The 527,814-nt window shown below is 46.2% G+C and overlaps 17 protein-coding genes across 26 annotated transcripts in view; 5 read left to right on the forward strand and 12 right to left on the reverse strand.

The window, feature by feature from the left end:
• The window catches only part of UBAP2 (ubiquitin associated protein 2), a 117,572-nt gene extending 47,999 nt beyond the window's left edge, over positions 1 to 69,573 (reverse strand). For all 3 annotated transcript variants that reach the window (XM_084305177.1, XM_084305178.1, XM_084305176.1), the window contains exons 1-19: positions 69,521 to 69,573; positions 47,559 to 47,698; positions 43,723 to 43,800; positions 42,004 to 42,114; positions 38,291 to 38,444; positions 36,580 to 36,657; positions 28,424 to 28,478; positions 27,145 to 27,248; positions 20,701 to 20,753; positions 15,593 to 15,660; positions 13,678 to 13,867; positions 12,752 to 12,965; positions 11,075 to 11,349; positions 10,391 to 10,563; positions 9,117 to 9,327; positions 7,900 to 7,939; positions 5,105 to 5,288; positions 2,361 to 2,427; positions 887 to 1,082 (exon numbers count right to left, since the gene is read on the reverse strand). In XM_084305177.1, the coding sequence (XP_084161303.1) occupies positions 887 to 1,082; positions 2,361 to 2,427; positions 5,105 to 5,288; positions 7,900 to 7,939; positions 9,117 to 9,327; positions 10,391 to 10,563; positions 11,075 to 11,349; positions 12,752 to 12,965; positions 13,678 to 13,867; positions 15,593 to 15,660; positions 20,701 to 20,753; positions 27,145 to 27,248; positions 28,424 to 28,478; positions 36,580 to 36,657; positions 38,291 to 38,444; positions 42,004 to 42,114; positions 43,723 to 43,800; positions 47,559 to 47,657 (2,350 nt within the window). In that variant the 5' untranslated portion in view covers positions 47,658 to 47,698; positions 69,521 to 69,573. The remainder of the gene's footprint in view (positions 1 to 886; positions 1,083 to 2,360; positions 2,428 to 5,104; positions 5,289 to 7,899; positions 7,940 to 9,116; positions 9,328 to 10,390; positions 10,564 to 11,074; positions 11,350 to 12,751; positions 12,966 to 13,677; positions 13,868 to 15,592; positions 15,661 to 20,700; positions 20,754 to 27,144; positions 27,249 to 28,423; positions 28,479 to 36,579; positions 36,658 to 38,290; positions 38,445 to 42,003; positions 42,115 to 43,722; positions 43,801 to 47,558; positions 47,699 to 69,520) is intronic.
• Positions 69,574 to 77,750: 8,177 nt separating this feature from the next.
• DCAF12 (DDB1 and CUL4 associated factor 12) lies at positions 77,751 to 109,730 on the reverse strand. 2 transcript variants are annotated; one of them, XM_084304893.1, is made up of 9 exons: positions 109,528 to 109,730; positions 108,594 to 108,848; positions 99,565 to 99,771; positions 98,241 to 98,301; positions 92,822 to 93,015; positions 91,667 to 91,732; positions 90,842 to 91,004; positions 86,992 to 87,176; positions 77,751 to 78,458 (listed from the first exon to the last, which is right to left on the reverse strand). In XM_084304893.1, exons 1-9 carry the CDS (start codon positions 109,609 to 109,611, stop codon positions 78,192 to 78,194), a joined length of 1,482 nt encoding a protein of 493 aa, XP_084161019.1. In that variant the 5' UTR covers positions 109,612 to 109,730; the 3' UTR covers positions 77,751 to 78,191. The 2 variants fall into 2 exon arrangements, with proteins under 2 accessions (XP_084161019.1, XP_084161020.1); XM_084304894.1 differs by lacking the exon at positions 77,751 to 78,458 and adding an exon at positions 85,323 to 86,286.
• A 2,905-nt stretch (positions 109,731 to 112,635) lies between these two features.
• UBAP1 (ubiquitin associated protein 1) lies at positions 112,636 to 148,179 on the forward strand. Of its 4 annotated transcripts, XM_084305508.1 has the most exons (9): positions 119,313 to 119,421; positions 120,098 to 120,430; positions 131,160 to 131,200; positions 134,269 to 134,393; positions 136,774 to 137,703; positions 142,196 to 142,231; positions 142,702 to 142,899; positions 144,202 to 144,303; positions 146,037 to 148,179. In XM_084305508.1, the coding sequence occupies exons 3-9, from the start codon at positions 131,167 to 131,169 to the stop codon at positions 146,175 to 146,177; spliced, it is 1,566 nt and encodes a 521-aa protein (XP_084161634.1). In that variant the 5' UTR covers positions 119,313 to 119,421; positions 120,098 to 120,430; positions 131,160 to 131,166; the 3' UTR covers positions 146,178 to 148,179. The 4 variants fall into 4 exon arrangements, with proteins under 4 accessions (XP_084161633.1, XP_084161636.1, XP_084161635.1 ...); XM_084305507.1 differs by lacking the exons at positions 119,313 to 119,421; positions 120,098 to 120,430 and adding an exon at positions 112,636 to 112,762; XM_084305509.1 differs by lacking the exons at positions 119,313 to 119,421; positions 120,098 to 120,430 and adding an exon at positions 112,663 to 112,755.
• A 3,259-nt stretch (positions 148,180 to 151,438) lies between these two features.
• KIF24 (kinesin family member 24) lies at positions 151,439 to 182,854 on the reverse strand. Its single transcript, XM_084305432.1, has 14 exons — positions 182,790 to 182,854; positions 181,429 to 181,522; positions 176,207 to 176,837; positions 172,558 to 172,747; positions 170,494 to 170,591; positions 168,158 to 168,373; positions 166,605 to 166,692; positions 164,566 to 164,687; positions 162,776 to 162,881; positions 160,060 to 160,131; positions 159,010 to 159,119; positions 155,690 to 158,113; positions 153,898 to 153,991; positions 151,439 to 151,622 (listed from the first exon to the last, which is right to left on the reverse strand). The coding sequence occupies exons 3-14, from the start codon at positions 176,821 to 176,823 to the stop codon at positions 151,482 to 151,484; spliced, it is 4,278 nt and encodes a 1,425-aa protein (XP_084161558.1). The 5' UTR covers positions 176,824 to 176,837; positions 181,429 to 181,522; positions 182,790 to 182,854; the 3' UTR covers positions 151,439 to 151,481.
• Positions 182,855 to 184,263: 1,409 nt separating this feature from the next.
• Positions 184,264 to 188,572, forward strand: NUDT2 (nudix hydrolase 2). The gene is made up of 2 exons (XM_084304993.1): positions 184,264 to 184,400; positions 187,663 to 188,572. The coding sequence occupies exons 1-2, from the start codon at positions 184,268 to 184,270 to the stop codon at positions 187,974 to 187,976; spliced, it is 447 nt and encodes a 148-aa protein (XP_084161119.1). The 5' UTR covers positions 184,264 to 184,267; the 3' UTR covers positions 187,977 to 188,572.
• A 4,206-nt stretch (positions 188,573 to 192,778) lies between these two features.
• LOC311221097 (uncharacterized protein) lies at positions 192,779 to 198,288 on the reverse strand. The gene is made up of 5 exons (XM_084304856.1): positions 198,173 to 198,288; positions 194,977 to 195,117; positions 194,520 to 194,588; positions 193,873 to 193,963; positions 192,779 to 193,520 (listed from the first exon to the last, which is right to left on the reverse strand). The coding sequence occupies exons 1-5, from the start codon at positions 198,210 to 198,212 to the stop codon at positions 193,313 to 193,315; spliced, it is 549 nt and encodes a 182-aa protein (XP_084160982.1). The 5' UTR covers positions 198,213 to 198,288; the 3' UTR covers positions 192,779 to 193,312.
• Positions 198,289 to 214,127: 15,839 nt separating this feature from the next.
• Positions 214,128 to 216,218, forward strand: LOC311221208 (myogenesis-regulating glycosidase-like; the record flags this gene model as incomplete). Its single annotated transcript, XM_084305049.1, has 1 exon — positions 214,128 to 216,218. The coding sequence occupies one exon, from the start codon at positions 214,128 to 214,130 to the stop codon at positions 216,216 to 216,218; it is 2,091 nt and encodes a 696-aa protein (XP_084161175.1).
• A 3,683-nt stretch (positions 216,219 to 219,901) lies between these two features.
• On the reverse strand, positions 219,902 to 231,469 carry LOC311221307 (myogenesis-regulating glycosidase-like). Its single transcript, XM_084305190.1, has 2 exons — positions 231,405 to 231,469; positions 219,902 to 225,196 (listed from the first exon to the last, which is right to left on the reverse strand). Exon 2 carries the CDS (start codon positions 225,065 to 225,067, stop codon positions 223,031 to 223,033), a length of 2,037 nt encoding a protein of 678 aa, XP_084161316.1. The 5' UTR covers positions 225,068 to 225,196; positions 231,405 to 231,469; the 3' UTR covers positions 219,902 to 223,030.
• A 506-nt stretch (positions 231,470 to 231,975) lies between these two features.
• SPMIP6 (sperm microtubule inner protein 6) lies at positions 231,976 to 235,257 on the reverse strand (the record flags this gene model as incomplete). The annotated part of the gene is made up of 7 exons (XM_084305111.1): positions 231,976 to 232,078; positions 233,034 to 233,123; positions 233,246 to 233,459; positions 233,572 to 233,647; positions 233,763 to 233,875; positions 234,320 to 234,467; positions 235,120 to 235,257. The coding sequence occupies 7 exons, from the start codon at positions 235,255 to 235,257 to the stop codon at positions 231,976 to 231,978; spliced, it is 882 nt and encodes a 293-aa protein (XP_084161237.1).
• Positions 235,258 to 236,769: 1,512 nt separating this feature from the next.
• On the reverse strand, positions 236,770 to 335,883 carry FAM219A (family with sequence similarity 219 member A). 4 transcript variants are annotated; one of them, XM_084305251.1, is made up of 6 exons: positions 335,707 to 335,883; positions 283,568 to 283,667; positions 251,793 to 251,895; positions 247,386 to 247,466; positions 246,968 to 247,022; positions 236,770 to 245,916 (listed from the first exon to the last, which is right to left on the reverse strand). In XM_084305251.1, the coding sequence occupies exons 1-6, from the start codon at positions 335,731 to 335,733 to the stop codon at positions 245,761 to 245,763; spliced, it is 522 nt and encodes a 173-aa protein (XP_084161377.1). In that variant the 5' UTR covers positions 335,734 to 335,883; the 3' UTR covers positions 236,770 to 245,760. The 4 variants fall into 4 exon arrangements, with proteins under 4 accessions (XP_084161377.1, XP_084161376.1, XP_084161375.1 ...); XM_084305250.1 differs by having other exon boundaries at positions 236,770 to 245,919; XM_084305249.1 differs by having other exon boundaries at positions 335,674 to 335,883.
• A 5,164-nt stretch (positions 335,884 to 341,047) lies between these two features.
• Positions 341,048 to 474,347, forward strand: DNAI1 (dynein axonemal intermediate chain 1; the record flags this gene model as incomplete). Its single annotated transcript, XM_084305112.1, has 20 exons — positions 341,048 to 341,086; positions 345,551 to 345,619; positions 348,049 to 348,147; positions 349,086 to 349,166; positions 350,725 to 350,848; positions 351,578 to 351,657; positions 352,739 to 352,897; positions 354,702 to 354,761; positions 357,137 to 357,271; positions 365,582 to 365,666; positions 366,550 to 366,667; positions 369,132 to 369,175; positions 399,652 to 399,899; positions 419,598 to 419,687; positions 423,927 to 424,014; positions 426,496 to 426,575; positions 432,924 to 433,072; positions 433,903 to 434,002; positions 448,465 to 448,650; positions 474,243 to 474,347. The coding sequence occupies 20 exons, from the start codon at positions 341,048 to 341,050 to the stop codon at positions 474,345 to 474,347; spliced, it is 2,139 nt and encodes a 712-aa protein (XP_084161238.1).
• Positions 474,348 to 476,063: 1,716 nt separating this feature from the next.
• ENHO (energy homeostasis associated) lies at positions 476,064 to 476,589 on the reverse strand (the record flags this gene model as incomplete). Its single annotated transcript, XM_084305253.1, has 1 exon — positions 476,064 to 476,589. One exon carries the CDS (start codon positions 476,587 to 476,589, stop codon positions 476,404 to 476,406), a length of 186 nt encoding a protein of 61 aa, XP_084161379.1. The 3' UTR covers positions 476,064 to 476,403.
• A 1,045-nt stretch (positions 476,590 to 477,634) lies between these two features.
• RPP25L (ribonuclease P/MRP subunit p25 like) lies at positions 477,635 to 479,145 on the reverse strand. The gene is made up of 2 exons (XM_084305749.1): positions 479,113 to 479,145; positions 477,635 to 478,738 (listed from the first exon to the last, which is right to left on the reverse strand). The coding sequence occupies exon 2, from the start codon at positions 478,727 to 478,729 to the stop codon at positions 478,172 to 478,174; it is 558 nt and encodes a 185-aa protein (XP_084161875.1). The 5' UTR covers positions 478,730 to 478,738; positions 479,113 to 479,145; the 3' UTR covers positions 477,635 to 478,171.
• Positions 479,146 to 498,251: 19,106 nt separating this feature from the next.
• Positions 498,252 to 502,158, reverse strand: DCTN3 (dynactin subunit 3). The gene is made up of 7 exons (XM_084305223.1): positions 502,041 to 502,158; positions 501,840 to 501,924; positions 500,852 to 500,938; positions 500,113 to 500,196; positions 499,886 to 499,944; positions 499,111 to 499,170; positions 498,252 to 498,670 (listed from the first exon to the last, which is right to left on the reverse strand). The coding sequence occupies exons 1-7, from the start codon at positions 502,131 to 502,133 to the stop codon at positions 498,581 to 498,583; spliced, it is 558 nt and encodes a 185-aa protein (XP_084161349.1). The 5' UTR covers positions 502,134 to 502,158; the 3' UTR covers positions 498,252 to 498,580.
• Positions 502,159 to 504,954: 2,796 nt separating this feature from the next.
• Positions 504,955 to 517,649, reverse strand: ARID3C (AT-rich interaction domain 3C; the record flags this gene model as incomplete). Its single annotated transcript, XM_084305660.1, has 7 exons — positions 517,305 to 517,649; positions 509,442 to 509,514; positions 506,730 to 506,913; positions 506,341 to 506,585; positions 505,827 to 506,087; positions 505,599 to 505,688; positions 504,955 to 505,097 (listed from the first exon to the last, which is right to left on the reverse strand). Exons 1-7 carry the CDS (start codon positions 517,596 to 517,598, stop codon positions 504,955 to 504,957), a joined length of 1,290 nt encoding a protein of 429 aa, XP_084161786.1. The 5' UTR covers positions 517,599 to 517,649.
• Positions 517,650 to 522,346: 4,697 nt separating this feature from the next.
• On the reverse strand, positions 522,347 to 526,245 carry SIGMAR1 (sigma non-opioid intracellular receptor 1). The gene is made up of 4 exons (XM_084304798.1): positions 526,068 to 526,245; positions 525,592 to 525,792; positions 523,730 to 523,822; positions 522,347 to 523,500 (listed from the first exon to the last, which is right to left on the reverse strand). Exons 1-4 carry the CDS (start codon positions 526,213 to 526,215, stop codon positions 523,274 to 523,276), a joined length of 669 nt encoding a protein of 222 aa, XP_084160924.1. The 5' UTR covers positions 526,216 to 526,245; the 3' UTR covers positions 522,347 to 523,273.
• A 126-nt stretch (positions 526,246 to 526,371) lies between these two features.
• On the forward strand, positions 526,372 to 527,624 carry GALT (galactose-1-phosphate uridylyltransferase; the record flags this gene model as incomplete). Its single annotated transcript, XM_084305113.1, has 5 exons — positions 526,372 to 526,431; positions 526,840 to 527,009; positions 527,095 to 527,170; positions 527,253 to 527,301; positions 527,483 to 527,624. Exons 1-5 carry the CDS (start codon positions 526,392 to 526,394, stop codon positions 527,622 to 527,624), a joined length of 477 nt encoding a protein of 158 aa, XP_084161239.1. The 5' UTR covers positions 526,372 to 526,391.
• Between the last annotated feature and the right edge of the window lie 190 nt (positions 527,625 to 527,814).

Genomic DNA, 527,814 nt, shown 5'->3' on the forward strand with positions numbered 1-527,814 from the left:
TTCTGCCCTGTCAACACATTTCCCCCTTGCTGTCAGCAACAGACCAGAAAGCACTAAATATTGCCAGTATACTTTTTGTGGGTTACTTATTGCATTTGGGAAAATAAAGAAAATGGAGACAGTCTCAGGTGCCTCTATGAAGCAGAGCTAGGAAGCAGAAGGGTAAAAAGGCACTTTGGCCAGTCATATGCTTCATTTACAAAGAGTGAGAATAGGAAATGAGAAATTCTCGTGCATTTTAGTTTGATCTTAATATTTATATCATTCACTTCCCTCCACAGAATTTCCTTTTAGCAGATTACATTGATTAGAAAAGCAACAGAGAAATAGAGCATTGCTTCCACTTCAGTGGAAGAAGCCTCCCCACCTTCTCTGTCAGTGTTTGCTTTGGAAGAAGTGATTATTGCTGTGGAATAACCCACATATCAGACAGCTTTTTTCCTCTCTGCAGATGTGGCAGCAGGGACGTGACACATGATAATGAGGACACTGCAGTATACTTTGATACTGCCAAATGAATTCCAGTCACAGAGAAGACTGAAAGGAAAGCTAATGTGAACTGACAGCCAAGAGCAGATGATAACCTGGAATACAAACTGGACAAGTCTTCTAGTCCAAAACTTGAAGCAAGAACTGCTCTGGTGTCTATTTATAAAGCTCTTTGGACATAGAATGTGCTATATAAATGCCACATCACACCCTAACAAATACTTCAAATACACAAAAGCAGGCAACTTTATTTTAAAAGCCAGCGAGTAAAGCATGCTGAAAATGCTAGTCAGGAGTGTGGATTTCTTAGCGTAGTTATTGCTGGTGAGATGCTCAACTGACAGCCCTGCAGACTGAAGTCCTCTGTCTATCCATGTGATCTGTTAATATTGCGAACCTGAAGACACTAAGGGAGCTGCCCGTGTGGTAGCAGCTGGTATAGACACACTGGTAACGCTCAGGCCAAGGCTGTTTGTAGTGTTCATACTGCTTGCCATGCTGACAACCGAAGAGGTGGTGCTAGTGGCTGAGGTTGAAGCTGTTGAAAAGGTTGTTGAGGGCTGGAGCGAAGTTGTGTTCTCAACACTAGTGTGCTAGAAAGGAGACAAAAAGAATGAGGATCACAGAGCATATAAACCACAGTGGAAGATGCTGTGGAAAAAAAATCTTTTAAGTAACAGCAGCTCATGCAAGAGAATGTTTGATAGTATATGCATTATTTATGTACCAAGCAAGCAACTAAGTCGCATGCTTGTCATTTTTAAGTATTCAAAGAAAATTACATGAAAGTTTAAAATAAGCAGCTATATCATCACAGAATTGTATTGCAAAAACTCAAATGTCCTTCCATTGCATTATTTTTTGCCCTTTGACTGTTTACTCATTTAAGCTAGTTCTTATTATATAAACTAAACTATATTCTCCCAGAAGACAATGTTTTCCAGAGTACAAGATTCTGCTATTGTCATTTCCTGAATGCACTTTGTGGAATTTAAAATATTACAACTGCAATGCCCCACAACAAATTCAACGTGGTAATCCACCCCAGATCAGATACATTACAGGAACACATGAGCATAAAGGAGTTCCTGGTTTTAATCCAGCACAATACAGTGCCTTTACTGTACAAGCTGATCACACTTGCAAAAGTGTCATCAATACACAGAAGCTAAAACAGCTCCCACAACAGGTAAGAAGGACATTTGCCTAAATGTGAATTTTCAAGTTACGAATTCAGTCAGGATGAAGCACTACAAACTAAAAATACACGGATAAAGAGCAGAAGCCTATTGGCACACTCTAACTGGGACTGTACAGAAGTACACTGCCACAGAATAAAGCAGTGTCTGGCTTCCATTTGTGTAACCTCACCTACAGCACTGTATTTGATACCATTTGCCTCACTCAAATTACTCACATGACAACAATGTCACATCGTAACCTCCAGTATAATCTGTCATGAAGCATTTGTCATGATATATATTGTTCCATCACCCCACAATTTGCCTGCTAACCTCTCCATTGTAGATTGCTAACACTCCACCTTTTGAAGATGTTTCAGACAGCCAATTCTATTTTTAACACACTTGCTGCAAGAAATTCTCTTTACTCCATCTCCTCTTCCTGGCACAAAAATGTTCTCTGCAGCTGTACAACTGGCCAGTCTCAAATATTAAATTCTTGATCTAGTACAAATCACAAGTAGTAACGACTGTCTTTTTACCACTAGAGGGCTAGCACTCCTTCTCTCCTGAGATAAACCTCTGACTTCTTGGTGTACTGGGACACAATGAACTTTAAGAGAGGGTCTTAATCATCAGATTAACACTGACTATATGCCAAACATCTGTTGAAATACAAACAGGACTTACTGCATGTGATGTGCTTGAAGACAACACTGAGGCAGGGGAGAGGCTGCTCTGATGGTTGGAAAGGGAGCTAGAAAGAAATTGCGAAGAATTAACACAATTTATCCTAGAACAAACCACATACACACTGTATGTGCACACACACACCCCTACAGGCAATTTTTCTTTAAATATCTGACTACTTGCTTTTTAATAAAAATTAGAAAAAATATTAATAACAAGAAACATGATAAACACCAATCATTTCTAATTATCAGTTTACTACATTTTTAGAAAAAAGTTTCAGCAATTATACAATGCTTCCAAGTCATGTAAATTCCAAAACCAGAATACACCAGAGAGTTCCACATAACTCATGGATTGTTTCTTATTCTTTCCCTGAGCAACTGCTGATGGGTTTCAGAGGGGACAGGTGCTACGTGAGGTAGTGCTTTCATTTGATTCACCGCTTTTCATGTTTTAACCTGCATTTCATTAGTCCTGCTAACTGTAACTGTAAGGTACATGCTCTGTAACTCTGCCAACAGTCTCCATACTCTCTACAAAAGGCAAGGCTCAAAAAAATAACAATAAACAAATACCATCTATGAAAGCAGGAAAATTAGACATACTACTACAGAAAATCTAGTACTTTAATCATATCACCACTACAACACCTAAAAACCTTTTCCTTATTCAGAAGATGAATCAGAACAATCAGTTCAGTTTTACACATACTGTAAAATTTGAGAATAAGGAATACACTGATGAAAAACATCTGCAGATAACTTGATTTCAGGAAGCAGCTCTGCATTAGCATCACTTCTTTCCCTAGCTGACCAGGCCTGTGAATTTGAGGCAGTAACAGCAGCACCAACATTTATTTGTAATTCAGTGCTCTTTAAATGTCTCCTTGAAAAGTCATGAACTGGTTCTCAAACTTTTACGCTTACAAGTTCTACCTTACATTCAAGGTCAAAAACACATGCAAGTACAATAGGAATAAGCAAAATAACCAAATGAACACTGAACAAAGCCAAACAAAGCAGGTATGGTTTGGTGTTCAAATAGCTCATGATGTGAATCAGAAGCAAGAAAGATCCTAGTAACAACATGTACTTTAATATTCTCCATGGAAATAGCCACAAGAAAACAGAGCAGTGTTTTTAACAAAACTCTGGACTAAATCATATGCCCTAATTTAAGGGCAAAGACTTCTGTCACAAGCTCTTCAAGGTGCTGGGCCACAATAAATCTTGGCAGTTTCAACAGATTAATTTTTCTTCAAGCCTTTAAAACTATTCCCCATCTGGAGAAAATAGGATGACACCACTTCAGGCAGCAAGAAATGATTGAGTCCAGCATACAGTTTTAAATCATCTCCTTGCCCACCCTTCCCTTGTAAGAAGCCTTCATTTATTCATTATCTGACCTATGGCAGGGACTCAGACAACAGCTGCCAGCACAACGAAGTCAGACATGCCTGGAGTTCAGGCAACATCTTGTCATGACACTCAGTATCTGTCCAACAGTTAACAATCCTCCAACTAAAGTTTCTACCAACATGCACAGATTTTCAACAAATGTGAAGAGAATTTTTCTAATATGAATGGAATAATTCTGGTTAGCTGCTGCATTTACCATTATATTCAACAGAAAATGCTAGTACGAAAGAATCAACTGTACCCCAGCTGGAAAACAGAAATAAAACTGTGATATCCCATCAAATTAGTTTCTAGTATTAACAAATACCATACAAAGGTGAGCATTAGAAAGCTAACAAGTCAGTACAACCCCAGAATGTCACCTACTGGAGGACAAAGCTCAAGTAACAGGGACAGAAATATTAAAGAGTAAATGAGCTGAACTGTGCTGAAGGAACTTCCAGGAACCAGACGTTTCAATGTGTCTGATGGAAATGTCTTAGAAAGTAGAGACACACACTGTCCTTACAGATATTTTTTTAATTTTGAGAAAAAACAAGTGTAAAAAAAAGAAGTGAGCTGGGCTTGTTCAGCCTGGAGAAGAGGAGGCTCAGGGGCGACCTTATCGCTCTCTATGGGTACCTCAAGGGAGGCTGTAGCGAGGTGGGGGTTGGCCTGTTCTCCCACGTGCCTGGTGACAGGACGAGGGGGAATGGGCTTAAGTTGCGCCAGGGGAGTTTTAGGTTAGATGTTAGGAAGAACTTCTTTACTGAAAGGGTTGTGAGGCACTGGAACAGGCTGCCCAGGGAAGTGGTGGAGTCACCATCCCTGGAAGTCTTTAAAAGACGTTTAGATGTAGAGCTTAGGGATATGGTTTAGTGGGGACTGTTAGTGTTAGGTCAGAGGTTGGACTCGATGATCTTGAGGTCTCTTCCAACCTAGAAATTCTGTGATTCTGTGAAATGAAACTACAGTACTTCAAAATCGGGGAGAAAGTGAACTCTTAAAGCAATGACTTCAAATGTAAAGCAGTGTGTTTGTCCAGATACTGCACAAAGTAGGGAAAGCAAAATGGGGGAAATAGAACTAGCTAATTTAGCTGGTATGATTGAAGCAATAGCCCCTTGAAAAACAGAGGTGTTTATATGCCATAAAAATTTGAGGGCAGCACTGCCCCAACATTACTTTGCAAACAGAAACATCCTCTTCTGGATCTTTCAGAATTCCAGGTACTGCCAAAAAAGGGGACCGTGACAGCTGATAGCCCCAGTGCCAGCCACCCTTATATTTGCCCTTTCCCCAGAACATTACTCCCTTCACAGGTCACCCCAACTCCTACCGTACCTGCTTAACTGGGAAAGTGAGCTGCTGGCCAAGTCACTGGACTGAGGCAAGCTGGGCAACGTTGCCACGTGCTGCGATGCTGAAGGCAGAAGCGAAGCAGTGGTGGACACCACACTAGGCATAGAACCAGCAGAAGGTAGTGAGGGAGAAGGCTCTGTCTTAGACACTGGAACTGATGAAGTAGCTGCAATGAGTTGAAAAGATGCATTCAGAGACAAATTCCAGCATACCTGACTCCCAAGCTGGATTCAGGAATGCTACATATTCTACCCTTGGTTTACAAAAATCTGGTTGTTAAGAACAAGAAACAGTGTTAAGAATCTGGCTATTAAGGAAGTCAGATGGCACCAGAACTATGAATTTCTCTTTAAGCTCTTCACTTACAAAATTATAATATTTACTGCTACACATGTAGTAAACTAGTCTTCTATGCTTTACCTCCCAGTATCTGATTATTAGCTTTTGCTCTTAAGTCCATCCTCATTTCAAAATTCTTTGCATTTGACTTCAATCCCTTTCTGCAAACTGAATGTGTTTGCACTCTTCAAAGCACTGCAAAGTTTACCTACAACTCCAATTCTCCACTCCAACCTACACTGCACCACTGACAGCTGAGATTTGTATCGCTGGGGTACAAAGGGCACATAAAACCAATCCATTTGCAGTACTGACTCAAACGTATAATGCATTAAAATAAAATGCTGCAATTGAGCGCAGCATTAAGCACGTTCAATGAGTTGACAAATATAGCCTTAGTTTATTTGATCTAGATAACAAAGGCTGGTTAACATTATTACTACCTTTTAGCTTTGTAATAGAATTTGTTTACCACCAATTCACCTTTCCAAAGGAACACTGTACTGAAACAAGACACAGAACAATTCCTCCATTTGTTTCTATACACTGCTATCTCTTGCCCTCTGAGGGAGGATAATGCACAGAATTAGACAAACATGCACACCAATAAATCTCAGAAAAAGTTGAGCCCTGCCTTACGCTGGGCCATGCTTTAATACAACACTGAAGATCACCACCCGGTGGATCACTGCTATCTTGGAATGTGTGTGAAGTCAGACAGTCAGAATGCTCACCAAACAAGAGTCTGCTTAGAAGTTAAGCATCACTGTTCACATTAATTGTTTTCTCCCTAAATGAGAGAAGCCAGGTTGCTGGATCAGCTGCTATGCAAACAGAAATTATGAGGTCTTGACCTTGGCCATAAGCATATGTGTAACTGACAAAGGAAATTCAAGTGGCAAAAACGTAGCTATGAAGAACAAATCTGTTATCACCTGATACATCCTGGAAATATTCATATAAAAATAAGTAAACACCACTTATAACTCTCAATACAATTAGGTCAGGATTCACTCCTTGAAATCAAAGTAGATAACCCCAGCATAAAGGTCTTCATTTTAACAATGCCTGAACATGATGTGCCAGACAAAAAGAAAACCACAAGACAAATAGGACGGTAGAACTATAATCCAAGCATCTTCTGAACAGCCACATGTTTAGGAAGGATAAAGCCTGGACATTAAAGAGCAGCAGTAGGAAAGATGAAAGATGACCAACTAAGGATATTAGTGGCATATACAGAAGGAAAACAGCCAGTGCTTTCATATGTTTACAAAAACAGAACTTCAAAATAGTTTGGACACATGAAATAGATACACAGTAGAAGACTGATTCTGGTTTATGGGCCTGAGATAGAGGAAAAAACAAAAATGTTGTCAAAGGGAACCAGCATAGAAAAAGGGACTAATAAAAACGTTGAACAATAATTTAAAAATATTAGAAATTCTCAGATGTTTGTTTTTCATAGAAAAAAGACCAATCCCATAGTGAATTTCCAAAATTATGAATTCTATACGTAAGAGTAAATAAATTTTCTATTTGAAAAGCTGTTCTATACATTACAATCTTTAATAAGTAACTCTTTAGGCATATACCCTTCCTCATGCTCACTTAAACAGAACTTGGCATTAACAAAACAGTTCGTAGGTCTGAATACTCAGGTTCTTGGTACTCAGAAATATATTAAAAAAAAAAGCTGTCCTGCTGCTGACATACCTCAGAGGTTTAAAAGATAGATAGAGTTAAAACTGAAGTGTTGGAATTCCAAAAGCTTTTAATTCAAGCTGCTGGAAACTTCCATAAACCAGAATATAAGTCAAGAAGAGTGAAAACTAGATTTAAATTATTTTGACTCTGGGAAGAGAGCTACTGGGGTGCTACAAGTAAAGTACCACACACAAAAAAAAATGGCCAAGATGAAGAGAATAGTAACAGAGCCAACAATGTATTATTGTTACTCTACTGTAAGACAGCAAGCAACCCAGCAGAGGGAGCATGTTAGTCACCCTTATTCCCTTCACCAGCAAGAGGTGCTTTCGAAGAATGTGACTGTTTCATTATCACTAAATTCTAATTACGACTTTCCAAACAAGAGCTGGAAGAATGTATAAGGAATTGTATGTTAAATAATTTGCAGTAGAGAAATCCAGAAAGGAAAAAAAGCAGCAGCAAAGCAGCTTTTCTAATGTTTAAGACTGCTCAGCGTTACACACACTGGGTCTAGATTCGGTAGAGCTGCTTCCCTATTTCAGTTTTCTCCAATAAGCAAGCAGTACATCCTGTGCAAGTACAAAATGAACTCTCATTGATCAGCCAACAATTAGTCAGAGAACTATACAAAACCTCAAACCAGATGTCTTTGCTACAATCATGCGCATACCAAGTTATAATGAAAGATTAGAAAGAGTCCTGTACACATCCAAGCTTTGTAAACTTACTGTCAAGAGCTGTCTGTGTTCTAACACCACTGTGCCCATTCTGTAAACAAATGAGAAATGAATAAATCATCTCAGAGGGATATTGTATTTTCCAAATGAATCACACATTTAACATGCTTCATGCAAAATTCTATATTTGTTCTAAATTGAAAAAGAAAAAAGGCAGAAAATTAGCTTTTTAGTGCCTTTAACAAAACCACATAATAAAATTCTCAAGTGCAAGGTGTCCTGAACATACAGAATCCCATACACTGCCCATACTACACCCATCATCAGGAGACCTTCCCATGTACTGTATATAACAAACTTCAGGTTCACACCAATATGAAAGAAAGGATTGCATTAACATATAGGAAATGGTTGTGCTTTTGATCTAATGCAACTCACAATTTTAACTATCCAAGTTACACAGACGCCAATTTTTTTCCATTGAAAGATAAGACTTGAGAAGCACCAGTTGTTTTTTGGATAACGCTGGAGTACAGAAGTGGATAGTCTACGCTTGATCCTCACCAGTACATACGAGCTAGTGCAGAAGACAAGTGTGACTGAGCCATTACATAACAAAGGCCAGAAGTAAATAAACTTACAAACTCTCACAAGTTCCTTAAACATTCAATAAATTCTCTTTAAACAAACCTAAGTTCCACGTACAAAGAGTAGGTGCTTTTAAGTATCTCCCAAGAGATCACCTATCCTAGATCAGATCTCACCCTATCCTTTTAAAATAAAACAACACTAATTCCTATTGGTGTTTAAATCCAACAAAATAATAATGCTGGAGGGGCCAAAAAGCATTTGAGATCTATTTGATAGATTCCTTATAAATTTAAGGAATTATATGCCTTTGGATAGAAACTGTCAAGTTATGGCAAAATACCATGACTAATATTTATATAGAGAGTGAGTTCCTTTTTTAAAAGCTAAGCTTCTGGGAAGGAAACTCAACTGAAATATTAAAGTGTTACTAAGAAAAAAGGTCAGACAGCCATTTAAGATGTCAAGACCCATAAAATCAGAGGCTCTTTCATCCCAAATACAGGATAGCCCAAAATGGCTACACAATAGGAAAGGAAAGCATAAATAACAGGGTGGGCTTGGGAATTGAAGAAACCACTTGGCTTGGTTGAAAGCATAGACATAGCAGGGTTATACGAGCCTAAAGCAGGTAAGATCATTTTACCTTTTTCTAGGTCTTATTGCTGAAGTTCACTCACCGTAACTGCAACAGGGGGTGGTTCAGATGAAGCCATGGAGCTTTGGTACGCTATCCTACTATGCACAGAAGTCTGTTCATAGGAAGAAGTTGTTGTTACCGGGCTAGTGCTCTGGGATGAGCAGGTCAGGCTGGAAGAGGTGATGGCAGAGGTTGTGTAGGTGGACTCCTGTACTGTATTGGATATTGGCAAAGAGGTATTCAAAGGATCACTGGAAAAAGTAAAAGTTATTTACCACAATGGTAAATGAGATATCAAACACCTTTGTGAAAATATCAGCTCCTACACAGTTATCTAAAACTTACTAAGCTAAAACAGTCAAATTTACACTATTTATATTAGAAAAAATCATGACTAAATACAATTTTGCTTTGGTCCCCAGTAATCACTTCAAAACCACCATCTGCTTTAAGCACCGTTCACCTTCCTCCTGTAAGCCCAACCAATTCAATACTTTATACACATTTGTCAGTCAACTTATTTCCATCCTCTCAAAGGATAAATTAATGATCATAACCTCTTTGTTAATCAACTAGATCCATGAAGGCCAGAGTATGATAAACATCTAGTCTTCTTAGAATAGAAATCTAACATGAGAGTAGCAGTCTAACACAATATGCAAAGAGTAAAAAAAAAAAAATAAAACATGCAAAGGGTTTAGTTTATAAACAGCATTTATGAAACTAGAAATGACTGTAAAAGTTCATTTTTACTAGTGTTTCTGAATAAACTTCAGGAAGCTTTCTACTGAAAGCTAAAAGTAGAAAGCTAACAGTAAGGAAGAGAAAGGGTTATTGACACATTTGTCTTTATCATCGCCTGCTTTAGCATTTCAGTAAAAGCTTCTGCAGACTGAAAAGCTTGGCTTCTTTTCTCATTCTATAGGAGCATCAGATCTGCAGTCTGGTGCCAATCTGCTAACACACAGCTATGGCACAAGGTTCATCTCTACTGGAACAAAAGCAGAAAAACTGAAGTCGTAAGGAACAAACCCTCTGGCAAATTTAAAAATCATGACAAACATGAGGAAGCAATTCTATAAAAGGTAGCTTGCTTTAAGGTTCTTTCCATTTGTGTCATCTGCAGCTTCAAATCAACCCGTCCAGAAGGTTTTGATTGTCATTAGAAGAGAGACTTCTTTTAACATGCCATCCACAGAAAACACAGCCTTACAATCCACCCTATTTCCCCCTCCCATTACACAGTAACTATTTTGCACAAACTTGATCCCTAGAGAGGACATTTCAGAAGGCAGAAGGGGAACTCACACGTACTTTACAGATTTTGAGTACAAGCTATTGTTGGTCGCCTGGCTGGTATTCTCACTGCTTGAAGTTGATCCAAACTCTGGGAGTGCAGGCTCTGATCCAAACTCAAGAGCTCCAAACTGAACATTTAACCCTGTCACATCAGCTGATCCAGGCATCTCCACTGCAGAAGCAGGAATCTTAAAGGGGAAAAAAGACAATTCCTTTCTGTGTACTATTTGTATTAGATGTACCAGTGACTGACACTCACCTCCCATAACTACATGTTTCTTCAGTTACTGCCTAAATCTTTCCTCTTAACTACATCTGTCAAAAGCCCCAGTGTACATCACATAAATTAATTCAATTCTTGTAATCTGAAATTCATTTATTGATTCTGTGCTCTGATCTGGGGCTGAAAGTGTTATCCATTGTATTTTGCAATACACAGCCATCACCCATGCCCACCCCCCTTCACCCAGCATTCAACTTGCAGCCACTTAAGTCAATCCAAAATCACTCAGCAGTCATTTTCCACACAGAACAATCAGATGTGTGCTTGGAAAAGACATCATTGTATTTTGGACTGTAGAACTATCCAGCTTAGATTTCCCTACTCTACAAACAGAAAACATATGATGGTCTTTGCCCCTCTTCTCCCTAGAAACTTATATGTAATGATTAAGTACTTGGCACCACCAAATTACCCACCTTGGATGCTGGAGTTATCCTTCGTTTTGGTGGTTTTATCTGTTTCTGCTGGGTCTGATGGGCAGTCACTGCCTGGTTCTCCATAGATATACTGGGCAGCTGTAACATTTTGCTGACAGCTGTAGAGGTGTCTACCGGGGATTGCTCTCGGAGTTTCACCTGGGAGGAGAAGGACTCAAGCCCAGGAGGAGGAACAGGGACTGCCTGTGTTTGTTGCTGCTGTCGCTGGGTCAGCTGGCTCAGAACTGGGGATGGTTCAGGCTGGGATTTGAAGTCTGGTCAGCAGTTGGAAAAACAAAAATCAAATTAAATCATTAAACTCTGCTCTACATGGAAGAATCTGAGTGAACTGACACACTTGACAGCTATTATTTTCTAGTGCGTGCACCACACAAGTTCCATGTAGAACATTACCACTGCAATAACAATGCCAATATTTGATACTCCCTATCTTAAATGAACACTTTTCATCAAGCATTATTTAGCTTTCTTTAAAAATAATAGCCACATAATATTACACATTAGGGATCAAAAAGCTTGTGGATTATTTTAGTCAAACATGGCAAGCTTCATTGTCACTGCAATTAACTGTGCTAATAAACTGTGATAACTTTCGAGGTATTTGGAGTTGCAATTTAGATATGTTATGAGTTATGATTTCCTGCCCCACAAAGGTGAAGACTTTCAACACCAGGAAGAATTCATCTACCATCTCCATCTTTCAGAAAGTCAGGACACACTGGACATAAGCAGTTTTTTCCCCATTTCCTTCTCTTTCACAATTTTCAGATGTGAAAGCCGAACAACAGCTTGGAGCACTGGCCATCAACCGTAAGAGATCCACAACACCCACAGTCTGAAGATTTTGGTTTTTTTCCTCACTTGCCAAAGAACATTAGAAAGCAGCTTGAAATGCATATAAACGTTTTTTTCAGGATTACTGCATGTAAAAGATTACAACTGCTATCAAATTGGCTACTTACCTATTTGGAAACGCACACATACATGAGATAGATACAAGAGCTATCATTCTTTCTAGTGAGAACACTGCTACAAACTGAACTGCAAAGAACAACCTCCTATCATGTTCACCACTGTTCCTGCCAACTGTACTTAATTAAATGAAATTAAATGAAAAATCCACCTAATTACAAAAAGACAAAATGAGTAATCTGCATCATTCTGAGCACATGCAGACTTCACACACGGAGATATGATGCACATTATGAAGCAATTATGTAGTACTCATTCAAAACTCATGTAAGAGTTTTAACAGGAAAAAAAATGGAAAAAGACAAAGTATATGTTACATTACACATGTATTCAGCTAGAAGCAGCACAGGCACAAAGACTAAAATATTTATCTTCCAGGATTTGCTGAGAATGAAGTTACATCGAAGTTTCACTTAAATAGACAGGCGCACCAAACCAAAGATGTCAGTACGTGAAGGCTGTACAGCTTCTGAAGACTCTACAGATAGGCTTAAGTCCATCAAAATTTAGTTTGTGATATATTTGTAACATCTACTACTAGCAGATAAACTTAACTTCGACCTTGTAACCAATTTTATTATTAGAATTGCATTTTTTAAAAGCTTTTCATCAAGGCCATTTTAAACTGTCATTGGCATTAAGAAATTTTACAGACTAATAGAGAGATTATGTGAAAGCACTTACCAAACTGGCTAAGGACTGAGGACTGAGTAATAGGTGGTTTTAGATCCCAAGACGATGTGGTAGTTGTGGTAGTGGTGGTAGAGCTACTATTGTTTTGTTGAGAGGTAAATTGACCCAAACCCGGAGATTTCAATTGGTCCAAGATTTGGGATCCAGTAGAATTTGCCAATTTAGAGGATCCAAGTTCTCCAAAGCCAGAACAAAGAACTGCAGACTATCAAAAGAGAAGGAAAAAAAAAGTAGACTTAAAGAATACATAACTTGAAAATAATAATAAGGTCAGTGCCTACAGCTGCTATTTGGCAACAACTGAAACCTCTTCAGCCCTAGATTACTAATAAATGACAAATGAAAAATTCAAATGTAACACATGGCCAGATCTTGTTATCACTAATAAACTTTCAAAACTGATTGCAACAATATTGATTTTCTTGGAGTTCACACATCCCAAAAACATTTAATTACTAATAGCTGAACAGATTGTCAAAGAATACAATTGCCCAATTTTAACTCTCATAATCATTAAACAAGGGAAGCCTTTTTCATAACTCTAGAAAACTCAGAAATAGTCATGTTTCCACAAAAAGCAATCAGATATGTGCTTGGAAATGTCACATCACAGTTCTCTGGCATAGAACTCTCTACTACAAACCAAGGACTCAATCCTAAATCAGCATACAGTAAACATGCCTGTTCCCCACAAAGAAAAAAATAATAGAAGTACTTCATGTAAACCAAGAAACAACTGCCTGGCAAAAACAAAAAAACCTTGTATGTGTGAGAGAGGCTATTAATCCCATTGCTTTAGCATTTGGGACAGAATTTTACTAATACTGAAACATTTCATGAAGTGACCAGTACTGGAAAAGCTGCTTAACCTGAAGTATTTCCTCATGAAGTGCACTCAAAGAATAAGATAATTTTACCAGGCTCTGAGGAGAATAGGAGTTTACAGCACTGGAATTGCCAGTTCCTGATGCCATCTGGTTGCTGTGCTGAGAATTTGTGAAGACTAGGGCTTGGCCAAAGGTCTGCTGCTGGGGAGCCTCAAATGAGTTGCTTTCTGTCTCTTGAGTGGCTGTCACAGGCTTTTGAAGCAATGTTACCAAATCAATGCTGTAAGAGAAGTAAAGTTTGGCTAGATTAAACATGATGATATGGCTGTGCTGAAACTGAAGAAAGCAGTAACAATATTAGATAGAAGTTGCTACACCAGCAATAGAACTAATACTGATCAATAGCTTTTAAAAATATTGCTTTCCTGCCATACAAACAGGAAGAACAGAGGCTGTCACTGGGAAGAAAAATCCTGCTAGCTGACACCTAGTTATAATGTACAGTTACAGTCGAAATTACCTTTGCACTCTTTCTGAGAAGATCATCAACTTTTGTAGCATCACATATCACATAGATAACCTGTATGATCAGTATAATCAAGTAACTGGAGACAAGTTATAAAAGATACATCATGTTCGAGTGGATCCCACCTGCCAGCCTATTATATATACCCACACTGTATATCACACTATCCCTCTAAAAACAGACAGGGATCAAAGTTCTACCCTCTGTATATGATGGGTTTAAGGATAGTAAAGAATCAAGTCACACATACAGCAACTAAGTGAACATGGTGACATGGAAGTCCTAAGAGCAACAGAAATAAAAGTTTCTCAGACAGCAGGCACATACCCAAAGTTATGCTACCACAAATACCTAATCAGGATGAGAAATGTGCTTTCTTACACTTAACGTGGCTTGTTAGCATCTAGTACGGCTTTATTCAAGGATGTAATGTGTTCATACAATATAGGATATCAGAAATTTTAGAGTTGTTTTCCTAAACACACTGCAGGCTTGGCCTGAAGAGTTCCTCCCAGTACTTTCACCACTAGCTTCAACGCTCAAACATTTCTGGCAAGTAAAAAATTACCTGAACTTAACATGATGAATTAAAGTATTTTCTAACATAATTTGGGGGACATCCACTGGAAGAATATTTACATGAGAGCAACAATTGAACTAGCATATCACGTTTAAGAAGCACAGGAATGTAAGTTGCAGAAGAACTTGACACCATGCCTCCTCCAGATTATAACCACGTTACATGGATTATAACTGTGTTACGTGACCAGTTTCAATGCAGGATAGAGTTCAGCAGTACAGCCATAGCAGAACATTTGGGGCTGTTAGGCCATCTTGTGGTATCCGACTGCTGACATGCTCTGACATGACCTGAAGAAATGTTAACTAATGCAGGCGACTGATCTGTACCACCACCTGCCAGGCACTCAGTGAAGATGAAGGCAACCACAGCAAGGCTGCTACTGCCGTATTTTTCACATGCTGATCTCCAAATCATGAGTAATCACAATGTTTATCAGGAATTTCAGCTTCTTGCTAATGCAAACTTTTCTGTTAACCTATTTGTCAAAATGCTGCGTGTATTCTGAGTGCTTTTCGACACCTTGGGGGCTGGATTTCTGTTCCCTGGACAAAGCCAGTGCCTCCTTTTCAACAGCACAAAACTTTACTTCCCAGCTGTCTTCATTCTTGCCTATAACTAGTCTTTGTGCAGAAGACAGTCTTCTCAGTTTTATCTTCACAGATTTGATATGTTTGGCTATACATCTGTAGTCCAAAACCAGGATTATAAGTAATACAGGAACCCACAGAACCAACTATTTACAAGCAAGGCTTTTTGCAATTTTGCAGTCAGCTTAACCAATCTCTGACCAGGGCCATTCTCACGTTTCATCTAACATCTGCTTTAATATGTTCAAGATAACATTGCTTCACCAACAGAAGCTTTTAAGAATATAGGGAAAATGGGGGAGAGCTTACCTTTGCCCAGGAGTCACATGATTCTCAGCTGGAACAGAGGAAGCAGTAAAGACTTTTGTTTCAGAAAGCTGAAAAAGATTTAAAAAAATAGTAGTTATACACATGTTCTCAGACCTCACTGCTGCAACATCTGAAGAAGCTTCAGCCTGGTCATGTACTGCCAGATAAAAATAAATGCCAGACTACTTTTACAACCGGTTATGCTGCAGCTGTGCTTACCAAGACAAAAACCAGTTAAACTTCAAAAGTCTAACACCAAATCAAGTACCAATTTAATTAGTATTAGGATATTTAATCAACTGAACACACAGAATGATACAGTACAGTACCTATGCTAGTTTGAGCAATAATAACTGAAAAACATTCCAGTGGAAACTAATTAATGTGACAGTATATTATCAGCATAAAGATACCTTGTGTGGACACAACTTAGGATGCCATAGAGCAGCTCCAACAAATCCCCCTGCAGAAGTCTAAGGCACTGCACTGTTCCCCTTTACTCACTTCACCTATCCCTTTGTTTTACATGTCAGCTCACCATGTCAGCTGAGCTGTCAGCTCAGCAAACCTGCAGAGGCAGGTTTGCACCCAGGTGTACACCAGGAACTAGCATTCAAGGTTCCTTCTTGGCATTTTTGCTAGGGACAGCAATAACATCTTAAGCTCTTTGCTCTGCAAGCATGAGTTTGAAAACAATAATAAAGGAAGAGTCATGCAGATGTTTGCACTAGAGCAACCAGTCAGTCCATCCACAGCAGGCATCTGTCATGTTTACACCATTCTGTTACAATACATACTTGCACATACAAGAGGGAAACGGGGGGGGGAGGTGTGAATGGTTGTTTTGGGGGGTAAGGAGGGTAAAGGGGGTGATTAATTTTAATAGCTTTCCTTTCAAAAAAAATAGCTACACAGCTACAACTTTGTAGGGCTAATTCACTTCTGTTGACAGGAATACTTACTCTCAAAATATGTTTTAAGCCAACACGGGTTCGGCTCAACAAGATAAAAAATACACGTATAATGGTCACATATTAAATTAAGGGTGATTTTCTGCAAATTTAACTACTGTGGTGTAACTTGGCATTCTGAATTGCTTGGTTATTCTTTATGCGAACAGTTACAAAGGATCCCTTTAGAATGGGACATCTGACTACAGCTCTTGCAGGAAGTTAGACCTTTTTAATTGCATATGCTGCTAGCAGCCCAGTTGAAAAGCACATCACAGATACCAGCCAATTTCAGCTGCCATCCCATGGGCAGCTCCGCTGAACACACAAATCCATCCATGCCTGTGTTCAGCTGATTGGGCTTCTCCTGTGAACCGTTGCTGATTTAAGTTGTCTGGGGCTGTCTGGGAGCTATCACTTCTCACTCAGAGGCAAAGTTCATCTGTTTCTCACACACTGCTACAACTCCCTTACTTACACCACAGTGGATCATGAAAAATTGAAACTCACCACAGTTCCTCCCTCCATTTCCCTCCCTTCCATCACAGCCAAGACAACGTACTTTAATCCCCCACCTTTCTGGAACACTTCTCAGCTCTGTCCTGTGCATCATGGTGCAAGCCTTCAACTCGATGGACCGATCAAAGCTAACAAGGAATCAGCTCATTGTGCTATTAAGAAAGCCTCTTCCTTTATTGTTCAGCCCTTTCTCAACTGCATATGCTATTTTAGAAAACCTTGTACTGTATTTTTTTTGTAGCATTATGAGATTCCTGCATTATACAGCATAAGGAGATCAACTAATAGCAGAGCGGCAGCTCTGATCTGCAATCCCTTGGTTAAATATTAAGCTCTCGAATGTCAATGGTTCCTTCTGCCCACACAACACAGGTGAAGACCAAATGTGGCAAAACCACTGATGAATCCTGAAAACAAAGCGAATCGAGGAGCCTGAGGATGTTTGTGACAGCCTAAAAGTATGGGAGAAGAAATGGTCTCCTCAAGTAAGCCAGCATGCAAAGTAACTTCCAAGTCTTCAGCTACCAGCTCTGCTGCATTTTAATTTACACTTGCACCCTGTCCCTGTAGCAGATTGCCACAAACTTACATCAAGCAACTAATTTTGAAGTCTGGGGAATAATAGCATTTATCAAAACACATACTTTGTGCAGCAGCTAACAAGTTTATTTGGTTACACAGACGTATTTAGTATTTCTTAGAGGTAGTATTGCCATCTTCTGACAAAGTCATTTATGTTCACAATACACCATGCTTGCTAATCTTTCACTGAGGCACTGGCAATTTCCCAGAACCAAATGAACAGTCAAACCATTTGCATGTGGCAGCTTCACAAGGGTATTTCCTCCATCTGCAGTGAAATGCCTGTGCTTTTCAGCCCTGGTTTCTATTATAAAATCGTTATCTGCTTGGTGATAGGTAAACACATTTAACAACTAGCTAGCTTCTCCTATGGCCAGTTGATATGCAATGGAACAGGAGCATTTATAGTACCTCAAAATTTGTCTGGTCCTTCACTGTCTATGTTCTGAATGTCCCTTCAAAAAAAATACAACTCCCTAATTTCACTGCAAGTAGTTTCCACCCTGTTAAACATCACACTGACACCCTACTGTACTCATTACTTTAACAAAGGTAAGTACCAGACAGGACTATCAGATCACAAAAATCTAATCCTACTCAGATCAAGCAACATAAAATTTCACTCACTCACCTGTTCAAATACTGACCTTGCAACTTGTACCTGACTAGAGAACCAAAATTTAAACAAAAATATGCTTCAGAAAAGCACCTAGTCTATCAGCAGACAGCAAATACATCAGCTTCCTTGATCATTTCAATCATTACTCACATTGCTAGACTTGCTTAATTGCACATTTAAATGCGTGGCTCCATTTTCCAGACACAGGTTCATATTATGCCTTTCTGCTAGATTAAGAACTGAACACATATGCTAATCAAGCAACCCTTTTCATATTCAGTAAACTATGCCAAAGAAATTGAAAATCCCACTCTAGCACCTCTTTTATCAGTTAATATTTCTCAGCTATTTTCCACAGGCAAAAAGTTACTTGCCGACAGGCAAAAAAAGACTATAGTAGCTTTTTTTTTTTTTTGCCACAGCATCAGCCCATGCTGAGTTGCTCTTTTTGCACCATCCACTAAAACCCTAAAATATTTTCAGTTGCTGCTTTCCAGAAAACAGTCCCTTGTTCTGGAGGTATGCCTTGCATTCTTTATTTTTGTTTCAAGGAAAAAAAAAAAAGCTGAGGGGTAGCAGTTGGCTATATTAAAACATTTTTCATTTGAACAAGTCGCATCTAGCAGCGATCAAGATTCCTCTGCATGACCGGTTTACTTTTATTACCCAATAATTTTTCAATTTCCCAAACATTTTATTCAGCAGTGATTTTATTTTTTTACTTCCACAGCATTGATAAAGACACTAGATTGCATCTGGCCTAGGAATAGATTGCCTTGTAGCCCTCACAGAAGTACCCACATTCAGTAAGGATTCTCCTGCAAAAGGTTATTTGCCAAAATTTACAAGACAGATCACAATCTACTTAGTGTGGTTTTGGTACCATTAAATTATTTTAAAAAACAACAAAAGATATAAAATGGAATCTCTTACAGGGTCATACTTTATCTTCACACTTAAACATAATCTTGGTCTTTAAGTAAATTAGAAGTTATTTGGGCTTTATTTTCAATAAAGCAACATTGAATTGCACAAACTGTATCTGTACATCCTTTTTTCCTTTTCTTGACTCAGATTAATCAATTTTCCTTTTATTCTTCTCTAGCCATGCTCTGGGCTAATTTGCCTGCAGCTTTCCATTTCATTCATTCTTTTTGAGCATCAACACATGAATAACTTTCTCCTAGGTTACAGGGATTCTTCCAGATTTCCATAATTAATGAAAGTTAACATCAGGCTAGAGATTTCATCTGCTGCTCTTTCAAGATTCACGTGCAAAGTACTGAGGTTTAATAATAATAAAAAAACCTACCCCTAGTAAGCACTGCTCAACATTCCTCCCATACTATATACACGCTGTATCATACCAGTGCTAAACAGAGTGGAGAAACAAGGCCAGACATTTCTGCTATCCTTAGCCTCTCACTAGTATATACTGCAGAAACAGAGGACAGTTTCATAAAAACAAACGAAACCCAGCATTTGATGGCAGTAGCTGATACAGAGAACCTACGACTAGGTCATATTTTAGAGTTTTTAATTTTCTCAAAAGATAGAGCCTCCTTACTAGGTAAGGACAGTTTTTTATATCTGGTATGTGACCTATTCACACATCCCTGGAGATAACACCGGTATGCCACCCTACAGAAAGGAAAAGGGACAACTTCTGAAACAAGCTTACTCTTCAAAAAAATAATGTTGAAATGATGTTTCTATAAAAATGAAAAACTTAAACAATAAGATTTTCTCCCCCTATTTATCTTGTTTTCTCAACTGCTTAAGCTTTATTATGATACTGAAAACTTAAAATCACAAATATTTAAACAATAAATCCATCAAATATTTTGCAGACATGAAGACATGTCTCCTGCCTAGTAAAGAAAAAGATTGTTCCAGTACTTTAGACGACACATCATGATGCTGCAACAGGAATGAAGCAACTAAGTGCCATCTTCAGCACACTACTAGCTCCTCTTTTAATATTCTGAACATGAAGAGGACTGACTGGAATAATTATGCACATTTCAAGCAAAAAGCATCAATGATGAGTCTAAACTTGATAGTAAGCTTCAGCACTTCAAACATAAAATCTTGTGATAATATGGCTTGACATGACTACATACTATTAGGGTGTAGTATGCAGATACCACCCATCATCATTAAGCAGTAAAGAACTATAATTCACTAATACTTAATTTGGGACAGAACTTAACATTTTATTATCCTTGTGAAAGCCATCCAGAAAAATTAAAATATTTCTTAATTCAATTCAATATTAAGCTTTTCTAAATATATACTCTTAAAGGGGAATTATAGCAAGAAACATCAATGCAGAAATATAAGAAAGAATTAGTTAGAGCATTGAGATTTTGAAAACAATGCAGAGACTCTGAAAAAGGTAAATAACGAATGCAGTCTATCTAGGAAGGGACACTTACATCTTCGTTCCAGTCTTCCGCTGTCCATTCTTCTATTGAATTTTTCCAGGCTCCTATTACAATTTGGGGAAGGAAAGAAAACAGTTACCAGCTAAAAATACAACATCGTATTTCAACCCTTCTGCATTAAAAGCAGTTCTGTTTTGATTATTAATAAAACAACTTGAGAAGATGGTGGCTGGAAACATGGGAAGCCCTACGAAATTGGCCTGCAGATTCAAGCTTTCCGGAGGTGTTGTTTTTTTGTTGTGCTTTTTTGTTGTTGTTGTTGTTGTTTTTTTAAGCTTTGGTCTATGGTTTCAGGTATTTCTTAGCCACTGTGGCACCAGACATAATTTGCATAAACGCATGTCTGCAACCAATGATTAACATTAAACATTATCAAGAAGTTCCTCCTATACCCACCCCCATGACAGGAAGGGGTTGCTCTGCCCCTCCACAGAATCTCCCAGCTTCATAACAAATTCATACAATCAAAACACCTGCTCTGACATCCATAATCCTACTTTCAACACACAAACTCAAGACCCAAGCTATTACTTCTGGAGGCTCCTTTCCAACCTGTTAACCCTCTCCTCCAGGCAGGGCAACCCGAATCCCTTCTCCTTCCAGAAAGATCTTAAAACATATATAATTGATATCATGGCAGCAGAAGAGTCAATAAGCTTCCACTGTAGCTGTAAAACACTTCTTCCCATCACTTGTGGCACAACGCAGCAAACACCAGAGCACAACACCCAGTCCACAGCATGCAACAGAAGTGAAGCTCCAGGAAACGACCCTACAGATTTAAAAATCTGGTTCCTTTCCCTAGGAAACAGCAGACCCAGACATGCAAGAGCAATGAACGGACTGCAGGCCTTGCCCACCAACATAAGCACAGGGAAGGGGTAACCCAGCAACAACCTGAGCTGCCATCTGAACTACAAAACCACAAGCCAAGGAAACACCAGCATTTGAAGTTCCTGGTACCATCACCTTTGATCGAGCACAAAAGCAAAAGAACTACGACTTGAATCCCATCCTCTTGCTGAACCAGGAACCCCCTTGAGACACATCAGAAACAAAAGCCCCTGAAGATAGCACCAAATCCCACTTGTACTGACAGGATCACTAGATTAGTGCAGCCTTCTGTACCCTTTTAAAAAGCAGCAGCCAAGCCAGAGCAGGGCTGAACAGCACTAATCTAGTGATCTAGGCCAACCACAGAGAGATACCACACAGGGTGAGAAGGAATGGATTGTATACCTCGGAATCCAAAATTATTTGGCAGGTCTTGAGCAAGGTAACATCCACTCTGGGTTGGCTCTGTGGAGCAATATAACATTGCCTGAAACATCTTGCTCTTGTTTTACCACAGCCCCTAACTAGGGGTAATCTTTCTTATTGTGATATAACAGGGCACTTGAAAAATAACTAAAAATCGTATGAAAGCACGCCAAAATTACAATACCTCGAACTTCTAGGCTAACCCACACATTTCCACAGAAATTCTGGACATCTAGAAAGGAGGCAAAGCCTCATGAACAGGACTCTTTAGAGAGAGTTTTTCTTCCCCCTCTCCTGGCCAGCACATGACTCCTTCCTCTGATATTTCTTCTTTACAAAAATTCATCCCCTCTTTGCCCTGCTTGGATTTATTTCACGTTACGCAGAGCAAGGACCATCTCTGCAGCAGACACACCTTGCGATTGGTGTCAGAGCTGCCCAAGGGAGCTCAGAACCTGGTAAAACAAAGAAATAAAAGCCTTGGCAAAGCACGCCTGAGCCCCTTGTGTTCCTCACCACACCTTTTGGAGACTGGAGCTGTTTGGAATAACACTGGGACATTTTCCTAACGCTCCATGTGAACTTTTATCCATTGCTTCTACTCACAACTACACTTCTGTGCATTCACTCCTTTCCAACACTGAACACAACCCTTCACTCTTTTATTAGCTGACCCAGGCTAAGTTCATTATTGTCACTTATTAACACATTGCCTTACAAAAATCAATCCTTCCAACGTCAGGTGTTTTATTGCTCTTCTCTGACTTAAATCCCCATTGCTAACAGCTTCCTGCTATTGACAGGCTTCTAAGTCTGATCTTGCCACAAGTCTAACAATTTCCTTTTTGTCCATAATCCACCCTGGTGTTATTGTAGCTCCATAAATTCTCTTCCCAACCTTTACCCCCATGCTTTGTGAAGTATTACTGTTTAACGGTTCTGTTTTCCACTGAAATTATGCTTTGTGTTTTCAAGAATCCTTGTCTAACAGTTTCAACATACACTCCCATGTCTGACTGTTTTGTGTTTTCTTCTGCAAAAAAGATCAATTTCAGAAAGTCATAAAGCCAATAAGTATAAAATATGGTTTTGGTACAGCTTCAAATATTTTCCTCCAATTCCTCACTTCCTGCCACTTCTCCCTCCCCCCCCTTTTTTATTCAGCCCTATGTATTTGCCCCAAAATTATTTTATTTTGGTCTATCTCAAATATTAATAAAGTATTAACAAATATATGAGTATTAATAAATATACTAATCCTTTTCTTCTGGGTTACATCCACATCTTCAAATGATCTGAGTGATTCCTTTAAGTGTTCCTTCTGACTCCTACAGCAGTCCTAAGAAAACAGCTTCCATGAAACTTCCAAGCTACCCATTTCCCTTCCTGCCCCTGGACAGATACACTAGAATTTAGTTTATTTCTTTCTTGGTTGTCATTCTTCACTTTCAGAGTCATTGTAAGCTGCTTATAACCAAGGTGGTATGAATAAAGTTTTTCTGTGAAATTTATGAAACACTATCAAAGCTAAGGTAACAGTAAATTACCAGAATAAAATATCCATTGTTTATAGTCTACTTTGAAAAGTGAGCACCTCCACCCTAATTTATTTTTCAAGAACTGGTGCAATTTGTTGTTCAAGATCTCCCATTGACTTGAACAAACAGAAAAAAAAAAGGTAAGAAAATGAAAACCCAGCATGCCTCATGCCTCTAAGAAAGCATCAATTGAATTGTTCAAGTATCCCTTTTGGATAAAACTTGGTCATTTTGTTTCCCTCCACCTGTCCCTTCCCTTTGCTTTTCTGTAGAGTATTACTTCTATAAGAACTAGGATGCTGAATTATTTGGAATACAGTCCCTTCCCTTTGCTTTTCTGTAGAGTATTACTTCTATAAGAACTAGGATGCTGAATTATTTGGAATACAGTTACACAAAAACATTATAAACCATTAGGATTTGCCTTTTATTCTCTATTTCAACTATTAACACTAAGTTTTACTACCAAAGAGACAGCCAGCTGTTCTACAGAACTACACAACAATGCCTCCAAAAAACCCCCTCACTCAGGCTGCTGCGATTCCTCCAGCATCAGCAATGATTCACGGTACGAGGTTCTAGAGCACTTTGGAAGCACACGTGGAAACAACATTTCTGGAACAAATAATTTGTTTGTTTTTAATGGAAATTTAAGTTAATCCTCTCCCAGCACTGGCTTAAAGAGGAAATACTTCGTAAATACTCATCCTCCAAGTTTAAGTTCTCTGTGGAGCTGTCTTCAGAAAACATTTTAATATTCAAAACTGGCTCAGCGTCTCCATGTAGTTGCCCACTATATGCTTTTTACTGGAATTGCAAGCAAAAGACACTATGGGACTGGGTAATAGGGAATAAAGGATTTCCACTCTGCCTTTTCCCTGTTTATACTGTTATCTGACATTCACCAGCCTACTGCAGGCTTTACAGCTCTCCATGCGTACACTTGTCCTCTGGTTCATGTCTAGCATCTTCACACGACTCTTTACTGGGACTTCTGATCTGTAACTAACATAACAGCGCTGTAAATTAAAAGGAACTAAAAAACCCTAAACCCTAAAACCCTAGTAGGTATGTTTAACAAGCCAAATAACAGCTCAACTCTGTACAACCTGCTTCCTGCCCCGCACCTTGTCTGCGGCTCCTTCCCCCTCCTCTCTTCTTTCCCAGCACTCCCACTTCTGCTTGAAAACTGCTGCCCCAGCTGCAACCTCCTCTTTAACCACCCTCAAGATGCTTTCCAGCACAAGGTTGAAAGCCCTCCCCTCTCAGGTAAAACTAAGTTACTCAATTTTAAACCTACTCTTAATAAAAAAAAAACTGGGGAGGGGTGTATACATCAGATTATTTTCTGACATTCCTAGCACTTGTCTAAAGAAGAAACAACAAAATAAAATTCTCTGCCTATACTGATATGTACACACAGGCATTTTGACTTTGTTCTGTCAGTTACAGTGCCTTTGCACTGAAAGTAGAAGAAGATCAGCAGCAGAAAGGTATTTGGCATGCATAAAGAACATTCACAGTCATCTACTTCAGATTTCCACTCCACTAAATTATTGCACAGGAAACTCCCTACATTGACAAACACCCCTATATTGCAGGAAACTCCCTACACTCATACACCTAAGAGCCAACTAGTCCAAGCAAACCCCTCCTCACAGTCCCCAACATCCCATACACGCCTTAAGTTGCTTCACTGAAATCCAGTGCAGTTCTTGCTGACATGCATAGGGCCTAACAGCAAAAATGGACGTGGCATCAAAAAACAAGTTCCACACACACACAGGCTGGCGTGCTTTCAATCTCCACTATTTCCTTAGCAGCAAACCCCTTGTGTGGACACATTCACACTCTCCTGGGGATCTGTTCAGCTGCATCCACTCACTCATGGGCAGAATTTTTCCATTACTGAAGACTGAGGAGATGCCCACAAAAGGGAGAGGTTGCAGGCAGGTGGCATACAAAGGCTACACAGCTCACAGGGAGGGTCACCACCATTCAGGCTCACTTGGGAAGCAGAAAACAAGCCAAAGTCTTTTATAAACCACAGCCTCCTAACTGTGATCATTAATAAATAACCAAGGAATTTTCTACCTCTGCTCCAGCCTCCTCATGCCTTTCTTGCCTGTCTTTAGTCAGACAACCTTATTGCTTCCATTAAACCTTATTGCTTCCATTATGTTTGTGACAACGTATCTTGTCCTCAACTACCACACAGCAAGCATCAGCATCAGTGTTCTTAAGGGTATTTTTTAACTGCCTTTGTAACTCCTTACCTGATAAACATCTTTGAAAAACTAACATGAGTGAAAGTAAAAGGCATGCTCCTGTTTATGCTACACCACCAAATCTTTTAAAATGCAATTTCCCGAAAAGATGCCCTATTTCACAAAAGAGCTCCCCATCCAATGATCACTAATGTCCTCAGTGCCACTCTCCCACATTGGTCTGCCAGGAAGCAGTTCTTGAGTGACAAGACAGCTGTCTAATAAGACTGCCTGAACTCTGAGCCTCTTACTGCCTTGTCCAGTTACGTGAAAAGTGGTTTTTATGAAGTTTAGAAAGCTGCACCTCAAAGGGCTCACTGCAATGCTCCACAAAGCACACACTGGCCTCCAGTATCAGTCTTTTCCTTCCACACTTGACACAGAGGTTGTGAAAAAAAAAAATCATCTCAGCTGGCTTCAGTAATGAAGGGATCAGAAGAGTTACTCTTTATTGGGGCTTTAAAAACAAAAAGTCTCTCCTGTCAGCCAGTGTTTTCCAAGTGTGGATAATAACATACATGAATTTCTCCATCATGGCACAGCCTTCCCTTGGTCTTCATCTCCTGCCACAGGCTACAAGAAGCAACAATCTTGTTTTTCCATGTCACAAACAGGTCACATTCTTCATTTCTGAATCACCATGATACGACTGTGAAGTGGTTCCTTTCCAGACCGTCTTGTCTCTTGCCTTTAGCCAGGAGTGCACACTTCATAGAGCAACATACAGCTGCCTCTATCTTCAGAGAGGCAGACTGCTCTTCTGGCTTCTGTTCAAGTGCCTACTCATGTTATAGTTAATAATTCTCTTCAAAGGTGCCAGATCTTGGAACTCTCCTCTATCCCAGAAACTCATATGCTCAAGTTCCTATGTTGTACAGGCAGAGCTTCCACAGACATCTGTGTCACAAAGTGGATTTATATTTATCAATAGTTTTTCCTTTTTCTTCTACTTAGATATTCAGATCCTACTGCTCAATGCCTGTGAACCAATCGTTTTCAGTGGCACTTGCAACCTTAACTACAATTAGGTGAAATCTTAAGCAGCACTTAAGATTCTTTACATACAATTCTTTACATACAAGGTTCTTCCAATAACTCTTCCAATCACCCTTTGTCTCTTAAGGGATTGTTAGTGATAAAACAAAAGATTGCAAATTGCCTTGCCCTGAATTTAACTGGAGAGTCATGTGGGCTACAGCACCTGCTCTACAATTTAGCAGCAGCAAAGCTACAAAAATGAACTACTGTCTGTGCCACGTGAGATGTATTCACATTTTCACAAGGTAGCTGAACACTAACAGAACGGTTATTTTAACTGCAATTTGCTACAGGTCTTCATTCCAATCCTTCCACTTCTGGAAGCATCTTACCAGTTCCATCATCTGCATCATTCTGACCAGTCTCCCAAATCTCTGATTTTGTCCCAAAGCCATCAGTGGCAGAAGACTCCGTATAGTCTGCAGGGTTAAATGTCCTAGAGTTTTAAAAGTTAAGAAATGGAAGAGAACACATGGGTCATTCATTGAACAAAAAGTGCCATCATTTTTAGCTGAAGTTGTATTAGATTTAACATCTTGATTGCCACAAATATTTATCTTGATCATTTTGGTTTCCAAAGAATTTTTTCCTCTATGAGCAGACATGGATAAGAAAAGGGAGAAAAGAGAAAAGGAAGAAGAAAAAAAAAGCAAGGAAACTGTAGAGAAACCGAACCAGAACAAGAATCCCTGAAAATGCAGTTAACAGCATACCTACTTCTCCCCATCCTCTAAAGCATTAGATTATAATGCTTCATAATGCTTTATTATAATGCTTTAGCTCTAAGCCTTTCTCAGATGATAGTTTCTTGGTGCCTGACTGGTAAGAAACCAGTATTGAATAATTTCAGAGTACTACACTTGTGCAGACAGCAGTCAGAACATCAGTAAGATTTCACAACGCACTCCTGACACCAAGGCCAAAAACACAGATGCAGATAACAGGTGAAAGATTACAGAAGAACCTCCTTTCAGTTCATCATATGGACTGTGAACAAGAAGGATTATTAGAGAAGTAGAATTAGCCTTCTGTTCACCACGACATCACCAATGTTACATGAATGTCATTTAGGGCAAACACTGGCAGTAATGGAGGCTTGATTCTCTGAATCAAGTTATTCTGTCAAAAAAAAGAATCTTTAGAACTACTGAGTAACTACCTTTGATTGTTTTCAGGTACATGCATGCCCAAACAGTGAAAGCATGAAACCTCAAAAACAGGAGAGCGCTTATAATCACTTGTCTTCCTATTTTTATTTAGGACTCACACATTCCACTGAAACAAATACCTTTTCCAATGTACCTAGGACAATAAGCACCACACAGCACTTTGAGCCTCCTAGGCACTATGTGGCTCTTACTGATAGGTACAAATGGGTTTTTCCAAGTTTGATACATTAACATCAAGTGAACTTAGATTAGGGTTCTACAGATGTGTCCAGTCAAACACTGATTTAAGACAAAAATAATCCAGATATTAACTAACAGATCTATGAATTTTTGCATCTGTAGTGATTTATCATACATACAGCAATATTAATACATACAGTGGCAAACAGTCTTGCCACTGAGTTTGATCCTCCCCGAAATCTGTGCTCTGCATGTTTCTTACCCCATGCCTTGGGCTGAAAACCTCCCCGCTCCTCTCCCTCTGCCACGTCCAAACCCTAGGAGAGAAAACACCATTTAACAGCAACAGCAGAGAAGGAGCCGGTCACTAGTCTGTCACATTAGACAATACTATGATTGAAGCAAACTACCACAGAAAAAATATATCCTTCCCAAATTTTCTCACAGGAGAATGTTTCCCTAGCATGTGCAAGTCATACTGCATGTTTCAGTAGGACTTCCATTCTTCGCTGGCTTTTCTGTGATTAGAGAAGTAGCTCAAAGTTCTAACAAAAGGACTTACCTAAAGCCTCATCCCAAATGAGGCTGCCATGGCCAAATCAGTAGCCATTGTTCAAAAATTAGTCTCTAATTTCTCACTCTTGCTTACACAGCTCTCATAGCCCAGCCCTCATGCATGGTCTGGTCTCTCTAGAAATTCCTTGTCATTCCTTGTTGGTGACAAGAACATTTAAGTACACCATTTACTTCCTTCTTTGCATCAGCCTCCCTTGTCCACCTCTACCTTCTTGCACTTTCTCCTACCTGCAAACACATTTCCTTGCCCCTTACTCATAGTCACTGACATGATGCTTACTCAATTCAGATTACTCACACAACTCCCATTATCACCCATAAAAGTTTGTTTCTATTCAAACAACAAAAATTTGTTGTCCCAAATTTTGATTCCAGTCTCAGTTCACAAGCTTCTTATTCCAGTAAATGGCTTTATTTTTGCATGCAGCATAGTACCAACAAGGCATTAGATTTTATTACTTAAACGCCCATACAGTACAGCTCTACATAAACCCCTAGAAAGTCATTTCTTACATGTAGTATCTTCTACAATGATTCTATTTTTATGCTTTTTTTTTTAGGATATTAATATCTGAGGCCTATCCAGTTGTGTTTGGTGGTTTTTTTTTTCAGAATGACTATGATTGCTTCATATTACAAGGACAGGAGCAGGTCAAGAACTGCAGACTAAGAACAAAGCAATGTCTATTTTAATGACAAAATTATGCAATAATTACAAGTCAGCAAGCAACTATAAGTTTACCAGAATACAAATATTATAATCTTAAGTCAGTGATGCACTGGATCTCCAAACATCAGAATTACCTAGGATAGGCAGCTTGAATTTGGATCAAAATTACCCCTTATTTTCAGGGGACCATTTAAAATGAGTTAGAACAGTAGCTCCAGGACATGGTAAAACCAGTTCAGGAAGCTCCTTTTCTAATGACTTTCCCTCTGCTCACCACTCATTCTCCCCCTTGGCCTAGTTCACTGTGCAAGTTTTGAAAGACATTTCTGGTTATTTAAAATGTTTGCTACCTACATTTTTAAGGACTTCTCAGAAGCATCAAGATACCAGGATAGCTTTATCCACGTTTTGTCAGAAAGCGTTTACCCATACTCTATACAAGATACTGGTAGCTACAGGGAAGCTGTGAAAATCTGCAGAAGAAGGATTTCCATCTAGGCACACATGGTATTTTTGTGGGACAGGAACACAGAGGTGAAGTCTGGGGAGCTGGTCCATGGCATTAAGTGGTCACAGTCCCATGAAGACAGAAGCCAGTGCAGCATTTATTAATGGAGCACAGAACAGAGGCCAACATGTTTTTGGAAAAGCTCAGCTATGAAACAGATGAGGAGCTGCAAAACACAAACAGCCAAGCAGCAATGTTTGACTGAGGCAGACATCAGATATAGAGATATCAGCTAGAATAGCTAGCATGAAAGGAAGTAACGCTTTCCCAGCCTCTCAAGTTCAAAAATCCCAAAGACCAACCTTAGTATATTAAGCAGAAGATGGTTGTAGCAACTGAGGCATATGTAAGATGCTGTATCAGCACCTGCACAATAAATTACCAGCTAAAAGCAACAGTAAGAAATCTCTAACTTTAAAGTACTTTGTATATAAAGGAAACCACACTGTTTATGAAGATACAAGTCTTAGACTACTAGCCAGCAAAGATTTGTCTGTATCAGATCACTTGGGAAGCTAATCCTGAACTTGAAATTCAGTGGGTTCCCTTAACTTCACAAAACTGTGTCGATGCTTTTTAAGGAAACAAAAATTCAATAAAACTTTATCAAACGTAACTAAAACCATTCCAATGAAGACTAAATGGAAGTATCAAACCTTTAGGGTTACAGGAAACAGTGAATTCAAAGCTAGAAAAGATACTTATTGAGAACTAATTCAAAATATGGGACAGTGAGTACACACCAGTGAAAGACTAACTCAGCTCGGATGTGGAGTCTCATATATCATAGTCATTAATGCAAGATGCCCGCGGGAAGTGCTGATACTCTCTTTGACACAACCAGGTCACTAACATATTCTTAAATTCTCATGCTAAGAAAGTTACTTCTCACAGCTGCCAAAATTAAAACATGGCCTTAAAATACTTACAAGGCGCTATTTAACAATACAGAGAAGTTACAGTTATGAAGGAACTGTGAATTTCCATCATGTATTTGCAAGCTTTTCATGCTTTTTAACGGTGACTAAAAGGTCTGTGAGCAAACGGCGCTTCACACTGCAATTCAGCAACACAAATCCCAAGCATGCAGTTTCATAGCAGCTTAAACCCATTTAAATGAAAACTACTACAACAGAAGCCATCCTCACCTGTGATCCCAAGCTGTCATCTCTCTTGCACAGATTTGCAAATACAACCACTGACCACAAAATGACTATCAGAAAATAAAACGATTAGGTCATTGTTGGATCAGCTTTCTGAACCAGATCCCTGCTTGTTCAATGCCAGAAAAGCAGTCACCTTCACACAGGTGTCAGTGAAGATCAGGTAGACCAGTCATCCCCAGCTACCATGCTGCCTCCCCATTTTTTTTCTTTTTTGGCTTGGTTAGTTTTAAACTTAATCAATTTCCAACTGCATCAGGGGACAGACTGGATTAATTCCTCCCAGCAGTAATTCCAATTTACACTGGCAGAAAGGTTTAACACAAAGAAGATATGGTTTCAATTATAATGGTCAATGTTTCCAAAAGCTTCCACCTCCCCCTCCCCCCCCCTCTGGTAACTCACTATCATCTATTCTTCTATCAACGTTTTTAATCTACCCACAAAGAGAACAAGTGACTTGGCAGTAGCTCATTATATCTTCCACTAAGATTACAGGAATAGATTTTCTTACAATCAATCAGCACATTAAACACAAAAGCAACAACAAGTAAAGAATAATATTACTGCTCTATCTCATGTAAATGCTTGTAAAACTTCTTCATTCCTTTCCACTTGGATCTAAAAACAACAGGCTAAAACATCAAAGCAACACTGCTTACTCATTTCTGTTCCAGGAAACCAAGAGTGGGGAACTACGTTTAAAGTCGATTCCGATTAACATTCCTGCTACTGCCCTATCCAATGTCATAACTTTAAGTGATGAAATATTTAAAACATTTTGTTTTAACATTTTAACTCTGTTCAACTGTGTGTTGTTTCCTTTATGCTCTCCAGCATATCTCAGTCAACTAGGTTCACAATGGCATCACTTGGACACTTTACAGTTAATTTCTTGCATTCGTTCCAGAAAAGAAAGCAGCCGTATCCAGGCAGGTGGGGAGATCTTCTGCTTCCAGTAAAACACATTGGGAGCTCAAAACTCCCATCATCACAAAACGAGTGTTAACTCTGATACTTCCCTACATGGGAAGAATGGTTCAGCTCACTCAGAGCTTCTTACCCAAAACAAATGTACACTGAAAGGGTCCACAAGATGAATGTGTAGCCCCACAGGCTGAATGGAACTATCCCATTAATTTAATAGCCTACTTTATAGAAAAAATAGTTTACAGCCTTAAATCCTTCCAAGTGAACACAAATACTCTATTTCAAAACTAAGATTTTTACACTGATGAGTTTAAATTAGACAAAAATATTATCAAGGTTAAGAAAGAGGCCTAAGAATAGCTGAAAGGGAAAGGAAACAGACTGGAAGAGCAGGTAATACTCAAGAGCTGTGTTTATCTCAGACTACAGAGTAGTTGGACAGCCCAAACCCATGTTCAGGAAACACACAGCCAGCCAATCTCCAGTGGAAGATTAGATAACAGAGGCCTAAGCCCTATGAATAGATAAAGCTAAGCGTATAAAAAGCTCATATTCTGTGTACTTCATGCTACCAAAATAAACACCGATGTTCTAGGTAATAATTCAAATCATTTTTCTTATTAGTCATCATAAAGCTAGGAGCATCACATCAGTTTTATATACTGCATGTGCTCTAATAACGATCTTTAAAAGGAAGCACAGAAAACTTTCAACTCCAAATTTGCATCAAAATAAAAAAGTAACTTATGTTAAAGCTAAGTTCAGGTTAATCTCTTTAAAAAAATATGTAAGCTCAAAAAAAAATGCATAATGCTAACTACAGCAAAACTAAACAGACTTCAAACTGTGACCTTCAGAAGGTCTGCTCTGCATTCATGTTTTAGAAAAAACAACATCCTTACTAGTTCTGGCAAAGCAAATCCAAAACATGTTCTGTGCCAACTGTGCTAAGCTTTTAAAACAAGAAAATGTTTAGACATGCAATTCTGGTTACAGAAGCTCATTTTCTTCCCCATCACCTATTTTTTATTTTTTAAAAATAAGGAACAAAAAGAAATCACAAACAACTTAGACTGGTCTGATATTTACAAAAAGGATACATGGCTCTATTTTCTTACATAGCCAGTAAATGTTTGAAAGGTTCCTCGTCAAGTACTTTAAGTCCAAAATTAAAACCTCATGTTTTCCCTTTTCACTTTTATTTCTGTGCTGCTAGAATGAATTTGTTGTTGGTCTCCACATTTTTGCTATATGCACATTGCTCTGGAAGAATGAAAGGAAGGGAATTTAGGAACAGAATTGGAAGTGACAAATCCACTTTGACTTTGCAAATGAGGTGAGTTGTTACACATGAATCAACAATTTCCATGCTGAATGAAGCCAAGAAGTTCATCTACCTATGATATTGTCATTGGCTGAGGTCAATGTCTGTGGAAACATGTAAAAGCTGAAACCACACCACCATTCCTCTGGACACAGTCCTGATCTACAGCCATTTGTGGTTCAGACACTTCCTGAGCCATACAATTTACATAATTCACCAGCCTCATTCATTGGGCACTGTTTATCGTTTTGATTTGTTTTTTGTTGTTGTTTTGTTTTTTCTGTGTGTTTTTTTTTTTTTTTTGAATACATTTGGTCAAAACTCCCCATATATAAATTTTCAGAATCCACAAGGCCTTAAGTAGAGTTCCTCAGGTTAACTTCATATATGAAACCACTTCCTGAAGTTCATTCTGATCCTGTAACTTACTGTTTTAATACCCCCTCCCTCTCATATTTGCATGAGTAATTAATTCATTTCCCCACAGAACTTTCTTGCTAGAAACTTTACAGGTCTCTACCATAACCCTTTTCTTTTGCAGCCTGCAAAGTCCTACCCTGCTTGTTCCTCACATACCATAAAGGCAATCTCGCCAGTATCCTTCAAAGCCTTTTTTCTTGTTCTACCACTCCCTTTTCAACATGGGGTGGAAGAGGGGGGAAAACCAGACCTGCACTTAAAGCTGAACATGTGGGAATAGTACGAACAGCAACATCAAGTATTATGCCTGTACAGTTCTTTACTTTATATAGCACTGCAGCTGACTGAAACACAAATAAAGAGAATCTTTCAAGAACCAAGAGTCTTGAAGATATAACCATCAAATATAACCATTTGGATATGATTATCAATCACCATTATAATTTATTTTTTTTACAGCAAAATTAAGCTCATTCAATAAATTCAGCTGTAGAAAGATAGGTTTTTAACATCACCTTCCCATCTAAGTTCCTTGACTCCTCAAATCAAAGTTTACGCACAGTTTAGCAAGCACAGATTAACAGCTGAGAAGCAGAGCAATTCCAGCTGGGATGTGTCCCAAATCGCATCCTGCCGCACCCTTTGCTTTCTCTTAATCACTCAGTAATGCATATATCTACTTCAAATCCCTGCTCTCCTGTGTTCCAGCAACCAGCACTGTTTATATGCTGTCTACCTACTACCCTTTAGAGTTGCAAGGAATGTCACAGTCATTAACAGAAGATCTACTGCACGAGCTAATGCCTACAACACTAAAGCCGAATTCTCAGAATCAAGCTTCACTTTTTTTCTTCCCCCAATAGATAGTACACTATCACCACAGAATCAATCCCACTTCTGCTGGTTTCAGTGCATGTCACTTCTTAAAATTAGGTTTTTCTACAATGAACCAGTAATGCGATGGCCCAGCAAATCTCCCCCTAGAAAGCAGCCAGTAAGATAATTCCAGCCTGAGAAGGTACCTTAAAATAGCTAGAGTGCGTTGTTTGGGTATTAGCTGACCCCTAATTTTGTATATGTTGCCTAGATTCCTACGCACAAATTGCATGAAACATTTCTAAAAAGAGGGTTCTGTTGTGATTACCAATCTATCTACTTTTAGCTGAAGTACTTTATCCCCAAATCTGACTATTTTGTGTAACAGCAAATAAAGACTCCTGAATAGAACAGCAAGAAGCTTTTTTAATATCTACTAATAACCAAAGAAAGAAGGTCATGCATCCTTGAAATATTAAGTGAATTACACAGCTTTATGTAATTCCTGCCGATTTCAAGGGCTTGCATTATAAAATTAAATTAGGTATAATACACACACTTGTAATATAATGATCCTTAGGCCATTCAAAGGATTTATCACAGACAATTGAGGAGACTTCATCAAGATACTTGTTAACATGAACATAGAGTCTAAAGTATTCAGTAGATACAGACACACTGTATACAGTAACTCAGTGAACAGAAATTGGTTTAAGTTGTTCCTGTTTCTTCAGTCAGGTATGTCAGTTTGATACTGATGATTTAAGTGCCATGTGATGATTTAAGGCTTGAGACATGACAGTATGTCTTCATCTGGAGAACTACAGAGTTGGCAATGAACATAATGAATTGTTCATAAAACAAATCAAAAATAGACAGAACTTGAATATAACCTCTGAGTTCCACCCAGTAACTTAAAAAATCCTACCTTTTTATTTACGACTTGTATAAAGAATTATTTTATAAAGCAAATACTTAAAGCCTTAAGTTCCACCTATGACGCTATATGCCACACCCTCCCCTGCAAAGCTAGCTCTGCACAAGCCATTTCATGCGTGCTAATTACATGCACAACCAAGTCACTCACAACCCTCTGGAAGCTACGCGTCTTTGCATTTTTCCACTCCTTCAAGATACAGATTTGGAGACAATGAAGTTGGATGGGCCAGTCACTGAAAGCCTTGTTACTGGATATTCCAAAGAGAAGAGTCCTTCTGAAGGTAGAAACGTTTTTCTGCAACTCAGACATTACTAAGTTTGTTTGCCCTGCTGTGCACTTTATCAGTTTAACTTCACACCCATCTCTCAGTACAACCCCAGGTTACCCATTTCCCTTCCTCTTGCTTCAAGAAAAACAAGCTTCTTTCCACTCAGTCCCATGGAAATCCAAACAAACTATGCATCCCTTGATTCCACACCAAGTCTATTGCCAACATCTTCCCTCTCTTCTTCAGGGTGTGCAATTCTACCTACTCCACAGCTCTCCTCATCAACAACTTCATGCCAAACTTCTCTCACCAAAAAGCCTCCAAGGTGGCTAGTGCTCTCTGACAGGGTACCAAAAACAGAACACAAACCTAACAACAGGATCCACCCCAAAGAAATGGCACAAACACACATCAAATCCTTCCCCCCCAGGAGCTCCACAGATGGAATCTTGTACTCTCCTGCTGCCAAGGTACATCTTGAGGAGCCCAGTGCACTCCAACCCCCAGGCTGGCATTATTCAATCTAGGAAAACAGCTCTCAGAAGCAAGAGCACACCAGCCTACCACACAAAAAACTGGTAAAATAATTGATACCAATCACCTTTAAGTCATTCTAAGACCAAACAATAGAAAGGATTATGGGGCATGGCAAGTACCTAAATTAAAGGTGGTTGAAGTGCTTATGGAATCAAAGGATAACCAAATGCTTAAGCTTTTTAATTGAACACATAAAGGGTGTCGGGGGGAATTCCATTTCAGGAAATGAAATCAGGGCCAGTCCCCCACCAATGCCACCATCTCACCTCTCCCACGGCCACGTTTTCCACGGTCTGAAGGCCTGTCTCCTTGATTGTTGTCCACTCCATTCTCTTCAGCTCTAACTGTGGAGAAAAGACAGCTTAAGAGAAAATTTAGAGACTCATACATAAGACAATATAGCCATCTGCTTAAATTGAATCCCAACATGGAAAGGTAAGATTTTCAGAGTGGCATTGTCAAGATATCTGTCACCGCTCTTCTTTGCAGGCCTAGCCGCAAGCAAGTTGCTTACTTGGAATTTGACAATTAAAAAGGGAAAATATCAAATAAGAGAGAAACATATCAGACACTTTTTTTTGACGTGCAGTGTTTTGCAGCCTACATTATTATATTAATTATAATCTCACCTCTCTAAATTGGGAATAAATGAATTGCCTCAAACTTCACTTTCTTGATGTGTTAGTTGGCAACAGTGAAAGAATAAGGAATAACCAAGAACACCAGATCTCCTGTCTGCCAGTGTCACATCCCTCCGCAACCAGGAGAACTTAACTCTCCTCTGTATTTAAGTCAGAGACGGATGATGACAGAAGGCTAGGTGTTTGAAAAGCACTGCAATTTCTACTTCATGGGAAACTGCTGAGTAGGTATTCTGAAAGATGGCTGGCTCCCTGAAGAAAAAAAGATGACTGTCCACTTAAAACACTGCTGAGTATTTTGTACTGCACAGTTTGTCCTAATAGCAGCAACAAAACCATTAACGCATGCATAAGAAGGTGGAAAGGAAACATCAAGATCTAGTAACCATCTGAAAATCTTTACTTTCAGTTTAGGAAAGAAACAAGCAGCATCTAGTTCTGGCAAAAATCTTGCCTCTGACTTTCATTTTTGATGTTACTCTATTCTAACAAAGCTTCACAATGCCTTCAATGGCAAAATGTTTTAATATATTCCAATAATTTAAAAAGTCAGCTAATATTGTAAATATTTTCCCCACTTCTAAAGGAAAAGTATTATGTTTTTTTCATCTCTCTCCATTCTCTGCTCATTTATCAGTGCTGTTGATGGCTCTTATAGGCAATACGCGCAGCTTACACATTGCTGATAAAACTTAGAAGAAAAAGGCTATGTAATGGTAATTAAATGTGATACTACCTAATTCGGAAAATATTAGTCCTTCTTTACACAACGTCCTATTGCACCTATGCAAACTGTAGCCTTTACTTTTTAATGTTTCAGTTCACAAAGCACTTTCTCTATTGTAGTAACTCACCTGTGGCTGAGTTACATCAGTAATATTTGTTAGAGATTAATAATGATCCCAGTCTTTTCGTTCCCCTTATGAGAAGATGAGAACATCTTCAGGTTCTCCCTCTCATAAAAGGAGATGCAGTCAAAGCGGGGTATTTTTTTCATTAGAAGAAACAAAAAGGTGTATCAGCTGTGCAGTGAAATACTTGCTCTCAAGCAGTCTTACAAAGACTCAGTTATAAAACTTAAATAAAAAAAACAATAAGTACAAGATTAATAAATCAAAAAAGGAACTTAAACTTAGTTCTCTGAAAAACAGAAGCATAGACCATCCCAAAACTAAGTCATCAAGATCAAGCATACCTGTCATGTAAACAAGTTATAACCACTTAGGCACTGAGCTATAACTCTTGATGTTTTTATTCCATTAAGCATTTGCTCTCAACCAGCTGCACCTGCAAGAAAAATGCCTGAAGCTTTTAAAAATGAACCCCCTGTACGTACACTCTCGGCCACGGCTGCCTCCTCTTCCCCGTCTGTTGGAACTTCCCCGTCCACGACTCACTTCTCTGTCCCCTCGTTTTTCTCTGTTCTCTTTGTTTTCTGAACTTTCTTTTCCAAGGCTTTTCTTCTTTCCCCCTACAGTCTCCCAAGAAGTCTATTTGGATAGAATAGAATTAGAAACAAAAATCAAAAAGGAAGAAGCTTCTCTGTATACCTCTGCCTCTCACCCCTCCAGGTCATGGGGAAAAAACATGTATTTATATAATACCACACCAATAATACCTCCGTAAATCTAGCAAGGGAGCAAACATAGAGCTATCTTTTCTTACAAGGAAATGAAAAAATATCTTCCAAGCATCATTTAACAAGACACTGATGTGAAGAAGTACATGGTCTACGGAAAAAAGTTATCCAGACATACTCAAGCTCAAGCAGCAAGAGACAGAACAGCAGACTAAGAATTTGAGAAAACTGGGGGCATAAGACAAAAAAATCCTTTTACAGCTACAGCTCATCACATTGAGCAAAATTCAAGAAATACTATGACTAAACAAGACAGAGTACCAAGGTACAAACAGATCTCAGCTTTAATATAAAAATCCAACCCCAAAATAAACTCAGAAATAATATCAACTCCATATGAGCATCTGTAGGAGTTGAAAACAAAATGACTAAAATACTTGCTAAGAATAGCACAGCAACTCATTATGCAATTGCATGGTTAGTCTATTGAGCCATAGTTGCAAAGCAAAGAAGAAAAGGTATTATTTGTAAACCATTAAGATGGCAGATGCCTTTAATGTCTCCACCTCTAGGAGCTTATAGTCTGGATAAGGTATTCAAGCACGAAAACTGCATATGCAGATAAGGTGCCGTCAACTGTGAAGCACTAGATAAAGCCCATGGCTTCACAACAGGCATCAAAAAAAGGTTGGCTATCAGTAATTTGGGTCCTGTGATCTCTTCTCAATTCAGACAACAGCAACTTAAAAGCCCTCTCAAGGTAGGCAGTGAGCAGCTAATCCAAACTGCCTAGAATTTAAAAAAAAATAAAAACGTTACTGAACAAACAGGTAGGCAAAACAGTTTGCAAGTATAAACTCAATGTTTTAGTGTCTTGTCTGAGAGATTAAGTACTAAAAGAGAATGGTTATTCATTTTTTGTAGAGGTACAGGTGAGAAAGAAGCTCAAGTCAGTTTTCAATTCCATCTCTGGTATTGAAGACTACACTGCCACAAGACAACTTGGCTAAAGCAGAGATGGTGCTGATTAGAAGAACAAAACTACTTGTTTAAGCAATGTCACATTATTTGTATGACAGAAAACTTGGTCTCCTCCGGTAACTATCACCCAGCTTCACATGGCACAACCTGTGTAACTGCATTGCACGCTAAGACCCTCCAAGAGTTTCAGAGATACTTTAAAGGACAATAAATAACTGCACTGACAAGTTAAAAAACAAATCTAGATGGTTCAGAATGCACTGTTTTGCTAATGGGTGTGGTGCCAAGTGATCTTCAGTTGTTTTAAGAAATCTCCAAAAACGGATGATTCCACAAATCTTAAAGAGACTGTAGTAAGCCTCTTTACTGGTATTTAGATCATATGAAGAACTATGAAAGCATCAGATCCACGCTTTACCACAAGGAAGAATTTCAGACAACTATAAGGATTTCAAGATTTATGAAGTTATTTACTATTATCTATATAAGGAGAAAAATCAGTATCATTTGGAAGAAAACTTTGAGAAGTTCGGAATAGCACTGTCTCTGGACATGGGTATGCATCATAGACCATCAAAACCTTTGCAAACTACAATTTCAGTTGAGGATGCCTGAGGCAACCCAAATTACAGTTGAGGACCTAGCCCATGAAAATATGTAACAGAAGCCTTCTCGCTGCCCTGATCTTGGGATGTAGGCGGAAAAGGAATCTGAAGGGTTCCCCCTTTAATCCACCTTCACAAATTTTAGAAACTAAAACACGGTTGGGCATAAAATGGCTCTTACTCCTGTAGGAAGCTAAATGAACACAAGTCTTGGGCAAAGAAGCATGCCCTTCTCTACTCTCCTCCGAAGCCAGACTGTCACAACAGTTGCAACTGAAAAGTCTTTAAAAGAGAGTACAAAGCCTTAAAGGATCACAGTGTTAAAAAAAAAAAAATCTGGCGGAGTATCAAAGAAATTATAAATAGACTCCATAGCCATTACTCCCTGCTCTTCTAATTCCTCAAACTGGATAGATACATATTCTTCCAAATGAGGTAAAAAAAAAAAATACATAGTGCATCAAAGCCAAGTGAAGCTAGAAAGAGATTCAGGAATCTGCATTCAGAACAAGTATTACATCTGCTTCCAACTTTATACCAAATCCATCGTGAAGTTGTTTTGAAGTATAGTGGCCTCACAACAAACCCTTCAAGTTGGAGGTCCATACTTCCATAAGGAATGTGCCTTCACACACTGATGTAGACCTTTCTAATTAATATTTTCCTCCTTCCTCATTAAGCCCTTCATGTTCTCTGTATTTGAGTTGCATTTTCTATACTGAGAACAATGGGTTCAGAGGGACTTGCCAACATAGCAGAACATGGATATGTTGTTGGCTTTTACTGATGGGTGAGTTCAGAGAGTTTCTTCCATGTCATGATCATTTATAAGTCTGCTGAAGTAAGAAAACATTTAACATTCTCTTCAACCAGAAGACTATTGTCAACTAGAAGATAAATACAAGAGAACACAAAAACAGATAGCACATTACCAAGATAGATTTAATCCAGGTGAGGTTCTCTCTTATCCTATCAACTTACCAACCCACTTGGCATTACACCCTTCTGTGCTTAATAAGAAAGTCCCCTTGGTTAGAATGGTACGTGGCCTAGATTTGGGGTGTAGGGGGTTTGTTTCCTAATTAATACTAAGCAATAAAACACATCCTGATAAATCACAGGAATTACTGAACATTTGACAGTAAAGTAAGGAAGTCCAGGCCTTTTTCTCAATTTATGAGAGAGAGAGTCTATTTGACTGTCTCAGATAAGCTGTTAGAAGTCCTTCCAGCAAGAACTTCAACCACAATTTCCTGAAAACTCCTGGGATAAAAAAACATGCTATGAAACCTTAACATTGTTCCTATATACACAGTTCAGTTTCCTCTTTCGCTTTCTCCATAAAGTAAGCCTAATGAGCAACACAACAACAGAAGCAACTACTTTCTGTATTCTCTTGTGCCACTCTTAGTTTTTGATGCATCTTTCAGATGTGGAAACCTCCTCCACCCTCAATACTTGCAATGGGTACCTACAAAATTTACGTGATTTCAAGTATACGCCTTCCTTTTTAGGTTTACAAAGATTTCCCTTTGTGGAATATGGTATCACCTCAGGTCTCATGATTGTGGAGGTGATACAGAGTAACTGCAAACAGATCAGCAGAACACAGGACAATGCCCCACTGAGCTCTGCTGCACAGAAAATAGTAGCTCGTCTATAAAAGCTGGACGACTCTGTAGGAGACCAGCAGAACACCCACAACATTTTCAAGTTTCAGCTTTTATGCACAAGACAGAGAAGCTTCCCTGATGCCCATTTCCTCCAGAGGAATTTCAGTGGAGACATGGAAATCAAAATCTTCTTAAATATGACTTTCCCACTCATTTTCTCAGCGTAAGCAACAAGAAATAAGAGCAGTTTAATAGAGAAGTAAAACCTTACCGTGTCTGAACTTCCTTCCAGCAGTATGTTGATAGCTCTGTTCACATCCCCGTTACAGTCGTGTAATGCCACTATGCACTCATCCTGGTTTTTCCCCGTCACTTCCATAAGCTGGCAGTAAAAGTCACATGTTAAAATATCCAAAGTATCATCATAAGAGATTTGAAGAAAGATTCATCATAGATTTGAAGAAAGTATGCAGCTACTGTGTCAGAGCAATCCAAAATCCTAAATAAAGTTATCTACATTTCACAGATCTGCTTGGGGTTCAGGTAAGAAGCAGGATGAAACAGAAGTTTAAATAGTAATGAAGAAAACACCCTCTTGCACTTTTTTCCTTTAAGTCTACGGTTGCAAGCAAATGCCGTCACCCTAGAGATACCTGTATGCGGGTAAAGACACCAGAAACCAGGACAGATCCTTTATCTCCCCCCTTTATCTCATTGTGTGTGCACAACCATAAAATAAACTGTGGTAGAGAACAGATCCACCCGGAAAAACATCCAGACTGAGAAAGAGGTTAACTTCTCCAGTCAGCTCAGCTCCTTCAATCCGTTGTAGCATAAGACCACACAAACAGGCTATGTGATGACTGCTTAAGGAGAGCTGGTACTGAGCTATGCTTTGTGGGCCTGCAGTACACAACCTGAGGAGGGGGGGAATGGATATAAACAGCCTGTCAGGGGGCATACAGTACCCCCACACAGAAAAAAAAAAAAAAAACATGAGCTAGAAATATGTATGTACATGTGAAATGTTGTACATTTCCTAAGCAGAATTTAACTCTTATCATTCTTCCAGCCGGCAGAGCTACAGGCACTATTGTTTGAGGTCCCTTTGCTTCAGGATATATAGGACTTCTAGTGCAGCAACAAAACAGGTTTATAAACAAGAACAAAGAGCAGTTAACAGTGACTGAGAGGTTTTAAAAAGGGAAGGAACTCGGGAAATCTGCCTCTGCTCTGTCAACGCGTTCACAATAACTCTTCTCTCCTTCTGAGTGCATTCCTACATTCTACATGAGTTGTGACATGCTCACTAAGATAAAAACACCAACACCCTGAGCAGAACAGGTAGCTGAATCCTCAGTACTGCTTGAATTAATGACCTCAGCTCTAACAGCATAATGGAAGTCTGAATATATATATCCAAAGCTCAGCATGGTAGAGGAAATGGTGTGAGATTTCATTTTCACAGTGTAATTCTACCGTTTTCATATACAGATCTTGGAGGTCAGGTTAAAAAAACAACTACACACCACACACCAATTCACCTTTAAGCTATGACTAAATTTTTACTTTTCCTGAAAAACAGCCAATGTTTTAGTAAACTCCGTTTACACAGGTGACAAATTTCTCCCCTGTGCATGTACATGCAGGCAAGCTGAATGCACTCTTTATTCTAAAGATCATTAAGTATTAGGACCGTATTAGAGATACAGAATCTGCAAGAGACATCAGCACAGATGATTTTTGGCTGAATGGCTCATCTACAAAGGACAATACACTAGTTTAACTACGCAGCCAGAGCTGAATTACCACACAATGTCTTATAAACAGAATTTTACAATGCAATAAGAGCACCTTTTCCTAGTTAAACTAATGTAGGTCCAAAAAAGATTTCATCTAAAATCAGAAACAGTCGCTAATTCCGAAATGTAAGCCACCGTAGAGACACCTTAGTGCAGGGCATGGGAAGTCTGTACTGTTAGAAACATACTTGTTTCACTTTATCTTCAAAATCCGCGTCGTTCTTATCGTAGATCATCTGAGCAAGGCGAATCTGTTCTGCTGTTGCCTGAAAAAAAAAAAAAGCAAACATCCAATAAAGTTCATAAAAAGTAACAATATCCTTTGAAGAAGTATCTCCTGGTATCACTGTCTTCTCTCCAGTTTCTCAAAGAGAACCAACACAACAAGCACTGAGGTGCTACAGGGAAAGGACTAACACTTCCTCTTCTACATTCATTTTACATTAAAATAAGTTTACTGGAACAGAAGCAATTTCAACACTTGGCTTTGATGCTTGAACTACAGTTACAGGCCATTACATAGATAACTACATAATAAAAGGAAATTTACTGTGGAAGTCTATGTTTTGATACTCCTTTATTTAGTAACTATCACTGCAGAGTTAAAGTTTTATGATAAAAAAATGATTTTTTCTAAATTAACCTCATCTCTGATGATGCCCACTCGCATCATCTCCCATAACTCTACCAAGAACGTGACCGTAGATTTATGAGCGCTTAGAAGAAGACAGGGTTGCACCTCAAGACTCTGCCTGTGAACAGCTGCACTAATACTTACTTCTGAATATTAGTAAAGGATCTTGCTATTTATGATATATTTGGTGCCTCTGTGACATTTCTGGACCACAAAGCCACACTCACAACTTCTCCAGAAGTTGTCAGACTAAAATGGATGGATGCAGGAAAACATCATAAATCCTAATATATTACGGTTGCCCCACAAAGAAAGCAACTCAACACCAACTAATGTCTCAGCAGATACAGCTACTCTTCATAGCACGGCATTTGCAGTCCACTTGAACTGGATTCCCATGAAAATGCCAAAGATAACTGTATGTTACATGATCCTGAACCTAATTTGATTTCTGCTCAAATAGAAAAGATGTCTGTCTCTTGCTGGAGAAGGCTGATATTGAAGAGCCAAGACACAAAATGTGCGTTCATGTGCTGCAAAATACTTCTTCATTAACAAAGGGACCCCTTCATCCACTGAAATTTCTTGAATAAAAGAATCCATCCCGGGCAGCTGGTTGAACCCCACCTTTCAGAGTATCACTTCAGAGAACACCAACATGTTCTGAGCCTCAGGAGTTTGACTCAGCCCCACACTGCTCTGCTGTTGGAGTTTACCACAAATACAAGCTCTGGAGAAGGTCGCCAAGTGCAAACACTGAGAAGAGTCTAAAAATTACTCCACCATACACCATCAGCTGCTTATTTGCTGAGAAGTTACTGCAGCTGTCCCAGTTCCTTGAGGGAAGTGACATTTGCCATGCTGAGAGGCAATGTTCCAAGACAATTAGTGTTCGTAACAGAGTTAAGCACGCCGCGCTATTTCACATTTCCCAAGTAGCATGCTGACAGCTCCCCACGTCAGCTGGTAACACAGAGAGACTACCCTGGAGTTCCCAGCTCCAAGCCCTGTGATACCCAGAGCACTGCACCGCCACGGCAGCCTCACAGCCCTGCACAAAGAAACCCTTGCTTGGTGTCTTGCTACAAAGAGGAAGTGTCCATCACATTCAGGACTCACACCTTACTGCATCCTTTTGCTCAGTCTCCTCAGGCCCAATGTAATTTTTAAACTCAAGACATTTCCTTTACAGATATCCAGAAAAGAAAAATTCAGACAATGTAATTTCTGTACAGACATGACTGCATGTTTGATCAGAAACAGCCATTAAGATTCATTTATTGACTTTTTTTTTTTTTTTTTTTAAGTCCACATTAGACAGAAATACACCGATTTTATAACTCTATGAAATGCCTGACAATATCTTCAATTTTTCTGTGTAAGCAGAAAGCTTGGAAACTTGCTAATATTTATGCCAGTGGACTACACCCATACAGAACTGAATATCCAGAACAAAAACAAAGATGTTTTTATTGCACAAACACCAAATCATTGTCCCAAGAAGTTGTCCCACCCCAGCAACCAGATGTGTTTTGCTTTTTAAGGAATCATCTTTATAAGACTTCATTAACTTATAAAGTAGTATAAAACTTTACTCAACCTTGTAAGATACACTATCTTTGCAGTGTTAGGGAAGGTTACTTTCAATTAACACCTTAGAACTTCCAGAAAACAGAAACAAACAAAACACAAAATTAAATGATAGTAACAGGCTCAGATCTGATAATAAATGGTGTATTTACTATCCAGATGCAAAGGAAAATATCTGCAGTGTAACTTCTTAAATAACTGAAATTATGATCAATGGGATACAACATTGAAATCTCCATTTGGGAAAGCAACATTCTTCTAGCTTCAGAAATCAGTGGTGATTAAACAATATTACATATTTCTGTTGATCTCTAAATCTTGACTAAGCAGGAAGGCCCATCTGATCTCTAAAGAATAAAACGTATGGTGCTGTAAAACATAAATGCTGTGTATTAAATAGTCATCTTTTCCACTGAAAAGACCAAATCAGTATTCATTATGCAAGAAGTAGAAATAACGGATGAACAAAATGCAGAAAACGCTCAGTAAGACCAACTGTCTAAAACCACTCAATCACAGGTTGAGTGGAAAGGTTCTCCAGTAATCCTCAACACAACCTCCCACTGAGGGCAGGTCCCATCAGAGGAGTTGCCTGGGGCCAGTCAGAGATCCCACCACTTCTCTAATCCTCATTCCACTATTTGACCACCTTCATAGTAAACTTTTTTCATGTAATAGCTGGAATTTCCAGTGTTCCAACTTGTGCCATTGCTCCTCAGGTCCCACAGGCTTGTTCACCTGTGGGTTCCTCAGATGTCCTCAAACCTGGTCTTCTGCTACAGAGGGTGGAACTTTGTTCCCCTCCTTGATGATATCCCTATCATCCTCCCAGGATGTGTCCCCCTTTTTTTGTGCTTTAGTTTGGTTAGGAGGTCAACCTGCTCACTACGCTCTTGCTGCCTTACTTTTTACTAAAAACAAATTCATCTTCACCTATTGAAAACCACTTTCTAAATCCACACATTAGTATGAATCACCAGTAAGCAAAACACTGCAATTCATGGAGATGAGGGCTTGAGCTCAAATAATTAATACTGTATAAAACAGGAAGGAAGCCTCTCCACGTTAAAGATCAGTCTGGAAAACAATAAAAGACACCATTTCCCAGGAGAACACCTCTAGACTGATGCATTCTCTGCCAGCAGAGAACTGAGGCAACTCTTGAACTGAGTCCAATTTTGGAGAAGTACCTGACAAGAGAATAATGAGTTGCCAGAAGCAGAAACATTTTGCACTCTCTGTAAGCTAGAGAAGTACACAACTTAACTACTCTGCTGCTGAAAATCAAGACAACGAGCTAATCTCAGATACTCAAAGATACTTTTAGATGATCTTCACTTCACTTTCTGTGAAGACGCAGCACAAAAAGTGTAAGATTCTGTGACTTGCAGATAGGCTGAATCACGCTGTGGAACGCAGCATGTATCCAATAAAGCTACTCCCACCCACCCAAATGCCTGTATCACCCAGAAACCTTTTATCATCATGAGAATAGCATACAGAGGAGAAAATCTGAGGACACCAGGGTCACAGAACAAAAATCCTGAGACAAGCATAGGCACAGAATTCCTCACTGATGGGAAATACTGTTGAAAAACACTATGGTCATTTAGAGACACAAATACAGGAACAATTTAAGGCTGTGGAAGATTACTGAGCAATTAAAGTAAGATGTCAAACATACTCTTCCAAACTAAGTCTCTAATTCTATCTTTTCTTAGTTTTTACTGACTTGTGGAAGAGATGCATATCATTACATGCTTACTTTGAATTCAAAGATGATTATACAGTGGCACGTACCTGTACTACTTGTTTCTGTTGTTGTATTGGCTGCGTGGTTGAAATTTGCGTTTTGTCCCGAGTGCCCCGGGTACGTTCACTGCCCACCGAAGTCATCATATACAGTATATACAAAACAATGTATGTACAAAATAGAAAATCTGAAAGAGAAAGAAGAGCATGAGTTAAGGCATGGCTCCGATTCAATACGTAACATACAACCGCAGTAGCTTCAGCTTTACTTGTCTTTACCAGGAATTCTGGTAAAGGCAAGATTCCTGAGAACGGAGCTTAAAAGTATTGGATTTATCATACAGTCTTCAAAGTAAGAGGAGGGAACAGAGTGGATAAAAAGCATTCTTATCAGTTGACAGTGGTCTGTATAGATCTGGGAGATGCAGTCTGCAAGTACAGACTTTTCCATGTTTTTAACACAGACTTTTCTATCTGCTACTCTGCTGGGATTCCAGCTCCAGCTGTAGGACTCCTTCACTTTCTATCGTCTCTCCTGTCCTTTTTTGATGCCTGAAATTTCACCACATTTGTACCCACTCAGAACACTAATGTAAACATCAGATTCACAAACCATACTGTTCTTCTCTTCCCTATCATTAAATCTTTCCTACACATATAAGGAGGTCACTGCCAACACCCACTTGACTCCTCATCCCTCATTTGTAAGAGAAATGCTGATCCTTGCCTTTAAATCCAGGCTCCATAGACAGCATTTGTTTTCTGTTCTCCCTCATACTCACAGAAACCATATACCAAACTACCTGTTACTCTGCTTCAAATGTACTTTTGTTGTACGTGTTCAAAAAGAAAACCCAACCCCCCTACACACTCACACACACACACACACACACACACACCAGTGCTATCTTGTCTCTGGCAGTCAGCTGTCACTTCAGTTCATCCTCCATCACTAGAAACACTCAAAAAAAGTTTCTTACTCTTCTGTGTTTGTATGGCACCTAACACAGAACTACCTGATGAATACATGGCTTTTAGCAGCTCTGATAACTGAACACAGATCTCAGAACAGTCGTGGTCAACCACCCAGTTTCTGTCCCCATGACACTGGGAAGTAAAACTGCCAATTTATGGAACCAAAGACAATCTGCAAGTGGTGCCACCTGGGCAGAAGATGCACAAAGCTGCAGAGTCCTTTTTCTGCCCCTCCAGCTCACAACCTGGCAGAGCAAATTGCTCTGGCACAAATTTGGTGTTGCCAAGCTCAAGGTAAGATAATGCTCAGATGAAAACTGACCAAACCACTATGACTGCATGGATGAGGATGCGTTTGGTACCAAACAGGTCACCAGCCTTCAAAAGTAGTAGGTATCCAAAAAATAGTTGCAACACACTGTCACTGTTCAAACACTGATCCCCAGTGCTCAAGAGCCTCACCTACATATCCAAAAGACAATTAACCCTATTGTGATCTTCAGTTTAGAAATACATTTTGGTTGACCAAAATTGATCCCAATACTGATTTTTTTTTTTTATGTGATAGTTAAAGCCTTCAATAGAGCCTGAGCAGAAAGTCTATTTCCATGAACTCTTACATATTTAACAAGAAAAGGCCTGCCTTTACCAGGAACTGACCGTAGTATGATCTGAACAGGAACACAGTGTTTCTCCAGCTTCATGAATACATTCACCAAAGCCAAGCTGTTTTGCAGTCCCTTCGGGTGGTCTAACTTGGGTGTCTGCAAAAGGCCCAAACAAACAGACCTTGGGAGCACCGCGTATAGACAGCGAGGCACGGTCAAAGGGGGGTAACTCAAGTTCCTGACAGTGTTCCACAGAAAAGAAAATATTAAGCAGCTGTGGAGATACTCCGAACGATGAGTTCGACTCTCTGCCCATGGCTGTCCACTGATATTTTAAACATGTTACAGACTGTCCTCTGAGTCAGCAGCAACAACCACTTTCTCTGCGTTCTTATCTGCTTGGTAAGCGATGCTGACTGGACTTCCAGTGCCTTAAGGCTGATTTAATTTTGTGTACACTAAAGATGACCTTTGGTTTTCTTTGAGGGTCAGTTTTGTTTGTTTTTAAGATCAGTCTGCTCATTACAGTTTGAATCTAGTAAAAGTGAGACAACCCCCCTGAAGACAGAATTTGACAGCGAGCACTAACCTCTCCAAAAGCCAAGCCAACATTTCCAAACACGATTGTATGCAATCAGCACACAAAGTTCTGCTGAAAAATTCTAACTCCACTGGGTCTAAATTTGTTCATCACTTCTGAATAAGTCACGTTTATATTGATTGTGGTACCTAGAACTTCTAACATACTTCAAACGCTAATTTCTCTGCTTTCAATAGACAGAGCTCCTCTAAATACTGAGATCCATGTTCTGGACGTGACTGGGGCACACACACACTAAAAAAGGTTTTTATTTGTTTGTAAAGCATATGTTCAACTGCAGCACACAGTTCAACACCCAGGCAATGCATGGTTGCAAAAGTGTTTTTTTCTCTCCTCCATAACACACGCTGAGCCACAGCTGTTTGAGCCATGTTTGTTTTTCCAGAGGGAAGAATACTTGAAGGAAAAATGAAGGCACAGAAATGTTTGAAACACTCCTGAAGGTGTGCAGCAAGATCAGCTTGCCAAGGGGAACAGGGCCAGACAGTCCAAGAGAATAACAGGATCTTTGAAGCAGATCCTATCCTTGCAGCCTATGGCAGCAGCACCAGGTCTGAAGATCCCATCAAGCCACCAAGGACGTGCTATAACCCATTTCAGATGCATCAGCATCTGCTTCAGACCCAAACCACCCTTAAAAGCAGAAACGACAGCCAGATGCAAAGAGGGCAGGAGCAGCAAAGCTTCGAGATGCCCCCCGGCAGCTGCAGGGCTCGATCCCACCAGCAGCAGGGCAACGTCACACCACCAGCGGCTGGAGCTTCGAGCACCGGGTGGGGTGTTATTGTTAACAAGATGGGGCTCAACACGAACACTGCCTCGCTCACACAGCAGTTGTCATAGCAATGAGTAGGGTATTACAAACCGAGGAACTTCATTTTAACTGCTGATCAAATGAGGAAAGAAGATTTGAGACAAAGACAATTCTTAATTAAACATCTGCTTAATAAAGATCAGGAAAATGTTCAGAGCAGCAGATGTTTCTGCTTCCATGTCAAGGTCTGGCTCAGTTCAGAAGTCCCTCATCAGCAGTTAATGCTTGACCTTGTAAACACATCGCAGCTCCAGTAAGCAGCCCAAAGAGCTGTATTTTGAAGAAATAGAGGCATTAGCAATAGAGGCACATTAAACAAAACAGGCCCCCTGAGCACAAAATGAGAAGAAAGCCTTAGAGACCAGACTTCCCAAAACTGTCATGTAAAGAAAGTAACCACACTTGCTTTCTTGACAGTTAAAAAAATTGCTTGTTTATATCAGTGGAAAAAGGTTTACAATCCAGTACCCCCAGAGGAAGACTGCCATTACATAAACAAAACCAAACAAAAAACAATTTACAAAAAAAAGTAACAGAATTGTTCGGAGCTATGTTTAGCTTCTCAAACACAAGAAAACTCAAATCTCAGCACTTCCTCCTAAAGCCAATAACTAGACTTAAAAATGAAAAGAAGGTCTTTTCAAAGGAAAATCATCTCAAGGTTGCTGTCTGTGCAGCAAGCCTTTACAGATAAAGCAGCAGATAAATTATTGCATAATAAGCCACCACCAGACTGGTGATGGAATGACAACAACTATTCTAGCACCCAAAAAGGGAAATGTTGGTAACAACACCCAACTTTTCTAGGACAAAGAAATCCTAGCCCTACACATCTCCGCACCCAAGTCACATTCAAGAAGTTGCATTTTGAGTTTGGGTTTTTGAAAGAATAAGACGAAGAATCAATGAGTAACTGTCCTGGTTTCAGTTAGAACAGAATTAATTTTCTTCCTAGTAGCTGGTGGAATGCTGTGTTTTGGCTTAGGATGAGAAGAGTGCTGATAACACCCCGGTGTTTTAATTGTTGCAGAGCAGTGCTTATACCAAGCCAAGGACATCTCAGCCTTTCGCTCTGTCCTGCCAACAGGCAGGCTGGGGGGTGCAGTAAGAGCTGGGAGGGGACAGACCCAGGACAGGTGACCCAAACTAGCCAAAGGGGTATTCCATACCATCTGGGGTGATGCTAAACAATATATAGGGGTGGCTAGCCGGGGGGAGGGGGCCGGACTGCTCGGTTAGGCTGGGCATCGGTCAGCGGGTGGTGAGCAATTGCATTGTGCATCACTTGTTTGTACATATTATTAGTAGTAGTACTATTATCATCATTGTATTATTATTATTATTATTATTATTATTATTATTATTTTCCTGTCTTATTAAACTGTCTTTATCTCAACTCACGGGCTTCACTTTCCATTTCTCTCCCCCGTCCCAGAGAGGGAGGGGGGAGGGTGAGCGAACAGCTGCGTGGTGTTTAGCTGCCAGCCGGGTTAAACCACGACAGTAACCAATCACATTATCCATGCAAAAAGCAGGTTTATGAAGCTATCATGATGCTTTCCTTGATCTTTTGTTCAAGTTTCCCTGGGCAAGAAATCTAGACTCCAGAAAGTCAGAAAAACTCGAGATGCACAGAATACCAATCGTCTTGAAGTGTGGCAGGCCCTGCAAGACGCAGTACATCTGCTGCTGAACTTCCAGGGACAGGCCCAGCGCTGCAATACCACTGACTTTCAAGAACCCTTCTGAAGTTAAATATTCACTTCCATCAGCTGAACAAAACATTTGCAGTTTCAATTCTTTTCCTGAGGCAGTCTCAAAAAAGTTATTTTCTTGACTCTGGACACGGAGCTGTGATGAAGAACACTGCAGAAATCTGCGTGAACACCTTAGAAGCGCAATTGCTTTTTTATGCTCTAATCACAAAGCTACTCAGTCAAGAATTTCATGCAATGACAGGGCTGGAAAAAGGCTGCAGGACACTGCTTTATGATGGCATGGCTACCATACCTGTACAATTAGGCCAGATTTTATTGCCACAGCAGTAGCGTGACATGACCATGAGGAAAAAGCGTGGGGATAAAACTGGCTGCTAAGCATTGATGCAATGCATTTCCCTCAAGTGCTGTTGTCTAAAGAACTTCACTACTTTTATTATGGCTTGAAAGGGAAAAAGAGTTTGCTAGAGTCAGATGTTCAGGAAGAGTGCTGATTACTCAGGGTCTGTAGTGCCCCAAACCATCAATACCAAACCTGAGCTCGTGGATCCTGAGAGGGTTTCTGTCTCATTTTACCTTCTTCTGCAGTAAATAGGAAGAATAATGATGGCCAGGAGTAGACCTCCATCACTTGCAGAGTACAATTTCTGTCTCTTTGGTCCTCTCTTACGTTTCACCACAAGACAAGGACTTGAGGACTGCTGGGAGTGGCCAGCAGTCAGTCCAAGTACAAACAAAAGCCTAACAGATACACTTCCAGTTGTCACGTTCACAAAGCTTATAGAACAGGCTGTTGCATACCAGTACCCACCTTTCTTAAATGCCACCAAGTTGTTGCTTGAAATTACTATTCTGCATCAGACTCGGTAAATTTGTAATTAGCTAAGAGCACATCCCTGATCTAAAAGAATTGATCACTCCTCAACAGATCAAAAAATAAAAAACTTATCTCAAGGCTTACTGTTCCTAAGCAAGTGTTATGGAAAGGAAGACAAATGCAGGAATAGGTGCTACAAATAAAACAACAGACAGCACTTTTTTGGAAGAGAGCAGTGCTCAGTCTTCAAAAGACTGGAGATGTGTAAAGGCTGCTCACGTACCTGGGGCCACTCTGAAAAGACTGGTGTGGTAGGGGCACTGAACAGTGCATGTTTTTCACCAGCAGAGCAGGTTTCAATCACGGAGTTAAGTAATACCATTAATATTAAAAAAAAAGCTAATCTCATAATATTAATCTTTGCTATTATCCTAGTGTCTCTGCCTAACAGACACTGTTTTACATTTTCGTATGTGCTGGTGATTATCCAAGCTTTAATAAAAATCTGCCAGCTGCATCCAATAAACATTGAGTGGACTTGTCTTCATCATTTCTTTATAAATATTCAAACTTCAGAAGCAACAAGCGCCCTTATTCACACAGAAACTTTTGAAGGAGGAATCTACTTTTCCCCAAATTTTCATAGATCAGAAAAGAAAAACAAGACAACCACACTAAAAATAAGAAAAAACATGATCGACTTCTGTCCAGGACTTCATCTTTTGTACAACCAACACAATCTTCAGACTGCTAAGAAACAAAAAAAAAAAAAAAAAAAAAAAAAAAAAAAAAAAAGGTATCAGAACCTACCCAGCCTCACTGCTGTCAGAGGACAACACTCATTAGTGACCCTGCAGAGCCAAGAGGCACAAAGTACCCTACAAGATTCAGAGGACTTGGCCTGATGCTTCAGGTATCGATTACCTCCAAAGTCACTACTCTCATCTTGTTGCCATTCTGCTAGAAGAATGCCACTTAAGATAGCAGCTGGCTGGGCTTCCACACACAGGAAGAATCAAGTATTGCTCCCTGCCCTAATTATTTATATGGGATAACTATATTTATCCCGTGTTTGCGAGATGCATTAGTTATCAGCACTTACCATTGGCTGTAATGAAGCTTTAAGAAACGACCCAGAAAGACTTAATTGCATGTTATTTCTCATCTAAGCATCACTCTCAGGTCTACCCAAACCAGACAATCTTGCTAGACCATAGCAAAGACCAGACCACAAAATGGGGTAGGAGCAAGCTCACTTCTGAACTATGATTTTCTGCTGAGGAGCATTTTAAGGAAGGTCCTTTCCTGGTATTCTAGGACCCAAAGAAAAAAATTAAATAGTTTCCTGTTATCTTTGATGGAAGGACCCCATTTCTTGCCCTTTATCACAAGAACAGCTTTTCTTATGTTAACCCTCTCTACAAACTACAAGAGGAAAAGCTAATCTTCACTGATCACACTCTGCTTTCCTATTTTTAGGCTATGAAAATAGCAAAAAATGCTGGCTAAGTCAATACACAGCATACTCACTGTTTATCCCATTGCTACTACATTCAGCGGTGAAGAACCAACAGTATTTACAAATCTCTTTATGTCTCTTTCTCTGAGTTCGTCCCCCACAAAAGAAAAAAATGCAAGTCAGTGAAGGAACAATAAAAAGGAAAACCCCCCTGGTGTTTTCCCTAACATTTCCTGAGTAATGTCCACTAAAAGCGAACTGTGTCTTCAACTTCACGCAAAGAAGCTGCTCACAGAACAGTACTGAAGCCTCCTCGACCCCTGCAATAAATACTCAGATTGAATTAGATGATACATTACAAGGAGGCCTGTAAAAAAAATTAACTAGTACTTCAAAAAAGGAAAGCTTTATTGCAGCTGAGGAAAAACCGAACTGGCAGGTTTGTCAGGGTTGAAAATCATTACCCTGCGCAGAGAGAACTCACACAGCCTTGCTGAAGTCACACACAACCTGAGGACAGCTAAGCAGAGTTTGGGACAAAAACCCACGGCCACAGTTTTAGTTTTACTACACGATTTCAACCAACTGGTTGTATATTAGTTCCACGTGCAGCAAAGGGAGAACCTAAAACATTTGTACCATTAAAACTCAAGTTTCACCTTGCCATCTAACACCACACAACTGCAAACCCTCTCCAGAAATTGCACTCCTGCTTCCCTCCTCCTTAACCACATAATATTGCTACTTCCCTTCCATCAGTCTAATGATTGTGCAGCTGCAAAGTGAGCTGACCCAAGAGCAAACTAAACCCTCTAAAAACAAAATAGCGGGGCAGTTGGATAAGCTTACCAAATGGAAAACTATGTAGCTATGCAACTGCTCAATCTGACACAAGGGGTAGGGAATGAGGTCACAGGGAAATGGGGAACATGCATCTCAGCAGCCACACGCCCTTATCATGTATGTAAAGAGCAACGTTTCACATTTTGTCTTCATGGGATCCTGAACAGAGAGACTTTATCCTGATCCTGCCCCCTGCACACAAAAAAAATCATTAAAATAACTTGTAAACTATTTGAAAAAAAAAGAAAAATTCACAGGAAGGGACTTTGCCAGCAGGGTGACCTTGAATATATTGCTATTTTACAGCATATACAGTCTTTGGATCGACAGTGAGAAAACAGAGATGTTCATCACCTTTCCTGAGGAGCAATCCTTTGTGCCCAGCCTCCTGGATGCCCGTTAGTATTCACTTGTTGTGAGGAAGGACCTTATAAGACTTTGGAGGTGCTTCTATCCAACGAAAAAGGAAGATACCAACCAACGTCAGGACAGTTCGCCTACCACAACACATGTCCATCTAGAAGTCAGTCCTTTCCCCTCATCATACAAGCATCTTTCTGCATTCGGTTTCAGACACTAAATCTAACTACTCAAGCTATCCTAAAGCAATTTAACCAGCAATCTTTAATGACTCTGTACAGAGGGCTGAGTTTTCAGTGCTTTTGCTGGTCATCTTGACATTCCCCTTCACAGGTCTAACAAGCCTAACATCCATCCCTCCTCCACCTAAAGCCCTACCTCGGAAAGGCTCGCTTCCTCCACCAGCTCATTAACTTACTGCAGGCCCTGCATGGGGAGGGAGGCAGCAAGCCAGACAGACAGACGTGTCTGGAAAGACAGGGCTGGCTGCCTTGGAAGGTCTTCACATGGCTCCTTCCACCAAAGGCGGCTTACTGCAGACTAATAATTTGTACAGCTTTCTTCTATTCTCTTTGAGATGAGCTCAGGGGTCAGCTAGAAGCCTGGGTGAACTCAGGACACACACACACACAGAGGTGAGGAGATAACTGCAGAGCATGAACCAGACAAGTTATGGATGTTCTCTTCATAGACTACATGTAAAGGATGTATGATCTCAGGTCACGCTCTGGTTAAGCTATCAATACCGCAAGTAAAAAGATACCTAAGCAGCCAAAGCACTTCAGATAAGACTGGTGTCGACCACTAAAGCTGCACCGTGGCGTGTTCCTCTATTAACTGCGACTGACTTGTCTCAAAACCACTGCGCCCCACACCTCTAGTAACAGTGTCAGCAGGATGCTTTCAAAGCAGTTTAAGTGTGGTTAACATTAGGGTACAACGCGGGACATAAGAACGCATCAAGGACACGTCAGGCTTGCACCTGTCAGTCCCACCAACTGGAAGGCACAGCAGTTAAACAAGCTTTTGGTGGATCTCCTACCTGTCAATCGCTACCATTACCACCACGTTATCTGTACCCACAAGATGAGTAGTTCATGAAACAGCAAACACAAAAGACCAGCTGTTAAATCACAACAACAAAAAATAACTTAACTAGGAAAGTTAATCATAGTTAAAACTGGTACCATAACTAAAGAAGATGCTGAACTGCCACAGGGGAGGAAAGGACAAGTATTAGGGACTGTCAGCTCTGGCTACTGAACTTCAGAAAGGTGCATTGCAGTGATTTGCTCCCGCATAACAGCCCATATCTAAACAGCCCCCCAGATTAACCCCATTTTACACACAAACAGCCCCGTAAGACTCAGGGTGAAAGCCAGGCACTCCAAGCAGCAGAAAGAAGCAGCTAACACGAGCTGGTAGCCGGGCCACCATGCAGACCCCAGCATTTGCTCTGAGCAGGGTCCCATCACCGCGGTGGCGTGCAGGGAGCGGCGCTGGCTGCAGGGCATGGTGCTGCCAAATCACGACCTCGCTCTGTGTTCTCCCTGCCCCCTCCGGCTGCCTCCCGCGTCGCTGCACCGCGCTTCTCCTGGAACGGCTTCCAAAGGAATTCTCTGAATAGAAACAGATACAAGCAGCAGGGCTAAAAATAGACAAGTACGAGCTGAGACATTTATGACGTCCCCAAACTGGTGGAAACACGCTCAACTGCCTCAAAAAAAAGGTACCGAGTTGTTTCACACTACAACGGACGCCGAGGAACAAAGTAGGGAGTGCCACCAAGAAGCGAGCTGGAAGGGGAGGGGGCAATTGTGACTTGCAACACCGTCATCAGATCACGTTACAGCGCTCGAGACAAAAAGCAATGGTTAAATTACAAACCACAAGTGAAATAAAAGCAAATGCACAAAGTAACCCGTGAGGCTGCTCCTCTGAAAAGGCATTAAAACCTCCCAATATCAGACTTTGGAGCCTAGCTTCAGAGTTTTGGTGGCAACACTGAAGAGCTCAGATGTAATTCGTACGTCTCTACCAAACCCTGCTTCTTGAACTAGATCCTCGGGGAAAAAACAGCAAGACTGATACTTGTGGAATATTCACATTCACAAAAACAATGTAAACCAGGAGTCTCGCTGACAAAAAAATCCTTTGAATACAGAAGGATACTCCTGAATATGTTCCTGTAACTTCCCCAAGATCATATTTCACAGGGGTCATCTTAAGCAAGAGAAGAATCCACCAGAATAAAAACTTTGACTGACTTATACCATACGTCACTCAGTAAACAGTAAAATAACAATATAAAGTTGTATCATCTGGAATAAAAAGTTCCAGAAGGAAGAAAAGAAACAATAGTTTCTAAGGCAGCATTAAAAGTTTCCTTCCTTAACTATCTTAAGCTTTTACTGTGCATAAAAACCTGATGAAAACTCATGGCCGTCTGGTCCAACTGAAAAAAAAAAAAAAAAAAAAAACATCTTTAGGAGTCTTTTAGCCCCATACACACCGTTCCAGCCTCCCACCGTCTTTTTTTTTTTTTAAACCTGTCTTGGCTGCCACTCACTTTCTGCCTGCAGCAGGAGGCTCTCACTCCTCTCACCAAACCTCCCCAAACCACTCCAGTTCACAACACAGGTGGAGAATCTGCATAGAATCCTGGATTTTGCAAAACATGTGTGTTTTTTTTTTCTTCATTCCAAAATATCCTTTCTATCAACGGACCATTAAGAAATTTGTTTTTTCAATTAATTTATTCACTTGTTTTCATAAAGCTTACTTTCTATTTCAACTGTGTCTTCTTGCATTTTGCAGGATCATTTATCACAGCACTGGCTCTGTAGAGGTATGCCAACTTCTCACTGTACAACACATTAAAATGCCCAGGATGCATTTTCTAGAACATCCTCAGAAGGCATTAGCCACCTGTCTATTTTACCAACCATCCAAGAGACCAAGCACTGTGCTGCAAGATCAAGTCACTTTTGACAGAAGTGGGCTCTTCACATCTCGGTTTCTGAACCAGCTAGCTTATTCATATTAAGTGCAGCACCTCGCCCTTAGCACACACGTGAGCCCTGAGATTGCATCTGGAATACACACACTGTTAATTGCAGCATACAACTCTAGCAACAGCATTTAAATATTACAGGTATCAGCTTTAGCTATTATACGGTACCTATAAAAACATCACTGAACAAATGCTTTGGCAGTGACTATCTTTTAAACCATTTCAGCAGATGTGTTGTAAACACCAATTTCACCCTAACAAAACAAAAAGCTGTGCAGATGTGAATAGCAAGCAAGGGGTGAGCAAGGGATAAGCAAGATAAAACATTACAAGTTTTAAAAGTTGCATTACAAGCTTAAATAGCAGTTGTTTAATCACCGCAATAATTTTCAGCCATTTACGGAATGTTATGTAGAAATCCTAGCAAAACAGGGGACTGTTACTTTCTGTAAAAGCCACGATGACACTGTAAATAAATTAAGAAAGCAATGGTAGGGAAGTTTAAAATGCAGAACATTTTAAAGACGGTCTCAATTTAACACAAGGGCCATTTTCATGTTCAATGTGCACGCTGCGCAAAATACAGCTTTTTGAAAACTAGTGAGGACAAGCTGACACATGGTGAAGGTAAGTTACAATTGAGAGGTCAAAAAAAAGCAACTCACCATTTCACATGCCTCCTCCGCTAACAGCAAGAACCTTGAAAAGTCTACTTATCTAAGAGGGCAGCATTCACCCAAAGCTGCAATCAGTAACAAGTGAAATATTAAAAAGTTACTGTCACTATTTGGGCATCTGCAGGGGCTTGGAGGTGCTCACAAGGATGGGGGCCTCAGACGTGCAGGTACTGCCCTTTTGGTCTCTTTCACTTGTCTAAAACCTGGACAACAATGCTTGCCAAATCTTCTGCTGTGCTGTAAAACTCTAGGGCAGACAGTATTAGCATGCCCAGAGCTTTGACATTCCAAAAAGAACCTTGAGTTTTTGAGATTTGTTGCCACGGAAGTTCCTGTGAGATCACAGCTACATCACATCACAGGAAGTTTCTCCCCAGGCTGGAATACAAGAACAGCAGAATGTGATGAAGCCGCTCTCAGTACATTGCATCTGAGAACAGCAATTTTAAGGAGAAACAAATTTTACTTCCCCTCATTCATGCAAGCCATTTGAAGAGTTATGAACACATCCAATGGAAACATTACGCCCTTTGCAGATTATTTTTTTTTCCAGAAAAAGAAGAGAAGAAAAAAGCATGTTTAAATAGATTATCTTGTTCCCATTGCCAGAGACATAAGGCAACTTCCCTTGAATCATTTTAAGTTGTCCAAATTCTACATATGATGAATAAAAGCCAGAAAATTCCCAGAAAGTTAAGCTTCAAGAGTAAGACCTTCCACAAGAGGTAAGCATTAATGTATATTCAAATGTGCAAGAACTTTTGAGAACAAAAACCTTTGTCCAGTTGAATCGTCACAATTCCCATCAAATTAAAAAAAAAGTAAAACAGAGCCCAAAGAATGCAACTGAACTGGGTCAGAAGAAAAACTAGGGTTAAACCTGGGGAGTCAAAAATCAACCCCACATACTCGTGGATCCACAAAAGGTTGTAATTTTACTTTATAGGCAACTAAAAATAAACCAATGTTTATCTGGGACTCACTTGTCAGTGAAGATTTCAACACAGTGAAACACAAGTTGCTGTTTAAAAGCTAAAGTATACTGATGTCAATCTAAAGTTTGTTCACTGTAAACAAGTATTTCTTTGGCCAAACTTCCCAAATCTTCAGTCAAACATCCAATTGCTGTGTAAGACTTGAAAGCTTAAATTCCCCCAAAAAAACAAAATTACTCCTCATTACCAGAAATCACCTTTTGTCATAACAAAAGTTTTTATTTTTAAAGGCACAATTTAATACTTCTATTTTTTTCTTTACTACCTGTAGTCTGTGATACAGGAAAGTATGATAGTGTTATAGTTAGCTTTCAGATTCTTGGAGCTGAAATGTTTTGGATTTAAATACAATTGGAAAATATTCATGACATCGTGGATATTTTTTTACATCAGTCCTAAGCACAATAAAATCTTAATTTTATACAGCCTTAGAAAAAATAAACTGATGGCTTCCTTCCACTTTTTGTTTTTTTTTTTTTAATTTGGGTCATTTAAAAATAATACAACATCTGAAACAAAGGAGTAGATGCTAAACATCAGTATTTTAACAAAACCTGATACATCCCAGAAGCTGAACTACTTAGAAATCCAATTTAAAATAGGCCCTGGAAGAGGTAAATGCATCACTTCTTCCCAATTGGTCTTTGAGATTTCAAGACAGCAGAGCTCCCCTCTTCGCTAGTCATAAAATCCCGTACTGGTATAAATATATCCCAACACACCTTTGGAAAAAACAGCCTAGTATAAAGCTCTATTTTCGGTCTTTTATGCATTGCCTTCAGCTTGATGTTTTTAGACTTCAGCTACGATAAAGCAAGTAGGGTTTAGATGTGCGTTTTGGCAAAGCTTTGCAGTTTGAGCTCTGCTTACATGAGGTCACTTCGCGTGGCAGAGAAATTGCGAAGTCTGAAGTCAAGATTCTTCAGGAAATGTAAGAGGTGGTTAAGGCCTGGTCTTAGTAAACAGAGGACTGAGTGAGTCTCTAAATGGAGCTGGCTTTCCCCACCATGAGAATGCCAGGAGAGAGCACTTATCCCTTCCCCTTCAACACTTCTCCCTCGGAAGAGAACAAAGGGATTATCTTAAATATATATATTTAAGATGTATTTCACAGTATGTCTGCTCACGTACAAACTTCTAGGAAAAAGGCAACTCAACAATGCTGTACTAAACAGACATAAAAGCAGAACAAAAATGCACTTACAGAAATACCAGGTACAGAGTGTCGTGGTTTAACCCGGCTGGCAGCTAAACACCACGCAGCCGTTCGCTCACCCTCCCCCCTCCCCCTCTCTGGGACGGGGGAGAGAAATGGAAAGTGAAGCCCGTGAGTTGAGATAAAGACAGTTTAATAAGACAGGAAAATAATAATAATAATAATAATAATAATAATAATAATAATAATAATAATAATAATAATAATAATACAATGATGATAATAGTACTACTACTAATAATATGTACAAACAAGTGATGCACAATGCAATTGCTCACCACCCGCTGACCGATGCCCAGCCTAACCCCGAGCAGTCCGGCCCCCTCCCCCGGCTAGCCACCCCTATATATTGTTTAGCATGACCCCAAATGGTATGGAATACCCCTTTGGCTAGTTCGGGTCACCTGTCCTGGGTCTGTCCCCTCCCAGCTCTTACTGCACCCCCAGCCTGCCTGTTGGCAGGACAGAGCGAAAGGCTGAGATGTCCTTGCCTTGGTATAAGCACTGCTCTGCAACAATTAAAACATCGGGGTGTTATCAGCACTCTTCTCATCCTAAGCCAAAACACAGCATTCCACCAGCTACTAGGAAGAAAATTAATTCTGTTCTAACTGAAACCAGGACACAGAGAAACAGAAATAAGGTACAAAACAAGGCCTTAACTTTCCAGCTGGCATTACTGCAGCCCAGCTGCTACACAGCTACACACTGAGCGACACTGGTTCATTGCTCTCTACAGCTACCTGAAAGAAAGGTGTGGGGAGCTGGGGGTCAGCCTCTGCTCACAGTTAATTAGCGATAGGACTAGAGGGAACAGCCTCAAGTAGCAGCAGGGGAGGTTCAGGCTAGAAATGAGGAGACATTTCTGCTCAGAAAGAGCAGTCAGGCACTGGGACGGGCTGCACAGGGAGGTGGTGGAGTCACCATCCCTGGGGGTGTTCAAGGAAAGGTTGGACGTGGTGCTTAGGGACAGGGTTTAGTGGGTGACAGTGGTGGTAGGGGTACAGTTGGACCAGATGATCTTGGAGGGCTTTTAATATCCTTAACGATTCTGTGATTCTAATACACAGTTGCAGGACCAAGTATTTCACTAGGCCAATGTAAGAAGGGGTGCAGAGAAGAGTTTCCCCTCTTCCTCCTGCCCAGGTGTGCCAGCAGGGCTCCCTATTCCCGTATTATTTCATTACTAACTTTCAGGGCAACTCAAAGCAGGAATTTTGTTTGTTTGCTGAGACACACCTAAAGCTCCCCGGCACTAATGACACTGTTTCTGCTGCAAGGAGCCAGACTCTGGATAATTTGAGCAAATCAAAGTAGAAACCCATCCTATCAGCGATCAAACCAAACTCTTCCCCCATCCCAAACCTGTCACGTAACCACCCCAAGCCACATCCTCCTCCTGCTCACCCACACTCCACTTGTTGCTTCTCTCCCTCAACACATTGCCTTAAGACCTGTTTAGTCAGAGGGAAAACACCATCAAAAGAGCATGCCGGCGACAGATCCCAACTTCTCTCTTACACAGTGCAGCAACTGGAAGGGGTGGAGGAGCCGCACATCATCCTGCAGTTGGGGTCTGTTGATAAGGGCACCTGTAACAGTAAAACCAGTTCCCAGCCACCCACCTCTCCCTCGGGTCCTGATGAGGGAAACGATGATGGCTCCAGCTGCCACGCTCCCCCATTTGTTCTCTCCTGCAGCCGGTTCCCATCCCAAACAGCCACTTAGCCTCTGCTAGGTGGAAAAGCTTTTCGTTACCACAGCCTGACTCAATGTTCAAAACCTGCTTGTTCTGGCCTGCAAGGTAAGATGCGTCACTCAGTGTGTTTTAATGCTCAAATTTTGCTTAGATATTAAAATCAACTGAAAAGGGAGAGTTCTGAGGTTCCTTGCCCTATGTTTGATCATATTTTCCAATAAACAGGTCATTTCACAACTACAGAAGCTTAGGATGCCTCCTATTGAAGAGTTATTTTAATGGATTTGTTTACTGAGATGAAATAAAGAAGTTAAAAAAAATTCTCTTTGCTCACTCCCATGACTCAAGCACTCCCCAATAATCGACAGAATCAGCAAGGGAGATAAAGCATAAATATTTGAGCAAAGTTTCCTACCAGAAACTAAATCTCACTGAGGTTTCATTTCAGAGGACTGCACAAAAAGGGCTGTCTCAGCTTTTCTCAGATTCAAGATCCCCAACTATTAAATACTTTTAGCCATCTAACTTTGTTTTAACCTTTGTCTACAGCTGGGAAGGGGGATCCTTGGGTTTGGGGGAAGATGGCTGCATTTGCAAGAACTGGAAGAATAGGTCAATCCAGTTCACTCTTATTTTATTTGTCTAATTCTGGAAAGTTTCGGCTTTATGCTCATTAAAAAGTAATTTCAAAAGCCATGTTGACACACAGAGCTTCATAAAACAGGCTGCTTGGTATACAAAAGTACAAGAAGAACTCACCCTAACCTTTCGCAAAAGGTAAGTGCACATTAAACCCTCATTGACAAAGCATGCAATTCCTAGACAGAACATACGTGGGACTTGGGCAATGTTATCACTCCCAGACGATCAAATGTTTGACCCATTTCCCTCACAGAACTGCTGAATTACAGCCCTCAGATCAGCTAGCACCGAGACACCCAATTACCCCTTATTTACAAGCAAAGAAATCACTCTGATTTAAAATACCTTACTGCATTTTCACAGCATTTTCCTACACTCATCTCCAGCGCCCACTCAACTTTCCACCTGCAAGCAGTCACGGATGACTGTTACCACCGCCCCTCCTAAACTCCATCCCTAATCCACCGCCTTCTCAAAGGCGTGCAGGAACAGATGGCATTGGGTTTGCCCGAAGGACTACGGATTTGTCAAGCAGTTGAACCCAGAGAAGGCAAAGCTTGAGGGGGATGTCATCACTGCATACACAAACCTGAAGGGATGGTGGAAAGACAGAGCCAGGCTCTTTTCGGTGCCCAGTGCCAGGACAAGAGGGAATGGGCACAAGCTGGAACACAGGAGGCTCCGTCTGCACAAAACGAAATGGGTTTTCACTGCACAGGTGCCAGAGCACTGGAACGGGTGGCCCCAAGAGGTTGAGGAGCCTCCCTGCTTGGAGACCTTCAAAAGCCACCTGGACATAGTCCTACCAGCCTGCTGTAGGTGACCTGCTTCAGCAGGGGGTTGGACCAGGTCATCTCCAGACACCCGTTGCCAACCTCAGCCAGTCTGTGGCTGGGTGAAGAAAAAAAAGAGAAGGAAGCCTGAAAACTGGAAAGCTGTTATCAAAAATGCCCCACAAGCAGCTTCATTTGAGACAACTTTTAAGCTCCAGCAACTCTGCTCAGACAGTCACAAGGAAAAGTGAAAGCCTAATCATTTCTGCAATTAAACCAGGCAGTGCAAGAGTCATTAAGACTTTAATCCAGCAACACATCAAGAGATGAAACGGTAGTCAATGAAGACTGGAGTACGCGTATACAGTTGCAAGGAATTGCATATTTGCAATGATAACAGAACTATTCGAGAAAGATAACACATCTTTTCCTAAGATGCAAAGCAAAGTTCCTGGATATGGCTGTTATCTGAACATCAAGAGGCAGCAAAGAAACCCAACAGGTTGAGGACACATAGCAGGAGCCAGGAATTTTTCTCAAACACTTGAAACGACTTCGTTAACTTGCCTCCACCAAGCCCGTAACACCGGATTTCAATTTTAACACCGAATTTCAGACAGCTACCCCTTGGCACCTCACCCATGTTCAAAACACTCAAACCCATTCAGTGGCTATCGAGAGGAAGCAAAACACAAGGTCAGGAAGCACAGCACTGCTCCTCCTCATCACGTTCAGGCACCCAGGGTTGACACCTGTAAGTCTGGTCATCCATATTCATCTTAAAATGGATCACAAGTCAGAGCTCTGAAGAGCGTAGGACTGAAAGCTGGAATTAAAGCCCATCAGCAGAACACATCTGTCCCTCGGGGTACCACCCCTCAAAAGCATGGAGCACAACTTCTCAAGCACAGTCCTGTATGTGCTCTGTACGCACAGCCTGATAGCAGAGCAGGGCTTGGCAGCAGGGTGCCTCGTGCATTCACACTGCTAGAACAGCATGTAAGACAACAGGCACTTTTTTAAATTAAGAAAGAAAATGCAGAATTTCAAAGAGAAAAGACATCAGTGGTTGCCTCCAAGGACAGGGAAACACACAGTGTGATAATACAAAATATCAGTCTAGTGTTTACCATAAAATAGCCGTGATTCAGTTAACATTTAGAACCAAACAGAAAGAGGAAACAGGAAAGATTTAAAAGCCATATGCTCTGTTCTACATTATTATATCCACTATTCTCAAAATACTTGTCATTAAATAGTTTTCTCAAAAGGAATCTCAATATAGTCTCTAAAGGATCACCCTCTGAATACCTACTTCTAGGAACAACATTGTAGTCATGGAAAATAGCACTGAAGTGTTCTAGATGAGACCTATGCCACACAGCAACACTGCAGAAAGACTTCCTCTCTACGCAGCTAGCCATTAACAATACTTAGAAACACGGGCACAGCTACAGAATTCAAACTTTACACCTTTAACCACGGGGCTGCCTAACACAGTAATAAAAACTTTAATTAAACTGGGTTAGAAAAGTGCAAATCTGATGGCTCAGATCTGGAGGTTAGGAAGAAAGTATCTGTGCTGTCTTCACATAACTTTGGAGTTAAATACTAAATGACTCTGGAAAATAAATTCTGCCAAACCTGCATCTTCTGCAGAGCTGGAATAAATTGCGTTTCCTGTGTGACAAAGAAAAAAACAAACAATAACAAACAAGTTCACCATACAAGTACAACTAAGGGCAAACTGTAAGTTTTGCGAAAGATCAAAGCTCCCCCAACATGAGAAACATTTCATTGGTTTTAACACAAAATTGCTATGCTTAACCAGGTTATGGACTCCTCCAAGCTCACCTGCTGGAAGACCTGATTTAACGAGCTGGGAAGGGAAGGGAAAAATGCTCAACAAGTTTCTTCAAAAGAAGCCACAGCATCTTGCAGCTCCCACAAAGACAAGAGAATTACTGCAAGGGAATTGAGAGTTACAAACAACTCTGCCCAGTGGAGCTGTGCAAAGTTGGTCACATAACCTGTATCTTGCCAGCTCTACAATCTGGAGAGAACACCAACAAAACAACACGCTCAGCAAGAGTTAAGATGCAGTAAAAGCAAGCTGAGCAAGCCATGAGATCTCAGGCAGAGTGTACCAGCTTTAGTCTGCCTGTCTGCAGCCACTGTTCACTCCTCACAGTACTGAGAAGTCATGGGGGGAAAAGGGCTGAAGGTAACGCACTTGTGAAATAGATTGCAAGAGCCCCCGGGTGGACTGGGAGCTCTGACAGTTGGCTGGCCAAAATTAAAGAGTGTGGCCTTTCATGTTAGAGCAAAGCAGAGAAACCTTTTGTACAATTTTTTGGAAAATGTGAACCTTAAGTAATTGCAGAGGAGCTTCTTCACAACCTTTCATCCCACCTTGCATTTTAAAGAGCATAAGCTGTTTAGGGAAGCTGTATGAAAGACAGTACAAGCCCAAACTAGGTCCCTGAAAAGCAAAGAGTACGCAATGGGCTACCAGCGAGCAGACCGCATCGGAAAACTAAAATAAATAAAAGCTCCAGCAGAAGGACAACATTGAAATAGGTGTTACTTGTATTTCCTCTAGCTCCTTCTAGTCACTAGTTTTGAAGCATACAAATATAACACCAAGTTTCTTTTCATCTGTCATCTAATGAGGAGGACAAGTCACTGGGCTTCTCTTTTACCAAGGTCATATGAGGCTGCTGCAAATCTGAAAGCAGGACACATTTTTTCAGAGTCCTGCTCCTGTGCTTTTATCAAACAAGATCAAAGATAGAAAACAAATAGGTACCTTTTATTTATCTTTTTTACTCTTTGACAAAGAACCTATTGGTATTAAGCAGTACCAAAACTGTAAGTAAATACTACTAGTAACACTAATAATTGCCAGACTATTTATATGCCATGATATGTACATTTCTGAAGCACTATTAATCATCATATTATTCTGCTGTGATCACTATCACTAGGGGGACACCAGCAACAAAAATGAAACAGAGCAGAAATGGTATTTAATGAGGACAACATCATATAGAAGTCCACGAAAGAAATAGAAAACATCAAGAATTACTTCTACAACTCCAAAAAAAAAAAAAAAAAACCAACAACAACTAAAAAAGGAGAACTTAAAAAAATAAAACCAAGAAACAGTAGATTCTAGTAAATGGCAAGATTTTGATGATGGGATTTTTCTTAGCTTCCCCCTAGGTTGTAGCAGTAAATCAAACTCCGATCTGGAACAGTCAAATCCTTTTGCAACTCATGGCACCAGGAGCTTTTTCGAAGCCTAGCCAAAACAATGCAAGTGAAACTGCCTACATTCCTGAATTTCTCTGGTTTTGTTTTTATTAAAGAATTTTGTAATCAATAGGCTGATAAAAATGCAGCTAGAATAAAGGAGAGCAGAGCTTGCCCAATTCCCACTCCTCCCTCCCTCCTTGAAGTTCCCAAAAGCTCGCCCATTTTCCAGACTACACATCAACATCAGTTTACACCAGTTAATCCAGTTCCTCCGTGTAACCCTCCAGGAGTCCCAAAACATCATTAACGCTGCAAGCTGATTGAGCCTCCCTTGCTCCAAAGTTACCTAGGGTAAGGTTAAAAATAAAATTCCTTAAACAAGTTGGGTCAAACCACCACCAACAGAGAGCTCAGGCTGAGTGAGGCACAAATACTGAGTCAGTCAGGTAGGAATCCTGAACCCCAGATTCCTCCGGAGAACGCGGTACAACTGCGGGAACCGCTGAAGGGAGGGAGGGAGGGAGGGGGTGCTGGTAAATATGAAAAATAAATAAATAAATAGATAGATAAATAAATAAACGAAAAGCGGCCGAGCTGCTGCTGCCGCTCGCCGTGCAGGGCTCCATTTCAGCGGAAAGTGCAACTCCTCCGGGCCTGCACATCCTCACAACCTCCCCCCACACACACACACCTCCCCACCTCACCTCCCTCACATCCAGCTCCGATTTCTGCCCTTGGAAAAAAAAAAATAAATAAGTAATACATAAAATAAAATAAATAAAATAAAATCACCTCGACCTGGTGGCGGTTTGCTCCCTGCGGTCACCACCGGCTCCAGCCGGGAGCACCGGGCCCTGCGCACCCCCCCCCCCCCCACACACACACACAACCCCGGGCCCGGCCTCAGCTCCTGCTCCCGGCTCCCCAACCCCCCCCCCCCACACACACAGACCCCGGGGCGATGGGGGGCACCTCTCCCCGCCACCCCCAGCCCCGAGGGGACCCCCGGCAGGGGGAGCACAAAATGGAGCGGGGTTGGGTTTGGGGTTGGGATTAGGTTTGGGGAGGGGGGGGGAGGGAGGGGGGGCTCCCCCTGCTGAGCCCCCCTCAGAGCCGGGCCCGAGCGTTACCGAGCGGCGCCGGACGTTACCGAACCGCGCGGCGGTTACGTGAGGGGAGGGGGGGGGGGGGGGGGAGCGGGAGGGGAGGGAGGGGGGGGGTGGTGGTGGAGGAGGGGAGGGGGGGGGGGGGTTGGCGCGCGCTCCCCCCCCCCCCCCCCCCCCCGGTACCTGCCCAATGTGCTCACAAAGCAGCAGCGCCCACCGCCGTCACGTGACCTCCTCGCCTCCACGCGCGCGCCTCTCTCTCTCTCTCTCCCCCCCACCCTCCTCCTCCTCCTCCTCCTCCTCCTCCTCCTCCTCCTCCTCCTCCTCGTCACGTGACACCGCACGCGCGCCTCTCCCCCCCCCCCCCTTTTTTTTTTTTTTTTTTTTTTATCCCCCCCCCCCCTCCCCGTCCCCGCGCGCCGCGGCCCTCACGCACCAGCAGCGCGCGCCCATCCGCCGGCCCTTCCGCCTCGGCCCCCCTCCCGCCCCGGCACCACGTGAGCTAAGGCGAGGGAAAGCCCCGCCCCTTCCCCCGCACGTGACCGGGGCACCGCCTGCTCCCGCGCGGCGGAAGGGGAGGGGTGGCCACGCCCCTTCCTAGTGGGAGGGAGGGGGGCGGAGGGGGACCGTTAACGGCCGTAACGGGCAGTGAGGGGGCGTCGCCTCACGCGTCCCTGCTCCAAGTGCCCCCTACCACCAATGTCACCACCAAACCCTGTCCCCAAGCACCACATCCAACCTCTCCTTCAACACCCCCAGGGACGGTGACTCCACCACCTCCTTGGGCAACCTGTCCCAGTGCCTGACTGCTCTTTCTGAGCAGAAATGTCTCCTCATTTCTAGCCTGAACCTCCCCTGGTGCAAATGGAGGCCATTCCCTCTGGTCCTATCACTAGTTATCTGTGAGCAGAGGCTGACCCCCAGCTCCCCACACTTTCCGTTCAGGTAGCTGTAGAGAGCCATAAGCTCTGCCCAGAGCCTCCTCCAGACTGAACACCCTCATTCCCTCATCTGCTCCTCACAGGACTTGTGCTCCAGGCCCTTCACCAGCTTCACAGCCCTTCTCTGGACATGCTCCAGGCCCTCGAGGTCTTTCCTGTTGCGAGGGACCCAAAACAACACAGCACTCGAGGTGCGGCCTCACCAGAGCAGAGTACAGCGGGACAATCACCTCCCTGGTCCTGCTGGCCGCTCTATTCCTCATACTATTCTGGAAGCCAACACAAGCTCAGGGTTTTACAGAGCCCCGCTGGTCCTTCTCCAGTTATTTCACTCCCAGAGGTTTCACCACAGTCCCATTTGGAGTCCCAAGTTGTCCTCATGCACAGAAAATAAAAGGGTTCTGTTACTGTCACTTGCCATGCCTGCTGAGAGCAATGCTCAAACAGTACAGAAATGGGAACCAGTTTTGCACTGATGTTATTTGCAGTTAAATGCAGTTTAACCTATATCATATTATATTGCACCCGTATTATGTGAAGTTAAAAATTGAGTGAAATCCAGCTGGCAACCAGTCCCAAGTGGTGCTCCCCAGGGGCCAGTGTTGGGACCCATTCTCTTTAATACCTTTATGGATGATTTGGACGAGGGAATTGCATGTACCCTCAGTAAGTTTGCCAATGACACCAAGTTGGGGGAAAGTGTCGATCTGCCTCAGGGTATGAAGGCCCTGCAGAGGGACCTGGACAGGTCGGATCGATGGGCAGAGGCCAGTGGGAGGACGTTCAATGTGGCTAAGTGCCGGCTCCTGCCCTTCGGTCACAACAACCCCATCGTCCCCCTGCACTCTGGTTCCCAGCTGGATGCGGTGATCGTCCCCCTGTACTCTGCCTTGAGTGCTGTGTTTGGGCCCCTCACAACAGGAAAGACCTCAAGGGCCTGGAGCGTGTCCAGAGAAGGGCTGTGAAGCTGATGAGGGGCCTGGAGCACAAGTCCTGTGAGAAGCAGCTGAGGGAACTGGGGGTGTTCAGTCTGGAGAAGAGGAGGCTCGGGACAGAGCTTATGGCTCTCTACAGCTACCTGAAAGGAAGGTGTGGGTAGCTGGGGGTCAGCCTCTGCTCACAGATAGCTAGCAATAGGACTACAGGGAATGGGCTCAAGTTGCACCAGGAGAGGTTCAGGGTGGAAATGAGGAGACATTTCTCAGAAAGAGCAGTCAGGCACTGGGACGGGTTGCGCAGGGAGGTGGTGGCATCACCGTCCCTGGGGGTGTTGAAGGAAAGGTTGGGCGTGGTGCTTGGAGACAGGGTTCAGTGGGTGACAGTGGTGGTAGGGGGATGGTTGGAGCAGATGATCCTGGAGGTATTTTTCCAACCTTAATGATTCTGTGATTCTATGATTTTTTTAAGCATTAGGCTCTTTGGCTGGGCTGAACACAGGGAGGCACCACATTGACATGGAGGATTCTCAGAAGGCGTCATGGCAAGGGATAGCTGCAACGCAGGAGGATGCCAGAGAGTGATGGAGAGCTGTGAGGGGGTGACAGAGCAGAGCATGTGAGAGCACTTGGTGCAGCTTCTGGCAGCACACCCAAGTAAGAAGTGGCAACCCCAACTGCATGGTGACAGCACAGGTGACAAGGCACTGAGGTAGTTTGACTCCCCAAGACGGGGAATTTCAGGTTCTGAGCCAGGAAAAGAGACAACTTGGATCCTTTCAAATTTATCCTGCTGTGCAGTTTTAACACTGGGTTCTGTACCATGCCTCTGTTTGTCTGAAGTGTAGCAGATATACCCTTCTGGCATTTCTTCGTCCTTCGTGCTGGCATATTAAGGGAGGGCTTGCTTATTCTCGGTGGAATCGGTCCCCGTTTGGCTTTCTGCTGAGCAGGTGGGGTTGGTAAAGGTGACTGGAGCACACCAGGTAGCAGAATGTTTGTTCAGCCCCTGGCACCTCAATGTGTATGTCGCCCGATTTCGACCTTTTCTGTGGTCTTATTTCCTTTGCTGCTGTTTCCTCATCCTCTGTCCCTTGACCTCCCTTGGCTCTCCACTTAAGTAGAGAGGGCATCAAATCTCATTTTACCGTAAGCAATATCTGAAAATTAATCAGTGTTGTTTGTGCTTCTGCCCTTTTAGCTTAGAGTACACAGATGTAGGTGGCCAGCATCCTGGACTGACCTTGTTGTTTATTACAACAAGATGGCAGGAGCTACACCAGTTCCTACAGGATGGAAGCAGCAAGACCTCCCTATTCCCCATCTTTTCCCAATAAAACACAGGTGCCCTTAGAGCTGAATTGAAATTCAGACCAAAGAGTGCACAGGTAGTGTTGATTCTCTGCAGGCAACTGTTGATATTTTGTTAGATTACTGTTGGGGGGAGGGAATTAATTATAGCTCCAAACAAAGTTTCGCAAGCTTTGTGACAAACATGTCTGTGGCTCCATAATCTGTGCGGATTTAATCAGTATTATTAGCATTTTTTCATCATGACTTGGCAATCCTTTGCTAATCAATATGGATATTTGATGTGCAGCATGCAACAACAAAGGCTGAGAGCTCTTGGGATGCTCTAGTCAGATGGTGTCGTGCCAGCTGGAGGATGTCTCTGAATATCACACAGAATCCAGCCTGGGAGCGTTTGGAATAAGAGAGAATTAAACAAGGATACTGGGACAAAAAGCATTGTAGACTTCTCTCTACTGTGCATGGAGTAAATGCAAATAAGAAGATGAAGTATTTCACTGCCAAAGCTTCCAGAGGGGAGGAATGAAGGAATTCCTTTATTGTATTCCTTTGGGAGGCTGCAGTCAGAGACCCTTGCTCTGAACGTTCAGCACATCAGGGTTCAAAGAGGAGACCCTGCACTAAACACCGCAAAGGTTTGACAAGGCCTGGCAGGCAAACCTTACCTACTTAGCTATTTAACTCACTTCCCTCTGCCTATGTCAGCACTTTGTCTGCCATTTCAATGATTTGTGACCTTTTCAGTTTTCCAGCTACTAAAGAATAATCTTGTGAAGGTGCAAATCCCTCCAGACTGCATGTGTAAGCTTTCTTCAGGCTTGCTTTTCTTAGTCACCTATGGCAGATTTCTTAGAATAGGCAGTCCTGAAAAAAGTCTCCTTGTTCCACGGGCTGAAAAACACCAATTTGGTGCTTTGACATTCTACTTGCCAAAGGGGAAGGAGGGGAAAAAAAAAAACACTTGTGTTAAGAATATCACCCTGTTACTGATTCAGAAGTCCATTCTACTTCTGCATTACAGACAGTAAGTGAAAACCATCTATTCTTCAGGGGCTCAGGCTGCAAGTAGACCATCCCTCATCATGCTAACACTCACTTCTACTTTCTACACTACCCCTGTCTCTTGGACTGATCAGACAATTACTCCAGCTGAGCTGGAGTTCAGAGAAGGTTTTCACAACTTAGTCTGAAGTTTGTATTTCCTTTGTGCCTGTTCTTTTTTTTTTTTTTTCCCCAGTTTTATCACCTGATCTAATAAAAATAGTGCTCTTCTCTGCAGATCGTTCTTACAGCCTTAACCTGTGACACCTGCATCAACAACACTATCTGTCTCCAAAATGCTCTCTGGTAGCCTCAGAGAGCCGACGCAATCCAGTTGTACTTAGATTCTGTAAGGAAGAGGCTCCATGTGAAGAAACCAAACTCAGGTTTGAGTTGAGTTTGCAGGGAATTAGGAATTCTCTCTGGTTATAGCAGAACAATTGAAAGTCTTGAATGCAAAGTGGAGTTGTGTTGAGATGTGTTACCCCTGGGTGTCCCAGGGATTGCTGGTACACGTAGACTTGGGGTGAAACTCCAAAGCTGCTGTCTACAAATGTGATGTGGTGTATTTGACTGTGTTAATGTGCATGCAGAAGCAAGGCTTCAGCAGCATTTGTACTGGAAAGAATAGCCATTTGAGTTGTGGAACCAACTTCTAGCATAGATGCCATTCATTGATTCACAGCATTAAGGGCAGAAAGGGTAATGATATCATTGTCTGGCCTTCATATAGCCCAGGCTATTAAAATTCCTAACATCTGTGGGCTGCATCACTCTGTCCTGTCTCAGCATCATCCTGGGAATTCGTGCTGGACTGCCCGATCCCCCTTCCAGGGTCGGTGTGTGCCTGGTCAGACCCTCTGCTGTAGGTGTTGCCTGCAGCCCTTGGTCCGGGTTTACCTTGTCGTTTGGCAGCATGAGCAAGATGATGCACTTCCATGTGACGAGATTCTGGAATTGCTCAATACAACTGCCTTATCCCCCTTGTTGTTCTCCTTTCCTCCAGTCTTTTTCACAAAAAACCTGCAGTGATTTTGTACTTACTGAGGAGACTTCAGCACGTCCAAGCCTGATTCTGATCCTGCAGAACTCCGCAGTAAACACCCATTTTGGGGAAGGATGTTGGCAGTTGTTATTCCACGCAGTGCATGCTCTAATGGTGAGTGCCAAGTTTGTTCTGTCAAACTCCCCAATTTAATTCTGTGACATGCTCACTGTTACCTTTATCAGCTAAATGATCTGAGAATTAAATAGGCTTTTTTTAACAAGACTTATTTTCCACACAACCCTGTTGCCTGGCATTAATTTTATGTCTAGCCTTGAATTCTCTATGAAGCAAGCCCCTTATCAGTTTTTCATTATTTTGCCTGTGACATCAAGGAAAGTACTCTGCAGGTATCTGGTCACCCTCTGTGCCCTGCTTGAACAGTGGCATGCTTCCAGCCTCTTAAAATTTCCCAAGATTAAAATTATCACTGTGAAGCCAGACATTTCCCTGGCCAGCTCTTAAAGAGCTCTTGGGTGTAGACACCGTAGGGCTGCTGATAGAGCACCACTGCTGACAGGCAGATGTTCCTGCCCACCAGTCAGTCTGAGTTAACACCCGGCTGTTCGTTCTGTCCCAGTGTGACACTTGCATAGTGCTTCCTAGTGGAGAAGGAATTAGTGGAACAGGTATTCCTGGGACACTTTTACTTTCTTACTCACCTGCTAGTGCTTTTAAAACCATCTAGAAGTGGGTTGCTACAATTGCTACAAATTGTTTTTTAAGAGGTTAAAGGTTATTACAAACAGACAAACAACAAATCCTTTTGCTGTTATAGCTTATACCAGTTCCTCTAGCAGAATGGTGTAAATTAATTTATCTGTTTCTTTTCTAAGTTAGGTCACAGGCAACTCATAGTTTATCAACCAAAGACACCAGTTGTTTACATGCAGAGCTAGTTCATTCTGGAATGGCTGATTAGCTGAGCTGCAGCATCCCACAGATGCCAAGCTAGTTCAGGTCCCGGTCACATCAACATCGTCCTGATCCTCTAAAGACTTTCAACCATCCCTGCACCATGTTCCACAGCACAACTTGCATTGCTCTGCCTTTATCAGATGGTTTTTAATGTGCCTAGTGGAATCTCAGTCCCCCCTTACTCCAGATAATGGAGATGTAACTGTAACTGGCACTCACCAGTCACACTGGTGGGTCCGTGGAGAGAAGAAACCGCTGGAACAGTAAAGCTTTTGACGGAAAAAATAAAAAATAAAATCAGGCACTGATTACAGTGGCTGCAAATCTTTCTGCTGAGACTTCAGCATCCCTGGAACATGACCCATGCTCTGTTTATGTCTTTGGCACAAACAGCCCAGGCAACTGTCAAGTTGACCTTTTGACCACAGCTCTATGCTTAAGTCTCGTGGCTTCTCTCTCACCTCTGCCAGCTCATGGTGCACCTCAATGAAGAGGGAAAGCTACTGTCATGTGGGGAATAACTTTAAAGCAGCTGATCAACAGCTCCCAACAGCTCCACGCAGAAGCAGACAGGATGAGTACAGATATGGTTATGAAAAAAACCACTAAACACAACCAGTTTGAGACTTCCCGAAGTGCCGTTCTGCTCGTGCTTCCTTGCTCTGTGACAGCGGTGCCACCAGCTGGCAGGAGCTGACATCCGGAGCCACAAGGATCAGAAACAAAATACAACCCAGCCAGGGAAGTGATGACAGCCAGGCGAACCTGCAGCAGCTGGGCTGGGAGCTGGAGGCAGGCAGCAGATTGAGTGTTGAAAGGGAGGGATAACGTGCACTGCCGCAGGGTTTGTAGTGGGCTGTAAAAGCACGATCGATAACAGCACGGCCCCAGTGCAGTCTCCAGGCCAAGGAATGCAGTGGATCTCACGTTGGATCCACAGCCAGAAATGGTGATGGCCACTCACAGGCATGTCGAGCATGGCCTCTGTGAGAAAGCACCAAGGGAACCTGGAAACATGCTCAATGAAGACCACAGCCACAAAACAGAGGCAGTGAAAGCCCATTCAGTGCAGATCACCTTCTCCACAGAACAGAACAAACTGCTCCATCTGCACAGGGAATGGGACAATGAGGGGACTTGCAAGGTAGGTGACATGACAAGATAGGTGAACACTACTAGAATTAGCTCCTGGGGAAGGATTTGGGTGGTTTAGTGCTGAGATCTGAGCTGGACACACATCTAGGAGGAGGTCCATGAGGACTGTCTTGGGGCTTCCTGAGGCCCTCAGCCATCTCGTCCTTTTTGGTCCGGCATGTCAGCTTGCAGCTACTTGAGGGAGCATCAGATGCAGCTGGGGAGTTGGTAACAGTCATTGCCAGAAACATTTCTACAGCTTAAAGTAACTGTTTACCCCTTCGCCCTCTTCACTTCCCTAATTGTTGTGGAAACAAAAGCATCAGCCTGGCAGCAGACCCATTCTATACTGTCCAGACCATCTAGGGACAGAGCATAGCTCACAAGCAGTTCATCTCCAACTTCCACGCCCAGGGCTTGGCACCAGCTCATCCACATCTATGGCTGTGACAGGAGGCAAGCCAGGAACCGCAAGCTGTGCTGCTAACACTGCTTTCTAGCCTCTGCCCACCACACGTGTAACCAATAATTTTCTGCGTATTTCCAGGGCCAGGCGACTTTTTTTTTTTTCTTCTCGGATCTCAAACAATTTTGGTATAAGGCTTAGTAAGATGACAGCATTCATGTGCCTTTTGGACTTTGCTCTTCCTTTTCTCTCTTTTTCAGGCATTCCCAAGCCTGAGGAACGCCTACTACAGCACCACAGGGAGCAGGGACAGTGCTGCTGAGAACATGCTCTCATAGCTTGCATGTAAAGCTGCAGTATGTCCATGACAAGCCTCTGTGGAATTGAGCAGCCCAGGTTAAGCGTGAGAAAGGAGACAATGCATGAGAGGCTTTCAGGCACGTTGTCTTAACCCCCAACATAAAGCTTAGAAGTCTTGAGGACATTTCTCTCTCCCAACACCTCTAATTATTTCCTTCTTAGAAAAATAGAGGTTGAAAGGAAAGCTTTGCTTCAGAACAAATGAGGTACCAGAAGAAAACAGAAAGGAGAGGCTTTGAAGAGTTTAACGTTCCCAACTCTGCCATTGGATATATTTCCTATGGAAACAAATGGTTTTACTACAGCTGTACAGAGAACATCAGTGGTTTTTAAACTGTGGAAAACAGGAACAAGTTGAGAACCTGCCCTTAGGGTATAAATCCAGGCACTGGCAAAGGGTGGGGGTCAGGAACAAAAACAAAACAAAGTTTTACTATTTTCTTTGAATTGGTTACATAAGCACAAAGGCCAGTCTGTTAAAGGGAGAAAATCAAGTCTGTTTGCCCTCAAACTGGCTTGGATTTACTCTAAGTAAAAGGATTAGAAAATAAAATAAACCATCAGTCACGCCAACACACTATACAAATACATTTTATTTAGAGATACCCATAGTAAGATGCACAAATACTTTTTGTTCACCAGTTTTCAGATCACACAACTTCAAGTAGTGGAAAAACAAACTGCAGTTAATTACAATTATCTATATAACAAGGCAGTAGTAAAAGATCCATTTGTCAGACTACAGCATGGTTAACGATACTCAGGTGAGAATATACAGATTTCGGTATTTAAAAAGTGCATGGGTCGTTGCCACATACACTAACATGCTTTTTCAAAGAGCAACATCTTTCTGGCATGTGAACACAGTAACCCGGTTAATGCAAGATGGAAAGTTAGGCTCTTCGTTTGATCTGGAAATGCATCTATTAACATTTTTCCCCCAAACAGTAAATTAAGAGTTGTGACTGACAGATGGAAAGCGATCTGTAAAAATCACTGTTACGTTGTCCATGTAGTCAAGCAACACAGAGGTGACCTAAAAAGATCAGTTCCAGCCTACACCTCCACAGCTCTTCTACCATAGTCTTCAGCAGAGTCCAGAGTACTCGATTGCATTTAGCAAGCTGGCAGAAGAGCTGTAATAAGAGATCCAAACTCTTGCACCCATACTGAGCTCTTCCACACAACTGGAGTCTCAGTCCTCGTATTTCAAAGATCCCACCTTCTATGAACGAGCACGTCAACTGGATCACGTATTGCTGGGTTTGCTTTTGTATTCCCATCTAACAGAGGGAAAAGTAAGAAGTGGTGCTGATCTGAGAGAGTAGCTGCATTGGTTTAAAGTTGTAATTACAACATGTGGAACCTGGTCTCTTCTCTCCAGTGTCTCTCTAAAGCAAGGAAGTTCAGCAGGTTCCACTGCTCAATGCAATTCCCTTTTTGCTTTTAAACAGGGATGGTGCTGTATGGTGCTTGGGTAAGACCAGCAAGGACTGGTGTATGGATGATAACACTTAAGAGCAAGAAACAAGAATTAAATCAGTCTTCAGTTAAATTTCTTGCATTGCAAACAAAGTGAGACAGAGACTGACTTTTGCATTATAGTTGAGAGGCACATTTTGTATTGATGAACAGAAACCCCCAGTTAACATTGCAACTTTCTGTGGATTTGAACACAGCCAAAACTCCAATTAAAGTAATTAAAAAAAAAAAAAAGGTAATCTGTTCTATTTTAAATTCTTAAACTGCTCCCTCACCTATTCTGCACAGAGATACCTTTCCATTTGTGTGTATGCAGCTGCTTTTCCTCCCCAAAAAAATGTTTAGGAGAGACTTGTTTCTGTGCATCTTACAAGTTGACAAAATCCTTATGCTTCACCCGGGTGGGCCCCTGTACCACATTCAGGAGAGAGCTGAGAAGTCAGTGGGATTTTGTATACTTGCAGTGAACCCCAGAATAAAAAAGAAAAAAAGCCACCCAATTGAAATAACCAGCAATATGGGAATCAGCTCCTTCATGGCACAGGAATGAGTTTGGAGCAAAGCCCTTCGGGCTGAAAGGAGGATACCAGCTCAGGGAGACATCCAGGGCTGAGTTAAATGAAAATGCAGACAGCAAACAATTCAGCAAGGTGTTGTCTGAGCAAGTGCAGAAGTCTCAGACTGCAGCAGGGCTCACCCCTGGACTTGGCAGAAATGGTAAGCCAGGACACAACAGTGAACTTGCTCATGTCCCAAGGGGCAGAAGGTGGCAAGAAGGGAGACAAAGCATTTTGAACAAGAGAGACAGAGCCTGGTAGAAGTTTCTCATCTGGGCCTTTCTGTACTGGTCCTACTATCACCTGCGTTGTAAGAGAAGCACAGAGCAATCAGCTGAAGCTGTAACGCCCAGCTGGCCTGGCACACCCCACACATACAGCTCACGCTGACCGAGTGAGCGACCAGGTGGATGAAGCTGCAGGCTCCATCCCAGCAGGAAGCACACGGAGGTGGCTGGTGGCAGCAAAGCACAGTGTTCGTAGTCGACCATGGAAATAAGACAAGTGCACTGGTAACCTTTATGGATGAGGGAAGAGGGTGACTGGGGTTGTTCCCCATGCCATCTTCACAGCTCATCCTGAGATGAATGACTAGCAGTTTCACATGTTCTGGGATCAGTTCCAGTTTTAAAAGCACAAAGCAAAACCTCAAGGTTCCACTGCTCAAACATCAGCTCATCTACACGTAGCCAGCCCTTGGTATTACTGCTAGCTAAAGCTAATAACAGGTGTTGCCTTCTGAGCACAGGGCTAGAGTTCAGCTCATAGCATAGCAATTTTTTCCACAATCCATCAAATCCACATGATAGAGTATGTGGAAAAAGACTTCAAATGGGATTAGAAGTCAGCAGTAAGTCAGTGATGTACCTCCCTGCCTTTGCCCTCAAAGGATTTTTAGCTATGATGCTGAGTAACAGGGATGTTATTTGGTTGTTGATTGGCCACGGATACCAATTCTCTGGCTGACTAACACACCACTGGATCAGTCTTAACCAACTGAAAGAAGTGCTGGAGCTGGGCACCTCCACTTCGTGATCTGGTGACATCCACTGAACAATACAGGTATGTGAGAATTTCAGGCTTTGCAGAAGTGGCGTCTCCACATCCGAGTCAGCCAGGCAGAAACCAAAGTTTATGGTGAAAGAACAGTGGGCCGTGGGTTTTCTTTTCATTATGACTTGGTATTTTTCAGACTAGACTAGCAGCTTTGAACCAATTTTTAGAAGTGAACAGGGAAGAAATGGGAGAAGAGGAAAGTGCTGAAGATTACAAAGTAGACAGAACAATCCATTCTACTCTGCAAAGTGAATGATAAAAAGATTTCTTCTAGATTTGAAGAAACTCAACAAGAACAAAAAGAACTCCAGTTTAAATACGCACTGTGGTTCCAAGAACACACACCGCTAGAACAGGACACACACTAACCTCAGTGCTCCTTGGCAGCGTAGTAATGCCAATAGCTCGATGACTAGCGATGCTGCTTCTAAAGACAAAGGTAGTCCTGTGGATCAATTCAGTACTTAACTTCAGTTAGTTATGGATATACAAGCCCATTTAGGGCAACAGGAAGTGAAGAAGTGTTCCAGTTTCCATGTTCTTATAAACGGATTAAGCTCAACAACTGGGAATAGACATACTCTATCCATCATAGCATCCTCTACCTGCAGAAGAGGCAGAAACCTGGCCCAAACTCCAGGTGTTAGTTTAAAAACCAAAAGACAGCACTTGCCAATTCAGAAGACAAAGCTAAACATATCATGCCTTTGTCTTGGGAAGAAAAAAAAATAATTTTTCAGAGGAAAAAGTTCACAAGGTAACTCTGAACACTGAGCCCCACGTGCGGACAGGGTAGTTTTCCCTCCTATCGGCAGTTTCCCAATGTTCCATTTGCAAGCTGCAACAATAACTTTAAACAGTTCTACCTTACAGCTAAGAACACACACTCTAACATTTGAAAAGAGCTGTTTCTGCTTCACTTGACAGCTTCTGTGATAGTTCAGGATCCGGTGCTCTTCCGACACCGCTCATGACAGAAACAGCGAGCTGAGAAAGGCTCTGTTACATGGGTGGAGTTGCAGGAGTTATTAACATCAGAACCTGGATTCAGAACAAAAGCCAGCAAGTGTCAGTGAGTGCTGATCCTCACTCCTCCCTGGCTTTGTATCTTTAAATACATTTGGGGAAAAAAACATTAAAAACAGTTCACTGTAGGACATGCTACCCTCAGGCAACAAGCTGTGGTCAGCACACATTTTAAAAACACCTTGTGCAGTTTGTGCATCATATACAAGTACATCAGAGGCGATGGGGAAGATCCAGCATTTGTACACATTAACAAACAAGCAAGCACTGATAGATGTCACGGGTGAGACCAATCCCAAGACAAACCAGTGCGTTGATTTGCATCTACACCACATCCTAAAACAAAATTAAACGAGTCACAATTAACAGTACAAACCTGTTGCAACTTCAACACATACATCTTAGAAAAAGACAATGCACGTACCCAGCCCTAAGACAGCAACGAGTTGGTGAGATAACTTTACAAAGATCAAGGTACCAGAAGAGAAAGGCACATTAACCTCTGGTTGGTCCATTTCGGTATTATTTGGATGAGTCAGTGATTTATATACCCTGAGACTGTGGGAGGCCTTGAAAAGGAAAGGAGACCAGGAGAATGGGCAAATAAAAAGTACAAGTTTAATGAGATTAAGATTCAGCACCTGAATATTCCCTTTTAATAAGGGAATCTAAAAAAGCAGTTCCTAAGAAAACCAAGTATTGACTCCTAGATTTTTGTTCTGAGGTCAAAGAATCAACATCTAGGACTAGAGAAATCTCATTATATGCTGCAAGTGCTTTTATATACACCTCTCTCTGGCCATTAGACTGAAACCATGTTTTTGTATGGAATCAAGTGATTTGCTTGGTGATTTTTCAGTCCAGAAGTGGCAGCCACTTCCACAGCTCCAACAGCCCTGGCACCCTGTGTTAGGTCTGTGTGCACTTGCTTAGACTGTTCTGCTCCCAGCAGGTCACAAGAGGGAAAAGCTGTTAGAAAACGGCACTCAGTTTTTAATTGGGAAGATTCTTTTCTGTCAAAAGTATTTCTGTTTTTAATTAGCCAAGCACCACATGTTTCTGATAAAGCCAGCAAGCATCACAGGAAAAACATACTTCCTAATTTAAGTCCTTAAAATTTAACATGGAAAAAACAAGAATGAAAGGGACATCTACTTGACCTCTGAAAACATTTCTGATTAAGCCCTTTTACAAGTACCTCCTGAGCAATGAATAAGCATCCCCTCTGTGTTTTTAAGCTCCTCAGGTGTTCTGAGACCAACACCAATACCAACCACTTGGCTGGGCTTTCACCTTTTTTTCCCCTCTTGTGCTCCCTTGCCCATCCTCACCACAGTGAAACAACTGCTTGCAAAGACAAGGGAAAGCACAAAGGAGATACTTTCAGATGAGATGTGGCAGTATTTTTTCCACCCTCTTGTCTGCAACATGGACAAATTCCTGGTGTCTGTGCTTCAGAGACCTTACGATAAGTTACTGAAAGCACTGCAACACTCAGAAATGCATTTTAAGTTGAGGTCACACCACGGGTTGGGGCTGCAGCGTGACCAACAGTGCACAAAGGGGAATTTTCACTTAACTTCAAGCCCGAGAGCATGGAGCGTGACAGTCCAGGGCTCAGCACAGGCTGGCTGGAGAATCTGCTCTGCCTGCATCACACGCAGCCCTGCAACAGCATCCCTAGAGATGAGCTGTACCCATGTTCAGTGACTGAGTTATATCAGCAATTGCAACATCAACTAATTAAGAATCTCGTCGACACCTTGAAGAAGTAGGTTTATGGAAAATAAGGGTATCAGACCGCCACAAATAGATCTCAGAGCTCCCACCTGGCTGCTGTAAGATGCTGCTGCACAACTGAGCTGCAGCGACTCGTGGCCAATCTGTTCTTGGTTTCTTGCAATCAGACAAAGCAGGCAACCTCCAAAAAGCAGTCTAGGCAAGCCTGCTTTATTTCACAGCTGCACCAGGTGAGGGACATCCATTCACAAGGTCATTTAGTGCCTCTCAGCTGAGGGGCAGAAATTAAGACACCAAACCAACACTTAACATAGCTGGATCACAACTTAAAACTTGTAGCTCTGCAGCTGCAAGCTATATACAAAGCAAGTGCTTAGGCGAAGGAAGGGAATGAAATTCTAGAGCAGAGTGACTGATACAGAAATATATTAATCCTTAAGATACAAAAAAGCTGCCAAAGACTTGAAATGGAGGCAGCAAAGATATCCCCATGAAGACATTCAGTAGTCTCCCTCACTAAGAGAGTCACAAGAGTCACCCACAACACGAACATAACTTTTGTGGACAGACTAAATCCAGTTGGCTCTCTGGGCGCTTTTGCAAAGCGTCTTAAAATGTATCTGTGGGGGAAAATGAACAACTGAGACTAGGAACAAACACCTATGGAACTATTCTTTGGTAATTTACTCACCCTGGACCAACACAAACATCAGCACACACATCAGCAGCACTGATGAGGGAACCAAACAAGCGGACTCGCTTCTTTACAACAGTCCCAGGAAGCACCGGGGGAGAGCAGCAGAAATTCTCCTTGGCTGAGCTGACTGCACAAGGAGGAAAGCTGGAGCAGTTACCAGGAACGCGGAGTTCAGGCAAGAGGCTGAGCACCACCCCCACTGCCACGCTCAAACTAGCACTGCTCTGTAGCTTCTGCTTCCTCGTGAATGTCCATCACATATCACCCAGTTGTTATCGAGGGGTGGCTACACAGCATGTACAAGCTGGGTATTACTGAACCCGTAATTAAATCGTCTCCAGTTTGACTGCATGTAAGAATGAATATGGGAAATGTGATACCCAAATTAATAAGGTGGTCTACTCTAAAGTAGAGGGGTAAAATGAACAGCTTCCTACACTCACTAGCAGCACAAGATCCCACATTCCTGAAAGGTCAAACAGCAGGAACAAAAGGTCTGAAGGTCTGATACAATTAGTTGTTTTCTCTCCTTCAGGTGCCTGATGTGAGATAAAGCAAGATCTGTTCCCCCTCAGGAACAGACAGTTACACTGTGTAATCTCATCAGTCAAACAGGTAAGCCAGGGCCTCACTGCTCGGTGTTATTGATGAAGACACCTTGCACAGAGGCAAGAGAGACCGTAAGGACACCGCCAGACTAGCTCTGGTCAGCCTGGCAGGAACAGCTTCAGCGACCAGAGCTACTCTCCTGCGGTGCTGTCATCTCCAGCAGAGACAGGAGAACAGAGCACGTCCCAGCCTTGTATTTTCTCCTCAGCTTCAACCAAGTGCTCGTTTGGCACAAAAGCAGCAAGGTGCACGCTGCTCCAGAGGTGACGAGGGCAGGGGGCAGGCATTCATCCCAGCGGAGGACAGAGGCATTGGTAACAAGGCAAGAGTTGCTGGTGCTGCCAGAGGACCAGGAGGAGCACCCCAGAGCCCTGCATTTCAACCAAGTGGTAGAGAAGACCATACACTGGAATGCACACGCTTCACAGATGGACCCAAAAGGCATCAGACCTATCCTCCCCAGTCACAGTCCCACAGGAAGTTCAAGGTGGTTCAAGTGGAAAAGGCAGCAGGGGGCTCCAGGGAAAGACTGAGTTTCTCCTACAGCAAGCTAGATGAGGGCGGATGGTAATGCAACAATGAGCTAACAGCAAGTTCTCTTGCTACATGGTAATCTCTTAGCCTGCATTAGACAAGTCTGAGACAAACTCTTTAACCTTAGAGAAAAAAATAGTTTATTTGCCAATTGATAAGCCAATAGTCCATTGGCTTATCAAAGGAGATGGCTAACAACCTGAACAGCTTTTAAAAAAAAAAGGGGGGGGGAAAGTTCCCACAATCTGAAACAAGAGATCTTGGGTTTTAGGCAGTCTACAAAGACTGTTGTACCCGTGAGCTACAACAGGAAAGCCTGGGAGCCACCTGGGAACCTTGTCTCACCTGCAAAATGGTTAGACACAGTTCGTTTTCTAATGACAAGAAAGAAAAAAACAAAAAAGACGTCCCTAGCCCCCTCCCCCCCCCTTTCCTTTCATCACCTCTGCAGGCCCTCAGTGTAAAGTCACCCTGCCATGCTGCAGGACAGTCTATTCAACCTCCAGCTGCACAAGCTGATACCTGGGACAGGCAGAAAAGGAATAAAAGACCTTTTTTTTTTTTTTTTTTTCTCCTGGCACTGCTGCAAACTACCATTCAAATGCAAATGCATTTCTGGGAACTCCTGTGCTTCTGCAGTTTGGACTTGATGGGCAATACCCTGGGGAATTTGTCCCTGGGCTCTGATGAGCACAGCTTAAAATTACTGTATTCCTCTACATATAAACAGTGTCATTAGACTTGTACTTTTAAAAAATAAGATCAACCCAGGCCAGGGCCAGGCTCTGCAGATAAAGTAGTAGCTTATCTCTTATAAATATTTTTAATATTTTTTAATTACAAGTAGTCCTCGCTCCAGGTAATGTAACTGACACAAAGTACCTGCACACACGCAGCCCCTAGACTTTCACGGAAAGCCCAGGAGCAACCACTCTAGTAGAAAGGAATCCTACCTCACAGCAAAGTAGGGGAGAGGGCACATGGCCAAGATAGCTTAAATGCAAGGGAAAAGTCATTTGGAGCAAATATAATAAAAAGGGATTTCTAAAACCCTTCATATAAAGGATTGAGAAGGTTAAAGCAAAAACTGGTTCAAAAGGATGTATAAAACTGTTGGAGACCAACAGAAAACTCTGCTAAAAATAACTTGCATTTAAATCATAACTCAATGGCATCACACAATTTCATTGTTAAAAAAATGAAAGAAAATAAAAGGTGGAAATAAAGATCAGCATTTGTAAAGAGCTATCATTAGCTCCAGAGACCAGCGTAATTCCCATGAAGTCCTGATGGAAGGGGACCTCCTGCCACAAAGAGTTTTGTTCCAGACGAGTCGTAGCAGTGGGTGTAAACAGCATTTGGGAAGAAATTAATTTCAGAAAAATAATTCCTCCAGGTTTCATCATGATTCTGTTAAAGGAAAGTTCAGACTGTTACTGATGCCAAACAAACAGAAAGCTTTGTTTCACAGAAGCAGAATGTAGTTTCCAGAGCCTAAGAGAGGGATCTTTTCCTCTGTTAATACTCCCTGAAGCTTTAGACAGGCCAACTTGAACTGGAAGATACCAGAGCCTTCCTGAAGCTTTTTCTGAGGAGGTTTGCGCCAAACAGTGGAGGTGGGGAGGGTGAAGGGTAGGGAGGATAGCAAGTCCCATTAATTTTTAAAGTTGCATCACAATGATAAAAAAGATAATGGAGAGAAGTTAGACATGGCCATTAACTGCTTTATAGCAACATACAGGACATTGAACTCAAGTGCCTGCCGTGGCATTATTTCAGGAAACCAGAGTTTCTAAAACTGCATGAAGTTAAACTAAATCTCTCAGAGTACCACATTAAATTAGCATGCTTTTAAGGTAGACAACATAATTTGTTTGATGTACTAACAACTAGAAGACAGACTACAATCAAAACTATGAAGAGCAGGAAGAACTAGTTAATTTTTGGATCAGTGCATAGGCAGAGTAGTCAGTACGCCTTACGTTCAAGCAGCTGGCCACTCAATACCTTTGTGAAAAAAATCTTGCAGCATTTCTTGATTTTCGTTATTACAGATAGCTCCCATCACTATAAAAACAGCTTGTAGCTATAGGGCTTGAACCAGCTACTACTCACCAGCCAACCTTTCCCCGTAGTCAACTTCAAAATTTCACTTCCTCCTAATTTCTGCTTCTGTCCATAGCAGGCACGTGGGGGCTTCTCATCCAGGAACCTCTGGGCTCTGATGTCATAGAACAGTAAGGAGCCGTGCCCTGTTCCCACGGTGATGATGTGTTCGTAGAAGCTCACTGATCGAATACCTGGCAATCAGAGAAAGGACATAAAATCAATCCAGGGAGGACCAGGCACGCTTTGGCTCTGCAGTGCTGCTGCTTGATGTCCAATGCTTTCCTTCAACAAAAGCTACCTGCTAGGTTTTTCCACATCAGCTTTCCCACTTCTATGGAGCAGTGTAGATAAATCCCATTTATACTACTGAAGCAGCAGCTTCAATTTGTATGTAACATAATATACATATGTAAAATCGTACGTATGTGTGTGTATATACACACACACTATTCCCCTTCTTCTCTGAGGCCATCTGCTCCACTGATGGAGCATAGCAAGAAGCTTCATCCTCAGCAGGCCCAAGCTCTGCCAGATAAGCAAAGATCTAAGATGTTTAAGATCAAGAGCAAGCTTGTTCTGTCTGCAACGAGCCTCTAAGTGAACCAGCAGGAGTGAGTGCATGGCAGCACATAGTGGAAAGGATGCATATTGGTGTCTCCCACGAGCTCTCCCTTATCTAGCTACCAGCCAAGCTGTGAGAAAGAGACAATGAGAAAAATTACTCTGCTTCCACCACATGCATCTTGCAGATCTAGAGCAACAAAAGTAGTTGTACGCAATTATAATCATCATTAATCACTTTGATACTAAATAATTCACGATCTTGAGGAATCTTTAAATTATCACTACTCAAGCAGTCTCACACAAACACCTGATTCTTTACAGCTGGCATCTTTAGCACTTCACCTTGCAGTGAAAACAGCAGGCATCCTACAACCCAAGCAGCACCACATTCCTCAGCAGTTTCAGGGAGATTCTGCATGTAGGAATTTGCAGCTTGTGAGATGTCCTGTCATCTGTTCTCTAGTGTGCCAAAGGTTTGTTCTGTGTAAGCACTCTACCTTAAGCTACTGCTCTACATGGAAGAAATCCCACCACTTCTATACTTTTTCTTCCCATACAACGTGATACTGGGTTATAAACTCAAAGTCTGCTCTTAAACCCTATTTAAGGTACCTTCTAAATCCAGCCTATGCCAGCATTCAAACAGGAAGGGAAGGGAGTTACGCCAGCTACATTCACGTTCCAACTGCTGTCACCATCCCACGTGGGACTGGAAGTCATAAAATTTGTACTGTGCTGAGTATGCTCAGTGGGACACACGACAGCAGGCATCCAGATGATGTGGATGCAGCCAGGGAGTTTTCCCTTGCCCTTTGTACAGAATCCCAAGTAGAAACACATCCTCATCCTTCCACCTCCACACCCTGGTGTTACACTCACAGCCACGGGCATCTGTGACACATGCTTAGAGCAGGCAACACCGCCAAGCTTCTGATGTGAGGTGAAGCCATGGTTGCTGTCTTAATAGGTGGTAAACCACTGTGCAAGTCTCACACCTGCCACATTAGACTTCCCAGATGCATACAAGAACCTCCAATTTAATTCAGAGCTCCAAATGCATAGGATACATTCAGAAGGCTTTAAACCCTCTTCAATCAGCAAGAGCAGTCACTTGAGTAAGGGGAGACGGGCACAAGAGGAGACATCCTCCAATTTGTGCTACAAAAGTGCTCTTGACAAGAAACCCAGCAGAACGCTTACTTACAGAAACAGGTGGTGTATCAGTGCACATGGCATACTTCTCAGTGCTATCTATTAATAAAAAAAGTGCTATGAAATGCAGAACTGTGGATCCTTTCCTAATCAAAAAAAAAAAAAAGCTGAAAGAACCAGTGGTGTATCCATTACTAAGATATTTAGAACACCTTTTGAAGAACAGCACTTCACATTGGCTCCTGAAGTACCACCTCAGATTATTCACAAACTAGCAGCACAGCCTGTGCCTAGAACTGAACAAGGCAAGCTCTCTAACATTCCCAGCGCTGTACTATGGTCATGTGTTTGGGTCAACAAATTGAGTTTTACTCCTGAGAGAGAGGGAGGCCCTACATACTGCAGAAGGAAATGAAGATGCAGTAGCATGTCCTGAGCAAAGAGCAAGCACAGTCTGTGCAGCACAAGCTCTGTCCACTGTGTTAACATTGCTGTTCTCAGGGTGTGAAGTCAAGGGCATAAAAGAATTCAATACATGCCAGCCAAGCAGAAAGCAGTTTTTGCTGATCAGGAACTAGAGTACAGGGCCCTACGTATTCCTGTACAGCTGCTAAGAAAAGCAACACTTACAAGAATGCTAAAAAGCATAATTGGCTTCTTATGTACAGCAGCTAAGGTTATATTTGGTAAAAAACAGATTCTAACTTGCTAAGACTGAAAATCGTGCTCTCTCTACCCTGTTTATATGCACACAACACTAATAATTTGACGTTTATGTGAACTTCCCACATTCATTGGGTACATTTTGCAAGCTGACAGCACTTTTTTTTTTTTTTTTTCCTTTCTGCAGCCTCTGCTGCCCCATGTCCCAGGAGGATCAATAGAAAGCTGAAACACTCAGCACCCTGGGAAGCGATATTACTTCAGTGCCCCAACCAGTGCCATAAGAAGAGATCTGCCCACTATGCATAACAGAAAACGGTGCTGAACAAAGGCCTTCCCCAGGCTCAAGCCAGCATCTCAGAAAAGCTATCTACGCACAGATCACACCCAGCAGGATCACATACTCAGGGCAGAAACTTCCATCCACCATTGGGCAATGCACTCCTGTGTCTTAGTACCTCTTCCCTACGATACTGAAGAGTAACAGCACCAGAGGACATCCACAGAGCCTTGGCTGGCTGTGATTCAGGGCAAAGGCTGGTGCTGGAAAGCTGTTCAGGGCTGGTGAACCATTATTTCTCACCCTAAAGAAAATTCTCCCATATCTCAGAGAAACAGACCCTGACATTTATCTGGGCAGCACCACACGAACTCCAGTAAACACAGACAAGGGCTAGGGAAGTTTTATTTACATGCACCCTCTTTTGATAACTTGCCCAATGAAGAGACTGACGCTCAGAGCTGAGCTAAACAAGGACTGCAACTTTTTAGCCTTGGAGTAGTATGTTTTAAGATGGAAAATCTCAACACAGTGCTTCCTTCTCATGCTTCAAAATAAAGGACATGAGAAGAAGCATATAGGATCAAGCACCCTGACAATGCTTACACTTGGCCCTGGCATAAGGTTCAATTGAAGAGACTGCAGAAGAAAAAAAACGGTACTTATGTCTATAATCATTCTATGACTATTATTGCTACTTTTTTTTTTTTGAGTAAGCTTTTGTATTTAAACAAATACACACTGAAAGTCAGAAATCTCACTCATCTTCAACATCAGAGTAAGCATTCACTCACAGCACAGACTCCAAATGTGATAGCAAAGAGCAGAAACCTGCATTTTTCTTCCAGTCCCAGAGAAAACTGTAAGACTAGGCAGTACGAGTAGTGGTAAGATAACTGACTTTGCTGTGAGATGAAGTACATTAGAGAAATACATTAAAAAGGTTGAAGATGTAGACTTTAAAGAGTTCATTACGATTTGGATGGTGCACAATTTAGCTACTCTTAAGAAATCATCTAGTTTCAGTGTTGCTTGTAGCTTGTCTTATGCCAAGACAAGTGGCCTAAAACCAAAATCTACATCTACTGTTAATGATTTAACACATCACATGAAAAATCTCTTATTTGTTTAAAAAGCATATCTTAAATTGCTGCTTTTGAAAGCAAACAGATTGAAGCACTCTGACAAGTTTCTTACCACTGCCTCGTTCTTTGGAACAGACGGATTTAACGTTGTGAGATGGCTGCCTCGGATCCAGGAAGGAGACGTGCGCCTGTGATCCTACGGCATAAACTGACCACTCCTGACCGTAAGCCAAACACACGTTCTCCCTGCAGTATGGCAACTTTGTGGAAAGTAACTGGAAACAGAGGAAGGAAAAAAAACAAAAAACATTACAATAAAAGAGCATGATGCTACAGAATTTTTCTGTTCAGCTTCTTTTTAAGTAAATTGCAGTGGGGAAAAAAGCATCTAAAATAGGTTCATCACAAAAACAGAACTTAAAGAGGAAACCAACAACCTGACCCACAGGAAAAAAAAAAAGAAAAAGCCATGGAAGAGATGGGATGCCTTATCAAACCAAACTGGAATGCTAAAGGCTGAAGTATTATTTGAAGAACAAAGGACAGTTTTGGCAAATTGTTTTAATTTTTTTTAAGCTGCTGTTACCACCTCCACAGGTGTAGAGGCATCAGCTCCCTGAAAAAGCTTACCTCATACACCAGCAGAGATATGCCTGATTTTAGTCTGCAATTACACTTTAACAAGTATAGCTTCTTTGATGAACCCTGCTACAAAACTACCCACGCTGTATGCAACAGGGCACTCAACTCATGCAGAGCTGGCATAAGTTTAAGAGCAGTGAGTTTTTCTCCTCAAATTTTATTTTTAGTACATTTTATACAAAGCTTATTTTTACAAACTGTTGTTTTCTTCAAGCATTTAAAGGAGATGAAGAAATAGTGAACAGCAATAAATGCTAGGCCATTTTCCAAGTTTAATGCCAAAAGAGAAAAGCACCTTTGATAGCGTGTGCTCTGCTTTCCAAAGATGAAAATACCCATCTAGGGACACAGCTCCCAGCTCCTGTTAAGATTTAAAAAAAAAAAGAAAGTTAGTTTCCGTATTATAAATGCCCTTATAAACCTCACACTCAACTAGGCAGGCTACATTCTCCAGATTGAGCTCATCCTGTACATGATTAAAGATAGCTTTTCATTTCACATTGATCTTGAGAGAACACAAGATAGCACAAAGGTGCCAGATAGAATAAGAATTATTAAAACAAATAACCAAAAATAACTTTAAAAATATAGATCTTGTTAGACAAGCAAATAATCACTTATTAGACAGTACAAGCTAGTTAGCAACTAGCAGCTCCCACACTTATTCTGACCCCAAAGTCATCATTTATTTCCAGGCACTACTCTATAGGAAAAAGCTGTGTGAAGTCTTCATTGCAGAGGAGTGATTAACACGGTGAAAAATAAAGCCAACAGGAGCACTGTGTTGCTGAGAGCATGCCTGCTTTGGCTTCAGACCTCCTCTGTTCTGTGAGGACAGAAACAAAAGCAGTGGAGGATGAATTGCTACTCCTACTTGCTCCAGTAGCTTTCATCTCTAGTAATAGCAAGAGATCAGCATGGGGGGAGGTTAATGTTTTGTTTGTCAAATGCCAACAAAATAACACCAGAGCAAGCAGTGGTGCCTGCCCTGTGTGTCAGTTACCTCGCTTGCTGCGCAATCCAGTAAAAACTCAGCTATCAAAACAGGAACTACCTGAATGTCAGCTGGTCTTCATTAAGAGTGAAGGAAAGCAACAACCACACCAGAGAGTGGGATTCAAGCTGCAAGGGGGTGTTTTGGTACTTTCTCTGCTTCATGTAAACATTCCCCCTTTCCCCCTCTGGGTGCCGGTCTGAAAACCAAACCCACAGTCAAATTGTTCCTTCTCAGAAAAATACATGACGTCCCTGCCTCCAGCTTTTCTGGATTCACTCGGGGGCAGAGGTAGACACAGCAGATGAAGACAACCATTTCATATGAGAAGGAAACAAAAGAATCAGGGAAAAATATGTTAGGCTGCCTCTCCAATATATTTGACTTAGATTAGTTTTTTTCTGGTATGTCTGGACAGTTTTAGGACTTCTCATCTGTCTTTAAAAGCTTACTCACCTTGTTTTTATTGTTGAAAGCCAGTGCTCGGACTTTGCAATTGTCAGGATTGGTGTTCTCCTTGGGGATATCCTTCAGAGCCCTGTGTGTTATGTGGGCATAGACAGGAACTTGAGACAGGTTGTGCCTGGCATCGCTTTTAGACAGCACATCCTCTGTGACTTCCCAGAGACCCATCGAACCATCCCGAGAACCTGGATGAATAGCCCATACATAACAGCATTTCACATCGATGTAATTGCCCTTTTTTAAAGAAGGAACTGAAGTAAACAGTAGAGGCTGGAAACAGGAAAGGATACTATTGCCATTAGTTTAACTGAACACACTGCTGGGCATCATTAATTAGGATTAACAACAGGATCTTTCTCAGCTACTAAGTTAGTAATATCGTGACCTCATTGTCAAGTGTTTTTTTCCTGTATGGCTTCTAAGCATTGAATCTGTTTTCAAAGTGACCACCAAAAAAACCACAATCATCATTAGAGATTCACACATGGAATAAATTCAGAGGTGACAGAAGAGCCAACACATTTAGCCCAGCTTACCAAGGCTGAGATAACTGTGTCTGCTAAGTCATTGCAAAAACCTCTGAGAAAGTTTTGTTAGGTTTATGCAGATTTTGGGTCATTTGATTTTTGCCAGTATCCCAGTGTATATCTGCACAGAAAACTGCGAAATTTCTTGTTTAAAAAACAAAAGGAACTGAGGCTGAACAAGCAAAACACCCCATTTTTCTATTGAATTTGGAGATACTGTGAGAAACTAAGCTGTGTTTTTGCAGTAGAGTTTACTTTTTTTGTATTCCAAGGTATTTGGGTAGTCATAACAAGGAGAAATGCTAAGTAAGTAAGCAGACAGTACAAGGCCTCACTGTTCCTAAACAAGGTGAAAGCTTGAGAAAAACAGGATGAGCCATGTGGGAACAGTAAAATAATGATGACAGGTTCTCAAAACATAAGAAAGGGAAAATTAAAAAAAAAAAAAAAAAAAAGAAAAAGGAGAAATTAAAGGGTTAAAGAAAAAATTGTACACATGTGGTACAGAGGAGCGTTGAGTAGCTTGTGAACCTGTAGTACTCAGTCAATGAGGAAACAGGGGAGGTGATCAGGTGTCAGGTAATAGGGAATAAGAGGTTATGATTTGTTTACTATAATGAGCTCCTAACATGGCACTTGCAAGGCAAGCAGGTGATCAGGCCCAGTCAGCATGGGTTTATGAAAGGCAGGTCCTGCTTGACGAACCTGATCTCCTCCTATGACAAAGTGACGCGCTGGGTGGATGAGGGAAAGGCTGTGGATGTGGTCTACCTTGACTTCAGCAAGGCTTTTGACACCATTTCCAACAGCATTCTCCTCAAGAAACTGGCTGCTCTTGGCTTGGACTGGCGCACGCTTTGTTGGGTTAAAAACTGGCTGGATAGCCGGGCCCAAAGAGTCGTGGTGAATGGAGCCAAGTCCAGTTGGAGGCCAGTCACTAGTGGCGTCCCCCAGGGCTCGGTGCTGGGGCCGGTCCTCTTTAATATCTTCATTGATGATCTGGACGAGGGCATCGAGTGCACCCTCAGTAAGTTTGCAGATGACACCAAGTTAGGTGCGTGTGTCGATCTGCTTGAGGGTAGGAAAGCTCTGCAGGAGGATCTGGATAGGCTGCACCGATGGGCTGAGGTCAACTGCATGAAGTTCAACAAGGCCAAGTGCCGGGTCCTGCACCTGGGGCGCAATAACCCCAAGCAGAGCTACAGGCTGGGAGAGGAATGGTTGGAGAGCTGCCAGGCAGAGAAGGACCTGGGGGTGATGGTGGATAGTCGGCTGACTACAGGCTGACTACAGGTCCTATGAGGAGCGGCTGAGGGAGCTGGGCTTGTTCAGCCTGGAGAAAAGGAGGCTCAGGGGTGACCTTATTGCTCTTCACAGATACCTTAAATGAGGCGGTAGCGAGGTGGGGGTTGGCCTGTTCTCCCACGTGCCTGGTGACAGGACGAGGGGGAATGGGCTAAAGTTGAGCCAGGGGTGTATTAGGTTGGATGTTAAGAAGAACTTCTTTACTGAAAGCATTGTTAGGCACTGGAACAGGCTGCCCAGGGAAGTGGTGGAGTCACCATCCCTGGAGGTCTTTAAAAGGCATTCAGATGTAGAGCTCAGTGATATGGGTTAGTGGAGGATTGGTTAGTGTTAGGTCAGAGGTTGGACTGGGTGATCTTGGAGGCCTCTTCCAACCTAGACAATTCTGTGATTCTGTAATTGGCAGGATGCCCACCATTGCAATCGCGAATAAAATAGCTTCACAGAAGATCCTGTCTGAAGAAAATTATTGAGATTTTTCTCACAATATTAAGCCAAAATATGAAACAATCAGAGTAGGCAAAGAAAGCTGAACTACTTCAGTTCACTGATCAGTGCAGACTTAGCCAAAGCCCCTTGCCCATCCCTTCTAGTGTTTAGACAACTCAATTCCATCTAAGTCAGCTCTTACAGACTTGACACGTACCCCTTTCTTCCCTGTGCTACAAAAACCACATCCCTTCTTTCACAGAGAAAGCATAATCTGTATTTCATGTCTTGAAGATTCTAGAAAAGACTAAATATCTACATCAGCCAACTTATAGACTTTGGTACATCATAAAGAATAAGCTGCAAAGACACATAAGCAAAACATCTTGTTGAAGTAGTGTTGAATACCAGTGCATCGTAAGATGGCTTTGCCCCCTGGCAGACAGATTGGGTCATTTGCCACCATCACCCAGCAGACAAATACAAAAGGAACTTCCTAATGGCACTGCATAGCAGCAGGCAGCATGGCCATTACATCCTGCTACTCAATTTACATGCTGATGGTTTCTAATGGCACCCAATCTTCTTATGGAGGCTGAATGCTCAGCAGTAGAATTTCTAAATATCTTGACAGACTTTAGGAGGAAGCTGTCCCTTATAATAGCCCTAACAGGGGGGAAAAGACAATGTATGGCATTTAACTGGTTGGCCCTGAAGCTAAGGAGAGTATCATCGGTTACCCTAGGCTCATCCAGGGAATTATTCATTTTAGTTTGGAACTTTTGGCATGGAAATCTTTGTCTAGTCAGTACAGCAATTGTTGCATTCTCCCGCAGTCACAGCTGCTCACAGTCAAGATGTTTCGTTTTATGCTTATTGACTATCAAAATACACTGCTGCCTGTTTTAGAGGCAAATCTTTGCCTTGTTCTTGTTGAAGCTAACAAAGGCAAGAATAATCAAGCCCATGGCCCACTCTGCACTCTCTCAATATTTTTGACAGCAATGAGAAAATGTACTGCTGAAGCTCTAACCTCGAGCTGTATGAGTGTGCTACTGTCTGTAATGGGAAAAAAAAAAAAAAAAAGCCCATCTCTTTATTCCTGTGACATTTAACCTACCCCAAGGAAAGTTAACAAGAGTTGTGCATTTTGATTCCCAACTCACAGGTAATTACTAATTCCTCTGTATCTGGAGTTCAAATATTTCTGCTTTGTAGTTGCAGTTACAGATTGCAATAACAGATGTATTATTAAAACAAATGTCAGAGGTTAGTCGTCTTTTTTTTTTTTTCCCCAACTAGATCTGTTAAGTTCTCAAGCATTCAGACTTGCTAATTGCTTTTAACAAGTTTTCCCTGGTGTCTCACATCTGCAGACTAGAGTATACATCTTGCTACAAGTTTCATGCAACAGAGGACATGGCAACCACCTTTCTACTCATACATCCACTCTTGAGCATGCAGAAAACATTAAGAGCTACAGTTCAGCATCCCATGCTGGGCCTCACTGGGTCCTTATCTCACCACTGGATTTCTGTAATCATCTTTGCTGTTCTCCTCAGACTTTAAAATGATTTTTGCAATGCAGGTTTTTAGGTTGGAGCCTCACAAGGATCAACGTAAGTATTAGTTTCAAAATCAAATTCCAGGATTAGCTTTATTTTTTTTAAATAGCTAAGCAAATTATAAAAATCAAATACTTGAATTGTTACGGGACAGTTCTCTGTCATCTACAGTCTGACACCCATGTATGGAATACTATATACACTGTCACCACAGACAGACAGTAAACTACTAAATTAATGCACTAGGACATTGGTACTGCTGCCTTTACTTAAGTAATACTTTATGAAGTTACACCAGTTATCCAACCAGTTACTAAAAAGTCAGTTACTGACCTTTTCTCTTACTGGCTTCCATCTTACCTACACACGTGTGTATGCACATATATAGCAGTAACTACTAACAGCTTGATAACAGAAACTGAGTTTTCATTAAAAAGTCTTTACAGGATTCCAGGTAAACATTGTTGCTCTGCTGTATTCCAAAGTTATTAACTCATAACATGAAATTATTGAAGTTACCCTCATACAAAATCCTTCCCTTGTAACTCACTGTTTAGAGACCCTCTCATGTCAGTGCCTACTAGAAAAACAGTGAAATCCCTCTGATATTAGAAAAAAATATAATTTAAGGACCAAGAGTAGTTTAAATAACCAAGCTAGTTAGTTCCAAGTGGTTTTCAGTGTAGCAGTACCCAAGCCAGACCCTACTGACCTCTTTTAAAAAGAGAAGAATCTCAGATACTAAAGAGCTATATAAATATTAAATATAATTTAAAACTCAGAAATGAGAACTTGAAAGTTCTAAACTGAAGGTCATGCACTGTAACAGGCTCTCGGAAATTTTGCTTCTCATCCCCAGGATAATTTTTATTCAAAGTCTCAAGGGGGCTCTTATCAGTTATTTCTACAATGCGAAGGTCTACTTACAGTACCAGGCATGCCTCAAAAAAACCCAAACAAGCAAACACATTTGTTTTAACTGGGTTTAAAGGCATTTTCTGAAACAGTGAGAAACATTTAAGAAAATGGTTTAGTGATTACGTTATATCGCTCAAGACACCTGGGTTCAGATAAACCCAAGACTTAAGCTGCCCAATTAAACTCCCTCCAAACAATAGAAAGAAGAAATTCAGACCATGGGGGTTGGCTGAAACCTCTTTCAAGGACTTCTTTCCTCCTACTAATTGAAACCAACAAAGGTAATCAGGCTCCAGGCTCCTACCTTTAGTGAATTCAACTGACACATTTAATTGCAATGACCCCAAAATGCTGGACATAAGGATAACTAGTAGATAGCTCTCAAAGCAGACCCCATATAGGCCCAGCCTACACTTCAAGTGCAATCATGACAAAATGCCAGTTATATCATAGACTGAAGTATTACAAAGTGTTGGGTTTGGAGCATTTATTCCCCCCCACACACACACCCGCAGAAAATCACAAACAGAAGCACTTGAAACAGGAATACTGGTTATTGGCACTATTACAATTACTGTGTTATCTTTATGTCTTGATAAAGGTGATTCCCTAAGATTTACCAAGTGCTGTACATCAGTATAGTAAAATAATGACAAAAAAGATTACCAGAAACAGCCATGGTATCACTGATCCACGCAATTGAAAATATCCAGTCCTTATGTCCATCCTAAAAGGAAAAAAAAAGTCAGATTTGCTGTGCCATTATATTCTAGAGTAGTCTCTCAAAGCAGCAAAGTATTTTTCACTTTGAGTTTTAGTACAAGCATAAGAAGAACAGACCTATGTTAGAAACATTATACAGGTGAAATCCCAGTATCAATCTGTAGTAGTTTAAGTAACCCACAGCAATTTAAACTTTTTTTTTTTAGTTTCATTAAACTTAGCATATAAAATTAATAGTTAGAGAGCAATTAAGTGATGGAAAAACAGGCCTTAAACTGAAGACAAATTTATCTCACATCTAAGAATTTAGATTTTCCATTTTGAAAGCAGTGTTTTTTGCAAAATAGCCACACGCTTCCTCAAATGTCCCTACTATAAATGGTAACTAAAACATTATGTTTGCAATAGATAAGCTACAGAATAATTTTTCAAGACTACTACTTCAAGAACCTTTTGTTTGGCATGTAAAGAAACCTGGGGGGATCCCTAAGCCTGTAGTTCTGTTTGAAAAGCTGCAGTCACAGCAGCATGCAAGTGAATAGCAAGTCATGAAGAGCTTCAGAGTCAAGCCTTTTCAGCAGCAGCAGATAGCCAGCTGCAGAGCTCCAACCTCTGCCGTTGTCAGTAACATCTAAGGCCTGAGTCAAAAGGAAGGAGAAATGAGAGAAGGGCTTCTGGGACACCACTGTATTCACTTCAGCCTTTTTCTTTTCAAGACTGGCTATTTTAAAAAAGTATGAGGACATTTCAGAAATAGACTCTGGTGCTGCTTATATCAAAGTGCCATAAGCCACGGGGTTAGAACTGATCCTTAAAGGCAAGATCTGCCTCTGGGATAATGCACACGTAGAGCTGCACAGGAGAAGGGGAAAGCTTGAATAACTTGCAACATCTTTTCAATCTTATCACAAGAGCTTTTTCACTAAAACTAGCTGTGTGTCTCAGTTTCAGCCTTCATCATCACAATTAGACCAACATTTAGGATGTGGTTGTATTTTCAACGCTTAAAAGTAATCTAAGTGGACCTGAATGAGGGCAAGGAAGAGGAAATCTGACTTAGAACCATTTCATGTGTTCATGCCCCTCACTTGTATTTAACATATCTTGTCAAGAAAGACCACTTTATCAGGAACGTTTTAAACCTTTCAGAAATTCTTCACTCTTCACCACAAAACTCCCAAATCTAACCTCGCTTTGACCTCAGGCACTTCAAAGTAGTAATTCTTTTAATTGGCAGAATAAGCTTTCCCCAAATATTCCCACTTACATCTCCCACACAGACAGGATCAAGTGTAGGCAGACGATAAATTGCAAGACTGTTGGGGTTGTCTCCACCTGTGGCCAGAAGGGTCCTTGAGGGGTTGAGCTCAATGGCGTGAATACCACAGCCCTGCTGGTTCACCATGCCAGGTTCACGGTCTTTCAGAATAGGAATCTTGGTAATTTGACCAGTCTGGACGTCTACCACAAATAACTGAAAAAAAAAAAAAAAAAAAAAAAAAAAAAAAAAAAAAAAAAAACAGCAGATGCAAATCATTGCTGAACAAAGATCAGAAAAACAAGATTTCCACTTTGGCTATAAATCCTGCAAGATGACTGAAAAAATGTATAATTTATTACTTAAAACTAGTGAACTAGCTTAATTTACACTGGGTTTTATTTCAATGATCCCATTTGGTTTTGAATGCAATGGAAGAGAAAGGAGAAAAAGTTGTCATTGCACATTTCCCATTTAACCAAGCCCTCAAATCTGAAGTTTATTGCCCTGTTCGTTTCTGTGACAAAACAGAATTGTTTTCTAGTTTCTCTTAACACCAGGGAGAAAGACAGACCCACCTCCAAAGTGCAAGTAAGCCCAAGAGCACTGGGCACAAATCTCCTGCAGCGCAGATCAGGATACATATTGAAGTTTCGGCTTTGACAAATTGACACCTTAGAAGTTTATTTAATTAGAGCTTATTTTCTAGTGATGCACAGAACAGTGACTAAACACAGTACTGCCAGTGTGAATATCAAAAAAAAAGAAACAGATATCTAGCTACATTCATCAGTCTGCAAAAAGACTAGAAGTTGTAGCTCAACGTCACCGTCTCCTTGGCAGAAAGATCAGTTATAAAGCCTTGCAAGTCTGCAGACATCACTGCACACCAAGTTAAATCTGTTCCAATGCATACAACTATAATTTATGATAATGGTAAACTCAATTTACGTAAACTATAGTTTACTATAATGGTAAAGTTTAAATTAGTTTCTGCAAACTATGGTTTACCCTGTCTGCCAAAGCATACTTTCATCTGGGAGGCTCCTGCACTGGATTGTTTCCACAGGTGTTCAGAGTGCAGCTGCACTAACAGCCACATTGGTGTAACTAAGGGACAGTATCTTGTGAGGGAACATGAATGAGAAGCAAGGAAATGGAGTATGTGAGCTGACTTGGCACTAAGGAAAGTGATGTAAAAAAAAAAAATCACAGCCCAAGATTTTTGGGGGAACTCACAGACTTGATCTCTGCTCTTTAATAAGAAGCAAAATTTAAACAAGATTTAGTAGCCTGTTACTTCTGATGTACTGAGCTAGCAGAATATTAATGTCAAATCAAAATCTGTTAAAGTATGTTATGTTAAACTCATTCTGCAGAGAAAGCCATGACCTATTCATCACTATTTATGCCTTGTACCTAGACTTATGCACCATCCTCAACCCACAACTGATCCTCCTCTGTAGTCAGAAGTCTTGCACAAACAGATCACAGTTCCTACAGTGACTGAATTTTTATGTTCAGTTCTTTATTTTGTATGCAGGTGTCAGGGGGACAGGCAGCAGCTGAAGCGTAGCTGAGTAGGAAGGAGGCACTGCTCGCTTCTGCTCAGCCTCGCAACGCGGCTCACTTCCCAAGACAAGCAGTGAAATCAGAATGCATGCAGCAGCCCTAACCTCATCCCTGAGAATTAACACCTGCACTACAGGAACACGATGACCACTAATTCCCTCTCCTCTCATCCTCCCCTGTGAGCTTTTATCTTCTTTTCTTCTTTAGTATTTCCTTCCAGTAGAAACTCACAATTCCCTCCCCATCCTCCTTCAATTACTGAGGGGGGAAAAAAAGAAACTTTTATGTACCTAAGTTTCAGGATTACAATGGTCATTTGAAGGTCCTAAAGCTAGCATCAGAAGCATTAATTAGGAAAACGCATCCAAATCTCAGGAGGCCCAGATTCAGGGAAGCCATATTTCAGCTGTTAGAGATGCACACTTCAGAGGGAATCTCAGTAGATATTAGCACTGAAATTAAAAACCCTTCACATTCTCCAGTCTAACACCACCACTGCACACCTGTGTTTGACACCAGGCTAATAACTAAAGAACAAGACTTACTCTAAATATGAAATTTCTTTAATGAACTGTAAACTTACTGGACTGTAAAATTTAAAGTTGTGTATCTCCAAGTTAAAAACTTGGAAATACACAATGCTGAAGTATCACAGACCCTCACACTTCAATTCTGGATCTTCAACCTCATTTTCTTGTAACAAGTTTCCAAACGAAGACATCCTTAGAAGTACCAGGGCATACTTCTCGCAGTGCTTTCACCTACTCCCACCCCACTCCAATCCATCCTCAGCCCTTTAACTGCTCTGTTGTTTTCTCACTTTTCTCCTCCAATTTTACAGCATTACCTTAACCAGAGCTGCAACTGCTCTTGCAGCATGAAACTTGACATAGTTAAGACACTGGCTTTGCTGTTTCAGCTGTTAAGCTCTAAGCAGGAATTACTCCCCTAATAGTTAGTAAGAGACTTGTAAGGAACCAGTTGCAGGCAGTTTACAAACAACAACCAAAGAACAAAATAAGCAAGTACTGCCTGCATGTGCTATGAGTATTGCATCACCTGGGACATGGCAGGAAGCTCACAAGCAGCTCACACTTGCAAGCTGAACTCACGCTGAATGCCAGGAAATCTTTCCCTATAAATCCAGCAAACAGAAGCCAAGAGCCAAACAGACATTGTTAATATTTCGCCCCTTTTGGGCTTTAAAAGTGTCTAGCAAAACAGGCACCCAGCTAAGAATGCTGAAAATTGAGCGCTATTTTATGAGTTTAGGACACGACAGGAAATCAAGTACAAAATACCTGACTTTTTAAGTGAGTGCAGCCAAACCTCCAGCATGCAGTTACATAAATCTGAAGAAAACAAGTTACCCTGCTTTTTTCAAGCAAACTGGTACCATCAGTGCTGTTGAAATAAACACAACTGCAAACAACTCCAAAGCAGCCCTTAAGATTCTTAACAAAGAGCTGATACCCGTGTTATACTTTTTTAACCCCCTTCCTACCAAGTGGGAATAACAATTTCTTTTTCAGTTATTTATTCATTACATAAAAGCTTCAATCAGCCTCAAAAAAACAGGTGCAAACTCCCAGCAACCAAACAGTGAATTGCTTGTCCCTTGAATCCGTTTTATACATAATTTGGTTCCTCCACCAATGAAGTGTGTGTGCATGTCAGGCGTTAGCATGCCCAGTAACTTGACGGTCAGGACCTCAAGCGAGGGTTGCTCTGGCCAGCTGCCAGAAGTCCAAGGACCACACTTAGTTTGTGAGGAATGAAGCAGGGTCAGCTATCTTGTTCTTTGTAGGACAATGTTATTCTGACAAGGAAACATGCTGGAGAATGATGTGACTGAAATCTTATCTCCCCTCCTGTTATGTTGCTTTTTGTTTGTTTGTTTATTTTTAAAATAAGGCATTTCAGATGTACAGCCTGCAACAATGCTATCGCTCAAGGACCGTGGCAGAGCGGCAAGGCCACATACTGCATTTGTCACAGTCATGACTTTTTAGGATCTGGCCGTACTTTTCACACCCCATGAAATTATCAAGTGTTTGCCTGGTTTTATTTTGTTCTGCAGAACGGTGAGAAGTTCTTTGGGCCTGTGGCTCCCATACAACTTGGCTCCCTTGTCAAGCTGCTAACAGTGAAGTTCATCAGGAAGCCGTCCCGCTTAATTAACTAAGGAACTTCATTAATCAGTTTGCCAGAAGTAAAGATTGTGGCACAGAATCAAATTATTGGAAGACAACACTGCACTGCAAAACCCAACCTTCTCGTCCATGCAGTACTGAGAGCAGAGCAGTTTGTCGAGCTCTTCATCAAGTCTGCTTCATTTTTTGACCTACCTTTAAGAGGCAACAGTTGGGGGGAGGGCTGAGGGGGCAAAGCGACCCGTTCATTACATCTAACTGTCCTTCCCACGCATCTGTAACTGAAAGAATTTGACTGAGCAAAGCAGCAGGTGATGTTTTCACATATGCCACCGTAACATCACATCTGATCTAGCCGTGACCACTTTGGGAAACATTCTGATCATATTATTTTTGGTGAGAAAAAGTTTGAAAAGCCTAATCTTCGTGTGGACAACAAGCTTAGAAAATTGTTGAAAGAAATGCTATTTCACAACAGCACATAAAGACTACCTTGTGTCCTCTGCTGCCAGCCCTGCACGTGGAACAGCAGGGAACATGTTGCCCCATCTTTGGGTTGATTGTACAGACCAGTTTGAACAAAACCAAAGCGTGCCACCCTGAGCTACACTATGTTTTATTACACAAACAGGACAGACCTGGATTCATGAAGCACAAGGAACTTGCACAAAAGACTGCTTATTCTTCAGGCAAGTATACGTGTTATGTTCTGCACCCCTGCTCTTCACACACTGCTCTCAAGTCCCGGAAGCATTCTTATAGTTTGCTTTAACATTTGAAGTTACCTGAAATAAGCATACTGCCTTGCTAAAAATAGAGTCACCAAGAGAGTAAGCTGGGACGGAGTTTCACAATTGGATTAAGCCAGTCTTCAAGAATTCACACACTGCTTCTTCACCCACCCAGTGTCACTGCCTTTGTGGCAAGGAGCGGTGCTCAGGTAGCTTCCAGGTCAGCCACATCACCTCTCTGCCTTCAGGGACAATTACCCCTATGCAAAAACCTGCCTGCACACACAGCAGCTGCCCAGCTGCCTCCACAGCCACGTGAACACTGGGAACGAGCAGGTGGGAACATCACATCCTGCACCGGCACAGCTCCGGACTGAAGCTGATCACCAAAGTGTCACCCTCAGCCAAGCTGGAAAATGACACAGTAGATACAATCTGGAGAACAACGATCAGAACAGAACTAATACAATGCTTACAGAGTCATTACACTAATACCATTGCTGGTTGCACTGAGTAGCACTGGTTTTAGTTTATTTTTTTTTCTTTTTTCTTCCCATTTCTCCATCTCTTCTTTTATCCAGATTGCCAACATCTCTGTTTTCTAAGTTCATAGAACGCTTGGCATAAGTCTCTCCAGTTCCATGGCAATGCAGATTCACTGCTACGTGCCAAGCCCCAAAGAAATGCTGAATCCTTAAAGACTAAGATCTCAAACTGGTAGGACTCCTTTCCAGCAGAGCTCAGAACATGCACTAATCTTAGCACAAGACCTACTTACAGGTTGTGCAGTACAGAGAACAAGCAGCACAAGAGGAATGGTCTTACACATCCTCCTTCAAAGGGTCCAAAGAGGGAGGAACAACCCAGAACATGAAGGAACATCTGAGAAGTTAGCAGAAGTAAAAGAAGCCAGCAAGTTGACTCTGAATCCACATTTCCAGAGACAAGGCACTGCAACCAAGCACCCCACCTTGCTATGAAGCCCTTCCAGCTCGTGGGCATACACATCTGATGTCACTGAACACACTCACTGCCAAAAAGTCACATTTGTCAGTTTTTATTTGCGTCCTGTCCTCTGCATGTAGTTTTAGGAGGCTGGCAGACAGCTAACGTGTGTCAGCAGATGGCAGAGGACGGAGAAGTGAAAGACTTGGTCTGCTAAAGGGCAGCTGGGCTGCCCACACCATACCTGGCAAGGAAACCAACAGACCCTTAAGGCAGGCACGGGCATCACATGTACTTGACAGAAAACCAAATCCTCCCGAGAGACAAGAAACAACACCTGACTCTCTACTTACAAGGCACTGAAAGCAAGGTGAACGGAGGTGTCACTTACAAGTGTCAGAGGTTTATTTACAGTGACCAAAGTATGGCGTTCAGTGGACTCTGAGCAGTTATGAACCGTGGTGACATGACTTCCCCCTCCCTCCCTGGGAGCAGGAAACAAGCAGTCTTCCTGACTCCTCACATTGCTGGCAAAACCAGAGCAAGCATTACCTCGCAAAGCAAGTGGAAATCATTTTCCCCACAGACATTCCATATTCACAGCTGGAGGAGGAACTACGCATTGTATTCTCACCACTGCTATCCCACGACTGCCAGACTTGTTTATAATTGTATGAGGTGCACTGAACAGACGAGGGATCTCCTGAACTAATTAAAAAGCTCTAAGCAGAAACAAGAGCTGGGCATTTACAGCAGGGCATCCAAGGCAACATGCAAATCTACCAAGGTGAGAAGAAGTACCAGCTGGCCACCAGAAAGCTACCCTTCGTGACTCGGAAAAGCCCCCTGAGAAACCAGAAGAGAATGTTCATTAAGAAAGTTGCGTGTTTAAAAAGACAAATGACAAACATATCTATCAGGCCTTCCTGAGAAACCAAAAAAAAAAGTAATATTAGATTCCTGGCAATTAGATTCTCAAGCAACTGGAAACTAATAAGTGTTGTGTATTTAGGGAATGATTTACAGCTCTGGTACTTCTACACGCTTAACTTCGCAATTAACAAAATTATGTCCTGAACATATACACAGGACTAAGGTATCAGAATAAGCTGCAAGATGGTGATTTGAACTTTTTTCAGAAGTTGCTTTATCCCTCGCCACTTCCTGAAAAATAGCATACAAAAAAAAGAATGAGTAGTTCACTAATCCAGTGTTCAGTGGTTTCTTTTGCCATAAGCTTGTTTCCTACATAGTCTCAAAGTTTCTCTACAATTCCTGAACACAACACACTGATTACAGACAGTATTTTCTTCTAAGATAAAGTATCTTCTAAAGCACCTTCCTCTTCCTTTTCTTCAGCTTTTGGTAACTTCAGTGCCCTGGTGCCACAGCCTAAATACCTGCACCTCACAGATGTGCTTGTTCCTTTATTAGTTTTTCAATACCTCTAAGTAGCCCACTGTATACAAAACCAAGAAAATCCTTGCAAACTTATTCCTGCCTCAGAAAACCCCAGGTGATTGCATTTGAATTTTCAGACACGTGAATGCTCAGATAGGTTCCGTATCTACAAATCTAGGAAAAAAGCATGCACCTATAAGAAACTCAAATATTTTAATTACAGCTGTCCAACTGCAAGCAGCATGATTTACTAGAGACAATAAAGTTATTTTACATACAGAAGCATACCCAGGGATATTTTTTAGGATAAAAAGTTGCCGAAAATAATGCAACAAGTTTTAACACTCATTAAAAGTGAACTACAGACTGAGAGCTCCATATTCTCTTCAACATTTATGGTGACCAGTACTGTCAGGTGACTAAAAGCAAAGCTCCTCTTTATGATGAGAGCATGTTTCTGTTTTGTTATTAAAAATAGTGAATACTTCTGGCACAGCATGGCCAAAGGCAATCTACAAATGAACTGCTAAAAGCTCCCCGTGCCATGTTTAAGCTTGGATTAAAGCAATTGCTTTGGTTTATAGTTTTCTGTTGCATTAACTTTAATTACATGCAACACCAGTGCAGTGAACTCCATTAAAGTTAGACAAGTTGTTTTAGATTCACTCCCAATTTAAATGCCACAATTGCTTGCTCAGGAGATAAGAGAGAAAATCTTGCAATTAAAACGTTCGTTGTTCAACTCTCTACTCAAATGTGAGTGCAAAGCAAGCAAGCTAAAGCTACTACAGCATTCCTAATTGATATATTTTACATCAGGACGTTGATTTTTGCCATCAGTACGTTTCGCCTAACAAAACACAACGTCCATCTGTAATGTAAGCCTAGCTGCAGAAGCACGTACCTCCTGCAGCATATGCAGAGCTAACAACAATGTGCTTGAATCCCTCTTCAGTTCCCTGATTGTTTGGCCACCAACAATTTCTGCAAGGTTGCGTTAACAACGCACTTGCCCATTTATCTTCACCACTGCTGCTGTGGAACGAGGGGAGTTACAGGACACAGCAAAACTGCTGCAGCACTACAAAGCCTGCAGTGACCTCGCTTGGGCAAGCAGGATTTTGAGAGCTGGTGTTTCAGCAGGAGTTTGTCTCCTGGAAGCTGTTCCACAAAGGGTGCTGGCTGCTGACCGGCTGAGGTGATAAGCACATGTGGAGAAAGAAGGCAGAAAGCTTCTACATTGCTAGATTCCTGTTACAAGGCTGTTTTATTTATACAGCTAGGCCTTAAAGTTGCTACATGAAAGACTCCTGCTGTGCAACTATGAATAACTGTAGAACACTTAAAATAAATAAAGAAAGAAAGATCTGTTTCCCTTGCAAGTCAGACCGCAGAGCACAGCTTCTGCTCAGAAGTCATGAAAGCAGAGAAGCAATCCCATCGACTCACATACTTTGAGGACTATAAGCTGCTGGATCTATACGTTCCTTACAACACTCAGCTCATTTCAGCGGGACTAACCAACCTGTGAAGAACAAGTTCCAAATTTTGCTCTAATTCAATCAGAACTAAATACGCGAACTTGCAGCACTGGCCAGTGAGGCCAGACCACCAGCTCCAGGAGAAAAGATTTACCTGTTTGTATAATCTCCTCCATTTACTAATCACATAAGACACTATTTTAATATTCCCCTATAACTTTTCAGATCCAAAACATTAGTTTAAGACCCTGTGATTTCAGGGTCTGTAAAACGATGTAACAGTACGTGAACTAGATGAGTTACCTGAACACTAGGACAGAATACCACATAAAACCAAACTGACTGAGGATGAATAAGAAAAAAAAAAACGAATTTTAAGTACATTCTTTCAGACATTATCATTGAGAAATCACAGGGACAGTCACTAACTCCCTATTTGCAAGGTAAGAAGAAAGATTCAACCCCCCTGTTGCACTTCATCTCCAGAAAAAGACAATTGCCCTGTGCAGATTAGAGATGCTGAGCACAAGCCTCATGGGTTGGTCCACAGCCACCTGTGCAGAACCACATTTTCTGATGAGAATAGTCCACAGCTAAATAATACATTCATTGAAAAATCATCATGTATGATTTTGACTCTGTCTGTAATTACTTCCTAACGTTTTCCTTGGCAGCCCACACGCTTGGATTACGGAGAAAGGGGAGAGGGAGAAATAACAAGCAAGTGAAAGAGGAGAGAGAGAGGTGGCACTTACTGTGTTGCATTTTGTCCCGCACACCACTTGTCGGTGGTTCAGCCACTGGGAGGCAAACACTTTATTAAGGGTTCCAAGGTGAAACTCTCTCTCCTTGAGGAGGCTGGGAAGCTGCTGGGCTGCGTATCCATGCAACAAGCGGTGGTAGCTGGACTCATTCTGCATCCGCACCTCTCTACCTTTCAGGTAGTACACCAGGGACCGCTTCACCGGGGGAAGCCTTTTCCTTTTGTGAACCGAGTGATCCCACCCATACTGTGAAAAATAAACGCGGAAGTTAGAAGAACTTAAAGCAACGCCCTTGTAAATCCAACACGCTGAAGTCCGCCTGGCCGCCCTACCAAATACCACACCCGACAAGCTCGGCACTGCCGGCCTCAGTAAGATTATAGAATTAAACAAATATTTGCCATGGAAGCAACACCGCAGCGACACCCCAATCACTCCACGCTGCTCCACCAACACCCCTGCTTACAGAAACAGGAGAACAGAGGAAAACAAACAAACAAACACATTTTAAGCAGGCGAGGACTGCCCCCAACCACCCCCACCGTTCTGGGGACACAGGAGGGGAGGAGGAGGGGGGGAAAAGCTGGGGACCAACCGGGGTGGGGGCCGTGTGCCTCCTGCGGCCGGCCTTGGGGTCGGCCCGGTGCATGGCTGCGGGGCGGGGGGCGGCGGTTACGGGACGAACGGCGGCACCCAACGGGAACCGGGGGGGGGGCAGAACCCAAAGGGGAGGGGGCAGAACCCATAGGAAAGGGGCTGAACCCATAGGAAAGGGGCTGAACCCAAAGCTGGGGGGGGGGCCCAGACCCAGGACACCCCCCTCAGGGCCTCCCCCTCCCGCCTCAGGGCCTCCCCCTCCCCCCCCCCCGTGTCCCCATCGCCTCACACCGCCCCCCCCCCCCCCCCCCCCCCTTCCGGGGCCTACCTGCTCTCCATGGAGCCCCCCAGGCCCCGCGGCGGTCGCCGCCGCCGCCGCTTTCCGCTTCCTGCTAACTGTTTTCCGGGCCATAGTAGAAGGAAAGGGAACGAGAGAAGCCGAGAGCCCGGCCCGGGCCCCACATGGAGCAGGCGGCCGCCAGGGCTGGGGGCATAGGCGTGAGGGAGCCGAGCCGGGCCGGGCCGGGCCGCGCCTCACGACATTGCCCCCGACCTCTTTGCGACAAATCGCGGCGACGCTTGACGGCCCCCCCTCCCCCGCGGTTTCCTAGCACCGCCCCCCCGGCCCCCGCCCGCCCGCCGTTGCTAGGCAACGCGCGCCGTCGGGGGGGAGCGGCGCCCCCCCGCGGTGGTTGTTGGGGGGGGGGGCGGCCCCGGGACCCCCTGCTCGGGTCTGGGTGTCCCTCGGTGTCTGTTCCCCGCAGAAGCACGAGTTGTCTCTTTTCCTGGCTCAGAACCTGAAATTCCCCGTCCTGGGGAGTCAAACTACCTCAGTGCCTTGTCACCCGTGCTGTCACCATGCAGCTGGGGTTCCCATTTCTCCCTGGGGGCGCTGCCAGAAGCTGCACCAAGTGCTCCCACACGCTCTGCTCTGTCACCCCCTCACAGCTCTCCATCACTCTGTGGCATCCTCTTGTTCTCCCTTTTCCTCCTGTGTTGCAGCTATCCCTTGGCATGACACCTTCTGAGAATTCTCCATGTGAATGTGGTGCCTCCCTGTGTTCAGCCCAGCCAAAGAGCCTAATGCTTAAAAAAATCATAGAATCGCAGAATCATTAAGGTTGGGAAAATACCTCCAGGATCATCTGCTCCAACCATCCCCCTACCACCACTGTCACCCACTAAACCATGTCCCCAAGCACCACATCCAACCTTTCCTTGAACACCCCCAGGGACAGTGACTCCACCACCTCCCTGTGCAAGCTGTCCCAATGCCTGACTGCTCTTTCTGAGCAGAAATGTCTCCTCATTTCCACCCTGAACCTCCCCTGGTGCAACTTGAGGCCATTCCCTCTAGTCCTATCACTAGTTATCTGTGAGCAGAGGACGACCCTGAGGAAGCTGTGGGGAGCCATAAGGTCTGCTCTGAGCCTCCTCTTCTCCAGACTAAACAACCCCAGTTCCCTCAGCCACTTGGGTCCTGTCGGGTCAGTCTGCAGTCTGCCTCACAACAGCAGCTGTGCTTTGACTCCTTTACATCCCTGTTTTTTCACTAGAGCAAGGAACAACACATGCCACATAGAGGGGATGCAGCGCCTGCCACGTGGGCTGGCTCACCGTGCTGCCCGTGGGCATATCTGCAGAGCACCGTGTCCTGCACATCACCCCAAGCGACATCCATGTGGCTGTGGGAGCGTGAAGTGAGCAGCTTTTTCCATGTCAACCTGTCATTTCCTAGCTAACAAGTGCACATCAGTGCTCACTTCGGATTTGAAGATACTTTAACCATCCTGGAAAATAGGTCATCAATCTCCTGTTTTTACAGGTGGGCATACCAAAACATGCTTTCATGCTGTAGACTTCAAATGCCTTAACACTGAAATGAGACAGTCACAGAGATGAGAAGAAAAGCAGGAATATGTGTTGTAAATTGTCTAACTTCAGCGGCATCTCCATCCATCTGTTCCAGACTAGAGCTCAAAGACAAATTACACATGTATTGAAAGAGAAGGTGGTCAGATATTTACAATCTCATATCTATTTGTCCTTTGGGATCCTGTAAATAAAGATAGCTGTTGCACTTTATCCAACAATCCAGTGTCTTTGTATGTGATTTTCTTCACTTTTGGCTTTTGATTCTATTACTAGACTAAGCTAGAGGACCTTGATAGTGTTGGTCTTCTAAGAAGTGGAAAGAACAATCTGCTTTTTGATATAGATTAAGTACATCCTTGAAGTTCTGATAAATCTAACAAAAGTCCTAAATATACATTTTTTATTTTATGTGGAATGGATATGCTATAAAACAGGAATGGATACACTATAATACAACTGTGTTAATTTAAGCATATGAGAGGCACAGGCTAACTGTTTTCTTTAGTTTTGAGCAAATGTGACTTGCTGGGCAATACCTAGAGGGCAGGGACAGGAATCTTGTTGGCAGGCCATGTCTGTGCTGCTGGTGAGAAACAAAAGGCAGCCTTTATATCCTAGTCCTGAGGGTAAGAGCAGAGTAGGATGACCACACTGTGCTGGAGGGACACGGGAAGGGTATTCGGGTAGCTTAAACAGCAGGATACATGAGGTTGGTTTCATGTGCATCCCTTTGGAGTCAGCCTGCAAAAGTGTTACCTGTGACTGTAAAATGCACAACTTATACTGTAGTCTCTTATGTGGGAAAATCATAGAATCACAGGATGGTTTGGGTTGCAAGGGACATTAAAGATTGTTTACTTCCAACCCCCCTGCCATGGGCAGGGTCACCTCCCCCCAGCCCAGGCTGCCCAAAGCCCCATCCAGCCTGGCCTTGAGCACTGCCAGGGATGGGGCAGCCACAGCTCCTCTGGGCAGCCTGGGCCAGGGCCTCACCACCCTCATAGCGAGGGATTTCAGAGGGTGCTGAGGCAGGGAACAGCTCACAAGCACCAAGCGCACCCTCTGCGTGCTCCTCCACGCCCACCATGCGCCAGAGGGTCTCACATCTGCCATCAGCTCATCTTTGCACAGCTCTGCCCCACGCCCCACTTGGTGCCACCCTTTCAGTCAGCAGGCGCCTCAGCAGATCGGGGTGCTTGGAGGTGCCCTCTTGTGTCACCAAACTTCCTCATTTCAGGGCAAGCAGGGGGCAGCGGGAGCAGTTTGCGTTTACACATTCCTTTATTAAAATCGCGGTGGATGTGCTTTTTTTTACGAGTGCTTTTTGTTACGCGTGCCTTTCGCCGTGCCTCCAGCCACAACACCCCCCCCCTCCTCCTGGGGACCTCCCACCCCTTTCCCCCCCCGGCGCCATTTTGCCTCCTCCCTCTCTCTCCCTCTCCGCCCATGGCGTCACCGGCGAGCCCCACCCGATTGGGCGGTGTGTTGGGAGGGAGGGGGGGGGCAGGTGAGCGTGCGGCGTGACGTCAGCACGTCGGCGGGGCGAGGAGGAGGAGGAGGAGGAGGAGGCGGACAAGATGGCGGCGCCCGGCGGCGGGGCTGGCGGCGGCGGCGGGGCGCGGCTGGCCTAGGGGCGCAGGGCGGCGGGGAGCGGCCGCGGGTGCCGGCTGTGGGCCGCGAGGTAACGGGTAAGGCTCCGGGAAGGGGATCCGGTGTCGTTTTGGGCCTTGGGGGGGGGGGTGGGCCCGGCGGCCCCGCTGTGATTCAGCAGCCGAGGGGAGGCCGCGGGGGCCTGAGGGGGGCCTGACGGGGGGCCTGAGGGTGGGGGGGGGGGAGGGGGGAGGTTCCGTGTGCTGGGCCCCGGGGCTGTGCCCGCCTGGGCAGTTCCCGGATCCCGGCGAATAACAGCGCTCTTCCTTCCCCCAGCGCACAGATCCCCGCCGGGGAGCCGCCAGGTTCTGTGTTTTTGGGGCTGGGGGGTCGGGTGCGTGGCTTCCTCTCCCCCTCCTGGTTTTGTATTTGCAGCGCTATCTCGAGGCGTTGTGCGCTGGAGAGCCGCAGTCGTCTTCACTCCGTGGTAGCCCTCTGCACCTCTTTATGCTTAGCGCTTATTTCTGCCTCTTTTCTACTTAACTCTTTTCCTTTCGTATTTACAAGAGGATCGTATCTTCTGCATTTGATGTACCCTGGATGTGTGTGGTGCAGGAATACTTTATTTTTGTAGCTTCTAACTTCTAGCATCCTCTGTTCGGCTAGCTCAGTAGGAGTAAAACAGTTAACGCTGCTATGGAAGTATTTAATGTAATTCAAAGGCTGTCTTTCTGATTTTTGATAGCCCCAAATCTGCCACGTTAAGGGGAAGTTAAGATTTTTTTTTTAAAGAAGTAAAAGAAATTATAATGGGTGGAAATGAGTCATCACTTTGTCAAGTGTTTTTATTCTTCACATTATTTAAAAAGTCAAGATAGGATTTTAAAAAATGAAGTCTTGCAGAATTCTTATGATTATTGTCTTATCAGAGCAGAGCTACGTAGGTGGACTTCGGCTCTTGGCTGTACGACTGCTGTAGCTGTTGCCCAGGACTCAGGAAGAATGTATTGATGTCAAGTATAAGTACTTTGAGGTGGATGTTCCTAAATGGCAAGTATTGTCAGGTTACAGAACAGCTCCGTTGTGACTGGTGATGTAACTTTGTGCTAACAACAGAAAGCAGCAGCATCTCAGAAACTGCTAAGTGGTCAAGAGGCTTTTGTGGGAGTTTACTGGGGAGGAATCTTGCTCCAACTTGTGACAAAGGGTGTTAAGGAAAAAGAAGAGGCGGTTCTGCAGTCGGCCAGACCTCTTCCTCTCCTTCCTTCCCTGGTCATCCATGGATTGTGGGACTTTCTGTCCTAGTGCTGGCACTCCTGCAACAGCTCCCTTCCTAGGGCTGACCCTGCAGATCTGGCATCTCTGAGTTGCAGCAACTTTTTTTTTTTTTTTTTTCAGGGGGGAAAAAAATTTTTGGCTGTGTCCTCTCTTTTCTCCCTACAGACCAGAGCTACTTGCACAGTGCTGCCACAGGGAAGGGAACAGGGCTGAGTGAGAAGGTGTGTGTGGTAGCTGCTCAGTAGAGCTGGGCTGATGTATGCCAGGCCTTGTGCAGTACGGTGTTAGGTGAGTATCTGTGCTCTGCACAACAGCGGTGGTGCTGCTGCCTAATGACTTCAGGTTCTGTACACAGAGGTGTAATTTGCAAGTGACGGTGGAACTTTAGGACACCCTTGCAATCGGGTAACTCAAACTTTTGGGCAGAATCTTAATTCTCAGGATGGGGGAAAGAAAATGTAGTCTCTCAACTTTGTTTTTGTTGGCTCGAGGATTTGGTCTCAAACAAAACTGAAAGTCATCTTTCTCCTGTAATCTGCTGGATCTGGCTTGCAAGCTTGATACTTGTTTTTCCTGTGAGTGTACTGTGGAAGAAAGGAATCTGGAAAGAAGTTGCTTATACTAAGAGCAAAGATTCAAGATTAGTCACACGAAAGCTGAAATGAAATTGTCTGGAACTTTGAAGTGAAAACAAGGAAGTTTTAGGTATAACGTATGTGAATGATTAAGGAATAAATATTAGTTTATCTTTAATAAACTGAACTTCAATTTTTAGAATATTTTAGAGAGTATATTGCCCAGCTATTTAGCTGGGAGATTAATTTTTTTAGTTTATGTTGATGGCTAGCAAAAATCTTAAGGATTAAAAATTATATTAAAAAAAAAAAAAAACGTGCAGAATTGCTCCATCTGCTTTGTTCATGTGCAGAACAGGAGTTAGGTTTCTGGACCAGTCCAGGAGACAATCCCATCTAATGCTGTCACACCGGCAGCCAGAGCTGTTTTGTTGGTGGCACAAGTGCTATAATGCCGCAGCAGGTGTCATCTTACTCATACCCCGGGTTTTATTCTATAAGATTATAGTGTTGTGTTGCTCCCACAAACTTCAGGGATTGATAATTAAAGACACATAAATATTCTTGAAAATAGCCAGTCACTATATCATAAGCCTTTGTCATCACCTTGTTCCTGTTCTTTGAATGTTCTGTTAAATTGATTTGTGGGAAATTTAGTTGTACTTATTAGGCAGGAGCTTCTGTCCAGACTTTTCTGGCATTACGTTTCTAACAAGATCAGTGTCAGTCTCTTCTGCCATAAATTCCAGGGCTGAAGCTACAGGATCTTTCCCTAAAGGATCTTTACCGAAAGTCATTACCGTCTATTAAAATTGATCACTGTAACGCAAATCAATGAAGGTGTGAAGAAGGTCTAGCGGAGCTGTGACTGAAAAATTCTGCAAGATGTTTCTGAAAATTGTTGATTAGAGGAAAAGAGTTGTTTACAAACTATAAATATTCTTCTTGTTCGAAAAACTAGGTCTCATAGGTTGAGCTGTCCTCCCTGCGATGTCTGCTTGCTCTGATAACAAGGAAGGCATTGCTAATGATCTTGTAGTGTGTACCGCTCTGCGATCAATCACTGGGATTGCAGCTGGTCGATACAAGCCTGAGCTCACAGTTTTTCTGTGTTAACTGCCTAGGTGGGTAATCCTCTCTGGTATGCTAGTGCATTGCTAAATGCATTGACCTTATGACTTGGTTTCAATAAGCTCGGTTTCTGTGTCCCTGACGACCTTTTGCAGCCAGTGTAGTCTTGATTGAGATCTTCTAGAAGAATCTGAGCAATGCTGTTTTTCACTCTTAATCTCTTAAATGATCAGAGTTATTCCAAATCTTTGCTTGCATGAGCGAAGCATGCTCTTAAATGTTAAGAAATACTCTTTCCTGTACTTGAGAATTTTGAAAGAACAGCTTCTGTGTCCAGACTTAGTTGTGTTTTGTATTCAAAAGGCTAAAAGCTCTTTCCAGCTTCCTTTAAGCTTGCAGTGTGCTTACTTGAAACCCTGAAGTGTATCAAAGAAGGAACAGCGTATCATTCCTTTGTCTTAAGTTTCAGTATTCTCTAAGAGGGAGAGAAGGTAAGTTCAAAATACCATGTTGCTTGAGCAACATCGCAGTTTCCATCTAACCAGCAGAGTTCAAATGGAAGTTCTTAGCCTGTAATTCTCTGAGCTGTGTTTTGTCAGGAACACTGACAGGTGTAACATTTCACCTGGGCAAATCACAGAGCAGGAGCAAGATTCAAGAAGCAGTCCATTTTTCAGCTGGAAGATGGGCTTACGTGTATGTACTAAGCTACTCTCAAGGATTACTTAAGCTACTTAGCCAATGCTGGTTGATATTATGGAAACTAGTAATAGAGTAAATGATTCTGCTAGCTGTGAGCTCCCAGTTAGTCTGGTCTGTGTTGCTGGAGGTCAATGTTCATCACGGCTATCTAATAGATCATGTGAAAGAGTTGGCTTAAGCCCTTTCCTAATGTTTGTATTTGTGCTTGTACAGTTCGTCATCTCTAGGGTAGCTGCAGATGAAGTCATGACTGGTGAGATTTATTCCCTGAGCTTTGGAGGTTGGGTTTCTGAGAGTCTGTGTGTTGCCAGTTGTGCTGTGTCAAGTGTAAGTGCTGTGCTTAATGTAGACATAGAGATGTGCTTTTATGTTGGATTTGATTTGCTTCATCAGCTCTGGGCTCTAGAATAAAATGAGATTCTTCATTTGTAAATGCCCTGTGAAGTAGTTGTTAAAGGATATGTGTTTCCTTATCTAATACAGCAAAGCTATCCCGGGTTCCACCCTAGTGACTAATACTGTCATGTGGTGTCCTTGCACAGTAACCTATAATACTTTGAAATAGAAATATAGGAGGTACTTGTAGGGGAAGGTGTATATATATATTTAAAATCAATTATCTGGAATAAAACTTCATGGTGAAAAGGGATAGAAGAGCTTTATACTGTAACACAATCTGAGAAAAGCGTGCGTTCTTAATCTCATAATTATTAGGTCACTACAAGCAGTTTGCCAGTCTGACTCCTCTAAAAAAATATATATATTGACTTTTGGCTTTCTGTGTTCATGATGGTGTGTATCTTTTTTAAATGTGATTATCAGAAAGTACCCTATTGTCCTTTCTGAGGAAGGGCGTTGATGTATCCCAAGTCAAGTTGGAGTTTTATGAACAAAAATGGATGGAAAAGTAATTCAGAATCACCCTGCACTTTGGGAGGAGTCATGAGCCATAAATATTTTGGGGAGCAGATTTCTGTATTTATTAGATGCTTATTAAATTGGTGAGTTCCTAATAAACCAAGATTAGTTATTAATCAAGCTGTAATTATGTCAGTGGTCATAGACTGTCAGGGCTCTATACCTGCAATTACTTTTGCAACTAAGCACTTAACTATTTGAAGTGTCATATTCTAGATAATCCTCAAGATAATATCCTGAGGAATAATTTGAAGAAAATGTTTCACAGAATCACAGAATTTTCTAGGTTGGAAGAGACCTCAAGATCATCGAGTCCAACCTCTGACCTAACACTAACAAGTCCTCCACTAAACCATATCCCTAAGCTCTACATCTAAACGTCTTTTGAAGACTTCCAGGGATGGTGACTCCACCACTTCCCTGGGCAGCCTGTTCCAGTGCCTCACAACCCTTTCAGTGAAGAAGTTCTTCCTAACATCTAACCTAAAACTCCCCTGGCTCAACTTAAGCCCATTCCCCCTCGTCCTGTCACCAGGCACGTGGGAGAACAGACCAACCCCCACCTTGCTACAGCCTCCCTTGAGGTACCTAAAAAGAGCGATAAGGTCACCCCTGAGCCTCCTCTTCTCCAGGCTGAACAAGCCCAGCTCCCTCAGCCGCTCCTCATAGGACCTGTAGTCAGCCGACTATCCACCATCACTCCCAGGTCCTTCTCTGCCTGGCAGCTCTCCAACCATTCCTCTCCCAGCCTGTAGCTCTGCTTGGGGTTATTGCGCCCCAGGTGCAGGACCCGGCACTTGGCCTTGTTGAACTTCATGCAGGTGACCTCAGCCCATCGGTGCAGCCTATCCAGATCCTCCTGCAGAGCTTTCCTACCCTCAAGCAGATCGACACACGCACCTAACTTGGTGTTGTCTGCAAACTTACTGAGGGAGCACTCGATCCCCTCACCCAGATCATCGATAAAGATTGCCTGGTTACCCTGCAAGTGCTGTGTGATGACACTCAAGATAATCTGCTCCATGAGCTTCCCTGGCACTGAGGTCAAACTGACAGGCCTGTAGTTTCCCGGGTCTGCTCTCCGGCCCTTCTTGTAGATGGGCATCGTGTTTGCTAGCTGCCAGTCTACTGGGACCTCCCCTGATAGCCAGGACTGTTGATAAATGATGGATAGTGGCTTGGCCAGCTCCTCTGCCAGTTCTCTCAGTACCCTCAGGTGGATCCCATCTGGCCCCATCAACTTGCGCACATCTAAGTGCTGTAGCAGGTTGCCAACCATTTTGTCATGGATTATGAGGGCCACATCCTGCTCCCCATCCCCTTCCACCAGCTTGGGGTACTGGGTATCCAGAGAACAACTGTTTTTTCTGCTAAAGACTGAGGCAAAGAAGGCATTAAGCACCTCTGCCTTTTCCTCATCTCTTGTAACTAAGTTTCTCCCCGCATCCAGTAAAGGATGGAGATTCTCCTTAGTTGTTGCAGTTGACCTCAGCCCATCGGTGCAGCCTATCCAGATCCTCCTGCAGAGCTTTCCTACCCTCAAGCAGATCGACACACGCACCTAACTTGGTGTTGTCTGCAAACTTACTGAGGGAGCACTCGATCCCCTCACCCAGATCATCGATAAAGATTGCCTGGTTACCCTGGATGGAGATTCTCCTTAGTCCTCCTTTTTGTGTTGATGTATTTATAGAAACGTTTTTTGTTGTCTTTGATGGCAGTAGCCAGATTGAGCTCCAGATGAGCTTTGGCCTTTACAATTTTGTCCCTGCACAGCCTCACAGCATCCATATGGTCGTCCCGAGTGGCCCACCCTCTTTTCCAAAGATTGTAAACCCTCTTTTTTCTCCTAAGCTCAAGCCACAACTCTGTTCAGCCAGGTTGGTCTTCCCTGCTGGCTCATCTGTGGGCACGTGGGGACAGACCGTTCCTGCGCCATTAAGATTTCCTTCTTGAAGAGCGCCCAGCCTTCCTGGACCCCTCTGCCCTTCAGAACCACCACCCAAGGGACTCTGCCAGCCAGTGTCCTGAGCAGCTCAAAGTTGGCCCTACAGAAGTACAAGACTGCAGTTTTGCCAATCCCCCTCCTGACTTCCCCAAGAATGGAGAACTCCACCATTTCATGGTCACTCTGCCCAAGACAGCTCCCGACCACATCTCCCACCAGTCCTTCTCTGTTTGTGAACAGAGGGTCTAGCGGGGCACCTCCCCAGGTAGGCTTGCTAACCAGCTGCGTCAGGAAGTTATCTTGCTCTCTAGAAATAGTTAATCGCTCTCCAGAAACCTCCTAGACTGTTTTCTCTGGGCTGTGTTGTGCTTTCAGGATATGTCTGGCAAGTTGAAGTCCCCCACAAGAACAAGCTTGGGGAAGTTTGGGGAAAAAAAATCTGTAACAAGTTTTAATCAGCCAATATTCTTGTTGCCATTATGATAGGAGTAACTATCAGACTTTGGAGTGAGGGGAGATGTTTCAGGATTTCTACAACTGATAGAGAATCTCATGCTACAGCAAAACTAGCAAAAATGTCTGGCTCAGAAATGCTAAGAGATGGTGGGATGCAAAATGCAATTACTTTACGCCAGTGAATGGTCTCTAAAAGAGCAGCTGCTAGATGCGAGTTGGTGTCTTGACAGAGGGCAGCTCTCAGCATCTGCAGTTAGAAGCTTTTTTCTTGTCTGTAGAAGGGAGTTTAGTGCATAATGTCTGTAACTTACCTGGAGTTCTTTGGATAGCTGGTAAAAAGCCCATAAATGCCCATAATGTATTTCCAGCCCGTTGAATGCCTGGGCTTGTTGATGTGCATTTTTTGCAAAGCAAGTGCAAATAGAAATGGTAAAAAAGCTTGTTGCTTTTAAATAACTCTGTTCTATTTCTCTTTATGTACAAAGGGAAAGCTAACAAATTCAAGTGAGGACGTAAAAGCAATACTCAGCGTTCCATAATCTTTTCACACTGATGGTCTTCAACTGGAAAAGCCTTAACTGCAGCTTAAAGAACCCACAAGTATATGATGAGATAGAAGGTAAATGAAGACAAATGTGAAGAAGCTGGCAGTGTCACAAGCAAGTGTGTGGTCTAAGCTGCTTTTGGAGCTGGGGATGGACTCCAGAAATGTGCGCGTGGGTGATGCAGTGGCTGTGACACATCTACTCCTGTGACGTGCTAACACCATCCTTTTCATACCTGAATCTGCACACTGCGCTTGCAAGAAGTGTAAGGAGGTATTCTTTGGGTTTTATGGTATTACCCTGAGGGAGAAATTCTGCTTCTGTCTACTCCCTTGGGGAAACAAATGCTTGAAATAGGCAGTATTTAGTGCAGGGACTTGGCTGTACTCTGTATGAACTGACTCCACCTAGTAATGTAAAGGTCTCTTCTCTTCTGCAAGCTGGGAGAGAGCTTGTCTATGTTTTATTACAAGCCTTTTTCAAGGCACATTTCTCCTGTAATTTGACATTACTGCAGGAATTTGAGCATGATGTGTCTGTTCTGTCATTAGGCAGCATTGGATGTATCTTCTAAAGCTGTGTTAAATCAGACAAGGGTTAGAGAAGAGGCTGGGGCTTATTCCCAGGTGATGGGAGGAAATCTAACATCCCAGTAGAGGAACAGTCAACCCAAAGTCTTTACACTTTTTTTTACAGGATATCTTGCTGCTTTCTAATGGTAGTGATGGTCCAAAGAGATAGATCTGTGTGGTGTTAGCAGTCCTGTATTGTTGCTTGTCTGTAAGATGTTTGGAGAAGAAAAGCTGAGGGCACCGCTGTTGGATGGTCATGTGGCAATCTCCTCCGGTAACCTACTCCAACCTAGTTATGTAGAAGTGAGGCTAGATTGCTGGAGCTGACTCAGATCTGTCAAAATGTCCTGAGGAAATGGAGCTAATGCATCTCTGAAGACGCCTTTTGCATATAAAATGATCTGTTTCTGTTTAGTTATTCCTTGCTTAAGTGTTTCAGGGGTTGTGCTCATTAGCAGTGCTTCTGAAGAAATGTCTAATAGACTGGAAAAAAAATTTATACCACCGAGCAACACTGGAGGTGTTGTGCAACCAAACTGCAAACTTAAATGGGTTGGAAATAGCAACTTAGAAATAAAGTTTGGGCTAAATCCAGTTTCATGATACCAATCCAGAAGAACATCATTAGGGTGGAAAACTGAATAAGGGAGATTTGGTACGGAATATTGTGGATCAGAGATACTGGACAAAACCAGAGAGAATGCAGTGAGATTCCTGGGATAGCTGTGGATTTGGGAGTCAGGAAATACAAGTTCTGCTCTGGCTTTGTTGTTGGCTGAGCTGGATGACTGTGGGCATACAGTTTTCATCTTTGTGCCCTGTTCCTCACACCTGCAAAACTGGGATGGATTTTGCTCTCTGGTAGGTGCCTTGAAAACTGTTTTTGAAGTGTCATGGAAGAACAAGGCTGTGCTGGTGGTTTAGGGGAATTTTGGCAAAATGGATTTTTGCTCAGGATAAAAGTTGTGAATGAGAATTGTTTGTAAGAATGTGTTCAGTTGGTGGTGGTGTGAATGCCCCAGAGTCTTTCAGGCTTCGCCTGAAAGCGTATTTCTGGGATTATGGGTTCCTCTCCATTTTTCGTTCCAGATGAACATGAAATTCTTGTTTGGTCTTCGTGTCCTCTTGTCATTGGGAGGTTTGTAATTGCACATTTGTCACTTCCAGTACATTATGGGCTTCTGGATTTTGCTCTGCATATTTATGACTGAAGGATGATGGTGCGTTCGCAGTGAGGTGTGGGCTTCCAGCCCACAGTAAGTGTTAAACTCATCTGTTCAAGTGTGGGGCTGCAGTGGGCAAACTGAATTATTGTCTTAGAGAGAAAGCAGACCTTTCCAGGTTGTTTTTTAAGAGAGGAAACTTAAATTTCGCCTTAACTCCAGTTGTTTCCATATTAGATGAGTGTCATGTGGATAGAGGTTATTTTATGGTGCTTAGGGATGTGCTGGGTACTTTTTCCTGAATGTAGCTGGTGAATTCTCTGCAGCACAGAGGGAGAGATTACACCTGTGGTATGGAAATGCTTTCTGAAGCAGCGTGTGAAGGTGAATTCAGTGACCAGAGCATCACTGAAAGATGTCCCAGGGTTTAGGTAGCTGCTCTGCTTTTTCTCCAAGAGTGAGGGCTGCTTGCATGTGTGTATGTCTTAGCTGTGAGCAAGCTCAGCTGTGGCAGTCGCACACACAGAGGGAACCTTGTTTAACAGATGTACTCACTCTTTGCCTCTTGCTCGTGGCTTCCTTTTCTGAGCTCTGTAGTCTATTGTTGGACTACAGGCTAAGCCTTATTGCCATTTAAGCAGCCCTAAATAGAGTGGCCTTTGCTGTTTGGGAACTCCAAATCAGGAGAGTGCAAGGAAGAAGTTTCTGTTTCAGGGCTGGAGTACAATGCCTTCAGGGTGCTTAGGCCAATGAAGTTTCCTAATACACAGCACAGTAAGCAGCCCTTTGACTTGTCATATTCTATTTTTGTGAGTAAATTGACCACTGTCGCTGAGGGCAAGCTCAGCTCGACTGTTTAAAGCTAGATTTCTACTTCTCTATGCTAGACAAGCTTGCGAAAGACGACTTCCTGTGGTCTGTTCCCACTGAATTCAGATCCAGAAGTGTGGGCACCAGCACTGTGCTGAGCTTGTTCTGGTGTCTGCTGCTGTTTTCATATGCCAAGAGTGTTTATTTTTGATACCAGCTGATAATACTGCTGTCCCTGTGGGTTTTTAAAGAGCAAGACTAAATGTTCACTGAATTTCAGTCTTCCCTGAAGCTAAAAAGCCTTTTCAAGAAACAATTAAGGTGTAAGTGCTCACTTTAAAATTATTTCCTGTTCGGTATGCTCAGTTAGGCACCTATTCCATTTTTAATTGAAACCAGTGGAACATCTTTAAAAGATAACTTCTGGGAGCAGAACTTAATTCAGTGTTGACTACTGATATTTCCCTTCTGGACCATTTTTTAACTGTCATTCAGCCCTGTTTGGACATGAAGGATATGAATATGGATATGAAGACAGGTACTTTGGGCTAATGAGAAAATGAGCTAACTGAGAGCTGAAGCTGTGCCACTGACATGCTGATGGGTGGAAGAAGCGATGAAAACCTAAAAAAAGTAAAATCACTATGTAAAGAATGTCACACCTGTAGCACTGAAGATGGAGTTCACATTTCTCTTGTAAGCTTAGCTTGCTGGCCTATTGATAGTACTAACGAGATGTGTTTTGAAAATCAGGCAGGTTTGGGGTGATGTCAGTTCTGTGCAGTCACTTGGCAGAAAAGTGTTTTGGTAAGCACACTCTTCCAGGTAACCTGCAACATGCTTTTAGGTGCTTCGGTAATAGGAAGCTTCCAGAACTTCTGCTCTTGTGCATCTCCATGTGCATGCTTGGTGAAAGAAAACCTTGTGTCCCAGTGGTGAGTACAGGTGCTCCTTCAAAAACAGCGCAGAGCTTGGTGGCATCTTAAAATGCTGGCTTCTAAATTACAGGGAATTCGTGTCCTCAGTACGTGACTCTTCTAACTGAGAAAAGTGAGGTGTGTTAGTGGAAGAGAGGGATGTCGGGTGGCTGGGAATGTTCAGCAGTGTTACACATGGGAGAGATCCCGTAGGGAATGGGAGAAGGCTTCTGGCAGCCTGATGTGTGTTGAAACTACTCGGACTGAAGGTGCAGTCACGATTTGAAGCAGTGGCTCCACACTGAGTTTGAAGTTTTAGCCCACGTGCTACGGGGCAGGCAGAGTCATTTGTAGGTGGAATGGTTCATTTAAGACTGTGCTTTCTGTTAGTACCACACTGAGTTGTGTTGGGAAGATGCTGAGTGTATGGTATGGGTGGGTAGTGCATGTGACTTGAGTTACCAATTTTAATCCTTATGCTCTCTAGTAGCCTAAAACAGTTCCCATTATTCTTGTACAGCACAATACGCTTGTATTTTGGCTCAGTTTGAATATAAGAAACAGCAACTGCTGTTTGACCTGCTAGCAGATGGCAAGTTTTAGCCTTAAAACTTTTGTCCAACTTGATTTCTTGCTGGATTTTTTGTCCACTTTAACTACAAAAGAATTTGTTTCCCCAAATTAACCAGGACCATAACTTTCAATAAAGGAAAGCTCAGAAAAAAAATGGTTTAACAAGGAAAAGGTATCAGTTATAGCTTTATTTGAAATAGATTTTTAAGTAGTAATTTAATTGCTGTAGTAGTAAAAATGTATTACATTCTAGTTAATGATAAAAAAAATAGTAATTTGTGTTCTATTAAAAGAACACAAATTACTTCTGCAATGAAATAATTGGTCAGAATTCTTGTGTCAGTGTTAAGAGTAGGTGTTATATTTGTATTGTCCACAGCATTGAACTTTTTTTTTAGGTGATATAAGACCAGCTACTTTTACTCTTGATCAAAGAACATAAGAAGAAACTACACTTTTTTGATTGAAAAGGGACTTCTGTTTAATGACAAAAGCTGTTTTGCTCTGTGGTGTTGGCAGCATGTCGGCAATGTTTGTCTAGCTCTTTTCATTCATAACTGGGAAGAGTCTGCAGTATTAATAATACTCAAGTACTTCGTAGTTGGCTTGTTGCATATTGAAATCTCATTGCTATAAGGACAGCAGCATTTTAATTAGCTTAAGCTGCTCCGTTCCAGGCGTGCATTTTAAACATGCAGGATGCTCCAGATTTTTTCTTTTCCATGTAACTTTACCAAAAGAACAGAAGAAGTGGGGCATTTTGGTGAAGCTGGTAGCTTGCTTTCTAGTCACTATCCAGTGCTGTCCAAAACTTGAGATACATCATAAAATCACAAAATGGGTTGGGTTGGAAGGGACCTTAAAGACTGTCAAATTCCACCCCCCTGCCATGGGCAGGGACACCTCCCCCCAGCCCAGGCTGCCCAAAGCCCCATCCAGCCTGGCCTTGAGCACTGCCAGGGATGGGGCAGCCACAGCTCCTCTGGGCAGCCTGGGACAGGGCCTCACCACTCTCTGAGTGAGGAATGTCTTCCCAATACCTATTCTAAATCTCCCCTCTCTTAGTTTAACGCCATTCCCCCTTCTCCTATCACCCCACTCCCTGACCCAGAGTCCCTCCCCAGCTGTCCTGCAGCCCCCCTTAGGCACAGGCAGGCTGCTGTGAGGTCTCCTGCAGCCTTCTCTTACTGCCCGGTTTGGTAGTCAGGCCTGCCTGTTGTTTGCAGACGGCTTTCTCTTGTGGCAGGCTCTTTGGGAAAGAGTCCATTTTAAAAAGGTCACCTGTTGTTTGTGTAGTTAAATATGAACTTAGAATCAGTGCATTTCCCATACGCTTCTTTGGCAAGACACTCTGGCCAAAGGAAAAGCTTGTGCTCATCTGCTTCCACCACAGGGCTGTACGTAAGGCATTTTCAGTTTTCTTATGCTCTTGCTCATGAAACCTGCTATTTTAGAGGCTTGTGGGGTTTATAAGCCTCAACTTGGCTGGAAACTTGTGTGGTCAATAAGCAATTCAGTGATGGGAAAAACTAGTGCATCAGTGTACTGCCTCTCCTCATCCATTGTATAGGTTTTTCCCTTACTTCTGGGTGAAATTTAGGGCAGGTAGCTTTATGGCCAAGTAAGATCAGGATGTTAACAGAGGAGTAGGACTGTCTGTTACCAGGTAAGAGCACTAAATCCTTAACCAGTTCAAACAGTATGCGCTCATTAAACATACCACACTCGATAAAAGCAAAGTGGGACACTCCATGAGGAGAGCCACGTAACCCCAGCTGTCTGACATTAATGCAACGAATCCATATGGGGCAACAAACGGGAGCTGCAGCGTGTGGAAATCACACAATTGCCTTCCACTTTAACTTCCCGTTGATTGATGCATGCTGAAGCAGAAGGTCTAATTGCACGCTCAGTCACATTAAACAAGTGCACAGCTTGAAAAATCAATTTCTCCTAATGTGTGTCCCTGTGAGGAAGATACTGTTCCACAGCTGTATGCGGAGCCCCTTAATGGATGTTATTGCCATCGCTAAAGAGCCATGTCTGGTAATTCGGCGATGCGATGTGTGGATAGCCCTGCTCCTCGGGGGCTCTTTTCTCCCCGTCCTTCCCACTTACAGGAAATGCGTTTTGAAAGCCCTGCCCTCTTGGCTCCTGGCCCTCAGCCCCTCAATCACTGCACTGAAAATAGCAAACAAAATTAATTTGATATTACGGGCTGTCTTTCAAAAGGTAGGTCTCTCTTCAGAGTGCTTGCTTGTTGAAATGTGGGGTGTGCACACAGCATGGCTGGCTCATCCCTGCCTCCCTACACCTCCTGCTGTGGTCATTGCAGTCCCTGCTCTGCCTTTCGTTAGCTGCAAGGCGGCTACTTGTATCCAGTAAGTCATTAGCTTTGTTTTAGATCGTGGCCATTGAAAATCAAACACTGGGATGGAGTTCGTGTTTGATTCAAGGAGAGTCTGGTTTGTGCTCAATGATTTTAAAGTAGAACAAGAACTGTAATGTACCTTACCTCCTGGCTTCAAGTAGCACTTGAAGGAATCACTGTTGATACGCTTCACAGTTTCTTTCCATTAAGACTAGTAAAAGTGATGTGTATTTTTTAACCGTAGGGGATGTGGTTATGATATGTCAAATCCAGTTTTATTGTGACTTTATCCCAAGAGCTGTCACTAGCAGCTTGATGCCCGTATACTTCATAAAAGGGGAGCACCTCTCTGCAGCTTGCTGGGCTCATGGTTTGCAGAGCTGTTAGAGGGGCACAGCAAAAAAACTTGCTGTGGATTTTTGGGTGATGTCATCTCCTTGGAGACTGCAGTGCCTGAAAACCGGACCTGTTGTGTGCTGTGCTGAACAGCAGGTCAGGTTTTACTCTGATACCCAGATCTTGTTCTGTCCTGGCAACAGGCGCTGCCTCCGTCTGTACGTGCTATGGGCAGCTGCATGGAGAGTCCTGGCGTTGGTCCTCGCCTTTCCCTTGTGCTGAAATCAGTCTTATGTAACATTGATACACCAGTCACTTAAATCAAACTGCTTTTTGCTTTCTCAGTGTAAAATCACTGCTAAGCTCATCGATGTGATCTATGCAGAATAAAAGTGATATTTTTGATCTTTTTTGTCTTTCTATAGTTTCTCTTCAAAACCTGAAGATGTCCTGGTTGTTTGTGGTCAGATATGGCAAATGGTAGCAGGTGGATCGGCCTGACTTGGGTAATATCAATAGCTCAGAGCAGTTCTGAAGGTGGTTCAGGTGCACCTAACTTCAGAGGCTGAGCTTGTGTTTATTGGCACTTAATGCAAGGTCTGGGTCTGACATGATGCATGGAGCCTCTTGGTATCATCACCTCCAAATGTTCCAGGGACAGCTGTGCTTTTCTTTCATCTTGTTCTTCAAAGCATCTTCGTGCTGTCCCTTCAAGCCTATTCAGCTTGGCACTATCTCTTTGTGCCAGTTGCTTCTGTAATCAGTTTTGGCATGGCACTTCTTTGCTTCTGCATCTTCTTGTTTTCTCTCTTATTTTCCCTTCTGTCTGTCAGTCTCTGGGCTCCGCTACACTGTGTCTCTCTGGCTGCACAGCTTTAAGACTGTTGTCTCAGTGTAATTAAGTAAAAAGGTGGGCTTTACCTGTCCTCCCTGTATGTTCATAATAAGCTGTTGAGGTTAAAATTACTTACAACTTTCAGGCATCCTAGCCCTAATCCCCTTTCCAAAGGGTTAGCCAGAACCAGGAATTTGGGGACAGGGCTAAGGAGGTCTATGGTTATAGAAGAAAGCTTGGAGGTGGCTGTAAGAAGACCTAGAAATATGGAACCAACTTGTTTCCCTAGCCCAGGAAAGGTGCTGAAAAACTATGTACAGTCGAGGAGGCTTTCTGTCAGTTTAAAATGCACAGTGAAGCATCAATACACAAATGCTCTTTAGCATCTTGTTCTGGTGTCTGGAGATCCAAGGGCTGCAGGTATCCCCTAGCTGGTTTGGAGGACAGCTTTAGGAGCAAACCCTTCAAATCTCCAAAAGAGCAGCCCCAAAGGTGAGCAAGCCCTTGCTGCCCACTGTAACAGTTTTGACCCAGCCTGAATAGCCTATCAAATCCCATTACTTAGAAGACACTGGTTTAATTAAGCCCCCTTTAGAAAGGAGGTGACGAAATGTGGCTGGCAGCCTGTGCCAGCATTCCTGCGTGTGGAGCTCCACAAGGCTCTTTGCTGACAGTGCGGGCTGGGGGAACGGCCTCTCACTAGGTATTCGCTCACGGTGCATTAGGAAGAGCTAGTGGGATTTTAACTGGAATGCTGCTTGAATCTAAAGTGTGGCTGTATGTCTGTGAATAGTGCAGTTTTATGGTAGCTTGCTGTTAATGTGCCTCAACCAGTTCTGTAGCTCAGAAATAAGGTGTTGCACGTGGCAGAATTGTTCTTCCTGCTGCGCTTTGAAATTAATGCCAGGTGCTTGGCCTCCTCTAGGATTTTACTACAGGACTGCCAACAAAAGAAAAATACTTAGTGCTTACGTGGGCATTTTTGCATACAGGGTACATCCAAGGCCCCAGCCTGATACGGCTGCGAAACTCCCTGCTAGGTGCTAGAGCTGCGTGTCTTTGGTTCTGTGGGACCTGTGCATGCTGCTGTTCACGTCCCTGGAGTGAACTGATAACATCATGCTAACCTGGTGTTCAGCACCTGGTGATCAGTGTGTGGGAAACTTAGTATGTCCTTGCAGCAGCCTGCTGGAGAGGGGATATCAATTATCACTTTAAAAATGATCCCTTTGGATTTTTCTTTCATTGTTCCTTGCATTTGTACGGTCTGGAGTGAGATGCTTCTGGTAAGAGTCAGGCAGTGTAATCTGTACTGCCTTTGGGTCACTGAGTGAGGAAGCTCTTCCTCTCTCTGCATCGCAAGTTTTAAACTCCTTTCGTGAAGGAGCACTTGGCTTTCAGTCTGAGGTAGTAGCTATAAGAAAGCAGAGTTGGGAGGAGGGCAAGGAGTGCATAGAGACCTGTCCCCAGTTTGTGTTGGATGATGGCTGGAGGCAGCACATGCGGTACATGAAGACTGTTTTACTTTACAGGTGGCCTGGCTGTCTCAATAACAGCAAATAAAGTTTACATCCTAATTGCTACTCCCACAGAGATCTGACGGAGCAGCTGCTTGCCTGACCCTGTGATCTGGGCCCGAAAGGTGTGGGTGGTTTCATGCTGTGTAGTCTGATCTCTGCAGTGCTGTGACCAGTAAAGCCCTTTCAGCTCCAGTAGTTCACGTACAGCTGTACCGGCTGGTCTTGTGGCTTTGCCCTCGGCCTTCCCGAATGTCCTTCGAGAGGCAAACTCAGCACTGTTTCATTTCCTTCCCTCTTTGAAGTCTCCATGTGTTGTTTGCTTTCGAGAAGCAGGTGTTGGCTGGTGCCAAAGCCAAGCTCGTTGGCCAAGAGGAGCTCTGTAGGGCATAAGGACAATGCTGAGAGGGAGAGACGTGCAGCAAGGAACCTGACAAATGCCAAGCAGAGTGATGTGCAGCTGGAGCTGCCCAGCATGACTCACTTCCCCACAGCCTAGTGTCTGCTTGCTTTGCTTCAGGAAGTTGGGCTGCATCCGGGTAAATCTTGCAGCTTTTGGCTGTGTTAATTCCCATTAGCCACTGGTGTTGAATGAGCTATTGACTCCGATGTGGTGTTGAAAGGGACCTTTGCCTAGAAAAAGGTAGTTTCCAAAAGTACCTCAAACCATCTCTTCCTGATCCCTACCATGTCAGCTGCTGCCGGGAGGGACAGCGAAGCTGTCTGTGTGGTCCTAGGCTCTGGACACCCTTCCTCAAAGGTAACTTTTGCAGCTGGAATCCATAACAGAAACACCGAGGCCGAAGAATGAGACCTCACTTGGGGAGTGATGGGTTTGGAAATTAGATCTGCTCCAAATTGTGCTTTGAGCACTGACTGCTGCTGCTGGGGGTGTAGCAGGTAATTTCATGGGTTTGAAGATTGCCTGCTGGACAGGGCACTCTGTCAGCTGGAGGGCTGCAGAAACAAAGGGCAACTCTGAGGCTCTGTTACGTGTAACATCAAAGGGGGGCTTACAGATGGAGTTATTGAGGGAAATGTGCTGTGGTGTTTTAAGGAAGATCTTATGATGCTCTTCTATCTGCTTCTGCTGCTAGACAAGGTTACTGAACACGCCACAAGCATCCTGGAGTAGGGTTTTAGCTGACCGATCAACAAAAATATCCTGTAGCTTGCTCTAGTTTCAAAGCAGCTCTCTTCTCAGGATAGCCATGAGAAGGCTCTCTGTGTTAAAAGCTGCCTGAATAATCATGTGTTTAACATCTTAGCCATGTAGGATTTGCACTGACTTCTCAAATTAAAAAAAAAAAAAAAGTAGATGATTGAATTCTGCAGTTGTTGGAAGAAGACTATGGTTAGCATTGTTTCCTCGTGCATATCCGAAATCTTGAGGTCTTCCTATCAGTTACTGTGTACCAGCATTGTGTATTGTTATCAGTGTACCACCCAGCACGTCTAGACAAGTGCCATGCTGGCTGTGCACGCCCAATATCATAGTACCCCTTTTTAGAGCAACAGGGATTAAACTGAAGAGGATCAGTGTGGTATTTCCAGGAGGAAGGGCTGTTAATGCCGGGCAGGCAGGATGTGCTCGGTGGGGCTGGGAAGGAGCAGTCTCAGAGTGCTGTGATCTACAACCCGATCTTTCTAATCAGCCTGGCTGCTTCTTGACTATTTGTGGTTTTATTTTCCTGGCCATTTGGATTGTCAGACCCTGAGCAAAGTTATTTATTCACTCCATCAATTCTTGGTGCTATAAAATCCATTTTACTGTCTGTCTTTGCAACAGGATAAACATAGCAAGTGTCAGCAGCGTGTCCCATACTACAGAGATAAGACTGGAACCACATAGGCTTATGCAATGCTATATGTATGAAGTTGCTAAATGTATTTTAAAATGTTTTTCAGGTTCTAAATGGCTTCTAAGAAGTTGGGATCCGACTCTCATGGTAAGTGGAATTTGGTACCCTTGCCCTTTCAATAGGATGAATCTTAGTGTTGCTGCTGAGTAATGTCCTGGCTGTCAAGACTGATCTGTTCAGCCCCTGACCGGCTTTTTTGTTAGGGACAAAGTGCCTTGGCTTCCTTCTTGCATAGTTGCTTGCTGACGCTGTGCTCATTCTCTAGCTAAACTGAAGTTTAGCCTTTGACTATCTCCCATCATCCCTGCCCCTCAGACATGGCAGGATAATACCTCCCCAGCAATCCCCTTCAAAATCAAAGCTGAACTGCAGTTTTGGTGCTTACGTGATGCTCGCTGAAGCAGACGCTAGATCTGCAGCCTCTTACTATGAAAGTTAAGTGAGAGGCTGGATTGCAAGTCAAGCTTTTAATGTATCCTTGGGTTGCATTTTGCTCAGTAATGAATTTATCCCTAAATTGGACTTACCTGGCTTAGTAGCTAACAGGCAAGTGATCTCTCCTACATCTGAGATGTGTAATGCCATGCAGATGATTGGTGTCATAAGAATTATGTGCTGCAATGCGTGTTTCTTTTAGAAAATGGGGTATAAATGTGAGAGGACTCTTTTCCCTGACTCTCATTTTTTTGTGTGTAATGTAGATTCTTAAAATGAGTAATCAGTTAAAGCTGTGATGGTGGTTCAATTTAAATTTCTAAAAATCAGCATATTAAATAACAGAAAACCTTAAATTGCTTTGCTTAAGCATAGTACCATTGAAACAGTGGCTTGGCTGTTAGTTCGTATATGTTGGTGATGCTTTTTTTATTAAATTTACTGTTAGAAGACAAATTGAGTCCTTATCTATTTGAGTATTGAGGCAGTAAGTTCATACATTTAAAAAAAGAAAAGTGAAGAAAACTGACCCAGAAAGTAAAGAAATCAAGTTTTCCTAGACCAGTACTTTTGTGATTAGGCTGAATGCTATGAGCATCAGTGTTTTGCTTCAGAAACACTTTTTTTCTATTAACTGTCCCAGAACAGTTGGTGTCTCTTAGCACATCTCTTAGCTTGATGTTTTTTTTTTTTTGTTTTTTTTTTTTTAGGATTGTATTTGAGATGAGTTTATAGCAGTGTATTAGAAAATTACCATACTGGGAAGAAACAAGGTTTTTATTCCTTAGTCTAGGTGCTGAGGTTAAGGTGACAGTCATCAGTTCAGCTCATCTAGTCTGGGTGTGCTTAGTGTTTTACTGTCCCAAAACAAGGGATGTTGCTCTATAAATACCACAGTGTGTGCTCTGTGGCTGGTGTGAATTTCAGGCAAACAAGGCCATGGGAGGGGAGGTGTCTCCGATGTACTGTGTCAATAAGTCTAATAAAACAGGTATTTGTGTACTGAGCAACTTGGGCTGTGAGATGGATGCAGAGACATGATTGTGCTGGGCTTGCACGCTTGGATCATCCCAGTTAGAGCAGGACTCGTACCAGTGGGACTAACCGAGGCATGGCAGCAGCAGCAGTCAAGCTGGACTCTGAGCATTTCAGAGATAAGGCTGTCTCTGACCTGGCCATGATGTAATTGTAAGCACAAAGGCTGCCACAATTGCTACTTCTGCAGAAACACACACTGTTGTATCCAAGTTCTCATGCTGCCAGCTCAAATCCTCTTTGGATGTCACGGTGTTGGTGGCCAGCGAGGTGCAGTTTGGATGCTGTGCTGTGTACTGCTTCTCAGTAAGGACCGGTGAAAATACTATCCTATTCTGCCTGGAGCTCTCTTTTGTTGTGGTTGTATGGGTGCCATGTAGGTTGTTCAGCCTGAGGGTGTCAGAGCTAGAGGAAATGCCCTCTGTGTCCCAACAGGGCTCTGGGATCATTGCATAGTGTGAGAGCTCAACTGATGACAGCACATAAACATTTGCCTCCAAGTTAACAGGATATTCCTGTTCCCAAAAGCTGCTTGTTCTCTTGGAGCTTGTGGCTGCGTTATTGTAGATGAGTCAACAGTGAAGGAGCACAAATAGTACTTAAACTGTCATCCAGGTATGAAAATGGGCCACGTAAAAATGGCAAGTCACAGCTCACTGAGCAAGAGGTTAGTCACCAAACATCTCACATTGCCACTAATGTCTTGTCAGATCTGTAGCACTCGGAGCAAAGTTACAAATGATTGCTAGACAAACACTTGAAATTGCTGTTATACACAGTCGAAAACCTTGCCTGTAATTCCAAAAGTTTAGACGAGTTAATGTAGAAACTGGCTACAATTTATTTTATGGGTTTTCTTGCACTTCTTCACAGCAGCTCACGGAAAACAAGCCTTTGGTCTGGCTTCCTGGAGGAGCTTGAGTCGTTGGTGATTCTGCCTAGTGAGTTTGCAGGCTGCCGGAACAGCTTTTGTCCTAAAGCACTTCATAAATACTACGCATAAATGATAGATGTAAAGCACAGATGGAGGACCATGAGGAGTCTGTGGCCTCTCACTGGGGTGATCACAAATAAGAGTGGATCTAGTCAGATTACCGTGTTTAAAAAGTCAGAATTGCAATACTGAATGTCTTGGGCTATTTCACTGTGTTTTGGTTAAAGCAGATCTGGGTTTTGGGCTGTTTTTTCCTTGTGACCATTTCTGTCCAAATGTTACTGTCCACTTGTATGCTAAAACTGTTTGTTTTTGTTGTTCCTCTTCCATAGCTGCTCTAGAGCTGGGTCATTTTAAAACTTATTTTGAATATGACAAACTAATGGCTCCTTCTATAGAGGCGTAACAGAACACAACATTCAGGAGAGCTTCAGATTCTGGTTGTGTAGGCATAGTGTTGTCACGAGGGAAGCTAAGATGCTGGGATTTTAACTTCAAAATTTGTTCAGCTATTGGAGTGTTGTAAAACCTAGTTATGGGCTAGAATATTATTTTTTAGAAGAACAAAACTGAAGCAATGAAGTCAGGGCATATTCAATGTGTTTCTTGTCTTACAACTTCCTTTGTGTTGAATCACATTGTGTGGTTGGGGCAGCAGAGAGAGAGTAGCTGCCACATGGAGAAACGTAAGGTTTAACTGAAAGCATTAAATTTGTAGGGTTTTTGATACCATTTCTTCTTTTGATCTTAGGGCCTTTCAGCTATCTCGATGATGTCCCGTTTAAGATAGGAGACAAATTTAAAACCCCTGCGAAGGTTGGATTACCCATTGGTTTCTGCCTGCCAGATTCTTCTCAGCTTGTCAGAGAAGCCCAGGTAAGGATGGTTTGTGCACTTCTGCTCTTTCTGCTGCCACCCCAGGTCTTCAATGTGTTATTCTGTGAACTACATTTTTGTTCGGGTGTTAGTCTTCACTGTGCTTACTGTTACTTTATAGTCTTCTAGAATGTAGAGGAAGATAAGTATTGTAAGGTGTGCTGAAAGTTTCTTCTTACTCCTATAAAAAGCCTGATGGCATTTATTTTCATGTATCTACTCCCCCCCAAAAATAGTGTTTTTAAACAGTTAAAGGTTTAAATGCTGCCCTGACAGTGCTAAACTAAAATCGTATTTTTAAGAGGAAGGATGGTAAGAATTGAAATACCCATGCTATGGCATACCCTCAAACAGCGTTCTACAAGTATGGCCACATTCTGTGCATTATCACTTTAATGGGGTGAAAAAATAAATTTCTGGTTCTTACTGTCTGTGCAGTACTGAGTGGGAGATCTTCTCCAGCCATGTAGCGAAGATGTTGCTGCTTGGTGTGGATTTCTTCCAGGTCTCTGAGGCACGTGGCTCTTGCTGTAAACTTTTGGTAGCACAAAATCAATTACTTCAGCATAAATCCAATCTCCAAATGCAGGTTGTGATGCAGGAAATACAATTGAACTATAGTTTTCTCATTTGAATCTGTGATTCTCCTTGGGCTGCCCAGTTTGTTGACTTCAGCATCAGCTGTGACAGATTGCTGTGGACAGGTCTGATTTTTTTCTGCCCTGCCTATCTGCTGCAGAGCTGAATATCTGAATTTCCTGACATCATGGCTTGTTATTATAACCGTTAAGTGTTTGCCTGACTGATTGTCCCAATACACATACTTCCACCTAGTTAAGCTTGAGTAGGATTGCTGCATGAGGCTCTAATGTCCTGTGGCAGGTCTTGCTGTGCTATCCCTTTGTTTTCCAGCCAAGCTGGGGTTCAAATACAGTATGCCTGGTTAGATTGCAGTGCCTCGAATAAAATTATGTGATCACGTAAGCTAAGCCTTGCACAGTACTCTTTGGCTTTTTTACAGCTCTGGTGGGAGCTATTCAAAATGGTAAAAGTGCACAGAGGCTAAACTGATCAAAACCATGTACTTAGTATTTCGTGTTTATAAACACCGTGGTTGTGTGTGTATACAGCTGTGATAGCTCTGCTCAGATGGCAAGGAGTGTGGAATGGATAGTGCCCAGCACTTCTGCCAGTGAGTTGTGTTTCAAAATCACCTTGTTGATAAATTGTATATCCTATCTCTTAGAGCTAAATAAGGAAAGGGAAAACTACTTTGTGTAGAGTTGAGATGGGTCTCCAGGTTCTCTCTGGAGCCTGCTGTGGGATGGATAATGCAGTGTGGGTCCCAGAAAAGTCCAACAGAGGCTTAGCAAATCTTCCTGGCTTGTTGCTCTGTAGAGCTAGGATGTCTTATTACCCATTTGGTTATGTGACCTCATCCTGGCAAGCAGGCTGTAATTCTTGTGAGTCACAGGTAGGTTACACCCTGGGCTTAGCTTTGTAGGCTGTGTTCTGAGTGTTTTTCCATGACACGGAGGGCACTAAGGTCGTTTGGTCCTTGTAAGATACTAAAGCTTGACATATATTTATTGTGTTCAGAATTTTGTCCTCTCAGTCAGGCCACCACAGTGGCCTGCGTGCCTTTAGTGGGTAGCTTCTGTAAATGTCTTGTGTGCTAACCCAACCCTGAAGGAGCTGATGTCAAATGAGAAAAGCTTGTGGGGTCCAGTCAGTGCCAGTAACAGTGGCAAAAACAGCTACTACTGGAAGTTATTGTCAGAGTAGCCAGCACATCCCCTTACATACCATTAGCACAGGTATGAGAATGCTGATACCTCTCCACCCAGTGGGTCTAAAACTAGCGTGCAGTCCGTTAGGAATCTTTTAGGGAAAACTGATAAATACCTTACTGGTCTTTGGATGCAAAAATTACTCTGCTGTAGTCTTGAATCCTAGTTCAGTGGTGTCAGATCTGAGTGTGACTGTCCATCACGTGTGACATCGCTGTCACTGACACTTCAGGCTTCCACTGACTGCATCTATTTTATTGTTGGAAGAGGGGGAGGGAGTTGTGAAACTGATCTTGTGATCATCAGTAGCTCTAAACTAAACTAAGTGTAGGATGGACACAAAATATGAGATTTTTGGTCCAGACTACAGCCAGATTTTGCTGCTAGAGGTAAAACGAACTACTGCTGGTGTCTCCTACTTCTGCCTTCCTGTGGGTTACAAAAGATGCTGTGAAAAAAAATTCTGTCCATGATGATTCATGTAGTTCTTGCTCTGTGTTACTTGTGTTACTTATGCTGTAAAGTAGTAGCTGTGATTCTTATAACTTGTCTTTATTTTTTTTCCTCTTTCCCTCTCTACCTCTGGTCAGTATGACTTCTCCCTGGAAAAGAAAACAATCGAGTGGGCTGAAGACATCAAAAAAATTCAAGCTGCCCAGAGAGAAGCTGAACGCAAGGCAGAAGAAGCAATAGCAAACTCAAAAGTAGCCCCAGAGGACAGCAACAGAATGGGGTTCTCAGAGGGACCTTGCCCTGAGGCCATGCCTCCTCCTATCAACCCCATCCTTGCTAGTCTGCAGCACAATAACATTCTTACTCCCACGCCAGCCGACAGCAGTGCTGTGAAGCAGAAAGTTCTTAGTCCACCTCGCCCCAAAGCAGACTTCAACCCAGCTGATTTTGAATGTGAAGAAGACCCATTTGACAAACTGGAATTAAAAACTATCGATGATAAGGAGGAGTTAAAAAACATTCTGGAAATCCACGTTGGTACTACTGGGCCGGTTGTTGCCCAGCTCTTAGATAGCAGTTTGCCCAAAGGAGGATCTGAGTCTGTGTTGCAAGATCAGGAGGTTCTGGCATCCATAGAAAGGGCCACGTTGGACTTCAAGCCCCTTCACAAACCCAATGGCTTTATCACTTTACCGCAGTTGGGAAACTGTGAAAAGATGTCCTTGTCTTCCAAAGTGTCCCTGTCCCCCATCACTTCAGTGAGCAATATCAAATCCCTGTCCTTTCCTAAACTTGACTCCGATGAGAGTGATCAAAAATCATCAAAGCTCATGAGCACTTTCCACAGCACTACCTGTCTCCGCAACGGCACTTTCCTCAGCTCTTTGCAGGCCTGTGCTCAGACTAAAGCCAGTGAACTGAACGGACACCATGTGGTTGGTCTGTCTGCTTTAAACGAGGACAGTGGCATGGAGACATCAACGTTATCCTCTTCGACCAGGCTGCCTTCCCTGGCTGTGTCAACAGTTTGTACGGAAGAAGAATCGTCTCAAAGCACAGTGACCACGGTAAACGCGCGGTGGATTAAAACGGGGCTTGTGGGGGAGATGTGGAGGTGTGGAGGCAAATGTTGATTCTAAAATGTCCCGTGGCTTTGTTTTTAGCTTCATCTAATGTGTGGCGTATAGATAGGGCAGATCATGTGCAGTAATTCTTTTATGTGGCAAATGGATCAGCCCAACAGGTCTTTGTGCTGGCAGTTGTGAACCTTAGACTGCTACTCACAGGCTGCTTCACCCTGCTCTGCCACATCTCTTAACTTGCAACCAATTCTGGTGACTTCTTCAGCTTCTCAGCTCTTGTTGTTCATAATAACAGTTAGCTCAAAAGGCATGCAGTTATGTATAAGATTTCTTCCATGATTTCTTACCTGTGAGGGTGGGAGAATTGCTTTTTGGATACCAAAAGCAATTTTGAAAATCATCTCAGACTTACAGATTTTGGTTGCTGTACAGCTCTGAGACAGGAGTTTGAAGCTTCATTGCTTCCAACTTGGAGCAAGTTCTGAGAGTGCTTTGGGGAAACCTAACTTCATGCCATCTGTTGTGGCTTTGTGAGTGGGAGTCCAGGCTTGAGTAAAATTTGTGCTTTTTTCCAAAGAACCTAAGATCTGGACACCAATACTCGTGAATTCTAATGAAAACTGCATAGCCAAATTGGCTCTAAAATCTGAGATTTGGAAGGCTTCTTCTGTCTGCAGAAGTGGTTCTGTGTTCTTGCTGGTGTACTCCAGGTTTTTGTGACACCATGTGCCCTAAACACAGTGACGGTCCTTCTCTTCCCACTGTCCTATCACCTCTTCTCAGGCTTAAGTATATACAGTGTTATTTGAGAAACACAATATTCTGGCAACTAGTGTATCCCTAGCACAGCAGAATAGGTGTTCATTGACTGCTAAACCAAACGCACCCAGTAAGCTTCGGCAGGAGCAGCGGTGTGCTGAGCAAATGCTTGCTGCTGTACCTCGCAGGCTTGAGGGGAGGTTGTGTCATTTTATGTGGCTCAGAGATGAAACCTTGAAGCATAACATCTCCAGGGATTAACGTGGGAGATCACTCACAGCTAGATAGGTGGGCTTTAAGATAGCCAAATTCTCACTCCAGGTGTTTAAATCTCTGCTAGGTTAAATCGTATTGAAGACCAAGAGGGGATATGTGTTCTCAAGAATGCTGTAAGGGAAGGTACAAAATGTTTTTAAGAACTAAAAAAGGAGTTACCAAATAGACTTACTAGGAAACATAATAAAGATCATCACTTGAAACTGTGTTTTGGAAGTAGCAAGCCAAGAAATAGGTGTGTTGACAGAACTAGTTCTTCCCATTGAAGTTCTAAGGCGTCTGAATATGCTTGTTTCCTATTTCCACGATAAGGTCCCAGTGGCTGGAAAAGGACAGCAGAGTTGCATGAAGTTGAAGTATAGGCAAGGACCGTAACAAAAATCCTCGCAGTATGAAAAGGATAGAGAAGGAAGTCAGAGTAACCCATGTGGCCACCAGAAGAAGGACACAGTCCTCCTACAGCAAGATTGCATGAGAAGAAGCCTGGTGATTTTATAAAGCTTCAGTACACTTCTGTCCCAGTGTGTTGCACAGTGCTGTTTACATACACATTTTTCCCTTCACAAGTTCAGAAATCATAACTTTGGATTTGGCGTTGCCACTGGAGCATGTTTTACCAGTGAATTGGATCTAAGGTTTTTTGGATGCTGTCGTGGTTCCGCTCGAGTGGGCAGCCGAGCTCCACCACAGCCGCTCTCTCACTCCCCCTCCTTAAAGAGGAATGGGGAGAAAATATGTGAAAAGGACTCAAGGGTTGAGATAAGGACGAGAAAATCACGCAATAATTATTGTAACGGGCAAAACAGACTCGGCATAAGGAGATAGTAAGATTTATTGCTCATTACTAACAAGCGAGAGAAGTGAGAAAACAAAGAAAAAAAAACAAAAGCACCTTCCCCCCCCATCCACCCTCTTCCACCTCCTCCCCCCGAGCGGCGCAGGGGAACGGGGAATGGGGGTTATGGTCAGTCTACAGCACTTCTTCTCTGCCGCTCCTTCTCGGTCACTCTCGTCCCCTGTGCTGTGGGGTCCCACCCACGGCATGCAGTCCTTGATGAACTGACCCAGCGTGGGCTTCCCACAGGCAGCAGCTCTTCCAGAACTGCTCCAGATATGGGTCCGTACCACGGATCCATCCCTCAGGAGAAAACTGCTCCAACCTGGCTCCCCTACGGGCAGCAGCTCCTGCCAGGTCACCTGCTCCTGCGTGGGCTCCTCTCCACGGGCTACAGGTCCGGCCCAGAATCTGCTCCGGCAGGGGTCTTCCACAGGCGGCAGCCTCCGTCGGTGCAGGGCCACCTGCTCCACCGTGGTCTCCTCCACGGGCTGCAGCGTGGAACCCTGCTCCACCATGGGCTGCAGGGGCACAGCCTGCTTCACCATGGTCCTCACCACAGGCCACAGGGGACTTCTGCTCCGGCGCCTGGAGCACCTCTCCCCCTCCCTCTACACTGACCTTGGTGCAAGGCTGTTCTCTCACTCCCGGCTGCTGTGTGGCGCAGCGTTTTTTCCCTGTCTTAAATATGCTCTCACAGAGGCACAAAACAACATCGCTTATTGGCTCGGATCTGGAAAACAATGGGGCCCTTCCCAAACATGGGGCAGCTTCTAGATCTTTCTCACAGAAACCACCCCTATGGCTCCCTGCTACCAAAACCTTGCCACGTAAACCCACTACAGATGCAAATAAACTTGTGATTTCTCTGCTGCGCTGATTCTGGCCTGGGTGATTCCCTTTTTCCTCGCGGTGTTTCTTGAAGCTTGCGGGTTTGCTTTTTGCAACTTTGGCGGAGGAATAAATGACTAGCGAAGAAATTAAACAGTTGTTTAGAGACCTGAATTTGTATGGCATGCCTTATTTGTGTAAATACCTGGTTATGGGAGGATGGATGGATGGACCTGATGGACCATTCCGAATGTACTGCTGCATTAACACAAAGTGCTAAGCACACCAGCCTGCAGGTGAAGCTCCCAGCTTGTTTACAAAGTCCCTAAAAGCAGGAACAGTGTGCAAGCATGGGCTGAAAGCACTGCACGCCTTCTCAAAAGGTACTGAATGAAGTATGCAGCCTTGAGTCTTAAGGGAGCACAGCTTCTGAGTGGCCAGCTCTGTCTCCTGCAATTCCTTTGGGTGCTTCTCTCCTCCACTGGAAGTCTTTGATCATGAGCATGGGTTATCAGGCTCAAGTAGATTGGGGAGCTGCTTTTCCATGGCTTGAATCCCTGGTGTCAGAAACAGTTTGGGTTCTTTTCGCTGTTGCATTAATAACAGAGCATCATTCATTTGGGGAATTTGATAGCCAGCTGATTTTAGACCCCTGTTTCACTGTATCCCATGTTCTAGTGCTTTATGCTCTGCCAAGAGTCTGGAGAAGGGTGTAATTTGAGGAGCTTTCAACTCCTCTTACCACCGTGAGGACAGGTTTTTAGGTAAACCAGTCCATCAGGCTGCATGGGATTTCTCAGGTGTTGTGTCCTAGAAGAAAAATGGAGTGGCAATGTACCTGTAGAACAAACCTCCTCACCTCCCCCAGTCCTTCTTGGGGCCCAAAGGACTTTCTGGAAGAAGTGGGCATGCTTTCAAGCAATTGATGGCTGAAAAAGTATTAAGAAAGGCCATGTCCTGAGGGTTTTGGTGAAAAGTGGTTTCTTTCAGCTTCTTCTAACTCTATTTAAGTCTTCCTGTGTTTTAAATGGATTAATTGAAACATGCAGACCTTGGGCAAAGTAAAGTAGAGCTGTTGGTTGGTTGTGCCCCTTGGCAGACCAGTTCTGCAGAAATGGAGCGGGTGTACAGCCCTGGCACTGCTGGGATCCCTCTCCAGGCTGTGTTGGAAACTGAACAGTCAGGACAGGGGAGGCCTCGTGTGCTACTGAAAATGGGTAATTTCTGTGCTGTCTGGGTGGAGCTTCCCAAAGTGGGTGCTGCTCCCCATTGCTGATTTTTCTCCTGCCAGATATTTTTAAAGAATAATTTAAGAGCCCAAGTTTGATACGAGTGATGTGAAACAGCCCTTTGAGGTGGCTACTTTAAGATTCCTCTTGAAGTAAGAGCAGTTGGCTCCTTTTCAACCCAGCAAAAAGCTTACTAAGGGAAAGCACAAAGTTTTACAGAGACAGGTGTTGTTAGCCCTGTGCTGGGGATGGGGCAGTGTTGGATGCTGGTGGAGCACCACGTGCATGTAGCCAGTGCGCCGTGTTGTCTATACACAGCACGTGAATGCAGTGCTCTGAGAGCAGAACAAACAAACCTTGTGATGACTATCTCACACCTACACACAGCTGCATAACTTCTGCATTTCATGGATTACCGATCAGGCCACAGGTCTCTGCAGTACGGTAGACACAGTCCCCAATCTTTTCCTTGAAACTTTTTTCCCCAGATGTAGCAAACTCTGCTTGTGTGTCATGTTCACCACCTCATTCCTGTGCTGTCCCACAGGTACACCCAGACAACAAGGAAACAGCAATGCCTACGGTAAGTTCCCACATTCCTGTGTGCTTGCACTGCCTGGTATTTGCAAAAAGCTGCTAAGGTGTTTCCAGAGGTAACATTCCTTCGAGTACAGAAAATCATAGGTGATGAGTGAACTGCAGGGTGAGGGAAGCAATCCCTTGCTTCATCCAAGGTTGTGTTTTCCCATATCATAAGGGCCTTTACTGTTGGAAGGCTTGGCTGTTAGAAAGCTTCAGTCCTGCCAGTAAGAGAGGGTGTACGGCAGGAAATATGGGTAATCAAATGTCTTGATGAGGGTAAAAAGGGTGTGGTGGGAGTCAGACTACCTAAAGTGCGTGTTTCCATCCTAACAGTGAGCATCTTCCCCAGCACAGCCTTGGAAGTCTCCAGTTAATGAATTTTGCTGGGTGTCCTAGTTCTGCAGTAGCCAGAAATGGGGACACGGATGCAAAAGATGACCGCCATCTAAGCCTCTGGGTTTTCCCTTGTAGGTAATGCACCAAAATTTCCCAGCGTCTCAAGTGCCCAATAACACCAGCTGTGCAAAGCGGCCGGGTGGCCCTGCTCCAGATGTACAGCAGGCCCTCTCTGCCAGCGAGAGGCAGTGCGTGGAGACCGTTGTCAACATGGGGTACTCGCCTGAGAACGTCCTGAAAGCCATGAAGAAGAAGGGACAGAACATAGACCAGGTGAGAGCTCTTGCAGGAAGAGAGAAACCTTTGAGCGGGCGCTGATTCTGCTGAGAAACAGACTGGGCTTTGCAAAATGTAGGGGGAGGGCACTTTATTCCAACGGTGGCTTGCAGAACAGCCCCAGAGGTTTTCACCTGGCACAAAAGGCTCCCCAAACCAAAGAGCATCTGCACAAGTTTCTGTTAAACTGCCTGAGGCAGCACAGTCTTCCTAGGAGCCACAAAACAGCCCAGAGGAAGCTTGGCATGGATCCATGCCTTCAGTGCTGCGTGACCAAAAAGCAAAGCGCCTTCCCTGTTCTGAGCACAAGGGGTTACTCTGCTGCTGCCTCCCCCTGCAGGGAGATGGGCCCCTGCGGGCTTACTGCAGCCCTGGAAGGCTCAGGAGGTACCAGTGACCGACTTTTTGCGTGCTCTGGCTATGGTGCTTCCTGCCATGTGTTGTTTCAAATGCTCGCTAAAACCAGGTCACGGAGCATAAAGCGTGGCGGGCTGAAGCGTGGCTCTGGGTCTTGGATCAGCTTCAAACAAAGCGATGTTTTGAAGACAGAGGAGCGTGGCCAGGCTTTCTGTGCTGGTCCTGTGCTCCCTGCACACTGCACAGAGCGTTGCCTTGGCAGGAGGAGCGTGCTGGTAGCTGCTGTGCTGTGCAGGATTTGGCTGCTGGTAGAGCTGCTCTGCTTGCCTGCTGCCTAAGAATCGAGAGCACTATCTCATTCCTAGCACTACCTTTCTCTTACCTGTCAGACTCTCACCCCCTACCTCTCTGAACTGAGAATGAATAAGAAATGTGGCAGCAATTTCTGGGTATGTGAGCTGGGATTTGCAGCTTGATCAGCAGTGTGCTGAGGTGATCTTAAGGAGCTGATTCATTCCAGATTGTGTTACCTCTTCTGGCTGAGAGGAAGCTAAAAGCTGGTGTAGCTTGGTTGCTGGACCTACAGTACCCCTTCAAAAACTCAGAATAAAAAATCTTAAATTAATCTGAATCTTAAATTTCTTTTAATCTTAATTTTCTGCCTCTGTAGTGATTCAGAATAGAAGGCTAGAGAAGGAAGGCCATTTGACTGGAGTGAAAGATGAAGCTGATGGGGAGAGCACAAAGACAGAAGGACTTGTTTGCTTTTTTTTGAGCAAGCTCTTGCATAAGGAGGGTCTCAAGATAGAGCAGGAAGAGCTTTGTCTCGGTTCCTGGTGAAGCCTGGGACGGAGTTGTGCTCAGTTCCTCTGCATGTACAGAGGTGTGTGACTGTGTGCTGTGAATGCAGCTCTGCAAACTTCTTTGTTTTGTTTCCTGCAGGTTTTGGATTACCTGTTTGCACATGGACAGCTTTGTGAGAAGGGCTTTGATCCACTTCTTGTTGAAGCAGCTTTGGAAATGCATCAGTGTTCAGAGGAGAAGGTGAGGGTGCCGTGTGCTCTGCAATAGTGAGAATGCGCCACAAAGGGGAATTCCAGCAGCAGTTCCTCTATGAAGTGGTTGGTGTAATTCTAGCTCCATGGTAGTGCTGCCTTGTCAAAACAGGCTGCCAAGGAACATCCTTGTGGTGATAAAGGGAGTATGTTAAAACAGATTTCTTCTGCATTGCTTTATGACCTGTACTTGCATGTGATTTTATGGGAATGATGTTTTTTTTTTAAAGACCCTGCTTAGTTTGATGGCAATGTTCCAACCACAGTGTCGTCTTTTGGGCAAGGTGCTTGGTACAGAGAGAGTTAACTTCAGAAGCAGGAAATTACAGCCAGGGCAAGCTGGAAGGATTTTGATGATAAATTTTCTCCACTGTGCAAAAAATGCACCTGCCCGGCAAATTCAGTTAGGGCTCTGTGTGAAAAAATCTGGTAAATACAGCTTTTGTGGGCCTGTTTTATAGTGTGGCTGCTTTGCCAGCACCAAAGGTACAGAGGCAGGAACAGAGGACAGCAGAACTGCTTTTTAGTGTATCCCAGCCTGTCGTGTGCTGAGTTATAACGGGAAATCTTTGGAGGTGCCATCCACCCACCCTCCCCCTGACATATGCATACAGCTCATGATGAGCTTGCAAACAGAGGAGCAGCAGTGTGAAGATAAGGGAAGTGACAGTGTTTTGGAAACACGTTTGCTGGTGGCTTAACCCCCAGCTGGAAATGACTGATCTCCTGGTTGTCTGTTTTAACCTGGTTTTCCCTTCTGGAGAGGAGGCACTGGAAGTAGCAGAGGGTTCATAACTGTTGGAGTTGATTTACTAGTTGTCCCTGTTTTTTCAGAGCTCTGGAAGGATTTATGTGATGTTGATAGCATAGCACATGGTGTTGTGGTGGATTTACCCTGCTGGGCAGCTGAACTCCACCACAACAGCACTCACTCCCCCTCCTTGAAAGAAGAGGGGGAGAAGAAAGTATCCTTCCCCTTTCCCAGCTTTTATTGCTGTGACATCCCATGCTATAGAATATCCCTTTGGTTTAGATCAGCTATGTAATGTTCCCTCCCCATCTCTTGCCTGCTGGCTTTTGGGGGCCTTGGAGGGAGTCCTGGTGCTGTGCCAGCACTGCTCAGGAGCAGACACAACACTGGTGTGACTCCACTGCTGTTCTAGTGACAAGTGCACAGCACAGCACTGTGTGGGTCACTGCAGGGAATGTTATATCCCAGACAGACCCAGTACAAATGTCCAGTAGTTTTTTTGTAATACCCCTGTTTTGCCCTAGATCTGAAGAGTCATTTGATAGCGAGGGCTGTTGTGCTGTTACCAAAGTCAAGGTAACTTGAAAAACTTTAGAGGCTGCTGGATGGGGAGCAAAGTGAATATTAATCAGCCTTTCTGGGAGTCTGAATGGGGACAGGCTGATCAGTTTCTACTGAGAGAGACTTCCCCAGACTAAGCTTTGGTGCTTTCACTGAAGAGGGTTTGGGAGATGCAGGACTGCAAATGCTGGGTACCGAAAGTGAGGTCCAAGGGCTGCTGCACGCAGAGCCCTGACGACTCTCTTTGGAGTGGATTTGCTTCAAACTGAGCATGTGTGGGCTGTGCACGGAAGTGGGATTGTCCCCATGGGGTGCCTGGTCACTGAAGACCATTTCTGTGCTAAACCCCAGCTCTGAGTAAGACTGAGCCCTGATCTTTTCTCTTACAAAGAATCGTCTGTCTCTTTCAGATCACAGAACTTCTCCAACTAATGAGTCAGTTTAAAGAAATGGGCTTTGAACTAAAAGACATTAAGGAGGTCTTATTATTACATAACAATGACCAACACAATGCTTTGGAAGATCTAATGGCCCGTGCAGGAGCCAGCTGAAAACACATTCCTGGGATCTCGGCGTGCCACGGAGCAGGACTAGCCCCGCCACCTCCGCATCCAATGTGACTTGCTCTCGGCAGGAAGGAGTCCGGCTTTTCACACCCATGGGAGAGTGACTGAGCAAGCCTACCTGCGTGCATCACTCCAGCATTTCTCTTTCCACTGGGAGCCAACTTTCTTTCTTAAATTAAATTTTTTAAGTGTCCTTTCCTAAGTTTCCTTTTTTCCAGCTTGGCCACGGAGAGTTTAAACTGCCCAGCCGCTACTGGAATTGTACATAGGCAGAGACCGGTGTGGTTGCCCCCACTGTTGTCCAACTGGAGTTGGACAGAAGAATTTGAAGTTGGTTCTGAAACCTAGGATGCTTTGGTTCTTTGAAGCTGCTTTCATGGTGTCTGCTTGTACTGAATTACTTGACTGTGTCACAGTCCAGATTAACTGGTTAAATTTGACCTTTAGTGCAATGGAATTTTATTTTTTTGGTTGAAAGTTAGCCTATAACTTAGTAAAAACACTGGTTCAGAAACTGTCGCTATGCATAAAGAGAAGCTGTTCCTCTTGTGTTTTTTTAACCCATGCATCCAATACTTCTGCCAGACACGAGCGTCCAATGCTGAGCGGTGCATAAGTTTGCTTGGAGCAGGTAAGCTGTGAACTCGACCTGGACCTGCCACTTCTGTTGGTTCTTGAACCCGAAGGCAGAGAGGTGGGGCTCAGTATTCTTAATCCCCCAGGCTTGTAGGATATTTAAGAAAATGTTCTGCTAGGAAATCAATCATCTTTTGTTTTAAATAATACTCGGTGTGATGCAGGAGGTTTCTTTCAAGCACTTTCTTTAAAACAAATATACTCACTGCATTAGTTCCATTTCCCACACTGCTGTAGAATTACATAATAACATCTAGTACTAGAAATCAGGTTTGGGGTTGTTTTTGGTAGTACCAAGTATTATGTTGTACATTGTTCAAGTTCTAAATACATAAAATATCATCAGTCTTGAGGAATCTTTAGAGTAATTTGCTAAATATTTTGATTCTGCAGAAGAACAACTAATAAAGCCCTCAAATGTAACTCCCAGTGTCATGGTTCCCATCTCTCATGCTCTTTGGCTTCAGCAGATGAAGAACTTGCTTGATCCCGCAAGCCCAGGTGCTGCCCATTCCTGTGGGCACACACGAACATGGTCTGCGTTGGGCAGAGCTACCCGAGCTGTCCAGGCAGGTGGCTGCAGTGGTGGAAGGTGCTGCTTTTTTTTTTATTATTACAAGAAAAAAAAAAGCCTAGGGATCCAAATTCATTTTAGAGCATGGAGCTGGGAGCATCGGACTTTGGGAGGGGAAGACAGCTCGGCTCCTTGCCTTAGGTCAGATTTTTCAGTAGGAGGTTTTATAGTTCATCAGGACCCTGAAGGAGATGGCATCAGCCTGTGTTACGCTATTAACTTTGTACAGCCAGAACATCTCCTCTGGGGCCGGCGTTAACTCCTGGAGTTCTGTGAGGAGGACAACAATGTTAATTACATACCTTTATTTAAAACAAAATGATGTTGAGGAGGGACGCAGCTGCAAGTATCTTAAGAGATCTGGAGATGAATGATGAGCAGGACCAGGGCAGACTTCCTTGCGTTGTATCCTGTAGCACCAAGCTTCACCAGCTTCCAGTGCTGGGGCTGAGAAAAGCTTGTCCAAGAAGAACGTTCACCAGCTGATGGTCAGCAATTAATGTCTAGTTTGGGCTGCTTCTGGGGGCTCGGGTTAATCAGGTGCCCAGCTTTCCTTCCCAGGTGGGAAATGTGACAGTGTGAAACAAGGAAATGGAGCTCTGATCAGTCAGAGAAGCTGGAAAACAATAAACCTGCTTTACTGTTACTGCTGTGAGCGTGTGGTTGTGTTGCTTGTTTCTGAGAGTTAATATCCATACAGTTTCCTGTCTGGTACTAGGCAGTCCTGAACAGACCTACTTCGACCAAACCTCTGAATAAAATCATCTGTTTGGTTAATGTGAGTTAACTTTTGTTTGGGGATGAGGCTGGGTTCTCTTTTCCTTCTAGGTGGTGAGAAGACGACTGTTCCTGGTCAGTCTTGAGACCTGTACTTTCCTTTGGGTTCTCAAATCAGCAGACTGACTGACGTACCTAGTAGATGGCACTCGGGTATCTTAGCTTTGCCAGAGGCTGTTCTGCCTCTGCGCTAGCTGAATGCCGAGGTCTGGGTGTTGGGATGAGGAGTGTAGAGGCAAAGCAGAAACTGCTGCCTGCTGGGCTCTGCCAGACCCTGTGCACCTGGGAGCTGGAGAGCGAGCTGCTGAAATGTGGAACAACAGGCTGGGGGCCATGGGCATTGTGCAGATTCCCTACCCTTGCTGATCTTTTACAATCAAGCATTTAGTCATTTTGATCACATTTACTTTAGAACAGATTTTACCAGAGCTCTGTAGTAAATTGAATTTTATTTTAAATAATGTAAACTAGTCAAATAAAACATCAAGCTTGTACCATGAACATTAATAGTCTTTGTTGCACTTGCATACAAAAGTGAATCCATTTTACTCCCATATTTATTGGATTATACAGGGCCAGTCCCTCAAAAATCTTCTGAGAAGACTGCTGTAGCAACAACACAAACAAAATTCACATACATTCTCCACGTTGAAAAGAAAACCATTTGTTTCAGGTGTCAGTGCAAGCAGCTGGGAGGGGATGACACTTTCAAACACTTAGCACACCTTCACACAAGAGTTAAAGCAGCATCTAGGTAACAACCTGAAGAGTGGAGAGAAAAACACTACCCCTTGCAATAACAGTGCTGGTTGTTTCCGATGCAGGCTGCGAGCCCAGCTTTGGTATCTCCTGGGCATGCAGCAGTTCAACAGTGTCAGTAGCCCTGTTACTGCTAAGGGTAGGTGAATTTTCACAGCCAGAGCTGCTTTTATTTTAGTAGAGCCTCACATGCAGCAGGGGACACACTGCTCTGAGAACAGGTTGATGATAAAATCTTGTATCAAACAAGGTACAACCTCATGGGTTACCTGGGTGGCTCCCATCTAAAAAAAGACTTCTTGTTTTACATTGTTTTTTTTTTTTTTTTTTTTTTTTTTTTTTTTTTTTGGTGTTCCTAGCCATTCTGTGAGGGATCAAGCAGTTCCTGCTCTGGGGACTTGCACTGGGGCTCAGATTTGCCAGGCTTGCTCATGTTTTTTAGGGCAGACCAACAGGAACTGCACTTCAGTTTGTTAGCTGGTTTAACTCAGATTTCCTCTGCTGATGGAAATTTTTGGTCATTCATCTGTCTTGTTTCAGCTCTTCTGAAAGCACCAAGGTTAGGACATGGCACTATGGTGCTGTGTGAACGGTTCTCCCGTGGTGCTGCTTTAGGGATGACCAGCTTAGGTAAGAGATGGGGAAAGACTGAATGTACTTCTGCTGAGCTCCTCTTTAAATCCTCTGCTGGGTTAAATTACAATCACTCCCCCGTCCCAAATGTCAAAGTACACGGAGGGAAAGTTTTCCCTGTCTTTCCACCCAGCTAGCACTGTGCTGCTGGCACCACCTCTCACTTTCTCGTGACCTGTGTGCACATCCTGCGGTCCCACCTTTTCCTCAGCTCCAAGCTAACTCATGAAAGTGCTCAGCAGCTCTGTGATTGTTCTGTGTGCTCTCTGAGCAAGGGCTATGGGAACTACTGCAAGTACTCACATCTAGTTTTGCTTTCAGAAGGCAGGAGGACTAACCAGCTGCCATGTCTTCTCCTCACCTTGTGCAGGGGAAACTGTCCCTGTCTCCAGGAGGATGAGGCACTGAGGCTGAAGAGCCTTGCTCCTGAATGCCTCATTTCTCTAAGCAAATGAATCTTCTTAAAATGGGACTGGGAGGCCTTGCTTCAGGCGTGACTTGCTGGTGGATTGGAGCTGGGACACAGGAACCATCTTGAGGTCTCTAAACTCACAGCCTGGTTACATCTCAGGAGCAAGAGGGACTAAATACCCTCCCTCAAGAATCAGAGCCCTGATGTAGGACTTTCTTCCTCAGTTACAGCTGTCACTCCTTCCCTTGCACTCCTGTTCCCCAGGGCTATGCTGTGTGACATTCCTTGCATCCAAAAATCAACCCAGAGAGCTGTGTAACTGCGACCGCTGCACTGCTGCTGCCAAACCTGGCTCGTGGGGGGTAGCTGTAGGAGCAGGCGGTGAAATTTGCAGCTGGTCAGACAAAGCATTCCATTACCCTTAGCATTTGTGGCTATTGAACTACCACAGCCATTACCAAGGAAACGCTGAGATGGCTGAGTATGTTGTGGCAGCCCTAATTTTGGAGTGGGAGCACTTGCGGAGCGTTGTTTTAGCCGAGCGTGTTTCATGGTCTCTTGTGGCTTCAGCAAGTGGGCTTATTCTGTGGTTCAGCAGCAAGCAGCAGCAGAGATCTTGCATGGTTCCAGCTTTGTTCTGTAGTTCTGGTCTCAACTACCAGGTTGGTGTAATGGCACTGTCAGCTTCTTAACTCCCACTGCCTATAACTGCACCCTTCTGATGTGACAAATCAGTTGTCAACGCAGACCATGGCCACTCTGCAGCTGAGCAGAGCTCAGACATGGCTTGCAGAAGGAGAGCTTTTGTCTTCCTTCTCTTGGCACCAGTGAAAACAATGAGCTCATTAACACGCTAGATGAACCTGTGGTACAAAGTCCCTTGTACATAAGCCTCCTACTCAGCCGCTCGTTACTTGTGACTTCAGTGATCTCTTTCAGCAGGTCTGAGCGTTAGTCCCACGCAAAGAACTCCAGTGGCCTTCCTTCTGAAAGCCCAGAACTTCACATCCTGCCTTGATTTTCATTTACTTTTGGTCTAGTTAGTGTACTTAAGCTGTTTCTTCACTTCTGTTTGCAAACACTTTTCTGGATTGCTTTTGAACATTTTTGTCCAGACCTGAGTCTGGCTTCAAAGTGTTTTTTTTTTTTTTTTTCCCCTCATTTTCTTAGCAGCACAGAAGTGCCTCTAACGTGAAAAGCTGCTGTGAGTACTGTGGACAGGACTGCCTGCCTCTTGGTGAGATATTTAAGCACTGCTGAGTTGTTATTCTTAAGAAAGTGTCTTATTGGTATTAAGGAAATACAAATCTCACGTTGCCAAGTAATCATCTCTTATTTACTCAGAATTCTTTCCATCGTTAGCTAAAATATGCACTAATCACAAACCATCAAACCAAAAGCTAGCCCCTTCCCACCCACGCTCTGCAGCACCCAGTGTGGTGAAACACTCGCTGGCTGTTTCCAAAACTGTTCTTGTGCGTGTGTAAGCACAGCAGGTCTAAACTGGTGGAGGTGTTTGCAGGGATGTGTCAGCGCTAGGAGAGGCTAAATAGAGCTGAAGCTGGGCTCGCATGGTTTGGATGCATTTCGACTTCAGTACTAGGATTTCATCTAGCTTGGTGACGAAATTCTGAAAATCCTGGGAAGGAAGGCAAAAGGAAAGTTTAGGGAACAACAGGAGCAGAAGGTTGGAGACATTCAGCGTTATTTTATATACTGCAGCAGTACAAAAACCCATGTTTTCCAAGCTATAGTAAATTTATTTAGTGTTTCCTTCTTGAAGCCCTGACCCTTATAGACAGCAAAGCTTAATACCTCTAAATACTGAGGTTAACTTATTACTCTCCTTTTTTTTTCTTTATTTTTTTTTATTCTGTTGGTGAAATTAGAGCTACTATGCTGGTTTCAGAAAAAATGCATAAGGCTCCTGCTATCACCTTTCTACACAGGTTAGCTTTTAAAGGGTTAGGTATAGAGACTGGAGATCTGATGTACAGTTTTACAACGTACTGAGCTGTGTTCCAGACACTTCTTGTGTTGCATTTAACAGTCACAAAGATAAATGGTGAGCTGGGCACCTCACTGATCGACATAATAACCCATTTTATGGAGAAATGCGAGGGAAGGGATTATTTCGCATCAGCTCACAGGGCTTGTCCAAATGCTGCCTGGCTACAGGTCTGCCAGACTGCACATGAGAAACAGCAGCTGTGCATAGCCCAGGCCAAGTGGAACCTCACCTTCCATCATGACCTGCCATACTGTTGGATAAAATGTGATCTAAAACTCTGATTACAATGAAGTGGATGCAGTTATTTTTAAGTAGGTCTTGTGTTAATAATTGCTCTGGTCTCCAGCTGAGAGAAGAGCTCGGTACATTTATTCACAGGTCAGTAGCTAAGAAGTTGGAAAGTGTCAGTATCCTTGGGGCTAGGTGCTGCAACTGCTACCACACGAAAATTAATCATTCACAAGCTCATTTGGCAGAACTCCAGCTATCTCATGCATTGTATCTTTGTCCTGCATGGACATCAGCACTAATGAAGACTAGCCCAGCTGCCCTAGCTTATGTTTCTTAAGCACTTTAAACACTGTATGGTTCAGTGTGTGGCTGGTCTTGGCAGGAATCTCTCCTGCAGCCACAGTTTCACGGCTGGAGAAGTTGCAACCATCTGAAAGTGGAAGGAGAGAAACTGATATGGGAAGTCCAAGCTAACTGCACTGTCCAAAGCAAGGTCATGCTGTAGTGTTAAGTTATTCACCCACTGCTGGGAGGCCTGGCATGTCAGAATTGTCAGAACTGTCAGAATTCTGTTGTCCAGAAAATTATTGCTTGCTACAAGGGGCAAATAATAGCAGCGTGTGACTAATAATTAGCAAGAAAAAATCTCAGATACAATAAAATAAGAATTAAAAAAAAAGGTTGCTTTTTATCATAGCATTCTCTGCCACAAAACTAATGCAGCTTATGGCTCTTATACTGCTTTGTGAACTTGTGCATTATCTGGTAATACAGTGCATGCAGCTGGAAGTCACAGCAGATAAACCACGGGGTGGCTCCAGTCTGAATTCCCTGAGGCAAGAGTCTCTGTAGCTGTACTGCAAATCTGAACTGTGATAGCAATTAAAGTGGTTGTGATAATGTAATGCACTAACATAATTTGGCTTTATTGATAAGATGAGGGAACAGGGAAGGCAGGAGGTTCTCACTGAGATGAGCTGGGTGAGAGTTAAGACTTGTCACACAGCTGTGACATGCAACTGTTAGGATGCAGGAGAAACTAAGAACTGGCTGGTGCTGGGGCTGTGCAGATGCCAGGCTTGAGGTCCAGCCTTTACCAATGTAATCCAAGACACAGACAAGCTAAGGAATGTTTGAGTGACATAAATTAAGAGCCTGTGAGGACACAAGTCACAGCAGATTGAGCACTAGAGGGAGTGGGGCCAGGCACAGCTGCAGTTTGATAAGCAAGGGACTCCCAGGAGGAAGAGGCCATGTGGCACACCACCACCAGTTGTGCCATCCCAGTGTCATGCTTCACAGGTGTGCTGGTTTCTCCTGTATTGACTTACTTGGTCCAGCCTGAAAGGAGAAAAACTCCACCTGACGAGGTGCCCGGATGGGTATGGTCTGGCACCAATACCCCAAGATAAGACAAAGCTGTCTTATCAGAGACGAGCAGTTCAGAGTTGGGCTATCAGACTCCTTCTCCCCCAGGAACCAGGCGCTACGTGGGCTGGCAAAGACACGTCAGGCACTGGAAGTGAGCGGCCTCTGCTAGGACTCTGGGAGGCACCAGAGAATGAGTGGAGGAACTGACCAGGCATGTCACTTCACTAATTCAAGTTAATGATCTCTAAAATCAATTTATGCAAGTTCAACTGGCAATGAAATCTTCGTCTAAACCACTTACCGTTGCTGACATCTGATTTATCAAGCACTCTTCCTTGAAGCACAAGGATGCCATTTCATCCAGCTGCTGCCGATGGGCCCGAATCATAGCCTGTCTGGTTAAGATAAAATATATCCTTGGTTACACAGCCTGCTGTGCTACCTTTAATTGCTACCGAGCTCCAATTAGCTTTTAAGAAGGAGGAAAACCCAGAGTAAGCCTTGCTTAAAACCCAGAGTGAGCCTGCGGTCCCTGGCATTCAGGAGGTAAGTGAGGCGATTCTCCCCTCTGCTCTGCTCTCCAAGTACTAAGATGAGGGGAAATAGCCTCAAGTTGTGCCAGGGGAGATTTAGGCTGGAGATGAGGAGAAAATTCTTTACTGAAAGGGTTGGTGGCATTGGAACAGGCTGCCCAGGGACATGGTTGAGTCACCACCCCTGGAGGTCCTGAAGAAACATGTACATTCAGAACTTAGTACCATAGGTTACTGGCGAAATTTAGTACTAGCTTAAAGGTTGGACTAGTTGATCTTAGATGTCTTTCCCAACCTCAATGATTCTTTGATTCTCATGAGACCCCTCCCCCTGGAGCACTGTGTTCAGCTCTGGGGCCCCCAGTATAAGGAGGACACAGAGCTGTTAGAGAAAATCTAAAGTTCCCCAAGGATGCTCAGAGGGCTGAAGCAGCTCTCCTGTGGAGACAGGCTGAGGGAGCTGGGGGTGTTCAGCCTGCAGGAGAGAAGGCTCCAGGAGACCTCACTGCAGCCTTCCAGTGCCTAAAGGGGCCTACAGGAAAGCTGGGGAGAGACTCTGTCAGGAGGTTGAGTGATAAGACATGGGAAATGGCTTTAAACTAAAAGAGGGGAGATTTAGATTAGATGTTAGGAGGAAATTCCTCACTCAGAGGCTGGTGAGGCCCTGGCCCAGGCTGCCCAGAGGAGCTGTGGCTGCCCCATCCCTGGCAGTGCTCAAGGCCAGGCTGGATGGGGCTTTGGGCAGCCTGGGCTGGGGGGAGGTGTCCCTGCCCATGGCAGGGGGGTGGAATTAGGTGGTGTGTAAGGTCCCTTCCAACCCCAACCATCCTGGGATTCTATGAAGTGCACACCAGTGCTCCTTGAAGAGCAGTGGACTGTGCTGGTTCTGGGTCAGGAAGGCCTTGCTGACTGAGGAGTGCATCTTGGTGCTGCTTTTTACCACAGGGAAATGGAGCAGCAAAAGATGTCTGGTAAGACTGTGAGGTTGTAAGCTATTTTGGTGAAAAACAGGCATGGTGGGAAGGTAGTGCTCCTGTCCCTCTCTGTAAGTTCCTCTGGCCAACAATGTATTTTCTGTCCTGTGAATGCAAGCCAGTCCTCAGGAGCTGACAGAGGCAGCTCTATATCCAGATCTTCAGTGCCTGACTAGCTGCCCTAGCTGTTTTCCTTTCTGCACAGATGCAACAGCTATCACCTGCTTTTTGATGAGGGGTTTTGATATATTTTAGGTACTTTACAGCTTACAGGAACCAATTAGTTACTGAGAATTTCAGCTTATGATATAATATTAATTCCTGTAACATTATCTTAGGAAACTCTAATAGAATAATTGGCTTCCTGTGAGATTTTAAAATATCACTAAATAACAGGCAATTATATATTTATACAAGATAATGAGTATAAATCATCATTAATCTCATTAAATAATTATTTCATAGATTGATTTCCCATCAGTTTTTAAAGTGCATATGAGCATGATACACAAATAAGGGCAGATCTACCCAGTATGTCTAGATTTTCTAAGCTTCGTGAGAAACTTTAGCGAAGAGCAAGACTTACTGTGCCTTTTCTAGGGCCTCCTTCTGCCATTTTCCCACCTCAGATACACCACTCGGAGAGCTGACGTTGGAGGGACTGTTTGCATTTGCTAATGGCTTAGTATCTTTGGTTGCAGATCCTGAATCTGCAACGAAAGCCTCTTGTGTAAAAATAGTCTGCATCAATTTGCACTTAAGCAACCCTATTTCCTCACTGCTGAAGGATGACTTGGCTGGCTCTTCAGAATGACTGAGGTCCTCGTTCCTCAGTCCTGACTTGCGCTGCAGCAGGCTGCTTTCTTGAGAGTGGGACTGGACTGCATAATCTGTATTTCCCACAGTGAGTAAACATGATGCACCTGAAAAAAAGCTCTTTTCAGGTATCTCAGCATTTCTTTCCCAAGGCTCAACATTCAGTCCTTGATTTGAGTTCGGTTTTCCTGAATTAATGGTATTCCCTTTAACATCAGCGTCAGGCTGTCTGCCATCTGTGTACTCCTTGCACTTTTTGTTACCAAGAAACAAAGCACCCTCTCTCTCTCCCCTGGATTCTGTGCATTCAGCTGTGGATGCTTCTGCCAGGTCATTTCCAATGAGGGAGCTGGGAACGACTCCTGGATTTGATGAACCTGAGCGCAGAAGGCAGCAGCACGGCTTCACACCACAGCAGCCAGGAGAGAGCCACCTGTCCCCTGCCTGCGGGCAGCGCTGCAGGGCGCAGTGTCTTCCACCACGACGCACTTGCTCGCCCAGCTCCAGCATGCTGTCTGTCAGAGCTCTGCTTCTGGTGCACTGCCAGGCCTCCTCCTCAAACCTCTTCTGGGGCCTGTGTATGCTCCTGCCCAACAGCTGTTTCACACGGGGGGACTTTTCTTGGTTAGAAGAAACGTTTTCTGCATCCGCTGTTTCCTCATAGTCAAGAAGGGGTACCGGGAGAGGAGCCACAAGCTCAGGTGTGAATTCTGAGGAACAACTGGGAGATCCACAACAGTTAACATCATTTTTTCTAGCTTTCCATTTAATGTCTCCTGCAACGGCAGCCTGTCCATCCAGAGCAGATTCCTCCTTCTCCTCACGCTGGTGAAGAATCTCTTTGCACTCTGGTGTTCCTGATTTCAATACAGGGGAAGAATATGAGTTTGAAGTATCCTTTTCTGGAGTCAAGGTGACTTCACTGGAGTAAACTGAACACCTGTGTTTGGATTTGTATTGTTTGTCATCAGCCAGGAAATCTTGGCTATTTTTCCAGTTACAAGCAGAATCTTCTTGTAAGCAGCAAGGTTTTTCCGCAGTATTGCTTGAGGAGGACTCCATAGCTAAGTCATAGCTCCAGTCTGATGGAGTTTTGCTGCAGCCTGCATTTTTAATGGATTCCTCCATCTTTGGGCTGCCCTCGCTACAATCCCAGCTGTTGTCTAGTTCATGTTCTTGCGAGTGCATTGCATATTTAAAAAATAAATCCTGTCGCTTTTGACCTTTTTGCTCTTCCTCAGTTCCTTGTTCTCTTTGATGAAGGAAAAATGAATGTTTACTGCATTTGTTGGTGTTTCTTCTCTTCACATTGTTTTGACTGCAGACAGGTGAGAAAGAATCTTCACTGAAATCACTGTCATCAAGATCTTCCAGCTGCATCCCCTCTTTGCTCTGTGCTTCTGTGGGCGTAAGGCTCAGCTCCTGCTTCACTTCAATTTCCTGGGGCTTATATTGTGTTAAAAACCTCTCCAGAGGCTGGTAGTTCAGTTTGTGCTGTAGAATAGGTGGCTGCTGAAATTGCTGGTGATAAAGGCGTAAATGTTCCTCCCTTTCCTTCTGAAATGGAGACAGATTTGTCCAGGTTTCAACGCACGGTTTAGCAAAGGTGTTTCCCCATTCCTGCCTGCTGTCAGAAGGCAGATTTCCATCTCCAAAGGAAAAATCATCTCTAGAAACAAGCTGTTTCTGCACAGGTTGCACTGTCTGGACTTTTAGGCACTGGACAGGTGGTCTGTCTTGCATGTACTTATCTCTTTGGCCACTCTCTTTTGTTTCTGCTGTACCAGTGTTTCTGATGACAAAATCCTTCGCAGTGGGGTTCTTTTCAGAGTAGGGGGACAGATCATCAGTTTTCTTCTTCAGGGGATGTCCTATCCGTAAGAATCCCTTAACTGGACTAGTGTGGTGGAACCACAGTGAGCTGGGACTTCCTTTGTAGGCATGTCCTTTGTTGACTCCCCTGGGGGTAGAGGTAAAAGAGACACTGGGTGGCTGGAGCGCTGCAGGACACGTCTTTGTTTTTGTAGCACTCGAAGGGTGCTGGAGACCTAGCTTTACTTTCTTTGGAGAGCTCTTTTCACCAGGTGGCAGAGAGGGAGAGTTTTGGACACGTTTTGGAGATACGTTTCCAGCTGTCCGACGTCTGTTTGTGACAGGGGTAGAACATTTAATCCCTTTCTTCAGCTCTTTAACCCTGTAAAATGAGATTGGCTTGAGATGTCATGCTTTCAGATAAATAACATGTCTTCAGAACAAACTAATACAGACTAAACACTGAAGTCAATGTCATGATTTCTCTTTTAATTATCCGTGATCCAGGCAGGCATCAGAACACCTCTATCAAAACACCTGAACTTCTGGAAAGGTCTGTAGCAGTGTTTTGAAGTGCTTCCTTGAACAGTGCATAACAGGTCAAAGGAGTGAAGATGGCCTCTATTTCAGTGGAAGTGGGTTTCATTTCCATGCTTTATAATGCTGCATGGCACAGTGCTATCTCAAAACAAACCAGTGCTCTCCACAGCACATTGTATAGTCCCACAAGACACAAACTAGAGCTTTTGGAAGTAATTGCAGTAGAGCTAATTAGCTCATGTGACATGTGTACAGGGCTATACTGTTCCTGGATCAGACCCATCAGTGCAATTGCGAAGGGCTGCTTAACTGGCATCACCCTGTCCCCTCAATTGTTTCCTTCATTCCTCTTCTCCTTAAGCATCTCTTGTCCTCTTAACCCCAGCATTGCACAGCCTGCAATCTATGTCCTGCTGTGTAGGAGGGAGGGCGAAGGACTTGAGCATGTTTGAGGCAGAACTACAGTACAAAACAAAGCGTGTGAGCGATGAGGTTAGCAATGCTGCAGTTAAAGGGAGCACAGTGATATTTTCACCACTAAAAGCTGTTATCAGGAAGGATTTACAAGACCTGGAGAATTTCAAGACCCAGTGTAAGAGTGGAACAGGTAAGGATTTTATTGCTTTGTGAAAATTGCATTTCCTACTTAAGTCAACATTTCCAACACAACTACAAACATTAAACCATACCTTTTTCTTGGTGTTTTTCACTTTGACAAGATTAAGATTCATCACCTACCTGTCAGCATATCGTAAAGTGTTCAGGGTATGCTCTGTAGCTATGTGGCTAGGTGATACATTGGCTATCATACATGTCTTGGAATTGCCAATGAAAGAATCCTTTAGTACCTAGGATTAGAAGGAAAAATAAGTTTAAGATTCTTAGCAAGTTATATATTTTCTTAAACATATGCTAGCTCTTATGTAACATAAAATATGAAGAGGGTTGGAATTGGGTGATCATTAAGGTCCCTTCCAACCCAAACCATTCTATGATTCTATGGAAGTGATTTACTTTACCTCAGAACTTCTGAAAAGTTGGGCTAAGCCATCTTGCATTTCCTGTAAATTAACGATGGGCACAGAGGCAGTTTAACAACTCAGGCAGGTGATGCATAGTAACTGCCTCTTTTTTTTTTTTTTTATTTCACGTCTCAATTCATCTTGCCATTCTTTGTTTACAATTTAAAATCATTATGAGTGTTAATCAGTGCTGTGAACAAGACAGGTGTCACAAGGGTGCCCATATGCTTTATTCCTCAAAACATATGTTACAACTGCAGTGAAGAAATGTTGATCAGAAATCCTGTGACTGTTAACTGCACAGAAGATGCAAGACTGGTTATGGAGTAGGTGGAAATGGATGGAACTCTGAAAGACTTTGTTTCTGGAGTTATACACAACATGAATATCCGGTTATGACTAGTCCATAGGGTTCTTCATATAAGAATTCACTCAGGACAATGAAGATTCAATCCCAGAATTCGGGAGTTAGGGCACTTTTGGGGAAGCTAGGTTTCTGTTTGTTTGTTTGCTTGTTTGTTTTTAACTACCATGCTAGTCCCCAGGACTTACTGGGTGAGGTGGCAGTTGGCCTCAACCCTGTGAACATCTTCAACATTATTTTTTGGAAGAGTTATGCATTGTTCTCTCTCTCTCTCTTTTTTTTTTTTTTCTTTTTTTTCCCCAAGGGTTTATTAGCAGTTACGGAATCATAATGTTTTTTTTAATTTTCATTTTGTCCTCACCAGTGGAGTATCTACTACCGTTGCCTTTCTGCCTCTTTTACCTGAGTTAATTTGCTTTGCCGGAAAGGTGTATGTGCATGCTCCTGATCCAAGGCCCGAATGCATTCCTTTAGCTATAAAAGAAAAGCAAAATGGGGAAAAATATTTCAGTGACACGCTGACAGTAACACTGAACTGAATTGCATCAAATCTTACCTATGAATTTACTATTTTCCTCATGCACTGTAATTCCTACAGTGTCCCTCACAAGTGGAATTTGTTGCTGACACAGCGATGAACGGCTTCAGCCTAGTTCAGGCATTGGCAGCAGTTTAGCTGCATTCAGAGAGCAAAACTGCAGCACAGAGCATCCCCAGCCCAGCCTGCAGGTTCTGTGGGCTATATAAAACATATCCAAAAGTCTGGGTAAACACAGAAATGTTCAGCACACACAGAGCTCCACACTACTGTGGGCCTGCTGCTGCCTGCACCATAGCTAACTAGTTTTTAGTCAGATTGGGTGTACACCAGACCAGGCTGCACCTTGCATGGCAGGTGTACGCTGGATTCATAGACCTGTGACATCCTAAGAACAGAGCTTTCTGAGCTTTATCTCTTATAAATTCCGTTCTTCTAAAAGAAATTCTCCCCTTTCTGAAAAGATAATGAAATACTACTGTTTGGTTAACAGCAGTGCAAATTTCTTGTGCCACTCTGGCAATATTTAATATTTTCACAGCAGAGCTACTATGAGCTAAACAAAAGCTTATTTCTTCCTCCCCATACTGCTTCTAATCTGCAGTCTAGATATTCCATCCATGCACACTGTAAGTGTGGGTATGCTGGGCTGTGTTAGAAGGTGGCTGATCTCTTTTCTCTTCACATGAGTGCAAAGCCCCAAACCCCACCAGCAGGAAGAACATGAACCAACACCAGTTAGCTGTGGGGGGAGCTGGGTTCCAGCCCAGTTTAAGGCCCTGCTCAGAAGGCAGTACAGATGCAGGTTGTCTATATAAACACTTCAACGTGGGCCTTTGAGAGGCTAGTAAATAAGAGCTATACACAAAACTTCAATTAAAACTAGCAAAAAACATGCTGCTAGCTACACCCATGCCTTTCACAAAACACATCAGATGTTCTCTTTGTTAGCAACCATCAACAGAGGTAGATGGTAGTCCTGAAGAAACATCTTGCTTTATTACCAGCTTTGGAAAAAGATGTCATTTTCAAACAGAGGTTTACGCTTTTTTCCATGTTTCCACTGGGATAAGCAGAACAGCATCACACTGCATATCAAGCCTGAATGCTCTCTAAAACCAGCAGAAGTGGACTGCATAGCCACAAGACAAGTCATTCATAAGATTTATCATGGGAAAAATAAGCAGATGACAGTATTGTCATGGTGATGCTGATACTAGCATGAAGCAGCCTTCCCACATTTAAAGGAACAATACCCACTTAAAATTAAACCTTTTTCCTTTCTTTTACCACGCTTTATTAAAAATCACACCTCTAGCAAGATCAAACTATTGTAACGTTTTATCCTGCTTCTCATAATTGCAGTATATGAGTATCTTCTATCTGAAACCACTACAAATATTTAAACTAATAGCAAAATATAAACTTTCTGTATTTTAAGGCTAGAAGAGAACATTATGATCAAGAAAGACAGAGCTAGTTTTCACAGGCTGTAGACTTATCCAACGATGCCTTTTATAGTTAATTCAGCCACTACTTCTAGACGGCCTAGGTACTTACTCTGCAAAAGCGCACACACTGATTTTAAAGTTCCTTTTAAGACAGTCTCACAAACCCACATAAAGCCTCAGTCCTCAGGAATTGTTTCTGTTCAGGTCCTGATTCCCCATGACTCTATTATTCATCAGTAAGTACTCAAGAAAGCACGAAGTATGCAAACACATTCACTTTACAAGCTACCTCCCAGTATTGAGTGCTAATATTCCACAGCAGGATGGTCTTTGTGCAAGAGAAGCTTTATCCATTCTCAAAACAGAGCAAGCCACCTATTTACTGCATGCTAAAAGCATATACAATGTATGGCTGTGTACAGCAACTTCTGCACTGCTGACTCATACTCACTGATTGCAAACCACCTTCATCTCACTTAGAGAAGTCCTCAGTCATCAGTGAGCTTTGTTCCTTTGAATTAAAGGAGGTGCAAAGTCTTCTGCACAATTTCTATTAGAGGTGCTTCTGCGGTCTATTAAATAGCATTTTTCTGCTCCTTGTCCCTCTTAACATATTTGTGTACATTTATAAGAAAAGATGGTTTGTGTTAAGAATGCATTATTTCCTTTTTCTCCCACATCTGCATGCTAGTCCCTGGGCTCTCGAGCATTTAAGCCCTTTGCTCCTGATTTGATAGAGAAGTCTGAGTTCAAGTGGCGAAATAAGCAAAAGGAACAGCAGATGTGCTTTTATGAAACATATATGGTAATCCCAAACCAATATTCTCTGGAAGTAAAAGGGACAAACTTTCTACATAAAATATGAGACACTTGGCATACTATAAGCAACATTTTCTATACTGTGTTTACCCAACTGGCTGTAAGAATCAATCAAAAAGACTTTATTTTCATCACAAAATGTTTCCCCTCTTAAATTGTCAAATTAACTGAGACAAATTAAACTGGAAAAACTTAGCACTCTGGATATTTTTTGCCCTCCATTAAATCCATATACATATTATTCCATGCTTCATTTTTATCCAAAAATCAATTAATTACAAAACCCTCCTCAGACATGCTAGTAGCTTACTGCTAAAAGACTTTGGTTTATTTCTGCTCCTTCCATTTTTGTTTGTCGATCTGAGTCTCTGGCATCAGCTGCCCTTTCACTGCCAGCCAAGTCAATGAATGATATCCTAGAGAAAAAACAAAAAAACAAAAAAACACACACAAAAAACCAAGAAAGTTGCATTTAGCTTAAGGGCTTTTTTTTTTTTTTTCCCCCCTATTTCCCCCCCCCCCCTTTTTTTTTTTTTTTTATAAACAACAAAGAAGCAACACTTGAAATCTGAAGAATGATTAGCAATAACTGCCTTTGAACAAAGAGAAACACCTGCTGGAAGTATCTGAAGCATCAAAATAAGCATAGCAGCAGCAGAGTGTCAGAGCATTCTGGCACTAGGACAATCATAACAGAAAGTAAAATTGTTGATGAATGTGCTTGACAGTTTAATGTGCTCAACAGTTTAATAGATAAGCTCTTTAAAGTGTAGCACATTCATTATTCTGGATAATCACTCTGTTTGTAGCTTCCCAAGAACACAGTTAAAGAAATTGTAAATTTATTGATTTTTTTCCCCCAAGTATAACAGACAACTGCCATGTCAAATGCAAATTCAGGGCAATAAAAACAGATTGCTGGTGTAGTAAATAATACACACAGCTTTCTGTGCTCCTTTTCCCTTTCTTCCCCAAAACTCCATTAATCCTTCTCACATTCACTAGCTCTGTGTGCCAGCTACTGAACTGACTGTTGCACCATATCTTCATTTTTGTCCTCCTATTTCTGGCAGAGCTCTGACTTCTCTTACAGACGTATTTTGAGATCCCTTCCCCACTGCAATTCCACCTCGTTTTCAGAAAAAAAAAAAAAAAAAAAAAAAGGCACACATGCCACACCTAAATAACCACATACACTTCTAATTCTAAACTGCCTGGTCTGCCTTTTCCTCTCTTCACTATTTGTGGCTCTTCCATTTTGCCTTGTATTTAAAATAAGATCCTATGAAACAAGACTGCATTGTAGTTGCTGGAGGGGTGTGTCAACACATTTTTTTGACACTCAGCATCGATACCTAGACCTATTTCTCTAGATCTCTCTCCTCAGACCTATTTCTTGGGGTTGTTTAGTCTGGAAAAATGATGATTGAGAAGAGACACAATTGCAATTTTAATGGCTGCTACAAAAGGAAGTAAGCTGCTCTTTTTGTCTGGTGCAGATGGCATAAGAGTCACGTTCTCAAATTATCAGAGGGTTAGATGAGGTACTAGTATTCCTCTGACCAAAGGTAAACATCTGTAATGGAATCATCTCCACCTGGGCTAGTCACCCTAGGCTCTCTTTGTAGTCAATTATAGACAGGAGAGAAGCGCTTTTATGTCAGATGGATTTGCCCCTGTTTTTGGTGACTATGCAGAATGGGATGAACTGGATCCCAGAAATGACTTTATTTACACTGACTTCAAAGGTGATGAGCTCACATGTGGATGTCTCCACTGTAGACGCCTACCTTTGGGCAGATTAATGCCCCAGACAGGAAAAGCATTTTAACACTGAAGATGAAGGGATGGATTTGGTTGACAAATTTCTTCGCTGGAAAATTTTACAAGCAAGTTTGACAATCCTCTCACAGCTGTGAGTTAAGTACAACACCTTGGAGCAGAGAAAGGACAATGAAATTTCATATATTCCCTTTGAATTTTATCTCCTGATTTAACTCACAGATGCCACAAACTCAATACCTCCTCTTGGTCTTCCTCCCTGATGTCCCTGAGGTTGATCTCCTCATCAGTCCTGAGCAGTCCCAGTTCTAGACTTACCTTCCAAATGTCCTGTTGGCTGTGTCTTTAATTTGGATTTGGATGATAGCATGAGATCGAGAGGAATCCGAGTTGACTCCAGTAGCTCCTGTGCTACGTTCTTTCCCTCCCTTCAAAATCACCTGCAAAATAAGGGGGACAAAATCCAAGCATGAGGGAAATAAAGCACAGTCTGTCAGAAAGAGATTTTGCCCTCATAAGATGAAGTTGTATTAGGAGCAATACTTCATTACAGCCTTGAAATGTTGGTACAAGGGAGATGTTGAGTAAGACCGGATCCCTTCCAATGTTTCTGTCAGAACTTTGGATATGGATTTGTTTGCAGTAACACTACTGAACTTAGGGAGTATACTGCAGATAAGAAGTTGTTGCATTGCACACTCGTTCTGATTTGCAAAATATCTAGACTATAAAACCAAAAAACAAATGTATGGAAGAAAAGAAAAAGATTGCAGAGATAATCTAAGAGATTTGTGGGATTGACAAATTCCCCCTCCCTTCTCATGCACTAGGATGGGTACTGTTATCCAGAAAATTATATAAAAATGCCAAAACCTTTCTACATCTCAATAACTAAAAGAAATTATACTACAGGAGTAAGGAACAAAGTTAAGAGATCAAGAGCAAAAGAGCAAATGCTCTTTCAAGATCTAACTCTGGATAATTCATTTTTGCAAACTTTTAAGGACTATTGCTAGAAGTCTAGCAGCAGCTGCAGCAGGACATTCATAAAACAGAGTCATTAATTTTGCTTCTGGTTTTAAGAACAAATTTAAATATTATCTACCAAAATCAATATGTTCTCAGTTGACAGATGTGCATTATTTATGCCTTTCAGTGGCCAGTTCTCAAACAGTAACCTAACCAACTGCTGCAGCTCCCAAGCACTATGTTAGTGCTAAATGCAGCGATTTTCTGAACCAAAGCCAACATCAATGAATATTTAATAACTAAGGATGTATTCAAGACTCTTCCCATGTATCTGCTGCAGACAATTCAGAAGCTCTGAGTCAAGCTAGTGACATTTCTGTGTTCAAAAGGGCCTATGGACAATATAAAATTAGTTTTTTGCTGAGATACCTATGAGAATAAAGTCATTTAATAGCTCTTCTCTGTGTGCAATGTGATAATATAGAGGAACGTGTTAATCAACCTCATAGCAGATTTACACTCTAATTTACAGAAGCATCGCCAGCATGTCCTGAAGCTTGGAGTTAATGAGGATAAAGAACAAAGTTAAATGGAATATAAGTGAGAACACCGTGCCAATTTTAATGAGTCAATTACACTATCAGGCGCTTGTAATTTACAGTTCCTTACTGAGAAAGGAATTAAGTTGTTCAAACTTAAGCTAAACAGAAGACAGATTTAGCCAGCTTGCTTGCTGCAGGACAGTGCAGAAAATTTCCCAGTGCTCTTGCTGGGCTTAGCCAGACAGGGAAGGAAAACCAAAGCTTTGCTTGTGCTGAATGTCAGCTACTGTTTAAAGATCTTAATTTTACACAGCTGCTATTACCCATCATTTTCTAAGCATTGTCTAAATCTTCATTTAGCTCAATATTTCTTAAGTATTTTCTGATTTTTAGTTCTATTAATTTACAAATTTCTATCTTTTGTCCCACTCCCATGTATCTTTTATACAGAAATGTTCAGAGAAGCCAAAGAAGTCACACTAGGAGAAATACAAAGATCCACCTTACAGCATCCCTTGCTGGAATGTTATTTAATTTCTGGAATAGTGACAGCAATCTGTTTCTTGGCAAAGATCTTTCCATAAGGAGTGGCAGCAGAAGCAACAGCTGCAGATCAACAGCTTGTGTGTCGCTAACACAAGTCACGCTGACCCACCATGCTTACTTATTAAGGAAATATTAACAGTGCTCCTCCGTGTTCTGCTTGAGGTTACTAACTTCAGAACCTTAAAAAGAAGCATCCACATGTATGACACAACAGTTAACAATGTTCTCTGCAAATGACTTATCTCACAAATCCATAAATAAGGCTGCAGAAGACAAAATAATGACAAATATTGAGGTTACCTCCAAAAGTAGGTCTACAGAGTCCACCTGGACCTCCCGGAGTCCAACTATTTGAACAACATGTTTGCTATCTTCTCTTGCAAACAGTCTGAAAATGAAACATCACAGAAACGAGATTTTTGAACTCCTAAATAGCAGCAATGAAAATACACTCCAGTGCTATGAGGCTATATAAAAAGAACAATCAAGACTACTGATTAAAGGAGAGCTATCACAGTCATTTGTTTAATTTCAGACATAAAGAGCTATTTCATTTTCAGTATCTACCACTGAAACTTCACTGTTAAAGAGAAAGTAGCACTGCATTTCTGCCAGTTCAGGAATATAATCAAGCAGAGAAGTAAATTACCACGTCTACATTTTAGAGTTCCTGTCTCTCCTCGAACTGCATCTTAGACCTTCTGTAGGAAGTTCAGTCTGTATAAGTCATGCTCTGTTCACGTTCCCAAGATTTTTGCACAGGCATTTGAAGCAGCTCCCATAGCCATAGAGTCAGAGTCCAGAACAACTCTGCCATGAATCACACAGAAGCGGTACTGTATATTGGAAGAATACAGGCATGAGCCTCATGGAAGGAAGCTTAATCTCCTCTTTCAATGACATGTAGTATAGCTGGCTTACTCTGACTCTGTAGAACTGCTTTTAAATCTTGTGCAAAAATTGAGAACTTGAATAGATGTTCACTCCCTAAGACAGAAAGCCTCCCTCTTGAGTCTGCCAGTGTGCACTCAAGATACTGCTTTCTAGGATGCTAAAGGCCTCCAGATGACAGGGAATGTTCCTTCAAGACCACTCTGAAAAGATTTCACTGCAAAAATCTTAACTGACTGTTGTTGTATTTAGAGTTTTCAGCCACAGTGCTTTTTTTACACCGAGCATGTACTGAAATGTCCTGGTTTCCATTTCAGATGAAGCTCCTCTAAGCGAGTATGCATCCATCTGAACAAATCTGGGGCTGAGGCGCTACTGCTGAGGGTGGTGGCAGCATCACCTGCAGAGGTGCACTCAGTAAAGGAGCTCAGTAAAGTCCTCAGCAAAGGACTCTGCAGTGTCAAGCACAAGTGGGACATTGACAGCACATTCCAAGATAGCATTGGCTGGAACTGCAGCCCCACTGGCACAGCAAGAGGAAAAGGCAGGGGTTATGTTTGAGGAGGGAGAGATATGGACTCCACAATGGCTAGCATGAGAACTTCTGGTCACAAGAAGGCTCTTTTTCTACCTATGGGATGTTCAGCTATTATATTATTGTAGTGTAAGCAAAACCATATGAGTTTATATCTCAGTCATAGGTCCTTATTCTTACTTATTTTTGTCCCAAAGCAATACAAACTAGGTGTCCTGTCAATGCAACAGTATTTAGTGCCAGTTTCTGCCTTCCTGTAAGTATGTGTGATTCCCTAAGAACAACCCTAATTAAATAGATAACAACTTATTACACATGGTAATATGCTAGAGGTAATCACATGAAACAGTAACAAACTGATTTATAAACAGTAACCAACTGATTCATAACCCTGGGTTTATAGCAGTACATTTTTTAATTTCAATACCTCTTCCTTCCATTTAGCAGGTCATAAAGCTGTCCACAGTAGATTTCATAAAAGCTGATCAAAACAAGTAGATCCTTCCTTGACTGTGATGCTTCCAGATGTCTGAAGATGTCCTTGGCAGCCAAGGCATAGAGTCCTGGGTTCCGGTGAGTACCTATCATAGTGTAAGTCTTGCCAGCACCAGTCTGCCCATATGCAAAGCAGGTTGCATTGCCTCTGTAAAGATAACCTATATTTTTAGTGCCACACCTGGTTTATTCAAGTCTATTAAAAGAAATTCTGCAATGTCAATCTTTCTCTGTATATAGCAGGCTCTTAGTAAGGATGTTTGGTTTGCTTTCCCACCTGGGAAACTGAAAAACACTTAACAGTGATTCCCAAGCATGTCCTATGGAGAGCTGGTGTGTCACAGAGTGCTGGCTCTCTTCTTCCTTTTTTTTTTTTTTTTTTTCCAGATGCCAAAAATACATTTAAGGAAGCTAAGAATTCAGTATTATTCTTCCAGCTGTTTAGATGCTGTGGAGGTATTGTAGGGTTATGAATGGGAATGCTACAGCTTATGAATCACAGAGAAAAAGGCCTGTGACGTGAGATGCAAATCAGTCACAAGTCAGGTTTTGTATCAACACACATTGTACTTGATGAAGGTTAGCACTATAAGTAATTTACTGAGTGAGATTAGTTTGTCTTGGACTGCAGTCCAGCATGCAGCTAATTCAATCTAATGGCTTGTTGCTGATGAGGGGAAGGTCTTGATCTTCCATTCCTCTGCTACCAGCCGTGTGACCTGCCCCACTGACCTGCTCTTCCTCTGTGCTGGCTCTGATGTTTGACTTTACTGCACTGACAGAGCAGAAAGCTTCTCATTTTCTTTGCAGGTTTATCTTCTGCAATTTCAATGGAGTAAAATAACTCACAGAGGATCATTAAATATGCTCAAATTGGCTTCACGTAACCTATGGGAATGTGCCCAGTAGAGGGGGAAAGAAGAGGATCAGCATCTTCCAGTGGCACAGAGCTGTTTGCTACATTAATTCCAGACAGTGTAACCACAAACTTTGCTTTTCACTTTTTCCTGATTGCTGCATCTTTGTCATCATATCACCTTAACATTACAATGGCAATGCATGTACAATGTCAAGTAGGTCTCAGGATACAGCTCTGCAGCACTACATGTTCATATCAGTTGAGGTTACTGCTTGCCTATTTCCCCATCCTGGCTCTTGTACAAGCATTGGACCCACAAGTGTGAGGTGAACAGACTTAGAGCTGAATCAGCCAAAAAAGAAATGCTACATAACAAATGATTTATTCTCCCCCATACTCTGAAAAAAGACTTTTTAGCTGACTCAGTACTTCCTGGATGCAGAGAATTGGGTAAAAATGTAGGACTGCAATGGGTGAACAATTTCTTGGCAGCTTAGATTGCAGAATTAGCTCACTGGGGGGTCAGACAAGAATCAGTGAGAAGGATGTAGCAGAACAGACAGAAAAGTTACGGAAATTTGAGAAAAAACAGGATGGCTCTTTTGGTAGCATTATTGGATTAGCTGTAATGTGAAATCTGCTCTTAGTGATTATTATTATGCAGCAAGATATAAGCCTTATTCTCCTTTTTCACTTTCATTTTCTCAAAAGCATGATACTCTGTTTCTGATGATGATACTTGGTTATTTTCAGAACCAATATGCTCCATTTTGTTACTTTTCAACATGGCTACATAATCCTTTCCTTCAATAATTCAAAAATGTTATTATATTCAAGCTTGTTACTTTGCAGGAAAATAAGATCACCTGTGTATAGCTACCATCTATTTCCCATTAATCAGGAAGTATGTAATCACAATTAACCCCCTGAACAAATACAAATCGATAAAATAAAAATAAAATGCAAGGTTATTAATATTTTCTATTATACAAATCAATAAAATAAAAATAAATCACGAGGTTATTAATACATTTCTATTGCCCTGTGAACTGTATAAATACCCGCACTATACAACACAGAAATCTTTGTTAGAGTGGAGATTAGATGTCAGAAATGCTGGCACCCACTTTTTGTTCTCGGTTGGTCACAGTGTTTTTGTTACAGCAGAGGCCCAGTTTTAACTTCCTCTGTGATTTAGATTTCTCACTGAATGTGACAAAAGTCTCCCCTGATTTACTTTGTCACAATTGCAATCAAAGACATTCTAAAAGGGAGAAGGCATGTGGAAAGGCTGAAATGAATGTATTTTTTTCAAAAGATGAAAGCAGACAAAGGAAAATTAAAGCAGCATATGAAACTGGAAAACAAAAAAGTGAGAAAATAATAAAATGTAAGCACTGATGCCCTACCCGTTAAAAATATGCTGAATGAGAGGATGAGCTGTCTTCATATACACATCGTGATTGGTACATGACTCCCCAAAGACTTCATCAAAATAAAAAACATGCTGAAAAATAAACGTGATCTTTACATGAAAATGAATATGTTTCACTTCCCCTTCACCCCCATTCAAAGGCAAATTTAAATAACAGAAGTCTTTCCAGTGACTTTGTACAGGTTTGGATCAGGTCCAAAACAATCTAGCACATTAAACATACAGCATGACATATGCAGACCATTACGACTAATGAGGAGACTAAGGGTAGGAAAGGAAAAGGGAAACAAAGATGCCTTAATTTCCTATGACTCTGAAGCAGAACATACAACATTTCTGAAAGGAAAAAATGAAAGGAAAAAATGAAAGGAAAAAATGAAAGGAAAAAATGAAAGGAAAAAATGAAAGGAAAAAATGAAAGGAAAAAATGAAAGGAAAAAATGAAAGGAAAAAATGAAAGGAAAAAATGAAAGGAAAAAATGAAAGGAAAAAATGAAAATGTTAATTAAAAGAAACTCTCATCTATTCCTGAATCAGCCTACAGTTGTACAGTAACACTACAGGAGTAGAGAAGAGGAGAACTCAAAATTTAGACCTCAGCTGTGACTGCCTCTGTTCTCCACACTTAAGATCTTTTTGTGCCAGAGAAGACAGAAGCTATTCCTAAGCAAAGCCAGATTGTATTATCTCAGAAAGGGGCAAAAAACCCCAAAACCTCTCACACTCTAGAGCTGACCCAAAGCAGCAGTGTCTCTAGAAAGGCTGCAAGTACATTCATTATGGGCTTCTCTGAGGTTAAGAATGGCATTTGCAGGGACAGTAACAAACAAATATCACATTTTCGAAAGAGCCTCCATAGGCTGGTGTTTAACGTTGTGCTCTAAAAATACACTGCGATGTAAATTAAGGTAGTAGATCCCTCTGAGTGACAGTTGCTGTAATGACGCACAAACTAGCCAAGCATGCAGGTTAAACGGGAAAGTCTCACAGCTCAGGTGAGCTCTCTGAAAGGCCTGCAGCTTGATTCCCCTGGCCGTGGAGCTGGAGCATGAACCGCCTCCCATCTGGCCTGCACCCCTTGGCTTCCCATCTACAGGAGCTGGAGGCAGGGAGAGCAGCCAGATTTGGAGGCAGGGAAATTCTCCTGGGTCCTTTGGAACAGAACAGCCTTCACCACAGTGTACTTTTGTTCGACTATATTGATTTATAGCAAAATGGCTTTTGTCATTACTGAGAGAACAAAATTAATTAGTGGTTATTTCAGCCCTGAGACACTAAGGCAATAAGCACTGCCTAGATGTCAAATACTGCTGCTCCCATAGAGGGAGTGGGGTGGAATTGCTGCATGTGTCACACCGTAAAAGGTGGTACATAAACCGGGCCTGAGAGAGCTGCAAACTCATTTTTTACTGGATACTCTGAACAGTTGTTCCCAGGAGCCAGGCTGCAAAAATAACACCCAGTAGAGCGAGCATGGCTTGCTGCTCTCTAGAAACTGTTCTGTTGCTGGTGCTGTCAGTCAAAACTTGGAATTTGAGCTATGACAGCATAAGGTATTTGGGATTTGGAAACAAAGACCAGAGGGGAACTTAATTTTCAAAAGCATTTGAGAACAAAGAAAGGGAGGGGATGAGGGTATACGTGATTAATTTAAAACAGAATTACAGTGCAGAGGTAGTGAAAAGGGAACTCCTCACTGAAGAGGAGACTCAGCAGCAGGCAATTCTCCTCCAGCAACAGCACGTAGCAGACGGTTTTATTTTGCCACATGCAAAGAAAGCTGCAAGAGACGTGCTTTTGAGGGATTAAAATTCTGGGCTCAGGTTTTCTGCCACAGGCTGGCATAAGTCAGGAGCAATTCAAACATAGCAATGAGGAGCTGACAGAAGAGCTCACCATCCAGTTCAATGCAAGAAGCGCCCTTTTCAATAAGGGGAAAGCCCTTTTCTGTTTCCCCATTTTGAAATCCCAAATACAATCTGCTTTATCCCATCACGCAAGTGGCCCATAAACACAAACTGCACGTGGAGCATGTTACCTGTAAGATATATTGGGTGAGGTCAACTGCCTCTTTCTTCTCATGAAGAAGTAGGGTTTCTTTATCTTTCACCGTGATGATATTAACCTCCCCGCGTCGCTCCTCTCTTAGGCCTAGGGGACGTTTTCGGACACACACTCTGATTTTCTCACTCTCTGTCCATGGAGTCTCTTTCTCTGAGGTACTGGATCTACAACAAAATTGTAGTTTTACACTTTAAAATCAGATAACAGAATCTAGAATATGCATAAATATGAGTTGGTTTCTTAGCTTTACCAGATAAAAGTTTATGTCTTTAAAGGCATATCAGGAAAAGCTCTCATTGTTACCCAGTTAAGTTTCTGCTGTTTTTTTTTTTTTTCTAAATAGACTAATACCTCTTGTGCATTTCTGCTAAAAGAACAGTTGTGTTTATACAGCTACATTCCTCAGCTTGTTACAGAACTGGCATATTTTCAGTTGCCCACAAACATCTGATTTAAGCTGGCATAATATCCAAGTTAACTTAATGAAATTGAATCTTGCTGAAATTATTTGCAGTCACACATAGTCATTTATGTACAGATAAAAGTATGAACAGATCTTGAGAGGAAAGGTGTATTATACTCAGTTGCTTTTCCTCTTTTACTCATACTTATCCTTTCTGTTTCACCCTGTCAAACAGGTTATGAGTTTAAACTAAGAAACACATGGCTTAAGCTAAGAAACAAGACAGTATCACTGTGTTCCTGCTCAGCTCAAAGAGAATTTGAAATATTGATCTCTTCGTTATCTCCCCTTTGGTCTTCTATCCAATTTGTTACTTTTATCATAAAAAAGTACATGGCTTCAAACCACAGGCAAAGTTCTCTTCTTGTGTTTTGCCAAGTCTACTTCAGCTCCCTTCCAGACACTTTAGAAGTGTAAGGTCATTTAGTGTTTCATTGGTTAACCTGCTGTGTAAAGCATTTTGCAACGCAGCATATGCAATATGCTTGAATTCAACCAAAACATATTAATTCTGCCTTTCTCTTTTTCCATCTGTCTTCATACAAGCGAGTAACAGTTTTCAGCCTGGACTTGAACATCCATTTATTAGGAAAAAAGTCATTTTAATCGAGCCCTTAGTTGCCCCAAAGCAGTGTTTCTGCCATGCTATTCAAATGCCCTTCCAAAATCTCCTAACACAGAAAAAGAAAACTAACATGTAATAGCTGCCTGGTAAATGAAAACCAAAAACGCAGCAAGAGTACAAGTTACTTGATGTCTCATTACAGCTATAAACTCATCATATCATTCCTGCTCCATTGCATGACTCCTCAGAAGCAGACAACATGCAGATATAAATCTTAAGATGTGGTCTTCAAAGACTACACACAAGAAATCTTTATGGTAACTGGAGTCCCATTAATTTTAGCATGGCTTTCCTATGCAGACCAGGACCAGTCCCTGTACTTAGATGGAAAATTCCTTCCCCTCAAAAGAAAGGCTATGATACTTGAAATAAGATGCTTCATAATTTAGTGAGAGCTTATGGGTATCAGTAGGCACCAGATGTTGTCCATCAAAGGATCAGAGGCTCTGAAGTTTCATTCTCATGTCACCAGAGGCTGGACTTGGTGATCTCCAGAAAGAGCTGTGGTGTTTTTTTTTTTTTTTCTCTCTCTCTATGAGCATGAAGGAGAAAGGATAGATTGCAGGATTTGGAGAAAAGAAATCATGAATGCTTGGAGGTTCTGTTTATGATAGGAGAGGCATAGATTCTTTCTACGAGGTACCTTTAATTGACTATAATTTGTAGGGGAACAGAATGCATTTTAATTTTATATGATGAACCTCAAGTTTAGATTTGCTATTAACCTTTCTTAAAAACATTGTTATAAAATACAATTTCTACTTTATTATTATTAGAAAAAATAATAATCTCAAAACAGATCATTAAAAATGAGATTAAACAATAGGTCAGAAGAACAACTGTGTCTTGTCTGCTACTGTCATTTGCTGTGGACAAGTGAAAATTTATTAAACATATTATAAGAGCTCTTTTCTTTCTGCAATCTAACATCATGCCATTGTTTTCCAATGTTTCTTATAGATGAGACTAGACAGTGGGCAAATCACAAGGTGACATGGGCATGGATTCACTGGAGGAGTTGGGCACTTGCAAAACAGGAATCAGACACCCAAGTGTCAGCAGAGTGGCCCCAGGCCTGGAATGCAGAACATGCAGTCTGTGGTCAAAAGAGAAGGAACTCAGGCGTGTCAGGAGCAGGATGCAGAAAGCCCATGAGATGAGCTTTTACACTGGGCAGAGAAGAATGTGCTTAGGAAAAAAAAAGAACAAGGGAAGAAAGTGAGAACAATGGAGAACACGGCTCTATCACAGGATTTAAGATCTTGAACTCCTCTAGCTGAACCGTGAGGTTATATTTCATCACTTCTTACTTTCTAGCACCATGAATCCTGCCCTCTTTGTTCACCTTGCCTCGGCTTCCAGAGGAGACAGAGAATGCACTAAGATGCCAATACATTTAGGAGGTTAGTGCATTCCTCTGGAAGGTGGGAATGGTAGGAATTACTTCTTTCCAGCAAAGGGGAGTTACAAACCCAGATCTTTCATCTCACAGGTTAAGCACTCTCTCTAACCACTGTGCCACCTCTGTACTTTTCCAGCATGGTGACAGCATCTCTCTCTCTCTGCACAAACCACTGCACAAAGTTATCATTTCAAACCCTGCCATAACAGCGTAACAACTAGATTCTGGTGGTATAGCTGCAGGGAGCTACGTGCTTCTGTTTGCTGAACCAGAACCTTCAAAAGGCTCACTGCAGGAACAGCTAGTGCCTGGATCCAAGGCAACTTCCAAACAGAAGCCTGATGGTGCTCTGACATAGTGGTATATCCCTAGACGCCTAAATAACAAATCCTGGGAGACACCTACTGAGTTTGAATGCTTTTGGATGTAGTGATAGCTGATTTGAGTCTTTTTAGATGATGGTTTTTAACTCAGGCAGTTTACACAGTGCTTATCTGCCCAGTATAAGCCAATAAAAGTTACTTCGTGCTTTAGATTTACCAGGGGTTCAGAAAACAGTAGCTCCCCCATTACCAAATACTGGAAAATGCATGAATGCTACAAATCCTGTGCTCATGGAGCAGCTGCAAGGCATACCTCTCCCCGTGTCTGTATCCCTACTCAGTGGTTCTTTTTAAAGCTCCAGTTCAGAAATTTCTTTATGAACAAAGATAGTTCACAGCATGCATCATTTTTACTGGGATAAACTTGATGAACTTACCAACAGGCAGCACATTATTCTGAAAAAGTAAAGTTTTGCAAAACAGTGTTAAGGAAAGAAAAACAGAAAGACTGGCCAAAGCACAAAGAACAAAGAAAACACAAAGAAAACAAAGCCTTATATCCTGAAAGATAAGACTACTCTTAGACAATCTTGGTGAGTCGCAGCTGGTGAATTCAACTGATTTCTTCTACCAGACTTGGAGAGTTGCAAGCACTTATTAATATCTCTGTTAGATTTTCTATTGCTCTGTATAGCTTTTGTAGCAGTAGCATTGCTTGTTTGCCATGAAGGCAGATTCTCATCCCCTGTGAAGAAAGAATTAATTATGACTAACGTGAAATATAGTAAAATGAAGGTAACTCATTATTACCTGATACAGGAATGAGGTAGTCCATAATTATATCCTGAAATGTGAGTTACTGTCTGGATGATGGGAGTTTCAGAATCCCCCAGGAGAGGAGCAATATCATCAGAAACTGTTGTGCAGCTCAGTTCATTTTTTGTGCATATTCCAGGAGTATTTACATCTCTTCTGGTTAACCTTATCATCTCTGAATCATGTGGCTGAGTGTGTCCCAACAGCTCCACAAGACTGTTCTTCTCCTCATTGGCACTGAACTCAGATGGACCATAGGATTCCGGCTCAGAGTCTTTAACTGTTCCACCATTTTCCTCAAAGAAGGACTCAAAACGCAGCTGTCTACGGGGACCCGATCTGGTCACCTGAGGCTGAATGAAAAGGCCACTTGGTTGGAAATCTTGCTTGCTCAAGTCTCTTACAGTTTCATCTTCTTGCATAATTTTGATTATTCTAATGAGCTGAAAGAGTCGTTTGCGATCATTCATGTCGTGTACCCCTAGTTTGGTATAATCTTTCATGGAAACCTTGGCAAGCTCATCAATCTTCTGAAGGCCAAAGGCAGCAAAATGGGGATAGTATTTTTCAAGTTCTGCCTCACAAAGGCATTCATAAAGACACGATGCCATCTTCAAGCTAACGTCTACAAGAAATCAAACAAGACAAATATTTGAGTTAGATGAAACATCCCAGGAGACCAAGATACTAATGAAGAAACCACACATTTCCCCAGATGCCATCACCTGCAGTTAGGTTAGAAGATCATTACAATACACTGGAATGCTAAACAATATAGGATATAGTAATAATAAAGATAAACTAAACATGAAGAAAATATTTTACCTCTGAAACTGTTTTAAAATCATACATGATAGGAAATAATGGGTAAGAAACACATGCTGCAGTGTTACTTACTGCTGCAGAGCTCCTACATGCCTGATGTCTACTCAATGAATGCCGCAGCTACTGAAACCCAGTCCTCAAGCTCACAGAATGCAAAATGCCTAATTTTAGATACCCAATTTAATATCAGAGCACGTGGTCTAATGTGGTTCAGCTACCCCTGGTTAACTAACCAAAGGAGAAGAAACTGCATTTGTCATCACCTCATTGAGAAAAATTAGGATTGTTCATCTTATAGATGAACTATTGTAAAGTTGTAGTTTTCTTGTGTAACTGTCTTTTGTGTTTCATGAATCTTGTGAGTATTTCTAGGTGTTCTTGAACATTAGCTGAAACATTATGTGAAATCTGAAACACAGAATTTCTCTAAATCTATATATGCTACTGGAACGCCATACTTGCATTCTTGGGAAACCCAAAAAAGCAACATGCATCACTGAAAGGTATGCCAAAAAACCCTCAGCTTCTTAACTCATGTCTCCCAAGCAATACATTGTGCAGCTGTCTCTATCCAGATGGATTAATATCTGCAGATATTTTTACTTGTTCCATAAAACGGGAAAAGGATAGCCCCTCAAGTATCCATTGCCCGCTGCCTTCTTATGTCTTTGTTTAAAAAAGAAAGTTACGGTAATAGTCAATAAAACCAATTTGTTTAAGGCTAAATATTTTTCCCTGTAATTCAAGGGAAGTTCTTTGGAACGATTTACAAGCATTTCTACAATAACGTTATAAAAGAAAATATGGTCACTAAATATCATCTTCGTATTAGTAAACACATTAAGTTACAATGACAACAACAAAGGAAAAAAGATTCTATTAAAGTGCTGATTGTGTAGGATATTAAAGAGGCCAACAGGTACAGTAGGGGACATCTAAAGCAACTTGGAAGTTACAGTCTAAGATGTGGAGAGTAGCTAGCCATAATGAAATTATGTGATTCAGCAGTAACAAGCTTCAAGGCAAAGCCAGCAGTGTGTAAGCAGACTTATTTAATATGTGAAAAACAAAATTGTGTTTTTGCAATAGAAGGTGTTCCTGTGGTGGAAAATTCCACTAACCTTGCATATCAAAAGTGATGGTCTAAACTTCTGGGTAGACCTGTGTGGTGCCAGGAGTTGGACTTGGTGATCCTTAAAGGTCCCTTCCAACTCGGGATATTCTATGATTGTGCGGCACAGCAGTGCTGAGTATATTAAGCAGATAAGGGGAAGGTCCCACTGTCCCAAAATAAGGAGGATAACTAAGGAAAACAGGAGGAGCAGTACAAAATCAGTAAAAACAAAAATCACACGAGCCCTCCAGTCACGACAGAAGAAGGGGAAAAAAAAAAAAAGGAGAAATTAACGGGTGGTCAAATTAAATTGTACCTGTGTGGTATGGAAAGGCATTGAGACATTTATGAACCTGTAGTACTCAGCCAACAAGGAAACGGGAGAAATCAGGTGTTGTGTAATAGGGAATATAAGGTTATGATAAACTGCTACTGTGCACTCCTGCTTGCAGGATGCCCACCATTGCAATCATGAATAAAATAGCTTCACAGAAGACCCAGTCTGAAGAAAATTATTGAGATTTTTCTCACAAATGCATAAGTGATGTGACTCTCAATCTTGAAGTAAAGCCAAGCCACTGTTGAGATTATTAGATCCTGGGAGGAAAAAATCAAAATTGACAGAGGCTAGCAGAGTCTGTACTGATTCTTGGGTTTAACTTCAACACATATACAAAGACTTTTGTAAGCATTCACCTCTAACAGATAAACTCCACAGGAACTTCAGACTTCATTTCAGGGAGAGTTATGTTTTTGAAAAATGCCTGTCTTACATAAGGTAGTTCCAAATATAAAACCAGAGCAGTTCCTGTCTGTATGTATGCACTGCCATGGCAAAGCTCTTTTATTTGATGGAAGGAGAGGCTGAAACACAAATCTGAGACACCAATTTCCCTGTTAAACATGAAAACAATCCATCAGATTTGCCTATTCTCATTCTTCTTGTATCTTAGATTATACTTACATCTTTACATATGCTTATGTTAAATACAAACAGATTGGCCAAAAATTAGCACAAGAACTACTTTTGTGTTAACGTCTATTTGAATGATAATGTTGGGCACAGTTTTGAGGAGGAAAAAAAGGAAAAAAAATGGAAACGCTTCCCAAAAAAAGAGTAACAGGCACAGAGAGAGAATTAAGAATTTCAAACTCAAGGTTCTAACTAAAAATTAAACAAAATATATTTAAGCAGCCAGAAATAACTGTGCAGCCAGATTTCCATTATCTGAGGTAACGAGTGACTAAGACTCTCAAAATATGGAAAATCCAATTAATATAGGTACTGCAGAACATACAAGAAGGTTAATTCTGAGACATGTAAGCAGCTCAGTACATCTTATTGATGGTCCTAAAAGTTATATAACTGCTTTGCTTCCCCAGATATAATAAATCCTGCTGGATCTAGGTGGTTCCAGGAGATAACTCTGGTATCTCTCCATCCATAGAACAGCTATTACACAACCCAGGAAAACTCAACATTAACTAATATTAACTATGAAAAAAAATAAGCCAAGGTCATGGCTCTAGCATCTTGGATCATTTCAAAACTCAAGAGTAGACTATTTTTAGAAAATTTAGTCTGGTTCACACAAGAAAGAATTCACGGGAATTACAGTTGTCAGAACAAATGATCACAATGAAACCTTTTTGGCCTTCTAATCATCAGTCCTCTGAAAAAATGAGGTGCCTGTCTCCCCATAAAAAGAATACCTTAATTTGTCCAACATTGTAGATCGTGTCCAAAGACAGTGTTTCTAAAACTGACACATAGTTTTTCACAGTAACTTTGTAAAGAAGTAAGGGAGTATTGGTATGTTTCCAAGAATCCTAAATTGTTAATAATAATGCCATCTTCTGGCAAAAAGAGAGAAGACCTTTGCTTTTCTACAGTGAGTAACAGCCAGCATTCTCCCAGCTAGTGTCAGGATCTAACTTAATTTGTACGCATGAGACAATGCTGTTTTTTGGTGCAGAAAAACAGAACATTCTTCAATGTTGTAGTTTAATATTAAAGCCCAGCCAAGTCCTGAAGCTCTGCGTCACTTCCCTGAAAACTGGACTACATGTGACAAAAGCCTAAAACTTCTTAAAATAGTTGTAAGTGACAACTGTTTTGAGAAAGAAGCGAGTCTGGAAGCATAATTCTCCATTCAGCCCACCATCTTTGTGCGGCAAACCTGAGGCCTCTACAACTTACTTCTTTTGCAAAGAAGTTTTAGACAAATCTTGAAAGTCTGTACGATGCTGGTAATAGGTGATTAGTTATTGTAATGATGTGGTAGAATTTTATATAAAGGGACCAACTCAAAGCACAGAATAAGGTCACACCTTGTCATCAGAGAGGAACTGTTTCCATATTTTAAGGTTCTTAAAGGCTATAAAGATGAGGAAAATGCCAAGTATAAATAGTGGAAACCAATGATGACATTTTACGTATTGTGAAGGAAATAAATGTACCACAAAATTATGTTCCAGGATCTGATCCACAATTTTAAAATGCTTCTAATTATTAATCAGCTTTTAGACAGATCTTTTTATTCTCAAAACACTTTTCTAACTGGAGAAAAGACTGGCCTTCAGATACTCACTCAGCAAGTGTCAGTCACTGCATAATATAAATCTTGTAAAATCCCTACATAAACTATAATAAGAATGAAGCAGCTTTAGGCCACGATATCTGGATCCTCACTAAACTCTGATATATTAAAGATCTCAGTGCACTGTTCACTTGAGTAACACTCACGTGCTCTGTTATCCCATTCTGACTCACTCATATTTACCTGACAATTTTAGTTGACTTCCTCTGGTACTCCTTATTGCCACCTCTGAGACATGGCAGTACTGTCACAATATCCTGATTTTAAACTAGGGAAATCAAGTCATGAACAAGTGAAGAAACCTTATGTGTAACCTTATGTAACCACTCCTAACCTTACAAATGTAAATTAATGCATCTATACATTTAATTCTGTAACTTAACATAATTATTCTAAACCATAAGCTGCAGTCTGATCATTAAATATTCTTATTAGACATAATTCTCATGGGTATCTGCTAAAAGTAATAATTGTTAATCAGTACACAAAACTTAAACACCTAGTTTTCCTGCCTATCACTTTGTATTGTGTAAATCATTCCAGTTTACGAACAGCATACAAAAAAACAGATGTTAAGAACTTTGAAAGATCTGTAAAAACATCTAGAAAGTAGGTATGTTTCCTCTTCCAACCACAACTACACCAGGTTACGTTCTCATTACTTTTAAGCACATTACCCCAAACGCGTCTTCAGGTGCTGTGCCAAGGTGTTTGTTGTTTTTTGAGGTACAGAGCAGAAGACCAGAAGAAAGCCAATTTTTACTGACAAACCTACAACAGAGAAAAGGGAGACTTATTAACTTGTGTTACTAGTCATACTCCGTTATTTTTTATTCATCTGAACTTGAAGCTCTTTTGTATCTGTTATCCAAAGTGAAATCTGATTAATCCCTCCAGAAACAAATGTCTAATTTGCTTTTCCCAGGAACCACATCAAATGCTTTAATCATTCCGATCCCATCCCTTGGATACTAAGGCATTCCTGTGAAGAAATCATGGTCATGGTGTGGTTGCACTTCTATAAGCACAAGCTCCACAGTAAGAGATAATCTCTACTGCAAAACAAGTTTGTAATTTTAGTTTAATGAAGTAGATAGGGAGCTATGAAGGTCCAATTCAAATATTTACAGATCACTGCCACAGATCCATTCATCAGATTGCAAGATTATGCTATGGAAGCCCCTGAACACATACACAAAGAGATAATAAATGTTCTGACATGAGTTGGAACAAGTGTTGTAGCAGTCTGTTTTGAAAATATGAGGAAGAAACATGAAAAATGCCCATAGAAAACCATCTGTAGTTTCCATATAATAAAAGTAGAAAGGAAAGAACACGTTCATTCTTAACTGACAGCTCTTTTACAGTTGGACCATGATGCAGGTCTTCTCCCTGCACTAACACTTTTTTCTTTGCTCATGACGTACCCGAGTTGCTTACTGTAACTATGATTACAGAATCACAAAATACAAGGGATTGGAAGGGACCTTGAAAGATCATCTAGTCCAATCCCCCTACTGGAGCAGGAGTGCCTAAATCATGTCACACAAGAACGCTTCCAGGAGGGTTTTGAATGTCTTCAGAGAAGGAGACTTCACAACCCCTCTGGGCAGCCTGTTCTAGTGCTCTGTCACTCTCACCGTAAAAATAGTGTTGTCTCATATTTAAGAGGAACCTCCTATGTTTCAGCTTGCACCCATTGCCCCTTGTCCTGTCATTGGATGTCACTGAGAAGATCCTGGCTCCATCCTCCTGACACTCACCCTTTACATATTTATAAACATCAATAAGGTTGCCCCTCAGTCTCCTCCTCTCCAAGCTAGAGACCCAGCTCCCTCAGCCTTTCCTCGTAAGAGAGATGCTCCACTCCCTTCATCATCCTCATGATGAAGACTGGAAAACGACAGGTGCTGTTGCTCCCAACGTTCCATAAGCAGAATGAGAACCGTTATCAGCGTGCACAGAGTGACTGTGGGCAGACTGTGTGGCCTGGGCAGGGCTGAGCGTGGGGCAGCATGCCTGGCTGCCTGGCACTCACCTCCTTGTGAACACAGCCCTCCTGTCCAGCCGTACAACGCTCTTCTGCCCTTGCTTCCCTGCTGATCTCCTCCTGACCCAGAAAGCACAGAGAGGTGAAGGTTGCGCAAAGCGGATTAATTTCAACGACATTTGAAACAGACTTAAAAACGCCAACTGAACGAACTGCTTGTGCTCTGACAGCGCACCGAGGCGGTCACACACCCCACACCAAACATAGGCTGGGGGGCTCAGCCAGGAGCGACTCCATCCCGCAGCTGACCCCGACAACTGCTCCCAGCAGCAGCTGCAGGGGAAGCCTCCGAAGCTCGGCCACGCGCCCCCAAAGCCCGCCGGCAGCTATATCTGGGCGCCGATTATTCGAAAATTGCGCCCGAAAATTCGAAAATTGCCTCCCTGGCCGGCAGGGCTCAGCAGCTGGCTTCCAGCATTGATTTTATAATTAGAGCCCGACGAGCTGCCGCGTGCCGGGGGTACCGCCGCAGGGCTCGGAGGGGCCGCCTCAGCCCCGCAGCTCGGTGCCGGATGAACTTTTACCGTTTTCTTCACAGTTTCGCCCCAAAAGAAGCCTCCGCGCCTGATCAGGGGTTCAGCCCAGATAAAAGCCGGCCGGGGCCGTGCTGCCCGCTGCCCGCACGCTCCCTGCAGCACCGGGCCGGGCCGGGCCGGGCCGGGCCGGGCCGGGCCGGGCCCCGCCACCCCCGGTCTCCCCCGGTCCCCTCAGCGGGCGCGGAGGCTCCGCGAGCGGCGCCTAGGCCGCGTCTCCATGGCAACAACGCCTCGCCCGCTTCAAACGGTGGCGCGCGCGGCTCTCTGGGGAGGAGCCAATCAGACGGAGGGAGGCGGGGTTAAGGGCGTAAGGGAAGGGGGGAGCGGGCGCTGCGATTGGCTGAGCGGGCTGTCAGCCGCGCGTTGGGCCCGCCTCCTCGCCTCCCGATCCGGAAGCCAAGGTGAGGGCAGGGAGCGGGGCGTGCGCCGCGCTCAGGGGTCCGGGGGGGAACCGCGGGGGGCGGAGGGGGGTTCCGGGGGCGAAGGGGTCCCCAGCCCCAACCCCAACCCCAGCCCCAAGATGGGGGCTCCGCGGGCAGCAGCCGGGCGTTATCCGCCCCTGTGGGGCTTCTGCAGGGAAATTCAGGGCGTTATAGGGCCGGCTGTCCTGGCTCCTTATCGTTTTCTGTCCCTGCTGCCTGCTATGTTATGTATCAGTTGTAAAGAAACAGCACACAGGTCCCATTTCGTGCCCCAAAACACACACATATTTATATATATATATATATATAGCTTTTTTTTTAATACAGGCTCATCCTGCCCCATTCGCAGAGGGAAGGGCTCCATTTTCACACCTCAACGGGTTGTCACCGGGGACGCGGTGTAATTGCACGGGACGTGGTTTAATTGCACGGCAGCAGCGAAGGGAAGGGCTCGCTGCCCCAGCCCCACGTCATTTCTGCTTGGCCCCTGCAGGGAACGAGCGGGGAGATGGCGGCCAGGGCCTGTGGGCTGATCATCTACAGGAGGCTGCAGCCGGCGGCGTCCTCCAGGCCGGCTGACGGCATCGAGTACCTCCTCCTGCAGACCTCTTACGGCACCCACCACTGGACGCCACCCAAAGGTGATGTTTGCGCCCATAACCCGCTGCTCTGCCTTCTTGTCAGGTTGCAGCCTGAGGTCTGCTGGGTGCTGCCGGGGTCAGCTCTGGGGGCGGCTATCAGCTGGCGTTTTTGGCATGGTTGCGCCTTCTGGGCAGCTGGAAGGGGAACTCTGTGGCAGAGCCGGTGTTGGGTAGTGCCAGCGCTGTCCCAGCCCTGGTGCCGGGAATAGCACAACGCGGAGAGTTCAGGTTCGTTGTAGATCTCCCTAGATGCTATTTCTTACCCCCTGGGATTTCTTTCCCCTAATTTGTGTTACTCAGTTTGTGAAGTAGCACAGCACGTGAGCAGTTCGTGAACAGGAGTCTGTAAATTGAAAAAAAAAAAAAAAAAAGCTAGTAACAAAATCAGCTGTGCTCTCCTATCAGTGGAAAGAACAAAACTTTCCAAACCTCTCCCTCCCTCCACTTCACCAAAACCTCAGTGGAGAAGAGTTTGCAGCCTTTGGAAAGCCAAAAACCTTAAGTTGGGACACGACTGTTGTGAGAGGAGAGATCCATGCAGAAAGGTACTGGGAACACAGTAATTCAGGACAAGCCAGCACAGTAGCAAGTGAAATGACTCAGGTGTACGTCTCACACACTCAGATCATATCGTTAAAGGTTTTGTAGATCAGAAACCACAATCTGATGGCAGCCTTTACTAGTAGCTTGGTACAGAGCTGAGGGCAATAAATGAAGGTGCTATTACATTATATATTCTCTGTAATTTGAGTGGTCTTCAAAGGCAGCCCCAGGCTATGTGGTGCAATAATATAACTTGTATGTGGTGCAGATCTTGATGTAATGTGGCAGGAGCCAGAATGAGAAGTTATAATCACCTCTCCAAGAGCACACAGGAGGCAAGCCCACTTACAGCTACAGCTGTACTTTGGTATTTTAAAGGTCCCTAAGCAGCTCCAGCCTTTATGGGATTAAACTGTATTCCCTACAGAACTTCATCAGCCTGATCCCTGCTTCTAGATCTGTGACTTTGCACAAGTCGAGTCGGATGGACAGGGGATGCAGGGCTTGTTTACTAGTGCAAATGGCTTTGAGGAGCTGGAACGTGGTGTGATGTGCTGCCAGTGATCCCTTTTGCTCCTGGTGGGTAGAGTGTATAGCACAAAGTGGGAACTTACTGAGTTTAGGCTGGAGGTTAGCAACAGTCAGTGGGGTGAGGTGATTGCCTCTCCCTGTGCTGGTGGGCAGGAGGTAGCATTTGTGCCCTGTGGGTTGAAACTGAACCCTGGTCTCCAGCTTTATTGCTGCGTCAGCTCATTGCTTATTTGGTAACTGGATCATTATTATCATAAAAGGAACTGGTTACTGACTGTTTGTGGATGTTCTGTGGGCATTTACTGTGGATGCTATAAAAGGAATCCAGCTGTTCAAGGCCGGGTGGATTCTGTTGCTCCAAGTCCCAGCTTTGTATATGTACAAGATGAAAATAAGTTTATCCTCAAAAAGAAGGAGATGACTTGCAGTGCTGAGAAAATATTTTTACTTAAAGCCTCAGCATATTTGATCTCAAATATCTAAGACATCAGATGCTGTTTTCTGCACAGTTGCTTTTTGAAACAGAAGTGTATTTAGAATTTGAGATGATGTTGCATTGTAAGAGGGTGGTTAAGCTAGTGATACACACAGAAGTGAGTGAGACCTGTTGACGGAGCAACATGAGCTCCCCACGTACCCCACTTCTAAAAGGGTTGCTCATCTAGTACTAAAGGGTTGCTTTGGGTAACTGGGACCTGAGAGAACACTCATCTCTGTGAAAATCGTGGCTATTTGCAGACACCTAAGTAGAAAATAGAGCTACACCAGGGGTAAAATAAAGCTTAAACACCACTCCCCACCCCTTTTTTTGAAGCTTCCCAACTCCTGTTAAGTTGCTTTTTTGAGATCTTGCTTGGCTTGTTCTATTTATGGTCTTGTCTGGATCTTTCATGAGAAAACCAAATCTGACATTTCTCAACAAAAATACAAACAGCTGGGGATATGTTATATTTATCCTTTGTTTGTAATGGCACCTCTCATTCTAAGCGACGTGAAACAAATCGGGTGTCCGAGAAGACCAGCTGTTGACAGGGCTAGCATTTAGGTGTGCTGTATTTCAGAGGGGAATATGTGAGAGAAATTAAAAATACCCGTAATTGCTGCATATCCCTGCAGAGGAGAAAATATTGGTGGTCTCTTTCACATGATAACTGCATCTATATGATTCTGGGGTGGCTCAGGGTTCATAAGCATCTGATCTACCATTGAAGCGCAGCCACCTTTTAACCATGTGCTTGGAGTTTTTTTTTTTTGTTGTTTTTTTTTTTTTTTTTTTTTTTAATCCCCTGTGTGATTCATTCTGCTTTTCCAGTTGAAGTGATTTCAGGATTGACATCGTGGTGGTTTAGGATGTGCTGGAACAAGAAGGAGATGCAGGAAGCTAGTTTAGTTCTGTTTAGCAACTTTTCACAGTTTTTTTTTAAATATAAAAAGATGTTGCAACTCTTTGTAGTACTTAAAATCACAGAATCACAGGATGTTAGGGATTGGAAGGGACCTTGAAAGATCGTCTAGTCCAATTCTCCTACCGGCACATGAACACCTAAATCATGCCACTGAGGAACGCGTCCAGGCAGGTTTTGAATGTCTCCAGAGAAGGAGACTCCACAGCCTCCCAGGGCAACCTGTTCCAGTGCTCTGTCACCTTCATAGTGTTGTCCTAAGCTGTGAGTCAAATGACCGAAAGCTTTTTTTATGAAACCTAGCTTTCAAATGGCATTTGTTGGTGTCTGGTCCCATTGTTTCTGTGCTGTTGGCATGAGTAAGAGTTTTGCAGAACTGAGCCTTAAGCTTCTGTGGGAGGGAAAGGTTGAGAGCCAAGACTCTTGCAGATCTGCAGTCCTCCCTCTTACTGGCTAAAGGAAAAGTATTCCAAAGGTGCTCAGTCTTTAGCCTGAAGTGTGATCGAAGGTGGAGCATTACAGGTACAGAGTGCTCCAGAAGACAAGTGGAGGACTGGGAAGATTTCTCATGCTAACAGGCCACTGATAGTTTCAGAAAATGCAGTGTAAAAAAGTATAAATGGCACAAAAGCAAAATCAAGAGATGAATGTTTGATGAGCAATCTCTGCTCTCCATTTCAGTTCTGTATCAGCTATGGTGTCCTCCCAATGTTTCCTTGTTGTCAACTGCATAAACAAAGTCTGAGTTTCCATCTTGGAGACTTACATTTTCACATTCTTGACAGGCCACGTGGACCCAGGAGAGGATGACTTGCAGACAGCCTTCCGGGAAACGCAGGAGGAGGCAGGTCTTCAGGCCAGCCAGCTCACCCTCGTGGAGGGGTACAAGAAAGAACTGCATTATCCCGTCCATGGCAAACCCAAGACCGTTGTTTACTGGCTGGCAGAGGTGAAGGATTGTAACACTGAAATCAAGCTCTCGGATGAGCACCAAGCTTTCCGCTGGCTGAAGCTGGAAGATGCTTGCAAGTTTGCAGAGTATGAGGACATGCAAGCAACGCTGAAAGATGTGCATCAGTTTCTCTGCTCCAAGGAATAAATACTTTTGTGAAGGATAAGGGGGCTCTTTGAAGGACCATGATCTGATTTTAATTTTGGCTGCAGAAACAGATATTTCTTTTTCTAAATCTGTACAAATTCAGTAAAGATACTTGGAGCTTTTAAATAATTTGCACTTTTTTCTCCCCTAGGTAATGGAAAAAAAGCATGGTCTGACTGAATCAGGAGCCAGAGGTGTCTGAATTGAAGTACAGAACTAACAAAGGCTTCTTGTGTTCCTGTCTTTTTTTTTTTTCTTTTTTTTTTTTTTTTTTCTTGAAGTGGTGAGCAGTCATGAATCTTTTTGAAAATCAAACACTTGATATTTCTTGACTTGCAGGTGCAGATCTATAGTGTTGTAAAAATGAACATATGGAGATTTTTGCTAACAAAATGTGTACTGCAGAAGTTGCACCTTGTATTTCAAATGGGACAGCAGTAGTTCTGTTCCCAGCTCTTCCACTGATATGCTGTGATTATTTGTCAAATCATTTCAGGTCTTGTTTGTTTGTATCATGAATTTATGTACATCACTAATGCACTGTTATGAAAATATTTGCTATCCAAGGAGTCTTAATAAACTGTTGACATACAATATTTAAATGGTAAATTTGAAGTTCTTTTTTTATCCCTTTCTTTGTGCTCTGTAACACGCACCTTGGCCATACATTATTCAAGGGGTTGGGAGGGGGAGACTTATGGCTGCCTAATGCAGCTTTTTTATTCCACAAAATATCTAAACTAACGTGCAACCTTGCATCTCTTTGACAGTATCGGTGTTTCTGGGGCTGCAGGCTGCGTCTACCTGTGGGCAGCAGGGTCATGTGCACTGCCACTGCTGAGCTGTGAATACCCACGTTGAATGACTGCATGATGTGGTAGGACTGATTGCTGCATCTTTGCCTGCATCAGCTTTCCTGTGAATCTCTTTTGCCATTGACATCAGTGGGAAGTGATGTAGTTAGCATGTTGTATACTCATTAATGTGCTGTTAGAAAAGGCTCAGAATCTCCTGGGTGGTTTGGTACAGTAACACTAAAAAAACATGATGGCATTGTTAAATTTTAGGGTGAGGAGTTTTCTGAATCCCAGGGAACCGTGGGAGGCTGCAACAATGGTTGCTCAGTATCACACACACACCTCATTTCTTCGCAAGCGTCATCTCTAATGCTATTCTGTTTTCCCAAGCCGTTTTGCTGGTGGCATTTAGTTGTTCAGCGATTCCTCTTATCTCATCTCTTGTATAATTTATGAATCTCTGCTGATTATAATAAATATAATTAATCCAATCCACATTCTCATTGATTGTTACCCAGCAGAACAGTGACTCAAACCCTGCAACAATTTGATTCCTGGCTTTATGTTCATTGGGAACTCCTCTAAGCACCCCAATAGAAACTATGTACACTCTATCATTGAATGATACTCCTAAGCTACTTTTACTTCTTCTGGGTATTTGTGATATTTCTTTTTCAAATGCCAGGGTGAAGGGTACATGTATAGCTAATTGAAGAAGTGCACAAGTGCCTTCCCAATTAGATGGTAGGGTGGACTGTAAGATCTTCCCTCCACAGTACCACCAGAGATCTGCCCTGGGGATCTTGAGCAGTTTCCCATCAAGTCCTTGGTAGCATTCAAGGTCCTCATGCTCAAGGCAAACTCTCCCAGATGCCGGGTAGCACTCACACCCTGCCATGAGAGGAAAGGTGTATGGCTACCTACAACAGGGACCATCCCATTTCCCCATTGATTGGGTAATCCAGGTTCACAACCTATCTGATGCTTCACAGACAATACATGGCCTTCAGTTGCTGTCCTGTCAATTTTCAAATTTCTTTGGACATTTTTACTGCTTGAGTTAGTAATGTTTCTTCACTTATCTGACTTGACTTGGCACCGTCATTTTCACCTAATTGCTCTAAGAAGTCTGGTTGTCTGCATTTTACAAGGTGGCCTGCTAAGCTTTCTTATCACTGCAAGCATATTTTAGTACCACATTCCTTACCTTTAAACAATGTAACTCTGTGAAAAAACAATATTTTTATCCCCACAGAGGCTAAAAACATGTCCCTTCTTCCCTATCCCTTAGTGTAGCTTTAGCTGCCTAAGCACATGTAAATTACAAGGCAAATAAGTGTGTGAGAAACAGGGTTCTACTTCCACTCTGTCTTTCTCGTTGCTGCAGGAATGAAGAGGTGGTCATGAGCACCACATCAGCCCTGGAGAAGACATGCAATACCAGAGATACAGCGTAAGTGAGCTGAGAAATATGGGCTGCGGTTTAGTAGTATGATTTTCTCCAGGGATGTGGTGCTTGTGCTTTGGTGCAGCGTATATCAATGTTAGCACCACTGTGGCAGTGTTGTCTTGCTTGTCACTCTGTTATCTTCCTGTAGAGTGATTTACAAAAGCCTCCTCAAAGTGCATCCTTTTAAATATATTTATATATATTAAATAAAAAAAAAAAATCCAGTGCTACTCCACTTTACAGTAAGTTTTATTTTGATTACGCACTGTTTGAAAGCATTGCATTCAGGTGATGGCAAAGAGTGAGCAGCACACAGGTCGTGCAATTGCTGTGAGTGTATCTCCGCAAGTCATTTGTAGCAGGGTGTGGGAGGTGTCTCCCACTGTCACCTGGTCCGTCCCCATCCCCAAAGGAGAATCAGCTTTTTTCAGAGTCTTTTCTGATGGAAATTTGGCTAACATGCTTTTCAAGACCTCTCACGATGAGGAGTTATACTTTCAGCTCCTCTGCCTATACCTTGGAAAACTTACTCTCTAGCATCCAATCAAAGTAAACAGGTGAGAAGTAACAAAAACCAGCAAAGGAGAGGGGTGGAAAATAGTTAAACGCCTGTGCTGTTTCACAGTCATATTTTTTCATTATCGTGGGAGCTACCATTTAATCACTGCTGTGTAAACAATTGTATTACTGCCTTCGTGTTTATGGGAAAGATTTGCATATTTAGTATGAATTATAGAGAGTCGTTAACAAGTCATCTGTTCTGCACATTCAGCAGTAATGAATGTAAGCACTTGCTGTTCTGGAAAGCACAACACTAGCTGAACTCTGAGTAAGTATTTGCATTTTAATGGCACTGCTAAGCATGCAGTTCCCAAAGTGCATCAACGTTTTGGAGGATAACAAGTGCTGTGTACAGTAAGGTAATGTGCTCCCTGGAGAAAATTTCGAAGATGGGTGTCTTAACTACAAAAAGGTAGGTAAAGGTAAGAGGAATGTAAATTGGCGAGGTACTGTGCACACATTTTGAGCAGTTTGTGTGCAGAGCATATTCCCACAAATTGTTTTGTGTAAAACGATGCTTACACATTTGGAAACTTGTCCCAACATTATACATAGAGTCTCTGGATTTGTTTTAAAGTGTAAGCACTAAAAACTCAGAATGTAATTCTGAATGTCATTTGTGTATGCTGGTCACCGGTGAAGACAGAGTTCTTCTGCCCATGTCTATTACTAAAGTATTTTCCCAAGGAGTGTCTGGGAAAACCCCTAGTAAATAATTATGGAGTGATGTGCATGAGAAAGATGTTTATTTCCAACTCTGTGATTTTATTCCCTAAACTAATAAGGTTTGTGTTTTCTTTCTTGAGACCAGCTAAGTAGTTAGTGGTCATAATAATATCTTGTGGCAATTCACTTTTTTTTTTTTTTTTTTTTCCAGGCTGTGGGTCCATGTTAAAAAAAAAAATGAAAAAAAAATAATAATAATAACAAAAAAGAGATGTGAAATTCCCTAGAGAACTTGATTTTGCTGTAAAAGAAGTAAATAAAATCAAACTGTGGAGAAGTTCAAAGATGATGGAACCAGGCTTCTCTTACGGTGCTCAGTACCAGGAAATGAGACGCACTAGAGCACAGGAGGTTCCCCATGACCACCAGGAAGCGCTGCTACTCTGTGCAGGTGGCAGAGCACGGATACAGGTGGCATAGAGAGGCTGTGGTGCCTCCCTCCTTGGAGATCTTCAAAAGCCACCTGGACTAGTCCTGGGCAACATGCTTGGGGTGTCTCTGCTAGAGCAGGGGGTTAGACCAGGTGGACCCAAAGGTCCTGCCCATTCTCACCCATTCTGTGAGTCTGTGAAGTCAAAGCTCCACTGAAATTGCATAATATCATTTAGATAAAGTGAAAAGTGTTGTTTGAATAAGAAGGAAGTTTCACTTGTGCTGCTGAAATACACTGATGCAGTTCATACTTGTAATTTCCTGGTGTTCGTATTTCTTTCTCCAGATAATTCCTGATTTATAGCTGTGATTACAGCTTACAGCATCACATGATCCACAAGAAGGAAGGCATAAATTCATGAATATTAGGAAGGTACTAGGGCATTGCAAGTTTCACTGGGAAAAGATCAGTATTGACTGTGACAGCTCACGGATAATTATGCTCATAGAAGAAGTATAAAAGGAAAATTGTGCCTTCTTTCTAGGAAAACAACAACAAAAACAACCACTATATATTACTACTCTAGTTGGGGGCAGTATGTCCGTTCAGTGTGGCTAGAGGAAATCAGAGTGAAATTGATTTAAAATGGCTAGATAATATCCCCATTGAGCATGACTGTTAACTCGTCATTCTACATAAAGTGCGTGTTATAATAAGATTTAATAAATCTTAAATACAGAAATATTTTAGGAAGCACTCTCTCATCAGGTCTCTTGCAGTGATGCAGAGGGGAATGATGGAGTGCAACTTTTTAATTTAGAAAAAATGACTAGCTGTTACTTAAGTGATAACTCAGTGGAGGGAATATTTTGGCAGATAATCTGGTGGAGCCTCTTTCATCTTTGAGTCCCGAAGGCAGTGCTTATTAGTGATGTTCACACATTGACAAAGTAACTGACAGCCTTCTGTGTCTGTTGGCAGCTAGTTTTAGCTTAAACAGGGTGTAAGGGTCACCAGGACTTGTGTTTTCTCCTTACATCTTGTCTCCAAGTATTTACTTTCTCATCTTCTCTGTAACTAGAAATTCAGGGCAATGGACAGTTGCATCTGGCAAGATATTGGCTTTACTTTGCTAAACCTGGGCTTTGTTATCTGTTAAATCCATTCTGGAAAAGCTAAGCAGTGAGTGCCTACACAAACAAAACAATCTGCTCTGCTTGCTTCAACCCTGTGCTGCATAAGGTGATTGTTCTTGAGTGTCTAAAAAAAAACCTGTAGAAAATAAAAATCACCACAAAACAACAGCGCTTACAACTCCCAACCAAAATGGTAAAGCCTGGGAGCAGGTTCACTACGGAGGCATCCTTCTTCCAGGTGAGAAGGTTGGCAGGTGACAAGGGATGAAACAACAGCCCCGTTGTTTTCAGAGCTAGTCCACTTGGTAGTTGGCATTGTCAAAAAGCGGAGTGACCGTCCCGTCTTTCCACTCAATGAGGATCTCTCCATGCCTCAAGGAAGGGGAGCGAGATGGTGGAAGGTATGACTGGGGGCCTCTTCGTAAGGGAGATGGCTCTCGTAAGTCAGCTCTGCTGCTGCTGGCTGCGGGGTTCTTCAGAGCTGAGAGGATTTTCTTCTTCCTGGGAGAAGGGAGATGAGAATATGTGATTGCACCTGCCTGTTACGTGGTTGCTTCTCCACATGAACTGGATCAGCACCCATCATGCCCAAATTCCCTAAATCTTCAGGGGTTAAGTCAGGCATGTAGGGAAGAAGGAGCCAACATCAGCAGCATGGGATAGTGAGTGGGAAGGAGAAGCAGGAATGCACAGAAGAAAAATCATCAAGGGTGGCATCGTTGGGTGAGCACAGCCTTCTGCTCAAAGCCCAGTGCCTCAGGTGTGGGATTGGGAAGGATGCTGAGATCAGGAGTTTTGTTTTCAAACACCAAAGCGGGAGGTAACAGACTGAAAGAAACTTATTCTCACTTACTTGTTGTAATGCACATTGAGTGTCAATATTATTAATCCCAGTATGAATGCCAAGGGGCTGAGGACGAGCATGGCGGTCTTCCAGTTGGTGCCTGAGAGGATATAACAGAAAACAGTCATGCCATGCCTATCTCCATGCTTGTGCAATAGCCACTGTTGCCACAAAACCAACCAACAAACAGAAACATCTAGTGCCCCTGGAGACTAGTAGATAACAGGAAAGCTGCTTTGTTTATTACATCCAGACCATACAACTGCTTTACACTGCAGAGCACCCTTCTGTTGAACTTCACCATGGAAAGGTTTTATTTATTGCTTGGAAGATGACAACCATTCAGGCCTTCCCACTGTGCAGCTCTCTGATAAGAAGGGCTGGGGGAAGGCACTCATGCTAGTGAGTGTCCATATTTCTTGTGATGAACTGGGACAAAGTAGTTGCACATTTTCACTCACTGTTGTACTCTAGGCATGGGGAGATTTGCTTTCCAGGGAGTTTTTCTGATGGGTAATTTGGTGACCTTTTTCCCTACTAAGCATCCTCAGTGGGATCCAGGTAAATATAACTCTGCAGCCGAAGGGAAGGTCAAAGGCACTGATGAACCTCCATCCACCTGGTCTCTTCCTCCTCTGCCTGATCTCTGGACCTACCTGCAAGCCTGGCCCCAGCAGTTTTCCCTCGATTTCCATGGTGCTTTTTGGAGTGATTGTGGGACAAATCTGGGGGAAGAAGCAGAGAGATTTGAATTAGGGGAATTCTGGTTTCCTCCTGGGGCTGAATTGTAATACTTTGTATGGGCCCAGAAGGGAAAAACACTTATTTCCCAGTGTTCCCCAGCCACAGTTTTTTTTTTTTTTTTTTTTTTTTTTTGCTCCTGACATGTCATGGCTGTGCCTTCAGGCTAAGATTATGGCAATAACACTGAACCACTTGCCAAGGTAAACATTTCAACATATCATATGAGACCAAAGCCTCAAAATACTCCGTAATGTACATGGGAGTTCTTCAGAAGTACGTGCTTACCATTATTGAAAAAAATCTTGAGTAAACCCTAGATGCTGCCCACACTCCTGCTGTTCTCACAAATGCATCCAGAAAAGTGCTCACCCTCATTTGCTGGGAGATATGCCTGTTTGGTCTTCACTGGAGACACTGTGCTGTTAAAGTTGTTAACCAGAAGTGGGTCACTCAAGTCCACGGAAGATCCCTTGTCCACGGCATCAGTCTTTGATGAATCAATGGTTTTAGCTTAGAAGGAAATAAAGCAAAGTTGTGGGTGGTTATCATTTATGTTTTGAACAGAAACTAGAATACAGTCACCATCCAGCAAGGGAAGGGAACCCAGTCCTACCCTATGAGTCCTCACCCTGCAAGGCAAATGGGATGCAGTGCAATAGTGATCACCTCCTTCAGTTCTCATGGATTTCAGAGTAAATTAATTTCTCAAGATTGAATCCAAAGCCAGAACAGAGTTTATATTCTGGTGGGGAATAATATCATTAGTCTAGAAAGTATGTATGCAACACCAAAAGTTAAAGGATGAGGTAAGAAGAAGCAAGAACTATAGAGTATCATGGGTATTACCAACACAGCAGATGAAGAAATGGGATTAAGAGGGAGACAAGTAGTCTGTATCTCTTGCAAGTGAGTGAGGTGGGTATGATTTCAGCTATAAAATGTTGAGTGCTTGAGAAATCTAGATACCAAACAGTTGTTTAGGTTGGCTGAGAAGGTCACAGCTGGCAGACCATCGTGTGTCCTCCAGAGAGGTTAGAGAGTCCTGCTTTGCTCTAGATATGGTTGGAGTGCAAATGAAGGGGGGGGGAGAGAATACCTGTCTCAGGTGGGTTTTCACCGACACTGCTGCTTGCAGACACTGCTGCTGCAATGCCCAGAGCTAGAATATGAAGAACTGCAGAGGATCTGACCATGCAGAATGAGCTCTGCCCAAGTCAGGCACCTCTATAAGGCAGCAAGCTGCCAGGTGCCTTTGCCTTGCTAGGCTTATTGCAGAAGCAGGGTGTGGAATAGCAACTACTGCTAGAGGGGAGGTTGTGGGGCATCTTATGGCAGCAATAATCACCTGTCTTCTACACTGACGCTTGCAGCAAGATGAAGAAAGACAGGTATGCAGGGCTCTCCTCCTGCTTACCCCTTCCTGCAGCATGAGCATTCAGCCCTCACCCCACCATACATGGGGCAGCAAAATGCAGCTCTGCCTGGTTCTGCTGGCGAGCTCGAGCTGGCTTAGACCAGAACTGATGCTCTGGTTAGGACACAGCTTTCTTCTCTGAACGGAAGGTGAGCTCTACCTGCAAAAATCTGGATGAAAAAGGGAGATTGTACATGGGTGTAATAATCCTGAGCAAATTACATGGCAAAGTAAAAGTTGTCTGTTGATGGTAAACTGAAATTGCGGATAAGAAAGGCCTAAATAAACACTTAGGACTTTGAAATTGTTATTGACTTGTCAGAGGTTCACTCTGGTAGACTCTGAACCGTGGGGTTGGTAGGAAAACTGTCAGTTTGCACAAGACAAGCTAACTGGCACAACCTGATTCAAAGCCTGCTCTCTGTTTACCCTTTCAGCCTTATTTGGGGAGCCTGGCTCCAAGGCAGCCGTGGACTGCCAGGAACATTGCCTTGGGGAATGCAAATGCTCTTTTCACATGTCTTTTTCCCATATCTTAAATGTTCTACGCATTTCCTAGCCTATATTTAACTAGCCTATTATGGTATTTAATTTTTATTTGCTGTATTTACCTTCATGCTAAACAAACATTAACACTTGTGACTACTGGTCTGTGATAATTACATGTTAACCTACTAGTTGGCTAATTAAAAACCTCAGTAAAAAGGCCATTTTGTCTACATGACAGCAAAAAGCTACTACAGCTCTTCCTATTTCCAATTAGATGTAACCTCTCAGAGTCAGAAGTTTATACTCGTAATCCATTTGGTTATGCCTACCAAATTCAGCACGTTTTTTCTTTACTCATTTCTGCAAAGCTGAAAATCTCACTTAGGCTATCTAACCTTCATACAAGAGAAATAATTTCCCTTGAGGAAGGTTGGGAGCCTTGTCATCCACAGAGTGGACAAACACGGAAAATTCATTAAAAACACCATTTCTTTTCTGGTCTCTGGAGTGGAAGGAGGGAGGGGAGGACAAGAGGAGGAATTGAGTGTTATTTTTCAGGTCTCAGGTCTGCACACCACTGCATAAGAGAAGACCTGAAAACATGTTCCTTTGCATAATGGAGTAAACAAAATAGGAAATCTAATTGGATCACAAATTGTCACTGGTCTGCAGTGGGCTCCACTGGCAATCTGACAAATGATGACAGTCCCACCTGGATGCAATGACCATGTCTGATGTCTGATGTCTGCCAGCCTGGATCTTCGCCTAAAACTAGGGCAAGACCAGTATTTTTGCCCTTTTTCTGACCAGCCTAAGTAGAGGGCAGTGAACACTCAAGAAGGCAGAGATTAGATTCATTTTAGCAGATGCCAAGACCACAAAACTGATAAAAATGAGATTTTCTAATGATATTTTGGTGTTATGTTTTGGGCTTTCTTAATGCAAAGGAAGGGCAGCGTTTTAACTGCTTCCCACCGTTCGCTGCATTCACTAGTCTCTTTCAGGTTACATGAGGCATCAGGAGCAAGGTTCACGTTTGAGGATCATGAGAACATGGGATGAAGGTTAGAGCTGTGGTTTCATTAGCAATAGGAGCACTGTTGGGGTCTGGCAGGAGACAACTGCAATGTGTTGCTGAGAAACCGAAGCAACAATTTCTCATTTCAAATACAGCAGCTCCTCAATAATTCATGCAAGTTTAAAAGAGGTTTTCAGCTGCCTCCAGTTTTCTTATTACTAAAAATGACATCCCCAACTACAACGTACCAAAAGCCCTGTCAAAGCCTTAGACACCTGACGTTCATGGGACTTTGACAGCTGTTTTGGACCCGGGAGGCTCAAAAACTTCACGCTATTCTTAGCTCTGGGCACCAACTCAGGTGAACTTTCCAAAATACTTGACTTTTGGCTGTCATCAGAAATGCAGCTGAGGTTTACAAGGCTGATCCTTTAGGGTGTTTCATGCTTTCTGGAAAACACTCAACAGCAACTACTGGAAAATAGAGGTGGAGTACAGCTGGGCCGACTGCGGGATGTTTGGTATATCTCCAGGTGGGACTGATGTTACCATGAGTTAGAATGATGGATGCAAGCCTGGTGTTAGATGCCTTGGATGATGCCTAAGGTTAGCTGCTATCTGCTGCTAAATCTACCTCATCTTACTTTCATATATCCACACCCGGGTGTCTACAGCTTCTCGCATTGCTTCGCCAGGCCTCAGAGCTGCCGTCTGGGCAGCAGCACAGATGGTTTCATCCACTAAAGTCTTCCACCTGCTGAATTTGTCCTTCTCCCTCGAGACGAAGACCTTGTGGCCTCCTTCCTTGGTGCTGAGGTGGAAGCCCAAGCTTTGCAGAGTCAAGTGCCCCTTCTTGCTGCAGGCCCAGGCCTGGTGTTCCCAGTCCCCGCAGGGTTTCAGCGTGGCCAGGGCGTGCTCCCGTGCCCTGTGGGCCGACAAGCACTGCTTCGTTTGGAGGCTGGTGATGGTCCTGGTGGCGGGGTCCCAGCTCCACTGCTGCTGCAGGGATCGAGGCTTGCAGTCGGTCAGGCCGATGCCATTGGTCTCGTGGTGGGAGACGTGGATGCACTTTTCCAGCCGGGTGTTCCTTATGAGGAAGCCTTGTCCCTCGGCTACTGTGGTACAATCAGAGCACGGTTTAGTACGGTACATCTCCAAGGCAAACACCTCTCCTGAGCATCAGACATTAAAAATGTCCTGGAAAAGGGAGATGTAACCCACTGGTCCCTTCCCAGAGAGGCTTGACTAGATAAACCATCCCACCAGCCTCCTAATTCCCCAGAATGACATTTCTTTTAAATTCTGAGTGTACAAATAAGGGGAGTGATACTAGAGGGAAAAAAAAAAAAACAATGAAAATAATATGTAGTTAATCCCTATAAAAAATGGAAAAAAACTCAATGTCCTTGGGAAACAGTACTTTTATGACATATCTGTCTATATACATTTAATTCACTATTTCAACTGGTTGTAGCTTCAAATAGATAACCATCTTTCCCTCTCTCCAAAATAATCAGATGTTTTTTTCCCCTATCTGTTTCAAAATTTCTTTATTTAAAAAAGCAATTGAAACCCCTGAAACCGCCAAATTCTGTTCACCTGAGACTAGTTAGGCCATCTTGGACTATTGTTTTCATTAAGTGGCTTCTTGTGATATTACAGCAACATCAGCATAAAACCATACCCCATCAAAAGCCTGGAAGTACTTGGCTGACAAGACTCACAAAAGTATTAAAGTAAACTTGGATATAGCACACCTGACACTGGTCTGTGCTCCCCAGACACCAATTTACTCTTTGTATGGATCCCTTTGTAAGAGACATTGCAGCCATCCCAAAACAGACGTGCAATTTGAAGCAATTTCAGTAGTTGCTTCTTGCTTTTAATAGCAACAGGTTCCAACATCTCTGATGATTTGAGATGGATATCATCCTGTTAACTGGACAATCACACCCATTTTCAGTACAAAATCAACTGGTGTGGCCTGCGAACATCCTGAGCAAAATGTTAAATGCAAAACCATATGTCACTGACACAGCTGTACCTCCCTCCTGTTGTGTATTTTATGCCTAAGTTGCAGGTAGGGGGATAGAAAGAAATGGTTCAGCTTTTTACAAGTTCTGAGAGATCTTTCAGTTTTAATTACAGTTAACAAATGGCAGCTTTCAGCTCCTGCAGTGACATTTTTTCATCTTTTCCCCAGGAATCACAGTTTTAAAACCCCCATCAGCATATGATATTGGATATAAAGAGGAGACTGATAAACAACATCAGACGAGAACAATGAGGTTTATCTAAACATCTGTTTCTGCAGCATTTCCCCTCTCAAAGCAAGGAACAATACTTTGCTCTGACAGCATGTATTTTGCTCACTACTTGAAAAACGTAATGACAGTGTAAACAGGAGCCAATACACAATAACAAGCATAGGAACAATAGCTTAAAAGAGCTCCTGTGTTTTCTTTCAGGAAATTCTAGGGGTCTGCTAGATTAATAATGCTGCTGGGTTGCTAAATCAGAAACAGCCTTGGGTTTTCTGGTCAGGTTCAAATGCACAGGGAGAAGCAACCAGAAATCATGGTACGGCTCCTGCACCTGCTCCAAGAAGAGGATGGATATGTCCATGCTGACATATTGTGCTTCACAGACCTGTGATAGCCACTGATCCAGGAAATTCCTGCCAAATTCATGTGCCTAAATGGAAATGAAATTTTTGGGAGGTCAGCGAGTAGCTCAAAACTCCAGTCCTCTTTACCCTGCTTCACAGCCCTGCCTTGGCCACCCTTTTTACATTTACATCGGTTATTGGCCTGCTGGCATCCACCAAGTTCCTATTTCTCATACTTGAAAGTGTCTGTTAGTAATTTTTTATGCTCTCTCTAGGTTGCCCTTCTAAGTCTTTTTCTCATGTGTTTTAGTTCGGGTTTTATTATTAAACGTGCTGGCACAGGTGTGATTTATTTTCTTTTCCTTGCTTGGTAATGGCTGTCCATTTGAAGCTTTCATTTTTTGATTTTAATTTTGAAGAGCATTACTCTTTAACCTATCCACCATATTTGTGTTTTGTTCTCTGTCTGCAGCCTCTGGTAGTGTATAAACCCTCTAAAAGGATCACCATGCTATCCACACATTCATACCCATTTGTTCTCTACCAGCTTCTTTCCCTTTCTACCTGCTTGCTTTGTCTTACGCACGTCTCAGTTTTCAGAGATTGACCCCACTGAAAATCCAGAGCAGTCTGTCTGCCAGGGAAATACATGTGAGCTAGGGAATTTCAGCCCTGCAACCCATGTGCTTTCCTTTAAGATTTGTATAGCTCCCCAGTAGCATATGATACCAAGTTATTAATAGATTTCTATCTTTACATCGTATCTCATGTCCAAAAGTATAATCATGACTATATAGCTCGGGAGCAGAGGTCTAGCTAAACTCTTCTTGGTTTAGGAAAGACCACAATCCTTCTCTGAACCTTGATCCAAGCAACTTCCCTACTGGTGGTGTTGCTTTTCATGACATCGATCTCTGTAAAGTTGGCTATCAACAGCAGGATTTTCCCTATGATCCTATTGGACTTGACGATCTTGAAGGTCTTTCCCAACTTAAATGATTTTGTGATTCTATGATTCATGTGATCCCTGCCAAGATGTGAGCCTGTGTCCATTGCATGGGTTCACCATCTGCTACCTGTACCTTATTGCTTTCCTGAGGTTGACACATTGCTATCTAAATGAGTCACTCATGATTAGATACAGGTAACTGGCAGCGATCCTTGTGCCTTCCCTGCAGGCCATAAGCAGTATAGCCACAAAGAAGGCAGAAGCTTTTCCACCTTGGGATACACATCAGGCACTGAGACTCCTCAGTCAGGAAACAAAATGACTTTTTTTTTTTTTTTTTTTCCCTAGCACTGCCAAGTCCCAGCAGCCCTTCAAATAAGGCCATCAGCCGTAACATTTTGGAAATGTTAACCTGGAGCAAGCAGAGCATGGCATCCAGCTTACACCCTAGGGATGTGAGCTCAGTGTCTCTGGAAAATGCCAGATTTACTCGTGGAGCTGGAATAGATGCCTGCTTCGAGCTACTCATGCTCGAACATTTTGGCCTCCTTGTATTTTTAGGAACAAAATAAACAATTTCTAGCAAAGGCACATGAAGCCAGCTTGTTTTTCCTATGATACTGTCACTCTGTCTGGTCGCAAGAAAGAAAAAAAAAAGCAAATGCCTCTCTGTGGCATGACCACCCTTGGGACATGCTGTTCCTTGTAGTAAAAGGAACTAGTAGCAAAACCCCTGCCATGTTCCTATCCTAATTAAGGTAATGCCACCAGGAGAATGTTAGTTAGCGGTAGCCCCAGTCTGGCTGCAAAAGTGTCTGGTGTCTGTTCTTTCTAAGCAGTGCCTGCAGAGGCTTGATCAAAGCCATTTTTCATATTATTTGGGGCTGGGTGGCTCACTTTAAAGGCTCTGCAGAGGCAAGGGGTAAGTCAGAGCTGAGTGAGCACAGGCTCCCAAAACACTCTGGGTGACTGGGGGACATCAGCATTAGCTTTGGCCTCTTCTGCCCTCCCCAGTCTTGTTCCTCAGTCTTACAAAATGCTTCAGTTAGCTTGATTTCTCTTGCCAAGAGGCTGTTTTCAGTAGAGAGGAGATGACTACTGAGTCACACTCAGGAATTCACCTCCTCCTGCCTCTACCTGTCCTGTAAGTCAGGCATCCACCTGGGACAAACACAGCATCTCCTGTACAGGCTGCTTCATGGGGATCTCCCACAGCATCAGGAGGGATAAGGGTTTGGAAGACCCCCATCCTCTCATGTAGCCCAGCCAGCAGGTCTGGTCCCTGTCCTTGTTCTAAGCACATTAGAGAGGGCCTCCAGCTCCTATCAGAAATGGTCCCAGCCCAAAAGAAGAAAAAAATAACCAGAGAATGCAGGGAAAGGCATCTTTAGCTGCTCGGACATAGTGGTGATGAGGACAACACCACTCCCTGCCCTGTTATCAATTATCTGACCCTCTTCCTCCAGGCAAGCACAGCATCTGACCTTGCCACTCTCCTGCCCTCGTTGCTGGCACCTGTACCAGCGCCTAACACTGATAATGCAGAGCTACTACCCTTTTCTATCCAGACCCCTGATCCCTTACCAGGATTCAAATTCAGGACTAAACATAAAAAGGGGCTTTCCTACTGACTCAGTGTAGCACATCTGCAAGACCAGGCAGTCTAGAAAGATGCTGAATAAAGGCAGAAGGGACTTAAATGTGACTAACCACAGCAGCAGGCACAATTTGCTGTGATGGCCTGAGGTTATCATATCCTGCCATGAGCAAAACCACAGCCCAGTGTCTCTTCTGAATAAGAAGTTGTTTCTGTGCTGTGCTGGGCCCTTGGCCCTGGCATGTTGTTTCCATCTGCTGCAGAGGGTCTGGGCTTGATGGAAATGAGAAGATGCAGTAGCAGGAGGGAAGCTGCAATGAAGGCAGGAGGGTTCCCCTGCAGATGGAGCTCAGTGCAAGGCATTGCCCTGTGAGATCACTCACAGGAACATCACGTTTAATTTAACTCAAATAAGCAGCTTGAGGTGTGGCAATTGATGGACAAACATAAATTATTGAGCAGAAGGCTTGAATGCAGGCCAGAAACAGCTTCTTATGAAGAGATCTGCCTCCATACAAGGGAACGAGTCCCAGCAACGCAGGACACCATGCCAGGGTCGCAGGATGAGGAAATTATGAACAACACTTGCTGTCATAAGAGGGGTGTGATGAACCAGATACATTTGGTCAAAGGCAGGAAACCCAGATGCACACAGGGAAGTGCTGCGACTGGCACTCTTTCTTTAGCGTTTGTGGAGAAGCCAGATCAGGACTGTAAAGAACTTGCTGTGATAGTGAGAAAGTGGACATGTAGCAAACATTAATTCCTCCCCAGCAATTTACACACCAAATTAGATCCTTCCTTAATGCCAGAACAGGGTTGTACTAAGGCTCTCCTAAATTATGAAACATGGTTTGCCATGGGCCCAGTTCCAGCCTCATACCACCCTTGCAGCAAAGCAGGGTCCATAACCCACTGTGGAGACAGATGGGAGGAAGGAGGAAAAGTGAGAGCCATGGTGCTGTCCACTCCATGAATCTAAGGCATCCTTTCTCTAGAAATGCCTCCTTTTTTGCAGTCATGTTAGGGTGTAGAAAAGACTTGAATTACTTTCCGAAATCTGGAGGTTGTTCGAATCATTATAGCTCCACTGAAAGCCTGCATGTTTATGCAGGTTTATGCCCAGCCCAGAGCAGTCAGCAAGGCATGGACTAGGAACTCAACCCAAGAGGATGTTGGGCGGCTAGTAATGATTTTACAGCACGGCTCTTCTCATAGCTGCCTGTGGGAAGTTCCTAAAACTGGTGTGTAAAAAAAGGTCTGAACAGACTTTTTGCCAAAAGAGTAGGGCAGGGCCAGGTGTTCCCAAAGGAAGGCTTGTTTTGTTTTTAAAGTATTTTGGCTGAGAAAAAAATATGCTATCAGCTATAGCTGTGATTTGGGTCCCCAACAAACTGCAATGTGGTAAAGAGCGAAAAGCAACAGAGCTGCCTTTCTGTTTTTGTATGACAGCTTGAAAATCCACCTGGCTGATTTTCCAGTTACTTTCTGGATTCATCCTCCACTCCATGGCTTCCACCAACAAAAGGCAAATCAAGACTGTTGCTCTCAAGGGGTCTCTTAGAAATGTACAGGTGTCAGGATGTTTCAGTGTAGGTTTCTCCTCTAGAGCTGCAGATCAATACCTCCTACATTACTTATTTTAGTAGCAGGTCTTCAGTTTCCACATAGGATTAAGATGTTGCTCATGTTGCCCAACTGCCAAGCCAGGTTGTTGATTTGTGGAACTGTGATTGTTGTTTGCACTGATTTCATTTTTTACTGTTGTTTTTCACCCACAATCCCTCCTGCTTGTCCTATGGTGACAACTCCAAAGTTTTGAGAACTTTTGTCCTTTGATTAATAGGACATTTTTTGGTGGAAATTAGCATCTGGGGAAGTTTTTGAAATCTTTGTCATTATTTAAATTCACCTTTTTATAAAATGGAGAACAGGCAGACCTGGAGCTGGTGAACAGCTACCTGGCAACTCCAGGTTTATGGCACACTATTTCCATCACTTCAGACAACAGATCAGCTCTCATCAAGCCATGTCATTTTTATAGAAAAGTCAACAAAGTCTACAGGTAATACCAGTAATTAACTGGTGAATGGCTTGTCAGTGCAAGTACCTGAGTGCAAATACTTCTTGGTCTGCACTCAGAATACTTTCCAGTAAAATGGTAATCCAATACTATTTTCCAGCTGTAGCTTCTGGCAACCACATTGTCCATTAAAAAAAAAAAAAAGATTATTATTTTTTATTTTTTATTCTTTTTATTTTTTTCCCAATCATTGCTGTTTTTCTTTTAGGAAAATCTCACTTTTGGTTGACCAACAAGACTTCATTGCTCTCCCTATTGATACAAGGGCTACTTTTGACCAAGTATCTCAGCAAAAGCTTCAAGAGAGCAAGCAGTCATAGTAAAAAAATGAAAGTTTTAGCATGGAAAAACCCATGGACAGCTGATGAGAAGCAAAGGAGGTCAGTGAGGCTGCCATGAAGCTGATGCATGTGGGGAAAACCAGTCCTATGGCAGAGATCTACACAATCCAGAGAGGTCTGGAGAGAATGGGTAGAGGTTGACTGGTTAGGGACTGGTCCCAAATGGGACAGGGTGTCAGGGGAAGGCTCACAGCGTGCAGGAGGTGGCTCTGCACACAGCAGCCATCCATCCTTGCCACCATGCAGGCAGAGGGAAGAGATCTGGTAGCCAACAAATATAATTAAATAGGGTCAGGAAATTCCCCAAGAAAATAGTTTGAGGCTGGAAAAATGTATGAAGTAGGAAAAGTTCCAGATACGTTTGTTTTTTTTTTGCCTCTTCCACGCACGTTGCTTAGGGTTGCTGCAGGGGAGTGGGGTACGAGGGGTCAGGGAGCAGCCAGCAGCACATGTGGCCAGGAGGAGAGCAACCCCCAAAGGATATGCATGAGAATTGAGAGGTCTTCTCGTGTGTGGCTGTTTCATTCAGCCTCCTTGGAGGCTCATTTCATCCATCAATGTTAAATGAAGCATTATTTCAGCAGTTTCTGTCTGCTTGTAAGCGCACGGATCCTGCTTGTGCCTGAGGCTCAGTTCCCACTGCACATCTTACGGTGCTGGGGCAGCATTAAACTTCAACATTTCAGCTCCCCCCTTCCTCGTAGGGAGTTTACAAAGCAACCACTCTCAGAAACAGCTTGGGCAATTCCAGGATTTCCATTTTTCAGCAGGAAAATGAACCAACCCTCTGATGTTTGTCAAGGGCAAGCACCTCTGTCCTGCCCACTGCCTTAAGTGCTGTCCCATCCAGCCCCGGGCAGGATGGGATGGGGAGAGGCTGCAGGAGGAGATTGGCCCCAAACAAAGAATGTGTTTGCTCTCTGCTCTGCAAGTGTCTGGGCATTGCCAGACACTGCTGAGATAAACTCCTTTCTTGCAAAACACCTTTGGCTTTATTAGGAGTCTAGCAGAAATGTAGCAGCTGATTGTGTGATTGCATCAAATGTATTTCACTGGAAAGGAGGTTTGCTGGGAAACATCCTGTGACCATCCTTAATTTACCAAAAAATCATAGCTGTGGGGCTCCTGTTGTGTAACAACAGTACAGCACCACCGTCTGCTAACACTGGACAAGATCATTTTTAGAGCAAAGAGAAAGAGCGAGATCCCTGAGGCTGTACTGCTGCCCCGACAGCCCACCAGCTCCTAACCCAATCCACTGTAACTTCTAGGAGATGCACCTACATCCTCACTCCTCACTAACACAATGAAACACATGCACTCAGTCTGGGACTTTATCAAAGAGAGACTGAATTCGGTGGATTTACTTTAGCTGGTAAGATTTATGGTTTATAAAAAGAGTTGCCAGTCTGAGGTTTGTCTTTAGAGAATAAACATCCCAGCTGCACAGTCAACATTGTTGTTGTCCCCTGGTAGAGACAGCCTGAAAAACTCTGAGCACCCAACCTGCGAAACTGCAGGTCTGTTATCCACGCAGCTTCAGGGACTGAATGAGCCCTGAAGCACTGCAGGGATTTGTTTCGGGGAGTCCCTTTTCCTCAGGCAGAAGGGCAAAATAAAAGGGGAATTATTTGTTATATCAGGGGTTTTGCAGACCTCTGCCCGTGATGGGGTGGGAGGGACAGCGGGGCTATTCCTGGGGAACATGGCTCTGGCTCTGCAAAATGCTGCCTGCCAGGATTTCTGCTTTCCTCCTCTACCCATGCACATCAAACACCAGGCTGTTTGGCTTCCAAATCCTCCTGCGCCCTGCAGGATGCAGGATTCAATCGATCTTGGCCAAAGATGATCCACTATGGTGCTGAGTGCCACAGGGTCCCCAGCACGTCCTGCTCCCCCCTAACCACCACGGGAGCAGGACCAGCACCGCGGGGTCCCCCATCCCACTGTGCTCTCCCAATGCTGGGGCAGTGAACACAGCACCCAGGGATAGCTCAGTGTCACCTCTGCCCCCAAACAGGTTAATTCACCCTCTCTTCCTTGCATTTTTTCCAACCTGCTTTTAAAAGCGGCCAGGATGATGCCACAGTCTCCCTGGACAAGCTGTGCCAGTGCCTGGCCAGCCTGTCTCCTGTGCACCCGTGTTTAATCCTGTTTTAAATTCTGCCCGAAATGCACCCGCAAAGCACTTGTTTTACAGCCGGTGGGTTCACAGCTTTGCAGCCAAAGCAACATTTCAGCAGAAAACCGGGTTAAACTCTGGGAGACAGCTTGCTTCCCTCTTTCTGGCTACCCCGAAGGAGGAGAAACTTACCCTCAAGCCAAGGCAGGAGGCAAATGCAACTCAGACTCAGCCTGAAAAGCTCCATTGTGTCCCAGCTCAGGGAGGGAAGGAGCCTCCAGAGCCTTCTCTGTCATTCAAAGCAGAAAAACCTGCCGGGAAGCAAAAACTCCTCTTTTGTCCTAGCGCTGGAGACTTGGCAGAGGGCTTATCAGCAACGGACTGGTGTGCGGACACAGCCCCCTTGGAGGTTATCCCTTAGGAGCGATCCCGCGATGAGCTGGGCTGGTGGGGATGCTGGACCAACGCGCTCACAGCCTCTGACCTCTGCTCCTTGGCACTCCCCGGCAATGAGCACCGCATGCTAAGGAGGCTGGCGGGCTGCCTCGGCGGGGCTGGGACTGGGGGAGGATGCAGGGCTTGCCCAGCAAGGAAAGGCAAAGTTCGGAGGGGCGTGGGATGCGTCTGCCCAAACCCTGTGCTGGGGCGGTGGCTGCCACTGGGTCGTCGTCTCTTTAGGGATAATTTTTTTTTCATGCATCAGTATGGGTTCTGCACAGCACAAAGCCCCCCTGTTCCTCCTTGATGGGCAGCAGCGAAGGCTGTCTGGTGAAAGAGCAGCAGTAGAGGCCTGAGAAATAATTTTACCAACGAGATGCTCACACTCAGCCACATCCTCTCGTGTTTGCCTGTCCCACCTGCCTGCTGATGTCTTTCCCAGCTGGATCCGTTATTAACCCTGGAGGTGCCTCTTGCATAAAAACACATAAAAATGATGGCTTCACGTTTCTTTTAGGGGTCCAGTCCAGGATGGCACCGGCATCAAACCTTCTAGCTCTGCCCATGAGACCAGGAGCCACTTGGAGAGCTTCTCCTGCCTGGCCGTGGCGCTGCACTCAAGGAAGGCGCTGCAGAAACGGGTTTAATGGATTTTCCCATGACAACGTGCCAAGTTGCACTGAATACCAGAGATTTTTATTTTAAAAAAGCACATATGTTAAACTCTCATCTATATTACTGCTTTGCTTCTGGGGTTGGAAATGTGAATGCTCTCCACGGCGTTTGCTGAACGTGTCTCTCCTGCAGGAGGAGCACATGGAAGATTCCCTTCCAGTGCACTCCAGGCAGATGGAGAGCATTACATCAAATGTCCTGGAGGAGAGGCTGCTCTCTCTTCTACCACAAATCATATTACCACTCCTTCCCCTGGAACAGGTATATCACTTGGGTTTCCCCTCCTGGCTCTTCAGTCTATTTTACGCAGGGAAACTGAGGCACAGAGTGGCTGTTGTCTGCCCAAAGCCAGGAATTCTGTCCCTGAGCTCCTGAATCCCGAATTTCTCCCAACCCACTGGATCACTGTTGCTTTCTAACACCCAGAAAGCCTTTTCTGATCAATGCCAGGAAGGTGTCCTTCTCCTGCCATGCATGTAGTTGGGACCATGCTGGGGCAGTCCCCGGGTCTGAATCCAGTGAGGACTCAGAATGTCTGTAGAGTGAAAAATAGCATGTGTGTCCCACTCTTTTCCTGCCATTTTCAGCTGGATTCCCAGTCCTGGTGTGTTCAGCTTTGCAGTGCCTCAACTAGCCACTGAGAACTTCACAAATCACAGAATCACAGAGTCATCTAGGTTGGAAAAGACCTTCGAGACCACCAAGTCCATCCATGAGCCTGACCTACCAAGTCCCATCACTAAACTGCATCCCTCAGTGCCATGTCCACATAGCTCCTAAGCACCTCCAGGGATGAGGACTCCTGCACCCTCACCTCCCTTGGTGTCCCCCCAGGAAAACAGCTGAGTTCACTTAATTTGTCTAGAGCTGGATTGAGGAGAGCCTAGCTCAGAAACCCATGGCATTTGTGAGCTCTGCAGAAAGTGACCAGTCTAAATGTGCACATGCCAGCACAGACCAAAACAAGCCAGCTTAAAATCAGCCTCTGAGATCTCCCAGGTCTCAGGAAAGCAGATAATTCTTCTCCCTGATGCACAAACTCATGTGGAGAACAGCATCATTCTGCTCCAGTGCGTTTCAAAAGCCTGCATCCTTTCACACAACCCACACACCACTTTGGCCTTATTTCTTACACATGCAGGAAAGTGTTTGCATATAAAATCCCACTGTAGCTCCTAATCCCGTTTTTCCACGGTGCGTTGGATGGCTGATGGCATGGGTTTGCCTCTTGCATAGGGATGCTTCTCTCAGTCATTTTCATAGCTTTTCTTAGGCTGCCCTAAGAGGGAGCAAGTGAATTTCCAGCTGTGATCTCTTCCACAGGGAACAGGATAGTCCTAAAACTGCTGGCTCCCAGTCACATAACTTCAATGTCCTATTGGTCTTCACTGACCTGCGTCCCCTGGATCAGCCTTGTTCTTGGCTCCATCACCAGTTTGTTGAGTGCTTTGCATTTTCCTCTTCATTTTGCAGCCCATGGTAGAGTTAATCAGGGTGAAGTGATAAGCACTTCTGTCTGGGTGCCTGGTTCAAAGTGCTTGTGAAAAATCAACTTCAGCCCTGCTGGGAAGTTTCTGAAAGTCTCAGAGAAGTCTCTTGTGCGTGGCCAGGCTGAGTTCTGGTGGTCCTCACAGCCCTGGTGGTGGGAAGCCCTGCTCAGACCCACGTCCCTCCCTGGCTCATTCCTTCACCTGGCACTCTTCCAGAGGTCATTCAGAGCAGCCTGACATGACAGCACCTCTTTATTTCCCCATATTACCTTTATTTACAGAGCTCTCGGCTTATTTCCCTTCTCCTTGGGCACCGTCAGAGCTCCCCAGAGCCCCAGACAAGCCCTGGGGGATGAGTAGTGGTGTAGGGATCACTCACACCACAGCCCTGAAGCCAGCCTCGTGGAGCTGCTCCCTGCAGCATCCCCGGCCTCCAGCCCAGGCTGTCTCGGCAGATGGAGCTGCTTCCCTAGGATGCAGCCAGATGCTGTGCCCAGACCCTGCCTCGGCTGATGCACGCAGCTTGGAGCAGTGTGTGGTCCTTGTGTGCGGGCTCGGGAGTCGGACACGGCCCTGGGATGGGGAAGGAGCTGGTTTTTGCATTTTCTTTTCTTCCAGATGGGGAAGGAGGAGTTTGTCTGTGTAAGTAAGTAAACGGGACTTCCCACTTCAGCCAGGACTGAAAGGCATGTGCAGTAAAAGCTGCTTCGTTCCAGGTAATGGGGGGGCTGGGATCCTCTGAAGAAGGAAAAACCCCAGGAAATACTCCTGCTCCAGACCCGAGCTGCTCACGCATGTCTCTGGGGCCCCTGAGCTTCCACAGGGATGCCAGCTTTGCAGCAGTGCTTTGTAATGGCACAAGCCAGCAGAGATCTCACCCAGATGAGTTGTAAGCCCTCTGTACACCAGTGAGAAGTGGGGAGTGGGGCAGGGACATCAGTGTCCTTGTCCCCATACCCAGAGCCCTTGGAGATGTCTGGGTTCCTGGGCGATTTCCCCCCTGCATTAAGCCCTGTTGGCTTTGTAGCTAATCTGTGTCAGGCAGTGCGACAACCTTGTCCCTCCTCTGCTCCTCTTCCTTGTCTGCAGTGACAGCAGAAACCTTTTTCCCTATGGTATGTAGACACACAGGGTGTGGGGACAGGCCCCTGCCCCGGTGAGCTGTGAGTCTCACACACAGGCAGCTGTGTGCCAGGCGGCCACGGGACATGGGAGCTGAGGGGAGCTGCTTTCAGCTTTGGGTGTGTTGGCTGTGAAAAAGTCCCGCTTCAAACGGTTGGAAAGGGGCAGGTAAATGATTAATCTGTTCTTGCAGAGCCTGACAGAGCAATGGTTTGTTTATAGCCATGACTTATAGCTACCTATGGTGCTTTCGGCCAGAACTTGTTGTATACCCACCTGTGAGAGCCTGATAGCAACCCCTAAGTGTCTGATAACCTGCTATAAAAGGAGTCTTCATGGAAAGACCGCTCCCTTTATTTAAAGACAGGATTGCTTCCCTGTGGGTTTTTCCGCAGGTGATGCTCTGCCGCTGCACCCTGCACCAGGGACAGGCAAATGCAGCTTAAAGCTCCTGCCCCACACTGTGAGCCCAAAAAGCCTGAGGGTTCAGGTATCACACATCTGGGAAGTGGACTGAGGCCTGTCAAACTCATTCCATGTGTGCCAAGTGCTCAGCTGAGGTGCTGGGGGCAGATGTGACCTGGGGGGGGGCTCTCAGGGTAGGTGCACCAAGGGGTTTGGGCATGTAGCTCCACTTCTCTCTGGCTGACATGAGTTTCATCCCCTGCAACCCTTCCTTAGCTCCCATTTAACTCTAAGAGGGTCTAAAGTCCTGGCTCGTTTTCTGCATGTAAAGGTGGCAGCTATGTCAATATTTAATCTGTGCTGCTTAGATCCTCGGAGTGAGGAATCCAGGCTCCTTTTGGAGCAAAGTCTGCTAACTGATGGGTCAGGACCGGCACCAGATTAGCACCCGATAAAGCAGCCCAAATAAAACACAACCATGCCCTGTGTCTGCATCTCCCACACAGGATTTGATCCCCCGGGTGATATGCAGGTACCAGAGCAGCACAGCATCCTCCTTTGGGGAGGAAACCCCAAAGGGATGCAAGGCACAGGGGTCCCGGTTCCCTCATGTGCCCTCTTTCTGGAGCTCAGCTTCTGTCCCCCTGACTAACGGAGGGGTTCAAAGTGATTGCCTGGGAGAAAAACTGTGTGTGTGTGCATAGAAATTAGGAAAACTCCTGAATGTCCTTTATTAGTCCCAAATAATAATAGTACCAAATTCCCTGCTTTTTTTTTTTTTTAAACATTTTTTATTTGTTTAATATTAAAAAAAAAGAAAAAGAAAAAAGCAGAAGTCCTGAAAAAAAAAAATATAAAAAATATTTCCCTCTCTTTTTTTTTTTTTTTTTTTTTTTTTTTTCATTTTCTTACTCTGGAAAATGGTGGGGCTCATCTTAAAGAAAAGCCCTGTTTCCAGGCTGGCCAGGGGGGCTAAAGGAGGAAGGAAGAAGAAGGAGGAAAACTCGAGGGCGGCAACTCAGGAGCTGACCCAGCACATAAAAACATCTTCAAAGCGAAGAGCTTGTTTTTCAAAAACACCAGGGTTTCGCTGGAAACGACCCGAGCTGGAGCCGCCAAGCAGGGCCGGGACCCGGGCCAGCTTTGGGGAGGCTGCCAGCTCTCAAAGTGTGCGTAACCCAACCTGCGCCCAAACTGTCCCTGCCCCACACCAGGACTGGGTCACCATCTCCTTGGGGCACCAGCGACCTTTCTTCTCCCTACCCCCTGCTCCCTAAGCCCCTTCCCCAACACTGATGGGTTCCTGCGAATTGGGCTCCACAGGAGTGATATTTGTCCAGGATGCTTTTATCCATTCTGGCTCTTTTTCAGGGCAAAGTCTTGCTCTCCCTGACAGCTCACTCAAAAAATAGCTCAGCGGCTCATTTTGCTGGCTGGGAGGCTGCTGCGATCGATACCGAATGCGGTGACTTCTGGTATTTTTAATGGCTGCCTGGGCAGCTTATCGTCTCTGTATACTTAGATACTGATGTCACAGCAGCGTGGGTAAATACACCAGGCATGTATTGCTGGGCATGGCTGGGCTGAGCAAGAAGGACTTCTTTTTTCTTCCCCTCCATGCAGGCTGCTCCTGCAAACTTGGGGTCTTGGAGATGCATCAGACCACACAGATCCCAGACAGGGTCAGCCCCATTGCCTCATGCTGCCTGCTTCATTTTCTGCCGTTTTTGTTGGCACTGGATGCTCTTTCAGGTGCTGGGAGCTGCACTGCACTGGCTGACTTTCCAGCTCACGATGAAGCTGGGATGTGTACGGCAGTGCTGTGCATTTCCCAGCAAAACAAGGATTTCTGCTCTAACGTGCTCTTGGTCTTGCAAAAATTCCAGTTTAACAGCCTAACTCCAAACCCTGTGCCTAAATATCTTACACCCCCATTGCAGGGTAGCTTCTGGCCTGATGTAGGACAGATGTGCATCCTGGGAGTTACAGGACTTGAGTTAGGACAAAAATAAATGGAGAATGGGATAGGAGGAAACATCCTTCTTTTTCCGAGCCAGTGCAAGACATCTTGGAGAAAGGAGGGCTCTGATGAGCACCCTGACGCAGTGCAGTGCAGGCGGCTGCCAGCCCCAAAGCCCATGTGTCCCCGTGTCCCTGCTGCAGCTCAAGAAAGGAGCAAAGTGCAGGGAGATAAAATTTCTGCTCACCGGGCTGCATCCCCAGGGATGGTGGGAACTGCTGCAGAGGCTGGACGCTTTGGCAAAGTACTTTGCTACCTACATTCAATGCACAGAAGCCATGGACAGGTAGGGAAATCTGTCAGGGCAAAAAATTGATATAAAAACAACAAAATCCTGACCAAATTGCCTGAGTCACCAGGTACGAGCCCCTCTCCCTGGCCCCGTTCTGCTCTGTGTTCCAGCAGGACACAGCACAGCTGCAGCCAAAGGACAGTCACAGGAATCCTGGCATTGCCCTGCTCCAACAAATCTCAGCTCAGCTTCCAGAGATCAGGCTGCAGCAGCACAGAGCAGAGCAATCCAGAGCTGCAGAGACAGATCCAGGAGGATCTAGGTCTGTTCAGAAGATTTTATTGCTTTTTTCACTGTTTATAACCCTCTGTTTCAAAAAATGATGCTGCAGGTGTGAGTGGCCAGGCTTTGGAAAGAAGATTGTGATCACTTTCACATTGTATCTGGGCTTTTCTTTCAACAAGTAGAAGGAAAAAAAAAAAGAGCGAAGTATCTAAACAGATATTACAAAGGAGTCATGGAAAGTCAGATTACCCATCGAGCAGAAAAACATGGAAACGCTCAAAAGGGAGATATCAAAGAAACGCATTTGCCCAAAAGCTTCATGAAGCAGAAGCCCTCGAAGGAGCTGAGGCCCATGCTGGGGGCCGTCACGCTGGGCCTCGTCCTGTTCATCGCTGCGGTGGTGGCCTGGTGCTACTACACGGTGTCCCTGCGCAAGGCGGAGCGGCTGAAGACGGAGCTGATGGACCTGCGGGCGGACGGCTTCGTCATCAGGAACCAGCACGGGGAGGTGGTGTTCCGCCTGGCCTTCCGCTCGGGGAGCCTGGACCTGGAGTCGTGCTCCAAGGAGGGCGAGATCCTGAGCTGCACGCGCTCGCACCGCGGGCCGCTCAACTTCTTCATCCAGACGGTGAAGCCCAAGGACACGGTGATGTGCTACCGCGTGCGCTGGGAGGAGCTGGCGGCTGGCCCGGCGGTGGAGCACACCATGTTCTGGGAGGACGCCCACTGGTACGGGGGCTCGGAGATGAGCACCCAGCACTGGCCCATCCGCCTGGCTGGCTACCAGGAGCCAGTGCCCTACGTGACCAGCGACGTCTACTCCTTCCGCGACAGCTTTGGCGGCATCCTGGAGCGCTACTGGCTGTCCTCCAAGGCGGCGGCCATCAAGATCAACGACTCGGTGCCCTTCCACCTGGGCTTCAACGCCACCGAGCGCACCCTCTTCTTCCAGGCCCGCTACAAGGACTCGCCCTACAAGCCCCCGCCGGGCCAGCAGCCCTTCCCCGAGCTGAGCTACCGCGTGTGCGTGGGCTCCGACGTCACCTCCATCCATAAGTACATGGTGCGCAGGTACTTCAACAAGCCCTCCAAGATCCCCGCCGAGAACGCCTTCCGCTACCCCATCTGGTCCACCTGGGCACTCTACAAAAAAGATATCAATCAGGATAAACTCTTGGATTTTGCAAGAAACATAAAGAAGTACAATTTTGATTGCAGCCACATTGAGATTGATGACATGTACACACAAGCCTACGGGGACTTTGACTTTGACCCCGTCAAGTTCCCCAATGTAACAGAGATGTTTGCAAAACTGAGGGAGGATGGCTTTAAAGTCACCCTGTGGATTCACCCTTTCATACACACAGATTCCTCGAACTTTGGTGTGGGGATTGAGCGTCAGCTGTTCATCAAGGAGCCGTCAGGGCGGCTGCCGGCCATGGTGGAGTGGTGGAACGGCATCGGGGCCATCCTGGACTTCACCAACCCGGCAGCCCGGGACTGGTTCCAGAGCCACCTGCGCCAGCTCCGCTACAAGTACGGCATCTCCTCCTTCAAGTTTGACGCTGGTGAGACCAGCTACCTGCCCAAGCAGTTCAGCACCTTCCGGCCGCTCTCGGACCCCAGCATCTGGTCGCGGCGCTACACAGAGATGGCCATCCCCTTCTACGAGCTGGCGGAGGTGCGGGTGGGCTACCAGTCACAGAACATCTCCTGCTTCTTCCGCATCATTGACCGCGACTCCGTGTGGGGCTATGAGCTCGGCCTCAAGTCGCTCATCCCCACAGTGCTCACCATCAGCATGTTGGGGTACCCTTTTGTGCTGCCAGATATGATTGGAGGAAACTTCCTGCCAAATAAGACAGATGGTGCAGTTGAGACCCCGGACCGTGAGCTGTACGTGCGGTGGCTGGAGCTGTCGGCCTTCATGCCCTCCATGCAGTTCTCCATCCCACCCTGGCTCTACGACAAGCAGGTGGTGGAGATCGCACAGAAGTTCACTGAGCTCCACGAGTCACTGGTGGCCCCGCTGCTGCTGGAGCTGGCCGAGGAGGTCACCGACACTGGCGACCCCATCATCCGGCCCATCTGGTGGATCTCGCCCCGCGACGAGGCCACCCACAGGATCGACTCGCAGTTCCTCATCGGGGACACCCTCATGGTGGCACCCGTCCTGGAGATGGGCAAGCAGGAGCGCGACGTCTACCTGCCGGTGGGCAAGTGGCGCAGCTACAAGGGGGAGTTGTTTGAGAAGACGCCCGTGCTGCTCACCGACTATCCTGTTGACTTGGACGAAGTTGCCTATTTCCATCGGATTTCGTAACAGCTCCTCCATCAGCTTTGCCATGGTCTCAGGAATTAATGAACCCATGACTTTATTGACCTGGGAATATTTATAGCTTTTGAAGTAGAAATACATTAGCATGAACTCAAAGAAAATACTGTGACCTTTATTTAGTGTGTCAATTGCTATAGAATAACTTATTAAAATGTATTGGATGAATGTCTTGACTCTTGTAGTACGACTAATACAATGTATAGAAACAGATTCTCCACTCCTAATCTCTTCCCATCAAGAAATGCCATGCACACTTACTTTTTATATAGAATAATGATAATTAGATGGACTCCATTGTTACCCAGTGGTACTGCAGCCCTTCTCCTTAGATTTTTGTATTTTTCATTTGCTTAGTGAAGGAAGCCGTTGGAGCAGAGTATTTTCTTAAACTAAAAATAAATCAGAAAACAATCTGTGATTAATCTAAAGAGAGCAGCACCAAATTTTCAGCCTGTACATTGGATGGGTGCTGATGCAGTACAGCAAGGAGAGTTTGTATTTCCCATGAACTGATTTGTCCAAGGAAGCAAAAAGAAGCTTTAGCACTTGCTAACAGTTTGCAAACGTTTCCCCCCCCACTTTTAATGGAAGGAAGTATTGAGAAACATGTCCCTGGTGTGGAGTCAGCCAAGCCTGTAAGCATGTGGTGAGATCTCACTGACAGTCAAGATTAAAACCTAGCAGCAAGTCATGCATGGGTGAGGACCACTAATGGGATCCATTCATGGTTTGGGTCCGTATTTGGGAGCAAGGGTGTAATTTGTCCACCACAGAGATCCCAGGGAAGACTTTAAATTGCCCTCCTGAGAGAGCTTGGATAAATAACATACTAGCCCAAGTGCCCTCCTGCATCAGTTTCCCCATGGAAGATGTCCTCCCATGCCACCAGCTGTGCTGATGTCCATCAGTTGGCATGCTTCTGCCCCGGGACATGACTTCTTCTGGGTGACAGCATCTCAACAGCACCTGTGGGTTTGGGAAAAGTGAGCTAGCTCTGAAATGTTCTCCAGTCTTGGTCCAATCTTCCCCATTTCTAAATTAAGAGAAGTTTGAAGGTGACGTGACTGAGGAGTTTAGGAGAATTCTGAGTTCTCTGGGCTGTGATGCCTCTTCCCAAAGCAAGAGACTGATTCTTTCTCTGCCCCCAACAGGCTGCTGGTGGCACCTGGGGGAGGTAAAACTGTGCATGGCTCACACCAGGAGAAAACCCCCTTCTTTAGGGGTTTGCCCCAGAGCTGGTCCATATCATGAGTACACAGGGACTTTAGAGCATCATGGTCACTCCAGGGCTAATTTGGTGCTCAGTCTACGCAGTCCCACCAGAGGTCCATTATGGTACAAGGACCCTATGCGGCCACAGCTGCACAGGAAAGGACAAGCCAGGATGGTTTGTAGATGTCCTTGAAAGCAAGGTAAGAAAGCAGCCTCAGCCCCAGTGATGCTGGTGGTGTAGTGATGGGGAGAGACAACCCACCAAACCTCCCTCAGTCCAGGGGTGTGAAGGGGAGCCACTGCTCAGTGTCACGGTGATGTTCGGGGTCATTGCTTTTCTCCCCTGGGGATCAAAGTGTCCCAGTAGGCCCCAGCAAAGCTTGGCTGTTGCTTCAGCAGGAAAAAAGGTTCCTAAAAAGCTGAGATTGCATGTGGTACTCACCCAAAACCTGCTGGTGCCCAGGCTGGTTGGGGTGAGGAGCCAGTCTCCAGCCCCATCAGGCAGCACCTCTACCCCATAATCTGTGTGCATGGTCATGGCTCTGCTGTCCTCCTGCATCACAGGCTGGGGGGGAAAATGCATCTCCAAGACCTTCTGCACCCACTGGGGATGATACAGGCTGCCTGATCCTAGCAGATCCCCCTGGGGAAAGGAGAGGTCAAGTTCATGTGGCTGCAAAAATCCCCCCCCAAATCTCCACCCCTGCCTGCTCTCTCCCCCTCTGCCTCTCCCTGGCGGGCCTTCACGCTGCTGGAGGAACATCTGGTTTGCCTTGCTGAGCTTTAGTCACGGTTGTTTTTTAGCAATCCCAGCTCTGAGCAAGTGTTGTACTTGCTGGAGGGGCTGGTGACATGGGAACATCGCTCACTCCAGGCTGTCTTTATGTTTTTTTTGGAGGGGGGTGGTTATTATCCTTAATCTTTGATTATCATTGAGCTACAAATCACCGATCCCCATTGGCAAAAAAGTAAATGTATTAAAAACAAACAAACAAAAACCAGTCCCTGCCTTTCTCTACTTGGCTGTGGGATTTTGCATGGCCCAGCCCCGCATTATGGCTTTCCAGGACTCCAGGACTGTCTGTGATGGAAGAGGTTGTTTTGATGGAAGAGGTTGTTTTTCACTAAGGTTGCCAGACTGGCTGCATGCCTGAAGGGGATCTGTTGCTGTCAGCTTGTCCTTTCACCACAGCTCTTCCCGGACGTGTGCAGTTTTTTGCCATTTTTTTTCTCTTACTTTTAATGAAAGCTGTGATCTCAGGCAGGGCTGGACCTGCTCCCAGCCAGGACCCCGTGGCTCAGCAGTCACTGCCCCACTGGCACCTGTGGGCACCTCTGCAACCTGGTTTGAAATGAGTTGGGCTTTGGCTGTAGCCTCTCTTGGTCTGGATGTGGCCATGAACACCCCTCACCATGCAATGCACAGCCCTGGATGTATTTTTGAGCCCTGCCTAATGTGTGGTTTGGCATCACCTCATGATCAGTGGGGTCCAGCTCCCATTTTGCTGGGACCCAGCGTACTGCAGATCCCATGTAAGCCTCATGCATCCTTCCTGGACACAGCTCCATCTCTCAGGAGGATGCAAAAACACCCACCCAAAAACATCAGAAAAAAACAACAGCAATCCAGCTCTAATCCCAGCAACTCCAGGGAGGATTTGTGCATTACTGAGGACTGCTGCAGGTGCTGAAGGCAGCTCCAGCCTGTCCCAGGTCTCCAGCCAGAATCAGCTTCACCTCTCATGGGTGAGCATCAGCCTGGTACATGGATACTGCTTGGACCCAGGGGAGAAGGCAAAGGAAAAGAGTTGGAAAAACGCCTTCTGCTGCAAAAGCAGCAAATCAAAGTCCCCCTCATCCCATCAGCTGAGTTGTGTAAGTTTCATGATCTGTTTCTGGTGCTCCCATGGCCAAAACCATCCACACTACCCCTCTACCCTGCCAGACCAGCGTGGGAAGGGGACCTGGGGACAGCAGGGACAGGCAGTGCCCCAGGTGAATTTCTGAAGCCTCTATGGGAAGCTGCAAGCAGCCTTGTCATCCTGCACACAGTTTCAAACCGTGTGTCTTCTGTGTCAGCATGGACCAGCTACCCCCAGAGGTTGGCACTGAGGGGCACTTTTGGGGAAAGAATCAGCAGAAAGGGTGTCACAACTGGTCTGATGCAGCAGCAGGAGTCACCTGGACGTGGCTTTTTCTAGGCCAGCCCCTAGCCACAGCTCTTCCCCTGCCACGGGGATGCCAGGGAGGGCGATTTGTGACCCATCCCAGCCCATGCTGCAGGAGGGTGGTTGTGGTTGTAGGCAGCCCCTCCCTTCAAAACACACATCAAAGCTTCAGACCACAAGTTTTAAATAAACCAGCAGCCTCAGTTCTTATTTAAGTAAAGCCTGAGGTGAAAAAAGCCCCAGATCTGCCCGAAACACTGGCCCTACATATAGACAGACACGTTAAACTTCTTTTTGTTTTCCAAAGTTTTATATCAATCAAGGCAATTGATGTTACAGTCTCATTTTCATAACAATTAAGAATTAGAAAAGTGGTTAAAAACAAGCCCCCCGGCATTGCGGTCCGACTCAGGAAGGCGTGTGATACCCCAGCACCCACTCAGCCGACACACAACGGCATGAGCTTCCAAACCCAGTCCCACAGGCGTCACGTCAACTTGCTGCTCAGACACAACCTGCCAGAGCCAACTGGAAGAGGCTGAACCAACCCCAAGACCCGTTTTGGGGCTTTTCCTTGGCTGAGTCAAACTAGTTTTGGACAGCGACCCTTGGGTAAGCCAGACAGATATCCCCAGGGGGAGGTTCCCAAAGTGTCTGTGCATGGAGCGCTTGTGGTCTGTGAGGTGCTAGGGATGCTCCAGCTGGGCTGCAGGGCTACAGCACAGTGTTAGAAATATTGGTTTTGGTAAAAAGCGTGACGGAGAGGGTACCTAGAAGCTTCTGATAGCTTGAGGCAGCACTGTTGAGCCTGTCTCCAAAATGTGGGGAAGACTTGGTGCCATGGACAGCCTCCCATATGGGCCCTTGGGCAGCCACCTGCTCCTCAGCTTCATCCCTTACATCCTCCCAGCTTTACCCTAACCACAGCATTTAGAAAAATAAGGATACTTTATAATCTCAGTCGTTTACAACAAGTTAAGAAAAACCTCTAACAATAAAACTCTTTATTTTGAGGGAAGGGGAAGAATGGCATGTCTAGTGGAGACTTTTCCTCCATGACCTTCCTGACAGTGCCCTGTTGAATGTTGGTGCTTTCCTGGCACAAAGCTGCTAGGGTCTGGCCACACTGGACTTTTGTTTTCTTGACCTCTGTGAGGGGACCAAGGTACTCTTCCAGACACTCCCATCATGTTCACAACAAAAGGATCCTAGCAGGAGAACTGATCAGCTCCTGGCCAGCGAGTGTCTCTAGCTTGGAAAAGCACCGCTACTTGCACTGCGGCCAGGGAGCAAACCTGAGCCCTCCACAGCTGAGCCTGCGACATGCTTGTGCTTCCACTGGGCAGGGACCTGTCTCGTTTTGAGGCCAAACCACCAAATTACACAGGTCAGATCCAGCCAGACCTCAGGGTCAGTTCCAGAGTCAGAGACTCACAGAGGAGTTGAGGTTGGAAGGGACCTTTGGGACCTTCTGGCCCAACCCCTGCTCAAGCAGGGCCACCCCGAACAGGTTGCTCAGGGCCATGTCCAGGTGGCTTTTGAAGATCTAGGAGGAGGGAGTCCATCAAATTAAAATTTCTCCCTTCCTTCCTAACCATAAAAGCACTTTAGATATTGCCCCAAGCACCTGAGTTTACTCCTGGGCACCACCACAAGCTCCTCACAAGGTACAGCTCCTTTGCTTCCTCCTGCAAGCCCAGAGCAGGAGATGGGCTTGGAGAAAGACCATCACAGGTATCGAACCCTGCCCCAAATGCTGTTCCATCTCCCTGGATGGCGGACTCATGCCTGGATGCAATCTCGTAAGAAAACCTGCAGCTGCTGTACTCCCCTTGCCTTGAGCCTTTCCAGCTAACACAGCTCAATCCTGTGCAAACTCGTTAAAAATTAATGGGCTGAGGGGTGCCGGCAGCCGGGGCATGGCCAGGAAAGTCCTGCCCTGGGGAGCAGAGCTGCCAGACTGCAATCCTGCTAGTAGGCTAGTGGTTTCTTGGAGCAGAGACTGCCCGTGTCTCTCTAAGTGCTTCCTCCCCCACAAAACTGAAAGGGAAAGCTGGAAAAGAATCCGGAAAAAGGAGGGAGAGAAATGCAGAGAAAATCTCCTCTGAGGCCATGGGAGCGACCTGAGCTGAGGTCTTGCCCATCCTAGTAATGGGAATTGGGGGTGCAGGAACACGTCACCCCGCATCCTCTCCAGAAGCCTCCAACAGCAAGCCCAAACTCTGAAGAAGACCCCTGCATCTCCGGGAGAGAGAGGAGGGCTGCACCAAAAAGCCCTACACAACAACATCATCTCTCAATTCCAACACGAGATGAAGATGGCTATTAGCTTAATTCCATGGTACATGAGAACATTTCCTTGGGTGCAGTGAGAACACCCACTGGCACAAAACCATCAGTGCAAAAGCCGGTGTTTTCCACCCACCGGCAAGCCGGCTAGCAGCAAAACATCGCATCCATCCACAACACGTGCCGCTTGCGGGAACCCGCTGTTCCCGGGGAAGCAGCACACAGACCCCTGGAGATCTGCTTTGCTTCAGGCAGCCCTTCTGCCAGCAACAAGCCTGAAAGCTCATCTGTCCTTAAAAAACAATGATAAAAAAAGATGATATCTGCAGGACTATCGCGTAACAGAACAGGACCATAAATGTGTTAAAAAGAGTGATTGGGCACACTGGTAGGGACGGTGCTGCTCTAGAAGAGGCAGTGTTGACACCCGAGGCAAAACACACAGGGAAGAGTCTTGCAGCAGGCATTAGATGAGTGAGGAGGGGAGATGCAGCTGCTCCAGCAAGCGATGTGCAGTTTGTACAGCTGAAATACCTGCATGTCATGTGAGTAACCTGGCCTGCCTGGTACCTGGGAAAAGGGGAGCATGGGGCAAGAGTTAGTCCAGTGCCAAAATAAAGGGGGGAAAATGAATCTGTATATGTGTATATATATATAATCTAGCTTGTTTGCTGCTCTTAAAAAAGTCATTTTAAATATATTTGCCATATTAGAAAACTTAAGGCAGGCTGTGCTGTAGCAACCCTCCCACATCACACACCCCCATGCCAGTGCTGGGTGCACCCATGGGACAAGAAACGCTCCCACAAGGCACTAACCAACCTTCCCCTCTTGAAATCCTTGGGAACCAAAAAAGTATTAGCTTTGACTGCGTGACAACTTTTTCCTCACCTATACAGAGAAAATTCTGCCTACTGTAACCCAAACAGAGCATCCCACCTGCCCCAAATTAAACAAACAAAAAAATCAGATCACACCTCTCCAAATAACAAAAAACCCCAAGGACAATAAAGTCTATTTAATTCCCTTCGGCAATCCCAGACCCAAATGAAATGTGCAATTAGAATTATTATTTGTTACAAAGTTCTAGTGTAAGGCATGGTTATCCCAAAGCTGATGGAGGAGCTGTTACGAAACCCAGAGGAAATAGGCAACTTCGTCCAAGTCAACGGGATAGTCGGTGAGCAGCACGGGCGTCTTCTCAAACAACTCCCCCTTGTAGCTGCGCCACTTGCCCGCCGGCAGGTAGACGTCGCGCTCCTGCTTGCCCATCTCCAGGACGGGTGCCACCATGAGGGTGTCCCCGATGAGGAACTGTGAGTCGATCCTGTGGGTGGCCTCGTCGCGGGGCGAGATCCACCAGATGGGCCGGATGATGGGGTCGCCAGTGTCGGTGACCTCCCCGGCCAGCTCCAGCAGCAGCGGGGCCACCAGTGACTCGTGGAGCTCAGTGAACTTCTGTGCGATCTCCACCACCTGCTTGTCGTAGAGCCAGGGTGGGATGGAGAACTGCATGGAGGGCATGAAGGCCGACAGCTCCAGCCACCGCACGTACAGCTCACGGTCTGGGATCTCAACTGCACCATCTGTCTTATTTGGGAAAAAATTCCCCCCAATCATGTCAGCAGAAATAAAGGGGTACCCCAACATGCTGATGGTGAGCACCGTGGGGATGAGCGACTTGAGGCCGAGCTCATAGCCCCACACGGAGTCGCGGTCAATGATGCGGAAGAAGCAGGAGATGTTCTGTGACTGGTAGCCCACCCGCACCTCCGCCAGCTCGTAGAAGGGGATGGCCATCTCTGTGTAGCGCCGCGACCAGATGCTGGGGTCCGAGAGCGGCCGGAAGGTGCTGAACTGCTTGGGCAGGTAGCTGGTCTCACCAGCGTCAAACTTGAAGGAGGAGATGCCGTACTTGTGGCGGAGCTGGCGCAGGTGGCTCTGGAACCAGTCCCGGGCTGCCGGGTTGGTGAAGTCCAGGATGGCCCCGATGCCGTTCCACCACTCCACCATGGCCGGCAGCCGCCCCGACGGCTCCTTGATGAACAGCTGACGCTCAATCCCCACACCAAAGTTCGAGGAATTGTAGTTTATAAAAGGGTGAGTCCACAGGGTGACTTTAAAGCCATCCTCTCTCAGTTTTGCAAACATCTCTGTTACATTGGGGAACTTGACAGGGTCAAAGTCAAAGTCCCCATAGGCCTGTGTGTACATGTCATCAATCTCAATGTGGCTGCAATTAAAACGGTACTTCTTAATTTTTTCAGCAAATCTCAAGAGTTTATCCTGGTCGATATCATTCTTGTAGAGTGCCCAGGTGGACCAGATGGGGTAGCGGAAGGCGTTCTCGGCGGGGATCTTGGAGGGCTTGTTGAAGTACCTGCGCACCATGTACTTGTGGATGGAGGTGACGTCGGAGCCCACGCACACGCGGTAGCTCAGCTCGGGGAAGGGCTGCTGGCCCGGCGGGGGCTTGTAGGGCGAGTCCTTGTAGCGGGCCTGGAAGAAGAGGGTGCGCTCGGTGGCGTTGAAGCCCAGGTGGAAGGGCACCGAGTCGTTGATCTTGATGGCCGCCGCCTTGGAGGACAGCCAGTAGCGCTCCAGGATGCCGCCAAAGCTGTCGCGGAAGGAGTAGACGTCGCTGGTCACGTAGGGCACGGGCTCCTGGTAGCCGGCCAGGCGGATGGGCCAGTGCTGGGTGCTCATCTCCGAGCCCCCGTACCAGTGGGCGTCCTCCCAGAACATGGTGTGCTCCACCGCCGGGCCGGCCGCCAGCTCCTCCCAGCGCACGCGGTAGCACATCACCGTGTCCTTGGGCTTCACCGTCTGGATGAAGAAGTTGAGCGGCCCGCGGTGCGAGCGCGTGCAGCTCAGGATCTCGCCCTCCTTGGAGCACGACTCCAGGTCCAGGCTCCCCGAGCGGAAGGCCAGGCGGAACACCACCTCCCCGTGCTGGTTCCTGATGACGAAGCCGTCCGCCCGCAGGTCCATCAGCTCCGTCTTCAGCCGCTCCGCCTTGCGCAGGGACACCGTGTAGTAGCACCAGGCCACCACCGCGGCGATGAACAGGACGAGGCCCAGCGTGACGGCCCCCAGCATGGGCCTCAGCTCCTTCGAGGGCTTCTGCTTCACCGGCGTGAAGTTTTCGGGCAGGAATGTGTACATGGCGCCCTGTTTTCACTAGCACTCTTTTGCAGAGGAGTGGGAAGAAATATGTCTTTGCAGCAAGCCCGGGGTTCTCAAGAGAAGAAAACTGGGAGTTCCCACCTCCACCGAGCCCTGGAGTGCCTGTCTCTGAAAAAGAGGATATAAATCATCTCAGAAGAACCTCCAAATCAAGGGATCTCTTGCCACCTCTTTGCCATCTCGATTTCAGCAGCTCCCCATGCCTCCCTGCTATTGGGTTGGGACACTGCAGACAGGGCCCCAAGACACCCCCCAGCCAACATGTGGGGTCCCCAACCTGAACCCCACGGAGGGCAGCACCCAGGGCAGTAAGAGCCACAGCAGAGCACGGCAGCTTTTCGGCTCCGTCCCGCTTCCCCTTTCATGGCCCCGGGGAAGGAGGCTGCTTGCAGAGCCAGGAGCCGCATGGCTTCCCCTTGGCTGCGGGCTTGACAGGCTCAGCCAAGCACAACGCTGTGGGTTCAGAGGCGAAAAGTGAAGTCAGGACACTGGGGAGCAAGGAGCAAAACCAGGCAGAGATGGAGCAGGGGTGGAAAGGAGCCACAGAGCTGTCGGTGTCTGCCTCTGCCCAGCAGGATGCTGGGCTCTCTGGGGCTTGGCATGGGCAAGGGCAGGACTAACCATCATCTCCTGGCCCCCTCCAGCCCATTACAGCCGAAATGGCCCCAGGCTTGCAGCAGAGCAGCTTGGCTGCTTGTGGGGGATGAGGGTGACCTGAGCATCACCCAAACCCCTGTTCCCCTCCACAGAGTTGCCCAGGTGTGATCCCGAAGGGTTGCACTGCAGCAACTGGGCACGGGCTCTGCGAACTACACAGCGTCTGTTGTTCGTTTTGAAGCAGCTCTTGGGACAGATCTCGCAGCCTTGCTGTCAGAAGAAGGAAGGCTCAGAGCAGAGCAGGCTGCCCGCACCCCATCCCTGAGAGAGCTGCTGCTGGGCAGAGATGTGGGGTCAGAGAGAGCCCAGCAGGGACACGGGGGCATCTGGGGCAGGGGCTGCAGGCAGGGATGCAGGCAGGCAGGATGAGCGCCAGCCTGGCCACGTCACCTTCTGCTGGGTGTCTGTAACCTTCTGGGCTGCCAGTCGCTTTAAATGGGATTACGGCGGCATTAGGAAGCGATTAGCCTGAGCAGGCAGTGGGTAGAGCTAAACGACCTGTCCCGCGGCCAAGTCCCACTGAGCCCTCACTCACCGGCCAGGAGCAGCTCCAGTCACCCTGCCCGTGTCACCCAGGGCCACGTCCTGCCCACAGGAGGGGAAGGGAATCCTCGCCCCCCAGCACGAGCCCAGCTGCCAGCAAAATCAGGCAGTAAAGGCGGTGGTGGGAGATCCTGCGTTGGCATTACACCTTCATCCTCCTCCAGCAACACTCCTTGGTGTTTAGAGGGGACAGAAGTGGGGATGGTGCTGGGAAAGTTCACAGAAGGGTTTTTGATGCAACCAGCACAGCCAAGTGATGCTGTGGGGACATTGTGATGCCCAAATCGGAGCTGCTTCCCTGCCACCCATCTCCACCAGCATGGACACCCGTGGGAGGTGAGAGGGTCCGTGTGGGTGTGCCAGCACCTCAACAACACACATGGGGCCAGTGCAAGTGGCTGGGTGTTTCCAGACATTTAAAAGCATATGCTTAGCCCAGACGAGCTCCCTCCCTCTCTGCACTGGGAATTTTTGGGATGCCAGTGACAGAGCTCCTGCTATCAGAGACAAGTGTGTGCCTTGTACGTGTGTTATCTTGGGGCCGGGAAGCTCGAGGGGGGAGAAAACAAAATGCAGCCACCCACTGAGCAGAACTGGCAAATTATTCCGGGAAGAGGACTTTTGAAAGCTGTCATGTTGGATGAGAAAAGGGAAATAAATGGCTTTGTCTCTCCTAGATTTCATCTAGGATTTTAAGCCTCAGATACGGCTGATCCTGCCATGGTGGAGATGGCCCCCTCCTCATCTCCGCTTAAAACTGAGAGCAACAAAGCAGCCCCCTGCTCCAGGGACTTGCTGGATTTCCATCTCCCTTTCAGGAGGCTGCTTTATTATTTATGAACTACTTTGAATCCGCTCTATTTTTAGGCAGTTTCTTTTTCCCCCTCCATGGGCTGGAATTTGTGATGTACGCGAAGGAGCTGGCACCACTGCTGCCACTCAGGAGCGAACCAATGCAGTTTGTAGGAAAGGTTTTCGGCCCCATTCTGCCTTGGAGCTGTTCACAACCTGGGTGTCCGAGCCAGCAGACTTAACCCAGTCTGTCGGTCCCGGCTGTCCGTGGGTCTGGCACACCCAAACAGATACACGATGGATGCCGGGGCACCCATCCAGTGCGAAGGCTGAGCCAACCTCTGCGGCTTGGTGGAGGAAGGGCTCGGGCAGCCCTGCATGGAGGCAGAGCACCATCCTGCACTGTCCCACCACAGAAAATGATACTCACTGACATGTGCAATCAGCAGCACCCAAAAATGCAGCACTGCACCATGCAAGATGCCCAGACGTCAAGCACTGGTGCAGGCTGCAACTTGAACATCCACCAGCATTGTTTCAGGCACTCGTGGTGGGGGCAAATTTATTGAGCCACTGGGAGAGCTTCAGCAGCACAAACCCTGTAAACGCAGCAGCTGTCCATGGGGTGGGACAGCCCAGAGCATGGTTGAGGTAGGATTAAACCCCTTTTGGTGCATGGGGCTGATGGGCTGTGTCAGATGTCACCTCTTCCAGGATGAACCTTGAGGTCTGGACGTCACCTCCTTGGGCACAGCTCTGCCAAGAAGGCTGTGAGAAATGTTTGCAGCTGGGGGCCAGCAGGAGCTTGCTCTGTAGCTGGCCCAGACCTCCTTGGTTTTGCTTTGTTAACAAAATTTGCAGCTCACCATCCCGTGACCTGTCCCTGTCCCTGTCCCAGACCAAAGGTAAGTCTTCTACGCTCCCCTGAGATAACGCCCACCACCTCACACGCGGAGAATTGCCTGCACACGCCACGGCTGTTTCAACATATTTTGGAATGCAAACTTGTTATTTTGCTCCAAGGCGACATTGCGGTGACCTCCAGCTCCTCTAAAAAAAGAAAACGGGCAGGGAGGGCGGCAAAGCCAAGCAGCGTGCTTGCAGCTTGCTGCGACGAAGCTTCCCAGCTGACCCAAAAACAAAGCTTTTTCTTCCCTTTCCATGGAAGCAGCCAGTCGCCTTGCCTTGATCTGTGATGAAAGCAAAACACCCTAGCAGGGCACACTTTACAGAGTAAAAATAAAAATTCATTTTTCGACCGGTTCTATTTTTACCAATACCGCTGCTAAACGTGGGCTGTGAGACCCACAGCACCACTAACCCCAGCACCTTCGTAATGAGGTCACTGGTTTAAAAATGGTCACTAACAACTAATGGGTCCCTATCGCCCTGGCAGGGTCAGATCCAAACTGTGCTGGTGCCTGCACTTATTTCCCAGGCCAGGATGTCAGAAAACTGTGTGTCAGGTGGTGCAAGGTGCTGCCACCTCTCCGAATGTCTTGGCAGGGGTCAAGCAGATGAAACACTGCAGAATTCACTGCCAGACGTTTCCAACCCCTAAAAGAGCAGGGAATTAGGATGGCAAAAGGGGGAAATGACTTCTCTGCAAAGTATCTACAGGAAAAAAAGAAGCCTCTGAGTGCACAGTCCTTGTGACTAGCTAAAGGGACTTTGCAGCCCAAGTCTGAAAGGGGCTGGGATGAACAAACCCTTCTGTGGGTTTATTTTCTCTTTGAGGAATCAGAAAGGAGCCAGGGGGGCAGGGGGACACATGGGGTACACAGGGCAGCACCAGCAAGGGGGGGCACAGCTGCTCTAGGTCGCAGCAGGGCCCAACGCTGCCTGGTCTGAAGGGCTGGGGGACAGGCCAGGAGAGGGGGGTCACTTTGCCTCCTGCAAAGCGACAGCTGCTTCCCTGCTTTTGGGATGCCACCTCCCTGCCAATACACAGCAGAAAATTCCCCACCACGCCTGGCTGTCGGGTACAGACAGCTCATCCCGCTGGGGACGCGATCAGTGCCGGCACCTACCTGTCCATCGCCTCCCGGGGGTGCCTGGCTCTGCTGCAGATGTATTTTAAGCACATCAAAAATCCATGCTGCTGCATCTCTCTGTCCTCCCCACAGCACCGGGAGGTTTCAGGGCACGGAGCTGGCTGTGCCCTGGGCAGGCTGCGAGCGGCACGTGCCTGCGGGCAGCAGGAGGGGACTGGCACGTCACCGGCGTGTCACCGGCGTGTTTTCTCGGGCACCGTGACGGAATCGCGTGCAGCCAGCCCTCCTGCTGTGGTGGCTGCTGCAGGCATCAGAGCAGCAAGGAGAGAGCACGCAGGGTGCTGCTGGCGTGAGTGGGTTGTCGGCTTTGCATCCCAGAGCCTCGGGATTCAGGCTCAGGACTCACCTTCCTGCGGCAGGAGTGGGAAGGGAGGGGAAACGCTTGTCCCACCTGTGTTCAGAGGCTTTTAAGAAGCAGAAAGCAAAAAACTCACACTGCTCCCATACCAAATTATTATTATTCCTCCCAAAAAAAGTCTTGTGCTTCTAAGCACAGCTATGATTCAGCACCGTAATGGAGCTGCTTTGAGCAAAAGGAAACAACCAACCCCGCTGCTGCTGGCTGGTTCCTAAGCCAGGATCAAGCAGCACTGAGCACCCAGAGGACAAACCCCAAATATGTGAATATAGAGCTCATCCATGGACTGCAGAAATGCTGCTAGGTCTCGCATGGTGTGCAGAGACAGATTTGAGGCTGCACTATTCCCTCTGCTGAACCTTAAATACTTCCACCTGTACTGCAGGAACTGGCACTTTGCAGCCCACTTTTGTTCCTTCACGCTGCCTGCACCGAGTGATGCTCCAAACACCTTTGAACACCTCATCGGGTGTTTGACCATGACTGCAATGCAAAAAGGCCCACAGTGAGACAATTCTGGTGGCAGATGTCTTAAGATTGAATACACCTGACAATTCTCTCTTCTCGTCATCTTTCCTTGCTCTTTAATGTGCACTGATTAGTGAGATGAAGTTCCAGTAAGCTGGTTTTTCAGTTTAGCTCTGCACATGCTTGAAATGCCCCCAGTAGGTGCCTAAAACTTGCCCCCGCAATGCCTCAGGTCATGCTCATGGTGACCAAATTTCTCCAAGCTGCCGAACTCTCCAGCTCACATGTGTAGGAAAGGCGAATTAAACAAACTTGCCCTGAAATCCTTCCAAGTGCAATTGCAAAAAGCGATCTCTGATGCAGGACAGGCTTTAAAACACAGTGAGTGGCCAGGAATAGAAGTGCCCTGGCAGGGGACATTCCCCCAGCATACTGCTTGTGCCTGGCTGCAGTGCGAGCACCTCCCCAGTGCCTCAGCCCTGCTTTGCCCCCCAAACCCGACCCAAGCGCCACCACCATGACTCCTGTCCCCTGTCCCATGCCCTGCCCTCTGGACACGTTCGGTTCCACATCTCCCCCATGGCACATGATAGCTCAGACCCTAGCTGGTGACTCCTTGCCAAGGTGGCCACGGAGCCGTGCTCCCACCCCAGGCTGAAGGAGCAGATCCGTCCTTTTGGGAGCACTCCCGTGCCCTTTTGGGAGCACTCCCGGGCGCTGAGGCTGGCTGAAACCCGAGCCCACCCCAACACCCGAGCACCACAAGGTGATACCAGGAAGAAATGGGAACCCAGGGGCAGCCCCTGGCACAGCCTCCGCAATTTTCCAACCCTTGCGAAACCCCCAGGTGCCTCCAGCTCCAGAGCGAGCAGCAGGCGATGAGCACCGAAATTTCTTCCCGTATCCGACAGCACCAGTGATGCTGGCCAGCCTTGGGCCAAACTTGAGTGCCAAGCTGTTAAAACACCTGCTGGCAGCTCCTGCGTGCCTGGGTCCGATGCGAGCCTCACGGCTCACCCGCTGCAGGGCTGCGGTGCCCGTCCCGCTGGGCATCGCCCACGGTGCCCAGGGAGCCCAAGAGGGAAGGGGGAAGGAGAAAGGTGGCCAGGGGCTCCCTGGGGCACCTCCGCTGCTCGCCACCACCACCCATGGCAGGGGCTGGTGGCCGGGCTGTCCCAAAGACCCTCCGAGCCCAACCTGTGGCTGGAGCCGGGGCTCGGGCAGCCCTTTCGGGGCGGCTGACCCCCTCCCCACACCCTGCAAGTGGCAGGGGGACCGGGGCGCAGCCCCTACACCTAGCGGGGCCAAAGGACCGTACCCCGACAAGGGACACCCCGCTGCCTGGGGGTGCGCACCCCAAACCCGTCCAGGGGGCACCCCAAGCCCCCAGCCCCGGGAACCCCTCGGCACCCCCCCCCCAGCCCCAAGGGGTCGCGGCACTTACCCGCAGCCCCGGGCCATGGCCGGGCTCCGGCCGCCGAGCACACCGCCTCCCGCAGCGGTTCCGGGGCTGGGCGGAACCGGGGAGCTCGCTCCGCCCTGGCCCGGCCCCCCCTGGCCCTCCCCGATCGCCACCAGTCCCCTCCAGTCGCCACCAGTCCCCTCCAGTCGCCCCCGGTCCCCTCCTGGCCCGGCTGGGGCGCAGCGGGTGCCTGTGAGGCAGGGGGTGCCGGGGGTGCAGGAGCAACCAGGTCTTTGCTAATTGACCGCACGCCTTCATTAGCAGCATGCAGTCATTACTGTCATACCCCTTGCAGATCCCCACTCCTCGCTTAGCCCCGTGCCGGGGGTCCTGGTGGGCTGCTTCTCCTTCTGGTGCAGTCACTGCGCTCCCAGAGCTTCTCCTGCATGCTTTGGTTTGGGCACCGGCCCCCCAGATTTGTTCCAGTGCACCCCAAGGCAGCGGCCGCTGGATTTTATCCCAGGTCCCCCCTTCTCCAGCGACCGTGCCAAGGAAAGGAGCTGACAGGAGCAGTTTGCCCAAAGTGGTTTTATTGAAAGCCCACCTTTGGTCTTCAGCACTCCTGGGCAGAGTAAGCCTCTGAGCAAAACTCGGGGTGGATGGTGTAGCTGCCTCGCTGGACTCCTCCCATCCTCTTGAAGTGGCTCGTGTCCCACCTGGGGGAGACACACGGCACAGGGAGGATGAAACTCCAGTGAGGAAGAAGAGCAGAAGCCCCAGTGCTGGCTGCTGGCATCACTTAGGGGCGAATGGTGTGCGTGCAGCCACCCCAGTCCCCTGTGGAGGTGTCTTTGGGTGCTGAGGCCAAAGCCAAGGCTGGGCAGAAAGCTCCCTGGTGCTGCCACCTGAGTGAGTTGCTCCCAGCAGGTCTCATGCTGCCACCTCCTGCTCCTTGCACTGTCACCTCCCTCAAGCCTTCATTTCCAGAGCCATGCAAGTACAGGAAAATCTGCCTCTTTCTCAGCAGAGAAGACCTTGAGAAACATCTCGCCAGGGCTTGGGCACGGGGACATCTGTGGGGAGCTCATTGCCCCGTTTGTTCTTCCCATTTGCTTTTTTTGTTCTTCCCATTTGCTTTCAGTTTCTGCTCTCAGGAATTTAATGCCAATCACACGTCTTCTACAAGCCTGACTCCTAATTTTGGACTGTGGGGCGTTGATGTAATAGCACAGGGATGACTAAGCTGGATAAACAGCCTCCCCTCTCCCCTTGCTACTTCCCAAGGGCTGTTCCAGGGTAAGAGCTGCCTCTGCAGTGGAGAGATACCAAAAGGGAACATGCGGGGATTAAAAGGTGCTGCTGGACCTGCAGTGGGTGAAGGACTGGGCTGATTACTGCATATTGGGCAGTGGGACCAGGACTGTGTTCCAAGGAGAGCAAGTGACAATGACAGAAAACACAAGAGCAGCATAGGCAACACTGCTGTGGCCCCAAAGTCTGGGAAATGCTTAGCCACATGCAGGCAGGCTGCACCATAGCCCCCAGAAAAATCCTCTGAGCAATTCTGCATCAAAGCCTAATGAAAAGAGAACTAGTGGCTGATGTTAGCAAGCTTTACCCTGGGGCAGCCTGCCCGTGCCTGGAGCAGTCCCTCACCCAACCCATCCATACCTAGGGCTCATATATGGGTACGATGGCTGGGGGCGATGTGAAGGTGCACAGAGAGTCGCCGTGGGGCTGTAATTGCAGCACGGGATGCTCCTGCAAGAGACGTCGAAGGCAGGGTGTTGAGTGGCCCTGCAGACGAGGGAAGGCATGTCCATCCCACCCCATCCCATCCCAACCCAACTCGTCCCACCCTACCCATCCCATTTCAACCCAACCTTACAGTCCTCTCTGCTAGCGTGTTGAGATGGCTCCTGATGGCAGCGTCCCCATCGACGTAGTAGTCCATCCCTCGCAGGCAGTAGTGGCGCCCGGAGCAGGGGCTGTAGTAGCCCTGGAAGGGTCTCCTCCTCGACGTGGTGTACACGGGCTGCAGGGACGGCGGCGAGAGCCGCGACAGCCTGCGCAGCATGTCAGCAACCACCTCCCGCTCTGCAAGCAGAAGGACGGCGAGGATAAGGGGCGAGGAGGAGATCACCAGGCAGCTCAGCACCTGGATGGCACGGGCACGGCAAGAGCTGGAGCTGTGCGTGAGGGCAGTTACCGTATTGGTTGAGGCAGGCGGGTTTTGGAGGGTATGGCACGGGTATGCTGCGCAGGTAGGTCTCCATCCTCTTCTCCTGCAGGGAGTGATCACAGCCCTTGCAGCATTGCCACCCTTTTGGTGCAGAGCCCGAGGTGCTGGTGGCACCCTCAGGGCTCCAGTTTTTGGGGGAAAGAGGAGCCAGGCCCTACCTTGGGTGGGAGGGGGAGGTAGGTGCTGTACTTGTTCCAGGCTGCGCTGTTGTAGGGGCCTGCTCTCCAGGTGATGTATTTGTCCTCGTTGACAAAAACCGGGTTGTACTTCTCTGCAATGTGAAGGTGACAGGCAGGGGTGGCCCATGGGGCGCGCAGCCACCTTTGGGGATATCCATGGGGATATGGCTGGAGTGTCCCAACAGCCTCCCATGTCCCACAGACATGGGCTTGGGGGTGTTTCAGAGGAGCTGCTGCTTTGCATGCAGCTTTGGGCCACGGGATGCCCAGGGGGAATGTGTCCAGGCATCACCAACCACCACAGGTTTTGGGAGACTGCCAGTGGAGTGAGCCCAGGGACCTCAGCATGGGGATGGGGATGGGGATGTGTGGCCGCAGCAAAGCCACAAGTGCAGATGCCAAGTGGGTGTCCCTTTGTCCAGGGGAACACAGGATGCATAAGGAGGGATGGACTGAGCCACACCAGCATCCTCAGCTCCCCACCTGTGGCTCCTGGGGACATGCCCTGTGTGACACGGGATGGGACCTTGTGGTACCTTCAGGCCTGGTCAGCCAGTACTTCTCAGGCCAGTAGGCGGTGGGGTCGATGGCGTTCCTGTACAAGTACTCCTGCATCACTGCCTTAATCAGCTTGTCGGGCTGACCTTGGCTCGCTGGATTTCGGTCCTGGGGCACCGTTAATCCCTAGAGGCAGCAAAGAGCGGGGAGAGATGCCCAGGTGACACGGCAGCACCTGCCTTCCTGGGCATCGGGGCTCTCAGTAAGGCAGAGATTGGGGTGGGTGCACCAGGGACACCACGTATGGGGCCAGCAGCAGTAGGGAAAGGAGTTATGAGACAAACCTGGTCCCCTACAGCTGGCAGAGACCAAGAGGGCTGGGGTCTCCCAGCATTTCTGAGCCTGTTCTGTCCCCGCACAGCAGTGACATCCATCTCTGTGCCCTCTGCTGGCTCTCTAATTACAATGCACATGCTAGTGAGGCTGAAAGAGATGTGGTATCCTTCACAGCAGAGCCTGCCTGCTTGTCGGGCTGCGTGGTGAGAGCTGCAAGGCCATGGCGCACACGGACCCTGCTGTGGCAAGGCCACGGCTCGGGGATCTGTCCTGGAGCGGGGCTGGGAGAGGTTTTGCCGTGCTCAGGACTTCACGGGGTCCTGCTGGCACACAGGGCTCCCAGCTGAACACACCAAGCCCAGGGGACAAAAAGCCAGCGAGCACGGGCCGGGAGGTGTCAGACACTTTGCTGACGAGGGAACACAAACCCCCCTCTGTTACAGAAAGCGAGGTGCCCCCATCCACCTCCCCCGTGCTGGGGGAGAAACCCCGAGGTGTTTACCTGGGTCACAAACTTGTTTTCTTTCCATAGCTGCAGCGGGGCCTTCTCGTGGATCGACTTCTTCAAGGTGCACGGCGGGCGGTAGGAGTCGGTGTAGGTGCTGACGGGGGTCTTGTATTTTTGGGCGAAGAGGAACATGGTGCTGTGGCCACAGGGGTGCTGAGTCCTGGTGGGTTTTGGGGGGGGGGCTCAGCAACACTGTGTGGGGCTGGGGTCTCCCAGCCCACGTGGCCCTATGTGGAAATGGAATGGGGCCCCGGTGCCACCAGCTTCTGGTGGTGCTGATGCCGTCAGTGACATCACAGTGTGGCAGCAGGGGGGATTTGGGCCATTGGGGATTTCTGTGCCATGGCTGCGCTCCCTGGGACAGCATGTGCTGGATTAGGGCACAGCGACCCATCCCTGCTCCCCTCCCATCTTCCCTCCATCCCTCCTGACATGGGCATCCCCCTGGCCCCAGGTTTCTTCCCCTCTCGCAGGCAATTAAATTAACAAGGGTAGGGAACAATTTCAGCAGGTCCTGGTCAAGATACTGTGAAAGGTTCGGGACTCCCAGGCATCGCAGTAATTGTTGCTTTTCCAGCCTCTCTCTCCCGTATTTCATTGGAAATCCCGGAGCAGCACCACACTGCTGCAGCCACCACCGTGCAGCATGGCAGGGGGCTCCACACTTGGGCTGTGGCACTGGTTGGTCATTTTGGGGTATCCAGGGGAATTACTGCCTGCTCAGGTGAGCTCTCTCCCCTTTTTCATTAAAAAGCTGGATTTGGGTGACTGTGAGTGGCTCGTTTGCTATCCCAAGTGCTGCGGTATGCTCTGCAGGGCTGGTGGAGGGAGTGATCCTCACCCAGCACCACCAGCCAGGTTACACCAGGGGAGGGATTTACATGAACCATGTGTGCTTGTTGCTCAAAGGATGCCAAGCAGGACCCCCCTGCCCTGGGGAACCTCTGTCCTGAGGCTTCCCAAGATGCCACTGATTTTCATCCCTCCTGGGAGCTGGGTAAAATCTGCTTGTCCATGTGGGTTGGACCTGGTGGGGCAAAAAGGGGCAGTGGCTTGCTTTTTAATGGGATAAATTCAAGTTGTGAGCCTCTTGCCCATGGGTTTGCATTAGGAACTGGCAGGAAAGCAGCAGTTGACGGTATTGAGGCATTGGTGGCACTGCTGCACCTCCCTCAGGGGTCCTGGGCTCAGTGCCCAGCTCCTCTCCATTACTCACTGGCAGCCCTAAATCATCGGCTGACGGGTGGAAGGAAAGCACAGGCAAAGCGATGGGGGCGGGAGGGAACCGGGGGCTGGAAGGCAGTGGGACTGCCTCTGCAGACACAGCCCATCAGCCAGGGCGTCACGGGGAGAGGAGCAGTCTTCTCAGATGCTTCCTCATGGGGAAGGCCAGGGCTGGCTTCCTAAATCCCCTCATCCTCGGAGAGGGCTCCCAGGGGTCACCCCGCTCCCAGGAGAGCTGTTTTCCTTGAGCTGGAGGCCAAACAAGGGCACATCAGTACAAAACCTCCTGCTCCCCGTCCACTTTCCCCCCGTGGTTTCAGCCTTGGCGAGGGCTGGGGCTGCAGAGATGGTGCATTTCGTGTCCTCCCACCCCGCTGTCCGGCTCGCCCCGGTGACAAAGGCTGGCAGGCTGGTTTTCATATGTATGCTTTTTAATATCATTAATTGTTACACTACACACAAACAGTAACAATGATAAATACTGCAATGGAAATGTTAAAAAAAAATATTATACGCTTCATGTTTTTTTTCCAAAAAAACATACTTTTAAATAAATTAATGCATAAAACTGATGGTAGAAAAAGAAGAAAACCCAAAACAAACCACAACACAACTGATCTGTTTAAGGCAATACTCTACGCGGACGGGAACAGAAGTACAACAGTGTGCTACATGTTCTGAACAGGAAGAAAGAAAAAGAATCCATACAAGATGCAGATTGATGCTTCAGGAGTAAAAAACTCCCAAAACCAGATAATAAAACCAATGGCCAAGTTAAGTGCAGCATTAATACACTCTGCATGTCAAATGATTAGCAGGTTCCTAACATGGACTAAGGTCAAGCTACAACAAATTTATCTTCCTAATTAAAAGGTTATTCAGGTCAAACCTTACATTTAACTCTACTTTGCATTTGGCTGTTTCAGCTATGTTTCACTATATGCAAGGACAGCCAGAAATTCATCCCCTGTTCTGAGATTAACGCAAAGGTCGGGAGGTCTCTCCTGAAAGGCATCTCCATTAACTATATCCCAGAAGGATCCCATCTGCAGTGACCCACAAATGCCCCCCGACACCCCCTCCCCTGGGCGCCAGGCACCGTGCGGTGGAAGGAGACCTTGGTAGCATTTGCTTGGGTTTAGTTTCTTTCAAGCTGAGGACATGAAATGGAAGTTCGGACTTGATCCGGACTCTAAGAGGGCTGTCCCCCCACCTGCCAGGTTATCTGGAGCCTGCTGGAAGCGCAGCCTGCTCGTTGCCAGCACAGGAGAAACCCAGCCTGTAGCCAGGCTGTGGATGCAGCTGTGACATTTGCTATCAAAAGCTGGTGTGAAGCTCCATACCTGCCTGGACAGCCAACCAACCCCAATTATTAATGCAGCCCAGAACTTGGCCACTGGAAGGTGGACAAAAATCTTAATGCCAAAAAAATCCCCCTCTCCATCAAAATTGAAAAGAAAAGGGACAGTAGCCACTTCCTGGCAACTTCTCCCGGTGGATTCCCATCAGCTGCCACGTACGCAAGATCGGCAGTGCCAGATCTCACCAGCATCGTCCCAGTACGTTCCCAGTAAGGTGCAAGTCTGCAAGGTGCTGCCAGGGGCAAAGAAGCTTCCTGGGACATGGTCAGAGCCTCCTGTGCTGCCCTGCTGGGGCGCTTGTGGAGGAAGCCATGGTACAAGAGGAAAGAAATCCAAGTGGAGATACTAAAAATTAAGAATTGTGATGGCCAACAGCTGTCCGGACTGCTTTGGGTTTGGGTGGGAGGGGGGGATGCAGAACTGGGCTGAGAGTCATTCTGGTGCAACTGCCTCTGTTGCTCATCACAAGTTCAAGGGGGGAAGAAAAAAAAAAAGATGATGGCTGCTTTGAGAAAAGAGGAGTGAAAGGAGGACGTGTGCAATATAACAAGGCTTGCAATTCTAGAACTAACCACTGGACACGGATACCCAAGTTTACCTGCGACAACTAGTTATACTTCTATCACTGCTGCTGCTTTCCCCTCTTCCCTTATCCGACCCTTCTGTAGTTTGGGATGTGATGTTTGATGTCATGGTCAGTGTTGGTTCTCCCACCCTAGTCCCCACACAGCACACCAGGGGACTCAGCTACAGGATGTGCCATGAGGTCTGGAAGTCACACGGTAGACACAGACCAGCTCAGCATGCAAGCAGTGCCTGCTTCCAGAACCCTTTAGAAAGCTATTTAATGGTGCTTCGTTTCCTTCTTTATTAAGCTTCAATGACCCCTGTGGAAGGGGTTAAAATGGTTAAAAATGTGCAAGAAGGAGGGATGGGGGGGAATACCTTCCTGAAATTTCTCCCCTGCAAAGACTTCATCCTCTGCAAGAGTTGTTCTCCCTGCAGAACTACAGCCCTACCAGCATGTTTCACAGCTGAGAAGGGGACCACTGACAGACTTCCACCTCTGCCTGCCCGAGGGTCTTGGGCTCAGGCGGGTCTTGGACTGGGGTCTTGGGTCCCAGTGTGCCCATGGTGCTGATGCTGGAAGGGTGACAGCACCCAGCTGGGCTTGGTGGCTCACACCAAGGTTTTAAACTCGCCTGGGTGACCCTCAGCCCCACGGCCTTCCCCTGGCCACTCAGGTGGGCGAAGAGAAATCCCATCTGGCTTGCTGGCTCACCCACCATCACGCCTCTTGGGTCTCCTGCTGGTCTGATGTTTGCCTTGGGTTTGTCACTGACAAGCTGAACGCACCTGCTATCCCCATGCAAAGAAATCTGAGCTGGGGAAGGAGGCAGAAGTAACAAAAACCAGAAGGGCTGCTGTGAAGAGGAGAGCTTGTCCAAATTTTCCAGCTCCCTGTGGGTCTGTATTACATCTCCCGATAAATTTTGCCTTTCCCAGATCATGCAGCCTTGAGGAAGATGAGTAACAAATGGAGTGCCAGCTTTTTTGGGGCTGGTGCAGAAAAGAGAAGGCAGTCTGTGCGGAGCAGTGCTTTCTGGAGACCTGACCTGGGGCAGCTGAATGGGCAGCTTGGGGAGAAATGCTGCTCCGGGAGGGCAAACATCGCGGCGTGTAACGGGACTTAGCTCAGCATGGCCTTTCCGTGGCCTTTTCTTTTCCTGGTGCCTACTGTGCTGGTTTCCAGTGCCACGCCTGAGACAGCCACATTTCAATGAGGCTTCTTTTGTACCTTCTCTCCCTGATGTAATCCCCCCGCCTCTGTCGCCACTGGTTACTATGGAAATGGCTGCCTCACAGACCCGGCACGATCAGCCAGGCGAGCTCCTTCCCGGAGCAAACCCATCGTTTGCTGAAGCGGCTTTTTACAGAGGAGAAAGCCTCAGCCCCACCACCAGTTTCTGATGGCAACTGGGCCTGGGGAGCAATGGGAAGACCTGTTCACCACAGGCGCCAGGGGAAGTCAGCAATGTCCTGCTCCGTGCCGTGGCTTCCTGAATGCCTGTGTGGGCCACAATGCTCTGATCCATGTCACCTCCATTAGCCCCTGGCCCTTGCCTTCCAAGCAAGCCGTTGGAGGAGCGCTCAGCCAGGCTTCTGTGATCCTGGGACTGCCACTGGTGTCAAGGGGGCTGAAGGAGGGGATGTAGCTGTAATCTTTGGGAAGTGAATTTTTGGGAAGCAGTTTTTTTAACGACAGGCTAACACATGGTTAGTCTGTCATTAACCCTCTGTCTGTAATCCCAGGTCCCAGTCTCTTCCTCTAAGCCTCTGGCCCTCCTGCTTCAGGGTTTGTAACAGGCAGGTTCATCTGGTGAGGTGCAGTTCAGGGTCTGGAGCAGCCCCTCGCACAAGGCCTCAACAAGAAGTGACAAGGATGCCTTGTCCTCCTTGAGGTGAAAAGCACCTTAAAATGAAGACCTTCCCGTGCCTGCCCCTCTGGCTCAGCCTGGTCCAGCTTCCCCTGTGGCACTCTGCCCATCTCTGCAGGTGTTTTTGAGACATGAGAACTAGAAAGAGAAGTGAGTTGTGAAGAGTCAGCTCTGAAGGGTGCCAGGGGCCAAAGCCAGGGTATGTTCAGGGTGGCACATGCAGCCTGTGCTTGCTGAGCAGCCAGGTGACAAAGCCTGTTCTGTCCTAGGTAAGAGTGGCCATACCGTGCGAGTACTTCAAGGAAGAATGGAAAAATAAAGGAAGAGCGCAGACACAAGTGCCTCAGATCATTACATACATGCTGAATATAAAAGCATGAAACTTCCCTGGGAATATCCCAGATAAGCCCTTCAGTGATCTCTTCCACCCAACTAAAATTCACTGTCTGAGTTGGAAACCCACTTGCACTCCTAAATTCCTTAAGTCTGCTAGCAGGGGATGGTGCTGTTGGACCACCAATTCTTACATACTCCCTGTGTCAGGGTGCATATCAAGTAGCCAGCTGTGCACGAGCCTGCAGCCAAATAACTGGGAAACCTCCCCTTGCCAAACATCTGCCCCCAAAGCCATTTAATCTCTATACTAAGCTTACCCTGCAGCCTTCTGGCACATGCAAGCAACGTCAGACGCTGGTAAACAGAGGGAGAGTTGTGTTGCTGTTCACTGCAGAACTTTGAAAATATGTGTAAAACTTTTATAGCTTGCATTTTGATCCTTGCTTGCAGAGCTGTCCTATTAACGGTGCCTGCCACACACTTGGCAACATTCATGAGGGATGGTGGTGGCTGAGGAAGGCAGGTTTCTCCCCTGCACTGCAGAAGGGAATGGATGTCAAGAGGGGATGTGACCTCGCTGGGGTTGGAGCAAACACATGCCAAAAGCAGCGAGGGACCCCAGATCTCATTTCTGTGCGCTGATGGTCCAGCAGACTCTCTGCAGTAGTATTTGGCTGCAGTGCTAGCTCAGGGACATGGTGTTTCTGGTGTATGCATCTGAAAACAAGCTTTGCTTGGTATCAGCACTGCACTGAGATAGATTAGCTTGGACAACTGGGATCTGCCCTAGGCCAAGGCAGCACTTGGCAACCTTTCCAGTTATTGCTTGTTTTTCTTCTCTTGTTCCATCTGGTGCCCAGCTGGGTCTTTCTTCCTTCAAAAGCATCTTCATGTTTCTGTTGAGTCACACACAGGGTGCTGCACTTTTCAAGCTTCCTGCACGCCGTTGTACAGCTTGCAGGCCAGCCTGAGGACAGACTCTGTATGGAGAGGGAAGGTTTCTGCTCGGGATCTCAGATCAATGTGTCAGCCAGCACACAGCTGAGCAGAGCAGCTGTCTCCTTTTGGGAAAGGAGACGGAGAGCCAAACCAGAAGCAGTTGAGTCTGTCCTGTCTGTGGGTGAGCACAGCATCCTCAAGCCCCTTATGAAGTCTGTGCAGCAGGCTTGGCTGCCTGCTCTTGCAATCGCCAGGTATCTGCAAGCAGGATGGCCAGAAGAGCAGAATAGACCTGACAGCCAAATATATGCATTGGGGGTAGATGTGCAGCAACATCAGATATGATCCAGTGGCTCTTTCAAAGGTCAGCTTCAAGATATGCCTGATGGGACATCAAATGAGCCTCTGGGATGGTCACCTGGACATCAGCCTTCCTTCAGCCAACGGTTATTTATACAACTATGGGAAAAGCAGACTAGACCATGCTATCTAGGGCCCTTCCTCGACACTGTGGGGATACTTGCCCTCACACAGACATCTGGAAATGGGGGGGTTTGCAGACTGATTGGAGAGACAAGAATTGAGTGCTGAGACCTTGCAGTCCAAAGCCAGCTTACATGAAAGGGCTAAACTAACATCTCATAAAAGGAAATGATTTGCCCAAACTCAGATAATTTGGTGACTAAAATTACTTAAAACCCTAGCTAAAAAAGCCAATCTGGCTTTAGGAGGCACCAAATGCAAATTCCTTTGTTAGAGGTGCCAACATTACTATAAGGAAGCTATCCTATTTGCGTGGTAATTTAGATGGACTTTAATGCAGCTTTTCATACCCCACGGCGCTCCTCCCCCTGGTATTCTGTACATTTTGGACTGAAAATGAAGCCTGAGAAGACCGTATGGTTTGGTGCAAAGACTGGAAGAAGGAACGATTTGCTTTCTTGCAAGCAACCTGCAGTTTGAAGAGTACCCAGCAGCTCTGCACATTTTAGGGCTTTCTAATGCTGCAACAAAGAGTCAGGGCCAGTGCTGTTTGCTTTTGCCTTCTCCACGCCACGGCAGCAGATATGCTGCTGGTATAACGAGAGCAGCGCCAGAACAACCATGTACCAACAACCACCTCCTTCCTGGGAAGCCCCCACAACCTCCAGTGAGGGCACAAGGAAAACCTTCTGGCCAAACCAAAGGTCTGAACACAAGACCAGACAGGGAGAGCCAAGCCAATCTGCTGTTAACACACACTGCTGGGCTGTCCATCATAATCTGTAATGAGCCAACAAACATGCCCCATGGTCATAACCTGATTAAGGGGCTGCAGTTCAGAAGGGTTAGTGGTCAGTTTTCTATGATAGCCACACGTGCATTGCCTTAATCCATTCAGCCTTCCTGATAATGACCCTACACAGGTAACTACTTTTCCCCACCCTTTCTACTTTATTCCCCTAATAAAATATATGAACACAAAGCATAGAGAGGAGAAGCCAAAAAATTGCCATTTTATGGTCTTGTACTGTTGTGCCAAACCAGCTATTTGTGCAACCAGCTCCTTCTGTGAGCAGGGAAAAAACACTTGGCTTGTGCTTCTGTCTGTATTTGGAGGAAGCACTGGCCTAGTTCACATTTAAATTCATTTCCCTCCCTCACATGTGCAAATGAGTAGTTCCCTCCCAGGGACCTTAAGGGGTTATGGTGGAAGCAGGTGCACATCACACAATGCAAAGGGTGGAGGGCGGTTGCAGGGTTGGGGGGTTGGGGAATGCCTCGGAGCACACAGCAGGCAAAAAACAGCAACACGGGCAATGAAGGGACTTAGCAGTGGTTATAGGGAAAGTCTGTCCTTCAGAGGGGAAGCTACAGCCCTGGGAGACACAATCTCAGCAGGTCTCCTTCCATCTTTGTCCCAAGACAAAGGTGGTTTGATGGAGATCTGTGGGACGTGCAGTCTGCCAAGGTTAACCAACAGGAACAGGAACCTTGCTGCTTGAGCAGGCTCACCAAAATGCCCCGAGCTCCTGCGGGAAAGGCTGAGCGCGTGCAGCCTGCCTGGAAGGCACAGACACTGACCCAGGAGGATAAGTGCAATGGGGATGTTGCATGGTACCAATGCTGAACTGCAAAGTCCTGCTTTAGAAGTGTGAACCTTTAAAGAGACTTGGCCATGTCCTGTAGGATTTAGTTTGACCATGGGGTTTCTGTTAGGTTTTGACTACGTTCCCCATCTGAAAGAAAGATTCCTCAAGCTTTTCCTCCCTTTTACCTTTTCTTCCCACACAGTGCTGGTAGAGCTCTTCTCCCCACTGCAGACAACTTGCTAATCTCACACCCGAGCTAGCACTGGAGGGGAAGGCTGGCACACAAAAGAAGAAGCAAGGAATTGGGGAGCTGAAGCTTTGTGCTTCTTTAAAAACATTTTTGAAATATTCCCCCTCAGCACTGCCATGTGATGAGAAAGTGAGAGGAATTCAATAGAGGAACACTCTCTCCCTAGAGGAGTTGGCAAGTTAACCAGCACTTCTGCACAAGGAGGCAGAGATGCTCAGTAAACAAGTCTGCTCCATCCTCTTTCTGTTCCCTGGCAGACAGGGCAACAGTCCCTGCTTTGGGGAGGGGGCAAACACAGCTTTCAGGGTTGCCTGCAGCTAGCTGCTGAATAATGAAGCCCAGGAGCCCTGTATGCCTGCTCTTTTGCTCATGCTGCGGATGACATCATGCCTTGCACTGCACAGAGTAAAAACGCATGATGTTAAGTAAGTGTCCTCCTCATCACCCAGAGAACTTCTTAAAGAGTCAGCTCATGATGTGCTAATCTCATACGGGGGATCTGTACTTCAGGGTGGAGATCTGGCTCTTTCTCGTGGCTCAGGGGAATTCTGATGGGAAACAGAATTGCCTTCACTTTTTCTTCCCACCAGGCTCTAAAGAGAGCACTGATGTAAGGCAGGCAGCCTTTCTTTCTGTCTGAGCACGAAAAGACACTGATGTGGCTGTGTCAAAAGATCTCACCTCAGAGAAAGATGCCAGCCCACCCATCACCTGAGTCCCATGTCTTCTGAAGCTAGCAGTGTAAAACTGAACAGGGAAAGGACATATTCCAAATTCCAGAAATGATTTTGCATTTAAAACAATCTGTTGGTGAACTGGCAATTCAGTCCAGAAATCTAACATAATGCCAGGTTTCCTGACTATTCCAGTATCAAATAAACATAATTGTTCCTGAGGTGGGACAGCTCTAACAGACAAAGTTTGGTGCACAAGGGGACAGAGATGCAATAAGCAGTAGTTCCCCCTCATGGCTTTTTTCAGCTGAATCTACTCATAATCTCTCTGTTGCTGAAAACTCCCCTAAAGTCTGACACCAGCACGTTAACAAATCTCTCCCATAGGCACCAAGAGATGCACTGTCAAGAGTACCAACAGCTGAGCTCTAAAAAATATGCTTTCTTCAACTGTCTTTTTCAGCACTGACCTTCAGACTGTACAGCTCGAGTCCTGTCTTAGCAGGACTCATTTTTTCTTAGCTGAGCAAAGTTTAAGATTTTTGGAAGCAGATGGCTCTCGCAGGAATTGAGTAGAAGCTGAAGTCAGTGTATTCAACTGAATTGAATTCATGATTATGGTATTCTCAGGCAAGGACTGAATCTAATGAGAGTATGGATGGATTGCAAATCAAATCTGATGTGTTTGGTGATAATTTAATGTGGTGCTAAGGGTAGATTGCAATGGGTGTGTGACACAACAGCTCCAGCTGGTACTGACTCACAGAGAAATGCCCCCTACTCGCCCTTTTTGAAAGTGAATGAATTGTGTCATGTTATTCCTGGCTTTACTTGCCATAAGAAAGGATGCCCTGCTCTGTTGCCATTCCTGTGCCCTGGTCACAGTGTAATTTTGGTTACGCAGGCAAATGAGGCTTAGTGAACTAATTAAGTACTGACTCCAGGCAAACCCCCCTGACACCTCAGACTCACCCCTGATCTTGCAAATGGGTTGTTTTTAGAGGGTAGGATTAACTGCAGCCCCATACGATCCTTCCCATTCTGGAACTGACACCTTACAAAACATCTCTGGTGCCCACACAAACCCAGAATTATCTCTGGACCCTTCTGCATCCGCTCCCCGGACCAGTCAGTTCTACCAGGCACTGCCTGGCACTTTGAGTTTAACTCTTTTGTTTAACCATAGTTTAAAATAACTTATCAACCAATCATAAAATGAATTTTTTGGTTTCTCCTGGCTCCATGAACACAAAGAGGTGCACGTCCTACCATAGGAGGAAGCAATGGCTGTTAAGTTTTACAGTTATAGTGGAAAGCACTGATCACAGCCTGCCGGCCTCACTACTGGATGTGACAGGCGGTGGAGGAGGTGGCTTGGCAACACATGCAGGTAGGGTTGACCGATTTAGGGGGGATTAGGTCGAGGTCCTCGTCATCTGGGATCTCATCTAACCGGTACCCATCCTTTAGCAGCTGGATGTTCAAGTCTTGGTTGATCTGCTACAGACAAAGAGACAAACAGTCAAATACTTGAGGATTCTTGCTTCTGACAGGTCTGAAGAGGAAGGAGGTCACTTATTCTGGAATATATCTCCCACATACAATATGGGAAAGATATGTAATATTTCCTATATTTAAAATGGGAAATAATGATAATAAAACAACTGGGAGCTGTGTAGTCCCTCTGCTCAGTCTGGAGCACTACAGCAGTTGACAGGTGGTGGTAAAGCCACATGGCTCTTTGTAATCTCAGATTCAAGTGCTATCCAGCCAGCTCTGGGTGAAAAACCCTTTGAATCAGGGCCCACAGTTTGCCCAGATCATTTGACCTGGTCCCTGCTCTGGGCTGTTTCTCCACACTTCAGAGAGATTTTGCCCCAGGAAGGGATGCAAGGGGGGACAGTTTCCAGCAGCTTGCGTGCAGAATGTCTGCTCAGCACCCTGCTTGTAAATCAGATCCTACAGAAGCAGCACCCAGAGGCTGGGCAGCTAATTCACCGGAGAGCTTGGGAATAAATTCAGAAACAATGCAAGGATTAACAAACGTGAACTTCCTGCCATTTCTCTCTGAGAGGGCAAGAGTTCAGATCTGTAAGTCCTCTTTGGAATTTCTGCTTGCTCCAAGTAAACACCCTCCAGGTGACCCTGACCCCCACAAGAACTGGAAATGACAGCACACCCTCAGCTCCTTTATTTGTGTCCTTGGCAAGTGGATGGTTGCTGAGCTGCCACGACAGACAAGTTGATGCTTTTGCACCACATGGGCCAGCACTGCAGGACTGAGCAGAACTGGGAAAAGCTTTAGTGAAGCTGACGGGAAAATTTCTGCCTGTGGTGTGGCGGTGTGGGGACAGAGCCAACTAGATCACTGGGGAAGAAGGAAACATGACACAGCTTCTGCCATGGCCCCTTCCAGACTGAGACAGTTTATACCACTGGTAAATTCCTTGTGTAGCTGTTTTTGGCTGCAAAAGGCCACTCTAAACCATTTCTGGATGCTCTACTATCAGCATTCATGGCAAGGATGGCAAGAGAGAGTGTAACTCACCTCAGCTGATGAGTATCCCGAGGAGGAATATCTGGACATGTCAAAGTCATCATCACTGCAGGGAAGGACAAGACAGCAAAGAAGAAAACAGTTAAAGAGACCTGATTTCCCTGCTTAGTCCTATCTTTCTTCTGCTGTGAAGTTGTCCTTTAGGCACAGACAATTTGCATCAAGGGAGCCTGGAGAGCAACTTTCATCTGTGAACCTCAGACATTTCCATGAAAGTGCTCTTTACTCTCGTCTCTTCCTGCTTGTTTATACACACAGATCAATTATGGTGTATGCCAAAGGGCACAGCAAGGAAGGCTGCAAGTGGTCTGCAAGAATGGTTTCAGCAGGAGTTAGCTCCAGTGCTGTGCTCTGTCATGAAAACTTGCTCGCACCATAACAAATATCATCTTATTATCACTTTGCATACCTGTCCGTATCCAGGGCTACCAGTGGCTTTTCGTCTGGACTCTGATCTAATGACGAATAGCCCTTATTGGGAACGACGAGCCTGAAATAATTAAATGTTCTCCGTTAACCACAAAGTAAAGCTCAGTACCATACGCAGTCATATCAAAGTCATAAATTAGGCTTTCCCCGTTTCATTTCTTTGCAAGTCCTCTCTTACTGGTGAAGACATTTAAATAGGTGCAATTCAGAGGAGGCAGGCTGTGTCTCTGGGTAGCTCAGAGCAGATTTACAGGGACAGACACTGGACATGCCTTGGGAACACACTCCTCCCTGGAAGGCAAAATGATTGGGACACTCTGGGCTTCATTCTGATGAAACTGTTCAATTCACAGTGATTGCCTTGTCAGACTTCTGTGTTGATTTTTTTTTTCCTAGCAATTAGTACATGGCACTTGCAATAAGTAAGCAGGAGAAGGTGTTCTAGCTAGGGGAAGGTATTCTAGGATTGGAAATCAGGGATTTGGTCTTTCTGCCTGAGTCTCTACCCAGCCCCCATAACACAGCAGTTGTGAAGTCTCACCCCTAATTTTAGTAATATGAGAAATGGGTGCAGTGTAAGAGCCCCGTCTGATTAGCACTTTTAAAATCCCATTATTCTATAAAGACTTTCAGTTCATCAGAACTGTTACAATGGCTGATGATGACTTTGCACCTTTAATTGCCTGAGGGAATCTGTGGAATGGAATATAGACTTCAGAGCCTCTAGCATAAGGAAAATATATCATTCAGTGGTATCCAGCTCACAACAGTTATTTCATCCACAAAATTGCACTAAGACTTGAGTTCATATTTAAAATAAGATCAACCAGACTCAGCAAATGGAGCAAGGTATTATGCTCAGCAGGTGGGAACTGCAAGATAATCACAGAAATCTCCTTATTCAGTGGGTTAAATCAGATTCTCTCCCAAATGACTGACTGGTCTTTAACAATACAGTGATGCAGCAGGGCTTCACTAAGAGTCTGGGAAAGTCTAAAAATGATAATCCATCTCATCCATGCTCTAACTGCCCTTCAACCAGCTGCAAAGCTCTCCTGCTTCTGCTCAGAAAATTTCAGAAAGCCATTATGATTTTAGTAATGTAAAGGCATTAAAGATGGGCAAGGCTCAGGGAGAGCAAAATACATGAAATGTTGTAACAAAGCAGATGTATAGGCTCACGACTAGTTGCATTTTCTTACTGCATTCATTGAAATGCAAGGCTACAGAAATTAATTGATGATGCAGAATTTCCAGCCTGCTGCATCAGGGAACTGCAGAAAATGCAAAACCCCTTCCCATATCCTCCAGAGGTTCCTTCTGCTCCCTACAAAGCATGTAGGAAGGAAGTCAAGAAGCAAAGGTGTCTGGAACTAAAACAGAAGCTGTGATCTGGCAGCAGCAGCTTGCCTGCACGGATACCAGAGGCACTCACTCCCATGCCTGCTCTCCATTTTTCACGTCACAGCTCCACACGCAGTCACTGACAATTGTTACTACATTGTGAATGAACAAAGCACCATCAGGGGATCAAGGAGAACAGCCCTTTGTGGTGCTATTTACTTGATTAAAACAAATCACTACATCTTTTTGTTGAGAAATGCCTTTTTTCTTAGTAATGAAACTTCCAACTTTTCTGCCACAGGCTAAAACTGTGATAATGTTTTTGTCCCTGATTTAAGCCTTTTTCTTGCATCCTGATTGCCTTTTTTTTCTTACTTCCCAGTGTCCTTGGAACAAAGCTGGGTTTGAGTTATACCTGCTTTCATCTGCAGGTATGAGCATTTTGTCTGGGTGGTTTTGGTTGCTTAATGTGGAATATTTTACAACAACATCCGAGTTTAGTTTATTCTTAGAGTGGACTACAATACCTGGCTGCGTAGAAGTAGTGCAGATGGTGTTGTGGGCTCTGCCTGTGCTTGCAGTGGGGACTGCCAGCATCACACCAACCTTGTTCACATTTTATTTGCTCTTAGGGAGGCTGAGCATGTTACGGATCCAGATTTTTTCACCTCTAAGGCTGGTTGTTCCCCTGCCTCAGGAGAAGATTGAATGATGAAGGCAACCTGGTACCAGAGGTCGTATTTCAGAAACTCATACAAGTAATACTGAAGAACAATGGCCTTGGGGAAGGAGGAGAAAGTGGGGCAGGGATAGGGAGAAGCAATACACTTTGCCTGAATGAAGGAAAACGTATTTGATGAGGACAAGAGCAAAAAAAGGGAAAATGGCTTCAGCTTCTTCTCCTACGGAGCCTGGAAGAAGCCAACAGTTCAGATGTAAAGAGCAACTAGAACCTGGATGTTTTACTGTGTATCCCACTGGAGTTTCTCATTGTACTGCAGCCTTGTGAACAAGGTTGTGGCATTTCTGCCTTCCTGGGGTTGCTCTGTCTATGCCAGGCCAGAGGTATCGTGAGGGCTGTGCCCAGAGTGCTGCTTGGTTCCCAGAAAGCCAAGGGAGCTGGGGGATGAGGAATCATGGGCCAGCAGGAGCCTGTGCCAGGCATCTCCCAGCTGTATGGGAGCAACGGAGCTTGGCTACATCTGCTACTAAAGCAGTTGCTGCAAACCTGTGTTTTTCAGATCCCAAAGGAAGCTTCTAAAAGCTGTGTGAAAAGTTACTAAGATATGCAAGCCTATTGCCAGCAGGCTTAGCTTGGCTGTGCAGGGGTCTCCACATCTTTGAACACTTCTCAGATGTGTGGAATAAAACTGAGCTGGCTGCTCTAAAGCTTTTGTCCATGGTCCTCAGTGCTCTGCCCTTCCCAAACCAAAACACTCTTCCTTCCACTGGCAGCTCTGAAGCAGCAGCCCCTCCAGTCAAAAGTCACTAATTTTACAGGTAGGCATCTGCACTTATCTCGTCCTCTTCCCTTACTATCTTCCCCCACTAATTTCAGTGTTTCTACATCTCTAAAGCAGCAAATCTGCTGCCATTCCTCTTGGGAGGCTATTGTGCAGGCTAAGGCCAAAAGAATCCAAGTCTTCCCAGCTTGCATTTGGGAAACAAAGAGGAGCAGTGGGCACGGAAAACCCAGTTGAGAGCATTTGCAGAATTTCTTACTGCCAGTAAAGGTCTGGCACCTTTATGTGGTCTCAACAATCAGATTTGGAGCAGTGAGCAGGGTAGCATATTTCACCAACATTGCAGGTGCTTACAAATAAAACTTGACAAAGTCCTAGCATGATTTATGACTGCTGTTGTGGGTTCTGGGAACTAATTTGAAACAAGGAACCTCATCTGTTGGATGCATTGCACAGAGAGACTCTCACCTACAGCTCCTGTTCTACTTAATATATGGTAATCCATTGCAAGTTTCTTATTCATCAACAAAACCCCAGCTTTAATGCAGATTCTGCTGTCATTTTAAATAAGATCCTCCAATAAAAATTGCCACCTTTCTCACAGCATCAAAGAGTGCAATCCTGTTGACTCATTGGGTTCCTGCCCCAGCATGTAGGTAAACAATACACAATTGTACTGATGCCCGTATGGGAAAAAACAAAACAGAAATACTCTGAAAAAAAGTATTCAGGTAAGAAATTCTTTGTTTACAGAGTTTTGTAGCACTGTCTGATACTGTCATACAGACATGAGCCAAAGCAGCCCCAGCAAAGTATGACCACGCTGTTCAGTGCAGAGGAGGTGTACAGCGAAGCACGCAGAGATGAATTATACACAAGTCTTCATTAAGTTAATCAGTATGGGGAAGAGGGCATTTTCAAAAAGAAGCAGGGGAACTACTGGGATAAAAGCAGCTAAGTCAGAACTAAGCTCTAAGACGGTTTGCTGTTACATGAAGCAGCACTGTTCGCTCTCCTGCTGGTAGGATTACAACGTTACATGAGGATGCCCAGAGCATTCAAGAAAAACATATCAAACCCCTGATTTTCATAGAATCACAGAATGGTTTGGGTCAGAAGGGACCTCAAAGCTCACCCAGGGACACGCCCCACCAGCCCAGGCTGCCCAAAGCCCCATGCAGCCTGGCCTTGAGCGTCTCCAGGGATGGGGCAGCCACAGCTCCTCTGGGCAGCCTGGGCCAGGGCTTCACTATCCTTAAGGTAAACATCTCATCTAAATTCTCCCCATTTAATTTAAAACTATTCCCCCTTGTCCCATCACTGCCTGCCCAGGTAAAAGCCACTCTCCGGGCCGAGCTCCCTCTGCCTCCTGCAGGCTGTATTGTCACTGGTCCTGGGCCCAGCTGTCCCCACGTCCCCCCAGGGGACAGGATGCAACACAGCACAGAGTTTGGGAAGGGCCATCACTGCTCTTGCTGTATATTTGGCAGTAGGGGAATGGCAATGAACATTGTCCTTGCCCATCTTAAGGCCATTAGGGATTGCAGCTTAGAGCACAGATGAGTTTTCCAGTCCTTTACCTTGTCCGTGCCATCACGTTGTTCTTCTTGGGCTGCTGATTAACTGGGCTGCCCATGTTGCCGTTCTTCAGGGAGCCCTTCCGAGCCAGCTCCCTCTGCTTCTCTGCATATGGGACACAAAGGGGAAAAGCAGAATTAGGGCACCAGCCTGGCAGGTCACCATACAGCTACAGAAACCCAGACCTGACAGCAGCAAAAGGCAAGGCGGAATTAACAGCACGGGATGTGACCACTCCATCTCCCAGGCAGACACAGCAGGGACCGGAGGAGATGTGTCCTGTTGCCTCCGAAGTCCTTAGGGGTTAAATCTCATATGCCCTGCTGACCAGCAACCTGCTGACCAGGCCACACCACGATGGCCATGGAGCTTCTGGATGCAGGCCGGGACTGTCCCTCTGGGGCTGAGGAAAGGCAGAGCTCCTGCCTCTGTGCAGCTACGGGCAAGGGAATTTATCCTTTTACATTTCCTCCTATTCAGGCTGCCACCGAGGGGCCCAGCTGGGACAGGAAAGAGCCTCCGACAGTGCAGCACCATCATTTAGCGTTAGTCTGGCCCAGCCTGACACCATGCCTGAGTTATTATCACTTCCCTGGCTGGCAACTCAATGGACTAGCACACCCCACAGCAGAAAATGTTGCTGCCTCCCCTTCTTCTCCTCCTGACAGCCGGTGATGTCCCCAGTGTGTCTTTCTCTTTTATCTCATACGGAATCTTGCGAGCTTTATTTCTTTAAGAAAAATAAAAAACCTTCACATTGTGCAGCTGCATTTTTAAACAGGATATTGTTTGCTTAATTTTCAAAGCATGGTCTATTTGCTGCTGAAATGTACCTTAAACCTCTGACGCTATGTGGGGCTTTTTTTGCGTATTCATTGCAATAGGGGATTAAAATTAGCTTCTCATTTAGGAGAGGCTATTTCTCTTCTTAATAACTTCCCACCACAGGATCATAACCAGAGTTCAGGTCCAAAAGCTAAGCCTTCTGCAGGAATGCAGCACTTTTGCTGTATTAAATCACCCCAGCCTCCAGGATAGGAGGGATAGGAGCCCATCTATGATGGGCCGTCATATAAACTGTTAGTCAATTTTCGATTCAAAGTCCTTCCTTATTTCTTTTGGGAAACCAGTTGGGTTGAGTTAGCAATTGGCCACAAAAGCTGAGCTAACTGCCCCAAACTCACCCTGTGATGCCAGGCAAGTCTGGTAGGGAAAAGCAGAGTGTGAGATCAGCAAGGCAGGAAAGGCCTGGTTAAAAACATTCTCCAGAGTGTGAGAAAATGTTGGAAACTACTTTTGTGTCATGCCTGAATAATAGAGGTTTACCAGACTGCTGGCTGGGGAACCTGAATAGTGAATTTGTTTTGCTTCTCCTTCCCCTGGGGTGTGTGAAATGTGCTGATATATTCTTCTCTTGCAGGTTTTATTCCCCTTGGAGAGTAAAGCACCTGTTGCTTGTTGTGGGAAAGCTGCGTGCCTACCCGGGTGTGGAAGTGCGACGCGGGCCAACTCTCTCCTTACCACAGGGGTAAGAGCAAGGAGATGTGTCCAAGGGCCCCTTTTTTGACAGACAAACAAACAGCAGAGATGCCTAAATACTGTGGTAATGCATTTGGCTGAGGAACCTGCAGAGAAGGGTACATACTCATACAAACCATGCCCAGCGCTGCTCCTGCTGACAGCAGAGGTAAATAAAAGCTCATTGAAGTTGGCAGGGGAAGGACCAGACCTATAACTCTCTTTGGCATGGGCAACAAAGAGACTGATAGAGTATCGAAGTCAAAACCTTAAATCACAGTAATTTCTCATGACTGGAACTTGCAAATGCAGTGGTTATCTTTGTCTCCAGAAAAAAAAAAAAAAAAGGCTGGTATTTTGCAGGCCACGTGAATGGCGCTATTCAAACATGGAGGGATAAAGTGGGGTTTTATGAAGGCAAAGGTTTACAACCCTAAATACAAAACAGCTCCCACCCATCTACACAAGGAGCTCTAGTGGCTGGCCACAAATATGCAGTGCTAAAACAAGTTGTCAATACTTCAAGGTGCTGTATAATTCACAAAAAGCACATAACTCAGAAACAAGGTTACAGATTTCATTTTCTGTCAAGACAGTTGAGGCTTGCCTGAGCCTTTTAAATGTACTGGAGCTCTCTGATTCCTATTGATTACTCACTACAAGCACTAATGCTGCTTTCCTATTCAGATTACTCATTCAGTTGATGAATATGGGCTTTAGCTAAGTGTCTTTTTCCTTCAGGAGGTCTCCCCATGGCTATTTCTCTGCTCTTACTGAGTGATAATTCAATGTGTGAGGCTGAATGATACAGACATGTCCTATTTAACCCCTTCTTTCACTAACTTAGTGGCTTGGAGTGAATATTCCCAGAGCAATACCACTGCAGGAATACAGTGTCATTCTGACATTCATGCCTGTGTCCCCAGACAAACTTCTTAATCATGAATCAACAGGTCAGCTCCCTCTTGGATGCTATAAATCCTGAGTCCCTCGTGGCCAAAAAGCAGAAGATAGGAGGGAGAACAGGAGGTCTGTCCAGCCCTGGAGTGACAGGACAAGCCCCTGGAAGGTGGGGGAGATGTGTATGAGTCACTTCAGGCTTGGAGGCAAGAAAACGAGCTAACCAAGTCTTACAAGTATTATGGATGATCTGCTGCTACTTCCACCCACTACCCTGAAGTAATTCTGGACAGCCTTGCACAACAACAACCGGGTCCATGAGAATGGTGGGCTTTCAGTGCCCATTTTCTACTTGGTGCTTCCTCCTGGCCTAGCTAGGTGAAGTTGGTGAACCCCGTTTATAGGTAGCGAGCTCTTTCCAAGATTTTCATCTTGTTTAGTTTTAGCTCCCAGATGTTTATTTTAAGGCCAGAGCTCCACATGTTAAATATCTAAGCTCCTTTGAGAAATGTGATTGGCTTAGGCAGTTCTGATGATGTTACTTTCAAGGTCCAACATGTTTACAAAAAACCTGTAAATTCACAAATAAGTTCTCATAGAAGTTGCAATCAAATGCATGTAGCAGCACTGTAAAGAGAAGGTAAGAGAAGGAACAACAGCCTAGTCTTGAAAAGTAAACAGCTTTTTTCTTTACAGGCTGCCCCATACTGGCTGACATTAGACCCAAATGAGCATGAATCCCAACACCATCACCCTTCAGTGACCCGACTGTGTTAATCCTTGTGTGAAAGCTGGGAACCAAGCCTGTGGGCAATTCTCAAGGTTAGGACTGCATGAAAAACAAAGATGCTCTTTCCTTCTGAGTATCCCAGGCTCTCTGGTATGGTAGTCAAGCAATCCCCATTGGACTTAAATGACACCTGTGTTCCTGCTTGTCTCCCTAAAAGCCTCAAGGGCACAGCTTGAGACACGAGGGGCATGGTCCCACCACAGAGGATAGGCTTAGTTTGTCTTCGGCCCTTGGAAACTTCTGGCACTGGCTATGCAGAGGCTCTCCATGTCTGGGACTGCCTGTGCTGCCCGTGGTATTCCAGTACGTGCAAACAAACTTCCAGGAAGGCAACACAGCCTGATGGAAAATCGATGCCGACCCTACAAAACCACCTAATTCTGGGCAACTCTCAGGCACCAGGAGAATGAGGAAGGGTTGTTAACAGGCACTGGTGCCAAATACAGAGAAAATGGGACACACAAGAACAAATGAAGGAACGGAAGACTGTGATTCCCAGACACCAGTTATTTTGTGCCTGCTGAGTTGGCTGTTTGATGATCAGTAAAAAGCTAATACAGCAGAGATACAAGGTGAATGACAGAGACTTGGAGATTGGGAAACCAGAATGAAACAAGGCTGTTCTCCAGCTATTTCAGAGAAATTGCTAACTGTTGGCAGTAAAAGGGCATTATAAAAGCAGAGCTCCAACAATGCTCTTAACGTGGCATTTACAAGTATTTGAAATGAGCTGTTCAGCTTTCATTTCACTTGGCTGTTATACTTTTTATCATTGTACCTAGTGAAATATTCACACCCATGTGGTTTTGCCATCCCCTTCCCATGAAGCGGTTGGTTATGGGTGAGCGAGCATACTGTAAGTACAGATGTGATGCAGAGCCAACAGGCAAGCAATCCCAGCAGGGCTGGCAGAGATGGGGGTGAGACAGCTTCACCCAAATCTGAGTTCCTGCTGGCTTTTCACTCATTTTCCAGAAAGGTGCTTCCTGTGCATGACAGAACAGAGTCTGGGAGGGTATGAAGCAGCCAGTGTGTGCCTTTAACATTAAAAAGTATGCTCAATTAGGAGTCTGAAGACCATGTCTGATCATTACTAGGGCTGCTGCGTTGGGTAATCTACCTGGCTCCATGCTTGAATGCAGCAAACTTCTGTTTCAGTGGAGAGCTCATAGAGCACAGAGAGCTGTGCCTTCAGCCTGATGTGCTGGGGATTGTGTCTGCACCACTTCCACCTAAACTAATCCTGCACATTGTGTTGGAAGAGGAAAGTGTGGAGTGACACACACACACACGTGTGTGTGTGTATGTGGGGAGGGGTCCAGAATCCTCTCAATACCCCTATACATCTATATACATGAATACTATATATGAATTCTATATACATGAATAGCAGGAGGTGCAATGCAGAGTTGTTGCCTGTTGAACTGGCTGGATGTGTCTGGTTCCTTTGTGACAAGGGAAGATAATAATGGAGCATGGGAAGCAGAATGAACATACATGATTGTGTCTATGTAAAGCATCAGAGCTGAATAAATCATTACAATCACTCTTCTGGATTCAGTATTTAACAAAACCATAACCAGTTTTAATTACATTTTCCTTTTTTTTTTTTTTAATATATATATTTTTGTTTGTTTTATTTTGTTTTTAAATGGAATTCTGAGCAGCTTCTTTGGTACATGTTGCTATGTGTGGCATTGGTTTTGTCTACACTCTGTCCTAACCAGAAATGGTAAAAAATAGCATACGTTTTGGTCTCCTGCAGAACTGCTCCTTTTGCAGTATTGGGCAAGGCAGACAACCCAGGAATTTGGTGAGCATCAGCTCGTGCTATGCTGAAGATCCATTTGGAGAGTCTGAATCCCCAAATCCATGCTTCCAGCTGTCTCAAGATGCTGACTCTGGCTATGGTCAGACAGCTTGGGTTCAGAGTGGCTTAGGATGCTGTTGTGTCTCACTGCCACAGCGCAGTGGGTGTCCCCCTCATTTGAGGCAGCCTGATCAGCACAAATGCTGGTTGGTGGCAGACGAGGTTGATTTGCTTCCTTAGCACTGTGTGTTGGAAGCAGGCAGGTACTACCTGCTCCTGTCTTTGCTGAGAGCTGCCAGCTGAACCTCACCACCTCAGCTACTTGTGAACCTGCTTAGGTAGGAGGAGACGGTGCTTCCTGGGGACTGTGCAGTGTGGGTCCATGGGATCTGATGCAGTGGGAAGACAAAGAGAAAGTAATCCAGTGTGACAGAGTTGTATTTTTCCACCTTCAAGATCTATGAAATGAGATTTTGGGATGTATTTGCTCCTTTGTCCCCCGACTGTCAGCTGAGACCATTTCAGAGGCTGAGGACTGCAGCGACTCCCTGATGAATTCCACCTTCTCAAGCAAGACGAGAATTTAAATTACACAGTAAATAAAATTAATCTGTCTGTTCACATCCCGCTGAATGATCAACAGAGTCATGAACAAACGAAGGGAGAACGAATAAAATGCTGACTTCAACTTCCACTTGGAGCCAGAGCCCTGGGCCCAGCTCAGCATCATTCAGCCCCGGGACGTTGGTGTGCATCTACTTAACGCTGAAACCATCCCGAAATTTCACCTCTGACAGAGAACGTTTGGGCACAGCTGGGACTGTGCCACTCCTTGGAGAGATCTCAGGGTGCACTTCAATAGGGGCTTTGCCTACACGCTGTATAGAAAGAGAGGTAGATGAATGCTGTGTGCTGTGGCTACGCTGGTGCCGATGGGGGCTGTGCTCTCTGGGGAGATTTGGAGCGCGTGTGTGTGACCATGCGGGTGGCATTAGCACGGCTGTGGCTGTGTCTCCCTGAACCAGAAAAAAAGGCAAAAGAAAAGTGATTTTTACTAAATAGGGGGAGCAGAAATGAAAAGGGTCTGTCCGTGGCCAGCCCGCTGCTCTGAACACAAGGAATATGGTTTAAAGCTGGTACGTGCTGAGCGCTGGCTGGCACTGATTACTCAGAACGGGCTGTATGAATTGGGATTGTTTCACCCAGCTTCAGAAAAGGCTCTTCACATAAGTAGGGGTCAGACAGCTAAGTCATCCAGCTCCGAACTTGGGAAAGTTGTGCAAGACATTATTTTTACCAAGAGCACCTCGATTTTGCTGACCCAGCCAAACTTGAGGAGATTAGCAAGCTATGTCTAATTGTGAGAACTCTCAACAAGAGCAGGCATACAAATCTGTCCTCCAAGGTCCCTCCTGGATCAGGTTTTAAGCACCAAAGTAGCTGCTTTTTCTTCTGTTTTGCTGCTCTGCCTGCTGCTTTGTCCCTTTGCCATGACAGAGAGCTGGCACAACCCCTGCCAGGCAGTGGTTTTACGCTCCCCTGATGGCCTGACCAGAGACAGAAGTGGTATGCAGTACAGTACAGAGACAATGTTTGTGTCTCTTTTCTGAGGATGCAGCTCTTAACTTCTAACACAGGAGCTCCTACAACCAGCAGTCAGTGCGCTGCCTGCACAGCAATGCAGGGCTAACTCCTGGGGAATGCTCTTCTGGAGCGCTGCCTCCACAAGTTGGGGAGGTTTCTGTGTGGCCAGGCTGATGTTACTTTTTGAATTTCCCTTCATAAAACATGACACTAAGTGCCATGCTTTTCCCTGGCACAGAGGAGGACAGGTAAATGACTGCTTCAGTCCTCCAAAGCTATAATCCACTCCCACCACAAACATCTCACAAATTGGCTTTATGTTCCAACAGCATGCCCCCGTACCCTAGACACTCTGTCCCAGCCCCAAAGCTCATCTATCTGACCTTCACGTGATTATAGGAAAGAATGATTTCTTTGTTTATATCCACTATTGGGCTCTGACATGAAGGAGAGCTGGGTATCCAGTGCAGCTAGCTATCCAGGAAAGAAAACCTTACGCTTGTAAACATTAGGGAAATAATTCACTGTTTTGAACACAGCCCATTTTGCCTCTTTATGGCATGGTGTAATCATGAATCACCTTTGTGAAGCAGTAAGCTATATTTTACTGATGGGAGGAACTACTTAACTGCTTTACCTTTAAGCCACGTAAATCATCTGTGGCAGCGGGGAAGCAGAAGATGGGGACTCCTGGCTCCCCGTCCTCTCCCTGCTCTGTCTCTGCAGCCATCTTATTCAGACAGGTTGTGACTACGTAGCAGCAGGCAGCAACTGATCTCTCTTCAGCTTCCAACATCTATCTATCTGGGCTGATTTCAAATGCATCTGTTGTCGCAGCTCCCAGCTCACAAGGGCATTTTGTTGTGATTCAGCTTGTGCTTTTTCACTTATTAAAGATTGAGACTTTTATTCCTAATGGCTGCAAAACACCGAATATAAAGATTTCATCCATCACTGTCAAAACTGGAATGTATGAACAGCATCAGTTTTATTTAAATGTATTTTTTTCTTCTTTCATATTTACCTTCAGAAAGATATATATTTTGGTATTTTCAACTATTTTTCAAATAATATTTTTCCTATCAGCCAAAAGAACAAACATAGATATCTGGGGAAGTGCTTGCAACCTGACAAGCCCAGCTGAAAAGTTTCGGTTTATAAATTCAACTCTACAAAATATAATCCATAAACTTGAGTTACTCTCTCCCTTTACATATTTTAAAGGGACAGAGAAAATTAAGTTATTTCATCCAGAAAGACTTCTGCAGATGTCCCTTCAACATTATTTCTACTCAGTTGAATACAGACTTAAGACAAAGTCATTTGCTTGTTCCGAGTCTGCTGCTCGGTGTATTAGATAAAAAAATAAATAATAAAAAATAGTCTGTTAAATGCAATTTAATTCTTATTGGTAATAGCTGTCTTCATTTAAAGCCTCACTTATGCTAAAGGCACAGCAGTAATCTACCAGAGAAACGGAGTCAATCTTCATGCCCACATCACATTTGTTATGGTCCTGAAGTTCTGTGAAGAAGCATTAAGGTCACTGATGCATGCAGTAAGTGTGGTGTGTATTTAGGAGAGTAGCACACAGACAGTACAAATTTGCTTAGCTGAATACTCACGGTCTTCAGTTACAGAGATCATCGTGCAGTGCATATTTGTATAAAAAACACTTGAACAGAGCTTGACATAAGTGGGCTTGAACTGCATATACACTTAATCAAGTTTCCATGCTTGTTTGAATCTAAAATACACACTAAATGATTCGTCTATGGTAGGGAGCATGTGTTTTATAGCCTATATAAACTACAGATTGAATTTATTTTTAATATGGTGTAATTGGGAAAGCTTTCGCTGGCTGGCAGATACCACGGGTTGGAATGACTTGTTGGGTTCCCATCCAGAAAACAAAACAAATACGGACAGAAGTGCTAATGCCCCAGGCAGCACGCAGGCTTGGAAGGGACTCTCAGCTCGCTGACTCCAGCATCGTGCTTGGAAAAAACCTTTGGATTTTTCCTGTTCCCAGGACCGGACTGCAGCTGACAGTCCCAGTCGTGTTTCTGGCCTTGATTTAGCAGCAAAATGTCAAACATTTGATCCACTCTGTTCTATCATTTGCTGCACTGGGTTTCTGCAACCCTATGCATTTCAAACAAAACTATACATTTTCTACCTAATAAAATTAAAAAGTGTAAGGCAAGGGGGCTGGTTAACACACTGAATGGATGGGTACTCCTCACTCCATCATGTTTGACAAATGCCTACTCTGCAGTAGGGTACCTATTGTTTTCTTCTCTGGGAAAGGGAGAGTGTCACTAACTTAGCACGCCACCCTACAAATATTCTCTTTGCTAGATGAGGACTTTCCGGCATTGTTCCACTAGATGAATTGCCTGTTTACCGTGAATCTTTGTGGGAGAACAGGATACATACGACCCGGGGTGCCTCTTCCTGCTATTCAGTTTGTCAGCCCAAGTCCTGGCTGTTTGGAACAGCAGCAGCCCTGCTGGAGAGCCCCCCTGCACAGCAAACCCGCTCCCTGAGCCGGATTACTGACCTGATCTCTCCCTTAGCGAGGCTTCCATTGTCTGGAAATTTGACAAAGAGCCTTAGAGCTCAATTAGTTATTTAATAAGTTTATGATTAACCAATCTGCTGATTAAGCTTTTGTTAATTAGGTTGGCAGGAGTTCTATTTCAGGGGGATGCTGGCCTCTAATTTAATATGCTCCCTCTTGGAGCAGGGTGGGGATGTCTGCGCGAGCCCCGTGTGCGGCACACTGCCACACTTCTTCTGCAGCAGGAGTACCTGCAAGAGCTGGGTGGCAGCTGGGGCTGCTCCCGGATCACTGGGGCATGGTGGCCCATGGGGACAGCTCAGCACAGCAGCCTGGGTTTTGTAGTGGGTGCAGCTAAAAGGCTCTCCCTCCTCTCTTTTGATGTCTCGCCGGGCGGCATGGAAAGTGGCAGGCACGGTTTATCTAGGGCAGCCACCGACCTCACAAGCGCAGTTTCAAAAAAACTAGCCAAGCTTTTTGATATCCACGTTGCTTTCCTCTGGATTCAGGTGGCTGGCCCAGCCCCAGGGATGAGCAGGAGCTGCTTTCCTCTTCCTCCTTGCAGAGGGCTCAGAGAAAGCTCATGGCTTCTTCCCTGGCTTTATGCCCTCTGCCACGTGCTCTGAAGGATCCCTCACACCCCTGTAGGGTGCCCCAACAGAGGGGTCAGCATGCCTCCACACTCCTCTTCCAGCCCTGGTCCTGCTTTGGCAGAGAAATCAGAGCTGGGCATGGGGATTAGTCCCAAACTATTACAAATAATTAAGCCTTTTCCCATCCTCAAGGCATCTCCTGTCTCTTTTATCAGGAATGGCTGCAATGTGGCAGCATTGGTGAATATAGGATGATGGAGGGGATGGCAGGCTGCTGTTGTCAACTACTTTATGCTGCTTAGTGTCCTTCTCCTTCCAGGATAGGGAGAAGGACTGAGGGTGTGGAAGCTGCCACAAAAGACAGAGGGAAACAGGACTGGCCAGAGAAAACACATCCCTGCTGACACCACTGAGAAAAGGGCTTGAAAGACAAGCTGAAAGGGGCTTTCTGGGCCCAAGACTGCTGGCTGCAGCTGCTTTGAGTGCTGCAGAGCTGGGAGATTAGAGATGTCTTCCCAAAACACAGAGCCTGGGAATCAGGTGTGTGTACCACTGAGCTGAGGCCTCTGTCTGAGCAGCAGCAGTTCTGGCTGCAGGCAGAGTTCAAAGGGGCTCACGCTGGAGATAACAGCAACGTACGGGTAGAGATGAGGACAGTCCCTAATATAAATATCTGATCTCAAGCCCATCCAGGGCTGCAGTATGGCAGTGCCGTCCCCATGTCACTCTGCTGGCCGCCCCGGTGCAGCTGCCATTCACAGCCACAGAGGCCGGGTGCTAGAGCCCGGCTGGCCTCAGCGAGGTCTCACACAGCTTGCTAGGTGCTGTAAAGAGAGGCTGGGCAAAGGGGTGGCAGGTACAAACTAGGCTCTGAGTGTCAGACCCTGCATTTCAGAGCTCTGTGTGTTCCTAATCCTATTGAAAAGAGTCAGACTTGCCACACCGAAAGGCCTGATGTGATCCCATTGACTGGTTTGAGCATCCGCCTCCCCCTAGCAGCCAGGAAGGGTGGTTTTTGCCTCTGCCCCCCAGCTGCCTGCTCTCTCCACTGCGACACTAAATGAGATTTTTACCCTGGCTGCAGCTGCAGAGCCCCTGCCACCGACCCGCTCTCCTCAGTGACCCAGTGAGGCAGAAACGGAGGCAGGCTGACATTTCTACCTCCCTCCCTGACGGGCAGCTGTATTCACCCAGGGGAGGGAAAATACGGGCTCGGATTTGCTTATCAAAAGACCATTAGCGAAGGATTTTCTACAGCATTTCTAAGACAAAGGGGAGGCAAGCAAAAGCAATATGGGAATTATTGTAATTTCTGTGCTCATTGCATGCATGGGTCAGGTTTGTGCTGGGCCATGGTATATGTATATTCAGATTCACTTGGCAAATATGTGAGCTAAAATCTCCTACTGCATACAGGCATGAGGTTTATTGCTGTATAGTTACATGTTTGGCTGCCTGACCAGAGTTGGAGCTGGGATAAAAGGAACAGAAGAGTTGTAAGAGTAAAAGAAAGGAGAGAAACAGCCTGAGGGTCTCAGCAAGCAAGATTTTACTGCAGCAGTACTAAGGGACTAGAGAGTGTGTATATAAGACATAGTTCCATGCCTGAGGAAATTAAGACAGAAAACAGAATGTGCGTAAGCAGTACAGGCAGTTAAAATGGTAGGTGTTTCAGTGATGTACAGCTCCTCCTGGTTCTGACTTCAGTTTGAATTCTTTCAATAATTAAGATTTACAACAGGCTTTAGCTTCTACACACAGATTCTTAAACACAGCAAAAGTGGGTTGAAGCTAACGATGAAAAAGTGGATCGAGGAGGGTCAGCTTTTTTTTTTTTTTTTCCTGACAAAAACACTCAACTTCACCAGTCGGTGTTAATTCCAGTCTCTTTCAAAGGACTTTATAAAAATGACCTTCAGCCGGGCAGTGCTGCCAGGTGGACAGGAAGGGATGAAGGGGAGGGAAGGGAATTCGGCAGCAGGATGTGCAAGGAACAAAGCTACAGATTGCAATTTAGAGCAGAAGATGTGAGGAGCTGTCGTAAGGCATGGTGGTATTTCAGAAAGCCTTTGCAAAAGCACAAGGCTGTTTTGTTTTTCTTTTTGGTCTGCATTTTTTAAGGAAATTAATCTGCCTGTTCATAATCTGTTTTGAATCAAGAACACAGATTTCCACTGCCAACCAACTGTGTGCAGGGTAAGCAGCAATTGTCGTCTTTTTTGTTTCATTATTTCCCTCTACGGAAGATTCAGCAGCTCCAAGTCACACTGCATCTCAAATTAGCCTGGGGACAGAAAGTAGGGGTGATGGGAGATCACTGGCTGTCCTGGAGACAACTTCACTGTGAAACGACACCAGAAACTCTCTGCGGTAGGGAAAGGAACCAGTTCCTGCAAGGCAAAAAGTTCAGGCGAGTGCAGGGAGGATGGAGCAGCCATGGTGTACACACACACCCACACCCACAACCTGTTCAGTAGCTCTCAAGCTTAGAATCTCCTCACACACAAGATGCTGGAAAGAGCCTGGCTTCTGCCAAGACCCAAACAGAAATAGCTGTAATGCTCAGATTTCCTGACAGTCTCTCCGCCCCAGCCCCACTGATTCTGGCATGCGCAGTGCTCAAGGAGGATGGGGGAAAGCTGTGAGTAGAGGGAAAGGGTGGCAGAAAACACTCTCTGCTTTCAGCGAGCCTTTGTGGCTGCTAACAGCTGTACTTGTGAGGTGATCGGAAGGGCAACACCATGCTTCAGGGAACAAAAACCTTCAACTTCTCTCCAGTCAGCACCAGCAGAGATGTGGAGGAAGCCCTTGGACTGACAGCCTTGTCCTTTCCAAGGATAGCACTTAAGGAAAAAATTGGGGGCACTGGGATTGGCCAATCTATTTTCAAGAGAGCCTCCTCCTGAGCAGTGTGTGCATTTTCTGATCACCAACACTTAACCCAGCAAAGCCAGCTGCGTGGGGAGACGCGCCCTGACATGGAGCACGTAAGGACAAAAACAGGAGAGCCAGAAAAACAACTCAAACTGGCATTTTTGCATCCCCTGTGTCTGTTCCCCAGGCGCCTTAAGTCACACTGGCTCAGGCCAATGACAGGAACAAGGTTTCCTCCTACCAGCTCTACAGGGGCCAGTAACATTTAAGGGAGAGCAAGCAGCATCTCCTCTCCTGAGCACGCTGACGAAGCTGTCCGAACAGCTCTGACACCATCACCTCAGCAGCAGCCTTGGGTGGGAAAGGCACAGACAACCTTCACCCTCCCACATCCCTCTGGAGAGGATGGGATCAAAAACTGAGGGCAGAAAGGCTTTTCTTCTGTAAATTAAATTAATTTGATGCTTAAAGACGGTGAACTGGAATAAATGGGAACCTGGCAAAGTACCTCTGTTGTTTCTGTGCTGGTGTGGGTGCTTTGTGGCAGCGTGGGTGCTGCTGCTCTGGGCTGCTTCTCTGTGGTGGGGCACCAGCACCAGGTTTAATGTTTGGAAGCCAATAATGAAATATTGCTCTTTGAGAGTAAAAATTCCAGAAACACAGACAGAAAAAACTTGGAGGTTAAAATCTATCACACTTGGTGCACTGGAAAGGCTTCAGTGACTGTACAGTTTTCTTACTTTACTTCAAGAGTTAAATGCACCCTAAAAATCCTACTTAGGATTCACCACTGGCTCCATAATCTGGTTGTCTGCATAGATCTCAGGACAGTCAGCAGACATCTAGTGATGACAGAGCATTGTGCTGGAGACCTGGCAAGACATCATCCTGAGACAGCTTGTGCTTACTGGTTACATCTAACAGCCTCTAAGTGAAGTAAAAAATTTCAACTAGAATCAGCCAGCTGAAACGATCCCCCTAACTTTGTCTCAGGGCAGGCTTTGGTGCCTGAAAATGTCTCACAACATTGTAGGGGCAAAGGAAGAAGGCCCAAGACAGCGCCCAGGCCTAGCTCCCATGGGGCACTCCCTGCCTCTGGAAGCTCTGAGGACCAAGGCCACCAGCCTGGGGTGACTTCAGCACTGCTGAATAAGCAGAGGTATCCATGTTCAGCAAGTCCTAGAGGTTTTCAGGGACTGTTCCAATGAAAAGCTTTTACAATGGTGGCCGTGTACAAGTCCTGGTATCAATACTTATCCTTTTCTTCCACCTACCATACTGCCGTCTCCTCCACGGGTCACAGCCCAGAGTACTCAGACTTTCAGCAGCTCTGTTAACCACTGCTAAAAGCCCTCTTGAGTGCTAACTACATGGTGAGTACAGTACTCAGGAAGCAAAAGTAAATAATTTGTTTAAGTGAAGGACCACAAGAAATGTACTCAAGAGTCTTCAGTTTTAGGTCTCCAATATTCTTTGCTTAGTTTTTCACAATTCTGTGATTCTGCCTCTGGATAATAGAGCTGGTCTATGGGGTCTGGCAAGCTGCTTTTGTTGTTATTGTTGTATCCTGTGTTAGAAAACTTTTAGCCTTATTCTGTAACCTTGTTAGATACCATAATCAGCTTCTCATAAACATCTCTTTGTTCCAAAGACTCCAAGATCATGAAAGAGAATTGCTTTCTTCTTTGCTGTAAGCAATACATCACAGTTTGCTCCAGACCTGCATTCATTTTTTCCCAAGAGAATCTCTGCACCTCTGACAGTGTTGAACACCTACCTGCCCACTGCCTCCACTCCTGCCCTAAATTCTTCTAAGAAGATCAAAACAGTGTTTTTAAGTCATCAAAATAACAGACCTCATTCTTCAGGACAAATTTTAACTTCCTCTGCTTAAAAAACATTCCCCCCACTCTGCAGAAATAAATACATGGTATATAAATTGGAAAGAACATAGAATGGGAGGATTCATCCACTTTTTTTTTCTTTCTCTTAATCATTTGTGGCAAGCAGCATGCAGGGATCTACGTGTGATGGGCCTCAGGATCATGATCTTTTCTCACAAATTCCCCATAAAAAAATATTACAGTGGAGAAAAATCCTTCTGCCAAGTTGAGACAGAACTGCCTTCTCCAATGGCTGCTGGAGACATCAGCAATGCTAAGAAGAGCCCAAACTGGTCTAAGAAATGGAGCTGTTGTACAGCTGCATTAGCAGGTGCTCGTTTGTCACCTGCACTGCACCTCACATGAAAACTTGCACAACCATCTTGAACTTGTTTTTGCTTTGTAATATTCCATTGTTACCCTTTGTGAATGCCCTCGTTCTGCTAGAACACAGTGAGTGCAAGAAATCAGGCTGCTTGCTGGTAGTAAAAGATCACTTGACATTGAGAAACATGGATAAAATGCCAGTCAGGAGACACATCTGTAACAGAACAAATTACCCTGTCTGTGCACTGGAGTCAGTCAGAGGTAAAAGCAAAGGAGAAAATTAATTTTAATATATTCTAAAATGTAATCACTGTACAATTGGGTAGGTTTGGTGGATTAAAGAGAAAGAATAGAGCAATAACAGCAATTTAGAAAAAAAAAAACACATTTGTAACAGAGTAAAAAAGAAGCAGCAGTTGGGTTTCTCTTGTTTATCAGTGGACCTCATGTTTGTGGAAGAGGACTGCTCTGTGCCAGTGCACTCAAGTTATCTATGTTAACCTCTGCAAATCCTACTGGGTTTGTGTTGGGATCCCAAGAGAATGACTAGAGAGGACATAGAAAGGATATGACGTCTGAAAAAAATAACTGGAGGTCAAAGCAGGAATGGATTCATAGGATACTTCAGGTTAGAAGGCACCTCAAGAGGTTTTTAGTCCAGTGTCTTGCTCAAAACAGGATCACCCAATGCATCAGACTGGGCTGCTCAGAGCTTTTATTCAGTCAGGTTTTGAAAACCTCCAAGGATGGAATTGACACATTCCCCCCAAGAAAAGTTTTTCAGTGCTCGACTTTTCTTGTGGTGAAAAAGGTTTTCCTTAATACGATTAAGGTGTGAAAAGTAACAGGCTGGAAACGAAGTACCCATCAGATGCTGCATCGATGGCCAGCTTGGCCATGTTGGTATCACTCCTCACTGCCACAAAGGAAGTTTCTTACAAAGTCTTTCCACTCCTCTTACAACTCTCCAGATTATCCCGTCATCCCTCATCTGATGGTCATAACCAGGTAAATGCAGACTGCTTCTCCCCCTTTATTCCTGCCCTCTCCTCTCTTTCTGCCCTACCCTGAGGCAGAGGAGGGTACAGCTATAATGTGTCCATAACACCACTTTCTAAGAAGGTGGAAACTCCTGCATTGCTATGAGTTTTATTGCAGACACAAAGAAGAACATTGTTAGCAAAGACAGGAGATCACCTCCTTGTGTGGCAGATCATCCCCTTTCAATGACGGGTAGAAAAAACACTTTATAAAGCCAGATCCAAGGACTATCCTGTACCTTAGCTCTTGTACACACAGGCAGAAGTGAGTCAGTCATGTGAGCTGGGAGGCATTAAGAACATAGCATTTGCCTGCACTGAAATATCTATGTCAAGGTTTCGTTTCTACATTTTGAAATTGCTTTACGTCGTCCTGCCCCAAAGATCAGAGGCTGCGTAAAGCCACATTTCAGCCTGATAGTTAAAGCATTCAGGCAGAGAAAGGACTTGAATCTTCCATGTTCTGACTGAAAGTCTCTATTAGTAGCAAAACAAGGCAAAGTTGTTTTGTGTCTTGAGCTTCCCGATTTGTTTTATCCAGAAACACCTTGCAAATTAGACATGGATTTGTGAATACTTTTGGAATGAGCCAGTACATATTCTTTCAGTGAATGTACAGAAATAAAGTGTTAAGGTTTACTGATGACTTTAAGCCTGAGATACCTGTTTCTTCTTTAAAATTTTTAAACAAAACAGGAAAACCTTATTTTTAAAGAGCAGCCTCTGTTCTGGACTCAGACTACCCATGCCTGACAGCATCACTTTAAATATTAAATATGCTAGCCTTGCTCAGGATCTATTTTTAACACTGTGTCATTTAATATGTCAAACACTGCTTCTCACATCAACTTATACAAAGTAAAATTGTCTCACTTGTAATCTGCATCTCTTCTCCCAAATTGCTAGTCTTACAACTAGTATTTTAAATAAATCAAAGCAAACCTTTTTTTTTTTTTTTTTTTTTGAAAACCTGCTTTTATTTTGGGCTCGGTAGTGCAGGCAGGCTGAGAGGGGCTATCTTCTGGTACAATGTTTCCTGGGAGCTCCATTGCAGCGACAGAACTGCCAGCAGCCTGCAGCTCTGAAACAACTGGTACGATCAAACTCTCTTCTCATAGCCAGTTCACAGTTTACTCATGGCAGAAAGCACTTTTAATCTCCTGAACTTCAGCCTGCTGAGCTAGATGGGAGAGTGCATTGTTCCTCCAAGAGACATCAACACCTGCTGACTTGATTGTACCATTTCATAGCAGGGAGCAAAAAAGTGGGTGTGTGTGGAGGTTGTTTGGAAAACGCAGGGACTGTCTTGCATTTAGAGCAGAAGGCAGAAAAATTCAGTTACAGTAAACTTAACATGATGACTTTGGGTTTACAATAGAAGTGCCTTAACACCCTGTAGAAGATTTATTTTATTGTACTATAAAAAAGTGTTAAAGATGGAATTGAAACAGTTCCCTGTCCACAGAGGCTTAGGCTGAATCAATTCAAGCTCTTCTCAGGGTAAGAATTGAGGGAAGAAAAGGGCACAGGGCTAGGCACCAGAGCAGAAGACAGAGATGGGAAAAAAAAAAGATTTGGGCAGAGTTCACATCCAAGAGGGACATGGAGCAGAAGTCAGTAGCTGGGGAGAGGCAATGGCTGAGTTGTGCAGTCATGAAACGTGAGGATGAGCTGTTTCACTGAGAGAGAAAGCTGGACGAAGCCTGGGAGAGGAGCAGTTTGCAGAGGGGAGAGAACAGGAGACCACCACTAGCACTGGCCAGGGCTGGAGGCAGGGAGGAACAGATCACAATGATTACAAAGGAGAAGTTGGATATGGCTGAGCAAATGAATCCAACAAGTTGGATCTACCTGGCAAGAATGTTTGTTATCCTTCCTTTCCCCTCTTAATCAGACCTGAAGAAAGGAACACAAAGGCTGTCTGTGGGACATGCTTTTTCTACAGGTCAATTTAGAAAAAGGGTTTGGTGAATACTGATATGTTTTAAAAACAGATGAACAAATTCCGTTTCTCCTTCTGGAAGAGGTTTCACAAAGGGGACTGTGACTGTTTTGCACAGTACCAGACTGTGATGCCTCATTTCCATGAATGATGCAATAAATGCCTACCCTCAGCACAAGCAATTCAGCCATGATTCAGTCAGTAATTAAAGCTCTTTGAATGATAGCTGTGTTTAACAACTGGAGAAATGGGATCAGACTGTCCAATTACCACTGTGACTTTACAACTTTTTAAATAAAATATTGGTTAGTATGTGGCATCTATAAAAACAGCTTTATTTTCCTTCAGTGAGACCTGCTTTATAGAGAATAGCTGCCAAGTGGAACAAGAATAGAGCTGTGCCAAAAGCTTAAGGTTTGAGAGAAAAGGAGGAGAGGTGCCATAGGGGTATCTGCATGCAGCAGAGCAGAAAGACTGCAACTGGTACAGGCTGTGGCCCTTCCTGAAGAGGCCACCTGCCTCGTTATTTGCAGGGGTGAAGTGGTTGTCAGGGTACAGGCGAAGCTGCCTCAGTCCCAGCCAGGGCTTGCAAGATCCAGAAGCCTCGTTACACAACTGGCCCCATGGTCCATACTGCAGATTCATTTCTGTTTCTTAAAGTTCTCCATAGAGGTGTCTCTATGCTATTGTCCTGCTATTGCCAGGACACAAATATCGATGACATCCTTATCCATTCTGCTCTCCCACTGTGGCACACTGATGTTGGAAACTTTCCCGAGTCTCTGAAGGATCCTTTAAGATCTCAGAGAAATGACAGGAAGTTTTCAGGGTGCTGTAAGCATCCTCCATGCATAAGGATAGCAGTTAAAGAACACAAATTGCAGTGAATTCCTACACCAGCCCTAACCCCTTCCCTTTGAGAAAGTATGTGTTATTTCTCCATAACAGAGCCCTGGTCTGCTGACAGAGCACTTTAGCCCCAATATTCAATAAGTAGGCAGTAACCTTTCCCAGTTAAGAGCTGAGTGTGCAGCACAGAGAAGACAAAGGGGGAGCCCACACCACGGAATAGTCAGAACAAATTCAATTAACTGTCAGGTACAGTTTAAGGCTCATCATTAATAAATCAAACACATGGAAAAAAAAAAAAAAAAAGCATCATCCAACCTTGTCTGTGGATGTTGTGCTCTGTTCTGGAGCCACTTTACATTAATTACACTGGGCTCTACTTGCTTCCCTTGACTGCTACACAGGAACTCATCTACCAGCAGCGGTATTAGAAGGAATTATAGAAATAGACTGGGGGAAGTGTTTCCCTGCAGAGAGCCAGAGGAGCAGGTGGAACCTACAGTTGAGGACACGAGGCTCTGTGAAGCCAGAAAACTTAGTCCTATCACCCCTTTCCCGTGTTGTTTTTGTCGAAGGTGCCAGCACCTGAGCAGGCAGCTTCGTCAGCACAGCTGGTGTTAGTCTTCTTAATGTCAGGAACAAAGTGCAAATCATCTTTGGGGGTGAATACTCTTTTAAACTGGGTCTCTGTTTGCTTCACAGAAAGCAGTGATGGGAGCAATATTCAGCATGTAATGAGACCTCTTAACAGACCATGGGTTTATCGCTGCTGGGGTGTTCACTGCTGTGGTTAGGTTCTGCCAGGGTAGTTTTTATTCTAATCACTACTTCAATTACTGTGTTTTTCCCTCCTTCTATCAGAGACTCTCGGTAATTTGCTTAATTTGTTTACCTCACAACCTTCTGCTAGTGAAATAAGCAGGACACGATCTGAGCTGCTTCTTACATTTGTGACAGATTATGGCAGGTCAGGGCAGTGCAAAAAAGAGAACCTGCAATTTGCAGCTCTGGTCTTCTGCTTCAAGCACAAAACCTCCATTCAGATGCTTTGGCACATTCTGATTACAAAGTGAAATAACTTGTGCAGAAGCAGACCTTCAGGATTATCTCACTTTCCTGGACTATCACATCTGTTTATACTGTAAAAGCTCCAAGGCCAGAAGATGGTCAGATACTGCCCATCAGAATAATACAGCTAGCTCATATCCTCCTACACGACCTTTTATCTGAAGTCATATTAGTCAATACTGCTGTGTCTGATACAAGATGTGAGTGTACGTGTGTCTATCAGCTGGTGAGTACGAGTGGCTTGTCGCAGGAGAGGTGCACGTAGGATGCAGGAGGGCTGGGAGGGGCAGTAAGACCCTGGTGGGCTGGCACAACAAATTGAACAGATTGCAGTGACAGAAAGATTGGGATCATTTGGTGTAATTGTAAATCATGCCACATCGCGCTTGTATTTATGTGTCCATGTTCTGCTTTGCTCCTGGCTTTGCTGACTGGTACTTCCCCTCCCTCTGTCTCATCCACCTACACATATCCTCCTGCCCAGAGACCTCTGCTGAACCCCATTGGGTTGCTCGATTCCAGTTTCTCTTAATGGCTTTACACTTTACTGGTACCATCTCACACACCTCTTCCTTTCTGCCCCTCTGATTCTCCTCTAGCTAATCTGCAATATCATGCCTGTCAAACTGTTTTTCTGCCCTCGTCTTTGCCCCTCGGTCTGCAGACAGCCCTACTGCCCTTGACGTGATGCAGCTGTTCACTCTCTCGTTCCCCTCCAAACAGCCTGGAGATATCCTACGGGAAGGATGCCGCAATAAACCTGTGTACACAATTTCTCTTACAAATGGTAAGAGTAATAACATACGAAATAATGTTTAAATAAGTTCCTCCCAGCCCCGGGAGACCTCCGAGTGGTAGGCTGCACTTCTGTCTTCATGAAGAAAATCAATAGCAGTGCTATATTGCCACTGCACTCTGGCTTCCACATTACTCACCCCCCCCTACAAAGTACAGACTGTGTTCAAGGAAATGGGTGCTCCCAAGGGAGGAAAATGGCTTTGTGCACTTAAGGTAATGATGTCATTTGAGGTCGCCAAGCAAACAGTTATGGATACGGAAATCTGCAGTTTTGTCAATAGAGCTGGAACCTAGGGACCTAGCTAAAGAGATACAGCTTTTTTATAAAATGTTTCCCTAATTTACCTACAGAGCTTCTTCCCAGAAACAACAGCTGCTGCACCTAATTAACATTAATCGCCTTGTTACAGAAGAGCAACTGGGAATAGTACAGTACTTGAGGTACTGACAAAAGGATACACTAATGGCATTGATTTGTCCAGTCTGCCACAACCTTCCCTTATTATTCTACCTTCTGTATTGAGACACTTAGAAGTCACAAACTGTGAACCAGTCTGGGAAGAGATGATGCAGAAAAGGAGCCAAGGATGCAGGCAGGTACAAACCCATTCAGACTGCACAAGAAGCTTGATACCTGCTCCCTTTGGGATGGCATCTCCCAGAGCCCCTTTTTCATCTTGACCTCTGGCAAAAGCAGCACTAGCAGGGGGTCTCTGAGTTCATCCTTTTGAACAGCACTGGGACAGGTTATTCCACTGTGCATTTTGTGTCTCTTCAGTAGATCTGCTTTAGAACAAGTTCTGAACCCATACACAACCTTATGAGAGTGGTTCAATAGCTACACATGAGTTAAATAACTACACATTGAAAGATCCGTTTCAGAAGCAGCACGGAGAGTTAAAGGCAGCCTGTCGTTTACTGGGCTAGAGACCATCTGTAATGTTTCAACCAGAAATGCATGAATTTTGTTATGCTGAACCCTGAGGGCTTTGTAGTTCTCACCTCACTGACTGATATTCCCAGTACTACTCCTCCCTGACAGTATGGCAATTTAATATCTGCCACGAATGCACAGTAGCAGGCTGGAAGGCAGGAGCCAACACCAAATCTTGTGCTGTTAGCCTCTGTCCCCAAGTGGATTATGCCTTTGTTCACTCCAGTCTCCACTAAGATGGGGTCCAGCCATAAATCAGATCCTTATTTTTTCCAACTCAAGCACACCGGAGAACAACATGCTGAATTTCCTTGGGACAGGATTTCTGTTGCTGTTTCACCCTTAGCAGAGCTGCTTGCTGTAAGTGGACATCATTCAAGTTAACTGATTGAGGTTTCAGAGAATGTTGTTAACAAGCAGGAAATAATCCAATAGCACAAGAGAAGTAATTTGGTGCTTGGAAGTGGATACACCTGATTGGTGTCTCTGTGCAGAATCCCTGTCCCCAGCTAGAGACTGAAAGCCAGAGATACAAAATCCTCTCCTGCGATCAGTTAAAATCTTAAGATATTTGTACATGGAGAAGGCCTGTGATGAGCAACAGGTAGGGATCAGGTCCATTCCCTCATGGCCTGGTTATGTCTCCGTCCATCATGCTCCAGCACTGGGCACCACTGGGTTCCCTTTTTGATGATCCTCTTGTTAAGCCTCTCATGTTAAACAAGACCCGCAACAGCCTCTTGTAAAATTCAAGGATAATCCTGGTCAACCCCTACTGCAGCATTTGCCTCAAAAATAGTATTTGGATAATGCCCTTGTTAAAAGCCTTTAATTTTTGGTTAGCCCTGAAGTGGTCAGGAAGTCTGACAAGAAGATCTTTGAGGCTCCCTTCCAACTATTCCATTCCATTCCATTCCATTCCATTCCATTCCATTCCATTCCATTCCATTCCATTCCAGCATAGACAAAAAAAAAATGTTTTGTTTCCTGCTATCTCTTCCTCATTACCCAAATGTGCTTTTTTATACTTACTGCTGGATTTGACAGGTATTATAAGATTATACCATACAACAGGGTGATATAAAACTTAATTGAGTATCTGCAGGGTGCTTTGAGCTGAAAAGGAGATACGGTATATAGCATATTCTGTATGGTATGTAGAAGTATAATAGAGCAAAAAAGTGAAAATGTTACTCATAAATTCTTGTCTCTTCCAGGACATTTGACATATCCTTTCAATATATATATTTTTTTAACTTTAGCACTTAGGTTTTTTTGTTTGTTTGTTTTGTATTGTTTAAACAACAACACCATGGAGAGGGGGGACTGATACAAAGAGAAACAAAAGCAGACAAAAAGCCTCGGTGGTCTATCTGAGATCTCATTTCTCCTTGGAGGATGAGCACTACAGTTATGAGTCAGAGCACAGCTTTTTCTCCTTCCTTTACCTCACCCTGAGCCACCTGCTTGCCTCAGACCCCCGTATGGCTGCTCAGTTGCTCTCATCTCCTTCTTGTCATGCAGAAAGCCGAAAGGCCAGGCTGGGATGACTCAAGATGCTTTTATGCTCACCATAGCAATAGGTCCAAGCTCCAGAAGAGCCTAATTTCCTCCCGCACAGTAACAGGACTGTGGCTGACCTGCTCTAAGCACGATCCGTGCAGTGTCTCCTGGAGAAAAAAAAAGCAACATCCTACAATGCAGCTGGCCCCAGCAAAGTGTCAGTACCCTATTAATTCATGAAATAGCTCTGCTCTGTTAGCTGTAGGACAGCTTCCTGCCTCTTGAAGCACGGGAAGTTTCTGGTTAGGCTGGCAGATTATATAATTGAGCAACAGAAACTTACATTAAAGGCAACTTTGTGACATGTGCTTCTCCTTATGGGGCTGACTAGTACCAGCCACTGTGTTTTTTTGGTACTTAGATAAATACCAGCATGAGATCTAAGCTGGGAGAGGAACAAAACTGTAGCTAGGAAAGTGGGAAAATTATCTGCTACATTTGCAATTCAGGTCACTTTTTACAAGAAGTTTTGCAAACAAAATCTAAAATAAAAACCACAGATATTTCCAAGCCAGCACCAATATAAAATAGGCTTCCTTTTGGGACTTCATATGCATGTAGCTCACTCAATCTTTAGGTGGGATCCAGTGTGCTGGATTAGACATTTGCTGATCACATACAGTTAGGCACCCCACTGAGCAATCTTCCAAAAGGAGTGTCATATTTCTCTAGCTAGCTCAAGGAGAGAAGGTGCTTATATCTAAGCAGACAAGATCCCACCAGAGCTCTCCAAAAATACCCACCTTGTCCCATTAGCTCACTGGGAACTTTATAAAGAAGCAGTTAAGAAACTGCTCCAGCACCTAGCTAAAGTGCTGGCATTGAGTGCACTGCATCCCTGATGGGTGTCTAGAAGAAAAAGCCCACAGAGAATAATTAGGAGGTCAAAAGGCTGGGAAGAAAGGGATTGACTGCACCATTCGAGCCTCTCCTGAATCTAGCCCAGAAAGCATGCATTTTCACAAATGGGGAAGATTTATCCTTTTTCAAGAACCTATGTCCAAGGAGAGCCTCTCTAATTTTCCACAAAACAATCGAAACTCCCTAACAGCAGCTTGATTTTCGATACCCATCATCAGCCCTTGTCACTTCGTTTGCCTGAAGCCAGTTACAGTCAGCGAGCTCCTACCGGGGCGGAGTATTTCCCTCCAGCCCATTAAGTGTACTGGCCAGGTGTCATGCCTTGGACACTGCAGCCTTCCTTCCCTCTACAGCAGCTGAGACTGCATGAAAGCCTGTGCTGAAGCCAGCCTGCATGCTAGTCACGGACACTGAGTAAGAAAAGGAAGCAGGTCTCAGAGGGATGCTGCTATGAGTTGTTCTGTCTGTCTGCCTCTCTCTCGTATGCTCATCTTGCAGACAGGGATGTGGGGGATTTACTGCCAAGCTCCTGGCGTGGTGGATGTGTTGATAAAGATGCCACTGCCACAGCCCCTCATCACCACCATACCCCCTGTGCTGCAACCCATTGCCACAATGCCTGTTTTAACACAAACTGTCACATCGCTGACTGCTAGGTAAGACAGACAGGCTGTCTGGATGGGGATTTCAATGCAAAGACGTGAAATTAAAAATGCAAAATAGAAAAACAGATGGCATAAACTTCATTAAAAGAGTATGTCATCTTGTGGGGATCCCATGGGGATCTGTTACCTTCCAGTGGATATGGAGCCCCTGAGATTTACACTTAGGGATTATTCTGTTCCTCCCTCTCCTTATCACAACTCTCCTCTGTTTTCCAAGGGCTTGTGGTATGTGCTCCATCTGGATATGCCTCCTAATAAGGATGTGCTGGAAACATCTCCCAGCACTAATGGACACCCAACCCCCCCCAGTGCTGTCGGGAGCATCCTTATCAAGTGATTTGCAAGCAAGAAAGAAGCATGGCTGAGTAATGAAATTTCAACAGAAAGACAAAGTGGGAGTGTTAGGAAAGTAAGAAGTACATAATTAATATGGATAGAATATCTGTAAGTCTTAAGACGATGAATTACACGAAGCAGAATTTACTTTCCCTTGATGTGAAGTTCTTCTCTTTTTAGATGTGGTACCAGCAACAAGCCAAATATCTTACTATTCCACTTAAAACCAGGTTTAATCTTTAGGAGGTTACTAGAAATAAAAACCACCTGTGAAGATTTCCTTGTATCTAACTGACCCCCAAACAAACATGTGGTAGTGAAATATATCTACTTATGGGGCAGAGAAACAACCATAAAAAGGATATTCAAGCAGCAAGATAAATCTACGTTCAGAGCATGCAGCACAGCACACTTTGTCACACTTCAATCACTGTGGGCTCTGGAAGCAAAACTTGTATGCATGCTGGGTTGGTATTTAATTGAGCTCATTTAAACCAAGCTTCCAGCAAGCACATATGACAGATTTATATATGAATCTTCACGGAGTATAAAATGACATTTATCAACCTTCCGTCAGAGCATTTGACATTTGAACAATTGATTCTGATTTAACAGTGAAAAATGCCACTATCCATACAGAAAAGTTGCAATAGGATTAAAACCCTAGTCACTACCGTCCCCAACAATGGCTCTGCCAGGTAAGCTATTAAACATTTATGTACTACCTTAACTTTGTCTAGGCTTAAAGGGATTAAAAAGCAATCCAAATCCTGATGAGTTTAATGCAGAAGAGACTAAAGATTGAGTTGGAAGAAAAAGAGCCAGAGCTGGGAGACATGAGACATTAAGCTGCTTGAAAATTGCAAAGGTCAGGCAGATTTTAAGAATGACAGCAGCAGGAGCTGATGTGGATTAAAAGCATGTTACACAGGCTGCAGACTATACCATCAGTCTTGTTTTGGCCCAGGTAACCTAGCACTCATCAGAGTATGGCTAAGAGTAGAGTCAATCCAAACTCGGCTAGATATGTGTTCACCTAATTAAAGAGGCACGCTGTATCCACAGGGAGAGGAGGGTTTTGAGCAGACTTTTCTCCAGAGCCTGGGCAGGAACGTGATTGTCAGTGCTGTTGGACAATTCCTCTTAAGCAAGTAGATTTCACCAACTGTGATCTTCTTAAGCACAGTGTGGTCAGCACTGAGCATTCACTAGGTAGGAGCGCTAGCAGTTCCTGGAGGCTGTGTCCTTCTATAACTCTGTGAAGCTCTAACATAACACAAGTTTTGGATGTTTTCTGTTATTGCCAGAAGACGCCAGCTAATATTGTCCATGTTTTCATGCTTAAGCATGCTTTAACTTCCAGATGTAATATAATCCTCACAATTTATGCTTAACTTCTACAATGTTTACACCACCTGTAATGTCAAATATTTCTTTTTTGTTCCTGATATTTACTCCCTGAAAGATTTATATAAGGCAAGCAGATTCTTTCTCCATCCTGCTTTTACCAGGTACAATATGCCAACCTCTTTCAGTTTTCTGTTATATGACAGACTTTCAAATCCCTGGTCTTACGTACTTCTCATCTACACCAAGCCCACTCTAAATTCCTCTTGTGGAACTGAAGCGATGAGATTGTTACACTGCATTGCAAACATCTCACCCTGGCCTTTCACAATAGCAGTGATACACCTTTATCTACGGGAAAAAGTGACTCAGATTCTTCTAATATCCACCTTTCCCACTTTAATCATAGAATAATAGAATCATAGAATATCCTGAGTTGGAAGGGACCCTTAAGGATCATCAAGTCCAACTCTTGACACCGCACAGGTCTACCCAAAAGTTCAGACCATGTGCCTAAGTGCACAGTCCAATCTCTTCTTAAATTCAGACAGGCTCGGTGCAGTGACCACTTCCCTGGGGAGCCTGTTCCAGTGTGCAACCACCCTCTCTGTGAAGAACCCCCTCCTGATGTCAAACCTAAATTTCCCCTGCCTCAGCTTAACCCCGTTCCCGTGGGTCCTGTCACTGGTGTTAATGGAGAAAAGGTCTCCTGCCTCTCGATACCCCCTTACAAGGAAGTTGTAGACTGTGATGAGGTCTCCCCTCAGCCTCCTCTTCTCCAGGCTGAACAGGCCCAGTGACCTCAGCCGTTCTTCGTACGTCTTCCCCTCCAGGCCTTTCACCATCTTCGTAGCCCTCCTCTGGACACTTTCCAACAGTTTCATGTCCTTTTTATACTGTGGTGCCCAGAACTGCACACAGTACTCGAGGTGAGGCCGCACCAGCGCAGAGTAGAGCGGGACAATCACCTCCCTTGACCTACTAGCGATGCCGTGCTTGATGCACCCCAGGACACGGTTGGCCCTCCTGGCTGCCAGGGCACACTGCTGGCTCATATTCAACTTGCTGTCTACCACGACCCCCAGATCCCTCTCTTCTAGGCTGCTCTCCAGCGTCTCATCGCCCAGTCTGTACGTGCAGCCAGGGTTTCCCCATCCCAGGTGCAGGACCCGGCACTTGCTCTTATTGAACTTCATGCGGTTGGTGATCGCCCAGCTCTCCAACCTATCCAGATCCCTCTGCAAGGCCTTTACACCCTCATTCGAGTCCACAACTCCTCCAAGTTTGGTGTCATCAGCAAACTTGCTCAAAATACCTTCTATTCCTACATCCAGATTGTTTATAAAAATATTGAAAAGTACCGGCCCTAAAATGGAGCCTTGAGGGACTCCACTGGTGACCGCCCGCCAGCCTGACGCAGCCCCATTTACCATAACCCTTTGGGCCCTGCCCGTTAGCCAATTGCTCACCCATCGTATGATGTTTTTATTTAGCTGTATGGTGGACATTTTGTCCAGTAGGATCCTATGGGAAACCGTGTCAAAAGCCTTGCTGAAGTCCAAAAAAATCACATCAGCTGGTTTCCCTTGGTCCACCATACGGGTGATCTTATCATAAAAGGAAATCAGGTTAGTTAGGCAGGACCTACCCTTCACAAACCCATGCTGGCTGGGACCAATGACTGCTTTGTCCCCCAGGTGCGCCTCAATAAATTCGAGAACCATCTTCTCCATGATTTTACCAGGCACTGACGTGAGACTGACGGGCCTGTAATTGCTAGGGTCTTCTTTCTGACCCTTCTTGAAAATCGGCACAACATTTGCCAGCTTCCAGTCTACCGGGACCTCTCCAAATTCCCAGGATCGTTGAAAAATAATTGAGAGAGGTTCCGCGATGACGTCCGCCAGCTCTTTCAGCACCCGGGGATGAATCCCATCCGGACCCATGGACTTGTAGGGATCCAGGTGGAGTAGCAAATCCCGCACACGTTCAGGGTCGGTTGGGAGTTTGTCATCCCCACCGTCCCGGTCCTCCAGCTCAGGGCACCCTGGGTCCCGAAGCCCATCATCGGCATTGAAGACAGAGGCAAAGAAGGCGTTAAGCGTCTCTGCTTTGCCTATGTCATTGTCTGTGAGGAGACCTTCCCTATCAAGGAGCGGACCTATGTATTCTTTAGTTCTCCTTTTTCCATTCACATATCTAAAAAAAACCTTTTTATTTTCTCTCACAGACACAGCCAGCTTCAACTCTAGGTGTGCTTTGGCCACACGAACTTTCTCCCTACAAACACGAACAGCATCCCTGTATTCTTTCCATGACACCTGGCCCTCCTTCCAGTAGCGAAACACTCTCTGTTTCCGCCTAATCTCCATTAGAATGTTCCTGGTCAGCCACGCCGGCCTCCTGCCCCGCCTGCCTGACTTGCGATATCTAGGAATTGCCTGATCTTGTGCTTCTAGGAGGCATCGCTTAAAGAGTGACCAGCACTGGTGGACATCGAGGCCTTCAAGAGCAGTTTCCCAGGGGACCTTGCTGACTAGTTCCCTGAGCAGCCTGAAGTCCGCTTTCCCCATATCTAGGGATGAGGTTTTGGTGGCACTTTTCCTTCTGTCACCGTAAATTTTGAACTCAACCACTTCATGGTCGCTATGACCGAGGCGGCCACCAATCACCACATCTCCCACCAGACCCTCTCTGTTTTCTAGCAACAGGTCTAGGAGGGCACCTTTCCTAGTTGGCTCCGTTAGCACCTGCACCAAGAAGTTATCATCTAGGTGCTTCATGAACCTCCTGGACTTGCTCGTATCAGCCGTGTGGCACTCCCAGTTAACGTCCGGCAAGTTGAAGTCCCCCATAAGGACAAGGGGAGTTAATCTCGAGGCCTCTCTTAGTTCTGTAAAGAATAATTTATTGGTGCTATTGTCCTGGCCATAGACTCCCACAACGACATCCCCTTTATTCATTCGTCCCTTGATCCTTACCCAGAGGCTCTCAACTTTGCCATTGCCGACCTGAAGTTCCACACAGTCCAGCCCCTGCTTCACATACATCGCCACCCCACCACCTCGCCTACCCTGCCTGTCCCTCCTGAAGAGCCTGTAACCATCTATTGCAACACCCCAGTCACAGGACTCATCCCACCAGGTTTCACTTATGCCGATGATGTCGTAGTTGCGGGACTGGGCCAGGACTTTAATGGTGGATAATAGCATTCAGCAATGGCCAAATGCAATAAAATTTTCCCTACATGATAAAGCAGAAGTTTTGGCGGAAGAACTAATAATTCTGCCGTATCTGTATGTTTGGAAAAAAGCTGGGAAACTCTGCAAAGGTATGACTATGGCATATTTTTATGTATTAGTCCATTTTAATAATTACTTATCTTGCAATCATATCAGGCTTCCTCTTCCTTACCCACTTCCAGTTGGTAAACTTCAATTTACAGCAGACTTGAGTTACTCCTGTCATGTTTTTCTCATTTCTATTATTTCAGTTTTCACGGCTTTTCTCTGTGGTATTTCTGAGTCTTTAATGTACTGATGTCTCCCTCCAACTCCCTCCTGCTTTTTGTCCCTTTGTCATTAATGAACTTCTAAAAGAAATGACTGCTGGAGAAGTCCATTAACAATCTCCGTTCTTCTGATAGTTTCTCCTTCACTACCTAATGTGAAGTGAATTCCCAGGGTTCTCAATTCACTGCCTCTGGTTATGCACTTACTTTATAAAACTGAAATTTGTTACAGATCTATTTTAAATTACCTTTACATTTAATTTGCATGAATCGAACTTATTATCTCTGAATCCAAATCTCTTTCTGATGATCAGATCTTCTATAACGTCCTCATGTGTTACCAAAGCCAAGTCTAAAATAAGCACCATTTTCTGTCACATTAGTGAATCTCTGGAGGATATCTTTATTGTCTAGAAATGCAAGAATGTCTCAGACCTACCAATAATAGTATCAATTGCTCTCCAACCTAATTCCTGATGTTAAATTATCCAAAACAACTACTGCAGTAGTAATTATCTCTCTAATAACATTACAGAACCCTTTCGGTAGTGAAAAGGGATCCTGGTGGCATATGGCATGCTGGCAGTGATTATCTTTTACCAAACTGTGAGTTGAGCTGTCATTAACACATACTGCTGCTTTCTGCCATTTCCTGAAAAGCAGCTGCCTGTTTTAGAGTACTTATGATTGCTATTGCAGGACAGATCTACTGTCCCAGTGCACTTGCTCATATCCTCTATCAGTAGTTCAAGGTTTTCCACTTTGCTGCACAATCTTGCTGCATTTGCACATCCAACTTCATGTCTTTTCCTCCCTAGTCACTCTTTCTTCAAGATCATTATTCAAATACTTTATTTCCCTTTGCTGTTCATAAACCTAGTCTACAAGATTCCTTTACACACTGCAATGACCAGATTTGTCTATTATTCAATCTCCCATAAACTCCATCAGAGTCTTGAGACTGCACAAATGCTTCCAGACTTTTTCTGGTGTTTGTTTAAGGCTCCTCTTACCAATGAAGCCAACACCACTGTTTGCTGTAGTACTTCAGGTCCTTGGGTAAAACCTACCTATTGATAAGATCTCTTCATAACCACATAACAATGCTCACATGTTCCCAAATCTTGTTCGGACTTTAGCTGTCTGCTGTCATTCTTGTCATTCATTGTCTTCCTTGTCATTCATTTGGTAGGCCCTAGGGCTATGCCACTGAACATCTGGGCATACGCTTTTTTCAGAGCCTTCCCTGACATGGAACAGTCACCCTCAATCAGCTCCAGCAGCATCCCATCAATGTCATTTATTCTGATGTGAAGGACAACTAGGGGACTGCTTCCTGCTCCCATCTGGAAATTTCCCAGACCATTTTTTACTGATGCTATGAGCAAAAAGAACACTATTCCTTTGACATGCCCCTTGTCAGGGTCTTGAGTCTGTATGGCACAACAGTGGCTCAGGTTTTGGATGCAGGATGGCAATGTGTGGATTGCTGTACTTTTGTAAGCATGAGCTTCGTGTGAAAGTAGTGTATTTCTGCTTCCAGAACTTTAGACACAGTGCTCAGAAATAGCATGAGTATTTCTTTGTGAACCATTACAAACCTAGAGTCCCTCCACCTCACAACAACACAGTTCTATCTTTTCCTGGTAATGGCCCAAGTCTCTGTTCCTCTCCCTTTTGTTTGCAGTCATCCTGTCCACTTTTTACAGTCCCTCCATATTATCTTAATTCTTTTTCTGGCCAAGCCTTAATCTTAGCTTGATGAAATTGTGTAGATTTAAAAAGCTATTCCTTCCTTTTCAGGAAGACCTCTACCACAGCTCAAGACAGAGTGTCCTTCAATATTTGTAGGTCACTTCCCTGAGCAGCAGAATCACGCTGATAAACTGCTTTGTGAGATTTCTGAGCTGAGCTGGCATGTTCAGCCATACAAATGGAGATCTGCTTATGATCCCACTAGCACCTCACCATATTACAGACTTTAGATTTAGCCTTCTTGGTCTTCATGAGCAAAGACTCACCTAATTTCACTTGGAGTGGGGACGGCTTATAGTTCATGGCTACAGTCTCTCCCTCTCTTGTATCACAATCTCTGTCCGAAATAGATGCAGCTGTTGGATCCTGTGGAGATATAAAACAAAACAGAACAGAACTGTTAAGTTAAAAAGTTATGCAGTCACTTCTCTAACTGGCTACTAGGCTACTCCATCCCCACCCACATTCAGAGGAAGCAGAGAGCATGCTGGTGTTTTAAATGGCTGAAACCTAGGGGAAAATCACAGAACTTGGAAGCAAGTTTAGTATGTTAAAAGTACCTCTGAAAATGCCAGATTTCGACATCAGACATCATGATGGATGATACTGGGAATATAATATGGAGCGTACGTCACCAGATCAAAATCAGCCTGGCCTGGCAATAGTCCCAAGCCATTTTCATGTGATGACTTCTTTGGTGTGTCATATGAAATACACTTACAGTTTCAACAGAGTTCTAAATGGATCAGTCAACCTCATGATTAAAACTAAAAAGCTCGTGACCAGCTGTGTGAAAGTATTGCCCAGAAGGAATTAAGACCAAATAAAAAGGTGAATTCAATCTCTGGTCCATCTTGGAGAAGACTGAAGAAGCCTGTACTTCCCATACTGGACCTATTTTGTGGTTAAATGGGAAGATTTCAGTATCCATCAGCACAGCACCTTTTACTGGAATCCCCCTAAAACAAAAGCTCCCAAAACTTAAATCTGCTCCATTGTGGCCTCTTGCAGACAACCTAATTCTGGTAGTGCTGTACTCAACGTTACAGTGCATCAGAGCATTCATACAGAGACAAGCTACCAAGTCACTTGGCTTTACCACTGATAAATGCATTTAAAATCCTTTCACATCAAATTTCAAAGCTGTTGGGCCTATCTCTGTTTAGCACCACTGATTTTCCAATGTGTTCACTTCTTCCCACCTAGAAGCTACAAACTAAATTGAACATGCGCACATATATATACATATATGGGTATATGAATTCTGGTTTATAATAGGTATGGCTGCATAGGGAAAACAAGCATCCAATGTTAAGTCCAATATCCAAAGAAACCAGCAGTTTGTAGAGATGGAACAAGGCATGGAAGACTAAATATCAGTAAATACCAATCTGAACTGGCTAATTAATATTGTCTCTCAGTTTTTGGAGTTTGTATTATTTTATGGATTTTCTAGTAAAAATGCAACCCATGATTTGGCACTGACACCTGTACGCAATGCAAGCCAGTCAGTGAGTTTCAAAGCAAAGGACTGTTGCTCTTCTGCCTCAGAAAGAAATCCCTCTGTGAGCTCAGTGAGTTCTCCTTCAGTCAGTAAGCTCTGCAGAAAAGGACTGAGGAGTCCCAATGGACACCAAGTCGAAGGTGAGACAGCAATGAAGGGTGGAAGGGCAACAGCATTCTCGGCTGCATTAGGCAAAGCATCGCCAGCAGGTCAACAGAGATGATCCTTCGCCTCTACTCAGCACTGGGGAGGCTGCACCTGAGTGCTGGGTCCAGTTCCAGGACCCTCAGGGCAAGAGAGACACGGACACACCGGGGAGAGTCCTACAGGGTGCCACCACGATGATCAGGGTGCTGGAGCACCTCTCCTGTGAGGAGAGGCCGAGAGAGCTGGGGCTGTTCAGGAGGGACAAGAGGCAGCTCAGGGGGATCTCACCAATGTCTGTAAATACCTGGAGGGAGGGTGCAAAGAGGATGGAGCCAGGCTCTTCCCAGTGGTGCCCAGTGCCTGGACAAGAGGCCACGGGCACAAACTGGAGCACAGGAGGTTCCCTCTGACCACCAGGAAGCACTGCTGTATTGTATGTGTGACAGAGCACCAGCACAGGCAGCCCAGAGGGGCTGTGGGGCCTTCCTCCTTGGAGATCTTCAAAATCCACCTGGACTGGGCCTGGGCACCCTGCTCTGGGTGTCCCTGCTTGGGCAGGGGTTGGACCAGAGGGACCCAGAGCTCCTGCCCACCTCAACCACTTGGTGGTTCTGTGAACCACCATCCCTTCCACCCCAGTGCCTGCCTTCTCTTTGCTCTTTCTAATTCTTAAGTACAGTGTGTTAAAAAGAGCTAAAGAGATAAAATATGATTCTTGAATTAGGCACTATCTTAATAGAAACTGGTCAAATACCACATGCAGCATTATTTTATCAAAATTCTGCTCCCTTGCACTGTCCAGCAGGCGTTCTTTGACAGCACTTAAAATGGATGGGGCTTACAAGACTCTGCATTCAATGACACGAAATAGATAACACTGAACCTTCCTCTAAAATATAGCCACTGCCAGAGTAGTGCAGCAGCAGTTTAATATTATGGTGAGAAAGGTTACAGTAACTTGCAGACAACCAAGCCAGTATCTGGGAGAACATGATTAGGTGTGAATAATAAATCACATGGATTTTAGGTTAAAAAAACTATTTTTACGAAGAAAAATGCCAGGTTTTTAATAGCCACACTGAAGGAGAAAGTATGGCAGCTGAATGGTAAAAGTACAACAGTTGAAATTAAATGAAGATAAAAGTGGCAGACTTTTTCACAAATTTCCCAATTTCACAAATGAAAATGATGAGCTGCAGCTGGCTTCTGTCACTCAAGGAAGAGATCCTGGATGACAGGTTCCATGAGATGGCCAGAACGACACAGACCAGGACTCTTCAGCCAGGAAGAGATAATGGATGGGGGATCTGGGAGAAGTTTGAATGATCCATGAGAAGGTGAACAGGGATCATCCAGCCTTTATTTTCTACAAGAAAGGGCTATCAGACAGCAGTTAACATGCAGCAGCCGGAAACAAACTCAGTACTTCTCCATACTGCAGTTGACAGGCTACTGTGGATGCTAAAAGGGGCTGAGGAAATGGTGAGATAAATGCATGGAAGGGATATCCATGAGAATTATCAAATACTGAAGTGCTGCTGCCAGCTTAGGCAGCCCTAGAGGCACGGATCTCTGCAGAGAGTGAACCAGGGAGGTAATACTGGGGACTCACTTGTTCTCATCCTCATGGGGACACGATAAAGGGGTAGGTAAGACCTTTAATCGGACTAGTCTATGCCAGGAAATCATTTGTAAGGCCTAAAATGTTGCCTTTCTGCCTTAGCACACCTCTCTGCTACATCAGACCTGCGTGGGCACACATTCCTGCTGCACAGCAGTCACGACGGGCACAGAGGGACCCTGCAGCAACAGCAGCCACCACTGCGGTGCACGGGCCAGGCTGGCTCCCTCTGAATTGCAAAACTGCACCAAAAGGACACTGAGCTGGGCCAGGGACAGCATCCCCAGCACTAGCGTGCCTTGCCTGTGGCACTGGCATAACCCTGGTTCTGCAGCAAAGCGCAGGGCTCCAGATAAACACAAGCACAACAGCATTCCTGTGGTTCCGCTAGGACTGACCCCTCGCCTCCGTGCATACTGAATGCACGCATTTCTCTCTGTAGCAAATCTACCCAGAGAAATATTTACTTGACTAATTAGTCTTTTGCCTGTGGATGCATACAAGCAGACCGAAGTTCACTGTGTGCTTTTGTTACTGGAATTCACTTGTGGCTTTATCCTTTTTTATAAGCCTTCCTTAGGCAATGCGTTCAGCTCAGACCAGAGTGTCAGTCACAGCTATGCGGCGTCACCTGTCCCAGGCCAGGTGACGTGATTTCTCTGCTCCCTTGGAGGCAAACAACACTCCCAATCAAAAGGCCAGTGGCTGCAGGGGCTCTAAAATGGCTCTGGAAATTTAATACATTTTAGGTGTTTTTTTTTTTTTTTTTTTTTTGGCTGTTCCTGAGACCTCCTTATGCCTCCTAGGGGAAAAAAAAATACATTCAATCAGACCACTGCATGAACATTTGGCTGGGGCCAGAGTTTAATCAAAGTTTTCTCCCCACATGCTCACAGCTTAATTGGGCACGGGTAACAGCAGCATTTGAACGGTGGGGTGTTTCCTTATCAGTTTGTTCTTCTTCTGGGCTCAACACAATGGGCCTTGAAAACTCTGCCCCCTGCCAGGTACAGCCACGTCCTGCAGCGAGTACAGCGTGCCGTGTCTGAACATCAGAAATTAGTTCCAGTGAACCTTCATGGTACAGCAGCAGTGTGAATCTTTCGTATGCAGGGGCATGGAGAGGAGCTGAAACCACTTTAAACTTAAATCAGGTGGTGCTCAGTAGGGTTTTTATTCCTCCTCTGTTCCACTCCTCTTCCCCTTTCCAGGTCAACAGTCTTTTTACTCTTACCGCCTGCCTCTCCCAGTAGCCCACACTGACCATGGGGCGCAATAACCCCAAACAGCCAGCAAACTCCAGTGTTTGAGCAATGGAGCTGGGTGCAAATACACACTTGAAGCACCTTTGGAAATGCAGCTTCCTTTCACTTCCCTCACAGTCAACACCTCTGACATCTTGTGAGCTTAACAAGCCTACCCCATGACTCCTCTTGGACCCCAGTGCATGTGGAAGGGAATAAGCACACAGTTTTTGTGGCCTTCAGCTGCCCCTTAAGAGCAGGGCTGGTAATAGAGATGTCTCTACCTGCCCACCTTTCCAACCCTCAAGATCAGTCATTCCTGCAGCCACTAGAAGATGCTCTCCACTCTGCTCTCTGTGGGAGTTCTGTGATCATTAAAGCAGCTCAGCTTTTTGATAAGCAGAGGGGGCAGAGTGCCCTCACCCTCTGATCTCACAGAGAGACCCAACATACAAGGCTGTACCCATCACTTCTCTCCTCAGTTCAGAGGCATCGGTCTAATTATCAGCAGCTAAATTATTATGATCTGTCTGCTCAAGAATATCATACAGTTAGCTTTGTCTCTCTCCAATACAAGCCAATGATATGCTGGCTGACTCGTGCCCAACTTAAAGATGCTGGAAGTCCTGGTACCAACGTGTGCGTGACAGCCTACAGCAAGCGCCTGCAGCCCAGCAGGCTCCTGCTCTCTGAAGCTGCCCATGTGGATCACATGCTGCAAGCAAATGCTAACAAGAAAGGACAAGCCCAAGTGTTTTGCTTTTTTTCCCCACATAAAACAATGAGCTTGAAAATTTGATAGATGTTCCGTGCATGAGAGACTGACTTAGCTCAAAAACAAGAGAGAAACTCATGCACCGCAAATGCAAGGCATACGTTCGGGTCACTGAGAAGTTTCTGTCATTCCCGTGTTGCCATCCCAGACTCCGGGGCTAGACGTTGCTCCTGCTAATAGATATTCACATCTTCAGTCTCTCTGCCCTGGGAACAGAAATCACACGCCTTTGCAGATACGCTCTGCCTCAAGCTGTGACATACACACAAGGTTGTCCTGAGAAACACAGCTGTGGATGGCATGCTTGCAGGGAAGGGACTCTGATGTGCATAGCTAGGTATGTAAAAGCACAGCCTCACAGTATTTTAGACAACAGACCTCTGAAGCCTTTAGGTACCACTACAAAATAAACATGAAATAGCTGTAAGCATAGAGTGTTAAAAAAAAAAACAAACAAAACAACACAAAAACTAAAATACTGGGAACTGAGATGTACAAGGTGTGCACAGATTTGTGTAATCTATGTAGGAAAGCATAAAAGTAGAGGGATAAAGGATGTGAGATTTATAGTGAGTCAAGCTGAACAATGGTCAGTAATGGCATATTCTAGAAGAGAAAGGGAAGTGGCACAGGGGGATGTACAGCAGGAATGTCACCTGCAAACCTCACAGGAGTCTCTCATCCTCTCTATCCCTCAGGCTCCAGCTTAAACATTCTGGTTTGGAGCCCATTATTTCAAGTAAAATGTAATCCCTTCGGCTCTCCTTTGGATGAAAGCTTGAAGCTACAACCATCCAGGAATACTAGAAGAATGGATTTGCTCAGAGAAGAAAGGGGAAATCTAAGGAGTCTCATAATAGTTGTCTTCAGATACATAAAGAACTGCTGCAGAGAAAAAGGGTATCTTCTTTTTTTTCCCTCATGTTTCTGATCACCAGAACAAGAAACGATTACCTTAGACTGCAAAGTTGCAAGGAAATATCAGGGTTCTTCTTTAATAAATGTGGTGTGATGATTTAATGAAGCGATAGTGAAATGGCTTTAAATGACAGGAAAAGGTTCAAGTGCTAATTCTATTTCAGTTCAGATTCTAAAGCAGGGTTTGGAAAAGATATCAAATGCTGGAGGATTCTCACATGTATGAAACATGAAACACAAAAACATATGAACTGTCAGATCAGAGGCCCAGGAAGGTCAGTATAAAATTATAGAAAAATTTGTAAACCAAATGTCTGGCTGTGAAGGAACAAAACACCGCATGGTAGGGGTAGGTTTCTATAGCCCTGGTATCTCCTAGAGACATCGCAGGCAATGACAGATCCTGTATTTATGCAAAATAGACTATAGGCGGAGAAAAAAATTAGGGAAACTGGTAAGTGGCTATTGTGGCTGTAAGGTTTTGTAGTTTATCTGGCTTGCAGTACAAAACATTCAGGTGACAAGGCAACAGATGCTGCCCTGATGCAGGAGCCAGTGGTGCCATGAAGCTGAACAAAGACAAAATATCCCTTTCATACCCCAGCGCCATTGCTCAGGGTGTCAGAGCTACTGGGTCAAGGAACCAGGAGCACAAGTGTACACCCTGTAGTACTCAAAGCTCGGCCTAGAAAGAATGCAAACTCTTTCAAACAGCAAAGTGTGACACTAATAGCAGACAGAGAGCTAAACCTGGAGTCCCCTAGCTCTAATCTGTCCAGGCTGGGGAAAGCCGTACTGCAATGCACCTTTAGCTGCTGCCCCCCGGCTTTTCTGGGGCCCATCCTGGATGGGATGGCAGAGGCTGTATGTCCTCAGGACATGTGTATGTATGACCTCTATCCAGCTGCCCTCAGCTGCCTCTAACCACTCACTCCCCCATCCTTCTTAAGAGGAGAGGAGCCCACTTCTGAGCCAGACAGAACACCAGTTAACGGTGGGACTGAGAGGTTATCCAAATTTCCTAACCACTTCCAAGGATCATGGCTGGCCTTCATCTTCTCTCTGGAGATCTGGAGAAGAACATGTTTTTTCTCTCACATGTTGAATAAGTCTAGACATGCATGACCAGAGCAGAAGGCTCTCAGGACATCATGGTCAGCACTTTTCATCAGCGTATGCACCTTCTTAGCATTGCAACTTTGTACCTGGGGAAAATAAGTGGCATTTTGGTGACACAGCAAGTGATGCACCAAAATACACTGTGATAACTACTGACTCAGTTTCAAAAAAGTAATAAACAACAACTGTTTATTGACATTCTGCTAGCTCTGCCAATGTACCAGTTACAACACTGCTGGTTTTATTTCCTGAGCAACTGCTGAACGAATCTAAATCTTACTGAATAGTAACAAAGCAGGCCTGCAATATCCACTACAGGATCCAGGTTTCAAGCACAATTCATTTATAAGACAAACCAGTATTTGAAGCAATTTTTTCATCAACTGAAACCAGCAGAGTTATTATTGCTGTGTGATTAAAACCTCAAGCCTAATTAATTAAACTCAACCAGCTCAACTGCACTGGCATTACATTCTACTGTGTACACCCACAGTAGGTGAAGCTTAATCCTCTGGCAGGTAACGAGGAGATCAGGTCTTTGCTTTGTTTAAAAGGGGTCCAGAAGAGAAGTGCCACTCAGCTTTCCTGTGCTGCCGTGCTTGTTGACACGCTGCCGTGAAGCCCTGTAAGAGGAGTGCCTGGCTTCCATGTTCAGGCTGAACAAAACGCAACAGGCAGGAAGGCGTAAGCGAACAAGAAGTTTCAAACGTCTGTTTTCCTAATCAGAAATGACATTTGCAGCACAGGGAAGAAAGTCCCTTTTTTTAGATGATGATGTATGACTAATCCTAGGAGTCCACGGTAACATAGGAAGCACCAAATCTGTAAGTAGACTGAACGCTTTGGGAAAGCGACTGAAGGACAAGGAAGAAAAATGGGAGTAATTACATGATTTCTGTTAGATTTCCCTCAGAGAAGCCAGCAGCACAAGCAGCCCCCGGTCCTTTCCTTTCAATCATGACAGAGTATATTTAACACTGTATTTCCCTCCAGGCTCTTCTCACACGCAAGCATAAACCATCCCTTTTATCACACGCATTTATAGGTTTGGTATCTTGTGCTAACTTTACTGGACTTAAATTGGATCATTAACATTGCAAATTACAGAAATACCACATTGCACTCCCCAATGCCTACAGCACTTGACAAGTGGCTGGCATGCAATAACTGTTTAACACCAGCTATTAACTGAGGTATGTTTTCAGAATGCTTCAATACCAAAACATTTCCCTCCATATAAAGGTTATATACATGAGGGCATTACACCTTTCCTTTTCTACCTCTGATTATACAGCCACGGCTCTGAGGACCAATGAGACGTGATTATTTAAGGCAATACAGCATCACAAATTCCTTGGTAGCTGTTTTTAAGAGTCAGTTTAGCAACTGGTGTGTGGCCAAAGCAGTACCTCAAAACCAACCAAGCAACTTTACAATTGTTTTCTAAATGTCGACTTCAGAGGGAGGATATCCTCAAAATGATTAAAAGAGCCAAGGCTGCAGTGTGTTTGAAGGCTGGGGGCTGGAATAGGTGCCTGGGCTTCTATAGGCACCTCCTACAGGAAACTGCAGTGCTCAGCCGCAGCGTGGTCCCTAAGGGACAACAGCAGGAACTTTTAGGGGTTAAATTCATGCTTGTTGCTAACTTTCTAGAGCTTTCAAAGGTGTGCCCCATTCCTTCAAAGCTTTAGAGAGGCATCATCAAGAGTAAAACTATTTTAAAAAAATTAAACTCATTTAAAAAATGAGTTTTCTGCCAGAGAGGATCTGTGCTTCATTCCCATGAATGGCCTTAATGCCCAGAGAAAAAAGTTGAGAATGTGCAATGTAAGTGGTGCCATGCCATGGTCATGGGCATATAGAGAATGGTTTACTGATCCTCTCATGCCCCTGGCCTCTCTGCACACAGCAAGGCTCTTCCAGCTGTACATGAAAGATGAGATCAAAGCTTGCCCGATGGAAACATTAAAAGCATTGGCTGGTTCCGGCAGGCACTGCAGCAATGAGATATTCCGACAAAAATGTCCCAGCACAACACAAATGACAGTAGGAGAGCCCTGTTCCAGTGATGTAAGTTCTCCAATATCCTGGAGACTGGATAACTACCTTCATAGACAAAATCCTATGTTGCTAGGCTTCCAGTGCCTGTGGAAGTAAGAACAATAGCAGGAAAAGGCTGGGCTGGCTCCACATCCATACCTTTCAACAGTCCCAGGGCTTCAGTCAGTGGTTCAATGTTGCAGTTATGGTGTTTTTTTTTTTTTTTTTTATAGAAAGGCAGTGGATTTTTACACATTCAATTTCTATGTGTGTAAGGTGAACTAGGTCTTGCTTTTTGCTCTGGACTACCCCCAGCACCTTTAATCCATTTCCTCAGAGCCTCTTCTGAGCTGTTTGATTGCTCCTCCTGTTCAGTTCTTCTCCAGCAATCTTTCTTCATTCTGCCTTGCTCTTGCCTCTTTGCTCACCCCACTCAAGGACGGCAGGGATGTCTGGCTGCACAGGCTCCCTGGCTGAGGTCTCAAGTCAATAGGGAGACCCACACATCTGACAACAGTCTGCTGAGGCTCAGCTTGATGTCAGGCACTTCTGGAACGAAAATGAGATGTGTGAAGACTGTAGATCTTTTTTGTCAGCTTCTGGATTGATGTCTAAGCCACAGGGTATCTTCTCCACTGCATACCTACTCTGTGTTTGCCAGATCTTACCTTTCAACTCAAGGCACCCTGGGCGGGCTGCTTGCTGTCTTGACAAGCTGTGCTTTTACGCCTCCAGTTTACTCAGCCTGCACTCATAATCAAGGACAAGGAGGGATTTTGTGAGGGCTTTCAGCAGGGAATCACTGCATCTCCCTTTAGCTTCTCAGCCAAAACTGGCCCAGGAAAAGAGAGAAAGTCACCAGCAAGGAAATCCCAAGGGCTCAGCTCCTTGCTTTCTAGGGAAGCTGAAGGTCTGGGAATGCTGCTATAGCAAATGTGAACAGTCAGGATGTTGAATGCAAGTACTGTTGCATCAAAGCCACTTCTGGTGCCAGAAAGGAGAGGCACTGAGAAAGCCAAGCAAAGGAGACAGGCTGCAAAGTATGGTCCACACAAGGCCCTGCAGGAGCAGTGTGGAGACCCATGGCTCTGGGAGGAAGGTTTCAAGAGATTTCTCGTGAATAATGGATGCCCAATGACATCCAAAGCCATTTAACAAACCTAAAAACCTTGACTCTTCCAACACAACCCAAAAGACCAACAGCACTCACACACTGAGCGTACCACTCATAGTACTGACAGGAGGAGATCTCGGTGGTGGCTACCAGCCTGGCCAGAGCAGAGGACTCCTCCAGCCCATGGTTTCATACCCACCCAGGTATGAGGAGGTATCTCCTGACCCCATAACTCAGGCTGATGGACTCAGGAGCCTGCCAGGTAACACCAACAACTTTGAGAAGGCAGCATGAGCAAGGACTGCTCTTGTCCTCACCTCGCCATGCGTTATTTCAAAGCCAGCAGCATATTGCCCAGAGCACGGCCAAGGAGGCCACTTGCCCATCCTGCAAAGGTGGATCCTAGCATGAAGATCTTACTGTTTTCTCTCCACTAACACAGAAAACAAAGCTGCCAAGCAGAGTGCTCAGCAGCCTCTTCCTCTTTAGCACAGCGTTTTGAACTTGTCCCAAGAGATGGTGAGCTCAATCATCAGATTTCCATATTTATAAGGAGAGAGTTTCTGTTTAGCCAAGCTTGTGACAGAAATAACCCCGCAAACAGCAGCAGAAGCAGCAGCACAGCAAACCCGTCTGAGGGGTGGGGATGCGAAAGCCGAGGCAGATCTCCAGCAGCTCTGCCTCGGCACGGCTCTTGAGAAATTCGGAGGGCACAAAACGTTTTGGCTTCTAAAACAGGAGCCCACCTCGCCTCCACACCTGTGTCTCTGTGACTAATTAGCAGCCGGAGGATACGGGTTCTCCTCTGATAAAGCGCTGTTTGGCTCGGCTCTCCCCTGACATGTTTGTATTAGAAATATCTCGTTATGTGACTAATCAGGGAAGTCGAGACGAAGGCACAGGAGCCGACTTAAAGGGAAATTGCTGATTTTTATGAACACAGCTCATAAATTATTCTGCCTCCAAAGGGCAGAGACACTTCTTTCCCTCCCAGTCACTTCCCTGGCTGCAGAAGGCCGGGACAGCTCAACATCGCAGCCGGGCCCAGCCTCCGTGAGGTGCTCGACAGCCGCAGTGCTGTCGGAGGCTGCGGATGGGAAGTGACAAGTGTGGTTAGGGTTTAACCACGTTGAGCTTTGAGCTGGTGGCACGCAAAATGCCAGCCATGTCCCCGGCTGTCCCTTGAGAGCAAGGGAAGATATTTAGCGCTGTTATCTCTCACACGGTGCAGCAGCCTGAGTGAGGACCATTGCATGCCTTAAATACTGAGGTAAACCCGGCTTGGCAGGAGCTGTTTGAAATAAAGGCAAGCAGACAGCATTTAACTGCATGAGGAGAGCGATTTTTAAGGGGAGATTTGTTTCTCTCCACGTTCCCTGCAATGGAGCTGGTCTCCATCCGGCCCCAGCTTGCCTCCTCAGCCTCCCGTTGACAGCGCCAGAAAGAGATATCAGGCCAGACAGCTTCCGCCTCGCTTCTCCTTTGAAGGCAGCCCCTTTATCAGCCTAAATCAAGCCATCTGTCCCCGGCCCCCTCCGAGGCGATGCAGCAGATTGCAGAGGAAACACCGCGTGAGGTGGGACCAGGAGGTCAAGGAAGCTCCTCGCATGCACAAAAAGCCAAACCAGACCCCCTTCCCCCAGCACCGGGGGGAAGCCCTTGAGCTGGGAAGGGAGATGAAAGGGTGACCACTGCCGTCAGCGCCGCCGGGATGGGCTCAGACACACGCTCATCGGCCCCTGCTGCTCGGATCCCTCTGGGCTGCTGCTCCTTCTGCTGCGGAGACGTGGAGCAGCCCCAAAGCCCTGCACGGGGGCTCCCAGAGGCTTGCTGGAAGGCAGGCTGCTGCGAGACACGCAGGGCTTTGCTTGCTGAGCATGACCGCCCAAATCTTTTCATTTTGACTTTTTTTTTTTTTTCATTTGCCAAACGTCTATTCTCTGGGCCAAAATTCTGCACTCCAGCTAGTTCTCAACCTTTTTTTTTTGTTTTTTAATATCAATATATAATTTAATAAACATAAATATGTTTTATTGTTGGGGTGGGATGCTGGGAATATATTTTGTCACCTTCAGCTAAGTGATAGCCCCTCAGTAATTGCAGGCTCAGGGTGATGAGGTCAGGGGGCTGAGGAAGGGGGGAGCCAGAGTTTGCTGGTAGGACTCAAGCTGGATGGGGATGGGGGAAATGGATGGGATGGCTAGCGAGGAGTGGCTAAAGGATGTTCCTGGACAGGTCCAAGAAGACGATGAAGAGACAGGATGGGGATGGTGAGTGTACCATTGCTGTTACTTCCCCAGCTGTGTTAAACTCTAAAAGCCCCCCTGCACTGATGAGAAATCAGCAGGATTTAACAACCTTGCTGTCCCTGTGGCCTGAGCTTAGCTAGGGCTAGTGGCACAGAGCTGAGCGCTCAGACAGCCCTGATCCGTGCTGATGCTGCTGTGCCAGGTCATGCTGGACTCCCTTTATAGCCCATTTTCCTCCGTTAAAACTGCAGGGAACTGACATTACAAGAAAAAACCCCAAAACCAGCAGGGCCAGTTAGCCAAGCTCCGAAATACAGCGGCTGCAGACTAATTTGAGTCCTTGCAACCTATGTGCTATAAAACAGTCTTTAATGACACACTCACGTAACCTCTTTTCCTTGGTAATTCAGAGGACAGGACAGACCTATGCTGGAGATGAACCAGGGTTAAGCAACCAGGAAAGAGAAGCCCAAGTACATGATTTCTTGCAGAAGCTGCAAGTCATGTAGGGAGCAGGGAAACAGAGTGCACAGGAGGAAAGATGATCATGTGGTTATACAACCCAGGGCTGTCCTAGGGAACCAGGACCTTTACTCTTGAGCTCTTACGTGAAGTGTGCCAAGCCTCTTAAACCAGATTTCCCACAAAGGGTCACTAATAAGGTCTCTGTCCTTTCTTGGGCTCCTGGCTCGTAGCCCTGGAGTGCAATTTGCTGAGTGCTGCTTGCAACTGCTACCAAAGTGAGCGGGAGATGTGCTGTGAATAGGAGAAAAGCTATGAATCAAGAGGATAAAATAATCATCAGGCAATAGGTGTGCTGCACCAAAAACCCCAAATGATGTTCTGGCCTGAATTACTGTCTGTTCCAAGCCCTTATCCATCCAGCCACAAAATCATAAGAGAGAGGGATGTGATTTTGAAAGGTCTGTGGGATCTTGCGGGCTGTTTAATCCAGCCCCTCACCAGGCAAGAGCACTGCAGAGGTAAACAAAGACTTTGTGAAGTGCTCAGGCACCGTGTGTCCATCCCAACACCATAGAACAGCTCACAAAATGACTGACTTAGGGGTATTTTGACCTACTGTGAACACCTAGACAGCCTGGCAGGTGCAATGAGACTATAGCAAAATCCAGAAAGCACTGCTTGTGAACAGAGCGAACCCTGTCCACTTGAACAGAGAAATGGACTTGCTTCTAAACTATTCATAGTTTATAATGTCCATATCAGGAAGGAGGCTTAACGTGGCAGCTTATAAGTAGCTCTGGGCATTCCCCTTAGACATTAACTATCCCCTTCTGTCAGGTGAAGCCTTGTGCCAGTGGGTCCATAACAATTCCACTGTTTTCAGTCTCTTTCTTACCATCTCTTTCTGGTTCTACAACATCTTTTAGAAGGTGGGTGATCAGAAACAAATGCGATGTCCCAGGCACCGTACTACTGATCTAGAACAGCTTTACAGTATTTTGTCTACTCTGCTCCCTGAACTTTTGTTTGCCTTTTTGTTTTTGTTGCCATGAAACCTAGATAGTTTAATCTGAGTTCCCTGCAGTGACACTGAGTTCTTTCCCATGTGTCTCAGCTATCCGCCTTTTCATCTTTCAGAGCGTTTTTGCAAGAGGTATCTGAACCATTACCCCCTTTTATATCTGGGTAGGCTGAGACACAGAGAGGTGAAGCTGTTCAACACAAGAGCAGGAGAGCTGTGTCCTCCCCCCTGCTTTTGAGATGAGCATTTTCATAAACGCATTTCCACCGAATCCACTTGATAGCATGCACCAGAAAGCAGTGAGTACCAATATTACACTTCTAACTACACTGCAGGGGAAGGAAAGTGGTCAGAAGCTGCAGTTTCAGAACTATATTACAGTCCTGAAAAGTGGTTCCTTCCTGCAAGAACTTAATATTAAGCAGAAAATTACATAAACAAATCAAAGTCTTGCAAGCCACACTGTTCCCCAGACATTTTAAAGGTTGGGTTCAGTATACAGGCTTGTTTCTTTTTCTTGTAATCTTCTTTTTCCAGCAAAATGTTTTTTTCCAGAATTGCCTTGCAAACGGCTTCATGCTCTTTGCTCATTCAATTTTCTCAGGAACTTACTCCTTTCTCATTATCATCCAAACCACTGTAATTCAGACAGAGCTCCCCAAAGTGTCAATTATGTCACACATCCCTGATCAACGTAAAGAATCGCCTCTCTACCAAGCTGTCACATCTGACAATTTCTGCTCCCTTTGAGTCTCATTTATATAAGAAGCTCACAATTAAGAGCAACACATGAGCTAAAAAGATAATAAAAAATGCACAACTTGCCTTAGTATCTTCCCCTATGGTACTTTCTCAGTTGTAGATGTTGAGGCTAAGTCCACATTTGTGTCTGCTTCTTTTGCTTTGTATGGAGAAGTGGAGACTAGAAATGAGTCAACAAAACAGAAGAATGGGATCTTTTGGAAGGGTTTCAATTTCATTTATAAGTTGCCTATGGAATTAATGCATGGGGAAGCATTAAGACGACCTCCTATTACCACAACAGTCTTTTTAGCTTCATGAGGATAGCTTAGAAAATACACCCAGATACAGGAGAGATGGTTCACAAAACTTTCTGTAAGAAAAGGTCCCTTGAGTCTGGTTCTACCTCTTTGTCTTCATGGCTTTCAATTAACACTGCAGGTGGGCACAGAAAACACTTTCAGCTCATTATTTTCTTTTCAAATACTGTTGGACATGAGGTATTTAACTGAAACAGCCCTTTGTAGACATCTTAAATTCCATTATCATTAAGATGACAGACAAGGGTACTGTTTTCCTTACCTACTAGTTCCATCTTTTGTAGGGCAGAAGCAGCTTCATGAATTAAGGTTTGCAATGCCTGTGCTGCTGGATAAAGCTATCTGAAATGCACATCTTAAGAGCAATGATTGATTTAAGCTGAACTCGGGCACTTGACTTATGGAGGCACAAATCAGGAATGTTACTGGCTAAAATATCCAGAAGCCTCCCAATAAAATAAAAAATGGTAAATAAATTGGAGTCTCTCTGGATGATCATTCTCATTATCTGGCTATACACGATAATGAGAGAAGCACTGAAGAAAGCTTGTCATTAGCTGTTAATTGAGGCACTTTCAGAAAGTGCTGCTCAAACCTTGAAAGATGGACTGCCTTTCCAACTGCTATCTAATATGTATGTTAGCGCTGTATTAAAGCAGTCTCATTAGGTCCCTGCCCCCAGCACCACAGCTGAGAGAGAGCTTGCAGATGCTTGAGATGAAACTCACATTTTAAACAGCTCATCTACACAGCGCCTGCCCCCTGGGCATACCTCCAGCACACGTTACCGCACACAGACACAACTAAACCTGTGCCCACATTGCACAAACACAGGTACCTAAGTGCATGGTAATGACCTTCAGGAGAGGCAGCAGAGTCCTGGCCCATTACGATGTATAATAACATAATGTACCGAGGACACAAATCATAATGATTAGCCTGTAAGCTAAGTGCAGCCATCTCAGGACATGATTTTAGGTTCCCCAGCTCTTTACAGCTCTGTTGCTCTCACCATCTCCCCCTCCTTATTCCCAGACCTTTTATTTTCACCCTTAAGTAGCTCATTGTCCATAGCTGGGAGCCCATTAGTTTTGAAGAGGGTTTCACGTGGAGATAATCATTCCTGGGTGAGACACCTCGGTTCCTGTGTAACAGCCAGCTCTCTAACCTACGTGTAACCTGTGCTCTACCCTGACAAAACTTGGAGGGTTTCAATAGAAACTGGCTACATTTCCATTTCAACTCTTATTTGTCTTAACAAATAATGAAGTAAAAATCCATCTTGTCACTATTTTGTCAATGTTTTCCATTTAAGTTACAGGATCACTGTCATATCTGGAAATTCAGCATCATGACAAAAAACTTTTGTAAAGCGCCTGTGGAACATTGTTGGCTTTTAATTGAGGGTTGTGATGTGGGGTGACCCCGAGACAGCACAATGAGGTGGCCTGAGCCCCACAGAACAGGGTCACAGAGACAGAAATAGGGTCACGGCCAGAAAACACCCAGAACAACATGTGTGGGTCATCTGTGCCAGGAAGATCAATAATTTAATTGTGATCCGTGTGCCACCCAGTTTGCACAGCCACTAGGATGAATTTTACATACGAAGAATGACATTAAGATTTCATTATGTTTAATCACAGTGTAATCTGTGCCCATGTACCCTGACCCTATTTCTTATGCTTCTACTTCTGCAGTATTTGCAAATATTTGATGCGGAGCAATGCAGTCAACACTGAGTATACACCTGTGCTTACACAGGGAAATGTAATTCACTTGAATTTCCCACCTCAGTCATCTTGGAGTTATCAAGAAGCTGTGAACTATTTCCTGTTTGCAGGAGAGCTAATAGACTTTAACACAGTGAAATTAAATTATTCTGCTTTTACAGTATGTAAAATCCCCGTAGAATTGCTTTGAGCAGAACCTGATATTAAATTGCACAAACAGTACAGTTTAGGGCCATTTACTCCAACTGCTCCAAGGACTTTTCAAATATAACTACTTCCCCAGCTATAATGGGGCAGGATTTGGGGAATTTGTGACTGCTTTTTAAGTCCCTAAAAACATCTGTATGGCTGAACTCCAGTTTGAGCTACTAGTTCTCAGACCCAGCTTTTACATCAAGCAAATTACGGAGGTAGTTGCCTGCTGCCATCGTGCCCATGATAATCCTGAGGTGCTGAGAGTGACAAATGCACCCATGCAAAAAGAGACAATGTGTGGCATCTTAATTATATAGGACACCATGCCAAACACATTTTCATTTACAACTATGCACAGAACCTTGAACTAAGACACTTCTGCTCATCCTGCAAAAACATTTCAGTAATTGTCTTTTTCCATCACACCAGTGGGTATCCCATTGCATTAACATGGTATGTTTTAAATTCAGAATTAAGAAGTAGACCAGTAGCTTGTACTGTGGTTTCTACAGAGCCAAGACGTGGAGACACGACAACACAGATGCTGAAGATGCTCTCTGCCCACATTTCAGTTTAACTCCTTGTTGTCTCTACTCCTTTCCACCCCCTGTAACAGCTGCACTATATGGCTTCTCCTGAAGAACATTTCGCAAAGGCCTCCAGAAGTATCCTGGGTCTTGTACCATCCATACAATTTACAGGAGGCAATTATCACCGTGAAGGTGTTTTTTTCCTGCTGCTTTGGTCAGTTTGACTCATTGAGATTTCTACCTTAAAATGATTGGCAAAATCGCTTTCCAATCACATCTGCACAGAGAGCACAAACTAACAGAGGCAGGTGAAAACAAAAGAGAATAGAAAACGACCCGAATCAAGATTTCTGCTATTCAGATGAGCCTCTCACTACGAATGCTATGCATTTGTCCTTCAGCTGCTAGGCTGACAAGTTATTCACCCACAAATCCGTGACATTTGCTCACAGTATGTTTTGTGTTTCTTCCACCACTTACAGTGGTGCAGCTCAGCTGGCGGCCCAGGCTGGCACACTGCTTTTTTCCTTGAAAGATGGCAGGAATGGGTTTTCTGGCAGCACGAGCTGCTTTCACATCTGATCATCTCCTCCAGCCCATGCTACTCACAAGCCCAGAGCCTGAGCAGCTGCTGCATGCCCCAGAGGGAAGTGGCGAGGCTGGGATCACACCGCTCCTTGCACATGCACGCAGCCCAGAGCTCAGTGCTGCAGCCACATCAGCTGCTGGCCCTCAGAGCCAGGCTGCTGCTCCTCGAAGTCTCTGCAGCTGGGCTCTGCTGATTCATGGATCCTGCTGTCACAGCTAAGGGAGGGTGTTGGTGTAACTCATGTCACATTCGGGATGACTGTCACAAAAACACTGCAGCTGAAAAAAAAAAAAAAGCAGTCTCTTTAAGTATAAGACTCCTACAGCTGTTAAAGTCTGGGGGGTGAGTAAGAGTCCACGCTTCTCTGCAACGTGAGGACTCATCCCTGCTTCAGAAAGAAGAGATTGAATGTTACCTGAGCAAGCTTGGCATGTTATATGCAAACAATTACATGGTCCAAAGCACTTTTTAAAAAATATATAAACTTTCCTCACTGGACGCAATGGAGGGAAGACAGTTTCAAGTTCGGACACGAGTGTCTTTGACATAACCACACAATACCTCCCTTGTAAAAGCCATTTCCAGCTGGAAGAACTTTACATTTCCATTCTGATTTCTCCAGCTGAACATGTTGCACCAGAGCTGAGATTTAAGGAGAAAGTGAATACTTTTGTTCCTCTATTTTAGAAGAAAAATTAAAGAGTAGGTGGGGCAAGACTTCAATGCAGAAGGACTGCAGCAACACTACATTACAAAGGAAGTGACAAAGACTTCCTCAAGCACTGTCAAGATAACTGGATTTAAGAACAACAAACATGCCACATCAGGATGGAGGAGGCTGCTTTTATCCCAGCCAGCGCGAGAACCATCTGTTAAGACATTCACTTACATTGTTGGTGTAACAATTCCGCAGCTGTTCTCCATAAATTAAAAAGAAAGTACAAACCTAGAGGAATAGCAAGTGTTTCAGTAATGGTCAAACAAACTATTTCTTTTTGTTGCATTAAAAAAAAAAAAACACAACAACCCACCACCAAGGTAAATGCCACTGGCAAACTCCTTTTCTTTCCCAGAAGAAAAGAAGTACGCACTTTGCTTTAATTCAAAAATCACCAGCAGCATTCTACATCTTAAAACCAAAGTGAATTCATTTAACACATTTTATCCTGTAACAGATTATTTGAGAACTCTATTACTGTATCAATCCCTGTCTGTTAAGTATACTTTCCAAACAAACTATGGATCCACTCATAATGAAGGACCCTGAATATCATCTTACCTGCAAACAGAGAGGGAAGAGAAATGAAGCAGAAGGAGGATCTCCCACTTCTTCCCCAGCAAGATAGCTGCTTATCTAGAGCTCTTCAGTGAAGTAAAAGCTCCTCTCCTGTTTCTTTTCATTCTAACAACCATGGCAAGCTTCATGCAAACTGGCACCTAATCAAATCCTAAACCGTAGGAGGACAAGATGTCAGTTTCAATGTCCCATGCCCAAGCCAACTAACATGATTACTGAAGACCCTATTCAAACCATCTCCAAAGGCATCTGAAATGCCCCTGGCTCCCAGTGCAGCGAGCAGATGAAGAAGAGGCTGCATTCAGACCGCTGGCTCCAGATGTCAATCTCAGCGAGCTTGATGACTTTGTTTCAGGAGCCAGGACTTGGCAGCTTTAGCCAGCTGTGAACTGTACCCTGCTCTCTCAAACCCAGATCCATGTGGCCTCGATCCCTGCCTGTTCCTGTATAGCTTTAGCTCTGCTGCAAAGAGCAGGTTGTTTCTTCCTGTGCCAGCTGTGGCACTACCACTCTAGTTCCTCCATGAACACTGTGACCAGTTGGTGATGGCTGAAGATGTGCCCTACAGTCTTAGATCAGTACCATCAGTAAAGTGGTTTGATAATGGAGCAAACCTGGACCATCAGCGTGTAACTCTGCGTAAGGAAAGGGATTAAGATCCAAGTACAACGGTGGAACACCAAGACACTAAATTACAATTACTATTACCCAACCCTGTACAGAAATCTACATATATATATATGTAATTATTATTTTTTTACCCTGCAGGTATCAAAACTGTGACCAAAACTAATTAGATGTAGCCCTTTAAGGAACATTACCTAATGTATCTTGGTAAGGCAGAGATAAATTATTTTCTATTTAAGCCTGGCTAATGTGGAAAAGCCTGAATAAGTTCAAAAATAATAAACATAAGAGAAGGTGATAACGACATTTTTTATTTTTAAACTAAATTGTTTTGCTTTTAAGAGACTGTCCTCTCAACTTTATGGACTCACAAAACGTTCCTGGACATGTAGGCTCACCATAAACCGTAAAGGGTAGGGCTACTGCTCCAGGCTAATAGTGTAATTTTCCACTGGATGGGTTTCATTTACAATTTACCTATTGTATCTGGAAGTCTAATTGTAGCCAAGTACATTTTCAGGCTGTTCAAGGTGTAATAAAGAAGCCAATAGCTTAGAAAGGAAGCTTTAACTTCATAATTAGAAACATTTGCTATTTCAGGTGGCTTCCCCCCAGCATGTTTATAAATTCCCTATTATACCTTTCACTGTGCTGTAAAAATAAACCATGACAGACCACAGAGTGATTCACAGTACAATAAGAAACAGGGAGGAGAGAAGTTATGCAGGAAGTATCTGAATAAACCTAGGACAGCAGGGTATCTGGGTGCTCATAAGCAAGGAATTCTGCTGCAGGAGTGAGGACAGCAGAGCTGTCTGCATGCTATTCCCCAGTAGCCCTTTTAACACAGGGTGACAATGGAAACCAGTCCCTGTTTCCCATATATGAGGTGTGAATAGATTTATCGGTAGATTTCAGAGGCACTCACAAATGCTGTGCATTGTTAGCCACCATCCCACCTGAAGCTGGCAGCTACTACCCGCTGGAGCAGCTAGAGATGCTGCTCTCACCACTCCACGGCCCCAGTTAATCCTAATTATACAGACCCTGCCGGCAGCAATCCCAGCTCTCCTAGGAGAAGTGACTGATAGCAGCCTGTAGTGCTCAGGGGCAAATCAGGCCATCCTTAAGAGCCATTCAGTCCCTCCAAGCCAAATGCTACCGTGAAAACAGATCTATTGCTAGTAAGGAACAGAAAGTTCACCATCCTGGAGGAGGGCCAACAGCTGCTTTCCTTTGCAGCTAATGGGTTAGCAGAACTTGGTTTTGATGAAAATCTGAGTTTTCTGTCAAAATAACAAACTGCATTGTAATTATTCTTGGTTATTGCCTTTGCTGGACTAGAACTGGGAGTTCAAGTGTGAGAGGTTTTCTACCATCTCATCAGTTCTCTGACTCCACCATTCGCCTCCTTGAGAAGGAATATGAAAATCATGCTAGGGAAGACACAGAAGACAGGAACTTGAATTTAAAAAAGCCAAGACTCAGTTTTCCAAGATTAGTGGAAGACAAATAAATAGGTGGTTTAACAAAAAGATAAGTTTGTTTTAGCTTTACAGATGCCCCCAAACTGGGTATTACAGAGCAATGTTGACTAGCAAGCATTTCAGATCACTGCATTTTCTGCCTTGTAACAATCCAAGTTATTTTTGCTTTAAAATTTACAAGACCGTGCTTGCCTTTCCAGAATATTCATGCAAGCACTAGACATCACTACTTCTAAATACTCATTTCTTCCCCTGCTAGCACAGACTGGATGCTGCTGCAAGCGTCGTGACTGACATGGGTGATACAGACAACTCCTCCTGAACAAGAAGTTTTACAAACACCTCATAAACCATCGGATACCATCTCTTCCAAGAAGCTGTGTGGCTGCAGAATGCTCTCTCTGCATTGCTATGAGCTGTGCTGACAACAGACATCCACCTGGGCACACATGGCCAGCACAGAGCACTGGGAGCACAGCAACACACAGGTCATGCTGGTGAGGCTGCACAAAAGTTCAGCAAGCGTAAGGACACAGCTTGGAGGGGCTTTCCTTCCCTTTTGCTGCAATTTTTTGGATGTTCTGTAGAGGTGGTGCATCGCTGATGCCTGGCTTTGTAGCTTTTATCAGTGCAGAGATTTCCATGCTTGAGACAACACGACTCTGCAGACCATAGTATGCTCACAGTCCATCATGAAGAAACTTGAAGAAAACCCTTCTCTTTTAATGGCATTACTTGAGATTTAAGCCAGTGCTTCTGCAGAGTGTTTTACAGAGTGTTTCTGCAGTGTCAACTGCCTTGCTACGCACACTTAGCATTGTCAAAACAAAATTACGAGAGAGAAGAGAATGTAACATCTAAGATGACGTTCTTTTATTATACGAGAAGGTGAATGGCTCTATACAACGGACAAGCAGGACAAAAAGGGAAGGCTGTGCAAACAGCCAGGGCTTTTGCACAGCATGGTGTTGTGGGCTTTCTCCACTGAGGTGTAAACACCCACAGCACTCCTAGGATGCACACCAGATAACATTCTCCCAACTACACAGGCTTCCAGAAAATGAGACTCTCTCTCTCATAAAATACTCTTACATCACAGAATAGGTTGTGTTGGAAGGGACCTTAAAAACCACCCAGTGCCACAGCCCTGCCATGGGCAGGGAACCTCCCCCCAGCCCAGGCTGCCCCCAGCCCCATCCAGCCTGGCCTTGAGCACTGCCAGGGATGGGGCAGCCACAGCTCCTCTGGGCAGCCTGGGCCAGGGCCTCACCAGCCTCTGGGTGAGGAATTTTGTTATAACATGACTAGCTCTGTGATGAGAACAACATCACACATGCCTTGCCGTGTTTCTATCTGCTTTAAGACATCTCTGCCCACAGCAGGCCCTGCTAACACGTGCAGAGCAGACTGATCCACCCACAGCCTGGAGGTGTCTATATCTCACCTGAGGCTCAGATACACAGTACTCATATACTCAGAACAGCAACCGCCAGGCCCTCCATGATCTAGGATGTGTATCACACTGAGTAGCATCTCTCCAATGCAGAAAAAGGATTTGGTTTACTATGGCAGCACAGCCCAGTTTGCTCGCTCACTCAAGTTCTTCCTGCATTTTCAGCTGCCCACGGTCCTGAGCATCACCTTCTCTCTGCCATACAAATGACCTCTGCCGACCATCAGCCACGTGTCCCAAGACAGGTGTGTCTGCTCTGAAGTGGTTTATTTTATGCAGCCATCAGGTTAAAACCTTTCAGCAAGGTCCTCCTCTATAGCAGGAGGCAGGTGCTCGCTGGAGCTGCATTCTTTGGGAGGGAGCATCTATGTCAGCTAACACAGGGGCAGCTTTATGCCTGTGGTGCTGCTGTCCTCCTTCCCATCCTAGGCATGCTCTGACAATTTTCCCACCTCTGAGCTGGCCACGGTGCTGCGTCACCACACCAGCAGGCTCCTGGTTCATCAGCAAAAAAGAAAACAAAGCTTTTCTAAGGCTGTTATTCAGGTTCTTCCTGAGCTTATCTCTGAGTCCCAGAGATAAAAGAGAAAACTTAAAAATAAAAAGTAAAATGATTGCAGATAACATTGTTGTGCTAGCAGACTCCAGCTGACCGGGAAGAAAGGATAACTAAGCCATTTGAGAATTAAAATCATGTCACTGAGCCTGTGGAAAATAGTTTTAGGGCCATAATACCCTGGCCATATGGTAGGCAACAGACACCTAGCTATCTCGACTGCAACTGTTTACAGAAGCTTATGGGGAGGCTGGGGGGTGGGAAGAGAATTTCTTAGGATCCTGTGCTATCTTTAATAAGATTCCCAGGCCTAAGGTAGAGAAGAAGAAATGTAGAGAAAAGAAGTGGCAATGCTAGAGACAGACTAATTTTAGAATCAACCACACGCTGCTTGCTTGCAGCTGGTGAGTGACCTTTGCATTATTCACAGCTAGCAGGAAACTCCAATCTATGCTAATAAGCAGAATATTGCTCGCTCTTCCAATACAGCTTGCTTTAAAGGCTTTCTTGCACACTGTCCTCAGCCATTTTCTACCTGCTTGTTCTTCATGCTGCATGGGGCTCCCCTCCCACATGAAAACTACTTTGGAGTTTGATAGGGGAGTGGAGAAAGAGGAGTTCAGTTCTTCACCCTTCACAGCTATGCTGCCACAGGCATTTCCAGATGGCCGCTGCTACAAGATACTTGCTTTGAGCCAGGGATTCACCCCAAATTTTCTGCAATGATTTTAACAGTGGTGTATTTTATGGATGATTACAGGAAGACAAACGGGGTGCCATTTGTTGCAGACACACACTCCTCATTAAACACAATAATGGCTTTACACAGACGTGACTGGGTTTCTAGATTTAGCTGTAACCTGCCGAAGTATAAATTCAAGCTTCTGTTTTCAGCCACAGCTAAGCATTTAAAAAGGAAGCTGCAGCACAGGAACAAATCACTGTCTTCAGAATATAACCAGTGCAAGGAATTAGTCCTAAAGAAATATTCTTCTGATCCTCTTCAGTGCTGCAGAAGCACGCCTGTGCTAGGTGTTGAAGTGCTCTCCGCTTGAGCAGCAAAGCCCTGTCCCAACTAAGGGAACGAGATGCTCATGACCCTACTCACACAGCACCTTTCCTCCCTGCATGCCCCACATGCATGAGGACTACTGCTGTCCTGAGAGCTATGAATAGTCCAACAGAGGGCCACCACGATAACCAAGGGGCTGGAGCACCTTTGCTGTTCAGGGGGGACGAGAGGAGGCTCAGGGGGATCTCTGTAAATACCTGGAGGGAGGGTGCAAAGAGGATGGAGCCAGGCTCTTCCCAGTGGTGCCCAGTGCCTGGACAAGAGGCCATGGGCACAAACTGGAGCACAGGAGGTTCCCTCTGACCACCAGGAAGCACTGCTGTATTGTATGTGTGACAGAGCACCAGCACAGGCGGCCCAGAGGGGCTGTGGGGCCTTCCTCCTTGGAGATCTTCAAAATCCACCTGGACTGGGCCTGGGCACCCTGCTCTGGGTGTCCCTGCTTGGGCAGGGGTTGGACCAGAGGGACCCAGAGCTCCTGCCCACCTCAGCCATTCTGTGAGAGGTGGCTGCACTTCTGCAAAAGGGAAATCAGTGTCACTACAACAAGAACTGAATGAGTTTCTCCAGAAAATCTAACCAGGCAAAATTGTACAGGTATTTAACAGCAAACAGACAAGCAGAAGTTAGCAGAGCATCCAGTACCTCAATGACATTTTCAGCAGCAAACAACGATGCTGGAAATCTAGTCGAGGTTGCACGCAGCCATTCACATTCTGCAACAGCCACAGCCCATTCCACACACAATCTCTAGTCACTCTTGCATCATCTGGGAATACCAAGCATCATCTTTCATGCCTTGGCCATCTCTTATCCAAACAGGCTGCTGACTACAAATACCCCACTGCTTCTCTTTGGGCTGCTGCATCTCTGCTAGCTGCTAATTTGCAGCGTGCCTTGCTAGGGCTGTGAGTGTGCATCCCTTCCCTTTTACTTATTCTGGCTAAAAAGAATCAGTGACCTTGGAGGTCATCTTATCCAACACCCTGCTCAGAGCTGGTGCCCTGGAGCATGTCCAAGCAGCTTTTGTACATCCCCAAGGATGGGGACTCCACAACCTCTCTGGGCAACCTGTGCCCACCCTGTCAGAGCAGAGGATGCTTCTGTTGCCTCAGACCGCTTGTACCTCAGAGATGGAGGTGAGCAAGGACTTGCCCTGTTTTACTGAAGTGGAGAGCTGCTTTGCAGTGGCCACAGGTGAAGATTTCTGCTGCAGTGTTAAGCACAGGAATCCTGGCTTACGCTGGGTCTGAGGCTTTCAGATCCCATAAGTACACATTTTTCTTCTTTTCTAGGAAGATGACGTTTAACCAGCTAGGGAAAACAGCCAATTATACATTTCCCTGCAGGTCATAACTAGAAATTCTAGAAATTCTTAATTAAGACATTAAAACTCATTTACAAAAGGGTTATTAACATTTTTAGGACCAGTATCTGCAGCTTGCCAAACAGAAAATAGCCTGAAACACTGCTCCAGAGTCACCAGAACAGAACACCACAGCAGATTTTACCTCTTTTACATTTGGACCCTTTTCCTTTTTCTATTTGTTTCAGCTCACATACATCAAGCTCTGGAAGGAAGCACATAGTTTGCTGAAGGTAAATTCATCTCAGGTTGTTTTTTGTTTGTTTTTTAAATAATTAATCGAGCTTTTAAACCTGCAGCCTATCGTCTATCATCGTATTTTGGAAACTATGTCAAGGTGTTTACTGTCCAAGACAACGATTTGAAGGCTTTGACTCATTTAAGGGCCAGTGGCTCCAACTGACTATCAAAAAGCAAGGGCAATTAGATTAAAAAAGACTTGATAATTTGCCAGTTCCTTTCATGAGATTGACCCTAGCGACTCAGTGTTGTAAGGTACTGATGAAAGATGGCAGAGCTTTTCACCTTGGTCCCCTGCTTTACCTTGTAGGTTTTATTAGCAGCCGTTTACATAGGCTGACACAGAAAGATTCAGCAGCCCAGGATTCAGATCTAGCAGACAGATGACCATACCTGCTGGAAAAGCTCACCTCCCATATGAGAGCAGGTAAGCCCTGAGCACTCTGTTCCAAAATCAGTGGAGCACAACAGCTAGTTTTGTTAATTTTTTTGGCTAACTGTGCTGCTGGTGGGCTGAACAAACAGCCACAGGGGTGCTGTCTGCCTGCAGGCTTTGGGCAGCAGTGCCTCACTTCACATGCCCTAACTCCTAATTCCAGCAGCAGCTACAGCAGACAACACACGGCCTCTCCTTCAGTCTCCTGACCCAACTCTGGGCTTTTCTGAGCCCTGTATGGGCTCCAGAACGACTATGCTACTCCACTTGTTCCAGCACTCTGTCCCATGGAAACAATCACCTGAGTTTCTGCAAGCTTGCTTCCTTTCTTGAAGGTCAGACCGGTGGGCAGTCTCCAAGGGGGAACAGGTTTCTGGGAGAATGAACCTGCCCTGTGGGACTGAAACATGGCATCCCCTCTTCTCTCCCTTCCCCACTTTCCTCAGGCAGCTCGGAGGATGCTGCCCTGCTCTGGCTGCACACAGTCAGCAAGAGGGACCCCAGGAGGATGAGGATTCCCAGAGAACAGCAATGGACGTTTTGTAGCTCCATCTGAACAGAGCAACATGAGTCTCCCCTGCACTGCAGTATTACACACAAAATCACAAAATCTCAGACAGTGGGTAAAAAAGCCACATCCACCAAAACCTCTTCCTTCCCCTTTTGAAAAAAAAAAAAAAAGCAATTAGCGGTTAGCAGAACCACCCCTAAAGCTGCAGGCTGGTGGCAGATAGAGCAGAGAACAGTTTGCCTGCACAGGGACACAGTGCAGCGAGCTGCCTTCCCTGCAGAATGGGCTGAGCAAGCCAAGCTCACGGTGCCAGAGCTCAACCCATCAGCACCACGTGCAGCACAGCGACTGCTTCCAGTCCACGGCATTACCATCTCTGCTGACCACCTGCACCCCACCCACCCGAGCCCTCAAGCTGATTTATAGCTTGGAAATGTTTAGGACCTCCTCCTCGTCCACCACAGGAGGATGTGTTTGTGCACAGCTCCCGGGGCATGAAACACGCCGAGAGCATTTCGAGCACTGCGCGCAGCAGCAGATGGCCTGCACGGTGCCAGGTGAGGGGCTGCGCTCGCGGCCGGCTGCACGGGCACTGGCAGAGTCCGTGGCAGAAGACTTCGTGCAAGGGCATTGTAAAATTGCTATGCTTTGCCCCCAGAAAATCACAGCTGCGAGTAGGAATGAATTTGTATTTTGACTCGTATTTTGAAATGAGCGTGTGTAAGCGAAAGGTGGAGCCCTGCTAATGAAAACGGAGCGATGTGGGATTTGAGTTGCTGCACTGTTACCCAAAGACAATCATCGTGCGATGGACAGCTAATTCATTTAAAGGGTCTGAGACATCAGTGCAGGTTTCTCCCGTATAGTTCTTCTCCCAAACAGCTTCCATTCAATCTAAAATTGTGTGGGAGAGGAAAAAGCCAGCATCATTGTAACCGAGGCTTTCACAGAGCAATTTAATCTGTTGCTTAGATATGTTTTTCATTTTCTGCCTGAAAGAAATTGCAATCTATCATTTAAAGTAAAAAAAAAAAAAACAAAAAAAAAACCCACAGCCAATATACAGAGGAACATTGGGCTACTGGGGACAATAGGAGATGCATCAGAAAACCAGGAATGGAGAAGCCAAAGCACAGAGTGGAAGGAACAAGCTTACAAGCTCACAACATGATGAAAGTTAAAAACAAACAAACCCCACAATGTTCAGAGGAATCTTTCTAAATCATTTCATATAGTCCTGACCCCAAACACTGGGTGTCAAAGTTCACCCTTCGTTAACACGCCTTGTACCTTACAAGTCATCATTCTGCAGGTTGTTAGCTTGTGCTGAACTGCAGCCAGATTTTTCTATAAAAATGAACCCTTTTGATTTCCTTCAAAAAAAAGTGCAAGGCTGTTCTCTGACCAGCAGCACTAAGGAATCTTGGTTCCTCAAAGATGTTTCTTTGCAGCTGCCACACAGACCACAAGATGAATCCTGTCTGTCCTTATCACACCAGGGAACTCTTTTGGATCTCTCTCCTACTGCTGGCTTTTGCAGAGCCTGAAACATGGGATGCTAGTTATCTTTGGAATAAAGCTTTAAAACTGGCTTGTACCAGCTAACAAAAACTTATTTCTGAGGAAATGGACAGACATCACCATAGCATAACCACCTGTCCTCCTGAAACCAAACTGCTATGGATGCAGGATCTGCACTTCAAGTACTACCTTACAGCACACCCCCGTGTTTCTGTGAGCTGCCGAAAATACACCAACATTCTCCTGTGGTCCACAGAGGCGCTTAAAAGCAGCACTTACCATAGCTAAGAAAAGGGGTTAGCCGGCAGCATTCTGGGCCTTAACCTGCATTTTAACCACAGTGCATTTCAGCATTTACCCCTAAAGCCGAACACTGAAGACTGAAATGTAGTGGGCACGCTACATTTTGTGTACATGCCTCAAAAAACAGGAAAAATTACAGAGAGGTTTTCCAGAGTCAGCTTTCTTCTCCACCCCACACATGTAGTAATGCTTACATCAAGATACAACCTATGTTAAAATCCTTTTCTTCACACTCCGTGATGTAGAAATGCAAGTTTCTCATTTCCAATTAGATTAGATTCATTAGACACAGATGTGCTTCTTCCAAACCAACTCAGGCATTTATAAGGGTCAGCCACCATGGTGTTCTGGTCCTGCAGAGAAATTAAAGCATAGCTCCACATTTGGAAACCAATTCTAAAAATATCCTCGCTGAATTCAAAGTTAGCAAGTCTCAATGGCCCAGATCAAACACGCTTCACTTCAGTTCTCTAGGAACATTTTCTTGGTGAGCAGTGCACAATGTAACCCTGTGGCAGGATCCTTTCCCTCACCTCTAATTAAAGGGTTGAATGATTTTAATGACTCACAGCCATACCCCACCAACACAGAGGATCACTAGTGTCACACACAGGGTGCATAACATGGCCTGTTTGGTCTCCATTATGAGTGTTGCTGCATCAAGCAGAGAAGTCTGATGTGACCATGTTGATCTTGAATGAGCTACTCTTAAAAGAGCATCTTCACACCAAGGCAGGTGAGAGTTAACCCAGACACAGGGAGAAGAGAAATAGGACAGTCTACATCACAGCCCTTTCCCCCCAGTTCCCACACAGCACACCATTATGTCTATTGCAGTGCTATCAGAGGGACTTTCAGGAAATCTCAGCCTATCCTCCAAGAACTGCAGTAAGCCAGGACTGACACACTTTACAGCCTGAGACTGAAGCTCCTGAACGAAGACTGACTGTATAATAATACAAAGATTGTTAGCCCATGGGCAGCTATTTCAAGGAAGAAAGTTTATCTTCCTTTTTGCAGTGATTTCACGAGCAGACATTCTTCTATGGCAAGAGAAAAGACAACTTTATTAGAACAGCTGAATCTCTAGCAATAAGCTTTACAAAGCATCAAGTAGTGTAAAACATTTATTAACCAGACCAACAGAAACTAAAGTCAACAGAGCATATTGAAACGCAAGGCTCTGTACAGTTTTACAGAACATTAGAGTGGAGACAGGGCTGTGCTGTACTGACACAAGTGTATGAAGGCACAGGGCTTCACCAGGTTAGAATGACTTTGTGCACAGAACCAGCAAGGGAAAAACCCTCTGTGCTCCTGCCAGTACATCCTTTGCAGCCCTGGTTGCTTTCATTGCTCTAATGTACGAGGTGAAGATGCACAATGAGTTGATATCTTTGTGATTTATATCCTTACCAACATCAGTGACTTAAAAAAAAAAAGTACTGAACATAAATTTAAGTCATTGACTAACTTTGATTTTGTGCATTAGTTTTTTACTTTGGTGACTGGCCTCTTTTTTGAGTTAACTTTTAATTTGCAACTAGATCCAGTCTTGTATCATAGTTACTGCTTTTGCTCCCAATAACAATCTGCATACATACACCCATCTTTATGCTTACCCACCCTCTGGTGTCATGAGGAATTAATCTGATTCTGGCCCCTCCTCTCCCTGCCAAATTCCTACTCTTCTGCTGAAACTGCACTTGAATGGAAATCAGAGCTCAAGTGCACAAACCCAACCGTTAACAAGCAGTGAAGATCTTAAAAACAGAATATCTGAGACTATAAATGCAGATTTTCTGTCTATTTGTTGCAAAAGTGATTCAATTTCTGACCAACAAGATTTCAGAACAGGTCTGCCAAAGACCTCTGTCACAGCTGAAGGAGAAATACACTTTCTTCCCTTTTTCTAACTCCCAACCAATTTCTCAACTGTGAAATTATTATTCAACTAGTTCAGTTTAATAACCTGAAAATCTCTCTCATGGCCCTGAAGAGATGATTACCGAAGAATCTGGGGCTTCGTACAGCAAACCTGGGCACCAAGTTTTCATCCAGTGATTTCTCCTTTTCACTAGTTCAACCATGAAGTGATGATATCACATTCTTCTGAATGTTTCATTTGCACAGCAGCAAGTTTCTTTCACGCAGGTTCTTCCTGAAATAAATGGTTGTCCTGAATCTTTAAAATAGATGATTGCATACTTAACTAGTTACTTTAGCCAGTGAAATGCCTGGCAAGTTCCAAATGATACCTTCTGACAGACATCACTGGGCTGAGACTGGAACAGCAAGCAGTAATATCATAATCTAGGCTTCTCCAGTAAAGCAGTGTTTCTGCACATCTCAGTAATTTCCCTTCCACTACACTCCCAACCATTTCTCTCTCTTCCCTTATCTTTTTATTACGCATTGTAAAGTCCCAAAACATTTAATCTCCTGCCACCTGCTCCCTTGCCATGGATGCTTTGCAGCTGCTCTGAGCTCTACAGCGCTTGTAGTCTATGGCTGCCAGGAAAGCAGCTAAAGATAAAAGAAAAAGCACACAGTAACCACTACATTCCCCATTTCTACAGTAATATTCAAATAAATTTTCTTTAAACTTGGGTATAAGACTGTTTCTCTGCTGAACTCTCTTTCACACTGGAAATATAGCACAGCTTGGAAAAAGAAAGTTCAAGAGGAACAGCTAACCAAACATCTCTGAAGCCCTGACACATGTTGTTCAGACTGGCATAGGACAAGGGTAAGTACCTAACTAAAATGCTACTCTCTTCCAGCAGAAGAAAGCAGTTCTGATTATCCATAGACACGATAAGCAAACAACATGCAACCTTGAGTATTTGTAAGAAAAACAACCCTCTCCACTTTTGAATTCTGTTTTTGACAGGCATGTGTGGAAAAGTGCCCTGCAAAATAAGCAGGTGTCCCAAGCCCAGAGTCATTCATACTCTGAGTGACTTATCTCCCCATGAACTTACTGACAAGAATTCCCCAAAGTGCCATTTAAAATTGTTGTAACTTGAAACAAGGTCTTTTTATGCTGCAAGTGCTTTTGTCCTCTGACGTGTTTACACTGTGAAGGGGCTGGCCTTTGCTGTGCAGACTACTTTGCAGGAGCATAAAAGAATTGTCTAGCAGAAAGAGACCTGTGCCCCTACAAATTCTGAAGAGGGAGATGAATTTATGCTGATGTTTAGAAAAGAGGTTGGTGCTGAGAGAACCACTGCAGTCAGCCACAGCAAAATAGCACACCCTCAACACACAGACTCCAGTATTACATTTAATATTCCCTGGGAAAGCTCCCTCCACCATCCCTGCCAAGTTTTGGTGGCAGGTTTGTGTCTACCGGTTTCAGAAATCCTGATGTGGGATAAGATTTGACTTTCAGGAATTATTCCCTCCATCAGAAGCCTTGTTAAAGGTCACCGGCCTCTGACATTTCTTCATCAGTCCTATTACTGCTTAACTGCAGCTTCATTGCTGCTTTATGGCAGAAATACCATCCCACTTGACTCCTGAAAAGCCTGTAGCTCCTTCCTCTGTGCATGGAGCTGATGGGCGGGTTGCTCCCTAGGGGCTCTTTTCCTCTTCAGTGCCAAAACTCGTGTCTCAGGTGGTCCTGTGACCTGTGTGCCTGTGCCCACTGTCACCCCTTTGGCAACAGCTACGCCTTGTTACACAAAGCCCCCAACTAACCTCTGCTGGGAGGTTATGAGACACCTTTCCTCAGTTGCTTCGTCTGCAGCCTCTTTGCAGGCATGCACAAAGCTTGGTGTCTCTCACACCAAGGACAGAAACCTGCAATTGCACACAAACATGCTTGGCTGTGGCCCAGCAGAAGTCACATCTGACCCCACAGCAGGCTGAAATAACATGGGGTGGGAGAGCAGCTGAAGGGCTGGCAGCAAGGAAGACTGTTTAAGGAAAGCATATTTAGCGGTATATCTGAAAGCAAACTCACTGATTTTGCCATGCCAATAACAGACATCTTAATCAAGAAGTCACAGCCAAAATAGCTCCCTGTGCAGGTAAGCCTCCAATCTCTGCAGAGCACAAACTGTATGGATGTTTGTGAATAAAAGGGCTGCCTCAGGGAGCCTGCTCACAGCCCCGAGCACCTTAGAGATAGGCCAGGAAATAACATTGCACATTCAGTCCTCTGGGGTTGCCTGCCCTCCAGAAACAAAACCCTGCATGGCAGCTCAAAGACAGAACCAAGTTACAGCAGTGCTATGGATCAATCACCTCTGACTTTTTAGGTCAGTTTATTCCCCCTCAACACAGCACGCTGACCCAGCAGTGGTATAGCAGAACCTTCAATTTTAATTCACACACTATGTTTGATTCAATTGTCCTGAAACAAATATGTATTAAAAACTCCTGTGTAGCTGCTCCTTTAAATATCGCTCTCCAAAAGCATCTGGAGACTTCTTTGCCCAAGCCCCTGTTTGCCCACCCATTTATTTACTTATTTTACAGACGCAGCCAAGGCATACAGATAATTTAAAACTCTTACCTGATTGCTTTCATAGGGCATTTTAGAGGTCTCCCACCGGTTTCCTATTACTTCCAGAGCCTAATGCACTAAGACAGTATAGGAGTCCCTGCAGAAATCAAAGCTATTTAAAAAATAGGTCTACTGAGTAAGAAGCTTTCAAGAAAAGGACAGATACTACAGACCAATCCACACAGCTTGCCCCGTTCTCAGCCACTTTTCCAGCAGCGGGATGCAGAAGTTATTCTCCTAGAACACTTTCCTGACAATTTATTTTTGAGAAGGGAGCAATAGTATCATTGAAACTAAGTGGCAGGAGTTCCAGAGAGCACCCCCAGTAATCATTGCCTTGCACAAACAGAAAAGCCATGAAACTCTACACAATATACTGCAGGGCTTGGACACTGCTTGAAAATGTAATTACAGTTCAGTTCACCAAATGACTTAAGATAAGTCAAGTTGCACCCCCATCTTTTTTAAAAAAAAAAAAAAAAAATCAAAACCACATGTGCCTGGCTTTCCACACGGCCTCTCTGCAGAGTTACCTACAAAACATATCCCTTAGGACACGTAAAACTCAATTTGACTAAGCGAACATCAAAAAAAACTCCCTCCAGACTTTCAGCAAGTAACCTCACTGAAAGTAGCTTGAATATGCTAGTAAGAAAAGGACTTATAACCATGAGCCAGTACAATCTGTGCATGACCAGCATGCACTCTTGTATACCTTGGAGGCAAATCTCTTTCATGTAGCTAAAAAAAAACACAATTCAGAGCTCTGAGTTACTTCCTACTATCTGAGTTACTGCCATGCAGCAGAAAGACAACTCTGCTGAGGTTTAAACAAGTTACCCAAGGAGAATTTTCACTGTGCAATCAGAAAAGCATGAAGTTCACTGAAGGCTAATTTACCTGCTTCTGGGACAGATCTTGTAGTCCTGCTGGGCTTCATACTGGGGTGCCTGGATAGAGGTGCTTAGTTTGTCTTTAATTCAGAAATTTCTGTGCTCTGCTGGAGTAGTTGATATGGTCGTGACACAAGCATGCCCTCAGATATTCCTGGGAATGGAGAACAGCACCACACGCCACAGAATCATTCATTTTCTTATGTGCTTTTAATGGCTATCACCACCATGAAGCCAAGGACTGCCTAAATAATATCTGATCCCATCACTGATCTAAGTAGGTTTTCTTTCATGAAAGATGTAAGAAGCCAATTAGAAAAAATAATAATGTGCTGCTTATATGGAAAGAGATGATTACATCCTATTTCCATTGGCCAAAAGACACAGCCACATCACTAAGCTCATGGGAAAAACTGTCAGAGAAATATTATAATTTCTGGTACAGGCACATAATATATTTCTGGTCTATATAAAAGTGAAATGGTTTCAGAATTGTACATCTTAAGCCAGCTTGTAACATCCTGTAAGAACAAGAGGAATGGTGGCTATTCAGGGAGAACAAGGAATATGGATGTCACACCGCTCTCCCAAAAGTTTGTCTATCCCATGGTGGCTGATGAATACCGTCTCAGATCAGGGAGAACAGCCAGAGGGTATAAAGACAAAAATCAATGCTGCAAGAACACGTTAGAGATTGTCTGTGAAACAAGTGCCTAGCGATTAGGACCCATCAGGTTCCCTGCACTGTTTATTTAGATATCATTGCAACAATAGGATTCATTCTCCTCCGGGTTGTTTTTGCTGGAGAAATCCCCCTGCTTCAGAAATAGCCACAAGCTGCTGAGCTCCAAATGAAAGTCGACACAAGCAATCTCTTCATTTAGTCTTGTTTTGTTCTCAGCTGCAGTGCTGGTTTCTCAGGAAGGTGGCCAGCACCTCCATGGGGAGAGACCAGCCAGAATCTGAGGCAGTGCTGAAACTTAAGTGAATTTTGAGTTAAGACACAGACTGAACAGCACGTGGCTCTAATACGTTTGCCCCTGATCACTCAGGAAGCAAAGGAAAGAGACTTAAACAGAAAACCTGTTCCACCGTGGAAAGGCATTAAAAAATAATCAATTGAGAACAGAAATAGGAATCCCTGATCTCGTTAGTATTGTTTCTGTGTACTCACGTGGCTGTCAGAGCTGTCTTCATCTATGGGAAGAAACCTTGTTTCTACCAGAAAGACCATGGAAACATTAAAATGTAATCCAATATTCAGTAAGTTTACAATGTGTTGGTTGCCTATAGCAACACAATGGCACCATCACCAGACTCTGCTTAATTGTGACTGCAATTTTAATCAATACTAACCAAGAGCATATCCAATCAGAGATTTTGTGTTGACACAGAACTGACATTTACGGACAGCTATCGGGGTCAGAAGCTGTTTTTCTAACAGGCGTGGTTATTTAGATGAGGATAAAGATACAGCACCACAAAACTGTCATGCTCTTAATTCAACACTGCATACAGGAAATTTAAATTTTACAAAAAATGATCAGTTCTTCTGGGGAAAAAGCTTTATGGTTTTCTACTGTCTTTCACTTTTGCCCTGGAAAACAGAAGTCACTACTTAATTTTTTTATGCAATGCTTTTTTGAGGAGTTTTTGGAACTCCTCCCTTTCAGCAGCCCACAGTGGATAAGTTTGGGTACTTTTTTTTTTTAAACCTTAGCCAGAGAAGAACCTTTCCTCAGGACATGACCAGATTGGGTGGAAAAAAGATTGCCTGCATTGCTGTTTGCAGCTGGCAAAAGGGGTTGTAACAGATGGCCTAAACAGGTATGACACTGAGCTGTTGGCAACAGGTCACACACACTGCCTACACCCCACGTCCTGCACATGGGCTTTTGGGGCGGCCCAAAATCTTATCTGTGCGTACGTGTAGAGCTAAGAGCACACCTGCTACACCAAAGCAGAGGAACAGTTCACAGGAAGGCCGTGCCCTGCAAATACTGAATTATTCCAGCTTACCTGAACTTGTCAGAAGCCTGCAGGTTGCAAAGGAGCCACATCTACCTTCCACCCTGGCCCGCCTGCATAATTAGGCAGATGGCAAGCCTGCAACAAAGCCACCATGAGACAGTCCGTACTCCTGTTCGCTGGACCTTGTAATGCAGCTTAATTTCTCCAATCCATATACCAAATCCTGAAAGCTGCTATTTCTCTCGCTCATTTTCTAGACGACATTAGGATTCCAGAAGGGAGCTGTTTGCTTTAAAAATAGGATGTGTCACATCAAGCCATCAGTGCAGTCTGTAAAAGCTGTGGAAAAGCTTTTGAAGAACACACTCCAAATGCCAGCTTTTCCTCCTGCTACTACCTGGCCTTTGCATTCAAGGGGCACGGGGCATTCAGCATTATGAAGAGCTCAACCATGGGGGAGCCCAGTAAGGAAAGTCCTGACCCAGTACACCACAAGCATAGCGAAATCTGTAGAAAGATTTCTCTGAGCTGTGAGAAAGAGATGCAGACTACAAAGAGGAGCTCTTCTGGAGATCAGGAAGAATCCCTGCTAGTTGGTTTACCAGCAACTTTTAACCCAGCATCCTGGATTTGTTTTCAAAAGCTTTAGAAGAGCTGCTCAACATGCAGCATGAGGAGTGGGTCGATGTCCTGAGTTTCCCAGCACATTTAGCCACATATTTCTCATCTCTGGCTGTAACATTCAAGACTGACCACACAACTTGCTGTGGAACAAGTGACAGAAGCATGCAGCACCACCACATCAGGTGCAAGGCAGCTAAATTACACAGCCACATAAATACAGCTTAACCACATGCCAAGGACATTGCTGAAGAAGTCACTGCACTTAAATTTACCACTTGGGTTTCCTTAAGATGAAAATCATGCACACTAATACCCTTAGCCAATTACCTTTTTTTTTTAAATTTACGATTTACTTTGTGTTACCAGAGTGATGTCAAGCAATCATTTGTTAGATATCTGCATCAACACAGTTTTAATATCTCAGCCATTAATGGTGCTACTGGAAGGGAAATATCCAGTAGCCAGTGCAAGTTTGGCAGAACACCTAGCATCTGAGGAAAGGTGAAAACTCAGTGTCCCAAGAAAGAACTAATCATGGGCATCCTTTTTTTTTTTTTTTTTTCTTTTTAAACAAGAAGTTACTGGGACCCAAAGGAACATGCAAGGTAAACTTCCTCTCCACTACCAGCTGTGGGAATCTCCATCATTCCTGTGGGCCCATCTGGTAATGAGGCAGACTTCAAGGAAGACTTCAAGCTGCTCCTCCCAGAAACCTACCAACTGAGGCTTTGAATTAAATCAAATGTATGGGTTTCGTCTTTATCTCTTATTTCTCAGTTCGACTTTAGTGGCAGAAGGAGAGGAACCGTAGAGAGAGAAGTTGAAATGAAAGTTTCCATCTAACATCCAATCACATTAGCTAGTGGGAGAATTTTATCAACACCAGTGAGGAAACCTGTGCTGTCTGGCTGCATAGAAAGTAACAAAAGCAAAAAGGCTTCCTCAGGATAACAAAATGATACAAAAGCTAGGACAGCTGGGCAAGACACCAACACATGATGGGTTACAACAGCAGACCAAGCTACTCCTAACAGTTCACAAGCACAACTCTGTACAGCAGTCAGCAAGTCCCCTGAAATAGCAGGAATCTAGAAAGAGATGGGCATAGTATGCTATCCCACTTATTTATGGTATCTTTCCCACAGAGCATTCACCAAATTTGATTAGAGCCCCTGGAGGTGCTGCAGTTTCCAACATCCAACTACACCATGTTTTATTCACATATGGATCCTGCCTACTAATGGCATACAATTATCTCTGAAACCAAAGCTACAATAAGGTAAAACAGTAAGACTAATACTCATACAGATTAATTTTAACTGCATTTACACAATCGTAGCAACCTAAGAACTGCAGCACTCAGTTTCCAAATTGTCCTGGTTTTAGCTGGGATAGAGTTGATTTTCTCTGTGGGGGCTCCTATGATGTTCTGGATTAAGGATGAGAACAATGCTGACACCACACCCATGTTTCAGTGGTTGCAGAGCAGTGCTTCCACAGAGCCAAGGACGTTTCAGCTCCTCACGCCACGAGGAGGCCAGGGGTGCACAAGGAGCTGGGAGGGGACAGAACCAGGACAGCTGACCCCAACTGGCCTAAGAGATGTCCCACTCCATACGGCGTCACACTCAGCAATAACAGCTGGGGTAAAGGAGGATAAAAATGGGGACATTTGCAGTGATGTTGTTTGTCTTCACAAGAAGACATAATGCATGGTGAGTCCTGCCTTCCTGCAAGTGGCTTAACACCTGCCTGCCACTAGGGCAAGTACTGAATGAATTCTTTGCTTTACTTTGCTTGCATGCACAGCTTTTGCTTTACATACTGAACTGTCTTTATCTCACCCCATGGCTTCTTGCATCTTTCCCATCCTCTCCCCCATTCCACCTGGGGACAGAGAGCGAGTGGCTGTGTGGTGCTTGGCTGCCTGCAGAGGTTAAAACAAAACACGCAAAGTCCAGTTTTGACCTATTGTTTCTACTGAGCTCCTGAAGAACAGACCTAGGCTGCCATTTTCTTTGCTCTACTTTCATAGCTGAAGGTACAGCAAGTTGTTATATTTAACCAGCACTCCCCACTTAGATCTCAAAGCTACAAGACCATCCATTTTCAAAAAGTCTCCAATTGTCATCACTGAAGGCAACTATGCATGGTAACACTAACTTGTTCTTTTAAGATAGTAGGGCTGGAATGACAGGTGGAGTAATTGATTCATTTCCACTAGAGTGTTCCCAAAGAAAAAGGTGCGTCAGTACAACCCTGATGGTGTATCACTTAAAGACTCTTTTTAAAGGCTAAAAACAGGACTGAGGACTTCGACAGTTGCACTTGGCACACTCTGGATCCAAACATGTTAAGCCCTCCACCTTGCCTCACAATTACTCTTAACACTTAGTTCTGCAGCCATTTCAAATGGCTATGTTTTTTGTTACTTATGTTTGTTTGTTTTAAACTTAAGGTATGTAAAAGGTATATAGAAGACTAGTGTGGGTCTTTTATACGCTAGGGGACACACAGACTTTAGTGAGAGTTCAAGACTATTGTGCAATTGGAAGCAATGCTGCCTTTCAGGCAGGTCTGAAGACTGCCCAACACATGAAGGGCTTTTGCTGTACTGGAGAGGCACACCATGGGGCAACAGCTCCTTAAGACATTATTCTCTCTCTCTCTCTTCCCCCATATCACTTGTGCTGAGACCTCAGGGACTGAAACTTTCATCCTGGAATACACCTTTTTTCCATTTAGAGCTTCTGATGTACACTCATTGCTCAGCACACCCCTCCACTCTAAGTAAAGGTTTTGCTCTTTCCTAATACAAACCCAGGTGAGCTTCAAAGCAGTGACCCAAGTCAGGAGACATTAATCAGGCTGAAACATCTACTGGACATGGTTGGTAGCTTTCCAGGTGCTCTGCTAAATTGAAAGAAGGCCAGATTTACAGAACCACTTAATACACTTCAGCAGGCAGTAAAACAATTTTTAATAAACCCTAGTGGTTTATTAGGCCTTTCTTCATCCTAGTGTAGATGGATTATCAAGATACCTGTAAACACTAGCAGGTAGAAACAGGGCAAATTCAGACAGAACCTTTAATAAGTGGGTAAAATACAGCAGCAACAATTCTTCTTTAAGATTTCACATTTCCAGTTATAAATAAAATTTCTGCAACATAAAAGTGGTTTTTAAATAGCCTCCAACGACATCCATCTGGTTGCTCTAGCCTTTAAGAGAAGTATGAGACTTGAACTGTTGGCACCATTTAGAACAGAGCTAATCTGAATCCAAACCATAAATGCTTTTTACCTCATATTACCCGTGTTTATTAGGTGTCTCTTGCCTTGCCAAAGGGAGCAGCACATCTCACCATGCTCCAGCACTTGAAATGACCCCAAACAGGGACAGATGTATAGAGGACCTGGCTGGAGAACATTTTTGCAGAACATTACTGAAAACCAACCAAGTAGCTCTGATTTAGAGCACTATACGTGCTCACTGCCCAAGTACTGCTCGTACCAGTTGACCTAGAACAAAACTAGCTCAGACAGTGCTCCCTTACAATAGACTTTGGCTGTGGGCAGGCAATTGAGTTATCATCTGAAGGTCATGCTGACAAACACAGCAAAACTTACCTGGAAGTTCAGAGAAAGGGAAAGCCAGTTAGCTTTTAAAAAATCTGACCTAGCTATATAAAGTGACAACTGACACGGCTCTTAGCAGACTGAGCAAAAAATGTTATTTCTGCATGTGCAACTCTTGAAGTTTGAGGGGATTCTGGTGGCAGTGATGGATCACAGAATATCCTGAGTTGGAAGGGACCCGCAAGGATCCTGGAGTCCAGCTCCTGGGTCCACAGAGGACCACCCAAAAAACAAACCCTATGTCTGAGAGCACTGTCCAAACGCTTCTTGAACTCCATCAGGCTCAGTGCCGTGACCACTGCCCTGGGGAGCCTGTCCCAGTGCCCGACCACCTCTGGGTGCAGAACCTTTCCCTACCCCCCAGCCTGACCCTCCCCTGCCCCAGCTCCATGCCGTTCCCTTGGGTCCTGTCGCTGTCCCCAGAGAGCAGAGCTCAGCGCCTGCCCCTCCGCTCCCTGTGAGGGAGCTGCAGGCCGCCATGAGGCCTCCCCTCGGCCTGCTCCGCTCGGGGCTGAGCAAACCAAGGGACCTCAGCTGCTCCTCACATGTCTTCCCCCATGGACCCTTCACTGTCTTTGTAGCCTTAGATCCCTATCAGCACTCAGCATCGCTGCAGGACAGCAGGTGTAGCACCACAACCTTCTGGCAAAGCAGCCCTGTCTCTGAAGAGCAGGCAGATATCCAGCAAAAACTACTATTTGAAAACACATCTTGGAAATTATTCCAGAAGAAAAGTCAGGGCAAGCACTACTGCAATTACCAAAATACTCATTAGTAAGTGATGCCCATTATATTTGGAATGATTTACCAGCTAAGCGGAATTTGTTTAACATCATTGGCAATCAACAGAATTAAGTCCCGTGCCACAGTAATAACCAAGGAAAAGCATCTTTATTTTTGCATAATAAAAAGGATGAATTGACTTCAGACTTGAAAAATTAAAGGATGTCATGTTTATCAATTAAGATCACAGCCTGAAGTAGCATTTCAGGCCATTAAGAGCAGGTTCCTCAACCCTACTAAACCAAAAGAAGTTCCTGATAACAAGGGAATAAAAATCCCAGCAAGGGTCTAATACACTTCAGAAGGTCAAATTTGGAGTGGTATTTAATAGGCCTGCCTCAGCCATGCCTCACAGCTCTCCGTGTGTCAGCATGAAAACCTTATCACCATTGCAACCAACTGCTAGTAATTCCCTGTGATGTTAATGAGTTTTGAATTTATGCAAAGTCTCCCGGCAGGTTCTTCCGCAATATCAACCAGCCTCCATACCAATGGGAAATACCTGTGGTAAAAAAACATTTAGCTTTCTCCCAGCTATTCATTAATAAGGCAAGCCAGACTTCAATAGCCATTTGAAAATCTCTCAAAAGCAAACAAACAATAAAAAAAATCCACACCAAAACAACTGGCCTGGAAAGAAGCAGCCAACAAGGAAATGCATCAGGACTTGTTTTTGGGTTCCTATGTAGCTATTAAAAAACAAAACAAAACTCACAACATGTCTTGTAATTCTGACTAGTCTTCCACAGAAAACAAGCCAGAAAACAAAATGAAGTGTTTGACCCTCAAACCAAATAAGAACATTTGCCAGAGCTATCAGGACTTTCTGCAGTCAAGAAGAATACACTCATAATCAGGTGTGGACTTGGCAGTTGGGAAGTTTGAAGGCTTAACACATAATTTCTCTACTCATTTTAGCAAAATTATCAATGGTCACTTGGCATTACAGCCATTGCCAACCTGCCACAGCTTATTAAGAAAAAAAAAAAAAAAAAGCAAACTTTTTGCTCATGAAACAGAATCACAGAACCGTAGAAGAGGCAAGGAAAGTAAGCCAGCCAGCAAACACAAGTCTCTCATGCCAGTATGAGCACCTTGGGACTCTCCAGCTAGGATTTTGCTAGTGCATTGACCACTACCTCTTCTGAACGGCACCTCTACACAGGCACATTTGTACTAAATATTGCTTCTAGGGTTAATCATATGGACAACCAAGGGAAAACACTGGCACTATTAGAGTCTACATTGTGGATTACTAGATTATAGAGGAGAGTTGAAAACAGAGCCGGTGCCTTGGCAACACTAGCACATACATCCTCCATCTCACGCCCAGACTGATCAATGACCAGAATTCCTAGTCACTGAAAAGAGTTTGTCATATATATATTCCACATTTGTCAAACTGAGACAGCCTATAGCCACAAACCAAGCAGCAAGCTTCACACCTCTGCAAATTAAAACAAAAGCACCTGCAGGTTCCCGAACTGTAACACCAGTGAACCTGCTGAGACAAACATTTTTTTTGCTGGATTGCTCTCAACCTAAAGATTTTTTTCCCCAAATCCAGAAATTAATCTTAAAGAGTTTAATGCTGCAAATACAGAACCTTAGTGTTAATAAAAGCTCATGTCTGACATTTCCCACTGCAGCATGAGGAAACTTTTTCTGAAGAAGTGTGGCTTATAAATTACACGTAGCTACATAATCCAAATGAAGCATTCTCCTATAACCAGATAATCTCTTTATAATAATTCTTACATGCACAGCATGGATCATCTCGGTTATTTTCACAATCACTTTGCCCCAGTTTTTGCAAGAGCTACAAGATACTCTTTTCATGGAGAAGTGCTTTTGTGATATGCTGGATAAAGCATATCCACTGAAGGGTTTGGCTCTGCTGGAATAGCTGAAAAGAAGTAGTATGTCTTTTTACCCCATCACTGCAGCAGAAGAATCACTAGTGCTTTGAAGAATTCCAGACTGTACATTCAGGCCCTGCATTAACATCCCAAAGTAGCAATTCATGCCAGTTAAACCTCAGTGCAAGTATCCTAACACATTTACAAGAAAGCTAGGACTTCCTGTAACTCCTTTGCCATACCCATTCCCCTCAATCCCAGTTTGGTGACCAAAACTGGAATCTAAACCCAACTCTTGACATATGCAGATATACAGAAATTGCACTACACTAGCTAGAAGTTTCCCCTAGGATTATCAGCTGCCAACAACCCAATGCGAAGTGCAGCTTTTACATGCTCCAGCAGCTAGGTGACCTCCATCTTTAAAGCCTGTGAACATGCTGTTCCTACAGCTATTCTCAGGGCTGCTATTGGATTATTATTTTTTTTTCCTCTTAGATAAAGAATGGTTACAGAGATCTAGACAGACCCACAGACCTGAAAGTGGTTGGCAGGGAGAAAAAGGGATAGTTAAATCTTCCCCTGGACTGCATCGTAATTCTACTGCAAAATTGCCTAGAGTTTAGGAATCCTAAACTTAGAAAAGCTTTTTTCCTCCTGCTTCGATATCAGGTAGATCCTATGAGACACTTGTTAAACATTTATCACTCGCACAAATAACTGAAAACCTTTTCACTTCACTATTGTTCCACCTTTTATTAAACAGCTTAAATCATAAAGATCTCAAGACTCATTCTAGATCAGAGTTCAAATATTTTGCCTCTCTCCTGCAGCTTCTCTTGAAGGATGTTGTATTTGGCTTTCTTTTATTCCACATATATCCCAAATGCAGCCACTATGAGAACCAAGGTTCAGGCACCATGCCTTCCCTTGTGCTTTCAAACTAAATTAACATTTGCTACCATTAGGGCTCAGTGCTATGTCTAAAGATGCAACAGCATTTTGATGACCCTGGCTGTGCTTCCATTTTGCCAATGGAACAAAGCAGCCCCCCAACAACAGGGAGGGGAAGCAGAGGGGAAGCCGTGCCACAGGAACACTCACTGTACATTTGTCCTTACCTGAGACCCCTTCTGAAGATGGCACAGGCCATGCTGGTAAGGGTGAACTGTCACTTGTTTTGCTCCATCAGTGTGATTACCAGCTAAGACCCCTTTCCATGCCCCAGACAACAGAGCAGGGCCTGCGGGAACCCTGTGTGTGCGTGGTGCTCATCCACAGGGACTTCTCTAGCCACCAGAGACGACGTATTTTCTATCTGCATCATGTGCATGTGGATGAGAAGAAAATCATGCTTTCACACAGAAGAGCGTATTGTTTTTAGAAGCATCAGTCACAAGATCCTGCCAGACAGCAGATTTAAATGCAGTCTCTGGTCAGGAACATTCCCATTTGGTTTTTCCTTTCAATGAACAGCATGCTCCCCATGCAACGCAGACAGCTCTTCCTCCCTCTCTCATTTCTCAGGTCGATCTGTTCAGACAGCCCCTTGGATGTTCAGGTTCTGCAGACTTCAGAAACAATTTTAGAAGTTGTCCTTTACCACACCCCAACCTACTTGCAGCTACTGAGCACAAGACAAGTTTCAGATTAAAAGTTAAACCCCACAATCCGGCTACTACCACAGGTAGTACACTCCTCTACTACCGTGTCAACCACTGCAGGTGAAGCCCTTCAGACTCAAACAGGCCACTGGTAAGATTTAGAGGTTTTTGGGTGGAATTGAATCCCCTTATCTCCTCATCTCTGACAGAATTAGACCTGTGCGCTCTAAGAAGTTGTGATCCTAGAACTATCTTGGTTAAAAACATGGGAGGGTCTTTGACATGGAGACAGAAACCATGGTTTGCTCTCACCTGGGGCTGCATATGAACAAAAACCGAGACAAGACACAGCGTAAGCACACAGCTTATTTGAACACAAGTATACTACATCATTAACCTACATTCCCATGTAATCAGCAAAATGCACAGGACAGAGAGAAACGGAGATCATTAGAATATCACTGCCGTGCCTGGGTTCTTAGGAAAAGAGACTGTCTACAGGATTTATTACACTGAATGCTGCAGAGCCCAAAAGGTCAGCTGCTCGTATTAATGAATCCTAGCTCAGGAAGGACACTGATGAGATAGTGGGAGAAACAGCGTCAGACAAGCATGAGATGACACATCATGCCATGCCCAGAGAGAAAGGATTCGTGTCTGAGAGCCCTGAATGCAGATGGAAAGCGAAGTCTGACAGAAAAGATCCAACAGTCTTTTCTGGAAGCAACCTTTGAGAAGTGGGTGAGCAAAGCAGTATCCAAACAGCTGATGAGAAAGGTTTGATCAACCTAATAAAGCAGAGGGCGTAGTCTAAAAGAAGTGGTCCAGCAGGATGTGTTACAGGACTTTCCATCAAGAGTTACTTGGTGGCTAGTTATTTGATGTCCTGACCTACACTACAGCTTTATTTAGGCTTTTTCCACTAACTCCAGACAGACACTTTGTCAACCTCTGTAAAAAAGCAGCAGATACACAGAACTTAGCAAGTTCAGTAAAGAACTTTAAAACTTTCTAGCAAAATAACTTGCTTACAAGCAGCAGCTGCATCTTCACTAGACAGCTTGCCAATACTACAGGAGTAGCTCTAAGACATAAATAATGCTCTCCCTTTTACTTTCTGGATAATAAGTAAGGTCTTGCACATTGGGGTGAAGACACTGCATCTCACTAGCTCATCTTTAGAGACACGACAGTCTTCTCTACAAGAGAATACCTTCAGCTTTACTAATGAAAACAGCAAACTTCTCTCAGTCTGTATCCATGAGGACTTCACAACCCACTAAGTAAAAGCACGTGAGGTATAGCCAGCATATGCTGCGTGTATTTAAGGGAGCATTTCTCCCCAAATAAGCGATGAGCCTTGTTATCCTGTGAATTCATAGTGGGCAAGTCCCAAAGCCATGCAGGCTCCCCAGCAGGCTCTCTTCAAAACTGAAGAAAATTTCCACCTATGATTTTATTCACTTCAACTCCCCGTCCTCGGGGTCAAAGCTGAGAAGCGAATGCTTGTCTTTTATTACATGCTCAAAAACGGGCACTGATCCACTGAACAATGTTACAATTTAAACCTCAGGAAGAAGAGTAATGGTCAGGAGGACTACACAGGGTTAGAGCTGGAGCTGACGGATTTACTCATTGCAAGTGGCTGCATCACTGAGACGTCAATTTTAGTGACAGATTCCGAATAACCCCACAGGGACCTTATATTCAAAATGGTGCAAGGCTTCGCAGAAGATACATGGTGCGTGCAGCGTGGGGTGAAAGCGCAGACACATTTCTGCAGACTGTCTGTGGAAAGTGACAGATAATTGATCTGAATAGAAGCAGAAAGACAACTGCTCCAACCAAGGTCTTAAAATGTCTGGAAAAACCAGGCACACCATCCTGACTGACTGAACCCCTGCTGTGCCTTTAGCCAGCTCCCCGCTTACCTCCCACCCCACAGGTGAGGCCAGCTGTAGGGTCCCCTCCTCTTTTCTTATCAAGTTCAATCTTCAGTTGGACAGCCAGGAAGAGGCAGCTCCAGGGAGGCCACATATGCCCTACAGCCCTGTGGGTGAGCAGAGAGCTTTCTTTGAATGAAGGCTTGCAGAATTGAAGGCACACGTTGTTTTCTTCTCTTGCCGTGGCATTTTGCCCACCTTGTCTGCTTCCTTACAGCCCTACCGTTACTGCTGGCAGGGAGCACGTATGGCTATTTCCGTACCACGAGCTGGTGTCTGAGTAGATATTAATGTCGAGCTACGGATAACAAGCTCCTGGGAGGTATGGAAGAATCCCTAGAGGAGGCTGTGCAGGTTTAATTCTTCATTAAGTTCACAGTGCCCCTTTTTAAACACCTTTGTTCGCTCGTGAAGGGATCTCCCAACATGACTGACAGAAGAACTACGTTTAAGATTTTGTGCAAAGAAGTGGAAAAGTGGAAGCAGACTGCAGAGCCAGCGCTCCCGCACCCTTTGGCAGCGGCAGCCGCATCCCCCAGCACAGCCTGTGCTAGAATAACTGCTTGAGCTCTTCCATGGCCTGGGGAAAAAAAGGTTTTTTTCCCCAGGAGATTGCTCCTGTACCTCTGCACCACAGGCCTGGTACAATACGGGGGACAACAACCATGACAGAACCAAAGTATTCAGGGAGATCTCTCTTAAGACTCCGGCTATAAGTGACACCGCAGCACGTCAAGTCAGATTGTATAACTGAAAGAAGCACCATCCGAAATAGAAATATTTCAGAACTTGTAGTACTGAGCCATTACAAGTCCCATGTACTGCAGGCATTTACAAAACATATAGCTCTGTAACCCCTGGGCTACATTACCATGAATATACATAGGGATGACATTTTCATTTGAGAAGCTTTTTCCTTCTAGAAAGATGAGTTTCTTGTCTAGCTGCACTTGAGACCTAATGTTACATTAACATACCATTTCTAAGCCCTACAGGTATAACCTTTCTTTTTGAGTGGTAGTAACTCTTGCTTTTCTATTTTCAGGTTCTCCTTTATTTTAGAGATGCATCAGGCAAAACAAAAAAACAAAAAAGACCTTAAAACACAGCACAACTTCCCTAACAGGAGACGGTCAATATTTCCAAAAGCTAACAATGCAGATTTTATAAGCATGCTGAATGCTCATGCTGTCTGCTGACTGAAATTATAGTTCATTTTTGAAAAACTAAGTACCCAGTATATAGAAACCAAAAACAGAAAAAAAAAAATAAATTTTTAAGATAAGGTGCATGGAAATGCAACTTCTGCATGTTTGAGTTTTCCAGAAATTTTGCACATCCAGCATCAGCGTGGATTCAGCATCTCAACTGGAGAGCCATCAGCATCACTGCAGGACGTGGCTAATTGAAATCCTTTGGTCAGCTTTAGCAGTCACAACTCGAGCTGCCAACCCAATGCTCCACAGCATGGCAAACCTCTGAGAGGAACCAGCCCAGCCACAACACTTCAGAAGTAGATATAAGGACCATTGGCCCAATTTCTCTGCAAAGAATTCAATTTTTCAAGCAGGTGGAGAACTGGGAAATTAAAATATTGTGTTCCAGCTGCCACTTCTAGAAATCCAGCCAAAGTCTCAGCAGTTTGTGGAAAAGCTCCTCTGAAGCTGCTGCATTTTGGCAGGTGCTTTTTCCTCAGGAAAAGTGGTACTGATGCCATGTGGGCAAATGCACTTTTATTCTACTTGCATTTCCGTGCTAAGAACAGCAACTGCCTGCGTTACCGTACAGGCACGATGTGCGATCCAACACTGTCATCTGTCAGTTTGCCACCATACACCAGCCGGGCTCAGGAGGGTTTCCACATTCCGCCAAAATTCAAGATACAACCTCCCTGCACTGGGCTTGGTACATTCCATTCTAACAGAAATAGGAAGGATTTTGCAGGAGTTTAGCCAACACAAGAAGCTTCTAAGTCATGGGAAGAGCGTGTAGTGAAGTTCCTGTGCTGAACTTTTGTTAGGATAGGTCCGCGTGTAACTACAGGCTGCCCCATTCCTACTCCAGACTATTTTAATGCACTTGCTCTGGGGCATCTTCACTGGGCAAATGTCCCTTCACTTCTCCCTCTGTTTAACACCTACCTCTACAACAAGAACGAAGAGTTATCAATCCTTCCATTAAAAAAAAAGCGATTGGAGAAAACAAGCCCACACCAGTCATCACAACAATGCAACAAAAGGCTAGCATTGTTTCTCTAGTTGCAAGTTAACACATCAAACCCCGGCCACATCAGCAAAGACACCTACCCATAGAGCGTAAGTGTCCCAGAAATACCATCTTTCAGGCCTTATCACATCTCGCACCCCAGCAATGTTGGAACTTGGCTCTCTCTGAAACTAACCTACTGCCCAGCAGCTACTGAAAAAATCCCTTTTTGTGGGGAAGGATCAGAAGGATCGTGACCAGGCGGAGATCAAAGAGAAATTAAGTAGAACAGAGTTTCCACAGTTGAGCTTGCATCACGTTGACAGGAAACATATGATATTAAGTATTAGGAATAAACAAGACCCCAGGAAAATTCATATATTAATTAACTTGAAGGGGCAGATACTCTGGGGATGGAAGTCAAGAGCCACCAGTATCCAAGACAGGAAATCAAAATCAAAACCATTCCAATCTTACAGAAAGATGCCACATGTGTGTTCCAGAAGGAATGTGTGCTGAATTGCATCACAGTATCAAGACATGCAGAATAATACATCTTGCAGAGAGGTGAAACACCGGGCCTTGTCCTGCCCTATGACTTGCCAGTGTTGATTCAGGTTCTGTAGGGCATCCTGTCCATTTCTCTGCAACAAATCCCTCTCATTAAGTCCTGCACTGAACCTTCTCTTGGGTCAGCATTTCTCATAATCCGTGTTTGCAGAATCAAGGCAGCTTGTCTGACTTGGTGTTTCTTATCCAAACAGGCTGAAGGAAATGATTGCCCACCCTCCTGGCTCCAAAACACTGCAGTTGATGAGAAGGTTATGGGAATCACAACAGAGCTGGCCAGCACGCAGCCTGCAGAACAAATACTTCTCTGCTTGGCAACACAACCCCTGACCAACCCCGTTATTAGCTGGGAGCAGCTTCTAGCAACCAGAGATCCCACCAGGCTATGTCGGAGCAAGCGATGCTCCGCACAGCTCCAGTCAGGTGCTGCCCTTAGCCTTGCACTAAGACACCAACACAACCCTTCGCCAGACATGAGACAAGGCTCCCCCTCCAGACACATTTGAATTTTAAGGAATTGGGCAAAAAGTCATAGATGGGCCAAGTACTCTGTCCCTGCTCAGCAAATACAGTACTGTGAGTGTCATGATGCACACTCCGTGGACACCAGACATTAGTGCAGAACCGCTGCAAAGGAACCTCTGGAGGTCACCTGCTCCAAGCCCCAGCTCAAGCAGTGACACCCTGGCACTGGAGGCTTTTGACACCTCCCAAGATGGGAGACTTGTGCTTGGCAAAAATACACACCAGTAGGGCATGGAACAAGTCCACATCAGCTTCTATAGACAGGCTTATTTCCCGAACGCGAGTTAGAAACTACAGAAACAAAGAACCACAGGAACAACCGAAAGCATTTTTACCATTTGTCAACTCTGTCACCCCTGACAGACAAAGGATCAACAATGTCAGCGGCAGGTTTGGATCCTTATGGGATTAGAAACACTATGTTCTGAAAATGGCTTTCCTTAAGCATTTACCAGCTGTACCGATCTCTTAAATTTGAAGAGTTCTGGCTCTCATGTCACACCTGGAAAACAAGCTTCTACCTCAGCCCTTTAAATGGGGAAAACACTGCTAGACTCCTTCAGCCTTCAACTTTGCACACACCACTGTCCCTGCGACCATGTGGAATTTGAAGCTTTTCCACTGAGGATAGGGGGAAAAAAAAAAAAAAAACAATTCATGAGATGCACGGGTTATTTTGTACTTAAAAACAAGGGATGGGGTAGGAAGGAAGGAGAGGAAGAGGAACAGGACAAGCAGCAGCTGCTACAGAACAACACAGCTGCATGGAGCAGCATTTGGCCAGCCAAGCAAACCACTACAAACCCCAGCCAGCTTCTGAACTGCAAGGAGCCCTACAAGCACCAGTCCCTGCGTGCCAGGCGCTGACCAGGAGCATCAAGCAGGTGGTGCCACTGGAAATGCTGTACCAGACTTGCTCTGTCCCATTCCCGAGACTGATGCCAGTATTCCCAGGCACGTGGAGGAACCCCTCACCATCCACTCACGGCAGCAGTCCCTCGCATGCACGCATTTTCACTATGAACTCCATTACTTAAAAACCAACAGAAACCCTGAAGCACAGGGAAAAAAAAATCCTTTAGCTGTGTTCAGAGTAATTTTTTTTTTTTAAATGTGTGAAATCCCTTTGTGAAATGTTCATAATTTGGGCAGCTGAGGAGGGGAAGGGAGCCTTCTGAAGCTTACTACCATCGCTGCGTGATATACCATCCCACCCTGAGACGGCTGGGCTGGACCAAGTCACCTCCTCAGGTTCTGACCACTCTGTCTACACAAATGTGCAAGCAAATACCATTTCCACCCCTTTACTTTTATGGGATTTTGTTGGGCATAAGAAACACCAATTGATTTGGGAAGTATTTAAGAGATTTGGCTTTTTTGTCTGCCAACAGCTCTTCCAAACTTGCCTGTATCACCACTATACCCACTGCCTTCACCAGCAGGTATAACAAGGGGCAACCTCGCCATGCCCAACAAAACCTCGCAGCAAGCACGCAACAAGTCCCCTCAGCTTGCGGGGACAGCTCTCCCCCCACCACAAAGGTTACAAAGCAAAGAACCAAACCGTGAAAGAGATCAGCCTGAAACTATTTCCACAATTTCTCAGCAACGCTTTTCCTTCTCACCGCAACCCGCCTGGAGACCACCACCACCACAAAGGACCCTTTCTGCTCACAATCCCATTAGCGTGCCCCCGGTTTTTACACACACCCACACACCCGGGGGCTGCCTGCACCAAGCCCTGTGCCCCCAGCACGGCTCCCACCCGCCCGTAGGATGCCGGGGGTGACCCGGGGGGGGGGTGCGCTCAGCCCCCAGCCCCCGGGGGGCTCCCCGTGCCCCCTCCCTGCCCATGTGGGGGCACATTTCGGGGCGGCCCCCGCCCCCCCCCACCCTCCGCCATGACACAGCAGGGGCCGGCCGTTATGTAACGGCCCCGGGGCCGGTTGGCTTCCCCCTCCCTAATCCCTAATCCCTCATAATCCCAATCCCGGGGGGGGGGGAGCAGGCAGCAGCCCAGCGGGTGCCTCCCGCCCCGCCCGCCGCTCACCAGCGGCTGCATCTCAGCGCGCACGGCGGGCACCTGGAACCGGTCAATCTCCTCCATCATGGTGGCGGCGGGGCCGGACAGGACGGGACGGGACGGGGCGGTGCAGGACGAGGCAGGGCAGGGCAGGGGGATGGCGGCGGGGGGCTCCCGGGGGCTGCTCCCGGCTCCTCCTGGCTCAGGCGCCCGCCGCCGCCGCCCGCCGCAGCCTCATCGCCGCCGCCGTGACTCAGCCGCGCCGCTTCCGGGTCCGCCGCCGCCTTGCCCCGCCCCGCTCGTTTGCATATTCATGAGGAGATGGAGGGGAGGGGGGGTGCAGGGGGCGGGGCCAGGGCGCGGCGTAGAGCGGAGGGGAAAGGAGGGGGGGGTGGCTGGGCGGCAGCACTTCCGGCGCGTTGCTATGGTTACCGGAATCAACTTCCGGCGGAGGGGGCGCCATGCCGGCTAAGGGGGGCGACAAGCAGCGGCAGGTAAGGGCGGCGCCGCCGTGACGTCACCCGCCCCCCCCGGAGCCGTGACGTCATCCCCGAGCCGTGACGTCATCCCCGAGCCCTGGCGTCATCGCAGGCGCGAGGGCTCGGTGGTGGAGGGCCTGGCCCCTTGGGCTGAAGCAGCCACAGCGCCCTTGGTGCGAGGGCCTGGGGGCCTCCGGGAGGATAAGGCAGGGAGAGGGGGGCTCTGTGAGGGGCACCCACTGGGCAGCGGCTGCGGTTGTGCAGGTACAAAGGGTTCATGAAGCCTGCCGCGGGCAGAAGCGGAGAGCCAACGACCACGTTCCAGCCTAGAAAATAAAGGTGTTTACGCTACAGTCATAAAACCCATTAATAATGATGGTATCATCTAAACTTGGGGTTCAATGCTTGCCCCGAATCCCAATTTCTCTTATTTTCTCTTCTTACAATTTCCACGTAAACATTTCCGGTCACTTTCAGTAACCATCGTCTCAAATATTCCGACGTGGATTGGCTTTGATTCACATGTTAGTTGAAAAACTTAATTAACATGCTGTAAAGGCATTCTTTAAAGTTCTTGAAACATCACAAACTGTTTAAACTCTTTTGGATTTTCGGCTTTTCGCATAACTTTAATTACAATTCCTTAAAATAATTTTAACGTGCCCTGTACTGCCTTCCCTATATTTGTCTGTGCTTGTTAAATCTGACTGCTGTTTCGTCTGCTTTCATCGACTGGAATACTCTTGCCGTGGAGGAATTGTGTGAATCACTATCCGGCTCTGGAGGCCAAAGGCTTTTGTCTCATTTTCACTGATTTAAAGTACAGCCTACGTCACCGGGGCTTGGAGAGTCACGGGAGTAAGTGGCTGCATCTTTGCACGACTCACTGCGCCATCGGGGCCCGATGATTGGTATTTACTGGGGCCTGATGGCTGCTATACGATTAATTGGTGAGTCAAGGTCTAGATCCCAATTCTTGTCAAGAAAATCTCTTTTGAAAACAAATGATCAAGGCCCTGCACTTGTGTCTCAGACACGTTCTTCCTCTCTGCCAGTGTTTGTAAAGAGGCAGGAAACAAGCTTGCTGCTTGCCTGTGAGGGTGCTTTTTCTACAGAGCATCATTTCCATCAGCTTTCCGTCCTTGTCCCTTTCACTGCAAGCTCTCCTATAGCACTATGCTCTTTTCACCTGTCCCCGTGCTTTTCATTCCTCTCTTTCCTTTGTATTGCTTTGTTCTGCTCTGCCTCGTAGGTTTTTCATTGCTGACTGCTTTCCCTTTGAAAATTGTCTTCCTGAGATTGTGCTCAAAGCTGAGACAGTTACCTGAATGGTATCAGGTTCTTCCCTTTTGCCATGTGTCACTTCCAGTCCCTCCTTCGCTTTCATGGCTGTGGGCTCTTTGAGTGCTTTGTGATCAATTCTTTCTCTTTTTTTTTTCCCCTACAGGTGGCGGTTGCCTGCCCTTCTTCTGTCTTCTGCCTGTCTTGTATTTTCCCTCTTCTCTGACATGAGTCTCTTGCTTTCTTTCAGTCTTTATCTCTTTATCCCAGTGACTTCAGCCTCCAGTTCAATCTCCAACCAGCCAATGTCTTTTTCTTCTTTGAATGGAATCTCCCAGATTCTTGGATGAAAATATGCCAAAAGCTGTCTGGCCGTCAGAGATAAAGGGGGTAGATGAAGTGAACTGGATTTCAGATGAATCGTTTGACTCGAGCTGAGCCTTAATTAGAAGCATCTTTAGACCATTGCTCTTGTATGTTTGGAGACGTTAATAAGAAATGTTCCAGTGTTCAAAGTCTGTTAAAGTGATGAGGTATGCCCAGATCTTTGTGTTCCCAATGCAGCTTTGTAAATAATAAAACTTATGTATGCTATGTACTTCAATACCATCCTTCCTTTAAGGGCAGAAATTTGTTACACACAATTGAGCTCCACAGTGTTTTGGGAATGTGCAGAATTATGGAAAAGCATAAACCAATGTCTCTGAATCAGACGGAAGTGAATGTAAGAATTAGATTCTCGACTCCCCTGAAAATGAGGTCTTGAGTATGACATGCTGAAGCACCATATTATTTTAAAAACAATGACTTGTGTGGCACATACAAAGATGTGCAGAAAGTTGCTGATGGGGCAGGGGACAGCACCATGTTAGCCCTGTGTCATTCCTCTGCGTGGGTGGTGGTAGGAAGTGGCCAACAATTTCTGGATTTATAAAAACATTTTAGATGTGGTTATCAGGTATGCTGTTGGAAGTGTTGGTTATGCTGAATCCATCGTTCACTTTGTGGCTCTTCTCTTTGAGTGGAGTGCACCCTGAGCTGCTGTGTACCTCTGTGGCTGAGCCCACTGATTTGGCTATGGTTTCTTAATTGACATTGCATACACTTCTTTTTATTTGCAGCAAGTAAAATCAGACTGGGGGCACTTGCCAGACAGGGTGAACAGTGCTGTCAGCAACAGGTAACTTGTGCTGTGTCAGGAAAGCATCTGACTTTGGACAGTGAGGGATTTCTAATTACACACCTGGGCTTGCACCCGCGGACATGTCAGCGGCTTCTTTGCTGCTCACCAAGCTGCCAAGGAGAGACAAAGGGACCCCCTCCCAAAAAGTAGTCAGCAATCAGCTCTTACTTTTTGACAGCAAAGGCTTTTAAGGTGCCTGTTGGCTCTTAAAACATGCATTAAACCGTCCATGTAATATAAAATAAACACTTGGTTTAGTGTCTCTCACAAAGCAGATTAAAAATATGTTGGCAAATAGTTCTTAAATTGGCATCCCTAGTGCGTGTAAATGGATGTCTGCCGCAGGGCAGGCAACGAGTCCCTCTGCTTTCTTTGGCTTTGTTTCCATGCCGTGCTTCTCTGCTCATTGTGCTGAGCGGCGGTTTACTATTGAGACTGCTAAGATTCAAAACAAGAGCAGAAAGCCAGCAGGAAGTTATTAAATGGTTTTACAGAAATGTCAAGCCCACTTCTCCTAATGATTCTCCTTCCCACCTAGAATCCTTTAAGCAACTTTATTCTTGTTTTTCTTTTTTCCCGATTACATGTTAACCTTTGTGCTGCGCTGGAGAGGAAATGCGGATGATAATGCCTGTGCTCAGGAAGATAAAGTAAACTTAGCTGGAGCGTTCTGTGGTTGCTAAGCCTTGCAGTCAGATTGTCTCATGGTGACTGCTAGCATGGGGAGCAGAGATGCTGCAGGAATGTCTGTTTAATGATCTTAAAAAAATATAGTCTGGGTTTGTCATTGCCCTGTGATGAGTGTTTCATTAATATGTAATTGATTTTCAGCCCTTGGAAGATTTGCTTAATATGAACTGACAGTTCAGCTTTGCAGAGTAATCAACCTGCATCATTCCTGCCCAATTTTCTGGTATTTTAGGTTTGATCTGGATTTGCAGATCTGCTCAACTCACTTTACTCTTTCAATACAGGGAAACATTTCATGATTCTCAAGGAGTTACCCTGTAGTGGTGAGTCTGGCTCCTCACCTTGCTGTGTATGTGCAGTGACCAGTTGCAAGAGCGGGTCTGGAAAGGGTGGTCTGATCTGACAGTACAGGAGAAGGATGAACTGCCCAGCAAAGGCTACAGCGAGGAACCTCATCCTGATGGAGGACAGCACACATCTCCTACACATCATCACTGCATCTCCTACTTGAGTAGTCAGGGCAGGCCTTGGATCCGAATGTGAGCGGTGAACACATTTTCTCCTGAAGGATTTCTGTGGTCACAGATTGAGGGTTTGACCTGCTTCTTAAATGAACATTTGCTCTTGAGAGTAAACCTCTGCTTCCTAAAACACCAGGATGATTTATTTACCATCAGCACTGCCACTGACAGTTCAGAGGTTTCCTGCAGCAGAGGATGAAATAATTAAAAAGTAGGGCTACACAAAATACCTGTTGAGAAAGAGCCAGACAGGACTGGAAGCCAGATGACTTTGAAAAACCTTCAAAGGTTTTTTCTATTTAGTCAAGAAAGCAGGTACTGAAAATTCTGTCTATTTAGTATAAAATGGGTTGATGAATCTCAGATCAGCAATTAGCGGCTGTCACATCACCAACAAAAAGAGAGAGTAATAATCACTGTGCATAGAATAAGTAAGATTTACAAGACTTGAATGGATTGTCTTGTATGATTCTGTATTTTCTTCTTTTCTGGCCAAGCTGGAAGCACATTACTAGGGTGCTGAGGGCAAAACTTTCATCTGAAACTCTTTGATGCTTGCTCTCCCATTGCACGTTTCTGGGATGCAGAAATAGGATAGCTCTTCCTAAATACCAGCCTGGTAGTGCTTTTTTGATATACAGCAATGCCCATTGGAGAGTGGTCAGTCATTTCTTCTTATTTTAATTTTCCTATTTTATATATATATACATATATAACACGTTAGGAAACAACCCAAGCATCATACCTAAAAATCTGATTATAAATGCTTGTTGGATAGGTCAGCAACATGACAATTTCCTGCTGAAGACTTGATTTTGCCTCTATTTCCATCTCCTCATGGTTTGTCTGCATTAGAGGGAGCTGTGGCAAGGGAAAGGAAAATTAAATGGCATTTAAAGCATCACTTTCCAGCTATTTTCTCCCTTCAGCTGTATCACACTGTTAGATTTCTGAATCTTTGCTTTAATACAGTCAATCTGTCTTCTGGTCTAGCTGATATCTGGCCCAGGGAGGAATTTCCAGGTGCTGCTGTCAGAAACAACTCCTGGAAGACAGTTCTGGAAAAGAACAGTCACTTGAGTTTTATATATCCTTAAGTATTACGACTGTTGTGGGCTTCTGATGTATTTTTGCTGTGGGAACTACTCTAAGCTGTTCATTTATTTAACATAAGATGGGTATCAGAACAGAACATTTTTAGTGTGCGTGGATTCTCACTTCAGCATTTTTCAGTGGAACAGTGGCACATGTCCCAGGGTGGTCTGAGTTATGAAGATGACCTGGAGGTGAGAAACTCCGTGCAACTCTTCTGTGCCTCCTACCTGTTCCTGAGTTCCCTAGCAACAATGTCTCCTTTTTCCTAATATAAATTCCTTATAATTACTCGCACTCCTCTTCTTGTTAATTATTATTATTAAAGGCAGGTATAGTAGCACCGTTTATTAGGAAGATTTATGAAGACTTTTGGTGCTTTCTGTGGCAAGATCTTACTCATTTTATACAGAATTTGCAAAAAATGTTCTTTGCTGGCTGTTTGACTTAGGCTAGGTTTAAAAAAAAATCTAGATGCTGAACAACATAAACCAAAATACTAGTAGCAACTTACTGTTGAACTCTGCCCATGCTAGTAAGCCTGGGAGATGTTAAGTGAGGCAGGGAATGCACGAAAAAAAAGGTGTGTTATTATGTAATGAAGGCCGATATCGTAATGCTTGTGCCCAAAGGGTGAATTGAGGGTTGCCTCAGCAACCTTAATTCTTGCATTTTCTAACTTCTGAATACTTCTGTTTGAGATCCTAATAATAGACTGTTAACTTTTCTTCTTCTGTAGCTAGTTATACAACAGCAAAAATGTGCTTGAATTTTAGAGATGTGTATGAAGGCCAGTCCTTGTCATGAGCCTCTTGCTGGTGAATATATGACCATTATGCTGATTCACAGTTATATAGTTTATTATTCATATGCCGGATGCACTCATGACCTCTCCCATGTTGTACAAACACTGTATAACCTGGAACAAAGAAATATTAGTCAGTGTGAAAGGTTTCCAGCTTAAATAATAGCATGTGGGTAACATATTGATGTAGTAAAAAGAAAAATGAGGGAACAGTGGTCATCATTCTGGGCCTTGGTGGCAAGACACCAACTACCTGGGTGCTGTTGAGGACACTTTACAGCTCACGTGGCAGAGAGGATTTTTAAGGAAAGATGTGAGGAAGAACAGTGTGCTGATTTGGGAAAGATTTACAGGGTGCAGGAGCTTGCAAAACAAATAGCAAAAGGACCGAGCAGAGACGTACCAAGGGAAAGGAACATCAGGGCTGCCTTTTCCAGCAATAAGCACAGCAGTAGGCTTTGTGCTATTAACTGAACTAGCAGGCAGTGTGAAAGGTTTTGTATTCTTGACTGACCAATGTTTGTTCTCCACCTTGCTTCTTATGATAGTGTTAAGCAGACCCACTAGTTTTGGTGCATGTTCATTTTCTTGTCCTTGGTGTTCGGTGGTGGTGTGGAGAGTTGTTAGCACCTGGGGTCTTTCACTGGGGACAATAATGTGTCCATGCTGATGGCTTCTTCTTCACTGTTCTAAGACCCACCTGAGGTTTCTTTCACTTGAGGTTTCTTTGTATGTTAACTAGCACACTTCAACAACTTTCTGTTTCTTCATTGGTCTGATGTTCCGCATTGCATCTGAAATTACTATATATGTTATTTTTTTAATGCTATTCTATTGTTCTTTTGTTCATTTGTTTTCCTTGTTACCACTAAAGCCAGCTTTGTCCAGCTCCCAGGTGTGCAGGTCTGCATTTCTTTGATTGCTGGTGAGATGTTTACAGCTGTGGGGTCTCCAGTGCAAGCCTGCCCCCCCTCCCGTATCATCCCATCCCTGTACTTCCCTGTGCCACATTATGGGTCACCTCCTCCAGGGTCCTCCTTGTCACACCAGGCCTGTATTTCCCTCTACATTATGTTACAGTCATAAAACCATGGTGGTAGTGTACAAATATAAAAGTAGTAAAGCAAATTTGGTGGTTTTCTGTGGTCAGTTAGCCTGCTGCTGAGTAAAATAAAGCTGCAGGAAGGCCAAGGAAAGTCCAGACAGAGCAAGCCAAGCAGCCTCAGCCCTGAGGCTTTGCAAACTCAATATGCAGCACGGGGCCCATTGCTAGCAATGACAATACCAAATTATGGGGCTGCCCTGATCTGGCTTGGAAGAAGTCTTGTGGATAGACTAAAAGTGAGCTCCAAGCATGAAAGGCTGTACCAGGAAGGATGTTCCAGAGCCAAGGAATTCCGGAGAAGTGGGAGTGGGAGAAGGACAGCAAGGAGCCCAGACCTGCACATTTCCCTGTTAGAGTGGTGATTTGTGCCTTTTTCACAGTGGTTTGGGTTTCATTGCTGTCTGTGTTACTGCATTGTTCCTCATGTTCCATCCTGCAAGCCCTTTATGGTGGGGGCAACAGGGCAGGGTTTACGCTGCTTCCTTCCACTGGAATAAAATGTTAGCTTTTCTTTGGTGTAACTTCTGGATTTTAATACAGTTGCAGATACTTATTTACTTGTGGCTCTTTAGATTATGTTAATTCAAATGTTTGCAACTGCCAAAGCCAATTTCCCTCAGATTGCCTTGTCAATGCCTTTACAGCTGGATAAATGCTTTTAAAGGCTATTCACAAAGGGTATTAGTGAGTAGGCTTTGTTTCCTGTTTAGAATTAAGAGTTTATTTCTGATTTGGATCCAAATAAAATTCTCCTCTGAAATTGTTTTGAATTTTGTTGCTTAAATCACACCTTACTCCTTACTTCTGTGTAGAACAGGGTGCCCTGTCGCCCACTGCCAAGCGCTAGCAAGGAGAAGCAGGCTGTCTGTGTAACTGCGTAACCCAGGGGTTGGAGCAGTGGCTGTGACACCAGGGCTCCAGGCTCTCTGCTATGCTCTGCTGCCACCCCACTGTGGGATTTTAAAGGAAGTGCCCTAAGTCTCTATTATGTCCATTTCAGTCACAGCAATTTGTATTTCAAAGCAAGGCACGTTTTCTAGGCATAGAAATGTATCAATCCACTAATTTTTCATTGCTTTTAGTGCACATTTGCTGGAATAAAACCCCTGACACCCTGTTAGTAATAGCCACCTTACAGCTTGTACAATGGGAAACAACACTGAAAGCCTGCGTCTGTCTTCTCCGCTCCGCTTTGTTCTCATTTTCCTTCTGTGTTCTTGTTGTTGTGTCTTAACAAGTAATGGGGCTTTAGCGAGAAGGCTTGGGGGTGCTGTGTGAAAGTCATTATGGATGCTTAATTGTTTAATACATAGGAAATGGAGGGGAAATGTGGATATTTATTTTTTACAATGAAAGAAAATTGTGAGAGGAGTCTAGGTATCTGTGCACGCTAAGGACTCATCTGTCCTTAAATCCTTAAGGGCTTATCTCCTGACTCATGCTCCTTAAGGTATTGAGAAATGTAGAAGAGGGGATGAACAAAAGCTAATGGGATAAAGCTACACTTTCCAGTAGAAAAAAATGGGAAATGAGATGAAAACAGCAAGCGGCAGGCTTAAACCACAAGCAGTGGTTCTTTGCAGTAGTGTGTAGTTGTACTGTGGGAGTCCTGTGGGAATTGCACATGCTAAAAGTGAGCATAGATTCCAAAATGCCCGAGGAAGTTTGGGGAGGAAAAAGTCCACTGGGATGAATTGAAAAGGAGAGCATTTCTGGTTTAAGAATTCCCTGTTGAAGGCTGAAACATCATCCTGAAGAAAGCTCCGTAGATACCTGCTTTTGAATACTGAAGGAGAGAAATACTTGGCTAGGTGGACCTTTGATCTGAGCTAAAAGACACTCTTATGTCCTTCTAAAGAAAATCATAAACACAGGATCTTACCCCCACCCCTTTGTTTTCATTTCCTCTTCTCTTCTAGAATGTCCTTTTTTTCTGCCTCACAGTCAAATGCCTTTTCCAAGTAGCAGCTCTGCTTTTCCCACCCAACCCATCTGGTGTTATCTGGGGTCCATCCATTCTTGGCAAGGTCACTAATGTCTTCTCCTTTGTTTGTCAGTTCTTCTCTTGAAATGTGGTAGCTTCATTCTCTGCTTTCTGGGTTCTTCCTCTTATCTGCCCCTTAGCATCTTCTTGAAAGGATCTTCTTCGTTTCCTCTCCCACTTTCTGTGAAGTCTTCGCGAATCATTGTTAGTGGTGCCCTTCTGTGATTCCTCAATTTCTGGGCAACCTCCTCTAGAATTATGCTATAAGGCTCCCTGCAAACAACTATTTTATCGTTTTCCTTAAAGTCTATTTTAAAATATTTCTTTGCTGGGATGCACTGAGGGAGGTTGGCAGTGGTTGGCTTCCAGCTGTTTATCAATGGTTTCCATGTTTTTTCTGTACTCGTCTTGTTGTAGGTGTTGATATACTCTCTTTGGCCTCACTGTGACATTGCAAACATGTGGGGCAAGAACAGTCTCTCTGATATGTTTGAGTAAGGCACTAGAACCTAGGGTGTGGACATGTGGCTGTATCACAAATAAGCAGAAATAAGAGTAGAGTAACTTCATGCTGTTAAACTATTATATTATGTCCATGGTTACCTTTTATTCAGATGATGTATAGAAAAAATACTGGTATATTTGACTTTTGTTACATACCATTACAGCAAACATTATCAATCACATTAAAGTTATATTCTGCTTTGGTTAAATTAGGGAACAAGGTGTTTTAAAGGTTTATGTTGCTTATGTTCTTGCTTCAGAGCCAAAGTGGACCTTCAGGAGGAAAGGCAGCACCACCGAGGCCTGCTAAACCTATATGTAAAAAACGGGTAAGACCGCAAATGCAAGTGTTTTGAAAAAATGCTTTCTCCTTCTTTGTCTATGAGATGCAAACTAGACTCTCTTGGAACAATGGCATGTTTTATGAATTTGGTAACATTTCAGTTGATTTAACAATAAGGGGTTGCTCTGGAATATGCCGTTGTGAAGGGAATTACACTAGCAAGTTAGAATAAAAATGGAAGCTAAAACAAAGGCACAATTTAGGTAAACTGCAAAATGAAAAGACAGAAAAAATGTATGTGATGTAAATTCCAAAATACAAGCTGACACAGACTGTGAGAAAACTGCCTGCTCTGGTTAGAAAATGCAAAACGTACCCCAGATTCATTTAGTTAACATAGAAGTACAAACATTAGAGAAAATAACGTTAACTTTCGGACTGGTAAACTCATGGTATTTCTTTCACTGGTAGGCAAATAAGTGCTTAGAAGAGCACCCTGACTTAATCTACCTCAGGGTGAGCTGAGGTGGGTTTAGCTCCATTAGTATGGGTGGAGGAAGGACATTTTGCGTGCTTTTAAGCAGACCTTGTGATAAACAGCTTTTCACCTTCTTGGGACAAATCACAGTCTTGTAATTTTTTTCCTCTTTTTACTCTCTAAAAAGGGAAAGGTATTTACTTTCAAATAAAAAAGCAACAACAAAAAAATCCACCCTAATGCTATTTTTATCCGCTTCACTGGAGAAAACAGCACTGAGCTAACTGGCATTGAATTTTGTATTATAAATGTCCTACAAGCAGGTGTTCATGTGGATAGCATTAAATCACAAACAACTGTTCTGCCGTCATAGTCTTGTGAGAATCTGAGAGCTTGACCTTCCTTCCAGCTTGTCTCATTCCGGCTCCCTTCCCTCTTGGGGGGGAAAAGGTTGCAGCCTATGAATTTCCCTGGCTGTCTGGCATATGCAAAATTCTCTGTTACTTTTAGCCTCTGCATGTTTTTACACATCATTGTGCTTTTCACCTTTGTGGTGCTCTGCAGATATCAGAGCTTTGCTGGGTCCTGCAAGCAGCCTTCACTTATACCCCAGACTCATCTGCAGCTCCATAAGGCCATGAAGTTTAATAGACCTGAGAGACCTGTATTTAAAAGAGTGATTGATTTATTTTAAATCAACCCATTACACATTTCAAACTGAGGGAGAAATTTTGCCCTCAGCAGCTAAACACTTTAATCAGCAACTTCGTGTTCTAGCAGTTTATCTGTAATGACAAGTAATTGAAATTCATCCCTGCAGTGATCCCTTTCCTATTAATGATATCATATCATGACATCAACCCAAGCCCAGCCCCAGGAGAGCAGCTCTCACTGTTGCAGGACTGCAGACCCCCTGGCCTTTGCAAGAAAACAGTTAACATTCCTCCAGAAGTCACATCCCTGCAGCTTTATATCTTGAAATAATTTCTGTTTGTTATGTTTGTTGTGGTTTAACCGGCCGGCAGCTAAGCACCACACAGCCGTTCGCTCACCATCCCCTCTCCCTCTCTGGGATGGGGGAGAGAAATGGGAAAGTGAAGCCCGTGAGTTGAGATAAAGACAGTTTATTAAAACAGAAAAATAATAACAATAATAACAATGATAATAGTACTACTACTACTAATGTGTACAAACAAGTGATGCACGATGCAATTGCTCACCACCCACTGACCAATGCCCAGCATATCCCCGAGCAGCTGCCCCCCCCCCCCCCCGGCTAGCCACCCCTATATTTTGTTCAGCATGACCCCAGATGGTATGGAATACCCCTTTGGCCAGTTTGGGTCACCTGTCCTGGGTCTGTCCCCTCCCAGCTCTTACTGCACCCCCAGCCTGCCTGTTGGCAGGACAGAGTGAGAAGCTGAAACGTCCTTGGCTTGGTGTAAGCACTGCTCTGCAACAATTAAAACATCAACATGTTATCAGCACTCCTCTCATCCTAATCCAAAACATAGCACCCTAACAGCTACTAGGAGGAAAATTAACTCTGTTCTAACTGAAACCAGAACAGTAGTTTATATAATAACACTTCAGAAGTAATTGCAAGTCCTTGAATTGTGTCTTCGAGTAGTTTTAAAGCAAGGCTCGTTTGAGATATGATATGGTCAAGAGAAACAGAATTGTCAACTTTTAATCTGAAATTCAAGTGGAGTTTTCTGAGTTTTGTTACAGGAATTACTCCAGTTTTGTTATGTGCCAGGAGTTATCTATAGAGAGCATCTCCACCAACCCAGTGACTGAACTGCTGTTGCCAGCTGTAGCCTTTCAACTATTTGCAAATTTGGGCCTGCCATTTGGGGTTATCTGGTCTGGTCTATGGATGGGTGGACAGGGAAATGGTGGTCTTCCTCACACCATGCATGGAGAAGTACTGCTATGGGAATGAGCAAAACAATCACTGTCTCAGTGTGCTAATTGCCTTGCTTTTCCTGTGCTAGGATGAAGATGCGTCCACTGATGTGGGAGAGGGTGTAGATGAGTGGACAGCCGTAAAGACTCTGGTCAAACCCCCAGATCAGCTGGAGTTGACTGAAGCTGTGAGTAAAACAGTGCCTGTAGTTGTCATGAGATGTCTGCAAAACTCCATAAACCGAAGCCTACCTCTTACCCATTTGTTTTGGAGGAACTTCTTCAGGAGTCAGACTCTAGTGCTTATGTACATTATCTGCAGCATGAACTAAAATAGCTTTCAGCATGAAAGCAGGGAAAATGTGCTTTGAAACACAGCTCTGGACTTAAGGCAAAGTATCTTTGTATGGAGCTGATCTGAGAGCGGAATGGGGCCAGGGCTTCTCTCAAATAAGGAGGACTTCAGAGCCAGCCCTGAGCTTTTCAGAGGCCAGAGGCAGTCTGATACACAGGACGGGGAAAGGTCCTGTAGTTTAAGCCCATTTCTTCTCATCTGGGTTTACTGGGATTGCAGTTGGTCACTCTTCTGACTGCAGTTGTCTCTCTTCTCACTGCTGTATAAAGCTCTAGTGTTGATGCATGTCCTCCGAATAGAACTCTAAGTGAAGATATACATTATTCCCCCTCCTCAAGCAGTGAAAGTAGTTGACACGAGCACTGTTTTTTGTTTTGTAAGTCAATCCTGTAAGTAATGCTACTGAGCTGAGTGTTTACTGTATTTTTGGAATGTGTGTGCTTCAAGATAGACTTTGATAGTGTTTTAGACTTTAGATAGTGCTTTTTAGCCATATAAAATGCAACTAGCATTTTTCAAGTGCTACCACAGCTTAGATAAAAATTAACATGGCCAGAAACCCCACTAAAGTACTACAATAGGAAGCAAGGTGACAGTTCTTGATTTCCCTTTGAGATACCTTGGCTCCCACCACTGGTAAAGTCAGGGCACGATCTACAGGTGAGGTATTTGCAGCAAACTAAGTATAAAGGAGGTGGTGATTTTTTAATGTCCTGTGTTGCATTAACAGTGGAATATTATTTATGATACTATTTTCTTTCTCTTCCAAAGGAATTAAAAGAGGAATTTACACGTGTTCTGACAGCTAATAATCCTCATGCTCCCCAGAATATTGTCCGATACAGCTTTAAAGTAAGTGTGTCATGACCTGTAAAACCAAGATGAGTTTTTTTTTTTCCCATTAGCTATTCTTCTGTTTTCTTTTTGTTTATAACCAGGTAAATTTCTTTTTAATGTGGCTTCATCTTGTTACATATTTACTGCCAATGGTTCCTAAAGGGATTTTGCAGAGGGTAATAGCATAAAAGAATTGACATATATATTCAGAAGCAGGAGATAACAGTAAGTCGGCAAGTTCTGGCAGTGAACATAATTGGTGCAGCTAATCTAAGGCAATATTTTTTCCATTCAGTGGTGGTTAGAAGACAAAACGCAGTGCTTTATTCAGTCTGTGAGACAGTTAGGCTTCGGTATCCTCTCATCAAGATGCCTTGTATGCATTACAGGAGAGCTCAGAAATGTGCTTTGTGAAATCAGTGACAAGAGCTTTATTTCATGATGAGTAGGAGTGAACAGGGGAGGGTGCATCAAAGACTGCCAGGAAACATCCAAGAGTCACACCTTCACATTTCCGTGTGTAGAGCATATGCTGCATTACCCTGGAACAGCATTCTCCAGCTAGTATGTACAGCTGGCAGCATAGGCTGCTGCAGGGCCAGAGAGGAAGGATGACTCTGCCTCCCACCCCTTCCTTGGAAGGGTTGAGGCAGAAATGAGAGTACGCGGGGACAGCTCCTTCAGCTCTGGCATTGGATTATCCCCAGTCTTAGTCAGGGAATAGACAACCGGTTGATATTGTCCTTAGCCTGTCTCATCTCTATACTTCTGAAACTAGTTTGACCAACACTTATGTTAGTTCACCAGAGAAATAAAATCAGTCTTATGGAAGCAAATAAGGTCACTTTTTTTTCTCTTCTTTTTCTCTTCTACTTGAAATTGTTCTATGTGGTGATGCATGATCTCTATCTTATCCTCCATGGTGAATGAAGTGGGCTCACTGCTGTGTTGTTATTCGTACAGGAAGCAGTCATATTTTTACAAAGAAACTATTGAAACATCTGCAGTCTGCAGTGGCTTCTGACTGCTTTTAGGTGTAGCTCATAGTCTTAATATATAGTTTAGGCCTGAGAGTATGACTGCACTGTACAGTGATCTACAAGCAGGTGCCAATAAAGCTAGCTTCAAATAGCTGAATTAGTGCAGTGCTTATAAGCCTGGGCACAGTACTAAGTGCGTGCACTGTCTCCAGATCAGAGCTGCTCTCTGTATGGTGCTGCTCTTGTATAGGTACGACAACTCATTCAGGGATCTCAGCACAACAGGACACTGGCGTCTCTTAGGGAGTGCTACGCAGCAGAGATGTACTAGAACTATATTTAAACTCCCTTACTGTGATAGTGGTGGAAAAGTAGAGATTTCTTTTTCTTGATTCTTTTCCTCGTATTTTTAATTTGTGGCTTTCAGTGTCCTGAACTATAAATAAATGCTGGAAGGAATTCAACGTAGAAATGTTAACAGTGAACATATATTTATCACTATGGAGCGCTTTAGCAATGTAGGCTACACAGTATGTTTGGTTTAAAAAATACATTTCTCCATGCTGGTTGTGTTGTTTTTTTCCTTTTTGTAGGAACGAGCATACAAGCCAATAGGCTATGTAGATCAAACAGCCATTCACTTCTCCTTGAACGGAAACCTGATACTCAAAGATTCAGATGAAGGCAGACGACAGAGTGTGAAATCTGCTGTATCAGGTTGGTTTATTATCTGAAACCACCATCATTTTCAGCTAGGCACTGGTACCACTTATTAAGCATAAGGGAATGATCATACTTCATGACCATTGAATTCAACAGCTCCTGTTTTGACTTGCATCTTTCTAAAGAAACAAAAACAGAAAGAAAACAAACAACAACAACAAAAAACAAACAATCAGACAGATGTTTGCACAGTATAGAAAACAATGCATGCTTCCGGAGCTAGGTGAATGCTAACACCACCCACTGAAAAGTTCAAAGCTATTTAGTGTCTCTAATCATCTTCCACTACCACTACAATTAGCTGGACATAACACATCTAAACTTCTTAGCCAGCTTTGAAAGTTTCAGCCATGGTTTAAAGTCTTAAAATCTTAAAGCACGGTGAGCATTCGGGAAACTGTCATATACTTGACCCATGTCAAGTATACAAGAAGTCCACAAGAAGTGTATTTCAGAAGTTTGATTTGAGTGGAGGTCAGATTTTTGATTTAGTTCAGTGAGAATTATTACTGTCTAATTCTAATAATAACATTGTCTCTTTCTGTGGCTTTGAGCAAACAATCAGCCTGCAAACTGGGAATTGGTTACTGTGTTGTCTCATGAGAGAGCAGTAGAAAAGGATGCATCTGTAAATTAACACTTCAAAAGATAGAAGAGTCTGCAGAATATGGGATAATATGTCCTTTTATCCTGGGTTTATTCACTTATCCCTTTTGTCATCAGAAAAACCTTCTCTTGCGTCTTCTGCAGTAATATCTGAAGAGACAGAGATTAAAGATGAAGAAGGCACAGAAGATACTCAGGTAATACTCCAAAGTCATCTGAGAGCTGTCCACTTAATTTTTAATATTAGATTTGAAACTCGCTTTATTGTAAAATGGGTTTGCTGAGATTTTTCTGTGATTTATTCTTGAAACATCTCCTGAGATGTCTCTGCGGTAGCAGATATCCTGCACTTTCTACTAAATAGCTGGGATACTCCTGCCTTTCTTCAGTTTAGAGAAGGTGTACAAGGAGATGACAGGTACCTACACACTAGGTCTGCCTTCATCCAGATATATCAAGATAGAGTGTAATTTGTTGATACCTGGAATCTTTCTGGACAACATGTGAAATCCCAACTTCTCTAAAAGGTAAGCTGGTTAAGAACAAAGTGTAAAGGAATGAAAGCAGCAGGCATAACTACCTGAATTAAATAGTGGCCTGACTTAAAGGCAGTTGGCTGACTGGGACAGGAGTATGCTCTAAGAAGTTTCTTCTTACCCACAGAGTGTCAGGCCCTGTAATCAAGTTCAGACTAATTTCAGATAAAGCTGAGTATCCAGAAAGGAAATTAAAACTCAGAGTAATGGGACTCTAATACAGTCTTCTGGTCCTTTGGTCCAGTTATTTTTTATCAAAGGCAGTTATGCTATGTTATCCTATTTATATTAGGCTCAGTTTTAAAGTAACTTCAGTTACTGGTCTTCCATCTTCCCATCTAGATATTGTTGCAGGATCTTCTTGCTCTGATAGCTAGATGTTTCCTGATTTCCATCTCAAACATTTCAATCTTAATTTTTTTCCATTGTCAACTTGTAGCCATTTGAATTTGTTCCAACATTGCCATCTAGCTGAAACAGCTTTTTCCCTGTAATGTAACCCTACCTGTCCCAATGGGATATTTCTCCAGTACCATGTCCTCTTGGCCATGATTGGACTTACTCACTTATTTGCCTATTTCCCATCCGGGTTAAACCACAACAACTACTGACCCATGAATCTTCAATAACTGTCTTTTTTCATAGGCAGCAGAATTCCAGTAGTCTGTGAAGAAGTGTTTCTGAAGAAGGAAGGAGACGTATGGTCTTTTCAGGGTGGAGTTACTACTCTATTCTCTTTCAGGCTGAAGGAGAAGAAGAGGCAGAGGAGGCAGGAACAGCAGAGGAAGCTGAAGCAGAAGAGGCAGAAGAGCCTCCTCCCCCAAAAGTGAAGGAGCAGAAGCTTGCAAACCAGTTCAACTTCATTGAGAGAGCTTCAAAGACGCTCAACAACCCGTTGAGGGTACATTAGTACAATTTCCTTCAGTGACAGAGGAGGATCTTTCCTTGGGGATGGCATACGGACCATCAGTGTTTGTGTGTCATAGTACACAATATCCTTGTAAATACTGCTAGGAGGGAAAAAAACTACTTTTTTTTTTTCCCCCCTGTGGTAAGACAATGTTTGACTATGGTAAAACGTTAAGGTTAGTAAAAATGTTGATTGAAAAATTCTTGCCTCATGGACATTTGGACAGCCTACAAACATTTTGGTGCTACTGTAAATCCTTATACCTCCACCTGGAAATACCATTTTTAATGTCTATTTTCTCATCTGAAAAATAAAATTTAGAGAGCAATGGTTAGGGTAGCAGCTGAGGGCTTGGAATCCACGAATTCAGTTTCCTTTTACCACAGGGTCTTTTTATGGCCTTGTGCTTCAATTTGTGTCCATGGAGCAAGGACAATAACTGCCCCTATATCAAACGGATTAAAGTTTTTAAGCTTGTGCTAAGCACAGGTACAACAGTAACTGATGCAAGCAAGCATGGCAGATCCCTCCCACTATGTGCACATACTTTCCGATCAGTACAGATGTAAGGCTTTTTGTTATTTTCCTAAACATTTTGCTGAGCCCACAGCCGTTCCCAGTGAGTATGTCTTCGTGGGGCTTCCTGACTGAGCAATACCAGTGAGAATGGCCCCCATTCAAGACCTCAGACAGGAGCTTTCTGAGACAGAGATACATTTCAGAGGAAAAAAAATCATGTGTTTCCCTTGCTGCACTGAAATCGTAGTATATACAGCTTCTCCAGAGAGCCTGACTGCCTTCTTGCAACCTGAAGTGGTGGGCCTTTGCATTTGATGACCTTGAACAGATCTAACCTCCTAACAGGCATATCAACTCTACTCACTAGTAGAGATGGAAGATCTCAGGAGAATTCATACAGTAATGGGGTACTTGCTGCAAAGTCCCAGCAGCCTTCTGCATCTATCAAAAATCTGTTCAGAGGCCACAGAATTAGTTATTTCTCTATTTGTTATTTGTTAGTTAATTTGTTATTTCTCTGTCCTCAGCTCTGCATATTTACTTCCCATTCATTTTATTTGGTGAGCTTTGAAAGCAGAATCTAGCCCTTAAATATCTGCGAAGTGTTGTTGTTCAATGTACAGGATGTGCAGTTTCCACCTCTGAGACTGCTTTATTTCAGAGGTCAATGAAATGCTACAGGCAGCTTCTTTAAAATGTCCTGACACAACAATTTTATGAAAGAAAATGCTGTTCCATGAAATGAAAGTATCACAGAAACATATTAAGTTCATTCAAATTTTGTTGTAAGGGTGATGAAAATATTATTACAGTAAGATCAAATGAATTGTTTATAGGTTATTATTCTGTTCAGCTCTTTTGTTTTGACTGTTGTACCCAGCTGGGATTTTAATATTTAGGTCAAAACTATTCAAATTTGGTAGGATATCGGATACCATAACTAGTAGCACAATGTTTCAAATGTTAGAGCTGAAACAAACCATTTCAACACCTTTGAAATAAAATACTGAAATTAAATATTCTAAGAAGGTTTTGAAGAATAAAGATCATCTTGTGGACTTTCTTTTGGTCTACAGAAAATCTGTGTGGAGTTGCATGATAACCAATAATGTTTGTGTAGTGCTTTGGGAATTATTTGAATGCAGAACTAATCCAAGATCAATATTATTCTAACTATCTGCTATGAGAAGACAGTTTCCACAGCTGGACTGTGTTGTTGTAAAGAGTCCCAGTGCAAAAATTACATTTATTTATTTATTTTTATTTTTTTATTTAGGAAAGAGCATGTCAGTCGGAACCTACACCTTGTAAAAACTTTTCAGCCACTGCTAACCAGGTATATCCTTTTGACTGCATAAGCTTTCTTTAGAGCATACATAGGAAAATGAGACATGAGAAAGGAGAAACTAAACTGTTATCTTTGCATCCTTGTACTTGGATGAACTCCCATACTGGGGCTTTGATCTCTAGTTTAAATCTGAGAGCAAGTTAACGTGGCCATGTTTTCTGCCTTAATGGGTGAACTAGCTAATGGTTTATATTTCTAAGGTCAAAAGTTTTTGTTTAGCTGCTTTTGATTGATCACCAGCCGCCCTGAACAGTTTGCTTTAAGGAGTCTTAAAGGCATGGAAATAGGGAACCACACTGTGAAAATGGGTCTGGGCTAAGCAGGAACTGGGATGCAGCTGAACTCTGCAGGAACAGGGACACAACTGCAGCTGCATGTTGCAGGCCCTGACTCCTCCTGGGATATAGCTCTCAGACTGGGGACTGCACTGTTGTTGAAGAATTTCCATCAATACATGGGAGGTAAGCTGGTCATTTAGGAGGAGCTGTGATCCATCATTCACTACCTGGTCAGATCAATGGGCTCTCTCAAAGGGGAAGAACAAAATAATGAAAAAATATATGACATGTCTGTTGCAATCTCCACTTTGAGCACTGTGCGTACGCAATAGAAACCTCTGAAGATTTCCTGCAGCAGGGAGTTTACAGGGGTTCACAAAGTTTCTAAGAGAAGATTTGACATACACAGATTTATTTTTTTATTTATTCATTTATTTATTTATTTATTTATTTATTTATTTATCTAAACTTAGCTATAGGAGAAAGCAGTCAACAGGTTTCTAAAGCCTGAATTTGGACACAATGAGAACTATAGCATAAGACACATGGAAGGCCCACACTTGAACCCTGTTGAAACAGACTTGGGGCTGTTTTAGGTAGTAGGAAAGTGCCTGTTTATTCATGATGAAGAACTGTTCCACAATTGTTTTATATTACTTTCTCCATCTATTAAAAGTATGAAAAAAATATTGTGCATGATATTTTACGTGTGAAACATGCTATAGCTTTCTTTGGCAAGGGAATACAGCCAATTCTGCTGATTGCTTCTCACAGATACTTACAAGGTATATCTGTGTTTATCACTGATACAAATCTTGTCTCAGACAATGTTATCAGTGTATGACAGGAACACCCAGGAGAAAGAATTAAGCAATGACAGCAACTAAAATGCTATTGTAGGCGAGTGATAGGAGGGGAAGGGAAGGCGTCTCTGTCAAGATGAAGACTGGAACCCAGTTTATTTCTGAACTTCAAATCACAGAGTAATTGGTCTGAGATCTTCAATCCCTTCAGCTGGAGTTTCCTTTCCTTTCCTTTCCTTTTTTTTTTTTTTTTTTTGACAGTGAGGTGACCTTAGAGTTGGAGAATATATAGCTATTAAGATAACCAGGCTGTTGCTGAAATTTTGCCTGAAATGTTTGAAAACTAAGAGAAAAATATTTTCCTTGTTTTCGTTTTATTCTCTTGAAAATTTGGACATTAAAAATACTTCAGCATAAGGTCTTTTATCCTAAACTCTTCTACCTTATTGTTTTATCTTACGTTCATATTTCCTCTTCCAAAGGTTTCTGTTCTGCTCCTTCTCTCACTCTTTTCATCACATCATTTTGTCTTTTCTCTGATATTTGGAACATCTTCTCACTTCTGCCTGCAAATTTATGACACTTTTTTTTTTTTTTTTTTTGTGCTACATATTTCTACTATCTTCTTTATTCTAGTGTTCCACTCTCTTTTTTGTATTTGAATCACACTCCTTCTCCTAAGCTGATGTGTCAGAATTAGATCATCTTTTCTTTTTGCTGAAAGTAACATAAATGCTTCAGATACAGTACTAGTACTCCAATACTAATGAATAATTGTCAAGTGGAAAAATGACTTTTGGATCTACTCAAGTGAGACATTTCTGGCATGTGGCATAGCAGAAAATGTAAAACTGCTCTCAGTATCCATTTCATCATATGCTGCAGAGTTAGAGTCCAAGATTTAAATTGTGTTAAGCAGCTACAATTTAATTTTCCAACACCACGTGAGAAATGTCATAAAGCAGATGTTTAATCCATGTTTCCTATTAAACACTGTAAATTAGCCAAAAAGAATGTCCTACAAAAAAGGATATGGAGTCAAAGCACCAAGAGAGCTCCCCCAAGGGAAAGGAAGTTGTTAGGAATGCAATACCACATTCTCAGAGTAAGACATGCCCTGTCAAGCTCTAAATATCCAGGGTTTCAATCCTTCATTTCTTGCATAATAAGCTTCTGTCAATGTTACCATTGTGAAGACTATCATATTTTTGTGATGATTTAGATGTTTGTTTTCTGGCATGTACCTAAATCCTGATAAATCCTGCCTTTGTCTGTCTCTTAGTGGGAGATCTATGATGCCTATATGGAGGAGCTTCAGAAAATGGAAAAGTCAAAAGAGAAAGAAAAACCAAAAGCTCAGATAGCAAAGAAAGAAGAGAAGAAGAAGGGAAGAAAGTTAACTTCTCTGGAATCACAGGTATATTTCACAGCACTGGAAGAAGTTTGCTGAGAGTGGTGGTGGATGCTTCCATAATGTAAGTCAGGTGAAATGCAGCAACGCATGCTGGCTATGTAGCAAGTTCTCTCAGTAGGCAAGTAATAAACTTAAGAAATGAAAATATTGTTTTTTGCTAGGAACTGTATTTCCAAAACGGGAGTTCCATTTTTGAATTGCTGTACTTTTTATGAGAAAGCAACAGTGTGAAGCCATAATCTTGACTTCAAACCTTATTCCAAGAGGGATTTATGGCTTTTCTTTTTGTCCATTACCATGTTTGTATCTCATTTTTGATTAGCATGGGAGGCATAAAAGAAAGAGGTAGAAACACTCTGACTTTTCAAAGACTTTTCTATGGGATGAAGAGGTAATAAGTATAATCTTTTAATCTGACAGGCAAATAAATTTAGGATTCCCTCAACATTTTATTAAAGCACTGTAGTGAAACTACTTGTTATTATTTTTATGATAATGCTATATAATTATAATACATGTATTTTATAGTTGCATACATAATACATTGTATCTAATACATAATTCTTGGAGGCTTGACCTGGATGGCAGCAATCTTTGATGCATTGTTTATTCATTTAGTTGGAAAGTGACAGAAATGTCTATCTCCAAGGCTTGAAGCGCTGTGCCACGCTCATTAATTACACGGCATGGTGCTATCTCAGTTGTGGCAATGTGACCATCCCAAGCAGAGGTCAGCTGCCCTGAGTCCTGTGGAGTAGCAGGGTGAATGGCAAGGGCTGCTGGCCAGCAGCAGCCTCCGTACGTCTGGTGTCTCAGAGCAGCAGGTATCATCACTCCTTCCAGGCCAGTAGCTCAGCTGGTGCTGTGGTCTTGCAGTGAGGATGGCACTGACTCCTAGTCCCGGCTGCTCTGTCCTAAGGATTTGCTTCATGTTCCAAAATGTTTTCAGAGGGTTCAGGAGGTTTTTAGTACTGGAGTTTAATCTATATATAATAGTGGGTGGTTCTTTTTCTCCCCAGCCTAAATTAAACCTAACTTGCATTTAGAATGAAAACTGAAATATTACCATATTGATTAGAGAAAAATGCACTGAGAACTGTAACACAGAAACATGGAATCCAGTTCTTAGATTGCCCCTAGTACAGATGTAGATATATCAGTGTAACTAATGTGCATCTATATAATATGAGCTGTCTTCTGAAACTGGTTTTAGCACTTTCATATTGTATGCTGATACAACTATAGAGGATTTGGTTGGTTTAGCTTTCCCAGTAGCACTGTGCCATCAAAAGTCTTACAGCTTGAGCAGACCAGAAACATGATCTGACAGGATTCTGCCTGTGTAGAGTGCCATTGAAATTCATGGTCCTTTCTAAGCTAATAAACCTTTCACCTGAGTAAATGTCACAGAACTAAGCTTTAAGTCAGTGATACAATTATGAGCTTACAGAGTGGGCTGCTAAAAGGTGATCATTAAAATGAAATAAAAATTCTACCAATGAAACAATATTGTAAAAAATGCTGCATGCTCAACTGACAACAGTGGGAATCTGAAATCCACTTCCCTCCTTTTGCTGCTTTGACTTTCACTTGTAGCACTTAGCAGAAGAATTGCAGGGTACCAGAAAGTCAATATGCTGAAAAAGTGAAAGGGAAAGCCTCCTTATGCAGAACCAGTATCCAAAATTGAAACCCACTGCAAGGCTGGTGGGTCAGTTTGAAGTACATGAAAAAAAATGCTGAATTTTCCAGTCCTTAATTGGAAACATTTAATCTGGACTAATCCAAAGCTAGACACAGACTTAAAACAAAACAGGCATTACATCTGGTTATGTGTACCTCTATGTGACTTTGGGCCCCTTGCTATAAGAAAGGTATTGAGTTGCTTGAGCGTGTGCAGAGAACAGCAGCAAAGCTGGTGAATGGATTAGAAAACTAGAGTTTCCAGGAGCGGCTGAGGGAGCCGGGCCTGTTTAGTCTGGAGAAGAAGAGGCTGAGGAGAGACCTCACTGCTGTCGACAAGTACGTGCAATGAGGTCGTAGCACGGAGGCTGCCAGTCTCTTTTTGTAGGTGACAAGTGGTAGGACTCAGGTGACAAGTGATGGGACATGAGTAAGCAGTCTCAAGTTTAGAGAGGGGACGTTTAGATTGGGCAAGAGGAAGAACTTCTTAATGGAGAGGGTGTTTGAGCACTGGGACTGGCAGCCCAGGGCAGTGGTGGAGTCCACACCGCTGGAGGTTTTTAAGGTGTGGACGTGGCACTAAGGGATGTGGTTTAGTGATAGGACTCGGAGAGTCAGATTGATGGTTGGACTTTATGGTCCTGAAGGAAAGGGTAACTGTGGCCTTTTCCAACCTACATGATTCTGTGATTGTATGAAAATTAAAGATTGATGGCTTCAGAATTTGTTCTTGTCTCAAGTTAGTAAATGTAAAAGTGGGTTTTGTGGAGTTTCCAACTCACAGGTTATATAGTTTGAGCTACACTTATTGATTGGAACAGAGCTTTTCCTACCAAACACTATCTGAGGACATCCTGCCTTTGATCATTGCTGAAGAGTAACTGTGAAACATCAAGCAGGAGATGTGGCTGACCTGTGCAAAGGCTAAAATCAAGGATCCCAAGGCTAGAAGTAGTAATTGGTTTCTGCCATTGTTTCTGTAAGGCTAGCAACTGAACAGGAAGACACTGTGAGAGCTACCAAGAAAGCACAGGATTCAGCCCAAAGGGAAGACGAGAAAGAACTTAATGAACATTAGTGAAGCCGGATCCCTGATGGAAGCTTTACTATGATAAGAGACCATGAAAGAGAAGATCCAAAAACTTGAGCTGCAGCTGGAGTTGACAGTAAGGGTCAGGTGAGGTGTTGAACATAATGAATTAAAAGAATACTGAGGCCCAGAGAACAGATGACTGGGTGAGGAAGAACATGATCCATGAAGAAAAATGTGGCCAAAGGCAGAGAAGAGAAGGAGCCTTGAAGTGGAACAGAGGGCCTTGCTATGGGAGAAGAGGTAGAATTAAGGCACTCAATGCACTGAAGAATGAGGAGAAAAAGCAGGAAAGACGTGGTTTGGCAAAGAGAGAGGCAGCTAGCAGAAAATGGAATGGAGACAACCAGGGATTCCAGCTGAAAGAAGGATGAGTATGATATAAAGAACAATATGAGTGAATAAAAGACAGGGTGACGGAAAGTATTTGTCTGGTGCCTGTGATGATGGGCTCTTTTAAATCTCTCAGTACGTGTGTCACTCAAATGGAGCTAGAGAGAAGAGGATGTACTACATCCAAGAGCAGGGATTCAGCATTTGAAACCTTTCCTCAGTTTTCAATAAAGGGAGCAGAAAAGAAGATGAAGAACATGGAATATCAAAGAGGAATGATGCAAAATTTTCTGAGATGAAAATAGTTGTAAGCAGAGAGAAACAGGCAGAAGCATTGCATCTGCTTGTCCTGTTCTTACTGTTCCTGAACCATCTGCGTATGGCTCTGGTTAAAGAGAGGATCTTGGCCCAGAGATACTTGTGGTCTGATCCAGTACGACCCTCCTCATGTTATGTGAGCAGAGAAATTACGGTGTCTGAGGTAGAAGCAAAATTAAGCAGAGCTTAATGCACCTAAGTTGATGAAAGCTGGCTCCTCTCACTGTGAGGTGACAAGACATGAAATCACAAGTAAGAATCACAGGTCTGATAATAAAGGATCTTTCAAAAGAGGGGTGGAACTATGTAGTTGGAGAATAACAAGGATAGATTATATGTAAGAGGCATAAAAATGGTTCCATTAGTCTTACCTGTACCAATACATGGCAATAGATTTAATTCAGAGGGAAAAAATACAGAAATGGGAGTAAATATGAGAAAATAACATATATGTTTGCCAAAGTTAGGCTGTATCCAAATAATCTCATCTTTCTTCTTTGGTAACAGAAAAGTTGTGGTTTCCCTTAACAAGGAAATTGTAGTAAAGATAATCTAGCTGAAGTTCTGTAAAGCTATTGCTCTAATGCCTTTGGGGAAATGATTAGGTAAACCAGAAGGGTTGTAACTGGTACAGACTGAAATAACTGGTGGAGAGGAAGGCTGTGCGTTTTGGAGTATTAAAAACTCTTAGATAAGGTGAGGGCTTACTATTGAAACGGCAGGGAGAAACATGAGTGTATCAGCTGGCGAGTTGTGGCTCTGAAATGGCAGGTACATTGCTAGAAAATTGTGTATGAGGGTAAGCAGAGAAATGTTATTTCTGTTATGTCTGTCCCACAGTAGCACTCCCTGTTTCCGAGATATGCCCAGTGAGATAGCCCAGACCACAGGTTTATAATTATCATTTGTAAGCTCATGGATGACCAGCAGTTATTTTTGAAATAACAGCTGAAACCCAAATGCAATTAACCTTCACATTAGTGTTCGCCTGCTCCTGTTCAACACAAGGAGAGGGTGGGCTGTTACCAACTCCCTTGTCTTCATTCTGCTGTTTACAACGTGTCAGTATTAAAAAATAATGAAAACGAACAAATTAGCACAATTCTAGAAAGGAATAACTACTTGACAGCATTCAAACTGGGGTCTCTATTTGGGATTTGCAGTGGGTGTTTGCAGTGCATGGAGGTGTTGGCTGGGCAACAGAGACCAACATGTCTGTACCATGTTTTTTTCTTTGAAAAGCCTGGAGTTCTTGTAGTAGCAGTATATGTATTGCAAGAAAGATGAGCAGTTATTGCATTGGTTTTAGGGTGGGATTTGTCTTCTGGGTATAGTGATATATCAACAGAAGCCTTGTTTCATGCTGCAAGGAGCGTGGAGTTGCACATTGCAACTGGCCAGCTGCTGAGAGGCAAATGTGAAGCAATTAGCGTTGATGAATAGTAGAACAAGACCAGAACATTTATTTTCAAAGTACCAGCCCATTATCTATCTTAACATATGATTCAAGTAACATTATAGCTGTTCTAAAAATAATTTATGCATGGAAATAAATGAAACAAATTTGTTAGCTGATTAGCTCTCATTTGGCTAGTTACCCCGGAGTTGCCCTACAAAGAAAAAAATCAGTTTCAAACAGATCTTTAAAAAATGAAATTATGCGTATCATTCCCACTGAAGATTTATTTCAGTAGGATACAGAATAAATCAAACCTGAAATAGCACAGGATCCAGTGAGAAAATGACTTACTCTGATGCAGTTAAATGCTAAAAAATGTAGTTATTCATGGCTGCATTGCTAACAGCTTAGCTACCTAATAGGAAAGCTCACATAAAGCTCTTTCAATTCATCTGGACAGTCTCCTGCATTGCAGAAAACGTTCCACTGGATAATACATTATTTCTGTAATTACAGGCTCTTTTTGTTTTAAACTGCTTACCAATGACAACAACAAAAGATATTTTATAGATGTTGCAGGATCTAGCATTCATCTTTGAGAACACAATAAAGCAAGTCTTGTCTTCTGCTCTTCAGTCCAGAATGATGATGTCTCTGGTTGGAAATTCAGAAAGTTTGCAGTGCAGCTTTCCTTGGATATGTAAGAGAACAAGAGCTACAGTTTTGCTCATGTCTGTAGGGTACAGCACTGCTGTTCTTCCCCAGCTCCTTCCAACAGCACAGGCATGTTAAAAAGGAAGAGAGATTTTTTTCTGCATAGTAGGTGAATAACAACTTAGCTAACACACCTGATGAACCAGCAGGACTCCGTGGGATCCATTCTTTATACCTAGTAATGATGACTTTTTCAGTGTTGGAGAGAAAATTATTTATTGCTCTTTGCTTTTTCTAAAACAAGTTGTAACCTTTTCAACATTTAACCCCTGTCAATTAAGCTTATTCAGAGCAATATACTGGTGGCAGCCAAGGCCTTTTTTTAATCACTATCCCAATATTGCTGGACAAATGTTAGCGAAGGTGAATTGCTTCTTTTTTTTTTTTCTTTTTTATTTCCTTTTTTTTCTGGGAAATGGTTTAAAGAACGACAGGTCTTATTGTGGCAGAAGCAGTAATAGCAACTTAAAGTCAAAAGAGTGAAATCCCAGCAATTGAGAATATTGATTTCTACTTGGTATGTTTCAAGTATCCTCTTTCTCTCCCTCTTCAATTTCTCTCAATACTTATGAAGTCCTAGAGTCTAAGGAATATTTTGTAGAAAATTAAACTGTTGACATTTGAAAACATATGTCCCCGTGCTTCTATAATTCTGAACATGTCAGTAATTTTTCTGTGTGGTTCTCAAGAAGTCCTCCCACTGTCCTAGGAAAAAGATGAAGAACACAAGAGTGGTCATGCTGATTCAAATCAGGTCTCTAACCATAAGTTAACATGTAAGGAAGGTGGAGAACGCAACAAGTGTACATCATACCCTGCCTAGCCCCAAATACTCTTCCGGCCTTCAATACTTACAGCTGTTTCCTAGGCTTGATGTGGTTTGGCACATAGGTACTGTGTATCTGTTCAGTCTTCCTTGAACTCATGTAAAATTCTTGCATCTGCAACACCCTTTGACAGGGAGTTGCACAGGTGTTGTCCTTCTGTAAATCACCTCATTTTCTTTGTTTTTAAGATGATTTCCACTAACTTCACTTGACAGCCCTACTTTGTGTATTGGAAGAGGCAGTGACTAGTCATCTACTGTCCATCCTCTCAGCTTTTTTTTGGATTTCACAGACCTGTTTCATGTCTTGTTATGCCATCTCCTCCAGACTGGCAAGTCCCAGCCCACTCAGTTTTTCCTGGAACAGAAACTATCCCAGACCATGAGTCATCCCTCTTGCTCTTCTGCAAACTTTTCCAAGTTCTACTTTATTCTTTCTGAGGTGAAAAAGACTGTAGACATTAATGAAGATGCAGGCAAACTGAATTTATAAAAAGTGTTATAGATTATAAAATTACTTTTTTTCTCATTTGTCCTGTCATCTCTATGCTCTTGCAGCATAGAGATGTTTTTGTTGAGTTTGTGCAGGGCCAAAGAAAGAAGCAGAGGGCTGGGATGCACCTAATCCAATGTTATATTCTTGGTTCTGATTGTGAGTGTGCAATGGTTTTGACAAGTCATTTCATTTTTTTTTATTTTTATTTTTTATGTACAGACCACTCTGTGGGCTGTGCCAAGGATGGCAAGTTTCTTTTTAGTGTCCTCACTGAGAAGGAAATCATGCTGTGCTGGCAGCCATCAGTCCCTGGCAGGGGGTTGAAGATGAAAGGCTTTGAAACCCTAATGGGACTTTGGGGCAGCAGTTGTAGGGGGATTCAGATCCTCGGAGCAGCATGCTGTCATAGCAATTTCCATATGCCTTGGTATTCTCACATAATTATGCAGAGCTGTGCTGTCATCATCCTCATGGTCCTGCACAGTCTGGGTGCTTTTAAGCTCTGTCCCTCCAGTTACTGGCACATAGACTTATAGTCCTACTTGCTGGTTAGTTCAGCTTGGATTTTGCTTGTGTTCAGTCAAACACACACAGGATCGGACACTCACACAGCAAGAAATTGGTAGGAATCAAGTTTAAAAAGAAGATGGTATGATACTGTGGTGATCAGGCACTGGGCTCAATCAAATGAGCATACTGACCTGCCATATGCCAACCTAGGGACTGCTGGCCTTGTGAGATGCCACTCCCCCAAAGGTCTCCAATACTTGTGTACCTGAAGCTCTTTCTGCATACCTTCACACCTACAGGTTTACCCACATGTGGTGTTTCTTGGCAGGGAGGATGGGATTGTACGCAGTATCAAAGCAATTTCAACAAAAGCTGGATAGCAAACTGTCCTTTGCATGTTTATTATATATTGTACAAGCTCATGGATCTATGTATACATCAAGTTGGAATTACCCAGTGATTATCTGGAGGATTTCTAAATCCTGTGATCTTAACTTAAGAGATGATACCGTAAAGCTCTCCAGGCAGATACGAGAGGATGCTGATGAATGATCAAACATGATTGTGTTACTGAAACTATTGAACTATTACCAGGTGAGGTGGGTGAGGGATCGTGTGTGTGCTTTTAGCTCATCCCATCATGAGATAGACTGGATGAGCTGAGGAAGACAAGACTAACCACCTTTGCAGACAAGTATCTTGCCATTGAACTAAATCAGGAACAAATTCCGAAGTTACTGCAGCTCAGGTATAGATGGCATCTTGCTGAACTTACAGAATTATTGCCTTAATTCAATTGCCCTTATCATTAGGTGGTAGTGTGAGGAGCTTCAAATTATCCTTTAGCCCAGATAAAAAGACTCAAGTTTTTAAGTCACAAAAGGTCTGAAGGACTTGTAAAAAGGGTATAAATTTTCTCTTCCTTGTTTATCTTTTTTCAACAGAGTGATGATATAACCAAGATCTCAAAGGCTGCTAAAATTATGGAACGAATGGTGAATCAGAACATATTTGATGACATTGCGCAAGGTATGGCCCTGCAGGGAGATGCGGTTTGCACTCAAGCCAGGAATTCCTGCACTCCTGCAGGAATTCTTTCCTGCAGATGAGTGGCCACAGCTGTAGCAAGAATCACAATAGATCCCGTGGGGAAGCTAGGAGGAATTTTGGCAAAAGATGCTAAGGCAGAGGTTGACAGGGGAAGATTGGAGTGCAGTTAGTGCCTCTGTGGGCAACTGGTTGGTTACCTTATGACATGCTGGTGTCTCCAGTGCTAAATGTTAGAGAAACAGGGCTAAAATGAACAGGGCTAGCAATTGCTGACTCACACAAGGCAAACAGGACAGCAGTCTGCCATCACTTAAAGGAAATGCACATCATCAGTGTTCGGAGCAGGGTGGGCCAACAGGTCTGGTAAGCATTGCCCTCCTGATGCCCTGCCCTCCCTCAGCAGGTGGTTCCTTCCCTCCTGGATGCAGGTGCTGGTGACAAAGCAGCCAGTGCAGAGCAACCCTCTTGCTGGCATACAGGCCCCATCCACAAGACATATGTAGTGCTGATGTTATTTTGCAAGGGTTTTCCTATCTTTGCTCAGCCACCTCCTGAAAGGCCACAGCTAGATCAGGGAATGGCTTGAGGTCATTCCTTGCTCGGGGCTGCTGCTTTCTTTTTCATCCTTTGTCTGCTTTCAAATCTTCAGCTTTTTGGTTTAAGGACTTGGTGCTGGTTAAAGTGCATTTACAAGACTTAGATGCTGTTTTGGGGTTGAGATGTAAGGACTGAAACAGTTTTTATACTACCAGTCAGGTTGTACAGAGGCTATGAGGCTCTTTCAAAGCTTATCTGTTACTACAGCATGCTGATATATTTCAGGTTTATTCAACAAGACCTATTCTTTGATTCTTGCCTTTAGATTTTAAATATTTTGAGGATGCCTCCGATGAATACAGGGACCAGAAAGGAACCCTCCTCCCACTCTGGAAGTTCCAGTATGACAAAACCAAGAGACTTGCAGTTACTGCCATCTCCTGGTAAGTCTCTTTAATGCAAACTTGCTCTCAGCTGTTTTGCAGGGAAATGCAATTAATTATCATGCCACCTTACAAGGCAGTGCTTGTTTCTGTGGGAACACTTTTTTGAATAATTACAGTCAGCTACTTTCACACCTAAACATGCCAGGTGCTTCTGGATGGGAAGCACCTTGTGTGAGGCTGAGTATGCCAGGCATGGGACATTCAGCAAAAGGTGAAGATACTGCAGGCTTGGGGCAGTGCTAGGACAAAGTGAGTACAGTTAGCAGAGCAAATAAGAGTCCCTTCTTGGGAAAGCTGGGATGGACATATAGTGTCTTTGGATATTCCAGGCAGTGGAAGCAGGGACATGTGGCCTGGAATGCCATCTGGATGTGCCGGGATGGGATCAGGAAAGCCAAAGCACAGATGGAACTGAACTTTGCAACAGATTCAAAGAATAACGAGAAGGGATTCCATAGGTACATTTGTCAGAAAAGAAAGGCCAAGGAGAACGTACCTCCCTCTGATGAATGAGAAGGGAGACATAGAGAAGGGTGAGGTACTGAACAAGTTTTTTGTTTCAATCTTCACTGCCAGTCAGGCTTCCCATTTCTCTCAAGTTTCTGAACCTGTAGGCAAGGGCTGGGGGAGCAAAGTCCCTCCCACTGTAAACAAAGAGCAAGTCCGAGACCACTTGATGAAATAGAGCAGGTACAACTTTATGGGACTGAATGAGATGCATCCCAGGGTCCTGAGGGAACTGACTGATGTAGCTTCTAATCCACTGTCCATCATATTTGAAAAGTTATGGCAGTCAGGTGAAATCCTCAATGACTGGAAAAGGGGAAACATCACTCCCATTTTCAAAACGGGTAGAAAGGAGGACCTGGGGGAGTACAGACCAGTGAGCCTCACCTCTGTGCCTGGAAGATCATGGAACAGATCCTCCTGGAAGGAGGCACTTCCAGGACAAGGAAGTGATCCAAGCCAGCACAGCCTGTTTATTTCTGATCAGTCCAAAAACTGTCACTGTTTTTAAAGCACCACTTTAAAATCAACTCTCTTTTTTTCTGAGGTGTTATTATCATGGTAATTACCATGAAAAAATATTCATCAAAAACCTGGATTAGTCCTTTACTTTTTAACGTGATTCTCCCGAGAACTGTTTTGATCATGCGCATAAATGTGAGACTTACATAGCTCCTGCCTTGTGCTCCTCTGCAGCCAAGCCTCTTCCCACTTGTTTGTGGGGCAGTGTGATCGCATCTGTGTCTTGCCAAAGAGGATCTATGGGAGACAGAGCAGGACTGCAGTCTTCTGTCTTTTCTGTCTTTTCAAGCCATTGCAGTTACTATACTTTAATAGAATATTGAATGTAGTTGTGTGAGAATTACAAAATAGCACTAAAATGAGGTATAAAATTGGGGATAAAAGGCATCTTTTATAGGTAGCTTGTGTTGCAGTTATTCTTGCCTCAAGGAAATTATAACAGAAAGATGGCCCTGGAATTGGAAGGACGACCCCAAATTGCTTTATGTAATAAGCTTTTCTAATTTAATTTTTGTTCTCATATTGTTAGCAGTGACAATGCATTTAGTGGATAGAGCAAGAGCATTAGGCTGCCTAGGTATCAGCCCAGGTGAAGAATGAGAAATGTTTTTGTTTTTTCAATTCAGAATAGTCAAAGAAAAGAATCATCAGGTAAGTTTCATTTCCATTCATTTCAGTTCCATCTGTTTCACAGAAAATTTGTCATTGATTGTGCTGTGTGATCTTAGGGCCAGCAACAGTATTGAACTTTTTCCCATGTAAACCCTACACTAACTGTTCACAAACAGCAGAAGTTGTAAAAGTAGATGTTTTTCAAATAAAGGGATTTAAGAAGGCATAATAGCTAATTAGTCAGTCAGTATGCTTCAGCAAATATACTGATCATCTCTTCAGTCAGAAGAGAGTTTCCCTACCTGGTCTGTGGTAATGATCGTGAATTTTTTAACTGATAGCTGTTTCTGAAAGCATCCATCATTATTTAGTGATAGGTAGGGAAACTAAGTTAATTGAGTATTATTCTTTTGTGGGTTAGAAACTTCTTTATTCTTGCTTCTGAAAGATGGATACCACCACATTCCTGCCTTTTTCATTTCCTCAAAGACAGCATTTTTAAAAGTGAAGATTACATGATCATGGAGTACACAGGCCAAGAATCGATGAAGATTGATGTTGTGTCTCAGTCTTTGCCATTTTTATGCTTTTCATCTACTGCTGTGGTCTTCAGATGTTCTGTTTCTTGTATGCATATTGAGTCCGGAAGAATTACTTATGCATGAACTTTACTAGTGCATATATTCAAAGGGTCAAGCCGTTAGACTGTATGCAGTCCTGTGGGAATGGGCTCTGATGTTAATGTGTGAAACACTGTGCATTTCTGTGGAAGAATATGGTTAATAATAAATGAACACTTATATGAATTTTCTCATTGCAGGAATCCAAAATACAAGGACCTATTTGCAGTGGGGTATGGCTCTTGTAAGTAACGAATGCAGAAGTGTCATTGAGGGATTTAAAATATTAAACTGGTGCATTGAGATTAAATTGTATTATACTGCACAGATTGCTTCTCACAGAAAAGACTCACCGAATTTCATAGCTGTAAATTAAGATTTATCTCAAGATAGGAATTACACCTTTACATTCTTTGACATGAACAGCCTTCCACAAATAAATAGGCATAAGCAATGTTAGCCAGGGCTTCTGGTTTATGATAGTGCTGACTCTCCCTTTGGTCAAGGACTTGCCTCTAGAAGCATCACTTAATTCTTTTTTGCTTACCTGATGCTCTGTGATTGGCATTTCCCTGTTCCCACTCTTTGGATTGCTGAAAGACTAGATGTTTTTCCAGAAGCTAATGGTGAGATACTTCTTTGAATGTAAACTCATTGTTCTCTTGTAGGGGGACATCTTCTAGGGATGTCTCAGAAGACAAGCTCTCCACTAGGGCACATCAGGCCTGTATGTTGTGAAAAGGCACCTCCCCTGCTGTAGTGTCTGGGATTAGATATGGGATAATTATGAGCAGCTATGGACATCTCTGGTTCAGATTTTCCTGTGTTAATCCATTGTAATTTCTATCCAGTATTATTGCTCTCACATTCAGGAAATAGAATTCTAACAAGCTGATATTTTCTCACCATTTTTGTGCTGTTTTGCTATGTGCCTTACATCTACCTGCTCAGTTTATCTTTGGATTGTTTTTTGTTTGTTTGATTTGTTGTTGTTTTTGCTTGTTTTGTTTTTCATTTTACAACATGGGAATCATATCAACAACCTTGCTTTTCCTCTTGTTCAGTGTCTCTTATTGCTACAGACAAAATGACTGCTGTATTCTGAATTCATTTCTTCACATGTCCTCTTTACTCCTGTCTAGACAGAACAGTTAAGTCACTGTGAATAAACTTTCTCTCTTCCATTCTTCCACTTGCTTCTCTTCTCTAGCTCTACCCGAAGTGCTGACTGTAATGAATAGCTTCTTAGGCAAGGGATGACATTCTAGTAGATCTCCCCAGGACCACTGCTTCCCAGATGCGGTGAAAACTCAATAACTGAAGTTATTTAGCAGGTATTCTGTACTATGGCGCTGGGCGTGGGGGAGATTGTGCCTAACACACACACACAGGGTTACTGGCAATGTGCTTCTATTAGTGGGATATATGTGTGTTCATTTCATTTCCTGTAAGTCTCTTGCATATTCATTAGGTCTCCGAATAACCATTAACATAGGTTCCTGCCCCTATTCGCATGTGCACTGGAGCCCTTAGGTGGTCGTTGGGGTGTACTCTGGTGGTCTTTTGGTGAAGGCCAGAAGTCTTCTTTGCTGCTAAACTTCTGACCCGTACTTTTTTTTTTGACAGATTTCAGCAGTCCAAGCCTGTTCTTGCTGGTTCTATTAACTGTGTGTACACCGTCTTTTCCTCCCTTATCTTTAGGGTCGTCCTGTCCTTATGGTTGATTTACAGCATACTCCCTGTCTCAGTCCTGTCCTTGTGGTTAATATACAACATACAGCTGTATTAGCTAAAACTTGCAAAATCAACATCCTTTACCTTGTTCCCTGTCTCAAAATCCTAAAAGAAGGAGAGCAGTTGAGAGACAAGTTTTCCTGGGGTCTTTCTCACACAGGTCTTTCTGACGCAGGAAGTATTGGCTCCTCAATTTTATCTTCTCAGTGGGGTACTCCGTAAACTTCTGAGGTCCTTTCAAAGTGCCTCCGAGACTTGCTAGGACTCTAGTCTTTCCCACTATGTAGTTTGTGTTCAGTCACATTGCTGGCATTTTCATATAGTGAATGGTGAACTTTACCCCTGAATTTTGCTTCAGATGGGGTAATGTTAATGAAAACAAATATACAACTACCAAAATCCCAAACTATTTTAAGTCTCCACTGTTGGTTTTGTTTGTTTATTTGTTTGTTTTTCCTCAGAATTTATGAAGGCTAGAGCAGTATCCTACTTGTCCTTCTCCAGGGCATCTGCTCCTGGGGAAGATGTCCCCACCTGACTTACCAGTTATTCTGAAATGAAACAGAGAGGGGCTGAGAAAAGAACAGTACTGCAAAGGAATCAGAGCCTTCTCCATGCTCAAGAAAAGGGTAGGCTACAGAATGGTACTCATAATTTGTGAGAAGGACCAGGTGTTTTGACCCAGTCTCCCCATTGTTTCTAGCAGGAGAGCTTTCCTTCTTCTCTGAGTGTTAGTATTTATTTTTTTTTAAGTAAAAACTGACTCTGCTGTAGAGCACTAATAATCCTCTGTCTGGTTTGAAATCAGTCATGGGGCTACAGGTAACCAGCGTTTGAGAATTGCAGATAGCAGGATTAGTAGCTGAAATTTTTACCCTAAGCACTACAATGTCTGGAGTTCTTTGTGGAGGACAGAGAGTAGGGGAGCCAGAGAGAGGACCTTGTCAATAGGAACATCTTTGCCCACCAGCCATTTCAGTTGCTCTGTGTCTGCCTGCATATTACAGATGGACATTTTTTGCTATCATTCGTTGGGCTGGAAAAGTTATAGTTTGTTGTGAATATTCAGAACTAAGAAGGCAAGTTGTTTGGTGTTTATTTTAAGTGTACACTTTTTTGAGTGGATGCTGAAGGATCTCAGCTGTGATAAAATGAGTAATGAAATTCAGTGCTGAGAAATGTAGTGCATGTGGAATAAAAAGCTCAGCACTGGGCTCAAAGGAAATTGCTGTTATTCAGGAAAGTAGTCCTGAGGTCACTGTAGGTGTTTCTTTTCAAACATTTGATAGTGCTCAGCAGTAGTCAAAAAGGTAGATCAAAAACTAATGGGAATTATTATGAAAAAAATAATAAAACAAAACTTCTGGATACAGTAGAAACAAAATAGAAAGCTACATATAAAGCAGCAGAAGAAACAACAATAGAAAAATAAAAACAATAAGACAAGATCTGTGATATATTGACATCTTGATTACTGTGTGCAGTTCTGGTTTTGAACTATGAAGAAGAAAGCGTTAGGCTGTGGGATTATGGAAGAAGGTCCAGAAAAAGGCAACAAGAGTGATCAGAGATATATATGATGACTTCTGTATCAGAGAGCATAAACAGATTAGGACTCTTATAATAGATAAAGGAGAGGGGATTTGGTATGGCTCTCTAGAATCCTGAGTGGCAAGAGGACAGTGAAAAAGTGTCAAATGTTCATTATTGCCTATAACACAAGGATGAGAGAGACCTTACGAAATTATTGAGCTGCAGGACAAATGCAAATTTAAAATAGAATAATATAATATGTAATGAAATTGTGGACCTTTTCTTCTTGTCCTCCATGCTCTGGAGGACAAGGATATACATGGAATTTAAAGATCAATTCACAGAAGGGCAGTTTGCTGCTAGCTATTACCAAGGACAAGTCCTCTGATTCAGTGAGTTCATAACTGCAAGTTGCTGGAAACTCTGAGGATGTACAAGGGGACAGACATTTCTCTTGTGCTCTTTAAGCAGTTGCTACTCTGTCCTCTTGGAGAGAAGACACTTGGCTACAGGGGCCTTTGGTGTGGTCCCAAATAACAGTTCTTAAGTATTTTTCTGTGCTCTGACAATAAAACCACAGAATCACAGGATCATCTAGGTTGGAAGCGACCTCCAAGATCACGCAGTCCAACCTCTGACCTAACACTAACAGTCCCCACTAAACCATATCCCTAAGACACCTAGATGTCTTTTAAAGACCTCCAGGGATGGTGACTCCACCGCTTCCCTGGGCAGCCTGTTCCAATGCCTCACAACCCTCTCAGTAAAGAAGTTCTTCCTAATATCCAACCTAAACCTTCCCTGGTGCAACTTTAGCCCGTTCCCCCTCTTCCTGTCACCAGGCACATGGGAGAATAGACCAACCCCAACTTGTCTTCACTTCCACTAGTAAGGATTACATTCTGTGTGCAGTATTGCAGCATTTCATTTTTCTCTTAAAATGACATTTTTCTCTTGAAGTTAATTCTATCTGGGTCCAAGAAAAGTTCCTGTTAGTTTTCTGAGAAATGTAATTGGCCTGGCAATTTCTTTAATATGGCAGGCAGCAGATATTCTGAAGAGCAAATTAGGATCAGTCTTTGTAAAAGAAGGCATGTCAAGAAATGCTCAGAATATTCCTCATCTTGTACAGCAGAACAAAATCTTATTGTGCTCACAGCTCCTGTGCTCAGAGTGCCATAATTAGGCAGGGCCTTCACACTGCCCTGCCACCCAGATGCAGAAGAGGAGATGCAAGCTCAGCGATGGTAACCTCCCGACTCAGCCTGTTCCAACAATTGTTCTAACTTACTACAGTAGGCAAGACCCTGGCATCTGTACTCTGTGGGCTGTGCAAAAGTGTTTGCTGTTTGTGTTGGATATCAGTGCATGTAGCATGCTAAGGGTACTGGATGCTGCCCGTGTTCGTTGTGCCAAATGCAAAATGCAGATGTAGAGGAAGCCCTAACTGGATCCTAAGTGGCTTGCAGTCTAGATGGGTAGGTATCTCATTTTTATAGCAGACACAGAGGGCGGAGTCTACCTCAGCCAGCTGAGAGCTGGGAGCTGAGTCTCTGCCCTGAGCTTCCTCTGTAGTCAGTGGTGAGAGATCAGCACATGCAGAGGCCATCTGTCCTGCCCTAAGGGTGGTGTCCAAGAAAGGAGCTAAGTAGCTCTCTGGAAGGGGTCATCTCTCCCATAGACCACAGACTGAGCCTAGGCAGAGCACTTAGACTAGATGCTTGTCTCTTAGATGGCTAAAGTGAGGAGAGATGAATCCTGCCCAGAGCAAACAGCCTCGTGTTCACACAGGGGTTGGGGTAGAGCCAGAAGCAGAACCCAGATCTGTGGATCTGTGGTGACCATAATTACATCACCAGTCTTTTGTGCAACATGCCTTTGGCAGCACTGCCAGGATGCCAGCTACACGTTTGTCCTGCTGCCCAAAGTATACTTTCTGAAATAAAAGGTCCCTTGTTTTCTGTGGGTCCATTTCACTCCATCGCAACGGATTCTTTACAAAGAGGGGCCTAGCCTTTTGCTTGCTTTTGTATCTTGTTTCTGGAGGTTTCAACAGTGATTTACTTGGATGGGGTTTCTGATGCTAATGGCGTTTCTTTGGCATGAGACAGTCTCCTCTGAACAAGGAAATATTGTCATCATAATTTGCAATTCAGGTTCTTTGCTGCCTGGATAGAATTAATTTTTATTCCCATCAGGAGGAGCTGTCTTTCTGGTTTTGTTTTTGCATAAATGAGATCTCTGGATTTCTGGCTAGATTGACAGCCTGCAGTACAGGGTTCAGAGGGCTGTGATGGGGATTGGGCTTGTGTTTTGCCTTGCTCATGGGAGCACCACAAGCCCAGGCTTTAGTAATCACCTCGATTCATGTTTCACAAGCAAGAGTGCCTCTGACAGCATTCAGAGATGGCTTTTTATGTGCAGCTCTGTCTGTCAGTACATGAGGTGAGTAAAGAAAAGCAATATCTGCCTGGCCAGTGTACTTTCTCCTGCTTTTTCTTTGCACTCCACAGATGTAACTTTTCAGTCACAAGGATGAGTGAGGAGTACAGGCTTGCACCCAGAACATGTCTTTCATTTACTGCCTGCTACTGACCGACACTGATGGATGGGCATTGCAATGAGGATATTCCCCGATGGAACATGCTCAGAGTGCTTCAGAGAGAACAGGGAGAGGAGAAAATGATCCAGGTGGCTTTAAGAGCAAGGTACTGCAGCTTCACTCCTATGCTTTGTAGGCATGGAGGTTTCACAGCTGGAGGTTTCATCTCGCAGCAGATCTTTCACTCTTGCAAGTCAATTGAATCTACTCTTCCTCAGTGCTCCATGAGCACGTATCACTTAAGGATGAAGTGAAGCTCCTCAAGGAATTAGCTCCACAGTGACACTGAGAAACCTTCTCTCCAGGAAAGGTAGTGAAAACAAGTTAGCAGGATGAATGTAAAGTAAGATTGGCATGGACAATGAACCTGCTTCTTTTACCTTGCAGACAGCTTCTCTGCAAGGGTCTGACAGACAACTGAATGGAGAATCCATGACTACACACCATAACTGGTGATTTGCAGAATCAGGACTTTAAAATAGGAGCTTAGAATAGAGAAAATGACTGGTAACAAAACTTCCTCGCTTCTGGAGGGTAAAAGTCATCCTGCAGGGACTAAGAGAGTATCTTTGGAAGTATGCTGTTCTCTTTCTTTCCTTTTGTGCAAGAAGCCTGGATTCCCTCTAGAAAGCAAAAAGTGGAAACAATAATTAGTGGAGGATTCCCAATGCACCGTTCACTCCAAAGATTTTACGAAAATTAAAATCAGCTTCATGTTACACAACAATTAGGTTCATGCAGAGCCTGTTCCAAGTCCCAAAGGCTTCTGCTAGGCCAAATACTTTGTTTTCTAGCGTCTTCCAAATACTAATTTGAGAGGCACAAATCACGAGTAGTGGAAGCCAAGGTGGCCTGCTTCCAAGTTCATCCAAGGGAAAGAAATTCGTAAGGCAACCTATACCCTCGTGGTTTCAGAGTGTGATTCTTATCTCAAGATGCTGTAGAAAACCTTAGGTGTTGAAACCTCGAGTCTTGGAAGAGATAGGGCAGATATTCTCTGACAGAGTGTAGGATCCTGAGCATATAAGCAAAATGCTTTCACCAGGCATCAGGAAGGACTCATGATTTTCAGAGCACCATTTCAGAGTTGTGCCCTGCCCTGCCTTGCACCTTCTTTTCAGTTATGGACTGTCTGTTGACTAAGATTAACCTTCAGAAAATACAAGTCCAGGAGCCAGGGTAGATATCAGGTAAATAATCAGGTAAATAATCAGGGTAGATATCAGGTAGATATCAGGTCTTTCCTGATCCTGGGAAAACAGCAATCAAAGAATTGAAGCCTAAGCTCTCATCATAACTCTCCTAAGGGAACTCTCCTACAGCTGTTCTGGGCAGGGTGGTTGTGACATTCTTCTTGGAGTCAAGAAAAAAAGTCATGGGCAGTGAGGCTGGATCCCATCCTACATTCACATGCTGGCTGGAAGATTTATCTTAAAAGCTGGGTCAAAGCATGTGTTTTAGAATGATGCTCAATTTCCATGTCAAACTGGTGAGATCTTTACATCCCCCATCCCCCTCATACTGTTCCATCTTTGATTTGATCTGCCTCTTGGTAAGTGATGTCTCATTTCAAGGTTAAATTTATCTAATTTAAATTTTTAACCACTGAAGCTCATTATTATCTTGCTGGAAAAGCTTTTTGAGCTTGCGGACTACTCCTTTCTCCATGGGTAAATGCTCATATGTATTGATGAAGCATTATCTCATTTTTCTTTTTTAGGCTGAACTCATTATGCTCTACTCAAGGTTTGTTTTCTATAAGGTATGTTATATTAGTGGACTTTCTCTAACCTTTCATGAAAACATCCCCATTCTTCCTGAGTGCAAGTACCGTAACTAGACATACTGGCTTAGTTTCGTTCTTATGCGTGCTTCATACAGACACAATTTTGCTTCCTTAGGTGGTTCTCCCAGTTTTAGACCCAGCCACTGTGTAGTCACAGCTCATGGTAATGGTTATCCAAAACAACTGGCATGGGTCTTCGAGTTTTTGCTTTCCAAACTGTAGCTTCCCTTCCTTGGTGTAACTTGCATTCCCAAATGTACTATGGGTCTATGGAAAGGGCACATGCAGTGGTGCCAATTTAACTAATAGGATGCTGTAACTAAGAGCATGCTGTAAGAGTAGCTGCCTTTTTCATCATTTCTGTGTCACCCACTGTTGTGTCATCAGACTCTCCTAGCAAATGGTTTATATCAGAATGTAGATTAAAATAAAGACATTAGCAGTGCAGGACCAAGAAATGATGCCTGTAAATCTGCACTAGAAAGCATCTCTATTTATTTCTGTCTCTACAGCTCTACTTCAGGCCTTGACAGTGAACCAGTTTTTAATCCATCTAGTATGTGCTCTGCTAATTCCATATCATAGATACATTTTAAAATGAAATGTTATGATGTGCTTAACTGAATGCTGAGGGAATATTCTTGTCGGCACAGTTACTTCATCAGTCATCCTGACAGAAGGGATGGCAGCTTTGACAAGACATTTACCCTCTCCATACATCTGGAGACCTAAGTAATAGAGGAGATAATTCAGGCAGAAGGACTGGGACTTGCACTGAAATAATCTCACTGCATATAGAGAAGACCTGTGATGCTTAATTTGTTTTAGCTACTTGCTATAATGCTTAATCTGATCTTGAAATGTAGATAAAACCTTGAAGTTTTCTACAAGATCTCAGTCAAATTATGAAAGTATCCACAATTTATGAAGACCAGCTCTCTGAAATTCCCAGAGACATTAGAAATTCATAAAAATGGAACTGAGACATATTTCAAAAAGTTATTAGTCTGTCTCTGTGAAAGATAGTACTTTTATTTAAAACAGGGGTTTGAGGACTAAACTTAGTCCTACTTAATGAATGCAGTGTAATTGCTGGCATGGTTGAGAGCAATCTTTGTGACAAGTACAGAAGTGTGTGTTCGAGAAAGAGAACCCTGTGAGTCTGAAAATTCCAATTTGGCAATGTGGGCTGTGTGGTTAAGGAGAATCAGTGTTAGAAATTGTACCAGGTGTTTGTAGATAATTGTCCTCTCTGCTGTGTCAGATTTAAAGGTTGTGATGCAGCATGTGGAAGGTAGTCTGGGCTGGATTTACATAACAAGCTGCTGTATTACATTTGGTAGTTTCTGATGAATGACCAACGAGCTATAAGTAAAAGCAATAAGAGGATTGAATGCTGCCTAAGGAATTCAGATCTCTGAACCAGGTCATGGAAAGTCTCTTCCAGGTGACTTCGGGGATGTATGTACATTTAAATCATGTTCCCAGAAGACACAGAAGAAGCGGAGCGGAGTTCCCTGCTAATCTTTCTCTAAGCTACATAAGTTCATTTTTGTATAGAGAATACAGAGATTAAAGACCTTGGCAGAGAGAGAAAAAACATTTTGGACTGGTTAAATGAAATTCCCTGTCTTGCCGAAGGCTTTGCGTGCATGATTCATGTGTGGGGACTGCACTGGGGCTGGCTCCCCCACCGCATAAGGACCTCTGTGCTGGACTGGGACCAGCAGGCAGCTTTGGCCTTGCAAGAAACCCCAGTAAAGCTACAGAAGTTTTCTAATATCACCCTGAATACATTACCACCAAAGGCTGATAGAGATTCATGTGGCCCACAGTTGCATGCACATACCTCAAAGGGAGCTTGATATTGAAGTCTGGATTCAATTTGCTATTTGGCCTATATTCATGTAATGCACTAAAATGACATAACACATCCCAGCTTTGGGAAAATGCCTCTGTGTCACTCAGTCTTGTGCTCAGCACTGATCTAAAGTTGCTAAAATTAAATATGACTTCAGAGTTCAAAGATCCAGGAAGATCACTCTGACTTTTTGGTAACAGGTAGATGTGTTGTGCCAACAAGGTGGCTTAGCTGTGAAGGTATTGTTTATTGACATACTGGATATTTGTACTCTAAATTGAAAGACTGTCACCATTTGCAAATGCTGCTGATGCCAGTTATTAGTGGTAGTTGGTTTATTAGTGATATATTAGAACTTATGTTGAGAAAGAAAAATGAGACAATAACAAAATTAGAACATAATGGTTGCTTAGTTGCTAATTATTTTAATTGATTATATTTGTTATAGCAGGCAGACAGAAGACCCACTAAGTAATATGCAAAATTGCTACTGGAAGGGGTATTACGATGCAGAAAACAAATACAACCAAATAAAAAAAAAAAAAAAAAGAAAGAAAATTAGAAGGGAATATGTGAGTCTTGTTTGTGAATTGCAGAAGAACATTTTTAGGGACACTCAGTATACCCATAATCAAAAAAGGAAGACCCTGGAGGACATGGGTCTCCTCTGTATTAATTTATGAGTTTTGGGTGTGCTATGTGACTTTTTAATAGCTGTAAGAAGTTTTTTTCCATGACTACATTGTACTAATTAAAAGAGGCTGTTGAGAAAGAAAAGACAAGAAACAAAAACAGGGCTTTTAGATGCCTCTGAGGCAAACATATCAAAAGTTATTAATAACTAGGTCTTATGCTAATCTACGTTTTCATCCACGAGGAAGAAGTAAACAGAAGATCACTGCTGATAAGATGTTTTGATGAGTCAGTTATCTGGGACGTGGTAAGAATGGAACAATCAGATCAAATATACAGAGTGATTTAAATCCCTTGGTAGGTGGGTACAGGAAATCAGCTTGTGTTATGGTGTCCAAGCATGTATGTGACGAAATCCCAGCCATATATCCATATGGGGACAGGGATCTTCAGGAGCAGTGATTTTATTTATTTATTTATTTTTTAAGGCTTAAGAACTGCAGTGATGAAACCTTAGGGCTGAACTGAGCTAAGAATGGCCTCTGAGATCCTGGGCTCTGCAGAGACGAACTCTGCAAAGGAACCAAGAGGTTTAAAGAGCCTTTTGTATTTAGTGCTGGAGTGATCCCTGTGGAAAGGCATGCTCATTTTCTGGTTTTGACATACTAGGGAGGATGACAAACTAAAAACAGGAGGACTGACCTGGGAAATGGAGTCAAGGAGATCAGTTTGTTCAGCTTGTCAAAGGAAAGCTTATTAGGTAGTTGTATCGTGGTGTGTTAAGTCTTTATATCGGGCAGACAGATCATGTAACAAAGGGATCATTAACCTCCCAGACAAATGGTGAAACAAGATCAAACAAAAATTGGAGCTGTGTGAATTCAGGCCAGAGTATGGTTTTTTAATAGCAGATGGGTAATTGAGAACAGTTAGTTTTGTCACATGGTAAATTCACAATCTATGGAAATTTTAAAATGTGGATAATTTAAAGGTTTGATACTTGTCTGTAAGTTTTGCTCTGTAGCAGCAATGTTTTTTGTTTTGTTTTGTTTTGTTTTTTAATTTAAAACAAGGCTTACTGTAGAAAATCATAAGTTCTTCATGTCTTTTGTTTTCCAGGATTCTGATTTATTTGGTCTTCTAGCCTTTTTAGAGGCTGCTGTCTGCACTGTCTCATGTTAGAGACTTCACAGTTCACAGGAAAAGAATCTATATTTTCCTCCATGGACTGGAGGTCTTTGAAAAACCTCCCCAGTGGAACCAATGTTAGAAACTTAAGCCATCATGCATCCATTGTATTGAGATAAATGACTGTGGGCAATTAGACATAATTACACTGAAAATTACAACACTTTTGAATCTGTTTTCCAAATACCAAATATTTCGTACCACACATACATTCTCTAGGAGTATAAAATGGACAGTACCTATTATACTGTCAACTCTGTTAGTAAATATAACCTAATAAGTGTAATACATTAAGTGAATCATATGAAATATTAATTTCAGTTGGTGACTTAATTACTGGTTTGTAATTTAAATGCTGTGAGCTTTGCTTAATTTTTTTTCTAGCCTTAACCTTTTGATTCATTTAATTTTAAGTCAACTCATAATGTAGTGTTTTGCTGTGGCATTTTGTTAAGCACGTAATAATAAAGAGCTCTGTTCATGTGTTTGGGGAGAACGATGTTTTAAGAGTTGTTTTTAGAGCCTGGGGATCAAAGGAACTGCTCAGCCATCCTGTTGTGTCTCCGGTGCATTGCAGGCCATTAACTTCTATCCACTTGCCTCCCTGTCTAGCGCATTTAGTTTGATTAATGCATTTTAGTCCACAGGAGATTAAACATTTGTATGCCATAGAGTCTTACCTGTTCGATAATGCTAGGCTGACTCTTTCCCTTTCTTAGCTTTATCCCTGAAAACAGCTACATTTAAGTTACTGTGGGAGTTCCTTTTTAGTGTCTGCACAAGAGAAACCAAGCAGAGATGGGTTAACTCTCTTTGCTGTTGATGGTGACAGTATCATAATGAAAATTGGCTAAGGACTTTCCTCCCTTTCATACTGAGAGACCCCTTGACTTGGCAGGAGACAACGTACAGATGTTGGGGAGAAGCAAAACAGCTCTATACACTCTCTTAGAAGTGTCATTTTATGCTCCGTGTACTTTAAAGATTCTGTTTCTGGAATACAGGTGTTCTTTTTCCTGTGCTCTATAAGTCAAACACTATTTGTTTATTTTTGTATTTCTCCTTCTTGCTAAATACTAAGGTTACGTTATTAACATAGCTTGAATTTTCCATAACAAGAGTCCTGGAATCAAGTTCATTACTCACACTCTATTCTAAGTGACAAAGATATTGCCAAATCCCCGGGTACTAACAGGCTTTAGTGGCCCTGACCACCGTCAGCAGCATCACTGTTCAAGGGCTGCTGAGGCCCCTGCACCAGTGACCGCGTTACGGTGCTTGGGTAATGACTCCCCATCCCTTAGGGAACATCCAGTGACTCTTGTAACCAAGCCTGACACGTATCCTGTTCCTCCAATAACCCAACATTTAGGTAGATAATTAACAAAGTATAATCTGTATAAAACACAAACCAATATAACTTTGCCAAAACTTATGACAGATACTTAACTCTTTTTCCTTATTAAACTGTAGTTTGAAGGAATTAGTTTACTTTTCCTTGCTTTTTCCTAGCCACAAACCTTCCTATGGGCCATAAAGCAGATTTCTTAATCTGAGTGCTTCTTGTTCTGTCAGAGAGCGAATGATAGCAAGAATATAAAGAACCAATCTTGATTTGATTGTATGCGTTAGGACTTCACAGTGGAGATGGACAAATGTGTAGATTCACAAAGGATGGGAATTTGTAAAATCCTTTCACCTGACAGTAAACCAGATTTATATGGCACTTTCTTCTGAGGAATTCCAGAGCCTCCATACAAGAGAAGACTAAATTAACCGATCTGTTTAGCCTCCATAGCGTTCCATAAGTATATCAGGGGTGATAAATCCCAAGGAGGCGTAAGAGCTATGTAAGGCCAGTGCAGGCACATCTAGTTGTTTAAGGGAGTTTCTTATGCTGTGGATTTGCTATGGTTGCCTGCCAGGAAAAGGCTCTGGATCCAATGATTTCCAGAAATTTTCTCTTTGCAGATGCAACCGTGGTTGTGAAATCAGCCACATGGATAAGGAACGACGCCGACTTGATGAGATTATTTAATGCCTGATGCATAGCTTACTGTGGTTAATCAGCTCGGTATTATTAAAGCTCAAAAGTTTCAAAATCATTAATAGGAAGATAGAGCTATTGTGAAAAGATTTTTTCATGATGGTAGGAATGCAGCCTCTGTAGTTAAGTGTTGGTGTTGAAAAATTCCATGGTCATACAAATCGTTTGTACTGAATTCTGTTACTTTTTTTTTTCTTCATGTTAACTGTTGCAGGCTTAGGTATGATCAGGTGGTGTGCATTTTTCAACTGCATTTGAAGCCTTTCATGCTAAGGAGTCACTTTAATGGCAGATCCTTGTGTGTAGTCTGCCATTCAGCAAGCGTTTCCCTGAGGGCAAAAGCGGGGGATTTTCAGCATGGGTTTCTTTTCTTTTTTATGCTACAAAAAACATCCTTGTTTCAGTCCTGTAATGTGGAAGGTGCTGCAGGAATTCTTAATGAGCACATCAGTGTGTGACTGAGATGTGGTGGATGTACCAGCTTGAAATAAATTTTGATGTGTTTCAGCTGTAATGCTTAAGTACCCTTGAATATGCCGCTTCAATCAGTTTGTTTGTGTTAGATTACTTTATATTGTGACAATAATTTCATATCCATGTGCTGTGATGAAATCGTCTATCTTGTGTAATTCTGATGGAGAATAGATAAATCTCAAGCTGTGAGGTCTGCAGAGTTTGTGATCATACCTTCTGTACAGACATTATTAGCAGTGGTGTAACTGTGGGGACTGTGCTGACCAAATGGACTAGTTATTAACTGAACTTCCACTTTAATTGCTTTGTTTCTTCAACTTAGTTGTTTTCATACAAAAATTCTGGGCACTGTAAAAGGATCTATTCAGGGAATGTAAGTTATACAGCACTGCTGTATGAATCAGCATGAGTAGCGTGCATGTAAACCCTGGGGTGACATTGTAGTGCAGAAAAATAGCAACATGAAAACAGCATAAAGAAAGCAAAAAATCCTCTGTGTAACTTCTGTCTGTGGCTTTAGTTGCCCCTTGCTGCACTGCACACCATGATCACCCTTAAAGGCAAAACCATATATGTAAATAATGTTGCTACAAACCACAATGGGGAAAATAATCTATTTTTATGTAGTAACTTGACAAGTATACTAACTAATAGTTGTTTCTTTTAATAGCTCCTCTTAAAGCAAAATAAGCTAAATTCTGGTCTCTGGGCCACAATTTAAGGAAATAGGGAGTGATGGAATAAATATGTCTTTGAATTTAATAAAAATAAAGTATTTTAAACTATTTTGGATGCAGTGTACAGATTTATGATGTCTTCAGCAAGAAGCTATTTGACATATGAAAGTGAGAAAACAGGAAGAACTAGAGGAGGAAAAGGCAATACTAATAAGCATTGGGAGTTCATGTTTCAGGGAATAAAGAATATTTCTTTGGCAGTCAGGAAAATTTTCCCTGAGGGTTGTTACGGTATTGCCGAGTCTGATTATTCAGAGATCACAAGGCAGGCTCTCAAAATCATGAGATTATTACAAATGATAAGACTTCATTTCTTTTTATTTGCCTTCTGTGCTTTCAGAGCAAAATGTGTTTGGTGTTTTAAAACCTTCTTTTATTGCCATGAGGGCTAGAAATGTTTTGTTCTGAAACAAAGCAGAAGCAGAACTTGTGCTTAAATAACGAAGCTGAGGCTTGGAAGAAAACCTCCTGCTATTGCAGCTCTCACGATATTGCAGGAATTGGCAGTCCTGTTGTGGCTCCTGTCTGTAAGATGCCTTGCACGGCTCTTTAAGCAGTGTTCTTCAAGAACACAGAGGCAATGGTTCCCAAATATATGGACTTCTGTGACCTGAGAAGAATCACAATGGGTTCATGGCTGCACAGATCTGATGAATTACAGCTTTTGCAATTTTACGTTTTGTGAGACCAGCATGCAGCTCCACTCCAATCCTTGGAACACAATTAGGAAACTACTGGTAAGTCATGGGTCTGATCCAGTTTTGCTAGTTTGATATTCCTTGCTGTTAATTTGCTTCCTTTACAGCATTTCAGTTTATCTGTAGCAATTAGGTTGCTGTTGTGGCTGAACTATTTGTGATTTTTAATGAAATTTTCTGAATTCGGATTCCCACTGAGAAGAATGAATTAAGTTTTGCAAAGGAAAGTTTGAGCTATTTTTTCAGATTTGCCAAAAGGTTTTTGAGGTTTCCAGCCAAACCCCAAGCCCCATTGGGATCTTCCATACTTTAAAGGCATCAGAGCTTAGCTTCTTCCTACATGCCTGTTGTACTGCAAGATCTCTGACAGCCTGTAAGCCTTCCAGACTTCACAGCATGCTCTGAAAATTGCAATTTCCTTTTCTTCTTTGAAACAAATTCTTATCATTTCTTGCATATGGTGTTACAGCTGACAGTATGTAGTCCCAGCCTGAATACTAAGACTGTAATACTGTTTCTTGAGTTCTGCTGGAGTGCATAAATGACTTCAACTGGACGCTCAGAGTAGGTGCCATGGGAAAGAAAACACAATCAGTTTACAAGTGACAGTCGGTTGGGACCATGTTCTGTATTGACCACCAGCTGACTCAACATTTTAACAAGACATTGCCTTCCCAATTTGAATTCCACTGTTTCTTGAACCCTTAGTTTTCTCCAAGCCTCACTGGATGCCATTTGAACTATTAATCATGTGTTTTTTTCTTTTACTTAGCATGTGCATTTATGTGGTCATATCATTCCCTGCTGTGTTGGGTAGGAGAGGGCAATCATGGGATATCTAAAATACTGCTGGGCTCTATTCTGGTTCCATGATTAGGCTTACCAGAGTCTCTGGCTATGGAATTGTATTTAATTTCTGTTTATATAAACAAGATCAGATGCAACCCCCTGTTTTCATTTGGAAGGTATTTGACTATGTCTGCCTTCTGCATTACAACATAAGGTATTTCTTCATTTATTGGAAGGATCTGTAAATTAGCACATTGGTCTGATTTTAATTCCTGGCTAATGCGGTGTTGGTTTCATACAAAAGTCAGTGTGAAATTAAAGAATGATACACAATCAGGCTGGAATGGGTCTCCAGAAATCAGTTACTCTGTATCAGGACAGGCTTAGTTCTGCCTAATGGCTTCTGACACGTGTGTGGCACTTCTTAATGCTTATCTTAATGCTTAAAAAGAAGGGGATTCTGTCTGCTCTTAAGCATCCTGCCAGATTCACTTGCTGGATAAAAAACCTGTGGGAGGACACGTGACAGCCCTTGCCACAGGGTTTGTTTTATCTCCAAATCTGAACTTCAGAAGTAAAAGACCAGAGCTTGGACTGGAAACTAGATGAAGGATTTCCCACTTTAGCCAGGTGTTAAGGCAAGGACACATCCTTCTGGAGGCGAGTCTCCTTACAGCAGCAGGGACCTTTTAATTCCTTGTGTAGGTGTATATCCAGAGAGTCTTTAAGTTCATCACAGACCATGCCCTACTTAGATCCTTTTCTTTTTCTTTTCTACTCCTGCAAGGTAACACGTTCCCAAAACAGGGTTCTGCTGCAAGAAAGCATCCAAAGAAAACATCCTCGGTTAATGACTTGTTGTGTCCTTTGCTCATCCGTGGAAAATTTCCAAAGGACACAGTGCTGAGGAAGCAGGGAGCATTGCTACCCTGAGCCCCGTCCCCTTTTTCAATTGGCAGAGAGAAGGCTGAGGGTGCACACAACGGCTTGGAGATGCTCCTGTGCTCTCCCTTCTGTGTGTTGTGTAATGATGGAACAGAACATAACACCCAATATATCCCCTGGAAAATATGTTAGCTCCTGTCTATCAGCTGCTTACAGGCTGCATTTGTAGAAATTCTGGCTTTGTAAGGGCAGAGTCGCTGGAGAAGGGATTTGGTGTAATACCACATATGTTAATGTTGTCTGGCATCACCTCCTCCTCTGTATTATAAATATCCTGATCGGTAGTGGAACAGCATTAATTTGTACATGTTTTCATGCCAATTTTGATTGCTTTTTCTAATCAAATATTTACAAACAATCCCACCGTGCTGTCTGGCATCATGAGGCGGCTTTCTGAGCGAACCCGTTAATTTTATGCTGCACAGCATCGGCTGATTAGATGCTTTGTGGAGGAAGAATTGATATGAAAGCAAAGAAATGAAAACAGCAATACTCCTGCCAAGCGCTCTAGCCTGTTGCTACACGTTGCTTTCATTCGTCAGCTGGTTTTATTCATTTGTCCGAAGGGATGTTAGTGAGTGAATCTTAACGGAGAATTACGCAGACTGTGAAGCAGTGCTCAGGAGCACGGGAGTGTGGCTTCCTTGCTGTCTTCTCTCTGCACCCCTGCTCCCAACACCAGAGGTCAGCTTTCTACTGTTCATTTGAAGCACTTTCTGCTCCAGCTGAAGCATCTAGCCATTACAAAACATAAAGAAACAAACAAGATCCGACTCTCCTCCAGGCAAAACAGGGCTTTCAAGAAGGGTTAAGATAGGAATAGCCGTGGGCTGGATAAGCTACTCTGCACTTCCCCTAGCAGAGCTAATTTCTAATAGCCCCTGTCTTCCAGCCTGGTGCCGTAGTTACCCATGTTTGTTCGGACTAACAGCTTCAGAGCTGATGGATATGAGAGCTTCTCTGTGGTGACCTGGGATTGCAGAGGGGGCAGGATCTCTGTTTTAGATACTTAAATGATCTCCATTGCTGTGATATCTCAGTTTCTCTCTGCCTTGATAGCCTGCATCTTCCCAGATGAGGCTGGGCAATCCTGCTTGCATTTGTACTGATGAAAAAGCCAAGCCTCTGTGCCTGTAGAAGACAACACTTATCCAGAGCTGCATTCGTCTCAGATCCCATAGGGCATGCCTCAAAACAAGGGGCTCTATTCCAGCAATTCACCCTAAGGCACAGTGACTCCAGAGACCTTTTTCAGAGATGCTATTCAACCTCAAGTGCTGCTTCTCCAGACCAGTGCTCTCACATCATGTTTCTGTTTTGAAGAGACCTCTTAGCTTGACCCAACCATCTTTTGTTCCTGCAAAGAGCAGGATACTCACTAGACAGATATCTGTCTGTACTGGTTAATACCCAGTCTGTGAACTGGATCACAAGTCAGCTTTGAAGACCTAGCTCTCTTTAGATTTCATTTAAGAACTGCTAATTACATAGATTGAATGTTACAATATCACCACCAGTGCTCTGAGATGGCAATGCTGTTTAAAATGATTGGTTTTCAAGAAGATCAGCAAGCTCAGGGTCACAGAGTTAGAACAAAGAGTGGGTAAGAAGAAATGGCAGAGGGAAAGAGAGATCAGCATTTATAGTAGCAGCCCATGATGAGATTGTTTTGTGTCTGTCATGAAAACAGACTTGAAAATATTCTTCTACCTTGATGTACACTCTGAAAAAGAAAACTTCCAGCTCAATCTAAAAGGCCACCAGGCAGCTGCAGAAGTTCACCACAGGGGTCTGACACCAGGTGCTGTATGCTTTCACTAACCAGAGACCAGCAGGAGGGAAGAGGTGCCACTGCTGTGTGTGATTCTGGTCAGACCTTTACCGGAGTGTTGTTTATCTAGCTAGCAACAGATCAGCCTTCACAATGAATGTTAAAATTGAGAAAAGTTCAGAGATAAGCCACAGTATGACTTATGTCTGCAAACTCTGCCTTACAGTGAGATACTTAAGCAGCTCATCTTATTAAAGATAAGTTTAAGTAGTGATTTGCTTACTGTCCATTAAGTATGTGAAGGGAAAGGAAGGAGATACCTTACAGAACAGAACCCTTTCATCGTACTTAGATATTCATCTAGGATGGAATCTAGCAACTGGAGGTAGAATTCAGGGATCTCAGGGAGCTGGAAATAAATTGACTTTTTAATGGAGGAAGTAATTAAGCATAGGAACAAATACAGAATTTATTCATCACAATGATCTCCTCTGGCTTTAAAATTTATAAATCTATGTTGGGTTCATGCCATTACTAATTCTAGCAATACATAAGTTACATAAGCAATACATAGTTTGTAAGCTCCTAAAGTTAGATAGCTTGTCATTATTCCTAGGTCAGAATGGTACAAAGAAATTGCATAAGGCCCCATTAAAGGCTTTTTCTTCAAAGACTTTTCTCTTCTGTCTTTTGTTCTGGAGATGAGTAAGGATCATTTTTCAACAGAGGGGATCAGTAAAAACCTGAAGGAAATGTATCTAATGTAAAGTTTTCATTAGAGTTGAAGCTCCTGAGACATCAAAACTCTTCTTAGCTTACCTTTGGCTTTTGCCACTGCACAACAAAAATATGTTGTTCAGTATAACATTTCTCCCTGCTGATCAGGACTTAGGGATTTCAGTCATAGCATTCTGTTCTTCACTTCATGCTTGGTAGTGTTTGGCAGGCTGCTAGACTGTCAGAATATAAGCACAAATATCTGGATTTTAGCCTCCACTGACTCGTATCACAGGCTGCTTTAGGTTACGATTCTATTAGGAATACTTTAAAATAACTGGTCATTGAAGAATAAGTACAGACTGAATTCTGAGTTTTTAGACACGTTGAACACCAGAACAGTACTGTAATCTCTGTATTTTTTTCCCCCCCCTTGAGTGTTACTTGTTTTGTTCTCAGGGATATCAGTTTGCTGTAATTCAGATGAGAGATGACAAAAGTGAATTTTAGAGTATTGTGGCATAAAATCAACTGCAGAAGGTAGAAAAGAATTACTCGGGGATGCTTAAATCTCTGTATCATTGAAGATTCTAAGCTGTGAATCATATAACTAGCTTGGGTTGTGCCTTCAGCAGCTTCTCTCCACTTGTGCTTTCCTGGCTATAAGATAGGAAGAACATGAATTTTCTTTGTGGGAAATGTGAGATTTACTCTGTGCATAGGGCATCCTGAATATTTCAACAGTATTGTAGTGGATTTAGATCACTGCTAAATTTTAGAAATTGAATGCTGTTGGAAAGAGTCTCATCTGCCATAAAAGAAAGGTAGCAAGTATTGCTCTGTGAACTGTTGCCAGCTCATTCAGCCCTGAGTTATTCTCATCAGATTCCTCCAGGTATAAGAGAGCTAAGAAAAGATCCTATTCCAAGTGGGATATGTTGGCATTCACCAGTTCCTCTCATGAAACGGTGCCCGATGAAATGTTTTCCAGCGCTGCACAAGAGATCTTCATAGAGGGACAGTTGCATCAGCTGTCTTATTAGTTTGGTGAGTACTTAAAGGGGAACCCAACACAGTAGATTCTTAAGATGTTGAAACTGTGGATGCCAGATTCTAGAAGCCAAAGCTTTTGGAGTTTGGAGACATTTGACTAAGCCTTCCTGGGTAGCCTTGATGATGTATGACTTTTTAGAAGGACAGGATCACCCCAGCAAAATACCAGGATCTGATTTTCACATGATAACATGGTATTTGATCTGAAAAGTGTCTGAGTGTTTTGTAGTGTTCAGTTTCCAGCAGGTTGTCTTTGTCTTGCCTAGGGCTAGATGCAGCTCCTTAATGTGTAGGAGCCCAGGTGCACTCTTTTCCTTGCCTTGGCTCACACGGCATAGGAGAGTGTTTTTTTGGAGCAAAACGTAATTCCTAGATGCTCTGCATCTCATCCTTAGCTGCAGAGATGCTGGAGGGAAGCCAGATTGCCCATCAACAGCCTAGCTGGTGTGGACAGGAGGTAATGTGGACCTAAACCCCCCTTTAATTCCCACAGCAAATCCATGGTCTTGACCAGGCTTGTAGTTCGGTTTAGCTTGTGTAGCGTGGTTGACTTCCCAGAGTGGAATCCTACAAAGTTGGCTGTTGCTAGAAAAAGGCGGAAGTTTCTTCTTAGGTTTATAAATACCTGGTGGAAGGGAAAAAAGAAATGTGGAGCCAGACTCTTGAGATAGCAAGAAGTCCATAAGACAAAACTTCTGCACTGTGGGAATGGTTGAACAATGAAAGAGTTCACCTAGGGAGGCTGTGGAGATACCTCCTTGGAGATAAACAAAAAAACCTGACTTGATACATTCCTGGGCAACATCCTCTAGCTGAGTCCATGGTTGGACTAGATATCTCCAGAGGTGTCTTCCAATCTCAGATCTTCACTGATTTTTTTTTTTATTTTTTTTTTCCATCCTATTCCCACCATATCTAAGTGTGAGCCAAAGTTTGGCCCATGGTTTGCACAGGTATTTGATAATTTGTGCGAGCCTTTTGTACCAGTCCCATTCTTTCATAACAGCTAATTGCTGTTCAAAAATTTCACTCGGAAGGATCCTCTCTCTTCTTGCCATTAATTATTCTTTTTTCTTCTGCCTCTGTTATCTGATCAAAGGATTGAAAGCTGTTGCTTTGTTGCTGTATAAGTGGCAACGGACTTTATCTGAGACTAACAAACACAGAATTTACTTTTGTTTTAATTCAGTTTTCTAGAAAACTAATAGTTTTTCTCTGAAATTACTTTTAGTAGCTCTTAAAAACCACTTACACTAATCGCCAATCATATGCTTCACAGATCTGTTTCAGATGCAAAGTATTTCATGCACTAAAAATAAAAGCAGGCCAAAAGAATAAAGAAAAAAAAAAAAGAAAGAAAAAGGAAATTACTGTGAGAATATCTGGTCTATATTCCAGCCATGTACAAAGAGGCATGCTGAAAGATACTGTCCAGATTTAATCATTGATAGCTGGCTTCTGCACAGGGAAGGGGGAAGAGGACCTCTGGGACCACAAATTAATAGGGGCCTAGACAGTGTGCTGGAAAAATACGTCGCTTTTTTAATGCCCTGTTTTTATACACTTTCAGAAGTGTTTGATGTAAACCACTGCTGAAAATGCGATGGGGCATGTGTCATAATGGCTGCTCTCATATTCGTTCTTGTTTGAAGTATGTTCCCGTGCAAAATTGCCCGCAGGTTGGCCTATGTAACGCTGCTTCTCCTGGGCTCCTCAGTCAAATCTGGGTCTTCTGCCAAATGTCTTCAGAAAAGTTCTCTGAGCTGCAGTATCATTCCTAATTGCCTCCTCCACGGTCTAGCCTGTACGCATCCATCTCATCAGGCATCTGTCTGCTTTCAAGAGGCTGCAGCACCATCATAAAACCCTAATGTGTCTGTCCTTTAATTATAGAATACATAAGCATCTCCTGCAGAGCATGCATCCCCCTCATTGCTCATCAGGTCAGGAACGCTGAGATGCCGGCAGCCTGGCTTGTTTGCAGTAACAGCAGGCTGGTGTGGTTATCCAAAGGTGGCACATTTATAGAGGTCTGTTAGTGGCGTGATCCTGGGGATTTCTGAATGGTGTGTGCCTCCTGGAAGCCCCCTGTTGCTAACAAGCACTTGGCCACTTGATGGCACTCTTAAATATTTAGTTGGTTGCAAATGCTGTTAAATATACCAGTTTTTTAGAACAGGGATGGAGGAAAGAGAGCCTCAGGTATTAAATAGTAAACCACTATCAAGATTGCAGCTTAAGCTGACCACAATAAGAAAGGCAGGAGCAAGAGTTCAGCTGGTTGAGACAGCTGCTGCCAAATGTGTGCTGGTAGGATTAGCCCGGCTTCCCAGCTCTGGAGTGCTCTGCGGAGATGAGTGTTGGAGCTGGAAAGTGTCCTTCAGTCCCTGGCTTCTGAAGAGTTTATGCATTATCTGAGATTGTTAGGCTGTCAGTCGGAGGGTCAGAACACGAATGTATTCCAGAAAGCAACAGGAGTATTGCTTTGAATGGTATTGATATGTGGAACTTTTATAGCCCCCATCAGTCACTCTTTTCCTCCCTCTGTGATGTGCATCCTCAGGAGTGCTGTGAGAAGTATGGAGAAGAGGGGACTAAAACCACATTAGCTGTTTGGCACGGCAGGGGCTGGAATACAAATCTCCCTGTTGCCAGTCTTGTGCTTTCATCTTATAGACTCCCTTGCCCTTTTTTAAAAAAAACTTTCTTCAAAGTATAAGTTAGCAGTATACTGGAGCAGTTGCACTATTACTATTTGCATTGCAAAACCAAACCCTTATGAGTATCTTTTTTAAAGAAGCAATTTTTAAAAGTAATTTTAGTGCCTTCTAAACCTAAAATGCAAAGTCCTCTCTGATCAGAACGAGAGAAGTCTGGTATTATTTGGAGCATTGCAACCTCAGCCCAATAGCATATTCCTTTTCTTTCTAACACTCACCTGCTCTCCTTCGTGTGAAGCAGGGGAGAGCCAAGCTGCAAGTCAAACACTCCTGCTATTTTTGGGAAAGCGCTGCGTCTTTTCATCCTGTTCTCCCCTGTTCTTGTTTGCCTCTGAGCCTCTGCTAGAGCAAGCAGTGACAAACAGTGCATTTCTCCAGGTGTTTCCTACATCTTTAGTTTTTGTTGTCCCAGATGACTGCAGCATCTTTTGTATTACTTTGCCAGACGGTATTTTAGGATAAGATGCAAACATTTGTGACAGCTCATTTCCATACAGGCTGTTTTTATCTATCGGTCTGTGCTTCTGAAGTGTGTGTCTTGCCTCTGACATGTGTGGAGCCTGCAGCAGTTATTAGGACTGTGGCACAGCCTCAGGTCGTGTATAAATTACAGCCTGCCTCGTCACCTGTCAATTTTGTCTTTTCCAAAATGTCCAAAAGATGTCAAAATCCTGTTTTTTCTCAATTCTCCCCAAACTGCAAGTTCTGTGGTGCCTAAGCAGAGCCACAGCTGTTTAACGTTAACGCAGTCAAGAGTACCAGGAATTTGTCCAGTGGCTGGGGAGAGGTGTCAGGCAGAATGATAAATGTGACATTCAGACATCTGAATAAACCACAATGATCTGTGATTTGCCTATGCTGGACTGATGGGATTGCTCTGAGCTTGCAGAGTTTGCTGCTGACTGGAGGGCGTATGCTCATCCCTGGGGCTGCGAAATGCCCAGCCCAGCACCAGAGGTCTCAGCAGCAGGATTCAACTTCCACTGACAGATGTCAGGAAATAAACGCCAGTGGAGATGCCAGCTGAGACAGTGTCTCAGAGGGAGTGCTGTCGAGATCAGTGGTGGCCCTGCAGCTAGGCATTATTTTTGTTGGTCCTCTGGATGGAAATATAAACTCACAACAGATGAAATGTGTGACTGATGAAAAGGCAGGTGGAGTTGTAAATCACGCTGTGAACCGGGCTGTTGTACAGAGTGATTAATCTTGTTGTAAATTGGAATTATAAAAACCAAATGCATTTTAATGCAGCCAAATATAACATTATATCTCTCTAAACAAGGAGGAGTGCTGTGTCTTGGAAGGCAACAACTCTAAGAAAATAAAAAAATAAAGTAGGCTTTTGTGGACAAGCAATAAATTTGAGTTCCCCGTGTGATATTTTGGCAGAGGGTGAACATGATCTTGGAGTGCAAACAGGGACTTCTGGGTGGCAGCAGAGAGATGGTTTAAGCATGAGCGAGGCTGATACTGGAATATTAAGTTTGATTCTGGAGCCGGTGTATTTCAGAGGATGCAGAAATACCTGTGGGTAGTTGGTAAAGAGCCCCAGGCTGATTCAAGTGTCGCAGAAGATACCTTAAAGGTGGAGAGAGAACAATGTCCAGTTAAAATCCTGGCTGCAAGTGAATTTTGCCTCAGCAGCATAAGTCCTAGCTATGTTATGTCCTCCACATATCTGTGGAAAATTTCTTAATATTCTACATTTCTCCACATCTGCTGAGAAGTGGCTTTGCAGCTGTGAGGGCAGTGCCTGTGACTGGTGTGGCAAAGCTTGTGATGGTTCCCAGCCTTTTGCTGAGCTCTGTGCCAGGCTGGTGAAAATAAATATGATTTTTGAGTTCAGGCTGTGAAGGTTATCAAAAACATGCTGAAAGGAGACTAGCATTCAGTTTTCAAGTATCTTAAGGAAGAGAAAGTGCCAGATATGAAAGAAGTCTTTCATCCAACGGAGATAAGCGAAGAATTAATAGTGATAAGCCAGACAAGGCCAATAAGGAGTTAGGTGCAACTTTTTAATCACTCAGAGTGATCAAGCATTCAAACAAACTACGAAATGAAACAATGGCCTCTCTGTCTCTTGAGATCTTCAAGTGAAGAATGCACGTACCAGCCAAAACCCAGCTACAGGCTTCAGAGCAGGATATACCTGTAACATTTGTGAGCTGTGAAATAGAGAAGGCCAAGCTTCCTGGCCCTGAGCTACAAAGTAATGAATTCTCAAAACATTTCCTTTTCTGGGAAGGGACTGTTTAGGTGGTTTGGTGTTAGTCTTTTCCCTGCCCACAGTGTGGTTCCCCGCTGGATCCACAGTGATCAGGGTTTGTATCAACACAGCCATATACTCGAGTGCTTGTGGACTCTCTAAGCAGTAGAAACAAAATGGGCACCAGTGATTCCAGTTTAAATCTCTTGGGGATCCTGGGATGGGTCCACCTTGAGCAGAGCCCTGTGAAGTCCTGGTTCTGCACCCTGTTCTTCCAGCTTGCTGTAATGTCTTGGACAGTCCCTCGCCTTTCTCTTTCCCTTGGCTGTAAGAAGCAGTGCTGCAGATGCTTGCTCGAAGCACTCTGAAGTGCTATAAAACTTCCAGTTATTATTGTTAGTCCTCACAAGCCTTTGAAAACACATTCAACACATGTCCAAACTCTCTGAGCTCTTTGGAAAGATTTGTTCTTTTCTGATTTTTCTCAACTTTTGGCATACAGCGAAGCTTGGAGTGCCAGCCGTTTCCTTTCTTACGGCGTGCCCATTCTGCGACCGCAGGGAAGTGTGGAGTTGGCAGAGCTATTTCAGTAAGCGAGGAGAGAGTCTTGCTGAAGCAGCACACGCTCACCCAGCATGTTCCACAGCGGGGTAGATGAGCCTGTGCTCAGTGCCACGCTGCACAGGTTTTGCTCACTGAGAGAGAAAAAAAAAATGTATTGAGAATTCATTAATTTGTGTCTTGCTCTGTCATCTGTGCCATGCAGGCTGTAGCACAGGCATATGATTAGGCTGTGCACAGGGTTTTATAGAACTGAGTATTAATTATAACTTGCTTGCGGACATTTGCTGGCCTGCAGATAACCTTTTTTGTCCTCTACCCTTTAAATATTTGAAAGGTGAGTAAACAGCTGAGCCACTTCTTTGGGTACCCTAACTTTTGTTGTTGAAACTGATCTCTTCTCCCTGGAGGAGATCACGTAACCGGGTGTAAAGCACAGCCAGCCCCTTCCCTTTGCTGCTCAGAAATACAAGCCTAAAGGAGAGAGCCCCAGCCTGCAAGCTCATCAAAGTGTGGGCATATCTAGGAAAGGAATGTAGATGTGCTTGTGCAGCTGTGATGCTCAGAACCAAGCAGCTGTTCACAGCCATGCTTCTCCTTCTTGCTTCCTTTTTTAGATGGGCTATTGGAGGAGAAAGGATGGATTTTAGTAGTGGTGTTTCCTTTTAGGATGGTGATTTCTCAGTCCAAGCCATATCAGTGAGACAGCTGGTGGTCTTGATTGAAAAAAAACATGTATCATAGGATCTAAGATGTGAGGCTGTAGCGTTTGGGCTTCTAAATGCTCCAGAGAGAGGATAATTTGCCAGTCTATGACATAATAATCTATAGCACTAGCTTCTTGGGTGGTAAAAATCTCGACACTGACTTGTGACCATTGAGAGTTCCCACTCTGAGATTTACTACATGTATATAGGATTTACCCTGAGCATTGTAACTGACACTGGCTTCTGACTTGAGGATACTGTTGAGCTGAGCTTCCAGGTTTGGCCACCAAGCATTTTGTAAGAAATGGAGGAAAAACACACATACCTTATGGACTTTTTGTGAAGCAAGCACGAAAGATGAAGCAAATCAAAAATTTCCATCCAACAACCAAAGTATTTTGATCTGATATCAAATATTTATTTAAATGCTTTTAAATTAATCTAAGAAAAATATAAATGAATAATCTGTTAAAACAAGCACTAACTAAATATCAAAGTGAAATATTTAAATGCTTTTCAATTTTTTTTTTTTGTTTTGCATGAGGTATTCGGTGATACTGCAATGATATTCCAAGGTATTGTGCTGCCATTAATATTTTTTTGAAAAGGGTTTATGTTGAATCTGCTCAGCTCTGTATGGAAATACAGACAAATGTTTTAGACAGCAGTGATAGTTGATTTGAAACCTGCGTCCGATTGCATGTGATACTTACAGGCTCAGTTCTCCAGGTTGAGACCAGTAATAATGCTATTGCATCTTACATTAGCAAAGCTTCTCTTCCCGTATACACTTGTTATGTGTCAGGGTTTGAAATGTAACCTCTGCTCAGATGAACACTGAGGATCCTCATCACATACAGCTCTTCCTCATTACAGCAAGAGTCTGCTCAATCCTCTTTTTGCTGTACAGCCTTGCATCTCCCTGCACTAGAGAAGAAAATCTCCTGCTGGCATGCTTGTCAAAATAACTGTCTAGTGTCTCTAGTGTCTCCAGCCCTTGTATCACAGAAAAAGAGCCACATTTCAATTTGTGCTTTGTGGGTCTGCATGGGGCAGATGCTCTCGGCTCTTCCAGTGCATCCTGGTGCATCCGTGCAGCGCAGCGCAGCTGCCTCAGCTCTGATGTTGCTGCTTTCAGCTCCAGCAGTGGTGCAGCCGCTGCCAGCTTTGGGTCTGTCATGGCTTTGCCATGTGCTCTGTGTTCTTCTACCATTGTTTCAGTGAGCTACCTGTGTCCTCAGAGACAGACCACACAAGATTTGGGGCGCACCGCAGTGCTCTGCTAGGTTTTGCTGAAAAACACAGGCCTTTTTGGTGAAAAGCCTATGCTTTAAAGCCATATCACAGATGTGCTGCTATGGGTTATTGTTCCCTTCCATTCTGTAGTATGGAATATCACTAATGAAAGATGGCTATTTTTTTCCATTTGTCAAAGAACATGTAGGTATGTTACAGCCTAGGACTCTGGGTGAGATTTCACCCTTAATTGAAATAGATTTGTATGCCTGCTCTCTCAGAAGGTTATTGTTTTACTGGGAGTTATGTGCCATGCTTCAGTGTTAATTGTGGATTATTCTCTTCACTTTGCCTTTCACCAGACATAAGCTGTACATTAGCAATCACATTATGCAGACTTATGTGCAGTATTCACACACTGTGAGTTTTAACCCACATCCGCTGTATTTCATAACATACAGGAGGCAATAGGTGGGATTCAACTCTGGGATTAAGATGAGTTTAACAGTCAGTGGAGGCTTGGTTATTACAGTCACTGGAGCACAGACAGTAAATCAGCAGACAAAATACAGGAATCTTCTCAAAGGTGGGTTTTCTGCGTTTAGGGGGAATTAGATTGATTTATCTCTATGGATCACAATGGGAGTTTAGCTTCTGAGTGCTCAGACAGACAGCCGCAGGTAGACCTGCATTTGGGTGTCTTAATCTGCAAACTGAATCCCATGTTTCACTCTGTTAGGTCTTGTTCTTGGGACCTTGCTTTTCCATTCAGGCTAAACTCCATGGAGGCTTGCTGATGCTGCTATTTTTCCTAATTAAATGCCTGCTCCCTCATTTGAAGAATGTAGCTGGCCTGTGACACTGCCAGACCAGCAAAGAAACACATCCAGAAATCAATTCGGATCTTTGGTGGGCTGATTCACCCTCTGAAGATGTGTCTTTGAGCTGTCTGTGCAGAGAGCATGGGCGACAGCCATCTGAAGCCCCTCAGTTCAGTGCCAACAGAGAGAAAGCAAATGTGTGCCACAGACTTTTTGTAAACATGCCTGGCTGGCTGTTCAGCACACTCCAGGAGAAATGAGCATGTGAATCAGCTCGAGTTCAAAAGTTATCTAATGGATTTGACTTTCTAGTCCATTCTGATGTGAGTCATTCCTGGTAGGTCATTTCCACAGCCTTTCCAAGTGTTTTTGCTGCTGGGGAGGGGAGGGATTCATCCTTATCAGGACCAGACCTCAGCCTAATACCAGTTCAATGATATTACCTGGCTTAGAACGAAGACAATTCTGTGAATTCTAAGGACAGGACAAACCTCTGATGGAGAAAACATGTTCATTTCCTTTCAACTAGAATTCTAAGAATAAGCTGCTCTCTCTTCCAAAAAATGTGTTAATAATATTATTTGGGTTCAAATATATTTAAAGCGATGCCAATATTGAAATCTCACCTTTCTGCAAAATACTTCTTTTCCCTGTTTCACCCCAGTGTACAGAAGGACCTGTGAAAAGGAGTGCTGCATACTTGGAAAGCTAGACCATTTCCACCTTCCAAATACAAAGCAGCAGTAGTTGTTTTATTGATGTGCGGGTTGCTTTCCTAATTCTTTGGATGTTGTATGTGGCCCTGATAAATTTGAGGCAAGTAACATCTGCACCTGTGTACTGATTTGGGATCAGCCTGCTGCCAAGGAAAGTTCTCTGAAGTTAGTGTTATCATGGGGGTACACATTTACCAAGTCCTTATCCTGCAGGTTGGTCAAAATGTCAGGCAGGGCAAGAAGCACTTTTAAAAGGAAATAACTGCTCTGGAAATAAGATGCATAGTAGGTACTTAAATCACAGAAAACCATAAATCTGTTTCCCATATACTATGTACCAGACGGCATTTGACAGGAAAAAAAGTGTTTGGAGAGATATCTAGGATGCCCTCAGAGTGAGCACTGTGTTGATAGATTAGGAAAGCTCCTCCTTTGCTTCTGGAGAGCTTATCTACATCAACAGCTTTTCTTCCCCTTTAAATGAATTTGGAAATTGTTTTTTAGACGAGCAAAAAGCTTGAGAATTGCAGAGGACAGTCAGGACATAAGAAAAAAACTAAGAAAAAAGAAATAGTCCTATTGAGAATAGGGAGAGCTAATTTCAGGCAGCACTAAGAGGTGAAAGTAAGCAGAAAAAAAGGGGAGGGGGAAGTTTTAGAAAGAGAGAGCTTCTATGCCAAACAAAGAGGAGATGTTAGACATAAGCTGAAAATAAAGCTGCAATGACTTGTGCATTGTACAGTTATGTGTAATGGCAGTGGAAATGATGCTTTACAGATACTTCAGTGAAATGCTTTTCATTGAAGAAAGAGGGGAGGCTTTAATATCAAATACTCCCAATGTGTGCAATATTAATGAAATTCAAGCATAAAGAAAGAAGTGTCCAGGAGGTTCAGATACACTTTTTTTTCCAAGGCTCTTAAGTCTCCTCCTAGAAATAAACTGCTAAAACAGTAGTTTTTCTGCATACACATGTTGTCCCCACATACCTGACATATCAATGAAGAAAAGGCTGTTCAGATGCAGGCACCCCACCTTGACCATTTAGTCCTGTGATTGATGTCTTTCCCCGATAGCCTTGCATTCAGGTTGATTTTAGGCATAGGTGAGTGCTCTCAGATCATATATTGCAATAGCAAAGAATCTTAGAAACTGATTTAACAGCAGAAACTCCTTCTTGTTTAGATGACTTCATGAAGCAGAGCCATGGCATGCTTCTGCTCTACACCATGAAGAACCCCTCCTTCCCGGAGTATGTCTTCAGCAGTGAGAGTGGCATCATGTGCCTGGACATCCACAATGACCACCCCTACCTCGTGGCAGTGGGCTTCTATGACGGCAATGTGGCCATCTACAACCTGAAGAAGGCAACCTCCCAGCCCAGCTACAAGAGCAGCGCTAAGTCAGGAAAGCACACGGATCCGGTGTGGCAGGTGAGGGTGCTCCTCTTTTCCTCTAACTAGACTTTTAATTGGGCTGAGTTCAGGTACAGCAGGAAGAAAGTGCTGTATGGGCAGAGATGTTGGTTTAATACATGTGTTAGTGATTGACACTTATTTCAAGCTAATTTTGAAATATGCAGGAAAGCAAAGAAATCGCAAGAATTCTTGGTCTTCAACAGAGATTAAATGTGAGCAAAACTTTCTTTCAAGAATTATTTTTCTTAAGTCTTAATTATTATAAGTGATTTCTGTTTTGGGAGGAATTAATGTCCTCTTTATAACACCATGCAATGCCATTTATGTTCCAAATACAAAACCAAAGGGTAGCAAGTAATGAGCAGAATGTAAAACAGCATATCAGCCCTAAAAGAGAACTATCTTGGGCACAACAAACCCAGGGAGAGCTGTCTGTGGAACTGGCTGTCACTGAGATTCAAAACACCCTATCCTGTGGTTGATCTTGAAGTTTTCTAGTGACTTAAGAATTGTGATGTGCAGGTAATGCTCTTAAAGTAATGTCTCTTAAAATGCCTCCATGTGTCTGTCACAGAAAGCCTCCAGGGAGATGATATTGTAAAGGACTGAGCAAAATATGTTGCTACGTCCAGCTAGCTTTTTAATTATGTCTACAGGGTAACCTGAGTTAAGATTGAAGCACTGTATGTGCTTCTGATCTCATTCATAGCAGTAAAATTGTGGCAGCACAGATTTTAACATGGTCTGTGTGATCCTGCTGAGGGGCAGTGATATGTGTTTGGTTTGCTAGCTTGAACTTAGAGGTATTGCTGCCAAAGCTATTGCTCTAAACTGATTTAGGCTTTCTTGCCTAATTCAGTCATACCTCTATGCACGTTGTACTTTGGCACGTCACGTGTGGTTTGTCCCCCAGATGTGGCTCCTTGTTATTGCATCTTGCAGTCAAAATCTGAGAAATCAAGGGATCCTGATGGGACTGCAGATGAATGTGGCACTTGCCAAGAGCAGGACCGGTGCTTGCTATAAACAGAGAGGTTATGCAAATGTAACATTTCAGAGAACACCTGAATTTTATATTTGCTGCTTGTCTGGCCAAAGCTTTTCCCCTAGCAAACATTTGTAGTTTTTCTTACAGGTTTACATGGTACCGCAGGAGAGGGTTGTTATCATCGTACAATGTGTCATGCACTCACACACAAAAACTACCATTACACATGCAAATCTCAGAGGGCAGAGAACTCCAAGCTCCTCCTGTTTCCTTTAGGGTTCCAGTAAAAAACAAACAACAACAACAACAACAAACACAACAACAAACTGTCAATATAGTTAAGTTGTACATGCAGCTTTTTATGACCTTGCTGCAGCATCCTACAGGTGGTCACAGTTGTTACTGTACACTGGAGATGCCAGAATCACAGAGCATTTGTGATTTGTTCCCCAGATAATATTGGGAAGGACAGAGTATGCTTAAAGTGGCCTTATCCATACAGAGCAGAAGCAGATACACTCTGCAGCCTGTAAGGGGCTTTTAGAAGTAGGTTTATGTGTAGCTCTTGACAGCAATGTGGCTGTCACAGGGGTGAAAAAAATTACTAGGCACTCAAGGGAGGTAGCTCTGCAGAGGAAAGAAGCTACCTCATGGGTATGGACAGATGTAGGTATGAGTAGCCTGTAGTTCCCATTTGTTTGTTTTATTTCCAAAGGTCGAGTGCTGAGAATCATTATCCTTATTTTTCCTCCACAGTAAAGTACCTGTATTTTTAGTAAACTTTAGAGTTTCTTACTTACCATGCCATAAAACTGAGTGAGCAGAAGTAGTAATAAGTTGATCACACAGCTTTCAGGAAAAGCGCTTGTACATCTGTTGGAAAGATCTGAACTGCAGGTATTTGTCAACATCAAGCAAAAAGTTTAGAAAGGGTTTTCTCTCATTTTGATGGGAGAAAATTAGACTTGAAGGATGATTTGTTATGTTGAGACACTAGATAGTTTTTCCTCATTCAACATTTAATGGTTCTAGAAAGTGATGTCTCGTTTTCCAGATTTGGTTTAAAGATGTGCTGTTCTCTCCCACCAGCACCCCAACTAGTCTGAAGCCTGTTCTTTGTCTAGACTACCCCGTGCAGTCCTCACTTACATAGAGACTGCAAGCCCATGACTTTGAAGACCAATCAGAAAAGTAACAAAGCTCTCCTGAACAATTAAGAGCCTTTGTTCTCTGGGCTGCCTGGCTCCTTCCTTTTCAAACAATGCAGCCCTTTCACAGTGGAAGCAAAATGGAAAGTGAGTAAAACAGCCCGACAGCTCTTTTCTTTTCCATTTCATCTTCACTAACTTAGTAATATCTCAGTAAGTTTGCATAAAACAATGCCATTGTAACATATCCCATTATTAAGAACAAAATAATATAAAATTTCTGATTCTTTCACCTAAGAGTGAGTTCATCTGCCTATTACTGGTTCCTGTATCTTTAAACAGCATAGCAATGGCTTCTGATGGATTTGACAAGTGTCTTCCATGTATTAAGCCCTACTGCAGTATAAATAAGGGAAAGTTCTGGTTTGTTTTAAATTAGACATTTCTCACTCCTTACTACCAATGGATTAAATTCTAAAGTCAGAACTCCAAAAAACGAAAAGAGAGGAACAAACGAGCACATGGACATGCAAATGTATATGCATGCAGCACAGTGTGCCTAATACAGCCACCAAAGCCTTAGGTCTTACAGGAACATAGAATTGGAAATATTCTCACAGGTCAGCAAATTAAGAACTCTGCCTTGGCAAACACCTGCTTAAAAGAGTCAGCTCCTGGGAAACTGTGCTAAACCTGCCGTGTTCTGCTGGGCAAAAGCCTTTGTGAGGTTAGGCTAAATCCCACCTTAATTGAAATAATGCTCTAAGTGATAAGCAAAAGCTTCACACCCATCATCTCTGATCGTCATCATTTTAGGAAGAAATCTCTTCACTCGGAGGCTGGTGAGGCCCTGGCCCAGGCTGCCCAGAGGAGCTGTGGCTGCCCCATCCCTGGCAGTGCCCAAGGCCAGGCTGGATGGGGCTTTGCGCAGCCTGGGCTGGGAGGGAGGTGACCCTGCCCACGGCAGGGGACTGGAATTAGATAGTCTTTAAGGTCCATTCCAACCCAAACCACTCTGTGATTCGTTCTATGATCTCTACCACTGAGTACTCCTAGAAAGCAAGTCCCTGGACAGGGTGTCTGCTTCAGGCAGTGGCTGAGTCCTGGAGCTTGGCTCTGGCTGTTAACCAGGGTGGCCAAAGTGGTACAACTTGACTAGACTTGGGCATGTGGAGCCCACAAGAGCAATCTCTTGAGAGAGGCTCTCAGCACAGAGGCCCCCTCTTTTTGTCAGTCTTTGAGCTATGTTTTTATTTTTCTCCTGTCTTTTAAAAAATAAGTATTATGATTAGTCTTTATAGCTGAGAACAGTGCTTTTTTTCCTATTCTTTATCTGTAGAATGTGTGAAATATTTTAGATTTGAAGCGTTGGGAAGCTGGAGCAGTTCAGAAACAGGGATTGGTAATAAGCTGTCGCCTGTGTGAAAGTTTTTCTTCTGTTCAGTCTCTCTTTTAAAACACTTCTTATTCAACAGATTTGTTTCCACTGTGTGCTTCTAGTCCACTTCACAACAAAACAAGGACTTTCTTTCTGCTTGCTGCTGGGATTAGTACAGTGACAGTACTGCTGCAGGGGATTGGATTTTTTTTTCACTAGCACACCGTCAGAATTGCTAACTGAATTCCCAGTGCAGAGTGTTGACCCTAAGATCTGCAAAAGGAGTATTTCTTTTAGCTGTGCTTAGAGGAAATCTCAGCTGTGGCAAGCTTGCCCATGTGCACAGCTTGGTTTGGAACTGCTATGGAGAGATCACTGGTCAGAAAAACAACTTGGTTCATTGTTAACTTACTGAACCTGATCTTGCCTGCCTGGGAGCTGACACCATGGAGCTTCAGATGGCATCCTGAAAGAATTATTTTCTGCCTTCTGTTCATGCACAGGAGGAGAAAGGGCTGGCTGCTGCTCACTAACTCTTCACCAAATGCTACTCAGGTTAAATAAGATGCTCATGCTTAAGACCAAAAGGGCAAGGAAGCATGGTAATAGTCTGCAAACTGCCAAAGGAAACCAGGGGCAGTGCCAGCTTGTACATTAGTTTCCCATTTGAATATGTGGAAGTCCCATCTCAAAAGTAAACCACATAAAATACACCTGAGACTCTCTTACAGTAATTTGCCCTGCAATTTTTTGATCTCTTCTCTAGCTCTACTTTCTGTGTTGAAATCTAAGTCCTTAAATAACTCTACAGTGATTCTTGGCAGTTCATGAAGCCACACCAGACTCACCTGATGGGGTCTTGGTTTGCTGATGGAAGTAAATGAGTTCAGTTTCAGAGACCCTTTAAAGTCAGCACAACCTGCTGTTCTCCACCCCACTCCATGCTGCTGGAAAAAATTCTTCACTCAGAGAGTGGTGAGGCCCTGTCCCAGGCTGCCCAGAGGAGCTGTGGCTGCCCCATCCCTGGCAGTGCTCAAGGCCAGGCTGGATGGGGCTTTGGGCAGCCTGGGCTGGGGGGAGGTGTCCCTGCCCATGGCAGGGGGGTGGAATTAGATGGTCTGTAAGGTCCCTTCCAACCCAAACCACTCAGTGATTCTATGATTCTATGAAGCTGATTGTGTTCACTGCACGTAGGAGAAAAAAAAAAGCATTTTGTTCATAATTTCCTGTCAAACCACCACACTGTTTCATTTCTGATGATGGCCACTCTCCTAAATCTGTCATCTGCAGTCAGACAAACAGCTTTTGCAGCTTGCTTTGCTTCGTAGATGTTAGTGCTTCACATAATATTTTGTTCATTTGGCTTCAGGCAAACAAAGAGTTTGATGCAACGAAAACAAAACAAAAAGAAAAGACAGAAGGTTGCTATCAAGGTCAGAATAGAGATCAGCTGTCTCAGAACAGGCTTGACTCCCTTCCTTCTGCCTTCACTGCTAAGGAGCACAAAATGGGTGTTTGCTGGGGACAGTTCAGTGATAAAGCCTCATTCAACTCCATAAGAATACTGTTAGGGAATAACTTCAGAGGAGAAAGAGAAATTTGGAGAAGAAAGGAGAGCAGTGGAAACCTGACACCAAGGTGGCTGGACAGGAGACAGGGATGAGGAGAATCAGTCTTGAGAGCTGGCAAGTGGGAGAATGTGGCCCGAAGGGATAATACAGCAGAAACCTGCAGACAAGGATGGTTCAGCACCAAACCTCTAGGGTAATAAAGCCAGTCGCATCTTGTAGTGGGTCAGTGCAATGTCTGTACAGAAGACCTTCATCACCACCTCAGGCTTTCTCCTACTTTTCTCCTGCTGCCAGCCCTGTCTTGCATTCCTGGCCCAGTGCAAGCAAGGCAAAAAGCCTTATTCACCTCTTACATCCCAAGAGTAAAGCAGGACGCTGTACCCTCACCTAAGAGTCAATACTTCACTTCAGTCTTTCAGTACAAGCACAGAAGAACAGAGGTGTGGGAAGAGCATCCATGGGCCAGCCAGGGGGTATTTGGGGCCCAGAGAACTCTTATCGGACAGACACTTCCCTGCTGGGGCAGTCCTACTGCCAGCAGTGAGCTCCGAGTCCAGGGACAGGCTGCTGCAGCATCAGCTGTGCTGGTCAGTCGAGGATTTGCCACTGTGCTCCTTGCTGCAGCACCGCGAGGCACGTCGTGGCTCTCAAACACCTGTCCTGTGTTTGCTCCCTTGTCCCCTCCTGGAGGGAAGTGTGGGCAGGAAGGGCTGTGCTTGGGAAGGGCCAGATGCTTGCTGTAGAAAATGGGGTAAAGAACAGCAGCTTTCTGGTCGTCCTCAGTTGCTGGTTGCTCACTGCAAAATCAAAACCCAGGTGGAGGATACTCTGTCTCCCACACAGTCAAGTTTCTCTGCTGTCGGGGAAAGCTCTGATGGGCTGCACAAGCCTATCCTGAAGCTTTAGGCTCATTTAGGCATGGTGGAGGTGGTGGAAAGTGCAAGGCACTACTGTGGCAGAAATGCTGGATAAAATCTTTTGCTTCCTGTTTGTACCTTGTTGAAAACATTTTAATGCTTTTTGAGCCACTTTAAGGTTAGAAAAGGTAAGTGTCTAAATGTTTCTTCAGAAGTATCTTTGACAATAATGGACAAAATCACTGTTCTTTTAACTTCAGTATTGTATTTTTTGAGATGGTATCAGGCTGTACCTTTTGGATATTCAGTTTCTGTAACTGGCTATTTTATAACTGTGCCTTGGGTATGGATTCTTGCAGGTTAGAATTTCTCTTGCAAAAGCACTGAAACCCTCCCTTGCAGATCATGTAGCGTTTATCTGAAAAGGTGTTTTTTTTCCACTTTGATGCTGCTTTTCCCTCTGTACTTTATACAGATGCTCAACTTATTTTCTGCCTTCTGCTCTCACTGCTGCTTGCTTAATAGATTCTTCTCTAGGTATTGTTCTTCTCTCTCCCAGTCCTTTTAGTTGAGATCCAAACCTTCTTACTGTGGATTTTCAGGTTGTTTGTAAGCAAAGTCTATGTAGTTTTATTTGCCTTTTAGTTGTACTGATGCTTGTTCGTTGAGAAACCTTCACTCATAAAATTTGAGAGTCACTTGTAAAATGTAAGTCTTTAGACCTTGGGATGTTGGAATGTGTTAGCCCACGCTTTCAAAGGGCAGAGAAGTTGTAATGCATTTGTTTGATTGCTTAGATCTTTGAATCCTGCTCTGCTACTTCAGAGCAGTCACAAAAGTTAACTAAATATTTAGCAGAAGCCAGGAAGCTGTGTTGGATCTTTGTGGAAAAAATGTGTTTCTGCACTGGCCTGTAAAATGTGACTGCTGATTGCTGGATCCTCAAAATAGATGGAGCAAGCAGCCAGAGCGGATGGCTCTTACCGGCACTGATGCAGCCTGTGAACAGCAGCGTGCTTCTCCAAGGAAGATGAAATAGTGATGAGGGAGTGATAAGGGCAGAGCTAAACGCAAGCTGAGCAGGATGGTGCAAGTGAAGCCACCCAGCTGTATAGCGGGATGTGGGGAGCAGGGGCAGCCACAGCTTCCACCCTTCTCCTGCCACCGTGGTGAGCTCAGTGGTCGGGGATGCTCAGCACCAGGCAGGTCCTGGGGCCAGCTCTCCCCGTCCCTGCTGCGAGCCTGCTCGGCCCTGCGATGACGGGAGCCTTCTGTCAGGCACATTACAGATGCTGTCTCCGATTTAGCAGCATCATACAGCTTGGGGATTTGGATGCGAGCCTGCCTGTTGTGTGTCTGCTGTCCCTGAGCATGGAGCGGGGAACTTCTTATTTTGTCTGTAAATTGGAAATCTTGCTCAATGAGCACAGTCAGAATTGAAACCGGGAGCTGTGAATTGCAATTGGTTAAATACCCCTGAGCTTTGCTGGCCTCTGGCACCCATCATTCAGCTGCATGCTGTGTGTGACATGGGAGCACCACCGTTGACAGGACAAACAGGAGAGAGTCTAATGGCTGGGTCCTTGCTCCTCAGCTGTTAACATACCAGCCTAATAAATACAGAGGGAAGTGCTGTGAGAGGAATAAGTAAGCAGATTCCTGGTGAAATGCTGTACAAAGCAGAGCATCCGACTCCCAGCAGGAGGAAAACAAACTGAAAGTAGGGCCAGCCCTTATCCAGTGCTATTTATAACCGAGCTCTGCTTCCTCCAGATAAATCTGAGTCTCTGAAGCATGAGCAATGTACAAGCCCCAGGCTGGGCCTTTGCCCTGTATCAGCGTTACTCCCATGGCCATGCTCTCTGCTCAGCTTCGTGCTGCGTCCCTCTCTTTATCACTGAATGTGCTCTTTGATAGGAGAGGTTTCTCTGCCCTCTTTCTGCATCCCAAGTTAATGTATGGTGTTTGAAGGTGCTGGTGCAGTGGATCTGATTCCTCACTCCTGTCACAGCTTGGGGCTGTGAGTCCCAGGATGATGCTATCGAGGTGGGAGGCAGTTGATCTAGCTATGGGAGAGAAGTGATTTTCCGAAGAGGAGTGTTTTTGGGGTTAAATGTGAAATGGGAGTTTATTTTACAAGGAGTCTACAGTGCTGATAAACACATCTGAATGTTTTCCTTCAGCTATCAGGAAGCTTTCAAGGACTTTGGGTGAAAAAAACAACCAGGAAAGCTTGTAGTAAAGCTTGTAAGTAGCCATATGCTGCCTGAATGACAAGGGGCATTTATAAATTTATTAGATGAGAACTTTCTGCTATTGCCTGTAGCAAGAGGAACAATCTTGCACCGGAGAAACCTGTTGTTTGCTTGTACCCATGAAAAAGCCATCAGCCAGCATTCCTGTGGTGCAGGTGACTGATAACCTGTGGATATGAGCTGCTCTGAGAGCACCCAGGCACTCCTGTGCTGTGCCTTCCCTTCCAGGATGCTTTGAGATGCTTTGGGTTTGCAGAGCAGTAGACTGAGGGGTTCTTCCTTGGTGAGGATGGGGTCCTGCCAGGCTAGCTGCTGTGGATGACACCTGACTTCTTCATAGGTGAAGCAGCTGCCTTCATTTCAGTACCTATCTATTGTTACCAAGCCTTTAAGCCACCCTGACCCTCCTAACTGGCACAGGAAAGCTGTGTTACACAAAAAGACAGTAGCAAAAGTCAGGAGATATCTGATTAGATCCTGACTTCTGCTTCAGATAGAATGGTAGGGAGTACCTTAGGCCAGAATTGCTCACTAAAGATATAAGAAAGATGAAAGGAGCCCAAACTAGACTGGAAGGTATCAGGATCTTTGAACATTTTGACATTCATCGGCCATCTAAACTATTTCCTCTCTAATGCACTCAGTACACCCGAGTGTTTAAATATTGCCGGCTCACCTTTAGGAGGAGGTAGTCATTGCAGACCTTATCTCTTTAATGGCTTCTATCCTGAGGGCTAGTTTACATCCTAAGCACTCTGAGCTTATCCGTTCTGTGTCATTATATGATTTTACAGTAAAACTTCAACATATTTTTCTACAAAGGACAGAATAACACTAAAAACCCCCCTTTACTTAGCAGCTCCCTTATCTCTAGTTTGCTGTCATAGCTGGAAACATTTGCATTTAAAAGAAAATCCAGATTCTAAGATAGGAACATTTGTCATTGGATTTATTTTTAAGTGTTTATATATATGTATGTAAATCAAAGTAATTTTTATTTATATCTCTCCATCAGCTTTTACTCAAACTCAGAAGACTTGTCTGCTATACAAAGCAGTCTCGTCTATTGCAGTGAATGAAGCAGTCACAGTGCAGTTGGATTTGACACGCAGTAAACACGTGAGAGCTGAGACTGAATTTCAAATCAGACTGAACCTTCATTTCTGGAACAGAGAAACTGTTCCTGAGTCACTGAAATGAGAAGTGGCACAAGCCAGTATGGCGTCATAGATATTACGATACCATTCCTGAAGTGCTTTCTTCAAACTGAGATTAAGTAGCCTAGCAGTCTTTACCAGTACTGACAGAGTGAGGTCATTACCTGGAAAGTCTTACATGTAACACACCTCTTAATGTACACGAAAAGGATTTCTATAATTCCCCCTGACCTGGCAGTATCACTTTGCTGAATCCTGCACCACCCTCTGATTTTTTTTTTCTGCACTGCTGCCACTAGAAATTCCCTAATTTCTACTTGTTTACATGCTTTCTTCTTCCTGTCTATGTTCCTCTGTACTTCTCTTTATCAAATTTCATCTTGTTGTTTTCAGACTGTCTCCAGTTTGTCAAGATAACTTTGAATTCTGATCCTAACAGAATCCTTTGTCTCTGACCTGTGTCATCTGCAAATATTCTTTGTATTTTGCCATCCCTTATGCAACCTTCTAATGAAAATATTGAATAGAACTGGACCTAAGAGTCCCTTGTGGGAATCATCTACAGATGTTCTCCCAAGTGCTCAGGAAATCAATGATTATTACTCTTGAAAATTCATTTTTTCAATCATTCATACACTTCATAGTAATTACATCCAGACCTAATTTTCTTAGCTTGCTTCTGAAAACATCACAGGGAGTATGCCAAAAACCTTACTAAATTAAAGGTATACCACATCTGCTCCTTTCCTCTAATCCTTTAGACCCATTAGCCTGTCAAAGAAGGAAATCAATTTTGTTTTGCCAAGATCTTTCCTTGACAAGCCTATATTCACTCTTCCTTATCTTCTTACCCTGTAGATGCATATTGATGGCTTAATACTTTGTTCCAGCTCTCAAAGTTCAGAGTTAGGCTGACTGGTCCTCAGTCCTTTAACCTATCTTTGAAGACAGGTTTTGTTTTGGATTTCCTGGGGACGTTTTTGCCCTGTTCCTATCCTCCAGGACCTCTCCTAGCTTCCACAGATAGTTTCTAATGATTCAGAAATTGCTTCAGCTGCTCTTCAAGCACTCTAGGGTGTCCTTGCTCAGTCAGATATATCTGTCTTATCTCAGTATTCTCGCCTGTGCTCCTTAAGTTTAATTTTGTTAAATATCTAGTCACAAATATCTTTTTGTATAGCACTGAAACAAGGAAGGCCTTAATAGTTCTGCTTTACCTGGGGGCTGTGGTGGCACCCACCTTTCTCCTTCTAAATGATAAACACAGTAAAACAGAGGCTCAGATGAATATTTCTGGGATATCTGATTCAGGCTCTGGGCCCAAAAAGTCACATCCCCGTCAGAAGAGTCTCCAGCTTCTTCCCCATGCAGGCATCCCAGGCAGTGACAGGAAGGTATTGCCGCACTCCTGAGGGCTGCTTTTCTTCGTGAGGTTTCTGGGTGTGCAGACTCTTGAGTCTGACAGTGGAAGCTCAGCTCTCCTCATATGGCAAGCCTGATCCTTCCTCTCAGGGCTGGCTGCTCCTCTTTAGCTGTGGCTGAATTCCTCCGTCTGCTTTGCTTTTACCAGCACCATGTCTAGAGCTCAGGGATGTAGATGGGGACAGGGACTATGCTTTCACAGCAGGGCTTCTGACAACAAAATCAAGGGCTAAGGTCTTTTCTGGTAATATTGACCAAAACTGTTATTGTGTCTCATCTCTTCCATTCTTGCTAGATGTACCATAGCAGAAATGCTGTCTGCTTCCCAGTGTAAGAATGGTAAAGGGCCCTGACACAACCCAGTGGTCTCTTTTGCTGAGCAAGCACCACAGGCAGGAGCCCTTTATGCTGTACCCTGCCATTCTGGCTCCAAGATGGACAAGCTGGCCACTCCATAGTGCTGGTGCTCCTCATTGAGAGGCCAGCTGGAGCTTACATGGCTCCTCCCTGCCTGCCTGCTGAGTCTGCCTTTGGTAGGAAGCCCAGGCCCACAAGAAGCCAGGGAACAGCCAAATCTCCTGATATAGTGGTATCGTATGCCCAAAGTACAGAGGAAGAACTTCTTCCCCAAGTGTAGACCTAAATCTTGGAATAAGCAGTCTGCACTAGGTTATCACAGCTCTTTAAAACTGTCATTCCTGCCTCAAGTTAGGATGACTCATATATATAGCTCACTCTTTGCCTTTATCCCAACTAACCATGCTAAGGGGTGAAGCTTTCCGTCTTCCTCCTTCCCACCTCCACACAGGACAGCTTGCACTGCTGCCTATGTTAGCACTGAGGCCTCCCAGACAATGTCCTGCTCCTCTGAGGCTTGCTCTGCCCATCTCTTGGGATGCATAAAGATTGACATTGGAGCTACTTTACAAGTACTTTGGAGCACAAGTCCTGTGAGGAGCAGCTGAGGGAACTGGGGTTGTTCAATCTGGAGAAGAGGAGGCTCGGGGCAGAGCTTATGGCTCTCTACAGCTGCCTGAAAGGAAGGTGTGGGGAGGTGGGGGTCGGCCTCTGCTCGCAGATAACCAGTGATAGGACAAGAGGGAATGGCCTCAAGCTGTGCCAGGGGAGGTTCAGGCTGGAAATGAGGAGACATTTCTTCTCAGAAAGAGCAGTCAGGCACTGGGACAGGTTGCCCAGGGAGGTGGTGGCGTCACCGTCCCTGGGGGTGTTCAAGGAAAGGTTGGATGTGGTGCCTGGGGACAGGGTTTAGTGGGTGACAGTGGTGGAAGGGGGGTGGTTGGACCAGATGATCCTGGAGGCCTTTTCCAACCTGTATTATTCTATGTGAGTGAAGTATCTTGTGCTTTCTAGGTGACCACGAGTTGTTTCTGGAGGGTCACTTGTGACATATTTCAGGAGAGCAGCTGTGTGCCTTGCATGTGCTCTTCCTTGGCTTCACTTCTGAGACCTGCCTGAGGATCCTCAGCAAGGCCCATGTATGGGGCCAGGCTGGGGAGCCTGGTAAGCAGTAAATGAAGAATGGCTGGCAATATGCTTGATCGAGGGCATTTGGGGACTTTGTTATAGAGGCACTGCTTTGTCTCAGCAGCAAGGAGGGACAAACTCTTTGCTCCAGCAAAACAGAAAGTCAGTGGACTTGGGATCGGCGGTCTGACTTAGGAGATTTTCACCACAGCAGATCCCTTGGGCAAACAGCAGAGGCAAATGATACAGGGAGGGAAATAAACAAAAAAAAAATGACAATTTGTCATTGACAGGAGGAGAATGTGAAAAATTTCTTCTCTGCTGGTAATGAATTGTTGGTTTTGAATGCTGCTCTGCTGAGAGTCACTGGCAGGAACCAACAAGAAACACATTCGGAGGTGATAGAGGGAAGAAATGAGAACTGCTTCGTTGCTCAAATTGAAGACTGCTGTAGAGGAGTCCAGGGGAATATGTGCACCAGAACACAGGAGAGATCAGCTTGGCTCCAGAAGATGTGACATACAGAGGAATTTATCATAGACTTCAGCATGAGCCCTCTGCACGGTGCTGTGGCAGCCTGAAAACAGGAGAGCAACAAAATGGAAGCACGCAGACCAGTAGTAGCCACTGTTTGGACTAACACATCCAGCATTGGATGGGTCCTGCTAGGTAGAGTTTGGTCTATCTGCCTCTCTGAGCATCCACACTGTGTTCATCTGTCAGCTGCTGACCTGAGGTGCCGTGTGATGGATGCAGCCATGAGAGCTTGCGCCCTTAGTGAGGAAATGTGGTTTTGACAGAGGGTTTGTGCCTGTGCTCTGCTGCCAGGGCAGGCACAGCTAGAGAGAGCTGAGGAGCAATTACTTCACCATGTCTGCAAGTCTGTTCAAGGAGCAGATCTTTGCCAGTGGGAGGCCTTCAGTAAAAGTCTTTGGTCAGTGTGAGTGTAAGAAGTGTCTGAATCTCCCTACTTAGCCCTCTGTGCTCAAGATTTGAAGAAAACAGGGTGTGTGGGAGAGCAAGGGTGCTCTCTGCAGACGGTGACCTGGCTGCCTGGAAGGGCTGGGAATCACTTGTGCTCCTGCAACACACAGCTGGGCTCCTGCGAGAGACTGGGACTCCGTTCATCTAGGGTGCCGGGTAGGTGAATGCCCTGACCTGCTGGGCTGGGCAGGATGGCAGCTCTGTGAGACTGGTTGTCTCTACAGCTTGGCAGTGAGTTACAAAGGAGCTCCTGAAGAACAGAAACAAGTACACGTGTCTAAAGCTGAGTATTAGAGAAGAGCGTGAAGACAAAGAGAGTTAAAGAAGCTGGAGGGTGCAAAATGAGCTGTGATTATCCAGGGTCATGAAAATGAAGGGAAAATATTTGTGGAGTGTATTAGAAGTTAAAGGAATGAAGAATGTAGGCTCATTGCTAAAACAAGCTTTCAGCTAATATTGAATGGTATGGAGAAGAATGAAATATTCGATGCTATCCTGTTCAATTTTACAATAAACATATGAGACTGACTGCTTAATATGATTAATGTAAAAAGGAGGTGAAAGCATAGTTCAGAATAGGGAGAGAACATATTAAATAATGTTTAGATGAGACAGGTGTGTGCTCATCATCAGGATCAGCTTAAATGTACCCTGGAGTACTTAAAGAATTAGCCAGAGCAATTTCAGACCATTAGCAGGCATTTTAGGGAGTTTTGTGGCTATACGCATGCTGGATTTTAAGCAGAGGTTAGTGTTTTTGTGCAAGCCTTTATGCAGCATCTGATCTGACAGAATACAAGGGTTGGGGTGTGCCCTGGGACATGGATGAAGGGAAGCATCGCCCTGCTGTTTCCTGTGGATGGGGACACATTCACATACCCATGGCGTGAATTGACTGGAGTAGTGAAGAATGTAAAGCCTGCTGTCATCAATCCCAACACACTTTTCAGTGGTGCCATGGAGCCAATGCCTGGGAAAAGATGTTTCTGTGGGTGCTTTCCTCAGAGGGGCTGTCCTTGCATGCAGGAGGGACAGAGGCATGGACAGGGTAGCAGAGACCAGAAAATAGTGTCTGAACGATTCATCAACGCTAGAGGCATCTTAATCCAGCCACAGCGACTCTCAAACCGTGTATGAGAGCACAGCAATGTTTTGGCAGCACTCCAGCCTGCAGGACAAGCATGGCCATGAAAAGGAGGAAAGATCTAAAAGGATTCGAAGAAGTGAAAAAACATTTGGGTACAAATGATAGGATTGGACCAAGGGAAGTACTGACCAGACTGACCAATTTTGATTGCTGGAAAAACATTGGAACAAATGGCAAAACCATTTGTAAATGTCTAGATAATTAGGTGATTCAGAGAAGCCGACATGGATTTGTCCAGAATAAATTGTCAAGCCAGTATAATTTCTTTTTTTTTTTTTTTCTTTCTTTTGTTTTTTCTTTTGTTTCAGAGAAATGGGCCTTGTGAAGAAGGGGGAGGCAGTCAAGGTTATCACCTCTATCCATCTTGGCTTGACTAAAGCTTTTGATCCAGGCTCACACAGTGACTTTCTTATAACTGTAGTAGAGAAATATGAATTGTATAAAATCACCATAAAGAGGCTGCTCAGGTGGCTCAGGCTCTGTGCTCAAGGAGCAGTTATCCAGGGCTTGCTGTCAGAAGCAGAAGATGCTTCAAGTGAGACCCTTGAGCTGTCAGCCCGGGTCTTCTTTTGATCAATACTTTCATTAACAACTCAGATTACAGAATAAGGAAGGCCCCTTGGGAAGACGAGACACTTTGCGGGACACGATTATGTTCAAAATGATCTTGATAAATTGGAAGAAAGGTCCAAAATCAATGTGATGAAATTCAATAAAGACGAGAGCAAATACTACATTTAGAAGGGGGAAATTAAATGTACAAACCAGGGGATGACTGGTTAGGCAGCAGGGTGCTGGAAGGAGATTTTATGGCAGATCACCCACCGCCAATGGTCATCAGTGCCATTTGTGCATTATGCAGTGCTATTGCACAAAAACATGTAATTTGGATTTATTAGCAAGAATATAAAGTAGAGGAGTTTGTAACTCCTGTTTTTGCCCAAGCCAGGCCCTGTACAGTCTGTCTGCAGCTGCAGAGAAGGGCTGAAGGAGAAGCACAGGAATGGTGAAGGCTCGAAGAGCAGGACATGGAAGGAACAGTTTAAGCAATTGGTTTTGTTTGGCTGGGGAAGAAAGGGAAGGGAGCAGTGACACAGCAACCTTATCTTGACCTCTTGAAGACTGTTATGAAAAGGGAAATAAACAGTTGCTTGCTGTGTCCACTGGGGAGATGACAAGGAGTAACCACTTGATTTGTGGTGAAGGAGGTTTCCTGCGTAAGGCCAGTTAAGCACTGACACTTGCCTACAGGGCAGGTGTTGGGTGCCTCTTGTTGGAGGCTTGGCAGAACAGGCTAGCTGAAATGTCACCAGGTAGGGATGTGTCTGACCCTGCCTCAGAGCAGAAGAGATGCCCTTTTTGGTCACTCCAAACCCTGCATTGCCAGGACAGCTTTGATTAGGGCCGTACCGATTGCCAGGTTGGCATTGGAAGGAATTCGTGTCCGGGTCACGTTGGCCCAGACTTTCTTCAGCAGCCCAGGGGGTCACTCGCTTGCTGGAGTGATCTGAGTGTGCTTCCTCAGGCAGTTCCTATAAGGGTGACCCGAGGATTTGATACTGCCTTGGTCTTTCTTCTTCCCTACCTGTGACAGATCTTATTCTTTCTTTAATCTTTGAATGACCAAAGCTCTTTTATTTCACTTAAGGGCAGGATTCAGCAGTGTTTTGCTGCTCCAGTGCTGGCAAAGGGCTCCGTGGAGCACAGTTAATGGGGAAGGAAGGAATTGCTCATCAGTCAATGTGCATGTGTCGCATGTGGCACCCCACAGCTGAGCTTTGGCAAGCCAAGAGCCAGCCGGGGGGGCTGTGTTTGCAGTCGCAGGTGTCTCCTTACAATACAGGCACGCAGATTCTGCCCGTGGCTGCCTGCAGAGTGCGCGGGTCAGCCTCGTGGTCAGAACAGCTTTGGCCAATTGTATTTTCTCAGCACGAGTGACTAACAGCCTCCATGCCATGAAAACTGATTGAGCATTATTTCTTTTCTAGGAATGACATCAGAAACATAGGAATTTTCACGTCAGATTGGATAAATGGTCTAATCTCCTGTTGGCCAGGAGCCACTGCCAGCTGCTATAGGCAAAGATTATAGTACTTTCTTGCTAAGAATTGACGAATTATTGCCCTGCTAACATGCTCTACATGGCAGTGGACATGCAAGGTTTTACTTTTATTTTTCTAGGAACAAGTAATAATTTTGAATAGTCTCATTTTCTTTATAAATAGCCAGGCTTTGAGAAGTAAAAATTAAGAATTATTAGGCTCTTCTCAGAGGTACCACATAGCAACGAGTCTCACAAACTGATTTTGTGCTGTGAGTATAGTTGGGTTAAAGATCACACTGAAAAAAATAAGTGTGTCCTTGATTTTGTTATAGGTCCCATCAAGATCACTCACTTAAAGTACTCTGTTTACTTGTCTCCTTTCCACTGTTTACAGATGCTTTTCTTTCTCATGTGTTTTTTTGCTTTTACTCTATCATAATTGAACTTTTGCTGTAAATTGTCTCATGCAGCTGCAGTCCTGGGATCATTATTACATGCTTCGGAGAAAAATTAACTTCTTCCCAGTACACACACAGTGGCCTGCTTCCCACATCAAATGTCCCACCCCGCACAGCACGGATACTGCTGATGACAGGAGGTTGTGCCACGTTCGCGGGCCTCTGGGAGCAGAGAAAAGGCCGGTTAAGAGCAGATGCCCGATTTGATTGCAGTATCACGAAGGCTAATTACTCTAATAAGCGTTCATGGGATTCAGGGATCAGGAGAGAAAAGATCACAAACACTATTAAGGTGTCAGAGGTGTTGACAGCAAATTGGAAGTATCAAGTGCCAATTTCTGTTTTCTGAAATTCGGGCTAATGTCACTGAGAGCTGCTGACAATCATCTGAGGGCAGATCCTGATGCCCTTGAGGGACTGTGTTCAAGCTGCCTACATTATGTTCCTAACTCAGGTGCTATTGAATGTTTTGAATGTGGAAGCAAAAGTACCCCAAGCGAGTCAGCCTTCTTGCTTTTGTGGGCTGCCAACTCCACCTGTCTATATAACAGATGAGGAGAAGTAGTAGTGACAATGATAATAGAAAACTCGAATAGCTATCGATCAAAGAGAGGGTATTCAGGGTGAGCAGACCCTGGGGAAAAGCTCTCCAATTGGGGAATGCTGAAAGCAGTTGGTTTTGGGAAAAGAAGAAAAAAACAAAAAACAAAAACAACAACAACAACAAAAAAACACACACACACACAAACAAACTAAGGTTGTGTGAGTGCTTGTGTTGTGGGACACCTCCCAATGAGGTTCCTGCAGCACGCTGTGTTAATGTATAAGTGAGGGCTCTGGAGCTGTGTCTGCACAGTGTGATCAGGGAAGGACTCCAGCTGCTGAGCCTTCATCCACGTGTTTTCCATTGATGTGACGGGCTGTTGCTTGGCTCCAGCTCAGGTACAAAGTGTCTGCACTGTGCTTAGCCAGAGCAGAGCTGGGAAGTCAGCTGCTGCTGTCCCTGCAGAGCTCAAGGAGAGCTCACTAAGGAGCACCTGAACACGTACTCTGACAGTGGGCAAGCGGGGACTCTGCCTGCAGAGAGGGCCTGGACCAGCTCAGATCCTAACATGTGCATTGCTGGGAAGTGTGACTGGTTTTCCCAAATATTTGGGCAAGTATATGGAAGAGGCAGAACCAGAGTTGGACTGAAGTTATGTTGGACATACAAATAAAACCATCTTATTGTCAGACTAGTTTAGAACGGCATTTTAAAAAGCTCACATTTGAAGCACATCCCTTTTTCTGTGCTCAGGATGAGACATGTAGAACATGTGTTTTTAACCAGTTCCCCTGAACTTCATGTTTCTCACTCTGAATTAAAATTCCTCACTACGCCAACCCCTTCATCTGAAGCAGCTGCTGGTGACCACCATGGTCAGCAGTTAGCTCATGACCCCAGAGAGATATTCCTGTAACAGATATACATTTGTGCGTGGTTGCCAGCCTTGGAAATCACTCTTCTCCATATGTGCCATTGGACCTGTCCTTTGATCACTAGCTGCTTATTCTGGGCCACATAGAATTATGCCAGTCCTTAATGCAAGCTGGCAGAAGTGGTTCCACTTGGAGACTTCGATTTCTCCTCTGTGAGGATGTTCAAAGGGTGTATGCTACACAAGACTCTTCAGTCACATCTTATGGCCATGTAACTGTCATTTTGATATATTCTCAGATGCATTCCCTTTCATTTTATTTTTCCTTCCTCAGAAAATTGTGTTCTAGGTAGGGGACCTGTTCACTAGAGAATTAATTACTCTTTGGTGAGTCTCTTGCTGAATTTTCATGCTTCACAGAGCTTCACAGTATAAACAATTTTACAAAACAGAATTAACACTTTTTCCCAGAGAAGTAACATCAGGATACCCAATCTGTGTAATTGAACTATTCAGAACGCGGCTTGTTTTCTGGACTAGGTACCAGATAAATAGCTGGTCATAGACGCAGTATTTGGTAAGCTCTAGGATAATCATGCCCATTTATCATGGGTGATATTTAGGGAAATGTATCTGCTGCACTGCCTGGACAGGAACAAATACACCTTTGAAAACCTCAGCAGAACCTGCCAAAGTGCTTGTCCCCATCCAGAGCTGACAGATGCCCACAGGAGTGTATGCTGACAGGCCCAGTGACAAGTCATCCTTTTCTCTTCGGTCTGATTGAATTCCCAGATCTGAAAATTGAGCGTTCTTAATGCTTTTGGTCTAACTGAAATGTCTCTTCTAAACTGTAAGCCATTTATCTGAGTTCTAATCTCTCCTGCTGAGCTGTCACAGTCAAAAGGCAAATCTCCTTACCAGGCAGGCAGATGCTCTGAAGATGTGGGGAGAATTTCAGTTTTAATGGAGATGTTTTGATCCCCCCGAAACAGAAGTCCCTCAAGGACCCATGTCACACATTGCCTGCAAGGGCTCATCTGCACCACACATAGGGACAGAAAGCTCATTTGAGCTGGGCTGGCTGAAGGGTAGCCCTATGATACTGCACTCGGAGGAGTAAACCACATGGGAAGGTGTTTGCACAGGGGCAGTGATGTGCTCAGGTGTCTTGGAGACCCTGTTGAGACATCCCTGCAGTAAAGTGAGTGACAGGAGTGCTGGGGGCACCCATGAAACTGCCTGTGGTGCTGAGTGTGTTCTTACATGCTGTGAGCCAGCATCAGGCCTCTGGGGTGGAAGCCAGCTGCTCTTTAGGAAGGATGTGAGGGGACCCTGCTGAGGGCCTAGGGCTCTGCCGTGCTAATGCTGTGCTAACTGGGGCTGTCTGCTTGTTTCAAGGTCAAGTGGCAGAAGGACGACATGGACAACAATTTGAACTTCTTCTCTGTCTCCTCGGATGGACGGATTGTGTCGTGGACTTTAGTTAAGGTAAACAGTAGGTGGCAAATCGCTTTCCTGGCCAAATTATAACCAATTGCCTCCAAAGGTCAGTCATGCATTGGTTTTATTATTATTTATAGTGACCAAGGTTCGAAAAGAAGTGGAAACAAAACATCACAGGTGCAGTCACAGCTTATTGCTGCCAGCTCCCAACTGGGTTGGGGGGCTCCATATTAAACTCTGAAGTAAGCAGAACCTGCCTAACTCATTGCTCAGGACCCACCCTTCATCTCATCTGCACCTACAGCACACCGTGGGCCTGAATACCTGAGATCATTTTTCTGCCTTGCAACTGCTGGAATTCAAGACTGGTCCTTGCTCTGACACCTTTCTTGTCCTGGGAACGTCACCCGGGGACAAGGCAGAATGATCTGCTTTCTTCCCCAGCTTCAAGACTCCCACCCCCAAAATGCTCCCCTACAGATTGCAATTCAGAATGGGAGAGGGAAGGTGCAAATTTCTTCCCTGCTCTGGTGCAGTGTGTGGCCAAAGTTGCAAAGAGTAATACAGGATGTTACCTAGGAGCCTGGCAGCTGCTGCCCTGTCCCCCAGAGCTGCTAGAGCAAGGAAGAGCAAGTTGAAATACTAAAATACTACAGCCAGAGAGCAGGGAGGAAACTTGCATTTACACTGGGATGGATGGCAGCAAGCAATCGAACAGGCGGAGGGCTCCCCCCTGCCAAGGCATTGCCTGCTCACACCAAAGACAATCTCTGTAAACTCATTGGCATTCTCTGCCTTTCATTTCTTTTCCTTTTGGAGTACATACATTGATAGAAATGTCCCTAAATGACTCTTAGATTTATGTCTCTGAATCTCAATGTGTGCTTTTTCTGTTGGGTATTTGAAAATTACTTTTTTTTTTTTTTTTAATTCTGAAATAATTGAATTACCCTAAACGGGAGTTTGAAGCAGCTGTCCCATTATTTCCCAGCAAGCAAAGAAATTTCTTTACATCTTTGGATGCTTTTTTTTTTTTTTTTAACCTTTTATACCAAGCCATTCAAAAACTGTCAGTTCTGAAAATTTTAGGCCTTGCCACGATGGTTAGGGTTTTGTCTCAAACATTATACATACATTTAAGACTCATGTTCACTTTAGGAGTGGAAACCACTTGTAAGGAGCACAGAGTTTGCAGAGGGCATTGATTATCAGGTTCTCTCATAAACTCCTCCAAATTCATTCTTGCAGCTTTAGACCCCAGAATCAATCCCTCCTGTGAGCGCATCCCAAGTCCTTCTCCCAAAAGCTCTCAGAGCTCCCTGAACAGGGACAGGCTAACATTGTTGCAGCACTCAGCTCCTTTATCTCCTGCATAGAAAAGCCCAAAAGATTTATGCTGAAGTGGGTGGTGCACACCTACAGCTAAACACATCCAGTTAAGGTGACCTGGCAAGTTACACGTATCTCCTGAGCCCTGGTAACTGAGTGTGCTCAGCTTTCTTCACTCAAGAGATGACACTCACTGGATTAAGGCTCTTGTATTTTAAACTTCAGAGAAATTTCACAGCTGGGACAACCTAGGAGTCTGCAGATAGGCTCTGATAGCAACTCAACTTGGGGAGGGCTTTTGGAGACAGTTTTGTTATTCATCTCTGCTTAATTGTGTTCCCACACTGTAAGGTGCTTCTTTTTCTTGTCCCTTCAGTCTGTGGTTTTATACACACAGCAAGGAGGAATGAACAGCCTGCTTGAATTGCAGCTTTACAAGAGAGTGAGCTCTGAGTTTTATTTAGAATAAAATTAAAGAGACTCCAGAGAACTTATATTTTCCAAATCCATAGTGCAAATATGGAATAAATGAAAGAGAGCTTCATTAATCATTTTGACAGGACTATCCAGAAGTAAAGCTGCTTTAAACACTAATAACTCTTTGACACCTCCAAAGCTGGGAGCACAAAGTGGATAAATTAATTCTTACTTCTAGATGGACATCTGGTAAGCACCACTCAAAAGCTGGCTAGAAGACTTGTCAGATTTTAGCTAGGGATGGTCAATCTGCACTGGCTGTGGTGGTTGTCTCTGTTAGAAGCAGGCACCATCACTTTGGACAAGCTTCATGTAACATTCATTTGTGCTCAGGCTGTCATCTTGGCTTGGTTTTGGGTCATCATGAAGGTGTGAAGCTGAGGAAGGATGCAGGAATTCGGCAGCTGGGTGGCTGTGCTCTCCCACTTCAGATTCATGCGCTGCCTGTCGAGGAGAGCTGTCAGTGCAATGTCAAGAATCAGCTGGTTGGGGTGCAGTCTGGCACAGCCCTTCGGCCTGATCCTCAGTGCTCCCAGGTTTGTAGTCATAGCTCACCCTTCCTACGTGACCTAGAGCTAAATTACTGAACAGCTCTGGGCCTCCTTTGTCACTTGAGGTTAATAACAACAGCTAAAGGGAAGTAGGCAGCTGCGAGGCTTAATTCACTAACGCTTTCAAAGTGCTTTACAGTTGTTTGTCAGAAACAACATATTATTGTTCAGTATTCCTGGAAGGCCAGGCTGTCAACAGTCTGTTTACCCAGAGGAATATGTGAATGGCTCTGGCGATAAACAGCCCCAGGAACAGATGCATTTTCCAGACTGCGAGGCTGGGTACAAAATAAAAGCAGCACTACAGGGAACTCTGCACAAGTAGGATCCTGTATGAAGGCGAGAGGCTACAGGAGCTGTCCACGGAGGAGACCTGAGCCAGGTGGAGATTCTGGGAGGCATCTTCAAAGAAAGGCTGCAGAAACGCATGAGCTTAGAGAGAGAACCTCATGTGGTTTGCCTTTTTGCTTGAACACACCCGTGTGCCTGCCCACAGCATGTGCCTGCTGAGTTAGGCTCTGTTAGACACACTGGGTTTATCAGAGTGATAAACACAAAGTACATGACCTCTTTCTTAATGTCACTTCTGCCTGTACCCCCTGAACCTGGCTTGTTCTAACCCACGTGCTGTAGGAAGAGTCACTAACAGAAGGTAGGAGTCCACAGGCTGCAGGAGGCTGCCCTGGTTCTTGCTGTGATCTTAGAGAATAGTTACTCCCATCAATAGGCAAGAGCATGTGGTTCGGCAGCAGTGCAAATTAATGAGGAGGAAATTAATTATTTTATGGGTTTTGTCCTTTCTTGAGCCTTCCATGACTGTGTTCCCCCAAAATACAATACAAATGTCTTACAAAACACAGTTGCCTCTGAATTGCAGTACTGAACAGATGCTTGCAAGGTCTTCTCCCCCTTCCCCTAATGCACAATTCCCTGGGACTGACTTTTCCTGGCAGAATCTTTTTTTTCCACCTGAGTCCTGCTCTTGGTTTAGAGAAGCTCCAACTAAAGCTTGATTCACTGAGCTAAGAAGTTATGTTTTGTTCTCACAGTGCTCCAGTGGGAAATCTGCAGATTCATGAAAACATCCAGTCCTCAGCCCACACTTCTCACTAATTTAATCTTTAGTTCTTTGTTCTTTTTATCAGCCCCAGGGTATTCTTATATTCACAACCAACTCCAGTCTGCAGAGGTATTTTAATTCCCAAAGCTAGTCTAAGAATGGATCTTTGCCCTCTCTTTTTTCCCTCATACTCACCCACATGGTGTCTATTTTCATCAGGCTTTTGTCTCCTGCCAAAGTTGTAAACTCTTTGGGACACGGCCTTTTTGCCCTGTGTTCATGCAGCACCTAGCAAAGCAGTGTTGTGGCCTGCGATGAGAGCTCTTTAGAGCTCTGGGGATAACAACAACATGGGGCACTTTTCCCTTGGGGTAGCTGCTTGCTAGATGTACTAGAAGTACTGGGACTTGAGGCTGCTCAGGGGACAACAGAGGGATGGTAAGAAGAGGGGACTGGTGAGGTGGTAAGTTACTATCCATTAATGTGGGTTTAGTTAGCTCCACAATAATACACCATACCCATCTTCAGCCATGCGGGGTGACTTCACTTAACACAATGATTTAAGCTGACAGTGTCAACCCACATTTTAAAACATTGACCTCAAAACCTGAAGCTGTCCAGGTCAGTTGCATGTGCCTGGGTGATGTACCAGTGGCTCTCAGTACCAGTGCTTCAAAATACCAGTTTCCTGGAGGCCTTATGTAAAACAGCATGTTAGCAAGTTGCCAACTGCGGGCATGAAACATTAAACAACTTTTGGAAAGCTTTTTAAAATTCCTCCATAAAATTTGCCATTTGAAAGTACTGAATGTCTCTGTATTGTTGCTGTAAAGCCTGTTATTCATGTGGAATCTCCTCTGCTTGCAGAATGAGCTGGTTCATACAGATGTCATCAAGCTGTCAGCAGAGGGAACAACGATGCAGGGGCCAGAGGGGCTGCAGCTGCAAACGCTTGGTAGGAGCCCAAGTCCTTGCCATGCTGATTAATTACTGACACAAAGCCTCTAATCAGTCATTCAGAGGAATTAAATTGGGAGTGGGGTGTTGAGATGGAAAAGGACCGAGAAAGGGTTACTCCTCCTGGCTTTGAACGTGTGGTAGGGCAAAGTCTGCCTGGAAGCAATGGCCACTAATTGAGTCAAGGTTTGCTGCTTGTCTTTGCTTGCAGAAAAAGATGAACATTAATTCCAAAAATGTTCACTTTGCCCTGACATCCCAGTGCAAACAAGGCGTGGGCATTACCTGTATTTGTCAAACCTAAGTTGGTTTTATTCTTCCTACCAGACATTGATGTGAGCTGGACAAATCAAAAAGAAAAGCAACCTTTGCCCTCTTCTGGGTGCACAGCTCACCCAGCCTACAGTGGGATGTGCCTCCTTTGGCTTTGGCTTTCTAAAAGCACAACGTCCATTCTGAGCTCCCTATTTGAATGTTAGGCTCCCCCCATACAAAGTGGGAACAGTACAGTCCTTCTAGGCTGAATCCCCTCATCCTGGCTGTCCTGTGCTTGAGACAGGATTGGGTGAGTCACCTCTGGAAGTCCCAAACTACACGGGGAGCCTTGAGGAATCCCCTAATCATCCTGCTTTTCCCTATGAAGTTATGGTCTGGGTTTGGAGGAGGCACTTGCTCTGCATTTAAGGATGTTCCTAGGCTAGTAATTGCCGAACAATTTGTTTTTGCGTTGCCACACAGATTCCAGGAGGCCAGCTAAAGACCAGCAGTACCTCCCAGAGGCTTCAGGATTATTTGTTAGTGTTACTGGGAAATGGATTTTTTGGAGACTTGCCTTGAATATTTAACAATCTATTTAAATGTTAAAAAATGCAGACAGCATTACAGGGTTGAAATGACCTTAACAATTCTCTTGAGATCTACATTTTGTTATCGCTTAAGACATAATGCTGTTTTCAGCTGCCTTTGCAAAAAGTTCTCTGTAACTATGTGCTTCTGAGCCTTGTCTGCTTGTTCTGATTTGTCCTCTGATGATTGCTGTGGTTGTCCCTGCTGGTCAGGAGACTGAAATTGCTCTGGCAGTCAGCGGACGTCCCGTCTTCTGCTCTGGACCCTTCTGAAATTTTCTTTCACCACCATTCAAGTTTACTTTTTTGGATGATGTTGCATCTGTCATGGGAGCAGAAGCCAGAAGATCTCAAGAAATCACATCCTGTTGTGACTGACGCCTGTTTTAAATACGGGTCACAATGTTGCTTGATTTGAGGCTTTTGAAGTCAAGAGAATCCTTCTGTGCCTGACGAAAGATTTGTTCCCAAATCATATCCTTTGCTATCGCCTTTACTGAAGTGAGCCTGCTAAATGGCTTCTGAGCCAGGGATGAAGAGGGCAAAGGAGTTATCATGTGGCATTTCTTCTCTGGACCCTTCAATGCATGGGAATCTATTTACATTTTTGTGAAAACCAACCAACAGAAAATAATAGGAGGCAGGCTGGGTCGTCATGACTCTTATATTTGCACCAGGCATTTTAAATTCTTACCAGAGTGAATCGCGTTTTTCAGTCAATCTGCCAAAACAAAAATTTGTTAACTGACACTCACTGCTCCCACTGTTGCACTGGAGGATGCTGCTGTGTCCAGGGCAGCTGGCGTCTTGGAAGCCTTAGTAACTTTTGGAATCAAAGAGAGATGTTAAACTTCATAATCGGCTTGGTAGGACCACGGTTGAGAATGGGAATAATAGCAGTGACTGAGCACAGAGTGCAGTGCTGATGAGCTTTCTGCACCTAGCAGGATCCTTGAAGCCATATATGAGAGCAGACTGCCTGAACCAGAAGCTGGAGCTACTGGGAGATGTTTTCAAAAAGGAGTCTTGTTTTTCTAAACAACTCTCTTATTTGTGTGGGGGCCGAGGCTGACCCCAGAGAGAATGATGGAGGCTCCCTTGGGTGTCATTGCCTTTAGAGGCCATCTGGCAGGCGCTGCTGATTATAGGTTTGTGTCAGTTCTTCCTGGAGTGGTTACGTTTTGTATAGCCAGGGCTCTCGGTGGCAGTCTCGGAGTGCTTGTTGCTTTAGAAAGCAAATTACATACTGTGGCTGTTGTTATGCAGGCATCAAATCTCAACAGAAAGTGATCTCTTGGGCCAGCTGAGAGGCAGCCCAGCCCAGTGGGTAGGGTAAGGACAACGTCTTGGAGAGCTGGATTCAGCTCCTGACCTGCCACGAGGCTTCCTCCAAGTCACTGCACGCTTCTTCCAGTTCCTCTTCCCCTTTGTTTGTGTTGTCTCTTCAAATTATGAGTGCTGGAGAAAGGCACAACTAGGGAAGGGTTTTTGGAAGGGGTGGTTCTAATTTCTTTGGGGAGCTTTTGGCTAATAAATCACTTCTGGAAACACTGGCAACATGCATGTAGTATAGACAGGGAGTGTGTGCTGGGCTGATGAACCAATTCTCTCTGACTCCTTTCTTCTGTTAACAGGCTGCGGGACATCGTTTGATTTTCACAAAAAGATAGACTATTTGTTTCTCGTTGGTACTGAAGAGGGAAAGATCTATAAGGTAAGAATGGCTTCTTTGTCCCTTGTTTTACATCCCCTGACCCCTGCTTGTCTTTCAGGTTCATCATCTTAACTGTTTGCTCAGACAGCAACAAAGTACAACTTCAGAGCCTGGTCCTGCCCTCAGATCCCTGTGGTGAGCCAGAGACCAGCACAGAGCCCCAGAGGGTCACGGGGAGCTTTCTGTGCAGACCCAATTAAGACATTATTTTGCAGAAACGTTTTTCATGCAAACTGCATCCCAGAATGCTTTGCAGATTGCAGCTGTGCAAGTGAGGCACTAACTATGATCAGAGCAGAAGTTAAAAGGCATCAATCCTCTGTCCTTATGGCTACAGGGAAATGGCAGAAAAAATCTCATCTCTTTTCCTTTTTAGACCTGTTATCCTATGAGCAGTGAGGCTAACGAAACCTTATTTCCCATGGGCTGGTGTCCTGCAGCCCTTCCCTTCCACAGTTACATCCCAGCTCCTTCCCCCAGCCCCACTTTCTCATCACCCTCCTATATCCAGTTTCTCACTGTCTCCTCTAATGGTGCTAAGCTCCTGCTGGCATTTGTTAGCCGGCCAGCTCCAGCCACATGGTGAGGACAGGGCCTGAGTTTTGATTGCCTTTCCATGGTGAGGGGCATTGCCCAAATGTTTGCACTCTGCAGCTGTCCCTTTTCATGAAATGTGTAAGACTTTAATATTACCAAGTCCCCCATGCAGCCAACTTTGGCTGAAATTGCAAGTGAGGTCAAAAGTTGTTTGAGAGGAGAGACAAGAAGACAGCAGGAAACAGACATTGTTTTTTTCTTACAAAAACAAGCTAAAAATAGGAAGTTTTGAGCTCTGCTGTATTTAACCCTGAATATAAAGCTTTTTACTGCTTATAATACTTACACAAATTTTGTTTGCCCAGCACGTCTGTGATCTGGCTTTTCAGCTTTGTTAACATCGTAGCCACAGCCCGTCTGTGTTAGGGTTGGACCATCAGCAGGAGGCTGACCTGCAGAGCAAAGTTATCCAGGCATCCCTAGAAGATGCAGCAGGCTCCTTCCCATGTCCTGATGCAAAGTGGAAACAAAACAGAGAAAAAGAACCCAAATGGAACAGTACTCTGAAATCAGTATCAATCAAGATACTTAAGCAAGACAGACTTAACAATATGTGTCCCTTCCAGAGGGATGTTGCTGACTGAAATTTGTCCCTCTGCCAGGCAGTATCTAGGGGGGATTTCTGAGTAGTGCTCAGTTGCATTTGGCAAGACAGGAGCAGAAAGAAAGTGGGAGAAATGGGGGTGCTGGGCTGATGGGTGATGGACAGTGGAGTAAGTGCAATGGCTTTTTGTTTATGCTCTCGGGATAGAAAGCATCTGCTCGGTTATGGGCAGATGTTCTCACTTGTCTGATCAACTGCAGTAGTTGGTACCTTGGGTATTGTACTCTAAGTTGTTTGAGTACTGCTGTGTCTAGTCCTGATCAAAATGCAGTAAGGAACCACATGTTTGAACCACGATTTAACTTCCTCTGTGCTTAGGGGAGCGATGGATGCCAGCGAGTACAACAGTGGATGTCGGTGTTAGGTGGGACTGTCAGTTACCCTACAAGAGAAATGTTCAGACTGGTGTCCCACCTGAGTTACACAGCAAAGGAAATCCTTCCTGCACGATGACTGAATAGGAACAGAATTTGGGAGTATTTGCATTGATGGAACTGTAGCTGTGGATGATATTCAGTGAAACTGGAGCTAGGATGGGTTTTAACACAAAGAGTGATCCCAGCACGAAGCCCCACAGGCATTTTAACCACTTCTCGGGTGAACAAATGCAGAGAGAGACTGTTGTACAGGATTGTTTCTTTTATTGGTATGAAGGCCAATTTCAGGGTTGCTGGTAACAACAAAGCATTCTTGTGGCACTGCTGGGCTTTAGAGAAACATGGACCACTCTTGCATTGGTGTGCAACACAGCCCTGTCAAATTCAGGTGTTCCCATAGGAATGCAGAGGCAATAATCCATCAGACTGTATGGAGTAACACAGGGATGAGAAATCTTCAGTGCCTAGACAAGCAGACCTCCACGGTACCCACAAAAAACAGGGCAAAAATGCTTGGACCCTCAATGTCCCCCAGGAGTTTGCTGCAAGCAGTTTCAGAAGCTTTGGGTTCAACAAGTTGCTGCTGTTCCAGACATTTCTTAAGGACTACTACACACCTTCATCCCAATTTTTATTGAAAACCACACATTTGAATCCGTTACTGGAACTAACCATGGATTAGAGCCTTGCCCCACTTGGATGCTGAGGGCACTGACAGTCCTGCAGCCATTCGGGCAGCTTTTGGGTTCAGCGGCTGCGCCGGGTGGCAGTGAGCTGCCTGGGTCTCGGTGCTGCACTCCCATGTCACGGCACGTCGAGTGAGAAGGACAGACTTCTTACGTGCTGTATGAGTCAGGGACCACACATGGACTGCTCTCCACATGGGCTGAATTTTAGATTATTTATTAAATAAATTGAAAAATGGATTTCAGAGAGGCATTTTTTCAAAGACCAGGCATGCCCACAAATAGCATTATAATATGTTAATTCTTTAGCTGCAGAATGATTACAGTGAATTTTTTTTTTTAAATGGCTTAGTTAATAGTGTTTCTGAAGCCAAGAAATCATTATTTTAATTATACACAGACCTATCTATTGCCCTTTTTACATAGAGAACAAACTGTTTCTGCATTAATGTGGTTCTGTAATGCAAAACTGCCTCTTTGCATATCTTATCTGCTGTTTAGGAATTGTTCAGCTTTGGTACAAAAAAGGTTGGCCTCTGAGATTCACATTAAAACTTTATTGTGACTTCAGATCTTTGGTCAGAACTTCTTCTTAGTCAGCAGAGCTGCACAACAAAAAAAAAATGCCGTAAGATTTGTGCATTTTCATGTGAGAGAGGTTTTTTTCAGTCTTAGGCAGTTTGCTTGAGAGTGTAACAAATTAATATCATAAAATTCAGTGCAAGACTATGTAGAAATAAAAGATTATTCTTATTTTCAACAAAACTGATTTCCCTTATTCTCTCATACCAAGCACCAGGACATTTGTACCTGTGTGGTCAGGCCAGGATTTCTTGCAGCTCTACAGAGGACAAAGGACACTGCCTGCTGAGTTGTTATCACATCTCTTGGGTTTTCCTTAATTGATGATGACAAACTGTTTTCTGGACGTGCTCCAACTTCCACTTACCCTTCAGGAATGGAGGGAGCTTTTTCCTCGGTACCTTGTCTTGTCCCATCTTAGGCAAAGTTGTTTTCCTTGTCTGGATATTTTAAAGCTTGAGTTTTGTTCCTCATCTTCTTGCCACTCTATCTTTGTGGCTTCAGTTTGTTCTGTCTGGCTATCTTATCATTTGATTGGCTGCATTTGCCATTAGTTAACATAGGTTCTTTGTTTTACCCTCTTCTGCTGTTTCTCCTAGTGCATTCACATTCACCCGTTCCCACTTGGAAGCCTTTCTACAAATCTGAGCACTTCTCTTACAAATCTGTACAAGAGGACACTGAGCAAAAGTCCAACAGCTTCAGATGTGGCTGTAACAGCAGTCCACGACACCATGGGACACATTTGAGTTGGCAGTTTCTGAGGAACAGCTGTGTGTCCTGGTGTGCCTGGCAGTGCTGGTGTTGGGCAGTGCTCTTTCTGCTGCCAGACTCAAAATTCCTTTGAAAGAGATTATTTTTTTTTAGATCTGCATATTACTTTGACTCTTAGTATTTCTGATAGGGAATTAAAGAAACCCTCTATGGTATAAGAACACTAATAACATCTGTTCACCATCAATGCAAATGAGTTTTATGTTAGACTAACATTTAGGATAAATTGAAGTTCTAATAATGAATATTACGAATAAGTTGTGCGTCCTTGGAGTTGTCCTTTCCTCTTAGTATTCCTCCCATTTGTTTTGTAACCCTGTCACCAGTCATCTCGTTACTGGTTTCATGTATTGCCACAGACACATTCTTGCTTTCCTGTTCCATCATAAAAACACCATTTACTATTCACACACACCTACCACCATTTAAATAGGAGAAAAACACTTTCAGCATATTTGAGCAGTGCTGCAGAAGATCAGACAGGCTGCACAAATGCCTGCTCCTTGAATCTACTCATGCTCTTCAAAGCTGTCTTGTCAGAAGTTAGGCATCACATTTTCCAGTAGTTTTGTTTTCATCCTGACATGTGTCTAATAACTGTATGCTTTTTAAAGTGAATAGTAGCAGAGGACTTTGCCAGCAGTTCTAGGTAGCTCAGAAACTCTTTTATTTGTTAAAGTCGTACTTCTTTCTGAGCTTTTGCTCAAGTTTGTGGTCTTCCTTCAACACACATCTGGGGAAGACCACGGCCCAGTCTCACACAGCAGGGACAATACTGAAGGATGGAACGAATGTGGCGTGGGACTGGCAGGCAGTGCCAGAGCACAGCGTATGGCTGAGGGTTCAGACAGGCACACAGGGTCTGTTTCTCAGAAGGGACACCATCCAGGCCCTACAGGGCCCCTTTTGCTGCTGATTTCATGGGAAAACTGTGGGTCCCTTTCCTGCCAAGGCTTGGACCTCAGCTCTGAGCCAGACCTGCAGACTGCAAGGTGGGTCAGCACACCCGAGTGTCACAGGCCTCCTCTACTAGTGACCAGAGAGCTGCCCTTAGCACAGGCTCAGCCCCAACAGGGCTCTGAAAGCAGACCTCTGAGCATTACAGATCTGTTGGATGCAGATAGATCTTGTTAAGATCTTACTGATCAAAGTCATCAGGTATTAGGGACCTTCAATCCACCTACTTGGAAAGACAGCCGAATAAAGCAGCCTCTCTCTTGTGATGAATTACTCGTGACCCATTCTGTCTGTTCCCAGCAAAGTGACTTTCAAAACAAGCCAAGTACCAATTTTCCTGGTGGCTGAACATTAAGAATTATGAAGTAAAGTTATGGAACATGCCATTAAAGGAGATTTCACTACCGTAATTACACGCAGGCACAGTGGCTCAGAGACAGGGTATGCAGCAAACTATTAGCAAGCCACAGACACTGTCAGTAAATCTCAGCGGGACATGAGGCACATTCTTGGTTCTGTTTCCTACCACAGTCCCCCTCCGGGGATGCTAGAGCTGCTGCAGTGTGAAGGGTTTAGCACCTTTAATCCAGTACCTGTCCTAGCACACAAGGACATTGGGAGCAAAAGGGGTCAGAGTTCCCAGACAGTGAATGTCATGTGTAATAAGTAGTTAAGCCTCCTGATTAGTTAGAGCTTTCATTTGCAAGAATTAAAGTCATGTAACACTTCAGCAATCCTGCTGCATGGGCAGATGATGTTTTGCTGCATTCACGAGGGAGCAGGGAAAGGTGCTGAAAAGTCCTTGTAGTGACGGCACCAAGGCAGACAGATGGAAAATCCTGAATCCACCCTAAACTTGCTGTGTAGGTACAGCTTGCATGTGAGAAAACAACCAAGAGGACTTCATTCATGAGTTGAGGATCCTTGTGGCTAATGAAGGAAGCCCCCAGTTCCCTCTGTGGGAGGAAGGCTGGGGAGGATAACCTAATTTTTCTGAGAACACAGAACTGACAGGATGTGGGTTGAGCCCCGTATCCTGCAGACAAGCAGACCGCAATTTCTCCTCCCTTTCATGAACTCACACACCAGCTGGGGTATGGGGTAGCCCACCTGCCCACTGGGGACATGGCTTAGTGCTGGCCACCCTCCCACGGTTCTCACACCCCTCTGGGAAGTGACGAGTGGCACAAGAGGAAGATCCCCAGGGCAGAGGTGTGTGGTGCAGGCTGCTAGCATAGGATGTCATGGGGTGACGGCAGGGAAGGGAATTTGGGCGTGTTCCCAAAATCCCCCCTGGAGCCAAAGGGTCTGGAAGGTCATTCTTGTGCCGAGAGCATTATTATTAAAGGTTTGAATTACAGTTGCAAAAGACCGAATGTACTGTGCTGTGTGCTCTCTGCAACATGAGAGTTGTTCAACCCTGCCTTTCTGAGAACCTGTTACAGAGGCACAGCAGGAGCTCGGGCTGGCAAGAGGCGATGGAGCTCCTCCAGTGGAGAGTGGGCTCTGCAGCCTGGCTCCAGCTGTAAATCCAACCAATTTTCATCTCTGTGTTTGGCAGAGAGGAGCTCAATATTGCCTGCAAGTGGGGTGAAACAGCATGTGCTAAATGATTTAGTGTCTATAGCACCTCTGGGTACCAGCTGCCTCTTCCCAGCCAGCCCAGCAGAGACTGGGAGGCCATAAAAGTATTTGCACGCATCTTTCTCCAGGAATACAAACTCTGTAAGAAAGTCTAGCTGTGATAACTGACTAGTTCTTTCCATTGCAGTGTTCAAAATGCTATTCAAGCCAGTTTCTGGATGTCTTTGAAGCCCATCACATGGCCGTGGATTCAGTCAGCTGGAATCCCTACCACTTGAAAGTCTTCATTTCATGCAGCTCTGACTGGACCGTCAAGATCTGGGATCACACCATCAAGTAGGTCCTGCTGGGTCCTGGCGTGGCTGGTGGGGTGTAGCCTAACAATCCAGCTGCACATGTTGGTTCTGCTCACACTCCAGTCTCAGTTTCCCTCCTAGGTGTTGATATTGGTCTCTTCTCTCTGTTCTCTGCAGCTGAGGAATCAGATTGTGCTCCTGAAGTATAATGTATAAGGTTTAGCATCGGCTGCTCCGAAATTTGCCAAGCAGTGCAGCCCAGCAGAGCCTGACTGGCCTGTCTGTCTTCAGACAACAACCTGCTGTGGCAGGGTTATTTTTCTGGAGCAATGATCTAGAGAAATGTTAGGGGCCAGATGCCTCCGAAGAACCAGAGAGGCCCCAGAAAATGGCAACATTTAAAAATACATAATGAAGTTCAGGGTTAGTGGTTGAGAAATGTTTGCTTTCAATCATAAATTGATTTTGTTGTACATCAGTCAGAGTCAAATATTTCGTGTTGCCAATACTGCTCTAATATTCAATGGTGTTGTCAGAAGTCCAGAGAGGGAAAATCACTTTTTCCTCTGTGATTGTTAAGCAAAGAGACTACATCTCACTGTAAGCAATGGAAGCTTTCAAAATGCTTTCAGAAAGAAAGAAACATCCTACTTGTCTTCTCAGCACAGTGGGACCAATCCAGGCCCATTTAGGTTGATGCTCAGCTCTGCTTTGCCTTTGGCTCAGACCCTGGCTGGTATCTGGCATAGGGAAATACTCCATCTCCCACTTTTGCAGCTAGCCTTGTATATAGGCTGCAGCATGTTTATAGCTCAGTGTTTCACTACCAGAGTGGCATCTGTTTAATTGAGTCCGGGTCTCTCTTTGCAGGACTCCGATGTTTATTTATGACCTGCATTCTGCCGTAGGGGACGTTGCCTGGTCCCCTTACTCCTCCACGGTCTTTGCTGCAGTCACCACTGATGGCAAGGTGAGAGGCTGGGAGCAAAACTGCTCTGATTTGAGCTGGGAGAAAGTCAGGGGAGATCGGGGCTGAGCAAGGGGACAGGTCATCCCAACCCTGGGCAAGCACATCGGGGAGCTGAGGATTGGCCACCAGCTGGAATCCAGCCCAGTGACTGGGGCCAACTTTTCTGAGGTTTGCCTGGGCTGCTTGGGAGGGCAGGGTCACTTCAGTAGCTTGAGGCCCCCGAGCTATCAATTCCTCTTTTGGCCAACCTGATTTCAGAGGACGCAGGAGTCCAACAGAGTTGAGAAAACTTGGGCAGCTGTATCTCTTATTCCTCCTCCCCATAGGCCTACCACACTTGTAAAAGCAACAAGGCCAGAAATCTCTCAGCTGCATCCCTGCCATGCAATTGCTGATGTTAAATCACAAACTGGGGAACTTTTAGCAGATGCAGCCTCGACAAGCCCTTTGCGGCTGCATGTGGGCATTCTGCCCTAGGTGTGGGTCCTTCTTGGGGGCCAAACACAACCTCTGGCATTAGCTAGCCAAGCCTCCCTGCAGTCCTGGTTTTCTCCTCATACTCCAGCGATGGAGGTACATAGAGGACAGAAGGGAAAACAGGACAGGGGGCAGGGACACAGGCTGCTTTTTCCTATGCTTTCCTGCCCTTGGTGTGGATATCCCTGGGTATGCATTGCTTTCTTGATACTATTGACACTACTCCCCCTCATTGAGGTGAGTGTTGCAAACACACACAAGTCCCAAATTACTCATGCCAACCACATCAAAGCAGGTGTGCAGCTCTTAGTTCATGCTGAGAGAAAAACACTTTAACTCCCTCTATGTAAAAACAGCTCATTAACGAGTGCATCCTTGGGGATGGAGAGATGATTCTCCAGAGGAGGGCACCCCCAGCATGAGCTGACACCTGGGCATTGGTTCCAAGCCTCTAAGGTAATGGGAAGCAATAGAATTAAGTGAATATATTCTTATATTGATACTAAAAAATCAATTACAGTAATATGCCCAGGGTCAGCCAATAGAACTTTGTTCCCATTAAATAAAATGAAATCAGCATTTTCCCTTTGTATCAGGCTGTCTCCAAGAGTAATGACTTGGTAATGAAGTACTTAGAACAATCCTAATGTTGAGATGATGGCAGTTATATTTTTGCCCCTAGCCATCCATCCTAGTAGCTCAGATGGTTAATTCGGGCCTGGCAAGTAGCCAGGACACGTAGCTATCTGTCAACAGTGGTTTTGTACTGTAAGACCACATTGCTCTGTCACCATGGGCTACGTGTTTTGCTGGTGTAAATTGGAAAGTCTGTGCAGTTTGGCCAAATTACTCTAGCAAAAAGATGGCCTTTATATATCTGTATCACTGAATTGATGCCTTAGCAACTTTATTGCAGTTTAACCTTTATGTTGTAGCAAAAAATTCGTTTCACAGATTCAGTGGCTCAGGCTGTGAATTTGTCTTTCTCAAGCTATGCAATGGAAATATCTTTACTGGTGCATCTGTCCTCCCTGGGAACTCGAGGATGCTGCAGCCTAAATAAAGCAATGGTGGTGCTTTTCCCTCTGCAGGCAGGATTGAGATTGGGCCTTTTATTCGTGAATCTGTCCATCCCCCTTCTCCCATATACCAAATGAAGGGCCTAAAGCGTTGTGTGACACATGCTCCAACTTGTTCCCCATGTGAGCTGTTGTGTGAGTCCCCAAACCTGGCTGGAGTTCACAGCTGTGCTGGAGTGCTGGGTTAGCTCTGTGTAGTCCATGCATCTATCTGTGGGGACAAGGAAGAGATGTCTGCAGGCAGTGATACATCCGGGCCAGCACGAGCAGGTAGAGGTTTAACATGGGGCGTACTTGGATTTCTTATTCATGTGTTCAAGTTTCTGCTGCAGTAGCTCGTCTCCAGGGAGGCTCCTTGCCACTCACATGGGCTGGGTTCTTTGTCAGAGCTTTAGCCATCATAGAAAAGCTCCTATGGACTTGACAAGAATTTATGCAATGAGGTCTTTCCATCCCAACCCTCATCTTAGCCACGGCTGTCATGACTAGTTGTGTTGCTGCAGAGTCACCTTAGCTGCGTCATCCAGAGGCCTGGAGTTCTTTTGGGGCTACGGATTAGACAGAAGAGAAGCTCATTTGGCAGCACCACAACCAAGATACACACCTTGAGTAGGATCTAAGTCTGCTTTATGTCTGTAATCCCAGACTCTCAAGAGTGACCATCAGTCAGGAACAGCCCTGCATTGTGCTGTCTAGCAGGAAAGGTCAAGGCAAGAGCTGCCTTCCCACTGCAGTACACTGGCCAGGACTGATGCTGATAGCAATGCTGGTCCCCTGTGCTACCCACTAACCACGTTGATTGCAGCAGGGTAACTCTGAGACACGGTTTAGTTTCTATTTTAAAAAGAACCTTTTAGATTTGCAGTGGAAGTGGAATAAATAGTTGTTTACGGCCTTTTCGTTCCTGGAGATATACCACTTCGTAGTAGAATTCACTTCTTGGGAATAAGTCAGCACCTTGCAAAGGACAGGCTCCATTAATGCCGGGAAAAAAAAATCTACATTAACAGGATACAGAAAACTACAGGACATGCAGCCAGAAAATAAAACATTAAAGGCCTCCTGTTCAGAAACAGCCTTGAGCTTTGCATCCACACGTAATTATGCCTGCAAAACTTGAAGGTTGCCTGGAGGTGGTTTTAAAATCAGGCCCTTATTGTGGTCTTAAAGGGATACCTGGAATATTTTGAAAAATGCCTTTCCTTACCGAAGCTGTTGTGTCCAAAATTTATGTATGTTTTGTCCCCCTAGTTGATAAGACTGACTTGGAAATCAGTCTAAGAATCTCTCAGTCTTCATGCCTCCAGGAGGTGGGGATTTAAGAAAAGCTCTAAGTATCAGGAGCATTATGATGAAACCTGTGAGCTGGCAGATGGGCATTTCTTTCAGACAGCACCACCTCTTTATAGATAACCCAAGTGTGCACGTTCTGCAGCCAATGCAGTGGATACTAAATGCTCCTGTTCCTCTTCATCATGTTCTGGGTAATTTCCTTAGTGTCCTGCTCTGCCTGATGGCCATTTTATTTCAGAACGAGCATAAATGACTTGCAATGAAAATTGAAATAAAATAAAATGATCCCTGAGACGTGCATGTCTGTGCCAACGCTGCCTGAAAAGAAGCTCCCAGTTGTATAGCTAGGTGCTAAATAAATTGCTTGACTTTAAAAGGAGTGGACAGTCAACTGCTTTTACGGAAGCTGGTCTCTGCTGGATGCACTCAGAGCTGTTGCTAGTGAGCGTTTGGCATTGGTTTTAATCAGTTTGCTAAGTCTGCTGCAGTTTTGCTCTGTGATTGCATTTCAAATGACACTTATGTTCCTTGAAGACTCCGTAGTGTTTCCTAAAGCAGACAGGTGGAGAGATCTGTTATTTCTAAACATGAGTCCTGCAGCTCAGTTGGCTGGCAGCAGCTCTGTGGTCCCTCCAGGCTGTTTCCTGCAGGGACCTGGGTGCAGATACTGATGTGATTAGCACTGAAATAAATGAGGTTAGATAACACCTCATTTCCATGGCTTTAGACTGTAAGTGGTAGAAACCTAACACAATGAAAAAGGCTAGCTGGAATGAGAGACCTGCTTTGGAAATAAAAAAAAAGACTGTGGAGGTGGATTTGGATGCCAAACTCCTACATTTAGGGTGCAGAAAATCAGGGGACATTGATCAGTTTATTGTAAGAACAGAGGGCAGGGAAATGGGTTGGGGAGCAATTCAATCCCTGCAGCATTCAGCAGGATTCACCTTTGGGAGCTTGCTGTGAGCCTATCTCAAACTTCCACTTGAAGCAGAAATAAATATTGAAACATAAAAGCTCGAATCAGCTCGAACCTGAAATTTCTTTCTGAAGGTTCTTTTGCTTACTTTCCTTCAGAAAGGACATGGTGTTGGAAGGTTGTGCTGTACACGGGCGATGCTACAAACGTTCAAGTCTAGCTCACTCTGGGCATGTGGATGTTTTCTTATGCTGAATTCACACACGAATTGTTATGCCTGTTAAATAAGCCAGACACCCCTGTCACAAGTGTTCCCAGATGTCTGGGTCCCGAGCTGGAGGCCACAGCTGCCCCATGCAGTGACTGTAATGGCATTGTCCAGATGGGCTTGGTGGGTCCGGAAAACAAATGGCTTTGCAGGGACCTAACAGCAGCCTGAAAATGCCTACAAGGAGGTCATCAAGAAGTTAGAGCCAGGCTCTTCACAGCAATGCATGAAAGGACAATGAGACACATCCTGAGGTTGAATACTGGGAAGAAATTCTTCACTGTGAGGGTGGTGAGGCCCTGGCCCAGGCTGCCCAGAGGAGCTGTGGCTGCCCCATCCCTGGCAGTGCTCAAGGCCAGGCTGGATGGGGCTTTGGGCAGCCTGGGCTGGGGGGAGGTGTCCCTGCCCATGGCAGGGGGTGGAATTAGATTGTCTTTAAGGTCCCTTCCAACCCAAACTGTTCTACAACTCTGTGATTCTGTCACAACAGCTGAAATGAATTGAAACAAGAAACCTTCAGACTGGACGGAAGGAAAAAACTTTTTCGTCATGAAGTCAATCAAGTAGTGCAGCATCTTACTCAGAGAGGTTGTACCACCTCTCCATGGGGGTCTTCAAGACCAGACTAGGTGGAGCCCTGAGCAGCCACGCCTGACCTCAGAGCTTCCCCTGCTTTGGGCAGGAATTTGGACTTAGAGACTTCTGGGGGTCTCTTCCAACCTGAATTGTCTCGTAACTCTTTGACACTATGAAATGTCCTTGTGTGAGAAGGAGGATCCCAGGAGCTTTACAGCAGGTGACTCAGGAGCGTGCATTAAGTACAAGACCATTTGCCATTATGTTTTTGTGGTTTATGTCCTTCATGACTAATGCAGCAAGAGCAGGGTGATGTTATAGCTGCCCTTAGTAAATATTGATAGCTTCTAGATAAAAGCCATCTGAGTGCACACAGTACAGAGAAAGCAGGGCAGACATATGCTCCAGGGCTCCAGGACTCTTCCCCCATTACTGAAGCTGTTGACCTTTCGAGATATGAAATACTTGAGGTGACCTTCAGGATACTAGCTAATGCGTTGTGCTGCTCAGGAAGCCGGCGTGCCCTTCCCTGCTTATATAAGCACATTTTACTGGACAACTGTTTTGTATGAGGAGTCTTGAAGACCATGTTTCTGTTGCATGTTACCGGATAAGATGCTGAAAAACTGTCTGTCATCTTGATACCCGTTCTTTTCCCAGCTAGGAGAGAAACACCAGTTTAGCACTGCCACGTGCGTGCCTTTACAGAGCAATTCCCAGAGACTTGCCGCCCATTTAACATTGACTGGAAGCCAATCTCTGTCTTTAAAAGCTTGAGTGACTTTGCAGATAAGAGGCTTGCTAAACCTTTCAGATTTGCAAATATTTCAGAGGGTATTTTGGACCTAATCCTGCCTCTCCTTGTGGGGCACGAAACACGAATGCTGGCAGACCTCTCGGCATCGCTCTCTACTTCTGCCCAGGAGGGTCAGGATGGTGAGTTCCTGATGGCTGCAGATGTCCCTGCCACGTCCAAGTCTTTCCTCCTGTCCTTCTGCAGGAGTCCGTGGGTCCACCCGTGCTCTGGGGACTGCTGCTGTCCTGGCAGGGCTGCGCAATTCCTGGTGTGCGGAAACACTAGGTGAGTATAGGTCCCTTTGCCATCACACAGAAGGACCTTAGAGCAAACTGAAGTGGGCAGGGACTTCCTTAAAATGGCTTCTAAATTGCATTCACAGCAAAGTGGTTGTTTTTGAGTAAAACCGCTCATTTTCTTCCACCACAAACCCTAAAAGGCCCTTTCTTATTCTCTGCTGGATCTTTGAGATTAATGTGGACTGCTGGGCAGACTCGTGTTTGCTTTTAAACAAGGGCTGGCGACATGTCTACGCTAAATGAGGTAGATGGACAGAGTCCCTGAGATTAATGCTGCTTTCCACTTACTGCAAGCCAGCCAGACTGCCCTCCCTTCTCTTCCCGTAGTCACCAGGCTCTCTGTGCCCTGGGATTTCTCTCCCACAGCAGCTTCTCTTAGTCCAGAAGACCGTTGTGTGTCTGTGCAGGGTCTGGGTCCTCACCTCTGTCCTGCCACAGCTCCCAGGCTTTCATAGGGTGTTCTGGTGGGCTCCAAACCTGAAGGTGCATCAGCCAGCTCAGGACGCTGCTGCTCACTGCCTTGTGTCCCATAGCAACTGAGTGGCAGGTGAGGTGATTTTTGTGAGCACAGTAGTTGGTTTCAGCGAAAAGTCAAACTGATGAATTTAAACCTTTATCAGTGGCTTTGCATGGAATGTTTCTTACGCAGATGCTCCCAGGCCAAGTTTTCATTACTAGAGCTATTACTCTGTCAGCTTATGAAATATAACATTTTAACAAAACCCACCTGCTGAGACTGACTATTTCGTTCAGCTACACAGGAATCAACTTTGCCCTTTTCTGCTTGTATGAATGTGTGCACAAACGTGTGTGAACAAATGGCTTGGGCAGCATCTCCAAAGATTTCTTTGATTAACCTGTTTGACTTTGTGTAAAAACCTACTGGGAGCCCTGAGCCCATCAGGAATATCTGAAAGAGTGTAGCAAACTGCTCCTAGATGCTTTTCTGCTCTTTGCAGCTCATATTAGCTGTCACTGGGAATGGCCCCTCATTTAGGTTTGAATTTGCAAGTGGGGGTGACTGGCATTAGGGCCACTGAGAGCCCCCCAGTTGTCTGCTCCTTCCTCCCATACAGAGACAGCAGCTCCTGAACCTTGATGTTTATTGCTTGGCATTTTATAACAACCTGAAATCTGTGCTGGTGCTTCTTAAATGCCAGTCTCCAAACCCTGACAGTTCAATACCTGCCTTATGAATAGCTTTGCTGGCTTGCTGCAGGACTGCAAGTGGCAGAGAGATGTGACTGCTTCCCCCTTCAGACTCTGTGCTGCTCCTGCTTGTGCCTCTGCCTGCCTTTGCATGGATCCTAGCATCCAGCATTGACACGGGGCATAGCCAGGACCCTGCCACCATGGGAAGAGATGGAGCCTGATACTAGATGAAGAGGAGGTAGTTCCAGCCTGACACCAGGGGCTGGGCTGTTGGCAATGGTAGGAAGAGAGCCAGGGGACTGGCACAACTGGGATGTGTTCGTGTAGCAGAACCCTGGCAGATTTGTCCCAGGAGCTGGTTGAAACAGCCTTGCAGTTCTTCACCGTTCAGGTATTTGATTTGGGCTGGTACAGTAGGGAAGTGCCAGGGGACAGAAGGAAAGACTTTTTGCCCAGTCTCAAGATCACAATAAGGCAGGAGAGAGTAGGCGGCCTAAATGTGCTATCCAGAAAGACTCTGGGACAAGTAATTGAATGATCTATTCATAAGCACTGTCAGATCAAAGAACAGGCAGTCTAGTAAGGCTTTAGTAATGCCATATCACATAAAGCTGATCTAATACAGTTTTTGGAAGTAACAGGCCTGGTAGATCAGAGGAAGGAGACGTAATTCATCTGTACAGGGTGACTTCAGGAACGCTGCTGGCACAAGCCTGTAAGGAAACTACAAGGCAGGTGAGAAGGTGGAAGTGGCATAATGGAAATCGTTCTCAGTGGTGTGCAGCACTGCTAAGGATGCTTCAGGGACAGGGCTGGCGCTGAAACTCAGCAGTAATTGTGGTGGGACTAAGTGGGGAGGACTTACAAGTGCTTTGGTGCCAGAACTGGAACTGTAAATGAGCTCGACAACCTCAGCAGCAATTTGCAATCAATGAGATGAAATTCGATAAAAACACAAAACAAATGTGCAGTGGGAAATGAGCACTCACTGGGGAAGCAGCAGGACCGTGAGGCAGGCAGGGGCCGGGGCTGACCGCACTGCTGTGCTCTCACTGCTGTGCTTCCGAGTCAAATCCTGGCAGATGCGGGGGCAGTCACCCCATAAACACAAGCAGGGCTCAGGCTGGGCTTTGGGTGCTGGTCTTTAAGGAGGGGTCATCCCTGGTGTTACAGAAGGGATTGCAGCATGGTGCAGAAGTGCTGGCTGCTCTTGTCAGCCTAGCATCGCACAAGTTCAGTGCAGATTAGTTTCTCTGTTTGGCTTTCACCTTTCAGAAGTGATGTGAAAAGTAACAAATTAAATTTGGTATAAAACTGAAAAGCAAAAGGAGGCTTTGTGAGGAGGTGTGAGAAACATTAGCTGAGTTTGTGATTCATTCCAAAGCATGCTATTAATGTTAAAGAGAAAAAAAAAATAAAAGAGTCATGGGCAACACAAGAAAATCATATTACACCAAACTGAAGTGCAGCCGGCTCTGGGGTAGCATGTATCAGCCATTTAGCACCAGATAACAGCTTCCAGGAGTGTGCAGGACCAAGACATGAAGAAGATTACCCTAATCACTGAGACTGCCGGAGCAGAGCTGGTTGGCAGGAAGTGGTGACTGACAGGAAAATTAGCTCAGATAAACAAGCACTTCCTTGTAAAACAATGTGACAGGGTTTTCTGTGGAGGTTAAATGGTCCTCAGCCTGTCTGAATGAATAACAGCTCTTCTGCATGCTGAGGCTTCGGTTTCTTACTGACTTGTGGGAGCGGAGTCAAATCAGCTGAGGCTGAGGCTGTTTTCCTACCATGTCAAATTGTGAGCGACCCAGTTCTTGGTGAACGAGGAAGAGCAGAGAGATGCAGCCCTGCAGTGAAGCCCTCCCCTCCATCCCCACGTTAAGCCAGGTGGCACAGCTCCTCTCTTCCCTGCTGTGTTGCACACTTCGGAGCAGCAGGCAGAGGTGCTGCAGGGCAGAGATGCTGCAGGGCTGAGGGATGCTCTTGGTCCTCTCCTGCATGCACCCCAGGGCATGCAGCCACCTGGCTGAGCTCAAACCGTGGCTTTTCTGGATTCCTGCTCACCCTCCTGAGCTCAAAGCTACCTCTGAACATGCCTGTAACAGTTTGGGTGAATCCTGTTCCACTAGCATGAAAATGCAGTGAGCACCCATGTGTCTGTAGGTCTGCCTGGTGCTGGTGTCAGGCAGCAGAGGATCATCATTCCTGCATCGTCCTTGCAGAAACAGGGAGGCAATGAAGGTTTTCTGAGCCAGGTCCCCTTTCTTCCTGTAGAGCCCCTGCCTGCCCCATGCATTGGATGTCTTACAGCCCATTCAAATTGCACATGTGACTTAAAGATGTCCTCTTAAACAAAATTAACTGTACTGGAGCTGCTCCCAAGACTGACCTGGCTGCAGTGGGACTGTAGCAATGGCATGAAGTAAGTCCTCCAGCACACGGCAGCTTGGCCTCGATGCAAGCTGGGGCTGCCCTGCCTGCCCGGTGCCTTCAGGATGCACCGGTGCTAGACAAGGGTTGGGGGTGACCTGAGAACTTGTTAAATATATGTACTATTTGAGAATTTGAAACAAATCATCTGCGGAGTTTGCTAATGGATGAGGTATCATGATTCAGTCAAGAAAATGAGGGGAATCCATCACACAGACAGCGAAAGCCAAGCAAAGAAGAAGATGTCAGCTGGTAAAGGGCAGAACGATATTAAATCACCCCTCACCTTTTGCTCTTGCACTGATTTTATTCTTTGTTGCCAAGTTACCAGGTACGTCTGCTTTGCTCTTGCACACATCCATGTATTTCCCCCAGCCTTGGTTCTGGTTGCTGCCAGGTTGTTTTTGAGCATGGGGGCATTGTCCAGACCAGTGCTGGGGGATGAAGGCATGTAAACCCAGGAGAAAAGCAAAAGCTGCATCCACGGCAGACCCAGCTTGTGTACGAGGCATGCAGTAGAAGCAGATTGGGTCCAGGTAGCTCTTGGGTTCTCATCCTCATGGTCCACAAATGTCAGCTTGTTTCTTCTGCTGGCAGAGAGCTTGGTTGCTTTTGTGTGGTGCTGCTTGGAGGGCGCAGCTCTCCCCTGGGTCCGCTGACATTTCCTTCCCTGCTGCTGTGCTGCAGGACAGGGGGGACAGCAGAGCACAAGGACAGAGGTCTCCAAGTCTCCCTGGAGCTGCTGGCAGCTGCTGGGCAGACAAGAGCTTGGGATGGCTTTCAGGCTGAAAATGCAGCTCGCAGAGCAGGCGGGGAGAAGTGAAGTGTTCAAAACACTGAACACAGTTTAATGCTGGAGATACATTAATAGCATTGGATTTGCACTGTGCCAAGCTTACAGAGTGGCCATGAGGAGCCTCACTGGGGAGTCTCTGGAGGTGGGATGTATTTGCATGACTCTGGATGCATCTGAGCTGAATTTCTCCTTCAGCTGTTTGAGAGTCGGGCATCAAAGCTGCTCATTTGTGTCAAATATTTTCTGCAACTGTAGCACAGCAGTTACAGCCATTATCGCCAGTACCATGGAGGCTCTGTTGTTACCCTGATGGTAATTTAAAAATGTTCTCATTGAATAAAAAGCATCTGACAGAGGCTGCTGGATCCACCTGATCCCATCTCACAGATAACTGGGCATCTGCTTAACTTCAGTGCTCACCTTTGGGGGCTACTGGCTTATCAGAGTTACTGTCTTTCCTTCAAGGAGAAGTTTGCTTTGAACATCTGCCTGGCATCAGACTGTCTGGCACTTTGGGGATGGGACTCCAGGTTGCCTTTGGTGGTTGTTGCCTGAAAAGCCCTTTCCCACTATTTCAATGCCTAGCAGAACGAATGAAGGTGTCAGCCGTGGTCTGCAGACCCTGAGGGTCGCTGGCTTGCTTCTGCAGGATCTGCAGAACGTGTCAGAGAAAAGCAACTTTATTGTCAGGAGGCTCCAGCTGCCTCTGGGGACATGCACCACAGAAGAAACACTTTCCAAAGGCTGCAAATCAGGGGTTTGAAACCTCCACGCTGGATTTTCTAAGCTGTTCCTGGATAAGTGCAGGGAGCCCGTCGCTGGTTTGTAATCACTAACACGGATACATTTTGGGGGTGCTTTTTGTTCCTACACAGTTATCGGGACCATTAAAACCCAAGCTGCTGTCCCAGCACAGGGCACTGCACTGGCACGTTGTTATGTGCTGTCTTCCCATCAAAGTTACATGTTCTGCTTCTGGGACCATGAGCAAATTGCTGTGTTTCCCATGGACTCGTTGAACTGTGAAGTGTCGCATGCTGTTAAGCATCGCTGCCTTCCTGCGCTGCTGGAGATACAAGCCTGGGTGATGCCGTGGTACTGAGCGACGAACGGGGGGCCAGATGGGTAGAAGCATCTGCCCTGCGAGCTGTAGGAGTCCACGATGATGCGACACGCTGTGTGTAAGTCATTATGTAAATACACTTGTCTGCCCCATGTGGAAATTACACAAACATCAGCCCTCATCAGAAAAGCCAATTGGCACCAGCTGCCTGGTGGCATCTGGGTGGCTGCTCTCATCCCCATGGATGAGATGATGCTGGAGTCATGCTCAGGGCCAGGTGGCACTTTTTGGGGTCAGGTACCCAGGGAGGGCTCGTCCTGTGAGCCCTGCGGGCTGCTTTGCAGTAAGTGGTGATCTGTAGTCTGGGGGGACGAAGGCCACTGGAGTGTTGGGATGGAGAGAAGCTGTGTGCTGCTGGTGAACCTCTGAGATGGGAAATCCAGCTGGAGCCTGATCCATATTCCTTAATCCCACGACCTGAGCCAGCTGGGCAGCTTCTGGGCCTAGGGCCCTCAAGGAGAGCTGCAGGATTTCAGTCTCCTGTTCTGAGGGCAGAAAGTCCTGCCCCAGACCCCAGGCAGATCTGCAGACGGTGCCAGTCAGCCCTTTGCAGCACCGTGAGGCTGCTTTAAGTCTTGTGCAAAGCCCCGTGCCTGTTTTAGGATGCTCCCAAGGCATAGTGTTGGTCTGACCCCATTTTTCCCTCCCCTGAGAGTGCCTGTAAGCTCTAAATCAAAGCCTCTGAAGTCCTTCCTAACGCCCATGGCCCACCCCTCCATCTGGAGCGCCTGCCAGCTGATATGAGGCTGTTGTTTCCAGCTGGAGAACTGGAATAAATTGTTCTTTTCCATGAATCCCTTGGCAAAAGAAAACAAGCCTATTTGTTTAGAAGCTCATAAAAGAGGAGCTTTATAGTAGGAACATTCATAAACTTGTTTGCTTTTGACCTTCTCCACACTGCTGATGGTTTCGAGTTCTTGTCCCAGGCATTCTGCTTGTCTGGGCTGTCGGTGGCATTTTTGAAAAACGGCCTCGCCCCGAGTAATTTGCATTGCTCAGCACCCCCCAGCTGAGCCTTCAGACAATGCCATCTCTGCTACGCTGCAGTGCTGGCTGTGGTGTGCAGGTGTGAGACACCGACAGCCTTGTAAAGCAGCAGTGCAGACCTCGCTGCTGAAACAAAACCCAGCCGCTGGCTCCATGCTGCCTTTGTTTTTCTGGATTAATCGATGCTACTCAAGCAAGGGGTGTTTCCTGGGCTTTCAGGTTACTTAGCGTTGAGCTTGTGCCATTGTGGGGAGAGGTGAATCACGTCCTTAAATTAATAAAGATGTGTTCTGTGAAGGCAAGCAATTAAGCCTTCAGTAAGTGTGGGTCATGGGGGACTGATGTGCTTAAAAGAGAGCTTGTTCCTTTTCGGAGACAGTAAGACAGCAGGCATAAATACAAGGCAGAACAGAAACCCTTCTTTATGTCTAGAGGAAGGAAATTGAGATTACTTTAGCTGGAGTGTGGGACCTCGAGTTTCAGGTTGAGGTTCAGAATTTAGCTCTGGCATCTGGTATTTTGAGCGGATCAGTCTGACATCTTTTTTCCAGCTATTCTTTTGATGACAGGGCATAGGGAAGGGCTCTCCAAACTGCAGATCCTTATCTGTGGCTGATGCTCTGGGTTCCCTTCTGGAATTACAAACTGTTGTAGATTTCTCTAAAACACGTCTGAGAACGCTCTCCACTTCCCAAGCTCCTCCACATCTGGAAAAGTCTTATTTTACTCCAGCATGAAAGGACTTTTCCTCATCTTGTTTCCTGCACCTGAAAAACCTTTGCTTGATTCCACAGCCCAGCCCAAGTATATCACAAACGGCTATGAAGACACAGCAACACGTGAGACTGCCCGGTACCTGTGCTCTTGCAGCTTGCCCAGCTCTTTGCAGTACACGGATTCAGATAAATTCACCGCCTTGGTGTGTGACGAGAAAGCACATGTAGTGATTTGATACAGAACCTTTCACGCTCTTTGGAATAAGCTTTTATAGTGTACTGCTGTCAGATTTCGGATAATTCCTAGATTCAAATTGTGGGCATGGCCACAACATTGAAATAATACATCTCATCTGGCTCCTAAGTGCTGGTAAACAAGATACAGCTGGCAAGAGATACGAAAGTAATTCAGTCCTTATTTCCCCCATATTCCCACTGTACTTGTTAGCATAAAATAATCCCTTCTTTAGCTTTTCTGAAGACAAAAATGGGAAAAGAAACGCAAAGCTGAAAGTGTGCATGATGGATTCAAGGCGGGAGTCCAGCATGCTGTAGAGTGCTCACTTCAGCACCAGGGAAGAGAGGAACGTCGTGTTTTATTAGCCTTTGCAGGCTGTAGCGATGACAGGAGCTAATTGCAATTACTGGGAGACAATGTTAGGTTAACACATTCTCTGGAGTGACTTCCACTCTTCCCACTGGAGTCGCGGTGCAACGCGCATTACCATGTAGTTAGCCATGTGGCAGGTCCGTGCCACTGATGATTAGTGCCGTAGGTCTGAGGTCTGTGACACTGGGAATCTGACTTGAGCAAGGCTTTGGGTCTGCCCCCCTCCGTCCTTGCCTCTCCTGCTTGGCCAACATTTACCTGTCAGTAAAAAAGTGTCTGTTTTGGCACAGCATCCGCAGCACCTGGACCAGAGAGGACTGACAGCACCAAACTGGTCTGTGCTGTGCGTTTGCCTGTACTTCCCTTGCTTTACTACAGGGTACATCCCTAATTGTACTGTCCATGTTCCCATAATTTCCCTATTAATTGCTGATTTGATCCTTTAATGTTATTATTAAGCTGGAGATGTTAGAAAGCTCTGCAATAAAGGGTAATCGGTACTTCTGACAGCGTTTCCCACTCGGTGCATCAATCTGTGTTAGACTGTGTTTTAACACCTGCTTGTCTCATTACTAGCAACACTGGGAAGGGGGATTAAGACCTGTGGGGTTAGCAATGCCAGCTCTGAGCCTTCTCCAGTCCACATCAGCTGGAGCTTTGCAACAGTCTTGGGAAGAGCTTTCACCCACATCAGGGAACTGGTCCTCACTCCGTGAGTCCCTGCAGGAGGGGGACAGTCCCTCAAAAGCAGCAGGCAGCTTCTGCACATCACTTACTTAAAAGAGGACAAAGCCTCTGAAGGCGGATGGTAATTGTGTGCTGAAGCTGCCTTTGCTTGGGACCTTTTCTCTCTGTGATTTCTCCAGGCATCGTTCTGCTGAGGGATGTTCTTGCCTGATTAACCCCTTTGTGTTCTTTGCCTTTTTGTTTTCCAGGCCCATGTGTTTGATCTGAGCATTAATAAGTACGAAGCTCTATGCACCCAGATAGTGGTGGCCAAGAAGAAAAATAAAATAACCCATATCCAGTTTAACCCCGTGTACCCTGTTGTCATCATCGGAGATGAGAGAGGCCACATCACCTGCTTGAAGCTCTCTCCCAATCTGCGCAAGATGCCCAAGGTAAGGACCACTGATGCACCAAACTTCATCAGGTTTCTTCATGCCTCTACATTGTCCCCTCTCCTCCGTGCAAGGAGGTTGGTAAAGCTGCTCTCACAAGGTGTTTAAGACCCCAAGCCTTTTGAGCAGGATGTCTGGGATGTCAGATCCCTGCCTCTGTTCCCATCAGACTAAGAAGGCTCAGTTAGCTCCTGGGCAGGAGCAGGGAGCGGTGGGAAGGAGGTTTGCTCTCTGTGGGATTATTGCAGGTGAGAAGGTGCTTTCTTACAGTGCTCCAGGCAAACCCACAAACTCTGCAGAGGTTCATATGTTTCCCAAAGCTCACATCTTTTCTAAAGTCTGGGTTTTATTCACAAAACTCCTTGAAACTGAGTAAAGGTGATTTGAACTCCTTCCCAAGTCCTCCCATAAGAGCCAATGCTGTCTGTCTGCTTGTAATTCTGGATCATCATAGCCTGCGCTCTGACCATTGTGTCACTGCGTCCTGTAAATGAGCACATACTACCTTAAATCAGCAAGGAGACTTGAGATGCTTTTCTCAAGTGACAGCAATGAGATGCAGATGCCTCTGTGAGTTGGTGAAGCCCCCTTTCCCACCCAGCCATGAGTGCCAGTCTTGCAGGATGCTGAACCTCTCCCACATGGTTCCTTTATTAGACTTTATGGGCTTCATCCAGACAGGACCTGTATTGTTGTAAACACTGCATCATTTCTGGGCCCAAGTAATTCTCACAACCAGTTGTCCCTTGTTTAATGGAGCTTTTTCAGTTTCAGGCTTTTTAGAATTGAACCCAGAAAGCAATATCTCATGGTGATCATTTTTTATTTATATATCCCCAAAGGTTTTATATACTCTACCAGCCTACTGCATTAAGCAAGGTCTTTGGCAGGAAACTAATCACCCTGGTGTCAGTCCAGAGTGTTCTGACTGATTTTAAAAACATCCCTTCCGATGGACACCACTGGAAGTGCAAATCTTCCTGTGTTGAGAGAGCACAGAAAACAAAGCCATGTGTTAGGGGGTGCAGAAGCTGTGGAGGATAGCGTCTCATAATATTCATGCTTTTAGATTTCCATCAAAACCACAACTGAGGTGTCAGGGCTGCTTTCAGCCTGACTCAGGACAAGTTTCCTAGTTGATTTACAAGTCCTGTCACTGGTCCTGGTTTCACAAGGGTTCACCAGTGGAGACGGGTCGCACACAGAAATGTGTCTGTCTGCTCTCCTCCACACACACAGCTGTGGGGTGTGCAGCACCCAGCAATGCTCTGCCATGGCTCAGGATGAATTTGGATGTCTCCCTCCACTCCTGGTGGCCAGCAGCAGCCCTCCACACAGGTGCGAATGCTGCTGTCTCTTAAGATTCTTCCCCTTTGCAAACTTTCTGGAAGGGAAATTGCATGTTCTTGACAAAGCAGTTTAAGCTGAGTTCAGGAGCAGCACAATCACCTGCTGCTGACCCTAAAGCAATAGGTACCATATCCCAGGCAATGTATAAATGGGATGGAAATGGACTCTGCTGCTCTGATGTTATTAAGCTATCTGTCTTCCACTTGCTTGGTTAGGCTTGCAGGGACACTAAACCCTGAATTAAATGTTTCCTCCACATGTGGAGAAAGAGAAGGGATGTTCAGGCGGTGTGTGCAGGTCCTCAGGATACAGCCAGCTCTTCTCCCAGCCAGTTCATCATTTTTCTGTGCTGTGAGCTGGGCCCATCTTTGTGGCCAACGTGGCATCTGCCATGCCAAATGATGGTGACCAGGGCCCTGCAGCTGCTCAGCAGCTGTCAGAGGGTGTTTTAAAAGACGGGGGTCAGGCCCTGGCAGAACAGGCAGCACCATCCGCTGCACCCTCCTGTCCACCTCCTCGCTGTGCCAGCGCCAACCTCCATGTCCTTAGCTGCACACCTCCAGCTGTACTTGCACGAGTACCACCTCGCTGTGGGGATCCAGATGCACTTTCAGGGTATTGATCCCAGCTCCTTTGAAGATCAAATCAGCGCGCTCTTTAAGCCCTTACCCTGTGCAGCCCGCTTTCCTCTGTAAAATGTCTTAACTTCTCCCTCTTTCCTGCGAGTCCCCAGGGCCGAGTTAACAGGAGCAGAATATCCGTATGTTTTTAAGAGTGCAGAGGGTCCTTGCATCCTGGTTGTCTCCTTGCACATAGAGAAACCAGTGTGTGTCTGGGCCAATACCCGGGTATCCTCATCTGGCCTCTCCAGCACTTGATCCCTGCAGAGCCTTGAGGGGAAACCTGCCTGAAATCCAGGAGGAGAAGCCATGAATGATGCTTCTGGAAGCTGTGACCTTTGCATCAAACAAAGCATCTGCTAGCTCAGCTGCCCAGTCTTGTTTCCTTCAGCTCCTGCAGAGATGGGAGGCCTTGCTGAGGCCTGGCAGAGCTCGGCGTACCAATGGGACAGGGCAGCCATGGGATCATCCAGGTCCCACAGCCTCTCTGTTTCACACCAGTGTCACAGGGGTTTGCCTATGAAGCTTCTCTGCCAGCTTCCCACACAGCTGGGACAGCTGCTTTTGACAGGTATGACTAGCAGACTAATCACCCTTTCTAGAGAGAGCTCTTAATAGCCACATGTCATTCCCAATCCTCTTTCTTCCCCTAAAAATAGACGTGGTGCTGTCTGCTCCATGTTCTGCAGATTCCTTGGCTGCTGCTGGGCTTCCAGGATAGGGCTCACAGAGGGAGACTGAGCTAATTTCATCCCAGTGGGATTTCAGCAGCTCTGAATTTATTCTGGTTTGCCTGTTAGTTAAAGCTGGTGGGGTGGATTAGTGGGAATCGGGAGGATCAGCACTCCCGGGTTCTCATCAGACCTTGGTTCATTCCTCTGTTCATGTCCTTGAGATGTAAGGGGAGGTTCAAAACCTATGAAAATAATTCTCAGGGCTGATCTGCAGCTTAATTAGTTCATATTTGTAAAACACTTTGGAATCTTTAAGGACTGTTATTTAATAGTCCAAGTTTCGCTGTCAGCAGCGGTATCACAGCCCCGTTTATGAGCACTTGGCAGAAATAAACCAACAGGGGAACTCTTTGAGAGCACTCAGGTAGCATTTTCAGAAGTGACTTTTCACCAAGACAGAGAGCAGTGGCTTCAAAAAATGCCTGCAACTCCCTGTGAGTTTTGGCCTCCTGGATCATTTAGTGGCACACAGGGACAGGCGCCCGTGATGCTGAGAGGAAGCTGGGGACAGGCACTTGTGCTGGGGGCACATCTGTGCACACGCTGGGTAAGGAGTCTGCTTGTGCCGAGCAGAGCAAGTGTCCTGGCATCCTCACCCTGGTGGTTTGGGGACAGGAGCCTTCCCTAGCCCCACAGGCTGAGTGAGGTCTCTGGGGACGAGGACTTCTCAGTGCCTTGAGGCAGAGAGCTGTATTTCCATGGGGTGTGAGCCCGGCAAAGGCTTTCTGTGCCGGTTGCTCTTGTCCCTAGATAGTGTGAGGCTCTGGGGAGTCCTCTGGGAATGCACTACACAACTGCTAAGCACCAGCTCCAAGAGCCTGGAGTTTGGGGTCAAAGAGGCTTGAACCCAAACTTTGTGGGACGAGGAGCCACAAAGCAGAGCAGAGCTTGCTGGAGGTGGGTTTGCAATCAAGCTGCCACCAGTACAGTGCCACACTTGGCGTGCTGAGCACGCATCTCCCCAGGAACCCCCCCTGCTTGGGCAGAAGGCTCATGACAACAGATATTGTGCGTCGTGGAGAGTCCTGGTGAAGCTGTTTTGGATCCTTCTGTTGAGAGCTCAGGGGTGGAGCAGGAATTCTTGCAGTATTTTAAGAAGCAGCACTAAGAACAAGTGGCTCTCTGCTGTCATCCAGGCCACTTCTGGACTCCAAGTGCTCCTTAAATATTGCAGCAGTCATTAGGCAAGAATTGTTTAACTAATAAAATATTGTTCCTAATTTGTAACAACCTTGGTGGTTGAGTTCACCCGAGGGAAGCATTGCTGGAAGAAGAATCGGTTTGGGGCAGAGCTGTTTAATTAGTAAGCCTTTCGGGTTTCGTTCCCGAAAAGAAATTAAAGCATTTTGTCATCACAGTCAGAAGAATGTAGTTGCTCGTGGGCCTTGGTTTGTGTTTTTTTAAAAAAAAAAAAACAAAAAACACTGCTAAAATAGCCAGGCACAACCCATCAAGGCCAAAGGCGAAGAGGAGAGAATCAAAAAAATGTAAAGTGATTTTAGAAATGTTGGGAGAGCACAGCAGAGTGGGAGAAGACAAGAAGGCGGGTCAAGGAAAGGTTCAAATACAGCATTTGCTGAGGCTGAGGAAAATTTCTTGGACAGTACCCAGGCTTGTGGCTAGGGAGGCAGCCAGCCTCTTGGTCCGATGCTCATCTTGGATATTTATCTTGGATTATCTAGGATGATTATCTAAGTCTCTGTTCCTGCTACTGGTTTCCACACCTCTGTCTCTGTCCCTCAGGGACGATCAGGTTGCTCCCAGACCGCAGATGCTGGCTGACGGGGTCTGGGCAGTGTGGGTGGGTGGGCAGGGAGCAGGGCTGCAGGGGAGCAGGGCAGACTGAGCCTTCCTGCCCATGTGTGTGTGCCATGCACCTTGTCACACCAGACAATATCCACGAGGAGAGTGTCTGAAATCTCTTCTTCAGCCCATCCCTACCAACACTGCCTCCACCGCTATCTGCTGGGGCCCCAGTAGCTGTTGGGGGGTGAACTGGTCGGCACAGGGAGAGGAACACAAACTCCCTCCCTTCTGTCCCGGGATGTGCAACCCTGTGGGACTGCCTGTGTTTACAGGAGCGAGTAATAGATTAGGTGCACCCTCCAAGGTCACATCAGTCCTGGACTGGCTTAGCACTAGGTTTAGCACTAGGGAAAGTACACTTTGTCCCCAGAGTTTTTCCTTCAGCAGCTCTGAAGCGCTGTCATTCTGTCTGAAAGAAGAGTGCTCACCTCCCCTTTCCAAATGGTTCAAGAGTCTTGTTCTTCTAGTGGTGTTATTCCCGGTCCTGCCGTTCTCATGCAAATGCTCCTCTGTCATTGGCATTCATGCAGCCGCCTCTGTGCAGCCTGAGTGACAGCAGGAGTTCCTCGTGTCTCTTCAGGGCTGGCTAATTGTGCAGTAGCCCAAGAGCACAGAGCTCAAGCAGTGCTGGAGGAATTCAGCACCGAGCACTGCTGTGCAGTTTGGCCCCCTGATATGGGGGCACACACAAATAAGCTTGCATCTCATAAAAAACTGACCTGCAGCTTGATGGCTTTGCTTCCTCTGAGGTCTATAAATGCTTTTTGATTTCCTTTCAGTTCTTCCTCTGTTATTTAGGCTAGTTGCTGATAGCTGCTCTCTGTACTGCTAGGGGAAGAGCTGAGCACTGCAAGGTGGATCCAGGGACTTGCAAAACCCTACTTCTGCCCTTTCACAGCTTTCCATGTCGCCTGCATGGGTCATTTAAGGACAGATGGTTTTGGCAACAAGGCACAGCATCTCACCGATTGAGTAGATACCAGTCTGCTTTGAGTCTGGAGCTTGCTGCTGTAAAACCCTCATTTTCTGGGGGCTCAGTCTCCCAGGGTGCTACAGGGATGCCCCAGGCCTCTGGCACCCTGCAGGCTGTGCGGGACTGGGGTGCTGTGGCCATGAGCTACATGTGCACTGTCCCTGGGAGAGGGTCAGGGCTCTCCATAAGAAAGCTGTGGCAGTCCCCCTGGGTAATGCATGCTGGCCCCAGCACACTCTGAGGTCAGCAAGAGTCTTGCACACTGCTTGTGTGCAACTTCTCACAGCGTGAGCAACGCCGTTTGTGTCCTGTGGCCATTTCGCTACACAAACCTGTGACTCACAACTCGAAGCCCACAGAATCAAAAGCCTTTGGATATATATCTGTCTGGAGACCCTGCACATAGCCACTTCGCACAGGAGAGTGGCTGTGTGGCACAAATCCAGCTGTCTGGGAGTGTTACATCACAGGTAAAAAGAGGTCTGGATCTTGGACAGACACATCACAACCTCAGACACCAGCACTGCCTGGAGAGCTAGCCCAAACAAGCCAGCAGAGTGGACCTAAGGGGCTTGAATCTTCTGTTGTTAAACCATTTTTCTTTATTTTCAGTGAAATAACTCTTGGCTCACATCAAAGTATGTGAAAGGAGGCAAGAGCTCTGTGTAGCAGCAGGATTGCTGAACCCCAAGGTCAAAGAGATGGGGGTCTTCTTCTTTTTGCTGCTCATGGCCATGCATCTCCAACCTTAATTTTGTTGTGTAATGTCACTTTCTGTGACCTCCCTCTTTGGCAGCTGGGGGAGAGAGGAGAGACATCAGCGTATTTACAGGTTATTTTAAGCTGAAGTCAATTCTCAGCGCTCAGGATGAAGCGTGTTTAGTATGTGAAATGGAAACACTGGCAATTGGAGCAAGAAAATGTCCCGTTTTAAGAAAATTCAATAGTACTTCTGAATTATTTCTAAAGTGCAAGTCTCATCCTGTGAGATGCTGAAGTGCTGCCTGGGGGATACTGCACATTGGCTGGGACTGGCTTTGACTTACTAGTTCCTCCTTTGAAGATCTGTATAACAAAAAGGTTGCCCGTGTTTGAAAGTGATGTAAGGCTGCTTCTTATTGCAATGCCAGGAGTTTGGAGAGAGGCTGGGGAAAGAGCTTGGGGGATTTTTTTTTTTGTGATCAGTAACAATCAAGTCACTGAACTAAACGTTCCTCTCCTGAAATAAATCTGGTATCTTTCCTCTGCGTTTGCTATTTTCTGGATATAACTGAAATCTGAATTTGGCCAAGTAAAATGGTTTCGGTGGTGCCTTATTTTACTCCTTCCCTTGCATTTTTCTGCGGTGGCAGAGTTATGTTGCTAGAAGAACGGCTTTGTGTGAAGGCTTTCCATCCTCTCCCTCCTGGACCGATTATGTCTGTACTTGGTGCCCACCACCCCCTCGCAGTCTGGGCTTTGCTCCTCCACAGCCCAAGGAGCACATCGCTCCCTGCCCTGGGAAATGCCTGAGACAAGAGAACGAGGAGCCCTGATTGACATCTTCAAAGGGATTTTTGGGGAGATCTGTGATTGCCTGAATGTGCCTGCTCAGCTTCCACAGCTCCTCAGAGCCTCTGCTTTCTCCCACACCTTGCAGAAAGCTGTTTGGCACCGAGGAGTGGGCACAGCACAGTGCTATGGCAGCCCCTCAGGCTGCTTGGCTCGCCTTTCCTCCACGTTTCTTTCTTTAGCTCTCCTCTGCAGATTCCTTTCTGTGCACATGATTTAAATCCTCTCCAGAAAATCGGGGGATCCTTAGAAATCACCACTTCTTTATGTGAATGACAGCCCCTGAACAAAGGCCGGGCGAGCTCACGCCAGCTGGAGCCCTGTGGGAACGCGCTGCTCTCAAAGCGTGCCCTCGGCAGTGCCAGCGAGGGAGGTTTTTGGGGATGCTCTGATTCTCCCAGTCATAGCTGGGTCTGAGAGCAGGCCAGCCAGCCTGCAGCCTCTCCTGCTGAGGCTTTTGGTGCTTGGTCCCCTGCAGTGACTGGTTACAGCTGCCTGCTGACAGGAGCAGCGGGGACGCTTGTCCTGCAGGTCGTCTGAGGGTGACTTGCTCTTTCTCCAGAGCAATTTCTGAGCGCTGGCTGTGCCGCAGGGATGTGGAGGAGGAAAGCTTGTGAGCTCAGCCCCTGAGCTGCAAGGTGCATTTGAAGGGCAAAGCGATGGCTTTTCATGAGGAGGTGGTGCAAAGGCCTGGGAGACCTGGTCCTGGACTTGGCCTCTCTGTCTCCTAGGATGAGATGTGTCTCCTCTCCATTCTGAAGAGGGATGGGGACACTCATCTCCCCAGGAGCCAGCCTGTCTGAGCAGGAGATACCCACAATCACCATGGATCTGCCTCCCTGCAGCCTCTCTTCTCCGTGCATCCCTCCTGCTGAGTGCATCTGGGACACGTCTGACACATTCATACCTCGGAAGAGGAGCTGGTGTTGGGGTGTGCTGATGGAGAACCCCTGTTCCAGCAGGGCCTAGCAGCTGGGGATGTGTCCTGCCTCCCTGTGATGTCCGTCACAGGACAGTTGGGTGAAGGGACAGGCAGGGAGGAGCTGGCATCCCGTGGGTGTTCCAGCCAGCAAAGCATAAATAATCCTGAGATGCAGGTGAGCAGCTCCATGTTGGCTCTGCATCTCCACAGGGGTTGATTTGGCCTGTTTGTATTGGTCATGCAGCTTAGGTGGAAAAATGTAACTCATTCTTTCTAGCTTATGGCTGTGTGGTGTCCTGAGCACCTGAGGATGCACTCAGCAGGGACAGCAAATGGGACACTGGCCTTTATTTGCAAGGCCTGGCCCAGTCCTGTTTTTTCTTTGCTCCACAGCAATGCCCAAGGCAAGTGCAAAGCTCAGAGAGAGAGAGGGCTTTTACTCTTCTCCAAGCTCTTCAGCTTTTCATTGCTTGTGATACTGCATACCTTGTCCCTGGGCATCGTCTGGGCCCCCTGGGACAGCGTCCTTCCCTGCAGAGCCAGCCCCTTGGCATCTGCTGCAGTGACAAAGGCAGGAAATTTGACTCGACCTGGAGTGGGAAGGGATGTGGCTACAAGGACCAGCCTGGCGAATCCCTGTAACTCCTCTCAAGCTGCTGCCAGAGCCCACCACGCTCTTCCTCAAGCAGCCTGCCTGGGTTGAAACGAGCTGAGGCTGCCAGCAGAGACACAGAGGGCAGCTCTCTCCTGGGTGAGTGTGAGTGTATGTCTGTAAAACACCCCAAATGCATGGCTCTAAGATGCCCCTTGCTTGTGGATTTTATTTGCATGTTTCCTGAAGATTTACAGACCTCTGTGCCATGCTGAACCTCTGGGACCCCGATAACAACCGTAGCACTGAGTTTATCAGCCAGCTCTGCTCCCAGCCCCTGCCAAGCCTCTCCCCAGCACGTGCTCGTGCCATCTACCAGCTCCCTGTGAAAGAAAAGAAAAGGAGACACCTGCGCCGCCAGGCAGGCCAAATAATGGCCCTTGCTCAAATTAATTTGATGGGCTCAATGGGGAATTGTTTAAATGAGAGAAGAGAAGAAATCGCAGATGAATAAAATGTCTCACTGCTCACGGTGATGGAACTGACGCAAAAGGATTATTTTTATCTCGTGGAGAAAAGGAAGAGAAGAGCTTTGCAAAGCCAAGAAGAGGGGCTGCCTTGCAGCCCTGCTGGCTGTGGGAGCTGCAGTCACAGCAGCTCCAAGGCTCTCCCCGAGGGGAGATGTTACCCTCACATTCATCCACTGTTCGTGGGATGCCATGTGCCAACTGTGCGGGGCTGTCTTAGGGCAAACTTCCCCTGTTGTCTCCTACTCCCACCTCCTGCTTCTGATCCCACTGGGGTCCTGGTCAGCACAGAGACCTGTCCTACCTGGGCAGTGTGCTGGTCCTCATCTCCAGCCCCTTGGGCTGAAGTCCCCAAGGATTTTTCTTTAAACCCCCCAGACTATGTTCCAAGAGCTGTGTCCTTGCTGCGTGGTATCCCATGGGTCCTGTTCTCATGCTGCCCTTCCCAGCACACAAGGATCATCTCACGTTCCTGGCCACGATGCTCCCATTGCTCTGTGGTGGGACAGCTCCGAGTGTTTCACAGCAGCACAGGAGTGCTGGATCCCATCTGGGTGGTTGTCTCTCTCCCCACAGCCCTATCAGTAGGACACTCCTTCCCCACCATCCTGTATTTGTGCAGGGACTTGTTCCTGCTCATGTGTAGTATCTTGCATTTGTCCCTGTTAAATCACCTGCAGGTTTTCCAGGCCACATCTCCAGTCTATCAAGGTCATTTCAAGTTCCAGCCCTGCCTTCCTGGACACCTGCAGCCTTCCCGTCTGTCCCAGTGCCTGAGCTCTCGCAGAAATGCTGACCAGATCCCCTGCAGACCAAGGAGCACACGACACATCCCTCTGTGCTGGCAGCTCTGGGTACAGCTATTCAGCTGGGACTTGCCAGCCTTCAGCCATTTTATCTTGGTCTTTTGTCTCACTTGCAGATCAGAATGTCAAAGTAGGCAGTAGCAAAGCCTTCCTGAAGTCAGGATAAATGGTGTCTATGTCCTTCCTGTCCACAAGGCCTATTATGTTGTTGCAAAAAGAAATCAGATTGGTTCAGTATGACTTATCTGGTACAAATCCGTGTTAGCCATGATGCAGCTCCTTGCAGGCACTTACAACAGGTTGTTGGCTTGTTCCACTTGTCTTCTGAGAAGTGAGGTTAAGCTGGCGGGTTTGTGGTTCTCCTTTTTTTAGGACAGTTACAGCATTTGCCTTTTTCAGCTTTTCAATCCCTGTCATCCCCTGCTATTCCCCAAGACAAATGCTTCAGATTAAACCCTTAAAGGAGAGCCGCCTTCCCAAGGGGCTGGGGCTTTTGTAGCCACGATGGTCTAACACCATAAGCAAGCGAAAGCCTGTGGGCAGAGATAACACCCTTTATTAGACACACAGATATACCTGGGAAGAAAAGACAAGTGCACATGCCCTAAAGCTTGTCTTTTATTTTCTAGCTAGATATTAGTTGAGTTAATAAAAGGCATTTCCTCAGCCTGCCAGCCTGGGCTGAGCACACTAACTCGTGCCTTGTTCAGCTGGAGCTGAAGCCTGTACCTGTTGCTGGTATTGCTGCAATATCCTGAGGACTGGGGGCTGCAGGAAAGGGGAAGCGTGTCTGCCCAGGAGCATGGGTATGATGAGCACTGCTTGGTCTCTGCTTCTTATATTGCCTTGGTGTCAAAAGTCAGGCACCGAAACCAGAATGACCCGAAATACAGCCGTGAGACTGGAGGATGCTCACCCCCCTCCAGGATTAGGTCCCCGGCTTTGATCTGTGCTGAAGGAACCTGCTAAGCCAGGGAAAGGACCTCAAAGGCTCGCACTTTATCTGGCTTGGGCAAACCACAGGGCAGCCAGTGGGAGTGCAGGAAATTACTAATTTAGTGCCTTTCAAGTCATCAAAAAAAAAAAAAAAAAAAAAAAAAAAAAGCACTGGGGTTTGCTTCACAGTTAGAGTTCATAATCGAGCAGAGCCAGGGAGCAAAAGGCTTTTGGACTGGGTTTCAATTACAACTGCTTGTTCGAGGGGAAAAGCTGTGCTCTGTAGAGCAGTTCCTTAGGGTGGGGATCCTGGGGTGGCTGTCAGGGACACAGCCTTGTAGAGGGGTCTGTCAGGCAGGGGAAACTCCATCCCACTGCCCCCTTGCCTATGTAGGGAAATTCGGTTGTTCACGGTGTTTGCACCCTGCTCATAGCCATGGATGTGCTGCCAGGTGTGGTTTTTCAGAGGCTGGTGTCAGAGAGAATCTTCTGCAGCCAGCCAGATCTTCATTTTAAGGCAAGGTTAGTCTGAGCTGTAACTCCCTAGGAGTTGGCTGAGTCCTGAAGCTCAAATCTGCATCTTGGAGACCTTGAGAACAGGCTCACACAAGCCAGCAAGGGCTTTCCTGTGGCCAGAGGGGAGCTGCAAGCATTATGGAGACGGGAGAGGGAGGCAGGAGCATTTGGCAAGGCAGAGGATGCTGTGAGCATGCGGCAGCACGCCGGCTCCCAGGGCAGAGCTGAGGGCTGGGATGGTGCAGGTTGGGCTGGATTTCTTAGAAAAGCAACAAGAAACTGTGATGCCATCATCGCCTGCCTGCAAAGGAGGGAAGGGAGAGGGGTTGTCGGAGAGAGCTCCAGCTTTGGTTCATGTGTCTCTGAAATAGTTGCAACATTTAAGGTCACGGGCAGAGCAGAGGTTTCCCAAGAGCGAAGCTGTTGTTTTCTCCTCTCCATCCCTGCCCTTTACCCAGGTTGGATTCACTGGCAGGGGTTCAATGGAGAAGGTCCAGCCCTGTGTCCCCACGGGCTTTGCAGTGACAGCTTTTGCTTTCTGCAGGCTGCAGTGAAGCCACCCACTCTAGCTTGTGCGTGCTCCTCCCTGTGAGTAAGTAAAAGAGCTGCTAGACCCCAGAGTAAGTAAAATCCTCGGGCAGCCTGGGCTGAAAGGCACTACAGAAGTGCCAGACAGATGAGGTGTGGCTGAGGGAATTAGAGAAAAGCTAAATGTTGCATCTGAGCAGTGTCTGCTTCTCGAGAAAGAGTTGCTTGTCTAACAACACGAGGCCTCGTAAACATCACCACATTCCCCGTGTACCAGCTGCTCACTTGGTGGGCTCCCAGCCTTGCTTGGCAAATACCATTTAAGTGGGTGACAAAACTGCTGCAAGACGTTATTTATAGCCTAAAAAGAACGGCCTGTCAGGTGCAGGCCTGAGATGGACTATCTTTTAACGATAAACAGCGTGGTATTTTTGTTGATAGCTCCTGTTGATAGCATTGTCAGTGTCAGATGTGAGTCTTGCTGATGAGTAAATAGTGCTGGTGCCAGATGAACAGGTACCAGGGTGTTATTTTAACAACACCCGTCAGAGCACAGCCTCTGATGAGGCACAGCACCAGAGCACAGCAGCAGGGTGGTGTGGCTGGGATGTAAATCCCATGCAAATCGCCCTCACGGCTCCGGGGTTGTGTCCTGGAACTGGAGAGGCTGAAAGAGGCTTAAAAGTCACAGAGGTAAGCATGAACTCCCAGTGTGACACTGAAACACAGAGCCAAACACAATCTCGTTGGGGTAATTCAGAGCAGGGCCCCGTGTTTGGGAGCAGCAGCAGTAAACCCATGGCTGGATGCAGTGCACACTGAGGGATTGACACTTCAGTGCAGGTGATGAAAGATGCAAACTAAGTCTGGAAGGACCAACAAGGTTGATCTAAGGTCTGGAAAACATAATTTCAAGGATCTCCCCAGGGCTTCAGAAATAAGTTAAGCAATAACTTGATCTCAGCTTAAAAGCACCTGCAAGTGGAAGGGGTTCCCAGCCGTGGAAGGCTCTTCACATTAGCAGAAAGCAGTGTAATGGGATTTCGCAGCTGACTGCAGCTAAACAGATTCAAACAATGACCAGGGCGTACACACTTAGAGTGGGCACTGGCTTATCTGCATCCCTCAAACTCCTTCAAGTCAAAACCCCTTGTCTTGTGCTAGAAGATGTATTTTAGCTCCGAGAGGAGTCATTGGTGTGATAAACTTACTGACTGAGGCTGTGTGGATCGTTCCTTAAAACCTGTTAAATCTATTTCTGCCTTTGGTCCTATTGAAATGATGTGAGACTGATGGGCAGCATTGCAGGGAGAGATTCACAGCTTTTATAAAGGGGAATTCACAGCTTGGAGCAGCCCAGGTAGCTCTATATGAAGAGATTTATGGACTCCTGAACTCTTCAGTTCTCTTGATGGTGGCTTATTTACTAGCTCGTGTCAAAAAATCAAACTGTAAGCACTTGGAGATAACAAGGTGTTACCCTAACAGCGAGCATGGGTCTGTCAAGGGCGAGACACATTAAATCAATGTTATCCCTTGTCTGCCATTGAAATAAGCCTGGTGGGGAGAGATATATTTGCCCCACATGTCTGGGGATCACATAAGCTGCCGTCTTAATTTATTTCAGGCTGGAGGTTTCCCACTTGTCAGTAAGCACAGGGAAACTGTCCTCACCTTCTCATCCCTGGGGTGTCATCTCTCAAAGACTCTTAACCCAGCTTTCTCCCGTGTCCTTTTGCCATCTGCCTCAGGCTCCAGCTTCCCGTGGGTTTTCTCCACTGCTTCCCAATCATCTTTGGAAGATCTCTTTCCTCCCTTTTCCCCTCTAACACAGACAACCGGTCTGTACAGCTGCCTACAGCCTTTGCATACCCTGGGAGGAGAGAGCTGGGGATCTTGTCCCCTCGTACAGTGTGCCAGGGGCTGGGAATTGCCTCACTGAGGACTGGATCGCACCAGTCCTGGCACTATGTACAATATATGGATAAGAGAACATTTGCTTAGAAAGGCTGTCAGCAGTAAGGTGTATATATATCTATTCAATATATCAATTCAATATATACTTGGCAATGAAGAGCATCCTGGGTTCACAGAGCCACAGATGCATTCAGGCTGGAAGGGATGCTGGAGGGCTCTAGTCCAAGCCCAGCTCAGCTCTAAGATCAGACAAGGTTGCTCAGGGCTTATTCTAGTCCTGAAAACCTCCAAGGCTGGGTGCTCCACAACATGTTCAACTGTTTGACTGTGGAGGAAAACATCCTTATGTTAAGCTGGAGCCTTCCCTCTTCCAGCTGACAGCTGTTATGTCTCATTCTCCTGCTGTGCACTGCTGTAAAGACTTTGGCTCTGTCTTCTTGATATCCTTCTCCTGGGTTCTAGTGGGCTCTTGTTTACCCCAAAGCCATCTCTTCTCCAGGCTGAGCAAGCCCAGCTCCCTCAGTGCCTTCTCAGGTGCTCCAGCCCCCAGCCATCTTGGTAGTCTCTGCTGGGATCTGGTTTATTGACATCTCATTTCAGGGTGAGCTACCTTCTGCCTCTCTTCCCATAGGTGAAACTGGGACTCTCCCATCCATTAGCAGAAAAGGAAGGTTTTTACAATCTGTTTCTCATCATCAGGGCCAGAGAGCAGAAGACAGCACAGCCATCATCTCCTTGTCTTACTTCTTTCCTCCTCGGGAAGCTCCTTTCCTTTTTTTCCAGTGACTGAGTTATGTGGCAACACATAGCACCGGGGACAGGAGGTGAGAAAGGTTCAGCCTCTTCGCTTCCTCCCACCTCCTGAAGCTTCTGTCATTAGCACTCACCTGGTGTTTCTTAATTAGCACATTCTGCCTGCCTGTGCTGCAGCCTTCTGGAGAAAATCCACCAAAGCTTTATCCATTGTATGACACGATGTACTGAACCTTTAGACTTCTTACCAGGCTGACAGCTTCTCTTACGCCATAGCATTACACAGGGGTTGAGTGTGATTAGCACCCTCAGACCCTGCAGCCTTCGTGGGCTTGATGTGTCTCTCCTGAGGGAGCCTTCCTATGTGCTTGTATACTTGCCTTTCTTCAGATGGTGAGTGCGTGGCTGAGCTAAGCCAGCTGGTTTTATTCATCCCAGGAGCAAAAGGCTGAAAAATCACCCCAAAAGAGCAGTTGCCAGGGGTTCACCCTCAGCCTGGGATGATATCTCAGGGCAGCCTGCAGGTTTGGGGGTGGATGTTGTCCTCACTGGCATCTCAACCTCTCCATTCATACCCTGGACGGTCTAGCAGAGAGTCCATGTACAGTCTTGGGAGGGACTGGAAGCACAGAGGGTTTAATGTTTTTAGAAGACTTGGATTTAAAGGTTTTGGAAGATCAGATTCCTGCATGACCTCAAAACACTGGAGGGATGGACTGAAATCAAGACCTGGGCTGTCCTGCACGGTTTCACACGTTGACTGTGCTCACATCACACACCTCCAGGCCAGGACCTGCTGTTGCAACTCATCATGGACTCCAACAGGGTGTGATTTCAGCGGGGAGAGCGGTGAGAGTTTGGCTCGTGCTGTGTTCACCACAATAGCATCCAAGCCCCAGGTGATCACACAGGAAGCATTGCATTTGTCTATAGCTAAATCAGGGGAGGCTGGAATAAATCAGCTCTGTTATGGGTTCTCTGCTGCTCTCGCTGGGTTTCTGGCTGGCTGGCTCATTTACAGACGGTTGCTGGGGAAGTTAAATTACAAGCAATAACCATTCACAACGAACCAGGCTTCTTAAGGGTTTTACAGGCTAGGGAAGGGCTGGCAGTATTTCCCCAGTTACCTTCTTCTCACTTTCAGAGCAATTGCAGCACTCACTTTGGGATTTTATGCATCTTTATGGCAAATGGGGTGTTAATGAAGGTATAATTACTGGAATTAAATTTGGATTTAATTTTCTGAGCACAAATGGCCACTTTCTGTCTTTCTTTTGTTCCGCGCTTGGTTACCAGCTGTGAAAACATCTCCTTTCAGGATTGTTCTTGGTGCAGAGGCATTTGCGCAGTGCTGGGCATGCAGTGAAGCAATGGGCTCGACCCCTGCTGGGCTGTGTTTCACCCAGCTCTCAAATGATGCTCAGCACTTCCCGGCATCAAGAGGGATGAGCACGATCAGCAAAGTGCCTGGAGAAGGCACCGTGTTCCCTTGGCACTTGTGGTGTCTCCATCTCACAGCGTTTACACACAGGATCCACATGGTTAACTGTTCTGCTGGAGAGGCAGTGGGATACAGGGGGCTGCTACGACTTTATTTCTACCAGGCAATTGTTTCCACTATTCCTCTGGGTCAGTTATGCGTGTCCTGATGGAGAAGAACAATTCTGGTGATCATCTGGAGGCGTTTTGAAACATCACCAGGTTCTTGTTCAATTTTTACTGCTTCTTCCCAGACCTGCAGCATGGCTGGGTTTCGGGGAGCTCCTCATGCCAGGACAATACCCGGAGGATCCATGCTTGGACTTAGCTCGGAACAGAAACAGGAGGGCCTGGGGAGAAGTGAGCCCTCCTGAGATAAGCTGACCATGAGACTGAGCAATGGGGGAATTACCCTGGGAGGTGCTCACCTGAAGGTCCCTAATGACTTCTGCATCATTTTTATCACAGCCTGCCTTCGTTTTACAATACTGTGTTGTGAAGAAGCTCCGTTGGTTTCAGCAGCTCGCTGAGCAGATGGATTGAAGTGGTCTATAGCAGTGAAGTAATTGTGTTTTGGTACAACAGAGGCACACCAGGGAGCACGTAAGATCAACTCAGGTGCAGCATCCTGGTCAGCAACCCAAATCAAAGAGCAGTTCAGGGAAATCACCCGTGGGCACACTGACTGTGCTGTTGGCAGCATGGGCAGTCGCTGTGAATACCCCCTTGGTTTTAGGAGGTGGTGTTGAATTGACTTCTCCCAGGGCCAGTTCCTGCCTCGGGTATGCATTAGCATCAGCGAGATTGATTACTGCTTGCATCTCCCTTCTACTTCAGTTATAATTGAGGCAGCAATATATGCACGGAGCAATTAGATTTTAATAATGCTTTTCTAAGCAGGATGTCAAGGAGCTTAGTAGAGGGACTTGGACTGGAGTCAGCTCAGCAGCTTAAGACGGGATTGTCATTAAAATGACTGCCTCCCGCCTGAGCAGCTGACCTGAACACAGGATCCAGGTCTGCTTTTTAGGCAGGGCGCACCTTATCCTTGCCTGCAGACCTTATCCAGGAGCCCCTGTGCTCCTGGGTCTCTGGTGCATGTGCAATCTGGGTCTGCTGCTGGGACGGGAGCACCTCCAGTCCTGGCCCCATCGGCATCCCCATCACTGTACCCAGAAGCTGACATTGAGCTCTGCCATGGGATGCTTTCTGCAGAGCAGTTGTTGGTTGGGTTGAGGATTTCTTCAGGGCAGCTCTGTTCATCTCCAGAGGTGTCTCCCTGAAGGAGGAGAAGTGCTCCACAGGTGCCCCTGCCCCTGGAGCTGCCCACCGGCACATTGCTGGCTTTCTCCTGCCTTGTTTCATCCTGTCTGCTTCTGGCTGATATGAGCTCCCCGGGCCCCACATTTGCAAACAGCCTGAGGTGAATCCTCTTCTTTGCACAGCTCCTCCTCAGACCCTTACGGGCAGCTGAGTGCCACTGGGTCAGTGTGACTGCAAACGGGGAGGGGGTGACAGGGGTAACACAGCCCCAACACCACTGCTGCTGCATGCGTGGCAGCGGGCAGCGAGGAGCATCCTCCACCACGCAGCACCGTGCAGAGCTGATCTGCAGGAGATCAACACCAGCAAAGCTCCTAACCAGGAACTTGCAGGACACTGTGGTGTGTTACAGCTGAGCCTCATTTGTCTTGGGGCAGGAAGGGATTTCTCAGCTGCTGTAACAGGGCCAGGTCCCGGGGAAGAGAAACAGCTTTAACCATGGTGCTTCCCATGCTCGTCCTGCGTCCAGCTTCTCACTGATCACTTCCAAGCCCTGATTTGCATGCTGTGGGGTAACTCAGTCTCAGAAAGAGACTTTGCCTGACCTTCCACATCGTGCAGAGTAAGCATGTTGCTTGTTTTTGGACCTGTGAGTGTTTGTGTAGCATCTGTAATTTGCCGGGCTGTTTCCTTTGCAGCAGGCAAGGAAAATCTGTGCAGGTCCTTTAATTTGTGACAAATGGGAGACACGGTCTGAAATAAACAGGATACACTTCAGTGAGGATGGAGGCAAAATACCAGGGGAGGGGAAGGAAACAAGAATAATTGAGCAGGGATATTTGCAGGAAAAGACCCCAGACACCTGCCAGCAGTACCCTGCCGTAGCAAAGGTGACGTACGGGAGAGCACGGGCAAGAGAGGGGCAAGCAGGACACGTGAGCTGATCCTTCGTCAGCTCCAGTTTGGGGCACTGTGCCTGAAAGACCTGGTGAGCAGGCGAGCAGCAAGGGCAGGGTGGCCAGCAAGAGGCTGGAAGCTGGGGGAGCAGGGAGGCAGGCACCCCAAAGAGGTGCTGGGCTGGCGGGGCGAGGAAGGCAGCAAAAGGCTGATGGAAAGGGATTTACAGGCGTGAAAGAGACGTGCTGATAGCCATCACCAGGGGATGGGCTGGCAGCACCATCCCTGGAGGTTTTCAAAAGAAATGGGCACGCAGGTGATGGGAGCAGAGCGTGAAAGCCCAGCGCTCGGGGCACGTTGTGCCTGTACCCCGAGGAACGGGTCGAGCGCTGGGCAGGCGTCTGTCAGGAGCAATTCAAAGGCAGCCACAGACCGGGGCGGACTGGTGGGCGCTGGAGGGCTTCTCCTAGCCCTGCTCCAGCGATGCTGTGATTTAACTGAAACCTACACACGAGGACGTGTTGTCGGGCTGACACAATTGTTCACGCAGTTGAAATATCTGGTGCTATTTCTGGAGCATCCCCGAGTTCAAGTGCAGTCATGGAGAGCAGGAGAGAGGAGGGAGCGCTGTGGCCTGGCATACTGCAAACCCAGCTCTTTCGGTGCGACGGTATCAATTGTAATACATCTTCCATGTCATTGGCATTTAATGTTATTAAATATCCGGCATCTGGGAGTGAAGACATTTATTTTCACTTCTATTTATAGCAAAGCTCAGTTCCCAATGTACTTGTATTTATCCAGAGCGAAGTATATTCACACGCTGTCATGTTAGTAGCAAACAAGAATACATTTTTGTTGCAAATATTTCCGTGAGTTATACTAAAAGCCTAATGTGACAAAAGTTACAAAGGAAATGTGTTAAGAGAGAAGTAGCAGCTGGACTTTCTTAAGGCAGTTAAAAGGCGTTCGCAGGGGATGTGTGTTAGAAATGGTAGTCAGAGAAAGAGGGATTTGGAAAGAAACAACCCCGACTTTTGAAAATGTAGTGTTGGTGCAACTGCAAGTGATCTCTTGTGATGTTGTGCTCTGCGAGATAACAGCAGTGCCAGGGTATGGGAAGAATGGCACATCCACAGCCTTGTTTGGTTGCTTTTATTGAAGTCTAATCCGTAGCAGCTTACTGAGCCATCATGCAAAGACACCAAAGTGGAGCTGAAAAAACAGAAAGGAAAGAGAGATGCCGGCTGATAAGGAAGCTGCCGTGCAGCTGATGGCGCTACCTGCCAGCTGGCATCGGGGTTTGTGGCTGAGGACTGCCGGGCTCGTGCATTTAGGTTTCACTGCAATTGCAGGAATATTTGGGGTTGAGCTAGAAGCCACAGCACCTCCTGTCCAGTGGTTTGTGGGGACAGTCCCAATTAAAACCAGTTCTAGCTCCTTCCTCCCTGCTGCTTGTGCCTGACAGATCCCACAGCTGGATGCCAGGCGCTGGTGCCCCGCCAGCCCTTCCACCTGGTGCCATCATAGCACAGGGCTGCCCGCTGGGTGCTGCCGAGAGCTAATTAAAGTAATCATATCCCTCCAGGAGAGACCGATGGCACTGCAGGAAGCTGGAGCCCAGCAGGGCTGGGTGCAGGGCTGAGGGTGGTGGGGGATGTACCACTTGCCCCCCAGGGAGGCAAAGGAAGGGCCTCCCCTTGCCTCTGCCCCTTCCCAGTGGTGGTTCGCAGCACCAGGACTCCCTGTGCTGGAGGTAAAAGCTCTGGGGCTCTTTACATCCTTTTAGTCCCTTTACAAAGCTTATACAGGTCAAGGCAGGCTAATTACCTTGCACACTGAGCACAGAGTGTTTTTTCTCAGTGCTTAGTGCTAAATCTGAGAACTGATACGACTGAAAATCACTTCCACGAGCCTTGTGAGGAGTTTGTCATCTCCCCAGGCTGCCCTCTTCAAGGTGGCTTCTCAGTGACCAAGGGTGATTGATGCCTGAGGACAAAGCTGGTCTCCATCACACACATGCACAGATTGTGGCCGAATTGTCCCCACGGCTGACAAAACGCAGTGTGTCTTCTCATAGGAGCAGAGCGCCTGTTGCTCATCTTGGCCATGCTTACCAAGGTTTCCTGCACAGCAGCTAAATGAGGGCTTCTTGGGGCTATATTTAGGTGCCCAAATTAGTGGTGTGTGAGGCATCGCGTATGGCTCTGGAGTTAGCGAGAGCAGGGAGCGCTCTGCATGGCTGAAAGCCCAATTTCTTCATCTGCCCAAAGAGCAAAGCCTGGGACTAACCCTTCCTTCGCCTGCAGCTGCTCGTGGCCTTGCCCATCTTGTGCCTCTTGGTGCCACCAGCACCCTCCTTGTGTTTTGCTCCAGTGCACACCGAGGCCAGACTGAGCTGCGGTCCCTGTGAGCTGAGATGAGCAGATCAGCAGCTTTGCATTTCCACCAGCACCTAATGCTTCTGGTCTGGCAGCTGCTCTTCTCCACTGCAGTTTGGTGCTGGCGGTGGTTTGTTAAGTCCAACATGCCAAAAATGCTCCGGAGGCTCGCTGCCGAGCATCTCCTGAGCTCTTTGCTAAGGGAGAGATTGCACCACAGCACCCGCTGGCACAAAAGCCAAGCTCCTCCATGGCACAGCGTTGCTGCAGGCCAGCAAAACCGGCAGGGGAAGAGTTTGGTTCCTCTGTGTGAACATCCTTTGCTTGGCCAGAAGGCACTGTGAGGGGAATGAGCCAAGCTGTGGTGTCCCAGCCTGCCTCTGGCAGAGTGGATGTGGTGACAGAGCCCTCCTGCATGGCTGTGGATGAGAATTTGACCTGGCTTTTAGCTCTCTGCTGCTGCAGAGCCTGGCCTTCCCACCTCATTCTCTCCCCTCTTGCTTGCGTGTTGGTAAGGCAGGCACCCACCACGAGATACAGGTGCCCCCTGCGTTTCTCCACGTTCCCTCTGGTGCACACCTGGGATGCTCCCAGCCTCTTCCAGGTCTGATCCGAATTTAAAACCAGCAGCACAGCTTTCAGCTGAAGCTGGCAGGACGAGCATTTTGGGGCCATAGCCCAGCTCGTCCAGCACCTCGGTGCGGGAAGCAGAAAGCGATCCTGTGTGGCCGCTGATCCTGTGTGGTTGCTGATGTCTGAACAACCCAGCCATCCCCTGGGCTTTTCTGCCAGCTTCATTCCCTGCAAGCAGAACATTTCCTGCGTCATTTATTTCCAAAGAGGAGCAAAATAAGCCTAAATCCTTATCTCCAGTCTGTCAGCTAATCCTTCTGTGGGCCAGGAGCAACGCCGGCAGATCGGGCTGTGAGTGTAACCTGAGGCTCTCCGCGGCGTTGCTGCTGCCTGTGAACAGCACCTGGAGAGCCCCAAAGTGGCCCTGGCACCAGCGTCATCCCCAGCTTAGCCTAAGTGGGCTCCAGCTTCACCTGCAACACCAGAGCTTGCTGTAGGGCCGTGGTGGGGAAGTTTTGGAAGGGTTGAGAGCTGTAGGGTGTATCGTGTCCCTTCCGTGCCTGTTTGGTTGGTGGCCCCAGGTGAGGAAAATCTTGCTGTGTTCACAAAGGAGTTTGGGTTTCTTTGTTCTTCCCAACTCCAGGGAAGGCTCCAGGGAGGTCTCTTCTCTCCTCTCATCCACTGAATTCTTTGATCCCGTCACTGATGAGGTCAAAGAAAGGTCTTCTCCAGAAGCAAAGCACCTCTGAACGCCTGGCAGACCGTGCGCCCCTTCCCATTGAGGGCAATAAGGCTGGGGGGTTTGGACAGCCCCATCGGTGGCTTCCTGAAGCTTCTCACCCCCTTCTAGATCAGCCTGTAAGAGTTTAAACCCTCTTTGCACATGCCCTAGGTCACTGGGATGTTTAGCAAAGTGGCCAGACCCTGTGCCAACACAGCTGTGCCCAGAAATCCCGTCCTGCCAGGAGCAGCAGGGACTGGGAGCACTGGGGTCACGTCGGCAGCGGGGCAGGGCCAGGCTGGTGCCCCTTGGCCAGGACGCAGCAGGACAGGGTCCCCTCGGCTCCCGGGGAGGTTTCGGGGAATTTTCCACTCGTGCTCGTGCCAGCATGGTTGACTTTCTCGCTACTTTAAAACATAAACATGTTTTGCTTTGTTTAATCGAAACCTCGCAGCAGATGTTTTATGATCATTCCACCAATGGGAAAAGAAAAAAAAAACGGAGGCTGGGAAGTGCCAGCACCATGAGTTTTATGGGAGGGTTTTAATAACTTGGCGGCTTACTGCTCAGCGAGGGAACGAGGGCGGCAGCCAAGGCGCAGCGACTCCAGCCTCAATGACTGCCGTGTCCTGGCCCCAGAGCTCAGCGAGTGCCAGCATGGGGAGCGCTGGGGCAACGGGGTTGGGTTCCTCAAATGGCCAGTCCTGATCCTCGTCCTTGTCCTTGTCCTCATGCTTATCCTCGCCCTGTGGCTCCATCTCACTCATCTGCCACCTCCTGCTTTGCTTTCAGCATCAGCACCCGCCTCTGGGGCTGTGAGGACCTGCATGGTCCACGCTGCGATGGGGCCAGGCACCCCCTGCCTCAGTTTCCCTCCCAGGCACAGGGGTCTCCTCCCATCCCCAGCTCCCCGGGGCCGTGTCCCAGCGGTGGGATAGGCTCTGGGACAGGGTCTGTCCCCGTGCAGAGCCATCCAGGCTGTGACACATCCTCCATCACGGTTTCCTCCGAGCGCGTTTCGCTCTCTTGCTGGGAAATGTTAACAACAAAATCAATGCGAATGCTGCTGCCAGCGGCTCCAGTGCCTGTTTGATGAGCTCCTCGGGGACAGACCTCCTGTGTAAGCTCAGCCCTACATCTGTCGGCTCCAAGGGGGGGGGATGCTCTGCCCCAGCTCCCTTTTGGCTCCTGGAGAGCCCCCAGGGTGCGGTGTGAGCAGGGGGCAGGTGGAGGACAGACCCCGCGAGTGCATCATCGCCCTCCATCAGGACGGAGGGGACCTTTAGGGTCGCAGCCACGTGGGTGGTGATGTTTCCCCTCGCTTCTGCTCTGAGAAGCCCTGCTCCACGGAGGCTCGAGGCGGGTGAATCCCATGGGTTTGCAGGAAGATGCCACGTGCACTGAGGTGGGTGCTGTGTCTGCGGGGCTATCGGCCAGCCTGCAGCCACGTGGCTGGCCCGGCTCACGCACACAGTCACCCTGAGGGAAGGGCAGGTGGAAGGAAGGAAGCCTCATCCCGTCCCAGTGCTCCCCAGGAGGCATTATAATTTTCCTTCTCTGTGTCATCCCGCTTGCCTGGTGATTTGGCATTAAACCAGGGCTCTGGTTTGGTTACGGCTCATTACTGGCTGGCGTGTGACTTGGTTGCAGCTTTGTCAGCAGCACCAGAGGAGACGAGCTGGCCTCCAGACCAAGGCTTCAGAGACAGGTCAGCGACAAGGAGCTGAGCCTCAACCTCAGAAATACCTGCAGGGTGTCAGCCAGGGACCCTCGCTGGTGCTGGGGATGGCAGCAGGGACATCTTCAGCTTCCCCTTCTCCCAGCTCTCGCTCCCACGGCCCCGTGCACGGTGCTGAGCGCGACGCCGGGTGCCAAAGGGAGCGTTTTGCACGCAGGCAGACAGCAAAGCAGCTTTTCTGCGCAGATAGCTCAGTCCTGAAATACCCCGAGCAGCTGTGTTTATCCCAACGCTCCTGCTTAGCGAGATGCTCGGCGCTGACGTGGGCCGTGAGCACAAACATCGCTCCCAGCACCCGGACCCGAGCTGCCGAGGGCGTTGCTCACTTAGCGGAGTTAATGCAAACCAGCCCCGGCCTGGGATGCGAGGCGTGGACCTGGCACTTCAAAACAACCCGGACTCGCTCCTGCGCTTGGAGGCTTTCATCTCGGGAGCAGAGGGGTTTCCAAGTGCCCCGTTCACACCAGCAGTGCTTGCACCACAAGTTTTCCTCCCTCTGCCTAAGGAAACCTCTGCTGGGGTGTGCTGGGCTGGGGTGGGAGAGCCCCAGGGATGCCTCAGGGTCTTCCTTCCCCTCAATTTTCTCTTCTTCTAGAGAAAAGCACCGAAGGCCTTGTTAATGCCTTGGTTTGACAAGTGGGGGAGTCGCAGGGTGCGGATGGCTCTGTTTTCCTGCCTGCCCTGTGGCAGGGGTGCTCCTGCACGGGCTCTCTCCCCATCATCCGCTTGGAGAGGGGACTTGGGAAGCTGCACCTCCCTGTGTGCGTATCCAGATGGCCCCAGCTCTCTTCTAGCAAGGGCAAATTCCTGCTGCCTTTAACGCAGCCCACTTTTGCTAGAGGAACAGAGAAATCCCTGCAGCTCCATGCGCAATTTTCTCTTTGTTGTGCCCCAGCATTTTTGTTTTGTTTTGTTTTGTTTTTTCCCCCGGAACTGAAGGAAGAAGCAAGTTTGTAATCACTGCACTGGGGGCCGTCAGAGGAGCTGATTGAGCAAGAGGAGAACTGATCTTTTCTAAGCGGGGAGAGCAGGAAGCAGGCAGACGCCTCGCTGATCACCAAGCTTTGGGATCACCAAGCTTTGGGGCTGCCAGGAGCAGGCAGGGGGCTCTCTGCCCCGAGACCTGGCTGGTGATGTTCCCCCTTGCTGTGCCTGGGGACCCGTGCCACCTCTCCAGCTCCCCGCTGTGTCAGGACGCCCAGCTCTCCTTTACCAGCCCCTCACTTAGCCTCGTGTGACGCCTGATTTCTGGGGTGCTCGCAGACGAGCTCCACATCCCCGGAGCAGGGACCCCAAACCCAAGGGTGAGGCGAGAGCCCGAGGGCTGGCCAAGGGGACGGCTGAGAGCTGAGGGCAGCTGAGGGCAGATGCTGCCTGGGGGGATCCCCCCAGGTAAATGCTCAGCTGCTGCAGGCTCTGTGGGCTGACAGCAGGTAGAAAAACCCCTCTGTTGTGTTTGTGTGTGTAATGATACAAGTCTGGAGAGCACAAACCCAGTCGTCACTTTTTTCCAAAGCCCCCACCCATCAGGAAGGCTTGCTCATCCCAAAGCCTCGGGTGGCAGGGATGTGGCAGGGACTTCATCCCCCCAGGTCTGGAAGCTCCTGCAGCTCTCAGGCTGCCTTATTTCCCTCATGCTCAGTGCTTTCTCCTCAGGTGCTGGTGGTGGTTTGCTCTAGCAGCCCAGGACGGGTGCTGGCAGGCTGTGGGAGCAGCTCTTCCCCTGTACCCCATGGGGTTGGCACAGCTCCGTGCGATGCCTCCCGCAGCACCCCTTGTGCAGAGCAGCACCACGGGGTGCACGGCGAGGAGAGCTTCATGGTGCTACAGCTCGCCTGGCTGCGTGCTGCGAGGGCTGAAACGGCTTGGAGGAGTTTTAGGGACGTTTTTGTCACCTCTGAGCACAGCAGGGACGCGCCATCCCGTGGGAGGCTCGGTGAGGAGCTGGCCTCACGTCTGCTCCGGGGTAGGGTCTCTCACAGCTCTTCCTCTCCTTCCTCTGCCCGCAGGAGAAGAAAGGCCAGGTGGTGAAGAAGGGCCCGGAGGTGGAAATCGCGAAGCTGGACAAGCTGCTGAACCTGGTGAGAGAGCCGGAGGGCACGGCGGGGAAGTGAGCGCCGGGAGCCACGGCCGTGCCGGGCCCCCGTGCCGGCGAACAAACCCGGCTTTGAGCAGCGGCTGCTTGGCATGCGAGCCGTGGGCCCCGCTCCGCCTGCTCTTTGCAGAGCCGGAGCACTCGGTCTCTGTGCCCAGACAAATAAAGAGAGCTGCTGAAAGGCCGGCAGCGTGCCGTTGTCCCTGGGGACAGCAGCCCCTCGCTGTGCTCGGGTCCCCGGAGCCGCGCTCGATTTTTTCCCATCCGTGTCCATGCTCGCACCCACTGAGAGCCCCGCGGAGGCAGGAGAGGTGCCTCCAGCCCCGGTAAAACCTTGAATTTATTTTTTTTTTAATGGGTCCCACTATTTTGGGGTGGCCAGCAGGTGTCTGGAGACCTCACCCTGCGGTGGCAGAGGGACGGGCCATCGCTCGGGCCGGGGCATCGCAGCGGCTGCTCCGAGGAGCCGGCTCCCCGACGGCCGCGGGCACGGCCGGGCTTTGCAGAGCCCTCCCGGCACTCCGGCGCGTTGCGGCAGAGGGATTAAGCTGCTACGTGGCTGCGGTGGCAGCAGGAGCCGCGGTGGCCTCGCTGCATGCTGATGAGCAGGGACAGGGCTGTCACCGCGGGAGCCTCGCGCACAGACACCGGGAGCGGGGACCGGCGGCGCGCGGGCAGCAGCGGGTGTCCCCGTCCCCTCGGCTGGCCCGCGGCCCCTGCCAGCGTCCCGCACCCCGTGACGTGAGGACACGGGTTGGAAACTCCTCTGCCACCAGCACCAGGGCTGGGGCTGCTCGCTGCCGGCAGCCACGTGCCCCCAGCCCAGCCAGGTTTGTCACCACGCATTTTAAGGCCACAGAAAGGGTGCAGGACGAGCCCCTCCTCGTCACAGCCACCCAGCAAAGCGCCCGCAGCCCTGCAGGGATGTTGGCCACTGGTCCCAGGACACGCAGGCAGAGCTGTGGGCAGGACACGAGGCCTCCCCGTGACCTCCCTGGTGGTTCCCGTGCTGCAGCGGGCGCAGGGCAGAGCTCAGAGACGCCTCCTGGGTCCTACGGCTGGTTTATTAGTCTAGTAAAAACACGACTGCAAAGGGACGTTAGCTACACCTGACACGGGAAGGAACCAGGGGCTTCGCCAGGCCTGGCCAAGCCCGCGTGGGGACCCCGGCTTGCATCCCCCCGGCACAGCCCCCCTCTCCAGCCCCTTATTGCAGCGGCTGTGCCAGCAGGGACCAGGCGCCCCGGGGTCCCCGCTCTGGCTACTGCTCCGCTCTAGGAGCCGCTCCAAAACTCACAGGCAGGACAGAGGAAGCGGCCGTCAGGCTTGGGGACAAACCAGACCAAGTGTCCCTCGCTTTAGAGCCACCACGGCCTTGGAGAGGGGGGCCAGGCTGACCTCCTGTCCCCAGGAATCAGGGCTGGAAGACCCTGCGGTGCCGTTCAGCCGGGCACTCCAGCTCTGAAACACCCCCAGCTCTCTGCGGGGGCTCGGGCAGGCAGCAGCGGGGCACGGGGAGGTGCTCTCATCGGGGACAGCACCAGGGACGGGGACAGGTCCCCTGCCCACGGGCTGCCTGCCCCAGCCAGCGTTTGGGGAGCTGCAGGGCAGGCGCCAGCCCCACCGCCTCCTCCCTCTGAGCCCCCATCCAGCCCCGCTCAGGTCTGCGGTGCCGCGAGGTGGCCGAATCTGCACCTGCCACTGTCCCCAGGGGAAGGGCAGAGCGTATCCCCAAAGCCGGGCCACCAGCACCACGCAGGAGCCCGCGGGCCGGCCCCGAACACGGGCTGAGCTCGAGGGCACGGCTCCCACCACGCTTGCTGGCTGTGCGTGTCCCCGCAGCACGTCCCCAGCCACTGCGTCTCCGTCCTCGCGGGCACCGCGGGCACCCGCAGGGCGTCCACGCGCCAGGACCACGGGGGTGAAGGGCTCTGCCCCAAATCACGCCCCTGCGAGCAGCTCAGCGTCCCCTCCGCTCCCATCCTGCCGGGCCAGCACCAGCGTCCCGCTACGGACACCACGTCCAGGTCCTTCAGCACCGCCGGGTGCCCACGTCCCCGAGCCCCCCGCGCGGCTCAGGGCTGCAGCAGGTACTTCTCCTCGTTCCTCGCCTCATCCGCGTCGGAGGGGGGACCCTTCTTGGGGCACGACGGGGTCCTGCAGGCCTTGCAGAGGATGAGGAAGAGGATGAGGATGAGCAAGGCGATGATGCAGTTGAATGAAATCGCAACGACTGCTCCGGTGGAGAGAGCCGCCCCCATCGCCGCTGCCCCGTGGGGAGGAGCGGGACCCCCGGCTCGGCCCCGCGCTTGGGACGCCGGCACAGCCTGCAGCCGGGGGCATTGGCGGGGGACAGCGGGGACGGGACGGCTGCGGTGCGGGCAGCGGGACGGCCCGGGGGAGGCAGGCGGGTGGGTGGCAGGACCCCCGGTACAGCCGGGCCTCCGGGAGCTGTGACCTCGGCTCGGAGCTTTCCCAAGGCTTCCTCTCCTCCGGCAGCGCGGCGGGGATGCGTCTGCTCCCTCCGGGACCTGGAAGGGAGAAAGTCACCGTCACCGCCGGCACCGGGGTGCCCGAGCCCCCCGGGGGAGGTGGGAGCCTCCTGCAAAGCCCCGAGGGGGTTCGGGGGGATGGAGGCTGCTGTTTGGGGGGCTCCGTGCAGCCTCCGCGGGCGCTACCCGGCTGCCTCCCTCCATCCCGGGCCGGGGCCGGGGGCACGGAGCCGGAGGTGTCCCGGGGGCCCCAAATCCCGTCCCCAGCCTCCCTCCCGGGGCAGCCCCGGCCCCGCCGCCGGCCGCTCTCCGTGCGCTGCTGCCCCCCGAAACGTGGCGATGCCCCCCCGTGCCTGAACACCGCGGAGCAGGGAGGAGGAGAGGGGGCTTCCCGCAGCCCCCAGCGCGCATCCCGGAGCCTCGGAGCCCCGTGCGGCAGCAACAGGTCCCTCCGGAGCCTCCCTCCCGTCCCGGGGCCGCGGCGTTACCTGCCTCCGAGAACCGCCGGGACCCCGCGGGCGGCGCTGCCGGCTCCGGAGCCCGGGGGGTCCCTGGGGTGTCCGGGTGCGGGGGTCCCGGGTCCGGGGGGTGGCGGTGGCGGCGCGGGGCCGCCCGGAGCTGCCGCAGCCCCGCGCGGTGCCGCTGCCTCCCGCCACCACCGGGGGCGGCTCCCGCCGGCGCCCTGCCTTTGGCCACGCCCCCACCGGAGGGGTGGCCACGCCCCCCCGCCCCGCTGCTGCCGCGTGCAGGGCGCGCTCGGACACAGCAGCGAAACCCCCAGCGCCGAGAGGGGGAAGGAAGAGAGGAAAAAGCGCACGGTGAGAAAAGGAAACTTTATTGAAACCGGCACAACCAGCAGGAAGGAGCAGAGAGGGGAAATGAGTGCTCTTGGGGCTCACTGCGAGCGCTGCCCCAGCACCAGGGACTTTGTGCCCGCTGGGACCTGCGCCCGCCCCTGCGGCGCTGCCGGCAGCTGCAGGGAGGCGGCAGGGGGACAGTAGGGGGTGACCCGCACGCGGTGTCCCCTCTGCAGCGATGGGCAGAGCCGCCTCCACCTCGCAGCATCCCCGCTCGGCGACCGGCCGCTCGCCCGGGCTCAGCGAGACGGCAGCACTCCTCGCGCCCAGAGCGGCCTCCTGCCTTCCCGTCTCACCCCTGAGCCGCAGGCTGCGCGGCACAGCCCGGTGCCGCTGCCACGGGAGCCCGTCGCAGCACAATGTGACATCCGTCTGGAGCAGGAACTGCTCCTGCCCTCCCCTAGCAGCTCTGCAAGGCCCTGTGTTCAGCAGTTTTCCAGCTGCAGCAGCTGGCTCGGCTCCGTAATCCCCCAAACCACCCACGCGTGTCTGTCTCAGGACTTCACACCAGGCTCCCCGTGCCCTCCAGTGGCGCGAGGCTGCTTTCCTGTGCTGCCAGCTCCTCTTCCTCCGCCCTGCTTCCTCTTCATCTGGGCCTGGGACTCTGCTTTAAGTGTCTCGATCCAGAAGGCATCGAAAGAACCTGGAGCCTGATAGCCAGGCTCCTGGGGATCGAGGGCGTCTTTGCTGAGCAGGACGCATATGGCAGGAATGTTTCTCTTCACCGTCAGGGCATCCAGGCCTGCCTCAGGCACAATGGGTTCCCAGATCTCCTCGATCTGCTTGAAAAGCACTTTGGTGATCTGGTGGAGTTCCTTCAGCCTCCGTTTCATGATCTCCACACACGTTATGGTCTTGCTAACGGCCTTGCCTGAGCCAGTGAAAAGGATCTGCCTCACGGAGTCCAGCTCCATCTTGCCAATGGCATACCCCATCAGGTTCCTTATTTTGCTCCCGTCCTTCACTTTCATCTCAATGATGTCAGGGGGCAGGTCAGCGAACGGCAGCGGGCAAGGCTTCTCCACGATTTTGGTCTTCTTGTAGTTTTCCATCCTGCAGCTCTGAAAAGGAAGAGGGATCCGTCAGCACCTCTAACTACGGCTCACAAAACCCGTGTGTGCGAGCTCCCCATCCAGGCCAGAACAAGAAGCGCAGCGGCACCCACAGCCATGCAGCCACCCCGCCGACCGCCTGCAGCCCGCGACCGGGAACAGCAGCTCCACACACCCGTGAGGAGGGGCAAAAAAACCCAAAAAACCCGCACACAGCGCCCCGGCCCCGGCCCCGGCCCCGGCCCCGGCCCCGGCCCCGGCCCCGGCCCCGGCCCCGGCCCCGGCCCCGGCCCCGGCCCCGGCCCCGGCCCCGGCCCCGGCCCCGGCCCCGGCCCCGGCCCCGGCCCCGGCCCCGGCCCCGGCCCCGGCCCCGCCGCCCTCACCTGCGGCCGCCGCCGCCCGCCCTCAGCACAAAATGGCGGCGGCACAGGGCGGGCGCATGCGCACAGCGGAAAGGGGGCGGGGACACGGACAAGCCACGCCCCTCGCCATGTGGTCTCCGTGGGGGCGGGGCGGGGTGACGTCACGGCGCGGAGACACCGGAGGGGCGGGGGAAGAGGCACTGAGGGGGTGCCGGGGGGGGTGACAAAATGGCGGCGCCACCCGTCAGGGGCGGGCAGGGGACGGGGGGTGCTCGACCGGGCACGGCGCCGGGAGCCGCTGATGTGAGGAAACTCTCACTGATCTCCTCCGGCAGCAGCTCCTGTGTAGCTGTTTTATATGTGACTGCCATACCGGGCGTCCTGCAGGCAGCAGCACGCAGTAACAGTTGTCATCACCCCGTATTCCTACTGCCCGGCACCTGATTCCAGCCGTCACCTCATGGGCTCAGTGCTACAGGCTCACAAACTTCTCCACACCTTTCTATACCACATACCTCCAATTCCTCTTGACCAACTGATTATACTTTTTTTTTTTTTTTTTCCTCCTCTCATGACTACAGGTCCCATGATTTTTGTTTTTACTGATTTTGCACGACTCGTCCTGTTTCCCTTAGCTATCCCCCTTGTTATAAATGAAGTCTCAGTCTGAATTTTGTAGTATTTATACTTATAAAAGGTATAAAAGCTATAAAAGGTATAAAAGGCAAGTAAACAGTGCTGCGTGTGCAGGGAGTCTACGCTCCACCAACACACACACACAAACATCACACATTCTAAATACACAGAACATTGCTCCTTCATACTAAACACGAGTATGCCTATACAATCAGAAAAGGTAACAAACAATCCTTTAAGTTCCGTGACTTAACAGTCTCCATTTTCCATTCCTTTTGAGCAGTATGTCTTGCTTTAAGTTGTCAAGGAACTCAGTCTTCAGGCCTTATGTATCCCGTTCTTCCCAGATCGAAGAAAAGCATATCCATCTTCTCTTCAAGGCCAATAGGGCCTGGGTCAAAAGGCACGTCCAGGTCACCAAGGGGCATCTGTAACAGCAGAGGGGCCGATGGCATAGCAGTCGGATCAGTAAAGGAGCCCGCAGCTCCCTCACTATCTGGCAAACCACACGTGTCTGACTGTGGTCCCACACGGCTCTTTAAGGCCTCAGAGACTGATCGCCAGGTGCCGAGCAATCCCACCACAACCTTGTTGTTTTTAGTTGCAGAGTCCCATACCTTGACCTCGGTTTGGTCCCATATTTCAGGCTCATAAACTGTCTGATTGCTAATAAGGAGAATAAGCTGTAAGGCTACCAGGACAGTCTCTGTTCCTAAGGACGTACGATTCCCCATAATGTGCAGCTGCTGACCAGCGAGGGGCAGTTGTGTGCCGGCTCCGCTTCTCTCAGCTTGAGCTTCTCTCCAGCTCCAGTTCACCCATTTCCAGCGACTTTCTGTACAAGCTTCTCTGAGCAGTTTGCTGAGTCTGGCCAAACCTACATGTATCTTCATGAGGTGATCAGTGTGCCTGTTCCCATCCTGGTCTCCGTTCTGCTAGCCTGTTCCTGTTCATTCCTTCTCTCTGCTTCTTTATTGATGACATAACTTCATCACATCGTGTTGCCTTTCTTTTTATCTTAGGGCATGCTCCCCTCTTATATCCTTCTCTCCACAGCAGTTCTTTTCAAAACACCTTTTAATTGGTCAGTCTCCTGAATCACCCTTCTTTGTTCCCTCTAAACTCTTTACATTCCTGATGGCCTCATCGTTAAGAGTCTGATGTTACCATCAACCACGGAGCTTGCCGACCCCCATGGCCACACTCCCACATCTCCCCCTTTTTTATTAATATCAACCATCTTCGCGACAACGAATTTCCACTCCATATATAACAGAAGGAACTCTTCATTGCTTCTGGTCAAAGTGATGGCAGAGCTCTCAGCACAACCACCTGGCTTGTGAAAGGGCGCTGTGACTGCATTGTTGTATATGGAGTTATTAATATGTTATTAATATGGATATATTAATCCATAACACCTCTCGAGTTCTATCTCTATCTTGGATATCTCTCTCTCTGTCTTGGAGATGGGAAGACAGGAGGCCCCTCTCGGAGCGAGGAGCGCTGGCATCTTGTTGAGCCCAGGCGAGTGGCCGGTCACCGAGCAGGGGTGCTGCGAGGTGGAGGCGGCCTCACCCCCAGCTTCAGCACTGTTCCCCGAGGCTCTCCTCTGCTGAGCCCTGTTTTATTCCCTTCCCCGTCCAAGCCAGTTGTCCTCTGGTGCAACAGCACACCTTGCCTGGTCTCCCTGAGCCCACCCTCCTTCTTCAACCCCAACACACACGATGTGGGATGGCTCCCAGAAAACACACCTGAGTACAAAGAATTGGATTTAATTCCAGTATTGGAGCTTGTGATTCTCACAAGCTCCATGGACGCTGGCCCTGCCCCTCCTGTGGCCTGCATGGCAGCAGTGCTCAGATGCAGAGCTCTGCGGCGATGCAGACGCCTTCTGCTGCCGATGGAAAATCCTGTCCCAGAAGGAGCGGATGCTGTTGCCGCTCGGTTGCGCTGCAGTGCCCTGGGGGCCACAGGAGTGGCGCAGGTGGCACGAGCACGGGTATCTGGTGGTAGGGGCACTGCAGGGCTCCGAAGAGGAGCTGGAGTAGCCGTGGGGCTCCTGGGCTCTTCTGGAAGCTGAGCTGGGAGCTGGCCTGGCCCGGACATTTCCCCATGGGAGGTTGCTGCCCGTCGTCCACTGCTCTTGGCTGTCGCTGCTCTGGGCCCCGTAACCCAGGGAGCTCTCAACTTTGCCAGGGCTCTTCTTCCTCCAAGGCCACCACTTCGGTCCCCAGCTGCCTGCCTCAGCCCCAGCGGTTTCAGACGCCGTGGTCACCTCCGCGCTGGTGTTTCCTTTCTGAGGGACAGCCGCAGCCCGCAGGTGGAAGCTGCTGTCGGAGCACCCGGGCTGCGTGGTGCTGCTGCCCCAGTGGCCGTGTGGGGCTCCTGCGGCCGGTCCCACCAAGTGTCTGCGGTGCTTGCGACGGTGCTCAGCCCTCGGGCTTGGAGCTAGGAGCACGGGCCTGAGGGGTGGGTAGACTACGGTGGGCTCCTGTCCCGCCCAGCCATACGGCAGCCCAAAGGGCGTCCTAACAATTTCTCCCAAGGGAGCCGTGTCCATCCTGTGGCCAGAGTTCCTGGTGCAGTGCGTGTGAGCCCTTGGGGCTGCCCAGCCACCCTCCTCCCGGGGCACTGCTCGCTGGGATGGGCGCTCGGGGCCCAGCCGGTCCCTGTGGTGCTGCAGCTCCTTGCGCATGAATGTGGCCTCGGGCCTGTGGAAATGGACAGGCTCTGGGCGGGAGCGTGGTGCTCCAGAGGCTGCCGGGCAGACAACGGAGGCCCCGTGCTTCTTCCTCTTCCTCTTGGCCTGGTCCGGATGGAGGAGAGGCTTGGGTTTGAGGAAGGGGACAGAGGGACGCTGCGGTGGCAGGGAGCCAGAATTGGTGCTCTGGGGCAGTGCTTCATGCTCCCCTTCAGGTGACTGCGGCACTGTTCCCGAGGAGCTTTCCAGCTTTTCTTCGCTTGCTGTCTCCATGCAGGCCTTGCTGCACTGCTCAGGCCTCGGCTGCAGCTCTGAGATGTCAACAGGGGCTGCAGTTTGGGGTTGGTTCCCATTGACCTCCTCAGGCCCCAGTGGTCTCAGGATGATGACAAAGTCGGTTTGGCAGCCCTGGTCTTTCTGTAGCGCTGTGTTGGTTGGGCCTGGAGGTGCTGAGAGGTCCTTGGAGAAGCCGGGAGTTGGCAGGGACAACTCCACCCAGTGCTGTTGCACCTCATCTGGGTGAAGGAGACTCTCACGCACGATCACCCCCATTTCTGGTGGCTGGGTGGAGGAGCAGACCTCAGCCGGTGGCTCTTGAGCTCCTCTGTCCCGCTTCCCAAGCCCGGGGGCTCCGGGGGCTGTCAGACTCCGCAGGCGCTGCCTCTTGCCAGGGAGCCCGTCAGCCTCCTCTGCACTGCTGGTTGCGCTCAGGGCAGAGGCCAGAGGTTGGTGTTTTGCAGGGCTGTCAGTGGGATGTGCCTCCTGCCTGGGCTCTGCGGGGGCTCCTCCGTGGTGCTCCAGAGAGGCGTTGGTCCAGATCGCAGGGCAGCTCTTGCTCCTGGGGACGCCGTAGCCCCAGCAGGACAGGCTGCCCCGCTCCACCAGCTGCTCCCGGTCCTTCCATGCCACTTGCCACCAGTCAGGCTTCAGCGCAGCAGCCTCACGCCCGGGCAGTGCCGGCAGCACCAGCTGCTGCAGCTCCTGCGGGGCCTCGAGGCACTCCCCACGGCCAGGGCTGCAGCGCCCCGACCCCCACAGCCGCTTGGTGCCTGCAAAACAGGGAGGGAGTCTGAGCTGCGCTGGCACGGAGGCAGCACGGAGGCAGCAGGGCCACTGGGGGCCCGGCGGGATGGGTGCTCGCTCCTCCAAAGGGCACTCACCAGGCTGCGGTGCTGCTGCTCGCCACCGCCATCCCCGCTTTCGCCGGCGCAGGCCGTCACCCTGTGGGCACAGGAGCACGGCACAGTGACCAACCTGGGCAGGGACCCGTGGGGCCGCTGCAGACAGCTCCCGGCCCCCCACCGGCATGCCAGCCTCGTGGCCCCCCACCCTCAAGCCCCCTGTACCTGTCGGCGCCGGCCTGTGGCGAGCACAGAGATCCCGGCCACCAGGAGCAGGAGGCCGGGGACAAGGAAAACGCTGCTGTCGTCAACCATCGCTCACAGCCAGGTACGACAGCACTGGCAGGCGTGGGGTGCTGGCCGCAGCTTTATAGGGACACGGCCCTGAGGTCACAGCCGGCAGCTGGGGACGACTCTGTGAGGTCACAGCCCCCAGCCCACGCTGAAGCAGGCCCCCGAGGGTGCCCCCGAGCTGCATTTGTGGGGAGCTGGGGGGCCGGGATGGCTCCCCAGGCTCCTCGCTCGGGGCCAGGGTCACAGCCCATGGCCCAGCTCCAGCTGTGTCCGACAGCTGCTCCTGTCCCTGACCCCAGGCTCTGCAATGTGCCACGCTACACGGATTCGCTGCCATAGCTGGGAAGGAACTCGTCATTGCTTCTGGTCCCAGTGACGGCACAGCTTGCAGCACAACCACCTGGCTTGTGAAAGGGGCTGTGACTGCACGAAGGGCCCTGCACTTGGAGATGCTGACAGGTGCTGCAGTACGGGGCCGCTTCCTGTCCCCAGCACATCCACTCGGTGCTCACAGACACCGGTGTGAGAAGCAGAGCTGTGTTTTTGCAATAGGAGGTGTTTTTGTGGTGGAAAATGCACGAACCTTGCATGTTCAAAAGGGATTGTGCAGGCATGACAGCAGCACAACAGTGAGGAGTATGTTAAGCAGAGAAGGGGAAGGTCCCGGTGTACCAAAATAAGGGGGATAGCCAGGAGAAACAGGATGAGCAGTGCAAATCACTAAGAACAAAAGTCACAGGCCCACTAGTCATGAGTGATGAAGGAAAAAAGAAAAAGAAAAAGAAAAAAAGAAGAAAAAAAAAAGGATTAAGTAACAGGTGGTCAAATAATATTGTACCTATGAGGTATAGAAAGGCATCAAGAAGTCTGTGAACCTGTAGTACTCAGCCAACAAGGAAACAGGGCAGGAATCGGGTGTCAGGTAATACAGAATATAAGGTATGATAAACTCTTCCTGTGCACTCCTGCTTTGCAGGACCCCAGTCTTTGCAATCACAAATAAAATACCTTCACAGAAGATCCTGTCTGAAGAAGATCATTGGTGTTTTTCTCACAATCTGGGGGCTCGTCCGCATCTTGTCACTTTCCAGAGAGTCCTTGCCACTGCAGACAGGAAGGTGCGCCCTGCTGAGTTCACCCATTTCATTGGGGAGGGTGGGTTGTCTCGGGATGGGCAACAAAGGACCAGGACTGTTAAACCGAAGAGAGGCTCAGTGAAGCACATGGGGCGGAGAAGGGAGGTCTGCACAGGCACAGCACAGGCACAGGCATAACTGCTAATAACCCGGACGGAAGGCAGACTTCACCGTATTGTCTTGGGGTGGGTTCGGGGAGACTCTTGTGTGCAGTGTGAATGAGATGCACTGTTAGTGTGGAGTCCCAATCAGCGAAAGATAGACCTGCAAAAGGGAGTCTCAGGACACTGGGCCCTTATGTGTACGGTACCCCAAACACGGTGAGGTGAGGTGCTCGGCAGTACACCAAACCTCTGTCCTAATCCTAGGTAAAGGTGTGTGGTAACCGGTGGGTGGTAAAGTCCATGGCAGCACGTCAGAAAGAGATGGGGATTAAGTGTTCAGAGAGTCAGCAGGGTGAGGGCGGAGACTCCGGGATTGTGCCTAAGGACAGTCGTTTGGGGAGAGTGGTAAGGATTTGGAAAAACAACCCAAAGACTAGGGAAAAAGATTAAAAACAAAACAAAACAAAACAACAAATTGTTAGATATTGTGTAATTGTCTGGCCTAAAAAGCTAACAAAAGGAACTCCAGTATTTTGGCCAAAATACAGGTCTGATGAAAATTCAGGCTTTAAATTTATATCTAAACAATAAGGCTCCTTCTTCGGAGGAGGAATCGAGTTATGCTCCCTCTAATCCTAATACTGCACTGGAGGCAGCAGCAGATGCTGAAGGAAGGGAGACAGGGACTGCAATTGGCACTGACCATGCAGAAGGAGCTCACTCCAGGCTCTGGAAGAATTAGAGCCTTGTAGAAGAGATACTGAGAATTGTGCCTTCCCTGATACTAACAACACTAACACCAAATGTGTACCCTCTTAGGGAGGTTTGAGTGGGACAAGGACAAATAGGTTATGTGAACTACCCCTTACCAGCAGAGAGGTTAGGAGTCTTAAGAAGGTTTTATTTTAAGAAACAGTCTTTAATTCAGGACCCTATAGGACCAGCAGAACAGCCAAATCCATTTCTAAGGGCTAATTTGTATTCCGGGGGCAGAAGGACATCAGTCCTGAGTATGTTATTCTCTGGAGACGAATGTTTAGGAGGGGAATGATTTGGCAGGCAGCTATGCAAGAATGGGAAAAAACTCACACACACACTGGACCGAGAGCAATTCCAATGGAGCAGAAATATCCTTATTCAACTGGGATAATAACAACCCACAGCACAAAAATCATATGAGAGACCTGGGGTCAGAATGAGAAAGTACTTGGGGATGAATCCTGAGGACCCAGTAGCCCAAGGACTCTTGAAAGTTCATTTTATGATTAAAGCCTGGCCAGATACACAGAAAAAGCTCCAGAAGGTCGGAAGATGGAGGGAACAGTGTAGGTAGTATGAAGGTGTATGCCAGGAGGGGAGATGAGAAGGAAAAGCAGAGAGCAAAACTAACAGTATTCACAGTGTACCAGGTAGAGGGTTGGAGATAGAGGGGCTTTCAGGGGGAGTTGGGCCCAGGATGCAAAGGCGAGGAAGAGAGATAAAGGAAGGGCAGGCAAGGAAAGCTACCTGTGTTGCAGCCTAAATTCTAGCAGGGACAGGCTTAGAGAAGATGTTTTGAGTGTGGCCTGGCCGGTCACTTCAAATAGGAATATCTGGAGTGGAAGAAGGAGGAGAGATTGGGAATAGGAGAGTCAGGGTTTCTCAGAAAGCCAGTTCCCTGATAAAAGAAAAAGTGTACCTCAAGGGTTCCTCAGGCATACCTCAGTGGGGATCACTACAATTATCGTCATGGGCAAAACAGACTTAGCATAGGAGGAGTATTAAAATGTATTACCTCTTGCTGACAGGCTGGAGCGGTGAGAAAGACAGAAACAAGCTGGGGGCACCTTTCCCCATCCACTCTCTTCCATCTCTTCCCTGCCCTGAGTGGCATGGGCGGGCTGGCAGTGGGGGCTGCAATCAGGCCGTGGTGCTTCGTTTCCACCACTCCTTCATGGCTGCTCTCTCCCTTGCTCTGACGTGGGGTCCTTACTGAGGGGTGCCGACCTTCCTGGGCTGGTCCTGTGTGGGTTTCTCCACGGGCAGTGGCTCTTCAGAGAACTGCTTCAGGTGTGGGTCTGTGTCGCGGGGTCTATGCATCAGGAGCCAGTTGGTCCCGCTCCTGATCACCCCGATCACCTGTTCCTGCATGGGCTCCTCTCCACGGGCTTCAGCATAGAGATCTGCTCCACTGTGGTGCCCCATGGGCTGCTGAGGGGACAGCCTGCTCCACCAGGGGCCTGTCTGTGAGATGTGGTGGGGCTTCGGCACCAGCACCTGGAGCGCTTCCTCCCTGTCGTTCTGCACTGAGCTTGGTGTCTGCAGGGAGGTTTCTTACTCCTCGCTCTCCCAGCTGCTGTTCTGTTGTTTGTTTGTTTATTTATTTGCTTGTTTGTTTGTTTTCCTTTTCTTGGCTGTGCGCTCACAGAGGCACAAACTGCATTGCTCGTGGCTTGGCTCTGGGCAGCGGTAGGCCCCTCTGGAGCCAGCTGGAACTGTGACACTGGCCCTTACCTAACATGGGGCAGCTGCTGGATTCTTCTCACAGAGGCCACCACTGCAGCCCCCCCACTTCCAGAACTTTGCCACGTAAACCCAATACACTAGGGCAGCCAGGTCATTGCTGGCCTGTAAAATATCAGGGCTTAAATTAACAAAGAAAACCCTCAATGTCACGGGGGTAGAAGGGACTGGGATAACAGTGCTACTTTTGGGGGACACCACGCTGAGACTAGGGATACAATGATCACTGGGCAATTATTGCATGCACCCAAGGCACAGACTAACTGTTTGGGAAATGATTTAATAATGAAATTGGGCTTTCGAATAGTAAATTGTTAGACTGGAATAATGGTGTTATTAATGGGGTGATCTCAGACCCTGAGAGCAAAGATGTACCTTTGCCTTTGAGTAGAAAGACCCTGAAATGGGGTGGAAGCAACTATACAGAGAGACAATTTTAGCTCAGGGGTTTACAGGGCGACTGATTTTTTTTTTTTGGGGGGGGGGGAGGAGGGGGCAAGTTCTAGAACAGATTTGGGAGCAATTCAAACCTCCGGAGGAGGTCTTACTTTTGTAATATGTGGAGGATCTTTTATTCTCAGAACAGGAGATAGGAGTTCTGGAGGAAGCCACTAACAAGCTATTGAACTTTCTGGCAAAACAGGACTTGAAAGTACTGGAAAATAAGTTAAAATTAATACAAAGAGAAGTCAAGCATTTAGGGCACCTAGGGTCTGAGGGAGAACAAAGAATAAATACAGAGAGGATTCAGGGAATTGTTGAACTACCTCTACCCAGAACTAAAAAGAAGTAAAAAGTGTTAAGACAAAGAGGTTTTTAAGGAATTAGGAGTGACGAAGTCCAAAGGAAAATAGATAACCCTGGTTGGAGAGAAATGCTGAATAAAGTGCTAATGAGGCAAATATTAGCTGTTTGACGTCAAGAAGGTAATTGGGCAATTCAAGCAATGTGTGACGCTGTGTTATGGAAATATTTATGTGTAGGAATACACATACTCTGGCTGAACGAGTATACAGGAGTTGTGTAGTATGTCAAAAGGTAAATAGGAAAATTATCAGCAGTCAGCCCAAAGGAGGGAAAGAACCAGGAATTCAATGCTTCCAAAATGTACAGGTAGATTTTACTGAACTCCTTAGAGTAGGTAGATTTAAATACTTATTATTCTTGGTCGATCATTTGTCAGGGGAGGTGGAAGCTATCCCTTCAGTATCTGCTACTGCGAACATTGTAATACTGCAAACTAAAGTAATTCTGGAACAAAGAATTCCCAGGAATGGAATTGTTGAAAATATTGACTCTGAACAAGGAAATCACTTTATTTCAGAAATATTTCAAGGGCTAATGCAGACTCGAGGAATTAAGCAGAAGTTTCACACCCCTTGGCATCCTTCCTCCTCTGGAAGGGTGGAGTGGATCAGACAGTAAAGAAGCAGTTGACAAAGTTCTGGAAACTCGGCTTCCCCAAATGAAGTGCTTTCCTTTGGCACTTCTCTGAATTCAAACTGCTCCAAGAAAAGATGTGGGAGTTTCACCATATGAAATATTATTTGGATTGCCGTACCTGGACAAAGGGAATGAATTACCTCAATTTGAGACAAAAGATGCTTTTCTTAAGAACTACATCCTCATGTTTGTGAGAAAACTCTCAATAATTTTTCTCAGACAGGATCTTCTGCGAAGCTATTTTATTCACGATTGCAATGGTGGGCGTCCTGCAAGCAGGAGCGCACAGTAAATATTTATCATAACCTTTTATTCTCTATTACACAACACCTGATTCCTCCCCTGTTTCCTCATTGGCTGAGTACTACAGGTTCATAAATGTCTCAATGCCTTTCTATACCACATATGTACAATTTAATTTGACCAACCATTAATTTCTCCTTTTCCTTTTTTTTTTTTTTTTTTTTTTTTCCTTCTTCTCTCATGAATAGAAGGCTTGCAATTTTTATTTTTGCTGATTTCATATGGCTCACTCTGTTTTCCTTAGCTATTCTCCTTATTTTGGGACACTTGGACCTTCCCCTTCTCTGCTTAACATACTCCGCACTGCTGTGCCGCACAGTTACTTTTGAATATGCAAGGTTAGTGGAACTTAGCACTGCATAAACACGTTCTATTGCAAGAACACAACTTTGTTTCTCACAATTCCCCCCTCTTCTTTTCTTATTCCTGTTGTTGTTTTTGCACCTCTTCCCATATCCCACTCCTGAGTTTTTCCAACGTTAAGGCACAATATTCTTCTTTCGATGTCATGGGGAATGACAGATACACAATGCCATTATTATTATTATACCAACAAATAGTTGTTTGAGCCAATTCCATTCAGGTAACCACAAAGTTAGTTTCTCCCAGCTGTTTCTAAATACCCAGGAAGTATCATCTTGAGCCATTCCATGTAGGATCTTGGTGTTTTTTTTTTTTTTTTTTTTTTTTTTTTTTTTTTTTTGTTTGTTTTGTTTTGTTTTGTTTTGTTTTGTTTTTCCCCAATATTTTTGTAATCAGTCAAATTCATCCCATTCAATCTACCTATATACAGCAACTAGCATTAACTGCAGTGCACACTCCTCCTTGTGAGGTTTGTAAAAAATCTAATACAATTTGATTCTGGAGTACTATTTTTGCAAACTTGTCATCTCCTTTAGTAGTGCCTGCAGTGCATCCAGAGTGTCGTGGCCGGGTCAAGAGGAAGAGGAAGAAGCACGGGGCCTTCATTGTCTGCCCCATGGCCTCTGGAGCACCACGCTCCCACCCGGAGCCTGTCCATTTCCACGGGGAGGGGCCTTCCCGCATCGTGTGTGTTGGGGATGAAGAGGGAGGGTGGACACAGAGAGACCAGGCAAGGTGTGCTGTCCCACCAGAGGACAACTGGCTTGGACGGGAAGGGAATAAAACAGGGCTCAGCAGAGAAGAGCCTTGGGGAACAGTGCTGAAGCTGGGGGTGAGGCAGACGTCTCATCTGAAGGGCATCTGCACCACTGCACGCAGCACGGGCAACAACCAGGAGCTGGAAGCGACTGTGCGACAGGCTAACTACGGCCTAATTGCCATAACTGTGATACATGGAGTCATAATTTCTGTCAATTAATTGATTGGTATAGAACAATGGAAAACACTGATTGTACTGTTAATATAACACAATGATTAGTGAATTATAAAACTTGTTGCTTAATGCTATATGATAATTGCATTATTAGTGAAGTTTTAGGAGTTAATGAGATGCGGGACAAAATATGTATAGGTGCACTCGTGTTTCTTATGAATATAGAAATGCAATATTCTATGTATTTAGAAAAACCAACAGTTGCAGTGTGCGTGTTGGTACAGCATAGACTCCCCACGCACCCAGTGCTGTTTACTTGTCTTTTATAAATACTGCTAAATTCAGATTGAGTTGTATCCTCATTTATAACAATTTGGTGATGCTGACATGATCTTCTTGGACCTTCTTTGGATCTGCAACCGGTTAAGGGAGGCACCCCACATAGTGGCCCTTGCCAATAGTGGTGCTGGAGTCCAATAAGATTCTGAACATAAGAGGAAAATAAAGAACCAAGAGTACTCCCTCCACAACCTGTAATTCTGCTCACAAAGACCCGAATGAAGAGGATCTGTGAGTATACCATTCGTTTGGGTGCGATTTGTCTGTGTGACTGTGTGTAAGGGTGTGACTGAGATGGAAATTGGTTCCGAAGTGAGTGCAGAGGTCTCCATGCAGAGAGACCAGGGATGCTTAACATGTCAAAAGATAAATAAGAAAGCGATTAGACCTCCAACCTGCTGGAGGAAGAAGAGCTGCATACCAACCACTTGATAAAATACAGGTGGACTTCACTGAATTGCCAAAAGCAGGATGATATAAATATCTGTTGGTAATCGTGGATCAAGTAACACATTGGATAGAGGCTTATCCAGTGGTGTGAGCCATCACCGCAGTCATAGCTAAAAATCTATTGGAGAATGTTATTCCTCGCTTTAGTTTAATTGGAAGCATTGATTCCGATCAGGAGACACACTTTACCTCAAAGGTTTTGAAGGCTTTAACTATGGCTCTGGGTATTAAATGGGAATATCATACGCCATGGCATCCTCAAAGTTCTGGGCGGGTAGAGAATGAATCAGACAATTAAACACCAATTGGCCAAACTGATGATGAAGACTCAATTATCATGGGTAAAATGTTTACCATTAGCACTGTTAAGCATGAGGAGACTGGAGTATCACCTTGCGAGATGCTTTATGGTATGCCATATTCCCAAGGAATGCCCTTAGACCATTCTTTGACAGAAGACTATGAGACCCCAAAGTATGAGATAAGATAGTATATGTTATGTTCAAAACATCTTAAACTTCCCTGGTCCCGAAAACCCTGTTTAGATAGAGATATTATTTTGTGGGTATAAATTAAATTTAAATAATAGATGGGAGATAGACCGAGAGGATTGGCTATCCACCTTGAATCAAGCCCACACCAACTTGTGAAAAAAAGTTGAGCACTGGGTGTGTAAGCCTGGACCATTTCCTAAGAAGCATAAGGGAGAGGGCAAGACCGGAGAAGGGACCAGTACTGCTGCTCAAGAAGGTTTACCAAGGGCTGCAACCCCTTAGGATAATAACTGCCGGGTAACATGGCCTTTACCAGACCTCTCCTAATTACATGCATAATTCTATTGGTCCAGGGGCATTCTCAGAACTGTAGTGAATGCATTGTTAACAACCGAAGAGGACGAATTCAGGAACAAATACTAGTATATCATACTATCTATGCCTGTAAAGGGGAGAATTAAACCCATGCTATGTGAACCAAACAGAGTATGCTCAGTGTAATGAAAGTAATAAGATAACATGCTATGATCCCAAAGAGGTCCCCTATCAATGTTAAGAACTAATAATGAAAGAGGAAGGTTAATTGGGCAAAGTCGCATCACCACAAATCTTAGTAAGCCATTATCAATCAAATTTTGGGTGTGTGCTGCTGCTAGTGACAATTATTATACCCCCGGTGGAACAATGAATTGGGTGAAGTATTATAGTGAACAAGAGAAATATACATGTCCAAAAAATAGAACAAGTTTGGCAAAGTGTTATGCTTGGGATAACCTAGAAGTAGACAAAAGTTATTATTATTGGGGGGGTACGGATTGGTTGGAGCACGTGGCAAAAGGAAACTACTTTGTGTACCAGATTAAAGGCCTATCTTAAAAAAAGGAGAAATAAAGAAAGAATGAAGTTTAAAAAAACTGTAATCCAGTGAACCTTACTATTTATAATCTAGGTGAGTTAAAGCAGAGGAAAGACACCCAATATGGAACTGCAATTTGGGGGCAGGGAACAGATCCTGGGGCTATCCCAGATATATGGGTTATCAAAAGAGCTGGGGAATCTGCCACAAGGTGATTATTGTTCCAGTCATTTTACCATGAAATTGAAACAGGAGCTAAGTATGAGATTCCAACCATTGTTAAAAACCTGTTTACAAATCTTGCAGAGAACATTGCAGAGGCATTTATTGTTAACAAACTGTTTTGTCTGTGGAGGAACAAATCAAGGGGAACGCTGCCCTTGGGAGTCAATGGAAGCAAACATTTTGAACCCAGAAATTTGGAAGCCGGCAGAGGGTAGTAGAAAGGCACAATAGATGTTACAAAGAAGCATAATAGTGCAAACCTGCTGGCAAAACCAGAATGGAATACAATTGGTGGGTGATTTAGTCTGTGAGGGAGGATATGAATGGAATGAGACAATATCAAATTGGACTTCCTGGGGAAGTCCTCAAGGAATGCCGGGAAACCTGAAAAATTGGCCAAACAATAGCCAAATACCACTTGGGTGGCCAGCGCCCGATGGGTATTATTGGATATGTGGAAAGATAATATACATGTATACTAAATTGCCTAAAAATTGGGCAGGACCATGTGTGTCGGGAACATTTAGGCCCAGTTTCTTCCTATTACCCATTACCTGAGGAGAAAGACTGGGAGTACCTGTCTACACAGAAACATAAGAATTGAGAAGGACACGACGAAGTTTGCAAATAGGGAATTGGAAAAAAATTAATGGCCCCCAGAAAGGATAATAGCATATTATGACCCAGCCACCTGGCCTGAGGATGGATCTTGGGACTATCATACCCCTACATATATGCTCAAGAGAATTATCAGGCTACAAGCAGTTGTAGAAATAATAGTGAATAAGATGGGAGATACTCTACATTTATTAGCTAAGGAAAATACGAAGCTGTGAACTGAAATATATCAGAACCATTTAGCATTAGACTATTTATTAGCACAAGAAGGAGGGGTCTGTGGTAAATTTAACCTTACTAATTGTTGCATAGAAATAGATAATGAGGGAAAAGCAGTGAATGAGTTGGTAAGGCAGATGAAAAAGATTGCACATGTACCTATACAGACTTGGAATGGATTTAATATGGGTAAGATACGGCAGTCAAAACTTAGAGGCAAGTGGTGGAAAAGTCTGGGGATCATAACTGGAGTGTTGTTCGTAGGGCTAATAATAATCCCGTGCTTGATTCCCTGTATTACACTCCTTGTACAGAGAATAATCCAGGGAATGCAATTTGCCACAATCCCAGTGGAAAGTCATCACGAAAATAAGGTCCCTCTTATGGTTGTGAAGGTCCATAATCAGACCCCCAAACCAACAGAGATTCAATTGGCCTGGGCCAAATTTGAAGCCAAAACACGAATTAATGACATTCAAAAGAAAATGAGGGATTGTGATACATGCAGTAATAATTTGTGTCAATTAAATGATTGGTATAGAACAATGAAAAACACTGAGTAGACAGTTAATATAACCTAACGAGTAGTGAATTGTAAAACTTGTTGCTTAATGCTATATGATAACCGAATTATTAATGTAGTTTTGAGTTAATGAGATGTGGGAAAAAAGGCCTTACATAAGTCAGTGCCAATCATATTTTGTTAATTTTGGGAGCATTTTGGTTTGAGATAAGGGGGCAGAGCCTGCACAGAAGAAAGGGAGGAAGTCAGAGCCTTGGGGGCTGTGACCCTGGCCCCGAGCGAGGAGCCTGGGGAGCCATCCTGGCCCCCCAGCTCCCCACAAATGCAGCTCGGGGGCACCCTCGGGGGCCTGCTTCAGCGTGGGCTGGGGGCTGTGACCTCACAGAGTCGTCCCCAGCTGCTGGCGGTGACCTCAGGGCCGTGTCCCTATAAAGCTGCGGCCAGCACCCCACGCCTGCCAGTGCGGTCGTACCTGGCTGTGAGCGATGGTTGACGACAGCAGCGTTTTCCTTGTCCCTGGCCTCCTGCTCCTGGTGGCCGGGGTCTCCATGCTCGCCACGGGCCGGCGCCGACAGGTACAGGGGGCTTGAGGGTGGGGGGCCACGAGGCTGGCATCCCGGTGGGGGGCCGGGAGCTGTCTGCAGCGGCCCCACGGGTCCCTGCCCAGGTTGGTCACTGTGCTGTGCTCCTGTGCCCACAGGGTGACGGCCTGCGCCGGCGAAAGCGGGGATGGCGGCGGCGAGCAGCAGCACCGCAGCCTGGTGAGTGCCCTTTGGAGGAGCGAGCACCCATCCCGCCGGGCCCCCGGTGGCCCTGCTGCCTCCGTGCTGCCTCCGTGCCAGCGCAGCTCAGACTCCCTCCCTGTTTTGCAGGCAGCAAGCGGCTGTGGGGGTCGGGGCGCTGCAGCCCTGGCTGTGGGGAGTGCCTCGAGGCCCCGCAGGAGCTGCAGCAGCTGGTGCTGCCGGCACTGCCCGGGCGTGAGGCTGCTGCGCTGAGGCCTGACTGGTGGCAAGTGGCATGGAAGGACCGGGAGCAGCTGCTGGAGCGGGGCAGCCTGTCCTGCTGGGGCTACGGCGTCCCCAGGAGCAAGAGCTGCCCTGCGATCTGGACCAACGCCTCTCTGGAGCACCACGGAGGAGCCCCCGCAGAGCCCAGGCAGGAGGCACATCCCACTGACAGCCCTGCAAAACACCAACCTCTGGCCTCTGCCCTGAGCGCAACCAGCAGTGCAGAGGAGGCTGACGGGCTCCCTGGCAAGAGGCAGCGCCTGCAGAGTCTGACAGCCCCCGGAGCCCCCGGGCTTGGGAAGCAGGGCAGCGGAGCTCAAGAGCCACCGGCTGAGGTCTGCTCCTCCACCCAGCCACCAGAAATGGGGGTGATCGTGCGTGAGAGTCTCCTTCACCCAGATGAGGTGCAACAGCACTGGGTGGAGTTGTCCCAGCGACCTCCCGGCTTCTCCAAGGACCTCCCAGCACCTCCAGGCCCAACCAACACAGCGCTACGGAAAGACCAGGGCTGCCAAACCGACTTTGTCATCATCCTGAGACCACTGGGGGCTGAGGAGGGCAATGGGAACCAGCCCCAAACTGCAGCCCCTGTCGACATCTCAGAGCTGCAGCCGAGGCCTGAGCAGTGCAGCAAGGCCTGCATGGAGACAGCAAGCGAAGAAAAGCTGGAAAGCTCCTCGGGGACAGTGCCGCAGTCACCTGAAGGGGAGCACGAAGCACTGCCCCAGAGCACCAGTTCTGGCTCCCTGCCACCGCAGCGTCCCTCTGTCCCCGTCCTCAAACCCAAGCCTCTCCTCCATCCGGACCAGGCCAAGAGGAAGAGGAAGAAGCACGGGGCCTCCGTTGCCTGCCCGGCAGCCTCTGGAGCACCACGCTCCCGCCCAGAGCCTGTCCATTTCCACGGGCCCGAGGCCACGTTCATGCGCAAGGAGCTGCAGCACCGCGGGGACCGGCTGGGCCCTGAGCGCCCATCCCAGCGAGCAGTGCCCCGGGAGGAGGGTGGCTGGGCAGCCCCAAGGGCTCAGACGCACTGCACCAGGAACTCTGGCCACAGGACGGACACGGCTCCCTTGGGAGAAATTGTGAGGACGCCCTTTGGGCTGCCGTATGGCTGGGCGGGACAAGAGCCCACCGTAGTCTACCCACCCCTCAGGCCCGTGCTCCTAGCTCCAAGCCCGAGGGCTGAGCACCGTCGCAAGCACCGCAGACACTTGGTGGGACCGGCCGCAGGAGCCCCACACGGCCACTGGGGCAGCAGCACCACGCAGCCCGGGTGCTCCGACAGCAGCTTCCACCTGCGGGCTGCGGCTGTCCCTCAGAAAGGAAACACCAGCGCGGAGGTGACCACGGCGTCTGAAACCGCTGGGGCTGAGGCAGGCAGCTGGGGACCGAAGTGGTGGCCTTGGAGGAAGAAGAGCCCTGGCAAGGTTGAGAGCTCCCTGGGTTACGGGGCCCAGAGCAGCGACAGCCAAGAGCAGTGGACGATGGGCAGCAACCTCCCACGGGGAAATGCCCGGGCCAGGCCAGCTCCCAGCTCAGCCTCCAGAAGAGCCCAGGAGCCCCACGGCTACTCCAGCTCCTCTTCAGAGCCCTGCAGTGCCCCTACCACCAGATACCCGTGCTCGTGCCACCTGCGCCACTCCTGTGGCCCCCAGGGCACTGCAGCGCAACCAAGCGGCAACAGCATCCGCTCCTTCTGGGACAGGATTTTCCATCGGCAGCAGAAGGCGTCTGCATCGCCGCAGAGCTCTGCATCTGAGCACTGCTGCCATGCAGGCCACAGGAGGGGCAGGGCCAGCGTCCATGGAGCTTGTGATTCTCACAAGCTCCATGGATGGAAATAAATCCAATTCTTTGTACCCAAATGTGTTTTCTGGGAGCCTTCCTGCATCGTGTGTGTTGGGGTGAAGAGGGAGGGTGGGCTCAGGGAGACCAGGCAAGGTGTGCTGTCCCACCGGAGGACAACTGGCTTGGACGGGGAAGGGAATAAAACAGGGCTCAGCAGAGGAGAGCCTCGGGGAACAGTGCTGAAGCTGGGGGTGAGGCAGATGTCTCATCTGAAGGGCATCTGCACCTCTGCCCGCAGCACGGGCAACAACCAGGAGGAGCTGGTAGGGTTTTGTTACAGACCGCCTGAACAGGAGGAAGAGATGGATGAGGCATTCTGTGAGCAGCTCACAGAAGGTATTACTAGAGGGCCCGTGAAGAGATTGGGCTCCGATACAGACATGGAGAGAATCAATGCTGCAACCTGAGCGCGATGGAGCATTGCAAGTGCTCCTGACTACTGAGACAACAGTAAGAATGGCTGAGAAAGGGAGGACTCATACCTGGGTAAAAGCATCACATAACCCTGATACCTGACAGACTGCATTAACAAAGGCATTAACAAAGCTGAAACAGTTGAAACTATCTATTGTAAACCTTTAATGTCTCCTTAGAACAATTCTTAATGAATTAATATGTATAAGGGATTGAATTACACAGAACTAGTGTGTTTCCAGGCAGCACTCCCTGGAAGTGGGAGAAACAGTTTGTGATGTTATTGTTTTGTTTGTTTTAGTTATTATTTCTTATTTATTATAGGGTTCTATATACATGTATTTATAGACATGATGTATTCTCAATGAATTAGTGACGGGATAGAGATAGGCTGTGAGCAGCCACCTCCTGCGGATGTCTGTGCCAGTCACTGCTTAGGGAAAGCCACCCTAACGTGGTGGACGGGGCCTCAGTCTCCAGGGCTCACCCACCTTGCTGCTGACCACTTCCCTCTGATGCAGAGGTGTAACATTTCCTCATGGAGTATCAAGCACGGGCAGTACGTACATCTCCCCTCCTGAGCCTGGCCACAGTCTGTGCCGTGGCTGCACCCAGCAGAGGCAAGGCAGGTTGTGTTTCAGGGCTTTATTACGGTCCACAGGAACAGCAGGAAGGGATTTTTAAATACGTTACAAACCAAGACATAAGGAAGTGCAAGATCGACAAACAGAGGCGTATTACAGAACAGCAGGAGCGTGGCTTTCATTCAGGGTGACCGCAGTGCAGCCGCAAGGCCAGGGTGCCCCCAAGAGCCTGCGGTGTCACTCGCAGCACATTCACAGAGCGGGAAGATGCTGAGACAAGAGAGTGCAGGCCGTGCTGCAGCATCTCCTGACTGACCCAAGGCCAGCAGAATCCCAAGGCCCCGGCTGCGGTTCTCTGCACTCCCGGCTCTGCCATCACTCTGCCACAGGTTTCGCTTCCTTGGCTGCTTCCAGCTGTGTCAGTATCTCATTCCACTGGACGAACTGCTTGGACAGAAGCAGGGTCTGGACAATGCTCTTAAGGAAAGAGACGTGGAAACTTCAGGGAGGAAACCACAGAGTACAACCCAAGAATCCCTGGTGGCCTGAGCGCACCATTACAATCCTGATTCCTTTGGAGACAAAAAAAAAAAAAAAAAACACAACAGGGTATGGGAAACTAGGGTGTACAAAACCTACTCAGACAAACTGACAAGGCCTGGAGCCACCACACAGCGCCACACGTTAATGGCAGTCCTGAACAACTTCTGAACAATGCACAGGGTGCATCTCAAAGGGCTTTCTACAGCACGACAGGGACACAAGCACCACCACACCAGAAAGGGCACTGGCCATTAAGCCTGGGGCTGGGGATTGCCTGCTTCCAACATCTGACGGGGTAAGGTGGGCCAGGAGACAGGCAGACAGTTTGGTTGTCAGGCCCAGAGCACCAGCAAGAAGGATACCGTTTTGTTGTAGTCTTCGAGGAGTGCCTTGACACCATCAGAAAACTGCTTGCACTGATCCTGCAAAGAAGAGAGCCTCAGCAAGTCAGCAGTAAATAAACTAAAAGACATCAGTCCTTCCAGCCCCTGGCAGTACAGGGCCAATACTGGGACTAAAGCTCAGGCCATGGCTGCTCAGTGCAGCTGAAAGCATTTCAGCAGACGAGAGGAAGGTTACAAAGAAACACCCGTATTTGGGAAGTGCCAAAGAAGCTGTGCTTGCCATCTGTCTACCTTTGCTCAGTATCCTCAGCTTGTCTCAGAATGAAAACCCACAGGGAGACACTGAAAGGAGGCATTGGGCAATGCCCAGGCTACTCATTGCCACCTCATGGAGTGCTCAAATGGGGAAGGAAAGGGCAAAGAGACAACGTGGTAGTATCAAAACCCCTCCAGAGACTGAAGAAGTGCACCACTTCAGTGTCCCACTGAAAGAGGGAACAGGAGTTGGTTAAAACCACTGCAATGTATTGCATTCAAGCCTTTGTTTTGAGTAGGCTTATTGTAGGCAAAGATTTTTTCCAATTCAGACTCAGTTACCAGAAATCCCGGCTAGCTCTCCCCCTGCAATGCGCTTAAACCTCTTTAAAACTGCAGCACGAATACCCTGGACAAATGAAAGTAAGCAGTATAAACAGGCAATTCAGACAACTGCAGATACAGGGGCATCAGTGCAGTTACCAACACATGGTTCCTTCTCCCTGCTAGTCAAGGCTGCCTCAAGCACTCACGCTACCTGCTGCTGCATCTGGATCTGGGAGAGTCGCTGCAGTTTCGCTGCGTGGTCAGGAACCGCTGGAAGCACAGAACAGAAATCCATTTTGTTTGTTTTGCATCACGTGGGGTAAGTTACCAAGACAAGGAGCATTCCTTCTCCAGGGACAAGGCACAGCAAAAGTCACAGCACAGGCAAAAGCTTGGGGGTGGCACGTGCAGCTCAAACTTGCGGAGGAACAGGCGTACCTTGGATGGAGGCACTGTCTAAGATGGGCTGGAGGTTCTTCACCTGCTCCAAGAGGTCTGCTCGGTAAGGAATGACCTGCTCCTCTGACCAGGGAGAGACAAGAAGGAACATCAGGAAAAGCCAGAGCAGTGTCTTAGCCCCCACCTCACAGACGGGCTTGTCCCTGATCGTCAGCTGGAACACTTGTATTCCAGCTCCTCTGTTCCAGCTGACCCAGCTATACAAAAAAGATTTTTTTTTGTAATTTTATTTAGCCTTTTGTGACGCTCACCCCTGGATTCTCATTCACAGTAACTTAAGTCAGGAGAATCTCCACCAGTTTTCATTCCCAGACTATACCAGAACAAGGCTGAACCAAGTTCTTTGGAAGCAAAAGAGGACAACACCAGAAGGTGTTTCATGTACATCAAAAACTCTGTTTTTTTGACAGGCCTCAGAATATGGGAAGTAGAGTAAGGAAAACTGTTCCAGCTCCAGTTTCTTTTCAACCTTTTATTAATTTACGGTTAAACCAATCAATGCTAGGACCGGAACTGATAAAACTACAGCACAGACATGCACAATGGAGCACTGAGGGTGATGGCTATCCTTGTATAAGTCGCATTTCAGGTAGCTCTACAGAGGATATCCTTCCAAATGTTTATGACTGAGCAAAAAAATAACTCCATCCCAATCAACCTTATTAAAATACAACTTTTGCAGTGCTAAAAACCCGTTCCTTCTCATGTCATGCTGTACCTGCCAAGATGAACTGCTGCTTCATGGTGTCTGGAACAGCCATCCTGTCAATGTACTGCGGGTCAAGGTATTTTATTACATCTTCGACTAGAAGAAAGAATATATTTTAAGGCAAGTAGGAGAAATGTTATCACTTTGACAAGTGCAGTTCCCCATGGGCTACAGAACAAACCTGCCCATTTAAGGTTGCTTTTGCTCAGATTCAGGGGTTTCTGCAACACTTGAAAACAGCTGACTTTAGAAGGCTACAACTGAGAACTTACGAACGAGTCAAATGAAATAACTGCTTTGTTACAGACACCTCCAACACTGAGCTTTTCGTTTGGCAATGACACTAGAGGTGATTGAAATCTGCCTCTTCCTAACCTTGAAATAAAACCAGAGAACTGCCCTCCATCCTGATCCCTAAAGTCCTTTACAGGTACACAGGTTGTATGTTCACACTCAACAGTCACCGCAACCTTGGACCACACCAACACTCCTGATGTTGCTTCTGCATTACTGGGCCATGAAGCTCAGCCACAAGGAGGCTTTATGAGGCAAAGCACGGCTCTAGCGCCTGCAGCTGATGCTCCCTGGTTTGGAGAAGGCTCCTCAGATGTGGCCACAGGTGGTGGTACATGCTCCTCACCACCCCCAGCATACACAACAGGGACAGACACGAGGGCACGGTTAGCCTGAACACGCAAAAACCCCTTCGAGAGCTGTATTTCAGGCAGAGCACACAGCTGTGCACTGTTCCAGACCGAAGGAGCCCGCTCCCCACCTCAGCAGCTCTGGGGAAGAGGCACAAACAGGACGACCCCCTGCTGGGTGACCTGGGGACCAAGCAACAGCACAGAGGCACCGAGGGGGGGACTTTTGGGATCTGGGGAGCACCGAAACGGGGATTTTGGGGTCCGAGGAGGGGATTTTGGGGTCCGAGGAGGGGATTTTGGGGTCAAGGCACGCCCCGCAAGCTGCCTCGGACCCCTCCCGGAGCACTCACTCTTCTTGAACAGGATCTTGACGCGCTCCCTCTTGCCGGCGATGTTGCTCAGCGCCACCTGCACCTTCACCAGCTCGTCCGCCACCTGCGGGGGCGCACAGGGAGGGGGCGGGCCCGTTACCTGCCGCCAGCGGAAGGCTAACGGGTATGGGGGGGGGACAATAAAAACAAAACCGGAGGGGACAGAGCGGGGCCCAGCACCTTACGAGGCTCGCAGGCGCCGCCGCCGAGGCGCTGCTCCAGCTCCTCCAGCCGCCACCGCAGCCGCTCCAGCGCCACCGTCCCCGCCGCCATCTTCTCGCCCGGCCCGGAAGCAGCCCGGCCTTCTCTTCCGCTTTCTGGCACGTCCGCTTCCGGCCCGGTTGCCATGGCGGCGCGTTGCTAGGGGGATGCCGTTGCCATAGCAACGGGCGGGCCTTAATGGCGGCCTTATGGCGGGGGATGGGGGGGGGGGGGGGAGGGGAGAGCTGTGGGGTTTTGGGGGCTCGCAGCCCCCCTGCGGGCAGCCGAGGCCGCTCGATGCTGATTTGCACTGCAGAGGGAGGCTCTGCCTTCAAGGGAGGTCGATAGCTGCCTCCTTGCTGCGGGCGAGAGGCGCTCGGTGGTGTGGAAGGGGGGGAAGATGGGGCTGTGAAGGGCGGGGGGCTGCCGCAGGGCTGCCCCCGGCCCCCCATCGCCCTCACCTTCCCACTATCGACCCACAGGGCCGGTGGAAGTGGTGGCTGCCAGCACTCGGTTATTGGGGTCCCTCATAGGGATTCGATGAGTTCATGGCAGGCGACGCAGCCCAGGCACCTTCTGGGGTCAAGGGGAGAAGCCTGGGGGCCCCCGCAGCACCCTGAGGTGTGCCCCGCTGGGTGTCGTGCTGGGAGACCACAATTGGCACCATTTAATGCCAGGCTGGGCTCCCAGCTCAAACCCGTCTGCTAACAGTGAGCGCCTCATCAGCTGGATGGCTTTGGGGACCTTCCTGTGCCCCTTGCTGAGAGCAAAACCCGCTGTGCCCCGAGAAACCTTGGTCCGTCTACATGTGCTCCTACAGGGAGCGTCTGTACGGGGCCACCAGGCTGTAGGGGGGAGCTGTGGGATGGCCCCAGCAGCGCTGTGACCCCAAAATCTCCTTGGAGGAGCAGGCTGAGGCCCCGTGCGCTCTGCCTTTCTTCCCAGGGATCGATAGCTGGGCTGTGGGAGAGGCATCTTCAGAGGGAAGAGCTGCGCTTTGTTCCACAAAGGCGACAATTAGAAGCGGCCTCGTTAGCAGGAGTGTCTGGGGGCTGCAGCAGGGGCTGGGGGCTGTGCACGCAACGCTGGGCTGTGTTTAGAGGGGACCCACACTCCTGCAGCCCGTGCAGCAGGGCAGGTGGTGTGCAGGAATGCCCAAAATCCCCGTGCTACAGGGTCTGATAACCCACCCCAAAAGCGGGAAGAATTCAGGTGTTCCTGGGGCTTGGGCACTGGGGCTGTGGGGTCACAGGACGAGCCTGAAGCCACCGCACTGGCTTTGTGCAGCCCAGCATGGTGTGCAGCGAATCTGTCCCCACTGCCAGGGGCTCAGAGGGGGCCTCCATCCCTGTCCCCATCTCGGTGGTGGCACAGCGATGCCACGGCCGCCTGCCTGCAGCCCAGCGCTCCTCCTGCCAGCCCGGCTCCATCCCCGCACCCCTCCATCTCCTCCCTCCCGCTCAATTACAGTCCCTGCGGGACGCGGGGAGCGGGCATCGATCCGGGCTGGTTACTCAGGTGACAGCAGCTGTGTCCCCGAGCCCCCCGGGGAGCGTGGCTTCGCACATCGCCCCCTGAGCTGCGTAACGAGGGGGGACGCGGGACCAACTGCGCCCTGCCGGCCCCCTGGGGCCCTGGCGCTCGATGAGCACCGTGGCCGGTGCTGCCCGGCAGTGACAGGGGACGTGAAACCCCAATTAATGCTGCATCGATCCCACTCTCATCCCCTCAGCGGGCTGCAGGAGCCGTGTGCCGGGGCTGAGCCGTGTCACACCCACACAACCCTGACATCCGCACCCCACGGGCACCCGCGGCACCGTGTCGCCCTCATCCCCGGCTCGGTCCTCCAGTTCAGTTCCTTTAATAGTTACACAGAGCCGCGCTGCCGCGGGGTGGGGGCACCGATCCCCGGCCCCCGCTGAGGTAGAGGTGAGCGTCGCCCCGCGCTCGCCTGCTTTGGCACCCAAGGGTGCGGGCGGGTGGAGGAGGTGCCCACCCCCCCGCCCCAACGAGGTAGTTTGGAGCCCCCCGCCCTCCCCCCCAATCCCACTGCCCACCCACCCTCTAATTCCCTTGGGGACCCCAGCATCTGGGTGGGCTTTGGTTGGGGGCACTGCTGGGCCTCCCCTCCCTGCCCTCCAGCAAACCCCTCCCAGTGTGTAAGCCCCCCCATATCCCCATCCGAATAGTCCCCCCTCCCTCCCCACCAGTCCCACCAGTTTCGCCAGTATTTGTCCTCCAGTGTGATCCCACACACACCCGAGGGGTGATCCTGGGGTGGCACAGAGCAGGGGGCAAGGGTGGGGGGGTGCAAATAAAGGGTCTGCAGTGATTGCAGTGAGTGTGCACGGGGCTGTAGGGTGTGTGTAGGGGACACGGTGTGATGTGTGGGGTGGGGGCAGTGTGGGGGGGATGCAGTGCGTGCGTTGCCAGCGTGTACAGGGAACACAGCGTGCAATGAGGTGTGTGTAGGGTGTACAGGGGATGCCACGTGTGCCAATGTGGGGGGGACAGCGTGTGCTTCGAGGTGAGTATAGGGGCTGCAGAGTGCATTGAGGCGTGTACGGGGGATGTGGTGAGTGCATCGAGGTGCCCAGAGGGGCTGCAGAGTGCAGGGGAGCCCAGGCCAGCAGGAGCTGTTTGGGGGCGGGGGGGGGGGGGGTCACAGAAGGCGTGTTTTGGGGGTGCATGCGGGTAGGGGGCCCCACATGTGGGGGTGAGGGACAAAAGGGCCCCGTGGGTGCTCGTGGCTTTGCACGGCCACAGCCCTGCTCAGCACCAGGAGCCACCCAATATCCCCAAACTCCTCTGGGCACATCCCTGCCCCACGGATGGGGGTTCAACCCCCCCAACCCCTCTCCAGGGACCCCGTGTGCTTTGGGGAGCGTCGCCCCTACGGCTTGGCGCTGGCAGGAGTGTGGCTGTGCGAGGGGGCCGGCGGCGGTGGGTTCGGGGTGGCCGTGGGGTTCAGCCGGCTCTGGGTGCTCCCTCCACCGGGGGCCGGCGGGGCTGTGGGCCGGCGGGCAAACAGGACGCCTGGGGAGCGAGAGAAATGGGGTTAGGGACCGGCACCCCCGGGGGCTTCAAACCCCATTGCCCTCGGTGTCTCCCTGTGCTGCCACCCATCCCCTTGTCGCCTTACACAGCCCGCCGAGGTGGCCCGGGACCCTGTGGCTGGTGGCCTCGCGTGCTTCTGAGCCCTGACCTTTCTGGCTCGTTAAATATTTATCTGCTGGAGGAAAAGCTGTCTGCTTTAACTGGGGGGGCTTTTAGCTCCTCTCAGCCCAAGTCTGTCCGTCCGCTGTCCGTCTGTCCCACAATTTGGCCGTTCGCTGCCAGCCCCTCCTGGGGGACAGCTGCTGGCCTGGCTGCCCCCCTCCTTTTCCTGCCCCCTCTCCCCGGGCCCTGCCACTTCATTACGATGGATTTTATAGTAAAGACATCAGATTGAAGGAAGGACTTGCTGGCCAGGCAGTGGCTATAAGTTATTGGATTTCCCGGCCGCAATTACACGGGGCAAGCGGCCCTTCTATTTACCTGTGTAGACAACTCCATTTATTTCTATTGACATGTTGATACTGCTAATGCCGTTGGTGGACAGGTTCAATGCGGTCTCCTGTCTGTCATCTGGGGGAAGGAAAGACCAATATGAGCACCAGAAGAAACAGAAGCGACCTGCCGGAGGGAGCCACGGGGCCCCGTCCTCCCCGGGCAGCCGCGTTCCCCCCCACAAGGGTGTCAGGGTAGGGGGCTGCAGGGCGCTACCTCGGTTGGAGACCTTGATGTTCATGGGGAACTGCGAGGCCACGGCCAGGAGGTTGTGCTGCAGAGCCTGCTGCATCAGCCGCTGCTGCTCCTCCGCCGTCAGGGCCACCTTCTTCTCCGGGGGCTCCCCCGTCTCCAGCTTCTCCCGCAGCTGCTCCAGCACCGCCGCCTGCGAGGCCGCTGCTGCCGCCTGCGCCGCGGCCAGGTGGTGTCCGGCCAGCCCCACCGGGATGGCGATGCGCCCCGGCACCGCGCCGTCCTCTGCAAACACGGGGAGAGCTCAGCCAGACCCCATCCTCGCCGCCCCACCTTGCCGTCCCCGCGCCACAGAGCAGGGTGGGCACGGAGAAGGGGCTGCCAGCTCCACATCGGGGCTTGGGCCCAGCTCCACAGCCGTCCCCTCTCACCCCAGAGGGGACCAAAAGAACAAAATCGTTCTTTTTTTCTCCCACCTGGGAGAAGCAGCATCCCCGGTGGGGATGCCCGAGGCGGGGCAGCCGTGGTCCTCACCCACCTTTCTTCACGCCGTGCGCTTGGCCCATCTGGCCGCAGCTGTGCGTGGAGATGCTGAGGGCCGGCAGGGGCATTTTGGGGGAGCCCAGCAGGGTCGGGGTGCCGGCGGGCGAGTAGTTGAAGAGCGCGGCGCCGAACGTCTGCCTCCGTCCCTCCCGCCGGTTGCTGTCGATGGCAGCCTGCAGCTCCCCGGGCGAGCTGAGCGCCCGCTTCTCGCATTCGTAGGGGTACAGGTACTTCATGTATCTGCGTGGGGAAGGCAGCCGGGATCACAGCCAGCACCGAGCACCTCCCAGACAGCCCCAAAACGAGCAGGGACCGGGCTGGGGACAGCACCCGGGCACGGTGGGAGCGCTCTGTCCCCCCTTAGGGGACACCCTGGGTGCTCACTGCGTGCGGAGGGTGAAGGCAGCGCTGGTGATGGAGGTAGGTAGGTTGAGGCCCTTGGTGATCTCCCGCCAGATCTTCTTGTTGATGACTTCCACCAGCCCGCCCTTGTCCGTCACCAGCCGGTACAGCGTGTAGAGGTCCAGCACTTGCTTGGCCATGATGGGGATGCGGTTCACGGGCGTCCCTTCGGGCCAGGCGAGTCGGGAGAGAAAAGGGTGAGGGGTGAGCCCACGGGGACCCTCACCCTCTGGGGACACGGCCCCTGCCTTGTCCCCACGGCCACCGCAGGCACTGGCTGTCCCCAGAGCTGTCAGAGCCCCCTCCCCACCTCCCCAGCACCCCAAAAATAGCCCCGCGGTGCCTGGGGGCAGTGCTTCAGGCAGGTCAGGCAGGGCTGCAGCAGGGCAGAGGAGGGATGAGCATCCTGTCCCGTCCCCTCCTGTCCCACCCCGCCCCGTATTTATTCCCTGCCGGGGTGCGGGTGGTATCGGAAACCCATCCATTTCGCCAGGGGAGGCTGTCACGGCCGCGCTTCGCCCCTCAAACGAAGCCGTCACTCACCGCCGTCCTCCAGCATCCCTAATTTATGGCCCCGATATTGGCTCGGCTTCTTCGCATAAGCCTGAAAAATGAGCTCTTTTTATTCCTTTACTGAGTTCATTTAACTTTTTTTTTTTTTTTGTGTGTGTGTGTGTGTGTGTCTGTGTTGTTTGCTAGATCAGAAAGGGGGAGAGGAGTTTTTCCTCCTGGGAAGAAAGCAGAGATATCGACTTGATATCTGCTGGCGGTCCCTCACCAGCCCTGCTCAGCACCGGCCCCATCGCTCCCACTCGGGGGTCTCCCCATCACCCCCAAAGCTGCGAACGAGTTTGTGGGTCCCAGAGCCAGATCGATGCCCTCCGGACTTCTTCTCTCCCCCCTCCCTGGCCGCGGTGGCTAATGAAAGCTGCTGGCAATTAATCTCGGGGCCGCACAGAGCGGGCGGCCGGTGCCCGTCCCGCTGACAAAGGGACCTGTCTGCGTCCCGCAGAGTGATGGCCCCGGCAGCGGCCGGGGTGCGCGGCACAAAAGCCCGTGGAGGTGGCGGGGCCATTGTGCCGCTGCAATTAGCTCCGGGATTGATTAATGATGCCACGTTATCGGCAGGGCCCTCGGCTCGGCGTGGGGACGGGGAGGGTGCAAGCGTGGGGGGATGCGCAGCCCCTTCCTAGGGCTCGCCATCCATCCCTCACCCGCTGCCACCCTGGGGACGCAGCCCCCTGCCCGTGAGCCCCTGGGTGCCACAGGGGCACCCACACCGGCTCTCGGCAGCACCCAGCTCTGAGGGTGCCCCCCTTGCCTGTCCCCGGAGCTGCAGCACCCACCTCCACCCGCTGTACCCCCCCGGGGTCACCCCAAGATGTCACCCGGCCCGGGGAGGGGACAGGAGCGGGACTGGGGAGCACCGGGCTCCCTCCTTCCTCCCCGCACCACCAGGCAGCTCGCTTAATTAGCCCCGGCCCCAATGGTGAGGGAGTTAATTAGCTCTGGAGAGAGAGATAATGAAGCCGCTGAGCAGCCCATGAATCTTGTGGCCCCGATGGATGCTGAGGGGGGGAGATGAGGGTCGGGCAGTGCCAGTGCTCCCCCGGCTCCCCCCAACCTGCCCCACAGCTGGGGGGCACCCACAGCCCACGGGGCAGCACCCAGACCCCGTCCACCTCCAGCCACGCTCTGCTGGGAGCCCCATGGCCACGGCAGCCCCACATGGCACAAATTTGTGGGGTCTCAGCCCCCCAAAAGCCGGGTGCTGCTGCCCCGCGGGTGGGCACCCACCCTCACCAACACTCCCAAAAGCAGGCTCGGGGCCGACCGCCCCTTCCCAGCCGCCCTCACCCCACACACAGCCAGCTCCAGCCCCCCTCCGCAAGCCTTCCCCCGTTAATTAGCTCGGCATTAACCTCTGCCTGGGGTTTACTGGCTATCGAGCGGCGTGTTCATTAATCCACACACCGGCAAAAGGCTCTAATTAATACAGCCGGCCGCGCTCGGCAACTTTTAATTGTCGCGGGCCCGGATGGGGAGGGCGAAGGTTAAAGCATTTATCGAGTCCCCGGGAGCTGGCTCGTCCCCGTGCCGATAGCAAAGATTTCCGATGGGGCCGGGTGGGCTGGAGGGCTCTTAACCCCTGGGCCCCCGCGCTGCTCCTGCAGCCCCCTGGCAGCGCTCGGGTATGGCTCTGAGCACCCAAAAATTGGCATCGCTAACGGGGGTTGCTCACGGGCGCTGCTAACGGGCGTTATTAATTGGCATGGCCACCAGGCATCGCTGTAAGGCACTGCAAGCGGGCATCCCCGCTGGGTGACACTGCTGGGCATGGCTAATGGGCGTAATTAATGGGTTTTGCTAACGGACTTTGCCAAAGGGCTCTGCTGCAGCCCTACCGCGCCTCTCCGGTGGGCACTGCTGGTGGGCATCAGCACGGGGCACCACCACCAGCCCAAATTCGGGGTCCCAGCCCCTCCGGCTGGCAGCACCCTGCTAGGAGGGTGTGTGTAAGCGTGGATTTGAGGGATGTGGGGTGCAGGGTGCAGGAGATGCGGGGCACGGAGGCAGAGCTGAGCCCCACGTGCGTGCCAGTGGCCAGCTCTGCCAGCCTGGTGGGGTGCAGCTCGCAGAGACGAGCCCCAAACCGGCGGCTGGGGGGCACCCACCCGAGCCACCCACCTTTACCTCTCTTCTGCATGAAGCTGAAGAGGTCATCCAGGAACTCCTTGCGTTTCGGGTCCTCGTCCAGTTCGTAGAGCTGGGGAAGGAAAGGTGTCAGCACCGCCGGCACGTAGGCAGGGGGATGGCAGGGGACAGTGCCGGGGAGGGGGACCCTGCTGGCACCTGGCATCACCCTTTTAATCCCCCCAGCTCTCCCCAAAATGATTCCCTGACACATCCCCGGGCTTGGATCTGCCGTGGGCTCCCCACCTGCCCTGCACCCTGGCTGCCTCCGTGCCTCAGTTTCCCTGCCCCGGAGGCGCGGAGCCCCGTGGCAGGGCAGGATGCGGCCGCGCCGCGCTCGCAGCCGGGGCTCGGCTGATTCCAGCACAGCGCCTCGGTGACCATGACAAATTGGAGACCGCCAGATCGATGGCCCAGCAGTAAAAGTCAGAGCACATGAAGGAAAAATTAGCACCAATCGAAGGCGCTATAGACACCGATTCCTCCCAGCGAGCCCGGCAAGAATTTAAAGCCATTGAAAAGAAACAAAACTCAGCAGTCCAGAATGGATTTCCAAAACATATACAAAGAAATGCAAGCTGGAAAACAAAGTCAGGCACAAAATAGAGTCGTTTAAAAAACAATTGTGCTGGGAAAGGCCGTTAAAAACCAATAGGAGGGGAGGCCCCCCCTCCACAGGGCACATAATTCACGGGCAGATAAAGGGAGATGTGAGGATGTGGGGGTGCGGGGACACAGGGACGTGGGGATGGGGATGTGAGGACATGAGGACAAGAGGACACAGGGACATGGGGACAAGGGGACACAGGGACGTGAGGACATGGGGACGTGAGAAGATGGGGATGTGAGGATGTGGGGATGTGGGACGTGACTCTGCTCTCTGTTCCCATCGCTGGGCAGACACTTCTGCACAGCCCTCAGCACCGTTTTCGAGTGCTCCGTGGTGCTCTGCTGCTGTCCCTTCCTCCCCACGAGCTCCCTGTCCCTGTCACCCTCCTCCCCATCCCCTGCTGAAGCTCACGCTGGGAGCAGCGCCCTGGGAGCCCACGTTTCCCTGCCTGGCCACCAGCCCAGCCCCTACCATCCCTCCTGCTGCGGGACATCAAGCCAAGACCTTCCCAGGGGTCTCCCAGTGGGGGTGTCCAGCAAGACCCCCACTGTATTTCTGCTCCCACAAAGCCCAGGCGTGCTCCCCACCACCGTGCGCCCGCAGCCCCCAAACAGGTGTGACCTCCAAGTGCTGGGACCTCTTCTCCACCATATATTAACCTCTAACCTTTTATCTGCGGGGCAGCGAGACACAAAAACACATTACATCAAGCAGGGAGCAAAGGTCGGCTTTTAAGAGGAGACGAGAAATGAGTGAGGAGCAGGGGATGTGCTGGCACGGCCCTCGGGCGCGTGGGGGTGCGCTGGGTGTCCCGTGAGATTTGGGGATGCTCAGGCCGGAGAGGAGGTGGGTTTGGGGGATTTCTGCTGCTGGCAGGTGGGCTGGGTCCCAGGCAAAGCAGGGTATAGGATCCAGGCACTGTGGGTGCACAGGGGTGGCATGGGAGTGGCCTGCAGGCAAAGAGGGTCCCCCCAGACACCCCCAGCCCCAAGAAAGGTGCCATCTTCATCACCTGCCACTCACCCTCCTCCTCCTCTTGCAGGTGGGCACTGCAGTGCCCCCCCAGCCTCCTTTGGGGACCAGCCACTGGAGCAGCAGAGCACAACCCCACAGGGCCACGCACAATCCCATACAGGTGCACGCTACCACAGACGGGGACGCACAGCCCCACGCAGGCATACACAGTCCTGCACGAGCATGCACAGCCCTTTATGGGCTTGTGAAGGGATGCAAGACATGGACTCCTGATGGCTCTTGAACGTCTGTTGCCCTTTCTCACTACTACATCTACTTTCCCTGTAGTCCCACGTGCCCGGATCTGTCACACAGTGGGTTAGAGACCCCCAGACACGCGCCTCGAGCCAGCCAGCAATCGGCCACTGCCCAAAGCTCATCCCGAGCACCGCAGCCAATTTACTTTATCTCAGCCTCGCTCTAAGTTTTTGCTTCTACCGCTTGTTTCCCCATTATCTCTAATTCAGGGACGTGTGAAACTGCGCGGAGCCACCTGCGAATTCCTTTCCCACAGGCGTGCACAAGGGTGCGCACAACCCCACGCGAGCACATTCAGCCACCCCAGGGGGAAGGCACCCTGCACATCCCTGCAGGAGCACAGCTTGCAGGCTGGCCAAGGCACACACGAGTGTGCACAACCCTGCATCGGTGCACACGCAACCTGCACGAGCGTGCGTGGCCCCGAACCCATTTGCAAAAAGCTTACAAGCACACATCCCCATGTGGGCACGTACAATGTTGTATGGATGTGCCTGGCCTCATACAGGAATGTACAATCCCAAATGGGCACGCACAGCCCCAAATGGATACACACAGTCCCAAATGGGCACGCACAGCCCCAAATGGATACACACAGTCCCAAATGGGCATGCACAGCCCCAAATCGGCACGCACAACCCCAAATAGACACGCACAGCCCCAAATGGGCATGCACAGCCTTTCATGGGTACACCTACTCCCTATTAGCATGCATAACCCCAAACGAGCACGCACAGCCCTGCATGGGCACACACCCCAGGTGGGGACACAGACCCCGGGGGGGGGACGTGGACCCCTAGAGGGCCACCCCATCCCAGACAGGGTCACCCCCCGCATGCCCACGCCGCGCACCTCGAGCAGGGGGCAGTTGTGCAACACGAGCAGCGGCTCCTGCTTGCGGTGACCTATGAGCAAGGACCCTTTTAATCGTGTTTGTATTGATATAATTAGTAACTCATTTAACGCCATCGATGTAACTATATTCCTCTATAAACACAAGTATTAAACTGTCAAGCCCAGGGATCGATACCCCGCCGGTGCGCAGCTCTGCTCTGCTCTGCGGACCTCGGGGACCCCGTCTGCGGGGCTCGGCCCCCCAAAAAAACACAGCATCCCCAGTGCCAGCCCGGTGCAGCCACTTGGGGTGTCCTCGGCCCCAAACCAACACGGGTGCAGCTCTGGCCATGCCCGGGCATCCTGCTCACTGCCAGCATCCCATCGCCATGGTGACGTCTTGATTCCTTAAGGGATGGGGATAACGGGGCTGGCCGGGCAGGTTAAAGGGCAGCGGGTCGAACACGGTTTATTAACGGGATGTGAATAGACCTCGTGCCTCCCCCGCCGCCTCACCACAATTAAATGACATCGTTAGCACACTTGCTAACCCCGGAGGTGCCTCTCCCGGCTCTGGGGGGCTTGCAGGGGTGGAGCTGGGGTCTCCAGTCCCCCATGGCCCAGCTGATCCCAAAAGGAAGGGGTGCAAAGCCCCTCCAGGCTGCCCCGAGGAGCACTTCCAAGGGAAGCGATCGCAGCGGGGACCCCCGCAGTCCCCGCTCGGCTGCCACCTCCCGCCGGCAGCCAGGGCTCAGATCAGCAACCAGGATTTAATCCACTTAATACGGGCTGCATCGATCCCGAACCCTGCTTGGCTCCCCCCTGCCTCGCGTCCCCCCCAACCCCGAGCCACTTAATATGCACCGCATTGATTAGCCGCCCTGCTAATTTTTCCATCCGGCTGCTGCTCACGCAGGGAGCCCAGGAGATGCAATTCCCCACGTCCCCCCCCGGCCCCCAGCACGCTGCAGGTGGCCGAGCACCAACGGGGTCCTCTGGAGACCTCGGGCTCTTTTGGGGACCTCGCACCCCTTTGGAGCATCACTGCACCTCCCAGCTGGGTGTCCCTGGTGCGTGGCCAGGTGCACGCACACCGAGTGCCCCCCGTGTCCCAGTGGGACTGGGGAGCCACCAGTGCCTCCATTTACCCACAGCCCTGCCACCACCCAGCCTGAATGCACCCCAAGAGCGAGCACAGGAGCTGGGGGCTCTGGGACTCCCCTCCTGGGGTCCCCCCCATCCTGTAGCTCGCTCCCCGCCGGGCACCAGCCACCCCTGACCTTGCGCCGTTAATAAGTTAATGGTTACGGGACGGCTCTGCCCGGGTGCCGGCTGCATTTGCAAATGCTGCTGGCTGACGGGGGGGGGCTCTGCCCCGATCCCACAGCCCCCACAGGGGCCACACTCCCCCCGGTGTCCCCATCCTCAGCATTAACCCCTTTGGCACAGCCAGACACCCCCATGCCGGATGTCCCCAGCCCGTTCTCAGCGCCCCCTCCCCAAAACCATTCTCCGTGCTTAATATTTAACGGGGCTTTATAGAGCAGCAGGTTTAATCAGCGCTGATAGCACGGCGGATCCGGCAGGCCATTAAAACCCCCTCCCTGCCGCCGCCGGTCCCTGCCTGGGGAGCTGCCTGCTGCAAACATTAACCCGGCTCGGGGCAAGGTGAGGGACTGTTTGCTCGTGGCGCCGGCCTTGGGACGGCAGCCCCCGGCCCCGGGGTGAAGGGGGGGCTCGTGGGGTTCACCCCCACGCAGCTGCACACCCCCGTGGGTGTCCCAGTGGGGCCAGCTCCCACCTCCCCATGGCTGAATCCCCGCTCCCTGCCTCACCCTGCCCACCCCGCTGCAGGCACAGGGGCTCTGCTTCCATCATTAACCCAATTAGTGGATTATCGGGGGCAGGAGCTAGAGAAGGGACGCACACCCCCATACCCATCGCTGACATCCGATTACAGGGTGGCAGCTGGGGACAGAGCTGGGGGCAGCTGTGGGGTGGGGACCCCCAGAGGGGATGCACGGGGTCCTGCCAGCCCCAGCTCCCCTCCTCTCCCCACACTTGGTGCTGCCGGGGGGGACACACTGCTGTCCCCATCTCTCCATGAGCTCGTCCCCAGCTCCCACAAGAGCCGGGGCTGCTGTCGCTCCCCTCCCGCACGCAGCGCCTGTCTCCTCACACCCTTGATTAGTTTTTACACCTCCTCCTCGGAGCCCCAGCACAGAGCCCCAGGGAGCTGCGGTCGGGGGGCTGGGGCTGCGGTGGCTGCTGAGGCTCCCGGCACCCCCAGACCGCAGCGGGGATGGGGCTGGCACCCCCTGGGCACATGAGGATGGGGAAAGAAGTGTCGAGGGGGCCAGCCCCAAACCCTGCCCAAAACACCCGTGGGTCCATATGGCTCCATACATGCACAGTCATGGGGTCTCGCAGGGGTCTGTGCACACGTGGGTGCTCGTGTGGGTCCACAAACACACGGGCTCACAAGCACACACCCGCAGGGACATTTATATATCCACACACTCACATCCACACCCATAACACCCCCGCGGGCACCCCGGGAGCCCCGCTGCTCACTCTGGGCTGCTGCTCACCGGGGATTACCGCCCTGACCCTCAGAGCTTCAGCCCCGCTCCCCCCGCAGCCCCCTCGCCGCAGGTGGTCCCGACCCCGGGATGAGCCCTGCCCGCAGCTCTGTGGTCGAGAAATCTGCCGGCAGCCGCGGCCAGGAACAAACACGGCGCCCGTCCCGCTGCGGTGTAACCAGAGACCCTCTAATTCAGCCCCGGGAGCCCTGCGGTTGTTGTTGCTGCACCTGGGTGGAAGATGCGCCGGGAGGAGGAGGAGGAGGAATGGGGCAGGGCGACCACCTCCTTCCTCCCCACGGGGATCCGCCGCGAGCTGCATCCGTGGGGACAAACCCGATGGAGAAAGCAACAAGGAGAGAGCAAGGAGAGGGCGAGCGATGCCGGGCTCTTGCCAGCCACCTCCAAGGCAAGCGTGTGCCCCAAAACGCACACAGATCAGAGCAGAGGTCCTGCTGGCCCCCCAAATTCATCCCCCAGGGAATGTCCCCATGTATTTCCCCCGGGCGACCTGCAGTTTGCCTTTTAACCTCCACCACCCCCCTCGTCAGTCCCTTCCCAACCTGTTCTCCAGGCTGGGCCAGACACAGCCCCGCAGCCTGGGGAGGGACCAGGGGACATGTCCCCCCCCCACCAAGAAGGTGACAGGGGTGGGACAGAAGTGACAGCCACCCCGCAGCCCCTGGGGCAAGCCGGCAACGCAGCCTGCCCCAAACTGCCACCCTTATGGGGCAGCACCACAAAAATCTCCTTTCCATTCTCCCATCCCATATAAGCCATCCAGCAGCAATCAGTCCCTTGGTCCCTATGCACCTGGGGGCACCAGGGACATGTCCCCTGTCCCCTGGCTGGCTGGGACAAGCCCCCAGCTGGGAAATCCACGCACAGGACACGAGGAGGTAGCAAGTGAGCAGCCAGCTTCACCCCAGGAGCCTGATCAGGATTTATCCCCCCACCCCGAAGCCCCCTTCGATCCGTCCCCTCGCGTTTACACCGCGATTTGCTCCCGGCAGCAGCCGGCTTCGCTCCTGCCCTGACCAGGGGCAGGGTGTGGGACCAAAGGAGAAGAAATGCCTGGGATGCCTTCTCTCTGCAAAGCCTCCCCGGCCCCGGGAGCGAGGGAGGAGCCGCGTCCCACCTCCTGCCTGACCCCGGGAACCGGACAGTCAGCCTTTTTCTGCGCAGCGGGCTGTAACGTTACACTTCCCCCCCAGATACACTCAGCCTATGCAGCGCACCCACCCCGCAGGTGGCCGGGCTCCCCGGCACCACGGCTCTGAGGTGCTGAGGTCCCAGGGAATTGGGGACCTCGCTGTGCCGTGCGATGTCCGGGCAGAAAGTCTGGTCCCCGTCCCCTCCTGCTGGGGGTGAGCACCGCGGGAAGTGTCCCCGTCCCTGCGCACCCCGCAGCATCAGGTGGATGTGAGGACGTCCTGCTGTCCCCTGAGCAGTGCCAGGCTAAAAAGCCCTGCAGCAGACACACGGGGACATCTCTGCCCGCTCCGTCCCTTCGCTGCACCCTCCCTGCTGTGAGCATCACCGCTCCGTCTCACCACAACCCCAAGGAGCACACCGGGAGCGCAAACCCGAGCGGTGCTGTGCGACCTGTGCTCACACCCCTGCACCCGCGGCGTGCACACCAGGGCTTGCACAACCCAGCAGGGAGGTGTCCATGCGAGGGGGCATGGTATTAAATACAGAGGCCTTTTCTCTGCCCTATATCCGAGCCCCACAGGCCCAGTGATCCCTGAGATGTCTGCGCCACTGAGAGCAAAGGGATGGGGTCAAGGTGCCAGCCCATATAAGAATTATCAGAAGCCCAAATAAGACGAATCAGAGAACGCATCCAGCATCCACAACACATCCCAGCCCTCACAGAAACACATGGGAGCTCAGCTCCTGGGGTGACCGTGCACCAGGACCCTCGTCACATCCCCTTGGCAGCAAGACACGAGGGGAAAGCCGAATCCTGTCTCGAAACCAAGGCTGTCCCTGAGGGTGCTGCTCCACCTGCCCCCGCTGCCCCCTCCATCTCTGCCTGGGGACCTTTCAAAGCCTGTAGGGACAGGGGACACCCTGTTTTACCCCAGGGGGGACAGAGCTTGCCATGAGTCAGGGCGGGCATGGGGAGGTGCCTGGATGCTGGGCACCCCGTTGTGCCCCAGGGCATCCTCCCAGCCCCATGGGGCCGGAGGCGAGCGCAGGGACCTGGGGGCAGGCAGAGGGGACGGGGGGCAGGTGGGGGACAGGGACAGGGTGCGACAGGGTTTAGGGTGGGGGGAGATGGAGAGCACAAGAGGATGCCTGTTGGGGTGGGATGAAGGACAGGGGCGGTGCAGAGAATTTGGGGTGGGATGGGGGTGCTGGGGTGCACGGGCTGCCTGGGATGCAGTTTGGGGGCAGTGGAAGGGGATTTGGGGGGGTGTCCCATTTCGGGCGGCGCAGAGATGATGTCTGGGGGAACGAGGGGGGTGTGGGGGATGTCTCCTCGGGGCAGGACAGGGATGGGGGTAGGGGGCAGCGGGGACGCCAGGTTGGGGGGTCGCGGCGCCGGGCGCTGCTTACCTGCTTGAACTGCTCCTCGTAGGTCCACTCGTGATGCGGGGCGGGCGGCGGGTCCCGGGGCTCCCCTTCCTCCTCCTCCTCTTCCTCCTCCTCCTCTTTCTCCTCCTCCTCCTCCTCCTTCTGCCCGGTGGCGGGGGGCGGCGGAGCGGGGCCGGGGGCCGGGCGGCGGCGGGGGGCGGCGGGGGGCGGCGGAGCGGGGCCGGGGGCCGGAGCGGGCTCGGCCGGGGGTCGTCGGGCCGGGCCGTCGGGGCTGCGGGCCAGGCGGGCCGCCTGCTGCCGCTGCAGGCTCTCCATCACCGCCGCCAGCCGCAGCCCCCCCGGCGGCCCGGACCCCCGCGGTGGGGCGGCCGGCTGCGGGCACAGGGCACGGCCTCAGAGGACGAGGAGGAGGAGGAGGAGGAAGAGGAGGAGGAGGAGGGAAGGGAGGAAGCACCCCCACCCTCCCTCTCTCTCTCTCCCACCACCCCCCCCCCCCCCCACCAGCCACCCCGGGGGCCGTGCACCAAAAGTTGAAGGAGCCGGCGCTGCGCGGTTTGGGGAGGGGGCGAAGCCACCGGGACCCCTCCCCGCACCCCCCCCACCCCCCTTTTGGGGGTCCCTCCCGAGACGGCTCCGTGCGGGGACCCCCGCCCCGCTCCCACCCGCGACCGCGTCTTCCCAGGACCCCCATAATCCCACCCCCAGCCCCCCTTTTTTCCCCCGTTTCCCCACCCCAGGGGGCACCGCGTCCTACCGCTGGAGAGCGAGGGGGGAACCCCCTTTCCCCACCGGGATCCCCCAAATCCCAGCGACCCCATCCCGTCCCCAGCGGGACCCCCTTGCTCCCGGGGCCCCTGCGGTCCGTCCCGTCGCGGGGTGGCCCTCACCGGGGCGGCTTTGGCCACCAGGCTGGGGGTCCCCACCATGCCGCCGGCTCCCAGGGCTCCCCCCGCCGTCCCGGGGGCACGGCCGCTGCTCCGCCCGGCCCCGGCCCGCCGCTCACATGGCGCCGCGCCCGCCGATATTTCTTTTATTCCGCAGCAGATGAGAGAAGGTGGGAGGGATTTTTTTTTTTTTTCTTCCCCTTCTTTTCTTTCTTTCTCTCTTTCTTCCTTTTTTTTTTTTTTTTTTTTTTTTTTCCTTTGCAACAAGTGGCAGGCGGGCAGCAACACCCCCTCCCCGCTCCCATTTGCTAGCGCACGGCGAAGGGAGGCATCCGGGGAGGGCCCCGGGGTCTGGAGGGTTAGGGGGGGGGGGGCGGGGGGGGAGCTGTGTGTGCACGAGTGGGTGTGCACGCGTGGGGGTGCCTGCACGCCTGGGTGGGCGCTGGGAGCACGGGGTGCAAGTTGCAGGCGTGTGGCTGCGTGTGCAGGGGGACTGCGCTTGCACGCACGTGTGCTGCTTGTGGGGAGGTTGTGTGCTCCGTGGGTGCACGCAGGGTGTGAGCACACGTGTGCTTGTGCACAGCGAGGGAGGCGAGCACCTTGCATGGGTGTGTGTGCATGCAACGGGTGTGTAAATGTATTGCAATGGGGGTTTGAGTGCATGCAGCGGGGGTGTGTGTGCATGCAATGGGTGTGCACTGCACGTGTGCATGCACACACGTTGTGTTTACAGCACGCGTTTATCCTGGGGAGCACAGTCCGTGCACACGTCGTGCATTCACTTGCACACACACACACACGCACACATGCAGCTCTGTGCACGGCTGGAGGGGCCAGGCGTGTGGGTGTGTGCACGTTTGCACACTGCTGGGGTCAGAAATAAGGGTTTACGTGCGCCTGCCGGGGCTGGGCGTGTGCGTTTTGTGTGCTTACCTGTAGGTGTGTGCAGACGGGGCTGGGTGCGGGTGCACTGTGTGCACAGGCAGGTGTGTGCACGCGTGTGTGGATCAGAGGGGGTGTGTGCACCCGCAGTGCTTGTCCCTGGGTGGGTACAAAGGGGAGGGTGAAGCAAGCAGCAAGCAGGGAGCCCTGGCCTCTGTGCAAGCCCTGCCCGCGGGCTGGGGCCAGGATCACGGAGGGGTCCCAATGAGGGGGGCTGCGTGCATCCCCCAGCCCTGCAGGAACGGTATTTTTGGCACAAACCTGCCCCCCCCCTTACACACACACGTGCACCTGTATATGCAGCATCCAGCCGGGGGCTGATCCTGGTCCTGAGGCCCTCGTGCTGGTGGGTAAACTGAGGCACGGGGGGGGCATCGAGCAAATCTCCACAGCACTGCGATGTCCTGGGTGGGTCAGGGCTGTGACAGAGCAGGGGGCTCAGCCCTGCTGGGGGCATCCCCACGCTCCCCCAGGCTGCCTGCCTGCCTGCCAGGATTTTCCTGCCCAGCTCCTCTCTGGAGGCAGTTCTGGCAGGAGGTGGAGGAGCTGACTGCCCTTCCTGGGGATTTTTTGTCTGGAGCAGCAGCACGGCTTGCACGGGTCCCCAGCACCCAACACCAGGATACAGGGAACAGAGACTTTTGTCCCCCTGCAGCCAGGGAAAGCTTCAAGCTTCCCACTGAGCTGGATGTTGGTGGCACAGGGTGAGAGGAGCTCTGTCCCCTCCGGAGCCACCTGCCCACCACGCAAGCCACCCGGGAGGCAGCCACATTTTGCTCTCGGGCTCCGCAGGCTGCTCCAAGCCTCCGTCCCCTTCCCTGCTTCCCTTTGCAGGGAAAAGCCACCGCTTTGGGTGCCCACCCAGCTCTGTGCACCCCTGGGGCTCTCGCAGCACGGTGCCGTGGTGGCTCTGCTGGAAACCAGCCCCTTCCTGCAGGAGCGGGGCAGCACCCGACCCCGCAGGGCCCCCGGGCGCTGTTTATCTTTGCGCAGGAGATAAAGCAGCTGTCGGCCATCCCGTGCCGGGGCTGGACAGCTGGAGCTCGCCCCAACCCATCCTCTCCTGCCGTGGCAGCGACCTCCCAGCACTTGCCAGCCCCCCCAGGCATCAGTTTATGGGCCGATGCTCCTGCATGAGCTGCCTCTGGGAGCTACGCCCCAGTCTCCTGTTTGGGGGAGATAATGGGACCACAGGGCCAGCAGCCCCCCAGGGCTCACTCTGCAGGTCCCCGTGGATCAGGGCTGCACCCAAGGGTGGTGGGTTGCACCCATCCCCTCTGCATAAGGAGCCAGGGATGATTTGTGGGGTGCAGCATCCCCCTCACCCCAGGTGAGGCCACCACAGGGACCTGACCCAGTTGTCCCTGTCAGGGCTGTGTCCCCAAAACCCTCCTGCTCAGCCTCGTTGTGCTGCCGGGGCCCGGTGATGCTCCTAGGTGGAGAGAAAGAAATCCCCCAGACAAACGGGTATCGACGGGCGTGGTGGAGGCGGCGTGGATAGATACTGTAGGTATAGACGGGCATGGCAGACAGCAGAGCAGATTGAGAGATACTCGGAGCAGAGAGATACCGCAGGAGGAATCGGGAGATAGATCCTGCGGGCTGATCAATACCCGCTGCGTGCGGAGGGACAGCAAGATAGAGCGGGCTGCGGGGGGACGGTGTTGGGTGGGCAGCGAAGTGCATTTGTCCTGGCCGTGGCTCCGGGGAGATGCTGCTCCAGCTGGAGCTGGACCTGTGTGGCCGAGTCTCCTTGTCCATCTCTGGCCACCCTTGGTGCCCTGGAGTCCCACCTGGCTGCTGGGTGCCAGAAGGTGCAGATCCCCCATGTGTGCTGGTCACATCCTCTGGCCCCATGGGGATGTCCAGGCCACCCGTGGGCATCTCAGGGGCCACTGGATGCCTGCATCGGGGACTGACCACGAGCCCTGGCCCTGGGACAGGAGCTGTGCTGGAGCTGGGTGTCAGTGGGTGAACGCCCATCCCACACTGTGCCTCAGTTTCCCCATGTGAACCAAATCAGGGCAGGCTGTGGGGAGCTGGGTCAGGCTGGCACGGACAGGTCTCGATGAGGACACATGGGGACAAGGAAGCAGACCCAGCAGGAGCCTGTGGGACACAGCATGGCCAGCACCCACCTCTCTCCTGATGGTCACTGGGGACATCCAGCTGCTCGGTGACAGGCTGCCCTGAAGGAAAGGGGCTGCTTTTGGTGCCCTGGCACTCCTGGCACCGTCCCCACTCCGCACTGGGATGGGGACAACCTCTCCTGCTGCAGCAGAGCTGCTGGCTCCCAGCCCAGCCCCATACCCGTGCCACTTGCCCAAGCCCCCCGAGCTGCCCACTTCTTCTGCCAGGCACATCCAGGGGGGATGAGGGCACCCCCAGAGCAGCCCCAGACCCCCCGAGCTGAGGAGGGAACCCCCGCCCGCGATGGAGTTATTGACACGGGCGCTACGGAAAACACTGCTGAGATTGTTCACACTAATGTTATTTAGCAGCAATATTTCCGTAATAAAAGAAATCAATGGGCAAGAGAAAAGACCTGTCCAGAGCTTTGATTTTCTCATTTTAATGGCATACTTATTTACTCCCACCAGCGTGCCCATCGGATTTTCATTACGCGGCCTTCGCTGTAAGTGGAGCGGTATTGATACGAGCTGCTGAGTTAGCGCCTTCCCGTGCGGGCCGGCGCAGGATCACTCATGCTCCCCGACAGGCCCGCAGGAACCCTGGCACGCACACAAACACACCCCTGTGCACGCACACAAACACACCCCTGTGCACGCACACACGCCTATGCTCTTGGGCTGTGCATGCGTGCACCCTACAGAGGCACGCACAGCGCTCTCCTATGTGCACACGCACATAGATTTGTGCAAACGTGCCCAAGGTGTGTGCACACACTTGTTCTCACCGTATGGATCAGTGCACAATCGCTCTCCATATATCCCAGTGTGTGCACACACATCCTGGCCATACCCCCCTGCAAACATTTACCTGTCTGTACACCCACACCTGTGCACGCCCAACCCACGCACACCCACCTGCTTGCACCTGTGCACCCACCGAGTACCTGCTGTGCCCGTCTCACACCCATGCACATTATCCTGCTCCCCACACACCCACCCCTGTCCCGCTGTGCCCCTCCGGGGACACCCAGCTGTCCCTAGAGGCATCCAGACCCTGCCCCATACCGCGTGGCATGCTCCAGAGACTTCCCAGGCAGGTGGGATGAAGACGTTTATTACTGACATTTCTTTTTGGGTAGCAAATTAAGACGTAGCCCGCGTGTGGGGCTGCTGGTCGGCAGGACAAGGGCACTATGGGGAGTGGGAGGAGGAACATGCTACAGGCCCGGTGGCCAGGACATACTCACACACGCACACACGCACGTAATTTTGGCAACAGCACGGAGCAGCGAGCCCGCGCGGGTCCGGCGTCAGGCACGGGGCGGTGAGCGGGGTCGTACCCCAGCTCGGCCAGGGAACCCGATGGGCCTCGGGCAGGGGAAGCATTTTGAGGGGCAAAGTCCCATCCTGAGCTGATTTGGGGGTTCGGGCACCCGCAGACACTAGGTACGTGCACAGCCTGGAGGCCACGCTCGGTTAAGGCGACAGACGGTGGCTGTCCCCCCTGGGAGGACAGTGGGGGGTGCGTGGGAAAGGGACCCTCCTCCAGCCCCCATATCCCCGGGGAAGATGACACACTGGGGCTAGGGGCCAGCCCAGGACAGACCTCCAGTGCAGAGGCCAGGTATCCCCTGGCTGCCTGGGGGTCCCGGCGCAGAGCCCCCTGGTACCATGGGGACACTGCGTGCTGCCAACCCATGTCCATGGGGATGAGAGCCAGGGCAGGAGCTGCCAGCTGGACGCCATGCTCTGTGCTGACTGCAGTCACGGCAGCTCGCCAGCCCAGCCAGGACACCAGCAACCTCCTGTCTGACCTCTGCTGAGGCTGTTTGGGGCCGGCTTTCCCCGTGCACCCTGCCCCGAGGGGCACAGGGCAGCCCGGCTCGCACCAGCATCCTCATCCCCAGGTTTTGGGACCTGCGGCCTGGAGAGGAGGAAGAAGGAGGAGGAGGAGGAGGAGGAGGAGGAGGAGGAGGAGGGGGAGGAGGAGAAGGGGGGAGGAAGGCTGGCGGGGAAGCCCAGCCGGCCGGGCTCAGCACCCCAAGGTGTTGATGAAGGCGCTGGCTTCCAGGAGCAGGCCCTTGGCGTAGACGCGCAGGGTGTAGAAGAGGGTGAGGAAGTCCTGAGTGCTGAAGAGGGTGTCAGCCAGGGCGAAGGTGAGCGTGGAGGGGATGAAGCCCCGGCCGTACTCCACCATCCAGGTGCCCGCGCTCCACTGCACCGACGTGGCCTCTCCTGCCTGGTGCACGATGGTGTCCCCTGCCAAAACACACAGGAGGGTGGTATTGCTCCCAGCGGCCGTCCCACGTCAACGAGGAGCTGTGTGGGGCCAGGCCCTGCTCCACACACCCCTGCCCCTCCCCATTCTTTTGCACCAGGGCTACTGGCACCCAGGAAGGTGTTGGGGACCTGGGGTGCCTCATCCCGAGCTCCTGGCTGTGCCAGATGGACGGGGGCAGCTCCGTGACAGCCCCCTCTGTGTGCTTACCAGGATAGTAGATCTCACTCCTGGTGGTCCCCTCCTTCCACTGCCGGAAGGTGCCCGAGATGACGGTGTCGGAGATATCCGCCCAGTACCGACCTGCAGAGGGCACAGCACCGGCTCTGAGCATCCCTGCTGGGGACGGGAGGGATGCCAGCCCCGGGGGAAGGATGGTGCCAGCAGGAGCAGGGCTCACAGACCTCGGAGAAACCCTTCTTTCCCCACCTACCTGTTATAAATGATGAGAACTGATCTAAATGAGTTATAAAGATGAGAACTGCTTTGTATCAAAATTGCCTAGCTTTGGATTATTTACTAGCACAAGAAGGAGAAGTCTGTGGAAAATTTAGCTTTAGTAATTGCTGTTTAAAGATTGATAAAAAGGGTGTTTCTTCCTAGTAGCTGATAGAATGTTATGTTCTGGTTTAGGATGAGAAGAATGTTAATAATATGCTGATGTTTTAATTGTTTTTAATTGTTACAGAGCAGTGCTTACACCAAGCCAAGGACCAAGCCAAATTCAGCTTCTCACTGTCCTGCCAGCAGGCAGGCTGGGAGGAGGGCCGGACTGCTCAGGGTTAGGTTGGGCATCGGACAGCAGGTGGTGAGCAATTGCATTGTGCATCACTTGTTTCGTACACATTATTACTAGTAGTACTATTATCATAATTATTGTTATTATTATTGTTATTATTTTCTTGTTTTTATCTCAACTCACAGGCTTCACTTTCCCATTTCTCTCTCCCATCCCAGAGAAGGAAGGGGGGGAGGTGAGCGAGCAAACACAAACCTGGAAGGATATGGAATGGGATTTATTTTCATGGCTGCCTGGTGGACCATGGTTTAAAAGAGTGTTATTTTTATTGTCATGTGGTGTAATTATGTTATTGTATATACCTTGTATGATACCTTGCCTTACGTTATTAATACACCGGGTGATAAATAGTACATTTGTAATAACTTCATTAAAAAAGGAAGGGGATATGTCAATTATGATGTTTAAGAATTGGACCCTCCAAGAACGGACTGATGAAATCCAGTTATTAACAACAGAAGTGACACGAATTGTTGATATTAAAATAAGGTAAGGGATTGTGAGGAATGTTTTAACAATTCGTGTCCATAAAGAACAATTCTGTTTGAATCCTGTCTGCCTCTGGGCCCTGCACTGGCAATTTAATTCTTGAACCACAGCTGCAGTGTGTCCCAGTCTCCCCCTCATTCCTCATTCTAGTCAATTTATCACTTCTTAAATTTATGAACCTGTTTGCTTTTGTTATTCCGGACTTCTATTTCTAACACTGCTATAGATGTGTCTGTGAATGGCTGGGGAAGAATGTTTTAATTACCCGTGTGTCTGGGAGTTTCAGAACAACTGATAACAACTAGTGACTGTTATGGGATACTATGTGGATCTTTGGTATCTGGTTAGGGGGGGGCCGAGAAAGAAGCTGAAAAGCGGCTGGGAGACAAGATTTGAAGAAGGTGTTTTGAAGAAGGTGTTCTGTAAACTTGGTATGGTGCCCAGTAAGTACAAAGGTGGAGAGGAAGACTACGAGCCTTCAGCATGAAAGACCCCTAGAGACCCCCAGAAGAGACCCCAGAGGAGACTGTGCATGCTCCAGTAGGAGGGACTGCACCCCAGAAGCTAATTTTAATAATCTATTTTTTTTAGAAGTAGTAATGAATCTGTATTAGTCTAGGAGCATAAAAATCAGCTGCTTGATGTAACTGGTGTGCGTCCTGGTGGAGCGGAGACTCCCGGTGCACCCAGCACTCTTTGCTTACCTCTATTCCTTTATATTCTTTCAATAAATCCTATTTTTTTATTTAATCCTAATTTGAATCCTGAGCCATTTATAACATACCTGAGTGTCCCCCGGTGTCGACGGCCGTCCCGAAGAGCAGCACGTACTCGGTGAGGGAGGCGTGCAGCAGGCACATGGAGCCCATCCAGCCGCCCGCGTTCACAAACACCCACTGCAGGTCCTCGTCGGGCAGGATGTGGCCCGGGTGCTTCTTCCGCAGCTCCACGATGATCTTGGAGAACGCCAGCTCATGGTCCAACCCTGCGGCAACAGACTAGATGGGTTAGATCCCATCTAATCCCTTACGACCCCATAGCCAGCCGTGGGGTCCCAGCGCATCCCTCGGGGGCGGGGGGGGGGGGGTCTCCCTGTGCCAGCCCTCCCCCATCCCTGCTGTTTGGCACAGCACCCATCCTCTCACCACCTACAGGGCAGCCAGCGGGACCCCAGCGACCCTGCCCCACCGATACCACCACCACCACCACCCCCTCCCCATCCCCGACGGACCCAGCCCCTGCCGCCCCCCCCAAACCTACCCGCGTGGTGCCGGGCGAGCTGGGCGATCTCGGCGGGCTGGAACTCGTACCTCTTGCAGGCCAGCCAGCCCCGCAGACCCTGCAGCAGCAAGGCCAAAGCCCCCAAAGCCAGCCCGACCCGCAGAGCCCACGACCCCGACAACCCCATGGCTGCGGCTCCCCTCCGTCCCTGGACCGCCCCGGGACCGCCCCGTCGAGGCTCCACCGCCCCCCGCCCGCCTGCGCCGGCGCGGAGGGGAGGGACCGGGGAGGGGACGGGGAAGGGAAGGGAAGGGAAGGAAGGGGTGGGGAAGGGCCCACGGAGGCTTCCGGGGTGGTGGAGGCATGGAGGAAGCCGGAGGGGGACGGGGGTTCAGTGCCAGCGGTACGGCGGGGGGAAAGGAGGGGGCGTGCGAGCTCCACGCGTGGCCCCCCGCACCCTGCTCGTGTCCCCCCGCTCCCTAATCGTCTGTCCCCCCCGTCGCCCACTTGTGCCCTTCTGCGCCCCACGCGTGTCCCCTCCACCCCCACGCGTGTCCCCTCCACCCCCATGTCCCACTCGTGTCCCTCTGTGCCCCACTCCTGCCCCCCGTGCATGCCCCTCCGCGCCCCACTCGTGCTCCCCTGCATCCCCACGTGTGCCCCCCGCACCCCTCTCGTGCCCCCTCGCATCCCCCCTTTATGCCCCCCTACACCCCGCTTGTGATCCTGCACACCCCAAAGTGCATCCCCCGCACCCCACTCGTGTCCCTGTCACCGTGGGTGACCCCACGGCCCCCCGCTCACCCCGCAGAGCACCAGCACTGCCGCCACAACCCGCTGCGGGACGAGTGGGTGCTGGTGTCCGCACACCGCGTCAGGCGGCCCTGGCGGGGGCAGCTGGAGCAGCCCCCTGCCGAGGACGTGCCCCGATGGGACCCCGCCAACCCCCTCTGCCCCGGGGCCACCCGGGCCAACGGCGAGGTACTGCCGGGCACCCCGACACCCGCACCCCGTCCTCTGCCTTGTGTCCCCCCCCCGTGACCCTAATTTCTTCCCCCTCCTGCAGGTGAACCCCCACTACGAGGGCACTTTCGTCTTCCCCAATGACTTCCCTGCGTTGCAGCCTGATTCCCCCGCACCCGGTAAGTCCTGGGGGGACAGCGGGGTGTTGGGGACCCTCTGGTCCTTACGGGATGGGCCCTCCCAGCTCTCTGTCCCCCCCAGGTGACAGCGACCACCCCCTGTTTCAAGCAGCAGCCGCCCGGGGTGTGTGGTGAGTACTCGGGGGGGGGGGACACGGCTGTGACGTCCCTGGGACGAGCAGGATGGAGCCCGCTCCCTTTTTGCTTTCCTGCACACATCTTCTTGGGTTTTTGGGGTGCTGTGCTTCCCCAGCAGGGCCACGGGGGTCCTTGGGGGTCCCCAGGGCGCCCCACATGCGTCCCTTTCCGCAGCAAGGTGATGTGCTTCCACCCCTGGTCCGACCTGACGCTGCCCCTCATGTCGCTGGCGGAGATCCGCGCCGTGATCGACGCCTGGGCAGAGCTGGCGGCCGAGCTGGGGGCCTCCTACCCCTGGGTGCAGGTCCGTGGGTGACGGGGTGCCCCTCTCCCTGCCCCGTGGGTGGGTGCCCGGGTAGCTCCCAGGGTTGGGACCCTGTGGCTGGGTGTGTGTCCCTTGTCCCTGCTTTGCCACCCCTCCCCGAGTCCCTCCATGTGGGTTGAGGGCTCCATGCCCCTGCCACGCTCATCCTGGTGTGCTGGGGACACCGAGGTGGCTTGCAGCG

Source organism: Netta rufina (genome assembly GCF_964035555.1).
Source record: "Netta rufina genome assembly, chromosome: Z".
Classification (NCBI taxonomy): Eukaryota; Metazoa; Chordata; class Aves; order Anseriformes; family Anatidae; genus Netta; species Netta rufina.

What these genes read in the sequence shown, in the direction of transcription:
- KIF24 (XM_084305432.1), bottom strand. Translation starts at nt 176,823, where the DNA reads ATGGCATCGTGTCTTTATGAATGCCTTTGTGAGGCAGAACTTGAAAAA. An exon ending in CTGTAGACCTACTTTTGGAG is followed by an intron (nt 164,688 to 166,604) that starts GTAACCTCAATA and finishes CTTATTTTGCAG; the next exon opens with GTGATTTTGAAGGGAGGGAA. An exon ending in GAGGCCCTAGAAAAGGCACA is followed by an intron (nt 153,992 to 155,689) that starts GTAAGTCTTGCT and finishes TATCTTAACCAG; the next exon opens with ACAGGCTATGATTCGGGCCC.
- LOC311221097 (XM_084304856.1), bottom strand. Translation starts at nt 198,212, where the DNA reads ATGCGAGAAGCTGTAGACACCCGGGTGTGGATATATGAAA. An exon ending in TGCTGGGGCCAGGCTTGCAG is followed by an intron (nt 193,964 to 194,519) that starts GTAGGTCCAGAG and finishes ATATCCTCTCAG; the next exon opens with GCACCAACTGGAAGACCGCC. An exon ending in CTCAATGTGCATTACAACAA is followed by an intron (nt 193,521 to 193,872) that starts GTAAGTGAGAAT and finishes CCCTTCTCCCAG; the next exon opens with GAAGAAGAAAATCCTCTCAG.
- UBAP1 (XM_084305507.1), top strand. Translation starts at nt 131,167, where the DNA reads ATGGCTTCTAAGAAGTTGGGATCCGACTCTCATG. An exon ending in GTTGGGATCCGACTCTCATG is followed by an intron (nt 131,201 to 134,268) that starts GTAAGTGGAATT and finishes TTTTGATCTTAG; the next exon opens with GGCCTTTCAGCTATCTCGAT. An exon ending in AGGAAACAGCAATGCCTACG is followed by an intron (nt 142,232 to 142,701) that starts GTAAGTTCCCAC and finishes TTTCCCTTGTAG; the next exon opens with GTAATGCACCAAAATTTCCC.
- LOC311221307 (XM_084305190.1), bottom strand. Translation starts at nt 225,067, where the DNA reads ATGTACACATTCCTGCCCGAAAACTTCACGCCGGTGAAGCAGAAGCCC.
- RPP25L (XM_084305749.1), bottom strand. Translation starts at nt 478,729, where the DNA reads ATGGAAAACTACAAGAAGACCAAAATCGTGGAGAAGCCTTGCCCGCTG.
- FAM219A (XM_084305248.1), bottom strand. Translation starts at nt 335,733, where the DNA reads ATGATGGAGGAGATTGACCGGTTCCAGGTGCCCGCCGTGCGCGCTGAG. An exon ending in CCCACTCCAAGTGAAATTAG is followed by an intron (nt 251,896 to 283,567) that starts GTGAGTCTTTGC and finishes TCCCATATGCAG; the next exon opens with AGAAGCAGAGGGAGCTGGCT. An exon ending in CGGGATACTCATCAGCTGAG is followed by an intron (nt 245,920 to 246,967) that starts GTGAGTTACACT and finishes CTTTGTCTGTAG; the next exon opens with CAGATCAACCAAGACTTGAA.
- DCTN3 (XM_084305223.1), bottom strand. Translation starts at nt 502,133, where the DNA reads ATGGCGGCGGGGACGGTGGCGCTGGAGCGGCTGCGGTGGCGGCTGGAG. An exon ending in GCAGCAGTTCATCTTGGCAG is followed by an intron (nt 500,197 to 500,851) that starts GTACAGCATGAC and finishes CTCCCTGGTCAG; the next exon opens with AGGAGCAGGTCATTCCTTAC. An exon ending in TCGAAGACTACAACAAAACG is followed by an intron (nt 498,671 to 499,110) that starts GTATCCTTCTTG and finishes AGCATTGTCCAG; the next exon opens with ACCCTGCTTCTGTCCAAGCA.
- SIGMAR1 (XM_084304798.1), bottom strand. Translation starts at nt 526,215, where the DNA reads ATGGGGTTGTCGGGGTCGTGGGCTCTGCGGGTCGGGCTGGCTTTGGGG. An exon ending in GCTCGCCCGGCACCACGCGG is followed by an intron (nt 525,793 to 526,067) that starts GTAGGTTTGGGG and finishes CTGTTGCCGCAG; the next exon opens with GGTTGGACCATGAGCTGGCG. An exon ending in GAGTGAGATCTACTATCCTG is followed by an intron (nt 523,501 to 523,729) that starts GTAAGCACACAG and finishes GTGTTTTGGCAG; the next exon opens with GGGACACCATCGTGCACCAG.
- DCAF12 (XM_084304893.1), bottom strand. Translation starts at nt 109,611, where the DNA reads ATGGCCCGGAAAACAGTTAGCAGGAAGCGGAAAGCGGCGGCGGCGGCG. An exon ending in GGGGGCTCCATGGAGAGCAG is followed by an intron (nt 108,849 to 109,527) that starts GTAGGCCCCGGA and finishes TATTTTTCACAG; the next exon opens with TATGGGTGGGATCACTCGGT. An exon ending in GCGGGACAAAATGCAACACA is followed by an intron (nt 99,772 to 108,593) that starts GTAAGTGCCACC and finishes TTTTTTTTTCAG; the next exon opens with TTATTTGTGGTAGACGTCCA.
- NUDT2 (XM_084304993.1), top strand. Translation starts at nt 184,268, where the DNA reads ATGGCGGCCAGGGCCTGTGGGCTGATCATCTACAGGAGGCTGCAGCCG. An exon ending in CCACTGGACGCCACCCAAAG is followed by an intron (nt 184,401 to 187,662) that starts GTGATGTTTGCG and finishes CATTCTTGACAG; the next exon opens with GCCACGTGGACCCAGGAGAG.